Source organism: Buteo buteo, chromosome 1 (genome assembly GCF_964188355.1).
Source record: "Buteo buteo chromosome 1, bButBut1.hap1.1, whole genome shotgun sequence".
Lineage (NCBI taxonomy): Eukaryota > Metazoa > Chordata > Aves > Accipitriformes > Accipitridae > Buteo > Buteo buteo.
In genome coordinates, this window is record NC_134171.1 from 19,745,334 (window position 1) to 20,322,049 (window position 576,716).

Sequence of the window (576,716 nt, forward strand, 5' to 3'; positions counted from 1 at the left end):
CTATTTTCTTCTTGTGCATGTGCTCAGAGGCTAGAATTTATTTCAAAGACAGAGGGGCTGTAGGTCATCAAGGGGTAGCAAGCACCCCAGCACAAACTCATTCTTGAAGTTCTTTCTGGTGCTGCATAATTAACCTTAGCACTCCATTAGGTAAGGAAATGCCAGGAGTTTCTCTTGCAGAAAAAGCTGAAAAGATGGGAGAGAGAGAAATGTGGGCATCCAGAAAGAAGCACTTCTCATGAAGTCCATCAGATTGTTGACCTTTCACTCGCATGATTCTTCACTGCTGTATAATATAATGTGGGGTGCTTAGGGAAAGACTGGGTGATGTATAGGAGCAAAGTCTCCTCGTGGTGTTATTCAGCACTTGAGTATATAAAACAGAGGAGTTGTTAGGGAAAACAAAGAATGTGGAAATCAGGAAAACTGAGTAAAGTGAGAGTAAACTAAAATAGCTGAGACACAGAAGAACTGCAAAAGGCCTGGTATCATAAAAGATGGATGGAGAAACAGTTTATGCTGTTGCCTGGTTTAAATATTCCCCCCACGCCATGGTGGTTGTTATAAATCCCATCCTTGGAACCTAACTGCATTGTTTATTGTATAAGGAACATTGAAGCCTATTACCATGAATTCTGTTCTTTCAGCCTGTGCCTGACTTCTGGCTGTTGCACAACTAAGCCTTGCACTTTGTCAAGTAGCCAGAGACCCTCCTAATACAGAGAAAAAACTGTGGTACAAACCACACAAGCATTGAAAAATGATCAGCATTGTTAGAAATGGTAGGACATTTCCCGCAATGAAAAATAAAATCTATTTATATCCAGATCATATAAGTGAGTAGTTTCTGCCATTTTTTACTGACTTTGCAGAGAGAATTTAATTCTGAGCTATGTATATATAAAGACTGTCATTCACGAATACATTTTGGAGTTGTTGCATAGTCTACTTAGAAACAATTTTTAACATTTATTTTGGAAAAGCAGTATAAGAATTGAACAATAGTGTGAAATCTATGTCTGAAAAGGGTACATAGAAACATAGAATGGTTTGGGTTGGGAGGGACCTTAAAGACCATCGAGTTCCAACCCTCCCTGCTATGGGCAGGGACACCTTCCACCAGAGCAGGTTGCTCAAAGCCCCATCCAACCTGGCCTTGAACACTGCCAGGGATGGGGCATCCAGAAATTCTCTGGGCAACCTGTTCCAGTGCCTCACCACCCTCACAGGGAAGACCTTCCTTACATCTAATCTAAATCTACCCTCTTTCAGTTTAAAGCCATTACCCCTTGTCCTATCACTACCTGCCCTTGTAAAAAGTCCCTCCCCGGCTTTCCTGCAGGCCCCCTTTAGGTACTGGAAGGCTGCTATAAGGTCTCCCTGGAGCCTTCTCTTCTCCAGGCTGAACAACCCCAACTCTCAGCCTGTCTTCATAGGAGAGGTGCTCCAGCCCCCTGATATCTTTGTGGCCCTCCTCTGGACTCGCTCCAACAGGTCCATGTCCTTCTTATGTTGGGGGCCCCAGAGCTGAACGCAGTACTGCAGGTGGGGTCTTGTGAGAGTTGAATAGAGGGGGACAATCACCTCCCTTGACCTGCTGGACTTTTAATGGGCTTTTATTCACAATCTGGTAAGTGAGCCAAAATACATCCCAATTCCTCTTCCAACAATCAACCATTCCTTTAGATAATTTTCAAAAGTCTTTGCAATATACGAAACTGCGTGATAAAAGTTCACATTTCTGGGCTGCAGGAACATCTTCTCCTTGAAAATTGCATTACTTATTCATGTCTATCTCTTTATAATAAATAAGAAAAAAGTATATGGCCATAACAATATACTTTAGAGAATGGAATTATTTGTTCCTGGTATGGAAACACTGTTTTCTTTTGAATTAGTTTGAGCAAAAAGGCAGCAACAAGATTACTTAGCATAGTAAAAAATCTCCTATCCATGTTTATTTTCTTTTGAAAACCCCTTATTTTTCAATTTGATGAACAGTTTAAAACTATTTTAGACACATAGGTTAATGATTTAGGCAAATAAAATATTACTACGATGTACTCACCTACAAATCTTGCTTTATCAGTGTCCCCCCAATGATGGGCGCCAAAATGGACTGTTGTGGTTTAACCCCAGCCAGCAACTAAGCACCACGCAACCGCTCCCTCCCTCCCTCACCCCCCCCCCCCAGTGGGATGGGGGAGAAAATTGGGAAAAGAGGTAAAACTCATGGGTTGCGATAAGAACGGTTTAATAGAACAGAAAGGAGAAACTAATAATGATAATGATAACACTAATAAAATGACAACAGCAATAATAAAAGGATTGGAATGTACAAATGATGTGCAGGGCAATTGCTCACCACCCACCGACCCACACCCAGCTAGCCCCCGAGCGGCGATCCCCCGCCCCCACTCCCCCCAGTTCCTATACAAGATGGGACATCCCATGGTATGGAATACACCATTGGCCAGTTTGGGTCAGGTGCCCTGGCTGTGTCCTGTGCCAGCTTCTTGTGCCCCTCCAGCTTTCTTGCTGGCTGGGCATGAGAAGCTGAAAAATCCTTGACTTTAGTCTAAACACTACTGAGCAACAACTGAAAACATCAGCGTGTTATCAACATTCTTCGCATACTGAACTCAAAACATAGCACCTTACCAGCTACTAGGAAGATAGTTATCTCTATCCCAGCTGAAACCAGGACAATCAGCTTCTGTAATGCCCCACTTTCTGACCATTTTTTTTGTAGGATTAGACTGCAAAATGGATACTGTTCAAATATATTCAAAAAAGCATAAATTATCTCAAGGAAAATACAATTCTTGCTGTGGCAGAGACTGCATTGCTTATATACTCCCTAAATTAATATGATCATTTGGGCCCATTCAGTTTTACCATCTCTACTTCATAATTACTGGAACAATACAACAGACTAGAACTGAAGAGGAATCAAGCTGATAACAAAAAAAACCCCAACTTTTGGAGAAGTAACAAACAGAGCCAAATGAGCTGTTAATGCTCCATAGTATCCTATGTAAAAAGTTTCCTAAAACACTGTTCATTCTGAGGAGTGATAGCAATTTCTGGAGGTTACTGGAGGTTGTATCACTCTCTCCAGATTTCAGCACTGTTCCCCTGAAAAGAGTACTAGATGTGAAAGTGCATAAATGGACTAAAAAAAATGAACCCAAATTCCAGTGTCCTTTAAAAGAAATAGGAAAGCTTTCAGTAACTCATTATGGTTACAAATGTCTGTATAAAATAAATAGGACCGAGATCCAGTTGTCCCAGATTCTACACCCTTATGTAACAAGCCTCCAAACCTGATTTACCTGAACTTGGACCTCATATCTAATTCCCCCCAAAGAGGGTGTTTTAATTTTCAATTTAATTTCATTCAGGTGAGAACATGCACATTTTCTGTGAACATCAACTTGGATTTCATCACATTGGTTTCACACATGTGCATGGGTTTTCACCTGAGCTCACATGGACAAGGTAGCAGATAAGCTTAGCACCGAGATCAACAAGGGAAGATTCATATTGAGTATTACAGGATAGCTAAAGGAAGCAGCTGTCAGATTTGTTGATATAACGCTTTGTATCAGAAATGTGATTCAAAGGGTGCTGTGCGCCCAGTCCAGCCACTCCGGGAGCAGAACTGCACGCTCTGCCCTCTGCGCCCAACTAGAAAAAGCTCATTTATCACATGAATTGCTCTTCCACATTATACATGAGGACTTGGACAGAGGCAATGAAATATTCACAGAAATGCAGGCAACTCAGGAAAAGTCCTTTTTTTTTAAAATCCTGCAGTCCCATTTTGAAAAGGAGCAAGAAATGTAAACCATGCTATTGTGTGACTCCTGTGCAAATTAGTTCTATGGGAATCCAAAATAGAACAGATTTATGCTAACAACGGGCTGAGGGAGATTACTTGCAAACAACAAAGGCAGCCTGGCCAGCAGTTTAGGCCTTCTCTTGTTAAGAAAATTTTCCCATCTGTAACTAAATCAATTAGTTATACCAGTGCAAACCCCTGATAGAGACATGCTGCACCAGCATGAATTGGGGCTTAAAGCCATTTAGGTTAATTCAATAAATCCTTGTCAGCATTGCTTTGAAGCAAAGGATCCCATAGAAGCAAAAGTTTATTTGGGGTAAAGAGGCTGACTGACATGTAGGTAGGTATCAAGCTGTCATTCTTCTGGCTACAAGCATGTACAGCTGAGAGAATGTATGTGGCAGGTCTGATTTGGATCTCATCTCAAGCCTACGTAATGAAGAATGACGCTCTTTCCCTTGCAGCCCTTTCTATTCAATAACTGATCTTAAACTAATTTTCAAACGCTCTAGCCTTGAGATGTAACAAGACAATTATACATGCTGACCCTTGACACACCACACCTCCTGGAATAACACCAGACTGTCATCTCCCTCTCCACCTCTCTCTTCCCAGCCCTCCCCTTTTCCATGTGGCAGCGTGGCCAAGTCTTCCACTTTATTCCTCATTACCAGGAACACCGGTGTCCAAGGGAAGGCGCTGTGCAATCCCCAGAATTGCTACATGAGGTGGGTTCTTCCACGCTAATAGCTTGTTTATTCAGAGATGCACTCTGGGGAGGTCGTCAGCGGTGCTGTAAGAAGAAAGAGGTGCTACAGGAGAGGTCCTACAGGAGAGGTGCGCTGCCATCTCCTCCTCATTAGCGCTGACACTGGTCACTAGCTGGGGCTTGGAGGTAGGCAGCGGGGTGTCAGACTCGGTGCAAGAGGTCTCATTTTCTCCTTGTAAGCTCTTTTGTGCTGTCTTGCTGGTTGTAGAAGAGAGTATGTTTAAATTGACTGCTTTTCCAGATTCTCTAAATACGTGGTGTTGTAGGGAAAAAAAAAATTAATAGAATACAGAAAATTATCAAGTCAGCATTTACTGATGTCACCTATAAACAGCCATATATTAAACATTTCAGCTGGTTCTCACAGAATCAGTTCTTGTTCCTTGGACCTCAGAAAACAATGTCTGCAGAAAAATATGTGTATTTGAAAGCAAAAACCAGCTCTGAACTTTTAAATTTTAAAGCACAAAAGCTCTTATCAGGTACTCATTACAGATCAGTCCTCTGCATGTTGCCTACATCAAAGGCTTTCTACTGCCCGGGAATACAGGACTGGAAGCCTCCTGATACACAGGTTATGCCCCTGCTATCACAGGCTCCATATCAACTAATTTTTCATAACAAATCAATCTCCAGTCCAACAATAATAGATTTTTATTCAACCAGGCAGAGGGTTCTGGACCACAGCTCCCCTGTTTACTGACCTGGTGGTTAGGAACCTGATTCTGATTCACAGGGCAAAATATACCTGTGTTAAATAAATTCTACTTTGGATCTAGTTTTTGACACGGTAACATTTTCCAACAGTTTAATAGTTTTTCTCTCCCTTTTATCTATCCTTTCTCCTCTGTCTCCATACATTTATGGCATTGAGGCTTTCTGGGACTCCATTTTGCTAAGCAAAACCAGCCAGGAAGTTTCTGTGTCTTCTAGTAAGACAAGAGCTCTGTGTCCCAAAATATGCCTCGTAGTCTTCCCGTGCACCTCTTCCACTTTGCATTAATCTTTCTTGCGTGTGTTTGACCACGGCTGCGCACAGCACTCTCCATGACATGACCTCCATATATGCACCGGACATTTTGCAATTACTTCTCCTGAAACGGCTTCCAACTTCTTTTTTTCCCATCGTCTACTTCACAGAGTGATCCTGTTGCATTGGCACCAGTGAGAAGGCCGTAATCTGTGGCGCAGGGACAGGAATGTGTGCCTTGTGAGACGTGGGAAGAAAGTCACAGAAAGTGGCTTTACTGCCAAACAAAACACAGGAGTAATTTCATTTTCCTACTCACCTATAACCTGACGGTAGCCTCAAGTCTTTTCCTTCTCTTCAGCTGTTTCCAAAATATAGGCTACCAGTTCTTGGCAGAAATTCTTGTTGGGCTGTGACTGCATGACCTTGAACTTTGTACTATTAAATTTCATCCGTTACTTTTTCCTTCTATCCTCAGTGATCCAGCTGTTCCTGCATGATATTTTGATCCTCCTCTGCAAAGGCAATGCCACCCAGCTTTGTGTCACTAGCATAATTTATCAGTTCACTCCCACTTTTGATCCTCAAGTTAGAAGTAAAAATACTTAACAAATACAGAGCCTTTCTTCAGCCACAGTAACACTCCAGCACTCACTCCTGTCTGCCACTACCTCTTCAACACTCACCAGGGTCATGTTCACTCTAGTCAACTTTTTACCCCCCTTATGCAACTCACCTCCATCCGCTAGTTTGACTGATCATTAGTCAGTGAGAATGCAGAAGAAAATGCATTGGATAGCTACCAGCTGTTAGACTGATCTTAATAATATACAACTTTTTGAACAACTTTTGAAGTAAAAAATAATACAAGATGAGGAAATAAATATAAAGATTTATATCTTTGTAGAGAGATTAAATGCAGCTTCAGCCAAGGGAGATTGTGCCAGATTAATTTGATGCTACTCCTCAGGAAAGAATTTTTTTTTTCCCCAGAAATAAACAAACAATGAATGTCATCTGCCTGGACTTCAGTAAAGGACTTCATACTGTGTCACACAGCTAGTAAAGACTTGTTAGCATTTGCAGTTTAGGCAGGGAAAGGGAGGAGAGGGTTAGCATAACTTCACACCAGTTAAAAATAACTGTTGAGACTGAGAGTGACTGTTTGGTTGAGTGATGCCATTTACCACAGCTTTAAATTACTGTGGAATTGTTTAAGCATTAGTTAACTGGCTGCCATGAATCCCATGATGGATCTCTTAAGTCAGAGTTAAGTAATGGTTTACCATAGCCTGGTTAATGGTTATACAAGCTGTTCATGTCTGATTAGGTTTTTTCTTTCCATTACTGTAATAGTGTGATAATTAACTTAATTCCTTTACTTCTCCTTTTTTTTTTTTTTTTGAAAATGCATGTATTTTTTGATTTTAGGATTAACAACTTTTTTCCTGGGGAAAACTCTTCTATTACAGAGCATTCCACCACGTCGATCAATTAGCTGTTTCTGCAGAGTTTATATTCTCAATTTTTCAACCCAAAATAATGTGTACTTAAACTTTTCCACTGCTAGAAAGTACAGCAACAGAATAGAGAGACGGTGCTTGATTGATTGGAATTGCCAAGCGGCAATGAACATTTAATACAATATAGCACTGAATGTTAACTTAAAAGAGAGGACCATAACTCCTTGAAAGAAAATCATATTTACTGAGACATTAAGCATTAAAAAAGATTGTGTGCCATAACTGGAAATATTGATAAGCACAAAATAAACAAACACTTCAGTGTAAAAGGTAGGGCATTAAATATGCTACCAATTCCATTCAGTATTTTGGTAACATTTTGCACTGTCAAGCACATAATGAACACCAGGACCTTCAGTCACACTAAGTGTATTTCACTCCTCACTTTTAATCAGTCTTCTCAGGAAGGGACAGAATATGATACCTTCATTGAGCAACATGGACTCAGAGACAGAACAGTGGGCTCTGGGTGGAATAAACCAGCAGAAATCACAAACTACTACAGAGCAATGTTTTACTGCACGAAGCCATGCATAAACTCCGAGTTTGTCTCTTGGAAATAAAAGGAACAAAAGAAGGGAAGAAAATGTTGTATCCATATTGCTGAACATGTATCTTCATGAGCTAACACTGAGATGCATTTCAGAACTAATATCTGAAAATGGGTTCCTATGACATAACCAAAGAAATAGAGTCAGAAATAGGAAAGCTTTCACACTTTAAAGTTGTTTCCTAATTTTATTCAAACTGTAATTCTGGGAAATTGTCATCCAGAAAGTTAGGTACATTTCTAGACATCCACGGCCAAGAAAATGAAGTCATATAACAACAGGTGCAGAGGGTCACTGGCATCATCAGGGGAATGGGATAACACTGGGAGGGTTTATCCTCATCAGCCTACCAAAGTGAGGGCTTTATTTGTTTGTGGTAAAGCAGTGGCATATAGCAAAAAATTACATGGAGTTATTAATTAGAAATGTAAATGAAACTTCAAACATATGCATTCACAAATGGCTGCACCAATCCATCAAGAAAAGAGTTAAAGACTTTAAGCAGTCTCTTATTCCATGAAGAGCAGTTTCACCTGCCGTTAGTAGGAGTCAAATTTACTACCATGGGAAAGCATAAAGAGCAAGCCTGTGAACAGAGGCCGATATTCATATTCATTTGGGGATTTTTAGTGCAAAATTCAGTTTAAAAATATGAATAAATGCAAATTTCACCTGGTGTGCATTTATCCAGGGGTGAAATTTCATGCGTAAGCCCCCTCCTCTTCTGCCCACGGAAAAAAAAAATAAGGTGAAGCTTTAGTCTGGCAGGTCTAATGTGCTCCTCCAGCTCAAGGATTTGAGCAGCCATTTGAGTTTTTTATAAGAAGCTGCCTACAAGTGATCATAGCATGTGATGCTAAGCTGTGTGGGTCCAGGAGAGGCACCTGCTGTGTCATCCAGAATGCACGGCGTGGTGATAATCCGACTGCCCCAGCGCTCCCCCGAGAGGCAGTTCCAACAAGCCACTTTCACAAGCAGACTATGAACTTGAACACTGACGTTGAACAAGAAAATATTTCAAATACTTGTTACAGAAAGATCACTGAACCTCAATTCTGGCCCAGTATGTAGGGGAAATGGCAGTAGTTACACTTTTGCTATATCGCAGATTACACAGGGTCCCGCTCATTGAAACAGAGTGAGACAATCTCACAATTCACTACCAGCAGAAGGGGAGATCCTGCCTAAACACCCCCCCCTTCTTCTGTCTCAATGCGCCCGGCTGTGTGTGCCCACCACTTAACATCAGAGCTTGTCTGAACTGACTCAGCTCACTGGCTCAAGAAAAAACTAAGTCAGCAGAAATGTAGTTATCTGCCTGTTAAGTTAGTGGATAAATCAGCCCACAGGAAAGGCCAAAACCCATCTGAACCAGTGCAAGGAAGAGGGCAGGGTGAATGCAGATTGGTACAGGAGAGGGAAAAGGAGACAGAAGAGAGGACAGGCGAGAGCTCCTTTGTAGCACTAAGCTGTTAGGCTCACATCCATAGGCATCACTGTAAGCTAAAACCATACTAATGATTTACCTTAGACTTAATTTCAGCATTGAAAGAAATGCCTGGTTCTATGAAAATCTACCATGGTATTAGGTGGAATTTAAGCAATCTTTTGGTCATTGGTTGAACTTTCAGGATTATTTTAAGAGAGCCTGTGAGGTCTGCAAATGTCAAGAGCTCTGGACTTCAAAACTCGGCAGATCTGAGAGCTGGACAGCTGCAGCACAGTTCACTGCCGTATACTACCAAGGGAGAAACAAATTCTATTTTTAGTCCACCTTGTGCAAGAAGTGAAGTCATTACAAAGATGAAAGAATTGGTCTTTACTAAAAATAGTATGCAAATAAGGCCATAGTTTCTACAAGCTTATCTTTTCCCTTCACGTTCATAGCCATGGTCAGTAGCAAACACTTTTCCTGAAAATAGGCATGGCATAGACACAACTGTCATTGACATTCTCTGCACTCATGAGGAGGAAAAGGACGAAAAAAGAACAAAACCCAAAACCCAAAATGGTATACAATATAAAACACAATTTGCATACAAAATTATTTAAATGGCGGATAAAATACATCTGCAACTACAGATAGTCTCTTACTTTGTAGACCAAGGTCAAAATAAACATTCTGAAGACAAAAAATTCCTTCAGCCGTGACAAGGACTTCCCTGGTCTCTGGTGTTTTGTATCAAAATACTCAAGTTAAATGCCTACATTGCATTATGCCTACTCGAGTTAAATCTCCTACATGGTCTCTTACGCTCTTTCTTGTCCCCTTCTATCTCAGGAGGTGTAGCCAGCAACATGTAGTTTTGCAAACTCAGCACTGGTTTAGTTTTTGATTGTCCATCTTTTAAAAGTGACTGAGAAAATAAAGCATATTTTTAGAGGAAATTAGTGTCAGGATGGACAATAATTGTATTTAGCTTCATCTTGATTATACAAATTAAAATGGTCTTGTTACAAACATCTACTATTAAAACAGGGTTTGACACAGAAATATTGACACACGCTTGTCTATAGTTCTGCTAGCAGCACCATTATAATAAGACACTAGGATACAATGCAAAAATGAAAAAGAACATTCAGCATAGAGAAATTCTGTTGTGTTGGTTGGCTGTTGAATAGCTGCTTCAGAGATTGACAGAACAAGATGGGGCTTTTAAATGGGACAAAGACTTAATTCAATAGAGAAGCAATACAATACAAAAAAATGGAATTCTATTCATTTACATGCAAGCTATTAAGTGGGTGAAAAATGATTCTTTTTTCCTTTAATTTACAGCCTTACAGAGAAATTTTGATTTTGCAGTGTTTATGCAAGTTGCTACCATAATCTACTTTTTCTCTGAGATTCGGAATTTTGCCCACTTCATTTAGAGAGCAAACAAACTGACTGAAATGGTGATCTATTTTGTGCCCTAGCTTTATCTATCCTCCTCCATTATTCTTTCTGAACTCAGTTGAGTCAAGAAATGAGTCATGGCTGTGTCACATGGCTCACCTACTTCTGAGGACATCTCATTCCCAGAAAGAACCATAAGCTGCCCTTGACATTCATGAGCCGAAGAGAATAGCGAAATACGGAGAAACCCTTCATCCCACCAATGTTTCACTGAGAACACTTCCTGTGAAATCAGTATATACCTACACTGAAGAACTTCAGTTTTCTCCAGAGTCTTCTACTCCTTGTGGGACTTTCTTTTAAATTTGTGTTCAGGTATCTTGAACCATTTCTTCTGATAGTTTGACTATTCCCATTCTCTGTATTCTGACTTTAGTTATTTACAGCAGATTCTATGTACTAATGTAATCATTGAATTTTGCCTTTGATGTCAACAGCGAAGGAGCCAGGCCTTCAGTGAAGTGAACCACTCGAAATTCACTGCCTTGAATTGTCACCAGTGCTGATACATATAATGCTGAGCTAGATTAGAAGAAGGGATTGAAATAAGTAGGGGGAAGAAATATACAGGAAATTATGTATTTCTAGGACTAGGAAACAGGCAATTTTCATTTTCAATGAGAGCATCATGAAAGAAATGGATGTTGTCACTGGAATAAATGTAGCACATAGTCCCTAGCAAGGTTTCAGGTCTTTGTGAGACAGATCTGCATGATCAAATAGAGAAACTCAGTGATTTTCCAGGTATAAACTTGTGCCCTTCACACTTAAATTCAAGCTTACATCATTATCAAAAGAGATAAAGCAGCAGCAAAGGAAACAGGATTAACCATGAAAGTCATTAGTTTTTAAATTACTGAAGTAAATAAACTTCCCGCACAGTGACCCAGAATACCTAACTTTTCTTTAAAAACTGTTAACATAGAAAACTTATCAGTCATTTTAATACATTCTTCCATCAGGCCCAGAGTAAATACAAAGTACAACAGCCCGATGCCTACAGCTCTGAATCAGACACTTGTATGTGTGTGTGTATATATATACACACACACACACAGATTTATATATTTATTTGTATATATATATAAATCTGCAAGGATATCACTGTGTCATTGCATTCAGTCTGGAGGAGAAGACTAACAACCCATTCCATGGGAAAAAGGAGGAACAGCATGTTGCCCCTGAGCCTGACGAAGCAGGAGTCACTGACCAGCACGATCGTGAATGAATGTGCACCCGTGCAGTCGGGCATTTCTCACCGGCAGTCTTGCCCCACCACCAGTCCCTCATTGTGTGACATGATGCACAAGGACCTACACCCAATACACCACTACCCCCCCCCATGTCATATAGCCTGACACATCCGAGTTCATGTTTCACATTATCAAATAGGCACTTTCTCGTCCTGAGATTCAAGTTCAGAAGTATAAGAAGGCATAGTGAGGGAGTCCAACATTTTCCTACATACCCAGCTAGCACATGCAGGTGCCCTCTGATTTCTGATTTCAGGTAAGTCAGTCCTTTTCTGCATGAACATTCCCTGAGCTCATGAGCATATCATTCATTCTCTCACAGCCAGTCCTGTATTAGTAAAATGTTACTATATTTCCATTTTTATTTCTATCCCCTGTGGACTTTCAGTTCCCTGCAAGCATATGAAAACATTAAGAATAATAAAACTTAGTTCTTATATATCATTTTCCATGTTTAAGCACAGAAACTAATGATGCTCTAAGTCCCTACAACAGTGCTTTTTAGAGAGTAGTAAGGCAAGAACACCTTATTGGAGAAGCAAGAAGGTGTGAAATGACATTTAGTTAAGAGACTGTATTGTAGATTAAAGAGACATAAAATGCTGGTTTTCAGCTAAGAGCAGAACCTAAATTAAAATCCCAAGTTTTGGGGGAGAAAACAGCACTAATTTGATATAGATAAGTGTAACTATAAAGTCAATCTACTAGGTACTTATAGCAACAGTGCAGTTAAACCAGTAGTTGGAATATGGCAGAAGACACAAAAGACCTAACATTTTTATTGTGAACTTGGTTAAGAAATGAGCTCAAACATTTTTTATGAAGCTCATCCAGCCACTTCATTGGATTCCACCAAGCTGCTGGGATGTACCTACAAGTTGGGTCTCTGGACTTGTAAGCTCTCCTTTGTTCCTGGATTGCCTCCAGCCATCATTTCTGGATCTATCTCGTTCAGTACTCTTATTAAATACATTATATATTTCTTGTTTTACCTGTAAATAGGAGACAGTCTCTTCCAAAAGAGAGCTCCTAAAAAACTTAAAAACTTTCTTTCCCATACCTTCGTTCTTGAGGGCAATTTCACTGTTAGTCTAACACCTTCAAGCTACTCAAAGCAAATAGACTGTACTCACTACATGATCTTTGTTTACTTCACACAGATCAAGAGATGTACAGTTTTATGTAAAACATGCAACATCTCCATCTCTACCCTCTGCCTCAGAGTCCCAAAGATTTTACTGACCTTTTAAGTTCCACATCCCTCCTGCTGGACTGCATTACCCAGCTCAGAGTGAGTCCTTGAAACGCTATGTTTTCTTTATTTCACTTTCTCCAGTGGTCCTTTTAGCTTGGCAGTCCTTAATTTCAGTGTGAAATCTATTCCTGTGTGACTCCCTGCTTGTCAAGCCTTTCTTTACTTAGCCTTGCCTTTATACATTCCTTGGTCTTTTTGTTTGTTTCAAGGGTTTTCTGGTCCTTGAAACTCTAGGTTTTCATCCACAGACAACTAGAGAAAGCTTGTTTTCCTGTGACGAAGTCATTGCACGATTTTGCTTGGAGAAGAGCTAACTGTTTTTAATAACAGTTTTAATGCTCTTATTCAGACCCAGTATTCTGCCTCCTTGAGCCCAAGGAGTAGGTAGACAGAGTATCTTAAACAATGGCATAAATATATAGCAAGAATAGAATATAGAATTCATAAATGGTGCATAGACAAATTCCCAAATGAAAGTAACATTATTAATCAGCGTGGTCATTCAGAAACCTGAACTGTTCTGCAGTCCTAGGCATTCAATTGTTTTCTCTCACTGGATTTTTGTTCATTGACAACAATGATGATTAATGACAGCCCAGCCAACAGTGCATTTACGCTCCAGAAGACGAAGTGCTACAACATTTAGAAAAAGAGAACAAAACAAAAACACAGACATATGGGTTGTTAAAATGGTATTTTATTCAACAATTCTGAAACTTTAACAAGAAGTACATCCTCTGATTGTAATGGATAGTCAGATGGTTGAAACAATTAATCTGGGTTTCCTGTATAAAAATGAAAGAGCTTGGTGCAGCAGAAATCATTAGTATTTAAAATAAGTAGAACCGTCTCTGTTCCAGAATTCAAAGGACGAAGGTGTTTTTCAAGCTTCTAAAATAGCATGGGTTGTTAATACCTCTAAAGACAGTCAACAGCCTTCCCGCTACCTTCTAAGCCAAAACATGCATTTCCCGTTTAGTTTGAGACAAAGTTTCATGAGTTTCTATTTTTCTGGGAACTTAAGATAGCTCTTCTGGAACTCAATTTAATTTTGACATCCTATTCATCTTCCTGCTTATTTCCCATCACTGACCCTGATCTTATTAAAAAACCTCTGAGAATGTCAGCAACTGCAGGGATTTTTTTTTTGACAAGTTACTCTGGAAAGTGTTTAATGCCTTAAAATTGTCATTGATTGAAACTACCAATTCTAAATGAGCAATTGAAAACTAATTTCCCTCTATTTTTTATTTCTGTTTCTCCCCAGCCAAATGTTTGGCACTCCTGGGCTGATTTCAAGATGGACAGACCAATGGCCATTAGGAATACATCTTTCTTTATCCTCGTGCCCGATTTAGCCTCTTTCAGCTTATAAAATCAGTGGAGGATACTTCTACGCTGCAGTGGTCCAGTTGGGACAACGGAAAAGACTGAGCATTGCTCCTGTTCTACGGAATAAGGGCATCACACACAAACATAGGGCTGATTATATCCTCCTTGTATGTGTGTGTCCTGTGTTTAATGTCTAATATAAAGTCTAGTGAGGAACATCAGGTCAGGGCGAACTAGGTGGAAATATCTAGACAGAGCTATTTCCCTTGGTAAAGTCTTCCACCTTCTAGTGATCTGCAGCTTGGACTTGTGAGTATCCTTGCACTAGTAATCCTGGGTTATTTCTTTCCATGCGTTTCTCAGGTCACTTTCTGAACACATGCAAAATTTGGCATCTACCACACTGACCTCCTGTGACAATGAAGATCACAGTTTAACTGTTCACAGCATACTGAAATTCCTCCTCTTTTTGTGTTTGAGACACCTTAGAAGGTTAGATTTGATCTCCTTTACTTCTGGTATTATAATACTCAGTAAATAATAATTTTCCATCTGCCTCCTCTTTCCGTTTATGTTTACTTCATGTCCATCACATCTGTCCCTCAGTTATGTCTTTTTCAGGCTCAAGTGTTCTTGTCCATTTTAGATATTCTTCATACAGAAGCTGGTTCTCTCATCATCCTTCCTCTTTCTAGCCTTTTAAATGCTATGATAAACTTCTCAAAACTGAAGAGAGAGAACTGTATGCAATATTGAAGTTGTGGTCACAAAAGTTTAAATAATGATATAGTGAAGTTTGCTGCTGCTATCTTTTTCTTAGTGCTTCCTGCCATTCATCTTATTTGCTTAACCAGTACAGAGCATTGAGCTAACATTACAAATATAATGGCTAGATCTTTTTTCCAAACACATCAAATTGCATTTACAAATTTCAAATGTATCTGCCATTTTATTGCTCAGTAGCTTGGCTTTGTAGAATCCCTCGGCAACAGTCTGCTGTTGTTTTGGTCTTCCTTAAACTGAATGGCTTCGCATCCTCAGCAAGTTCAAGCTAATTTCTAGACCTTTTATGTATATGCTATGAATCACAAGCCCTAGCAATTTTCCCATTTTGCCACAGTCTCACTTGTGAACTCCCCTTGTTTCTTATTTCTCTTTGTTTCTTGGTCTATGGAAGGACGTATGAAAGGCCTGTGCATGTAAGGATGATGTTAGGAAAGTCAAAGCTCATCTGGAGTTCATGCTTAGAAGGGACATCAAGGGTAACAAGAAGAGTTCCTACTGCTGCATTCTTAGTTAAAATGGTAAAAGGCTAAATAAGAAAAGTGTGAAGTTTCCATTTTTTAAATATTCACTTTTAATTTTCACTTTCTGTTGGATTTTGTTGTTCAAGCAACGTTTTTGAATATAGGTACATCATAGGCACTGTTATGCTGGCTTATTGATAGCAAAATTTTGAACCAGATCTTCTGGTAGTAAAGAGCATCTTTTCTCCTCTGGGACCCCTGGCTGTCTCTCCATTAAACAATCATTCATTACATCAAAAAACTTAACCTTGGCATCATATTGTGTCTGTGACATCTCAATTTACATCCTAATTTACAGTTGAAGTATCCTATCATAATAGCCTTTTTGATCATTCTGTTTGTCACAATGACGTATTATAACCAACCTGAACAGGTGGCTGATGTCAACAGGCAGTGCTGCCATTTCTCTGCGTAGGCACAGAATTACTGTCTGTACAGAATCCATACTATCTGTTGATGTGCTGTGATGATTATTCATAAAAAAATTTGACTCTCCAAATGCTGTCACATGTTGCATCACTAGTTCCCCTCCAAGAAATGCTGTATCTTTCCTGCAGACTTTGCCCTCTGGTATTACATAGTCTAGAGAAGAAGTCCTGTGAGGAGTGGCTGAGGGAACTGGGGCTGTTTAGCCTGGAGAAAAGGAGGCTGAGGGGAGACCTTATGGCTCTCTACAACTACCTGAAAGGAGGCTGTAGTGAGGTGGGTGCTGGTCTCTTCTCCCAAGTAACAAGCAATTGGACAAGAAGAAATGGCCTCAAGCTGTACCAGGGGAGGTTTAGGTTGCATGTTAGGAAAAATTTCTTCACTGATAGGGTTGCCAAGCATTGGAACAGGCTGCCCAGGGAAGTGGTGGAGTCACCATCCCTGGAGGTATTTAAAAGATGTGTAGATGTGGCGCTTAGGGACATATCTTAGTGGTGGACTTGGCAGTGTTAGGTTTATGGTTGGACTCGATGATCTTAAAGGTCTTTTCCAACATAAATGATTCTATAATTCTAACTGATTGTCATTCTTCCACCTAGTTTACAAGATGCCAAATCCTTGTTTAAAGCCACATGCTCCTGTTCTCCTATTTTTTTAGGCTTCTAGAATTTGTAAAGCAGTACCAGTCCTTAGTCCAATTGCCACTTTTCTGGGTTATGTTTGAAAAGGAACTAAGTTGATCACTCTGTCCTTATTATTAGCTGGTTTAAGTTTTTTCAGCTTCTAATATATTCTATCTTTGAGGATACAGCATCTCTATGCTTTCAGCTGAAAGGACATATCATCCAGAAACCTACAATCTTCTACAGCTTTTAGCATTTTTTTTAGTCTTTATTTTAAAAACTCCCCTGTAATCTTTCTAATTTTAAGTGCCATTTGTCATTTCCATTTTGTTTTTAAAGAAGTTATTATTGCTTCCAAAATCCCAGTTATGCAGTGGATATGAGCAGAATGACAATATTCCTTACCAAAGGTGCGCCCATATGCTAACGTGGTTCCCAATTAGAAAATAAACAGCAGCTAACAGAAACACAGCTGCAGAGGAGTAGCCATGTAGTCTCTGCTTTCCCTCATTCAAAGAATCATATGCTGCCAAAAGGAGGCTGGGGAGAAGAAACATTCAAAATGGTGGAGAGACCAATAAAAAAAATAGCAAATAGGCAATATTTACCCGTAAACTTCATACAAATTCCTTGTAGCTTTTATATAGTCAAAACCTTCAAGTAGACTTTTCTCCTTAGATAGCTCATGGTTTTTTGGGCAGGGCAAGAGTGTTTCATCTGAAGTGCTGGGAGAAATGCGAACTATACTATTACAGTTTTATGGTTCTCTTGCCTTACGGAAACCCAACTAAAAAAAGAAATATGTCTAAATCACCCCTGAACTTCAATAAAGGTTTGCTTCTGTTTTGCTTCTTACAATGTGCAAGAAATGCTTTTGTCTGGACTGTTTTTTTCTATCCAGATATCCACCTTTGAACAGAATATTTCAGATCTGCATGAATTCCTACATTCTCTTCATAATTTGTACAGACTTTACTCATGGTATTAGGTAGAAAATGCAAAAGCATCAGAGAGAAGATCTTATTAGGAGCTAAACTTTAATCCTTTGTAAACAGTTAACTGCAGAGCTGTGTGTGTTATTTTGACAGATACATGCACTATGCCTCAAAGCTACCGTTACTTGAAAAATAGCAACATAAATCCATCTATCTGCATACTTCCCATATTATTTACAGCTTAATACAATACCCAAATGCATTCTGTGAAGTAGGTCCATGCTGTAGCTAAAGTTTATTATTACAGACATACCACACAGACATCTCCTAGCTATCTTTCAGCTAGGGAAGCTTCAGCAGAAAATATGTGTGCAGGGGTTCAAGGAAACAGAGAATCTGAGGATGTATTTTGACAGTAAGATGGCACTGATGTAGCTAGACTGCTAGGCAGACTCTGCAGTTAAAGGTAGACTGGATGGGTCACATCTTAGTGTCAGTGCAGGTAAACACTAAGAAATGAAAAAAAATTAGGAGAAAGCAAGATTAACTAGTGTGATGCCTCTCAATCTTTTGTTTGTTTGTTTGTTTTTCCCTATTAGAGATGCATTGATTTCCAGAAACACCAAAGGCCTGGCTTGCAGTCCACTAATGATGTCTGCCAACAAGCAATGACAGGAATTACTTGTACGGATAAGCAACAGCTTATGGACCAGTCGCTAAATAACAGTGGGCTAATGGTTTACTCACTGAATCAGGAATTAGTCCAAGGTCTGCAGCTTCACCTTTAGCCAATGCTTTCCATTCTTCATGTTTATAACTCCTTCAAAGATGTTAAAGGCAGCTTTTTCAGCTCTTTTATTTCCTCTTACTTTTTCCTCTTGCAGTGAAAGGACTGATCCTTTCTGTGTCCTTAAAGTGACTCATTGCATCAGAAACCTCCTCAGTAATGCCACAAGATGCCAAAAAGAAATCATTCTCAAAGGCAAACACAACATGTCACTAAATGGAGGAAAAGAGAGGCTGTGACAGGACACCATCTGATTGTGCGCACGTACAGGATGTGCGCACATACACCATATCAATGAGTGTTAAGGGGAGAAAGAGGGCCTTCCTCAGCTATCGTGTACCAGCCATTCCAATGATCCAGTGTTTGGACCATTCCTTTAAACATTTAGTATATTAACAGCTCAGTCCTTTGGTTGTTTTTGTGTGGGCAAACCCTAGTTATGTTGCAGCTAAAAATGTTGCATCATATGAAGACAGCGGAGGGCACGCTAGAACAAAGCTGGAAGTACTGGGAAGCTCAAGGGAAATAATAAAATGGAATATTTCTTTTTTTATATTCACTTGGGGCCAAATGGAATGATATTTTACACACATAAATTCTTTGTTGAGTCAATGCCTTAATAAAACTAAACCTTCTGATGCTTGTATTTCTTCCCAAGCTTGGTATATACCATACTGTCACTTGAAATGTTAACATCAAGGACTTTAAAGGTGGATTGATGGCCAAGGCAGGGACCTCTGTAAAGATTAGTGACCTTTCCTCCAAACCCTCCCTTTCCCAAAAAGACCCAGAGCACTGATAAGAGCAGAACTCTGCTTTGTGCAAGAAAATTTTGTGAATCAGATCTAAAGCAAGTCCTATACCATTTGGAAGTAGCTATATAGCCAGTGCTATGTGGCCAGCCCCAAGACTAAAATCCATGGGTGGGCAAGTGTGCTGGTCAACAGACAAATTCCTCAAAGGTCAGCTGAAATGCTATTATGTGAAGTGGACTTGTGACAGAAGCTAGCTGCTCTGATTTTTGCAAGATTTTTTCCAAATATGAATATTTATCCCTAAAGGTTCTATTCTAAGCCCATAAGGTCTCTTAGGTCATAAGCCATGGCTTTCCTTTTGGCAGGAGGGAGGAGAAAGGAGAAAAGGAATGCCTGAAATACATTATAGGAACTTTAAAAAATGTATTTATGAGCTAACATTAATAATTATTATTCTGAGTGTTGGGAGTAAACACTCGTTTAAACGCCACTAATCCCACCATTGCAGGTTGTAATTCTGGTCTGACTTACACCATTCAACTCTCATTTAACAGAATGAAGTTACTTTTATTTACAGCAGAGCATGAATGCAACTACCCCTTTATTCTTTAAAAAATCCTCCCTATGGGGACCGTTTCTTTTCTGATACTTCCATAATAAAGCAAATTGGTATGTCCATTTGCGTACATATCATGGATGATCTGTTTATCAAGAAATGAAAGAACATTTCCTTCCAATTTCTGTTTTCTGTGTGATTGATATTAATTAGGTTTTCTGCAAAGCACGGCTTATCTTGAACTGAACCCAAAGCAGATGAATATGTTGCTGTGCAGTAAGATTTTCTTTTCTTGAAATGAAGAATGGGATGAAGATGCTTATCTGAGATCAAACAGGCTTCAGGTAGAGTTTACATCAGCAGCACTTTGAAATTCATTGTTGGAGTATAGTTGGTATCAATACGGAATGAGAATGGTACCCTGTATTGTGACTGCATTTATTAACTTATTTCCAGCAACTAATAAGGGAGAGCTGCCGTGTACCTCCAGTCGCAGTCTTTTCTTCCTGAGATGAAAGAGGCAAGCATAGTTCATAATGAAAATTAATGGAATCCCTGAGAACAGCTAAAAAAAACACTGTTAAAAATAAAAGCTTGTGAATTTCCTCTGAGGTCTAACGTTAGTACACAGAGTTGAACAAAAGTTTGCAGTGCAAAGGCTGATCGCTTTCTCCACTACCCGCTATGCCTTCTGTCTGTATGTCACAGTGAAGTGCTATATGGGGATGCCCTGACCAGCTGGAGCTCAGGAGGTAACCCTGACTGCACCAGCTCAGGTACCGAGAGCAGTGCAGCCATGCCTGTGCATCCCGCTGCCAAGATACCGTGACCTGTTTCTCAAAGTGGAGCACCACACTAACAGTCTTCAGTACTCGATAGAACTTGTTTATACCAAATAATATAGTAGAGACTTATTCTGATCCTTACGTTTTAGGAAGGCTCTAGGTATGGATGCTAAATCTCTCTTTTCCATGGTACTAGCCAATATCTTCTGCTGGTGTATTGTGAAATAGATCCAGTGACTTAATTTAATTCTCTCTTTACACCACACTGATGCAGGCTCTTTTTTCCCTTCAGCTTCCCTGTAATCCCCTGCTTAGCGGTTCTGCAGCTCCCTTCACCCCTCGCTGAGCTCTCTCTGCTGCTCACGCAACCCGTCCAGCTATCACCCTCTACTCCCTGTGCTACAGTGCAAGCCTTGATATTCTCAAATCACCTCTCTGCTAGAGCTTCACCACTCATACCATTGGCAAAATAGTTTACACTACTCTGTTTTGTACAAGTGCAGCTTATCCCAGTAGCGACACGTTTAAATCCCAGGACAGCTAAACCCTTCAATTCTGTGGTCATGTATGACATGTAACTAGAGAGATGTATTACCCAGCAAGCGTTTCTCCTGCTCCAGGATTCAGAGAGGAAAGCTTTTGCCAGCTTCCAGCATCATTACTTTTCTTCTTCATCATCTTTTTTCCCCTGCTCTTTTTAGCGGCATCCGTTTGTTCCCTGTACCAGTATTTTCACCATCGCTCTGCCAGTTACGGTAGTTACTAGCTTCTTAATAAAAGAGAATAGCTGCAAATTAGGGCTGCCATCTGTCTTTTATTATAAGAGAATGAGGCTTTTCCTATCCCTTGTTTTTCTTGTACTAAAAAAATGCTGAAATAAAGAAACAATATGGTTTGGGTGTTTTTGTCACAGAGTCCCAGAAAGAACCACCCCACTTTAGAGCTGAAAGAAATTATTTCGTCTCCATGCTAAATCAGTCTTCAACTTCTCCTAAGCAGAGACAGCCAATTGTGCCTAATTGTGTGTGGTAGTTCAACGATATGGACTACTGTTCATTGGGGATTGAGCTGCTCATTTTAGTTAGGACCACAAATTGAACTCACACCAAGGTCCCAAAGAATAAAGCATGGTGTTTTATACATTAAGTCATTCCTCCTTTCTTACTTGGCCCGTGAAATGAATCAGGGAAAGATTATTTTCTGGGTAAATTGGTAGTAAAACCCTGATGCAGACAGTTCCACGATTTGATTGCAGCCTGACTTCCACTTATTGAATATCACATCAAGCAGTGGTTCAAGGGTTTCATATGACAGCTTTAAAATCTGCAAAGTTTTCAGAGGTACTTACTACATTGTGATCAGGTCACAGATCTAAATGTCAGTATTGTATGCCTGATTTGCACATTTCAAAACGATTTAGTAATTTTTTCATTTTATCTGCATGCATGAAGTGATTTGGAATACAGAAACAATTTGGAATCATATTTAGTTTGTAACAGTTCAATTAACTTAAGTGCTGAAACATGCTTCTTTCTTAGTAACTAGTTTAATTGGTTACTATTACAAGAACAGGTTTTGAAAAAATGCCTAAAGGCCAGGGGCAAACTAAAGCCCACTCTAGAGAATCCATGCTCCTGCATAGGCATGTGTGAAAAAGAAATAGCAAACAGTCTTTGGGGTCACAGTGTAGTGTATGATTGCCAGTGGGAAAAAGACACATAGCCTGAGCAAGAAATGGACTGCGCAGCAACTGCTTTTCTCTGACATAGTTACTAGTATAACCTCCAGTTCCCTTTGGCTAATTTTGTTGCTGTTCAATAAGCAAGAATGGTAGAGTGCAACAAAGTTAGAAAATCTTAATGGTTCATTATATAATACATATATTTAAACCTTGATCTGAGCAGTAAGTACAAAGATAAGGTAAAATAATATAGGAGAGTGATTTATACGATGTTAACATGTGCCAATGGTAGGAAGTGTTTGTCTCATTAATTTAAGGAAACATCTGCTTTTCTTTTGAAAGACTGACTTTTATTTTGCTAGAGCCAGAAATCTATTTTTTTAAAGGATTTGCACTTTGAAGCTTTTTTGCTTAGGTTTAAAAATAAAAAGGACATGTCTCTTCAGAGATAGTAAATCATAGCGTACATTAATTCTGTTCTGTCACAGATGAATAAGGAAAAAATTTGCATGGATTTTTGCACCTCTATATGACTCCAAAGGAGTGCCTGGGATTTCGGTGAGATTTTTAAATTTTATTTAGCTTTCTCTCACAAATCTGTATCATAGCCCAGTGCAATGAAAAAACTAAAGCCTATGCTGGATTTTGGGCTGAAGAGTGGACTTGGGACTGCATTTATGTATTTCAAACTCTTTCAGCCAGAAGATTTTTTTGCTGCAGTAATCCAGCTGCAGTTTGCTTAGAGCACTGACTCTGTGCCTACATTGCTGAATGCTGAAGGTACAAGGAAGAAGCAATGCCAATCCTCTCTGAGATACTGGGAAGGAAATTTGGGGAGAGTAATGCCTTCACTGGGTCTGTTTATTGAAACTAATCATCCTTTGCTTCTTTAAGAATGAGTAAGCTATTGAGTGCAATATATTCAGCACATAGAGGACTCATACATATGTTTATGAAACAAATGAGCATGTGTTCTTCACTTCAGGTAATGACAAACACACCTACAGCTAGGCATGGTACGCCCCAAGAGCAGGTCTCAGTACATCTCACTTCATCCATCCAAATTTTAGGTCTCTAAATCAGGCTCTGTGTTTGTGTTTCCTACATAGTTAATGAAAAGAAATCAGCAACTCAAGTGGCAACCATTCCCTCCTAACCACTGCACAAGCTGCATGGACTATGAGGGCTGGGGAATGGCACAAGAAGTCCACTGACACGGAGCAAGTCTAGACACCCAACTAGACTAATTCTTGTACAGCTAAGGCCAGGTGAAATACAGCCAGTGTACAGGCTATACACTCTGAAATTGTACGGCCATTCATTTCTTCAAATGAGAAAGTACATTTTGATAAAAAAAGGAACCAATATTGTTAACATAAAGTTTTGTATACCCTATGCTTTCAGACAGTATGTTAATAGATGACAATGATGTAATGTTGCAAAGATGTAATATATAATAATAAATGATGCTGGGTAAACTCAGATTTCTAGAAAACAAGCTTGGAAAATCAGGATTACATTGTATATATCCTTAATTCACTGCCAAGCCCAATAAATTTGATATATGGGAATTACAGTTGCTTAATTCAAGAAATTGAATTAAGCAACTTCATTGTGAATAGGTATTAGCTGTAGGTTGCATTTTGATTAAGTTAACTGAAATAGCAGTAACATAATTTTAAATATTGCTTTAAAGACTATTTCACTTTTCATTCATTAAAGAAAAATGTTTCACTGAGATAATAGCTGATTTTCAATTTTCCTCCTCCAGATTGCAGGTTTTACCACACCAAGCACTCAAAAACAACGGATGAAAAAAGCTGTTTTTTAAAATGAAAGATTCCATTTTTTTGGCTGGGAGGAGGCAGATTCAAGAAATCAGTTGACGGCCTGCCTTTAGGCATCCATTTTGACCATGAGACTGAGAGAAGCGGGGCTTGGGGTAACTGGGGCTGCGGGGCTGGGGAGGAGCAGAGCCCTACGGGTCCATCAGCGATGGTGGGGGCTTCTCTTGGGGAGACCTTTGCATAACTGTCAACACAGATAAACCCAAATGCACAAGCTCACAGTGGAAATTTTTACCCATTGGTGGTATCAGTTCGGTTCCTGGCTTAAGGCACAAAACGAATCCAGGAGTCTGATCCAGGAGCAGTGACCTAAGTTGGACCACATTGTGAAACCTGCTTGTTCTTCAGGAGAAATAACTCCACCTGCTCCATCAGGGGCTGTGTTACAAAACGGGTCAAAAGAGGAGCATTAGATGAGAGCGGTGAAGTGCCTGTAGGCAGATCTAGGCCAGTACTAGGGTGAACAAGAAGCTCTTATGACACCAAAGATGGAGATGGTTGTCATATGGGAAGCAGCAGAACCAAGGAGAAAGGGAGGGAGAAACGAGCAGAAGGAGCACTGCAGTGTTTTTCAGCCGGTGGTCCAGAAACCCCTCAGGTTACTTTCAATGGATCTATGAAGGACAATTAGCCAAAGTAAGTATACATGTACTGGGTTAAGTTTAACGACAGAGGTGTCCACACCTCCACTGGAAAATGCTTAGGCACTGAAAGTTGGCAAAAGGTGGAAAAGCTAGTTCTAGCGAATTGTGTTTCCAGCTGCCTGTTTTCCCCCACAAATGAACCCAAGTTTCAATGGTGCTCCTTGGCCTAATATTTGGCCTTTGCTTGCTTATGTAAATCAGGATGTTTAGTGCAAATTAGCATTATTGAAAAACAATTGCCATCCAAATTAACATTCTGCCTTTCATTTTACACCAAACCTGCTGGGCTTTTTTAGATAAACCCTGAATAAACCTAGCTGTAGTGTTTATGACTAAATGGATTCATTTTTTTGGCAAAGTAGCCCTGTTTCTCCCTTAGCATAAAGCCAGTAGCAATTCATATCTATCAGACCATCCTCGAGGGTCAGCTGGGGTTCTTCCTGGGAAAGATATTATGCAGCTCCTTCCAGAATTTGTTCTCCCTATTCAAGCTGGGAATATTTTCAGTGTGCAGATATATACACACACATGCACACATATGCATGTGTTAATATATACAGATGCATATATATATATATACCACTAGTATTTACCACTAGACACCAGTAGTTTTATTTTTAATTACTTTGATAATTGCCTCCATTTGTATATCTGCATTTTATCTACATGCTGTTGGAAAGGAGCACCACATAATAAGGAGAAGCACGAAGACAGGGAAAGTGAAACAACTGGCATGACTGTAAAATTATGCCAAAAATTAATCCACAAGAGGTTTTTAATTTCAGATATCCAGCCGAATGGGCTGGCTGGAGGCTCTGCTCTGCCCCGTTATAGGTTTGCTACGAAGTTCAACAAGGAGACAGGAAAAGCCCTGTGCTACATATGCCCTAGGAAAATAGGTAAAAAAAAATAATATATAAATTATGTCTTTTCAAAGTAATACGATGAAAATGATGATATTGTAACTCTTAAGACTTCTGATGAACATTTTATCCTCAAAGAGCACTTAATTCACAAAGGAACATCTCTCTAGCAAAGTAACCCAAAGCCTGAAGAAACAATACGAACATTTGCAAAGGCTTTGTAGTACCACGAGAGAGGTCTAAATATGAAGACTGTAAAGCATGAACATCTTTGGAACAAACTTGTCTTTGGGATCTCAGATAAAGCACTTTCCCAGAGCCTGGTTTTCCAGTGATTTCATCAAGGAGGTGATTTCATCAAAAGCTAAAGGAAAGCTAGTGCAATGCTGAAGTGATAAAAACACAAGGAAGAGATTGTAAAGCCATTGAAGGGTGCAGCAGGGGTATCTTCAAATCTTTAAATACTTTTTCCTTTAATAACAGACATTCAGTAGAACTGAGCAATTATTTCCCTTTACAGATCTGAATAGAAAGATTTCTTAAATGGGAGTAGATATATCTTATTAAATAAATAGGATAGCGCCACATGTTGTAAATAGAAAGCCAGATATAATCAAAAGAAATTACATTTGCTACTTACCCCTGAAGAGCCATGGTAGTAACACTCAAAAACAGAGTGGAATTTTTGAATGCTGAGCCTGTATGCAACACAGGACAAAACTCAGACTTTAGAGTAACTGTTGGTGTGGGTGTCCTGAGCACTCCAGCAGAAGCCAACATGCTCCCATCATTTTCTGCAAAGCTGTAGTGATTTGAGGTGATCTGGGAAGGCTGCGCTGAGAAGCCACCTGGTGTTATTGCATCTAACATTACCTATTTCAGTTTAGAGGTGTTATTGCAAAGTACCAAAGTGTGCTGTAATAAACAAACAAACAAATAAATGCATTCTTAAATATAGGAGCTGGAATAAATCCTTACAGTGTCATCACTGTGAACTGAATGTGTCGAAGGAGACTGTTTTGTGGCTTATGACCAGGGATTGGAAATAACATTTTAAATACTGCAGCCAGCTATGCATTTAATCATAGAATGAACATATGGAAATAGGGGAAAAAAAATCAAACCCCTGTTCAATTGCCTGATATGGCCCGGTATAAATGGAGGAAGAGGTTTGTAGGACTTTATTAGCTAAAATTATCTATTACCAGTTCACATATCTTGGGCTGGCTGATACACCATCCCAGATTTAAGGAAATTACAATTTCCTTCAAGTTGAAGTGGTCCCTGATTGTACCTGCACGGTGCCAAGCCTGGGACTCTTTGGAACCCCAGGCTGGTTTCCACTCCTGGGAAGGAGCCAAGGTGGTGTGGAAGCACTTTGGACCCTACAGTCTCGGGGACACAGGGTACTTGCAGAGCAATTTCAGTTGATGCTAGTTCAGTGTGAGCAAAAAACAGGAACTGCTGCTTTCCGTCTTTTAGCCGTTCGTGGGCTTATTGGGTTAAATTCAGAGGGTCTAAGTCTGACTCTTACCAGCAGCTTATAGAGCACACAAAACTGTTTCTAAATAACAGCTTAAGGAACAATTATTTCTTTTCTAGGCAGCCCTGAATTCAGTTAGTATGACTGCAAAAATATAGAAAAACAGGTTTGAGTTGAATGATTAGAAATGCTCAAATTACCACAAGTTAAGCAGGTTCTGCGTATCTTCTGACCAGTTTACAAATAACACCATGAATGCGGGTGAGCTGTGATGACCACAGAGCAGAAGGCATTCCCTTTGATTCCAGTCGTGATGGTGACCCAGGCAGGAAGGCTCTTTGCAATAATGTCAGCCAGGTTGCAAGTGGAATCAGAGCTTCTTGCTGGCCTGCGGGAAGTAATTCTTCCTCAACATAAGGATGTAGGTATAGCCTACAGCCTTGTTTTGAGACAAAACTATTACTGGAGTTCATGTTTTATTGTAACAGATGAGTTTCTCAGTGACAAATCCCAGATGAGGAGTCTACGTGCACATTCATGTTTTATATATCGGGGTATTGATATGTATATATGCATATAATCACACATATAAACATGTTTATCTGGTATATGTGCAGGTGTGTGCATATGTTGGCTGAAGAACAGGCATGCCAGCAGGTTACTGAAGATTAAACATGCCTTAAAAAGTTAAATGTTAAACAAGTCTTACAGCCCTGGAAAAGGAACCAAAGATCTGTACGACTTTCAGTTTGACCAGAGGAATAGTTGCTTTGGCATTACCTGAACCTGTGTGAGCAAAACAGAACAATGAAAATATTGCATAATGTTTCTCTCTGCACACAAGAAATATATGGTTCCAAGGGCCAGATACTGCCCTTGGCAGTATAAAGTAATAAAGGCAGACATAACCAGGAGAAAGAGAAAACATTTCCTATTCATCCAAGAAAGGCCACTCTAACAGAACCTGACAATCCACTTTCCCATATTCATAGGTACTTGAATTGACAATATTAGTTCTGTAGCAAAGGACATAAACTCTGGAGCTGATCATAGCCCTGCTTCACCAAAAGCTATGACTGATTCTTCTAGAGATTCACCACTAACCAGCATAATAACAGACATATTTCCATGCTCTTTATTACGCTGGATTTGCACAGATCTTCAGATCATTGCCCTGTGCAGTTAAACCTAATTTCCTTTTTCCCTGTCTTTAGCATTTTGGAGTGCTGAACATCTTCATTTCATGTCTTGTAGAACTGTCCCATGCACATTGTGGCATAGAAATAAACAACCCTAAATCTAAATAAGAATAATGAAATCCCATAATTAACATTTCTTTTAGAGAGTGAGAATAGCATCTGTGTTTTAGGTGCAATAAACACAATAAGTCAGAATAATCTCCAGTCTCATATTAAGATGCGAATCATCTATTTATTACTTTGAGTATAAACGTTTCATTGCTATTTGTGCAATGATTAAGAGTAGTTCCCAGAAAATAAATCTGTTTCTTAATAGTGCAAAGAATGAGAAGGATAGAGAATAAATGGGAGTTTAAGGGGATGCTAAAGTTCTCCCATGAGCTTGGATGAGATTTATGTGCAACGTGCATAAAAAATGTGTATGATAGCACAGGATTTGCTTTGTTGTTGGTTCCTATTCCATTTGTCTAGCCTAACTGTATTCTTTGCCTCCCAGACATATAGTGAGTCTGGCATTGTTGAGCAAGTGAGGGAATAAACTGCTAGTCAGCAGCTATTCGTAGCAGCTTAACCTCATCCGATCTCATCAGACCCAACATTGTAGAGCAAGACCAGTGCCATGAGATTCGGAATAAGAGCATAAATAGCTACCTGCAAAGCTGCTTCTTCTAGGAAGAGGCATCCTAGGAGGCTCGCTACGGAGCAGTCTTATTATTGCTATGCCTTTTCCATTGTTAAATGAATACGTAGGTTCTTCAATTATGTATCAGCTTTCATACAATGTCAACAGCTTAGTAACAGCACAAGCAAGAGCTGGTGGGATTGTGATATATGTCTGATAAGCCTCTCCGTGCAGCTTCAGAGCTATGAGGCTTCATGCTCGATGCTTCATGTCCATTCCCTGTCCACTCTCATTAAGTTTTCCACAAAAATCTCACTACAGTTGCCCAGCTGTAAATATGCAAAGGTCTGAATCTGAAACTACTGACACCTTATTAGTTAGATGGACAACGTCTGGGTGGCTAGGAAGTAAACCCAGCACTCTTAGCCATCAAAGTGGAGGATTCCACTGGGTTTTTCCCCACCTCATTTCCTGAGGGGATGAGACCCAGGCACCCGTGTTGTTTCCACCATGCTCCCATTGCCCACGTGCTCCTCCTGCCTGTGTTGTTTCCTCCTGGCTCCCATTGCCCGGTAACTTCTGACCACATCGGTCCATTTCAGCAAAATTTGGTAGCGGGGTAGAAGCCTTCAGCACACTGCGATCTAGCACACTGCGTTTTATTTCATGAAACCAGGGGGAGAGGTGGAGGTAGAGACACTCTCCATTATCGCTGCTGCGGTGGGAAAGGCTGCAGAGCTGCCTCAGCAAGATTATTACAAATCAGAGAATCCACATGGGAGAGTGCTGCAGTAAATCAGCCCGCGCATGGTCTACTGCTCAAGGAACTATTTGTGAAAGAAAAATTATATTTGTTAGCTGCAGAATTATGCCAGCTGTTGACTCAGTGTACGACAGCCTTTACATGAATGGTGTCCCCCCATGGTGCTATGGCCACCCTCCCACCGGAGTGCCGGTACGCTCCGCTGGGCCCTTGGCACCCCACAAAGTGTCTCATGGTTGCTTTGTGCTCACTGAAAGGGCACATAGCACTCTGTTGTGGTTTGCATAACTGTCATGTATCGGAGGGCAAAGCGGTGGCTGGGGTCGTGACATTGCTAGCGGGCAAAGCTGAAGGCTGTGGGAAATGTCAGGAGAAATACCGGCCACATCGGTCGTAGCGCAGTGCCATTTGCTGGTCTTATCCCCAACAAGCTTCTCTAGCTCCATGTAAGTACGCAACTGCATTAGAGATTGCTGATGAACTGGTCATAGGAGGCAGTTTACTCGTTGCTGTGTATATGGAGTAGAAATTCATACCACATAAGCAAAGTCCACCTCATTTACAGGAAAACCAGAAGTTTTACAGGGTACCTAATCTACTACAGTCGTGCCGATATAGAAACAATACCATAACATTTTGTCCTTCTCGAGACAACAACGGACAAGATGAGCAGTTTGACTAAAAGATGCCAAGGAGTTCCTGAATGCTGAGACATGCAACAGTAGCACAGGGGTGTCCAAAGCACGGTTGTCAAACCACACAAGTCCTCGCCTGCTCAAATGTGGCTCCTGTCTCCAAGCCATCCTACCTGACCAGATCAGGACAGTGCTTTTGGGGGGCTGCTGGGCAATCCAGGTCACTGCGAAAGGAGAGAAGATGGCATGGGCTGCTGCAGCCAGCTTTGCCGTGTTGTTGTGGGACAGAGATGCATGTCCCACAAAGCAAGAGAAGGCCCATCGCCTACCAAGCCCCATGACACATCTCTAGCAACTCAAACTTCTGCAGCTTGGCTGATGAGATTGACCAACAGGGCCTTAGCGGCACACAAGCAACTTCAAAGTAGCACACAGATCCTGCCCTGACAGTCAAATACCTCCTGCTGAGGCCAGGCGGGAGTAGACATCACTGCTCTGCCATCAGTGCTGCCGGCAACCCCGGGACAGCCCTGGCCAAGCACTTCTGGCTTCCCAGAGAGCAGGAGCCGAGAACAACTAGATCTTTTTCCCCCTAGGGTTCAGCAAAGCTGTGGCTCTAGGTTTTAGAACGGTACTTCTGAATGCCCTTCTTCCTTTGACCACACAACGAAGCACAATAAATTGCAAAACTTGGATTCCCTGCTCACCCTTCCCAGGTCAGACAGGTATGAGCTCGTGCAGGTGTGCTCACCCCACACTGCAGGTGAACTCCTCCCGTTGCAGTGAGGAACTGCATCCCAGCTTCCCACCAGGAGTTTGGACAGGCGTCCGCAAAGCATCCCATTCACATAGCTGTCATGCAGTGGGAGCCAAGTCCCTCCCAGAACTTGCCAGCAGGCTGTCATGGGGCAATTCGGCGAAGCTGTAGCTGGAGGTTCCGAAAGAAGCTGTTTTCACCCAAAATGTCAGCATTGCAGAAGGAGCAATGGCAGCGCTGCAGCAATGCAGTGAAGTTTTGTACCCTCTGGCAAACAGGATACGTAAATAAATGGGTTTCTATCTAAATTCCATTGTGTGCAGATTTGTACCAAAGAATTGTTGTAATGTGCATCATTATGTCTCATTATGTGATTGCAAGTAACCTTTTGTGGAGCAGACACAATCCACGTAACATGCTGTGTGACCAGTTTACAAAACCAGGCTCCTTCAGAAGGGCGAGTAATTAATCATTATTCAGCAACAGCACTCACCACTCCACTACTTGCTGGCAGGAGTGTATAACCGAGGGCATGCCTAGCTACAACAATACATTATTCACGCAATAGAAAACTACAGTTAGCTGTGGTATTGTTCCAATAAATGGTTAAAAAAAAAGGAAGCACTCTGTTAGTTTTCAAGTGTGTGGCTGATCATTTTTTTTTATAAATTTATTGCCAACACATTGCATGAATAAACATAGGCCCGAGTTGCAAATGCAGTAGGAAAGAATTAGTATAAGGCACCAATGTGCGTTTTTCATAATGCCAAAGTCAATAATCCGAGGACAACGAGAAGATCTCTCGAATGCCTTGCCTTGAAGGTATAGCGCAGTAACTTTATGGCTGTAGTAATTTTATTACTTTATCAAGGACTAATTTAATAGAGAATGGAATGCACATTGTCAAAAATAAATTGTAGCAAATATTTTATTCGATTAAGAGTCCTAATAGTAATTTACACATTGTGCTCTTTAGGACATGGTTTTCTTCATACTTAGCTTTGGCTTTCATTTACGCTACATCTGGCTGACAATATACCATGACGCAAATAAGGCACATGAGATTATTTACATTTGATCACTGTCCACTAATTACACAAGCTGGGGTTAATGCAAAAGGCTGATGAAGGTTGGAGTTTAGTCACTGATTTTTGGAGAGGCTGGAATTGTACCTGTTTTCTGTTCAGCTGCCTTTGTCACAGAGCAGCTCAGTTCCCCTCTACTAGCAAATACCGTAAGAAAATAGTCAGTATGCATATGAAACCCCTTCTATCATCTTGTACTTCACCGTGCATGCATTCCAAAAAGGTACATTTCATCTCAGATCTCACCATTTACCACACCTGTGTATAACTTTTATAAAAGTGTATGAATTTTTCAACTGAGGCCATTAGTGATTTTATTTTTAATTGTTTTCCTTTATATGTGAGTCTTTTTTCCCCATTAATTCCATTCGAATTTGGAAGAGCTTATTTCATCAGGTCCAGTCATGTCATTAAGGTTATAGATTTTTTTTATAAAAGAGAATCAGAAATGCCTTTGTAAAACTATGATTTCAGAAGCATGTTGAAAGGAAGCTGCAATAATTCAAAGGAACCTCAAAAGCTAAAGATGTTTTGAGGAGTATGTTTCCAGCTGCAGAATAAATATTTGTAACTTCACCAAAATTTGTCACTGAAAAAACCCAACCTTTCATTTTGCTTTGAGTTCATAGACTCCTAAGATTTTGAGTTGTGGTTGTTCGACTAAAAAAGCATCAGTCAAGGAATGAACACCAATCAAGTGCAACATTTACGATTTATATATGTATTCGACCCAGCTGCAGTTTCCATAATTGCATTGTACAAACACTGGCCATTCAGCAGAGCACATCGTGGAGCAAAAGAAGAGTTGGCTTTCTTATTTTTTTCTGCAGAGTGGAGTAAGGCGAGCACAGCAACGGGAAGCGCAAAGGATATATTCACTTCCTCTCGTGGAGGATTTCATTTTCTTCTTTGCTGAGAAGACTAGACTCCTTTGCCCTGAAGTATTAACAAATACACCCGCTCCCAATGAAGACAGGCTGCCCTATGTCTATCAATAGAATCTATATAGAATCTTTTCCCTTAGGGATTAATTCAACTTTTGATTCAATCTTTCTGAGCTTTAAATTATGATGTTACAAACCTCCAAGGAACTACTGTACTATTTGTGACCTTCTTTATTACTTTCTGCTGTTTGATAAAGAAGAGAAAATTGATTTATAGTTTAGTTTGCTTGTGAACATGGAATATCAATGGTGACAGTGTGGTTCGTGGAAAAGCAGGGGAAGTTGGTGTTGGTTAAAGTTTAATATAGCAGTTTATTAATTAATGGTGAAGGACAATAGAATAACTGCACATTAATCTTGAACTGAGATTCTGGAATGTTAACATGAAATAATACCAATGAACCAAGGCATCTTGCAGGAGTTGGATTTAACGTTTTCAAAACATTTGCCGCACGGAAGAATTTTGTCCATTGCTTCCACTTCTCTTCCCTAAACCTCCCCCTCTTCCCCTTAGGACCTGATGGGTGTTTTTGTGTTTTCTGTAAGCTTTAAAGGTTAAAGGTGGTAGGCAAGGCCAAAGTTTTCCAAATGGAGCCTAAAATTAGGCGTTGGTGTCTGTATTTGGATTCTTAGGCCCCAATCCAGGAGTCTATTTTTATTCAAAGCAGCCGAGCACTTGACTTCAATGGATCTAAAAACACTCACGCTTAAGTGCTTTGCTGAATCAGGATGGACTTAAGCACAAATGTAAATGCTGTGCTGAATTGGGGCTCTAAATATGTGGCTTGATTTTAAAAGTGCTGAGAGCTGGCAGGTCTAATTGAAGTCAATGGGAGCTGCGAGATGCTCAGCGTTTCTGAAAATCAGGCCACTCATTGAGGTGCCCGAATCTCATTTCAGGTGCTCAGCTTGCGGCATTCATCGTGGGAGAAAATGGAAACCCAGGAGAACAGACAATGGAAGGAATGATTTCTTAATAAACGAGATCCTGATTTTATGCAATAAACCTTAAAAACATAAAATGAGGGGACAGGAAGCAAAAAGCAATACTTTCCTGGAAATCTAATAAGAGTGCTTTTTTTGCAAGCATCAAAGTGCTATGCAAAAATATGAAATGAATAAACAAATCAAATTAAAAAGCCTAGTAACTGGAGAAATACTGGGCTAAATTCATGCCTTGTGGAACAGCAGCAACACTGATGAAGTATATCAGGGACGGACTTGGCCCACTATGTTTTGAGCATTGATTTCAGCAGGAGCAGTGAGTCAACAACACAAACCTCACACAGCGAGGAACTTCGCCCTGCCACCATTGCGAGCACCAAGTACAACGGTTTGGATTAGTAAATGGTAAAAATGCAAAAGCTAAACATTTTTGCAAGTCAACCCCCCCATCGTTATAGAGTATAAAATAAAGAGCAGTGTTAGGAACAGAGACGAGGTGGAGGCAAGTCATCTTGAGAAAGGCAATTCTTTCCAGTGAATTCAGTAGTCCTCTCTACCTGAAGACCACAACCAGGCCACCCCCTAGCTGCGCAGGCTGCCCTGCACTGCTCCTCGCATCGTGCCCCAGGTACCTCCTGAGGGACACATCAAGGCGAGAAGACTCAGTCACGGTGGTGTGCTGTTAACCCCCAGGGAAGGCTGTTGACACAATGGGATAGGCCTACAGTTGGCTACCTGTGAACGAACCCTGGGCAAACCAAAGCAAAGCAATTCCTTCCCCTTTTTACGTGCATGCAAAGGTGAGGGCTGTGAATGCTCTTTGCCAGCCCCTCGCCTAGCTGCTGCCTGCCCAGCGGCAATGCCGGTGTGGAAGCCCACTGTGCTGCACGCGGGACTGTCCAGGAAGGATTCAGAAAAACCATGCCTGACCAGCCACCTACCTGTCTGATCCTCCTAGCCTGTCTGTTGAGACAGAGAGGTTGGCAAAGGACTCTCATGATGGTGCTTTTTCCTAGCACAGGTATTTAGCAGCTCAGGATGACGATACCAACCATTTTGGACTTGTCAGTCCCTACTACAGCACAACTTGGACCCAAGCATGGCCATGTTAGAAAAGCCCTCACGTTCCCCACCCCCTCCTAACTCGAGCCAGCAACTCTTAAAACTCCACTGAGCATCTTTCAAAAGTTCTCCTACAAGGTTTATGTTGACCTTTCAACAGTCCTGGGTACTCACAGCAGAAAAGCAGGTAGCACCTTTCTACCATTAAATATATTAAAAGTAGTGGTTCTGTCCCCTGCCCAAAATGCAGTTACGCAGGTGTGATCTGGACTACTATCTGAAATCAATTACGACCATTAGAAAGAGTAATAGAAAACTTAGTACACGACCAGTTGGGGGGGAAAAAAACTGTCACTTGTGATAAAAAAGAGAAACAGAAATGGATTTGAAACATTCGTTTCCCTTTATTTGCTCAGTGAGGCTGATGTGTACTGCACATTTTAAAAAAAAAAAAATCACAGGAATTTTCATACAATGAATTAAACCACAAAAGTACATGTAGAATTGGCAGGTGGAAAATAGCCCAGTTTGGGCTTAACTAATGTCTCACTTTGCCTGTTCAGCATAGTCCAACCAATAGCTTTACATGTTCACCTACTGTACAAGTCTTACAGTAGCTCCATCCGGTCAGTGGTTCACATTATTGAAAATGTCTGTCACATAGGTACAAATTTAGAATCATCACATTATATTACATGGCTATTCTAGGTCATTTATAGATCAGATCGTATACTACAGTGATTGAAGTTCTCATTACAGCCATCAAAAAGGACACATAATCATTACCTACTGTAAGCTTACATCTAAAGGGATGAGAAGGTGTGGTTGGTTGGTTTTTTTTTTTCAGCTGACCCAAGTATTATACCCCAGAGGCACAAACTTTCCTCTCGGTGCTGCTCTTGGTGATGGCAACCCAACTGCTTTTCAGAGTAGTTTAGCATAGGTATTTTTCTTCAATTTTAGGCTCCCTCTGTTTGGATTTGGATCATTTTATGTTCTGTAGGAATTACTTTGTTACAGCTCTAGGAAAGACCATAGTTTCTAAGTACCAGTTCTGTTACCTGTATTGCGGATGTGGTACTTACCACAGCATGAAAGCAACAGTACAATCTTCATCTAAAAGACACGCAGAGCTATGCTGCAATTTGCCTCTGGTGACAATGTGGTACATGTGCTAATTTGAAATGTTCTTGTGGGAGGAAAAAAGAAAGGAAACATCGAGTTTATATTTTGATGGGTTACCTACTACACTGTCTACAAAGGATACAAATAGCTTTATTCAGCAATCCTAGCTCTATTAATTTAATATGTAATTTGTAAATCCACAGAGGAAAGCCATCTTCAAGATGAGAATGTTTGCCAGGCCAGTGAAAAAAAAAATTGACTCATGTCATTATGCCTGCTTGGTGAAAAATAAATAATCCCCCCCTCCAAACCCCACACCAATTTGTTAATGTCAGCAATCTAGGGCAAAAGAGAATGTATTTAAAATTTAGTCACAGAAATTTAAAGGCAAAATAGGTAATGCATCTGGTCCTTGAACACATAATATGATATACTAAATATTGATTTCTTAAAAATAATTTATTGCTTTTAATATTTTTCTTTACAACAGAAGATACTCAAAATCCAGAAAGGAAAATTGTAAACTTTTAGTTTGGCATTCACACAAAGTTAAAATACCTGCATTTTTAACCTACAGAGCAACAACAAGAATTATGCAGATTAAAGAATGTTACAGTCGTAACACAGAACCTCTGAAAAAGTTCTTTTTTTTTTATTGCTATCTATCTACTCAGAAATAAGAAGCCAAAAAATCAAGCAAGCATCCGACAGGACAGACAGTGGAATCTCTCAGAACACAATATGCTGGTGATAAAATGAATGCAGCCATCAAAATCAACTGCACTGGCATGGGGGTGGAATCGGTTTTCTAAGATTGGGAGTAGGAAAGGAGATTAAATAGTTAGGTGTGCCATACCTTTAAGAGGAGTCATGAATGCCAAACAGTAATAGAATACCAAATCTATACATTCGCAAGCAAATTCCAAACTTTGCTGATTCAGTCTAGAGACTCTGAGTTCAGATGAAATTCTGATGCTCAGAATAGCAGTAGTTTACTCTTGTGGCTTTTTTCTTTCCTGAAGTTTCTATTTAATTTAGCAGAAGCAATGTCATCAGCAACAATGTCATGGGCACATCTGAGGCCATGCTAGTGCATAGTAAAAAAAGAAAAAAAAACAACAACCCACTGCTTCTGCAAAAGCTGAATTTCCAAACGAAGCACTTACTCCAAACCGACAACCGTCATGCATCCTACGTATAAAATTTCCACTGGCCTTTTTATTATTTTAGTCATCTCATAATTTATAATAAATAGGATAACTGTAACTGATAAATATGTCTCTTTAGTAAACAAAGGAATGAAGGATCGGTATTTATACAGGATGCATAACTGTAAAAAATATAGATAAATACCATCATTAAACTCTGCCAATGAAAAGATTACTGGCTTCAAGAACAGTGTTTAGACACAGAATTACTGTAAAAATCATACTGTACTTAGTACCTCAGCATATTTTTATCAAATTAAAATCACAAAAATTAAAACAAAATAGCATTTTAAAAAGATTTTTGACCTCTAGTTCCAAAACTACTGTTGATACATAAAATAAAAACATTTCTTAATGATTACCCATTTGAGAGACTTTACATAAAATTATGATATCTCCTAGAAAAATTTAGATGAGAAAATTTCATTCCCCTAACAAATTCAGTGTATAAAACTGCAAAAGAAAATCAAGCAATGAGAAAAATGTGGAAAAATACTGCAGAAGTGGTTAATACCTTTTGGGCTAGGATAATTCTTGACAAAATTCTTATATAAGCTCACCAAAGAAGGGATGAATGTGTGTAAAGCATTTTTGCACTCAGACACACGCGCGCACACGTATACACACGCACACCCTCACCCACACGCTTTTCTCTCTTTTTTTTTACAATCAAATATATATAAGCATAAGTTCAGCTTTCTACATATGTTAGTGTACAATAATTGTTTCACCTCATATAATTACATTTGAGTATTCTTGATTAAGAAAAATTCAGCAGTTTTTGAAAAGAAGGCTGCATTTACAGTGCATAGCTGTAACAAAAAAGAACGTCATACAGTATGTACATAAATAAAAATACTCCATTTAACATTTGTAAATACTCAACTACTTTAGAGAATGTAGCAAATAAACTATCTGTGCACACACCCAGATAGTTATATCCAACTCTCATTAATAATGTAACACCACGTCCGCTCATTAGAATAAATCGCTGAACAAGCTGCACATTTGACCATTAACAAGGCTTTGAAAATTTTGCTGTGGAAGATCAACGTTGTAGACATTTACATGGGTGTCAGAATTAAAAGATGAAACTTCAAAATGTTAGGGAAGCTTGAGCCTTTCATTTTCTCTTCTGCAAGGACTAAAAAAAAAAAACCACACCAAAAAAAAAAACCCAAAGAAAAGAAAAATCTTGAAACAAAGCTAAAACAGATTGTAGGCTTCTGGGACCTGTGGTTTCTTCTGGATTGTCGTATTATCACTGTGTTGTGAGAAGAAGCGTCATTTAAAAAAAAAATAATAATGCAATGTCTGATTCCCAGACATCAGCAGCCATAGTTCTCAATTTTTTTTTTTTGTTTGTTTTTGTTCTTTTTTTGTTAAAATGCAGTATGTACAGGTTTTGCAGTTCATCATTGTATGTGTATCTCTGTGGAACTGCTGCCATGTCTCGTGGTTTGCATCGGACTCGTGAGGAACGCCCGGCTCCCCCGCCACCGATCACCCGCGAAAGCAAAGCTGACACCCATGGACACGTGTGTGCTTACTGGACAGCCATCCTGCCTCTCCACTCATCGAGCAGCTGTGTTCATGTAAACCATGGTTTTCAACAGAGAGTGTAAAGTAGGAGCAATTCCTAAGTATGACTTTTTAATTGTCCATTATTGAAGGACGTGATGTCCGTGAGGTATTCGCCATCCCTCCATTTTCCTCAGGTGCGATGCATGTTACCTACGCAGGCTCCGCTGTGCCTCTTTGAGTAAACTATCAAAATCCATGGAGTCATACTTGCTTTTAGTGGAGGCAGGATCAAAATCATCTGAGTTTGAATCTGAAACCCAAAGGAAGTAAGTTTAGATAAGAGGCAAGAACCACTAGAGAGTACTTACACTATTTTCTCTGTACAACGGTAAAAACAAGGCACTGCAGAAACAATCCACTTACAACAACAACTTTATGGGATGATAAAAGCCCAGCAACTGTCATCAGAGAAGCTTTAGGTATGGTCAGAGATTTCTGGTAAGAAGCAGGACTTAACAAAAGCAGTACACATCATCAGCAGTGGCAGAGAAGCATAAATTGCATGTACATATAGAGGAGGTAAACTCAAAACAGTTTCTCCAAGGAGTTGAGCACCGACACACTGCTACGTATAGGTCTCAAAGCAGTCCAAATAAGATCTTAACAGATGCTTTACCCAAAACTCCACCACTGTTTTGCAACTGTTGTTTTGCAACACACAATATCCAAGACTTACTTCTCCTGAGAAGCGTAATAGGGGATGCTTATGCAGAAAGCCAGGGCAGCCTGCGGGCAGCACACAATGGACACTGCTGCCTCTGCCTGCCTTCCCTCAGGGTCTTGTACAAGTCACTACACTTCCCTGGATCTCTGTTTTTGCTTCCACTCTGATTTTTTGGCTGTTTGCTTGTTTAGAGTGCGAGCAATTCAGGGCAGGGCCTCTGCACTGCCACACAAGCAATCTCAGGTGGGGTCCTCAGCTTTTGCAGCACACATGATAAGTCATAGCAGCAATAATGGTCCAGTTCCTGTGACCTGCGATACCTGCTCCAGCTTTGCTAGTTGCTCAGACAGAGATGTCAGTCTGCTCCTAGCGCAGAGGAGGGATTGTACGTTTGTGGCCGTACAGCTCCAGTACAGCAATTCTTGACACGGCTGCAAGCACTGAATTTCCTTTTGGAGTCATCCCTGCTTAACACTGACTCTCCCCAGTTCCTGTGTCACAGCTCCTTTATGAGAGTGCCCTTTTCTTGCCATTTCTTGTGTTGAATTAATCAGAACTTCGCATCTACCACTATAGGACGCACTGTGCATTAAATGTTCATTACAGGTTCTGTTAAGACAATATCTTCTCACAAAGGAGAGGTGTTAAACTTCTGACTACTATTTTCAAGTGTTTTCTTTCTTCTGTACTCAACCCAAGCCTGATTAATTCTCCCTGTCCTTGTACCAGCTCATGAATTTTAAAGTTCATCCTGCCATTTCTTTATGTAGCTCTATCAGATACTCTGCAAAATACAGGGAATGCAGTCTGAAGTACAGAAGCTCGAGCTGTCAGCAGGACAAAGTGAAAATACTCTGCTCACAGATACTCTGGGAATCCCACTCAGTATGGAGAGACCTGCCAGGGAATACTCCCAGTGATGAATAATGTTCAAGAGGGTTCCCTTCAGACAACTTATTTTAAACCCCAGATTTTCTGAGATACAGAGACGACCCTGGCTTCCACTGCTGAAGATAAGTCAAATCAAGTCAAGACTTCAATCTGTTTTTACTGTTTTTATCAGCCTACATTTCAACAAATGCCTTACTACCTTTTATATTTTCAACATCAACCCTATATCTCTTCAGCAGTCAATTGCCTTTTCTTAGCTTTACATTATCTGTTTAGCCACTGAAGTGAATTATAGCATATTCATTGTGAACAATGCGTATCATCTTTATCATTTATTCTGAAAAGACATCAATTGGTTAGAAAAAATATATCTGTATTCACTTCTTGCATTGTACAAAGCTGAGGGCAGCACATCCAAGATTTCATTAGCACTGTGTTACACCGTTATGAGAGATTTTAATGACTGTGGTCATTTATTCATAAAACCCCACAATATCTGATTAATATAGATTCAACAGCAAAATGTCCCTTGCTATGTTATTCAGAAAAGAGTATCCCCCATACCTCTAGTCTATTTATACAGGTATTAAGAAAGGTTTAATATTTAATGAATACTTTACCTTTTAAAAGGTAATTAAATAAGAGGTGAGTTTACAATATATTATAATATTGCAGAGGATGTTTTGGTAATCTGCATGGTCTCTTTATGCATATACTTTACATTAGTATTCCTGCTGTAAGACTTTGAATATCTCCAAACATACTTTCAAGGTGAAGCATCACACCGTGACCCACAGCATAGGACAGAAGCATACATTTGTTCCCAGAAGGGACTACGAGAGTCCCAGATGTGTTACCACAGAGAGTATGCACACTTGGGACTGGAGTTATCACAGCATACTGGGGTCTGGAGACTGGTATGCATACTGCCCCACATCAGTGGAAGAGCAAACACCAAGAGATTTGCTAAGCTCTCCACAGGCTGGAGCCTCTTACATCATGACTGGAAATCCCTGCAAGGAGACACCTTCATACATAGATGCTTACGCATGATTTGAGAATGACCAGTTGAGATCTGTGGCCTTTGCTATCCTAAGGGTCAGATTTGGTCACAAGCCCTTCTAGCTTTCAAACCTGAGAAACTATGAACTGTGTTTAAGGAGTGTCTCTGGCAAGTTCTACCCATCTATAGCACAACTCATGGCAAAGTAAAAATCATGATGAATTTTCGGGGGTTTTGTTCTCTGTTTATCACTCATATAAATAAATCAGGTATTAGAACCAAGCAGTCATAGCATAGCAATGAATAGTAAAGCATGCAGGAGGTTTCTGTGGTGCTATCATTTTGATATGGAAATGTATTATTGAATATTGAGCACTTATTTTTGATAATGATGAAAATGGGCTTTAAAAGAATTTTCACAGTCTGAAATATCTGAAAGAAGCCAGCTCAGATTAGAGCTCAGATTAGGAGACTTTTAAACTTCTTGCAGCAAGTGAAAACCACTTCCTTTAACCCCCCCAATCATTTAAATAATATAAGCAGCAAACAAAAAAGAAGCTAACCCTAAATTCTCCAGAGTTACGAGGTTTCAGTTACGTACTTTAACTCACATAGAGCAAAATACCTACCTAGGTCTGCATAGTTAGACTTGTAAAATTGCTTGCGTCCACAGAAGTACAGCTCAAAGTCAGGTTCATTTGACCTGCGTAAAGTGTATCCATTTTCAAGAGCAGCAAAGGCGTCACAAGTATAGCGGTAGGTGATGAAACCATAGCTGTCTCTGCAATTGAAAAATACAGTTGTGAACAAAAGCTGAAAAGACTTAACGCGCATTAGTGTAACCCCTTCCTGAAAGCAAGAACTTGCAGGAGATCCAGCAGTGGAAATGCCAGAAGTACTGCATCCATTTATCAGCATGATTGTCCTGTCATGCAGCTAAATACTTATTTCTGGGACAGGAAATCTCAACTAGCAAGATTAATAAATAAGGATGAAAGAAAATAAATAAGGTTTTGAACTCGGCATGTCATCTGTCATAGCACTTACATTGGTAACTCCCATACCAGTAATCTTACTGCCATAATTTTTTACATATGGCAGCTCCCAAACAAGAAGTAATCTCAAAAGTTCTTACCCATCATCCCGCAAATTTACTGTGCACTCCTCAATTTCACCAAAAACTTCAAACCGGTCCCTCAGTTCTGTTCGGGTTGTGTCAGGTCTGATTTTACCCAGATAAATCACACGACGTTCTTCCTATTGAGAAACAGCAACAGGGAAAGCATATTTTTAACAAATGTGTAATAGAGATGAGCCCATACATACATGCATGCAAATACACACACATGGATGTGCAGAGGATGTGTAATTATAGTGATAGCCTCTTGTGGAAGACCTACTGCATCTTTCTAGTAAGTGAAATAGTTCTCTCCTGGAAAGCATCTAAGGTATTTAAATGACACTACATTTATCAGGTGGTGTGCTCCTGGAGGGTTTCACTGCTTGCCGTCACTGTTTTGCTATACAATGACAGACAGCTCCCTTTGTATCCTACTGCACCTTCTTTCTTTCCACCCTTTCTGCCACTTGCCCTCCAAGACTGTAAACTCTTCCAAACCAGGAGCTCCCTTTCTCTTGCCATCTAACAATACTGGGCAAGATCCATCTTAGTTGTGGAGTAGTATAAAGTAACACAATAATTGCATAAATGTACCATAGACAGAACAGAATGTATTACAAACATAACATTATAAACTCAGATGACTCAATAGCTGATTCATCCTGCAATCAGCTGTTCCACCATAATCCATACCTTAAAATAGAGGGAAAACTGTTAGGCATCCAGAAGACGACTTTTATTAAAATGAGTATTTCTGGGGGGAAGGCAGGACAATAAAATATATCGTGTAGTCACCATTACCTTTTGGTTTCTTCAGAAAAAAAACCTGACTGAAGTCCTTGATTTTTACAGGCTAGGGTGTCATTTGCATATTCCTTTGACACTTGGAGCAAAGCATCAAAGATACTTTTAAAACAATAGAGTCATGGTCATATCCTTCCTTCCTGAGAGGAAATGCTCAGCAGAATGACAGAAGGACTAGGAAACCCTGTGAGAGTCACTTTATGAATTTTTGAATGAACACTTTACTGAGAGTAGAGACATTTAGTGAGCTGCAAGCAAAGCAAAAGGCAAAAAGATATTTTCAAAACACTGACCTTAAGGTAATCAGGGCAAAGAAGCACCAGCTACACACGGCTTGGGTGCTCAGCCTTCCTGTCTCAGATTGCCTCTGGCCTGAAGAACCCTGGCACTACTGGCCCTCCTGCTCATTGCTTACACACTCGCACATTTGTCCCATAAATCGAACCACCAACACCACATTCTCAGCTGGTGTAACTCTGTCAGTCAGTGGAGCAATGTCAGTTTAAACCATCAGCTTTGGCACCTGAGACTTGCACAGAATTTAGGTGCCGAATGCCGAAGGAGCTATACTGACTGCTGAGAATTCATGACTATCGCAACCTGGAGGTGCCTAAAGGCTAATGGCACCTCAAGTGTGCAATGCAAAAGGCTCTAGGGACCTAAATATAGCCTTGCATTCCTGCTCAGAAACATCCTAGCCTAAAGAGACAGGTAGCTTGCAGTGTTACAATTCAGATATAGCATGAAATTTTTTCTTTTCCATGAGTCCCCACAGAGGCATAAGGCACTAGTCATTCTTGGACCACGGACAACGGGATTGAGATCAGACCAAAACACATGTAGAAACAGAAATGATCCTGATGCCTCTTCTTTACTTGTTTGAGCACTCATTTGAGAGAAAGGGACCATCAGAACTCTTAGCTATGGGGGCCCAAAATCTTGGCTCCCTGTTCCCAGGAGAGCACTCTGGTCCCAGGAACCGTTTAATGCAAAATAAATAAAAAATTCCTGCAGCAGGAAGCTGAAACCAATATATCTGCCTTCTAACAGAAACTCCTTCTCACTAGCACACTCAGTCAACTATTTTCGCTGACTCTTTTCCTGGCCTCACAAATCTCAGGGGCTCAGACCCAGTTAATCTTAGCTCCTGAGAAATGAAAGTGACTTCAAAGCTCCAGAAAACAGACATCCAAGAATCAAACACTCCTACCAAACACCCTACCCACTAAGGTATGCCACAAGAAGTGACCATTGGAACCACCTGGGTCCTTTATAAGCTCCCCAGTCAGCCCAGCGGAGTCCCTGGTTGCTCTACCAAAGTATGTATATGCTCTCCTTAATCAATGGGATCAGGTATGTATCTCATTTAGATGCTTGAAACTACTGCCTCTTTTAATTATATAAGGAACCAAGGTGACTGCCTTGGTAGTCCTCTATAACCCTGCTGGGACAGACACTTTCATTTTTAAATGTTAGGCCTTCCAAAGCGCATGCTCCAAAAGCTGTCCTTGTTCTCTGCCATAGCAGTGCAGGTCGGAAAAGCTAGCATGGCTAAAAGAAGGACAAGTGTGCTCATGGGTGGCCATAAATTTAGAGAAGAGGGGTACTTTACAGATAGCAGCTGCTTTTTATCTCTGTCTCTACTGTGTCCCAGTCCAGAGCCCTGACCCTCCTGACAGAGGAGTTTGGGTAGGGCTTCTGCGAATGAGGGGCTGTAGAGAGCAAGCCACAGAAAGGTGCATTTCTTCCATTTTCCCCATTCTAATTCTGCTTACTTTCAGTATGGTTGGGTGCCATAAACTTCAAAACCAGGAAAGGCTGCATATGCACAGTAATTACTTTTTCAGACTGTTTTACCAAATCAAGGATTTAACCGCACTGAAACACTTGATAAGAAACAATTCCATTGATACTTGCTATTGAACCTAAATGACTGACCAGATGGAGCAGAACATAACATAGCAGACTGTCTAATATACTTCAGCTGAGATAATACATCTCGACTGAAAAAACATAATGTTTCACTCACTGACATGGATATTGTTATATTACAGTGTGATGGAAATAACTATTGCACTCTCTTCCATAAGTCTGTGTGCATGCCTGCACAATTTTTCTTTCTTCTATCCCTCTAATAACCTTTATATCTCTAATATCCCTTTAAGACAACTGTAATAAAACAAAACTGAACAATTAAAAAAAAAGCCTGTTAAACTATCATTAAGGGAATAAGTTAAACCTGCAAAATTAAGGAAATTCAAATTTAAAGCTGAAATGCACCATATGTCCTCCAGTGTGCACACATGAGGAGATGTGTTCAAGTATTTTTTTTAAGCAGAGTGCCATGATGGTACACGATACTGGAGAGCACAGAATTCATACAGCATTGTCTTTGCCTTGGTTAACTTTGGTTTATTTAAAGCAACTATGAAGAATGTATTTGTATTCACAGAGACACCTGCCTTTTATTCCCATTAATAATAAGAGCTATACAAGCCTAACAAGATTACAACATACCTCTAAATGTTAAAGACCTTTATTTTATAATAAGTTGCATGCATAAGTCCATATGTGCATATTAAGTATGCTTTTTATTGCACTTGTTAGAGGACATGATATATGACTTGGAAACCTAGAGAACGGCAGAGAAAAGCTTTTGTTTTCAATTTAACATGGGCAGAGGGAACATGCAGGAAACTCTGCAGGAGAGTGTTCATATTTCTCTCCCAAAAGTGCAGGTGATTTATTTTGCATCATAAGCTTTAAGTGTAGTTCATTGCTTTGCCAGGTAAAAAAAGGAAGAAAGAAGAGTCCAGCCAACTCCCTCAGGTCCAACATGTCTGTCTTCTTTTGGTTTATCTAAAGGTCCTTCCTCATAATCTTGCTCTTTCTTCCTTGCAGTAAAAACATTTGAAGAGGCAGATGTGGCAGAAAATCCCAGGCTGAAAAGCAGTATTTCAAGTCCCAAATGAAAATACTAAAGCATTAGAATGCCAAAACTTGAGAAAACTGGACGAGGATATACCTTACACATCTAAGGGTCAATAATGGGACCACTCATCCTACAAAACATTCACTGATGCTAAGAATCCTTTTGTCTTGCAAAGGCTTCCTCCAGAACTTTGTTTTCCCTTCCTCATTCTTAATCTTTTCTTTCACAAGGAACTAAAGCGCAGAACATTAGATGTCTTAGTTTTCGCATGTTTTTTTGTACTAGGCTTCTTCACCCAACGCTTGCTTTGCCTGCCCGTGGTGGTGCTAAGCAGGGTCTGTGGGAACTCAAGGCAGCCACTCCAGAGATAACACCGCATAGTGCTGCTGTCCCCGTTTTCCCTACTCCTTTTTGTCTGCTCATCTGTGGTGCATAGCTACTTCTCCAAGCGCCAGGTAATGCTCTATGTGAAGCTGAGAGATGAAATCCAGGGGCATTTTAAAGCTGGGGTCTGCCATGGGCTTGTCAAAGGCTCTGCTGCTTCCTCCAGCACAGGCAGCTGGCTGGATGCAAGCCCCGTGCCTGTGTTGCCTTCCATGCCGAGGGACTTCTCTCTTCTTCCAGTAGAAAGCCATGAAGACTTTTATCCTTAGAACTGGATGCCAAACACCATTTTGAAAGTGCAATGGGAATGGTTGGACAGAGTTTAAAAAACAGAAATGCTACAGATGGAAAAAGCCATTAAAGCTTAAGATTCTGATGTAATAATAATGAGAAAAAATTTCTTTAGATTCTGTATTAAAGAAGAAGAATTATGACATGTGGGCGAGTATGAATGGCAAAAGAATCATGAAAACTGGAAAAAAAAGAAAGAACATTGCATAAAATTGTCAAGTGCTGCTGTGTGGCTAACTGAGGACTGAAACAGTTCAGCCACACTCCATGGTGACTGCTAGAAAAATAATGATGGACCAGTAAACCTCAAGATTTAGGTAATCCATTTGATACATTTTCAGCAACTCATACAGCAAAGTTAGAGTGCCTGGGATCAAGGCCATCAAGATGAGCAATGACAAAAAAGTCCAAACTAAATATACAATGTACATTGGATCCTTCATTAGTGGAAATGCACTCCATTATAGGCTGACTCTGGTTTTAGACCTTAGAGAAGCCAAGCATTCATTTATGAAACCACCTTTCTCCTGCCTTCCTGTTGTAGAGCAATTTATTTTCTTTGAAACCATGTGTTTCTTTCCGCTGCAGTGGCCTCACAGCGCATTTATCTTCTTACGTCTATAAGCTCTCTGGGACAGGGACTCTTGATACTTGTCTCATGGAGGCTGTCAGCACTTAGAAATGAAAAGTAGTAATGTTAATAGTAATTTTCTACTCAGGTATAAAAGCTGATTTTGTTATACCCCCTGGCAGCAGCCAGCGCACACAGTAAATGAGCTGCAGGGAGGATGTGACCATAAGTCAGTATCGTGGCCATAGTGGCAGAGGAGCAGACATCCAGCACACCAGGCTGCTCAGCAGACAGTTTAACCTCCCAGCCCTGGTGCACCATGTCAATGGGGAACCATGAACTAGTGCCTCCAGAACTGAAATGTGCTAACTGTACTTCTGACGTCATGCCTTGGAAAGTATTTGTCGCATGGTCTAATGACCTGCTGGAGTAAAAGCCTGCATAACTCAGAAATTTCCTGGGGCGTATCAGAATAAAAAAAGGGTCCTCAGTCTTCTTGGCAAATCACTGTGCTCTGCTTTGGTTAGGGGTTGTATCCCAGGTTCTACAAAGCCCTAAGCAGACTGTCCTGTCCTGCAGTTGCTCCTCAAGTTTCACGACGAATGTGTCTCCAGCATGATCTGGTTAACAGTATAAAGTTAAGTAAGTCTTGGCGGCAGACCATCCTTATGTTCAATGAGGACCCATGCTAAAACAAAATGGGGACCCAGTGAAATAAATCAAGTCAAGATCAAATTAAACTATGCTAACATTTGCTCTGTTAGCAAAGGCATCACAATCAAAAGTATAAATAAATAAAGGAATGAATAAGTGAATGACAAAAATGTTTTTCTTACTCTCTAACTGGAAAATATCTTGTGGGCTCAGCCCGTATTTTTCAAGCATGACTGCTCATAATTAAGACCCCAATCCACAAAAAAGGTACTGAATCTCCAGTAACTGGAGAGGGGAAAAGAAGAAAAGGAAGAGGAGAAGAGTATCACAGTACCTTTTAAAGCCAAGCCACCTGTATATAGCTGTAAGTCTAGATAGCTATTCGGGAATCCATACAGGAAAACGCTAGCCCAGGCTTCTAGCTGATGTGAAGCTACTGCAGCAGAGATGTTGTGTGCAAGACTGAAGGGGCAGCCGTTTAAACACGCCTCCACCACATGCTTCTAAAACAAGCCCCCTCAGCATTCTGCCAATATGCCTTCACGTCTGCCAAAATACAAGCTGCCTGCACAATCAGAGGGCATTGCTTCACATATGGTTTTGACAGACTAAAATATGTGAATTTTTTTCTCATTTCTTTTTCCTAGGTTTCCCACTCTTGCCACATGGAAACTAATTCTAGACATTGAACCAATAATACCTGATGGCTTTTAGCTCAGTCATAACTTCTGTTCCCTTTCTACTGCACACCCTTTCTACAACTAACTCCTGAGATCATAGCATGGTGCTTCTCATGAAGAAAAGCCACCTGCCCTGTGTAACACCTGAGGCATTAGTACTGCCCAGTCTTCGGGCCATTCTTTTAAGAGTGTCTGATGGTATGTGGCCATGAATCAATTCTGGCAGCATGAGAATGGGCTAGAAATAAAAAATTCCTCAATGCAGAGAGGAAAGAAATCTAAATTTACGGGACTGTAGAAAGAGTTCAAAGAAGGAGAGAGTACATTCTTGTGGCTGAACCATAAATGGGTGGAGTTGAGTCCCTTGAGAAAGAAGAGAGTAACACAGAAGAGACCCATAAGCCAAAAGGAGTAAAAAAAGGAGCAGAGAATGCTAGAACTAATACAGATTTTATCACTGACTTCATGGGATCAGGGCTTCCCTTTCTCTGCTGTCCCCTAACCCCTACTTACTTGCACAGGGAATAAACTGGCATGATTGAATACAGATTTTTAAAGTAAGAGTGCTGATAGACTTTGGATAAAGGAGTGAATAGGATTTCATCTATATCTCCTGCAACTCTTACACAGGTGACTGAATTTTAAGCTTTTGCCATGTTCTGTTTATTGATATTTATTTTTTAGTTTTGATTTATTTATGTTTATTAATAAATAATTTCATTAATGAAGTTAATCATCATGACAATGCTCACTTTAGAAAGAAAATAAATTCAACCTTGGTTTTGAAACGTTTAAAATTTTTAACACAGGAAGTTATGATGCAGCATATCTGGAGCTTTTAAAGTTTCTTTTCTTTCCTTTTTCCTTTTCTCTTGATTAGCTACTTGCCAATTATTTGTTTGTTTTAAACTAAATCAAATTTTCTACCTCCTCTGCAGGATTCATGTTTATTTATACTGGTAAGATACAATAATTGAGAAGTAGCAAGATACACCCATGACAGAGGTCTACTTGAATCTCTACTTTGTGTTAGATCTAAGAGAGAACAGCCACTGTAAGTTATGATTGCTGTAAGGTAGTGTTCATCTCTAAGCAGATGGAAGCCAGCTATTTTAAAACTAACTGCAACAATTGACTTAAATTGTTAAGTTGTATAGCCCTGTCTGAAGCCAAGCACAATCATTCCATTGCCTGCATTGAGTTTCAGACCAGCACAGCAGAGCATGTTACAGCTCTAAATCTCATGCTTTACAAAATACACCTATCACCCACACTTTGTAGATAGGGCACCTGAAGCAGACAAAAGTGAAATGATTTGATGAAGCTCACTAAGAACAACAGTAGCATAGACAAAAATCAGAAAATAAAGAGGTCTATTCCCTCCCAGAACTTCTCGTTCCTGTAGACTACACCAGCCTCTGTCAATCTCTACACACTCTGTAGGTGTAAGTATTAGGAGAAATGCTGCCGAGTGTGTGACAAATCACCTTTTACTACAAAGTCCACTAAAGGCAGTGGAAAAAAGAACTGTTCATTTTGGTGAGGCCTGGACAGAGCACTAAGGGAAAATCTGGAAAAGAACATGAAGTATCCCAGTCTGCACCTGTTCATGCAAGAGCCAGAGCACAGCCAGAACAGCAGTGAAGGTACAACTGAATAGAAAGAGCAGGACCCAGAAAACCAAGCGGAAAATGTTAAGGTAAGCCACCAAATGGGCTTAGCAACTACAAGAGGAGTCCAGATTTACTGCAGCTCCCAATTTAATTTATCAAAACCATCACGCAGTTGCCAACGGGGAATTAAAAAGGGGCAAAAGCCACCTGTCCATTTAACATCCATTCTTCTGTCCTACTGCTACAACAGCCAAGAGATTGCTCATCCCCACGTGGGTATTTCCTTCGCCTCAGGTATTTCAGTTGTTTCACACAGAACATTGATGAACAAAATAATTAAATAATATATATTCATTATGAAAGGGCCAGCATTAAGTGACATTTTTAAATTGCATCGTGTCTTCAGGCTATTTATTTTGCTAAAAATAACTTAAAAATTAACCGAGTCTTAGACAGAGAAAAAAAGATTTAAACTCATGTTTTTGGATCCCAGTTTTTTATTCTGTTATCTGCACCCTCAATACAGACAATTACAGCTACCGTGGAAGTCCAGTGATCGGTTTGTAAGCTGACTCCTTATATTGCTTACGTAAAAATCCAGAAATACAGAAAATAGTCATTGATTACTGGCACTCTGGTAGGTGATATATGGTATAAAATGCAGGTTAACTGATAGATCTGTATCAGAAATAGACTGGTTCACTTTTAATTGTCTGTTTTCTGGGATGAAACCTTTTTCTAGTAAGCCCTTTGCATCTGTTGAGTGTGAAAAACTTGGAGAGTTGAAATTTATAGAACCTGAAAAAATAAGTATTGTGACATCCGAATACAAATTATTATGAAAACACATATTTGCCTAAGACCTGAAATACTAAGAAATACACGTAAGCAGATTTTTATATTTTGTTTTTTCTTTTATGAAAAAGAAAGAAAATAAAGTCTGAGTTCTAGCTTTAGAAATCTATGAAAAGAAACAGAAATCTATTTCAAAATGAAAGTTATCTTCAGAGTGCTTACAATTGCTTTCTGCCTCTGTCTCTCCCTTTGTTTGGCCCTTTCAGATTCCCGTTTTTCATACTCTTTGCGGTATTCTTCCCTCTTCAGCCTTTCATGCTGATATTCCTCATAGCTGTCATATCTAGGAAACATAACTTAGTCATTAAATCAAGCACCTGCATTTGTGAATGTAAAATTAGTAATACAATTTCTGGAATGCTTCATTATCTCTTGAAAACCAGCTGCAAAGCAAACCAAATGCAGGCAAAACGCAGTACCTGGGTCTGCGACTGTACGGTGATCTGGATCGCGATCTTGCACGCAAGGGAGAACTTCTGTATGCTCGGTGTCTACAGTGGCTGGACTCATAATAGCAACAAGATCTGCAGGAAGAAACACATTCACCTCTGTCATTCAGTTTGAATCTATTGACACCATTTTCTACCTCTTCACCGAACTTACAATTTCTTCTAAGCTACCAGTGAGATTTTCCAGTGACAGTTTGAGATCTCCTAGTCAACTAAGGGGCCTCAAGTGATTTCTGCCCGCCCCCCCCGCCCTTCTGTAATGTTCCTTATTGAGGCTAACACAGAGCAGAGAGTCAGCCACTGTCAACTTCATCTGATAGGGACTGCAGCTAGATTGGCACCAGGCAGCTCGCGGATAATGGGAAAGGTTAGTTGTGTACATCTCTCACCAATTGCTCTGCTGCTGACCTGACTGTCTCCACTCAGAAAGTGTAAACTTGGCAAATTTAAAGGATAATGGCACAAGTGTTTCTGTAGCAACCCTGTAACCTTCAGAGTTAATCAGCTCAGGAGCAACAGAATGAGTTGCACTGGATTGAGTTATTTCTTGGGTTTTTTTCTTTCTTTCCTTTAAGTTCCTTTATGGTCTTGTTGTTCTCCTTCTTATTAACTATGATGATGATACATGAATTTGCTGTACCGTACCTTGAAGAGGATCTACTACAGGGCGACCTTGATCTCGATCGGGAATATGGAGAACGGGAACAAGACCTGCGTTGAGGAAAGGACCTTGATCTAGAGCGTGTCCTTTGGGATCTTTGAGAAAATAAGGATTTGGGTGGAGACACTGAATCTCTGCATGGAGAGTTAAAAGAAGAGCAAGAAGGCGATATATCAAATAATGAATAGGCTTGTGTCCCATCCCAAGGGTAGCATAGTTTATCACTTTCATCTTCACTGTCATCAAAGAGACCATCCATTGCTAGTCCTGAATTTATAAACATAGGTAGTTTGGAGAATTGTTCATTACTATAATCACTGTCCCTTAGTTCTCTGGTCTTATCTGCTTCTTCATCAAAAACAGCTTGGCTGGGGTGACCAAAATGCTTATTCAGTTCAGCCCGAATTTCCTGGTCTTGGAGCTGTTTTCTGTTATTACTGTGGGATCCCTGCTTACTTGTCTGTAAAGTCTCTTTCTTGAAATACTGGTCTTGTTCTAAAGAAGAACAAATCTGACACTGCCACCCAGGTGAAGAATCCTTAAATTCTAGTTGGCTGGAGTCCTGAAGTTCCTGGGATATTTTAATGTGTATTTCCGATTTTGAATTCACAGATTGACAGTAGTCATGGTCACCAAACAGCCGCAAACTGGGCCGTTTTGTCTTTCTCTCCTCATGTCCACTGGACAGTACTGTAGTCTTGCTAAGCTGTGCATACAGCTCAGACTGTTCTGGACCCTTCTTGATTGGGTTATTTCCTTGAGAACCTGAAGACTCACTATAGCGGGGCTTTTTTGAAGGTGGTACAACAGTCTTGCATGATGACTTCGGCTTAGGTGAAGTCCTGAAAGGATTATCCTGGTTGGCTTTATGAGGAGGGGTTGTAGGTGGAGTTAGGCCTAAGGGGAAAAAAAGGGGAACAGAATATTTTTAAGCACACATACAATGTTTATAAAGGCGGCTCACATGCTTCTTTAAAGCAGATACAAAGCAACACGCATTCTATGTCACTTTAATTTAACACTGCTAATAGTGGGAAAAAGAGTATTTAGAGTGTGAGACACCAAAGGTCTGGTAACAACAATAGAAACAGTATTAATGCATCACCATTAATCTTCAGCATCATTTCTACCCCTCCCCTTCCTCCATGACATCTGCCTCTCTCTCTGTAGATTTTGATAGAAAAGATCAAGAGATAAAAACCAAAAGACTTTTTTGTTAAAAATCAAACAGATTTTGATATAACAAAAGTCAAAAACCTAAAGAAATTAGCAGACAAAAACCTGAATAAAAGCAAGCCCGAGAAAAATAAATGAGTCCTACAAAAGGAACCTCGGTGGGACGCAGAACTTGAATGCAAGGAAGTACAGCAAGTCTACAACTTAACTGCAATGACTCTTTGTCTCCACAGTTCATTAACTTAGTAAACCATTGCTAATGTATGTATAATACATTCTTGTAAGCATAACTAATACATTTTTCCTGAAATGTGGTTCTGCAGCTGAAACCCAAGTGAACTACAGGACAACCGCAACTGTAATGAACCATTGCATTTAGAACTAAATATTAGTGAGAGTCATGAAGCAGGGAGTCAAAATGAAACAGATAAGTATTTAAAGACTAAAGATACCACTAACTACCAGGATTGTTCACATAACTGTAACAGATTATATCACTATGGTGAGACAAAATTGCAGGAAGGACTACAGCCCATTCCAGTAAAACCTGGCAACCGAAGCAGCATCTTCCAATTATTTTTATAAGGGTAGAATATAACGCTCAATATTTTCTGTAGAAATGATAGGATTTTTTCAGACTTTACAAAAGGATAATCCAGGACACCAGGGCAGAGTTAACAGCAAACTGCAGCCGCTGTTCAGGAAATAATTACTCTACAGGAGGGTACTTAGTATGTTATGTTTGAAAAATTTGCTTCCATCCAAGTGACTCTAATGTAATTTAGAAGTATATATGCTTAAAATTAAACAAATTAGACAGAGATTAGGCAGTTCTCCTAGATAATCCAGACTATCTCTTCTTCTAGCACAAGCAGACCTTTCCATTACTTCCTTAGCAAGAGTGAAAAGAAAGGGCAGACACACTTACAGGAAATGTGTATTTCAAGCATGGCTAGAGTTTTGTTTTGTATTTTTAACCATGCAACACAGCTCAGCAGATCAATGCAAATGGAACATGTTTTATAGTGTTTTGCTGTAAAGAAGGAAAAGCGTCCATCAATGCATAGTGCTCCCTAAGGAGCATAAATGGAGACTGGGAGTCCCATTGCATTAGCTGCAATGAATTTGTTCCAGAAAAAAAGAAGATAGGAGTACCAAGGCATGAATACTTGATGTGAGAGAGAAGCTTGATTTTGTCTGAACGTTTGGAAAAAATGGTTATGAGCTACCCGTGGCTATGTGAAGCCTTTGCCTAACGGCACAAAAGTCAAGGAAACTGAGGCAAAGATAATGACACCTACAACTCTAGTTACCTCAAATTTGAATTTAATAGTGAAAAAGTTTTCTGCAAAGTCATCACTATAAAACTATTTCCTTTAATTTGAGTCCTCAATTTTTTCTTCCTTCCTGAAAATTCACTTGAGGCAGCAGTATGTATTTCACACTTTATTCACCTCCTCGCTAACAAATATTTTTGACCGCCAAATTAATTTTTGGTAAAATGAAGAGAACAGTCCTCTTCAAAATTCTGCAGTAATAATTTCCAGATTAAAACTTCAGGCTCAGACTCAACAAAGATTTGAGTGAGCAAAGACTGTTTTCTAGATAGAAAATTTAAACTGTCACTTTTACTCATGAAATTATACAGCCCATGAGAAGCTCTGGGGTCAATTACTGATTTTTTGGATGTAGTTTTAAAGAAAGAATGAAGCAGAAATATAATCACTCCACAATGAACATGCATATTTAAGAATTTCATGCAAAGAAACCCCAGAGATAATCCAATATTCAAAATAAAATATTGTTTCCATTTCCACTTCTTTAAAGCTAGCCCTGGCAGGAAGCAAGCTAAACACAGAGCACAACGATTTCCAGAAGCCCGACAAGAAGTCCAACAATCTTTAGAGGAGAGCAAAAAAAACCCCTACCAAAAAATCCCTCGCAAAAGTACAGACTGAGCTAAATTTACTGGCACTTCTCTTGCTGGCAGAACTGTGCTGGGGACAGCCTAAGAAAGGGCTTCCTCGTGGTATTTTGGCTTTTTTCCTGGTTTTCAGCAGAAGCAGGAAGTGCACAGGCAAGTAGCAACAGACAAAAGTTGGAAAATGTTCATTTAAGTTTTGAACAAACCTCCATCGGGGGATGGAGGAGGGAGCGAAGTTTTGAATTCATGTCACCGCTACGGAGTCCACCTTCAGTGTGTCCCACAACCATTCTCCAAACTGTGAACTTTGCAAAAAACAGTTGGCTGCACACTTGCTCATCTTCACACTAATCCCTGGTAATCTTCACCAAGGGCCATGATCCCACATCACCAGTGTTACAATATTCTATAACCATTGGATTATTTCATACGCGCCGATTTCTCCGCCAATGTGTACATTTTAGCGTTGACAGTACAAGGTATATTCTGTGCTCTCTCTTGAACTTAGCAGGTTTTGACAGATTTATGGAAGGACAGATGGCCATTATGGGCTGAAGGCTGACAAGAGGCAGTTCAGAGCATTGTTAACACACTTGCACAAACTCTCAGCAGTGCAGCGCTGTGCAGAATGTAATTCAGACTATAGCTTTTTTATTGCTGCCTATTTTCTTTTGTCAAAAGAGCCTGCTGTGCACAGCAACAAATGGCTGCCATTACCCAGAATGTAATGGGTGTCAGACAAATCACGTAACACAAACAATCAAGAGTATGTAGGTCATATTTCAACAGAGCACAACCTTAGCAATATTTATGATTACTGCATTGAAATGTGCTCTATAATAAACAAGTACCTCTACATCACTCACACTTATGTACTTCTGCACAGCAAATCTGTTAGAAGTGGTACATACTCTACAATCATCCCCCTTAAACAGTCTTTTTTCTTTTTAAAGTAAAAGGCAAGTATTTTTTCATGACATGCTATAAAACCATTTTCTTTGTAGGGACTTTTCTTTAATTGAATGGCTTCGGTAAATGGTACGTTTGCACTTTGCCTTGCTCTGTCTATATACTATGAACTCACTTGGTGATCTTGCGCTTGAAAATAGCGTACATCAATTTGCCAGCACTGCTGCCAAAGCGGCACTGTCCTCCCCGTGTCTGTGCAACAAAAGGTGTTTGCATGTGTGCCGACTCTGCCACCTTGGCTGAGCAACTTCTTTCAAGAAAGTCTCTGGGAGAGTGAAACTACTTTTGATACATTCCAAAACTCCACTACAAAAACCCCTTAGTAACTCATTTAGCTCAGCTAGGTTGATAAGCAGAAGTTAGGGGAGTGCCTTTGCATAAAATGTGACATCTTGACTTTTTAGGATGATTTGCAATGCTGTTTTACATAGACACCGATCCTTCTAAAACTCTACTGTAACTGTTAGCATGCAAATGTTTGATGACATTTGTTGTGCTTTGAGGGGGCTGTGAGTTAGTGTCTTTTGGGGAACGCAGCCCTAGAACCCTTCTACATATGCCCTGGGCTTTTGAGAGGCATTGAAAATGAATTCTTTTATAACTTTCAAGTTTGAAAATGGATTGTCAAGGGAAACATTATTTAAGGCCACTTAAAACACTGAACACAACATAACAGCTCAATTCAGTAAAAGAATCAGAAGAGCTTTTGTGTGGCACAAGATTGCAGAAGCCAGGAAAATATAATAAAATTAAATAGCCATCATGTTATAAAAAACTACATGCTTGTTGAGTATTCAGTTTAATCCTGTTGTCAGTGCTGCAGAGAATAAACACAGATGTCTGAAAATATCAAATAATTTGCTAGATTTTATTCCCTCTGGAGAACTCTCTGCATCTCACATCTCATTTTATTGGAAATCATTCTGAGGTCAAACAAGTTCTTATATGATAGATTTTAAGTATTTGTTCTGACAACTAAGAGGTAACACAGATCTAGAGGTGGGCAGGGTATAAGCATCCTCAAGGATGCTCATGAATTCCAAATCATTATTCAAGCTGATGGCGTTCATATAGCCTTTTCTGTCGTCTTTTTGGAGAAATCAAATTTTGCACCCAAGACAGACCGTCGAGGAGTTTTATGCTCAAGTAAATTACAGGGATCTGTGTGCAAATGAAAGACTTTTCACCAAGTCACCTGTTGTAGATCAGAGGGTGGAAATAGCCCTCCAGTCACTGATTGAGCCTTAAGCATGTAAACTCACTTCATGCACTTACATGATGAGTTGAGCTTTAAAAAGACGCTGAGAGAACAGAGAGAGATGAATTTGAAACATTTAGGAGCCATGCCACCTAACTTCTGGCATTTAGAAGCTCAGCAGAAAGTCTATGATCATTGAGGAGCCCTCAATCACCAAGAAAAACACAGTCACTTCCAGAGGGTAAGTCATCCTCCTAGTTCCTGTGCCTGCAGGTGCCCCCTCAACCTGACTGGCAACAAAGAGGAAAGAGGTCTTCCAGTGACACAGAAACGTCCCATGTTCCTGGAAGACATTAGCGAGGTTCAAGCCCATGGCCTCTTAGCAAGGTGTTGGCAATGCAGCTAGCTGTGGAAGCAAAGTGAGAAGGACATCTTGCGAGCCTCTTACTCAGAATGAGACTTGCCTTACACAGAAATTTCACCCACTACATTACCATCACCTAGGACTCCCTCCACATCATGATGTTCTGGTCCATTTTCCTTAGAATAGTACGAGAAATCAGCTGCAGGAGTAGGGATTTTAGATAGCAATGGACTTATTCCTCTATCATAGGCCACTTACTTAACGTGCATTCAAAGAATTATTATGTGTGGCTTGAAAATACTTTAAAAAATATTTGCTCCTTGTAATTTTACAAATCAATGTTTTGACAGTTTTAGGGAGGACAAAGTTACATTCACAACTACTAACAAATCCATTGTAAAACAAGATACAGCATTGGGAAGAGAACAGTTTCAGTTTGACTTTAGATACATGAATCCAAAATGTGCGTGTGACGAAGATTGATGGCTCGTGTGGGAAATGCTTTTATTTTATTTTTCTAGTCTATAGTTAATTCATCAGTGAGGGAACCAATGTTGTTTCAGCAGAGAGATCAAGGGAGCTGCTATTTATATTAAAATACTTTGTGCTTCGATAGTGCGAGCAGCACTGCTAATGGTCTTTTCAATTCGGCAGTAAGATCAAGGCAACTCCTATTTAAATTATAATAAATAGTGCTTGTACAGTGCAAGCTGCCCTATATAAGGACAATGAGCAATGCGGTTATCTGGATATAATTTGGAGTTGCCAGGGTCTCACTAAAGAACTCCAAGGTATTATTAATCACTACTGCCACTATTTTTCCCCCCTTTTTTTGGTTGTTTTTTTTTTTTTTTACTGACGTGGGTCCGAATTCTGTCATGATTTACTCACACATGCAGTAAGTTCTTCAGTACTCGAGGTTGTTTCTGTTACGTACTTGTCTGCTTCCAGCACAAGCAGACTCATGACACAAGACACTACTGCAATATAAATGAGTTAAAAAGTAAGACATGCACAACCACTCACCTTTTTATAGATTTATATACATATATGAATATAAAAACAAAGTCTATGTGTATGTGAAGGCAGAGAATAATACAGCTACCAAGCGATGAAATGCAATCTCCTGAAATCTCCTCACCATGCATTCTGAAGACCAGAGCAAGTGCAACATGAAGTCCAAGAGCCACCATCATGTATGCTGCTTGGTAACACTGCCCCAACTCCCTGGCCACACATGCTCCATCAACTCTTATTCTTCCTGATTATCATCAGTTTACTTTCTAGCCAGACTCTATTTACTTCCAGAGGGAAAAAAGGTCATGTTTTCACAGTACAAAGTTCCTGTTCATATATTCGTCCAGTCGTGCTGTTTCACAGCTTCTGATGCATTTTTTGATGTGCTAGTTCTCCTGGTTTTACTGTCTAAGACAACTACAGAGCTGTTTTGTTTCCTCCTCTGTGCACAGCTGATGGAGCAGGATGAATTTGGTAATACCAAGACCATTCCCGTTGCCATTATGGAGGCAATACTAGAGGACAATCCAGGGCTCAGACCGACTCCCAGTTTCTGTCTAGTCAGCTGATGGGAAGAGCAGGCTGCTGACTTTCTGGCTGGGGGAGAACACTGCTCCCTTCATGATTTCAACAGCTGCTTGTACCACTCTGCTGTAGTCACCTCATCTGCCCCTTTCAGTTGGCAGTGCTAAGCACTGACTTACCAGCGTGCTTACAAATGGGCACCCTCATGCAGGTTTGCTCTCCAGTAATGATAAAAGAGGCTTCTCCATGTTTCAGGCCTACTGGCACTGAAGGGGATTATCCTGCTACACACAGTGAATTTTGCTGTGTTTGTGTTGGTTTTGCAAAAACAAGGTGCATTTTGTCACGAGAGGAATGATTAAGACTGCAGGTTTTCAGGACATGGCAGAGGAAAGTGTGCATGTTTTAATGCTGAACTAATGAAGAATTTTCTGAAAAAGTGAAATGATTGTTGTAGGGAGGTGCAAGCCCAAAGTACATACATAAATCTAGTGCTTGGGCCTGCTCTCATGTAAAGCTGCCACTGAATTTAGGGGCACCAAGCCGATTTATGGTACCTGAAGACAAATTTCACAATGCCCCCCGAAACGCTAGAGATCACATAATTTACAATCCACTGTTATGCTGAGAGAAACACATGCCAAGTACATCTCTTGTTTTTCAATATTACACAACTGAGAAGGAAAACAGTCTTGGCAATAGCTCAGGTGGAGCTCAACATGTGCTCTTGTACTCAGTTCTGGACACTTCAGAAAAACAGAGGCAAAACAGAGTTCAGAGGAAAGAATAAAACAGATCTGAATCTGAAGGAATTGACTTTAGCAGAAAGAAGAGCAGATGAATTAAATGAGTGCAATGGGTGGTGCATGAACTAAACCAGCACATGATAAAAAATCCACAAATCTTCAAAAGGTACAAACGCCAGGGATCTGAAAGGAGGAGGAGGATAAAGGCAGGTTGTGTGAAGTGTGCTAATGGAAGAAATAAAGAGAAAGCAAGAATATAAAATGAATACCAATTTAAAAAAATTACCTCTAAGCTATGGAACAGTTTGTCAGTGGTAGAGGAGAAAGCTGTTATTTGTGACATATTAATCTAGAATTGACAAAGCACTGAAACATGCAGTCACGTACAGCCCTAGACCGGCCTGGAGACAGACTGGATGACATAACTTTTCCATCTGTAACATCTATTTCACTGTGCTGTGGGGTTTGTCTTTGAAAGATGATGCTCAGCAGTACACAAATCTATGGGGAAATGGGGAAGTATAACAGATAAATGGTTTCATTCATATTTTCCCAGAAATTATGCTCTCTTGTGTAGGTTTGGAGCCATATTTTCAAACACATTCCTTCTCAGGTAACTGGATAAAAACTCAATGCTAAACTGCACTGAAGTTAATCTACTGGAGACCTCTGTGAGATCTTGGCGTGCATGTGGTATATTAAAATGAACAAACACACACACGAGCCATGCTTAAAGGAAGAGCCAGCACTCCCCATTTCTCACCTGCAGTTCCAGAGAGTTCCACACTTAAGGTTTGTTCAATAGTCTTGTTCTCAAATGGGGAACCCTTGGGATCACTGGAAGACAGGGCACATTTATAAAAACAAGCTGAAATGGAGTTGCTGTAGCCAAAATCTATTGAAACCCCCTCCCTTTTATAAATGTTTGCACTTTTTAGTACTTACTTTGGTGACTCAGGCGTCAATGGAAGTGATAAACTTGTTGGTTTGGCTAAAGGGAAAAAGAAAATGATTATGGGATATTTAAACACACCATAATGTATACTAAAAAGATTTATTTTTATTTTGGTGCTGGAATCCCATGTTAGTCAGTTAGGGCTGAGCTCTGATAGTTCAACAGCCATTTCAGTGTATCTTAGATAGATAAATAAGGAGGCTCATCCTGATACCTTATTACTGGTACCAAAAGGGCACCTAAATTTCCACAGTGATTTACATCAATTACTGTACCTCTGAAATACAGTACACAACCCAAATGCCAAGAACCTTTCCGAAGAAGAGTGGTACATGTTAAAAATCAATGATGAACTCTACAGGATACACTTTGAAAATGTTATTCCTCTTACTGTTAATTTAGACTACAGTTCACGTTTTATTTGGAAACAGGAGCAGCAGAATAACTACAAAGTAACAGAACGTTATGAATATTCAGTTAATTTTACTTCTACAATATACAATTTTATATATAGCACTGAGAATAGGTTGTTTCTGTAAGGCCAGAGTCCAAACAGTTATAGTCCAAATTTCTGCAAATTATCCTGCAAACTATGACAAGCCACGGACATAGTCACAGATGGTTAAAAATGGGGTTGAAGCTCTCAGCACTACAATCCCAACATACACAAAAACCAAAGCTCTAGCTATAAAAATACAAGTATTTGTAGCTTTTATTCTTGCAAACTTGTATTCTCCCAAAGCAAGCCAAGAACTAGGATACTGTAATACAACTAAGATTCCTTTAATTGCCAGTAAAAGATTTTAAAATTTTAAATAGTATTACTTGAAAATTTTACTTTTCAGAAATTGGATTGATGTTTAAACACAGAGAGCATTGTACCAAGAACAACAGCAGGGGATCTCTTCTGCAGATTAATTACTTAAGACAAAATGTTCCCCTTGAACACTCCTGCACTGCAGATCTTTTGTCCAGAGTGTCACTACTGCGTATTTCGTATTCATTCCAAGCTTGGAGCTCCCATCAACATTAAAGGATTTTATATGCAAATTGATTACTTTTATAAGCTCCAGAGCATTCTGAAGTAATATTACATTTTTTTTAAAATTAACTCAATTCTCAAGAGCTGCATATTGTTTCTCCTCCTCCCCATATGAAAGCTAGAAATGGAAGCTCAGGTGTTCACCTCGGGTTCACCTTCCTCAGAAGTCACCACTGGAGTGAGGAGATGCACCTCAAAAAGTTAGTTGTCTGATCCAGCACTGCAGCTGATTTGTGCATAAAACCAGGTGCGGTAAGACTGAATGTAACCTGACACATCTTTGTGTGTATTTTATATACAGCTAGGGATACTAATGTTTGCCAGTGGCTACCTAGAGGTAAAACTGGCTTAAAAAACCAGACCTTACAGTTAGGCTCTGGAATAAAGTTTTATACAAAGGCTTCCACTTTTTATTAGAGGATAAAAATCTCATATTCTTACCCAATTTAGGCTTTCTAAGGAAGTTGAATGCGTAAGAGCTATTTAAGCCTCTAAAAGGTTTCATTCTAGCTCTCATTAGTCCTACAGAATAGTCCCACATCAGAATATAGATATAAAATTCTGAAGCGCTAAGGCACAGTGAAAATCTGCCAGAGATGGACACAGAACCAAGGTGTTATCTCACACTCGTATGTATTCATTTTAGGCAGGTGTCACTGAGCTCTCCCACTGAGAAATTCACATACCAAAACACCCATCAGTTTTCTTATTGCTAAGCAAGGGCTTGACCAAACAGTATTCCTGCAAAGGATTGATCCTCACATACAGCTATGGATAGTGTAAATATTTTACCAAGACACTATCATTTTCCATGGTGCCTGCTTATTAGAGTTGCAAGGTCTACTGTGGTATGTTTTTTTCTTATTAAAAAGGGTTTGCATGAAGTTGCTTGTCCCTGTAAATTGAAAACATTCAGGTTCAAAAGAACTAAGTTTCCTCATGGGCAAATTTCAATGCAAAACCACAGATGATCTTTGGCATGAATAGGTTTGTGGACATTCCCGTGGGTTTGCAATATGTTTGCAACAGTAACCCTAAAGGAAAATACCATTTGACTTATCCTTTGTGAGCTTTTCTTAACTTTGAAAGAAAATATCACACCCTGACTATTTTTTAAAACAGAAGGAGTCAATTTTCTTGTACTTTTGATTAAATGTATGAACAAATGACTGCAAGTCTGCAAACGTCAGTTAAATTTGCAAGGTTGATTCTGTATGAATTGACTGTCCAAGCTGAAAGCATTATATTCTTGTATTTGTATTATATGCAAATCCATTGATATTGAAGTCATATATTGGTGTATGAGGCAAATTTGATGAAAAACCACCATTTCTGAAGCCTGTAAATTAAACTGCAGGAATTAAAGAAGAGAGTAATTTCTCTCTGCCTGCAATTTCACCTGCATTACCACCAAAGTCACAGTGATCTGTTAAACACTGGTAAGTTAGCTATATGTCCCCTTGGACTTTCCTAACCTCTCCTTCCGCACTGTTTCCACAACCCAACGTGCCCTGCTGCTTTGCACTGAATCTATACAATTGCCTCAGCTGAGGAAAAAAATGCAGCTCTGATCTGAATAGGAAGATTTTATAATCTGTAATTATGTGTGTGTGTGCACACGTCTATGTATAACATATATGCGCATATAGCACATGTACATGTTATACATGATATACCTTATCACATATCACTGTAACACCCAAAGGTGTTAATAAAGCCCCCTGTAACTTCTGGTAGGTCTATGTTTTAGTACCATTGCAGTAAGAGACCCAGGTTTTACACGTACAGTTCAGTCTGGATTTTGCTGTGAAGCAGACTGCTGAAGCCATCCAGAAGGAGTGGCAGTTGGCATCCAAGAAGCTCTAGGGGCGGTTGGATTTCTTTCTTAGAAGAAACATTGTTCAGAGAATTTGAGACCATAATGGGGAAAAGTATACTTAGGATGTCAGAATGTACAGCTGCGAGAAGGGTATTTAGTGGCGGGAAGGGAAGATTATTTTTATTGAGTTTGCTTATACTTCCGAGTGAAGACTGAAAAATTAGATGTGATGGGGGCTGATAATGCAGGGAGGGGGGAGGGAAAAAGAAGAAAAAAACATATACTGTTTACAATTGTTGCTTTAAAAATACCAGAACAACACATTTAGGGTCATATCCTGATCTCTTTTGCAGCCAGATAACTTCCATTGACTTTAGTGGAGTCATCCAGGATTTGCATTGATGTGACTGATAGGCACCTGGCCTTCTAGATGCCAGGTCAATATAAATACATAGATGTATTTTAAAGTAACAGTAACTTTTTAAAAAGCTCCCTTTGTGCTCGTAAGCTTTTACAGTTTTCCTTTATCTTGGGAAAACAGGCAGGGGAAGAGGGGGAGGGAAAGCAAGAGAGGGGACTTTAAGTTCTTGCATCTCTGTCATAGAAGTATAGACCAGTTCTTTATGCATCGGGGGATACTAAAAGTCAACACAAGTGTTTAGGTTTGGCCATAAAGAATCTAAAAAGAGAGAGAAAGATCAAGATGGCAGCTAAACTTTCAACTATTTACAAAATAAAATTACAAACCGGCATTCCAGCTTTAACAGGAATGACACATTTATTGCTTTCTCTGTAGCAGTGAGAACACTATTTATTGTCTCTTAAGGACTATGTGGCAGGTTAACAATGCCTTCAGTTTTACGCTAGCAAAAAAAGAAAGAAGCTCACTAATGAACTGGCCTGCCCAGCTTGTTTAGGGGTATAATGATTTCTTAGTGGTATGGTACTCTGTAAATAAGTATCTCCAGCTAGCCTGTTATATTAACATGTGCTATTTGTTAAACATTTTTTTCCTGAGATTCTTTTTCTGAGGCTGGGAGCAATAGAGACAGGATTAAAATTGTTTGAGAGCTAAATCTAGCTAACTAATTCTAACTTCGTTACACTGTTTTAAAATTCTCCCTACACAGAAGAGATGCTGGGTTTACAATACTAATCCAAAGCACAGAAGAGGTATCAAGGGTATTCACATCCTCGGTATTTCAGCTTCCCTGCGTTACTGCTGGTACCAAAGCTGTGTTCTGCAGTCCCACACCTACCTTGCAGATGATTTGTCTGAGACTGCAGATGGGGCTTCCTTTTGGAGGTGCATTTCTCTTTGCTGCTGTTCCTGTTCTCTGCTGGTTTGGTCTGAGGAGGGTCATCATTCGTAGTCAGATATTTGAGAAGTTCAGAGCAGGGACGTCTTTGAGGCTTTTGCTGTTGACAAATGCTCTTTGCTTTATTGCTCCATGAATTCTCAGTCTTAAAAACAGGGCATAATAAAATAAAATAAAATAAAAAAAAATAAAATTAGTGAGCTGAACCTTATCAGAATGGATATAGGTTTTCTGAAGAGATGAGATTTTCAATGAAGTGTTCAATCTAAGTGTACTAGATCTATGAGCTGTGAATAATTGTTTGCAGAACAAGGAAAGAAAATTACATTTAAAATTCCTAAATGACATTTATGCAGCTTTTTATTTCATTTCTCCTACATTTCAATGTTCCTACTCAGCAACATGTAACTAACAAGACCCTACAGCGCCTTTACTGTGAACAAAAAAATAAGCTGGTTTAAACCTTAATTTGCTGCTGATTGCTTGAGCCCAGTATTCACAACTCTCTTAAGTACCCCTAAATGCTCCGTTTTCAGTTACAGTGAATGGCAAGACAAACATTGTTTAATACTGCCTGCTAACAGAATTATGTCAGAGCCCCCATTCTATCCAATTAATGGCTGATATACATCTTTTGCCAAGAATCCAGTGTCATTTTTCTTAGCTCAGACAGCTGGTAAAACGGCAGTTCCGCATCCTGGAGTCACTCATAAACAACACCAGCCCATCAGCAAATTTTATCGTACCCCCTACTACTCTGTGTATCAATAAAGTAGGCGAGAGTAACAGACGGTGGGACTACAACTGAACTCTGCCAAGAGAAAAAGCATAAATGAAATATTCAGAGCATAAAGGAGCTCAGGTGATTTTCTGGAACCCAGTCTATAATCTGTTCACTTTTTTTTTAAAGCAGCTGAAAGACTGTAGGCAGATTAATACAATACATATAGATCTACTGCTTGCTTGGTTGCTGAAAGCATAAAAGAACTTGTTACACTTTTTCTTTCCTTTTTTTTTCTTTTTTCCTTATTACAAAAATTAAGTTTGTACCTTAACAACCACAGGGCTTGTTCTGATCCTGTGATTAGTGTTTGCATGGTTTTGTGTGCTGAGACCACTGCATTCATTGTAATTTAGCTGAGTGTTGGCTGGAGCCAGCAAGAGCTTCTTAAGCTACAAACACATCAGGGAAAGGGAGGTGGAAGGAAAAGAGTAAAGTTATGCATCTTTATGGATTAAAATGACTTATATACATTTTTTGCATAGTTACTTAAAGTTAGCTGTATCAATTTCAGCAAGCGAAGTACAATTAGACAGAAAGAAGGGCTTGATATTCCCCAGAGCAAACAGATCTCATTTTCTTCTGGCTTGGTGGCATATTTCTGCTCCCTTTACTGCAGTATACTGTGGGGCAAGCAGAAATGACAGGGGTCTTGGATTTCTGAATCCATGGCAAAGTGAAATTCTCGGCGATCTGTTTGGACAGAAGAGGCCTCTGATCTAAACAGAGATGTTAACTTTAACAGACTAATGGATACAGCATCAAGATGCAGGTATCCGGCTCTGCTTCTGCAGAAGCCAGTGATAAGGGGCTTTCAGCAGAAGCAGAACCACATCTCAAACTGGTTTTACTGAGCAAAATGCATATAAGATTTCACCCACATCCTCACCCAAGGTTCAGTTTCACCCTGATTAGCACTAAGCTGGTGCTTACTGGTCAAATCAATGTTAAAGGCACAAAATTAGCCCCACATCCCACCAGACTAAATGGGCCTTTCTTTACAGATCACCAAAAGTGACATCTAAACATACATACCAAAAGAGCCCCGAGAAATGAAATATGAATTAAAACCTATTACCCTGACTTATTTGAACAGAATGATAAGCAAAAGTGTCAGCCATTAGCACGAGAATCTCAAAAACAATCTCTTCAACACACTTTTTAATAGATTGTCTGATTAGTCATCCTATGGCTATTTGGTGGGGTTTTTTCCCTACTTAATTTTCAGTTTTTTACTTGATTTTCCTTTCCAGTCTAAATGAAAAGTCCAGACCTTACTGTGACTACATCATACCCATGCAGCGGGTAGCCAGAGGCACATCCAATTCCTGTTAAACAGTAGGAAGGGTTCTTACTAGAGACGGCTCTTCTGCCTCCTGAGTTGGAGGGGTGCCGTCGGGCATTGGGGAAGGGCTAGTGGCATTTTCGTTGGTCACATCTCCATCTGTCAGTGCATCAAATGAAGGCAATCCATCCTCATCCACAGGGATGCTGTCCAGTGTTTCAGTGAGAACAGCTAGCAAGTTTGCCTCACTCTCTTCATCTATCTTCTGTGGGAGGGGACAAAACAAAAAGCAGAACTGGTTGAGAAGAGAAAAGGAACAAACCAATACCTCTCTCTGTGAAAAAGCAGTCAAAACATAGTTAAACCAGCCCTTGAAACAGTAACCTGCAACAGAATCTCAAAAGATGTAATTAAGTGCAATAACATGACCCATCTCTGCATTCAAGAGAAATCTGTTTGCACTCGCAGTGTATTGCTCTAGTTTACTTTTCTTCCACAATTCTTTTTTTTCATCAGGTGTTAACAAGGATAAGTAATCACCCAGGGATTGTATTACAGGATGCGCCTAAGCTGCTGACACCTAATGATTGTGTCAGCCCTGGCTGTCTTTCTTTCTCTTTTCAACACTGAGCACCAGCTAATTGACCTGACAAAATTACAAGAATGAGAGAATAGGACAGCTAATCAGAAGACCAAAATGAAATCACCAGTGAAATTTGGAAAACCTTGTTCACATATGCGGCCCGGTGTAAGCAAGAGTTTCCCTCCCATGCTTCTGGAAATCCTTGCTTCAAACCCAAATGAACAACTTCTCATTCTTGAGCATTTTGGCATAAGACTAGCCATCGGGACTCATATAGTAAATGGCAGGCTCTTTGTGTTACTTTATGAGAAATGTTTTAGGCAGGTTGCCTTTGAAGTTGTCCTTTCGAGTTATGTCTTTTGAGTGCTCAATGAGACTATTGTATGCATTTATCTAATTCAGACTGCAATTACAAAAAGTAGATTAATTTCTAATCAGATGTGGCTGTAATGTTAATTTATATTAGATATCTTATTTCAGCAACAAGACTTCTTTTTGTCAAATTGAGTAAATTTAAATGCCTTCTGATTTTTAAATGAAATATAGTCCCTACTGTATATTAAGGTTCAGATTTTTTGGAGTACTGAGAGTTCTGAGGAATAGAATTGTGTAAAAATCATTATATTTATTTTTCAGAAAGACTGGAAATTGATCTTGACAGATCAATTATCTAGGATTCCTGGGCTGATCCTAGTGCTGTTAAAGAAAATGAAAAGCCTTTCACTAACTCTAGGGATATCAAATCGGGAGGTTTTCTACCAGCCTCAGAGTGGCTCATCATGCTCCAGGTTCACAATGTGAAGAGATTTCAGCTAAGTTCAAATCTCACAGTTCAGAAGTGAACTAGCAAAGAATACACCAGTAAGACAAACAAACAAAAAAGAAGTTAAAAAAGTCAACAAGAAAACATTGCCGGTTACACCTCAGAAGAAAAAAAAAAAAAAATCAAGTGAATCTGGGTATCCCCTTAGCGTGACTTTTTTCAGTAATACTTTTATCTACCAGACTCTGAACTGAGATGCTCATAAACCACACAGATAATTGCTCCTGCCAGGCTTCTCTGCCAAATCACACCTCACGGCTTCTTACAGAAAAACTCTGTCTTCGAGCTAGAAAGCTACGGCAGAGCACAGACTGTTCTGGTGCTTACAGCATCATCCCCAAGAAACAAAGAAACACTCAGGCAAAGCTAACGCTAAGGAGAAGCATTTACTTAAAAGGCCAAAAGGGGCTTGGCCACTGAGAAAAGGAGTCTAAGTTCCGGTATCTGGTGACTTCCACCATACCAAGCAGCCACATGCACAGTGCCATGATAATTCAGCATGCAGAGGATGGAAATAAGCAGAGGGCAGCCACCTTGCGAATAAAACCATGCTCCAAGTCCAGCTTTTCGCAGCCACTTTTTGAGAGGAAAGGAGGAAAATTATAGTATCGTTTCTAGGAAAGTACGAAAAGGCATTATTGGCCAAAAAAGTGCTTTACAGTGTAACAAAGCACCGACTTTTTTTCCCAATGGCATTTCAAGCCCCTCACAGGTGGTGGGATGAATGGTGGCGAGAGCCCGGGGTGGCTGGGGGCAGGTCTGGCTGCCTGACCCCCTGCCCCACACCAGGAACTTCTCCAGCAAGTCTGGCTGGTGGGGTGCACCGCTGAGCCTTGCAGCTTATAAAGCTGACAACGAAGCTGGAAGTGTTACTATTTCTAATGGGGAATGCCTTCTTTAATAATAGCATGCCAGAAGAAACCCTGATATTTGCTGTTAGTTGCTCAGCTCTCGTGCTTTAAGCAGACATTCAAGTGCACTGACATTCAAGAACAGAAAGTTGAGTGGACACCGGTCCTCATCACAGCAATTTCAATTAGTTTTGTACAAGTTTCAACATTCAAACACCCCAGAGAAAGCAGAGGATGTGACAAAGAGGACTCCGTTAAACAATTAATGTCACTTTCCATTATTGCTTCAGTCCCAATTTACAGAGCAAATAAATCAAAGTCACCACAGATGAAGCACACTAGCTGGCTAACACATGTCTATTCACAAACGACATGGCAGCAGGAACACATTAGTCAAGAAAATGACATTGCTAGATAACCTTTTAAAGGTTTAACTATGCTATTGCTCCTAATTGTCCTAAATTACTGTTTATAAAGAAACACAATTATTAGATACAGCAGAAATGGTGCTGAGGGGAGATGTGGAGGGAGAGATGGTTGGGTGCATCAATGTCTGAGCAATAATCACTGAAGCAGCAGCTTTCTGCTTTGCTATTGCAATGTGAGTCTTGGTGTTGACAGCACTGGGGAGAAGCAACGCCATGGCCAAATGCAGGCTCCTTCACGGTTTCAGCACTGTCACCGCAGAAGTTCACATTTCAGACTGGCATCCAACCTGCGCATCACATGGGAGTGCTCGGTGAATCAGGAGGAGCTGAGCACCTTCGATCTCCGCCGAGGTCAGAGGACGTGCAGTGTGCTCTCAGGAACTCGCTCCACCTTGTCCCTAGCTTCCAAGCAGGGTCACACTGAAAGGGTTTCCTTCATCTAAAGGAGGAGATCCTAAGTATTTAGACCACCTAAATAACTACAGTGTGTAAGAAAAAGGGGTGGAGGATAATCGCAAATGTAGAGCCATACAGCAAATACATGCAATTATTAAAAGCTTACGAAAACAATTCACAATGATTGAATCTTGCTAACTAATGGGTACTTTTAATACACAAGCAGTTACGCATCGCTTCCCAGCCACACCACATTACCTTCTTAACATCCTTGGTTGTTAGTTTAACATAAAGATATTGGGGCCAGAGGTTTTTTGACCCCTGTAAATTTTTACCCAGCTGAAGGAGACAAGGAACCCAAGTATATCACTGAATGCACATGCTTCCACGTTTCTGACAGCAAAAATTTCTAGCATATCCACAATGGCATTAGCTCTGAAAAGAAATAAGAGTTGGCATGGGTGTCACTGTGCATGGGCGAACGCAACAGGGAAAGCCGGCTAGTGCTGTAAACTGCTGGAACACCAACCAATCCTCAAAAATGAGTGGTCTAAGAGTCTAAAGACCATGAAAAGTTTCTAACTGTGCTCTTCTCTGCTTTTACATGTTTTGCTCTAATGCTTTAATATTTCTACAGCACTAAAAATAATTCTCTGTCTGAAAACACTTTATTAGTTGTGTAACAATCTCATTCTAATTGGGTTTCTGCCTTCAGTAAAATGTCTCCAGAGATATTCTCTCTTTGGCCAGTGAAAAGCTATATGAAATGAGTTGATAATTTACGCACACAAAGGTATTTAAATCCTCTACCCCTGATAATTCTCTCTCTTTTGCTTATTCTGCCTATTGATGGAGCTGCGTTCACCTCATGGTTAGCTTTTTATGTCTGTAATACCTGTTACTTGTTGGCAATCCCATTACAGAGGCCAAAGACTGAGCTGTAATGGAGACTCAGCCACCTTGTCTTTCACATGCATTGCTTTAGGGTGCTTTTTATATTGAGCAATGGTGTGATTTTTCCTTAGAATTTTCTTCCTTTAAAAAAATCATGCAAAATTTTAAAACCACCATCATTACCATCACCAATCCCTTCTTGGAAACCTTGAAGCCAGTGTGCAGATGTCCTGACGCAGGACTCTCCTGTAGCTCTCTCGCAGTCAGCACAGGTATGCTGATTCACTCCAGAAAACGGTCAAGCCCATCATTTAGAAAATCTTTTCCAAATGTTAACAGTAGCTCCAACACCTTGCCTCTGGTTGTTTCCCCTCCACCTTTCATTTGCAATTATTACATGCAGAGCTTTTGCTTACTGTATCTCAAGGAGTGAAATCAGCTAATGAATGATGATGCTTTAAAGTTTCTTTACTGATAATTTGAACAATGTAGGGGCCTGTCATGATTCATACTGAAAGATCAGGGTCCAAACTGCAGTATTAATCCACAGCCCCGAGGAGCTGGGAGCAGTGGCAGCTTGCCACATCTTCATAAAAAGCCCAGGAAACTTTGGGACAGATCCACAGCTGGTAGAAGCTGTCACTGCTCCAGCAGCCCAGCTTGGTAAGCAATTCAGAGCAGCCAGGTGTACACCTGAACTCACAAGGGATCACCATTTCAACATATCGACTCATTTCTCCTCAGTAGCCTAAGATCTATTCATAGCACAATTAACAACAAAAATAAAAGATTTTCCTCCAGCTGAAAATATCTGAGTGATCTAAAAATACTAAATACATTATGGCACTACTTTCAAAAGCACAAAAATGACTTGTGAGCACATCTGGGACTTCCATCAGGATTTAATTCCTTAATGACACATTTTGGAATAAGAACGTCCTTAAGATTCACACCACTAGGAGAAATGAGGGGTACAGATTTGGCCCTTTTTGCATATAGGGATGCAGAGGCACTGAAAAGCTCACCAACACCACACCAGCCCTGAGCACCTCCTGTCAACAAACATGCAGGAGTAGGGACAGATGGTATCTCAGCCCTGGCCCCACAAACCAAGCTTTTCCACCTGAGGATAAGGAGCTGTAGGCTGGGCAGAAACACAGGGAAGGTAGGAGGAGGGAAGGGATTAGGATGCAGGCTGGTCTTCCTTGCTCCTGCCAGTGAAAAATGAGAGCTGAGGTCAGGGACGGTGAAAGGGAAGAATTACAGCCCAAGTTTTCCCTCTTCTAGAGCAGAAGGAGCTAACCTGCCACGGCACTGGCACAGACAGTGCTGTCATGGTGATTTTGCTGCCTTCTCAATGCGCTGTCCAAGGCAAGTGCCTCCTCCTTGACTTAGAGCTGGCTGTACCTGGCAGTATTTTCTCCCAGGGCCAAAGAGGAATCAGTGGTCCAGGTGGAGAACCACTTGTTCCACTCTACCTGCTTACAACCAGTCCCATGCCATTATATATTTCAAGAAGTGTTTCAGCTTTTATTTTACTGTTAAACTGCTTTGCAAATCCTTAGGCGTCCTGCGCTGTCTTACAGTAAAAATCCACATGATGCATTTGCATTAGAACGTTTTTCCAAGGTCTGTTAGTCTGGTCCCCAAGAGACACTCCCATAATTGAAATGCTTAAGTCCAGAGCTATCAATTATCTTTAAAAACAAAATGGAGTCCCACTAGGAGAAAATTACAGCCGGGTTTCTTTATATGTAGTAGAAATGTGGGGATTAATTATCACCACCCCTGTGCAAATGCCTTTAGGGTATGGGAAGGAAACAAGAGATCTTCTCTTCTTGAAGGAGACAGCTATACTCACATGGACCTGTAGGCAGACCACTTGAATCCAGAGCTTGCCTTCTGATTTCAGCAGTCCCATTGCCCAACATATGGACCGCATATACACCTCATCTGTAGGTCCAACCACATCCCTGTATTTATGTAAAAGCTTCACTCCAGCTGGGTTTCTGGAGACATTGTACAGACCTGAAGCAATATGCTCTGCCATCCCATTCTCCCCCAAAACAATGTTAAATAAATAGTGTAATTATATACAATGCAGGTACTGCAATGCTTAACTTCCAGAGCTGGGTCCCTGGAGTGGAATGAACTGCCAGCATTGCACCCAGGGATGTTATGGCACCGCAGGAAAGACCTGCTCAAGGTCCGCAGGCTGAAGGAGACGGGGGCATCTGCAGTATCCATTTCCCCCTTCCCTTCTCCAGGGTATAACAACATAAAAGTGACAATATTTATTATTATTCATGTACTTAACATGGTGTATATTTCTAGTCTCAAAAAGTTCTCATGTTTAATCTTGGTAACAGAACTCAAGTTACTTTCTCTCTGAAAGACAGAAACGCTCACCTGACATTGTAAAACTTCTGTCAAGTATCTGGGATTAAAGCATCACAATGCAAAACCATGGCACAGGCCATTTGCAAATAGGGTTTTCTAAGATCGTGCCCTTGATCACCCGAAGTAATGCTGCCATAGCTCCTGTGAGATGGACTATCTTTTCAGGTGAAAAATCTAACCTTTCTGCTCTAAGCTAAACATGTCAGTTTAAAAGAGCCTACTAAATATTCTTCTACCATAAAGTCACTTTTTTTATTGCTTCTGAGGAGTTGTTGCAGTTCAGAAGTTTCCATTACAGCCTGGCAATTAAGCTTCTAATAAACTGAAGAGCTACTAATTGACTTACTCATCTCACAAACCAAGGATCCAGCTAGCAACCTGTAACCCGGTTTACATCTTCTGACCAAAATTCATTCATGTTTTGCAAGCCATTCCAATTTCATTTGTGTAAACTGCATCCTTTCTCTCTATGATAGTAATCTTTGATTCTGGGGAAAAGACAAAACAAAAAATCATCTGAGACCAAGCTATCATGCCGTTGACTGTGTTAAGGGGACCAATGATAAGATATTGCTGTGCTGGAATCAGTGCACTGGTGGTAGACCCAATATCAAAAATTTATGGTAATTGAAACCACAGAATCTTTGGAAATGCAGTCAATTTGACTCAGTATCAAAAGGTCACTCTATTCAATTTATACTTGATGCTGAGCACAATATTGAGAAAACACCTGAAAGCAAATCATCTTATCAGCAGTTTGGGCCTCAACATTTACTGACTACATGGGCTAATTTGCTGATTACTAAATAAATGCATTACCTATGTTTTGGACTGGGTTAACTCACCAGAGGGGCTTTTTAACTTGTACAGGACTTGACACTGTAAAAGCGTTACCAAACCTCTTACCAGGAACCGCATGTTCATAATGCTGAGGCACGCCGTGCACATACTATTGTGCTCTCTTGCCCAGCACCAGGGAAGATGACCTGGTCTTCACGGGTGGGAAACTGCAGCAGGAGAAGACCTGGCATGTCTCGTCCGGCCCGCGGTGGGCGAGGTTTGGGCAGGGCTCCACATCAAAGCACAAAACTCTACCTACGTCTCTGGTGGGGAAAAACAAGAGCAGGGAAAGGGCAGAAGTGCAAAGGGGAGGAGGAGCCTGACGAAAAGCCACAGGAAAAAAAGCTGGGAGTTTTCCTTCGCTGTGCAAGATGGACAGAAAAGCAAAGGGGGAGGTGATGTTTGCTTGCTGCCAGCACTGGTGGGGAAGCAGGGGTGAGCAGAGGAGTAGGTGAGCGGCCGCTGGGGAGGGGGGACGCAGGACGGGCAGCCCAACCGGCACGAGTAGCCCCCTGCCTGGGTGCGAGAGGGTAGGCAGGCTGCCCGCCGAGCCCACCGCCCAGCACCTTCCCCCGGAGCAGCACACGGCGCCTCTTACCCATCTCCCCTTCCCCTTTTACAGGGAATTGTTCACGCATGTGATAAGGTCCTGAGCAACAACCCAGACAGAGATTTTTAACTGTTATTATGCACCTAAAATATACATGAGGGTAGAGTCAGACAGCTCCTGACCAAGGGTGCCAATCCAGACAAGCTCTAACAGGGAATGAGAACTGGAAAAAGAGGGAGGCAGGGGGAGGAAGAAGTTTGGGACTCTCCCTGTTGCAGAGCTTTCAGTGATGGTGTCAGCAGTATTTCAGTCCAAATATTCAAACGCTGCTTGCTCAGATTTATTTATTTACTTGATTTATGGTACATGCCCACACTAATCTTTCTATGCACCGACATAAAATTTTTCAACATGCATATACCTTTGTTAGGTAGCATAGTGTGTTCTGGGAAAAAAAGAGCTACATATATTTTGCAGTGATTATTTCACACATGTAATTGATGTAAAACCTTCTTTTTCCTCTTGATACTGACAGAAATCTCAAAAAAATGCACTTGAGTGGTAGTATAGACCCTTCCTTTGCAAACTATTAAGCATAATCTTGTCACTTTTGTTCATTCTCTATTTCAGTGTTGCATTTGCTTTAGTTGTAATTATATTGGATGTGTCAGGATGTCTGTCACAATCCCTACTTCTTTCTAGAGATTTATGACTGTACACAAATATAAATTTCAGGGTAAAATTATATACAATATAGCAGACAGGAGTTTACATGGAATTTTTAAATTTTGTTCAATTATGTGGACACTGTTTTTTGTGAGAACAGAACACACTCAAAAATTCCTTTTTAAACAGCAAAATAAGACACTTCTCTCTCTTGCTTTTACTGTTAGAAAACTGGAATGTAATTTGACCAGGAAATTAGCATTTGTAAAGTATCAACTTCATTAAATGCATTTTATGATGTTTTAATTTTTCAGTGTGTTCAGCTTCATCAAACCTACCACCATGCCTGTTGAACAGGTACGACAAACACAAGTTGTGTCTCACAGGAAGAAAAACACCGTTTTTCCTTAGACCTGCAGCATGAATGGATCAGTACATCCTTAATACGTCTGGGCTTCCCATCAACTTTTATTGTGATCTAACTGGAAGGCTGCCATCTGGTCTGAGCTGGCTAAAAGAGTTTATTCAGACACAACACAAAAACTTGTTTGCAAGGCTAAAGATGCATTTACTCTGTATGTTTTACCTATGCAGTTATACTCCTGTCTTTAAGTGTCACAGCAATGGCTCCAATATCCTCCTGGTATGTACCAGCAGATGTGTTGAGTGACGCACATACCATTTAGAGAGGTGGTTTAGCTAGATGAAATAAACAAAGACAGTAGACATTAGCCCTAAAAAACCTGAGGAAATCACCACAAAGAGGAAAAAAATGTACCTTTAGATATGTGCGCTCTACTCTTACCAGGCTAAAAAAGTTTCAAAAAACCTCCCAAATATTCCCATATCTAAGGAGATGCTCAGCTGAGAGAACACCCCAGGTACCCATACTGTGAGTGTCCTACGATGAGAGCAATAAAAGGCTCCTTTATAATGAATCACCAAGTGGAAATGTGGAGATGCCACAGTAAGGAAGGTGCTAACAGGTATAGGGTTTAACACAGGTTTAGCACAGATCACAGGTACATTTTGCCAGGCTTTTCAGTTCACTTTTACAGTCCCATGAAAACAAAATGTAAGCTTGTCCCAGCAGGCAAATAAGACCTCACCTCAAAAAGCAGCGATTGAACAGTGCATCCTGGTAAACCCCTACAACCACAGAGGACACTCTTCAGGATGAGGAGATGTGTCTGAATTTTCCGCCAGTTAAGCATTTCGATTCATTTAGATGTCTCATAATATCCTTAACTATGTATTTCCTTGATTTGTCACTAGGTACTAAGACTTTAATGTTCTTTCAATGCAATTTTGTGTATGCGAATAGAATCGTAAACTAGAGATGGTGATGTTAAAACAGAAAACATTAAAAAAAAATAAAGATCACAGAAGAGCTATCTGTTGCAAAGCCTCCTCTAGAGCACATCCACTGTTGGCTTGTTTCTAAGTTTCCTGGAACTCACTAGTTTTCACAGATAAAGTTGATAAAATGGGGTTGACACTAAAATGTAAAACTAATTTGCTAGTTTACACTAAGGCTACCTTCTTCATTTACCCGCAACCAGCCTAGCAGAGTTATGTAGCACATGCATACTGTGGTGTACACTACAGTTCCCACTGCAGTTGCCTCTCTTCTATTTATTTCTTAGTCAAAACTGAATATATTGCTCATTCTCTGCTAGTCTTTTAAAAGTGCATGTTCCTGATCACCAGCCCTCCATCTGTACGATGTAAAACATCGTATTTTTCTTTGTGAAGCACTGATGTTAACCAGACTCTTTTTCATCAGAACTGGTGAAAATCAACCCGGGTATTTTTTTTTGTCCTCTTTAAAAATGACCCATAACAGGCAGTCAAGTCCCACTGTACTTATCAATGCACTAAATATCATTATTAATTAGGCCATAGGTTCCTTTAGGCAGGGACTATCTTTTTGTTATGTGTTCACATAACCCCTTTCACAACGGTGTCCTGATTTACAATTGGGCTTTGAGATGCTGCCACAGCACCTATAATAAATAATTTGGGGTACTTCTGTTTAATCCTGCTAGTAACCAAATGAAAAAGAACTTGGGCCCAGATGTTCAGCCGCTGTAAATTAGGGCCTCTCCACAGGTTTTAATGGAGCTATGCAGATTTACACTAGCTGGGGACCTGGTCCTCTGCGCTTTGGTATGTTGATGCTGAAGCTGAGAGCAGCAGCTCCTGCATACTTTATCTGTACCAACCTGTCCCAGGACTAATGGCAGTCCAGCCAGAGGCCAGTAAGGAAGGGCTAATTCTTCCTCCTTATCAAGTGCGGTTTACAGCTGAGCACTACATTGCTATGGCTAAGAAGATGAGTTTAAAAGTGGCTTGGGTTCATCTTGCCTACAATGTGGTAGATGCAGTGCTCACATTCCCTACTGGAAATGCACTGATGTATCCTGCTCATGTCAAGTGCATCTTCAATTTAAAAGTTATCCCCACTGAGGTTAACAGAAGTTATAATTTGAGCCTACGTAGCTGCTAGATGCACAGCCAAAACCCCACGGGATATGCCTAACCCCAGGAATAATAAGTAAATTGCAGCTGTTTGCATACTGAAGCAGAGGTGGGACCCTGCAGATCACCAGCTTCAACGCAGCCTACGTTTTCCTGGCTCAGATGGCCTCCCTGTGTATGGAGATATTTCGCCCTGCTCTGTCAGCACCCAAAATGAGGGGGAAGAAAGAGGGGAAAGGAGCTGTGGACTGGAAACAGCCCAGGACGCAAGAGCCGCACTCCTGATCCAGTGTCCTGGGATGGCAAAACCTGTTTAAGTGACACTCTGGGGGCAGAAGGCTGGAGCTACTACCCTTAACCCAGGCAGCACGACCTCTGTTTCTAACCTATTTCAGACAGAGTACCGGGTACCGTGCCCAAGCCTTGCTCAGCTGGCTGAGAGGGGTGGGTGGGACCACTCATGTTTAGGTAGCAATAAAATCCTGTTTTGTAAACGTAAGTTAAGGATTACACACACACCACCAGACAGAGAGGGGGGGAAGGAAAGGAGAGAGAGGAAGGGGAAGGGGGAAGGGAGAAGAAAGTAAACACTATCGCACGTCATCCTCTACATTGCGGGGGCAACCATATACTATTTCCAGTAAAGAAGAGCTATCTGTAAGTGAATAATATTGCAAAGTTTTATCAACCTGAAGCACCAAACCACCAGCACGCCATGAGCACCGCGGTGCTTTACAGCTGCATATGGCCTTGCCCCCTGTTTCGACAGCAGAAGGTGCCCCAAACCCGAGTGCTGGGGGCACAGGGAGCGTAACACCGACCCCAGCTTGACTCCCCTTGGATTAGAGCAGCACAAACCAAGCGTCTTCCAGCAAAGTCAATGGAGTTAAACCAGGACAGATTAAGTGTAAGTGAGAAGCAAATCAGGCCCTTTATGTCTGCCCTTCCTTCCGTGAGAAAAACTAAATACGTTCCTTTCTCCTCAGACGCATTGATAGCAATAGCCTAAACTGCCCCGATTGGGTTTCACCAGTGGCAATGCAGAAATGTTTATTCCCATTAGGCGGGGTCTATAAAATCCTCCTTTCATTCCTGTGCTTCTACGATTTCTAAACAGCAAAGCCTGACATTTTGGTCTCTGACAAACAATGCTTAATAGTGGGACGTTTGGAAAAAAAAATCTATACGAAGAAAGCTCTTAAGACAAGATAGGCTGAGCGTTTTCACCACAAATGGTTTGTTTTAGCTATCTCTCTGCCTCCTGTAAGACGGAAATCAGACAGCTTACTGGCTTAGCTTGTTAGGCCAGGTTAAAGGGATGCAACGCTGAAAGGCTCTTACAGAAGCTTACCCTTGGACTAAAAATAGCAGGCACTAGAGAATTATCTTAAATACTACCAAACTTGTTCTGCACTGTGAATGCAGATAACTGTAATATGTTTCCATTTTTGGTAGTTTTAGAGCTTTTTAAAGTTATGCTCGCTTTAGCTGACTATTTAATTAGTTTCTGATTCTATTTGCTACTTTTTCTCTCAGAGATATAGCCCGAGGGGTACTTTGCCTATGAATCCTTTGTATTTAGCAGCATTGCTATTGTTAACATCTAATGAGCTATTGGATTTGCCAAACACTCAGTGTAGGTACAAACGCTTCTTTGAAATATAAATGTTTAACACATAGCAAATAGCAAATCAAAAGATACTCTAACGTGGTGTCCTCACTCTCTCATTGCGTGTCTCATCAAAAGAGAGTAAAAATAAAAATCTGCTTTATTACATTTAATTCTGAAATTCCAATATGTGTATCTGAGTGAGCCATTTTTAGCTCACTGCCTGGGACTTTAGGAGAAAACTAAATGATTTTTGGTACCGTGAGAGGACTTGCATATATGGGCAAGGCTCCATGGTCTGACACAGTTCCCTGCCAGCTGAACTGTGGAGCTATCACTGTTTTCTTTGGGGTAAAACTGCAAGACTTCACAGTCTTTAATGAAGCCACCTCATCTTTAAAACATAAAAAATGAGCTGCTTTTTTTTTTTGGAGGCTACAAGCAGTTCTCTTTAACTAGTCTTAAGCAGTATACCCGTTCATCTGCTCCTCACTGAAAACCATGACAAGACATCAAAACAAAGCAACTCCAAAGCAAAGCACAAATGTTCTCCATCCTTACATACATTTTACTCATGCTACAGCCAGTCTGAAAGATATCACCACAGAAATCAGTGTAACATCCCTGTTGCTGTTGTTGCCTCAACTCTCTGCACTTTTGCAGGTAACACCGTTGTGGGTACTCGCTGTATGAGCTTGGATTGGGAACATCACAGGATTCAAGCGGCAACTGCCTCCGTACACTGAGTCCTGCCCACTGCCTTCCACACAACATCCCAGGTACTACACCAGTCTTGGCACCTGGATGATGGCCTTAACAAGAGTACCAAATAGAAACTGATTCAGGCACCTATTTTACGTGTTTTCCAGTATTTTTTCCTTCCCTGGTTTTACTGCAACTTTTTAGTATGAGTCACTTTCAACATAATTTAAAAACCCCACCTTGAGTAAGATCAACTTCTAGATACAAATGCTGGCAAGGTCAAGCTAAAACCCAACCATGCAGCTGAACCTAAGTTCCTTCCCTTATTGGGCAGGCATCGCATTCAACTGGCATGGAGCTGGCAGAGCCTGTCCTCTCTGACACAATTTTTCTTTGACTCTCTTTTCAGAGTGAGAAGTGTTTTCAATCTTAAATAGTGGTGGAATTCACAGATTCCCTCACCAGATATATACCCAGTGCCTTTATAAGCTCACGCATAGTGGCATAACCTAGCCACATGTCTTGCAACTGCCATTAAAACCCTCCATATGTCTTCATTTGTGAAGCAAGTTTTGTTTTTGAGTCAGGAGTTAAGTTCACAGCCTCTCTGTCAAATAAAAAACATGTCTGCTGTCACCTGGCTGCTGAGCAAGCCCTGTCTTTGAAAATATGCACTCAGTGATTTTAGCCATCTATTTCTCAGCCTTTCCTTCCACAGTCATGCAGCAAAAATAATGCTCCATCCTCATTATGATGATTAACATTACTATCCACCTCCTGCAATTTAAGTTTCTCCTGGTTAAGGGTTACTCTAGCACTACCAAGACAACAGCCCTATTGCACTGAATGATCTCCAGTTACATCGTAAGGTAAAGTATCTGCAGAAAGTACTCACAGTTCAAACAGACAAGACCAAGAAAGGAGGATTATAATCCTTGCTTTATAGCAGGGGATTTGATGTGCAGAGATTAATCAACTTCTCCAGGCCAGACAGTGCCCATGAGCATGGTGGAGGGCAGGGCTCCAACCAGCAACACCAGCCTCCCCTTCCAAGCAGGGGACAACATTTCATGGACACCAACAGTGCATACAGTCCATGTCCCAAACCACTTGCAGCTGAGCTTCCAGTTGACAGAAGAGGACTGAAAAATGATTGTCAAGAGCATTGGTGTCACAGCAACATAACTAAGGGGAGAATCATTTTGTGCATTCATAGAATTTGGTGATTTTGCTGGTTTTTACATAGAAAAAGACCCCATCCTATTTGCTCACTTATTACTGGCATTCCAGAATGGAGTTTTCCAGAGAAAGTTTTTTTATATAGAAAAAGTCCCCATCCTATTTGCTCACTTATTACTGGCATTCCCAAAAGGAGTTTTCCAGAGGAAGTTAACACAGAGACAGTAGTGAATGGCCGCAACAGAACAAGGCTGGTGTGTCAGATGTATGTCCATACCAGAAAGCCACAGGATACCTGTATGATGTAGCAGATCTTAGGGAGAACATCAGCTCGCTATAGCAAAAGAGACAAGTTTGGACCAGTGGGAAGGAACACGGTCATGACTGAGTTCAAAACTGAGCACGGAGACCATCTAGTTTAACGCAAAAAGCTGGGCCAACCCCCCAAAACACAGGAGGAAGAGGCTATAATATAACAGCAATTCAGCAAGGGTCTTGGAAGAACAAAGGGTCCACAAAACATATTGTTTGAGTGAGGCCCTCTCCTTGCGTAACTTACTTTTGGAAGGTAAAAACCAGAAAACATCCAAAGCTGGTTGGGTAAGTCATTACCTGTACAGATAGTCACACAGACAGGTTTGCCCTAAGGAAAGATAAGCAGGAGAAAATGAACTGTGGGTTCAGCAGAGCTTCATCTCAAAGATTCCCAAGTTACTTTCAAGCAAGTAGGAAAATATTTTGCTTTAGAATTTGGATGGTACTTAGAAACAAAATTATTCACAAAAGCAACCCCTGTTCGTCCCCATCAGGCTGCCGTGATGGCAGCTTTATTGCACATGAGCCCCAAGGAGCAGAGCCCCTGGGGGGGGCAGTGCACGGGGTGTCTGCAATGGCCGACCACCTGCCAGACAGAAAAAGAGAGAAAAAAAGCTGTTGTGTTGCTGCCCCCCATTCTTTTCTTTGCTAGTGAAGAGACTACACTTTCTGGCTATAGTAATAGCTCAAGATCAGGGATCTGCTGGTAGTGACTTTCTGAGCTGAAGTGACAGCCTGAGATGTGGCACTCTTTTGTGGACTTTTGTATGTAAGACTGTCATCTACAACAGCCTGCAAAGGTCATTACAAAGTCCATAGGAAGTCAGACAGCAGTGATGGAGGAAGAAAGTGTCTTTGGCACAGGATCGGGGATAAAATTATTTCTCAAAGGCATTTGTGGGATATCAGGCAGAGTAAATTGGAATTAAGATGAGGAATCGTGCCATTAATGCCAGCAACAGATTAAGTCCTGATGATTTTCCTTGTATATAACGTGGGAGAAGACTGGCTAGATACTGTGTTTAGGTTAGAGATAAGATATAATCTAACCAAATCATGGAATGCAATTTGGGAAGATACTCAAGAGTTACAGAGTCTGAATTAGCAGGTTTATCTAATAACTGTAGGTATAATTATGTCCTGATGCAAAGCAATTATTGGATTCCAGAGGGGGAGAACATCAGGTGAAGTGGCCCTGATCCTTCATTAGTTGAGTAGCTTTCAGGACCAGAAAGGACACCTGCACATATCCAGAGGTACAAGTATTCAAGAAATAGGAGGTAGACATCTCTAGGAATTTTGGAGTGCACAAATTTGGCACCGGGAGATGCATTTTCTTTGCACAGAAACAATTCAGATGGATTCAAACACTTAAATAGCAGTCAGAAATATTTTGTAGGTTTTCATTCCAGGTCCGTGAGAATTTTGACTCCTTTGCTGTTGAAAACAAGCACGTTATTATGCCACATTTTTGGTCTGCCATCTTCCTCACACACACAGTTATTTTGCTAAGGCCTCTGCCATGAGAAAGGTTTGGTTTACCAGTTAGCAGTTTCAAAATTAAAAAAAGATATAATTTTAGAACTGAACAGAGCACTTGCAATGAAAACAAGCCATGCAAAATTTGACCAATTTCTCATCCTAAAGCCTCTCATGAGAACCTCAGCTAACCTGTGCATGGTTATTGCAGGAAATGCAGAAGTTTGCAATGAAATCTGCTTTTCTTTTTTGAGGTCATCCACACTCAATTCTTAGATTTGACTCTCTAGGGGCAACAGTGATGAGGACTAATGTGGACTATCTCCAGATTCCTGCAACTTTGATTTTCACAAAGATTTGATTTCTTTTTTTAATTGGGAATATACCAGTATAGTTAGGGAGGAATTCTAAAGAAATAACAGTACATGATGAGTCTTGACTGGAAATGACTAGAGAATATAATGCAGCTCTGGACAATACATTTGAGGGATGTCTTTATAAGAGCTCTTTTAAAGACTGATTTTGGGGAGGAATTGGGAAAACCTAGCTGCTCTGTTAAAAGGGATAGAAGGGCAATGAATTCTACTGTAGGATCTCTTCTTTTGCTGACTCAGTGAAGACACATTTGTCATTCAAAGACAAATTAGAAAAGGGCATGGATCGTGCTACATAGATGCTCAGTCTCAGTTATCAGCCAGGTACAGGCAGCTTCCAACACATCTACCTCCAAGTGCATCTGAAAAAAAAGGCAATCTCTTCTGGTGGATGTGGACAGAACGTCTTTGTCAAAATTTCAGTTTGAGCAAATACTGCAAAGCGGTTTAGCACAGGGAGGATTTGTCCCTGCAGAAATTGACACAAATTCCTTTAGGACAGGGGCAGCCACCCCAACCACATAGCTGGGATTGCCAGCAGATAGAATTAGGAAAACTGGAAGATAACACTGTGGCCTAATGTAAACTCTTAAATCTGCTGTAAACAGAGCGGTAACATTGGCACACAATAAAACTGGTATCTGTCATTGCACTCCCAGAAGCAGGTGTAGGGAAGGACAAGAGACATGAGTGGATCTTTGTTCATCCCTGTGAATTTGGGTTGGGGAAAAAGCAAGCTGACAGAAGCTGTGGCAAATAGCTAACGTTATAGCGACGGAGGGCAAGGTGGAGCGATCACCTAGGAGGGAATAATGGGAGATCAAGTGGAAGGGTCTAGTCTGAGGTTCCTGCTACGTGCATGGTGCAACTGGGAGTAACAGGCTTGAGAAAGCAGTATTCCTGGACTGACAGAAAAGCCCAGTACCCACAAAAGCTGTTTTCTAAAAAGTTTTTGACATGCCTGCTGAGCCAAGGCACATTGTTAAGAACATATACACACAATTTTCAAAAACATGGATAAGGAAATAGGAACTATTATAGACTGAAGTTTAGGGATAGGTCTTTTTCCTTCTTTAGCTTTGGATCTAAAAATCAAAGTTTCACAAGTCTAATCTTGTAGGAGATCCAGAAAGAAAACAACCACCGCCACACAGCACAGGGCTGCCCCTAACGAGCCCTCTTGGGTCCAGACAGGGTCTACAGAGAGGCAGTTCAAGTGCATCTGGACTGTGTTCACAGAGTTGCAAGTGCCGGGAGCAGGGTGTAACACGATGCTGGTGGTCCAGTGGAGAATCAGCCCTTCTGTGGCCTATTAGCTCTGACCATAGGGGACTTGAACTGACTCAGTGTGGAGACCCTGACATGATTCCTGCTCCCTGGTACTCTGGGGAAGCTCCCCAGGCAGTCACAGCAGAGTGCAGATTCTTGGACATCATTTGGGTCTGTACAGGACACAGCCAAATAATCCTTCCCAACCCAGTTTTGAAAACACAATACAGAGATGATGACTAACTCTGCAGGAACTTGCTTGGTAACATTATGGTTGCCTCTAGCCAGAGCTCATAGCCTGGTAGGATGCCACCTGACTCTTCCAGATTTATTCCTGTGTCCCTCCATCACTTTCCCTGTGTTTCTGCAGGAGAGGTTTGCTCTCTCTCAGAACAGAGCCTAGGAGAAACATCAATATTGAGCGAAAGCTAATAAATCCACCCACAGCACCCATCAGCACTATGCAGAGGCAGGCTTACAGCCTTGCAAGAGCTAGTCCTGATCTGGCTGTAACAACACTATATCAGAGCTAACAAGCCCTGTCTGACTAGTTAAAAAGGGAGCAGAGCATCTTCCAAATAACAGTATTTCTTAGCTTCCTAGTCTTTTGGGGGATTTTGTTTGTTTGTTTGTTTTAATTTTTTTTAAATTTAATTCTTTTTCTCAGGTCTGGAGATAAACAAGTCTCCATGTTGGGAGGTACTACTTAAGGCAGCTTCTCCGCAGGTTTGGTAGTTCCAAATCATGTTGACACAACTGCAACTTCAAGCTAGCATCTCCTAGCTGTGTTGTAGGTTACCACTTTATTCCCTGGGCTGGGCAAGCTCAGCAGGCTGTAACTGTTTCCAGCTGGCTGGGAGGAAGAGGAGCCTGGTTAGACAGCAGTGCTCCCAGGCCCCTGAAGGAAGAATAACCTGAGTTTGTATCTTCACTCAAAAGCCCCAAGGACCAGCTCTTTTCTTCTTTCACTACCGTTGCTCCTTCCAAGGACTTCAAAGCACACACCATAAAACAGGGATGGGATGGTCACTAGTACATACAAAGAGACTATTAGGCATTACCACGAGACAAGTAAATAAAGATGGTGTTTAGTAACTGAGGAAAAAAAAAAAAATTAAGACGAGTATGGTCCGGCATCACAGCCAAGGAACCTGGCATGCCAGCTACTAAAAGGCCACATGGAAGTACTGCAATTAACCTTAATTCATGGGATGAGATTTTCAGGGGTTAGGTATCCAGTGACAATGTTTAAAAAGTAAATGCACAAAGAAGTAATGTGCTGCCAGAACTGTAACAAAAAGATTGCATAAAAGTTATGCATTATGGATGATTTAGCAATATCATAGATAGCATGGGCTCCAGCAAAAAGAGTGAAATCATCCCTATCTTCCCATTTGTCGGCAGAATTTTAACAAGGGGCTCCTGGGAGCTCTTGGGGGCTCCTCCATGGCTCAACAGACAAATTAACTCATCAAAGGGAAGGTAGGGATGATTAACTAACAAGAGCCCCCTCCAGCCCATCACTGGCACATGGTTATTTCACCCAGATGGTGTTCACCTACCTGAAACTGGTAATGACAGTCTCAGATTGGATTTACAGAAAAACATAGATAATAAGGTGCTGCAAGAGTGACATGATAGGAGTTATTGGTCTGTGATGCTCTAGACTGTGCCAGAGGCAGCAGAGCTGTTTTGTAATGTTAGCCTCTGTTTTGTAACGTTATCCTCTCTGCCCAAGAGATTTCCTGCTGCAAATGGGAGACTTGGTCTCCAGAGAGGCATTTGACCTGACCCTTCCTATACGAGGGATCAACAGCAAAGAAAATGACAAGAGATGGCAACACTCCCATCACATACAAGCAGCAGCAGTTTGACACCCTTTCACTGGAAATGGATGAATGTCTCTGTAGCGTTAAGGACCATGCGATATTCTCCTATGCCTTAGAAAAAAAAAGCACAAGTTTTTCTGGCTTTTCTCCAGATGCAATTGAGGTGACAATTGGTGGTGTTTTGCCTGATATCTTCATACTAGTGTGAAGAGCGCTTGTTGGGCTTTTAAGGACAGTCAATACAGCCAAGAAAATCCACACCAGTCCTGGTGAGGGGAAAAAGTAAAGCAAACACAAAATCAGAAAAAGAATTTAAAAAATGCATAAGTTTCCCCCAGACAGGTAGAAATAAAAGCCTCTTGCTCCTTTTGTGCATGCCCGGAGGGTCAAATGCCTTACAGGGCACATCCAACCAGATGTCAATAAGCATGCACTTAGGTTTTTGTTTATTAAAATAATTGCATATGCATCCTTTTTTACCTGACAATTTTGAGATTTCACCAGTCTGACAAGCCTGTGAAAATAGACAAGCTAAGGACCTGTGTAAGCTAAGACTAGCCCAAGAGGCAGGTTTCCTTATATGAAAATTTGACATGAAAACCGAGGCCAGACTGAGAACACTTTTCATAGCCACCCATCTTCCTCTGAAAACTAGGATTTGGCCGTGATGGGCTTCTTGCTATATACAGACATGCCTCCTGGAGATTCTATAGTTGCTTAAGACTACAGCATAAGATTTTCCAGATGGGATCAGGAACTCATTACCAGTCCTAATAGAGTGTCATTTTAAGGGAGGAGAAGCAGCAGCAGAGGCACACGGAAATAATTCCTCAACTTCCTGCTCTAGGTGGCCCTGCCCGAGCAGGTGGGGTTGGACTAAATGAACTCCCAAGGTCCCTTCCCACTTCAACCATTTGGTGATTCAGTGAAGCCCTCCCCTGCTCCAAGTTCATTCTTCACCCTTTGCCAACCACACTGTCACCTGCATTACCTGGCTGCCCACACCTCACCAACAAGGCCTCCTGAAGTGGAGACAACAGACCCAAGGTCCTCTTCACTCAGTCTCAACCCACAGGGCCTGGCAGCCTGGAGCACATTATAGCTAGATGCAGCAAGTCAACTGATGCATATTTAAAAAAAGAAATAAATCCTGAACACTAGAAAACTTTTAAAACTCTCATCATACCTGCTTTTCACTTAGGGTCACTGACTGCTCTGTGGAAACGTGCAAGCTTGCAGCGTTCTCACCAAAGTCAAAATCCCAGTAAGAAGTCTCACTTCCCTAATGTTTATTACCTGCGCTCTCTGATGCAGCTCCTGAATTATTATGTCACTGCTTAAACAGCAACTTGGGAGAACAACAATTGTTTTTTTCACAAAGGTTTAGGAGTACTTTCAGAAACAATTTTGAGTTCCCTCCAGGAGAAACTACCATTGTTTCTTCTAGCAGCTCACGGGGAAGCAGAACATTCCTCTAACCAGACCAATCCTCCAGATAACCAAGTTATCATCACTTCCTTGCAAGTAATCTCTTGGGTGAGAAACAAGTTTTCCACCCAATTTCTCTATTTTCACACAAGCATATCTCCTGTAGGAGAGATCTGCAGTCCATCAGACCACTTGATGGACTGCCCCTCCAAATCCCTATAAAGATTTAATATCGCTGAGCCCTCAAGGGGCAGATAGAGCAGACTGAAGTGTAGAGGTGTAGGAAGTTCTCTCCGCCCGTTTGACACCTCTAACCCTGTAATGTGCTCAGAAGGGCTGATCCTCCTGAACTTCATGTGATGAGCTAGATGGCTGTGAGCAGTTCAGGCAACTCAAAGCTGTCATAAATCAACAAGTCAACAACACTTGCCCAAGGCTGCCACCACGGCTTCTCACAGAAAATACTCTGTTGTTCTGATTATCGTCTTAGTGATTAGAAGTACCCATTATGGACCAGCACCCCATTGTGTTACTCACAGTAAAGCACAAAAGCACAGATGTGTGTGAGGAAATTGAAGTATTATTCCAGAGCGCCACACAGCTCAGGCTTCATGACAACACCAAAATCTCAATAGGTTTTGGTTTTGTGCTTTCATAAACAAAACTCAGTGATTACTGCATGTGGTAAAAAGCAAACTCCAATCATGGCCCTTCAGACTCATCACCACCACAAAGTGCTAATTAATTTCTCAATCATTATGAAGAAACGCTGTTGCTCTGTTGTGTCAGAACAGAAAACTCAGCCAAAGCCACCAACTATGTGTTGCAAAGGGGCTGATTTCCACAGAGACCTGAAACCAGTCTGCGTGGCTGAGCGTGCATAGATGCCTGTGCGTGCCGATGCTGCAGTCTGTCACTTGCAAACACAGGCTTTAGGATCCCGTATGCACCTGCACAAAGCTATCAAAATAAAACCCAGACACTGGAGAAAAAAAGGCCCAAAAAGCTGGCTGGGGCACTCTTCCAGAAAAGGTTGCAAATTTCTGGTGCATCTGACTATTAACCACTGTAGAATAACAAGAGCTACAAGTGGATAAGCTTTCGCAGACACACATACACACACATACTCTTCCTTGTATTTTTTTCTGCTCATGGGGAAAACAAATTGTTCGACATAATCCAATACCAAAACTTTCTCCCTGCAAAAAATTTGCTCCGTGCAATTTCCTTCTCCTGACGTACACATGCACAATAGATTAGCAGCACTAAGAAAAAAAATTCCTAAATTAAGCCTTGCTATGATTTTATCCTTCTGTAATGGCATGGGCCTGAGTTAATGTTAAGTGGGATGGGGCAGCAGGGGAAGAGCATGCCAGGGTTAAGATGGAGCATTTAGTAGCAATTAGCAATGATGCACAGTGCAAAAATAGCAACAATAAAAAAAAAAGGAAAGAGGTTATACTAGAAATAAAACCATTAAGGGAAATAAATTTAACAGTTTAGCCAATTAGCATTTGTCCAAGAAAGGCAAACTTTCTGTTGCTGTTGTTAAGCAAACGGGGAAGAAAAAAACAGAAGGGTGTTATCAGAAATATTTACTTCCCACTAGCAATGACTCTGGGAATGTTTTTCTAACAAAAGACAGAGCCACTGTCCCACTTTTTTGTGACCCTCTCTGCAGTTCTAGGGAGAAAATATTTAGTTCAACATTATCGTAAGCTAGAATATGGCTCTATTTATGTGACAAGTTGACAACATACAATTTCATGCTTGTTGAACTGATCTGTGTTATATATTCAGTGCGAATATTATGAAGCCTCACCATTATAAATATGAAACAGTATACACTTATTCAAAATAACTCCAGCAGTAGCAATTTATAGCTTGGTTGTTTGCGTGCTTATGAAGTCCAAATGCCACCTTAAGAAGCTGCATCTCACTAAAACAGATGTGGAGTGTGACTGTGACCAAAGTGGATTTAAGATGACCTCTGTGAAAGGAGGCTATTACATTTTGGTGTGTATGGCAGCTGACACCAGTTTGTATTTAGGTATGTAGCCAGTGGGAACAGAGTGTAACACAGTGTCCTCAAGTGCTGGTTTTAACATGGGCCAAGACATTTGTCTAATGACCTAATTAGCTTACTACTGTTCTGGTGAGAGTTAGTCTTCCCTCTTGTAAAAAGGACAGGTGCTCAGCAGAGCAGAGACACGATGAGTATCTCAAGCCATGGCTGCTCCAGGTGAAATACCTCTTTAATGGGACTGTGAAGGGGATCAGTTGCGTTTTGATTGCGTGCCTGGGGAATGGTCTTGGTGGCCTCATACATCAAACAATAAGCTCTCAAAGCAATTGTTTTTTGCTCAATTGGGGCTTCTTTCCTGCCTGAAGGCTTCAACCAACATGCAAGGTTCCTGCATTAAAACAGAGACGTGTTTCGACAGTTTGTAGTTTGTCCAAGCAGGAAAGAAAAGGAAGCAGCAGCACACCTTGCTAACACTAGATACAGAGCATTTGCATAAACTCTTCCCAATTACATAGCAGCTGGTTCGAGTAAAATAAATTCCACTTACTGCTTGAGCCTTTTTAAATGTCAGCATAGCTAGTCATAGATTATAGTTCACATACATCATCCCCATAGATGTAATGTTATTGTGCTGGTCTCCTATTTAGTAGATGGAGAAATCTGAGTCAGGCCAGAGACACTGGAAAAGGTAACGCATTCAAACACACAAGAAATGTGACATTGCTCCATTAGGAATATAAAAATTCTGGCACTTTCACTCAGCCTCCGCTATTTTCTTCCCCTGGAACTGAGGGTCTTTCTTCTAGTCTCACAAGCGGTTTTTATGACACATTGTTACCTTTTATTGTTCTTATAAAGTTTCCTATCCCAAATCTGCATCTTTTGCCTTTTATGTTTATTGTTGTATTAAACCTACAATGTTGTCTGTTTCCGTACTAAATCTATCCTGTAACCACATACTGTACATTCATTTCTCTAGGACCTCAGTAGCTCTTATCTGTTTGCTTTTATGATCTCTTATGAACTGCTAGGAATAGCAATTTGCAGTGCTGTTTGTAAAGTCATCTCAGCCTGAACTCAGCCTTCCCCTGTTTTGCCATACAGCGATACTCTGCAATGAAATTCCATTTGCCATAGAAGCATTTCATTGCAGGATGCATTTTAGAGGGACGCAGGTTCCCAAGTACCCTATGTGTGCTTATCATGTGAAACATTCAATGTGTATGAATCTGAATTTCAAAAAACCCTACTTATTAGAGCAGGAAACTACATGTTGACACGAGATGGTCCTGTGCTACCTTCAGATTCACCAATGTGCTGCCCACTCTACATTACTGCCCAGAGCTACTTAGTTGTGCTCTCTGAGGCCTCAGACATGCTGCTATGCCATTCACCCAATCTCAGTTCTTTTAAGCACTTTGATAAGCTTTATTCTGCCATTATACCATCTAGAACATTAAACACAATGTTTAAGTTCTATGTTAAATCACAATCAGTTCCTATTAACTGTTCCAAGCTCCTCATTTTTATCAACAGTTACTTTATTAAATCCTTAATAATATAGATGGAATAGTTAGTTAATTTGTGTGTTGAGCCATGGATGTTAATTTGTAAACATAATAACATACTGCAATCATTTGCATAATAGCATTTTAATCTTTTTAGTAAAAGCTGTAATTCCCTACAAAGTACGCTGCAGTAGAAACTAAGTGACTATTGGTAATAATAAAAAAGGCCTTAAAATTCTGATCCTATTATAGTGTTGGAACATACCCAAACTGCTACCATAATCTCTGAAATGTTACTGTTCTCTGATTTAGGTGTCTGTGTCAAGAATAAAAATGAAGTATAACTGGTAGCAGTAGACTATTTCCTAAATGTAATTTAGTATTCACTAAGCACCAGCACTTTGCAAATAGCTCTGAGGCTTTCCTTCAAAGTTCAGAGCTCTAGTTATGCATATTGTGTGAGGTACACCATGCAGCTCACCTCCAGCCTCTGTTGTGCTGAATAGATGGCTATGATAAATCATGCTGATTTGGCACTGAAGGGCATCAGCCATCAAGGATTTGACTACTATGTCTTTTTTTCCCTGAGATTATATCTCCTTGAACTGCCTGCCCTGGGCTACTAGTTTTGGAGAAAATTAAAAAGTGGAAAAAATGCTAGGGGAGGCCAGTACAGAAAGTCTATATAGGCTCAGCTCTCTGGAAACCCATTAACACCAGTCACAAGACTGGCAAAGAAAACATTGGTGGTTGTTTAAAAGTCAGGCCAAGTCATTTTACGCAAGATCTGGTAATTCATTAATCAATCTGGCTGCAAACCTTGAATGAATAACCTGAAATAGTGAAAGAGTCTGGCTGCACCACAGTACATAAGGGAGTTTATAATGTGAACCAATGCAAATTACCCTGGTGATGTTTAAGGCTCCCCTCTACCCTCATCATCTTCCTGATGCAAACCCTTCCAAATAAATAAGAAATCATTTATCTCCATGAATTTCCCTGCTGCCAGGGGCAAGACAGTATGCATTTCATTATGCATCTCCTTCTCTCCCCACATTCTCATTGCTTGTAATACAGCGTTTTTTGGCAGCCTACAATAAAACATAGTAGCCTATTTAGGCTTTCCAAATACACAGCACATAGCACAGTCTTGAAAAGTAACCTGGGCTACACCTATGCAAAACAATTAAAAATAAAGTCATGAAATATGATGAGCATCTCTCTGGAATACAGAATTATGTAAATAAATGAAATCCACAGAAGGGCAAGCAATGTGGGTTTTCTGAAGTCTTTTTAAAGGCTAAAAAAAGTGTTTTGCCAAGTATGAGAATACCACACTTACAAATCTTTCTGATTTTACACAAGGTCATTACACTTTAACAGGTTATTGCCTATCTATGGGCTGCATTTTCTCTTAACATCAGTTGAGTTATTTGTAAGCAATGCCAACAAAGAGATATATCCACCATAGACATGTTCTCTCTCCATAATTCTAGGCATGGGCCATAAATAATTTTAAATATGACTAATCTTACATGATAGGGTACAGTATATTTGAAGAAGTTTCAGGGGACAACAGTTTTCGTGATCAAAAAGCCTTCTCACTTGTGCCACATTAAGTTGTATGGTTGTTCATGTTTTCACATAGCATTGGCTTTGAGAACGAAAAACTAACCATTTTGATTTTCTAGAAGTAGCCAAATCAGTTTTTTACAAATACAATTTTTTAAAGTCTAGTTCTTCACAAAACCAAATCATGAAAGTGAATGATGCAGTGAACCACCTAAATAACTGGTCTTGAGTGACTTGTTAACTATTTACTTGCATGAACTTGTGTCAATAGACAGTGCCCTGAGGGGCCAGAACTCCTTCATTTTATCTTTCCAGTAGTCAGAACAACAGACAAAGAAAACTAGGTGAAAAACAGAAATGATCAAGCTCTGAATAGAAAGAAATCAACTTGATTGATAATAGGCATATGTACACACATTGATAAGAAGAGCCTCCGCACTGGGGCAGATGGTACAGGCTTGATTTGGGACTATTACAGTTAGACTGGCATGTGAGTAGAATAACGCAGTGATGAATTAGGTGTGTCTACAAAATACTAGTGTATTTTAGCACCAGGGTGAAGGCCAGTATCTCATCACACCTAAGTGGATGAGAGCAGGGATTTATACTCAACAGTTACATACTATCTAGACTAATTGGACCTTTATCTTGCTTGGCTCCTGGTTGCTACTAGAACTATTAATAATTTCTAGTCGGTGAGACTCCCAGTGTCACTGGGAGTGTCTAAGCTTGTGGGTGCTCAGCTTAAGCAAGCTTCCAGGAACACGATTTGCAGAAAGCTTGAAAATTCACTTTCTGAAATACAAACCTTTCTTAAAAAAAAGTGCACCAGAGACATCCAGGAACTTTGTGAAGGGCTTTTGAACACTGGCCCTCACCTAGACCATGCCACATGTACTGCATTAATACCTCAAAGGAGAGTGTGCTTCATTCAAGGTTAGGTTTGGCAATTAAAACTGTATGGCTTGTGCAATTAACGTTGCTCTTGTACTTCCTGACATTTGTTTGCCATATTAGTTCTTTCCCTTCCACCCCAAACAGACTGTTTTTCTATTTTTGTATGACAAGGCCTCATCTGGAAGCTTAAGTTAGGTAAAACATGCTACTTCCATGATGATATGAGAGAAAAAGAGAAAAAAAAAAAAGTTATTTTCCTTAAAAAGAAAAGCCAATGCAGATCAATATGGAAAAATCTAGAGGTTACCAAATGGGAAACTGCACAAAACTTCCATTCTCTCAGCTAAAACAAATAGTTCCTCGCAGAGTATGTGAGATAGTCTCTGGAGGAAGAAGACATCTTCTGTTCTTGAGCACCCCCAGTCGTCACATTACATAGCGGCAGAGGCGAGAAATAGTGCAAGTTATCCAGCTGCATGATGGAGAATGGGGACAGGGTTAATGTATGGGAGGAGAAAATAACTGTTTCATTCCCATCTTCCTAGGCCAAGCAACCAAGAAATGTAAACATAACAGACTACGAAGCTGAAAATAGTCTAATTTTGTGTGCAGTATTGCAAAATGCTACTAGAGCACAACTTGTCCCTATAGGTAAGTATGGGCCAAGCTGTGCTGTCAGAGACAGCGATGCAGCCTGCAACTGCAGCCAATGAGTGTGAGGAAATCCAGGCATTTGCAAAGAGGACAACAGAATTTGCCTGTTAGGAAAGCAGCGGCGTATTTCATTTCCAAACCATTATTTCTGACCTATTAGTTGCTGCCTACATGCATTCCCCCAGCTGCATACCACATATTTCTTCACACTGGGGCTGCTCATCCTCAGACGCACACAAACGTGCCTGTGAGAGGTTACATGTAATGACCAGTACCTCATGTCACCATCTCCCAATGAGGTTAAGTACAAGCCTATCTGGTCTTGCTGTTTGCAACACGCTTTGATTTTCAGAACGGGAATTGTCTCATATAGGAAGTGACAGTTCCTATACAAGGTGTGTAGAGGAATCATCACTACCTCTCCGAGACAATTTTGTACTCGGCAGCTGTGGCCACCAGTGCAGCCAGGCAGTTACTCACAGAGCAAGCAAAAAGCCTGTGGTCAAGTTCCACTGGTTTTACTGGAACAATTTGTGTGTTTAGAGTTGGTAGATGCTTAATCATATTACTTATCTGGAACTTATACTTTGAAAGTCTGCATCTTCAACTGATTTTTCCAAAAGGAAAATGCCTCTGCATTTGGCTTTTAATGAATGAGGAAAAATAGATCTCCTTGGTTATAAAAAAGGCAAAGTCGCTCTCTACCACGCTAGCTGCAAATGTGTCCCCTGCCCCCTGCCTCCCTGCTACTGACCATCCAAACCTACACTACCCTGCCTGAGGCGGTACAACTGCAATTCAAGAACAAGACAGGGTTTGGAAACTTTGTAAAACAAGGCGCGGAACATTACACAACTAATGAAAAAAGAGGGCCTAAGCACAGGGCTTTGCAGGGCTAATTTCATTTTGATTTGAATAAAATGCATTCCAAGTTGCTTGGGTGTAAATGATAGAAATTGAACAGAGAGGACCAGTTTCTACTCTCAGTTACACTGGTATAAATCCAGAGTAACTTCATCTGCATCCGGGAGATCTCCGTGGGTTTAGTGCTTTATACAAAAAAAGAAGAATTTCATTCAGGACATCTTAGGTAAGCATTTTACTATACTGTTTCAGTTAATCTTTTCCAGCCCGTAAACTCCACTGGGATCATTTGGGGCCTCCCCACGCCAGCAGGCCAGCCATACTTCCGGGAGCTGTGGCACCTGCCGCATGAGAGGCAGCACCCGTGGCTTGCTGTTGCACAAGGTCTTCCTGCCAACTAATCAATTTATTGTCCAATTTCCCAGCGAGTGGACGATCTATGGCATCTCCTGTCATCAAGGAGGGAAGGAGGTTAGGGTTCAGGAGGGGCATGGCTGCCCCATAACTACGAGGCGGAGAATCATGAAGGCTTTACACAACAAAAGAAAGACGACTGGAGACAGAGATAAAGAGACAGTAACCCTCCTCTCGTACACCCTGATCCTCAAGGCAGAATTGTGAAGAAAACATTTAAATCTCTCTACCACCCTTCAACTTCTACTTTAGGACTGCTCTCCACCAGGAGATCTATGAAACACCCCAAACGATGTGCTAGTTCCTGAGCTACTGACAGCCCTCGCTGCCTTCTCTGCCACATCCATTCTTTTTCTCCCCTATACATCAAGTACGAGGACCTCTCAATTTGTGTGCAAGTGCCTTGCACGGTAAGGCTCTGAGTGGTAAAAACCTTTATTAGAAATGCTCCAGCTAGTTATCATCTAGCTGCTGTGCTGCACTCCGCTGCTTGCCGGGGAATGCAAGTGAAGGCAACAAACATGTTTCGACTTTTGTTTTTCTTTGTAGCTGACAACTGTGCAATTCCTCGTCGTGACGCCACAGGGCAGTATGCTCTAGGCACTCTTTAGCTATTTCCTATCAAAAGTTCCATTTAATTCTTTTCAAGGCTTTTTTGCCCCCCTCTCTCCGGATCGCAGGCCTGGTTTTGATCATGAGGATTAAGGGTGCCTGTCAGAACCCGTAACGCACATCACCACGTTTGCTGTCCCTGCATGGGGGAAAAATAGTAAAACTGTTGTCCACCAGGCTAAAAAAGATTAGAAAAAAAGCAAGCAAGGATTTTGCAACATGCACTTGCATCACCTTGCCTTACCTCGAATATATTGGCGGGTTCATTGCTGTACTGATTGGAGATGATCTCTGACTGGTCGCTGTACCACTTGAGTCCTCCCAGAAAGCTGTCTGCGTCCAGGTCGTTCACATCTAGTTCGGAAAGGTCAAGTTCTGGGAGATCTGGACAAAGAGGCTGGTCTTCGCCAACCAGAGCAGCACACTGCAGGAAACAGCAACACGAAATAGTTTCATTAATTACCAGGAATCTATTAACTTTAATATCATGTGATAAGAATTAAGCCTCGATTAAGCAATGGCACAGGGTCACTAGAATTGACTTTGTTTTCTGGGAAAAAAACCCACTAAGTATTAGACTGGCTAGCTCTATGCAGGTATGCAAAGGGGAGGGGGAAACAGTAGGGCATAAGCTGCCTTCTCTATCACATCTCTGTCCAGGGGCAACGACTTTCCTTCTCCCTAGACTCTTTGATAACAGTTGTGTTCAAAGCTTTATTAACTCCAACAGCAGAGGCCAAAGCACGGCCTTATTCTCCTGCTTCAGAGCAAACCAGTGCAGGTAGAAGTTACAGATGAATACCTCTGGGCAAGGTCTGTCACGCATTTCCTGATGCATTCAGGTTAAAGAGGCACAGCCTGTTACAGCCTTCAGCCCTGGAGGCTAGCTCAAGCTGGAGATAGTCACACTTTCACTTCTACAGATCCTCACCGTAATCCTTGAGGTCAGTCATGATGGTGGCTACCATGCGGACACAAAAAACTACAGGTCAGTGATGCTGCTGTGCTCCTTCCCCAATGCGCCCGATGCACAGACCACAGCCACCCAGTTCCATGTCAGAGTCCTGGCAACAGAAGTGCATTCTGAAATATCCCTATATTCACCTTTGGGTGACAGGTATAGTTAGTTCACGCAGCCTTTCGCCTGCTTGGTGTGAACACATATATTGGCCCAGCCAGTTTCCTAAGTGTCCCCAGACAGCGGCTGCAGTGAGGGTTCCAAACCAAACGGGTTCTCCTCCTCTGGCAGCCTCTGATTCAGGAATCCTAACGTAGAGGGTCTGTGAAACATTTTGTTTGAGGTAGTAAACAAAGTCTAGTCTGCATGGATCCTCTTCAGCAGTGCAAAATGTTTCTGTCTCCACGACTTACAAAGAGAGTAGTGATAAATACAAATAAACCTATATGCTAGTATGAAGTTAGATAGGGTATTGACTGACCTACTAAGCAAGAAAAAATTAATAGCACACATCCACTTTAGCATGGCAATTGAAATGTTAGAGTATCCACCAAAACCATTTCCTAATTATGGAAAACACATAGTAACAGCCTGGCAAATAGCAGAGTCCCATACGTCAATGCTGCTCGATTAAGCAATTCCTCCTGCACTGTACCACATACCCTTGTAACTCATCTCTGAACATCTACGTTGATATGGGTATACTGCAAAACACACATAAAGCTGCAAAGGCACCAGGCGCTGAATGGTTAAAAGCCATTTAAAGTTGACTGAGTCTAAGTCAGTCGCCTCAGTCTTTCCACCCTGAGTATTTCCAGCACTCTGTTAAGGAGAGCCAACAGCAGGTCCTCCTTGACTCCCGTCAGTTGACTGGGTGGCTTGAATGATTTCCCAACTTCTATTTGGACTGAAGTCAACCCCAAAAGCACCACCTTCTGAAGACAGATGTCTGTAGGGCACTAACACAGTGTCCTCGGATGCGAATTGCTCAATACCAGTTATGTCACTCTCTCAAGGACCGCCTTTTACAATAATGCAAGGGAGAGCTGCTGAAGGTGCATTTCATTGAGGTTTTTATCCCTGGGAATCTCCATGCGTCTGCAGTGCACGGGCTGGATGCAGCAGCGCAGCCGTGAGCAAAGATTTTGTCTGTTGGCACAAAGACTCGGTGCAGCTGGTGCGAGCTATAATTTACCAGACAACTTCTATGTCTACCAGGACACTACGAGATAATCACAGAATAGGCCAAGGGGCAAGGGAGCCGAGAGGCTGCAAAATGAGGCTCTGAAATAGCAGTTGCTTTTCTTCCTATTATTTAAGGGGCTGCAGAACTTTAAGAAGTCAAAACCCCACTTAAGTAATTTTCACTGCGCACAATTTTTTATCATTATTTTGGTCATAGGGGAAAAAAAAAAGGAAAAAAATTAGAGTTCCCTCTTCTTTACTGCGAGACAACCTTCCGGCAGCAATCTTATAATGCAGAGATGACCTTTTTGATGCTTGGCCGAAATCTCTGATCTCATTAAAGGATAATCTAGTTTTTGACTGAAAAGGTAGATTCTCAGCATCATTCTCAGGTTTGTGTTGTGGAGGTCAGTAGCGTATAACTGATACCGTAGACTTCTAAAGTATCCTGCTGATCTGTTACTGCTTTCGTTTGTAAAAATAGCTTCACTCTGTGAACCACCTACTTAAACATGTTTACTCTTGGTAATCTGCATTTTTAAGTTCCTACAGTGGGCTTTTGAAGTCACTTAAACAATGGTATTAAAAAAAAAAAATCGTGCTCATCGCAGCTTTCCTTTGCCCATAGTGACTGCAATGTCACCTAAAAAAAATTAATTGCTGAAATGAAGTATATATGCTCTTGCCAATGTTGACATGATAATAAAATCAATGTTTCTGAATATGACATTATGCTTCTAATCTGAGACACATTAGTAGCAAGTGTTCCTGTTATTAATTTATATTTGGCCTTTGGATGATGCCAGATTTAACACTCCAAGTCCTAAACCTGTCCTCATCTGACACGCTGATATTTACCGTTTGCCTATACATCTGTAACAGGTGCACCTGCATTGCTAGCATACGTTTTAGTGTCTTCCCACCGTTATTTGATATGATAGTTATTCCATAACTATAGCCTTAATTTTATAATAACATTTAGGAGGATAAAGCAGTCACTAAACACAAAAGGCTAATTACGGTGCGTTATTTCACTCCAACAGACTTTTTTTCTCTTAGTTCAGGCGCAAACAATAAATTAGCTTAACTGCACTGACGATAATGAATCATTATAATTAAGTATAATTCTCCATTAACCTTTTGGACGTTTTTGTGCCTTTGAAGGTAAATTAAAAAAAAAAAAAAAAGACTGGACTTGTGCCATATTAATTATATTAATGAAAAAATAATCTGCGTTTCATTTTTAACAAGTTTTTCAAACAGTCAAGGGGATGAACCCCAGAAAGAAAGAGAGACTTGACAGAATGTGTGTCATGTGGATTCTCTCTATCAATCTTCGCAACCTTACTGTACATCACCTTCATTAAGCTGTGAAGCACTGGGGACGCTGATCAGCTACAGTGATGCAGGCCTTTATTAAGCAACACGCCGTCCTGTCATTATGTGAGCGAGAATATAATACATTTTACGTTGACAGCAAACATTAATGATTCAAAAAATGAAAGCTGCCTCCGGTACCTGCCGCCTGTGATATTTTAGATCAGTAAAGGTGATCCCCTGAGCCAAAGCAGCACGCAGACGCTACTGTATTGCTATAGGAAGTGCAATGCAGGAGCACGTTGGTAAAATCCTACACACAGTTAATCCATCCACCACAAAATTAATATTAAGATCAAACCTTTTTTTTTTTCTTTTTTTTTTTTCCCCCTGCACTGTGAAAAAGTCATTGACATAAATTATCTATTCTGTTACTAGCTTGAAATTACTGCAGGAACTCTAGTGATTAAAATAAATCTTCAGTATTTCCATATAAGCTGGTTCCTCAATCAGCTCCTAGCAGCATTAGGAATAATACATGATGGAAAAATGAAGCTTACGGCAGCTGAGACCCATGCTACAAGCCAGACAACAACCCACAGGATACTCCAGCTACTCAGAAACAATTAGGACTTTGGAGCCAGAAAGTCATCCACTTACAGCCTTGACTCATAATAGCTACAGGACATATGAATTATCCATATCTATTCCACTTTACCAAGAAATCAAAACAAGATAAGAGCAATTACAATATGCAAACAGGAATCAGTGGATACAATGGCAAGCTGCAAATATTTAAAACATGACAAAACAACTTGAGAATCCGCACGCATGCTCCGCCAGAGAGGAAAAATATACTGGAGAACATGGTATCGTTTTTACTTTAGCTGGGTAGCTCTCTACGGCATGAACATCTTATTTAAAAAGCATCGCCTGTAACCTGTTTTTCCCTCCCCCGTTGCCCGAGGGGAGCATTTTAAGCACTTATTCCAAGCTCGCAGCCAGAGGGTTAGTTCCTTTGAGCAGGTCTGTATTTGGGATTCCTCTCCATGGGGTCCAAAGAAAGTTTGCCTCGCTTCGCAAGTTGCCCGAACTTTCAGGTAACGCTCCATTTTGTGGAATGCAAACATGCCGAAATCCTCAAACCTCACTTTATACTCCAGAGATTACCAGGGAGCTGCTTGCTTTTGCTTTTTTTTTTTTTTTTCCTTTATGAATTGTAGCCAGCAGAAGCTGTGGATTTGATGTATTGCCGTCTATTTTTACACAAGCAGCAGCGGCGGCGGCAGCAGCAGCAGCGGCAGCAGCAGCAGTTCACACAGTCCTGCATAAACTCTATTCTCATGGTTCATCCTGTTGTCTCTGTTGTACAGTGGGATTTAACCATTTGTTGGACTACTCGGATCGACTGCGAACCCTGCTCTACGGGACATTAGCTACAGCGTCATTATTCCAGTATCACAAGAAGCAGAGAAATGTCTCCTTCCAGAAATCTCTTTTAAAAGCATCTAAAGCCAAACAACAGGGTATTCATTCTTGTGTGCGTGTTTGAATTCTGCAGCTGATAAACAAGGAAAAAGCCTTCGACAGAGCACAGTGAAACAAGCAATTAAAATACGAAGCCATTGGTTAATTTTAACTTCTTTTTTGGGGGGTGGGGGGGCGGGGGGGTGGGGAAGAAATGGTAATCTTATTCTAAAGAAACATGGCATTTTTCCAACCAGGCCACTAAACGCCACTGGAAAGCCTTCAGACACCGATTCATATCAATATCTTAGAGCATAAATATTGCATATGACAGGAAAGCTAGCCAGAGGCACATGAAAATAGTTTCCAACTGCAGGAGATACTGATGACAGGAGCTCAGCTTTGATTTGCTCGAGGCATCGCAGAGTAACCTTAAAATAGCAAACTTACTGGAGTTCAGATAAGATTCGGACTTGTTTGCAAAGTACGCCGCCTCGGCCGTCCTGCCGCCTCCCCGAGGAGCCCCCCGGCCCCGCCGGCCGCCGGCGCCCCACGCGCGCGCCGCCCACGCCGCGCGCCCCTCACCTCCAGATCACTCCATACAGAGTCCTGGTTGCACATGTCCCACGCCATCCAGCTGCGGAGCGACGGCAGGAAAGCTGGCAAACTACAGTCCAGAGGCAGGCAGGCAGCAGACACTCATGCAGGCAACGAGACCCTCTCTGAGAGTGAACCGAAGGCACCTGTCTTACTACTGTTCCCCGTCACATGACAAAGCTATTAAAAAGTAGGCTGGGCTGTCACTCATCCAGCCTTCTGGTGCCGCTGCTCCAGCCTGTGACGTCACCCAGGGGCAGACCCAGCCTGAAGTGAAGTAAATCTTTGCAAAACCCGCTCAGACCTCGGCGGCCGCGGCACCACGCTGTGATTCAAAGCAGATTTCCATCCCCACCCCCCAAAACTCTGCTCCTGCCATAGAACACCCCCCATCCCTCCCCATCTTCTTTAATGTCTTGGCTTGCTTTATTTTGCTTCCCCCCCCCCCCAGGCGAACAACAGGCAGAACTGCGTTTATTATAAAGAAAAAGTGAAGTAACTCCAAGGCGAGCTACAGCCCGCTTACCCTGAATAGCCCGAGCCTAACCTTTGCAGCGCCCGTGCCGGCTCCCCGGCGCTGTTTCCTTTGGAGAGGCTATCCCAGAGTTCGTCAAAAGTTACACCTTCCAGCATTTTTTTTCACTCGGGGATTTTGCACCTCGCCAAGTATTTTAGTTAGGTTAATGGTTTCTCGCCGATAATTGCGACTCAAGTTAGTTTGTTCACACCGAATGCACCAGCAGAACACGACCCCCCCCCAAGCCCCCCAGCATTTCTCTGGAATGGAGTAAGCATCTATAAAAAACATTCATAGTTATCTCACCTGCTACAAGGAGGGAGCCTGATCCCGTTCCCAGCTAGATTACAGTATTTCTCAGCTGCTCTTTAATCACTTCTCTGTCTCAGTGTACTCCCCCTAAAACCCAGCGTTGTTAAAAGCAACTGCCACCGTCCTGCCCAGAACTCCTGTGACCCCCGCCTGTTTTCTCCTATAAGCACTGCTGCCTCAGGGTGCATTTCTGTATAAACATCGTGCACCAACCCCTCTGACCTGGACCCATCGTTTTCTCATTGAAAATAAAAAAAAAAAAAGCGCTTGTCGTGTGAAAACCTGGACACGCTGTTAACAGAAGCGTCTCTTTGTCGAAGCCTTTCCTAGGCAATAGGCGCTGCTGCAGGTGCAACTGGTTTATGGTGCCCCTTTGCACTGCATACACAACAAACTCCAGGTACCAAACTGAACTGCAAAACGTTGCCCACAACAAGGAGAAAAAACAAATATAAAGGTCTTGTTGAACTATCCCCACCTGCCTGCTTATTGTCTTAAGTTGCAGGTTTTTTAATTAGCTGGGTGCAAAAAGTCTCGGGAAATGTAAGCGCTGGCTCTGTCGCGCTGGGCTACCAGTCAAAGTCACAAAACTATAATTGATCATCCTCCTTGTCATGAAATATTCATTTTCATTGTTATTTGCAAACTTGAGTATTCTAAAGGCTAAATGAATTCAATTATTATACAAGGCTACGGTGATTTTGCTGAGAGAAAAAATAAATACAAAGAAGTACAGTTCTTGAAATAGCCTTTTTCCCACAGACATTGGAAACTTCAGAAATGGTAGGAGGTCTCAGATATATTCTTAGCTTATTTGTGTTCCCTTGTAATTCATTATTGCCAGTCCTGATAAAATGTACAGTTTTCCCAGCTTGTGCTTAAGTTGCAAATCACATCACACTGTCATATTTTCACCAAGCACAGATGACAAAAATGGCATTGTTTTTACTTTACTTAATTAAAAAAAACCACAGCAAAATACCCAATGACTACAGAAAGCCCTTCCTACAAATGATTAAATTAACGGTATTGCTTTGCTCTCATGACAAAAAAAACCCCTCATTTCCTTCCCAATTATATGCTGATTCAATGATAAAACTGCAGTAAATTATTAAGATCTGGGGCATAGGTGAGTACCTCTACCCCCTGAACAGTCAACTGTGAAATAATGCCGGGCTCCTGCCTGCCTGGAGTGGAGTTGGTTCTTATTAATTATTATCTGTGGATCCATGGCTGGTGGAATATTCCTCTTCAATACCTACTTATAATTGTGTTCATTGACTGTGCCGAATCCATCATCTGTTTTTTTTGAAGTTTCATTCACACCTTTTATAGAAATGTATTTACACTGGAACATTTCATATTGCTGTTTTGGATATTTTGACCTGCTCATGTTGTTTCTATTTTCTACATTTCCATTTCACTGCTTTCCCTTCAAATTAGCAAGTTAACTGATAAATATAAACGGTGACCTTAGTGGTGCTCTCACCATACAAGCTTTAGAGATTGGAGAACTTAGTGCACTGTAGACAGTGCAAGCAATAGGTAATAACAAGAGAGTCCCCCAGAGCTCTTCTATGGCCATGTCCACAGTACAGCTTGAACTTTGCTGGCAGTTCCAGCGTTACCTGGAAGGGATGCCAAGCACGATTCCAACCACAGAAGACTGCAAGGTTTCAACAAGGGTTCCCCATTGCTTGGGATGAATTTATTTTTTTTTTAAATTGAAGTGTCTAACCCCAGCCATAGTATAAATTTAATCGTTAGGATCCTTTTTTTCACATGTTTTAATGATGTGGGTTTTTGAGCGTAGTGCCCAGAAGAGGAGAAAAGCGAGGAAGGCGGTTGCAGTGGTGGTGTAGTTTGCAAACAGCGCAGCCTCAGCATATGTAAATGAAGCCTGTGAAACCCAGCCAGCACCTAAGCTGCTCTCCTCAAAGGAAAGCCTGTCTTCTGAACATTCCCTAGTAACTTTAGTAATGCTTTCCCCTAGTGTTTTGACAACACGAAAGAATTGCACAAACATCTTTCCAGGGGCAATATCTGAGCATGCACACATTATTTGGTTCCATAACAAACCCATACAAAGAAAACCGTCTTTCAGCTGGTAAAGTCTGCGGGTCTGCTTGACCCAATCTGCCCTGTTGAGATGTCCATCATCAGACCGCCTCCTCCACCACTGCGCTTCCCCTGTTTTCAGGTTACTCTGTACCTAGTCTCAGCGATTCCCAAATTTTACCTTTTCTTCTTCAAGGGCCATAATTCAGAAAGTTCTGGCAAGCCTTCCAACAGCATTTGGGCACAAATTCCCAAATCCTGATACATTTTTTAACAGGACTGGAAGGTATGGCTGCCTGCAACAAGGAACAGAATTCAAAGACCAAAGCCTTCAAGTCCTCTGTCTTTGACTTTCTCTTGGATTCAGCATTCATTTTATCTCCTCCTCCTCTTCCTTCACCCATGTTTTCTAACTATGGTCATGTTTTTATTCCCTGTAATTTAGATTTCTTGAAGAAGCTACTGATTTTGGAGCCCCTGTGATTTTGAAATCCAAAACTTAGTCCCTTCATCGTGGCACTGAGGAAGAAAGAATTTCTTTCCTTGCCCCCAAAACTATGGTACTTCTGACTTACAGCAGTTTGCTCCTCTTCCAGTGGAGTAAGGACAACCAAAGTTGTATGTAAAAACAGTGCTGAAGTTTCAGCAAGCAGAGGTTTGCAAACCAGTTCTTACACCAGTTCAACCCCTTCCGCTCGACCCTTCAGGAGTGAATGGCCTTACAGCAGAAGATCAGGCAATGCTGTATATAAAAGAGCAAACTGCACTCCAAAGGTGTGTTAGTGTGAATGGTGTTCTATATAAAGTATATGTACCCTATTAATTTTTTATTAGAAATCTTCCTTCTGTGCATCTTTACTCATATTTTTTGCACAGTCCTGTATTTGTTTTCCAGTCCATTCTCTCTGTTCCACTTCTATCCTATTTGTTTGCTGATTTTTTTTTTCCTTCTCAGCTTTTTTTCCTTATTTATCCAGTTCATCCTACCCAGAATACACCCTCAATAGCGTAAGCCACTGAGTCAAACTCCTTGAACTTCTGGGTTCATTGGTGCAGTAATTCTACAATGGAATGAAGCAGCGTGCCCTCTCCAATTTTGCTAGGGCAGTTATGAACTGAGATTTTGATTTTTTTAACAGAGGAAAACCACGATGGTGCTCTGTACCAGCTCTCTGAAAAGCTCAAGAGATCTGGGCCAAATTAATTCCTGGCCCAGCTCTGGGCCACAGGCTGCTGTCTGAAGAGCTGTGTATTAGAGTCCAAAATAACTTTCTCCGAACAGCGATGCGTTACTGACATTACTGACACCAGGCTGAATTTTGCCACATCTGCCTTCACAGACCGAGGGCTCAAATAAACAGCACTGAATGCCAGGGGAAATCACTTGCTTGTTCACATGCAAATGGACCTGACTGTGAATATTCACTATTAGTGCATATTAGCTGATTATCAGTGTTAACCAGGCTTGCAGACAAGCAAGTCTTCATAGTGCTTGTAGCAAAACCCTCCAGGAGTGCCTAAGTGAAGCATGAGCACGGGTACACACTACAAGAAATCTTCCTAAATTTTCTCATAGCTCCCTGAACATCTCCCTCTTCAGAAGCATATTTCACTTACTCATTATTTAAAAAAAGAAAAGCAAAGCTACTCCAGCTGATTACATAAAAAATACATTTGTCACTTGTTTCCCCCCAACATTTGGAGCATATGTTCTCCAGGACCCACATTTGCTATGATTTGCAGGAAAATCCAGCTTGTCAGGCCTGTTAAAAGCAGCATGAACAATGTCTTTCACTCGGGAGTTACTGTTTCGCAGAGAGACTAATCTGTAAAAGAGCATCTACATTTAAATTTATTGCCCCTATATGTTTGAGAAACGGAGCCATGTAAACACATCATTTTCCTGGGGAGGCTTTGGTGCTGTTTGAGTGCAGACGCCCAGGCAAGCCAAGGAGACAGATTCCTGTTTTGCAACTTCTTGCACATTGGCAGAGCAGGCAGGATGACGTCAAAAATCGCAGACCATTGCAGATCTTCATCATCTCTCCTTTACTCACCTCACTGCTGATATTTCCTTGGAACAAAAGAAATAATAAAGTTCTTTTTTTTCCCCTTACCCTTCCACACATGCAAGTCCCTGGGAAGAGACCAAAACCTGCTCACGTCTGGTATTCTCAGACCCAGGGAACTGGTTTCTGGCATTCCTGTTCAGTGGCTGGGGGCATCCCCCCCCCGCCCCTGCACTCAGCAGCTGTGCCCTTCCTCTCCCCCTCCCAGCCTCGCTGGGATGCTCACCCCCCTTCTGGGGACAGGCAATTGTCTTCTCCAGCTTCAGCCACCACGGGTAGAACCTGGGGAAGCTTCAGGGGTACACCTATTTCTATCTCTCTGCAGGGCCCTGGAAAACCCTTCCCAATTCCTTCTCATTACCCCTATTACCACCCACCTTGCACCATCTTCCCTGGGGCACCTGGAGCCCTTGTTTCCGGATCTAGTTTTTACTGACTTTTTCCGAGAGGGATCTGAAGAGGGTGATCCCAGGAACAACCACCATGGATTCAGTATCTTAGGGTACAGAAAAGATTCCCTGATGCAACCGCAAGCGATGTGGTGGGAGCCCAGGCTGTTTCAAAGCGACCGTTCCCCGCTGAGGCTGCCACCCAGCCGTCACACTGCATTTGGGGCTTGCGTTGCCACCTGGCCATTTAGCCACTGAGCCAGGAGCTCCCAGCTTGGAGGGAAGCTGTGGTTCCCGGGCTGCCACAGCAGCGCAGGAGAGCACGCTCCCTGCCAGATCCACGCCAAGGCTCGTGGTAGCTAGTGGAAGAAGAAAGTCCCCTATTTCCATAACGTAACCTATCTGCTCTCTAAAATGGCTGGGAAGGCGACTGCAGTGGAGCACACAAAAGTCTGCAGCGCCGCACTGGAGAGAACAGTAACCTTTAAATACTCTAAAATCAAATCTTGTTTTACACAAAATCGCCATGGTAAAGTCGATGTGAATGAAGCACCTTTGAGTGAAGGAACAGAGGGAAAGGCAGTGGACAGCTTTAGTGCCTCCTAGCAATTTTTTTTAATAAACTAGAGATGACAGACAGCCTTACCAACACATCTCTCATCTTCAAATAAGACTTTCTTCAGACAGAGCTCAGTGGAACTGAGTCAGCCTTTTTTCTTGGGCCTAGCTCTTGGCATTTTTCATATTAAAACAAAGTATAATGTGGAAATAATTCTGAACTGTAGTCATCTGATGGGATTTTAGCAACACAGGCCACAGATTTGCTCTGCTACAATTCCAGGCAAACAAAATAAAATGAAGATATCACACAAAAGAACTGGAGGGGGTTTTGTTTGTTTGTTTGTTTGTTTGTTTTCAAATCTGCTTATGCACCAAGTCACCCTTTATAGGGTTATGCCTGGCTGCAGAGGAGGGCGAGCTCCTGTGGAGACTGCTGTCAGTGGGCAGCAGAGCTTCATGCACGCAGCAGTCAGCACTCACTGCTTGGCCTCTGATGGTCCTGGACCGCAGCAAATGTCCCCTTCCCCAGCTGCCCAAAGTCCCTGCACCCCATTTTCCCAAGTCAGCCAAGGACAGGCCAAGAGGAGACGGGGTCACCTCAGCGCAACAGCCAACACAGTCTCACACAGACAAGGGTCCTGAAGGATCAGCTTTGCCTGACCTCTTAACTAGTAGCTCCTGCCAGCCAAAATTAAGCCCTGAAGTTATTTTTAGCCAGAACCCTTCATGAATTGCAGCTAACTTGCAATATGCAAACTAGTGACTAGTGCTAGAGGAATCCCTATGGGTTTCGTGGTTCCACTCTCTGCTCAAAAGTCCAATTATTCATTTTTCTTGAAGCTGCAATATTAATCTAAAAAAGTTGCACAAATGGCAAGAGATGTCATCCTCCCTCCATCCCCAATTCTGATAACTGAAATAAAGGAAGATAAGCATTTAGCCCAGGGGTTATTAGCTGTACAAAGTGCAGCTGTAAACCTTTGGAGGCTGACCCTTCTCCAGTGATGCTTTTGATGAGAAATTTGTCAGTACTTCCACCTTTGACTCAGGGCCAAACAAACCAGTACAGAGATGGAATGGGAGAACTGCTAGCCATAGAAAGTTTTGGCCTGAGTTATTATTTTATTTTTATTTTGTTTCATTCTATTCTATCCAAATCACTTGCCTGCATACCTGTACAAGAAAATGCAGTAAAGTAAAAGGGGGTTAAAGTGGCTGGAAGGGGTGACTGATCTAAATCCTTTGGAAGGGAATGGGAATTTTTAAAAGGGTTTAGGCAGACTTTGAATCAGACCTTATCACAGAAGATGGGACCAAGACAGTTCAAAGCAGAAAATCCTCCACACATCTCCACCTTCTTTCATTTTTATACTACTCAGGCTTCCCCAGCTTTCCCCTGTGAATGGAACAGGGATAAAGCTCTGAGATTGCATCAGCTATCACCATTTTGGATATCTTTGTTCCCGAGAAATTTAGTATTTGCTGAACATCCTTTGCCCTGGGGCACTGGTTAGTCTCATAATTATTTTATAAGTGGGAACCATTGAAGATTCATACCTCTTCCCAAAAAGAGGTATGACTGTACTTTCATTACTTCATGCCAATCAACAGATAAGACAAGTTTGCTACTTTCAGGTTTGTCCCTAATGGGTCTCTACCATCATAAAATTCCCCAACAATCTGACACAATTAAACATTATTTGCTGTCTCTGCTCTGCTGAACTCTACATGCAGAACAGCAAGCCAGGGCAATGCATTTAACCGAAAGCATTGAAAGGACTGTGTAGGATTCACACTGAAACAGAGACTTCACTGGAGTGTACCTTTCCCTTTTGCCCATTGCAGACTCCCCCTTCCTCTCTGAGGAACAAAGAACCAAGCAAAAATAGGAAACTGTCTGAACGGAAGATTATTTTAATTTATGTTGCGAGTTGCTGTGCGAAAAAACCCTCTGAAAAAACAGCAACCAACACCAAAGAGCACTTCATCATAATATTATTACCAATTTATTAAACCGAGATTGCATAGACCGGAGAAATGAGTGTGACACATCCCCAGGGGTTTTCTGGAGGTAGACCTCCAGCTGTTTCATTCTCACATGCACTCCTGTTTACAAAGACACGGAAAAATGTTTGCGCTTCAGTTCAATGCAACACAATTTTACATTGTTTGCAGGTTTTCTTTAAGGCAGGGTAGGAGCGTGCACAGCAAGCTGGAGATACACACTTTGGGGAGGCAGGGCTACCATCTTCCAGGGAGAGTGGGGGAAACACACGGCGGTTGTTAATTTATATCCTGGACAATGCTATAAATCGAAGCATCACTGACAATTCCTGCCCAGTAAACATGCTCAATTTCATCTCCCGTAAAAAGGCAAGCAGGCACTAAATAGCAACACATTTTGATTTTCATTTAGCCACTTTAATGATAGGTGATGTTAGCTGAAAAGATCATTTATCTTCAGATTTATTTTATACAAGATAAAAGGCCTTGCCAATTTTTTAAAATTCATTTACACAAGTGAATAAATCTTCCCAAACAATAAGTGGGAAAGTCATATTTCTTTAACTTTGCTAAAATCTGAAAATGCTGATCTTGGAGTGAAATAGACAGCACTGGCATTTTAATCAAGAACATAAAGACTCCTCTTCTAAATAAGAGGCACAGGTTTACTTCAGAAAAAAATATCTCCGAACCAGAGAACAGCCTTTTTAATGCATTTTGTCAAAAATCTCTGAAAAATCAGGAGAGACACGTGCAATTTTTATATCACCTTCATTTTTAGATCAGTCCCAATGTGAAAGCTACCTAAAAATAGACCGAACCTAACCTTTCAAATATCTATACTGCTGCATACCAGAAACACAAGCTTTCAGTGCCTCTCATGGCTTTCAGAGCTTTGTGCTGTGCCTGTCTTCTCCTCTAGCACATTATCCCATGTTGCATGTTGTGCCCAGGCACCAGATGAGCTGCAAGTTGCAATGTGCAGCACATTGCAATATGCGATAGGTGTTCATTCAGGACATGCAGCAAGATCATCAAAACCGGCCTTCCCTTTTGGCTGTTTGAGTTTGCCACAAAAAGGACACCAGCAGCATTGAACCTAGTAAGCGGTGATGTGCAAATGAAGCTGTGCTGACCGACCCAGCAGCTCTGCTCAGAAAAAGCAAGCTGTCTGGTTTGCAACATACCACTCTTAAAAACGTGAAGGGGAAGAATAAGCTCTTTTGTCTTATTGTTTGCTATAGTGCTTGCAGACACACTTCTACCCATTTAAAGATGAGACTTTCCAACAGTGCACTGAACTCTGAGTGACTGGTGTAGAATTACAAGACAGCAGAATACGCGGTAACTATTTCTTTGCATTGCACTTTCTAATTTGTGATTCTGCTTGGCCTTAACAGTATAGGTCAAATTCATACCAATCACAATCTGAGCAACTTCAGGTCAGTGGTACCTGAAAAATCAATAGCATTTACGTTGATGAAGTTATAACAAGGGTGATTTTGGCCCAGGCTGTACAAATAATTACTTTTATTGTATATATTTTTCACTGAGTATTATGCTTCAGTGAATATATTTTCATGTTCTCTACTGCTAACCACTCTGCTTAGCAGGTTCTGAAGCCACACCAGGAGCTGGAACAGGAGAAATCTGTACTAAACCAGGTTGCAGGGCTGCCCTGGAGGCTTTAAGTGACTGTGACTTTTGCTTACACGAATAGAAAATCACCCTTGTACCAGTTGTTAGCTAGCTACTCCTAGCAGGAACAAGCTCGAAAGGACTTGCTTTTCTTTCTTTACTTCATGTTCTGCTCCGATAGAGTCAAAAGTTTATCAAGGCATTTTACTCTGTCAAAAAATGAACAAATAACTTACGCTGATCAAACAATGAAACAAAGCAGCAACAGACTAAATGAGTTCTTTCAAAGAATTTTGGATGGAAAATGTCTTACCTGCTGACAGGGAGGCAAGAATAGCAAACAAAGGCATAGGAATAAAAACTATTCAATAAAATATCGATTTCATTATCACCACCTATTCAACTTAATTTTCTTGGCATCCATATCCCTAATGCAGGTTTGTGATAGATCGTACAATCACTTTTTAATTAAGCCCTACTGTGCTTTGTATTAAGAACAAGGCAGTAGACATTATGGCACAATATATCTACCAAAATATTTAATGCTTATCCTTTTCATTTTGGTATTTAAAAGTTGTTCTCTTAGGAGGTGGTATCAGTATTTAACAACATTCTTGACAGCAAGTATAAAAAACAGAAAGCTTCATACTTAATCTAGCCATGTCAAAACTGAAACCCCTTAAAATAATTGCTTTCTGAATATATGGTATTTCCATTGCATTGTTTTATTATTACCCAGCTTTCAACATCGTAAGATGCAAAACTTGTTCCCTCTCCTACATACTGATGAGATACGAAGTGGCACAAGGATGGAAGACTGACATTTGACCAATACAGTTGAATGGTACATGAAACATGTTATCGTGTTACAAGAGATATTTAACGAGAAGCTGTAGAAGAGTGGAAGCTTCCTGGGGTGGTAGTATTTCCTTTGTTTTTTCGGTCTCTTTTGGTATATTGCAGCTCTGCTGCTTGTGATGGGGCAGACCCTGCAGAAGAATAGCAGCTCTTCTTCCAATAGAGTACTGGCACTTTTCAGAGGGCAACATTCACTTTAATTACTAAAATGTACCCACCTTCTTCTTCCAAGGAAGAAAAGACTGTTGTTGCATATATAATGTGGTTTTAGTTTTTAATGCCAGAAATGAATCAGTAAACATAGTTACATTATGGTATACTATTTCTTATTCTGTACCCATAGTAACCAAATTAATCTCAAGGCGCTGCTGGCATTAATTCAATCTGAAGCTCATATTTTGGATTTCACATAGGTGCCTTCATCCTATTCTTCTTCTCAATTAATAAAATGTTAATATATGGCAATATATTTATTTCTGGTTCAGTTCAAGTTGAGGAGTGCAGTACTTTGCAGAAACCTAATTAATATCAATCATATATTACAACACTGTGTGGTTTAGTATACAAAAAAAATGGTGCTAGCACATGAGGATGAAACAGATGACCTAAGAATTAACTTCTAGCTCTAACTTCTCTGTCTCTAGGATAGGGATGGCCAGTTTTTCCTTACCCTTCAATCTCCATTAAAAAAAAATCCATAACATACGGCCAAGAACTACACTAAATATATCACATATCCTAAAAAAACAAGAGGGAAGAGATCTTGGAGCATGAGATACTGATAGCTCCCTCTGTACCACTGTGAGTTGGGCGCGCACTGGTAATAAGCTAGATCCCATGGTGACTCAGCAGTGCTGTCTTCAGCAACACCCACTGGTATGGTTTTTCCACTGGGACCTACCAGCCCCCAGCCAAAAAAAATCCAGTTTCAGCGAAAATGTATTTCCACAGCCCAGGAATTGCGCTTGAACTGCTCAAGAGACATAAGTAGATCAACAGGTGTGGTGTGGCCATCCTACTCTAGACCATGGCAAAAAAGAAATGCAGTTCTTTTCTCAGGACTTAATTTGGGCAACCTGAGACCCCAGGCACACTACTAACCCAAAGTCTGAAAATCTGCTCTGCAGTTCACATCTCTTGGAGCCTTTTTCCCCAGCTGCTTTGCAGTCCCATTGATTCCCAGGAGCACTAGTATCCCCAAGTATTTTGGGGCTTTCAAAATGCCCACATACAAGAAATTATTGCACTGAACCATGCCCAGCTTGATCCAACCACTGCCAGAGCAACAGGGCCAGATTCTGTCATCCTTATTCACTATGTACAACAAGCAATCCCATCAAAAGGGTGAGCTGGTGTGAGGAGTTAAGGAGATACTTCTGGACAAGCAGCAGGAGTGTGGGTGAGCTGTGGCTCACCAGATGAAGATCCCCGCTCTGAAAAGAAACACTGTTACGCCAGCACTGCTCTCCATGGAAGCTCAGGCCTCAAGCTGTACATGGGTCATACAGCTGTAGCAAAGCTTGACTTTGGCTTACAAAGATCCTGTGTTCTGGCAAAAGTCACAGGGACGTTTGAGCAAGCCCACAGCCTGGTTACATTGGCAGCCCCATGCCCACCACTGCAGGACACAGAAGACTCAGTAGGTCCCTCTGGCAGGCACATCACTCAAGGCTGTATGAAGACATGCACAAGCCCAGGACTTTGCAAAAGGACCTTGACCCATCTCAAACAAACCTGCACACCCCAGGACTGCATTGAACTGGGGTTTACAGAGCCCTCCTCATCATTTCAGGTTCTGCCTTGGTAACAGAGCAGTAAAGCTCTCATGGGCCCTAGTGTGCCCCTGGGCATTCACACAGGGCTCCTACTGGCCTTGAGCACTGCTTGTATACTGCATCCAAGGGCACAATATAGTCCTTCACTTTTACTAACTGCTACAGAATAAGAATTCCTAGAACGGCTCAAACACATACCAGTTCAAATATGGGTACTTTCAGACTTCTTCTTTTCTATTCCAAATTATGTGCTTTGCCAGCTTCAAAAAAACAGATGGAAAATATGTCTCTAAATGTGCACCCTTGTGATCATTCCAAAAGGAAAGCAGCACCAAGTAGTTTAAAACGTTTTCTAGAAAAACTCTTTTCCATATCATGCAAATAGCAGACAAAAATAACTGCTAGGCAATTGATATACATACAAATATTGGTTATTTTAAACAGTAATTTGTTATTGAGGACATCTCACTGAAATATTATAATATTCAATTTCCTCTGCATTTGCATGGAAAAGGAGCTGGAGAGCGCATGATCATTCATTTAACTATTACATAAATACGTCTATCATAAGATCACACAGCTTTCAAGCCAGAGTTCAAACACATGTTTAATGCATGAGAGTATGATGAAGAAACTCGTGAACTTACAGGTCTCGTAGCCCAATCTCAATCAGATGCGGGCTTGGTGTAAATATGTACAGTATCATGTGCTTTCCAATAGCACCGTGTCTCCAGGGAGCAGTCTGACATCAGCAAAGGAGACAGGTGGTTCCCTTTCAAACCCAGGAGGGGAAAAAAAAAAGGAGTTAAGACACTGTGTAAATATAGCAATATTTTTTCCTCGGTGTTTTGCTACGGTTTTCATCCCTTAATGAAACTTCAGTGCATGAACAATTCTCATAACATCTTTGCTACAAATCAGTGAGTGGATGTCACGTCCTAAGATATTTATAACCCTAAAGGTAGTGGTAAGTGATACTGTTTGGCAGCCTTGGTTTAGAAGTGCTGAAGATTTTTGCCTTTTGGTTTGCTAAGAAAGGAGTTCCAAGAAGCCACAAAAACCCAGTTTCCTTGCTCTAAATGTATCCCTTTCCTATAGCAGGTCACTGTTAGTAATAATGCCCGTAAGAATGACAAACAGTCAATCACGGGCACAACTGCTTTTAGCTAGCTCAACTTCGTAAACTCTAACAGTGTGAGATATGCTAAACCCCGCACGATCCACAGTTGTTTGATTTTGAATCTCACATTACAAGAATTCACACATACGCTAACCTGCGTATAGAATAACCCAATTCGGCCTTTCTTTCCTATCTGTATATAGATACTTTTTTTTCACAGTGACAGCCACTGCCTCTTAAACCATTTTCTTTTGTTGCATTTCCTTAGAAACACAAATCTTGTTCCTTGGCAGCAGTTGCTGTAAGTGCTGTACCACATGCCCAAACTAGTTCTCACTCACAGCTTTAATTCACAGTAAGTGGCACGAAAGGAGGTCAACACTTCTCAGAAACCACTTTCAGTTCTTTGCTGCTTCAGTATCTATTCTATAAAGCCATCCACACTAACAGAAAGGAAGTTGTTTCTCATATTGCGTTTCTTGCTTTTTTATTATTGTCATCTTTATGGAATGGACTGCAGAATATATGATGGAATAAAAGAAGATTATTCCTGGAATCACATTCCTGGTCTCCCTTTTGCAAGATCCTCAAAATATAAGTTAAAAAAAAAGAAAATAAACTAATGCTTTCCCCAACAAAACCCAAATGCCCCCCTTTTTTTCCATACAAAAAGACTTTATATAAATGACATCTTGCAACTCAGTGTCAATCACTGCGTCTTACTTTCAGTTCAATTTGCTTGCTTACAGAAAGATTATTTTTTTATCAACCCGACCAACACGTCATGGAGGTTGAAAATCAAACAGCCTTCTTTTTGCTGTGATACATCACTGGCAAGAGGAATGGCCTTGCTGACAATATTTTGCTGTCACATTTGCCTCTACAGCTTCACTGCCTTCTCTGTGATCAATGAAAACAGATTTTGACCTCATCTATTTCATTTCAGACCATATTCTGCCCTGAGGCACACGAGTACAACCTATCATAGTTATAGTGGCAATTGGGGCAGAATTTGTTCCTTTCCTGACAATTCAATATGTGATTCATGAACCAGAATTGAATCCAACTCTCCTTTCCTAGAGCTCCTTTGGCTCTTTGGCATTAGCATCAGTAAAAAAGCAGCAAAGATGAATTTATGTTGGTTGTATCAGCAGAACTGGCTGGGTAGTCAATAATCAGACTGCTCAGCAAGGTGCTACCAGACCAAAAGTTAGTTACTGTATTTTATTTACACAGCTTACTCTGTAGCCTGTTTTCTTTCTTCACTTATCCCTCCGTTGTTTAACTAATGGGATCATAAGACCTGGAAAAACACCTCCTAGTCTTGAACATTTCTAATTGGCTTAATAAAGTAAATGGAAAAAAAGATAATCCTCTCCACAACCATCACCTTAAAAAACACAAACCCACACCACTAGACGTGGAATACTTGGTGTACTCACAGGGTATGTAGTTGCAGGCAATAACCGGATGATCAAGTTTCGCATTAATCCCCAAGACAATGGACCACTTTTGAAAACACAGACTCCATTTATATTCACACATCCGTCCGTGGGCCAACACCTGCATGCATTCCTTCATACAACTCACTGCACAGCAGAGCTGAGAACACTTCAGCATACAAGGTATGAAATGGGCACATACGAATCCCATCTGAGATGTGCAGCACTCCGCTGATCAATGTATGTTGTGGGGCTCTCTCTATGCACAGCCTACAGAAGCAGGCAAGTCTGAGAGCACCCAGGGAGATTTGGCACTACAGAGCCAACACCAGGAGCTCATGTTTTGAACCGCGGAGGTCCCCAGTGTCTCACTCGAGATGACAGGCATTGCATGCATATATTGTATCATGATTTTCTGCAAGATTGAGTTCCCAAGCAGGGGCAAGGTTGACATCACTTTGAAAACCGCATCCAAGACATCTAATGAACTGCATACAGGAGACTAATCTACAGTAGATTTGGCGTATGGTAAAAATAAACTCCTTAATATAACAAAAGCACTAATCAACATATTGCATATTAGGCCTGCAAAGCACCAATTATCTGATGAAGAGAAGTAATATTAGAAGGTTCCAGTTCCCTCAGTTATTTAACTATTTACATCAATGGAAGTTAAGGAAAACAATGCCTACACAACCACACATGAAAACACACATGAAGGATTTGAGCCAAGATTTGAGTTCAGATTTGAAGGTAAGAGGAGAAAAAAAAATTCAACGATAAAACAGCAACAATACAGCTCAGGACCTCCGAATCCTGCTGCATATTACTACTGTACTGGTTATAAGAAAACTTTTCTGGGAAACAAATTATTTTCATTTCCCCTATCAGTTAAGAAAAACGCATTCAAAGCAAAACACAGAGCCTGATCCTGCTCTTCTGCAACCCCATCAACAACAGCCTTACCACAGATTCCAGGGAAGCAGGATTTATCCTTTCCTGTGGGCCATGCTCTGAGCCTTTAATTCAGTAACACCTTACCCACCAACTAGTTCAGTGAGATTAGCTGCGGTTTCAAGTATTACTCATTCCAAGCAAATGGTCTACAAACACCCTCTTGCTCTGTATCGCCAGACCAAAGAAGATACGAGTAATTGGGGGAACATTTCCAAAGGCCCAGAGAGAAACTGAGCATCTTCCAGGGGGCTGTACCTGGAGTGAGAGACCTTCCTGGGTTTGAAAATCTTCCTTGTAATGAAATAAACACCAGAACTCCTTTCTCTTCCTTTCTTTTGTAGGTAGCATGACCTAAAAAAGGATTTGCAAACAAGCTTGGAGAGGGGAGAGAGCTCATGTGTTCGTTGGATTTTTGTTTATTTTCTGGAGTTATTTCAGAGAGTTTCTCAAAAATTTCAAGGATCTGTGAATCTTACAAGGTCTGTGTTTTCCAAGTGCAATATGTCTAGTTTCAATTTCTTTTATTTCTTAGTATACTTATTACAAACTATCTCAATGCCCATACAGTGCTCTAAACGAGGCTGCAAATATACCCTGGATCATCATCAGCAAAAAGCTTCTCTTCCTAAAAGGAAGTAAAAGTCAGCGGGACTTTTTGATCTACTATTTGCTCTTTTGTAAAACTGGAAGAAAACTTCTGCCTTAAGGGCCGAGCCCTGCTCCTTCGGCAGTGAACGAGACCAAGAGGGGTCTGTACACCGCACTGGCGTCGTGCTTGGAGGCAGCGCACGGGAGAGACGAGCCTGCCAGAAGTGCTGATTCACTGCAGCGACCGAAGAGGTTGCTTAGTAGCTAAGCTGGGGGGGAGAGAGACGGCCCAGAGCGGGGGTGGGGGGGGGCATCTGGATTGGTGCAAATAAATTAACAGGAGGCAATGCCAAAGTTGTTGCCGAGACTGGATCCCTGAGATCTCTGCTTAATACATGCGTGTTAGGTCGTTTGTTGGAACAAAATGTGTTAATACAGCTCTAGCCATAGGGGGAAAAAATACTTGCAAATGCACAGAAGTCATGTAAATCAGAACTGCTGCTCTATTTTACAAGAAATTTTCTCCATTAATTAATTTCATCACTTAGAGCAAATGTGCATGGTTGGAAACAGGGGACCCTGCTGATACCAATCTCACGGCATAGGATACTTTCGTTTTTCTCTCTGAGATATATAGCAGATGTACTCCCTGGCTCAAATCCAGATTTGGACTAGGTGCTTTGTGGCTAAAGCGCTGCCTTCTAACCCGGTTAAGTCTACTAGTAACTTTTTCTGGTTTGGAGTTGCAACATATCACATGAAAAAAACCGGGATTTTAAAATCCAAATTCTCAGAGCTGTCACATTTATAATTAGAACGATCTGATATGACTGGCATTAGTGTGAGGTAGGAACATATCACAGAGGGCCAAGCAGACAAACTAAACTATTTCTCACCCTTAAAAAGGGGATTCTTCCAAGTAGAAATGTCAGTAGAGTCACAAGGGCTCTGTGCAAAAGTAGCCCCTCTTCATCCTCATACCTACTCTTAAAAAGTCCCGCGCTGCTGCCTAACTTAGCCCAGCAGACCACACCACCCACCGAAGCCCTGACAACAGCCCTGGCTCCCCATGCTGAACCCAGATTCTCCTCTGAGTAGAAAATGACTTTTCTGGAGGTGCAGGTTGTTTTTAGAGCTACCTGTAACACCCCCAAACTGTACATAAAGAGAGCATCTCTGCTGATATTACACATAAGAAGAGATGCCCCAACACTGAAAAAAATTAGGTTTGATAAAACACTTTGTCACAGAATCACTAGATGCAGAGCTGGTTGCAAGGATAACCTTTTTATGTGCTGATGAAAGTATTTTTCAGGTTGTCTGCCCCCATATTGGAGAAAGAGAAGAAGGAAGGAGAGAAGGAAGGAGGAGAGGAAAGGAGGGAGGAAGGGAGGGTACACTACTGTAGCTACTGAGTCAGCACACAAACCAGCAGCAGACAAAATGAGAACGACTGTAAGGAACCTGGCAGCACCAGCATGTTCAGTGAAAGAACAAAAAAGAGCCTGGAAGACAAGAGAAACTCTGAATGCAGATACTAACATTTTTTTTTTCCTGGAAGAGGATTTATGATGCCAGATTTTGCTTGTTTCTTAATACCCACACCTGGCTAAATACAAATGAAATTAATTTTACAGCTGCAATCTTTCCACATTTTGCACATGGTGATTTGCTGAAAGAAACCCTATCACAAAGTGTCAAAAAGGAACATAAAACATAACATGTAACATTTTTGGAGAGACATCAACTGTAATTATATGAAACCTAACAAAGCTGCTCCAGGGAGAGGTGGATGGAGTTGCACAGCAGAGTGCCTGGCCCCCCATGCAGATGGCAAAGCTGAATCCAGGCGAGTACAGTGGGAAGGCCACAGGGGCTCACACGTATCGAATAATAATAGTAGTATGTCTCCTCCTTCTGCCATCCAGTCACTGAAATCAGTGTGAAGGTGGCATGGAGATGAAAATGCTATGGTCATAGATTAGGCTAGAGCTTCCTACATGACCCAAAATGACAACGACAACCCTCATCCCTCTTATGTCTTAAACTAAATCACTGGTCTTGAAGGTTTTGCTAGCATAGTATGACCAGTCCTCATTCCAATGTATTTAGTTTATCTTGAAAATCAGTAGAAACTGTGTCCATAAATGTAGACCTGGTATTAATGCCTACCAGTGGCTAGCATTGAGTCAGTGCTGCGTGAAAAGAAGAGAAGGTGATACTCCTTTAATAAAATAGGAAAATTTTCAGAAGACTATGTCTGAGAAACAAGGTGTGATACTTATTTCAGAGTTAAGATGGGGTAGTTTACCTGCTCACAGTCGTTACCCTCCTTACTCCATGCCCAGACTCTAACAAAGTTTCCTGTTTTAGTGCTTAGGAGAATGAAAAATGGTGCTGTCCTTTAGTCTCTGTACTAAACCTATAAAAACAAATATTCAGGAAAGTAATATTTTCCCCATTGCTTTCTGCTGGTGAGGGTCATATTATTAATGCATTTGGCTCACCTTCCTGGAGCCAGGCACGCCCACAACAGGAGGGGAGACCTCCAAACTGGTCACAGTTGTGCTAGGAAAGCATCAGGTCCTTTACAACACAAAATTCACAATTTCATAAAACAGGTCAAGAAAAATCCCTTTTCTTGGTATTAAAAGGGCAATTTGCTTTCTAGTATTTTATCTGGCCCCATATTATCACAAGCATGATAAATTAATGGCTGTAACTATGTTACAGCACCAAAAGATCCCTATTTTTTCGATTTTGCCCTTCTTTGAAACTACTAGGCTGTACACTGGCATTAACACTCGGAAAGATATTGCCCCTTTGAGAAAGCAAACTAGTATACAAGCTTTCCTGGGTAAACTAGGGGTAAACTATGAAATGTGAACAGATGTCTTTCAGAGTATGAAGAATGACAACCAGTTTTTACAAATACTCTGAAGAAAACTCTTTGTAAGGTTTTTTTTTTTTTTGCTTTGGTTTTCGGTATTAACACTTGGGCTTGCACCCGGTATTAATCCCTCCCATATTTCTCAGCTCTTGTGTAGAAAACAGCACAGTCCTACAGCTGCGGCATTTCGAAGTCTGCACAACATGCTGTACATGCCATTGCTTGACATTTTATTGACAACAAAGGCCCGCAGCACGGCAGCTTTTTTAGAGATGGGATTAACATAATGAACTCCATCTCCATGGGTTTTTCATGGCATTTCTTTACATATAAGAGCGAAAAAAGACCCAAACCAGAAACAAACAATTTTCTACTCTTTTAGGACGCAGTCCCCTCTGAAATAACGGGATTGTGCAGTCCTAAAGGAGAGAAAAGTCTGTAAGTAAAGGAGCGCATTTGTACTTGGAAGGAGAATGTAACTGCTGAAGAACTAGGAAAAAAAGATACTGACATTTCTATGAGGCAAGAAGAGCCCAAGTGTGGGGCCTGCACTAGTACAACATTATAGCTGATAGTGCAAGCTCCATCATGAGATGGTAACATGAACACCACTGAGCCTTCCACAACCGATCTCCCGCTGCCCAGGGACAGGCTGAAACCATCCATTTGCAGCAACACAAAACATCAAGGTTTCAAAACTCCTAAAAATACACAGACAAAATCCAGCAGGTATTGCTTATCTCAGTCGCAAGTCAAATGGTCCTTGTGCATGGGTAGCACTCACAAACACAGCCACTGAACCTAGCCTAGGTTTGCCAGATGTCTAGCCCACGTTTGCAGGATGGTCCTAAGCACAGGGAAGAGAGCAGTGCCCTGAGCAGGAATCAGCAGTTTTGTCTGCAATGCTCTGATCTTCCCTTCTTAAAGCTTCAAGAAAACTCTTCAATGAAAAAGTGCTTGGCAGAGTTTCCATCTGTTCTCGGCTGGACTTGCTAGCCAAGTCTGAAGCACACAGAGCTCTGCTTTCTTTTTTTTTTCTGGTACATAAGTAAAACTCCACAATATTCATGTTTTTTACTCAATGAAATGGAGCAATCATACAGCCATCAGTCCAGACTAAACATAGCTGCTACAAAATGAAGTTTAGACAATTAGGAATTACAGTTCCTGCTTTTTGTGAATTTTCTCTCTTTTCTTCTGGTCTGTCCCTTTCTGGAGTCCTGCATCCCAGTCTGCCTTTTCTTAGCCTTCCACGATAACTTAAAAACCAACCTAGTTATCTACATCACTAATTTATTCACACCCTTTTGAGGATGACAATAGAAGAAAATGGGAATTTGGTATGACCTCAAACAACAATTTAATGAAGTTAATGTTGCAAAAGTGCCTTAGTAAGAGATCAAAGGAGAATCAAGTAGTAAAAAAATCACAATGGCCACCAATTGCAGCAATAACCTGTCTGCAACTGAATCACTGGCTTTAAGTTAACACATTATATCCACTTAGAAATTAAAGGTGCAAACTCAACGTGCCAACTGCTTACAAAAATGGGGGAAATGTCTCTGGTCACTGTGGAAGTAGCGGATATTCAGCACCTTTCCTAAAAGTCCTGGCACCTTGCAGAATCTAACTCAATTTCTTTGGGAAGCTCTGAGGTGCTTTCTGAAAACCAATGCATTTGTAGCCCATGTCCAATCCTTCCACCCTGGTTCACAACATTTGCTCAAGGAAGACAATCTACATTGCGGAAGGAGTGTGCACTCATTTTCCTGACATACTTCTCTGTGACCTGAACCCGCAGTTATATAAGAGTGGGAAGCATGGACAATTCATTCTTAATGCTAGCTCAGTCCTGGCCTCTCCTGGGCACTGGCTGAAAATAATACTAAACCATGCTGAATCATTTACAGTAGCTTTATGATGTGGATTATCATTCAGAGAGGACTGACCTGACCCCATCACACTTGACTCATGCAGCAACACAGACTGGACTCCAACCAGAGTCTAACGAACGCCACCCACATTGGCACCAACACACATCATGCATTCATTCAGGAGGCTCACACGTAGAATAAAGTTGCTTTAAATTTATCCTTGTATTAAACCTTCAGTAACTGCCTTGTCGTTGCCTCTTCTGTCGGCATAGGCAGTGCTTTAAAACTATAAGCTGCCCAGACATACATGCAGTTTTCTATTTCAAGCAGCTTCCCCACTCTTATTTTCAGAAGGATGCTAGCCATTATGGGGAAATAGTTTGTTAATTAATGCTTCCACCAGTTGCACAGATTTCTAATGCCTTTGCTAAAATAATGGTCCTTTATTCTGCTTCTTTCTCCAGACACAGATTCTGGTCACAAGGCATGGGAACAATTTACCTCCTCTTGGACACATGAGATCCTGTGCCACAGCGCAATGCAAAAATGTGAGCTTCTCAGTCATGCAGGACCTGGTCATATGGCTGCCCACTGAATTCCTTCTCTTTCCACCATCATAAAAGGGAGTACAAGATGCTGTTGCCATTTATATTCCACTGATTACACAAGCTATTTTCATGGCAGGACTCTGCTGCTGCATTCCATCTCACAGGCTGAACAGATTGAGCTTTTTTAGTGGATTCTGCTAAAATGGATATTGGTTCCGATAGGACAAATTCATCAGGTAGGGAGCTTTTACAATGAGTCATTTTAAGGTAATCTTTGTACACATCCTTTTCAAATAGCTTGAACTCTTTGAACAATAAAAGAGTACAAGAACAATAGTGGCTGTGAGTGGAGGAGAAATGTTTAAAAAGATCGTTTTGTTACATGTTAACCCAGAAAACTATGTCCAATTTTAGATTGGGTTTTTCTACGTGTACTCCAACCCTTACTGATTTCTTTCTACAGATGTGCTTTTAAACTAAGGGAAACAAAGGTTTTAATTGCAGGACACTTTCACTTTTACTCGTGAACTATGATTATCAATCATTTATGTTTTCTAGTGAACTCCTACACTAAATAAAAAGGGAATATAAGAATAAATCTTTTAAAGGGAATCAATTTGCTGCATATCAATCCCTGCAGGCCATGTGCTCATAAGTCAATAGTTTAAAATGAAAACATCTGATCAAGGTAATACACCTGTTAAAGGAGCATAAAATTCCAAGCCCAATGGTAAAATATAAAGATTATGAAGCCTCTTAAAGGAGCCATCAAAGTAAACTATTACACAGATACATCTGCTTCACACCAGCACCCGTTCCATCAGTGCCACTCACGATAAATGAGCATTAGGACAAACATTTCATAGAGCCTCTGCAGAAGATAGGTTTTTCCAAATGTGAGTAATTCAGCTCAAGAAAAGAAGTAAGTAATGGTTTAGCCTTCCATGCACTTTCTAATCAAGGATCTCCAAGCAATGCAAAATATTAATCATCTGAGCTCATCACAAATCTGTGCGTTAGCAATTTATCAGTCATGTTTTACAGATGGAGCAACTACGATACACGTAGGCAGGGTGAACTGACCAGCATGCCCAAGAGCGTTGAGAGCTGGGCTCAAGTACTGACCAAAGCTCACAGGGAGTTAGTACTATCGCTGCTACTACGACTGTTACTATGACACAGTTCAATCAGTTCTCTCGTTTCCTACCCTGGTGACTCTACCTTTTGCAGTTTTGCTGGAGGAGGAAGCAAAGCCCCGCACCAGCACGGACATCCTTGCGCTTTTGCAGTTTCCCCCCCCAAAGCAATACAAATCCCACAAGGATGCTCTCTGCCAACAGACTCACTTGGGCATGTGCTGTCAGTAGAGCCAAGGGTGGTTTTGTTTCTCTTTTGTTTCCCTCTTTTTTTTTTTTAATTTAAACAAAGAGTGCTCAGGGCCCCACCTGAGGGATTTTTGAGCCCCTTTCCAAAAGCTTCTGGGCCTTTCAAGTCTCACTTGTAATTAGTCTCAACCATGTTTTGTAGTCCTTAATCCTTGTGATCGCAGTTGGGTTTGGCCCGGAGTTTAAAATGGAGGGAAGGGTTGGTACCAACTGCGTGTGTCTGCTCCAGACTTTCCCAGCCTTTCTCCCTTGTCTGTTTTACCCTGAGGCTGAGGTCTCGCAGACACGAGAGGAAGAGAAATATGGTCGCGCGTACAGGGCCAGGGGAGGGACGTGATTTCTCCTTCACACACCACCTTTCTGTTGGGCTTCCTCCTGGTTCCCAACCAAGCCAGCGGGGGGGCACAGGGCGGGCTGCAGGCAGACCCCGAGGGGAGACAGCCAGCGGGTGGGCCTGCAGGAGGGGACAGCCCGTGGCCCCATCCCGCCAGCGTTTCACTTTTCGCTCCAGAGGTCGCTGGTGTAACGTTACCCTCTGGGTTACCACACGAGTAACACTACTCACCTGACCAGAGTTTCCAGGCGTGGAACTTAAATTCTTCACACCTTTGAGGTTACCTTGTGAGGGAGAGATGCCATGGCCCCGGCCCCCTCAGCCTGCCCGAGGCCGCAGCCCCGGGGCCGGCATGCCGCACTTCACCGGGAGCCCAAGCTTTTTTGCCCGGTATCCTCACACACGGCATTTAACGCATCTGTCAAAGTGGTTTAACACTCGAGGCCACTGTCACGCTTTACATAATGCCACATTTTTGGCATTGTTTTCGAAATGCCCCACGCAGGTGTCAGCCTGTTTAAAGGGTACAGTATGTGTGCTCGCCTCACCTTCCCCGTCAGCGCGCGAATCGTTCGTTACCTCTCGGAAAGTATCGCCTTGGCACTGCTGACATTTATGTAGAACAGTGAGGTCTATTTTGCCAGCTATGACTTCAGCGCTGTTCTCAATAACTTTAAAGATCAACCATAACAAAACAAAAAGGCTTCTGAATTTTATTGGCACGTGCTGCCACAAGGAATACGAAATACGGGCACCTGTCACAACTGATCTTTTTTTTTTTTTTTTAAAAAAAAAGGAGGAAAAAATCAAACAAAATAAAAAAAAGCAATCACAGCCTGCAGAACTGCTCCAAACTGTAAGGGCATATTAAAACAGAAGAATGATTAAAAAATAGTCTTGTCTGAAATACAGCACCCAAGGTAAGCACAGTGGCAGAGCGCTCCCGGGCCGGGAAGTGCAGGGTGCCCGCTGCAGGTGTTGCTCACAGAGAGACAGAGCTGCTCTGGAAAGCATGGGTTAATATTAGCCGCATGTTATACTCAGCGATGCCTTAAATAATCATCACATGGCTCCTGTAATCTGTTCCATGCTGTCAGCACTGGGTTAGTCATAATAATATCAGATAAGAGCTGTTCAAAGTGACATACTAACCAACATGAGAGCCACATGACTTTCTGGCTACATGGCTGCCCTTCACCTGAACTTTGGCTTAGATAGTTTTATACCAGCACAAGGTGCGCTGGCGTGACAAGCCGCTTCCCTGCACCTGCGGTGGAAAACCTGCTGCCCCCCAAGCACGCCGCGGCCCGTCCTCTGCAGAGGGGAGGTTTGGCTGCGGGGAGCACCCTCTGGACATCCCCCTCCATTTTCTATAAGCTGGCTCCAGGGTGAGGGAAGCACTTCTGGCAGGGGGCACGCGGGGTGACTTTTCCTTTTCGGAGCAGTGCTTCCTGCCTCTCCTCTGCCTCCAGCACTGCCAGGAGGCGTGAACTACCCTGGGCCAAATGGAGGAGCAGAGAGGCAAGGGAGAGGCAAGGCAGGAGGACGGACCCTAGCTGGGGAGCAGGAGGGGGGCAAGGGCAGGGGAGAGGTGCGTGGAGGGGAGCGGGTGCCATGAGGAAAGGCAGCAAGGCTGGGAGGATCTGCGGCAGGGAGGGCAAAAAGGGGCAAATTGCAGTGGTCAGAAGAAGGAAAGGAAATGCTAGAAACAGAGAAGTTGGTGCCACAAATCGAGCTTAAAAAAGGGGGGACAGAACTGGTCGTTGCAGGCCTTGAGAGACGCCAAAACCAATGAAAATCTAAGAAAAGTCAAGAGCTCTAGCTACAAATGCCTAGGCTATTCTGAACCCACTCACAAGGTGCCCGTGGCCAGCCCCAGAGACAGGGAACAACCTCCTCTGTACCCTATGAACCACATCTCGTACCCAACGCTTAGAGGGCAGGTTAGCTCAGGGGGAGTTAATGTCATCTCCCCAAATAGCTGTCTGCTGTTTTATATGTCTTTCTTTTTTTTAGGCGAGGGAGCTCCCTTTTTTGTTTGTGGGTGTAAAGTTTCCTGCACAATGGTGCCTTGGTGTTCCAGGATGCTAAATAAATGCAAATATTTAATAACACCAAGCCCAATCCAGCAGCAGGCGCTGAGCAAACCAGGGAAATGGTACAAATACCCTATTTAAAAAAGAGGTGAAGGGAAATCTGTTGCAGACCTACAAGAGATGTGAAGACATCCTTCTTGACAAGTATCATGTTATCCTGCCAGAAGTCCAGTGGTACAAGACTGCTCCTGTCCTACGGCTCCGCTCTCAGGCTCTACTAGGGTGCGCCTCAGCAATACGACAAAGCTCTGGCAGCTGCCAGCCTGGCCACGCAGTGTGGACTGGAGAAAGCAAAGGGGACAGCTGGACCGCCAAAAAATGAGAAGAGCTGCGCAAGCCTAGCGCAGAGGATCAGCTTTGGGAGAGGGCAAGGGGAGGAAAAGGAAATGTAGAAAGGGATTGCTGTGTGAAGGAGGGGAATTCAAGGGGAAAAAATGAAAATGAGTGAAACAAAGGCAGAAAATATGAAAGGGAAACAGCATTAGAGAAAAGTTAAAAGAAAATGCAAAAACAGCAACAAAATTTATTTTGCTTTATTTTCCAGAATTATCTCTGCCCTTATAAACTGCAAGTTTTGGCCCCTGAGCAGGAAATCTGGATTTTGAATCTTACTGCTAAGTGACTGGTGAACGTTAATCTCTGTAACATTAAATTGCCACTGGGCACCTCACACATCCCTGTATTAGCCCCCCATTAAGCCAAAAAGGATGGTGTCAAACAAGCTTGGTGAAGCCAGGGCATTCAACACGAAAGGCTGGCTGAAGAGGCTGCTCACCCAGACCGTGTCCTGAAGACAACAGAAAGGGGCGGCTGGATCAGGCCCCATCTTGCCAAGAATGATGATCTGTCCCTCACTCACTCAGGCAAGACACCCTCAGCAAAGAGAGAAAAATGCACAACAGAAAGACATTCCTTCCCTGGCACTTGCAGGTCTCTTGGGTATTACATTAATACCTGCTTTCTTGGGTATTACATTGAAGGAAGAGAGGAAAGGGGCACTCACATTAAGACTTACATACAGAGGCTGGGTTGCCTACAGTCAGTGGACGTAAAATGGCACCTCTTGGCTCAGTTAAAACCTGAATCACTTCATGGACCTATGTGTCTCATTCTCTTCACTGCACAGGGTATCAAAACCAACCACGCTCTTAAGTCCTTAAATTAAGTGGGATAAATCTAGGAGCATAAACTTGTTTCCTAAAATTAGGTGGTCCCAGTTCCTGCATTGTTCTCGTGAAGAATCACCTCTAGGATATAGTCTGGATACTGTGGGGAGACTACCTGGTGTCACCTCAGAAGTCAGCACCCTTTTTTCCTACCTAACTGCAGCCTGAGTGTGTTTTCTTTTCTACTGACACATGTCAAAATTGGTATTACACAACAGTGAAATGGCTGGAAACAGCTCCCTGCTTTTTTAAGACCTCTAACCCTAGGCAGGGCTCTGGGATGCATTCACATCTCCCTCCATGAGAAGCGGAAGGTACGTTAGCCCTCTTCTGCTACTGAGCTGTGCAGAATTTTGTTCCAAACTATGCCATTTATTATTCATTATTATTTAATGGGACCAAAGAATGCAATATGTGTAACCAAGAAATATGCCAAGTAATGTTCTTTCCTTTAATGGCTAGATCAAAGGGAGGTTTATGAGGCTGGTGCTGGCTCAGTCAGTAGTGCCATTTGCCCCAGATGCTCTGCAGCACACCTTGCTCAAGCACACTGTTTTAAAATCTTTAAAATCAGGGACCAAAAGGTGTGCCAGGCATCTTAAGTTCACTTGCCTTCATGAGCGTTTTTTCCCTTTCCAAATAAACGTTTTTGGAAGACATTTCTCTAAGCCAACTTGCAGTAAGTGCTTAACATAGCATCTCGGGTACTCAAAAAGCAAACAGTCCTTGGAGAACACTCTTACTTCTCTCACTGTAAATGCGTTCAGTGGGTGATGGAAAGGCTCTTAGACCTGCCAGAAAAGGGACGATTTTTCTGATTTTTCTCCTTTAGTTACCAGCTGCTTTACCAACAACCAGATAGCCACACCACCGCCACCCCCCCCCCCCCCCCCGCCCCCGCCTTGCCCCCAGTAAGATTTGTAAATGTCTCTGGAAAAGTTGTAAAACTAGCTCTAGCAGGATACGCATTCACACTAATGCTGAAGACTCTCAACTGTGATAATTTAGCAGATCATTAATCCCACTCTCTAAAGGAGGCTGTAAAGCAGAACTAAATATGCAAATCCTCTTGTGCTTTAAACTTGCATCTGTCTGTCCGTCCATCCAACTATCTATCTATTGTAGTGGAATTCTCCTAAGATCACGCTGTATTCTAATCCATTAATATAGCTCAACTGGAGCATACAAGATTAAATAAAAAAAAAGATGTAAAAATAACGTGGAGGCCTCAGTACAGTGGGCAATCTTGCAGACTTTATGATCTCCAACACACGTGCAGAAAAAGGGGTGCACACAGCACTGGGGGTTAGTAAATTAGCTTTTTATCACCACCCACTGACATTCAAGCACCGATTACTGTAAGGCACAAGTGCAAATGAGGTGGGTGGCCTCTTTCTAGTCCACTTCACTGCACTGCAATGCAATCTGGCATGACCTCCAATTCCTATTCAGGACAGCGAACACTGTGGTATCAGGGGGTTTGGGTATTCTGGCATGGCTGCAGGTGGTATGCTTGTGCAGTAACTAACCATGCAGTGCCTGGGGCTAGACATTTTGCTCACATGAGCAATAAACTTTCTCAATCAAACGTAACTAAGTGTATGATTTACCATTTGCAGCTACTCTCACATGGAACTATTCCTGTTTTAACTTAGATTCTTTTAGGTTTTTCTTCTGGCTTTAAATCAGAATCCTAAATGAACATTTAAAAATGTAATGATCTTTGCTCCTTAAAAATTGCAGTATCAACGTCTATGGGGCACCTTCACAGCAAGCACTGCAGTGATTTTTAAGACGCAGCACAAATGATAGAGTGCTAACAAATGCGAAGTAACATTGTGGGTGAAACTCAACAAGCAGTCCTGGACCATACTATATGTATGCAAAGTCCAGGCAGCAGCAATGTCCCCCATCTCCTGACCAGTTCTGCAGAGCAAAATACAGTAAAAAGAATATGCGAAGCTCACAGAACCTAACCTAGTGGAAAATACCAGTTCCTGCTTGAACCATAGGAGCTCTGGAAGGGAAGAGATGCCTTATTTCTGTTCAGGGGAAAAAGGGGCACTGTGCAGATGGGGAAGACCCAGCTTCAGCAGTTTGTGTCAGGGAATAACAGATTTATTCTTGGTTGGAAAGCCCTGTGGGGAGTTTCAGCAATCTTAAGGCTGGAACTAACACTATCTCTCCAGCAGCCACAGGACTCCACTCCTGTCTGGAAGTGCAGCTGATGCTCCCATATGGGATTTAGCTGCTGGCTGAGAAACTCTCTGATTTGCTACAGAAATCTCCACTCTCCTCCCTCAGTCACTTCAGTGCACTGTGAGGAGAGCTACTCATCTAGGGAGACCTAATGGGCTGTGTCTGCCTTGTACACCTTTAAAATCTTCCTATTCTCTCACTGAAAAGACCATGCCCAGAATATTTCTCTGAGGGGCTGGTGGCCTAAGGGACTACTTGGGCTTGCAGAAGGTTCCTTTCTAAAGACCATTTCTGGCTTCCTATTGTCCCAGTAGAAACTGGCACAGTCCTATATGGAGCTTGCCACTGAACTTTGCACATCAGAATCCAACAGGATGATGGCTGAGACCTGTGAATATACCTCGGTGTCTTGAGCACAGTGGAAATTACCTACACATGCCATGGGGCATTTGTGTGTATGTGTAGGCACACAAGAACTTGTCTATTTTCTTGTATATACTCAGAAACCTGCAAGCACTCCAGAAACCAAGCAACATCATCTGAAATCTCATCTAGACTTTCTCCTTCTCTCCAGCCCGCTACAGGCAATTTCCTCTTCTCACTGTCCATGCCAAGATCCCCCAGACCCAGCTCAGCTATTTGGGCTAGACCAGGAGCACAATTTGCTGTGCCCACTGAATGGTCCAGTGACCACTGGCTGATGGGAGTGGAGCAATACTTCAATCATTTCATGTCAGACATAGAAGACAACACAAGCAACGGCTTTACAGCGGCCTATAAACAAACAAACGCAGATAGCTATTGTTTCTGCTACTGAAACCAGAGATGCAAGTAATACACAAGTATTGGCCTTTGGCATATTGACACTTCCATCTAGTGCAGGGGGACTCGGCTTTTGGTGGAGGTATTTGATGGGACAAGAGAGGAAAAAATGCATATATAAATTTATACATATCTATAAACACACCCAAAAGATGCAGCTAGATTCACAAGTAAGAAAAGGAATAGTAGAAGCAAGCACTATAATTAGTTTTGAAATTAATTTCAAGATAGAGCATGACAATAATGCTAAACCAGCTCCTTAACCTCTGCTCCTAACAATGTGGCTATTCTCTTCCGGTAATCCCGTGTCTCCCAGCTCAGGAAGCACTGGGTTTTGTCACTCAGCACTGATGTGTTAACTCACATGGAGTTATCTATCTTTACACCTTGTATCTACATACACACAAAGAAAATAATAGTATTTGTCTACTAAATACTTTTTACCTCAACGGTTCAAACCCAGGGGTGGGGAGGGGGGAGAGATGGAGAGAGAGAGATGGGGAGATGGGGGGAGAGAGAGATGGAGAGAAAGGGACAGAGAGAGAGATGGGAAGGAAGGAAAGGAAAGGAAAGGAAAGGAAAGGAAAGGAAAGGAAAGGAAAGGAAAGGAAAGGAAAGGAAAGGAAAGGAAAGGAAAGGAAAGGAAAGGAAAGGAAAGGAAAGGAGAAAGAAAAAAGAAAATCTGATACTTATGTATGTGTATCTTTTCTTCTGCCAACTGAAATGAACTGGCAATAGAAATTAAACCAAGGTTGCAAATATTCAATGCCTAAATATTATTATAGTGTCCCATGTGCCTGGGTCTATTCCAATATGAAAAAGCTCAGAAATTAAAAATAGAAACAATAGGGACTGTAAAAAATGAAATCCTCACTCACAATGCATACAGACACATTAAGCTATTTATTTTTATGATATGTGTCAGCTCTGCATCGAGAGACTTTCACAAATACTCTGAATGTGTCCCATGCTCTATTACATGCAGTGGGTATTCAGAAGAACAAGAGTTTGCTAACCAGACACCATTATAACCACAAGAAATTATAGGTTGTTTTTTTTCCTGCAATAGTTTAACATGATTCTAATTATATATGAAGAAAAATTTGAATAATTAGCTTTATAAAAATCTGCCATTTGCTTCAGTAAGTGTTTAGCTCTTTTCCTCAGTAAATGAATCACGTCCATCCAAATTTCAAGCTCACAACAATGAGTTGCTCAAGAATACAATGCAACCTATTCTGAAAGCATCTTCTCATTGCTGAAGACAAGGAGTTTACAAGGGGGACGACAGAAGTAGCCAAGCAGTCTTACTCTGTCTGCTGTCTACAGGATCATCCCCAAATTCAGCTTCTTGCCATTTGTGAGCCACAAGCATTGTTTTGAGGAGGCATTTTACAGACTACTACAACATACTGCAGAATGCTGCATGCGGTATGGCTGAAAGTGAAGTGGAAGAGCTAATAATTCTGCTTTTAAAACACCAGCATAAAATGTACCCCTGCAAAGGGAAAGATTAGCATTAATTGCTTGTTGTCAAATTCATCATTTCCCCCAATTTATTAGAAGTTTTGTGCATTGCAGCACCACCAGAATAAGTTTGTGAGTACTGCAATACACCAATCTTTATTCTCCCTTTGGCAAATTAATGCAGATATTTTGCCTTATGATAATTCCTAATTAATAAGAGGTTTAGGAAAAAGTCCCACTCGTTTGGAACTCTGGTGCTACTATTATTCATTTGAAATTCAACTCTTAATTTAAAAAAAAAAAAAAAAAAAAAGATATGCAGCTCTCTCTTTACCACATCCTATTTATTGCAAGAATACTTAATATTAGCAAATTGGTCCCTTTGGGAATCTAAATGTAGGCACATATAATAATACACGTTGAAAGCCATAATTCTATCATAATCGCTTCTCGTTTCGTGTTGTTGGGTTTAGGGTTTTTTTGGGGGGGGAGGTGTTAATTCAAAAAGGAGGCTTCCTCACTGAAGATTTACAGTAAGATTTGGGTATTTACATAAACAATTTATGTTTGGAGTGCAAGCTCATTCATGCACAAAGAACCCTTTCATATATGAAATTCTTATATGTAAAGCTAGAGAGTTAAATAAACTTCTGCACTACAGATTCACTTCAGGTAATCTCTACAATTTTCTGCATAAAAGACTAGCAGGTCAGCCTGAAAACCACTTGTGAATGATTTAAAATATAGGAAAAATAATACAAGCCTGTACATTAAACCCAGGGCTATATTTTCAAAGGGTACTTAGTGTAGATGGCTCGTGCACAGTATGTCCTTACATCTTCCCTGTTTTTTGAACAGTGGTAGGGACAGGCAATTTTAACTCATTCTGAGTCTGTAACTTTAATAAGTGGAAAAAAATTACGAGGCGGACTCCACAGTCAGCAAAAGCTTCCCACATAGCGCACTCCAGTGAGCAGGAAAGAAGGGTATGCGCAGGGGAACGACAACCGAGAAGAGGCTTAACCTGATTTCCTAGTTTGTATTTCCAGCCCTGCTGACGCACGCCCAAGAAGGTCGCTCGCATGCGATCTGCCGAGGTGTCACTGCAGGGACCTCGGCGCCGGCAGTCCCCTGCTGCCCCGCTCCCGCACCCTTCCTGGAGGGAGGGAGCATCTCAATCCCGCGGCCATCGATGGGGTCCGAAAAGCACTACTGAAGCACGAGTGGAGGGGCAGCATCTGGCCTGCTGTGACTCTTCAGAGGCACTTTGCATTCACGTTTTTAAAAAGGCAGGTTTTCCACAAGAGAGAAGGAGGAGAGAGGACAGTATTGTCTTTCTTTAAAAGGATAGTACATTAGTGACGATATTTTTTTGTTAGATGCCCGTTTGTCTAGCTGGGGAATTTATGGACTTTTAAAAATAGATTTTGCCAAACAATTGTGTGGGCAACTGCTGACTTGCAGTCTGCAAGATATCTTTCCGTCAGCCTCGGGAAGATTAAAGCAGGTTCTATTTTCATCATGAGGGAGCTAAGGATGTAGGCACAAAGGAGAAATTCACTTTTTGTCCACATCAAGCTGAGCCTCTTGCCAGACGATGCAGCGTTCACTGCAACAATTGCCAACATAATGTGTTGCCTTCTATAGCCCCTTCACGTTGAAGAATAGCCTTGTACTGCTACACGTAGAGAGCAGGAGTATTTCCCAGTCCCTGGGTCTCTAGTTTAACGCTAGGACAATTTCCTTCCTAATTTTGCATGCCAAAAAAAAAGCTGATAGAAAAATAACACTGGTGTACTAAGGAGCAAAATCTCCCTGCATCATACACATGTGACGAAGGAAATAGAGTTGAAAATAAAATATCCTCTGAAAGATCACAGTGTTACTTATTCTTCTATCTTCTTTTAAGTCTTGATTCTAATCTCAGCAGCATGGTGCTCAGAGAGAAAAGCAAGTCACAGCCTGGTATCTACCCCTCTTAGACAGAAGAGGAGTAAAGGAGCCCTGCCAGCATATCTATCTGTACAAGACAAACCTTGCGCTAAATAGGACTACAGGGACTCAGGAATGGAAATGATCTTCTCAGCCGTCAAATCCAGGCCCCTGGTGTCACAGGCTACAATGTGGTGCTGTTACTCTTGGAAAGCAACCACCAGTCCCTGTAAGGGAGCTCCCCCCACTACCCTCAGCAGCGGGCTCTTCCAGAACCTCACCCTGTCCATCGTCTGAACTTCTTCCTCCAATTTTCAGCCTACCTTTACTCATGGCTGGTTTATACCCATTTATTCTTGTCGTAATATTGTCTTGTAGCTTGACCAGTCCTTTCCCTCCCTGCTGTTTATCCCTCTGAAGTATTTATGGTAAGCAATCAGATCCTCTCTCTGCCTTTGTTTTGCTAGGCTACCCAAGCCAAGCTCTTTAAGTCTCCTCTCACAAGACAGGCTCTCCATTCCTCTGATCTTCTTGGTACCCATTCTAAACTGAATTTATCATCTGTGCACACAGATGACCTGAATTGTACATAGTGTTTTTGATGGGGTCACATCACAAAATACGCCATGGAAATAGCATAAGCAGAAGAGATACGGGACATAATCTATAGGATGCTCCTGTTATTCTTCAATACATAGAATCATAAGTGTACTTGGCTCTTACTGACTCAAAATAAAGACATAAATAAATTAAAATGTAAGTATTTAGACAAACAAAGACAGGAAGCTGTTCCTTTGCTTAGCAAGGAAAAAAATCATTTTACCTTGAACCTAAATGTAACTTCAGAGGAAAAAGTTTACTATGCAACCTACTGAACTTAAACCACAGCTGTGCTCCCATGAAATACCATCCTCCTGTTTGTAACAAAGGAAGGGTCCTGTGCCACAGTTCCTCTTTCAAGCCATGATAGATACCTTCACAAAGTGTAAAATGTAAAGGCAAACTTGGGGAGAAGACCAGCATCTCCATGTTAGCTGCTGTCTCTTTTTCAGCTTGATCTGACCAGTTCTGCTGCTGCTGGAAAAGCAGACACAGAGACCAAAAGCAGAGCAGCTCACTAACTTTCTGATGAGGCAACTGAACCTCCTTACTTGCAAGCAGATGCAGTAGCCCATAGGAAATGGATACATATGAGAGCCCATTGCTAAGGGCTCCCAGCACAAAACTAAACCAAACCAAACCAAGCAGTCCTGTACAGGTAGCGATTATATCGAGGTATGCCAGCAGTCAGCAGGCTTTCAGCAACATCCCACATACGGCTGCAAACACTCGTGCCAGTTAATTAACAGTGGCATTAAACAAGAAAAGGGACACTGACCAGGACATTGGGGTTAACCTTAGCCTATGTGAGCTGTGCCATGTGATCTTTTATTCCATCTGTTATCAACATACTTCAAGAGATTAATCCAATACTCACTATTTTGAACGAGCAGATACCATTTTGTTCCTCCGTATCATACTTCACAAGTCTCAAATGTTCAGCGTCTGATTGACAGCTTGAAGAGGTGCCACAAGGTTAAATGACAGCCTATCAATTTTTCAAGGGCAAGAAATCCTTTACGAGACATTCAGAGGTTTTTCCTTTTAGCATTTTTCCACTGTTTGCCTAACCTAAACCTGAAGCATACACTGGAGTTTAAGGACATGCTGCTGTAACAGGAACCATCAGTCAGCAATGAAAAAATCTGAGAGAGGTGTACTATGTGCCCATCCTGAAAACACCCACAAATTACGGTACCCATACAAGATATCATCGCAGGATCAGTTTCTACGGCAGAGCCACTGCTGTTGGTTACACCACGCCCAGTGTTTGGACCCGCTCATGAACTCGAGCGATAGCCCTTCCATCGGTACTCGAAGGGACTTACTTCTGTGGGCGCCACACAGGCACCTTGTTTCTTTAACCCTGATATAAAGCTTTACATCAGATCAAGGACAGCATGAGAAAACTGATAGCTTTCCTAGCCACAGCTATGCAAGGGGAAGATGAAGCTGTGAAAATCCCCACGCTCGAGGAGCCGCTCTACTGGACCGTGAGCGAGGGCAGCCAGACAGCAACACGCAGCCAGGCACACGCAGCGCTACTTTTCTTTATAGGAGGAGACAAGTCATTTCCTGGCATATGTGCAAGCGCCTGGGAAAGTACCGGTAGGAACATATGAACATTGCCTGGTAGCTGGCAAAGCATGTGAGCGTGGGATCCCCGCTGGAAGGGAAGCTGGGTGGTGCCCCTTGTTCACCCAAGTGAGAGTCACTGCTGCCTGGCAGGCACACTGAGCGCTGCTCCTCATCCTGCCCAGCACCCAGACTGCATAGGGTAGAGCCGGACAAACATCAGTAGCAGCTTTTTACTGGCCACTGGAAATAGGGCCAGGTAGTATCAGCTAGTCATTAATCTGGTGTTATGCTGTAGGTCAAAATGTCCTTCTGTTTAGATCTTATTGTCAATGTCTTCCACTTCCTCAGCATCATGATTTACTGTTTGGAGCAATGTAACTTCATGTCACTGTCACTTTTGCTGCATGTGTTCTGCTCGTTGCCTCTGAGACATCTTGACACCTTGATATACAAACCAAAGACTCAGAGATGGTTGTAAATACCGCACTAGGATCCATTCCGACAAAGTTGAAGGGAATCTAACACAACTAATTGCATACGTACAAAGAAGAGATTGACTTGAGAAATTCATAAAGAAAAATTATTGCATTAATAAATTAAGAGCTGCAACCTGTCTAAAGTTCAGCTGTATCGACTGCTAGAGCATCTGAATGATTGCTATAATCACTGTAGATACCAGTGCCAGTTTACAATATGGCTTCTTGTGCTTGTATTGTCTTTCCCATCTTCGCAGCAGTATTATAGCTCCAAATGCAACTGTTGCTGAATTTAAGCCGGAGTGCCTGGAAGGCAAGTGCTGTATTTTAAACCTCTATGCTTTTGGTGCTTAATTGGGTCCTAAATATGCTGAATATATACTTAATTAAATGTGCTAAAGAAATATTCTAGGTGCATTTAGAGAAGATTTGTTTGGTCAACTAAGATGTTTTGCAACTGTAATTGCATTATTGTTATTGGCATTTCTAAATCACTCTCTGCGTTTCCTTTGGAATAAATGTCTCAGTAGCTCACCAGTATAATGTATTACTATGCTACAAAACTGGAGGAACACATTATATATTCATGTACACTTGGCTTTAACCACTTACAGTATAACAATGAAGTAAGGATTATTATGCAGTAAGTTTGCTGAATCATCATTCTTTTAAACCATAAATATACTCGGCATATACCACAACATCCACCCAGTAAGAAATTGGGTAAACAGAACTCACTTATATTTTGAAATTGAATGGACAGTTAAAACTGAATTAATGAGTCAAATAATAGCATTCCAAAAATATAAACTATAGTTCACAAACTGTGGTATAACACAGCCTATTCCTCTTGCAGTACAGGGAAGAGAGGGAAGGAGTTAGTATCATGCATATTCCTAACACCTATACATTCATTCAAAACCAGGTTTTGATAGTGGTCTTACATACCTAAAATTATAAAGAGATAGAAAGTCCCTTTATATTACATTTTTGAAGCATCATCAACACTGCAGCAGAGCAAGGGAAATCCAAATCCATTTTATCAGCTTCTAAATGTGACGTATATTATCTATGTGATAATATCTTCCATCAAACTGCATCCAGGACATTTACTTTCTCAAAAATCAGAATCAAAAACAAAACCAAGGAACATATGAAACTAGAACAAAAAAAGGATGGTCTTTAGAACAAACTGACTATACTGAATGTGGACAGAAAAAAAAAAAAGGCATGTTTAATTTTTCCACTCTAGCAGTTTAGTAATGTACAGGGATTTTCACTGTTTCTGTGTATTGCAGTTTTGTTAATAGGCAAGTCCCAGGCATATGCTTGTATAACACAAAACATATTTGGTTTTAGCATTAATAATTTCTTTAATTACTTTTTTAGCAATTGTGTCATATTTGCAATTTTCACTTACTATGTCTTTCATATTTTGTATTTTTAACCTCTTGAGAACCTTCTTTTCAATATTTTGGGGTATTTCATGTAGCAGGAAATACCAGTAGGTACAGTATAAATTAGCTGATGAAAGTCAAGTTCAGAAGACATGGGAGGCAATCCTGCTTGACGCAGTATATCTCTTGGCCACAGATCTGATTTTGTGTGGAGTTTGGGGCAGGGCGGCAGGCCGTGCCCCAGCCTAGCAAAGCTTTTAAGCACACACTTAACTTTAAGCATATGATTACTTTAAATTACTTCAATAGGATTATTCACACACTTGAATTAAATGCTCTTCGGGATTTGAGCCCTTATGCATGGCACACAGTCTATCTCTGCAGGGGGTCCCAAACTGCAGAGGGGACGTGGGAGAGGATGGCGAGGCACCTGTAGGTTTTTCCAGGACCTCATACAGCACCCAGGTGAGATAAAGAAAAGATCTCTTTTAACACCAGTTGGAAACCGCAGCTGCTTTGCGATGCTGAGATGGGTGCCTCTTAGAGAACCAGGGTGGGGTTTTTTAGAGCCTATTAAAAAATGGATTGATAGAAAGTCATCCTTTTTTAGAAATAGACTTATTGATCAGAAATCTCTCTTTTCAACTCTCATTTTCTCCAGACAAAACACATTCTTCTCCAAAAGCTCCTCACTTCATTGTTTGGTACCTGATGCTTTTCAGTAATTTTAGGATGGGGAGGTGGTACTTTGCTGAGTAAAGGCAAAAAAAGCCCATCTGCTGTTAAGAGGAAAACCTCACCCATGCTCTGATTTTCAGGACTTGGGAGTACTTAAAAAAACCAAAAAGCAGCACTTCTTTTTTTTGCTTAAGACAGAATAACAACTCTAAACTATTTCCTGACCAGCTTTTCTTTCCTGGTCCCACACAGCAGCTCTGTTATGCAGCTCCACTCGTGCAGCCCTCGGCAGCCCAGGCAGGCTGGATGGAGCCGGGGAGAGGAGCTGCCCTTTAAATAGACAGCACAGCTGCGCGTAGGTTGTTTGGGGATTTAAGTGTCAACCCCTCTAACTATATTAATGGGAATTTAAGGTGTAAAGAGATAGCACCGATACAGAGAAAAAAACCATTTTGATCTGACATTTCTTCAGTATCAGAACAATGCAGAACAATAGCACGTACTTCGTACTTTCACAGGTATAATGCAATGTAAAAACCCTTTATCATAATATACTTCATTTTTCATAATGAGAATTACCATGTTGAAAATGGTTCTGAAAAAACGAAGACAGACATGACACCAGTGCTACTCAAGGTAGTTGAAAATCAGGCCTTATTTGTCTGTGTCAATGTTTTAAAGCAGAGGGTATGAAGGGTTTTGTTATTTTTGTACTAGAGGAGATCCCAGAAGCCTGCAAGGATCCATACGCTACTTCAGTATTTAGGGAGTGTGCCAAAAGACCACGCATTGTATTCCCAACAAGGAGACAGAAGCATATAGTTTTGCTGCAGTCTTGGTACTTTCACTATGTGTCACTGTGCATCAGCGTTAGCTGAAGAACCGAGAGCATAGCTAACGAGAGAGAGAGAAAAGTAAAAATGGTGACATATGATTTTTCCTGAAACATCACATCTCTCTTTTCCATATATTAGGAAAAGGTTATGCTCCTTTTGCTCATAATTATAAAACAAGAATGTTAATACCACAAAGGTTCAGCATAAATCAATTTCCAAATGCTAAATTTATTAGGGAGTGCTTGTAATATATTATCTGAAATGGGAAACAAATCCAAGGCTAGTTTTTTTTTGCTGATACTTTCTAATTGTATCGAAAATGCTAGATAACATTTATGTTTTTATTAAGAATTGCTAATTTTTTTACACCTGAAAACCTTTGGAAATACATTTTCTTAGCTGCAGTGAATACTAAACAAAACTGATTTATACAACTAGAAATGTGTTTACAATGAATAAAAATTACTTATGATGGCATAAAAATATCAAACTACATTATACTTAGCATTTTTTAATGTCCAGGGGAGGTATTTTAAAGCATACCCTAGATTAACAGTTGTTATTACTACTGTTGTTATAATCGTTAACTGTTAACTATTATTATTATTATATAAAAAGTGGTGCAAAACCAGCAGAAATCCTCGAAGTTGCCTCATTTAGGATCTGAACCAATGCCTGCTAAAGTTAAAGGGGTCTCAGCAAGTATTTCTGATACACTATTAACAATGAACTAAAGGATCAAGGTGATTTAATTTCAATTCTATAATGGTATTTTTAAGAGTATTGATGTATTTCTATCTTATGAAAATATACATGTATTTCTAGTTCAGAGTTAAATCTTGCATGCAGCAGTCTAAACATAATCCCTATAATTAACAGATAGTCCAGCATGCTGGCTAGGCTTTCCCCTCTGAAGCAGATAAAGTCATTTATAAGAGAGGGAGAAAGAGAAGGAGGGAGAAAATACATTTTTCTATCTGATGTAAAGTTTTACTGCAACGCTTTCATTCATAAGTGGATATTTTAAAATATGTTTTAAAAGATAGCTGATATTTCTGTTGAAATGCAAACCTAAAGTTATTTTTATCTCGATGCACAGGGGTTGCACAGAAATCTCAGGAGCTCTAATGAGAAGATACCTAACTGGTCTGCTGCAGGGATTTGTCCAAAACCCCAAATCGCTGTACCACATGGCCCAATATTGGCAGTATCTGCTGGGCAGAATGACTGGAAGAAAAAAACAGGATCCTTTTCAATATGAAGAAGTCTTCCTTCACTGTCTGATCAGAGAGGAAATGTAAATGCCATCGCATTGATTGAAGGGGAGGTATCACACACCATGCGGTCACTCAGAATGAACTCTGCAGCGAGTGAGAAGCTCCTTTTTTTGACAACGAACGAGGCAGGCAAGTGAGTGGACACCTGGTCATTTAAAATGCACCAGGATTTGAATGGTGGGCCCATTTGCCAAATTGCTGCTGCTGTTCTGAGCCAGAAGAAGTAAAATGTGTTTCCCTTATACATTTCAGCTGTTGTGCTGTATCAGAAGGCACTCTGGGCTGGAACATGAAAACAAGCCCAAATCATCATTCTGGATTGTTTTCCCACAGTTCCTACCAGCTTTCATACTGCAAAAACCCATCTGACAAATACTGCCATTAGTGCATTACCTTCAAATTAGGACTAATAAAGTCCTGTCCCAGCCTGATATAAAATAACAAGTATTTTTTTTAATTGCGTAAAGCACAGTGTTAATTCCGGCAATTGCATGGTCAGTGCCACGGGCAGATGACAGACTTTGTGGGTATGGTAAGTACTTCCAACCTGTAACTAAAGCCCAGTATGTATCGATATTGGAGAAAAGCTTGCTGTTTTTCTTCATCTGCCCCAACTCACATCAACAGTATACATCACCCATACAAGTTACTTCCTGCCTTTTTTTTAGCAATTCCCTGGATTATTCCTAAAGCTGACTACAGGAGGAGTGCCTGATAGAGATCTCCCCATTGCCACTGCACGTATAACCTTCTAATTACTCTCTCCTCATCCTCCCAATCCCAACCACAGCATGACGTTTTGGTGCCCTCGGCATATTCCACCCAACGCTTGACCTCTCTGGGCTGCTCCTATTTTCTGCAGCACCTCTCACTGGGCCCTACGACATTGCCTTGTGCACTCTTGGTGCCCCACTCAACGTACGCTTGATGTGGCTCTGCCTCTGCTCACCAACAGTTGGTCTCTGGAAAGCTCAGAAAGTCCCCATTAAGCCTTTTTCTATTCACAGACACTGCTCACACACTCTGTAGAGAAAACCTCTTTATTATTCAGCTTCATGTCCTACAACTGAATATCCAAATGCAGTGGGCATTCATCAAAGGGAGTTACTGGAAACATTTACGCTAATTATGCCCCTGTCTAAATTGGTTACTAATCTTATATTATAGTTAAACCACCAGAAGGATTTCTAAACCAATAGATTTTTTTGCTAGTTAGTGGGTTTTATCAGACAGATGATGGGAGAAAAGAAATAAATAAAATCAGAGAGGTACAATTACATCATCTTACTATTTCAGCATGATAAACAAAATGGTATTCACTTCCCTCCCCAGAGTGCTATGAGGCTTATTCCATTAAGGTTTGTCAAGTGCTTGGATGGAAGGCCCTGTAAGTGCATGGTGTTATTAGTAAATATTAAATAGAAAACTAGATTCTAATTATCAGGATAAACAGGCTAAGTTCTGCTTGGCTAAATGCACTTGGGAGAGGAACCCAGGACCACCAGTGTGCCGTAGCATTGCGCATCCTTACCAGATCCGACACCTCTTAGCCTCCAAAAGATCAGGTATGCTCAGGTTCGAACCTCCTAGAGCTAAAATTCATCATCCCTATCCCTCCCCCAAGCCTGAATAAAAATTTTACTCCCGCTTTAGTGCGTATTATGCAAAGTAGACTGACACAATTTATTTTCCAGGCATCCCCTAACCTGCTCATCATCCTGTAGACCTGGGACAGAAACACAGCACCCAGGTACGGCACACAGAGTCTCTGCTCCCATGCCCGGCAAGGGTCCCTGCCCCTCCAAGCGCAGGGCGCAGACCCCTCTGTCACTGAGCCTGTGACTGCCTTGCCCCCTACATCCAAGCACCAGAAGGAAATTCATGTTTCGTGGTCTTTCTGCCTTTCGCCACAATGGAGAGAGAAGAAAAAATAAATCACCCTATAAATGTTTCACCAGAGATAAAAGGGACATATAAAGCATTTGTGTAACACCGTGCTGATCAATCAGAATTAGAGATAAAACTGCCCTTAATATCATGTGTGAGTAAAGGTCTAAAATATTTTTGCATTGATCATTCATGATTAAAACTAATGTCATCTGGTAGCTTTGGTGTTTTGTTTTTTTTTTTACCTTTGCTGTCAAGTCAAGCCTGTGCTGGGCACAGCCATCTGGGGCTTTACATCTTCCCAAGCATGCTGTGCAGTCTGATGGCATCTCTTGCGTAAAAGGCATAGACTGACAGGGATTCAAAGGAGACACAATTGCTGCAGTGAAGAAGCTTCTTTCACATCAGGGAAAAAGGTGGGGTTGGATAAAACTGTGGAAAATAGCATTTCTGGTGGGTAGAACAGGAACCCTAGTAAAGACAGAAGGCCCTTCACGAACATGGTCTTCTGTTTTTGGGGAGCGATCATTTTGCCAGCTATAAATGTCCTTTAAAATGGGGCAAGCAACCCGTGCCTACATAACTGCTCCCAAAGACTGCGCACAACGCGGAGCTCCCAGAGTGTAGCTAAGGTGTATTAGCTAGTTCTTAGTCATGTATTTTGTTTGAAAGGAAAACTACCTTCGCTGCACTCAGTGTTAACAACCTGACTGCTGCAAAGGTAACAAGCTTTTCCCACCAGGGGTAAGCTCAGAGATGTTTTGAAAACGAAAATTTTGAATTACCGTGGCCTCTCGCTAGTGAGGACTACTTACTGAAAAGGAACATTTGCAAGACTGATGGTTTGGGCTTTCATACAAAAATCCCCCACTAGAAACCAGGTCTTGAAACACCAGCAGAACAACTGGAATCAAGAACATTAAGCATGACAGTTTGCAACCTTCCTACCTCTCTCTCCCCAGCCCATAACAACAGGCTGAATTCAAACAAACAAAAAAACAGAAGAGAGTCTATGGAGACCTAACATCAGTCTCCTTCAATAATGACTATTGAGTGATTCTCAGAATGGACGGCTTTCAGCCGTACCACTTCCCGATGGAGATCGAGGGAGGCTGGGCTGGAGCAGCCTTAGCGGGGAAGCCTCCTTCAGGAACATCCAGGCTGGGCTGTTGATAACTCAGTAAAACATGAGCTGCCCCTTAGGTTTATGCATGGACCAGCACCAACCTTACCAGCATGCCAGGCTACTTGGATAGCTTGGTGTTAGGACAGAAATCACCACTTATGCCCATTTATTATGCTCTCTAGTCATACAATAGCTATAGATTCACTACAGCCTGCAAGCAAGCCCTTGTTCTGCAGCTAGGACGCGGTTGGCACGCGCTGGGGATGGACTGAGGCACCCTGCAACGGTGGCACCATCTCCTGCTTCTCAGAAACAGCCTTTCCAGCACTAAGCAGCCTGAATCGGGAGTATGGACTGAATTGGAACCATGCAATTTTTAATGCGTCTACTTATTGAATTTTTAATTTGCAGATTATTGACTGTATGGACTGTAATGGCTTTGAACAACAGGGTGAGTGTGTATGCCAGACATCTGAAGTAATTCTATGTGAAAAGAGATGGCAAATTGCTGGAGCCTTTAATTACACTATTATTTAATAGTATTAAGGAAGGGCCTGAAAAAACAGAATACTCTCCCCCTGCACATTTATCTACATCTCAATAAAATGAAATGCCATTTCTGTGAGGGGAAGGGAGAGGTGGCTCTGTATATATATTTACTTGTATGTAACATCTCTGAATGGGGTTGGTATGAAAGGGCAGGCCATAAAGAAGTGATGGTTTCAGTCCATGGGATTTTAACGCTTTTTGCTTCTATGATCCTATAAGCCCCCAACATCAAGAAGTCATTAAATGAAAAGTAATTAGTTTTCTGCCCTGCCTTTTTCTACGCATATGAAGACCATAAAAAGAACGATGCTGTCACCGATCCCCCACATCTGTCTGCATATTGCATGCTTTATAGATATAGGGCCTGCTGTCACAGAAATGGGGGCTCCCAGGTTTTTTCAGCAGGCTCTTGACAGTACGTTCAGCACAAAAATCCATTCTCAGCAAAGAAGCAGCAGCCATGGGCTGGCCTCTTCGGCACAGCCAGCGCGGGTCATGCCAGGTGCTCCTTCCCTCTCTGGCAGCAGGGTACTGCTCTTCTTTTCTTTCCTCATGATTTTATTTGGAAACAGAAAGAAACAACATCCTGTCATCAAACATCAGTAAGGCGTAATTATCATAGCTACGTTTTACCTACCACAGTGAACATTATTACTATGTGAAGATCACAAATATCAAGCCTCCAGGAATGTCACATGAGAATGTCATAACTAAGCCTATGTCTAAAATAAACGCTCGGGAAAACCCTTCTCAAAATCACTCTGTCTACCTACATGCAAATGCCTGTTATTAAGGGCTGTTCTTTAAAAGATTTGAGAAATAAACTTGCGCAAGAAGAAGGCTGGATTGTTATTTCGGGGAGAAAAAAGCAACTATGCAGAGAGCTAATATTTTGCCGTGACTTCTCTCAGACTGGTGCTGTTGGAAGGAGCCCTGAATAACGGCAGGCCACAGCTCGGCTGAAACACACTGCAGCTGCTCAGGACGTGCTGCCATCAGAAACAAGTCCGAGGCCCAGCTCTTCTCTCTTTCATGCCACCGACTATGTGCCTGACTTGTATTTCTGCTGCCCCTTGCCAACAGCTGCATCTCAGGCAGGGAACTCAAAGCTCTGTAATAAAAAGCACCTTTGCTAAAATTTGAATACACTGTGCCCAGCATATTAATTTAAGATGGGTAGGTGTCAGTGGCTGCTTTAGATAGATAGATTTTTACTCACTGCTGACCGGCTCTAGCAGCGCTGAAAAAGAAGAGACGGTGAATACATACCCCATTGGAAACCGAAATGGCACGCAGCAGGACAGAGCTTGTCAGTGGAGGGATGAGCCAGGGAAGGGAATTTTACAAATTCCTTTCAATGTCAGGTCCTTAACTTTGCAGTGGCAGTTCTGTGTACCGAAGTTTTGTTTCATGCCCTATATATATATTCTCCTTTCATGGAGAGAGGACTGGGGACTGTGCTTACTATTCTTGGAGTGCTGTTGTGGATGGGTGGAATACTAAGAGAACCACATCTGAAAATGTACACTAACAACGTCTTATCAGTATTGGACATACATAATTTTTTCTTGCAAAGTTTTTGCTATGAAATTGCTTGTCACACAAATTCGCGTGCTTCTCCTTGCTGTGTTGTTTTTTTTTTAAACCTGCTACATTACTGTATTTTTTGATGTCCATTTCAGTGTTCCTTAAAGATAAAGCCAACCGCCTATACTAAAATTTCATGCACCCTTTTCTTTGTTTGAAGAGAACTGCATTCTCTCTACACAGTAAAATTTCACATACATTTCAATAACTCAGCAAACTCCACCCAGATGAAAATATCCACCTGTAAGCATGAAACATTTCTGCCTTAATTGAACGTAAATGCAACCTTCCCCAACACACATTCTCTCAGGTGAAAGAAAGTGCGTGCTCCATCGATGTAAAGCACCACTGTTTAATTTGCTACTGTGGGAAGTAAGGAAGGTTTAGTTGAGTAACTGACACACTTGCCCTCACTTTGGTCTACCCTTGGAAAACTGAAATCTAAGGTTGAAGAAGGTTTCTCTCAGCTGAAGCTTTTGATAAATTATAATTCATCAAAATGATAATACTGGCACTTACCTACTTGATACAGAGACTTCAGGGAATGCTTTATGGGAACAGAATACATGGAAGTTTGAAGTGTTCATGGCTAAACACAAGCTGGCAACTAGCACTGATAGTCCACCAAGCATACTGTTCTTTTAATAATCTCCATTTTCAGCTGAAGTGTACTTCACTACGGATTTTCCACAGCCCACTATAAATGAGACAATGGCAGGGTTACTTTGCAGTTTTGTTTGAAAACAAGAACTATTATTGATTACGTGTGGAAATGCTGAACAATGAACCAATAATTTCAATCATCGATAGCATTTTAATCTCGAGTAAGGTGCTCTACCAAGCCTTAACGGGCTCTTTGCAAGGCTTATGTTGAAGCAATTGGAGCACAGCGCAGAGAACTGCAGCGGTCGGAGCAGAGATCTAGAGGAAGCAACGCAGAAGAAACCACAAAAAAAGTCCCTATTTAGCATGCTGAGAGGCTGAAAATGAGGATTGTTGCGAACGTTGTGCCTATGAAAGCTCTGCGTGGAGGCTGGCTGGGATTATGCCAGCTTTGATAAAGATGAAGCAGGGCTTAGAAAAGATGTACAGGCTTCAGCCACAGAAAAGCAAAACACAGACACCTTCCAGAAAAGTTCTACAGTAAAAGGCTTGCAGTACAGCTGGCCACCACCAGGTCCCAGGATGATGATGGCGATGATGATGATAATGATAATAACAATGTTAATAATAATAATAGCACCACCACCACCGAATTAATTCTTTAATACAGAACAGATACTAAAGTAACCAAAGCCATCTAACGTGTAAGTGGGAGAGTTTTTTTCTTTTTAAGTGAAGAAGGGGAGAGCTACTTCTGCACCGAGAGATAGCTGCCCTGATTTGAGAAAATAGGTACATTGGACACAGCAGTCGGCAAAGTAACCGAGAGAAACCAAAGAATTAAGACAGCTGAAGCACAATGGAAAGACACAGTGCTCTATTAATAATGCTCACCTTTAAAGAAGCATGATAGGACCGTGGCATTTAATATCAGTGCTTATCAGAAGCATCTCAAGAGATTTCAGCTCTTTTAATGTATGTCTCACAAAAGAAACACCACTAAAGAGTGCTGACTTCAATGTTTTCCCACCGCTAACAGCTGCCTTTCAGGGAAGATCCCGTGAAGCTTTCCTCTTCCACATTTAACTGACTGTGGATTTCCACGTTTAATTGAATGGGATTCAATAGCAGGAGCAGAGAGAGTTCAAATTGTCCCTTTGGGGATTCACTCACCAGAAATTACTCACTCATGCCATGACATTTTGAGGGAATATCATAATGTCGTTTTGGACACAATGTCATAACTTAGATGAACAGAAGAATAAGATGGAAACATCAATTACGATAAAAGAAAGGGTGTAAAAATCACGGTTTGCCCTGTGTCCTTCTTTTCACAGGGAAGTCCCAGTTCAAAAAAGGCTGCTCTCTATCTGCAGTCACTACGTATATTCATGGTCAGTACCATCACCTGCCACAGGGTCACCCGCAGGCTGTATCCCACTGACCCGCGTTCATCCCAGCCAGTGCAAAATCCTCCCTGGCAGGATGGAGGAGAGCGGTGCTATGGAGACCAGTGTAGTAGGAGAGTGGTATCAGCAGGATCTGGCCCTTTCTCACAGCACAGCGTGGTAAAGAAGGACTGACGTGGGTATGGTGGGTACGCTCGTCTGATGGCAGTACAGGATGGGAGCACAATGCAAAACCTTTATATACATATGTATGTACATGAATATGTATATGTACATGTGTACGCACATATGTGTATAGAAAAAGGGTCCAGTTATTTTGGCGATGCTACATCATGTGCTGACACTGAATTACGCTAGCAATAGCACTCTACAGCATAACGCTATTTTTTAAAAACATGAAAAATAAGCGTGAAAAATAAGGCAGAGGCAGAACTGTCATGGGAAGGCTGGGTGTTTGAGGCATTTAATATGGGGATACAGCATCTCACAGACAACCCACCAGGGTTGTATGCCCTGTGTGAGAACAATAGCTGGAAACCCCTTCCAAAAATACCCCTTGCATGGCTGATGAGACACGAGCTGGGAGGTAAAAGCGGGGGAAATGTCCTAGCAGGTTACAGCTTGAGGAGAAAGTTGACTCGACCCTAGCCTGCGTGCACTAAAAGCCTGTATCGTAATCCTCTTTCTCTGTCTTAAACCTGCTACCTGACTTACATTAATTAAATATAAATGCAATTAAGAATGAGTTATTTTCATCACTTTTAAATACGTTAAAATGAATCCATCTGTTTTTGTAGTAATCAAACTATAAGGAACAAACCTCTAAGTTTATAAAAATATAAACCAGTGTTAAATGACACCTTTATGTTCAATGCTTGATTTTAAATTACTTATTACTCTTTATATATTATTTCACCTACCGTGTAAATTTTCACTTTTCATGTATTACAGCTGCTACGCCAACATTAAAAAGGCACTAAACATTTTACCACAGTGCACTGAATGGCATCAGAGTTACCACATTTTCAGTAAATATTTGTAGAAAGGCTCTTTCCAGGTCAGATGGGCTGTCCAGACCCACTGCCACCTGCCCGGACTGCCCCACTGGCAAGTCGAGCGGTGGGGATGGCCAGAGGACAATGTGCTCCTGACCTCCATGAGCAGCTCTTTGCAAAGACTGAACCGGGAAAGTAAGCTTCCACATTAGGCTTTCGTCACCATGCTATTATAATTATTCCGTTTTTCAGTTACTGCTGCAACTTCAATTCATTTAGCAGTAGGCTTTTTAGATTACAGTCCATTTATTATCAACATTTTTTTTGCACAGAAGGTTACAATGGTTTATTAATCCATCAACGGACTCCCTAAAAATATGATCAATGATGCTGCATGAAATGTCATTCTTTATACACTTTAGGAGGTTTGGCAATTAGCACTTCAAAACATTATGACTGTATTGAAGGTTTAAAAAATACTTGTAAAAAAACCCACAGAACCATATCCCTGAAGAGTTCTGCTGAATTAGAACAAAACGCTGTAAATCTTACCACCTGACAACAGTACTTTTATGAAATTATTCAAAAATGCATGTTATTTGCAAAAGTTTAAAAAAAAAGTATTAGAGCCAGCATTTGATTAATGAGACTGTGTCTAGAGCAACTCCATACTGCTGCGGTTCCTCAGAGTCGCGTTTCAGACATATCTTAAAGCCTGGGAAGGACTGCTATTTTCCAAAGCATCTTATTAAAAGAAAACAATCTGACAGGGCTGCTTGCTTAATACAGTGTGGCTGTGAACCGGGAGAAGCTATGAAACGCATCATAGTTCGCTTTTCTTGGATGAAGAGAGGCTCTTCAATTATAAAAGTGTAAACGGGTGAAGATTGAATCACGGCAGTGAAAGTACCATAAATACACGTCTCATCACTCACTGCACACAGTGTGCAGGTACAGCAGCAAGCAACACCTTGCTACAAGCTGAGAGTGAGTTAATGCTATACACCCTCTTGCACTGCATTCATGTTACATTCAAAGGACGGCACATTCTCTGAGCCTTGTTTTACGAATACCGCTTACTGTAGCAGTGTGCCAAATATTTTGGTTGATATTTAAATAATTCATGAATGCTAAACTCATCTCTTTTTTTTAATAGAAGAATAAAACCGTCATATTCAGAAGCTGACCTTTTTACTCTGCTATATAAACCCATTAACAATACGGAAAAACATATCCCAAACATAAAAAGCTTTGAAATATCAATTTAAAGGCTACTTTCTGCTATACCCTTTATTGTAAATGTTACCAAGAAAAAGGCAGAAACCAAAAATCAATTTTTAATATATTTCTTCCTACCACAGGGCATCGGAAACATTAACGGTTTCTACATCTACATGGCTACTCTTATAAGCTTTGCTCTTCCCACATTCGCCTTTAAAACATGATTAATGTATGTTTGCATATACATTCAAAGTACTTCTGGATGTAAACTAATTAACAATAATGCAGTACACACAAACAACTTTTCCATTGTTTGATTACCCAGAATAACAGTTTGATATTTAAATAGCTGCTGCAACTTAGGCAAGAGAAAATGTTGTACATTTTTTATTAGCTAACTGGATTCCCAGCAAACTGGTAAGCAGGCAGGAACCAGACTTTTGGAGTTAAGTTTTGAAGCCACTGCTGTTCTGCAGAACTCAGTTAGCTCTAGTATAGACGTTTTTTAGGAAAGTTTTCTGCCTTTGAACTTTCAATGGTCCAGGAACACTGATTAGGTCTTAAAAGTTCCACTGAAAATAGGCATCACAATAAAATTATCAAGCAGTAGCTTCACTGAAGTGAGTGCCATATGAGTGACAGTTATGAACAGCCTTGTGCAATCTGTGGAAATGCTCCCTTTTTCTTCTTTCTGTTGCTTCCAAAAAGTCTCCCCTTTCCATCATAAATCCGTACACACACACTTCTGCACAATTTCTGTCCTCCATATTTTAAAACACATTTCATCCTATTGCTCCCAGTCACTCCAGTTTCCAGGCTCTCCTCACCACTATTGCTCAACCTACTCCATCATGTTTATGGAGATGAGGGTGGAAATTTCCTCTGTAATCAACAAAGAAAAGTAGGTGTCTTTGAAAGCCTGAAGAGAGGGAGATCTGGATTAGGAGTCTAATTAATTAGGGATTAGGAACCTAAATTAGGTGGACCTCTCCTATTCACAATGTAGGTATTTACTTCAGAAGGACTGGTTCACCATGTGCCTAAATCAGGAGGGTGAGATATAATCTAGATATTTTCCTTAGGTTCACAAAACATGTTCTTTCACAGGTGTCATGATGAATTTATCTTCCTCACTTTCCAGATCTGAGTCTTGCTCAGCAATATAATATATACGTGTAAATTATGATTCTACTAACAAAATGATACCACTTGCAAATCAGTAGCATCTACTTCAGCCTAGAACTAGCACATTAGACTAGAAAGCAGAAAAAAGACAACTGGAGAACATCAAGAGACTGTGAAACCATTGCAGAAAATCATTAAAATATGTTTGCTTGGGCTTCAGATTTTTCTTACACTCTTTTATCTACTTTTAAGTACCACCAACCTTTTCAGATTGTCCCACGGTTAGAAGTGTTAGTCAAACTACTGGATTGCTTGTGGGGAAGACTGACCTTGGTATTATTGGAAGAATTTATGTGAAAATATCAGTATTACAGAAATATACAGTAGTATTATTACAGTAATACTGCAATATTACAGCAGTATGACAGAAAATTTTCCCTCTGCCTGTGAACACATCATTTAAACTCCACCGTGCTGCACACCCAAAGCCTCTTCTCCAATCAACTAGAACAGACTTGGCTCCACAAATGCAAACTGGATAAATATTACTCTTAACATATTAAAAGGAATCAATGATAAAACCAACTTTTCATATCACATGAAAGCCATCAACAGATGTCATGTCATTTTAAAGTGATCTTTTAAGTGTTAAACAGCAGAAACCTACAAGGCCATGAAAAGTTTTTTTCTTCCCTTTTAGAGGAGGAAGGGAGTAATCCAAGGGATTTACAATTAATTGTACAGTTTCAGCACTGAATAATTGCAATAAGTAAAAGTCAATTTAAACTATATTAACCAGGAGCTTTATGTCTGTCAGGTCAGTGCTGTCAGCTGCAACCTCCACTCGCAGGGCATCACAGCCATTTTCTAAATACCCCCGTGTATCATAAATATTACTGCAATGCCTTGGTGCATCAGGATGAGTTAAGAACAGTCTTGTCCCCAGTTTTAATGATAATCATGATGTCATTAAAATGTAGATTTCATTTTGGGCGTGACCACTCTCAAGCTACAGGCTTGGTAATACTCTTGTGGCAAACCCCGTTCAGCCCCCGTAAGAGAGACCTATCTCTGCCAGTAAGGAGGGAACACAGCCTTCCTAAAACAATGTGGAAAATGTGAGGTCTCTCAAGAGAAAAAGATTTAATTCACTTTTTCATGTTAGTCGTCGCTACCTATTGATGTCCTAAACCTGCTGCTGAATACTAGGGAATTCAGAGTAAACAACCATAAGGTAAAGCTTTTACCAGCATGTATCTGAGCATTAATTGAAATGCCTTAAGGCAGAGTAAAAATGCTTCTGAAACATTTACATGAGATGAATAGCGCTTGGATAAGAAAAAGAACAGGGGTATTCACAATAGTTTTCCTTACAGCTATCCACATCAATTAGCCTTTAAATACAGTGACTTTTTGACGTAAGTCCTCAGAACTAAAGCCTGTTGCAAAGAACCCAAAGGTCTGAGAAAACACGGCTCGATGAAATACCCCAGAACTATTTTTAACAAAATAGCGCTTACAGGATTGGTCTTTTAACGGCAAGTTTAGAAGACACTGGGTTTGATTTTGATTTTCTGTCTCTTGGAGACTCTCATGGAGTATTTGTCAGGGAGACTTTGAGGATACATAATTTAGGTACATCATCCTCCTGTGTACAGCACACACAATACCAAACATGCAATTATGACCGAATCTTAATCCTCCTTCCACTTTATCTTCTGAGTAATAACCTGTGTCATTGCAGAAAACCATTTTTTACTTCAAATGAGGCTGTATGCCAGGATAACTTCCCCTCACCCCATTCCTGCTGCAGTCCTGGTGAGCCACATGGAATCCCAGGTAACACAGGAGAAACAGTGTGGGGAGCCTGGCCCCACGTTCCCGGTGGGGCACGGGGTGGACAGCACGTTTCTCAGCAGGGAAGGATGGTGAGGGACTGGATGGAAAGCTCTAACTCCCACACCCTCCAAGCAAGTCTTGGGGAGGAAATTCTAATTTCTTTCTTGCAGAAGCAACGTGTCACTCAGCAAAGCGTGGTAGCTGCTGTCTGCTGGCCCCTGATAATTCTACAACAGGCAGTTGTTGGGACCATCAAGCTTTTGGCAGCCTAGGATAGGTTGGTATCACCCATAGGCTTTTTAAGTTTGATTTCGCGGCTACTCCCTGTCACTCTTTTTGTCACTAGCACGTGCGACACGTACCCACACATCCACGGTGCAGCTGACGGGAACGGCACTGCCCGGGTGAGACTTGACAGGGCTGTAAGCTGCAAGGCCCAAACTGCTAAAACTCTTTGGGAGCAAACTTCTCATTGCACTTAGCGCAGGGAGACTTTCCACAGGTCCTGGCACCAGGGGTCCTGGCACCAGGGGTCCCGGCGCCAGGGGTCCCAGCAGGGTCCTCCGCCCCCCCGGGGAAACAGGGCTCTGAAGCTGTAATCTGACTTAACAGCTCCCAGCAGGCGATGCATCCCGCTCCCAAGCAACTCGCCGCAGAAGCTAGCGATGCGACTCACGAGGAAGTGTGGCCAATTTCTCCTCTGAATTTGTTGGGATCATCTTTTAACCCTGGCATCTCAGCTCGCCTTTTTCGCCTCGATTAAGGAGCTATCTGCTATCGAAGGTATCGTCTTCAGGTAATACCTTGTAGACCGTCATCCCATCATCTCACATCCTCCTCTTGGACAAAGTAAGTAGATTGAGCTTCTTAAGTCTGTAATTGTAGGGCCTATTTTCCAGAGATTGAGTGAATTTGCTACTGACTTTAATGCTATCAGGATTTACTCTCAGAGCCTCAGCTGGGGTAACGTTTGTGCTCAGAGGTCAGAAGAGAATGTAACTAAACCATCGCTGAGATGTTCTGATTCCAAATATCTCCTGCAAATCTCTCACCGTACACTTAGTATTTTGCAATCTGTTTTAATTAAGGCTTAGCAATCAGAAGAAAAAATCTTTGAAGTTTAACATTTCAGTAGCGTGCGAAAATGTTAAATGCTGAGTCCTTTTGTATAAGCCTTATTCTGTTTGTTAACAAATTTCCAATATATGAAACAGCTTGTTCAAAGCAGATAAAGAAAAAAAGATTGGTGTGGATAATACCTTCTGGCTAGCACACTCCTTAAATTCAGTTATTTACCAAATGTTATGCTAGTGACAGTGGAGTGCTTGGCAAAAGCCAGACAGTAAATCATATAAAATTATACTCCCATGCAACCTTAAATTTTGCATTTTAATTGTCTTTAAACAGATCCTGCCAGTGTTATAGCCTAAAATATGCAATATACTTCTAGATAACAGAAAAATAAACTGAGAGATCAGAAAATAGCAATAAGAATTATGGATGGATTTGTTTCCTCCCAGTGCAGTTCATTTTACGCCTCTGAAACTGTGAGTAAGCAAAATGGAGTCCTCTCCGTATCACAGGCTGGACCGTTACTTCAGTACCACTCGTGTCTGGAGTGGCTGTTAGCAGAGGAGGACTCACAGGAGTCTGTGTAATGCGTATCTTCATGGCTGAAGAACTGGAAATCAAAGACTTACAGGCACGTGACAAACCAAGCCAAAGACCCTAATATTTGAGAGGCTTTGGACTGCTTTATTTCACAGAGTGTTGGGCAGAGAGCTGTAACAACATACTATACCTATAGTATATGAAGTACAATGCACTAATCATGGGTTGTATTTATAATGGTATTTGTGGACATAACTTAAGAGGACTATTTTCTTTCATGATTTGGTCTGGTTTTGTTGGCAAGAAGGTACTTGTGCAATCCTGCTTGGGTCTTTGTGAAACGTATGCTACCTAGTCTGGTTTTCAGCATCTGAGCCCTCTCACAACTTACTGAACTTGATACCCAGGAAAAAATAAGTGGTCAGAAGCCTCAATACAAATGCTACAATATGTATCCTAATAGCTTTACTGCTGAGAGACTGGTGTTTGTTTTTATTGTTCATAAAATTTGTATTGATAACTACTTAAGCTATATAAATGATTCCCACATATGACTTTCCTAATAATCTATAACAAGCCATGAAATGTACTATTTGTGGTAGGACCCACCCATGAAATCAGGCAACTTTGTCCATAATTTTGAAAGTAATACTGTTGTAAATATTGCAGTAAAGTGCGCGATATAAATGCAAGTATATCCGTAATATCCGCAGCGTATGTATTAATGCAACCATTAAACAGTATAGTACTGCCACAATACTAATACATTTTAGATTATAGTAGCAGAACTAATACACATTAGGTTACATCATTTTCCTACAGTAATTACTGGAATACTACATTATCCATAAGAAACTGCCATCTGCCTTCAAAAACCCCATTCATCTGCCATTTCAGAGCAGCAGGAGCACAGCTGGCCTCTCTGGAGACGGAGCTCCTACTGAGGAGCAGCACTAGGCATTTCAGGAACAGCGGAGGTTCACAGGCCAGTGTTTTGGTGATGCTGACTCCTCGGAGCTGCGTAGGTACCACCAACATGAGAGGCTCTTTGGGAAACATTTGCTGCAGTAGCAGTCTCACCCGGGAGCTGTGGATGCCTGGCACTTCTGGGTTCTCTAACTTTTGTTCTCAGCCAAAAAAAGTCTAATAAAAATGCTAGGGGACAGGACAGGAGGAGCTTTGCTTTATGATGGTGAGAGGCAAAGGCGTTTTCTGATTAATTTACCTGATTAATGCTGATCTTGATCAATGAAGATGATGAAAGGCCATAAACTCCTCCTGAGATACTCAGGACTTTTCAGCTTACAGAAAAAAACATAAATGTTCATTTGGCTTAGGCTGTAAACTGAAAATCCTCATTTGACCAGTTTTGAGGGCTGCCCTAACTCCTACCCAGAAGCAATCCTTATTCCCTCAGAATTCCTGTTCTCAGGAAAAACTCAATGGCAGACTGTTGTCTGATGGGCCAGCCCTTGCGGGACTGAACTGAGAGTCTTCAGCTGCCAAACGGAAGGTCTCTGTTTCTCACTGAATGAAATGAAGAATCTCGATCCCACAGAGAGTACATTCACAATGCTATCAGTCTGCTGATTAAATGTGTTTCTGAAGTTTCCCCGATTGGAAAAGTAATAACTATTTGTCATGAAATTTTACAGGAAAAATACTCTGCTCAATACAAAAGATCTTCTCCTTACAGAAAATGTGCAGAACATGGAGAGACATGGGGATGAGCCACACAAAAATCTAGGAAGGTAATACTAGTAAGAAATGCGCTTCTTGATCTGGAGTGCCAGGTTCTTCACCCCAGCATCTCAGATTCCCACATGTGATTCCTGTTATTTTTATGTCCCTCATTTGCAAGACATCCGAATCAGCAGCACAGGACTTTCCAGTGGATGCAAAACCTTGCATGATATTAAAACGCTAGACGTGTACAAATACCATTAATTACTAACTAAAGTAATTTTTCTTCCGGGTCTCTTAGAAAAATCTTTCTACTTCCATTTTCTAGATGAGCACTTTTTAAATGGGCACTGCATCCCCACAGCAGGAACACGCTGGGGCTGGGCCCAGCTCAGGCATGGGCTGGGCTGAGGAGAAAGGCTTACGATGGAGGACAAAGCTTAGCTACAGCCATGATTCGCTCCCTGCACTGACATGCCCCTCTTCACTTCCAGCAGGACCCTGAAACGCATCTCGTTCCTTCCTCCTCCAAAGAAGCGTCTGGCAAAAGCAGCTGAGTTGAGGACTGGGCTGAGCATGTCGTGGAGCTAGTTTGCCCATTGCTTCTCTTCTCAGTGCTCCCTGCTAACTACTGTTGAGTGCTCACTGCATCCCAGCCACATCCTAATGATGTCACTTGGCAGGGAAACTGCTGGGAGAAAGTGCAAGGAGGAGACCGGGAGGAAGGGACTGGGCTAGGAATGAAGCAGCGCAGGCACGTAAGTCCCTCTGGACTCAGGCAGCATCTCTCACTCCATCCCTGCTCTATCTCCCACTGTAAAACCGGTTCTCAAAGCAAAGAGGAGAGTAGCGGAGACAGTATGGCAGGAGCGAGAAAGACAGTCAACTAAAGCAACTCTGAAGAGTATCTGCTCCAAGAAAGTTTTGCCATAAAGCATAGGTAGGTCCCAGGATGCAAATTGTGTCCGTTACACTAAGAACAACTCACTGGCTGGTACTTAGTTGATAGCAACACTTCCCAATATTCGAGGACAGCCAATGTCCCCAAAGACAAGGTATGCTTGAACTAGTCGCTCCCTACCAAAGCACAGGAAGGCTCAGGACGCTAAAAACCATCCAGGAAACAGACTGCTCCCTGCTCCAGGTAGCCGACAGGGAAAGCCCACATCCCTCGTGCAGCAGAGCGCTGCAAGGATGCCCACGGGGAGTGCCCCTGAGCTGACCAAGGCTGTGCCTGCTGCCTCTGCCCTTGAGATGCGGGGTGAGGCCCACACCTGTACCCACCTCAGCAGGCTCCGGCTCACCCCCTGCTCTCCCCACGACGTGGAAGTGCTCGTCTGAGGATGAGGAACCCCCCGGCGACCTATGCCACACCATGTCACAAAGACCCCGCTTCTCCGGGTCCCCCCTGAAGAGAGAAAAACTCAGAGGAGGGAGAAGATGTGCCCCTTTAACAGAGAGATATAATTAACCATTCCAACAATTTATCAAGGTTTCTCAGGCATTTCCAATCACGGCAATTTAAATCAAGACTGGATGCTTTATTTCTGAAATAAATGCTCTTGTTCAAACAAGAATTATTTCAGGGAAGTTTGATAGTATATGTTATAAGACGTGGTCAGACTAGATTATCACAGTATTCCCTTCTGGCATTATAATCTATGAATCTATAAAAGAGAAAGGATTTAATTGATGAAGTTTAGCCCCATTAGCCCCTCATTACCAGATGACACTGTCATCGTTAATCTCTGACTCCAAATGACTACAGATCCAAATTCAACCTTTTCTCTCTAATTTTATATACATTTTATATCTATGATATACACACATGGTTTCAAGGGATTATAAAATCCACCCTTTACCTTTGCCCTGCATTAAGTACATGGAAAACATTACAGGTTTCAGAATTATTGTATTTGCAGGGCACTGACACTTTTTTTTTCTCAAAAGGAGGGTTTTTTCAGTAGATTTTCAAAGCGAAGGAAAGGAAAATTGGTTCAGACTGGACAAAGACGTCCAGGGATTGCTATGATGAAGATTTGGGGCTGTGTGGAAAATGATGTGCAAAAGCCATACACAGGTAGATGACATAAAAGTACTTTCTTTTTAGCTCAGTGACAACCTTAAACAGACGCCCTCATCCAGATATGGAGATGATCGTAACACTGTTACCAGGGAATAATGATTTACGAAAAGTCTCATTGAAGCCTGGTTTTGGATATCAAGTACATTCTGAGCAGCAATTTTCTTATATCCATTTATAATCCCCTGAAAGTTTGCAAAAGAAAACAGGAATAATTGAAAGCCTTCAGACAGTCCATTAATTTTATACCACCTTGTATCAAGTCATTCCAATTCATTTCTCAGGCATTTACTTCACTTTTTAACTATTCCTCCTTTCCAAATTTCATCCTCAGACAAGAAACAGCACTCAAGAAACTGGACTGCAGTGAAGTGGGTATTTCATCTAGCTTCATTACAGGCAATGAAAATCTGTTGAGTTCACTTCTGTGTGGATTGGCCTGCCACTGAAGAACAACTGTGATTTAAGGATATCTGAGACATGTGGAGTATATAAATAGAGAAAATGCAGATGAAATATTGAGTTGATGGAAGTCAATGGCAAAACTGTTAATTTTACTTCATTCCAAGCATACAGTCCCTCCCCCACCCCATCTCTCCATTTCATAGTGCGATATTTTTTTTTAGCATATAAGAATGAGTAAGTGTGAATGCGATAATATATTTTTGAAATGTTAACACCAAAGTTCATGGAGACAATTCCTTCAGGTGCAGATGAGCCTGTTTTCAGCCTTTGAAAACAGAGGTTGAACCTTCCTGATGCTCGACAGCACTCAGTGCTGGGTGCCCTGTGCCCACGGCTGCCCGGGGGTTAATAAGGCAACAAGACAGCTCTGCAACACAGTTTGCTCCCAAGTGTGTTCACCAAATGCAGGACGCACACCAAAAGCCTTGTCTCTATTTTTGTCTTTTCCGAATTAGAAATGGTCTTTCTCTCTTTCTTGAACAGGCAGGTGAAGAATGAATTCGTGGCCCATTTTCAACAGTTTGCTTCTCAGAAGAACAAAGTAAAGAAAGATATTTATAGCTCAAATCTAAAGTAAACCATACCTGAGAAGCTGGATTAGACAAAAGTCCTTTTTTTATCTGAGGTTTTTGCTACAGATTAGGGAGGATTAAGAAAGCATCCTGCTCTAACTGTCGTGTGAACAACTGCAGCAAAGTGGAAGTTTTAGCAAGCTCCCCATTAACATGAAAGGCCAGCAATGTTTAAAGGTAGGCACAAAAGAAGTTTTTCTACCAGCCTGTGTCACTTCCCCAGAGCTGACAACAGAGAGAGTTCAAAACAAGTAGTTTGGGTTAATAGTGTACTTGCATGTAAATACATAAAAGCTTCAGTGCCGTAAAGCTAATTTAAAAAAGGACATTTCTCTTTATAGTTCCCCTGAGTATAATAGAAGCTATGATATTCTTTCTACCATAATGTACGTTTCATTAAAGAGCTGGAGCTATAATTGTCTACATCAGTACGTAGCGGCAGACTGGATAAATTGTCCACATAAATTGCTTAATACAACTCCGAGCCCTGTTCCAGAGCGCTGGTGACTCCTACAACTGCATCAGTGAGTCCTACCTGAGGCGATGCTGCTACCTGCAGCTCCGCAGGGCTTCGGACAGACCCAGAATGACCCCAAACCCCATAAAACCACCTGGTGCTGAACTCCACAAACAACACAGCATTAAACATTTAAACCCATTCACTACGTTCCACAGTGGACACAATTATGTGCCAGTAATATTGAAGATTTATGTGACAATTATGTATATGAAGCGATATGCAGGCTATTATCATTCTTAATAAATCAATAAAGTCAACTGAAAAATTAAACTGAGCATGTATGGAACATTTGACAGCAAATATATTTCGGTCTCTTAAGCGCTGTCATTTTCATTGCAATTTACTGCCTACCCTACAAGAGGGTTAAATCAGAAAAGTGAATAAAGTAAGAGAAGAGGTCTCAGAAAAGGAACTACAGTGCATTGAATTGCAATTTACCAGTAAATCAGCATGGCAGAAGGAAATTTTTGTCATAACAGGGCTGTAACATTTTTTTTAAAGCCAGTTTTGTCTTGAACTTGAAGCTAGCATTCATTAATGGCAATTTTAGGACTGTACTAAAATATAAAATATACTACAAATGTAGAGATGTAATTTCATTGGTTTAAGGTTTCTGTGCATTATTCCTCATAAAATATGAATGCTGTTATTGACTTAGTAGGTAGGATGCAAAGTATCTCCTTTTTAAGCTGAAGAGGAAAGAGGGAAATCTCTGAGACAACAACCATTTTCCAACCTGATGTGTAGACTCAGCACTCTCCCGACTGACTTTTTTGATCTTAATCACATTTTGACTTTCTGCAAGATATATTTGCATGAAGGATTTAAGTTTGCCCATTTTTCATCCTGCAGCAAAATACAGAGCAGTTTCATTTAGAATGTATGGTTTCTGAAATCATACACAAATGCAGCAATAGATGATGTGTACTCATACACGGTACTTATATAAACATATATATATAGGAATATTATCTTAAAGAAATGCCTCTAACGAACACGTGAAAGTTTACATTTGTCAGTCCGCAGTGTTTTAAGCCAGAGAGCAATAAAAAAGTAAGCAGTGTCTGTAGCACATCCGTGTCTACCAGGATATTAAATGCTGCTTTGTGAGTGCCTTTACGAGCCTCCGTATTCCCTGCCCTTTTTTGTGGAAGTTACCGCTGTATTAGATGTTGTTGAACATATTTGATATGAAAGCATTGTCTGTTTGCTACCAGTATCTAACGAGTATCTCCCCTAGAGTTGCCAGCAAGGTGCTGATTAATTAACTGAAGTAGTGAAGCTGAATCGTACAACAGCTGTTTAGAGAATTGTCATTAACTCGGTCCCTTTCCCCGTCTATTCATTCCCTTGCAGCGCTACCACAAAATTGTAAATTCGGGAAACTTCACGTCGCGCCTACCTTCACTCGTGCACGCTCCATACCGAAGGAAGGGGTGGCTGGTCAAGGCTTATTTACAAAAAGAGAAGGGAAGTGGAGGAAGGACGGAGAAGACGACAATAAACTTCCTGGAAGTCACAGCTCTGCTGTCACTTGTCAATGGCAGCTGACAAAAGACGGTCCTGCCGGCAGAATGTCAAAACGGGAATCACATATATCCTCCGCTGACCGAGCAGTTCAGCAGTCTGACAGCCGTTCCCCGGGACCGCTCGGCGTCCCAGGGAGGTGGCTCGGCTCTCCCGGCCGGCGGCGGCGCGGATGAGGGCGGCTAAGCAGCTGCAGCCCACTCCCACGGTGTAATGACACTTGGCAGAGGATCCCAACCTGTGGACCTCAGCTGCCCCGCTGAATAAAGATGATTATTCAGGAGAGTATAATCTGTATTAAGTGGCAGACGGAGGGGTGGGGGGAAGTGTTGATAAGACACGCGTTTCTCGTTAAAACGTGCTGGAGAGGCTTTCTGCCCTTGGAGGAGCTGCAGATTTCGAAGGAGAAGGTGCGATGGCTATTTTTTCATTGTAGCCTAGGTGAAATTAATGCAAGGCAAAGTTTGGCATGCTCTCCTTGGCCGGATCACCTGATCACCTGAGTAAGCTCGGCTTATTCCACTTGACGTGCTCTGCCGTGACACGCTGTAGATCGAAACGCTAACACCAGCTGCATCTCTAACTGCTACTCTCTGCAATTTAATTTAATATTATGCTTCTTCACATGGGCCTCGCTTTATTATGCTTGAGAATTATGAAAACTGGAAATTACACATGTGATTAAACACCACCTAATCACTCCGTGTACTAAATAAGCCAAAATGCATCGGAAAATAGATCAGGTACAATTTTGGTGTGAAACAAATGAATGCAGGAATGTATTGCATTGATATAGATGGAGCATCTGCCTCATGATAAAATTAAGTCTTGTGACAGAAATAAATCACTGTAGAGGAGAACGCAAACCATTATCCAATAGGATTTTCTCTTTTATTCTTATGTGACGGGACTTATTGGATTCCCTGATGTTAGACAGCCAAGTGAATCCACGATATGATGATAAATCAGGAAGACTACACGATTTGAAATTCAACAGCTACTTATTTTTGAGATGTTAAGATAAAGGAAAAAAATACTTTGATTTCTGCAAGTAACTATTAAATTGGGAATCTCCTTTTCTGATAATCTGATCCTCCGTTACTGTGTCATATCATCAAACAATGCCAGCAACCAGCAGTGGGTAAAATAGATTTCGGACTAAGATGAATACGGGAACCACTTATCTTTCTTTTTCCTTTTCCAATATTCACAGTTTTATCTAAGGAACACCATATAAAGGTTACTGTTGACATTAAAATGTACTGTTCTTATTACATTTTCGTTTTTGCATGAATATATACTTAAATGGAGGCAAAAAAAAGGTTTTTTTTGTTGCTACTTTCTACATTTGAATGAAAAAATCCATACACTACGTTAAAAATACAGAATAAATAATGGAACTTCAGCATGTATAGTGGTTGATAAATGTGATTCACAAAACACACCTTCATGTTTTAATAGCTTTCCATTGTTAGAAGTATGCTATTAATTAGTGGGAAAATGGATTCATCTATCCAGGATGTACTTGTATTTCTTGCTTTTAACCCTTTTTTCACTATCGTGACTTTTCACTACTACCTCAAAACATTAGCAAGTGCTGGAAGGGATGTAACTCAGGGAAGATGGCTAAGTAAGATTTCTGTAGGTGCATTCTTAAGCAATCCTACAGGGAATGCCACTTAAACAAAACAAGAATCGCAATTACGTAAATGATGAGGTCCTGATTAAAATACAAACGAACAGGTGAAGATAAGGAGTATCAATAACAGCATTGCTAACTAAGCACAGTGCCGATTCAGTTGCCTTTGGTGGAAATACAGCGACAAGCCTGATGGTCCCGCAGGCAGGCAGCGACGTCACCCTTTGGGCACGGCGTCCATAGGTGACTGTCACCCTAAAGCCACTTTCTCCGAGCTGCCTCTCTGCAGCCTGCCCCACGATAAGCTCTGCTGGGGAACGGCTGAGCGGGGAGGGAGGGTGGAGCGGAGAAAGCACTGAATGTTGATCTCTTGTAATTACGGTAATCTCTTTCAAAAGCTTTAACTGCTCTAAACTCTGGCTGTCTTCAGACAGACCTATCTCCACGCGACAACGCCGTAAAAGCCGTTAAAGAAATGTAAACCACATGAGCGTGCGGCCCACAAACATGGGGCACTCCACGCAAGGGAAGAGATACCATAACTCTATTACAACCTGAGGGGAGCGATACCATCGGTAAAGCTGGGCTCTGCCACAACACAGAGCGAGCTTAAAATCACGGGCTAACAGCGGGCATTTCCTCACAGCCAAAGGAAGGAAAAGCCAAGTTGTTTCTAATTCCTTGTCCCACACTCTTTGGGAAGCACCGTGCTGCATGGGTGAAAGCTAGTTATCGTTCGACACCCTCTGGCTGACAAGGACGTGGTAACTGGCCCTTGCCGCTGTACCTCTGGGAAGGGAACGGCATCAGAGCAGGCAGTTAAGCATCCCGCCACACTGTACGTTAAGAAGCCCCGATATGCACAGTTTTCTGCAAAAGACACATGAAGGAGGGAGAGAAGACAGAAAATAAAACTTTGTGGGCAAATCAAAAAGGCTTGTGTCGGGAGCCACTTATCATGGGAGGGATATGGGGGCTGAGATAAATGAGACAACAAGACAAAGCAACCAGTGTGGGACTGAGGGGGTGAGATGCCACTGCCAGGAGCACACCAGCCATCCAGTGTTGGCTTAGGCTGGTGCAGGAGGAGGATGCATCCAGGAGGAAACTTTTGCCCAATTTTCCAGCACTCAGGTAAATTCAGAGTAAGGTACTGGATGGGCTGTAAGGCTGCCCTGTATCCAGCCTGCCAGAAGATGAGTCTAGCCTCCCAGTCAACAACCTGGTACGGTATGTGGTCCCAGACACCCACTGTTGACAAAAGCAGGCTGTTTAGACCAAGTACAATAGCTAAACACCATGATTATTATTTTGAGGAAGAAGTATACTTTGTCTAGCCATGTCTGCAAACTTTTCTCTTACCTTTTCAGTGATATTTTAGCAGGCAAGTTGGACAGATGTGTTTAGAAAGAGCAAGTTTTAAGTGACTAGAGTGCAGTAGTCTATCCATTTGTATCACTACGGATGTAAACCTTACAATAACCTCAGCAGGTAACTGTTATTTCTACCCTGAAATAGTGGCCTACCCCCAAAAGACGAGACACTTAGTGTTGCACCACCAAAGCCAACAAGAGTTTTTGACCTGAGGGAGAAAGAGCAACGCCTGACGTAACTGTAATTATCTGTCAAAACCACACATGACTCCTAAAAATACTGTCTGTGTTACTGTAACACGAATACTGAAATCAAGTGCTCAAAAAGGCAGGAAATGCAGAGCTTGAATAGATACTTCAACCTTACTTTTGTCTCTGTGCTTAGGCCTTTAAATAAATTCTCTTTCTTTAATTAAATTAATAAACATCATTAAGATTTCTCAACAGGCACTACCACAGGTTGACACAAGAACCTTATTATCAACCAGTGTTTCACTCAGAAAAAACACAACAGTGTACCAAACAACACTGAGATTTTAACTAATGTTTGCTTAAAATTATTCCGTCTCCGGGGGGGGGGCGCGTGTTTTGATTGCGGTTCTTCAGCTCTCTCCATCGACTACACCTCTGCTGCCACCTCCCGTGATGCACCGGAGTAAGCCCTGGTGAAAGCCCCAACCCAGGCAGCTGTGGGGAGATGGACTGTCCATGGGGCAGGGCTGCCGTGGCATTCGGTCCCTGGGGTCCCCTCCCTTTCTGTCTCCCCTTACCGTGGGGAAATTTCCATGAATGCAAAGCCAGCTGACTTAAGAGTCACCTCAGAGCCAGAATAGGGAAGGTAGTGTCGACCACTGAAGAGTTTGGGCTTCCACGTCACTCTGACCGGGGCTAGCAGGACATTATAGATGCAGGCAGCCTACAAGCCCTACACCACCAGAGTAACCCAGTTCCAAGACCACTCTTACCTACACTAAATTTAGGCTGCTAGCTCCAGAGCAAAGATGTGCTTTCTTGCAGACTCTTCATTTAGATAGCTTAGACTAAGCTCAGCTTGAAGACCGGATGGTGAGATGGGCCATGGTGGAAAATGGTGTGAGATAACCGTTTTTTATCCACTATGATCAATATATCTGTGGAAAAATCTGAAGAGCAAGAGGAGAGAAGATGAATACATGCATAGCAAATTGCATTTCAAATTATTTCCACAGAAAGTTTAAGACTAAATTTGTTTTAACACCCATCTATAAAATCAGGGCATAAAGCAACCAGTATTTTATCACCAAGAGCATTCAAGTTTGGTTGCCCTTCAGAAATGAGGAAGATCAGGCTATAATAGCTTTATATGTGAAAACAGTCTTTGATTGACAGAATCTAATCATTTGAAGGGCAGCAAACCCACATTAGGAAAGCAGAATTCTCTGTTCAAGTTCTGGCTTGCAACATCTATTAGCATCTTAACATTTGCTTGTATGAGTTTTTTGCTAACTGAACATATTATTATTTTGTTACCGTGGTAGAAAAATAGCGACCTTTCTTTCCAATGATAAAAATATGTGGGTACTTTTCCTGTAGTTTATATATCTTACACTGTAGATCATTTTTAAAGGGTTTTCTTTTTTAGGTCCCACCATTTATCTTTTCATTCTGAGAAAAAGCTGGTTTATTTAGCACAATAAGACCTTCACATAACTTTCTGGTATCAATTATTACAGCGACACAGCAACTCCCATGTGAAAGGTTTCCTGTAATGTGTCTTGTGCAGACAAATAAACAAGGGGGGGGGGGGGAAGACAAAGTACACATAACCTTCCTGCTGTCTATCTTACAAAAATACCTACAAGCAAAGAGAATTAATTGGAAGTTTGATCATAGAAAGAAAGCCTTGGGCTGGTAACCTAACATTAACATTATAAAACTGCAAACCAAAAAAATATGAAGCAAAAACCATGATGAAGCATGTTTGAAAGGATTCGGGGTAGGGTGCGGGGAGCACAAAATTCTATAAATGATTTTTTTGCTAAATGCGCGTTATTAAAAACATTTGACTGGCACTGAGATAATACGATTCTCCATATAAGTAGCGAGTAGCTCTGCATATATAATCAGTCCATTAGCAGGAGAAACACCAAAACTCCTCCTAGTATGGTACTCTTGGTATATTACTTCTTCACCTGAATATCATCATGAGAGTAGAAAGAGCCTAGGTGTACACAGAATCTTGTGTACATGAAGAGGTGTTGAGACTGGGGAGAGGATGTTTCTCGTGGTGCGTGTTCCTGCTGTTGGCTTTGCCTTGATGCCCCCTTCAGAGCACAACTGAGTACAAGTGGCCCGTCCTGGGAGAATGAAGGATTTAGGTTGACTGCACAGAAATGAGATTCTGTTTTAAATCCAGCAATTACCCTAGGAAATCAGCCCTTCCAGGATGACACATGCTGTAAACATCAGGATTCATCAAGAATAAATCAAAGAAAGGTGAGGGCATTTGTCACAGCCCAAGTTGGAAGAAGCACAGGCGCCCCTGCCACAGGAGAACGCAAGAAGACAACACATACTGTTTTTGTGAAATAGTCCCATACTGGGACACCGCAGGTTTGAGGCAACAACTTGAAACTCCAGTACCGCTGAGCACACAGGTTATCCAGGAACCTGGAGCCCAAGCAACTCGGCTGGCTTTGTGGCATACATTTCATGTGAAACACGCTGCAAACTGTACCTTTTAGAACAATTATTGCCTTTTTAAGGACAATTATGTATTATGTATGATGTATAATTTATTCCGGAGGTTACTGGTTTATAAAAGAGTCGTGGGCAAACCGCCAAGTTATCGTCTGAACTGTAGTTATGAGTAATAACAAGGGTTATAATTTACATTCGTACTCTGTTTTTAAGTTAATGAGCTATCCAGTATGAAACCCAGCACTTGGCTTTTTGTTTCTGTGCTTTCTTATATTAGAGAATACAGCTTGGGTTTATAATTTGCCTCTCAGATATGCGGCACCCTAAATAGCTTTTACTGAACTGTCAGGGTAGTGACCGTTTGCCTGAACAGAGAAGCCACATGTACTTACCCATGGCTTTTACACCCAGACCTTGACATTTGTACTTGCTCTGATGAAAGAGGAAATACTACCAGGACAATAGGATTATAGCTTCTTCATTAAAAAAAAAAAAAAAAAGAAAGAAAAAAGAAAATCTTTCTCTGGGATATTTCCACTTCCACCTGGCCGCCAGCCACCAGGACAAGAATGCAGCATTTCATCCAGAATGCAGCTCCTCAAGTAGCACAACTCCTAGTTGCAGCACCAGGGATGAGCCACGTCCTGGTATGGGACTAATGAAAGTGCAGCCTTCTGGCCTAGGGGCAAGGATGCCAGTGATTGAGCCACGCTGCCACACTCACTCAGTTTTCCCTAGCTGACCAGATAGCTCATTTATATTAAAAACCTGGATTAAATTTAGAGCAGTGAGAGACTGGGATAACCCACCTGGTGAGCAGTCTTTTTCTTTTTGGTAATGGAGCAATAAAGTAAAGTTGAACACCAAGGAGGAGACTGAAATTAAGGAAGTAATGGACTCAGTGAGTTCAGCTCAGAAGGAGCTAGCAGGATGTCCTAGCAAAAACATTAAGAGACAGAACTGATGTGAAGGACAAGGACAGAAGGGCAGAAAATACAGAGAGTCTTGTTCTTCAGAGGGCCACTTATGTCTGTCACCAGAGAATAATATTTATAAATCCTGAGCCCAGCTTTCGTGAACGTAAGCCTGGCAGGATCACCAAGCTTAATTTGCCCTTCATACCCATGGCACTGCTAATGGTAGCCCAGCGGTACCTCTGCTTCCCATAAGAAACTTGTAATCACTTCCCCTTCGCCTAGAAGAAGTAACAAATTATTACGTCCTTGGCACAGACAAAAGAAGCAATAATTAGATGATGCCATGCCTGGACTTTTCGTCAGTCATCTTCCAGTCATGGTTGTTAAGTGCTACTCTGGTGCCAAGTATTAATTATCTGAAAATTAGTGCTTGGTGATGGACCAAGTCTTTTCTCATCGTAACTCAGTACCACCAGCATAACGGTACCGAAGAAATAAGCTCAAACACTAGTCAAGAAAAGGAGAGTGGAAGTAAGCATGGCAGAACTTTCACTGAAAGTTTTGCTGATTCACTTGCTTTTCACCCCAGTGTCTCGTTCCTGTCGCTGAGGCCTCGCTTCACCCTCTCAACCCAAGGATTTGGCTAACCAACCTGTGTCAGGACGAGGGCAGCGGGTCTCCCGCTAAGCCAAGGAGAGCCAGCTGCGGAGTGTGATTCTTTCCAACCGAAGACCTAGAGACAGCTCTGCAGTTACCACCTTCTGTCCATTGACTACTCAGGGAGCCAAAGGCGGCTCCACGGTTGGATGGACCCAGGTTTGCCAACTTCCCTTTCAAATCTGGTGAAGTCATCTTCTCTAAGCTGGAGATAGGAGCTGTGCCTCAGTCACGGCTCACATTAAAGCAAGAGAGTAAGTACTTTGGTAACTACCTCAGGGGAAGAGAGAGATGAATACTGGAGGTGGGATTCACCTCTCCACCGCAATAGGCTTTCCTCTCCAGCTTTCGCAGTGCCACGGCAGCCCTGTGGGGCTGTGGCAAGCCCGAGAGTAATGCTCAGGCAGCAAGAATGGACACCCTGGGCTCAATCCTCCCTTCGTTTTACATTTTCGCAACTGAAGGTAGATGGAGGAAGCTGGATGCTTCCTTCTGCAATGTCAGTTCGTTCCAGAATAAATCTCTTTCACACAGTTACTGGATTACCTACTGTCCTTTTTGTCTAGCAAAAGCCTTAAGAGATTTGCTTGTCACTGTTGCTGTATTTCCACAGGACAAAATCTTCTCTTTCTAAGCAGCCTTCTACAAGCAAAGCAATTATTTTAGAGTCCTACAACCCAGGCACAGGAAAAAGGGAATAAAGATTGTCCTGAGGAGCTGAAGGGTCACAAAACTTCCAGAAGAAGATGAAGTCAAGGGTTTAAGGTTTAAAGCACTCACTAAAAAGGTGTGAGATCCAGAATATTTTTCTCTGTTTGCTAGGTTTTGAACACAGACCCTAAGGCTTAGGAGGTTTCTTGATCTCAAGACTCTTACTAATACTGTCCCACATGGTCAAACATCATTAAATACTCACTAGAAACCTGGAAAACACTTCCAGATTGGAACCCCAACTCTTCTGCTATGCTTGAAAAATGGCATAGGGATGAGAGAGATCTACCACTGAGCTACCACATCCTCTGGCTTCATCACCACCCTGGGAGACACAGGAGCCAGCGAGACGATGCACCCTGAGGCCACCCACCTCGCAGCTCAGTCCCGCTGCATCAGGACTTACTCCTCCTCACTGTGGGTGCTGCTGAGAGCATCCTCCATGGAGTTATTTACAAGAGGAAGCAATATGCCTGACAATAAGCACATGAAAGGTGTAGTGGACAAAGTCAATATTAGGCTAACACATGTCTCTCTAAATGAACCTCAGCTGCTTCAAAGGAAAGGAATGAAACTTCTACATGATGGAAAGATGAATGAAATCTGGGAGCAGTAAGGAGAGGGAAAACATGGCAGTGAGGGAGGGGAAGAATGCCCCTGCATTTTGCAAACTGATGGTCTCCACTAGGACCACAGCTGGCTGCCCTCACCTCAGAGAAACCCTGAAGCTACTATCATTTATTTGGTGTCCTGAGCAGTAATCGCTTGAGAAGCAGGATGTCATAAATAGCTCTGATGGTCCTCCCACTCCATGCTGGCTAACGCTGGAGCAGCAGAGAATCTTGCCCTGTATTTCTGGTGTTTATTTTTAAAAGGTAATAGCAACAGAAATACGCAAACCATTTGTGTTGGTGAAAAAAGGCTTACTAAGTTCTTAACAGGTGCTTTTTAAACATAAACATAGAAAGATTTCTAGATTAGAAAGAGATAAACACACACAATTAATATGAAACTGAACTGCTAAGCTTTTGTTCCTCAGCACACAAGAAGCCAGTATTCACACACATGCACGCGCAGCATATAATACTGCAAATTAAATACAAAAAGTGATATAAATTCCTCCCATGATAATTATGTAGTCAGGATGTAGTAGAACCGGTCTTATCCTCAGTCTGTTTAGCTATAAAAGCAAGGCAGTTCATTAGTCACTCTTCTATGCTACTCAAATTACAATATGGGAATTTTTATGTCACTTATATCACTCCTCTTTAGATAGTTTTAGCAGGAGCCCACCTAAATATTAATGTCCTCCATTGATGCTCTTTATTACCCTTTATAAAACAATTGTCCTAAACCAGCTTCAGTGACTGACTGCAACATCTGGCCATCATCACCCATGAAAGCAGGACCAGCTGCAGAGCGATGCTGCTTTCCCAGAAACCAATTTCAAACCACCACAGAACATTTTGCCAATTTCCAGCTCAAGTAACTCCACGGGACCTTGCCTTCGATTACCTGGGATGTCTGGACCAAGCTCCTTGTTAAGTTCTCACACGACGACTTGAAGTTGGCTTGGAGGTCAAAGAAAGATGCTTCAGAGAATGGCTTTAAAACCTCACAAGGAAGCAGGTTTGGTTTCTATAATTAAGAGTACCCTGAAACTGCAGCTCAGACTTTGCTGGAAGGAAGAAATGCATGTGAGGGGTAAATACGGACTTTACATTGAGTCTGTTGGAGCCACTTAAGCTTTTTACGACTGATGCTCAGCCTCAGCAAAGACGTTAGGAAATACGGGTAGCTTTATAAATTACCCCATGCTACTGCCCTTTCAGGGGAAGTGTCCTGAGCCTCCTCGAGCAGAGAAAGACATTAGCAAAGAAAAACACAGGAAGGTGAATATTTTCTAAGCGATGGTACTGGCTCAGTGATTGAAGGAAGGCACTTGCTCTCTGGATCTCAGTGGTACCCACTGAGGGCCCTTCGCCGGTGCTGGTATTGCCCACTCACGCCAGCAACTGCAGCCGTACCTGAACCTGTCCCTGGCGTGAGCCTGGTTGCCTGCTGGCATTTGGGATGAAGATAAAATATGCTGCCCCGGTCTTACAGAGTAGCAGCTTCTTCAGCAGTACTTTTAGATTACCCCAGATCTCCCTGATTTTGATAATTCTGTGCAACTGTGTTTGAGCTGCTGTGATAAATACCTGAAATTAAACTATTTTCAGCTTCTCTCCCTCCGTCACAGTGTGTCTCCATATCCATGCCTCTATAGATGTAGAACAAAACAAGACTCAGCAAAGTGTTTAAAATGTCACAGGTTACTTTTTTCATATTTCTACACAGATCTTAACACTTTGCAAGGTGTAAGCAGGCTTCTCCCTCACCCTGATTTATGAAAACTTCAATTTAAAAAGAGGGGAAGGAAATCATGCCTTATGCTGCCCTTAAATGTCAGTCAACCTTAAGACTAGGGAACAGGTCCCTACTTTTCAAATGTCAGTAAGACTTCTCATAAAAAAAACATGGGCGAGATGTCTGTATAGTTCACATGCCGTATGATCTCATTTTCAAATGTTTCTGATCTTTCCTTTCTTTCCGGGTTTGGCTGGCAGAGTAAACCAATTCACAGTGCCCTCCCATCCGCAGCTCCATCATAAAAACAGTCGTGTAGTTGTGTGCCCCCCTGATATCTCGATCTTTTAACACTGGCTTCCCGCCCCAATCCCCCCCCCCCCCATTTTAAACAATACCTTCAAGTTAGCTTTAACACCTCTAGAAAACAGTGCCATAAAAATAAACAAAAGAGCCAGGACTAAAATTGAATGTAAAAGTTGTTGCAGATACTGTTTCTTGACAAATAGCCTCTCCAAACGTCATAAATTGTCCAAAACCTCTTAAACCTTTGCTCTACATCACCCATGTAGGACTGCAAAGGGAATACAGCCAAGGAACTGCAGGCTAATTGAAAAATCATTCACTTGAGATACGGTAAGTATCGTGCTCCAGTTCTATGAAAGTATACAGAAACTTGACACAAGTGGCATCCTCCATGAACTAAGCAATTGACTAATCAGCAAACTCAAAAGGAAAATAATCTGTTTTTTCCTCCCTTGCATTGCTGAATTTGCATTTAATAATTCATATGAAATGCAAAAAAACCCAAACCCCAAAATCCTTCAAGATACATTGGGTGGCACTGATTTCTTCCCAGCCTCCAGGACTGCTGCGTCTTGAAAAGAAAACTACAGTATTGACTAGTAAAGCTGGTATAAGGACCCAGGAGCTGCTATTTCTAAACCCCTATTATTCTAAGATTGTTATCACAGTTTTCCATTAGCAGAAGTAAGTAAAAGCTTTGCTGTATAACTGACAATGTTATTTTGGGGGAAGGGGAAAGAAGGCTTGATATTGTACGGCAAGAGGTATCCTATCGATCCTGACTTTTTATAAGATTTTTGTGCCTTTTTTCTTGAGGCCATTTAGCATTGACTTTGCCTATTATTAATCTTACAGTCAGCAGGAGCTTCTGGATTTTACAGGTACAGTACAAATGGAAACACCTGTAGAAGCTGTTATTTACCTGATATTTTAATATTCTGCACTCTCTGTCCCCCAAAATCCCATTTAGCAGGTTTAGCACATCCCTCTATACTACAAAAACATGTCAGACACTCACATTTCAAGCTCTGTCCTTCCACTGGGTTCATGATGCAGTGAAAGCAGGCCATGATGTCATGATTCCCAAAAGTCTGGTCCATGCACTAACAGCATTTACCTTCAGACTCTCCTTTCATGCTTCACTAACTGAATTTTTCATTGTGACTAGTTGCCTCATCCTTCTACTCCCTTTGAAGCAGCAGGTGAGCACACATACACTTGGGCATGTATTTCTCTTCCTTGTATTGGGATAGTATAAGCGTAATTGTATTCAGAGAAATACATCACTCTGTCCATTTTGGAATCCCTACAAAAATAACATCAGGGATATTGACATCATCTTCAGAAGATCCTTCCATTATCTCTTTTGGATGATCACAGCATGGGTCATCCTCCCTATCTACCGTGACAAGCTGCTAACATGACAAGACAAAATACCCCATTTCTGAAGGTTTAGAATCAACTATTGATGAGGTACTTCCAGTTAAAGCTCTGTATGCTTCGTGTCTTGCACTTTAAAATATATATATGAAAATGTACAGCAAACCTCTGATAAATAGCCAGGAAAAAAATCTACTTGGACAATCTCCAGAGAAAGAACACGCTCGATACAGACACAGTGCAAGTACACAAACAAAAGAAGCCTCAACAGGGAAATTATATTAAAAGCACTGATTTACATCATGGCACATCATACCATTTTTTCCTCATTGTACGGTTATTAGGTATAGTGAGAGTCAGGAAAGGAGACAAATGAAAAGGGAAGTAGAGGGATGAACTGGGTGGATGAGGGATATGTAACACATGGTCCGGCAAGGGAGAACAACCATCCAGATGATGGCCATGTCCAGACTGCGGGACCTAGGGAGAAGGTTTCACTCCAGCTTCAAATCAACTCTCTTTCCAGGTAAATGAACAGAAAGCCACTGAGCTTTTCATAGTATACAACAACAAGGATAGTCCCACAGCTCCCACAAGAAAACCCTTATGCAGCTCAGATGTATTTATTGTTCATTTAGGCAATCTGAAGTTTCCCAATTAGAAATATTTCTAGAGATTCAGCAGTTGCCAGCTCTGTAATTAGCCAGAGCGCTTGAAACTGCTCTCCAATCTGTGGTCCACAGATCCCTCTCAATCTCCATTTCTAAGGAGTTTAGGAATGATTACTACCAAAGTGAGACTTCTAGTTGTGGTCTTAAGCTTTCTATACAGAGGTTAATAAATCCAGTAGAAATATTTCACAGGTCTTCATATCAAGGATGGCTGAAGACTACCAAGGTCTAAAATTCACGAATTTGTTTACTCATTCATTTTGACTTGCAAATACTCAAACAAGTCTGTCCAAACACAGCACCTGAAATTATATTCTCAGTTCTCTGGAATATCATTTGCTCAATAGTTTCTTGCTTCTCATTCTTCATGAGGTGTATTTCTCCCTGTTCTCCAGGCCATCACCCCGCAACTGTGCCTGTGAAGCCCATGCTCCCAGACTCCAAAGAATTCCCCACGGATCACGGGGGTTTCATGGCACTGTCTCTGAGAGCCCAGGATTTGTTTGCTGTGCCAGACATCAGAGGAAGTATTCGGCTAATAAAATAGCATTTATTATTGCAAGTGTTGAATGTTGAAACAGTAGCAGCTGGGGCACGTTTGGGCCTCTGAAAAAGCTGCAACAGATGTCTACAACTGGACAGCCAAAAATACAGGCCATTTTTTAAATAAAGCTGTCTAGTTTTCTGTGCACTACTTTGCATGAGCTGATAATACATAAACTTATGTAACCCATTTTGAAATCTATAGATGGAAAACCAGACACATGCCAAATTTTAAACTGTGTATTTCACGATGAGCAATCTTCGTCACCTTTCACAGAAGAAACCTTGAGAAACAAAAAAAAAAAGGGAAAAGATGCCCTGACCTCCTAGCCCTCTTCTAGCTCACCTGTGCCCTACTGCACCAAGGCCCTGAGGATGCTCCTTCTAAGCAGGAGACAACCGACTCCCAGGGAGAGACAGAAGAATCTGTCCCTGCTGTCTCCAGGCTGCCCAGCTCTCATACTCAGCCACTGAGAAAAACATACTCTCTATTTCTACGTATTTTTTTTTCTTCTGATGTCATTAAAAAAGAAGAAAAATCAATACAATTAAATACCAAAACACAGAGAAGGAAATTACAAAATATAATGCTAAATATTTAAATAGGCAGTGCTGACCACTAAGATATTTAAGGTTTTATTATTCCCAGTTCACAGTGTAAATGGATTGGTTACTTGCAAAAGACAAGTAACCAAATGGTCTTAACTTGGCAATGCTAACTGGTAACTACAAATAAAACAACAGCAATAACGGAATAATATCCTGATAATGCTTCCTCCTGATTCGTAGTTTTTAAGCTGCAGTGGTTTCCAACCTGAATATTCAGACAGAAATAATACACCAAAAATTGTGGCTTATTAAGAAACCATTTTGCTTGGGCAGTCTCTTACCCCAGGTGACCAGAAGGAGTTAAACACCTCTGTGTCCCCAGCCTTCTCAGGCAAGTCCTGTAATGGGCTACGTGGAGCATAATGCAAGGACGGAGAAACACTGCCAAGTATTTGTTATGTCTAACATTTATGTACATTTATCTAATCTCCAATATAATGCAGGCTGACAGTATAAACAGGCCAGCTGAACCTAATCTGTGCATGTTCCTGGTGTATGTAAATAGTCTTTTCCTCAGTTTGTTTCCTTAAAGTATGGAGCCTGCAATTATCTCTCACAGCTACAAAGGCAATGACATGTTACTTAGTACTTTTAATAATGATAAATTCAGTCCTGGTGAAAAGGGAGTTTAAACCTGCCCGGCTATGTGCTGCAGCATAAGGTTTTCCAATAGACCCCAGAAGAGATCTTTTGTCCCACAGGCTCACTCATTTTTAACCTCTCCGCTTGTTCCATCCCGGCCCTCTTAAACACAGGACTCCTACCGCGGTCATTCATGAAAGCACTTTCTGAAGATTGTTGTTCTTCAGGTACTAAATGAGATAAATTAATTCCACGATTAGAAAGACCAAATGTGAAAACTGGGACTTGAGGAGAGAAAAAAAAAACAACAAAAAAGAATGCGCAAGGCACATTTCTGCATTTCATTAACATTAAACTTCAAATAAACAGCTGCGAAACTGTTGATACAGTCGATTGCACATCATCATCTTCATGTCATGGTTAGATCATCATATTTTGGGAGTACAACAGAAATCTAACTAGAATGGGAGATTCTCAGATTAAACAGCCTTTTCCTTCTACCCCTCTTCTAATCATTTTTCATGTTTTGATGAGAATAAAATGCCACCCAGATTTTCCTGGGACATTTTTTGTCTAATCTTCTCTGTTAAACTTGGTTTGACGTGCCTGTAATACCTATTTAAAACTGTCTCTCCCTCTGTCTAATACCTCAGCCTTTAACAGATGGATATTTTCTCTTGCACGTAGTTACAGGCAAAGCAGCTAAGAAAAATACAGTGCAGATGGTACAGGATGAAGTAGCGGTTGAAGCAGTGGTTCAGCAAAAACAAAGGAGAGCAAAACTAACTAGTCACAAAAATGCTTTAAAAAAAACAAAAGGAGGAAAGCAAGAAAGCCCTGGGAGTAGGATGCTTAAGATGACATAGACGGCTCATGCTGTTGGTCCAAGCAATGATTCAGCTAGACTTAGCTATTTGGGCTATGTCTATACGTTGAAGGTCAACCCGGGTAGTTGGCAACCAGGTCTGAGCTTCATAGCACAGCTCCGGCGTGAGCTCTCCAGCTGCAAGCTCGCAGCTATTTTGCTGTGTCTTGATGCTGCGAACCTCTGCTAATGGCTACGTGGAAACGCACCTCATTGATTTTTGTGCCAGGACACAGTAAGACTCCTTCCCAGGTGATGGTGCCAACCGCAAAACAACTTGCATGTCCCCCAGAAAGCTGGTGCCAGTAGAGCTGGGAGTTTGTAGGTCCTCAAGGGATGCGGCTGGCCCCTGCACAGCAAAGCAGACAGCTTCTGCTCTCAACCTAACCCTCAGCCAGGTATTTACCCCATGTTTGCACCTTGGCAGACTTTTTCCTGTGAGGGTAGAAAGACAGTAGGTTTAAAAGCAGAATAGGAGGGAGGATTAACAGAGCAGGGTGTTAAAAAACCAGAGTGAAGAACCAAGGGCTGCATAATACTTGCACACAACCGATCTAACACAACTAATTTGACTTACGAGGGTGGCTACTGGTTCAGTTGCAATATTTCTATGGAAATGTTGTGATGCATGCAAATACCTGTTAGACTGTCAGCCTCCTGAAGGCTTCTCATCTGTGGTCTGTTCTTTTAAACATTCATGGCCTGCTTGCTCCAAACATGCATGCTAGTCCAAATAACATTCATGTGATTGATGTAATCTCCAAAATTAAAAGGCATCCATTCACTGTGGCATGTGCTACATCTAACTTTTACCCAGGATGTGTCTATTTGCTCTCTCTCACATGAATTTCAGCAGGAGATAAAACTGAAAGCAATAAATAGCTAGAGCTGGAGCCCTGAAGAGCCCAGGACTGGCAATGTAATGTCCTGCCAGGATACTGACCTTTTATTTTCTAATGAAAACACAATAAAATGGCACTAAAAATGTGAAATGGTCATTTTTAAAGCATTTAATATCTCCGATCTCAATCACTAGCTGTACCACCCAGTGTTTTGAAAATTCACTGGTAATCATCCCCAGTGCCATTTCAACCCTTCCTATGTGGGCTCACAGCTTTTCTGGCTCCCTGTGGGAATGGCAACCCTAGCTCTTACATCCCAAATGTACGCAGGGAACCTACGCAGTTCCGATCAGAATTCTCTCCCTGTGGCTGGGAACATTGTCCCTGCTGCAAGGGGGGACGTTCAGCCCCATCCCCGTTTCGTTCTACACCTCCCCTCAGAGGCCTCCCCCGAAGGCCTCGCTGGTGCTGCGGGTACAGGAGGAAACGGACTTAAGACCGTCACTTCATTTTATCCAAACTGCTACAAAGCCGTCAGATCGTGGTAACTGACTCAGCTTGAATTCAGATGAGGAACCTCAAGCTGAAAGTTTGTGCAGCCCGTTGCTGATCTCCCTACCGACTCCAGCACTAGCTTTCAAGACCTGTATTTCTTGCACAGCCGCAGGTCGGGAACGTGTTATTTGAATTTATCTCTTTGCTAAATCAGCTGCTGTGTGCTTACATAATCACAATAGCAGCACCACCATTATCAAGCTGAATTTCATGTTGTACGTGGGGAATTTTATGGCTGTTTTAATAAACATTACGCTGGTTGGAAATTCTATAAAATAAAACCATTTTTCAAGTTAAATATCCCCTTCTTAAGTGCCAGGCTGCTAAGAGAGGCAGGCAGACAGGAGCCTCACCACAAATCTGACTGCCATGAAGGTCCACCACTGCCTGCTGGAAAGGCCGGTGAGAATTAATTCAAGCCGCAGAGGAAACGCGAGCATCCAGAGCTGTGCCGTGGAGGAGCTCCGGGCCACTCCTGGTCACTCCTGGGACCAGCCTATTTCCACACGGTGTCCTTCTGCCCCTCCATCCCTGCATGGAATGCGTGGCTCGTCACCTCACTAACGATTCCAGCAACAAGGCCAACTGGAAAGGGTCAATCCTGATGGAAATGCTGAAGCCAGACTGCCTCCAAATCACACTGGCTAAAATTAGTTTGAATGTTTATTCCAATACAAAGATAAAGCAGCAAAGAATGCGACACCTTTCTGTCGTGAAGATTTCCAGGCATCCCTCATCATTAATTTCTGACAGTATTTAAATGTCCTTTCTTCTCCTGCTAAGTGATATTATATATAAAGCTCACTCGATACTTACAGATTTATAGGTTCATGCATAATGACATTTTTTTTGAAGTTTTACAAAACCCTTCATTATCTCCAGACTTAACCAGGCTCTTCCCAATAGAGCAGATTCACCCCAACTGCCTAATTCATTCTTCATGTTCTAGTCCAAAACTGACAAATGGAAAACAGAAGGAAGGATGGTAAAAAAGAGCCCTTCTGGACATCACTGGGAGCACTCCCTCCTGTAGTCAAGTAGAAGAAAGAAAGTAAGACAAGGCAAGCAGATTTTATCCACTCTTGCAGAAAAATCTCAGCCCGCAAGCAGACTGAAATTTAGTACTAGAAGAGTTGTCTTCTACTGAACAATTATGGGAGACAGAGTCGCCACATATGATATTTCCAAAAAGATATATTAACCTGTAAAATAGAACTGGAGCCAAAAAAACCCAATAATCCAGGTTCTGATTCTCCTCCTGAGATACAAATAATTCTTATTTACTTTAATAGAAAGTGAGATTAAAAATCAGGAGAGAAGTATTCATGTCATGTAGGAAGTGAATCAGATCCTCAGATTGTCCTATTAAATGCAAAAACCCAGTAAAATGCTGTAAGAAAACAGTGTAATAGAAGAAGTAAGTATAGCATGTTGGGCTTGCATTGAAAGGGAGGCTTGTAAAATAAAACCAGCATTGCACAAAGATCTGATTAGCTCCCCAGTTCTATTCTTAGACAATCAAGGCACAGGAATGGCCAAGGCGACGTTTTTCCACCTCTTGCAGTACGAAGACACTATCTTTTAAATATTGGACTTCGCTATCATCATTCACTGAGATGACTTTTTATGAATGACTGAAAAAAAGATTGTAAGCAAGCGGATAATTTGCATATGCTAATGTACTGAATTTAGAGGTCATGGGGGACATTTCAAAGAAGGGTCTACGCACCGGTCCGGGTACAAACGGCTGGGCTATAGCTGCAGATGTGGCATCGTTATTAAGAGTCCTAACATTTCTCCTTGTACAGGAGTTAATGTAGTTTACCTGCACCAAGCACTTCATGCTGGATGAAGCCTCAGCTCGTGCAGGAGAGCCGATGCTGCGGGCTCACCAGGGCACAAGCACCAAGCCTACTACTAGCGACAGAGGGAGGGGGCTACTCCCTCTAAACCCCTCCTTCATCCTTTCATCGTATAGCATGCAGAGATCAAATTTCATTTTTTTTGAAATTAGGGGTTTTAAATTCAGAGCCGCTTCCCGCGAGTCCTGGTGTGCGGCGCTGCAGGCTGCAAAGCCTCTGCCGCCGAGACTCACCGCCTCCACTGGGCCACCCCCCGGGTCACGCTCCTCCAGCACAGCCACGGGAAAACTTGGCTTAATAGAGATTGACCCTCCCACTACTGTCAGTGTGGAGTTTGCCCACCTCTTATACACAGGGAGTCAAACAGGGAGTCCAGCCACTTTTTGTTAACTCCCCGTGGTACTCCACCTCCTTTCCAAAAAGCTGTTGCAGGATGCTGGGCCACATCTGGATATACCGACCAGATGTTTCACCACCTTGGCATATGAGCAGCTCAGCAGAAAACCACAGCCTTTCTCTGATATCAAATCCCAGTATTACTGATGGAAAATTTCTGGTAAGTATTGTTAAAAGAAGGGTGTTGCCTTAAAAAAAAAAGCAAGTAATTCCCTGTTGTGTAGAATTCTTCCATATTTTCATCAGGAAATGAGCAGTTAACTGTTCCTTTTCCCACTTTGTTTCCTACTTTTCTATTTTCTTTAGTACTTTTTTTTTTTTTTTAATGAGAGCGGAAGGGAAGGCAAACCCCAAAGAACAGAACCTGAAATACTTTCTTTGGGGTCGGCAATTCAGGGGACTTAACCCTTTAATATTTTAATGAAGTGGAAGTTTTGTTATGAGGCATTAGAGATTTATTTATTGGAACTATCTATCAATTTTCAAGCAGCTGTAGATTCTGCATATAACCTGTGGTTTTCAACCTCTACAGTCACGATTCAGGGATTATCAGTGGAAGAGGTTGTGTTAAATCAATGAGCCTTAAGTACAATTAACAGTAAATGACCAAAATCTAACTGAAAAAAACCCCATATATTCTCTTTGCAATGGCACCAGCATTACAATCTCAGTTTAGCACAGCCAAGGCTTCTGGTGGGTCCTTTTATTCCATGGTCCCTCAATAAAATGCATTCCTCACTTTACTGCATACCAGGCAAAATCTGTTTGCTGATCTTCAGGGTATTATGCAAAGCATTTGGGGAGAATGACAGGAGAGAGAGAATTGAATTTTGAGGCATTTGTTTGATCTATCGCTTTGATGATTTAGGCTGATTTATATGATGGGTTTGGGTTGTGTGTGTTATGGTTTGCATTTTATGCAGTATTTTTCTATGGCTGGATTCTCAGCAATGTTCAGTGTCCTGCATCTCTTAGTATGACACACAGATTTGAAACAAATAAAAAATCCCAGCATTTAGCACCTGCTCTCTGGCAACCCATACTAGAATTTAAATAAGAATTGCGCTGTTAGAAAATCTGGCTGCATTTGATGGCACTGACCACTTCAAAATCTGGTCTTAAGCTTGGGTTTATGTGATTTTAAGCATCAAAACAACATTCTGAATCTCATCCGGGGAATCCAAAAGAAGACAAAGTAGTTTTCCACATGTGCCTGCTATGCGGTCTCAGGAATCACTCTCCCATGAACAGAAAATGAAAAGTCTTGGCCTATCTAATTTAAACAGCTGATAAATAAAGAAGGGGCATATTAATTAAAAAAAAAAAAAAAAAGAAATGCTTTTAGGCTTGATTCTCTGACTCTCTTGCAAAGAACCCTAGTGTCTTATTTTCCACATTTATTCTTACAGCTTTTTCTTCTTTTCTTCTTTTGTATTCTGTTCCTTAAAAATAAGTAGGAATCAAAATGTTCCTTTGTTCCTTAAAAATAAGTAGGAATCAAAATGTTCTTTTGGTCAAAAGCTATTGTTAGCATACATTTTACAAATCTAAACAGATGGGATGGAGGAGTCTGTTGTTCTGAGAACTGATGTAGCGCTGGATCACTGAGTAGGAGCATCTCCATTCAAAGAGCGGCACTTCTAAGACAAGGCCAGGCTTCATTACTAAATTCCATGTTTACCTTAAGAAGTTCCCACACAGTCATATCCCAGCAGAAGCGCATCCGTCATGCTGCTAAAAGCAGCAAAATAGAGAAAAAAACTGCTAATCACCCGAAAATGAGAAGCATCAGTCTCCACAACCTAGTTCTACAAGGCTTTTTGCAAAAGAAAGCAGTCACCAGAGTAAACATCTGTGATCAAACACTAATTTAGCACCAACATAAAATTGACTTCAAATCATCTCTTTGTCACTGTAATTGATTAAAAGTCAAATGAAAATTGATAACGTGATTTTCTATGTGTGAATGTGTATGTGGCACAAACTCTCGAGAGCTCTATTGGCTTCATATATTGACTTTTTTCCAAATAAAGCCTTTTAAGAGTACATTAGTCAGTCCACTAATAAACTTACAATGCAGACTAATTACACCAACACAAGGCATTAATACGTTCTCAAGACTGTCAAATTTTGGTGCAAAATCAAAATTCTGAAGAGAACTTTGAACCCAAGTATGTCAACAAAATGCACAAACTATTTCATTATCGTTGGGTTTTTTCATGATGAAGGAAGTTGACTGCTTTTCCCTTATTTTATTTTTCATTTAAAACTTCCTCAACATTTATTAACTCTTCTCCAGTCTCAATGTGTCACATACTATTGTTCTTCACTAGTCTAAAGGCTTTTTTTTAAGTGTAGGTTACAGATGTACGTATCTTTTTTTCTTCACCAGATTATTTTCTGCATCACAGAGCAAATGCCACTCTGTATCGACCCCTGAAGAGAATGTAGCCAACAGAGTACTAAAATGTTATTTCATCTACTCTATGGACACTGATTTTTTTAATATCACATGTAAATCCAACAAAAAAAAAGATATTCTGCCACAGAATGTCTGTTTGCTTTATTATTGCATATTCCAGACTGGACTGAAACTAGGAGCAGAAATGTCTTAAAACCAGCATTAATTCCACTAATTCAAATTTCCATCTTCTTCTCTAATGATGGGAATATGCAGAGGCATGAGAAATGGAGACAAAAGCATATTAGAGATGTTTCATTTATAAAGTAAGGAAAGCAAACTTCATCCCTAACCAACCACAAGACAAAACCCAAAATCTTTGCAAATAAACTTTTCAAAAGAAACATTTTCAAGACTTTGCAAATGCCTTCATATTAGAGTCAAGTTCTGTTACACCACTACAGCCAAGGATCACCTATGGCAGAGAGCATTACCAGGTACCATCCCTCTTTGTCTCAGAAGAGGAGGGAGGACAGCAGGAGGAATAAAATCTCCAATCGTGGATTTGAATTTTGGCTGCTAGTGCTGATCAGGAGAGAGATGGGGAATCCACAGATGAAAGGGGTCCCATGCCAGATGGCAGCAGTAAAGCAATGAACAGCTAGGAAAGAGCTGAAATAGGCGAAGGAGGCATTCACAGCTTTTGAGCCGGACTGGCCGAACTTAGAAGAAACAGAGATGTGAAGAGAGAGCTAACGTGGTGCTGCTGAGTGCAATGGTCAGCTACAGTCTTTGAATGATGCTGTCATTGCAGCAAGACCTATTCTCACTTTAATCCTAAAAAGATGGCAAGAAATATGACAATTTGATACTGGGGAAAAATAAAAAATGATTGCTCATCATTAACGTTATGGGGTTTTGCACAGGTAAGGGTCCAACAAAGGGTCTCTGGGTTGATGCAGTATACAGCATCAGCAGAGATTCAGTCCATGACGAGTGCCAGCACAACACTATCACTTAAAACTCTCCTGTACTATGATGCCTACAAAAAAACTGGAAAGAGTTAAGCTGCTAGTGAACTGATAACACCATCCATTATGCTTCCCAACATACTTATTGCTTCCTCACATGTTTACAGCTTCCTCCTATTTCCATATCCTCCTCTTCACTTCTTGTCTCCTCTTGCTACCCAGGGAAAAGGCTGCCCAGAGGGTCTATGGGCATGCAGCAAGCACCATAGAGGCATTCAGTCCCCGGGGTGCCTTTGTATGACCACAGCCCAAATCTCCGAGAGCTCAAAGAGGACCTCAAAGAGAACAAGCGAATGGGCGAACCTCCTGCAGCCCCTCTGCCCCGCGCTGAATCCCACACAGCCCTTGCTGCCTGCTACAGCGAGTCTCCTCAATCACTAACTACATCATAGCACTTGCAAAACTTGCAGCACTTCCACGTGTCAGGAGTAGCTTTATGACAAAACAGATGCAGAGGTTTTATTGAAGTATCCACATATATTAAAAAAAAAAAAGCACAAGCAGGGGGATGGTCAGGGTGTCCTTTAACCTGAAGCTGAATTCAATACTGATTTGGGCTGGGTGGTTTCTTCCACCAAAGACATGCTGTCCCCAAACTGTAGTGTGACACCAGAACGTGCGGAAGGCTTATGAAGGCTAAAGAAGCTGTTGTGAGGAGGAGAGAGATTTTGCAGCCCATAAAGGTAAAGCTCGAGGCAACCAAAAAGTAGTTAAATTTTAGTGCCTTAAAGGTTGGAGCATCCATGGCTACAAAGCATATTGTCTTACTTGTCACTTCCAAGCAGGGCCAGCAGGAATTTGAGTTTATAGTATGGCCTGGACGCTTCATTCCTCACCTCTGCAACCAGCTGCCCTATCCTCTGCTCCCAATACCTGCACAGGCAAATAAGCGCATTAGCTGATCATTTCAGTAGTAAAGCAGAGTTTGCACATGCAAATTTTATCACCTGTCTATACAAGTAGTGCAATCCGCACAGACTATAATTCCTGTGTCCGCTTTTACATTTGCGCCATCGTTTACTTTGGCTCTTAACAAGTATTATTCAGCATTTCAAGTGCCATCTGTGCTGCTGATAAGTAAATGCCTTCAAGTATATTGGAAACAGATTTTCTGAAGTTTTACCTTGTACTGGGCACAGTCAGCATCAGAAAGATGTTCTCTATGGATGCTGACATGTATTTAGCTGTTTTTTCATAGGGATTGGTGTATTTAAATTTAAAATGTGTATATCTAAGTTACCAAACAGAAAACTGGCACAGATAATGAAGGAAAACCACTGCATCCCAAAAAGCACTTGCTCTGTATGGGTCAAATTCAAATCCACACAGATGGGAAACATTCACTTGCACCAGGAGTGAATTTAGTCTTATAATAGTTAACTGTATCTTGAGACAAAACCTTATTAAATAAGAAAAAATATCCATAAGTTCAATGCCCAAATGCCTCAACACTTCTTGACATCTACATCAGTCACCATTAAAATTAAAATGTGAAATATAATGACTGATATCCGCAAGACACACGAAGCTGATTATTCTAAGATGCTCGGTGACAGTTTAAACTAGTCGAAGTGACACATGGGAACAGATCCAGACTAACACATCTCTGCCCACCGTCTTAGTGTAAATGTCAGCATGGAAGTAGAGTCTGTGAAAAAATATCTTAAACAGATTTTTTTCCCCTTTAAAAATCAATCATTAACAACTGTTTGCTAATAAGTCATGTTTTCTTTTCAAATGAAATCATAGCTGGTCATAGCCAGTGATTCACTCATTCTTACAGGGATAAACCCACACAAGCACATAAAAAAACCCAAACAAACCCAAGTTGCAGACATAGGTAAATATCACGCAGTGGGTTTTTTTAACAAAAAAATAAACTGTAGGGAAACCACAACCACATGGGCAGCTCTAGAGCATTTCAAGTCCCCAAACAGATAGACCATGGTAAAGGAACAAAGTGGGAACTTCCTTCGGTTTCCTCTCCTGATGCTGAATGGCGTTACTGACTGCAATGGTATTATCTCCATGACAGTCATGCCTGACTATGTGAGGCATTGCAAAAGTCACTCAGGCAAACCCAGCAATGCACGGATTGGGCACCTGAAAAATTTAGGGGAGGAGAGGGGTGGGTTAATGTAGCCCCAACACCAAAGCCAACGACGTCCAATCTGGGGCCTGGGCAGATTTCATGCTGTCAAGAGCCTGTGAAAGGTTTGAAATAAGCAAAGTGAGGGTGAAATATTCCAACCCACCCTGCGTGCCAGGATGCCTTTCCCACCACCTCCAACACATCCCAGCAGCCGCCTCTGCCCCAGGATGGAGGAGAGGAGCCGAGAGGCTGCGGGGAGCCCCCGGCACGTCCTCCATTGTCCTTCTTCTCCCCGCTCACCTAGAGTCAGAGCTCCGCACAGTTTAATTACAAACCACAGACATGTGCAATTCTATTAGCCAGCCTAAAGCGCTGGCATTAGATAAGCTTGTGCTCTGAATCCAGTTACTAAGACACTGCCAACAAGCTCGGAGATTCGAAGCCTCTTTTCTATGCAGGTCCATTTGGCCTGGAAATAGCATACATATACACTGACTTGAGTTTAACAAAGAATGTTAATTTGGGTCAGTGAACTACCACTAATTGAATTCTAATAGATGTCACCATAACTCAAGTGCTCCAGCTCTTTCAAGCAAAATGGCAGCAGACTGAAGCAGGCGCTTCTACAGCACCGGGGGAGAGAAAGTCTGTCCTTCAACCGCCTGGTTTCTTCCCTTTCCAGTTTTAACTACTGCTCAGACATAATAAAAAGCAAATGAGATGCTGGCTTGACAGTTCCCTCAAAAGATCTTCAAGAGCAGGTTTTAGTTTTTAAGGGCGGTGCTTGCTCTCTCCAAAACCAAAGAAACCTTGAGCTACTCCATATGCAGGCATAGCCGCAAGCATTTTGAATACAGAGCTAATATACTTTAAAAGCATAACAGACTAGTACCCAGCCCCTTCTTGCCAAAATCTCTTATTTGAAACACACCATTTTGAATTCTTTTTGCCCGAAGCCAGCATCCCTGTGGTGGCTGGGAACAGTAACGCCAAAGTGTAATTTTTCCAAGACTTGTAGAGCCCGGCAGCGTGGGGATGCCGTGAGACTGCACACAGCCAAACACCCAGCCACACGGAAAGAGGAGGGCTGTATTCAGAAGGAAAAAGGGAGTTTACTTTAGCTGAAGTAAGCTCAGTGTGATTCACACTAGCTTAGCCATGGCAAGGCTCCTTCTTAGCTCATCTAAAAGCAAGAGATTTACAGTCAACAGACCATGAGGGTGCTGGTTCGTGCCTCCGCTAAGATGGAGCACAGAACACAAGGTGAATTTTCCACCGGCTTGCATCCTCTATAGTCACTCATCCCTGCGCAAAATGGATGCAAAACTGCTGCTGAAGAACAATGGTGGCATTTTGCACAGCTGTGAGTAGTGACACAAGGGGCAGGCTGGTGGAAAATCAGGCCCAGTGAATTCCACCCTCTAGGTAAGTCTGCAGTAGCAGCTGGCCCCTATGTAACAGGCCACACTGGTGATGCCCACCAAAAATATTAAGCAACTGCTGGAATCCAAACGTATAAAAACTCCAAAATTGAGATGTCAACCTGAATTCACTTTGCATGGTTATATGGGACAGGCAGTTACATATCCAAGCTCTTAGCTGGACCTCAAAATAGTCAAATGAGTGTAGGAACTTCCTCTTGCCAGCTGAGCACAGAAAATATTTGAGGGGTGGGGGAGGAAGAGAACAACTTCTACTTCATTTTTATTTGCTGATCAGAAAAGAAGAATCAAAACCAGCAGATTCAAGACACACAGGTTTGAACAGGTACTGCAAAATCTTCTCAGAAAATTGCCCTTTCTAATTCTTCTAGCTTTTAGCCACGTGTTACCATGTGCCATGGCAGAGAGAAACAAAGCAGAGAGGCGAATCTTACAAATGACCTCTCAGTTTGGCCCAGCAGGTAAAAGCACTAAACCTATATTCAGAGGGACAGACACGCATACACACAGACCATTGCTAACAGAAAAGCCCTTCTGGTAGGGCAAATGGTGCTTTAAAGTGATGCCTGAAATGCCTCAGAGTCATTCTAATTAGAGACCCATCCGTTTGGTAAGACACATGCGACCTGTTGGCACCCGGGGAATAACCTGCGTTTATGCAATTTGCATGAGGGGTATCAGACCTGGATACTACAAAGACTTCTAGCTCCCGAGAGAGCAGGATGAGCACACCGCATGCACCAGGCACCTCCAAGTTGCACGCTCCTTAGCATCTGTCCCTCTGGGCATCACCTTAGCACAGACTCTTAGGGCTGGCAAGCACAGAGACTGCAGACCCCTCCATCACACCAGGTACACCGTGTTGCCGGCCACTCCATGATGAAGCAGGACCTTCAGAAAATAACATTGCATCGGCTTCTAAGGAGCCACCTTAGATGCCCCTACACACAACCCACGATGTGGCTCCACCATGAGACACATATATATCTATAGGTGAATAAATTCAAACCCTGTGTCCACCCTCATAATATTGCCTAGAGTTAGCCTGACAGGGAAAACAAATAAAAAACAGAATTCTCCCACAATTCTGCTGTGCCCTTCTGAAATGCCACCATTTAAAGTATATTCACTGAAGAATGTGGACATGGTGGGTAACATCAGAGGCATTACGGAAACCAACCCTAGCCTTTGCTATGCCGCTGCCCTTCCTGTGTTATTTATCCCATCCCATCTTGTCCTTCCACTTCACCTTCATTTATGCCTTCCATCTTCTACATCTCTCCCCTTACAGACCCCACAAGCACCAATTCAGCACCAAGTGTCTTCCTTTCCCTTCACTGGTTTTATACACCCTCCCGTTAAGCTTCCATGTCCGTGTAAAAATGAATAGCCCTCAAATAACTACAGATAATGTTATATACTTTTTAATAAAAAGGTCATATATTTGTCTATTCCGGTAAAAAAAAAAACAAAACACAGCTCTTTTCCCAACTGTCTCACACAATGAGCTCTCATGCAGTCAGTGTCCACCGTGAGTCAGTGGGCTCATCTCTGCATTACTGCAGTAAAGGTAAAGACAGATGTAAAACTGAGATCTTGATCATCTGCAGCTTAAAAAAAAAAAAAAAAAAAAAAAGCTCTGGCAGTTTTCATCAGAGGAACAGTTTTAAGCAGTGCCCTGCTGCACAAATGCTGGCTTCCGTTAACTTTTACTGCCATTTCAAGGGGACCTGTAATATTTTGTCCTGAACTGTTGCACACCACTGCAGAGTTCAGCTGAATAGCTGTCATATTCTGCACCAACACAGGAGGTGTCTCTGTGGAGAATAAAATAATCCTTATGTGTAGTTTCTGTATTAATTTATTTAATTTGTAAAGCTCTTTGGGACTCTGTAAGATGAAAGAACCTACATAAATGTAAAATATATCACCATTATTGCTGCTTTCTAACTAGCATCTTCCATTTCGTAGTTGGTATTTTTCTCCCATAGTGTATGACCTTGTATTTTATCTAAATTAAATCTCATCTTGTTAATTTTTGCACAGTTCTTTAAACTCTCAATATCCTTTTGTTATCTCTCTCTCTCTGCCTTCCACTGTGTTTATGATCCCTCTTAATTTGGCATCATCTGCAAATTGTATTGCTCTGTATATATTGTTCAGGAAAGTATTAAACAATATTGTGATCAGCACTGACCCTTGTGAAACCTCCCCTGATATTTTTCCTAAATTGATGTTGTAACATTTATAATTAGGTACAAGAGGACACAAGAAGAAGTAACAGGCAGCAATTAAGGAAAGGAAAATATAAGCTATCAGTAAAAACTCTGACAGTGAAATCTATGAGAACGTACAATAGCTTCCCAAAGAAAGGGTTGAAAGTCCCAATGCTTACTAAAAAAATACATTAATAGTACCACTAAATAATAATAATGCTTAGCACATGGTGTATACAGTGCTTGACATGTTCAAACCTACTCACCAAAAATAGCTAGTTTGGGGAAATAGTGAAAATTCTAGAAGACAAAGCACCCAAGTATATTTTCTTTTTCTTTTTGCATATGTAACAGCCTCTCCCCAACCAGCGTGACTCAGGGACAAAGCATTCCTGCAAATAAACCTGCGCTACCAAGGGGATATGCATATGCCTGAGAAGAGGACAGGATGACCTAGCATTTTTCATTTTCTCTGTTGCTGTACCCTACTCATCGTACTATACACTCTCTATGGGATAAGCTCTCTGTCACCAAACCCCACCTTTACAAATCCCTGTTCTCCTGATTTATTTTTTTTTTGTTCTTTTTCTTTCCCTTTTTTTGATACAATAAACATAGAGGGTAATTTCAACCTGCTGGCAAAAGATAGGACTAACTCCCTTGTGAAGACAGCCTTGAGAATCAACATTTTGAGACTCAACAACTGCCAAGAAGACTTCTCTCAAAACTGTTAGTTAATCCATTTATTCTCTCCAGCCAAAGAGGAAAGAATGAAACCAGGGCAAGTCTCAAACCTGTGCCGGTATTCGGAAGAGATCTCAGGACCAAATCCATTGGGATGAGGGGACTTCTGAGCCTCCTAATGGATACACTACACCAACACTTGGTCCTTCCTAGCCTTTGACTAAAGCAATTAAGGGAGATCTTGGACAAAAGGTAACTGCTAGGAGCTTGGGAGCATAAAAATGTCTGCTACAGGGTCTTCCAGAGGTGGATGAGGACTCTCATATCTCAGTCCTTTCACCTGAGATGATCATCTTGTTCATGAGCAGCACCAACCCGAGAAAGCACAGCCATCACCCACGTGATCCACCAGCCAGTTTGCATATGCACTCAGGAGAGACATCCACCCCTTTGAACAAAATTCTCACTCCCATATTCTACAGCTGGAAACAGCAGTCATCTTCTCCAATAAAAGTCTTTCATTTAGTTAGTCAGTATTTCAGTTATCCCGCTTCCTACTCCATCACAGCTTTTGGGTTGGGAGTGCAAGCAACTCTGATGCTCCACCGACCTATGAGTAGTTACAAATATGCTGAAGATTAAGTGTATTACTAGTCCAACCCATCTCCACTGGATTGCTTACATGCTTAAAATTAAGCATATGCTCCAATGTTTGCCAGCGTTCTCAGATGCCTGAAAGCTCATAGCTCGAGCACTTCTCTCTCCATAGGTTTTGGCAGCCACTTGGTGGCTTGATACTTACATTGCACCATGTGATGTCAACGGAGTTAATTTCTGGCTCTTACTAGAAAACCTCAGTTTCACAAATAAGGAAAACTGTGGTGGTAAGTGTTGTGTATTTCCAGTTCTTTCAAAGATTTAGTAGGAAACACCTGTAAAGCAGGATTTGTTCTCTAGGTGTGGTTATGCAGAGAGAGAAATAAGCAGAATACAGGTAGGAACAGAGAGACCTAGAACCACAGCAAGTGAAGAGGGAAAGGGAGAAAGAAAGGACAGCCTAGCATGGGAGAGACAGCTACATACCAGTATTGGTTTGCAGAATTAAAGAACAGAAAGGACACCGAATACTCCAAAAGCTACCAATCTCACATCGAAAAAGGAAAAGAATAAGGTCTGGAGTCATGTTCTCACTCCTACAGCCAGGGAGAATGTGCATGAAGCTCTCCAAAAATGGGCAAAAGAGGGAATCTAAAGGTGGCTAATTGAGACAGCCTGATGGAAGGAGAAAGCAAGAAAGTGGTAGAACTAGACGGCAGAGAAAAAAAGCTGAAAAGCTGAACAGCTGAAAAAGAGCAGTATTTTGAGGAATGCCACTGACCTACCATGTTGCTCAGCACTCCTCAGAAGGTCTGTCTTTGCTAAAACAGGATTGGCATAAACATATGCCATTGAGCCCTAGAAGCTGTAGGCACATAAGTAACACCAGATGAACACTTTCAAACACAGGAGTTTCCAATAGCACCAGAGGTGCTATCAGAAGCCATGTTATATTTTGATTTCCAGAGAATGAGCCAAAGGATGGAAGATTTCAGTGCTCTGAAAGACTGGTATGAACAGCCGCAGCCATCCGACCTCACTGACCTCTGCTGCTGGAGTTCAAGTGGGGTGAGAAATAGGTCCCAGTCATTGAAGAAATAGGACAGTCATCATGACACCTTGAAATCTTGCTGTCCTTGCAAGCCCCTAAGGCCGGGCTAGGCATAAGGACTGGGTGCAATGCCTTGTCCGCGGTAGAAATCAAGCCAGCAAATTCCAGGTGACGGTTAGACTTCCAGACCCTTTGAAGTGCTTCCAGTGCTGCCACCTTGTGTTTCCACCTGCACCTCCCCACTTGAAATCCTGCTTTACTGAATTCTGAATAGCTCTCTTACCTGGTCATGTAACAGGCTTTGCTAATGTTTCAGAAGTCACTTACTATGCACGTCTTTTAAAAAGAAGACATTTTTTTCACCTCCGTATATTACATGAGGTTCCCTAGAAGTATGTGTGATAAATGCGCTGAATTTAAGAATTAAAGCCACATTAGAAGGCATTGATTTTCTTTACAGTAAGATGAGCCTCTTCGGGAGCTGGATGGAGGTAGCGCACTGAGCAGACACAGCATGATTCTGGCGAGGCGGAGCATTTGGGGAATTGCTCCCGCAATAGGAAAAATTTGTTTTAATTAGGTTGGTTGGTGGTTCCCAAAGCAACGTGCTGTGAGTGGGAAGGAGAAATGAGGATGGGACTGTAAACAGCTTGTTGTGCTCTCAGCCTCTGAGTCACAGCACGGAGAGGGAACTTGCGCTCCTGGCTCTGCTGCCAGAAGAGTCTTAGGAGTGCGAGGAGGGGCGAGGGAGGCGATGCGTAGACGTCCTTTCCCTTTTACTTTACTCCTGAATTGCTTATAAAAGCAGATGAGGTTTTGCTCCCCTGGACAAGGGAAAAGATTCAAGGAAGAAGATAATAACAAGCAATTAGGGCAGCAAAAATATCCAAGAACAAAACTGACTGAAAATAATAAAATTAAAAAGTGAGTGAGAGAGATTTTGTCATTCTGTCTTAGATTATGTTGAGGAGGCTGAACTCAATTTTATTGAGAAATCAATTCTAATTTGGCACTCCACACGCTATCTGGCAGAGGATGCCAGTAACAGTCTCCATTGAAATCTGCCAGCTAATTTACTTCTGCTGACTTTACACTAGCAAACAGAAGCAGGAAAAAGTTGTGTCGTAGGGATGACATTTCCCATTAAATATCTCATACTAATACACATTCTGAGTCCTCCTGCACTTCCTTTAGAAACCCACCACCTTGCAAAGGGAGACAAAATATAATAAAAACCTCCCTCGGACAAAATGGTCCGAGCACTAGGCTAAAGGTTCAGCGTGTATCCTGTGGACCGGGTTTCCATGTCGAGAGTTTAGCTGGAAGGAAGGGCTTGGGGATCAGCTGCTACAGGAGTTGAACATCATCTGTCCTCCAATTAAACTGACCATGGAAGTCCAGTACCAGCAACTTTTATAGACACCACGTCCTGCTATTGATTGTCAAAAGGAAAAAAAAGCTTTTAAAGGATTGTGAATTATTGAAGAAAATGTGTCTGTAGATATTTCAGAAATGTACTGCATAAAATTTATCATGGGTTACGTGTCTGGGAGCACAAAATGTGCCGTTTAATGCTATGCTTTACTGACCTTTAAGCAGTGGCAGCTATCCTAACTGTATTCACAGCTTATGTGTATTCACTCAGCATTTATATAAAATATCGTTTATTTTTACGAGGTTTGTGTCACTGAAGATTTTACTTGCACTGAGAAAACTATTGCTGAGTGGGTTGTTCATAGCATTGTTTCCAAACATTAATATAACCAAGAAGTGTGATGTTCTCAACCCGCATGCTTACTAGTACATCTTTATTTTATGAAGTAATTCTTACATGTGGACAGAATTAAAAAGAAAGGAAAAAAAAGGAAAAAAGAAACTCTTTTTATTCTTTTGATTACCTATTGCCTTTGCCTTTGCTTCTAATGAAACCTGAGCGATCCTACCTGCCTGGCACAACTGCATCTTCTTTTTCAGGGAAGGTTTCTGTCTTTAGTTAAGTAAGTAATATCCATACAAAAGCCCCAAATTTAGAAGTGCACAATGACTTACATTTCCTCACTCCATTTATAAACCAGGTTCAGTGCTCCATAAGGACCTGATTTCACCCCCTCCCTCTCAGCAACATTCTTTAAGTCTTTACAAAGATCCATTTTCCCTTTCTTATTCCCAGAAGCCTGCTAAAACTAGGGCAAGATGGCCTAAAATTACTATTTTCCTCAAAGTCCCAGAAAACCTAAGGCCACCAGCACCTCTCCCTTCTAGCAGAGCTATAGCTGGATGAGCCACGCGAGAGTGATGCCGGGAGTGCTCAGGCGGGGTGCCATCTCCACCTTTGGAGAACCTCTGCCTCATCCATTCAAGGACACACTCCCACTTAGTCCCAAGACCTGGTTCATCAGAAAGCTATGGACTTTTGACCCAAGCAGGCATTTCATGGCTCCAGAAACCTGATGCTGGAAAGACTGAACTTTATCTCTGAGAAAAGAAATAGGGTAAAAAATGAATATAACGATGTTGTTCTAAATAATTGATGTTGCAATCTAATGCTATTTCCTTTTGTATTACTGCAATCTTCTTAAAAAGATATTCTCAAGCTGTTTATTATAGCAATAACTATAATTTTTCCTTCTCTTTTAGCAACAGTGCTTCACCCATAATGTCGCCTACAGATAACGTATTAAAGATATAAATAAAATAACACAGTATAGGTGGTACAGCAACATATAGGTTGTTAACCAGCCAAGCAAAATGTGTTTTAGAGTTGGATTAGCTAGAGCTGGTTATTTGAGTGTCTGCTGTCTTTCGATTTATCCATCGTCGGCTTTCTGTCTGTATCTATCCGTATTTGCTTTGACATGATGACAATGCTGTGACTAAAACCTAAACACATTCACACTTTTCTTTTATTCACCTCACTGGGAAGAAGAAAGGAGACGAAACAAACAGCTTTGAATGACCAGAATATAGAACTCCATCCCCCACATTCAAACACCCTCTTACCTCTCATTTTTTGTCATAGTTCTGAAGTTTTTCCAGAAAGCTGTAATTTCCTTAAATATAAAAATCCATTTTAAAAAATTCTCTGTCTCTTCTAGGATGGACTAAAAATAACCATGAGTGCAATTATTACCCTCTAACCTCTAGCTTCAGTTCAACTGCATATGCCGTCCTCAGGAAAATCTCCAGCGGCAATCAGCACTGTTATTTGTATTACAGCAGCATCTCTAAACCCTTGCCAAGAGTAAGTCCCAGTGAGGTAATTTCTTAGACAAGTCTAACGTAACAGATAGACCCCATCTCAAAGATTTTAAATGGAAAAGAGATTGTCCTAAATACATGAGACAGACAAGGAAGGGGCGGGAAGGGGGGAGCTCCACTTGGCATGGAGGCACCGGAGGCACAGTGAAATCCCAGGTTAGACCGTGCAGAAATCACGCTGGATGTCACGGCTTAATCCCTGCTTCTTGAAAGCACCAGCAGCAGCCCTGTGAAAGCAGGATGCTCCACACAGCTGAAAGAAGCAGGTCTGGCAAAACTACCACAACTGAATTAGAAGAGGGTAGGTTTAGCTTCGACATACGGAAGAAACTTTTTACGATGAGGGTGGTGAGGCACTGGAACAGGTTGCCCAGAGAGGCTGTGGATGCCCCATCCCTGGAAGAGTTCAAGGCCAGGTTGGATGGGGCTTTGAGTAACCTGCTCTGGTGGAAGGTGTCCCTGCCCATGGCAGGGGGCTTGGACTGGATGGTCTTTAAAAGTCCCTTCCGACCGAAAACATTCTAAGAGTCTCAGCAGTGCATCATCACCTTCATTACAGACCACCTCTCCCACAGGCTGCTGCCTGCCCTACGCGTAGTGATGTGCTCTTTGATGGAGCCCAGGCTGCAAGGAAGGAGACGAGACGGCGTTCAGCGGCAGGCAGCAGGGCATGCCTGCACCAGGGGTTGGGAAGCCCAAGACGCTGCTGTGCTGTCGAACAGGAAGGGGCTGCAAAACAGCAATTGCAGGCTTTCCAAAATCAGAAGAAAAGCAACGACTCTTCTTGAACGTGGCAAAGAATAAACCAAATCTTTCATGAGAATAGGCATGAAATAGGCCAAAATGCTGAAAACCGCCTCCTGTATTTTCAGGAAAAACAGACCTTCAGAGTGCCCTTTCCAACGCTGCTTTAGCACTGCTCAGGTTTGTGTAGACCTGCAGCACGGGCACTTTCCAATAAAGTGCTTTTCTTCCCATTGCTACAGTTCATCCCCCAAAAGTAAGAGACATATCTCTCTTGAAAACCGTCATGACCTTCCCCAGGTCTAAGTTGATCTCCTTGACCTGCTCTAAATAACAACCAATGTTTGCCACTGCCAAGGGCTCTCTCCATCAATACAGTTCTGGATTTAAGCCACATTTTCACATGTTTCTGCCCATGCTTCAACCTAAGTAGGAAAGTACTCCCAGCTGATTAGGATAAGACCATTCACAAGCCCCCCACTTAGCATACGTGACTAGTATTTGTAGGAACTGCTCTGTGAAATGCTACAAACGGTACCACCTTCACAAGGCGGTGGTACAGGCAGCCTAGCAATGTTCCCTACCTGGAGACACTATCCCCATTAAATTTTTGTATCTGCAATACTGAAGCGTATTTTAAGACAAATGCTGTTCTAATTTGCTGTAGGCACTGAAGACCAACATGCATTTCAGTGGAGGAAGTTATATGTTTTAATTGGTTTATGAAGACAAAGCATATGCCATGACACAGTTAAATGATTAACAGATTCCTACGAATGCCTTTGGCATAGAATATCTATACATTCATTAGCTGGAACAATTCATCTTCTTGATAAAACTAAAATTAGTTATACAGCAGGTTTACTTTTTATGATTAATAAATGATAAAAATCTAAATTATCCATCTGAAATGACTGCTTTCTTAGCTATTAATCTCACATTTATCAGCTCCTATAATTCACGTTACTAGTTGAAAAATCAATTTCCCAAATATTTTTAATTTCCTATAAAAAAAATCAGAACATGTGGAATCATGTATCACCTCCTTCACTACATTATTTTGGAATTAATTCTAAATCAAGATGTAAAAAGATGTACTATTTGATGACTTTACCATACAAACCAAACAGATACAATATACAACTGTGCCTACATTATGATCATCCAAAAAAAAAAAAAAAAAAAAAAGAAATTGCTCAGTAATAAAATAGCTCTAACAAAAGATGTATCAGCTCATTTGGATTTTCCAGCTTTCTATAGTTATTTTGCCAAGAAGCAAAATCCATCTCATTTTGCAGAAAACCAGCTTAGGGCAAAGCAGAGCAGAATATATGGCAAAAGTACAGCACTGTCTGTGTCCTGGAGGTGGAGTTGACACATCACAGGTTTAGCTAGAGGGACGGGGTTGAGAAGAGATCCTTCTGTCAGCTATTTAAAATGTTGAAGGCCTTCTGTCCTCCTATTAAAGTGATCAAGGAAGTCTAGAACAGCTTGTGTACAACCGCTGTGCAACACTCCTGTTGGAGACCAAGGGCTGAGCAGGACACCTCAGTTTAGTCATGTCATTTCTGGTGTCAACCGGTGACCATTCCTAATTCCAGTAGTATCAGAAAAGCTAAGTTCACCATTTTCTAGTATCCGGCAAAAGGTGGATGGGGAGAAGGAAGGATGAAGTGGAGGCATCTGGAGGGGTCCCCAGCTACTTGCCACTTTGGTGGTGGCTGAGCCACGCCAGGTGGCACTGCCCTCCTGGAGCCCCAGCCCCGGGGGGGACGAGGGCTAGGGGTGCCGCCGGTGGCGGCACACTCGGATCTGCTGGAAGGAGGAGCAGATGCCAGCGGTACCTTGCTGACCAACTGCTCTCCTTCCCAGCTCAGAGTGAGATTCAGGGCTTGTGAGAAACCCCCCGCAAAACAGAAAGGATGAGCCAACAGCCATAGCAAGACAAGTGCTGAATTCCGTGCCATACAGTCGTGGGAGATAGGATCGAGAGAGATGTGCGATTCTTCAGTCAGGAGTATTTAAAAAAAACCAGCAGCACTTTTTTGTAACATGCATGAATTCCAGAAGTTTCATGAACTCTGAGCTGCATGTTGGCCACACAACCCTATCTGAAATATGCTGGACATATTTTAAAGACCAGTCACACAACTAAAAATATTTTTTTTTCGTTTGAAAATAATTTGCCCACCTCTTTCAAGCATGTCTGGGAGTAATTTTCTATGCAAGTAAGGGGCTAAATTAGCAAAGAAATGTAAACAGGCTAAACTGCCTGGGATAAGCCGGGAAGAGAGAGATGAACATTTCTTTTAAGGTGCCAACTACCCACCTCCAGAGCTGGAATATAATTGCCCTGAGTCTGACACAAAGCAGACCAGTCATAGTGCAAAGCCTTCAGGCAACATTTACACTGCGATAACACCAGAGAGGTGGGTACATGATGGCAACCAGTGCTTTCATATGAATTAGTAAAAATGTTTTAAAAGTAAAACATTTATGTCTGAGAAATACTTTCTTTATCCAGATGTTTCCTTAAAGATTTTGAGAGAATAATAGAGGAGGAGAAGTGATTCATACAGCACAGTCAAAAATGTTATTTGATTATTTTTGTCAGTTGTCAAATAAACATTTTGCCAAAAATAAAAAGTTTTAGAAGAGCTGACTAGGTACAGAATGAAACCTCCAGTGGAGCATGAGCTAGGGAGCCCACAGTTTTCCATCAGCAAACCAGCGGCTCCTTGCTCTCTACAGCTCCCTGAGGAGGGCAAGTGGAGAGAGGGGTGCTGAGCTCTTCTCCCTGGGATCCAGGGACAGGACATGTGGGAAAGGTTCAAAGCTGCGCCAGGGAAGGTTTAGGCTGGACATTAGGAAGTGTTTCTTTACCAAGAGGATGGTCAAACACTGGAAGAGGCTTCCTAGAGAGGTGGTTGATGCCCCAAGCCTGCCAGTGTTTAAGAGGCATTTGAACAGTGCCCTTAATAACATGCTTTAACTTTTGGTTAGCCCTGAAGTGGTCAGGCAGTTGGACTAGACAATCGTTGTAGGTCCCTTCCAACTGAAATAGTCTGTTCTATTCTATTCTATTCTATTCTATTCTATTCTATTCTATTCTATTCTATTTTTATCAGGCCAGACAGTTAACACAGGCTTCTCTTAGGCACAGGCTTAAGTGGTTCATTACACAGCGATGGACTTACTGCTGCCTCCCCAGGCTTTGCAGAAATGGAGCCGCCCATCTATACGTAGGGCTGGAACAGTAATGGTATTAAAAGATGAAAGCATTAAAGGTGGCTTTGGGTGCTCGTCCTAGTAGTGTAGTGGAGAAACACAAAGCTTGAATGATCATAAGACCAAACCCAATTACCCGGTGAAAAAAGGCGGCTGGTTAAATGTTATTCTCAGACCCAGACATCCGCACATCAGTACACTTCACATACGTAACTCAGGATAGCACTACATTCATTTAGCAGGTTAAAAAGAAGCTAAGAGGTGTCCTGGGGAAACCAAAAGGAAGGGTTTATATCATTTATATGAATACACGCATGCACATTTTTTAATATAAATATGTCACAGAACAAGTTATCTTCAAATGAAATGCTCTTTTTTACTGTCAAATGTCTTTAATGTTAGAAAAACATAAACCCAGCTTATAAATAAAACCACATAAACACTTTGGTACTGGCAATAAATTCAGAATAATTGACCTTGTCCTATCAAAGGATGAGTGTATCTTTAGATCTTAAGTGCTGTGAATGGTTATGAACAGGCTTAAAGTACTGAGCAGCAGCAAGCTAAGCACAGCATGCTCAGTGCATTTCACAGGGTATTAAATAACTGAGGTTGGTAGAACCTCTCCCTTGGTTTAGTCTTAAGGCGTTTGATTTCTAAAACTACAGTCCATACAATATCACACGTCGGTCCTATTTCTCTTTACACTAATTAGTCATTTTATTATCAAAAAGACACCTCGTACTATCCTGGTGCATCTATGTCTCTTTTCTTACTGCTACGTGCCTGATCCCAGCTTTCAGAAGGACTGACACCATCTCGTCTCGCAAGGGAACATTCCCCTTCTGCTGCACTTGATGAGGAGCATCAAGGAGAGAACAGTTCCGCAGGCGTGATGAAAATAAGGCAAATCATTTTGTCCTCACGGTATAGGGCCTAGCCCTCAAACCTGAGGACGGACTAATCATTGCCAGCACTCTGAAGAGGGATCAACACGTCCATCTCTCCCAAACGCCGGTGCCTAATGGCACTCTGTCTGACATGGCAAGTTGAACAAAGGTCAGAGAGCGCCCGTATAACATCACAGATGGCCGAATACCAGCGCCGGGGTCTAACAACCCCAAGACGTAACTGCACTGCCATTCATTAACAGCCTCTATGAAAAAGCTGCATTCTCTGCCAAATGCTGCTATGTAAGTTTCCTATGTTAACATCTCACTTTGAAGCACCATGTATATGTATTAAATATAGGAAATAAAATAAAACAACAGTCAAAACAGCAACTGTAGGCAGAACTGATAAAGAATTTCCAGTTAGATATGCCTCTGCTCAGTTGCTGGTCATTTTGTGAAACCTCCGGGATTCCCTTTGTAATGGTAACCCAGGGGATGGAGGTCCAGCCAGCCCACCCACACCTGGGGAACCTGCTGCACGGCTGCGGAGCCTGCAGCCATGCGCCTCGTACTGTACCTTAAACATTGAAATTGGCAACGAAGTATGTTTTTAAGGTTAAAAATTAAGCCAGTGGTAGATCTTTTTATGATGATTGTCTTGAAAATACAATACTCAGGGAACAATAAAAAATAAACAGTTTCAGAAGTTATTGATCTAGGATAACTGAGTTGTGGCCATTCTTCCCTTATGCAAAAACAAACAAACAAAAGGAATAGAAAAGAATAAAATTTCATCAACTTCACTATTTGAAGGAATCCAGAGTTCACAGCAAATGCAGTACAATGGTGCTATTGGATGTACTACACCTGAATCTTGCACACTTTGAGCAACAAAGTCAACTTTTCCAGTATTTTCACATCCAGTATTGTGGAGGAACACAGGGAAGACTTGTGGAATAATATAAGAGGTAGTAGATTATATTCCATGCCTGGATCACCAGGTGTTTAATAGCCCTGTTTTAGCTATCACCGACACAGAAGGACAGTGCCATCAGCACTGTGATCAGTTGAAACGAATATTTTAAAAAAATGAAACTTCAGGTTTTTTCGCTTGTGTTACCATCATCACAAAATGGCATTCATGTCCTTGTGAAAAGATAAAGAAACAAAACCCCAAAATTTTGACAGCTTAACATTTTGCATTGTTTTAGTAGACTTGAGAGAGCTAAGTACTTATTAAATTATTAAATTAGGGATTGGAAATTTTACAAGGTTTAAGAATGGCTACTCTAGACAGAACAGGAAATAATATGAAAATTTTACGTATTTCTTCAGGCAGGCATTTCTAAATCTCCCTTTCCAAAACATTCAATTTTCAGCACTACCATACCTTGAAGATGCAAACGCACGGCATGCACATGCCGACTCAGATGGATAGATACATGCCTGCACATATAATCCATATATATATAGTGATTACCCAGTGTTCTTTTCCAATTGATATGAACTCAGTGGGACCATACTGTAAAGAAGATAGGTTATTGTGTCTATTGCACTTTATACTGTGTGTTGCTGTGTTCATGGCTTCACTGAAGCCTGATAAGCTCTCATTTCAGCCAAATTACTCCCACTCCCCACAAATGTATATGAGAACTAAAAATTAAATGAAAATGGCAAGACATGTCTGCTTTTATTATTCTGCAGGAAAAGATCATCAAACTGCTGAAGGCTCTGACAAAATGCCTATTTTTCATCAACTGCATGCCTATCTTGATGAAAGATCCCAAATGATTCTGGAATGACTTAAACATTTCTTGCTCTATACCCCTCCCTCTGCAATAGTGTATTTTAGGCTATACAGTAACTCAGCACATCAAGGACAAAGCTTAAAGTAAGCTTGAGAGAGAGGCCGAACTCTGATTGAGCCATCAATTAGGAAGAAAATTGTGGCTTTCAAGATCTCAGTATGTCAGCAGAGGGATTCACAGCTTCGACAAGTTGCTGGGATCGGTGCACTGCTCCTTTCTCAGGACATTTTGGATTACCATTTGCTCTCGTTTGCAGAAAAAAAAAAAAATCCCTTTTAAATCAACTGGAGTTACTCTGGCATCTCTGAGAGCACAACTTTCCCTGGATGTGTAAATGCGAAGGAAAATCCATTTGTCTCTATAAATATGCAGGACTTTTTTCTTTAAATATTGACATCCACACCCTTATAGATTTCCTAACCTTTAGTATATCAGCACAGCTGCGGTCACCCAAGTATGCGCCTGGCCTGTGGTAAAACTGTGCCAGCTTTGTGACAGCTATAGATCTGTCGGATGTCAGAAGCTGTTCCCAAGGAAACATCAGGAAAAGGGCTTATAGGAGGTTTTGAAAACCTATTCTGAAGGTCTGCTAAGAGGAGCAAGAAAGCCCACCTTTCTCCATGAAAAATCAAAGATAGATATAGACCACTACAGCAAAGTCTGAGATGATGAGAACAATAGAAGATAGAAAGTTAAAGCTAAGTGATGAAAACAGAATTATAATTTTAGCACTGCTTTTTTTTTTTTACTTAGTAGAAAACTGACTCCTTTTGGAGAGAGAATGCAATCCGTTTTCCAAACTGTATATCCCCTTGAAAGAAATACTGTAAGCTTCTTTCTTCTTTTACTTGCAAGCTGATGTTTATTCATGTGCATGGGGCTACCGCAAAGACCTCTCACAGCATGACGAGTGCGCTGGCTGAAAGGTAGGATAGATGACAACTATCGCCAGAATTTTTAAAGCAGGATGCTCAAGCTTGGCTGCTTAACCTATATTTAGCCTGCTAAATAAGCGGCCTGATTTTTCGAAGTGCGAAGTCAGAATTGCCACGTCCCTCACTACAAGAGGGAGACTCACACTACCGTCCGCTCCACCGCGTTTGCTGCACGGCACCGGGACCGCTCTCCTGCTCTGCGGCCCCCCGTGCATGCCACCACGGGTCGGCAGGTCCCGCAGCCCGCCGGCCACATACAGCTGACACAGGGGAGAGGTGGTGACTGCACGGCAGCTCCAAGGTGCTTTAATTAGTTCTCAAAGGCAGTTCACAGCCGTCACAACCTCCAGCTGCAACCGAGCCCCACAGCCCACCTCCTACCCCAGGACCACGCGACAGGTACCCGCCAGCACGCAGCCCGAAGCACAGGTCTCACACGTTGGAGCCCAAGAAAACTGAAATGTCTGTTGGCTTCCCAGGATACTCAGCACTTCAGAAAATCAGGACACTTATTTAGGAGACTAAATATGGATATAAGGGCCTAGTGCTAAAAAAACTTGGCCCATTTAGGAAGAAAGGATGTACGCCATCACCTTGGAGCTCCCCAGCAGACAGGACTGAAGAGGAGCTCTGGCTCTGCAGAGCTCACTCTAAATCAGCTCCTTTCAAGACTGATGCTCTGTCCTACCCTGGGACTTCTAAAGACCTTGCAGCGTGAAGAAATGTGGGATGAGTTACAATCAGAGTGAGAATTGGATAACCCTTTCCCAGGGGCTTCTCTGAAAATCTCTCACATGTAAGAGGGTTGCAGTCCCAAAGCAAAACATCTACAGCCGCCATCCCCGTGCTCCAGCCAAAGGGAAGCTGATTGAGATAGCATTTCTGCCTGGGAAGGAGAATGACAGCAGTGGACCCATGCAGGGGTACCAGGGGACATTGTCTCCTCAGAGATAAGGTCCCACCTTTATCCATCTCAGAATTGTAGGTCTGGCACCTACAGCACATGTGACTTCTTCCCTCTCCGTGCTGCCACTGCTATCCCATAGCGGTGCAACACTCCCTCACCCAAAAAGGAGGCAGAAGATGCTGACTGGAAATTAATTCTTGCCATGGCACGCTTGGTTTCCAGCCAGGTACTACAGGAAAACTACTTCCTTGTTTTCCCAGCTCACTCTTCATTCATCTGACCCGGCAGAAACAGTACAAACCAGGGAAGCAGAAGAACAGATTTCCAGGTCACTTAATGGGTGTACAGACTGGCTGCAGATGCCTCTACAGCCCCAGCTCTCCTCCTGCCTCTCCCTCATCATCTCTAGGTCTTCCTCTCCTTCACCCACTTGTAGAGCCCAATTCTTTGGGGCAGTGGTGGTCTCCCACACTGCGTCTGCACACTGATCACCTCCTCTCCATCACCTCCACACAACTGCTTCCACAGTGACATAGAGAGGAGGGATCATTTGGCTTCTATATTCACGACATCCCAATTTTATACTTCATTTTGTCAGTGATACAGACAGATGATCAGAAAGGCACCATGACACAAGTCACAAGCAGTATTACACGGAGTATCACACTCTCCTGACAAGAGATTTGTATTCCCTTCTCTAGAGCAAAGTTATGGGGAGGGGATCAAACTAAACCAGCTACCCTTCTGGGGGAAGGGAGCATGCCTTGTAGCATTTAGACTGCTGCAGTAACTCTTACCAAGCTGGGACTCCTGTGCAGCTTCACCTGGTAGGAACAAATCAAATCGCCACTTTATCTGAATTTTGTATAATGGCATCACCAAAATAATAATAATAATAATAATAATAATAATCTTCTTTAAAAATCCCTTGTAAGAAGCAGCAAGGGGGAAAAAAAGAAATAACTTGGTGACACATCTCTTGAATATTGTTGATTGACTAATTAAAATGCAATAGAGCAGAAAAAAGTGCATAGACGATGCTTAGGATGTAATGTAAAGAGCAATCACAACCACTCAGTGGGGCTTAGCAGGTCTGAAATGGTATCTAATTCTGCAAACTCCAGAAAGGTACTGCATAATGTAAACATTATTGCTCTGCACACTTTAATGAAAACTGCCTGCCTTTGGATTGAATTGCATACACATCTATTGTGAGTCCAGCATAATAAAGAAAACAAGCATTGTGCATTTAAAGATGTTGCCTCATTAAAAGAAGCTAAGAGAAACCCCTTGTTACAGTTACTATGACACAATTAAGTAACAGGGTGACAGGTGGTGTATTATATTTTTTAATGGAATAAACTTGCATATATACAGACATGAGCCACGTATTTCCTTTGGTATTACAGCATGCACCTGCAACTTGTTATTGCAAGGACCTTTATTAAGCAAGTGTGCATTTAGTAATGTCTGCAAATTTATAAAACTATTTACTCGTCCTACAATTTGGAATAGATGGCTTTGGAATCTCACAACTATTCTTTCCAAGAAAATAAGAAGATAATGATAACTGCTCTCACAGGAATATGCTTTCAGGCATTGCTACAAATAAACATGTATGTTTCACCTATGCTTAGGTTAGGAAGTTCAGAGATTTTTAGCACTGAGATTTAATCCGCTTGCAAGCATACGTCTTTGTATCACTAACCTGCCAGCTAGCTTCCCGTCGCAGCCCTTTTATCCAGTTTTCTTCTAAGTCCTTATTCTCTCTCGTGGATGTTTCATCCATAGCTGATGGAGCTTGCACAAACTCGATTGGCCACTGGCTGTTACACTCTCTTTGTAAGCCTCTACCGAGGCAGCAGCAAGTGCAGTTCGGAGACAGACTGTCATGAAGAAAATGTCACACCACGGGTGGGGGGGAGGCGAGGAGGGAGAGGGGAAGGGAGGGGAAGGAAAGGGTCGACACGAAGGATCCACACGTGAAAAGATTTGGGGAAGTGTGACTGCGGTCTGACACGTTCCCGCTGGTCCAGCAAATGCATCGCTGCAGCCGGGGAGTTCGCAGGGTAATGACAGAGGGTTGGTGACACTGTGGAACAGCCCTAATTAGATGTAAAGTATAGCAGAACTGCTAATACTATCCAAAGTATTCTCATATGCCTTTCCCAAAAGTGTTTTTTTCACATATTGCAATAATTGTCTCATTTGGTGTCATTATAATTAAGACTGCATCAGGGGTGTGGATTCAAGCGAAGGAAATACAAATAGCTGCTGGGTCTGTTTAAAAGAAAATATTTCAGCGTATCTGTTTGAAAAGTGCTTCCTGAACCGCTCTGCAGCCAATAAACATGAATAATAATACAGGCCATTTTGATAGAAATGGGCTCATTACCATACTCGCTGCTGAGCTCTTTCAGAGCTCAGGTTCAGCAATGCAGAAATGGGTTCAGCAGGACACAAGTATTTCAACCCCAAACCAGAAAAAATTAGTCCCAATGTAAGACATTTAAAAAAAATATTGCTTGAGCTTGCTCTTCGTGCATCACACCTCGAGATGCCTGCCACATACCCTGAGCATGGCCAGGCTTTCTTTATGATGTTCTTTATCACTCCTTAACTGAGCACCACCATCTTTCATCCCATCGAGAGACAGTTTAGTCTCCCCTTCAACTCCTTAAAACATTGTCTGGCTTTTTTACCAAACTAAAAAAACCAAACAAAACCAACAAACAGAGAGAGTCTGTCCTGCTACTTCATTACAGCATTTATCACAGATTAGCTGAGAATGCTGAACTCACTGCATTTAGGAAATCAAGGTTTCAGGCAGTGACAAGGAACAAACTCTTGTTTGGAAGTACTGCCTCAGTACAAAACCAAAAGATTATTTTTTAAGCGTGCTTTTAGCTGAAACAACTCTTTCCTGTAAAAAAATTGTACTGTGATATCTTTAAAATTCATAAAGTTTATGACTATAAGGATGGGGTATTTTTTTTAGGTATTGACTATTTGCCATTCACACTGTTTATTTACCAAGCAGACAAAAAAAAATCGGATTAATTTTTACGTTCACTTTTTCTCCTGGGGATTTTCATTTGCAGACCCCCAGCCATCCTCCCTGGGCTAAGTCAGACCTCTGCACAGGGCTGCTGAAATACAAACAAAAGCCCCTTCCTTTGCACCTTTCATCTAGACTGCTGGAAAACGTTTCCATTTTCCTCAGGTTTCACAAACATCTATTGTCACAAATTTTGGGCCTTCCACAGCTTAACAATGTCCTCACCATAAAACTAAACGTGCTGAGCAGTACTCTGTGTAAGCCACTCCACACCGTGGCTTTGTCACAAGCCTCTCTCCTGTAGCTCTGAATTTCTCCTCCATGGGTCTTTTTTCCTCCCCTTTCTCCTTTCAGTTAGATAATCAGAGGAGCTCGGGCGGTGTGGGTCTCTGCCGCATTCAGTGTGACTTTAGGACTTGTGTTACATACCGGGAGTGCATGTGAACACCGGCTCCTCTTACACATATGGATATTTTATTTTTAGACCCGGGGAGCACAAAGTAAAGCAGTACAAATGCCAGAAGGAGCCAGATGCTTGCGCAGACACAGAGGGGCGCATCAGGCTGGCAACAAGAGAGATGCAAGGGGACTTTTCGTTCAGAAACTACTTATTAGAATTCTGCTTTCTGGGTGAAAAAAAATTAATTTTTGCTTAAATTAAACAGAAGCACCAGGCAAAGGTAACCCAAAGCCACTGACCTGGCCTCAGTGGAACGTACCCCATCTCTAATGCTACCCACCCACTGGCTGGCAGCAAAGGAGTGCTTGAACCACATTAGCAGGGTGACAAAGGGCCAGCGGTCCTGCCAATACTGAATCCTACCTCCCAGATGATAACAAAATATAACGACACCGATGACAAATCCTTGAGACGAGATAAGCTCGCTTTTTAAGAGCGCTGTCATTTGCGAAAGGCAGCATCTAGGCAACAGCTGGTCTGATTTTGGAGGGGTACAATAAAAAAATTTAAAAACAAAGCAGGAGGAATTCTTGTCTTACTCTGCATATGGCAAAGACAGATGCAAACCAACATGCCGACATATTTGTACTGGGCCAGAAGCATAATTTTAAATCTGAGATGGATAGTGCACAGAAACGGCTTCCTGGTAATTGTAAATATTAGCAATGCTTCCAATCTAAGCTGCTCTGGATTGCAATGAATTATTTTGTGACTTTCCCTTGTCTTTTTCACCACCATGAAATAGCCCAAATTGTGTATGAGCTGCAACGATATGAAGACATTTATTGATGGAAATCAAACTACTTTTTTCACCCACAGTGTGTTTGATATGTTAGAGCCTGAAGCAAAGAAAACATAATAAAAACAATATATAGATGAGAACTTCAATTTTCCCCTACATATGAATCTGTCACTTATTTGCTAAGCATCAAATCTAACTCCACACAGTTAAAGAAGCTCCATACATCATTCTCCAAAATCCAGTACTCAGCTCAAATGTACCTTGCTTGAAGTTCATACAACATACTTGATTTTACACTACTCTAAACAAAACATCTCTGGATATTACAGCTCGGAGACTAAAAGGCTTTCACTGCAATTCCGTCTCCGATAGTGAGAAAAGTGCTAGTGTGAGAACGGATTTATCAGCACAAGGTAACAAGGATGCTTCAGAAGTCCATCCTGAAGATCAGATTCAACTGTAACAGGCTAACTTGGTTTTTTTAAATATATTCACAATTTATTACTGTGATACCACCATATAGCTGCCAGCAGTGTGAAAAAAGAAAGTGAGAAAAACACAAGGGTTATTTGAATACTGAACTGCTACCCAAGCACATCCTGATTTTTCAAAACACTTGAACTGTGAAATGGGTGCTGCTTCTGGTTAAGGAGTGGCTTCTCACACTCACGCAGCCCTTACATGCCTATCCGCCCAAGCGCAGTAGCATTACCTCTGTTGGATATGATCAGGAGGATACATCTCCACCTCAGCAAGGTTGCCTGGAGCTCCTTGTCAGCCATCTGCTCTCCAATGGCATGATCAGGAACGACAACGAAGCAGGAAAGGGTTTGGATGCCCCCCGGTGACCTCAGTGCTACGAAGGGTCTTTAGTGGAGCACTGAACTCCACTCTGAAGATGGATACCAGTAGAGTAACTGATATGGTTGTTGGAGGGATGCAAGGATAAATATAAGCAATTTTCATCATCTCCTTCAAAAGCTATGGTGATGTCAGCTCAGACACAGCACAGCATGGGCCCACCACATTTCAACATACTTCTTTCAAAGCTTTGTGTTCTCCTAACAGTCCCAGACATGCCTAACCAGATGTTGTACTCTGATCTCTGTTACCAGTTCCACATGAATTAACCACTTAAGTCTAGTACCTGGTATGCACCAAATTCCTACAATGGTTTTGTTTTCCTGCCACGTGTACCTATCACAGCCTAACAATAACCTTCATTTCTGAGTTTTCTCATCAGAGGAAGATGGTGTGAACTAGTAAACTTACTAGGGGATCCTTGGGATCACTCAGTGCAGAACATCTTTATGCATTTCTGCCTCATGGATCACAACTCCTCAGCACATAGCGTGTTTTCAGTGTCAGACTCATGGCTTGGCACCTTAACTCGTGGAGGCATGAGATTTATACCAAAAAGGTCCCTCTAGCACCTTCTAAGAGACTGAAGAGGAAGAGCTTATAAATGTCTTCAAGTACAACCCAGATCAAGGAGCATGGCATGATAATACATGAAAGGGAAAAATTCTGAAGTACCTCTTAACTTTTAACTATACAGTTGTTACTGAGGGTAAAATTTAAGTTGTCCCTGAACTAAATCCAAGGCATAGCTACATAATTTCCTACACAGCCTATATTAAAGCTATTCATACAGTGCTTCTTATTCACCAACGAGGTTACCTTTTAGAAGCCTGTATCAATAGGCCAGGGACAGGAAAGAGCAGTCCACAGGGAACTGTTGTCAAACTTGCTGTATTTAGGATATGTCCCAAACACAGTGAGGCAAGGGCAGTTTCTGGTGATGACACTCATCTCACCTGCTTTGTGGAACCTGAATGTCACCTGTATATACCTGAGTCAGGTCATCTGACTTTAGCCCAGGTACTCACCTTAGGCTGACACAAACCACCACCCTGTGGACATGCCTTTGCTGACAGTGGGAGGAACTGAGGGTGACTCTCGGACCTACATACCTAATGCCCAAGTGGCCAAGTTGGTGCAGAGGACTCCCCTTCCCCTGGCTCCATGCAAAATCAACATCTTTCTGGACAGAGCTTACAGCCACCTTGTCTCTCTAAACACCACGCCTACATACTGTGCAGTGCACTACACTTGGCCAAGACTGAACCAAGCACAGTGCAAGTAAGAGTGTGTTTGAGCACTTCCTAAGCACTCAGGGCTCCACAGATCCCACTTCCCCCTGCCCCCTGTTCCAAAGGACTCCAGCATCTTCTCCCATATATCTGAGATCACACAAAGCTCGTACCTCATTCCCAAACCCAAACTTAAAAGATAGTTATGAAGGTACCAGTGACAAAGAAGACCTAATCCCATTGACCTTCAGTGAGACCTGGGCTCATGAAACCCCCTGATGACTTCTGGAAGTACAGTTTAGACTGTTACCCCCAATGGAGGTTTCTGATGCCACTTGCCAAAGGCAACACCCTCCTAACGGAGTCCCTGCGCCCTGCTGCAGCCCTGCAGAACTAAGTATAGCACCTGGCAAGCTGATGGCATGGCAGATCAGCACAGTTTAGACACACCTGCTCTCATATGTATTGCTGCATGTGCTGCTTAAATTGATTACCTGTTGACAAGCTATAAATAAAGTTGCCATTAGAGCACCACAATGTGTGACATTCCACAGGCTGAAGCAGAGCTGTATTTTCCCTACCTTAACCTAAGTGTCCTTTAAGTAGAGGAGCTTGCTTTGTCTGGCTAACCAGCCAAGGAGGAGCTTGTTTCTCTGTCTTGCCTATCTTGCAACTTCTAAGCTCCTGCCTGAAAGAATTACTCATTTGTTAGTGCCAGACTGTCATCTCTTTGAAAGTAGAGCCATGAGATCTTAACAGACTGGATGTACACGACTGCTAAATTTATTAGTTAAGAAAAACAGCAAATGACAAGTGAATAAAGCACTCCTTGGGACGTTTGGACTACGGATTTTGTATAAATCAATAGCAAGTGCTATAAAATGTCAGAAAATACCAAATGAGAAGAAAAGAATCAATAGATACCTTCTGAATTAAATGAGTGATGAATATTCTTTACCAACCAAAATAAATTAAACTACAAAACCCCTATGTTAAAGCAATATCCAGCCTCTTACTTGAAACCCCAAAGGAAGCTAATTCAGGGTCAAGGCTGGAAGCTCTGTCCTTAAACAGTATCACTGAGGAAGAGGGGCACAGAAAGGAGGAGCAGGAAGAGAACAACTAAATTGCTTTCACACAAGTTGAGAATGAAATACTAACTCAAACATGTTCCTCTTCATGCTGAATTCCCTTCATTTTCTGGGCTTGAGTCAAAAAGACAGTGGCCATCCTTCTGTGACGTGTTTGCACCATGCTCTGATTCTGATTTGGATCCCTAGACAGTAATATAATATCAATACTAAAACCAGGAACGGTTAAACGTATATTAAAACTCTCATCACCAACTGAGGATGCATTCTGTTTATTCCAGAGGTCCTTCTACCTCCTTGTTAGGAACCAGCATGGGGTACTGGCCTGAACAGTTTAACCAGTTTATAGTTATTTTGCCTTTGTGGTTCTGGATCCCACCATCTGTATCATGCTAGGCCAGGCACCCAATGGGAACATTGCCACACAGTCACGATGGTAGAACAGAAAACAGAAGACTTGGGTTCACGCTCCAAGTTTTGTAACAGCTGTGGATCTGCCCTTAACGCAGCATATCATTTCATCAAGGTATGTATTTCTGCTTTTAAAAGGGCCCCTGTGTAACATGAGCCACACACCAATTACTTCCTGCCACATATGCATTATCTTTTTCCTTTAATGATGAAAGAAGTCTATACATACTAGGATGGATGCAGAAGAAATCTGAGATCATGTATAATGGAAATACACTTATATACATCTTCCAGCCTCCTGTTGAAGATTGTATACAGTACTCCTCACTCCCCTTTGTGGAAGTAGGTCAAAGAAGGGCAATGAAAATAGAACACGGAAAATCCCTCTTATGAAAGTGACAGAAAAAAATGTTGGTGGTTGTTTTTTTTTTTTAATTAAAGGAAGAAAAATGATTAGCACAGGACACGATAAAATTTTCTATAGAAGGGAATGGTAAAAAGGTAGCAGGTCCATTCTTTCTGGCTCTCAGAACAACAAGGTAAAGACATACAACAAAAGCCAGAGATGGCAGATTCAAACCAACAAAATCAGATGTTTTTTGCGAAATACGTAATTAGAGAGTAGAACTCAAGTGTTGAAAGAAGTGCCTGAAGGAAAGAATGTATCAACTTTCTACAAGTGTTAGTGCAGCTGTAACAGTAAGAAATTCAAGCTTAAAGCAGACACTGCTAACAAAGATACGCGCTTCACAGTATATGCCAGCCTGCAGAGCTGAAGATTCACATCGGACATGACGCAGGACTGGCATGTCTGACTGCTCTGATGCTCACCCAACCATTCTCTACCCTTTGTTGGGAACATCAGGTGCCAGCCGCTTTCAGAGACCAGGCTCCATCCAGTCCAGTTGCACTGGAGAGCTGAAGAGGTGCAGCTATTCCCATGGCCTTACAGATCATCACTGGACCCTACTGCGTTACCTGGGTAGGCAGCTATCATTCTTGATGTTAGCTATGTTGGAGAAAAGATGCCAGCTCAGAGTCAGAGCATTCTCAGGGTTTACAACAGTTACAGCTTTATTGCATTGATAACCCTTAGTGCATACAGACCGAAAGGTGAACATCAGAAATTAATCTTCTTTCTTTGTATCTTTTTCACCTAAACAGCATCTCCATTTATTATCTGCCAGTTACGTACATTGTTTTGGGTTTGTGTGGTGGGGTTTTGGTAGTGGGGGAGGGGCTGCAGGAGTGGCTCCTGTGAGAAGCTGCCGGAAGCTTCCCTGGCTCCAAGTCGGACCCGCCTCTGGCCCAGGCCGAGCCCGTCAGCGACGGCGGCAGCACCTCTGGGATGTAACAGATTTAAGAGGGGGAACCCCCAGTGAGTGGGGGGATCGGGATGTGAGAGGAACCCCTCTGCAGACACCGAGGTCAGTGAGGAAGGCGGGGGGGAGGAGCGCCGGAGGAGGGGATGCCCCTGCAGCCCTGGTGAGACGGCAGGCTGTGTCCCCCAGACCGTGGGGGGGAGCGGGGGAGCGGAGGCCCCCCAAGATGGCCGTGACTCCGTGGGAAAGCCCGCGCTGGAGCAGGCTGTGACTGAAGATCGGCCTGTGGAAAGGACCCACGCCAGGGAAGTTGGTGAAGGACTGTCTCCTGTGGGAGGGACCCCACGCTGGAGCAGGGCAAGAGTGAGTCCTCCTGCCCCTGAGGAGGAAGGAGCGGCAGAGACAAGGTGTGTGGAGCTGACCCCAACCCCCACCCCCTGTTCCCCTGCGCCCCGGGGGGAGGAGGGAGAGAGAACCGGGAGTGGGGCTGAGCCGGGAAGGAGGGAGGGCTGGGGGGAAGGTGTTCTGAGGTTTGGGTTTACTTCTCAGTATCCTACTCTGACTTGATTGGCAATAAATTAAATTAATTTTCCCCAAGTCAAGTCTGTTTTGCCTGTGACAGTAATTGGTGAGTGATCCCTCCCTGTCCTTGTCTCGACCCATGAGCCTTTCATTATATTTTCTCTTCCCATCCAACCCGGGGGGAGGAGTGAGCGAGCGACCACATGGTGCTTTATTGCCAGCTGGGCTTAAACCACGACATACATCTTTCCAATCTGCAAGCAAGACAGATCCCAAGATCTCAGGTACTGCCAAATGAAGCTGAACACAAGCCTGTGCAATTGCCTTCAAGTCCCCAATCCTGCTCTGGCATGACTTGGAGGACTTCTGTTAGGAACAGCAGAGCTAAAGGGATTGACTCTCCCACTCCAGAGTGCAGAAGGTAACACTTTCCATGTGTGAAGAGAGGAACTCTTCATCATCAGAGGGGAACAGGACTATGTGCCATCCATCACGCTGCAGTGGACTTTGGGAGATCTGCCCTTCCTTTGCATGGGCAGGATGGATCGAACCGAAGATGCTGCCTCATTTCTCAGTAAACCAGAACCAGTACAGGGAATACATATTAGGATGCTGGCACCCACTGCTACACTGAGAACACTTATCAGTATTTCTCATAGGACTCTAGCAAAGCACATTTGTCATAAAGATTTAGGAGAGGCTAACCAAATGCAGGAGCAATCCACTCCCAATTCCTGACTCTCTAGCATGGCCACAGTTTCCAGCTAATGCACCGAAGTGGCCTTAATCTTATTATGCCCTTTCCTGACCTCTCTCAGGAGATTGGTCCTACCACCAATACCATTTCTGGGCAATGCTAATACTTCCCACTATATTGGGTTTGCACGGCAAGGTTTTGGCAGCGGGAGGGCTACAGGGGCGGCTTCTGTGAGAAGCTGCTAGAAGCTTTCCCTATGTCCAACAGAGCCAATGCCAGCCGGCTCCAAGACGGACCCACTGCTGGCCAAGGCTGACCCCATTGGCAATGGTGGCAGTACCTCTGGGATAATGTATTTTAGAAGAGGGAAAAAAACCTGTGCAATTGCAGCTGGAGAGAGGAGTGAGAACACGTGAGAGAAACAACCCTGCAGACCCCGAGGTCAGTGAAGAAGGAGGGGGAGGAGGTGCTGCAGGCACCAGAGCAGAAATCCTGCAGCCCACGGAGGTTAACGGTGGAGCAGATATCCACCTCCGTGCAGGACTCCACACCAGAGCAGGTTCCTGGCAGGACCTGTGGACCCATGGAGAGAGGAGCCCACGCTGGAGCAGGTTTGCTGGCAGGACTTGTGACCCCATGGGGGACCCACGCTGGAGCAGTCTGTGCCTGAAGGACTGCAGCCTGTGGAAGGGACCCGTGCTGGAGCAGTTCATGAAGAACTGCAGCCCGCAGAAAGGATTCACGTTGGAGAAGTTCGTGGAGGACTGTCTGCTGTGGGAAGGACCCCACGCCGGAGCAGGGGAAGAGTGTGAGGAGTCCTGCGCCTGAGGAGGAAGGAGCGGCAGAGACAACGTGTGATGAACTGACCACAACCCCCATTCCCTGTCCCCCTGAGCCACTGGGGGCGAGGAGTTAAGAGAAAATCAGGAGTAAAGTTAAGCCTGGGAAGAAGGGAGGGGTGGGGGGAAGGTGTTTGTAAGATTTGTTTTTATTTCTCATTATCCTACTCTGATTTGATTGGTAATAAATTAAACTAATTGTTCCCAAGTTGAGTCTGTTTTGCCTGTGACACCAATTGCTGAGTGATCTCTCCCTGTCCTTATCTTGACCCATGACCCTTTTGTTATATTTTCTCTCACTTGTCCAGCTTAGAGGGAGAGTGATGGAGCAGCTTTGGTGGGCACCTGGCGTCCAGCCAGGGTCAACCCACCACACCCACCAAGATTATAGCTGGCTTCACACACTTGCTCTATTAATGCCTTGTGACAACTATTCCAGCACTGGACATAAAGTAGCCCGAATCCTTTGCTGAAGCCTCCTTACTCATCCTAAAGCACCTAGAGGGAGACTTTTGAGGATGATCCCTGAGCAGCTTGAACAAGAGATCTATTTCATTAAAGCCCTACCTGTTTGTTATTGTAATAAGCCTTCTCAGTGGAAACCGAACTGAAACCGTGCCAGTTCACTGGTGCTGCTTGCTATTTCAGACAGTGTCATGAGCCATACAGTCTGCTGGTATTTGTGCTTCGGTTTCACTGCATGACTTCAACCACTCAGGATCTTTATGAAAGTAATACATTCCAAGCTAATCTACAACTAAATTAATGTCAGAAGTAAGACAGTGCCCCGAGTGATCAATAAGTGGGTTTTTCCCTATAGAAATATTAGAAGCAACTCACATCAATAAGCCTCAAATTTATGGGGCAATTCGGCTCTTCCATTTACAGCTTGAATAACTGGCCTTTGTATAGGATATTACATTACTAAATAACATGTGCTAAAAGGCGCTTCTCTGTTGCAGTCCCTGACCTGCAACAGCCGCAGATTTCAGGAACCATCAGCAGATGTAGTGAGGGACATAAGATGTTCACCTCAGCTAAGCGCCTTTCAAAACCAGCACAAAATTATTTCTAAATGCATTACAGGCAACTAAATGCATTATAGTCAGACCCACTTTGGGATTTAAATGAAGAATGCTGGTACTGGGACCTTTGGAAGATGAATGATACTGACTTTGATCTTGCGACCATCTATATGCTCACCTTTAAAGTTATGTATCAGAAACAATATCCTCTTGAATATTCTTGGTCTTATCAACTGAGTCATACAAAACCAGGCTACAAAAAGAATGATGTCTATAAGGAAAGAGCAATCCTTCACTAGAAAGACTAACAGATCTCTCTCATCTCTAATTTTTATTATTCCATACAAATTTGAAGACCTGAGTGCAAGGATCTGCTTAGCTAACAGAAAGAGAGAAAAGGAAAACCCATTTGGTTTTTTACCCCACGATACAATTTTAGGTCATACAGCTACTCAAAATAGAGAAAATAAGCTGAAAATGCTATGGCAAACCATTAATTACCAAAACACCCTCTCTAAATCCTTCTTATGAAGTCACTGCTCATCCTTGCAGAGCTAACAAGCATGCTGCCTGGATTTAACAATGAAATAATTATTGGCTGTGGTGGAGTAGCACAGGTTGGTGTGCTTGGTGCTCAGTGGAGGCCCACTGAGACCTGCAGACTTGGTTTGTGCTGGCTCTTACACTCCAAGGGCAACAAGTAAACACAACCCTTCTGAAGAACAACCCCTCCTTGACCACCCTGCAACTGTCATGGGATCCACGGTGAAAATGGCTAGGAGTTCTCAAAAAAATGGCCTTCGATCCGTAAGAGTTTTATTTTCCCAGGGAAAAACATCAATTTAGCATCACTGGCCAAGTATTTAAGTTTTATTTTGATCAGATCAACCTATCTTGCTTCGTTCTCTGGGGTAGGTTCACCATTTTCACCTACATCCCCTCTGGAATGCACAGTGTTTCATGGGAGTCATAGAATGGCTATTTTACTGCCCTCTTTCCCAAACCCTTGGCTGAGCTTAGACTGCTCTTAAATTCTTTGAAAATTATTTTTCAAAATAAAAATTACAGTAAGGAAGAAAGGTGTTTGGCTCCAATGCAACCACTTTCTGTTTAACAAACAAACTTGCAGAGCTCAGTAAGGTCACCAATGGTTATTTTTCATTTCCGATTTATAAAAGGGCAACAACTGCTGTGCCGTGTTCAAGACAGAGCCTTGTCTTTCACACATTCTATTCCCTTTTCTCATTTATTATGCTGCTTTTATTTAGGCATTATGATAAAAAGCAGGCATTCCTGCAAACTAATAATCTTCAGTTTCTCCACCCGATCAATGCCGACGTGGTGGAGAACTTCCAAGTGTCTTCAGATTAATTTCTCCCATATCATCACGGACACTTGAGCAACAAATAGCCTGCTCTATTCCTGATAATAGAAGATTAGTAACACTAACAATGTACAGAAGAGACGAAGGGAAAATGGTATAAATCCTTCAAGTAATATATTGTATCAAATCTTAAGGCAGGTTTCCTAGTGACAGGTGCAAGTTTTTGCAGCCTTTGTGTACTGCTGTAGGAGACACCCTCATTTTGAAAAGCGAAGAAAGCAAAAATCAAATTCATTGTCATTTTCCTCCCATGTCCTCTTTAGAGTGGAACTGAAATGAAATTTGCCTGCTTTTTTTCTGAAGTAGGCCTCCGCGCAAGTACCACCAGCCCAGCCAGCAACAAATCTCCGTGTGACACCAGCCCTCGATGTGATGATTACTGTGGAAGTGTCATGGTCTGCCAGGAATTTGGCCACACTCCTTTTTTACTTATTTGAAAATTACTCCTTTTTTACTTATTTGAGGATGCAAATGCTCTGAAAACGAATGCAAAAGGAATCCTGGCTTGTCTCTTTTCCTCCCAAAGGGAAATCCAGCCAGCAGTAAGAGCACTCTGACTGGCCTGCATGGTTTCTTTGCTCACCCCTTTCACAGTAATAGATGTTAAAACAAGTGACCATAACAGAAGTATTCATCTTAATCACACAAAGCTTTCCTAGGCTCATCATAAACACATCTGGAGTATTCCATCTTCAGCATGCACTACCCTTATATTGTAGTGCTATTAAGAACTATTATTAAAGGTATGTTTTAAAATTACAATTATAATGATGGGAGAACGGACTAGTGTTCCTCATGTCAAGGAAGTTACCAGTATCATCCCAAATGATCGAGGATAAAAATTCTGAAGTCAAAACCACAAGACCCAAATGGATTTGAGTGAGATTGCTTTGATTTCTTAATTTGCCTAAATCAGACGTGCGGCTTACAGGTAGAAGTAATGCTGAGGTGCTTGCCACCCTGTCGACTTCCACAGCCATCAGGTCTCCTCTTTTTACCTTGCAAGTGGATACTACTAACACAAGTGGTCTTCCAGCTCCAGCATCAGGAGTGGCTCAGATCCCCTGGCTAACACACAGCTCTGGTCTACAAAGGTGCTTATGGATAGGAAGCCCTCATGCTGCAACCATTTTCAGGGCTGTGCCTGGATTTGTTTTACAGGAATATTGGCAGCTCTTTCTAACTAGTTTGTGCATCTTCTGGACATGCTCACCACCCTGTGTGGCTTCAGGAGTGCTGGGAATCCATCAGAACAAGGGTGTGAATGTAAGCACATCTTGAATGTGGGGTAATAGTGTCATTAGCAAGGCTTCTTCATTTTGTTTTGTCACAGAAGAGGCAGCACCGGTCAATCTACATGGTAAGCTACAGCACAGAGCAGGCTGGCAAAGGAGAACAGTATTTGTCATCACCACTGCAATATGGAGAGAGTGTGCAGGGTAGGTAGGGATGGAGGAGGAAGAATGAGACCTCGTCACAGCTTACTCTTCGCACAGCACAAGATAGCTGCGTTACATATGGACGAAGAAAGTCTGAGACTGTTTATTCCACACGTTCCAGCAACCCTCAGACCCATGGCTCTGATTTCCCTAAGGCGTAAGTACAACATCACCTTCCTTGTTCTCCTTCATCTATGTGGATCTGAGCGAAGAGACATTCCTGAAAAAAGCCAGGGGATACTCATCAGTTCCTCACTTTTATCTGCTCTTCTCATTTCCTTCTTTATTTGAAATACCCTGTTTTGTTTTTCCTGGATGAATTCAACTTGTCTTTACCTTCTAGGCCTGATCCTTTTGTCCTCTATTTTGTACCTTTTCCTCCAAAGGCAGCAGACATACAGGAAGGACCCAGAGTGAGCTGAGATCACACACATGCATATTGACAGCAAAGTGGCCTCATTTTGACGGGCAGCACTTTCTGATGCTGCTCCAGGAAGAGCACGTCAGCTGTAGCTGGGCCCTTTGCACAACGACAGTATCAGATGGCCTTACTGCAAACATCCTCTGCTACTGACCACTAACCTGCTGAACCATTCCCCAAAGTCCATTTTCTTCAGTTTCTTCTACTTCTTCCTGAGTCTCTTCCAGCCTCCTCATCTCTCTTTATCCTCATAGCAAGATAACCTCCTTCCCTCACCTTCTCCCAAAAGAAAACTAACAGAAAAAGAAGGTAGTTTTCATCTACTTCCTAAAAATCATCACTTTATTTGTTTTGCCTGCATGCTTTCCTTCCACCCCCTCCCAATCTGCTTTGTCTGTATAAATAGACCACTTTTAAGCAGAGACTACTTATGACTTCCTACTACTACAGGGAATAATTCAATAGGGTTGTCATTTCAGATGCAGTTCATAGGTGCTGCAGTAACGTCATACTACGTCCACTGCAACCATAAGGAGAAGACAAAAAGGCACAGCTACAGTGACTAGGTGGAGAAAGGATGGGGAACAGGGATAGCATCTAGTTCAACTACTAGGTCTCCACAAACCCTTTGAAAGTAAGGACTTGGCCCACAGAAAAACCCTGGCATTAGTCATCCGTCAAAACTGATAAATAACTAGGCTTATAATAATTACGTGACTCTATCATGAAGTTATCCCTTGACATCTAAGGGGCTCTGAGGAACCCTAAGGTGGCATACTGGGGAAAAAAGCCTACAAGGAAAGCAGGTGTGCACCATTTTTGGGTTTACTGAGCTGATCCAGCCTTGCTGGTAAGCTAGCATGTATTCCCAACTTCTATCACAAACCACATTCATAAATGTTACGGATGCCACCACGGATGCCACACGTGGAGTGGCTGTAAGAAGAACTATTAGTAGAAGAATAGATGTTTTGTTATTGAAGACCCCTGCAGGTACTCACATTTTAGCAACAGGCACAGCGTAGGGAGCCCGAATACCCACAGCCATCAGAGCAGTTGTGTGCAGCGTTAGCATTAAGTGGATTTGGCGTAAGAAGTCAAAACAATGTGCGTGGCTAGCAGGTAACGCGGCTGTCAAGAGGCAGCCCGGTGAAGCGCCAGCGTAAGGAAGTTTGTCAGCTGTGCAGCAGCAGTGACAGTGACCAGGAGCAGGAGGGAGCAGATGAGGAGGGGAACGAACGGCTCACATCTGCTCTGTGCCGCTGGCGGGGACGGAGGGCTGCAGCAATGGAGGGATTTCATTTGGGGGCTGCTCAAGTCCCTGGGACGTCACAGCAGCAGTGCCAGCCTGGGGAAGGATACTGCCCACGCAGAATGACTTTCCTGCCCGAGACTGACAATTCAGGGACTCTCCTTTTGTTCTCATTTACTTGCAAATAATGGTTTCCCTGTATGCCTACCAAACAATATTTACGCAGGACTGGATATATAGCTCTCATTAGAGCAAATGCTACTACGTAAATTGGGCTATTTGTGACTCTGCACCTCGAGTTTCACTCATCCCTGGTCTGAAGTGCACTAAAAGCACATTATTACTGCTTAAGATGCAAACTACTATGCTGAAAAATATCACTTTTTACCTCCAGTGAAAGAAGTTAAAAATTAATGGTTAGTTTAAACTAAGGTGAACAGTAAACAGAAACTCCTTGTGACCATGTGCAGGCTATTCCAAATCTGTAATGAGGTTATACTTACTACTTAGATTAATTACTCTTTTTCTTCTATCTTAATTTATTTTACGCTTTAGGAAACCAACATGTCCACTAACCACTCTGTATGTGATAAAGAAACACAATAAAAGCAATTTCTCTCCTAACCCCCCCAAAAAACCATTCTCAGTAATGCATTTTTGAATCCAGCATACCTTCTCCTAATGAGGTTTCAGCATGCCATAAATAACACTAATGAGACTTTGTCTTGCCCATGTAATATATTTCCTTAATATAGCTTTAGATTTTCTTATGTTGCACGGAAAACTAACAGTCACGGAAAGAAATGTCCTCCAATAGCACATTAAAACCAAAAGTACAATTAAATATAAATGAATTCAGTAATTTAATTGCACTATTGTCATTTTTAAAAATTCAGAAGAAAAGTAATGGTGCCATTTTTTCTATTGGTAAATAATAAAAGTGCTGAAGGAATCAGATAATATTTAAATAAACATTATTGTGACTATACATGATACAAAGATACCTTTTATTGCCAAGTAAATTCTGCATTTGCTAACGAAGAGAGAGTTTGTGGCATGTACCTTTTCAAGCTGAGGGACCAGTCCTGCAAGTGTTATGCAAGCAGTCCCAGGTAAGGGATATAAGATTTGACTCTCTGGTTTTAGAGAGCTAACGGTCTAAGTGTATATTTCCAGCCTCAGAATGCAGATACTTTAAATATCATCTGCAAAATGCAGCCATTTAAGCAGAGGTTTACAGTGAAACAATCTCTTAGGTTGACAAGCTGTATATATTTATGCAGTCTGCAGCTCCCATCATTCCACAAGCAGGCCAACGCTGTCTGGGTGGAATTTTTTCCTCTAAAAATACCAGCTCATGTTTTTTCCCCTTAAAAAAAAAAAAAAGATGACAAAACATATTTTTGCAGAAAAATTAAATTATTATTTGGGGTAATATAAATTCAAAGCCTACTTTATTTTTAACGATCAATTGAAATGTTACATCTGCCACCTCTGTCACCTTTTTTCCCTCAGAAAACAATGTAAGGCTTATGTGAAATTGAAATTTCAGTGGGAGCACGTGGAGAGTTCTACCATTGATTTTCATGAAAATGAGTTAACTAGTAGCTCTTTTTTAGGATCCTACCTTTAATGGTAAAATTCAGTAAACATCTTGGACTAGGCTGGGCAACGATGTAGTGACAACAGGGGGAGATGAAAGAGTAGCAAACTCCACCACGGAAATTAAATTACAATAAAGATGTTGGTGCTGATGGTGATACCAGCAAAAGCAGTTATGGGTATAAAAATAGAAATAATCAAATCTGAAGTGGAAGCAAAACTCCATTTCTGTAATTCCTTCAAGTCAGGAGAACAAGATGATCACAGCTTCCGACTTCTGAAAGAACTGGCACACCAAATTATAGGTTGGGCATATGAACAAATGATTAAGCCAGGGTGGAACTATATGGCTGAAGATTAGCAGATAAAATTACTTACTTCAGAAAGGGGAAAGTGATTTATGCAAATATGAGCCTATTCAACTGATCCTACTAGCATGTAAGGCTTTAGAACAACTCTTCCATGAGGGCATACCTAAAAGAGGCATAGACAAACAGAAAATGGCATGAAAATCAACATGGATTTATCAAGAGCAGACTGAACCAAACTAATAACTTCCTTTGGTATGATTAATTTTCAAGACAACATGGCAACCTTATCTCTCTGGACTCTGGCAAAATATTTGTTATCCACATGGGAAACCCTTAGTTAAAATGCAGAAGATGGGTTTAAGAGAATAACTGTAAGGGAAGGAAGAAGCCAATCAAAGGGAAGGGCAAGAAGGATCATACATGGCTCTGGTGAGAGCTTCTTTGGAAGCCCAAGCACGGCTCCTGCTGTTGGCTCATGAGATGGATAAAAACCCCCGTGGGTGCACGAGAGGACTACTAGGACAACGTTAATATACTGAAAATAACTATAGTAGAAAGTAATCAAGTATTATTTACCCTGGAAACAAAAAGGCTTATAAGCTTCAGAATACACTTCTAGAATCGACTTCCAAGAAAAATAACATGGGTGAAAAATGTAAATGATTTTAAGAAGGATTTTGATCAGCATTATGGAAGAACTACGGAAAAAATTATATTAAGACAATTCTAGAAGCAGTGTACTGGATTCAACTTTCATGTCTATATTCCTGTTTCCATGTTGGCAAATGACTTCTTTATCACCTATATCCTCTTTCATACAAATTGTGCATTTTTCTCAAAGTAAGGGAATTTTCCTAAGTTAGACTGAGACACATTTACTGTGTGCTGACTCTTCTCTATAGCCAAAAGAGTTTTTCTGCTTTTTCTCTAGCTATATCTGTTGATCTAATAAAAGAATATTAACCCTCCATAGAAATGTTGCCTCATTTTTTGTTTTTTCCCAGTTTACTGAAAGTAAAAAAAAAAAAAATTGAAAAATGAACTGTTTATGGCAAACCTATGTGGCCTATTTTGATGGCTATGCATAAAAAAATCCCCACAATGCCTTGCTTTTTGCATGTCTCCTCAAAATTCAGAAAGTTTTATGAAATCACAACAAAATGTGGAGACCTCAAACCCTGAGGGTTTTGAGTTATGTTCCTTTCTAAACTTCCCTAGTGACTAAGCTCAGATTACACAGTTATGAATCAACAGCCTTGCCAGATAAGTGTGCAAGTCCCATGTGTTATTTCTGAAGAAGGAAAATGACTCCTGACAAAACCAGATCCTCATGATTGTTTGCTCAATGTTGCATTTTAATTCTACAGGTATAGGCATGAGTCAGGCTATTAGAAAAATACCACAAAATTGCAAAACATGAGTCAAAATAAAGCCATGGTTTTCTTAAATTAACTTTTTTCCCCAGTAAAAAAAAAAAATAGACCATCAGCAGACAAAGTTATGCAAGCGATACTTACTGCATTTTTTCAAGATTCCATAGCCTGGTGCCTGCGGGTGCTTCCAGCATAGTAAGGGGGACTCTGTGATCATAAAGTTATAGTAAAATGCTAAATTTAATACGTAAGGTCAAATAGCAACATATGAAATCAAGTATGAGGGAGAAGTAAACTCTAAGGGCAGCTAACAGAAATGACAAGGGGAGCAAGGATGATCAATATTAGGATTTCGATTCTAGCTCTAGATAGATAGAGAGATCATTCCCCAATGTCCCTTTCTGGCAGGCAATATTAGCAGAAGTGATGTCAAATATTGTCATTTCATATCTAGACAATTGGCATTACTGTCTCATTCTCAAAGTATCATCTTGGAGAGGCATGCCTAGACATACATTGGGCCACAAATCTGACAGGAACATCTCTGAACTTCCCTGCTTAGAGATGCAGCTGCACTTTGTCAAACTGTTTTGACTCACTTCCAGTTGGAATCTGACTCAGGATAAGGATCCTTATATTTCACTGAGGTTATTTATGATGCATCTCTTTTTTTTTCCCCATAAGATATTGTCTTTGAGCTGTTTTTTATTCTTGCATCACTGCTGCCTTTCAAAGACCCAGTCACTGCTGAAAAGAGATTAATGAGCCTTACCATTCACTTTGCTGGAACTGGGTTGCTACTGCTTAGCTATGGCCAGACACAGGGCACCCCAATAACATCGGCAGCCTGAAAGAAATTAGCCTCCACGCTGCATACATGCATTTAACAAGAAGTCAATGACAGAAACCAGAGGGTTTGATTTTCCTTTTACATATACAGCTTTTCTTAGCCAAGAGCTACACTGGTATAAAATGCCCATACGGGACCCCATTAGCCTGGGGCTCTACACAGCTGAAAATCTTCTATCAATATACAAGGTTCAGAGAGCAAAGGGGGCACTGTGGATCACACAGAAAACCAGAAAACAGGATGAATGCCAAGTTTCATTGGGTTAATGCTTACAATAGTCAAAGCGCTCGAAAGTTAAAGGTCCTCTTCACAGTTTTAAGACTATGCTGTTCTTCGGTTGTGCTCACATCTCTGCCTTGGTAACTTCAAACCGAGCCAACTCCAACACCATGCTGCTCCAGCAGTCCGGGTTGAACACCCAACAGCACACAACTGGTACCTGACGTCCACAGCACTGCGGGGTTTCCACCTTGTCTAGGCCATGGTGTTCTGGTAAACCTGCACCTCCCAGGTGAAAAGCCTTGGAGTTTGACCTGTCTTGCACATCACCCCTAGACATACCACTTATATAAAAACTGACAAAATCTCATTTTCAATTCAGAGGTCGGTACTGCTTCAGCAACCATCGACAAATATGAGGTGGGTGATCAGCAGAACTCTGCCCCCACAAACACACACACCTTCACACGGCAGATTAAATGGAAGTCATGCCAACATAATATGTTTTCACTCAGTTCTGTTTCCTAACATGCCAGGAAGGAATACTACCTCTTAACATAGATAAATGGCCACTTGGGGTAAAAATATCCACGATGAACATGAAAGTCATCCTTATCCTGCTCTTGCTAGAAGATGGATCTCGTGTAGTAGCAGTAATGACCTATCAGGAGTGTAACCCTCTACAGACAATGTATGCCTTTATCAGGTATTCGTTTATGAAGGATTTCACTGCATGCTGCTTTAACTTAAATAGATACATACAGTACATATTTTAATTTAATATGGCTGTAACTTTGTCATAAAATCGTTCAGGTTGTTTTTAGTTTAATAACAGGATCATCAGATAATACTTTCTTGAGCAAAGATTACAGTAGATTTATCCCTGTAGCAGGAATAGCAGTATTTGTGAACATGTCCTCCCTATGTCTTTGGCCACCAGATATTCCCTTTCCTGGAGGAAAAAATCTCTAATGAAATGTTTTCAGAAACTGAGAAGTTCACCACACCCCTTAGCTCATCACTGACATATCTCCTCATATTTTCATTACAAATAAGAACTATATAACACTGAACTGAATGTATAGACAAATGTATAACATACTAAGTTTCTCATGCCAGACTCTGGGTAAATTTAGGAGTCGTCCTGTGGATTCACTGAAGAAAGAACAGACAGTGCTGCGCTTCCAGAATTTTAACAAGGGGTTTGTTCTTCTGCTTTTCCACTCAACCGCCTGCTATTTCAGAGAAACACGAGGATCTAAAATTACTTACATCCTTAAAACAAAATACTTTAGGAAGTTGCAGGAGAAACAGCCATACTGAGAAAAGTAAGTCCTGAGAAGAGCAGCTCCAGAGTTCAGAATTGAGCTTTGGCTTGATCACCAGTCATCAAAGAATGCAAACACCATGTGAACAAATGAAACCCTTTGAATCCATACAAACTTAGGGGAAATCTTGTGAGAATGGGCCTTCTTGTAATATTTCTTACATTTTCTGCTTCCATTTTTCTTGGAAATATCACAAATAAGTCTCTTTCAAGGTATTCAGTAATCCAACGCAACAACAGAAATCCTCACAAATAAAGATATGGAAGTAAAAAGGGAACAAACCCGAGTATTTTAGAACTTGGCAAAAAAAAGATTAGAAAGGTCCTAGCATCAAGTACTTGTATATAAGTATTGTTATTTTTTCACTCATGTAATTTCTTCTCCTCCACCAATGGTTCCAGATAAGGCATTATAAAGTGAAGGTACCGATACAGTCTTTAGTTGTTCCCCCAGACTCTCACAGCATTACCATTTCAGAGAAGATGAAAAAAAGGAAGTGTCCATCTCTCATTTCAGCTGTTTCATGTAAGTATAATATATGTAAAACCCACCAAATTGAGGGCAGGATTTTCAAGAATCAGTCCAGTTTTTGAGCCACATCTGGTATCCACATCTTTAAGAAAATTTAAATCAGTGCATCTCTAGTATTTCTGTTAGGTGTGCTTGTGACACATCGCAAACATGCCCTTATCTGAATGTGAAATGTCTGTTATCCAGTAGACAACATGCAGTTTATCATGTTGGATCAGAGCCTGCTCTGTGAAGTAGAACGCCCATTTTGTAAGGGCACATTTCTGCTTGCTACAGATAACAACAGAGAAATCACGAATTCTGGTTTTTTCCTCTGCTCCGGCAAGTAGCTCCATTGCCTCTTAATGGTTCTCCATACAGAAACCAACAGGCAAGGCTAACGCTCAAGATTCTTCTTACCAATGGCAAAAGATAACGGAAAAACTGTACAAGAGAATCAGGCTGAGGGGACAAGAAAGGCTTCTAACCAGAGGACATTAACTCTGCACTCTCAAAAGGAAAGAAAAGGGAGTCACGGGTCCAAGGCAAGGGTTGACTAGTGACTTTCTAGGATCCTGTAACACTTGAACATGCAGGGTAAGAAATTACTTGGCTAAATCTATTTTCCTTTCCTTTTTGCTCATGTGGTCTATGAAGGAGACCATCACTCCGCGGCTGAAGCAAGCAGAGCTAGGAAGATGGGGTGCTGGGCACCCAGATTACACCTTTTTGCATAAAAAGGGCACCAGCAACCTCAGTCCAGGATACACAAAAGACCTTGTGCTAGACACCACAATGACAAAAAAGGGCTGGGAATGGCAAACTTATTAAAACTTTCTTCCTGCAATTACTTTATGTAAATTCTTCATGTTCCTACCCTGAAAGTAAGAAATCCATCCTATGGTTTTACCAAATCATTAAATTTTCCTTTGTACTTGATGACACCAAATTTCTTTAGTCCTTCATGACAACGGTTGTTACATTAACAGGGAAGAACTTCTGGATCTCTAAATACTCGTCTGTTCAGTGCCTATCAATCAACTACACATCCACAGGGCTCTAAAACTAATATTTTACAAATTCTAGTTATTAGTACTTGCATTTAGCTTCAGAGTACTTAGAAATAATTAATCCTTCCAACAACACTTTGATTTAAGCATGTTTTATTATTCACCCTATTTTGCAGACTGGAAATGAAAATGCCATAGTCTCTGAGGACACCACAGGCAAAGCTGAGGATGAAGCTTGAGCAGCTACGCCTCACCCACCCACCATCTCACTTTTAAAAACCAGAAAAATCTGACTGCCCACTCTCTTGAATCTTAAGTTTTGTACCCATTCTGCAAGCGACCATACATTATGCAAAGCAGGCAAGAACTGAGCTCCGGACTTTTAATTTTCCTCCACCTGGGGACCAGTCCTGCTTTTCTGCAATCTCAGTGCAAATCAGAATTATATCCATTGGAGTCATTAGCATTGCATCAGTTCAATCACCACCAGTGATATTAAAACCACAATGTTTTATTCTAACAATGAAGAAACACGAGCATTTTAGAATGGGGCTATCACTGTATGTGGACAACCAGAGGAAGACTTCCAAGGATTTTTAGTGCAGAAATTTGACCTTCATCTACCAGTGCCAGAGTCAGCCTCTTTCTTAAAACAAAAATTAAAAAAAAATAAGGGTGTAGAAATATGATCAATTCAAATTAAGTATCAATTTCTAAATAATGTAGAATTAAGTTAGAAATTTACAAACTGTAAATCACTGTTATTTAGCAAGAATCGGCACCATATGTTACACGGCAATATATAGAAATGTTGATAGACCAGAGATGAAGAAACATGCCTCCAGAAAGTTGGGTATGGCACTCCCAGTGAACCCAACTTCATGTCCTACATTTGAAGTAAAAGGATAGGAGAAGAAAGCGAGGTTTAAGTCAAAACAGACTGCTTTTACAGTCTTCTCTGAGCAAAACTAGAAGTATATCAATGACCAAATATAAAATGCAGACGAACTCCCAAGAGGTCAGGCAAAGTAGCGTGGATTTATATCAGCTTAACTGAGACCAGAATTTTGCATCATCCCTATGATGCATTCTTACAGGAGTCCCAAGGGAGAGGTGGGTAACAATGTCTGATCAGGATATGGTAGTATAAAGGTGTAAATTGGAGAACTTTATAGGGCTACACAACTTGCCAGTTGCTAGGCCACAAGTAAAACACAGGTAACTAACTCTGAGACATTCATTTTCAAGACGATGATGTCTCATGTATTCAGAGAAGACCTCCTACCATGCCTAATTCTAGAGGATTGAAATTATTTTCATTGTTACACTTACGTGCCTCTGTGAATGTCTGCTGTCCAATATAGGCTTCACTTCCTCTTAAAAATTCATGTTGAGAAATACCACTTATAGGCAGCTCTTGTGAAATCGTATCATGCTGTACAAAGCTTTGGCCAAATATTGGGGGTGATTTAAGCGTTCTTCTTGGAACCATCCAAACAGCATATAAAAACCAAGATACTTCCAAAGTGTCTGCTTTTGTAGGAGAGGAATAAGGAAATCAGTCTTTTGGTTGAAACGTGCAACCAATAATCATGAAACAGAGGCTCTCAGTGTGTTATCAGTAGTTAGATAATACCGTGCTAGCTGCTATACTTTCCGTAGAAAAAATACTCGGTATTTATAGCGACTGCGGGAAACTCATACGAGACAATGTTTTCAGGAGCACCTAAGGAATGTACTTCCAGCTTCCAAAACATCCAATTTTCAGCAAGTGTTTTGTTTACTTTTGGGCTAAAATATGGAGAAAAGCTTTTGCAATCACCTGTGTGGCTTAGCCTCTTCTGCCCTAGTCTTCCTATCCCTGTACAAAAGCAGACAAAAGCAGGATACCACTATATGGCCATCAGGATGTTTAATTCATTCCCGCCTGAAAAGGACCTTGGATGGAGGACGTTGGCAGAACTACACAGAAGCCTCATAAAGCAAGGGGTAGGTGAAGAAACAGAGCTGCTTATGCATTCGTTTCACTGCCTGAAAACTAATGTTAAGGGACAACGGTCATATCAAACACACATCAGGAGCTGTTACGAAAACACCGGGAGGCAAAACCGAGCACTCACTGTGGGGATTAACGTATGTCCCAAATTCCAGCTCAATGACAGTATCTGCAATCCCAGACTGTGTCACAGATTCTTCCCACTTCATAAACTCATATGGTACATACGCATACATACATGTGCATGCATATGAATTACGTACTTGGTCTTGTGCTCAGTTTATGTAAGTAAAAAATGAGCTGAGGATAATTTGCAGGGGATGCACCACGCTTTCCCTGCTGCCTCTCACGCAGACTCTCACAGAGCAGGTAAGCACTAGGGAAACCGGCACAAAATACATTTTGCCTCTCAGCATTTGGCTACTCTCATCTCTTTCTGGAATTAAGAGTTATGACCATCTCAAATATCCAGATGAGAGGCCAAGGAAAATGTTTTAAAGTAACATAAAGAGTTATCACTACTTACACATTCCAGACTTCTGTTCAGCTGCAAATACATTAATGCAAGCAAGAAAGAAGAGTGTGATGTGGGAAAGGAGGCTGTCTACAATTTATCACTGCTGTGCAGACGTGCCCTGAGAAGAGAGCTGTGCTGAAAACCCAAATATAGGAACATCTATATTAGCAGCAGTTATTTCTGATTTGGTCTGAGGGACTTTCCAAACTCAAGGGGCTCACAATGAAGGACTGGCCAGCCATGAAGAGCCTGCAGTAAAGCTGAAAGGACATGTAAATTGCTCTGATATCCCAACAGACTTCTGCTGTTTCAGGGATGCTATTCTAATCCCAAGAAGCAAGGAGAAGCCCCTCTTTCTGCATTGCTCACCGATGCACTATGTTCCTACTTGGGCTTTATCAGGGCTTTTTATCTGCCAAATACGGATGTCTCCTCTATTCCAAATTTACAGCTGAGAATTCAAATTAGGAATGATTTCACAAATGGTACAACTGCCTAAAAAAGCTGAGTCTGAATTGGATCAGATCCTCAGCTGGGGAAAATCAGTGCATCAGCATAAGATCCAAGCATGGGATGGGTTAAAATTCATATAAAAATAAAAGTATATTCTATATTTTATTGGGGCATTAATAAAGGAAGACATACAGAAATTATAGTTTTCTAAAAGGTCGAAAGACAGCTCTCTGCTCCTTAGAATATATTTTGCACAATATTGAATAATGATGCATAATTTGGGGAAATAACCGTAATTTTGCAGTGGTATCTTCTTTGATGCCTAGAAAGAGTACCTTTGAGCTGGTTGTGAATTAAACATTTAACAGTAAAAAATGAAAAAGCCTGTCAATACTTTCTGAACCAGCTACATGAAAAAAAGTTGCAGAAATTGGCCCTCTGAAATTGCTGTTTACTCCCACTATTAAGTGTTTCACAGGTGTCCTTCAAGGTTTTCTTGTGCACAAGTAATTAATTTAACGCAGTTTTTCTGAAATCAGGTCCTTCTGTCTTGCACTATTCTAACTTTAAGGCCTTACTCTTAAGTATCTGTATTACAAAACAATTTTATATATACATATAAAATACGACAGGCAAGGAAACTTGCAGTTTTTCAAATCAAGTCTTTCACTGTGTGTTCAACTTTGGGTCTCTCCTATCTGCTTTGCAGGACTTTTCTCCAGTTCTAAAACCAATGTATTTTCTCCTGCCTAGTTTCAGAACCTTTGTCCGACCACGGAGCATCTCTTCCCAGTGGATCACAGGAGCAACTCTAGCCTACCGCTCCAAGGGCCAACATTCAGCCTTAGAAGTGGGAAAAAGAAAGACATACACTTACCAGAAGTGAAAAAAATTTCCAAAAGCAAGCTCTAATCTCACCATCTCCAGTTGTTCCCAGTCTGTGATTTAATTTACTGCTGGGTTAGCAGGGTGTTCCACAATGCTTCTCATAATTACTTTCTCGAGGCTCTAATTCAACTGCAATTATCCACTACGGAAGTTAGAGAATTGGATCGTGGCTCTGCTAAGATCCAACTAAACCACCCGACCGAGAAGCTGGCCAGCCCCCAGAGCTGCTTCCCTCACTAAGGTGAATCAGAACCTTGCTGATCCATATGGTGAGACTATCTCCTAACAGACTCTTCCGCCTGCCCATCCCAGATACCTTGCCTCTGAGCCTAAGGAATCATTTTTGCAATGAAGGAAATATTTATGTTTAGTTTTTAATGTGGACTAAAGAGTTACACTAACAAAGCAGCCCTGCGGACCTCCCTTTCACACCCACAGCTGACCAGCTGGGTTCATGGCTCACAGCTGGCCAAATGATCTAGATAATTAAAGAAGAAAAAAACCTCTCTTTGTTGTTCAGGGATTTCAGTCTGTTTCATCAAGAACATTATGTCCTTGATCTATCTCTGCTCTTCTTTGGCTTTTTTTTTTTTTTAAGTGCCAGATTTAAAAGCCACTACGACTGTGGAAACTGCCTATCAACCACCACGGACCATACCTATATAAAAGAAATGTCAGGACAGGAGACTCTAACGAATGCTCAGTAGAGTTCCCTTTACTCACAAAAGGCCGTATACCGTATAGGGGCATACCTTTATGGGCAGCTCCAAAATGCCCACTATGGGACAGGTGAGAAGCAAAGCAGCAAGTGCACTCTGCCTTCAAATAGCCCACCGCTCTGCCCTGCTCCCCCTGGTTCAACTTAAACCCCTGGATCATCGTATCCACAGCACACGCTCTAACGGGCTTCACACACCGCGTGTGGGGGCCTGGCCACGCCACCAGACCCACCATGGTCTCCACGGATCCTCGCCGAGTTCAGCGGTGCTTCTGTGTCAACACCGGTGTCTGCTGAACCAGCTACTTGTTGGGGAGAGACTGAAAAAGGCAGCGGTATGAATTAATTTATCTCTGCAATCTGCTTTGACTGTCACTTCGCTTAATACCCAGCACCCCACACAACTTTCAAGACAGGCCCAGGCTTACTGCATTTTGGGAGGACGCAAGCTTATGTCACAAAAAGGTATTTACTTGATGATTTAGCAAAACCCTCTTCACACATTTTGACTGCAGAACTAACGTTCAACAACATATGCTCTTGGTGGCAAACAACAAAAGACCTGTGCGCACTAAAAAGAAAAGAGAGATTTGAATTATGGAGTTAACAGGGGGAAAAAAGCTGATTTATGAATTTCAGCGTGAAAAGTGGCTTGTAGCACGATGACTTTGCCAGGACAACATACCCTGTAGCATATCTCTGTAGTTAAGTAATGCAGAATTATCAAGTAATACAGCGCTGCTAACAACGCTGTCACACAGACGCTGTTTAGTCAGCAACTGCACCTATATGACACTCCATACTTGATGAATGCTTAGGTTCTCAAATGAAATGTGATACCTTGCTAATGCAAAAGACAGCCTAAACCACATTACCCCCCACGCGCATCCTACTGACCTTAAATTCGGTGCCTTTCACGATTAACCTTCTTGCAATTGAAAGATTTACCATAATCCCACTTAGCTATTTTCAAAGTGTACAAACTCTGTACGTCGGCACTGTTACTGCAGCTGACTGCACAATTTCTTCCAGTTTTCAGAAGGCAAACAATATGGTTTCAAATGCACTCGGCTTCTATCTCCGCCACTTGACCTCCCTAATTTATAGCGCGAGCCCCTAGTGTGGCAGTGATGCTGTCTTTGTTGAGCTGTTGCTCTGTGATAGCTAATACATGCATACATTACTGCTGACATTTAAAAACATTCCTAACAGTTTGTGTGAGTACATGGTAAACAGATGCTATGGGATTTTTTACCCATTATCAGTCATCTCTGAAGACTGCAGTAAAGTGACAGGTTGTTTGAGACTCTTCGGTCTAACAGTGAGAGATTTATTTTTAATAGAATATTGATATTATGGCACAAAATGCCATTTGGTGTTTACTTTTTTTTTCCTCCTCGAGCTACAGTTTAGCTTTTTTAAGCTTTTGCAACCCTCTGTTATATCTACTACTCTATTTTTTATGAAAAAAGTTAGAGACTTTTATGAACTCTCTGATTAAAGTACCTCCATCTGAATGCAGATTAAAAGTTCCAACACCTGAGAGCACTAAACCAATGAATATTTATATAGAAAAACAGCAGATGAATGCACTTTAAATCTTCAATGCAAGTCTAGTCATGGGGTTTATCTTATTTTAGGGCTTACTTTTTATTAAAATGAACTCTTGCATATTTACACTACAGAAATAAATGTTATTTGCAAGCACAATACAGTAAGAATCTTACAAATGGATGGCCTTGGTGAAAAGTAAATTTACTCCTCAAACTGATTTACTTCTTTATCAAGTGTATATTTAGGAGGATTTTCATTGTACACTGCTGGCGTAGTTTGGTGCAGAGCAGGTGCATTCATTTTAACTGGTTCTGATTTCACACTCATGTAAGTCAAGCAGTGCCCATGGCGCTACACTAACCACACCGATGTAAGTCACAGGGAGATCAATAGTGCTCTTTTGGCAAGAAGGACCATTGCATATGGCTTCCCAGGTCATACGCAGCATCCTGCACAGTATCCCTGGATTTCAGTGTTTGTGTTATACTGCAGTCACTCGCTGCACTTGGTTGCTACAACTACAACCAACTCACACTGTCCCTCGAAGTTACCATCTGTCCTGCCAGAAGACAACCAAAGTGAGCAAAAACCAGCCCCTGAATCAATTTGTCCCAGGAACAGTACAAGACTGCCAGGTCACCCCAAACCCTGCGACCTCCTTCGGCACTGACTCCAAACCTGCCTCGCTCAACACCTGTAGTGAAAGCCAACATCGTCGTTGACCCAAGTCCCACAGCAAGCCAAGAGCATCTACAGAAAGGGTGTAGTAGTGCAAATGAAGGTAAACAGTGACTTCTGTTGGGCACAGGAAGGATCTCTGGGTCTCTCTGCATCCTTCGAGTGGCAAAAATCCTGCTTCCTTACTCAGAGATTTGCTCCTCATTTGAATGGGAAGAAATGCATGGTTTTGGGGAGCTGCAGCACCACTGGGAATGAAATCTTGATGCAGCCCAAGTATCTATTAGCTAGTAAACCTCTCTTCTCTCCAGATCTTGTGTTTTGTAAAAAGATTTGTTACACTGTCTCCAAACCTATGCTGTTCTATTTTGTTTTTAAATGTAACCTTAGAAATAAATGTTTACAAATCAGCTCATTGTGTCTTTGTTTTGAAGCTTAAAGCCTCACTTTGATTGCTGCCTTTTTGACATTTTGCATAGGAAATATGTTTGCATGTGCACAGCGCTATTGAAACAGCAATTAGATCACCATATTCCAGCTGTTACAAGGTTTTGTAATGCATTTTCCAATAAACATTTTCAAGAAAACAGAACTATTTTAGTATGTCAAGCAGATACATTGAGATTTTTTTGTTCAGCTTTTTTTTTTTGTCTTGTTTTTCTGCATGTCACCATACTTTTTTATGTTCCACAATTTCATTTCTTTTAATGTCACCTAAATAAAAAGGGTCAGGTTTTCAAAAGCAGTAAGTGGTTTGAGGAGTTCTGATTTTGGGAACCTGGGAAGCTGAGCTGAGCCAATTTTCAGAAAACTGAACTTTTTGTCTTAGGCTACCAAGCACCACAACTGTGATGGCTTTTAAAACTCTTGCTATTATTTCTCTGATCTTCCTTAAACAGGAACATTATTACCATTTCCAGGAACTATCTACCTACCTAGCTTCCTTCCTTCCTCCTTCCCTTCCTCAACAATTTTCCCACTTCAAAAAAGAAAAAATAATTTTTCTTCCCCTGCCTGCTAACACTAAATGTCTAACTCCCCTGAAACTGAAATGATTTCCAGCTGTGCAATACAAGAAGTGCATTACATGCAAAGGCAAACATAGCATCCAGGCGTGAGGGGGAAAGGCAGCTGCATCTGAACCTCAGCAGCAAAATAGATCAGACAGAGCCTCAGTTGTGAAAACCTTGGTCATCTTCTCTGAAGTAACTCAGTTCACACCAGTCAATAACCAGGCTCATGATATATACCAGGCAGCAAAAATTGCCTCAGCTGAAGAGGAAGATCTGCAACCTTTTGCTTTATGTTTAGCATCAGATAACAATTAAGGGGTTTTTTTCTTCTTGCTTGGTTGTTAATCTTTCCTGGTGTATACGATTAAAACCAAAAAATTCTGCTTTGAATTTATTTTATTTTTGCTGCTTCCTCACCTCACTTGTTGCATTTTTTGCTTTCTCACTTTCTTACACAAGAATTGTTATAAAGATTTTTCCTACCTGTTGCCTCATGCAATAAAAAGAAAAGCAAAGTCTCCCATTATAAGACTGGAAAATATCTAGTTCTGTCTAAAGCCAATGAATTGCAACCGAGCTGGCTGATTTATCTTCTGTGTTTTGATTGATCACTTTGAATTTGGTATACGCTAAGGAGATCGATACATTGATTTATTTTTTGGGGTGTTGTATATCATTATCAGGGTGTAACTAGATTCTTTTTCCAGATGGTAAAAATTCAGAGGAGAACTACTGAGAGGAGGAAAGAGATTTTCCCAGGGATAAGGGAGCTAGTGTGGGAAACTGTCCTCCTCAATTGATTACACTATTTCAGAGCTGGTTGTCAACTGTTTGTTTGACGGCAGTTGTAGACAACTGTGCCCCAATGGATTTGCGATTTCCTCTAGTAATTTTAATAATAAAAATAACAGCGGGACAATGAAGACTTGCAAACCTCCTGGGAGGCTTCCCCTTACCTCTAGGTAACTCCCACGCTTGCACAGATGCTCGCTGTGATTCTACCAGACAGGAGGCTGGTACCTACGACCCAAGGAAGAGCAAAACCTGGGTACGCACGGGCCAGAGTTTGTGCCTGCCCGCTGCTTCGAAGGCCTTGCCATTGCTCCATCCCATTCAAAGTGTCTCAATTAGAAGTGCAAATGTGAGAGCTACAGCAGAAGAGGCTATTTTAAGTTTCCTTCTCATCTTCTAGGAAGCCATTATAAATTCTGCAGCTGCCTGTCTATCACTGACGGGACATCACCAAGTTGGGGCCGTTTCAAACTCCCTCGGGTTTCAAAATAATTATGCATGATTTTGTCACATCAAGATGAGTTTATTTGCAATTCCCAGGCGTCATGCATGTGCAATGCAACCTTGCATAGCACTCCAGTGCTGATAACCTGAAAACACTCCTTGTGAAAAGGGTTTGCTCTTCACGTACTTCACCCAGTCTGAAACTACTGCCTTGGTTGCCAGTTAAACAAAAGTATTGATTTTAAAATTGCTCTTTTAACCTACAAGGTACTACATGGCCTCTGTCCAGCATCTCTTAACTTACTTTATGTTCTTGGATGTACACTTGAATCTGCTGAGGGAAATCTGTCACTTGTCCTAAGTTTCGCTGGCAAGCGTTAGGGAATAACAGCTTTTCCTTGGAAGAATTCTGTCCTCCTAAAAAAGCAGGAGGTAACAGTAAAAAAAAAGTTAAAGCAGGGTAACAGTACATTTTTTACAGTCGGTTACAAGGCTGTCTTTTTATTGCTCCGTCTTACTGCATAATGAACTATCTGACAATTTCTACATTCCAATATTGTTTTATTACCAATTAGTTATGTTATGTAAAATACCCAAAGTCACACTGTATGAATGATAATATAACCTAGCAAATGCATGGTAGTGGGGAGACTTTAAATATTGCATCCTAATTCTCTGTATGATGAAAGGAATCAAAATGGTTTCTGTAGCTTGTGGGTACTCCAGGTTGTTTTGTCAATACCTTGAAGTGGGAAGAATTTAGAAAAAAAAAAAGCAAAACCCAAAGGTAACCCTTATACCATTTTAACCTCATGGGCACTGATATCTTTCAGCCTTATTAACACAAAAGACTAGGTATGAAAATATTTAGACCATCTTCTGCTTTTACCTATCTTATTCCCTTAAATTGTTTAATTCATTTTCTTCAACAGGATTACTTTAGATCTACTGAGACAATACTTTGTGTCATCTCAGCAACAGTCCATGAATGCAGGGAGCAGAACACAACATTCTCTTGGTTAAAAAGGGATGAGAAACCTGGACCTGCTTATGAAACCCAGGCAAAGAGGAGCCACGTAAAATTCATCTGAGACAGCGTAGTTCAATTCCTTCCCTTCCACGGCCTGCACCTGCACATACTCTTGCAATTTTACTTTTCTGAGCCATATTATTTAATTAAAAAGAATTGGAAAGGAGACAGAGATCTATCAGAAAGATATCCATAGAGAAGCTTAACAATCCCAAAAAAGGACCTTACACTCTGGCACCAGGCTCTAGCAAAAAGCTGCATTATAAGCCAGGACACCCTATATAACTGGCTGATTAATGGTATATTTTACCCATTTTACATTATGCAAGTATTGAGAATGAAAATGTGACCCACGAATTTGTACACCCCTGGTCATTGATGCATTGATTCTTGGAACAACTGTGACATGAAAGCATCACCTGGTGACTAATGCAATCTTCTGGAAAGGAAGCAAGCTGCTGCTGCTGCTTAACACTACTTTCTATAATCTGTCCAGAGTGAGATAGGCTGTTGGTTTTTTCTTTGGATGTACCATTACAGGTATTAGAAGATGCTGAGCCAGGAAGCTGTTAGACTGTTCAAGAGGGAAAAGACATTAGAGGACCAGAGAAAGTTGACAGAAAATATGTCCCTTGCTCTTGTGGGCTGCTACATCGACATTACACCAGCAAGACAGCCTCTAAAGGTGGCTATTTCATTCCAAACTATTTAAAATTAATACAAGTCTTGTGTAGAGGGATGAACTGCGTGGATGCTGTCCAGGAAGCACCAGGGAAAGACCTGATGGGGAGACAGGTATGACAGAGGAGCAGATGGACTGATAGGTGTGAATGCTGAGCTCCTATTTCAACAAAGCCAGTTACAAGCAAATACAAAATCGAAGTATGTGAACATTTCCAAAGCCTTAAAATGGAGGAGGTGAATCACACATGCTTCACAGCTGTCATAACAAATTAGACTGTCCCAAAATCGAGGAGATCATTTGATAGCCAATTACCTGAAATAATGAAAAAGGGATAAGAAGCGAAGTCATCTTGGGGAACAAAACAAAACCCATTTCTAATACCCCTGACACTCCTCTCTTAGTGAGATCGTCTCTCGTTTCCCTTTCACATTAAGTTCAAGCAATTCATCTTCGCTTCGAAAGCTGTAGTTTTGACCCTGCCTGTGCGTTGACGTCCTGGTTGCTGGTACAGCTTCCTGCTGCCTTGCCCAGCCCACATTCTCCATCCATGTCTCTTTGCATCTCCCTGTTGCACCTTCTTCCCCTCCTCCATGAGTAGCACACCCTCCCTCCTCATGTGCCACACTCCTCCTCGAAGTCCTTCAACAAACACAGTATGAAGCTTTTTTATAACATCCCAGAAAAAGACAAAAATCCAGAAAAAAACCTGAACCACCTTTAGACCAAGTCTTTATCTAATCAGCTAACACCTTGTAAAGATACAGGATGACGACCTCCTGCGGGGTATTGAGCTCAGTGCCCACCAGGATTAGGTCCCTTAACTGAAACTCATCATGTGCTAGGGGATGGGAAAAGGGAGATTTGAGCTCTGAGGGGTTTAAGAATTCAAATGTGTCACTATTAATTAATCAGTACACTATCTTCCAAAACAATATACAAAAACGCAAATGCACCAGCCAGATCTAAAACACTTCAAAGAAGAAATGAATGATTCAGTTTAGTACTTTCCTGAAATGACCACTGTACTGAATGAAAAATTCCAACAGAAGACTGTTAAAAGAAGGTATTTGCTAATAATGCTTCTTACTCACTCGTTTAGAGAAAAAATTGGCTGTTATCAGGCGAGTTTGAAAGAGACATGTGGAACTGAAGTCATATGAATGCAGAGGCTGGAGGCTGGCACTATTTTCAGTTTGCTGGTTTACTGCACCTTGTAAGCATCTGCAAGAAAGCTGTATTTCTGCACTCATGATTAGAAAACCTATTAAAGAAAAGTCATTTAGGATGAACACCCCGCACTCATAGCCATAGGTGTCTTCTTCAGCTAAATTAAAAACCATAGTCTCATCAGGTCATAAAAATCATCAAAATTTTAGTTACAAATTACGCCACAGTGTCAGCATCTTTCCACAGATTTAGCATTGTTTGAAGATAAACTGAAACAGATCAGTGCAATACTTAATTGAGCTCTCAATAGCATCATTGATAAAAGAGCATTAGTAGAATTTGGCAAAGACTTTAACTATGGCTACTAAGATGCTGTACAGCAACTCTTCTTAACAGAGTAGATCAAATTTTCCCTGGTGCCCTAAGGCCTCTTCTGTTGCTCTTGTAGCATAAAGAGGCTTAAAGACAGCAGACCTCAACCTCAGGAATATTTCCTGCGTAAAGAGATTTCTCAGGCAATAAAGAGCTGCAACTACCTCTGTTCTCCAGCATATTAAGTATGTGAAGGTAAGGATGATGCTCTATTCTGTGCAGTTCCTACCAACAGCTCCTAAGGTCAGGGCTCAAGCAAAATTCAGATCATCTGAAGAGCTTAGTCTCTGGCCAAGCACAGGAACTACCCAAATCACAAGAAAATCAGAAACGACTTAGGGGCACATTTGTTGCTGCTTCTCTTTGCATACAAAGGGATGGACAAACTAAGTAGTGAGGCTGCAGCCACAACCTATAGCCCTGCCGTGTCAAAACTCTTGTCTGGACAGATTATGTTGCCAGATACTACTTTGATCCTAGGCCCTCTTGAACAGAGTGGGACCATCAAGAACTGCTCCAGCTCCTAACAGAGGGTGGAAATGACCCAATGATGTTATTGTTCTCAACAGCACAAGGGCTAAACAGGACAATTAATACCTCATTTTCTCCCCATAAGATCTGGTATTTTGTTTTTTCCAGGAAGCACCACTAAGTCATACAACAGACATAAAAGATGTTCATGTATTCAGTAAGAAACTTACCTGCATCTAAAACTACTCCTATATGTTTTACAGAAAATCTGATGGTACAGTATTAGTGCTCAGTTGTAATTCATTGATTCCTAGCAGAATGAATGAGTATCTTTCAAGAAAGCCCTTGGAAATGCTGATGACTAGCGACTATTGGTACAAACCAGTTTTACAGATCATAGAAAATCAGTTACTCATAGAAAGCATGACAGATACAGAATATTCTTCCTGTAGATGGGAAAAAAATTGTGCATTATGATCCATAAATCGATAAATATCCAACAAATCAGCAACACAAACAAGATGAGAGAACTTTATTTCATCTTCAATCAGAGAGTAAGAAATATACTGGGCAAGGTAGTTTTAGCAGTAAAATAGTTACCATGCTAATTTTCTACTCATCTAGTAATACCAATCCTTTGCATTTCAATATGGGTTTTTTTTCTCCTTTGTGATCATATTTGTATCTGCAGAGCTTTCACGCCCAGGATGCAAGCTCTGAAATATGTTAAGCTGGTGCTGGTTTTGTTTTTTAATAAAACAGAAAAATGACAATATAATACTTTAAAAATCAATACACTCTTTTGCATTTAAAATAACTCAGGAAAATATTTTAAAACCACAATGTCAGCAACAATGGGCTGGATTCAGGGGATAGAAAGCTAATGTAGAGGCATAGTAAAGACTTCAGCCATTGCACAGAAAAAGGAAAAATCTCCCACTTGCAAAGCGAGAAGATGATGGATCTTGACACACAATATTACTCAGGCAATTGCACAGTATCCGCAAACATTTTATAGAAAGGAGAAACCTTTTTTTTTGTCTACATGCATTGGTACAGTGAGTGACTGCAGAGAAATCATATAGAATATTTTTGTCCCTAATATTTATACATCAGAACTCTATGAGCTCTGATTGCCTTTGACATTGCCAGACTGTCAAATACCATACAACCCCTGGCTTTTGTACAGTATTCTTTGCAGAAGGATCTCAGAAGTGTTACTTTTACCCACATGGACCCCCTAGAAACCTGCACCGAGCCTGAGTTTTGTGTTCTGTATTCATTACTGGTATTGGATACACGAGAACAGAGAGGCTGGGAAAGCAAGTGGGGACGGTAGGGTCCTTCGGATTGCCTGGTTCGCACTATTACACTGTAATCACCAGTACCTCTCTCCCACCTCAATGTTAGGATTTTTCAAGTGTATGCATAAAAGTGCAGGGTAAGACCCCAGACTCACACACGAACATTGAACAAACAGTCAATTATGTGTATCCTTTTTTACCAGAACTTTCTGTGTATGGGCTATGGGAAATGTCATAGCAAACATGAAGTGCAGAATGGGTGTCAAACGTCAGTTTTCATGCGTACACACACCCCCTCCAAAAAGCACATAGACAGATTTTTATGCAGTGGGGATTTAAGTAGCACTTCTGCAAGCATTAGGATTTTTTTTTTTCCCCCAAATCATACAATTTAACCTTCATCTAGGGCTGCCATATGTCGCAGCTTCCCCAGGCAACACTTCTTTTTCCACCTGAAAGTTTATTTCCAGGTGAAGAAAGAGGAATTTGGCCAGATGCCTCAGATGTACAAATCTCTACAGCCACAGACACGTATGTCAGGAAGTCCCAAGCAAATGGGTTTGGAGCATGTGCAGGCCACCTGTGTAGCCTCTGTGCCCATATCTCTATCCAAGAAATGATACAAAAAACTAGGGCAAACCCAGCTCCCTGTCTTTATCCCATGGAAAAAAACAAAACAAAACAACCAAAACCAAAAGGAAATCCATAGCAGCAAAATTCAGAACACTTTTTGTGTGATATCCACATAAAAATATAAGTTTGAGGGGAAGAAATAGAAATCCATGCGTAGTTTGCAGATCAGAAGGGACAGTATAGGAATCCTTAGCAGGCAGATACAGGGCACCATGTTCAGAGTCCTCCCCTGTGATAGCAGACAGCACTGCTTCACTGTAAGTGGGAATCCCAGCTTCCTTCTGCTGCAGTGTTTCAATCATCCTTCTGGAGTATGCAATATGCACACCCGGAGATTTAGAAAGGCCCCTACCCAGCCAGCAAACATCTCCCAGCACTGGGATGGAGATGGACCAGCAATTCCAGTAGCAGAAACAATGACAGTATTTTCATCTTTAGTACTTACTTTCAAATTACTATATTATGTTGTCTAGACTGTGCTTTTGCCAAAAAAGGTTGGACCAGATGATCCTCGAGGTCCCTTCCAACGTGGTATTCTATGATTCTATGATTAGTACATATAGGCTACAGTTCTGTAATCTGCACAGCATCCTAAAAGTAGTGAAAAATCTCAAACTCTTTAAAATTTGGAGCAATATAAAATGATTGATGTGCTTATCAAAACAACTGAATCAAGATTTTACCTTTGCTTTCCAGTTGCCCAAATATTTCTACCAGACGCTAGTTAGGAGCCAGCATACGTTTTGCGAAAGAGTCACCTTCCCGCTGCATGTTAGCTTGCATGTGTTACAGTTTGCACTTTTCTTCAAAAGAAATGGGAGACCGCTGAGGTATTATTGTACTCCACGGTACTACACTGATGGTGGTACCAAACTTTCATTTGCTGCAGATAGAGCCGAGGGGAGATAAAGCTTTCCTGCTGAAGCATGCCCCGACAGAAACTGCTCCCCCCCACCTCCAGACCGCTCCAACCGTCCTGAACAGGCAGTTCCTCGCCCTAGCCCAGAGCAGGCAGCACATCTGCCCCCATACAGGCACCAGCGCACGCCGCCAGCACCTCCGCCTCCTGACACGGGCAGCCCGACCAACACGTGCTGTTCCCTGCCAGGAGGAAACGCGGTATTTATTCCTCGAAGTCCGGGATGGCACTGCCACGTGCCATGTGCACTGGGGAGCTGGGTTATCTCCCTCTCCCGTGCGACTCTACCTGGAGCACACGATGACTTCCTTATGCTTATCAAGGAACTATCCCTACTCTTTGTCACTCCCTACAGCCCTCCAGTTGTCTTCAATTAGAGACGAATCACTTCTTGCCCTGTTTTACCCCCCAGGGGCGTCCCATCTTCTGTCCAGCGAGTTGCCAGCAAGGAAGGGTCACAAAAACGCTGCCTACCTTAACCTGCGAGCTCCTAACAGAATAGCTTTGCAGGGGGCACTGCTAATGACCATCACCATTTTTATTGTGGCTGGCCTTGAATCCGCTCAGCAGAAAGGACTCATGAAAAACAGGATCCATCACGCCTGAAAACTGCCTGGCACATTATTATAGTGTGATAAGTTCAACTGCAGACCACATGCATTTTCTGGCTTTGAACAAATGGCACGAGTCAATTCTCCATAAATTCAAAATGTGTATTAGAACATGGAAACATATTTTAAGTGTGTTTCACATCCTGCCTCTCTTTTTCACCCTCACTGCTGGAGATTAAGCTTGCTACTTTGCTATTTCAGTCTTCCGCCATACAACAAGACATGAAGAGAGTTCATTACCCTTTGTCACCCCTGAGTCACCTGGATGAGAAAGGAGGAAACAACCTGTGCGAGCTGGGATTTTGAGGGGGAAGGGATGGAGACAGGGGGAGGGCATATCAGGAATCAGCTTTTTAATTGTGCTTCCTGAAAAACGCTGCTGTAGCGAAAATGACTGACAGAGAAAGCAAGACAGTCTGAAAGCATCCAACGTGCTGCAACCCACTCAGGGAGCTGAAGAAGTAAGAGGCATTTTTGTACTCTGAGTGGCCTAAACAAATAAATTACAGTCTTGATAACCTTTTATTTCAGTGCTGTGCCATTTGTGCTACTCCAGTTGGATTGTGTCATTCCCAGGATAAATCCTCAATTGCAAGGGCTTTAAAATTGAGCTATAAAAATTTCCTCTGGGCAGAAATCTGGCAAAATGTAGCACAATGAAAAAAAGCAAAGGGAATCAGTCTAAAAATAGAAGTGAGTAAAAGAACTTGGGAACCTTTGGGTGGACAACAATTTATCAAACTTTTCTCCCTTGCACTCTGGGAGGCAAAAGAGAGGGTGGGGGCCAGGTCGGAGGGACACGATAGCTCGCCGGCAGTTTCTGAGAGACGCGTCTTCTCTGCCAAGGGTTGGGGAAATAGGACAGTGGCCAAACTGTCACGAGGAGTGAGGGAGGTCTCGAAGAGGGAAGGATGAGGCAGGCCGAAAGATGCGACATGCTGCTCAGCCCCTGGTGATTCCCCTATTGGAAGGCCGTCCCAGAAGCCGAGTTACCCTCCAAAGGTTAAACTCAGCCTCCCTAAATCTCACCTACATTCCTACTCCCGTTGTCTCCTCCTGGCTGCCCCCACATTTGAACCTTACTGTGGTTCTCTCTATCCCTGCTGAAATGCCTTCAGAGACTCCCTGCTTGGAAGCACTAGGCATGAGGTTGAGTCTGTGCTTTATCACCTGATCAAAGCTTAGTTTGTCTCCATAGCTTAGCTTTTATGTGCAAATTAAAATAACTTTTGTTCAAGTTTGCTGCTACCAGAACAAGATAGGCATGGCCAGGAGAGCGGACTCGCAACTAGTGGGACTCACAACTAGTCCACTGAGCGGTCACCACACGACAGCACCCGAGACAAAGCCTTAATTAACTGTATTTCCAAGAGGAAATAATGCTTTAAATCCATCAGAATATGCTGCAGCACTGAAGAATGATGGAAATTACACCGGAAAGCCAAAACAAAAAAAGGCAACCCCGTAAAAGCCCATTCCCCCTGCAAAGTTGGGCAGACAGTCCTGGAAATGGGAAAGCTGCTTGGAAAACGCAACGCAGCCCCACAGCGTCACACACGTACCGCAGTGCCGCGCAGCCATGAAAGGGCTGAAGGTGCCACTGTCAAGCCTTGCTGATATCCCTCCTATTTTTAAAAACTCCAACAGAGCTCAAGTTGGCTTCTGATCTCTGGTCCTCCCGTGCTCCCCGGGAACCGTCCACACAGCAGGGACAGACACACCGGCACCAGCTCTGCCTGTGTGACAGGGCAGCGAGGTGCAGGCTAAACCCAGTGCCGTGGCCATCTAGACATGTTGTCACAGTGTTAGGCTCAGACTAATTTTCACGATGGCTTCTTAGCGTGGCCATAACCCAATGGTAATGCAGCTCCAGGGCAACAGGCAGAGCTGCAGCTGGAGGAGCTGGCCTGACAGTGCACACCACCTTCTGTGCAGCTTTTTAGCTTGTTTTGGGATATTGCATGAAAAATATAAGGAGCCGAGCTATAGCCAGTGTGTAAAAATAAACAAGTTTTCAACGTCAAAGTCTCTGTAATACTGCAAGCCCAAGGTAATGCTTTGTATACAGAGCAAAACGACATTCAAATTTAAAACACGTTTCAGTCCTAATAACTTAAGGTGTCATTATTAGCATATGCAAAGAATATGAAACAAACAAACATATTTTCTTATCTTCCAAGCATTCCTCTAATAATATAATGTTTCATACACGTGAGGAGCAAGACATTTAGGTGGTGACCGCCAGAGTTAATGACATCAGGTACTGATGAAACATCTCAGCATGCCCCAAAGTTATGCAAAATAAAGAACTACTGATTTGAATTGCATCCAACTCTGCAACTCTCTATCTTCAGGGCAATCCAAGAGTAGATTTGTTTGAATGTTTTTCATTAAATGCCATCGTGCCATACTAGATAAGAGATTCTATTTGGACTAGCAGCCACTTCCAATTTTCGCCCCAAAATAAAAGAGGGTTTATCAATTCCAATCAGTCTTATCCAGAATTAGTTGTCAAGTTTCAATAGCTGGCATGGATCTGACAACATAAATTCAGCACCAGTGTCAAATGACTAATACAACCTTGTAGAAGAGGCCTGAATGTATAGTCCTGCTGGGATTGACCAACTACATTTAAAATATCAGCACTTTTATGTTATAATAGCTCCTATTAACAACAGTTGGCTGACATTAGATATATTCAGGCTAAGCATCAATTAAAAAATTGCTTATCTGTTTGAAAATCTGGAAAGCAGGTACGAGTTCTCACATGGGCAGAGAGTAATACAAATGAAATAATTGCTGTGGTGTCCTGGGACTGCATCACTTTGAGTAATAGACACTGCTATTTTTCTGTCTTCTTTAAGACAAGACTGTACATATATATGTGTGTCCCTGTCATGCTATGCTGCATTTCTTAACGATCATCTTTCATTTTTAAAATAGCATCATTTAGAGGCCCTACAGAAAGCCAGCTGCCCATTATACTGGGTATTACGCAAACAAAATGTAATAAAATAATTGTCCCATATAGTTCACAGTGCAAGCAGCCATGAAAGGTATCCTGCATCTTCCTCTTTATGGGAAACTGAGGCACCACTACATTCAGGGCATTGCCCAAGGTCACAAAATCAGCCACTCACATCTCCTGAATCCAGGGCCATAAAGCTACACTAGTAGTAAATGCTGACATCCAAGAGAACTCATTAAACTCATTAAAGACTCATAAACGAGCTGAAATAAGTGCCAACCAGTTTAAATGTTAAATAGGTCATCGCTAACGCTGATCAAAATGCTTTATTCTTCATTGTATCCGAGAGTGATTTAAATTAGAAGTACAGACATATTCCTGGGAGCAAGAACACATGGTTCCCTACCCAGCTGCTCTAATCACTGCCCGTCTTTACGCCCCGCTGGCTGTCTGCCCAGCTCTGGCAAAGTTTTGGGCAGTGCTTTAGCTCGGTGGGGGCTAGAAGGGTGTGGAAGATCTCCTGCTCGCTCCCCACCTGCCGCCTGAGACCAACCTGCAGCCCACCACCGCAGCCACACTCCTGAGGGTGGGCATACTGCTGGGAAACCCCGCAAGAAAAAAAAAGACAACCCAAACCCTCAAATGCCTCACCACGGTCAAACCATCTGGCCACTCAGCTACACTGCAGAAGGGGAGATGTTTTTTTCAGCTGCCCTCTAAAGGAAAAAAGCCAGTCCAGGTCAATTTGTCCAAGGAAAGGTGCCTTGAGGAGAGAGCAAAAGGCTGTAGTCTTGAATGGATCAAGACCCTTCCCTGCAGCTGTCAGTCTGAAAGGCAAAATTAAGGAAAAAAATTATTTCCCTCTGCATCTCCTATTGCAGTAAGCAGCTGTGTATGCAGATGTGTTTCTTCTGAGGAGGCTGGCAGGTTTTGGTTCCCGCTGTCGAACAACCAGCCCTCTGCAGGCAACACCAAGGAAGCCTGCATGCCCAACAGACATCTCTGGGTTCAGCTCCAGAGGCCTTAGAGGCATCCACGCTGCCTTCTTATCCATCGTCAGCTCCACTGCAGTCAATGGGAGTTAAGAGCATTAAGGACCTGACACTCCCATCACTTACCAGGGGTCTCTGGCAATTCTTCAGGCCAGTTAACTCAGAACAAAATCCTCTCTGAGCCAGCCGGCACAGGCTGTCCAAGAATAGCAGTCAACCACTAGCCTCAGTTGCACCATGGCCTGTGTGAGGAGCTTAGTTTCTGGTTGTCTGGTCAGATCTCCCATTGTTCACTTCATCGTACATATTTCTCATTCATTAAGATAACAACAACAAGCTCCCAGTAATAGGATCTTGCCACTAGAAGATGATTTCTTGCTTTCAAAAACAAACATCTCCGTTTCACCTTCACATTGTTTTTATAATACAGTAGGAGATCTTCACCCTGTCAGGTTTTATTTTCATCCCACTGACATTATTTCTTAATTAAAAGAAAAGATAAATAGATGGATTCAACCAGGTGCTATGGCTGATATGAAGCACAGTTCCTCAGGAAAATAAAAAGAATCAAGTCAGAGAAGAAGGGAGCATGCCTGGCAGTCATTTTGTGTAGCCGGCCATGAGCAGTGGTAGGTGGCCTTAACTGGCTCTCCCGTTTGTTTGTTCTGCAGTTTTGCAATGTCTTACAGCTGTCATTTCTTTCTCTTTATCGTTGTATTTATTTTTTAATGATTCTCCACTGAGGAGTTTCAGCTAAGAGAACAGAGAACCAGCAGCAGCAAAGCATCGCCTCCCTCCTCCCCACGCACAGGGCAAGTGAGGGTTTTGCATTTCATACATCATTTACAGCTTGTGGATGTGAAGCTGCCACCAAGACCGCCCTGGCTCAGGCAGCATCCCACCATCAGAAACCACAGCTGGCAGCCAGGATTCAGAATTTCACTGAAAAAATCTGTGGGGAGAAGTACTTTTATAAACAACCACAACTATTGGAAAGTCTCAGTCACTGCAGAAATGAAATCTTTTTGTTCAGTATGAGTATTCTCTTTCAAACCAAACAGTCCAGCATATGCCAAAATGTTCTGTGTATTAAAGGAGATGTAAAATGCATAATGCTTTGCTCCCCCAGAAATAACTTATTCTTTGAATGTCTGTTTGAGCTGTACCTCTTCACCCTGGGGACCAATACAAGCACTGAAGAGTACAGTATTCTTTCAAGAAGACTGAAGAAGTATTAGAAAAGTGCTGCTCAGCTGGAGAGACAGAGGCCAGCAACAAAACCAACCAAAGAAAAATAAACAATAAAAGTGAAGAAGTTCTACATTTATAGAGTTTGCTCTAAAGGAGAGACGTTAATGAGCAGCCAAAGAACACAAACAGCACAGGGTGAAATTAACTGGTTTTCTTATTTGAACAGAAGAAAGAGGTTCTCTGGTTTCTGGAAGCCAGAGTTTGGGGTGCAGATGCCTGGGTGCTCACGACAGGAGGCAGTGAACAGCTGACTGAAACTCTCATTTTCTTTGAGTTGACTGAGCTGCTTCACTAGGGAACCAGATTGAAGATGCACTCCAGGAAGAAAAAACGTGTCAAATAAAGAGGATTTAGTAAAAAGAATCTGCTCAGGGACAAGAAGGTAAGGAAAGAAAAAAGCCTGTCCAGGAAACCACAAAGTTTCGTGGAGCTGGTGATTATTTTGCTTTAATTCAGGCCACAGAAATGTTTGATCCTCTGTATAATCGTAAAGCCTTGAAACGATCTGTCCTGCAAGGCAAATCTACTAAATAATGCAGAGTTCCCAATGGAAAAGAAACCTCCTTCCATCTACAGAGGGATTTTTAAAGTGCCACATCAGAGATCTGAGCTTTTAATTGTATCTTGCATTTAAACTTAACGATAGGCCTATTGTTTTCTTTCAACAGGTTAAGCAAAAAGCCACAATGATTTAAGAGCATTCAAAGTGACTGCAGGGTAACAAGACAAAAGTAGAGGCAACAGCATTTGCAAATTGCATATCCTTAACTCTAGCGTCTTACTGTGTAGGCAGGATCTCACCCTTGGATGCTGGGTCACATACGGTCTTAGAAAAAGCAGGACCGCTTAGGTTTACAGCTGAAAATCAAGCAGATCAGTGACTCTGTGGGAAACACATTGCTGGTTAAAGCCGAGGAGCGCGCTAAGGACACTTCTTTCAGTACAGCATGGAAGACACAACTCATCCCATTTCTCAGGGGTAGCTGGAAACAAGGAATGCCGTCCTTCAGTGATAGCACCACTCAGGACAGGAGGCAAGGCCGGGTCGGAGGCTAACTGGCATTTCTAGGATGCAGAGAGACTGGATGCAAGCGGACACCCACGGGGTGTCCCCTGAGCATGGGGCAGAGAGGAGGACAGAATGCTGGGCAGAGAGGCAGAAGGTAGAGCTGCCCTGTGCTAACACCCCCCGGCCCTGGGGACAGTCGAAGCAGGCAGGCAGACCCCCGAGTCCGCCCCGTCTGTTAGGGACCCCCAGAGCGCGCAGCAGCCAGGCCGGCAGTCGTGGCAGCCCAGCGGTGCCCGCCGCTGCTATTAGCCACACGCTGTGTCCTACCGGGAGATGTCCAAGCAAACCAGATCAGCAACCCTAGCAGCTGGGAGGAGCGCAGACCTCTCCTGGCCAAGCAACCCGCCACTCCACCATGCTCTCTCATTATTGTCTCCTCTAACATCCGCTCGTTAAAGGAAGGGAGAGAGGGAAGAAGCGGGATAAAATTATTTCTCTTTTTCTTTCTGCTTTTTGCTTCTATGATATGAACAGAAGCAAGGCCCTGGTTTGCAAATTTTACATTACTTTCTCTTCCAGTAAACCTATAAACCAGTAAGTAAGGGAAATCCATGAGCAGGGATAAAAGGGGAATTTAAGAGTTTCAGGAAATAAATTAAGAAATTAAAAACCAGTGTTCAAGCATGTTTCCCCACACAGAGTTTGTGTTAGTATCTAGTAAAATTTAATATATCCTTAAATTTAAGCAGAGACTTTGCAGGATGGAAGGAACATACCATTCAAATGAATTCATTTCTTGCCCTTTGATTAACATCACTTCAACTGGAAGAAAAAAGCCCATCTTCCTTTCCCCTCTTCTATCTTTTTATAATATTTTGCATTTCTATTTCACGCAATGAAGTCAGCTACCCTTTTGTTTACAATCAGATCCACTTCCATGTTCAAAATCCCACCGCATGTGAAATTGCGGGTCGTTTAAGAGACAGGAGAGGTGGATTCAGAGAGGGGAAGTGGGGAGCAGGGAGGAGGGACAGCTCTGTCACTGCTTCTGCAAAATGTACGTAAAAGGATGTATTTGGCAGTCAGAAAAAGAACTGTGGGGCAATCTGTGCTGGGAGATGAGGAGCAGGAGGGGAAACAAAGGCACTGGGGCACTGCTGGGTTATTATTCCCAGGGAAGAAGCAATGGACAGTGCCGGAGCCTGGTACAAATTGACAGCGGGAGCACCACTGACAGCTATTGCTGGGGATCCCCATGGTCTGGGGACATGTGTTCTGTAGGGTTGTACAGAGAGTCACTGTCCTGGCGCTTGACTGATTTTATTTGGGAGCTCAACAATTAATTACAAGGCACAAAATGAAGCGATAAGATCATTTGTCAAGGTTTCTGTTTGCTAGGTGCAGCATGGGCACCGGACACAACAGGCTTCCCAACATCGCTTCTTTCATGTGGTTTTCTTCAAGCTGCCAACACTGGACTCGGGCTCCCCACAAGAGACGTGTCAGCTCAGCCCTTTCCTTCCCCAAAGGCTTGGGAAGAGCTGTGTCCCCAGCCTCTGCCCAGAGAGGAAGGTGCCCATCGCTCCGGCCACCGAGTCCAGCGGTCGCAGCAGATGCTGCGCGGGGACGGCCGCCAGGATTCGAGTGAGCCCTCAGGACTGTGAGTTACATCAGGGTATTTTTGACTCCCAGGATCCAGAGGGCCCAAGAGATGATTCAGTGCCACCTTCCTCTCCAAACTGCGCACAAGAGATGGAGCGCAGAAGGAACATTTTTTTAACAAGCCGGTAATAAACTGGCCGCAATCAGAAGAGCAGCTTTGTTTGAGATTATATATACATATATCTGCAGAGAAACCCTTAATAAGATCAATACTCTTATTGAACACATTTTCCTCAGTATGTGCTTAGCCTTTCCAATAAAATGATTCATATAAAGCCTATTGAGTAAAGCACAGACTCTGTGCGCTCAGTGTGTATTTTGGATATTCAGTACCCCTTCAGACATCTTCCTCCTACCTGGCGGGTCAGGCTACAGCATCTCTCTTCATTCCCACTTCTGAGTCACCCAACAAGAATCACCTCCTGTGTGAGGAGATGTACATTTACATTTTGTCACCCTCCAGCTTACATGAAATAGCACTGTAAACATAGCTGGCACAAGGCAATCTGTCACGAAATGCTTACATATTTGCCTTGCCCTGTTTTATCTGCAGAGGTGATCAAATGCAAACTAAACTTCATTTGGTAAATCTCATCCCTCCCCAGGAACAGCGCTCCTTTCCTTTGGTTCTTCTTAGATTCGACCTAGGAAATATCCGAGGTGTTTATATAATTTCGCTCTTGTCATGTGGGGCTGGTCTGCCTCTGATGCCGGAGCGCCTGTCTGCCTGCCAGTCTCACTTCTCTTTCGCAGACACTTCATCCCATTGGAATCAATAGGTAAGAATCAATAAAATGCAAACGCTGCACTTTACCCTGCCTGCTTCAGACTGCCTTCCTCCAGCCTGGAAATGCTGCAGCTCTGCCGTCACAGCCGACGTAAAGCAGTTCAAGGGAAGAGAAAAGAAAGGTCCTGGGTGACCGATGGGCAGGAAAAGCGGGGGGGGCTCGCTCAGCTCCCCACCAGCGGCAACAGACGCACGGGTATCTTTTTTTGCTGGTACTCTACTGCTTCAGGAACCGGGAGTGCACTGCCATAGCCTCCCAGGGAGCAGGATTTGCAAAATGCCAGCGAGAGCAAGGGCAGTCTTGGTGTACTTTCAGAAAAGCAAAGCCTGGAAACTCCTTCTCTGAGCTCGGCAGACTTCAACCACTGTCCAAGCCAGATGGTTCTACCCAGTCATCGTTTCACCACTGCCATGAGGCTGAAAGCCATACTCATTCATCACTGCATTTTCAACCCCAGCTCCTCCTTAGTCGCCTTTTGACAGACTGCTGCCACTAACAGCTTCACCTTGTGCAATCTCCAGACCCCACAAATCACTACTGGCAGAGCAGCAGCTCAGTAAAACAACCCAGTTGTGCAATTCCCTCTCTAAACTGGCCACCAACTGTACAGACACCTAAATAAGCCAGTCTTTCCGTTTGGTATTTCCAGAGAAGCCGTCACCCGTGTATCACCCCAGGCACGCAGGGGGTGAAGGACTGCAGCAGTGGGCCACAGCAAGGCTGTGGGTAGCATTTCTTGCCTAAGTTGCCACAGGCTCATCAATTTGAATGCTCCTATTATTCCAGTACTTGTTTAGCTTTAACTTATTCTGGTTTATTTCAAACAACAATATAATTTGTATGGGCATGATGCATTTCACTTCACTAAGAAGTTAGGGTCTCCAGAGAGTCACACTAAAATCATACTGATATTGTCAGCAATGTAATTGCCACACGGTCTCCAGAGACTTCTGTTGAAATTGCTTTCCTCTCCTAATCTCAAGTAGTGGGAATGACATCCCAGCAGAGACTCCAAAGACTTGCAATGGAGTCATGTTCCCATCATAAATGGTCTCATAATGATCCTCTTTAGACATTCTTTGAAACTGCCAAGAGATTGGTGCTGCACAGTATTCGTTTTCCACAACGTTCTGAAAAGGACACTAATGTTCTCTCCCTTGAATCCTGGAGCTCACGTCCTATTAAAAAACTTTATGAGAAGTAACTACTGCTTCACCGCAGTCCCCCACAGAGCCTTCAGTATATATATTATTATTTCACCAGCTTCACTACTGAGTTGCAATGAAATTAAGAAACATACCCTTTACCCAACAGACTGGAGCAGATCCTAAGGATCTGTTTTGCTCTATGAAGTAATGATGAGAAGAGGGGAAAAAGGCAATGTATTCTTTCACCCAGAAAACAATCTTCTTGGGAGCCATGTTGGTCCATGCACAACAACCCTAACAAAAGGGTTAGCACACTCAGTGATAAAAGTAGCTGGATTTGTACACTGAAGGCTGTAAAGATTATTTTCCTCCTTGTTTTCCCTGGTTATATATTAAAGCAAGCAGGCCAAGTTCACCTGAAGCAGTGACATGCTGAGAATGGGGATTTAAACCCACCTGGGTGTAGGAAGAGGCTTAAATTGCAGGATGGAGGACAGATCCTAATCTGGTCCACCTCTCTCTTTCTTTGACACCTCTTCAACTCAGAGAATAAGTAATCAAAGTTTCTGAATTTCTGGAGAAAGTTCTTCCCCAACAGGCAAGCTGAACATATGCTCAGGTTGCAGCACAAAGCACATTTTGCAAGAAGCTTTTGAAGTCCTTGGTCTCGACGGGTTTTGAGTGGGAGTATCAGCAAGGTTTTCAGTCCTCTACTGGGGCATTTCATATTTTATAGAGACACATAGTTCATGGAGAAAGAAGCACCAGAGGTGAGCAGAGGCTTAAGGGCCAGAACTCCTGGATTCCTCTCTTGTCTTTCCTGGTCCTAGGATTCACGTGGTGCTACCACTTGATGGCTTTACAAAGCCATCTTAGGTGCCCCAGACTCCCCATCTGCAAAAGGAGGGTAATACTACTTACCAGTTTCAAGGATAACCGCCTGCCACATACGACACAGGAGATTAAGCTTTAACTGCATAAAGAAGGAAACTAAGAACACAGAACAAATTATTCTACCTTCTGGGATATCCAACTACTCCTATGCAGCAGAAAATGGGAAAAAAAAACCCTTTTAGTCAGTTTATACTTACTTACCCCAGCTATTTTACTGTGGCAGTCATGTGCTGGAAATCTCATATAAATGTCATCTCTAGCCTTTGGCTGCATTTGCCATGATATTAGATGGTACAGAGGCATCTCATACTGAATCAAAGATTTCTGTGAGTTTAAAATAAAGGCTGAACAGCTCCTTGTAAAAAACACATCGGCATAAAAATCTATTGCATATATGTCATGGACAAAGGATCTACTTGGAGAGTAGTAAGGACAGGATTTTTTCTTTTGCTTGCTACACAATTTAGGAAACTTATGAATATATAGCTGAACGTAAATGTAAGATATAATTACTATTAATAACAATTATTCGAGCACTGGGGAGAAATGGATCAATGGCCTCATCTTGGTACCCGTCAGTACCTGATCTTTACCATGAAAACTTATGAGCCAGTCTACATAGTGAATTAACTGAATCCCAGTTTATACACATATTCACTAGAGAAGGAGCCCCAATCTGCTGCCACTTCACAGTGCAGATCTTAAAATCAGCAAGCATTTTAGTTTTATGGCTGAGTAAGATCTACTGTTCGGCACTATATGCTTGTATAATAATGAATATTGTAAACTATACTCTGGCTTACACTGGTCCACTGTAGGGTAAAAATAATAGTCACTACACCTAAATTTAACAGTCTTAAGGGTTTGGTACAAGCCAGTTTGAAATATTAGATTATTTTTATGTCACGAAGTAGTTCATTGTTTTATTTTTCATTCCTAGTCAAAATTGCATCTTTTCTACCTGTTAATGAACCCTGCCTAAAGTAGACATTTACATTCAGACTATTTACCTGATGCATAATGCTTTATGAAAAAATCAGCTCTAAACAATACTGCTAGCATTTTATTACAGACTTTTGGTGCAAATAATAAAATCTTTCTACAGCTAATAAACTGCCCAACAAAGCAAGTTTGTTAGTTAATAAAAATAAAAGCTTTTAAAAACAATTGGGAGATTAGAAAAATATGGTTTTCAATAAAGACCTCTTTGTACATTTTATATTAATTGACATATATTACTTTCAGATTTTCTGCAATTCTAATAGTATGGAAATAAGCATCAGGAATATTGGCTTTCAGGATAACTAATTTATATTAGAATTTTTATATGTATGAGAATAAACAAAGACTTCATTATTTCATCCAGTAGGACAAACAGAACATCTGCTAGCAACTCGAAAGATAGATAAGCACCTAGTGATGGACCTACCCTGGTAGTAAACACTCTCCTCCCAGTCTTTAAGGTTTGACCTTTATTTTTTAACCTTTGAAAGAAAAAATTAAAAGCATAGTGCGAAGGCTTAAAAGAAGGCAATGTTTGCCTTCATGGGGTACGGGTCTCCACTGATCATTCACATTTGTAAATATAACACAGTACCAGCAAGTACTGCCAGTTTCTTCTCCTGTCGTCTCCTGCACTCACTTGAGAAGCTCTCCTGGTCTTTCCACTTACTCCTCTGTTAACAAGGATCATGTCAAAGTGGTGTGCTCATGTGCATGAGTTTATGTATGAATGTATGATACACAAGACAAAGCTTTTTGGAGTCATGGCCTCTCTGCAAGTACTTGAAGAGATTTATGCTTATAGACCACTTAATAACACCCATACTTAATTCCCAAAGAGCATTAAGATTTAACTTTCATTCTAATTCTCCGTAAGAGATTAGACTGGAATCTGTTCGTCAAAATATCTGGACAGGAAAAGTGAAGGGAGATAGTTTTCACTGCTTCTAGACAGAACAGACCATGAGATTATGCCACACGATCTCTGTTACCCCACGAGCTATCACATTTCACACAGATGCTCTACATTCAATCCAGAATTTCAGTTAAATTACAATAGTTCTGCTCTCAGAGGACCAGAGTTAAACACTCAATAAACAGAAACTGAAGCTCCATCAAATACCAAAGTCCCTGCAAATAGGAGGAAAGCGGGTAAGATCCTGGCAGCAGAAAAACAGCCCAGGAAAGGTGACCACACATGCACATCTGCCTGACCTGAGAGACTTCTTCCCATCTCCACGTGATGATAAACAAGACTACTTCCATGTCAATCAAACACAAATAACGTGGCTCAGTAGTAAGCATTTGGTACCCCCCTGTTTCAGAGCCCCAGTTCCAAGTGTGGAATACATCAGGCTTTAGAGGTAAACAGTTATTAAACAAGGAATAAATCCAGTTAATTGTGGGAGGGGGAAAAAACAAAATCCTGCTTCTTGCAGGTGACTTGCTGGAGTCCTGACGCACAAGACTTTATTATAATCACTTTCTTGAGGTGGAACTTTAAGGGTGATGGGTGTGCTGAAAGCAGTGAAGGCAACCTAGTTCTGCCCACAGCATGCAAAGGAAAAAGGGTAAGAGGTGCCCTGAGTACAGAGCTGAAGGAAAACACACACCCATACCTCACTGTCCTGGTTTCAGCTGGGATAGAGTTAACTGTCTTCCTAGTAGCTGGTAAGGTGCTATGTTTTGAGTTCAGTATGTGAAGAATGTTGATAACACACTGATGTTTTCAGTTGTTGCTCAGTAGTGTTTAGACTAAAGTCAAGGATTTTTCAGCTTCTCATGCCCAGCCAGCGAGAAAGCTGGAGGGGCACAAGAAGTTGGCACAGGACACAGCCAGGGCACCTGACCCAAACTGTCCAGCGGTGTATTCCATACCATGGGATGTCCCATCCAGTATAGGAACTGGGAAGTGGGGGCAGGGAATCGCTGCTCGGGGACTGGCTGGGTGTCGGTCAGCAGGTGGTGAGCAATTGCACTGCACATCATTTGTACATTCCAATCCTTTTATTACTGCTGTTGTCATTTTATTAGTGTTAGCATTATCATTATTAGTTTCTTCTTTTCTGTTCTATTAAACCGTTCTTATCTCAACCCACGAGTTTTACTTCTTTTCCTGATTTTCTCCCCCATCCCATTGGTTGGGGGGGAGGGGGGGGGAGTGAGCAGCTGCGTGGTGCTTAGTTGCTGGCTGGGGTTAAACCACAACACTCACCATGACTCCAAAGAGTCATAGAAACTCTCCTACAGGTGAAAGGAACTTCTTCCAAAAGAATATTCAACTTCATCTCAAAAAGCAAAAGCCATGGCAAGTCCCACCCTGCACCTCATAGTAAACATGGTGTTTAACTGCCCTCATTGCTCACAATAAATGTGTCTTATTTCAAGGCTGAATTTGTCAACTTCAAATTCCAGCCACTGGATTTCTTTGTGATTTTGTCAGCCAGACCGAAAAGCTGCCACCCCTGATTTCCAGCTAGCATTACTTTCTAGTGCATGTTTCCCCATCCTTTTTCGAGCTATACATGACCTGTTCCTCACCCTTACCTGGAGATCAACTACGTGCACATACCTCAAATTTATACACAGCTCACCCTGAAGACACCAGCAGCTTTGCACAGCCAAGGACTGCGAGTCCAGATGTGACTCAGATGAGGCTGAAGGTGATTCGCAGGGCAAAATCCAGGGGACAACTACCACTGACTTCTAAAGGGCCAGGATTTATCCAGGCTAGTAGTTTTAAAAGAAAACTCTCAAGAGTGGGAATTTCAACCTGTGCCTTGGCAAATTTTCAGCTCAGGTAATTACATCCTGCCCTCTTAAAATTCCTTTGAAGTTTCACTTGGAGAAGTTAACCTCCACATCCCTTCCTGATGGACCTGCAAAGACATTAAGCTACGAGGGACTATCCCAGAAGCATCAGCACCTCAGGGATGTGCAAAGGATCTCTCCCTGGGAAGGTTACGAGGCACTTTGGTCTCAAGAGGGAGGAAATGTTAGCTCGGAGATGGAGGAACCTGCAGCGATGCTCTTGAAAAGGAAACTGCAATAAAGTTAAAAAGAGATGTGTGAACATTACAACAAAATATGGAAAAGCAAAATGTAAGTTCTTTCCTTGGAAAGACAAGTGTTAACAGCTTTCTCTTCCCATTAACAAAGCAAAAGCCTACAGGTTGTTGGTAACTGCACAGTAACCTTCAGAATTCTTCCGAAAGAACAGGAGATTAGCACCACTCGCACACACATTGCTCAGCTGTAACACAGCAGCACCTTATGTACTCGTCTATGAAATTATAGCGCTCTGTATGTACACAATCGATGAGTAAGTGCAGTTCTTTTTCAAGGGCAGTAAAACCTGAGCGTTGCACAACCAGCAAAGTGAGAAACATGGCGATGTAAAAACATCCAAAGACTTTGCATTGCTTTTTAAGAGTTAGTGGTTTATAGTATAAATTTATCGATGTTTAGGACTGTTTTGAACTGATAAAATATTTCTTTAAGAAGTGCTGCATATTTTCATTTTAAACATCTTTTCTCAGGGTAGTTAAAAGTATCCTGTAAGAAAAGATGCTCTCCAGAGCAAAATCAATCACCTCATTTAATACAATCCTCAAGGAATGTCTTTATTAATTATTATTAATCATTCAAAGCAGATTATATTTTAATATTCATAAATGCTACACTTCTTTGCTGGACCGCTACTAGAAAGTTCAAGCAGAAAATTGGACCGTTTTAAAAGGGGCAGAAATAAAAATTAAAAATATTGTATATTTTTATTCTATTCTTGGTGTTAAATTTATCTTTAACAAAATAAAGAAATCACTTCTAACTATGCTATGTTCAGACCATCCTGAAACTGCATCTTCAGAGAAAGCTGTTCTTGCAGCACAGCAAAATCTCCTGAATTCTTTTGCTGATTTTCTCATATATATATATATGTCACATCCTCAGTCTGGCATCAAGGACTGGTGGCAGATATGTCCTGGAGATGCCCCTCTCTCTCTCTCCCCAATGACATAGTGCCTAAACAGTTGGCTTATGATAAACAGCTGTCTCATAGATGGTTAAAGGCATGTGAAGTTAATGCTATCCTAAAAAAACTAAGCCCTCTTGCCATGCTATGATTCTGCAATAATAAAGGCTTTTTGCTATTTACTGTTACCTGGAGAAGTCCACCATAGCTTGTTTAAATCAAAAAAACCCAAACAAACCACACGATATGCCAAATGGAAATTCCCTCAATTTCAACAACTTTGGTTTCCACGTTTCCCTAAAGGTGTATTTCTCACGGAGCAGTACAACGTGCCCTTATGACAGGAGAGTGGTCCACTTCCTATTTGGGCAAAGAGAGAGTTCAGGCAGGTTTGAGGCTGCAGCAAAATCAAATCCAAATGAAATGCTAATTTGGGTAGCGCCCCCCCATATACGTTTCTGAGCTGCTGCTCTACCATCATTTTCACCTTCTGCAGCTGCTTGAGTGTCCTGGTCTGAGTGAGAGCAGGAATCCCAAATACAGAGGGAGAGACAGGACTCACTTTTGGCATTTTTCCCCCTTCCTCACCCCTTCTGTTGGGGTAAATAAAAAAAAAGAAAAGTTGATATGAGAGTGAATTCTACTCTTGTAGCCAGGATTCAGAATACATATTTGTCTCCAGAGCTTGACTCAACAGGAAATATCTTGAAGCAAGAAGCCTCTAGTGTACAAGCGTTTTAAAAGATGTGCTCAGTGGTTTTATATTTATTTTTTATTGCTGCCTTAGAAGAAACTCCTGCCAAGATATCACACTTTTTAAGAAAATGCAATAGCTTCCCTTAGTAACTCTCACTCCAGTGACATCTTCTGCTGTCACACCCAACCTTATCCTCCCAAAACAGAAAAGAGAAAAACAGCACGTAAGACATTCCTTGAATAACAAAGCTCACAAGCAACTCACAGGGCAAGTCCCATGGGGCAAAATCCAGGTGGCATAAACATGGGCGTAAGTCATACATTTTGGGCATCACATACGTTGCAGTGCCAGGAAGAAAAGCAATTCACCTGAGGGACAGGCAAGTACACAGGAATGCACCACATCCACTACATGAACTTGCACCATCCTGCTCCTTGCTGCACCTTCAGACACTGTCTGAAGACACAGTACGTAAGCCTCACTCTCAGGAGAAGACCTAGAGAACGTCAGCATCGCTCCTGATTCGCACCTGTGACCCGACCCATTACAACCCAATTCTTTCCACATCTCCATTGCTGTTCACCTCTGTCTGCTGTAATACAGCCCGCCTTCTTTACACGGCAAGGAGCAGAATCTGATCTTCTCAGCCTGCAGTAAAGCCCCCCATTCACCCTTACCGCTGTGCAAGTAATAATGGTCAATATCATTAATAAATCCACCAGAGGCAAGGATGCCATTGCCAATGAGCCACACCTGTAGCCAGAACCCTGGAAAAACAAACTTATAATCCCTTCAGTCCTTTTTACACAACTGAGCCACCTTCCTGGTTAGCAAATAAAGATCAAAAGCATTCAGTTCTGCAGGGGTATGCACCAGGAGAAATAAATACGTTGCCACTAGAGAAACTCTGCCCCTTATTGAATACTGGAGCACTGTTAGGCACATTGCTAGCATCCATGATAAATATAGTGCTCCTAAATTTAAAAGACCCATTTAAAATATTCCTAGACACAGTGAACATTTAACAAGTTTATACTGAATAGCGTAAAAGAAAACAGAACAATTTGGTTTTCAAACATCCAGAACTGATACTATTGACATTTAGCTCGCCCCCAGCCTTAACCTTATCTTCTTTGTCCTTGTCTCTCCCATTATTCTTTCTTTCTTTGTTTACTTGCTCTTACTTTTCTTGTCCTGTCATTTACACAGTAACATTATTTTAACGAGTACATTTGAACAGGAACTATACCAATTACTACATCATCCATTTTTGCTTAGCCTTTATAAAGAAAGGGTGAGGAAGGGAAGGGAAAGATTAAACCGAATGCAATAGTTTCGAGTTCTTTGCAAAGTGCCACTGCATCTCAAGTTAAGCCTGCTCTGCAGTGAATGTGTAAAATATATTCAGTGCCGTATAAGTAATGACATATCAATTAACTGTGTCACAAGGTCTAAAAATATGCAAATTACTGTACTTCAATTAGAAAAATCTACATCCTTGGAGAATATTGTAAATCAGGAAATTTGGGAGACATTAAGAGTAATCAGTGAAGGAAAGCATGCACTTTTCCCCGTATCCTATTTTTATACATACATAATGAAATAATTATAGCTACACTGTATTTATGCCTCTGCAAAAATATTAAAATCTTAAGATCTTTACAATGATAAATTTAATCCACGTTACGTTTGCAGACAACATTAATTATATGAAAAAGAAATCTATTATCATTCAATATAACTAAGTTGAAACTAATTTGGACATGTAAATTAGACATACGACTTTTCCATAGTACCAGTATATTAGATAACAGAAATTCAGGAGAGAGATATAGATTAATTAAAGAGGTTGCATATGTGAAAGAGGCAAGCATGTTTCATTTGATTCTATAACCAAAAATATCTATTGACAAAGAAAAGTATATATGCATTTTGAGAAGGAGAAAAAGAAGATTTTTATGTTTTAACAGCAGCTCTTCAATGATTACTTTTCTGCTGGGAATTCTACCAGTACCCAAAGCCTATCAGTGCAGGGTATACACCTGCAAATGTGTACGGCAGTGTCAGTTTTCAAAGAGTAGGTCATTCACCACTGTAGCAGCCGTGGTGATATCTTTTGTTTGAAATTCAATTTGCATCTGTTTCAGAGATGCCATAAGAATGCATATAAGGAGCAGGCACATGACTCAGATCTGCAGTGGCTCCATTCCCCAGAAGCTGCTGTAGCCTTCAAAGGACTGTACAGTCCAGCAGAAGACATTTCCCAGTACAGCTCCAGAAGAGAAGGAAAGGGCTGCCCTTGCCTTGCCTGCTCTGGGTTTCTACATGCTGGTCAGCCTATTCAGAAGCACGTTCATTGTCTCTCGTTCACCAGAGAGTTTCTCCATCTCCTGAAAGTGCTGCTGATGACTATCAGGTCATCAGGACCCTCTGAGGTGTTCAGTGTCTTTTGGGATGATGCTCAACTCCACCACGTCTGGGTCACCTCCCAGAGAAGCTGCCGTGGTTCGTTCGCCAGCCGGCGGGTGTTAGGAAAGCAGGCTGGGACTCCCCAGGAGATGGCTGGGACACATGTGGAAGGTGCAATTACCCAAGCACGCAGGTTTCCTTGCAGCCACAGGCATACAGGGAACACACACAAAGGCAGCCAAATTCACGCATGTATGAATTGCAGAGGTGAAGCAGTCCGATATTGTGTCATTAAAAGTGCGATTTTTTAAGTACCAAAATTATGGTCTTGTGCTTGCATTTATCTGAGGAATCAGGGGCACCCAGTGGCCAGTGCAATTAATCACAAGTAACCAGGAAGGATCACCAGCATGAAAGACACAAAAACAGGACCGAGTCCTCTAAGCACCTTTGGCTTGGGAGCTGAGGCCACCAAACCCTGACAAAAGGTGCCCAGAGTACTGCAGTTTGTAGTCCCCACCAGTCTGTAAACATCTGGGGACTACAAAGCTCTAGAAGGCTCAGGGCCATGTGGGCTTAGTCCTGGGGTTCTCTACAAGTCACTCAGGACTCAGTCCTGCTCTTAACGAAGATGTTGTTCCCCGTTGACTTTGGAGAAAGCAGGGACCAGCCCTTCATGGAGCTTGTCTTAAACAGCTGCCACTGACCTACACACACTGCCACTATTAAAACAGTGTCATACACATGCATCTGTCTAACTGGATCGGACTCCTCCATTTAACTAAATCAGAGCTATACATGGATTTTAAAAATGTATATAGGCCAGTTTTACTTAAGCAAGGCAGATTTCCGATAAACATGCAAATAGGAATTTAAACAGCAATTTAAAAACCACGAATTCAATTCTCATTACTTATGCAAACTATCATGGTCTTGTCATGCTTTATTTCTCTGCCTTATCATTTTATCTATGGTATTTCCCCTCTGTTGCTGTATTTTCTTTTTTTCCTGTCATCTACATTTTGTGGATGCTTTTTTAATGTCCTCACCTCCATATTTTAACCTTTCAGGTAATACAGGGTATACGGCAGCAGGCAGGGAACAGGCATTCATAGGTAACTGAAGGCACCTCCTGTAATTCCTGGTGCATAATTGCAGGGAACAGAAAACTTAAAGATATTATCAGACAAGTAGTTTATCATATGAACCTCAGGGCATTTATAGGCTACAAGCAGAAAACAGACAGACAGACAGATAGATTTACAATTGTATTTATACATCTTAAAACTTTAAAAAGCTAGTAGTCATTATTTATAAGGAATAGCTACATCTCCTTTTTAAAAAAGGAAGACTTCTTTCGTTTAGTTCCATCTGTATTAGATTTATTTGCCATATTTCTGTTTGTCATTATAGTTGAGGAAAATACCAGAATATCCATCCTTCCTGAACTGTAGGACAGCTATCAGATAAGGATCAGAACAATTTCTAAAAAAAACCCTCACGAGTTATGATTAACTCTATGTAAAAAGAGGACAGGCAAGGGGAAAAAATATGAGGAAGAGAAAACCATAATCACCATCTACCATTCCTGGGGGGATGGGGGGGGGACCAAAGAAAAAAAAGAAAAGCAGAACGAACGAGAGAGACAGAAGTATATGCTGTAAATATAGCATACATTTTATTACCGCCTATGTGCTGCTACATCCCAAGACCTTGCAATTTAGTTGCCTATTATTTGCCTTTAAACATTAGCAAAAGAGATCTACCATTTTTGAAAGGTAATTATACTGTAATGCAGATGGCAGTAAAACAATTACACAAGATAAGCCCTTGCAATGATCTTTACAAAGCAAACCAAAAGTAGTACTGAATCATAAAAGACCCAACGTGGAGAAGGCTGCATTGCAGCACTACCGCTCTGCTACGAGTTCCCCTGCAAAAGTGGCAGAGCAATATTGCAAACAGCGTAAGAAGCAGACACAGTGAAGGTTAAGCACTTCATAAGTTTAAAGGATTCTTAATCCCAGACTAATCCTTTACAGTCTCTATTTGATGTAGATCCCAAAATACTCCAAGTGCTACAGAAAGCACTTGTTTGGGTTTTTTTTTCCTCCGGTATAGAGTTTAACTTTTACACCCTCCTGCTATCCACAAGCTCCATTGGCACACTGTCTTTTTAACAGGATTTTTCCTGCCTCCTGAAAGTTGTTGAGACACGGTGAATGCGACTGCTGAGGAATCATTAATTACTATTAATAGACAGCTTTGGAGATGAAATGAACTATAACAAGTAGTTTGTTTGACTGTCACATCAATGCACTTGGTATTTTTATGACTTGTTAGTGACTCAGTGGAGATTTCAGATGGCAAAAGGTGCCTCGTCAACCCACACTGATTGAGATTGCCAGTTCCAAACAGATCGTTCTTGTTTTAAACCTTGACCAGCCATCCAACAAATCAGGGCACTCGCCGATGATACATTATGGATAGGAACTAGCATCAGACATGCAGGGAAAAGAGGACACGCAGGAGATAAGATCTGATCTTTGCTATTTTCCAGTGCATAAAATAACAGCCTGTCATCTACCTTTTGCAGGTCATTTTTATCAAGTTGCAGGCCAAAATGAAATTTGACCTCCATTTTCCAGCTAGCCCGGAGATGATAAATTTAATGCAGACAGTGTAAATGAATGGTACGCTACTAGGGAAAAGTCGAATTGGTGAGAATTATTAGTGGTGAAGTTTTTGCCCCTGTATTTTTCATTCTGTTTTTTCCCTACAGTTTTTTGTCAACCTTTTCCTATATTTTTCTTCCTCTTTCACTGCGGTCTGACCCATTTTCCACCTGGAAGGATAACATTTACTGCAGCCATGCCCTGGTCACCACAAGCACTTTTCTCCTTCTGGATAATTAAGAGTGCAGGGCAGCAGGGGCCCAATTCTGCAAACTCGCTCAAAGGAGTGAAAAAGACTATTTTTATGTACCAAGAGAGAGTAAGCCAGGGTAAAGCCAGCAGATACTTATGTAGCACTTTATAGCACCACACTCACATAATTTCCGTATTCCTCAAGGAAAAACATGAAAACAAAATGTTTGCAAACTTACACCCACCGATGACAATCTCGGAAGCCTACACCTATCTTGACTCACACACAGCATCAGGGCTTGGGCTATGACCTCTTCAGAGCAATCTGCTTTCCATTACAGGTTAGTAGAGGGAAAGTCCCTGGCCAGAACCTTTGGCTACAACCAGGGCTGGAAAATAAAAACTTCATTAGTTTGCAATAGATTGTTTTAAATCTTGACTAGCCTTCCAACAAAGGCAGTTGTTCTTTGGCAGCAGAGAGCGAGCCTTTAGGCCGACAATCCTCTTCCATTAATTGCTTTGATGAAGGAAAGAAATGAAGACTAATGGTGGACCTGGTGGACCACTCCACCTGGCTGCAGTTGCCATGCACAGTCAGCTGTCCTAGAGAGTCTTACAGTTATCTTGGATCTCTCTCTTGATGCTATTTGAAAATAGTGACTTACTGCCAATGTAAATCTGATACTCCCTTGTTTAAGAAAATGTGGTTTTATTATTAAAGCAAGATGCCTCACTGGAGAAAATTTAGTACCACAGAGAACAGCAATGGATATATTTCATTATTATTATTGTATACAGGGTGCACTAGTTGTAAGAGGAACATCTGTGCTCCTAATTTTATTATAACTTCCAGTATTTACGATATCCAGTGAGGCAAGCAGCACACACCATGTGTGCATCTGAAAGACGAGGACAAGAATGGATGCATGACAAACTCCTGAAACCCAGCTGAAACTCTGCACAGCTCCACCTATTTCTCTGCATTGGAGATGGAGCAGCTGCAGACAACGGGGCCATAAAAACCCAACGGAAACCATAGCTGAACTCACTGGGCTAGAGACCTTGCATTTCCAATGGTCTCCCCCTCTGGAACTCACTCTCAGCAAGGAGATGAGGTTGAGCACAAATACTAAAACTATCAGACTGCAATTCAAAGCTGGCAGTGGATCTTCTACATTACTAAGTACTGAACAGTGGAATGGCCCCAGGAGTGTAATCCTGAATTAAACTACACGAATTCAAGTACCCATAAGCAAAAGATGTATAACTGAAGCAGAGGGAATTAGAACTAGTTCCTTCTCTTGAAGGAAGCAGATGCTTTACAGGCATATTGTAGTACCTCTCTACCACGGTGACAGATGCCTTACTGATTCCTATAATTGGTGATGATGACAGTGGTAAAGGTATGCTACTTTTATCCCACTGGACTGACAAACATTATCTTTGAATCTCAGAATCTGGAAAAAAAGAGAAAGCTGGATACCAGTTCTGTGACAAGCAAACATATCAAGGGAAAAGTCTGACCTGCCATCCATGGAAAAAGAACAACATTTAAAAAAATCCTTTCCTGCTACTGCAGAGAAATGAGGAGTTATTCTGGGAGGGAGGAAAAAAAACCTGTAATACTGTTTTAACAAGTCCTTGCGGTTGGCCTATTCCTCCATGTGCTGTTGCAGCAATGTATCATACAGCTGTTTACACACCCACTGATCTGAAGTAATTCCTCTCCTCTCACACCCCAAAGGAGGCAAGGCAGGTCAGAAAATTTTACATTTTAGACAGCACTTAGAAAACTTTTTCCCACAAGTACACAGACTGCCCTCTGTTTATTAGCCAATGAATCCTGCAGTCTGTGTGCTTCCCAAGCACGCTCCTGGCTCCCGTCTAACACTCCTCATCCAAAGGATGCCCAGGAGCTGGAGCGGGTGGAGATGAGGGGAATGGATGGCAGAGACTGGCCGGGCTCCTACCCAAATACTTCCAGTATCTCCTTTTGCCACTGTCAGAGGCAGACTACAGGGCTAGGCAGCCCACAAATCTGACCTTGTAGAGCATTTCTTGTACTCTTGTGTAGAGTGCAAACCTCCCCAGGGAAACTCCCATTGGCTCTTCTAACCCGAACACTACACTCATGGGAATATCTTGCAGTCACATATTCCAGCCTGAAATCTGATGCTCAAAATGTAATTGTTTGCTAGAGAGATCTTACACTGCAATCATTCAGATAAAATACCAGCCAAATCAAAAATAGAGCCATATTAAAATAGAAGATGAACGAAGCAAGCGGAGTAAACCCCACCTAGGTAAAAGCATCAGGACTGCTGGAAAGAGGGAGCGGAGCATCCAGGCAAGGACCAGGGCCAAGCCCTTGTCTGCTGCTGTGCTGACACCTCTGTGGTGAGGTCCGCTGGGTTGCTCCTCCTGCAGTTAAGAGGGCGATTCTGCCAGCAAGTGCTCATTCCTTTGGAAATAAAAAGGGAAAGAACACCGTATGCCGGAAAAGAAAGAGAGGAAAATCAAGAAATTAAGAGGCAATGTGTAGGAAAGGAGACGAGTGAATCTGCAATAAAGCTGGGTGGCTCAAACTGTGCTCTGACCATGCCTTTGCTGCCGGCGAAGGTCCCCCGGTGCTGAGGATGAAGCGGGTACAGGGTCCGCCCTGAGGCACTCGGGGTCTCACCCTGTGTCTGCGAGCCCAGCACAGCCACGCAGGTAAGGGCAGCGGCACGAAGGCAGCCACGCTGCCAGAGCGGTGCTTTTGCTGGTCTTGCTTCTTCTGCAGGAGAAGGGCGGGGGCCGCTGTGATAAGCTGTCTTGTCAAAAAGGGCGGTTTTGCCAGGACAAGCTATTTCCAGCAGTCCACCCAGGACTGCTTTGCTGTTGCAGTGCGTGGGTATAGCTGCATCAGCAGCCTGCTCCTAATGGAGACAGAGCTCCAAGGCTGCTTTCCACACGGAAAAGAGCAGAACGGAGGGCAGCCGGCTTGCCGCTTCACCTCCTACTCCCGGGCCCCGTAATGCAAGGGAGCCAGCTTCCCAGCCATTTTCTGATGTTTCTGGCAGAGACAGGTCATACTAGAGAGGCCATATGGCTGCATAGACATATGGATCAGGATTTCAGGCATTGTCTGACACAGAAAGAGAGGGCAAAAAGTGTCTGTACAACATTTAATTCATCTGTGGAACTGGATGGTGCAGGATATTGCTCAGGCAAAAAAAATTAGCAAGATGGAGAACTGATGTGTTTCAGTACAGATCGATTTGAGGAGAATGACAGAGGGCACATCAAAATTGCAAAGAGTTGTTGCACGGCTGAAAGGAAGAAAGACTGGAGAATTACAAAGCAGCTGGCCTTGACCATCGCTGGTTAAAATCTACCACCACAGAGAAGGCAAGAGTCTGTTCCACTGTAACTGTTCCCATTTGCCTATGTACTTCGAGATCTTTTTTAAAAAATGCATTCTAGATATGTGCTGTACCACAAGCTTCACTAATAGCAGCTCCACAGATCTAAAAAGCTGCGTTCGACAGGTGGAAGTACAGTATGTCCAACACCCTTTCCCATGCCATCTCACCCGTCATCTGCCTTACACAGCCCTACAGTCCAACAGCAACAAACCACATGAAGATAAAATTAGCCGTGATCTCCATATTGTATGATCCATCAGAAGTCTGCTATCATCACGGAACAGCTGGAACAATTTGTGGCTAAGCACTTCAGCAACAGACTACAGCCTTGCTTATATCAGGATTTTCCAAATACAGACTAGATCAAAACCTCCTGATCCGGATATTAAAAAAAAATTTCTGAACAGAGAGGTTGCAAATTTAGCTTCCTGCACCCATGAAAAGAAGTAAATAGATACTTTATTCCATGTCCTTTAACTTCTATGGTCTTTATGGAGAATTTTTCTCAGCAAGTGAGACATGTTCATCTACAGAAAAATTAGTATTTTGAGATAGAAGTGGAAAGAAGGGCAGGCTAACACCTCCCTTCATATTTTTATGAATCTTTCTAATGATAAGTAGTGAAATTTCAGACAAAGGCAGCAGCACCCACACAGATACTAATACCACACTTACACATTTCAAGTATTTCTTGTGTAACAAAAAGCAACAATTTTTTCACCTGCCAGTATTTTGCAGCTAACAAAAGGCACCAGCTGAACCACTGCAAAACACTGCCCCGCCAGCAGTGAGCTGTTCCCTTTCTGGGTCCGAACGGCATCGCTCCAGAGCAGCCGTGGCACTGGGGCTTCTGCTCACCTCCCGGACAGACCCCCATGGACGTTTGCTTTCTGGAACTGGCGAGCATTAAAAAAGAGTCCCGGGGTCGGGCAAAATCCCTGGGAAATTGTGAGGTTGGCTCCTAGAATGGCGCTAGGACAACTCTACAATTGTAAAATCGAGTACGATCAAGACTCAGATAGATACAGCAGGAAACAAGAGACTGATCCTGCTGGGGCCTAAGTGCCCTCTAAACTTAACAACTTCCAAAGGATCGGCACCTTGTGAGAAGGGCATCACTTCACAAGATCAACCTCCTCGGCAGGATTTGTGGGTGCTACTATTCTTGGCTCTCTCATGGCTTCATGTATAATTTTGTGCAAGTACATTAACCTTGTTGTGGCTGAATTCACCCTCTGTGCTTTTCTCTCCCTCCCCCGCAAAGAGCTTTCTAATCTTTGGAAAAGTCAATATGGGTTTGTGAGATATGTCCTTATAATTGCATGAAAAATGGAGGGCACGATTCTGCCATTCTTCCTCATTCAAGCATCCCCAGTGCTTTCAGCTGTGTTAGTAAATGCTACTGGCCATGAATAAATGCTATAAGGTAGGACCTTTAGCAGAGAGAAAAAAAGGATACTAAATGTTGGTGCTAGAAACTCCCCACAACCGAAAGTGAGAAATATTTAAAAATTGAATTATGCATTGAGTAAAACAATTCTTAAAAACATCTAAAAGTCACATTCTCATTAAAATACTGCATCACACACACAAAAGTTGCTCTCTGTTAAAAAGAACACTCTTCAGGCTATAAAATCAAGGCTCTAACATTAGGTAATGAAAGAATTATGGTTGCTGATGCAAACTTAATTTGGTATCCTTTGCGTATACATTATCATACAGTCTAATTTTTGTAACATTTTTTTAAGTGCAGTTCTCCTTCACAGCACAGGATGGATGGTGTTGAATTAATAAAGCAACTATTCAATATTTTGTCCTATCATTGTTCAGGGTATGGCCTTACAGCTTGTTTCCTGCTAACTATTCAAATAGTGCTCTGAAGACAAAATTATTAATTTCCTTATGGGCTTTTCTATAGTACTCATCACTAAAGTAAGTGAGGGCTTCAGACACTTCACTAATCTTCACCAAATCCCTGCGAGTTGAGGGAACTATTATTCTGTTTTATACATGGGGAGCTTAGGCACAGATAAATTAAAGTCAAAAGTACCCACTAATTTAGGAAAGCCTGCCTTAAGATGTCCAGGCCATGAATTTTCAGAGTCTTAAACATTATGCAGTGCTTTGTATCTTCAAAGCATGAGTCTCACTGATTTCAGTCACAGCTATGCTCTTCTGCAAAACAGGCCCTAGGGCTGAGGTTGGGCTTCCAGAAAAATGTGAAACATGCAATTAGCGATCGTCTTTAAGAAGTCTGATTTAAGGGGCTTAGTGTCATGGAGAAATCTGTGACAGAACAAGAGGCAGAAGCCAATTTCAGAGGCCCGGTAACTAACCAGAAGGCTGGCCAGCTCCCCACCATTGCTGCCATTCACCACCAACCTCTTCCACCTCTTCCAAGGGACAACACAGTCCTGTCAACGACAGTCCCGGCTTGTCCACCTAGCATCATCTGCCCTGCACAACTGGTGAGGCTTAAATCCCGGGGAACAATGTGGCGTCATGGGTGCAAGACTATTACAATGTGTAAGGGGCAAATCAGTATTGCATGAATAACCTCAATTCCCCTGTTTCTTAATAATTCAAAAGCTTATTGTTTTATTGCAGATTTTTACATGCATTTTCCTTTATTTTTCTCCCAAAAAGCAGAAAACACAAGAACTGTAGCATCATGTGCCTATCCTCCCACTTACTCAACAGGAGTTTTAAGTGTTAAGTTATACCATGTAGAATTCTTCAGCTTGTAGAGTTACTGACAGCAATAATATATTATCCTCACTGATGTGGACAAACACTTGAAAATGGATGACATACTCTTACCAGGTGAATTTAGAGGTATTTGGGAACAGCGGAAGACAGATGAGTATGACCTTCCCAGTTTACATTCCTTACGATTCTCAAAGCGATCCCAGTCTCCTTGCTAGGACTAACCACCCTCTTTGTCCTCGCTCTCCAACCCCCAATCTTTTTGCATCCAGTTATCCATCTTTTCCCTTCTCCCTTCCCAGACTCATGTTTTACCTGACCAGACTCTGTTATGTCCTCCCAAGCCACTGTGTGATCTCTCTTCTCTCTCCTTTTTAACACTTACCCCAGTCCCAGAATCTCCCCATTCCACCCTCTCACACATCCCTCTCCCGTGCTTTTTAACATGTTCACAGAACCTCCCCCCATGCACCAGGCCCTTGTGCAAATGATCTCTTTCCCTTCCCCATTCTTCTTTTCCAGCCAGTTCCAGTCCCCCACATGCCTCTTAGAGAAAAGGTAGTTCCCCATTCATCTGCACAACCCTACTGGTCTCCCAATTCCACTTTCATGTGTAACTCTTTCTTTGGATATGGGATTCCCTGTTCTCGGCCCACCCCCCCCCCCCCCCATTAGTCTTACCCCTCCAATTTTTTTTAGGCTTTTCATCAAGTCAGTCCCAGTATCATCCTCCAACTCCCTATTACGTTTCTCTCTTTTTCATTCCAGTCCCATTGTGCCAAAGTTCCTGGCCAGCTACCCCATCTTCCCATCTTTTCCTCCACCCATTTACTGAGGTCTAGCTTTTCCCTCTTTGGCACTTCCATTGGTTTTATTTTCTGCACTACCTCCCATAGCCAACTTGTCTCTTCTCAGCTCTGAAACCCAGGGCCAGCCAGGCTTAGTGCAGCCTAAATAGATAAGGGCCATCTGAGACTCACTCGTCTTTCACCAGTTACTCACTTGCAACACCTCATGGAGACACTATGTCTTCTACCAAGCCCAAGCATAGGCAGAGAGATTCAATTGTAACATAAAAAAAACCCTAATAAAATCTTTAAAGGACACATCTCAGTCTTTTTTTCCTTTAAGACTCATAAAAACTGCTCAAAAATGGGGCTTGTTTTCATGAGCGCAAAAGGAGCATCCTTGAGAAAGGAGACTACCTCCCTGCCAGTTATCAAACCACTGCTCCGAAGCACAAGCTGTTCAAGAAGTCTGAAGTGTTTTATAAAGAGCAGAACAGCATGTTTTTCAGCACTTCCATTTTCAGGAAGTTGCTAACTTTATATGGTATTTGCAAGGAAATTCTGCTGGAAAGTTTTTTGGTAAAATGGTTGAAATTTTAAGCAGTGGAAAAGGGGATACTTTAGAAGGACATGCTACACAGCCTTAAAAACAACCCGTAGTGTCACCCCCTCACCCTCCTTATATTAAATCCAGTAACTTCTCATTTCAACCAAGAGAAGCAAAGCTGGGAAAGAAGCCAGAGATACACTTTGATGCATACTGAGGAAAGAGTATTCCAGGGTCAGGAGACCTTATTGGACAAAGTCCTGTTTCTCCCATTCTCCTGAATATGCCCCAAAAGTCAGCAATGCTAATTCCGCTCATTTTACCTACAGATGCAGGATGGCAGGCAGCAGCATTTGCTGTTTTGACTGAAGCGATTAAGTAATATTCAGAATCCAGCTGCAGTTTCCATTCAAAAATATATTGCTTGTGGAATCGGGTACAACACGAAGGCAATCCTGTTTTATCAAGGGCAGCGTACAAGATACTCCCTAATAACAATGAATGAGAATGAAACATTTTCCTACTTCTGTAGCCCACGACCTTCTTTTGGGCTTTTGATCATACTAAAAAGTGTTTTGTTTCTGTGGGTGGGGTTTTTTTAAGCTTTCCCTCAGAATTATCTCAAATGCTGCTTTGGCTGCCCTACCTTTCCCACCAGTGTCTTTCATTACGCCTGAGCTGCTTCTGCTTATGTCGACTCATGCACTTGTGAGCACACACGCATGCACAATTCTGTCATGCCAGACCAGCAAAATAACACGCAGCCATTTCAATTTGCACTTGGCTGCAAAACACTATGTATTTTTAAGGAGGTTCTGACTCAGACTATGCTAAAAGGACCTTCTGAAAAATTTCTTTTCCTTGGCTGAAAAGAGGGGGCACCACATCTGCCAGCTCTTCCAGGTTTCATCACAATCCCAGGATAAAGTAACATCAGTCTGGGCCCTGTTCAGCCATACAGAACCCAGGTATTTCCAATCAGGCAATAAGCAACGTGACTTACCTGAAATGTCTCAAGTTTCTTGTCTGATCCTCTACCCAAAAGGTGCCTATGTTGTACATATGTACACTTATACCGTAAGCACACTGCTATGTACTTGTTTTAGAGACAGTTACACCAAAGAAATGCACTCCAGGGGAAAAAAAGGAACAAAATCTGTTTAGTAACTATTTCCAGTTTTTTTAAACAGTCTTTTTCTTTTTTTTTTTTTAAAAAAAAGGCAAAGCACTCAGTTCTATTTAAACATGTAGATGACAAATACATTAAATTAAGAAAGAAAACCATGCTCTGAATAGGCTCCCAGCCGTTTGGCTGCGGTGAACTGTCTTTGGATGCTGGCAGCGCTCAGCCAGCCCCAGGCAGGAACCTCAACTTTGCTGCAACCTCCAGCCCCGGTGCGTGTTGTTACTGCTTGCATAACTCCAGCCTGCTTAAAACAAAAGCTATTGAGGGTTAGAGGCACAGGAGGAACTGCAGTGACATTGTGGCCTTTTTCTCGATCGCTGGAAGCATAAAAAGGGTCGCATTTTATCAGGCAGCACGATGAAGTTGGGAGGGTAGCGAAAGAAGCAGGGGAGAGGGGGAGTGCAGGCACAGGCGGGCATGTGAAATGGCGCCGGTTTCCTTCAAGCTTCCTTAACTTAGTACCTCACAGGGAATTTTGGTTTGAACAATTTAGTGAATTAAAAGTCCCTCTTTGTACAGAGTTAACTTGTGCTTCAGAGTATCTAGTAGCAGGGTGGAGAAACAATGACATACAGCCTAGAAACTTCATTTTAGTGGGTTTAATACCAAGAAAATACAAAATACAGACGTGGAGAGTTATGCGACTGAACATAAAAAGGAGCAGCTCACTGAGCACTGTAGCTGTCTAGAAAACACACATAAAAATTCAGAGAAGAACCGAATGTGAAGCAATAGCACAATTTACTTACAATCTGGAATATCAGCAGGATTTTAGTTTGTTGTTTGTGGGTTGCTGGGGTATATGGTACATTACAGTAGAGCATCAGCACTAATTCTACATGGCAGCTCCTCAGAATACCATCTGCTTCCCCGGTAACTGTTAATATAGTTGTAATTATCTACTTCTAAGCACTTTATTGGGAATATCATTTGCAAATTAATCAACTACAGACCGGTAAAACAAATGACATGCTTGTCTGAAAACAACAGCATTATTTCAAATTATTTTCCTAAGGGTTGGGAAATATCAGCCACAGCCAAAGCTGGGAACAGGGCAAGGATAGGTCTACGTTCAGCTTAAAAACATTGATTCTAGCTACATCCACCATGAATTTGTGGGTACATGAACAGATGACTGGTCTTCAGGAGCAGGAAATTTGCACTGTAAGATGCACTCCCATTTGTGAGTCCCCGTCTCATTGCTCCGTACAATCCAAGTTCCTCCAGGACTTTGCTCTCTCTGCCTTGGCATCTTGCTTTGTTCCCGGCTACTCCAGCCTCTCCGCCCTTGATCTCTTCCCTTTCTACAGTACTTCTGCCACTTTTGCACAGCTTGTACTCCTTACTACCAGCTTCTATCTCATCGCTTGCTTTCTTCAGCAAGGGATTCTTAGCCCTGGGTACCCCAGCGTAAGTTTACACAACCCAGGAGCAGACATCATCTTATGATGTCCAATCTGAGATCTATGATACAAGGCCAGTGAAGGGTTTACTCCTCCGAATCCCAATTACATATTCATGATGTTGCAAAAGTGAAGGCTGCCTAATGACTGTAAAATATCGGGTTGAGCTGCACCTTCCGATAGAATGAAGTAGCTTTAATTATTTGGAAGATGGTTCTGTGAGGAATGATGAGACACCACACAAAAGCACTGTCCCCACCGAAGTTTCCAATAAGCTATTAGGAAAATGAATTTGGAGGACCACAATAAGCAACCAGGCTGCTATCAGTTTACTCATGCAGATACTATAAATAGCCCTTCCATGATAATGCTGTCGAGCGAGCGATTTTTAAAATCACTTAACTTGTAATTCTTGAAATATTAGAAGCCTTGCAAAGTTAATACAATATTCTAGCTCGGTGAGCAAGCAATACGTAAGGCACGTTTTCTGTGGCATCTGTTTGCAATGTCCTTTGTTTGGCAGTAGGTCTAAGTGAAGCACTGTCTAATGGCAGACAGTGGGGTAAGCTGATCAATAATCGTGGAGTGCCATTTCTACATTCATGGTTGAAAGCTCACAAATAAAAGCAAACAGGTTATCTGCTCTGTGATATAAGTGTCCTCAGATCACTGTATTCTAGCATCTCAGCACTTTTCTTATGCTTTTCCCATCAGTGCCTCTATCATCTGTTAATGCAACGATCAAGGTTAAAAGCAAAAAGTACATTGTTTGGGGAGAAAAATTAAATTAATTTCTTCGGAGTGATAACTTCTATCTATTGCTTCAGTATGTGTAGAACCAGCTCCTCAAGCAAAAATCCTGCTTTTGACTTTAGAAATATGGATCTGTTTTATGTTCCTTTGGCTGTATGCTATTCAAGGACCCAGATGTAACTTTATTAAATAACAGTTCATAGTAATAAGAGTTTATGTTCTTTAAAAAATTGAAGTCCTTGAACAGAAACCCACTAAGAATCCAAGCAGCAGACGAAGTCAGCTGGTAAAACTCAGTGACTAAGGTAGTTTCTCTTTCTTCTCACTGCTGTTCAAGTGAGCAACAGAGTAGTCACCTATCATCAAGGCTGAACAGCTATTACTAACTGCTACTTTTGCGCATGACAAACCTTTTCTTAAGGGTTACAGATACTTAACTCCAACAGCAGACACTTCATAGTGACTGTAATAAAATGGTATTCTAACTGTGCCAGTCCATTCATAATGAACTGGAATTTTGTGTATGATTCATCACCTCTGCTTTTAATATTTCATTAAACTTTATAAAATAGCCTGGAATATTGGTGTGAATCTCCATCCAAACCTTTCAAATTTTTACATTATTTTACAGACATACTTACAAAATATAAGCATTTGATTTTCTTCATAGAAGGATATGTTCTTCCAATACTATGATAAACACCTTCAGGATGAAACCTAATTGTCTCTTAACAAATCCTGTAGCCACTCTGTAGATAGCAGGTTTCCGTGAATGTCAGCTAAAGCAAAATTTTTGCCAGAGCCATGAATAAATGGCTCAAAAGTTACCATCTGCAAAGAACATGCAGTAAAGTTGTTTTTTTTTTCTTTAGCAAAATATGGTATTTAGAGTATGTGTTCATTATAGCATATAAAATTTGGCTGGGTTTTGGGACCGCATTGCACTCTATAGGATAAAACAGCAAGGAGTTAGATCTTCCTTGTTTTCAAGGGCTTATGTCAGTAGACATCAATTAATTATCTGCCCCATTAACTATTTTTCACCTATTGCTGAGACTGAAGCTCTATGTTTTGAGCACGAACTGCTGGATAACAACAACATTTGTATGATAAAGACCTCTGTGCAGAAGTCTAAAACACAGTTTATGTTCCACTTACATATGGAATCTTCAGCTCATTACATGAGAATCAGCAACTTCAGTGATATCTCCATTTCTTGCATTAAATATGTTTTTCTAATTATTGTGCACCACAACCTTCTATTCTCTCATCCTAAATGAACTTTACTGCTTATTACATCATCACTTATCCTCTACTTAGTGCTGCACTGAGGCATTAAAAAGCACTGCATGCCAGGGACCAATTCTTGACCTTCTTTCTCCTACCCAGAGTAGCACAACAGTTAGGAAAACACCTCCCTAGGGAGTCAAATTTTCACACAAACTTGGTGATCCTTTTTCAGATGTACTTATTCATAGGAAGCAGGTCATTTCATAATCTAAATATGGTTCTCAAGCAACCCAACTTTCCAAATTCTAATTAAAATTTTCAACCTAAATAGGCAATGGAGAGAAAGGAAAGACTGGCCCCATTTTCTTATTATTTCTAAAGCATCACTAAAAATAAATAAGTACAAGAAATTGGAAGAAATGTGAGAACAACACTGGAGATCTGACACCAGCCCAGCAGAGGAATTCAGAGCTAAGATAAATGCTCTAACCTTAATGCACCTTCACGGTGCCTAGTCATTTGCAGGGATCTTTGAACAATGAGTGCTTCTGCATATCAAGTGAACAGAAATACCTTGAGTGGATGCAATAAGGCAAATTAAAGCTGCAAGGCCAGCTTGAGCTCAGAGCGCTTGGGGCTTTGTCCGCTGAACATTTGTCTTTAAGATCCCTTTCTTATGCAGGGTTAATTTTGCACAGGAATGTAATGGTCTGCTGTGGGAACATCATGGGGTACAGGCCTTGGAAGGAGCTGAGAAGATGGCAGATTGTCTGGTCTGCCTTGGCTGCTCCATCTTGCACCTGTTTCCACACCTTTTGCTTGCAAGAAGCATCACTGTGCTTTGTGATTTGCCACACTGAGCTCACAGGAGGAGTTCAGGTGGCAGAAAGAGGCACATCGTATCCAAGCTTAACTTGAATCAGCCCTGAAAAATCCTCCTACTAGTTTTCTCTAATATTTCTTTGCTAGTAGTAGGGCTTTTCTGCTGCATAGGACATCTCTTCTGTTCTCTAGAGCTTCTACTCACTTTATAGCAATCCCTTGAAGGCCCCCTGAGGTTGCTCTTTGTGAAGCAAGACATATTCTGAGTGGGCACAGACATCTTTGTTAGCTCTCACACTGCAGCTTACTCATTTCCTTGCTCCACTGTGGTTCTAACCTTCTTTCAGATTAAGAGCAATTTACATCTCTTTAACTAGACATATTGGTGTTATTACCATTGCAGTCCTATTGATTGCAATGCTGCACTTAGCATCACTGTTCCAATTTTATCGTCCTTAGTCATTCTTGCATGACTGTGTATTTATGTACAAGTTCTATTATTTAAATTACTATATAACATTAGAAAGGAAGCATGACAGAATTAAAACAAACTGAAAAGCACAGAAGAATGATGCCAAAAAGCTGAAAATAATGCTCTCCTTTTCTTGGATATATCAGCACTCACTTATTTGGATTTCTTTTAAAGGGAATGCTGTTATTCGTTATTTTGAGACATTATAGCCATAAAACAATGTAATCAACCTTCAAAGCAGGGAAGTGATGATCTAAAAGTTTCATATTCTTCTCTACAGTACAACACAAAAAGACAAAGGAAACATTCCAAGTAGGTGTATCTGTAAAGTACTACAAAGACTTGTGACAGCCAGTGTTTACCAGTAAAAGACAAAGACAAACAGTGCTGAAAATAAAAAACAGTTGTTTCTACCATGTGATTGCAATAACTAAGAAATCATGAATATATAGTCTGGAAAAATAGTCCAGAACTTCTGTGGACTCTGCAAAGGGAGGAATAATGTATCATGACATCAGTCAGACTCCATCACCCCATTAGGCATTTCATGTACAAAACAGGAGAGCAAAGACAATCCTTACTCCAAGTCATGGGCCAGAGGTTACAGCCAATACCTGAAATACAGCAAAACAGATTTTTCTATATTTGTGAAGTGTTGGCTAAAGCCTGCCTCTCACCATTAACTCAACTCTTGCCATCTCCACCATTTTGATTCTTTCCATTATAACAAAATTCACACCAAAACCGTACACTACAGAAGAACACTGACTGCACCCTTTCAGGGCCCCCAGTTCTGGCATGGTCACTGCCACCCCTTAACTGGCCTGCAAAACTGAAGAAAAAAGTTTATGATGATCCTGAGCATTCACAAGTTTTATTGACCAGCTGGAATTACAGTACCTGTGTTCCTCCATATGCCAAAATGATCTCAGTAGAGCTCACGATGAACCAAGCAGAGACTACTCCCATTCCTGTACTGCAACCTAGTACACCCGCAATTCAATGACCCCATTAAAAATACATACCTAGTGTTCCCCTTAGGCCCACAGTGACTTATCTTAAAACAGTTGTCAGTCAGTCTGAGAGACTGAAATACTTTGCCTTTTGAAAAAAAAGAATTGATCAAATGTTTTTTGAATACTTGATAACCCAAATAAGAACATGCAGATATAGCACATAAAAATTCAGTAACTGCTGTAATCAATAAGCAGGCCATTCAGCAAATCCACTTTCATTAATTAAGAGAAGGAAGTGTTACTTCTTAAGACAGATGCAAAATGACAGTCACGTGTTGTGTTATTACTTCATGTTAACATCTTGATCCAATCTGGGTAAAAATAGTATGTCTCATCTCTTTTAAACAAACAAAACCCCCACCTACTACCAGTTGGTGGTCTAAGTCTGACAGCATTTTAGTTTTAATGAAAAATGTGCTTTCACAGCCAGCCAGACCAACTGAAGTCAGTCCATGCATGGTCTCAAGACTGGCTTTTGCTTTAAAGCCCTGCTGCTCCTTTCAACGTGGATGGGAACAAACAAAGCTTAACTACACTATTGCTTAATACTCTCAGCAATGACAGGGACCTAACAAATCCTTAGCCTTTTAATTTACAGCCAGAAGGGAGATGACAGATCAGCCTTTTGAAGTTGTAATATGGGGTCTTGTGAGCCACCAAGATATGAGAACTGGAAAGAGAAACTAAGCAGATGTGGAGCGGGTTAACTATCGGTTCCCTGTGTACTTAAAAAACAAGTTACCCACTAAGAGCCAACAGTTCCCAATTAAACCACCACTGAAAGGAATTAATGAATATGCATGCCTATAAAAGTATAAAAGATCAGACTTTCCTCCTCATGCTGTCTGTCACTCTACTCGTTTTCTCTTTCCCAAAGCACAGGGTTTTCACAGAACCATAAGGATCCACCACCTCAGAGCATCTTCACCAAGCTACGATGAAAAGCCTGAACAATCACCCAATGACTCACTCAGCCTCTCCTAGTGTCTACCACATCCTTGCAATGCTCTTGCCCTAAATGGGGGCTGGTGGTGGCTCATGCCCTTTGGCAGCAAGCTCTTCCCAGAGTAGGTGCACACCCCTGTGGAGGCTGTCCGTATCTGCCTCTTGGCACGAAGAGTTACGAGCTGCCCACACCCAAGCACATCTCACCACCCCTGCCCAAGCTTTTGGGACCACGTGTAGGACCGTGGGGAGCAAAGTGTGCCAGCCACAACTAGTGGAAAAGACAATACGACACCTTATTTCACCACTGTCACCTTTGGAGAGAAAGGCCTGCTCTGACAAAAAGTCTTCAGAGCAAAGATGTTTCAGCCCCCACTCGTATCTGTAAACTTACCCTTTCAATTCCCTCCAGGCAAAATAAAACAAACCAAATAAGCCCTAACTCCCCCCAAAAGAAAGGGAGTCATAATCCCAATTTTTTTATTTTCTTTTTTTTAATCAAACAGCTTAACAGGGAGAGCATTTAAAAACTGAGGGGATAACATCAGGAGTGGAATTCAAGCAGATCTAACCTAGATGCTCATGACAGACCAAAATCTGGCCTGACATAGGAATGATGGAGGTTCAGAGTTTAATAGTTTGGTAATTCAGGAAGACAGGAAAGAGCTGATCCATATAATCCAATGAATGTCAGGATCAGTATTTAAAACTCAGTCCAGCACATAAGTAAAAGGCAATGTAAGGGCAGAAGAAACAGAGGAGTATGTTCTGCACAAAGCTAGTACAGGTTAGCACCTTAGCTGTGTAATTCTCCACTAAGCTATTCATACTCTGAAAGATTCATCAAAAATAAAACACAGGAGAACTATAGAGGGTGTTCACTAGTTTACAACATAAACAGGACAAGCATCTGCAGGCACTATGCAGGACAAGCTGTCCAGAGCTTGTCTTGATTTTAAAAATACATTCATGTCTGTGCAACAGACAGCAAGGTTAGTTAATAAAAATACATCTCATCTTACAGCAGGTCAAAATGACTGATGTATGACAAAACAGATTTGATGAATTGAGTTAGTAATTGCCACAAAGTTATTTGGCATTCATAACAACTCAGAATTTATATTCACACTACCTGATGGGGGGCAGCTAGTATTATTATTAACAAAATACCAACAACTGATTCAGCCTCTAAGTCAATTCTATTTACAGTTCGTCATTCCATTATATCAAAGCAGCACTGGCAGAGACACAAGAAAAAGACTTCAACTTCATAAAGATCATTTTTTACATACAAGCATACACAGGCAAATACAAACACACTTTTTTTAATAAAGGAAGTAGGTGCTACAAATTAAAGAAAGATCAGACATCTAAAATGGAGAATTGTGTAATTTTACACTAATTCACACTGGTCATCAAAGCGTGTGCTGTGGAAATACAGTCCCGACACTGAACAAAATGGACTCTTCTCCACACCACTGCATTCTCATGTAACCCAGTAGAAGGTCCCCAGAAAGTCATTCTCTGGGACATCTGCAGATATCTAACAGCAGAGTGAGAGATGAAGTATTTGGCTGTAAAAGTCACTGGGTTTTCTAGCCACAACCTTTTAACATGTTAGTAAGGTATTAAAGTAGGAGAAAAAAAGCACAATGAGATCCAGTTCCATAACCTTTCACTAGTTAGTCATATTACACGCCATCCAAAAATTTCTCAGAGGAAGGCTAACACTCAAAGGGTCAAATTAGCTAAGGAAATATGCTTAAATTGTGGCTTGCCACTGAAATGCAGCTACTTTCATTGCACAGACAGTAGCTACAAGGGACTGGCATACGCATCTGTTAAGATTCGGTGAAGCACTTGGGTTTGGATTTTTTCTTTTACAAGAATCACAAAACAAAATCCACTAATAAAAGAGTAGAATTTAAAATTTAATATTAATCCTATTCGTAACTGTAACTTGAATACTCTAACTACTCTTCTTCAGCAGGGAATCAATTCAGGATTTACGCAAGCGATGGTCTTGGCAACCCCTCCCAGTCTACCGAAGGTACTCTTCACAGACTATCAGGAGATCATGATGCCCTTGGAAGTCTCTCTAATTAACAATAAACTGCTTTTACAATTGAAAATGCACCCTCAAAGCCTGGTGACACTATGGATACGTCAATTCCTGATCCACATGCTTCATTGTATGCAATGTCTTTGGAAATCAAGGACAACAACCTGGAAAATATTTTTCAACATTTGGACTGTTGCCACCAAATCAATAATGGTGGAACAAAATGAATTACAAGATTCCACAGCTTCAATCACAGAAGAAGTAGAGAGTAAGCCAAAAAGAGAAACCACAACTTACATTGAGAGACTAGTTGGACTGAATTGTATGCAGACTTGTATCTAATTAAATGACACTAAGGGCAAAAGTGAGGCAAAATCATTTGATAGCTTGCATGGAACTGGTCAACACAAAAGGGTACTCAGGTCATGAAATATATAAGTAATTTCTCTTGATCAGGCCAGAGGATTGACATGACCTCCACACCTGAAGGACGGGCAACATCACAAGGAAAGCAGAAGGTTTAACTCTTTACGATTATTAACAATTTTCCTGAAAAGCTTTTCAACGGGGCTGTTTTTCAACGCTTTAGGAACACAGGTTTGGAGTGATTTAGGGAAGATTCAAATCAGAGAAGGCTGTGAAATACAGATACGTGAAACACAGCAGTTTTCTCAAAAAGAAATTATGTGCATTGCTTTTATACGTCCACACTAAACATTTCTGCCTTGTCAAGCCTCAGCTCCATCAGCAGCTAGTTCCTCTTACTTGCTCTCCACTAGCTTCCCTTCGGCAACAACAAACATGGAATAAGCAAGAGCACCATTTCGGACAGCAGCGTGTTTGGCTCAGGTCAGAGGGGAGCAGCCCACATGCTGGAGATCCTCCAGGGAGCAAGAAACTTGTAGAGATCACAGTGTTGTCTAGCAGAGAACTAGATAGCTTCCTCTTATCACAAGCATAGCCTTAAAAAAGACCAATCCAGCAAAAAGCATTTCCAAAATGGCTGAAGTTGTTCTCCAAGTATCCTAACCCCATTCCCAGAACCACATACTCTGATTTTTATTGTATGATGCTTTAGCATCAGATTTAGCTTTAAAATACTGCATTTTTCCAGTGCTCTCTAAAACTGTTCCAGTGGTGTTGGTGAGGATATAGTGCTTCTTACTTTACCATTGAAGCTGCTTCTGTAAACCAAACCTATGTGTGGAATAAGAAAGTCCGGCATCAGTGCTGAACAGATCCTTGTGGGAACGATGACTCGTGCTTACACCTGTATGACTGCTGGGTACACTAGAGAAGATTACATTAAACTTTCATGACTGATGCTTAGGTCAAAGAAACTGCAGCAAGCTACAATATAATCTACTGCTTTTTCATAAATGCACAGTGAGCCAGGCAAGCACACATTAACATTTACAAACACAGTCTCAAAATGCATATAAGTGATACCGAGGCATTTGAAATACACTTCCAACAACAACAGTCAGGGACACTGATTTTAACCTTGCACTATTAAGACTTAATTTCCAAACACAGTTTGCCATCCTTTGCTTCCATTTTCCCCCGACAAAAAGGATAAACTGCCCAAATAAGGTTGGTAGCTTTAAAATCAAAAGTAACAAGCAAAATGGCACCTAGTAGACTAAGTACTAAATACATGAATCTCAAAACATCCTTTACTCTTCTTTCCAGTTGCATTCATTAAAGGATACAGCTAGCTCTAATACAGGAAATTATAGACCTTCTGTGAGAAATGTATGTCAGGTGCCAAAAGCATTTAAATTCTATCTTTTTCCAATTCATGAAGCTCATTGTAGCATTGTATTGTTGCATTATTAGATTTATGCATTTAGCAAGCAAGCATATTATAAGAGTGGCTGTAAGTAATTACTCTTTTCTAACAGCAGGAACCACAGTATTGTCCATGCTATGTCATTTTTATGAGAAAAATAGTCTGTTTTTTAAGAGAGACTTCAATGTTTAAATAAACATCCAAATATCTCATTTATTAATAAACCATAGTCCTAACTTGTAGGAAGAGCAAGGCAGATAGAATCCGAGGATAAGTGACATAATTCATCCATTACAGTGTATTGACTATGAGACCCCATCCAGGAAAGGTTGTTCATATACTGACATCACGTTCATTTGGGGATTACATCTTTGTAGGACACATTTTTAAATGTGATTTTGAAAACTAGGAAATTCAAAGGTAGTTTCTTATTCTTTGTAACTCTTTTGCTCTGTCTTTTTGAAATGGTCACTGTATGTATGGAATGTTCTGTCATGAAATTATGGTGACTGAACACTTGATTAGTCCAATTGCTTAATGGTTGTACCAGTTTGCAAAACTTTGCACGTGGAGTCTTGCAGAGAACATTCTCAAATGCAAAATCTTGCTTTACAGACATCTACCAAATGCTCCCTGTTGGAAGTGCCTTTCTGCACCAGGAATGCTGGCATTCACTAGACAGAGCTCTGAACTTTGTAGGTGGCTCCATTTCCTCAAGTTTTTCAACACATTTACCTAGTCTTTCCTCAGACAAGTTTCACAGAGATCAGCAAGAGCTTTGCATAAGCAAGCTCTCTGGAATACAGTCTTACAGGTACTATATGAGCCTAAGTACCTAACCCATCTGCTTCTCGCACTCATGACTCTCCGCAAACTCTTTAAAGATAGTACCATCATCCATATACGAAGTTCCTTCTACTCCCTGTACAAAGCTAAATGAACTTTGTGAGTTGAATGTATTTGTGCATCCCAAGGAAGTCTTTCATAAACTTCCTCGTTTAATTACAAAGTTTAAACCCAGTTACTAACACAATGACACTTGTGGTATTTCAAACACAGGAAGAGACTTTGTTCAATTATAGACAAAATAATGTCCGTGTCAGTCTAAATACTCAAACCCTTGCTCACACGTCTCATGCAAGAATCTCACTGGAAGTATGTGGGTTATGCAAGTGTGTAAGGACTGAGTTTACCTAGGCTTGTAAGACATTACATGTTATCAGCTCCGTAGAACAGCAGCATAACACAAAATGGTCCAGAATTGCAGCCGCTGGCATTTAGCACTCAGTGCTACAAATACTTAAGCCTACAGAAACTCTGCCATGATTTCAAATCAGCAGATGAATGAATCCAATGAGCAGATGAACGGACCCTAAAGTCTGTAAAGTCTACTGTGGTCTGCTGGAATGGAAGTCACCACTGAAACATATGGCATGTTTATTAGCATTTTACACAGAAGAACTCCTCAGAGGAGACAACTGAGTAAATGTTTATTTTTTCATTTAATTATCTGATCCTCACTTTGTTTCACTCTGCTGTCACCAGTGAAGAGCAGCAAGAAAATAAGACAACCCAGTAACTATCCTGTTGGCAAGGCTAAAGAAGACCAAAAAGATGAGCAAAAAGTTGTGTTTTATGAAACACCCTGCTTTTACAGATGCTGCTAAAATGCTATTGCAAAGTACCTGGGCAGTTTATAAATAAACCCTTCCAAAAGCATATTTTTAAACAATCACAAAATAAATTAAACTATCCAAAATTCATGCTGCTAATTAAAATAGTCCCTGTAGGAGGGCAAAGTAGCTACAAGGCTGAGGTAAACATGATGCTTTTTTATTGAATAGCAGCTGATTAATTTTATACCCTATTTACATATATTTGCTAGTATCATCAAAACCTGGTAAAAACCACAATTTTTTACTCATCAGTTAAAGACTCCAAACTGATGGTAGTCCATCAGTTGTAGGACACCAGTAAGCTCTCTTGCTTTTATAGAAAGCCGGTAGCATGACACCTCCATTCTCAAAAATCTGCCAGCATAGGAAACTAGGAGCAAGAAATATGCAGACCTTTATATATCTGGATCAAAACATTTTATGCCAGAGTCATAATATTGGAATTATATAAATTGTGAGACACCAGGAAGGGTCTATTAAGGGTTAAATGTACATTATATTACATGGTCTCATAATAGAAAAGTGCTATTCACGAGAGAAATAAACTGATCACTTACTACAGTGCCAAGAGCAAGCTTAAAAGTTGCTTTTATTCAGAAATGAGCATTTTAATTTTAATGGATGATACAGTTTCATTTCGACCAGCTGTTCAAGATAAATTTTTCTCCTGACAATACGACTCAGAAAAAACTCAATACTTAACATCCGAGTCGCCTAAAAAGTCAATCTAAATACACCTCAAGACAAGCGATAATCTTGTCATGGTTGATTACACAACTTGTACCACAACGTTACAAGTTTATGGAAGCCCATGGAACTGATTAAGCTTACTTGGCCTAAAAAATGAGCTACATATACATAGAGCTCTCCTTTTGGTGCCTTTATAACAAGAATCAAAGTGAAAAATGAAAACCTGGATAATGCAGACCTCCCCACCTCACATTGGCAGTCAGCTAGCAAGGCACTGGTGCATTTCAAGGTCTTGCAAGTACAAGGTCTCATTAGATACAATATCCTTAATAACTTAGCAGTGAGCCACTCTCAAGATTGTCTTTCACCCTATATTCCATATAGCAATTGAGAGCAGTCGGGGTGCCCTTGTTTTCTCTCAGATGAGCAAAATGAATTGGACCCAGGGAAGGCTTCTTGAGTGTAGACCCTTGACCATGAAATTTTCTTACTGATGCGGTCTGTAACCTACGACTCAGCCTTTCCACAGTTACTTAATTATTTCATTTTCCTTTCTACTCTGGATCAGACTGAAGTCTGGCAGTGAGGTTGCAGTCTGCTCACTGGTCCTTATTTTTTTAAGAGCTGAATGAAGTGCACCAACACTTGAAGCAGTGGTGCCTGCTTAGTAAGTCATAGAACTGTTGCGCAGGAGAGTCTCCATTACCTCTTCATGCCTTAGACCGCAACAGGCTGCAAGGTCTACACCATTCTTCTTTCTTTTTGCTCACTTAATGGCTTATTTGCAGAAGACAGTGCTTTCCTCTCGTTCCCTCTGGGCTGTCCCTTCTCATGGCTCCACTGGGTGGCAAAGTCCCTGAGGATGCACACAGCAGTGGTGACCTGCAGCTGTAACATCGCTGCCCGCATACAGGTTCGGGAACCCACACGGACTAGTTGGGATGGACAAACCCCAACGTTTGCTATTGGAGAGCCCCAGGTACACTTCCCAGCCAACATGGCCCTGCCTGGAACAAGCTGTGTGACAGCTAAGAGGCCAGACAGACAGTGAGCTATGGTCTGCAGCCTCTGCTGTTCCTGTGAAGCAGAAGAGCAGAGCTCCAAAACACAGGCTGCTCCCATACAATTTTTTACTCCTTGCACCAAGAACAGTATTGGATTTTTGATTTAAGTCTAATGTTAACCTGGAAAACTAACTGCCTTCTTTTTCCACTGAAATGAAATTCACTTTTCCTTCATAAGAATGAATAAATGGTAACTGAGAAATATTGTTTCTGACCCTATAATAAAATGTACACTTAACCGAGAGTTAAAGCTGAAGGTATTTGCACACATGCCAACAGGACTGTATTCCAAGATGTCTCTTTCAACAGCTAAAGATAGACCTAAGCCAGAAATCTTTACAGAGATAATGTAAAACAAAATTCAAAGTTTACACAGAGGCAACACAAAATTCAAAGGTTTTTGTCTCCTGGGTTCAGGCCAGGCTCATTTCCACCCTCATCCTGGCCATCCGCACTGCTCTCCCTCTCCCTCCTGACACTCATGGCATGCACTGTGGCTTTGTCCAGCAGTGATCGGTAGCTGGGATGCAAAGACTACCTTTGCAAGTAAAATAAAAGGACGATCTAATGGCAGGAGGTTGAAGCCACACAAAATCAGACTAGATTTTGTGGGTAATTAGCTGCCAGAGCGATTACTATGTGCTGTGGTACACTGCCTGTCATGAGCAGTTTCAGTATCAGACATTTTCCCTAAGACAAAGGCTCTAGTTGCAATGATGTAACTGATTCTAGTGAGCTCAGGTGGTGTGTTCGTGTTATGCATCAAACCAGAGGGCCACAGTGGTCCTTCCAGGCACTACCATCATGTACCTAAATGCAGACTTTCCTCTGCCATAACTCCCAATCGCTCATGCACTTCAAGGAGAGCAAGAACCAGACCCTCCACAAAGACAAGAGAAGGCAGTGCCAGAAACCCGTAGCATTTTATCAAACATGGATTTTGCCCTTATCCTTTGCTGAATTCCTGTAACACGCAGAAATTCCCGTGGACGTGCAGCAGAGGTGAAATGTCTGCCTGACAACAGGTCTGACAACGGGCCTCGTGCACTGAGACAGAGCACCGGGAATGCTAACCACTCCTGTAATGCCCAGCAGCACCTCTGCCAGCCATCCTCGCGTCTCTAACTTTCCACAGCCAGGCCCAGACTGCACCTCACTTCCTGATATTCAGTTACACCCTGTCGCCTCTGGAGCGAGGCCAAATTTCTTCTAAAGAATGAAAAACACTTAAAGTTAGAAATAGAAACCTTATAAAGTTCAGCAGCTAGATCACATTACATGTGAAGCAGCCCCAAAGCCAGCACAAGAGGCTGTTCCAAGTCTTCCCATGGTCAGCTCAGTCAGGTAAAGGTTTTTACTCCGCCGAGGAGCAGGTAGTGAATGCACACCGAGGCGATCAAATGATGTTCCACTCCATGCTGCGATGGCGGCGCAATCCTCATAAATAAAGCAAACGGCTTTCTTACTTCAGGATAGATCACATAAACAGGACTTGCATCATGTGAACAGAGACTGTAGTGTGGTGTGACAAGGAGACTATTAATTTCAGGGCCTTCTGGAATGTGACATTTCACTACAGTACACTGAGTCCATCTCCTCCCAACGCCACATGATCCAACATCTTTTAGCTTTACACCTCCGTGGTTCAGCTGCCACAGTGGAAGCATGTAGTAGGGCTGGATTTCAAATTATGTAAAGGCGGCCTCCCATCTATGTAAAATTTTCAGTGCATCTTCAGAAACTCTGTTTTACATCCAAGTTTTAACTGTGACCTCCCTATTCTAGTGGTGCTAACAGTAGCTGGTCACGGTGCAGCGTGAGAGGAGGGTGCACTGCTGCCAACACCACTTGCATTACTCGGCTCACGCAGGCAAGCCACGAGGCATCTGGAGAAAGCTATTCAGCCAACTTCAGAGCATCAAAAGGTACTTGACCTAACACAGAAAGAGGCGTTTCAGGGGCAATGCTTGTCAAGTTGAACTATGCCAGGCGCTGTCTGCCCAGCTGGCCCCAGGTGGTCAGCATTCACCACCGAGACACTCCGGGTACACAACTAAGTGGAAGCGTGGCTGGGTCTCAGTCCCACATGCTATAAACCAGCCAACAGAACCACCCTCAAATCAAAATGCATGGTTAAAGCAAATCTGAAAGGGACACAAGCCATAGCCCCCCGTCAATGTGATCACAGATTTTGTCTAAAATAGTATAATTCAAATCTTCTGTGCTTTTTCTCAGCCACTAATCCCCCTAAAATCTTGTGTCCAGAGTACTCGGTGAAGGTATGCCGAGTTACAGATGAGCTTTCGGGCAAGAAAGAGCACACTCAGAAGGCATGTGTTGCCCATCTTTCATTTCGGACTACACTGCACTCAGAGCAAACCATTTTAAGGGGGTGTCACTTTACTAGAAATCTATGGGATGGTGATTGCCCCAATTAATCTTCCTGACTCCAGCATAGATTAACTTTTAAGATCAGTTCTCAATATAGGCAATTACAGTTCACCAATTAGGCAATAACACACAACAATGCATTTCTGAACAGTTAGAGCACAGACCAGTATTACAAAGCGTGGTCCTTCAGGACAACCCATTTCAACTGAACTATGAGCACAATTATCTTTTGGCTGCTACTTATTATTGCTCCTATTAAACAGAATTTGTAAATACAGATAAAAGAGCCAGCTAAATCTGTACCTTGACCAACTTTGTGCCTCACCATGAGCAACTCATTCAGAGAAAACCCCATCGTATCCTTACCCATAACTGCAATGTTGCTAAGATTAATATTTCAGAATCTTTTTTGCCTGAAAAAAGGACTACGACAAGAAGCATATTACTGGTAGACATACGCTATCATTGACAGCCAAAAGGAAGCTCAAACAGATTTTGTAAATCCACTTCATAAAGACATCAGAAATGCACAACTCACGTTCCCATACATCTGAAATCCATATAGCCTTACCTCTACAGACTGAGTATCACAGCTGTATTTCTAAACCCTGATGCAAAGTCTGCTTCCCAAAATAAATCCCAGTAGTGACCATTGGGATTTAAGCGACCTTTGGGGAATACAAAGGACAGGATAATAGCTAGATTTTCACTCTTCAGATCTGACAAGCGGCAATCATACAATCACTCACTCCCCATCCCCACCAAAGCATACCAGCAGGACACAGCCAAGCCACCACATTTTCTAATCCATACTGGAGCTTAGCATTTCTGACACTGGACTTTAGAAAGCTATAGCTCAAAAAACATTTCTGAAATCTGGGGGAATCTCCCTAATAAGAATATAAAAAAAAGAAAAATATACAGAGATGCCAATTGTATTGCCTTCTTTGCTTTTCTATGTCTTTTTTTTTGCAGCTGGTGCAGGAGGCTGTGTAACCAGGAGCCAGCTTAACATGGTGCTCCGGCAGCCTGATTATCATTCCGAAAACTTCTCTCCTCTTTAGCATTGCATCCTCATATTAAAAATAATGTTCCTGTGCTTAGCCTTCTTATTTTTAGTGTACTAGAAACACATAATCTGTGAGCTGTATGTATATTCAATAGCACTGTCAAATAAATTATTATTATGGCATGTGTACTTTTTCCCTCCTTTTCTGATTTATAATGGATTTTAGCATTGTTAAAACTGCAGTTAGTCTGTCTACAGTCTCATAATTCTTCTCTCAGTCAAATGAAACTACAGTCTTGCAATTTTTAAACCAAATTACTACTAAAATGTGTAGAAATAGGAATTTTAATAAGATTTCTATGTTACAAACATTTTAGCTCAGAAGTATTTGGAGTCGGTCTCAGAATAGGATTAGCTTCTGCATATTTTCTTTTAATTTTACATATAAATGAAATACAGGATCTCTCATCATAATTAAATTTGAACTATTCAAGATTATGACTGTGAAAGTACTCTACACGCACATCTACACAGATTACTCAAAAGTCAGTAGATTCTGTAGCCTACAAACAGAACATGCCAACCCTGAAGTCTTTACAGTTCTTCAAACTCTTACTTTCAGAAAAGCTAAAATACAAGCAAGGCAACTGCTCTGCTAGGGAGAAACTCATCACACAAGCTTCTGCTTGAAGGCTCAGGATTATGCACTTCATGTGTTAGCAGGTAAACTAAAAGTTTGCTGTGTTTTGATGGATTTTAAGATACATTAAATTAACGATGATGATCTGACTGATTAGGATAAACAAGGAATTGTAGACCTGGGATTTTTCCTGCATCACTGAGGTCAGTAATAGCTTTGCCATTGATTTTAATTAGATGAGGAGTAGGCCACTGATGAACTGCAATAAATGAAGGCAAACCAATCAGAGTGGAAAGGGGGCAAGGGCAGAAGCTTGGGTGGAGCAAAGGGATTGGAAGAGAAATCAAGAGCAAAACCAGAAGCAACCATTACTTGTCACCAGTGTCTGTCCTGCAGATAATCAAAACTGTTATTTTATCTCGACTTAGCACTTCATTTTTGCCTTTAAGTGAATCTGGTTGAACACAAAAAGACCCATATTTTCACAATGATGCTATGTACCTAGTTATTTGGACACTGTATTACAGCTCACATGGCTTCATTTCTTTACTCCAAAATCTAGTTCCCAGTCTCTCTCTTTTCCCTTATGTATGTATTTTGTACAAAAAAAACCCACCATAAAGGCCAGGTAATTCCTTCTGCCTGACCTCAAATATATAAACATCAAAAAAGCTTCACCCACTGAAGTTCTAGAAGCTTCAAGGATTGCACCTCCATGATTACCTTTGCTGCTAACATTCCTCAGCACTGGATCCAGATGTTTTCCTACTGTTTCTGCTAGCTACAAACCAATCTCGTATACTGCAGAATTTCACACAAATGACTGTCCAAATGGAAATATATCAATAAAAACAGGATTAATGCTTCTGTATCACAATAGACAGTACTCACCTAAACAGAGGTTCTATTGTACCTAAGTGTCTGTTTCTGCAGTACTAATTATTCAAGTTTCCACTGGCATCAGTAATGGGCAATCAGGTTCTAAGAAAATTTCTACCCCAGCAAGTCACTGAACTGCTTGAATTTAAGCTTCCAGGAAGTCCCAGGCATAGCAACAGACAGATTGCATCAGTCTGAACAAACAGCAATGGGAGACAGTTAACAAAGCAAAACATGGTTAGTAAGATACTTCTCCATCCAAAAGGTGCATGTTAGGCAACCTCCTATAAAGCTTCCACTGTCTACAGCAAACAATTTTCGCCCAGATTGGGAAGTGCCCCTGTAGGAGAATCCTGCCTAGTACGTGATGTGTTAGCATCTAATAATAGTTACAGTGCTGAACTATGAGCTTCAACTGCAACAACTCGCACATTGTGACAAGGAAATAAAGTTCCCTATTATGGAAATCCTATATTGTATTTAATTATGTAATTATATTTTATTGTATTAGTGAGTGGTTGGGCACAGTAGCAACTGCTGGGATTTCTGCAAATTAGGAGCACAAAATTCATTCTTTCCAACAGCTGATTACTTTTTATGATTCTATGGGGTTTTTTCCCTAAGCTATGGAAATTACTCTATTTTTGGCCTATTTCTCATAGATGCTCTCTAGCAACAGTGATCCCCTCTCTTGACACCATAATCCACAAGCACACAAAAAATTTCATCTTAGCAGAGTCACCAGGCCAAATTAATCCCTAGCATAAACTCTTATAATTTATGCAAATGCAGGGTGGTGATGTTTACATCTAAGATGAATTTGACCCACACCGAACTACCGCACCTAGGGTTTTGTTTCATCTTTAGAGCCAAGTTAACTGCTCACAGCACTGCAGAGTGCCTGCACTCTGCAGAAAGTATAAAATTTCTAAGCATCAAAGACAAACTCCTACTGAATAAACTGGTATTACATCTCCATGCCCTAATGGCAGTCAAGTAGCACAAGCCACCTTCCTCTCTTTCAGCCTCGGGCAGGCTTTTCCACTCCCTGGCTTAAACTAAAACCTACCAGCAGAGATGACAAGGGAATGCAGGCAGAGATGGGCAGTAACTCCTTGTTACCTTACCTGCTGCACACACAGAGACACACCGCTTTCTCCTTCGGCCAGCACAGCTATGGCAGAAATGGGAAATTAATTGATTTCAGCCAGGAATCTTTCAGTAGCAGGGCGCAGGGAAAGACAGAGATGTTAGGGCTGTTTGAATCCAGGATGGAAAATGGGAACTAAAACTGTGATGCAAAACCTACAGTAAACGTATGCAGCCCCACTCTGTGCCACTTACAGGAATAAAATTCCTCTGACTTCAGGGACAAGCACATGCTTCAGGGCTACAGGACAGCTTCAGAAATATGATTTAATAAAAAACAGGAATACATTTATATAGACACAAAGCAAAATACTAACTTGGTAAAACTAAATAAACAGTAAATAATCTTTTATGCATTCTCTTTTTTTTCGTGCCTCGGCATATGGTCTGTGTTATCGTGGACTCCAAAAATGAAAAATTAAATGTAAAATTGTTTATAAAATATAACATGCAGAGTCCTTCCTCTTGCTGACATTCTTCATAAATGTGAACAGAAGTGGAGGGATGCAGTGAAACAGGGCTTGATAGGAAAAGTGTATCTTCACAGTGAGAGACACTGGTCAGCTAGAGAAGATTGTGACCAACATTTTCAGCATGGAAATGAATGGGACATTCTTAATGCTCAGAAGCTGTGAAATCCTGGCAGCTACTCATGTGCTTCAGTGTGGCTAAAGAAGCTTATTTCCATCACTCACCGTCTTTACTTTAGAGACCTCCCAAACGCAGTGTTTGGCAATGTGCTCATTTTCTATATGTATTTTTTACTACAACTGGTGAAAACATGGTCAAGGTTCAAATGCTCCCAAGTATTTTAATAATAAATACTACTTCCTTATCAAACTCATTTCCACAAAAAGAAAAATACTATTAATTATTATTCTCTCACACTTTTCTTTGTCCTGGTTTGGTTTCTCTAGAGTAAGTCTCACAATGAAATTCTTGGCTTCTGTTCACAATTTCACATGGTTACTGAATCACTTTTACACTGCTTAAAAAACCCATGTTAATCTGGACATGCTATGCCTATCAGATCAATGTAATTCAAGTTATGATTGGGTACGCTTTTCATTATATCAGCCGAAAAATCACTTAAAATAAGAAAAATAGCAACTTCACTTTACCTGCTCTAATACAGATTTTATACAGCCATAACATACGTTCAGCTCACGTTTGACTTCAGCCTAGCATTCAGCAAGCAATTCACCTGCTGACATTTATTTTTGTTAAGCAATCTACCAGTGGGTGCCTGGAGTTGCTTTTCTTTATCTACATGACACGATGGTATAGACAGACATTACTGGATTAGGAATATTTCATTCCTGAAATGAAGTTAGAGGGTCAGTGTCTAAAATGAGTCATTACAGATCTCTACTAGGAGATTAAATATTATCTACCAACTGAAAACCAGTGATATAAAATATGTAATTATTCTGCAGTATGTGATTACAGTATATTCTCCACATCACTTATTTCAGCTCTGTAAGTGCTACCAACGTTTTTTCAAACTAAAAACTACTAAAAGAGGTACCTAAACCAGAAAATACGCTACCAGAAGAAAACCCACAATGGGATTATACTGGGTATTTTCCATCTAGAGGTTTCTGGTGTGGAAAAGGGAGAGCACGCAGTGATTTCGTTTAAAACTCTGGGAATAAAACAAACAGAAAAAAGCAGACAAGTAATAAAGATCTCAGTTGTCCTTTAAAGCAAAGCAGAAGAGCAGTTTCTCTATAAAAAAAAAATCATAAATATGCATTACCAGGAGGAGGAAAAAATACTAAATGACACGCGATAAGCCTTGCTATAACTGTATTTTGACATCATCATTTCAATTAAATAGTCCCACTAACTCTAAAAAGCATCTTAAAAGGTAGTAAGTGGCATCATGTAATGTCAAGCTGATGAGAATCCCAACGGGAAGGACATGGAGCCTGACTACCTCTTAAAGCACACTGACTGCGGACAGGCACTACTGATACCATTTAAATGTTCAAAGTCGGTATGGCTTACTCTGCTATCTCATTACTAACATATGATAGATGTGCAAAGAAAGATGTGAGATCAGCTGTTTATATCTCATGTCTCAGGCACTTCACTGAAATCTCTGAACAGATTTATTATTTACTTGCCTGTTAATAAAACTAGCAGCTTTACCAGTCAGTACTTTTTCCCCAAGCTTTTGAACTCCACTGAGATTTGGAGGCAATTAACATTCACCAGTAACAGAGCAATCAACACGGGGATATCTAATGGGACTGGACAGAATCCAAAACCAGGTATTAGGATAATAGTGAGTCACTGACATAAGGTTATGATGTTAATTTTGAAGGGGAAGGCAACAGTGAGTTTTCAATAGCAGTGTCTGTGATTGCTGTCACATTAACATAACATTCTTTTCTATATGGCTGTCTTCTGAATCTGAAACGTGTTCAAAACTGAAAGCAGCTGACAAGACCCAGAATTAACTCTCTATTGCCTATTGCTAAAAAGCCTGCCCAACCAAATTACTTACGCAACTGTTTCCAAATGCTTTTCTTCAATGACCAAATAAAAATAATACTTTAAAAATGCCAAGAATTGCTAGCAGCTGTGCATGGGACATTTATGCATGGTACATTCAGAGAGAGATCTAGTTAATCCAAACTTTTTTAGATTAAAAAGCAAGAGATATTCCTGGAAGTAGCAACCATACGAGGTATGGCTGCTATCTAATCAGATCTGTAACTAAGCAGGTTTAAGTTGAAGGTTGGATCCCATAAAGGGCTTGGGCACTTAGAGTGAGGCATTGCAAGGCATACATTTTTAGAAAGTTGGTCCCAAAAGGGAACCTGAAACACAGAGGTAGACACATAGGCCCTAAGAGCGTACAGAAACCAACTTCAGGAGTTCACTGAAGTGTGAAAAACCTCAGAAGACTCATATTGAGCACATGGCCACACAGGCAAAGAGGAAAGCTTACAGCTGAGTATATGAAGTCTCACCCCCTTCCAAAATTCCCTGAGGCAAGGCATCAGGTGGTTGTGTCCATCCACAGCCCAGAACCCTCTCCTGAGCTTAAGTGCCTACTTCTGTTCTCTGAAAGCAGCAGCAGCAGATCCGTACAGGATCATCTAGCAGAGGAGATGCTGTCAGTAGCTGTTATGCCATACACTGGTGGTTATGGCAACAGAAAGGCGGGACACCTGGATCCAAATCTCTTCCCAGACTGAGAGCCCAGGTTCAGGCTGTGTCTCCTATGAGAGCATCACTGCCAGCAGGCCATAGGTGACACTGGTGATGGATGAGTACTTTCCTTTGGAAGCTGTGTCACCGGGGAGCTAGGCACTCAGGATTTGGAGAGCCAGGAACAGTAATATAAAAGACAGTCTAATTTTGTAGCGCCACAATTAGGGTAAGGGGCATTTTGGATCCTTCAGATGGGCACTGTTAGGATCAAGTGGCCTTGAAAAGGAGTGCAGACCTACGTGTCCAGGTCCGTTCCAACTGGGTACATTTCACAGAAGTTAAAAGACAAAACCAAGAGGCCACAAACAGCAGTATTAAACAGAATTGTTATTTTTCACAGATTAGTAGGTCTCAGAAAAAGGCACTGTACAAATGTAGCCTCTTCTACAAACATATGGCATTTGCTATCAGCACCATATGTAGCTTCTGTACTTAATGAAAGAGCATCCATTCTCATAACATGTATACTGTATTTATTAAGTTATGCTGTGCCTTCCATGAACATCCACCGTTTTTACAATGTTATGTTCTCTATACAAAAGCCACTAGAATTTGCCAAGTAAAAGCTAATAAAAGCACGGAAAGGAACTCAGTGTTTGGCTTACAGGGTTCATTTCACTTCATCCCGCATCCAAATGCAGACATCAGGGGTGGGACACATCAGATATTTCACTTTGCCAGCAAACCAAGAACAGCGTATATAAACTAACTAAAATGACAAAAATATTTAGCTTCTCACCATGAAAGGCTGGCACAATAGCATATAAAACATAAGGATTACACAGCTTTACCCTTCTAGTCTGAAGATCATTTAAAAATTAAAGATGTCTGCATGGCATTAGACACACTTCCAATTGTAGTTGTCCATATTTTTACAAGCCTGAATGTGCAGCCAGTTCATTGAAGGACCACACTCCTAATGCTAAATAAAAATGGGAATTAAGACTTCTTCCATTTTAGGGAGCTCTGTTTTTCTGGTGACCTAAGCTCCACCGAAACTAACAGCCCCATGACTTCCCTGCCTGTTTGAGCACAGCCCGTCTCAGCCTTGAAGAGAGACTTGCATTCCCATTCCCTATATGGATGAATCCCCCTGCTTCCCCTCCAGTTGGGCCACCCCAGCACAAGGTGAACAAGAGATGCGAGGTTTTTGCTCTTTCTGAAGCTCAAGAAAATCCCAGCCAGGATGGTTCTTTCTTTATGGGAGCCATTTGCTGATTAATAAATACCCAACCTTACTGGCAGGTTTTGGAGGGTCTGTCAGTCTCACAGCATCCCCCAGCTTCTTTCTTGTGGGACTGCAGATAGTCTGTTGTAGAAACCCCAAAATAACTTAGGCAGGTGCATAAAGCTGAAGTTGTTTTGGGGACCCTTATGTAAGCAAGAAGGATACCTTTCGGTTCCCACAGCATCCTGCATCCCACTGGTCAGACAGCATGCTCTAGGTCAGGCACTAAATGGACATTTCACGTCTCTCCTGACAATTTTCACCACCTCACCCATATCTTGTTTTCTTTACTAAATGTGTCCTTTCTTGACTGAGACTTGAGCAAGAGAAATTGCTCAGATCCCTATTTATTTTCCACTGTTATTCCTATCTCTTTACTGACCTGCATATCATCCAAAGTTGGGTTTTAGTATTTCATGCTTCTGTGTTCTTCCCTTCTCCAAAAGGGCATTCCTATACTTGGAATCATTCTTGAATAGCTCTGCAGCCACTCTTATGCACAAAATGTAACATTTAAACATAAATTATTCAAGAAGTGTCCAGAAAATACTGGCTATTGTCAGTCTTAGGGAAAAAAAGTCACTTTAAATATACTCTGTCTTAATACCCTTCCACTGGCAACTGCTGCTAGTCTGAGACAGGGTACTAGGTTATAGAGACCTTTGATTTGCAGTATTGGCTATTATGTGCTTACATTAATCTCCACCACCAGCTTACCCAATATTGTGTTTCGAGCAGGGGCTCAGGCTGCTCTGAGTCGGCCTATCACACACAAGCTGCTTCCACAACTCTGGAGGGGAGAAAGTACAATTTGTATTTTCTTTGCACCGTAAAAGGTAAAATAACTACTCACTACCTATTTCTCTCCCTCTGCTGCAACAGTTAAATATTTTTCTACTACAGCCACAGGACTAGAAGATTAAAGAGCTAAGTGCAGTCATCCGCTTCTTCAGCATAGTCCCGCCACACGTCTCAATCACTGGCTTCCCCCAAAGCCACACTGGTAGAGATTAAAGTGCTTCTGGTCCATGGTAATCCAATCAGAGCTAGAAGGGCTTTAATCTCTGCCATTCTGTAGACAAACATTTTGGCAAAATGCCTTCCTTACAGTATTCTGAATTCCACCTGGGCTGCAGCCTCGCTTTGACAGGGATTGGGTCTGTGTAGGATTATCACCCCACCCAGATGGGTGACAATTCCTGCCTTTTCCCTTGGATTAAAAAACAAAACACCTAACTGCATATCCTGCTACACGTACAATAAACTGTTCCCAAGTTGTATACCGGGAAGCAATGCAAATTCTGTGGGCAAAAGAAGATGGAGATAATGCACTTTCTAATATAAACTGGCACAAAGGGTTTTTATTGTTCACTGTCCCAAAGGATTCAATGTTTAGGTCAACCGTCCCCTCCTAACACAAGGAAGGAAACCTCTATAACACACCCAAGTAGAATGAGCCCATTTTTTTAAAATGAGGTGACAACCAATTGAAATTCTGGAGCAAAAGCAAGTCTCTCCAGCCCAGGGAATTTGCATTATGCCCACAGGCTAGCACAAGACTGTTCAAATTCTGCCCTGTCATATAGATAGGCTATGGCATGATCTTCCTTGAAATGTTAGATTTATGTACATCTGTTTGTGTCAACCACATTACTTATAAGCAGTGAAGGAAATTTTAGCCAGAAAGGCTGACAGTCATCCTGAAAAAAACCTGTTTTAAAAAAATTTTTCACTGGGGTGGCGTTCTGCAGTATTGACTGTTTCACACTTGGGTTTTGGGTGGAACCACTGATAGAGATAAAGGATTTTCACTATCAACCTAATAGTCACATATTATCACTACCTTCACATAATGACTCCCTTGGACTTACGCCTGTTCAGTGAGTAGGAAGGGATCATCATGCCTGCCTCTCGCTACAGAAAGAGAAGCACTGAATTAGCCTGTGGTTTTCATTAAAGAGTAAAGGGGAAAATCTGGGGAGAGAATCAATAAGGAGAAAGGAAAAAAAAAAAAGAGAGACAGAGAAAGAGAGATGAAGGAATATTATTCTAAAGTCAATGTGTAAATCTTTAGCTGTACAACTCCCACTTGCATTAAAGGGATTTGCACAGCTAAAACCTCATGCATCAAGTTGACAATATAGCCATAAAGATGTGAAATCTGAAGGGGGGTTTTGTTATGGTTTGGGATTTCTTAAATTTATTTATTTGGAAAATAGGTTTTTAAATTTTTATAACAAAAGGTGAAAGCACGAACAGCAGCATGATTCCATTAGGCCCACACAGCTGGGGTCTGGACACCTAAAAGGATTTTTCCATCTGGCAGCTAAGATATATGTCCCACCTGTTCTCTGACAATGAGGTATTTGCAACATTTGGGCTAAATCTATAGGATTAATCAGGGGTAAAATGTTCTCATAGCCCCAAACCAACCCCCTTCGCAAGGAACCTTGATGGCAGGGTGCCTGGGAGAAATAGCCTAATAGACGCCTTTGCCTTTTCCACTGACATTTCCCAGTGAGGATGCAACAGGTGGAAACTTCCCATGCAGGCCACAGTCTTTACACAAGTTATGCATCCTCACAGCAACTGTCTAAATGTGAGAAGATAAATTCTCATCCCACAAGCCCAGCCCTGGTGGTAGGCAGGGCCTATAAGACAGAAAGAAAATGCTATTGTGCTGAAGGGCAGTGGAGCCATAGTTGGGCTATAGGAATCTGAACTCGGGTGCTGAGTGTGGCTCCAGAGGAGCGCGGCAGCTGGGATGCTTGCTCCCTTCTCTCCATCTGGCCAATGCTTGGTCTCCTGTAAATTATGCCAAACTGCTGGCTACAGGCAGAGTGATCACATCAGAGCAGTAATTATTGAGTAAGACTGAGGATAACTGGGTGTCATGTTTAGGCATGGCACTGCTGCTTCACAAGGTGCAGAGAAAAACACTGCACATGGGAAGACGGGCATGGAGACCTCTCTTTCTCTGTAGAAGTGGAAGAGGAGATCTATCTCACCACATTTACTGGGAGCACTGCTACACCACAGGCTTCTTATTAGTGACACGTTGCACCAAAAGACCAAAACTGAACTTTGTACTCTCTGAGAAAGCAGGGGCAATGAAAAGTTTCTGAGAAGGTTTTAAAATCTGTGGGAGGTTATAATAATTTTCTGCTTTCAAGTTACTAAGTCAAGTTTTGTTAGGTACAAAAAACTCAGAAATACTGGTCAGCATTGTGCTGGTGAGACCATGTCAATGACCCACATACTATTTGTACTCTTCTCACCTGCTGTCTCTGCTTCTTGATTATCACTGCCATTAACGATCCCAAGAACAACTGCATCAATGAGGATGTTTTTCTCATACACCCCAAATGTCAGGCAGTATTTCCTTCATATCTATTATCAGCAGATTTAAAAGTGACCAGACCATGTCTCGAACCCACAGAAGCCGATGGAGTTACACCAGTTTTGAACAACTGAGACTCTCACCCTAAGTACTTAGACTACAGTATAAGTCCGTCCCCAAAGCAGTACCCCTCCTGTACAGTTTTCCTGTTGTCATTCGATGTACTGATACAATACTTTCACTGTATCTCCTATGACATAAAAAGCCGCCACATCAGTGAACCAATATTGCTTGCCAAACTTCCAGCAATAATTTGCTCTAATCAATAATTTTCATGTAACATATTAATTGACACCTTTTGCCACTTTTATCTCCACGATTTACAGCATGCAATTTGGCCTATCAACTTACTTTTAAAAGAATGATAACATTTACTATCATGATGAAGAGCTTATTGACAGTGAGCATTTTCTACCCAAGTCAATAAAATACAGATTACTGTTTAAAAATTAAAACTTCAAAGGAATTGCTTAAGAAGCAAAAACTGTAATAGAAACTTATCAAAGCTAAACAAGCAATAAATAAGACAGTATGAAAACTGTCAGAGCAAGTTAGCATCCCCATTCTATTTGTGCTTCATTTTATTAGCTAATCAAAGTGTCATATTATTTCTACTGGCATCTATTTACTGCCATGTAATTTTGATAAGGGCACCATCTGTATTTATAAAAGCATTATCTTAATAGCTGTCTAGCAATCTACAAACACAGGTGATATTTAACTTTTCTAAGGGGATCAATTTTAAAGCAGGCAAAAGGACTGATATAAGTCAATATGCTCTGTTAACACACCAAGGGCCCTATTTGGATCTCCCCCTGCCATGTGCCATTATAGCAGTCTTACACTTAAACCAAGGAAGGAGGTGAATTTGTTTGACACACTGCGCGCTCTTCTTTGCTTTATTAAGATGTACAGCCATGAATTTTGTTTAGCAGGGCTTAGAGCTGCCCAGATTTTAAATCCCTGGCAAAAAAAGGAATTGTCACAGAGAACTCCTTTGCCATAAAAGAAAGTTTCTTTAAGTGATAGCGCCAATTTATATTCTCTATGAATCAGGATTTTTCCCCTCTTTAAGGATTCCCTAGATGATTTAAGGCTCTAATTTTTTATGTGTTAAGAGTTTTGTTCTACCTTTTGCACTTCAGTGGGCCTGTCTGTGGAGTGAGGAGCTCCCAAACCCACCCCAGGTCAAGTCTCTCCCATCCAGACGTGCCACAACCCCTCCGATGCCTACTTTCTCCTGGCTTCCAACTCTCGCACTTGACAGCATGGCAGCCCAGCTTCAGCAAAGGAAGTTAAGGTAACTTCTAACTCGAACCTGCACTAGGGGTTATTCCCATGGGACGGGAGATACCGCTCCAATTCCCTCCTTCCAGAAGAGGATCCAGACCTCAGCTTTCTTACCTTCTGGTCCAAGCCTTCACACAACAGTACCACCATAGCTTTGAAGATGCAATGCATGGTACTTCGTGCTTTGGGTGGTCTCAGAGGAACGTATGAGTCGTGTTGTGGGTCACCGTGAGCAGCTTTGGTACCCTCTTCTTCACCGTGACTCTCTGCTATCACACTGGGGCAGCTCCCCGGCTGCTCAGGTCCGCATGGCACCCAGGAATGCCACCTGCAGGCTCACGGCTCATTTGTCACCTTCCTGCTAAGGCATTGCCAGCATTACAGCTCAAAACTCTCTCTGAACATCTCTTTTAAAAGACTTGGAGCTATGGGCAGCAGAAGAACTTAAACATCTCCTTTTTAAGCAGCCACTGAAGGAAGGACTTTCTGAAATGCTTATGTAGAACACGGCACCTAAACTCGGAAACCTCACACGAGATTTAGCTACAGAAGACTCCCTGGATTTTGCTCTTTAGTTCTAGCTCTAACTCTTTGGTCAATGTGATGGTGAAATAGCAATTTCTGCAGGATTAAATCCTTTGGGATCTCAAATAAATACATTGTCTAAAAGCACGGTTAGGGCGAAAAGAGTAGGAAAACGCAGTCCATCTTCCACTACATGACAAGTATGTGTCAAATATTCTTATACTGATTTTAGTACAATCATTTCTAATACATTTCAGTGTTAATTGCCATCTCCTATTTGACATAATAATTATACATAACTGAATAACTATAAAATTGCTGCCTTATATTGCAAATTAGTAATTATAGTAGTAAACATTAACAACATGCCATATATAAAATAGTGATTTGTATACTGAAATGAATTAGAAATAATTGCAATGTGTGATAATTAAAATTATGCAAACATTAGCTATCTAATTGTTAGGTGGATTTTTTTTTTTTTTGCATTTAGATTCTCCTTTTCGAGGTTGAGATCATTATCCAAAATTTTTTTAAATGTGTAACTTGAAGGCTTTTTTTAAAATCCAAGAGGGAATGAAGACAAGAAATGTTTCCTCATTGAGCCCAAATGGGGATTTGAGGCAATGCTCATATATATGGCTATCCAAGCCAGGCTATGAAAAGAAAACCTTTTAGAAGATTTCCCCAAACAAAGAGGAATCCTCTCCTTGCCCAGTCTGTAGGATGGGCCATTACCCTTATAGCTCAGAAGCTTGCAACCAGAATTAGTCATCATGATTAGTAACCACAGCAACCTCAAAGACACCTTCTTGCCACTGTGACCTCTTAGGACTTTTGTGGAGAAAACTACTTGGAAGGGGCTCCCCAATGTCCACCTCAGGCTGCAGCTGGTTTCTTGTGGGCCTGTCTTGCCCTTTTTGCTGCGGCAGGACTTGGGTGAGCAATGACGGGTAACCACTTCAGACCCTTCCTCTCTTCCCAGGTTCTGTACTTCTCTTTCTCTTATCTGTGGTATATGTGTCCCTTGCTAAGGAAAGACCTCTTTCTCTCTGTTGATCATCACGATATTTCCAAACATGGGTGTCTAACTTCAGATACAGGACTTGAAAATTCTTATCTTAGAATTCAGTTTAGATGTAGGTTTGGTAAAACGTTAACAAGTGAGAACTGGAAGGGAACATACAGAAGTTGGGCCAAAGTTAAAAATTAACAGCTAGCACAACCTTCAAATGATGATGTTAATGTCCAATACAAATGGGGATTGAAGATCTGCAATTCTTATCAGCTATATTGGTAGTTATAAGGACCAGTTAAATTCAAGCTTCCTCAGAAGTAAAATAGGAGGAACTTCTGTTCTGGCAAAATTTCCAGCTACTTGCAACATCTTCCTCCACATTTTTGTATCCTGTATCTTCGTCCTCTTCTCCTCCAACGCTCATCTCCCTCCTAGCTTCAATTTTGCAGTGCTGTAGAAGCCCTAATGGAGAGGAGGTGTTTGAGATATGAAAGTTGTTGTCGTGTGCAAGCAAGGAACAAATTAGGTTGCTAAAATGATGTGATAACCCTAAATTTATCCACTAAAGAACTTCGTCAATATTAGTGTAAGACTGGAGCACTAATCAGAAAACAGTCCAGACACATTATCAGTAACAGAGCAGTGAGAGGGGACAGCCCCTTTATGAAATTGTTTTCTTTGATAAAGGGAGTTTCTTAATGCTGTAAATCTAACTCACATGAGTGATCATATAGCCACAGGTACAACACTCATTATTAACTAACTAAAGAGTATGCACCAAATCAATTAAAAACAATCTTTAAAAGAAGGTACATAATTTAATCATACCTAGGTACAGCTCTGCTCTAATTTATCTTCTGGCCACTTTCAAGGGATTTTACTTAGATGTTTAATCTAACATTCATTGCAAAGGGTAATTCTCATGAAATTGCTGTGGCATCTCCTGTATCACTTAATGCAAATGCTTCAGTGCCTCGGCAATGGAGAGGAGCTTTTTCAATAAAGACACACATCAAAGTGCAGTATGAAGTGCTGTCTTTGTTCAAGTTGTTTTAAAAGCAGCAAAATGTTTCACCATAACGAGACATTCAGATTCTAACACCAGCTACATTTAGATGACAAATCACATTCCAAATAGTGGATGTACATCGCATGTCCATGATGTGATGAGGAATATGGGCTCCAGACATGTTTTGCATATAAAAACATGCCCAGACTCATGAACTTGCACAGAAACACTAGATAGGAGCATGCCTGCATTATCAACTGACGTGCAGCATTAGGATATGCCTCTGACATTTTTTTTTTGTTTTAAAAAAACCTTATACTTGGCTCCTAAATTCAGATTTAAGACACTTAAATAAGCATCCCAGTCATTAAAAGTCATGTGGTTGACAGCACTCATTAACCTTACTGTATGTGTATTTATATAGAGTGAATTTTAACAGGTACCAAAGCAAAGAAAGACCACATGCACCCTATGTGAGCAGGAGCTAAGCTTTTGCATCCACCTACAAAATCATGGTGGTCAGCCAACAAGAGGGGCATTGCTTCCTGGTGAAGGAAGACTGACCCCAAAGGCAAGGTAAGAGCTGCAGGAGAAGGCCCTCACAGCCTGGGATACCTGTAGAGCCCACAACATAAGACATCCATATTTCTGGGCAGCAGGCAGATGAAATGTGAAGGACCTGTACAGTAAAATGTTGAGCCTGAGCCTGCTCTCATTCCTACTTCAACCCCCCCTAAGTCCTTTCACACCAGAATTACTCCCAGTTTAGACTAATTTTGCTGTTTGGCACCACATGCCCAGTTTGGGAATGCAGTAAGCTGGGGCTCTTCGTTCCCAAGGCTATGGGCGGTATATGCACAACTACAGCTGGGGACAAAAAAAGGTGTGTCGCTCCATTACCATCTCCTCTTCCTGGGGAAGACCACAATATTATGCAGGAAACAAGAACTTGGCTAATATTATCTGCTGTTCAAACAGATGAAGAGAAGAGGTTTCCTCAATAACGTCCCACTCAGCATGGACTTCCACTTTGCGCTGTTGCAGCAGGGGTTGAGAGGAGGCAAAAGAGAAGGGGAGAAGGGGCATAAAATCTACCTTCAGCCCTGGGTACCAAATTGCCTCACCACAGCCCTGATGGAAGGCTCTGAAATAGCACCTCACTGACAGGCAGCACAGGGGGTTCAAGGCAATCTTGCTGATACCTGCACATACATTTTCTCCATCTGCCAATTTTCTCTGGAGAGGGAGATAATCTGTTCCCTTACTCTGGTACTCCTCATTATTAAAAGCAACTGGGGTGGTTTTTGTTTGGTTTGATTTTAATTAAGACCCCTACCAATACTGCTGTCCATCATCTCAGAAAATGGCTCAGGAGGACATCTACCTCCTTTCGCAGTTGTTTTTCACCTTTAGTCTTGCGCTGAATATATAAAACATCACAGTGGGTATGGATTCCCATATTTACAGAATACCTATGTAAGCAGCTATAAATCTTTTTACTTAGAAGCTCTCTCTTCAGGTTACCATTACCATCCATCTGACTAATAAATGTACTTATAAATGTGCATGTTTTCACATCTCTCTCACCAATATGGTGTCACTGTGCTTGCTAATCATGATACAGTTATTCAAACTGGCAGTACAAGTCTGTGCTTTCTTCCTTGACACAGAGAGCTCTGTACCTGTTAGCCAGCCCAGGTTTTTTAATCTAAAAATGCTCTTAAATTTTTTCATTCTCCTGACATGAAATGAAATGCTTATGTTACAGGGAAGATTGGAATATGATACTCTGTTTGTTAAAAAATAAAACCCGTACACAAACTTACAATATAAATATCACCCTACTAGGGAAAAGACATTTATGGTCATGTTTGCATAGTCCAAACGCCAACACATCAGTAATTTGAAATCATTACCAATCTTTAGTTTGTACAATGGAGTAAGTAAAAACGTTAATTTAAATATCTTTCCACACAGCAAAACTCTACTGACATCAGCATATTACCAAAACCAATTTTCTTACATCAACTCACATCTTCCCCTAATTCTGTAGCATAGCTCTTGGGAGTTGCTACAAGGTCTGTGTAAACTGAAAATCTAAATAACATTATGATGCCTGTTACAGAAATAATTTATAATCTAATACCCTAGTTGAATTTAATATCCTACTTATTTATTCAAGCAAAATATCTGGAAAAGATATGTCACATCATAATGCAGTTGTTATGAAAATGGGAAAAATAAAGAGGAACTTTAAGTATGCATAATAATAATCGGTAGGGACAGGTACAAGCAAGAACTGTTGCCTGCCCATCACATGAACAAAAGCTACAGTGCCTTAGTAATTGGAATGTTTGTTTCAGAATTCAATTACTGACAAATCTAGTATTTTATATCAGATCTGCAAGCTGAAAATGCTCCTTCTATTAATGCTATTAGCTCCACGGTACAGCAGCACATAACTGGTGGACAAACTGCTGCCTCCTTGTCAGCCACCTTTAACAACTCCTTTTTTTAACTGGATTGAAGAATTGAGCTTTATAGCAGTATTTGTGAACATGTGCTTTCAATATAAACACAGTCATACATGCATCATAACTTTCAAGTTAATGAAAATAGACTATGTCAGTGAATATCGAATTTACCTCTTAATTTGCCTTTTCTAAGCCCTTCCAAGTGAATACATATCTCAAACATAGTTTTGTAAAATATTTAGGATCACAGCAGGAGAGAAAAATAAACAGGCTAAAATCATTCACAAAACATTTTGCTATTGAAGTGTCACTGCTGGATAAGCCCTGTTAGCTATTCTGGCAGAAACAGCATTTTATAAAAACTTAGTAGACCTGAATAGCATATTTATATGGCAGAGCTGAATGCCCAGAAAAAGGACAGCATCCGTTTTTAGCCAACTTAACTTAACACCCACCGTGGAGGCCTGCATAAATCATGTTACAGTACCTAACCTTACTGCTTGACTTGAGTTGTGCCGCAGTCCAAGCTTTCAGCCTCCACCCGGCATTCAGCAGACCAGAGACAGCCACTGACCATCATGCTCTGGCAACTGCCAAAGGTCACATAAATGGCATCAATGGTACACACCACAAAACCAAATATACATATATATATGTGTGTGTGTGTGTGTATAAAAAACCTGTATCTATATATTGTTTTAACCCTGTTAAGTAGTCAAATTCCTTCACTTAGACACATAATTCACTCTGGGTGAAAAGTTGTACTGAGGCTGCTATGAAAATGTAATTACCTCATTCAGCCGATTTGTCTCGGTGTATGCTTAGGTGCATCCAGTTACAGAGTGGGTGAAACTCCTCTGTTCGGAAGTCCAGGCCACAAAGGCAGAAGCTGGTCAACTCTGCTACCTTTGAGGGTGCCACGGTGTTTGAGGGCACAGGATATGCCCGGTTGAGTTTAACAATCGCACCTCACTTGCAATAGTATTTACACCCAGTAAATACTCTCAAAAGAGGAAAGGCCGCTGTCCAAGACAAGTCAGAGTGACAATTAGATAATTCCACCTCCAATTTCTCCAGAAACCTGCAGTTCCTTATACAGGAACACGCTCCATAGAATCGCTGATTAGACAGACGTTGCCTCCTACTCCCTATGAATATGTCCCTAAGGTTTCTCTTAAAAACTAGCTTATCATTATCTTCCTTCAGGAGGTCAAAGGCTTGTCAAGTACTTGCTCTCCTATGATGTCCCCTCACATCCTCCCACAGCCCCTAAAGACCAGAGGCCCCATGCTGCTGCCTCCCTGAAGCCATGAGGTAACCAGTCCCGTGGCAGCAGGAGCTCCCCTCTGCCGCGCCGGTGCTCGCGTACCCTGCGGCAGCTTTTGTTAGCTAAGAAAAGAAACAGGAGGCCAAAGAGCGTGGTCTCCAGGATCACAGCAATCAACAGAGGCGTGGGCAAGGGTGCGAAGAAGTGCAACAGCCACCAGCACTGCTCTTCTCCTCTAATTACCCTGGAGAAGGGCTCTTCCCCTGGAAGAGTTGGACTCTGCCAGCCTCATCCTCTTCCCCTGTCTCCTGTACTGCTTCAGAGACAGCAAGGCAGAAAAGAAAAGTTTGTCTAAATACAACCAGGAAAGCAGCAGAGCACTGACAAGGTAGGGCTTTGCACTCCCACCATCCCTCAGGGACATAGCCTTGCAACAGGAGCCGTTCCAAGTTGACTACCCAAAAATGTTTCTAGACATCTCACTATTTTATCTGCTTTGCTCACTCTAAAAACACATACTTGAGGGGGAAAAAAAAATCATAGTATGAGATTAACTTCCCTTATACTTATTAAAAACCAACACTATGCATGAGCACTACAAAAATAACTCTCACGTTATTAAGTTACTAGACATACTAGAGAAGTGCCAAGCACATCTGGGGAAATGGGGATAAAGGTGAAGGGGGGGAGCCTTTTGTTTGGTTGGTTTGGATTTCTTTACCATCTTTCTGCTGTTTGCATTTCTGAAGACTACAAGGGCAGAAGCAGCCCTCAGCACACATTAAATAAGCTATATGGGGAATCCCCATAAGCTGCCTTTAGGCAACTTTAACTTCTTTTTTTCACCACAGGTACAGCACAGGAGGGACTCATAAAATGGAAGATCCCCAGCTCTTGGTTCTTCAGGCAAGCAATAAAACTTCCCCCGGCCGTGCGCAGCACGAAGGCTCCTCTTCTTTCTTTCAACAAAAGGGTAAAACCTGTCTGCATTTTTCTCCACTGATCCTTCACTAAGGGAAATTATTTTGGACAGCAGCATGGCCAGCTGCTCTTAATTATAAATCAGGTCTCCAGCATATGTGCACAGTACATAGGGCCACTCTAACAGTCAGAAAGATAAAGCTGTACATGCAAGCCAGCCCCCTCAGGAGCAAACAGTGGCATACGAGTTGAAGGCGTGAGGTTCTGCACCCACAAAGCCAGCCCTCAACAAGCTCAGCTCCTGAGCCCTCGTCAGCCCTTCCCCACGGGAAACACTCCCAAATTCAGAGCTGCTGGAGGAAAGTAGTGCTCGAAACCTTCTTTTACCACCTACCTCCTTGCCAGCTTTTTCTCATTTGCTTTTAAGACTTTCATTAATAGCCAGATTTGCTAGGATTTTTCTTTTAAGTAAAAACAAACAGGCGAATATAGCCCAAGGGCCGAGTGCATCCCATGAAGTGCTACACTATGGCCTGAGGCCACTCTCTCCTACTCCCTCTCATCTCTTTCAAATATTTAAAGACCACAGAAAGGCAGGGACCTCAGGAGAACATCTTGCCCGATCCCTTGCACCAACATACCAATCACAGCATTATTTCAACAGAGAAATAGCCAGTAATAACCCAGTCCAGGTTTTTCATCAATGGGTGCCTCAAGCACTATAACACTCATGGTTCAGACTCCAATCAGTCAGACTGATTTACACTAAGTGGTGCTGAAGGCCAAGAAACTCCCACTGAAGCTAACGGATTGCCTCAAAATCCTATCACATCTTTAGATTTTTAGATGTGGACTTAGGAAAGAATTCAGTCAATGAGTTTGAGTTCACAGCTCAAATCACTTACTTCTTTTCTACTTGCTTTATGAATGTTTTCACTCCTTTTACTTTTCTCCTCCCCCAATGGCTGATAAGTTAAAAAGTTTATACCATTTCTAAGAAAGATTTATGATCCTATCTACTGTACTCTGGTACACCTGCATCTAAGTTCCAAATATTAGCTGGTATGCTTATTACACTTTATTTCTTGGGGTTTTTTTCCTCCTTTTGCCTCAGAAGCAGACATGAATGCAAACCTGAGGCATGCTCCTTTTTGTTAGCAACTTGGCCACACAATCCCTACAGTCAAAAATTAAGCATTGATTTACATGAGGAGCAACATAATGAAGGAGACTGCAGCTAAGAAGAGACTGTAAGATAGAAGAGGAAAAATAACCAAAGGGAAAGGGGCATTGAAAAACACAAAATGAAGAAAGGATGCAATATTCTAAATATGTAATAAGCATTCACAGCTAAATGGCAAGCAGAAAGCACTGGCTAGTGCAGCTGAGGTTCTAGCTTGGTAACCAGCGTGTTCACTCCATATGTTCAGCAAGCACCGACCTAAGCCATCTGTTTCTTGTGTCTATGGTAAAGGGAGCCAAAACCTACCTGATTTCTCACACCTGCTCTCAACCCCCTTCCCTCCCCAAATGGCAAACACTAAGAAGATAAAAGACTCCTCCTTGGTGGACACAAACCTCTGGAGCATGTGTGTGTCTGTGATTGTGTCTTGGGGGGAAGAATTCATTCCCCTTCATTTCGCAACAACCCAGAAAAATACATGGCATCTTCTAATAACTACAGGGCAGATTTTCCAAGTCAAGGCATGTGCAACTGGGCAAGCCAAACTTATGCATGCAAATACCAGATGTGCATGCACAGATATCTGACCTGCACACACACACAAAGATGATTAGTATTTCACAACTCTGATGATACTGGGGCACAGGTTTATCTTCAAAAGTCAACTATCACTTGTGGAATTTTACATTCTGATTGTGAGGAAAAGACATTCATTTATGTTATTCAGTTACATACTGGTATTCAGCTGGAGTTCAAAGTAGTTAGCCAAAGCAAAAATGACCCAATCTTTCAAAAGAGGTAGGAACAATGTATGTGTTGTAGTTTAACCCCAGCCAGCAATTAAGCACCATGCAGCCGCTCGCTTGCTCACTCCCCTCACAGTGGGGTGGGGGAGAAAATCGGGAAAAAAAAGGTAAACTCATCAGCTGAGTTTAATAGCACAAAAAAGGAAGGGAAAATAATAATAATAATAATAATAATAATAATAATAATAATAATAATAGAATATACAAAACAAGTGACGCACAATACAAGTGCTCACCACCTGCTGACTGATGCCCAGCCAAGCCCCGAGCGGCAGTGCCCTCCAGCCAACTCCCCCCAGTTTGTATTTTGGGCATGACATCACATGGTATGGAATACCCCTTTGGCCAGTTTGGGTCAGCTGCCCTGGCTGTGTCCCCTCCCAACTTCTTGTGCCCCTCCAGCCTCCTCGCTGGCAGGGCAGTATGAGAAGCTGAAAAATCCTTGACTTGGTGTAAGCACTGCTCAGCAACAACCAAAACATCAGTGTGTTAGCAACATTATTCTCATCTCAAATCCAAAACACAGCACTATACCAGCTACTAGGAAGAAAACTAACTTTATTCCAGCTGAAACCAGGACAATATGGTAAGGAGAAGATTTTAATCAATTTATATCCATCCACTATATTAACAGCACTGCCGTTTATATGATGTCCTACCTAAAACAGTCTCAAGAATGATTATTTTTAGTATTTGAGAATTAGATCCTGACAGAGGGCAATTTAAACATCACATTGAGTGTTTCATGAACATGCAGTGACAAGTAAGATTGCTATACATGGGCAAATATGAAAAGTGAAATGAAAGAGCAAGGAAATAACAGAACTGAGAGGCACTGTCATACAAGGGGTAGACGGATCCTTACATCTTTTGTCCTGTGATGGTTTAGCTGCCATTGGCTGATCTCACCAGAAACTGAGGGAAGCAAATGATGAAAAAAAATGAAAGGATCCTCAAAGCTGCTGAGAAAGGAATAACAGATTTGGGCTCTGACCTGACAGAGTCATGGAGCCAAGGTCCTTTTGAAAATCCTTATTTAGAAATCTAAAGATATGACCTGATTTCAAGAAGTACTGAGCACCCGGAAGATCCCATTGACTTCAGTATAAGTAACTGCAAGAATACAGCATATCCTCTCAACTTCTAACAATTTCATGAAGCATGTGTGTCACCTACAAGATCAATAGGATGGGTAGGTGCTAAGTATCTCACAAGATCAAGCCCATCTGGTTAGGAAATAAACCAATGACTACATCATTTATCCCTTCTTTCTCAATGTAAGTTCAAACTAAAACCAAAATTACAAGTTCTGCTCAATGAATAGTATGGACTTGTGAAGCCTTAATGACACCAAATATATGAGCAATCAACATGTTTACACACATAAAATGCATCCTTTAAACTCTTCACAGTGAGCTTAATTTATGTGCTCTCATTGTTTGAAAATTTTCCAACGTTTTCCTTCATGAATACTGTAGGCTGTCCTGAATCTCAGGACAGCACAGCTCAAGTCAAGAATTTTGGAACAGATGTACAAATAAGCAAATCCAGTTTGCTTAAAATAAGAAAGTAAGTTCTTTTTCCCTAAAGGAAAACAAATGTGGGCTCTTTTCAGAATGAGAAATATTTTGTTTAAAGATCCTAGTCCTTTTTATTATTTTTTTTTTAATTTGGATATCTATACCATTTAAAACAAACATCCTGCTATATTCATATTCACCAATGGTTGATGTTCTCAGGGGGAAGAAATCAATTGTCAGAGCACTAACAATATATTGCTATCCCAAAATGCAAGTCAGCTTTGAATGCTTAAACGGCCTGATACCATCTGACCACTATGTGATCAGCCTTTTGCATTAAGTGGACATCTGAGTGTTACTGAACTGCCCTGTTCTATAAAAACTTTTTATTTTTGCATCACTGATTTGCTACAGAAAAGACTCCTGCTTCTACCTTTAACAAAGCCTTGTGGTGTTGGGTTTCAATTAAAAATTCTAAACAAACATACCAGTGATTTTAAATGTTGCAAATACTTCACCAAAAAAAATGAACAGCATTATATTGTAATCTGGGACACAGTTCTTCATAGTCAATACTTAACACTGTAATATTGTACACTGCTACATGTACAGGAACACATACTCACACACATGTAGAGTAAGTCAAAATTGAAAGGTAATCCAAAAAGTTCTTTTGTGTAACCAAAACTGGATACATGTCAGCTTTTTTTTTTTTTTTTTTTTTTAATATTGGTTCTGAAAGCAGAAAATGTTTCTGGTTTTGACTTTACTTTTTAGTTGGAAAAAAAAAGCCAAACTAACTTCTGCTTTAAAAACACCACTCTTTACCTATGCCTTAGAAATCTGTACAACAAAGAGGATGAGAACAGACAGGTTTACAGCAGGAGTTCCTGAAAATTTGAGATTTTACATCAGCCAGTGATCCCTCTCCCAACCACCAGACCAGTTACACCAGTTTTCCATAAGCTATTCTTACCAGTTATGCACCTGTGGGACTACCTGAAGAGTGCACAAGTAACCAAAGACAGGACCAAAGAGTGCAGGCAGCATCTAACCTCCACTGGGACTCTTCCAACCCCAAGTCTGGCTTTTGGCTCCCTTACACATTTAAAGAAAGCCAAGGGATGCAGCAAGGAATGAAATGAGGGAGTCAATGAAAACTATCTGTCAGGTGCTACCTACAGAGGACCAAGGAAGACAGGGAGCAGAGACATTACATTGCTGGTAGAAATGTAGTTCGGCTGCCTACCAACAGGCATTTTTTTTTGCCTGCCTCCCTAGATAAAAAGAGCAGTTATCACAAATAACACTCAGGTACCGTAGTTAACATGAAGCTAGAAAGGCCACATACCATTGGTCAGCATGCAGAAGGCAGAGAAAACAAACAGACAAATCTGAAACTCCTAGCCTGCTGACCCCTCACTCAACAGGCTAATTTCTAATAGTCATCCAAATTTAATTTTACCCAGTGAGAAAATACTACAGGTTTAGTATTGTTACAGATTATTTGACATCCATCCAGTAACAACATCCTTGGGTAGCCGTTTCGCATTAATCTCAAACAACCACAACTAAAATTGTTACTTCAGCAGGGAATATTGGACAGGCAACACCTACACCTGTGGCACACGGATGTCAAGGCACATGCAGGGCTTCCTGGTGGCCATCGCCACCCGTCCTGCATTACCAAGCTTCACTCCAGCCACAGTGAGGGACATGGTCACTTCAAGATTACTGTCTACTCTACTACTTTCAAATGAACAATTCAATTCTAATAACTTTCCATGTATTCTTTTAAATGGCAACTATTATAAATTTTAACACATCTCTGTTATTTTGGTCGATTCATAAATCCCTTCGTAGGTAGAAACATTTTAATCTGAAGGTAGCTCTTGCTGGAAGGAGTATTTACCATTCTTTTGCCATCTGTTCAAGTCCTTCTATACACAGGATATATATTATTCACTGCTGTATTTGCTGACACAATAATCTCCGTAAATTGTAAGAATTTGAGAGACATAGGATCTGAAGACTGAATATTTAACCATTCCTTGATATCGTCTTGAAGTACAAACGTAACTACTGAATCTGTCAGTACAAAGCTTTTTTTCATTCAAACAAATGCAGACTTCTGTCAAATTTCACTATTAATTATGTGTAGGAATAATTCACATGTTTTCAGGAAAAGTTACCAAGTCAAGTTAAGGTAGTTCTGTTTGCCAGAATCAAAACGTGAGACAGGTATTTGAGAGCTCCACCATGCACACTAATGAATGAAATCCCTTTTCACTATTTTGGTTTGCTGTGATGTGTTTTCAAATAACAGTTGCATTTATAACCTAAGAACTTGTCCTCAACACTTTGATATAAGCTACCTTTCACTTAGAGGTTGGCAAACTGACATATCTCCTATAATTTTGAAACTCTGTTGTCACATACTGAAAAGTGACTAAAAATTGTTCTTACACACTTTGAATAGCAGCTGGTGAATGACATGCAGTGTACTCTCTCCTGCTGTATGGAATCACAGAATTACAAGCACCACAATTAGCCGGAAGCACATATTCATTCTCATTTTCTATTACTCTGTAGGCAGAATAGTGTCTCCAAAATTTTCATTAGCATTATCAGCTGCAAATGATGGTACACTGTCAAAGTTTAAATCACATTATTCTAGTATGCTTTTTATTTTTCCCAGTATTCTTTTTTTTGCTTGTATTCCTGTATTGAAAAATAACTATATTCAATTATATGGTAAAAAAAGCTATCAGAAATGTTTTGCCGTTTTTATGGTTTGAGGCACCAGTGGTCTCAAACAAAAATACATGCCTTCAACTAAATCTTTGCTTTTTCAACTGAAAGAAAAGCAATTGCTGGCAATACTTAACAGTTTTTGTCCCACTAAGACGTGTCGTTGTAGCTATAGGTGAGGTCTGGCAAACAGTATTACATGCTGTTAGAATCAAAGTTTTTATATAACTGAACTAACTTCCCTGTATTTTAGTTATTAGAGTCCCTCCTGCAATCACAACACATGTAGGCATGCAACTTAAAAAATAAATATATCATTTTTTAAATATAAAAATTATTAGAATTAGCCACTGTCCCAACTCTACCAAAATCTGTGCTGGGCCAATAAATCAATGTTGTGCCTCATATAGCTAGTGTTAAGCTTATAGTAAGTAAACCTTTAATACAAAAATCTGAAATGTGTATCAATCCCCGATGCAATTTTTAGCACTCTATAGCTATGAAGGAAACACCCTCCAAATATATTATTTTGGATTTTAGTAGAAAATTAAGGACATTTCAGCACACATATTTGATACAGGAATTGGTAAAGAAAATATTTCAAAAGTGCTACAGACATGTAAAATAGGGTTGCTTGGGATCAAATACACAATTTGGTTTTAAAACCATCAGAAAGTTCACTGAAAGGAGGGACACTAAGGAAAGAGTTTGAATGCAGCTACTTAGAATTCCCTGTAATTATATTATTACTCCTAATACTTCCCCACATTTATTTCCATTCCTCTGGATAGATTCTCTAGTTTTCAAAACTGTTTAGCTGGAGTACTCACAGTGATGTCCACAACAGGCTTTCTGTTTGCTTGGGGTTTGTGTTGTGGGTTTTTTTGAAGGAGTCTTCCACTCCTTAGTTCCTCATTTCTCCCCTGGAAACTCTTGCTGATCTGGATCTGACGCTTGGAGAGCACCAGATTTGCTTTCCAGTCTGAGTGCAGTTAAGCGAAGTCTCCCTGTACAAACCTCTGTAGCTCAGCAGAGCACATCAAAGCTGGAGCTGGAATCCACCACTACTTTTATGCTGCTGAGCTTATAATAAAAATTTCAGAGAACAAATGTAACGTATGTAGAAACTTCAGGCCCTGTCAGAAGATGGCCTACCACTGTGTCTCAAAGCCCTACCTGTACACAGTGTTCACTGAAAACTCTGCAATAAAATGCACTTACGTGTACAAGCACTTACTATTTACAATGTCTTTAGTAAATCTTTCCAGAAATTTTCCTTCATTTCATGCATATACTTATGTAGTTTACAAATAGAAGAGCAGAGTTTTTAATAGGCAAGATCCAGACAGGAATCCCTATTGCCAATTTTTTCAAGCATGTAAGCTGAGGCACTTTTAGGACAACACAAAAGGACAACTTTTGGATGTCTGCATGTTCATATAGAATCACAGAACAGTTTTGGTTGGAAGGGACCTTTAAAGATCAACTAGTCCAAGTCCCCTGCAATGAGCAGGGACATCTTCAACTAGATCGGGTTGCTCAGAGCCCCATCCAGCCTGACCTTGAATGTTTCCAGGGATGAGGCATCTACCACCTCTCTGGGCAACCTGTGCCAGTGTTTCACCACCATCATTGTAAAACGTTTCTTCCTTATATCTGGTCTGAATCTACCCTCTTTTAGTTTAAAACCATTACGCTGTGTCCTATCGCAACAGGCCCTGCTAAAAAGTTTGTCCCCAACTTATAAGCCCCCTTCAAGTACTGAAAGGCTGCTCTCCAGGGAGAGAGAGCAAGGTATTACTGTCTCCCTGGAGCCTTCTCCTCTCCAGGCTGAACAACCCCAACTCTCTCAGCCATGGATTTTGTGGGTGTTTTACTAAAAGGCTCAAGCTCTTGAACTCTGGACTAAATGAAAAAGATATAACAACAGTTGCATTGCTCTGAAAAGTAGTATTAATTAACCTCTTGCAGGGAAGATGAGGACAGCTGGGAGGACAGCAGCCCTCTCTGTTGTAGACAGGAGGAGAGTGGGAAGGAGGGAGCAAATCCATTCCAACCTCTGAGTTTATTCCCCTCTGTTTCCGTTTGCCGTAAGTGATGTGTGAGGTGGGTCAAGAGGGGGAAATGGTGTAGGAGGCAGACAAATGAGAAAGCACCTTGGGACGAGGAGAGCTGCACTTCCCTCTGGCCAGACTGGGATGTATCCCTGGGCTGGGGGCTTGGCTTCATCTCTAAAAGAGCTCATCCCCACAGCCCAATTCATCTGACTCTTAAAAAAGCTATCACTGACGAGGCTGTTTACAGTGAAGAAGACAGAAGTGAAAGAAACTGATATTTTAACTGGTGGGCCACATTCTTGCCTCTCTACATCAAGTGTATGTGTCTAAAACACAACAGATTCCACGTGCCTGCTAGAAGGAATAATACACACAAGCCTCATCAATTGCTTAGTCAAAAGGAGTCTTTCCACCTCTGATTTTACAGCCTGCTCACAGACCTAAGTACAAAATCCTGCACTAAGGGACATCCTGTGGATTTGTAACACTCTCTGGGGACAACATGTTCATAAACCAATGAGCAGATTAAGTTCATTCATATGTAGGTTTTTTCCCATCCATGGTGGATACAGTATAGATAAGAGTCTCAATTTAATAAGTAATCCAGAATAGAATTCGATACTTTATTAATGCAATTCAACCCATGTCACTGATTGAGCAACCTTCACCATACTTAACTCCCTGAAAACCCAGTGCATGAGAGAACACTCAGCAGAGAACCACGGACACATGCAGAAAAAGGAGCTCAGCACCACCCAGGAAGATCTTGAGCCATAACAGGTTTTCAGTGCTTCCCACCCTACTGCAAGAACTCCTCAAAGTTGTCTGTGTACACCACATAGCCTCCTCTCCGGAGCAGCAATTATCATAATCAGGGAAACTAAGGCCTATGCCTTCATTGCTTGTGGTACAAAATACACACACTGTGATAACTTTAGCAATTTTATATTTAATAAATTTTGCTTGAAATGGTTATGTCTCAGAGTAAAACCACACCAGCAGTAAGCACATGAATTCAAGAACAGGCTTCTGTTTCTGACGTCCTGCACAAGTCATTGCCCCAATTTCTATCTTTAAAAGGGACATAACTACACATCCCACCTTGACAACTGTAATATAAAAATAAAACCATGAACACACTAACAAGTCAAACTGTACAGTGACGGATACTTAGATAAATAAGTTATCTCAAGTCGGATGCTTCCCTCCTCTCACCGTTCTTACATGATGAAGAAAGGTGAGCAAGGAATCTCACTAGACTTTTCTTGTACCATTATTTCCTACCACGTCTACCATTAATCTCTGCCCAAAACTAAGTAATTCCAGCGTTTTAATTTCTCTCTATTGGAAGTCTTTCTACAGATCTAGTTACTTCTAAAACATCTTTTCATTCCTGCTATGCAGCTGACTGACTATTTTGAAGCACACGTTTATGACTAAAACTCCTGTTTTACACAGTTATCAACAGAGATCAGCACACTTCCAGCAGGAATGTACCAACTAAACATAAACAACTGATGAAACAGCATACCTATACCCTGTATTCCCTTCTCGCATAGGGTATTGCTGTGTATTTCGTACCCAAAGTTTTCCACATAAAGCCTACTCAAATGCCACCCTTCCAGCAAAAGATTGCTTATTCCACAAAATGCTGTGTTAATTATGTTGGTTTATGTTTCAACTATTAATGAAATTACCAGAAATTCTCTCCCAGACTGAATAATTGGAATAGGGCATGTAGGAGAGTGCAGTAAAGGTCAGCACACAGCCATAATTTAGGGTTAAAAAGGAACAAATACGCAAACCCTGCCTGCCAGAGACTAAAAACACATGTGCTCATGAGTTGGTTATCATCTGTATTTGATAACTAATGTCATAACAGACTTCCTGATTTATGCATGCACACACAGACACATTTATACACACACAAATATACATGTGTACCTCTGTATGCATACATGTAATTTTGCCTATGTAGAGAACTATGCATGGAAATACCCATTGAAATCTCCACTCCAGGTCTGATTAAAACATATTGAAATATTTAGTTATTTCAGGCTTGGATATCCATCACTTGAAACCGCGCATTTACACATTTGGTAGTACAATTAAAAATGGTTCATGAAATAATTGTTCATTAGTAGGTCTTAATTAGGGGAAGTCTGAAATTATGACTATTTTAGGCCAATCAAGGGACAAGGATGAAATCTGTGGTTTGTGAATACTGCAGAGCAGCTCAAGGCTGCTTTGAAAATATGGCACATTTCATGCTTCTTATTGTAATACTTTTTGTTCATATTCAATGCAGCAAGTCTCCTGCTCAGATTAGTTTGGTTTTTTGTCAATTTAGGGTATCATCTTATGTATTGTTATTATTTATGATTTCATCTATTTCTTGGATACATTCAACTTCTACAAAGCTCGTATCAGAAATCACTGAGGTTTTAATGAAGTACAGTTTGAAAATATACGGGTTGTTGCATGAATTAAAACCTCAAAACCTAAAGGCAGAAGCTATAAAACATACTGCTTGTCTATGTTTCAGAACTATTTCTGGATTTTAAAAAATCTGTATCCATTTTCTGTGGTTTTCATGCACACACAATCCCTTAATATAATCCCAGTGAAACAATCCCTCATGATAGCATGCTATTGATGTATAAAAACTTTTCTCAGCTTCCATTTTAGAAACTACAGTCCTATGTTTCTATTTTCTATTCCTGAATCAACTTAAGAGTCAAGGTAGCTCATAAAAACCTGACTTCTTAATTTATTCATCAGCATGAAGAAAAAAATCTGGTGGTAAAATAATTAATAGTTGTTATATCTGATACACTGTAAAAAACTTGACTTCATGAGCACAGAACACTTGAGTATACCAAAAATATGTTCTGAGTGATACCCTTTCCCAAATGCTGTAATAAGACAGTGCACAACTACTGGTTTATAAACTACTAGTTTAAAATACTGTAGGAAAACTGGCAGTGGAAGCTCGTAATCCAGTATGGGTGGTTAGTGTGATTTCTGGCCCCGCTGGAAAGCAGGTTGGGTGAATGGAGGCTGTACAGCCACCTTCTTGTCCTGAAGAAGCACCATTTTGTACTATCCAAGATTAAACACTATTCTGCTTTATTCTTCTTATGTAATTAAGAGAAAACAAGATCCTCCACAACGTTTGGTCTTGCTGCATTAACACTCACTTTAGTGTGTTATGAGCGCTGAAGATTTTTTCATAGATGCAGTTAGTTATAAGGCAAGTAACTGGTGACTAGCCTTTACATGGTACAGCAAAGGTTTCACCATGACAAAAGAAAGTACAGACAATTGCCTCTCCAAAATGTGTTTCTCCTTCAGTGCCACCAGACTTAAGGGTACAAGTAGGCACGGGTAAAGTTTGGCTTGGAGGAGAGCTAACTTCTTTTGTGGGAAGAGGCTGCCTAATTATTTTGGAGTAGGCAGAATTCTAAAAAGTGGCAGGGGAATTGCAGCATAAGGCATGTAATGATCTAAGAACCGAGTTGTTATCTGTTGTTTTTAACATTAATGATGAAGCAATGGCTTTCCGTACAAAGTGAGCACGATAAATGTTGTGAAAATACATTGTGAAAAAAAAAAGATGAGAAATAGAATTGTAATTTTTTGACTAAGAAACATGTTCTAGCTGCAAGGTAAAAAAGTTATTCTGAGGTGGGCAAGGAAAGGGAGACATTGCTCATAGAAATTAGCTGCTGCAGAGAGTGTCTAAATGGAAGAATTATCAATCCAGATCATGATGTGGCAGTTTCTAATGAGAAAAGCAGGATGCAAAAATAACATCTCAGTATAACTATTAAGTCAGAATAGATGCTGTTTACTGTATTAATGTTGCCTTTACTGGTGTAAAAAAAACAAAACCAGGATTGTATTAGGCCATCATGCTCCCATCTTTTCAATTACAGAGCTAGAACAATCTCAGATTCCAAAGCTAACTACAAATCAAAATTGTGTTATGTTATCTACTGAGACACAAATGGAAAATAAATACTGTTAACTGTCACTTTCCATTAGGTAACAGAAATTCAATTACATTTCAAACAAGCCTCCATGTCAACAGAATAAATCTGTTTCATAAATGAGCAGGTAACCATTTTTGATTCTAACTTCCCAAAGGGAAAAAATCAATTTTAATCACAATTGTTCATTTTTTTCCTTATGAATGTTTTGGAGCAAAGTACATCATCTGACCTAATAAATACCATTATTGTATAGCACCAAGGTTTAGGAAAAAGGGGCAAGGAAAGGAGTGGAATTATGAAATCCATCTGCTGATACATTGTGCTGTTTTGGAACTGAAGGCTCACACTGCCCAACTGACCTATGGACCATCAGCTTTCCTAGCCTTTTTATTGTATCAGAAGATCAGAAACCCAAGTAAGCATCAGCAACTACTGCAACAATCAAGAGTTTATCACAATGTAACAGCCACTGCAAAAAGCGAAATGTTTTGTCAGGGTGATTACACTTAGAGAGATTGAGGCAAGTAGTAAAGAAGATTTTTTGAAAGAAAGGGCCCCACTGTCTTCTCAGATATGGGCAAAAAAATACATAGGCTGGGTGAAACATTCTTCAGAAATACAAGATTTTGTTTGGTGGATTCAAGAGTACTTTCTCATTTGGGAGACCACCGGGGCAGTGACAGGAAATGAAGAAATCTGAAATTGGCATCTATACCTGAGATGCCTTTGTAAATCGTTATACCAGATTTTGGAAACAACTGTCCTATTTCACCTGCACAAGAGCCCCAGCTTGACAGAAGCCTGCCCTGATGCAGAGCAGAAGCAAGACTTGGCGTCTGAGTCTTGAGCACCAGACCTCCTCTCTTTTCTAAAGCACACAAGGCAAAGAAAATCAGCTTGATATAAACAGCAAGAGCACTGTGACTCCAAGTTCACATCTTGTCTTCCCTGTGTAAGCGAGAAGAACAAAGGCACCATTGGCTCGATGTAGGAAAATACTGCTCCTGCACTCCCCTTCGATTGGGAGGGGAAGCCAGAACTGGAATCCAAATGTGTTTGGAAGCCGTGTGTGCCCACAAACAGTATTAGTTACCACAGATACAATGGACATCCTCAGCTACCCAACTGCCAACTGGCCGAGTGTCACATTAGGTTAGAGAGTGAAGAAAAATACTCTCAAGGCCATAAACTTATTTCTTTCTACGGAAACTCACTGTGGAGCACACAAAAATCACAAATTATGTGTTTCTTGTAACACAGTAGAACTGGTTCAGGAAGTAAGTGAAATTCAGCCATTAAGTAGCAGTGGTCAAAGTGTAATTAAATCGGATCCCCTCTTGGGGTCATCATATCAAGAGGCAGTGCATTAAACTTGAAGCAGGAGAGGGGCTTCTTTTTTTTTTCTAAATGAGGAAATTAGTTATAGAGCCTAAAGGGGAGAGTTAGGAAATTAAAATCCATAGAAATCTACTAAAAAATACCTTATTAGAGTCACAGCAGGCTTATATATCCCAAAACAAAAGAAAAAAAATAAAAAAGGAAGTAAAAATTCAAGAATAAAATAGTATGGCTAAATAATAAAGCACCAAAAAAAAAAGCCAGCAGACAAAACCAAACTTCATCATATGAAGTGTAAAAAAAGAGATTACAAGGGTGAAGAAAGTCCCCAAAACAGCCAAATACACCATACAAGTAAGAGGTTCTGTTAGTACAGCTTCCAGCAGGACGTGCACGCTTGTAAGGCCACCTGGGTATCAACAGTTAAGTTAAACAAAGCAAATGGCCAGGAAGCTAAAATCTTTCTTGGAATCACTATCCATCACAATTAATAATACTTGGGATAGGCAACTCTCCATCATACTAGTTTTGTCAGAGACAGGATGATTAAAGAGGGTGAAATTTGGCAAAGTCAACTGTCTACTCCCTTCAGGACCAAGAGCATTCCTCAGTTTCAAAAGCTTTTGCAAATTTGACCCCCCCCTTATAGCACATCTGTCATCATATGATTCTCACAGCAGAAACAGAGACAGTATTGGAAGGTCAAGTAGAAGAAAAAGATCCTATTTTGAATGTTCTAATATCATGCTCTGTATACTGCATAAAGTTTGGTTTTATAGTTTTATCACTTCTAAGAATATAAGAACAGCAGGGCTGGTTCAGAACCAGGTGAGCTCTTACCTGTCTTTGACCATGTTCTCAGTGCTCAACCTCCAGGGAAGCCAAAAGTGGGCACAGATATATGATAACTGCCCTCTCCAAAGTCCTCTCCCCACCGTGGCTATTTCCAGTTGATGGAATTTCCTGTTCTTGATGCCGTTTGCCTATTTTGTTACTCTCAACAGATCTCTCTTCCAATTACTTGCTCAGTATAACCTTGAACCAATGTAAACCTTTTGCATACAAAACCTCCTCTGTCAAGTTTTCATGATAAATGTTTCCTAAACAGTACCTTAAGCTTAGCAGTTTCCAACCCCAAAGGCGGGCTGTGAAACACTGAACAAGTTCGGAAAGAAGCAAGGATCAAGAGAACAGAGCTACTAATGCAAATGTATTATTATATTTCCAGCCTCAAGGATAAAGGTGAGAAGTTGTACGCAAACTACAGAATTAGAGGTGCACAATTTTTACTCTTCAGCCAGAAAGAGTGCTGGTTATTACCTACAACAGAAGCCAAGAGTCACAAAACACATATGGAGTGTTACAGGATTCCTCAGGAGAAAAAGGGTGGCCTTGTCCTGCCAGGAGTGCCCTGAGAACCCATCCATAACAGTGCGAGTGAAGAAAAGAGAGCAAAGGAACATTATACAGACTTTCTAGAAGCTTCTTGGTATGAATTTACTTAGAAAACTTGGACACACAGTCATGAAGGCCAAATATTCTGAAGGGGTGGGGAAGGCCTCCAAGGGAATTCAGAGAACCTTAGTTTACATTCTGGACTCAAAGGCCACCTCACTTCATTGACTGTAGAGGACACCTTGGAGACCAGCCCTGATAACTACTGTGAGTCTCTGTGAGTATTCCCAGTGTGACCCACACATTTACAGGTGCATTCCTGCCATGGACTAAAAGACTAACTAAATGACTGGAAATAGGAACAAGGAGGAAAAGAAAGCCAATGCAGGAAGAAAGCATGTTCAAAGGATCAATACTGTGAATGGTGTAGTTATTCATATTTACTAATAACTGAAAGCTGACATGCTCTAAGTAATAATAATGTGAAATTTGCTGACTACGGAGAACTATTTAGGGTAGTCAAGACTACAAAGGATTGTGAGGAACTCCAGAAGGACCTTTAAAAAACTAGGTAATTGGACAAACTGACAGCAGATGAAATTCACTGTGAAAAAGTGCAGAGTAGGGTACCCTAGAAGGAACAAATTTAAAGCCACTTGTACATACTGATGGGTTCTGAATTAGTTATAACCTCTCAGGAAAAAAGATGCAAGATTCATCATGGGCACTTCAATGAAGACGTTTGCTCAATACACATAAGGGGTCAAAAAAAGTGAACAGGATGTTACGATGTATTGAGAAGGGAATACAGAATATGAAAAATATTAATATACTGCCATTTATATTGCCATCACTGTAAATTAATGACATATACTCCCCTTGAATATATTAACTCTGTCAAGAAGGACATGAAAAAATAGCACAAAGGACATCAAGGATAAAAATCCTCCTGCTTCACAGGATAAGAGGGTCCCTAACTAAAGCAGTTGAAAAATAAAATTTCCTTGCAGGCAGATTATTCCATCGTCATTCATGCCAGCCTCCATCCTCTGAAGTAGCATAGAATACCCAACAACAGAAACAAGATACCAGGCCAGGAAGACCTTGGCCTTTGTTCACAGGACAGTGCCCATGCTTTTAGTTAGAATGTTAAAAACTAACTATCTAGTTTTCAGAGAACACAACAACAAAGGCAGGTGATTTAGTGACCATGGACACAGGTAAGGCTGAGGTTCTCCATGCCTTCTTTGCCCCAGCCTTCACCAACAATGTCCCCCAGGCCTCAGCGTTGAGTGGCAGGGTTGGAGGAGGAGATGACAGCGGTAGGTGAGGACCGAGTCGGAGATTTCAAGAGAACTCAGCCCGTAGGTGTCCATGGGACCTGACGGGCTGCATCCAAGGCTGCTCACAGCGCTGGCTGCTGCCCTTGTGAGGCCACTCTGTCACCTTTGAAAGGTCTTGGGGAGCAGGAGAGGTCCCCAGGAACTGGAAGAAGGCAAATCTTGCACCTGTCTTCAGACAGAACCAGCAGGAATCTCCTGAAATTCAAGAAGGACAAATGCCCCACCCTGCACTTGGGAAGGAATACACAATACAGGCTGGGGCCTGGCTGGGAAGCAGCCCGGTGGAAACAGTCTTGGTGTACAGCAAGCTGAACATGAGCCAGCAGTGTGCCTTGGCAGCGAAGGCGGCCAACAGCTTTCTCGGCTGTGTGAACAGGAGTATAGCCAGCAGACAGAGAGCGGGGACGATCCCCCCTCTGCTCAGCAGTCACCAGACCGCATCCAGAATACCATGACTCCCATCCACAAATATAAGACATCGATAAACTGAGGCAATTTCAGCAGAGTGCCCCCAGACGGGTTGGGTCTGGAGCACCTGCCCTGTGAGGAGAGGCTGAAGGGACCAGGCATGTTCAGCCTGGAGAGGTGACGGCTTTGGGGTCACCTAACAACAGTCCCCTGGCACCTACGGGAGGGTCACTGAGGAGATGAAGTCAGGGCATTCACAGCAGAGCATGACAGGACAAAGGACAATGGGCCTAAGGTGAAGTAAGAGAGGTTCAGACTAGATATACAGTAAAAACCTTTCCTTGTAGGGACAGTCCATCAGTGGAATGGGCTGTCCTGAGAGGTTGTTCAGTCTCCATCCGCGGAGGCTTTGAAGATGCAACTGGATCAATCCCTGAGCAACCTGGTCTGACCTGGCCGCACTGTGTGAGGTTGCACAAGAGACCTCCTGAAGACTCTTTCAGACCAAACTATCCTATGATCCTATAAGTAGTTCTTTCTTTTGTCATAACTACAACATGGTGAAGGAACCCATTTATTGCCATCCAAGTGCCTAGAAACCCAAGGAAATGACATTTCTACATAGCGCCAAACCCCATGGAATTGAAACAACAGCAGCAGGCAGAATTCTGGACAGGCCATTTCCCCTCCTCAAGTTTCCATCTGTTCTCTTCTATCTACTTCAGTTTTATATGGCCCCCATTAACCAGAGCATCTCGACGTCATCCTGTTTCACTGCATTTCAGAACCATGATTATCTTTACGATGAAGAAATTAGGAAATTCACTGCCATGTGTTATCGCTTGCTTTCCCTAACTTTTCTTGCTGTGGATCATTAAGTTTTGCATTGTCAAATGCTGGTACCTTGTGTATGTTCACAACACAGGCTCATTCATAAACTGGAAATTTTGAAATATAGTCAAATAATGCTCTAGATGACAAGACACAGGACAGAAAAATCACAAAATCCAGAAAACTCAAAATTTTATTCACACATTTTCGTATTTTATTCCACTGTGATGCACTACTTTCTATTAGTAATAGCTTAAAGATGAAATGTCATCTTTAATTTTTAATTTCTTTAGCACTTTAGTCTAATGGTTTTCAAGTTTCATCATACGTATCATGACACTGAAACAAAATTTCTTTTTTTTTTAAACATGTTCTCTTTTTTTAAAACCTAGTATTATTAGAAAAGAAACACAGTTCCACAGAAGATCTCTGAGTAGAAAACTTCTCTCCCCTATTTTACCTTCATTCCTATAATTCAGCTACATTGAAAACTTTGAAGTTTCCACCTAACTCAAACAAATTCTGAACAGTTAAAATCTATGACAGAGTATACAAATGTGGATTTGCTCTGACCTGCAGAAATAGTGACCCAGCAACGACAAAGCTGTCCAAGTGCTCTGTTTCCTAGAAAACAACTCTCCACTGACACAAAGTTTTCTTTTTTCACCTACTGTCTTCTATGCCTTTCCTCCCCTATCAGGGCAATTCATAAACCAAGAAAAACATTGCCTTACACACCTATGCATGAGTGGTTTGAGATGGGGTCCCAAATCCCCTGAGCCTATCAAAAGTAGGCCCCTAGGCACAAGCCTTATTTTCAAAAAAATTCAGGACATCTCCATTTTTTTCCCTGAATGCTTCTGTTGCCTCAGGAGTATTGGGATCTGCTGCACAACCTGTCCTGTCCTCACCCTCATTGCTGCTGAACTGCCTCCTAAGAAAATATGCTCCTTTTTGGAAGGCTGAGCTATCCAATTACCTCCTTTTCTTTTTTCTTCATTTTTGTTTATTCTCTTCTCTGCTTTGTTGCTCATTCTTTCTTCCCTTTGACTTGTTATTTGCAATTATCAATTTAAATACTTTTCTGACTTCTATTTCCTAAAAATATTAGCAATAAATAATGTCATTAATACTGGCACACAAAGAATTATCTCTTGTTTCTGGAATAAATGTCACAGGTATCTTGGCAGGTAAAATTCCACTACATTGCAATCAGTTCACTTAAAAAGGTTTTCTCAACTGGCATGAGATCTAAAAATTTTATGTTTGTTGTCAGGGTTGGGGTTTTTTTAATTAAATTAGATATTGAAAAATATCACAAGGGCCAGAGAGTTCACTCTGCAGATGAATCTAGCTTGGGAACCAGGATTTGACACCAATGATATAACATTTCTAAATATAAGAATACATATTGGGGGGTGGGGACGGGACGGACATTCTCAGCTGACAATCAGCAAAATGACAACACTACTGACAATGTGAGAGCAAGACCAAAAGCAGTACAAAGATGGGAACCAACGTAATCAAACAGATACCATCAAAGATTTTAAGGAGCAAGACTTTGAAGCTGACAGCATCAAAAAAGCCGCTTGAATTTGACTTATTTGTCAATCTAATACTCCTTTTGAATCTGTCCCCCAATACATAGCATCACTCTGCAATGGTGAACAGTGATTCCTCAATGGTTTAACTCCTCTGAAATGTATAACTCCAAGCTAATTTTCTAAATGGGTGATACTATTCTTTCCCAATGGAAATCTAGAGCTCATTTCAACCTAGGAATAATTTATGTAAAAATTACTGAACCCGTAACATACCAAGTTTGAAGTTCTTAACAATTCTAGTACAAATTGAACTGCTGATGAATAAATAAATTATATTCACAAGCACACAAAGATGATAGATACACACATACATACACATTTATGCATACTGATCATGACACAAAAAAATCTTGTATCTGCAATGGGCCTGTCTCCTGAATCAATAGCAAAACTGATCTGAAATGATTAAATCTAGAATTTATGAAAGATCAAATTCAGATCTACTTATTTCCTTGTTCAAGAATAGGAAGTTCCCACAAATTTTTAAGTATGGCAAATTTAAACAATTGAGGCAGGCACATAACAGATTTTCAGTTTGGTAACAAAAAATATCACGAACAAAAAGTATCTTCTTCAGTCATAACACTATATTCAGGTTAAACCAGAAATATTATTCAAAGAATTTTGAGAACGAAAAAGTCAGAAACTAATCCTTAGACTGAGAATGAAACAGCCTGTTTGGCCTCAAATACTACACTTCAATTTTAAGCAACTGCCAAAAAGCTTGTAAGATATCAAAACCAAAAAAAACACTCCAGCACTGAAAAATTTGAGACACTTCTAAATTTCTAAGCTAAACATTTCCTTAACTCTTCTGGAACTTTTAAAGGCTAAGTAGATGGATAATAAAGACCTAAATATATGGCTTAGCCTTTCTATGTCACCTAGTCAAACTCTTGATTAGAGGAAAAGTTGTATCAAAAAAATGTCATAGAGGGTTAATCAACAATCTAGTGGGTTTTACTTACTGCTACTCATATAAAAATATACTAACCTTTCTCCCAGCTACAGCTGAGAAAAACAGAAATTTAAATCACAATTACCTCTGTCCGTGGGGCTCAATTAAGATTTTTTGTTTCCACACTAAAAATAGCATTAGAAGATACAGAGCTGATAATAGCATTTACAGGGGGTTTTATACTATTGAGTTGTAAGGGCTTGCTTAGGGTTGTACAATTCTCTGTCTGCAGACCTGAACTCATTTCAGTTCTACATACCCAAGAAGACAGAGTAAAAGAAGAAACACAACCCATCTAAGTGCCTGCATGCTGCATTTGGTTAAGTCTTGTAACTGAAAGATACAGGGGTGGTTTTACATACCACTAATGCCACAAAGTAATATATTTTCCTCCAGTTTAAAGTGTAGGAGAAAATTAATTTAAAAAACACTTCTAGATATTGAAGCCTGGCTGATATCTTAGTTATGACAAGTGGACCTGAAATAGTCAAATATTCCATCTTAAGGAAGCTGCTGATTAATTTGGGAAGATGAACACTCACTCACACACTTCTCTTCCAAGTCATTTTTGCCATACTCATCAGTTACTTTTCTTTATTACATCTTAAAGATAAACATTCTGTGCATTTCTATCAACCACTGTGATTCTGAAAGTTATACTCTTTTTGATACATTAATTGGCTATCATGAAAAATGGAGCAGAAAATATTATTCATAGAAGTGTTACTCTGCTGCAACTTCAAAGCACTTCACAGGCATTCCTTACTCTCCACAGCATCCCTGTCAAGCAGATAAATACTGGTTACCCAGTTCTGCAGGCAGAAAAGAAAGAACAAAAGACATAAAGGGCTAAACTGCCAAAGGGTTTCATTAAAGGGGGCTGTTCCAGTGACCGGTTAACAGAGCACCTTCTGGGTGGAGGTTGTAGGCAGCTGCACAACTCTGGCTGGCATTATTTTCAACATCTGAAGTTGTCTCTGCAGGTCAGCAAACCATTTTTGGTATCAGTTTAGGTCAGCTAACAGCATACAGCAACATTAAAACTTTAAGACCATCTTGTCCCTAATGCCAAGTAGTGGTCATTATGTCATCTGTTTTGTAGAGCAAAAGATATAAATGACCTCAGACATTCTAGTTAATTGTTTATGCACAAGGGGTAGTAACATGATTGGAAATTATGCAGAACAGATTAAATTGACCACATTTTATTATGGAAGAAAATTACAAGCAAGATTTCCAAAACATGGTTATCGAAAAATAGCCAATTCCTTACTGAGACACCTGACTTTCCAAACTGCCAAGTATGCAGGAGTTTTCCAAATCAAATGCCAAATAAGAAATTCAGAACTTCTTTCCACCTGTCTCTATGAAAAGATGCCCTAAGTGATGCTGGTGAGGTAAGAAAAACTGGATAATGAAAGCACAAAGATCTCAGAAAATATGCTTTGACATGAACAATTAATCTGCCTTAAAAAACTTGACTGTAAAGACATTGCTTATATAATTTACGATGTTGAAAAACATGAATTTGTGTTGGTGCCATGTGCTGTACAATATACCTTAATTTCTTCTGTCGCAAAGAGCATCATTTACTTGAATTACAGCTGATGGAAGAAGATGCCAGTTCCCATTAACTAAAAAAAGAATTCACTAGCAGATACTACTTTATGCTCACGTATTTCTGTAGGAAAGCTCTTAGCCACCTGGTGCTAGAAGTCAGAATTTGTCAACCCAAGGTGTTCATGCAAAAATGTATTAGTGACTAATCACCTGAGACCAGCTAGGGTTAATTTACCAGAACAGCTTCTAATCCCCACTTTCTTTTTCTCTCAGTGGTAAATGGACCAGTAGAGACAGCACACTAAAAACATGTTCCTGTTTTCTTAAAAAAAAATATCTTTTTTACTATGTCCATCTATCACAACCTTTCACCTTCCAAGACTGTTACGAAGGCCACAGCATTCAAGAAACTGTCCTCTGTATGTAAGACAGTGCCTCAGCTGAATGCAGCGAATTTTGGAGACGCAAGCAGCCAAGTAGGGGAGTAGGAGATCTACCAAGGAGGTAAAGCAGTGGGGTGGGAAACTACAGAACAGCAGCCATGTTTTAACAGCCATTACAGGGCAACAAGCCAGTCGTAAGAATGGCTTGCAGGATGAGCAAAGAGGCAGGCAGGAGAATGTAAGAAAACATGGCTTGGTGAGAAAAAGGAAAATAAATGCCACTGAGTAGCGCTCAAAGGAATTAATGATTACAGGCAAAGTCTGGGTCATTGTACCAACACATTTTGAGCAGTGATTAGCTCCTACTGGAAAGGCAGGCAAGCTGCTTCTGAAATGCAGTAAGGAAAAAAAAAAAAAATCTACAGAATGACTGGGCAAGAAAAGGGGGGGAAATTCTAGGACAAAAAATGCGAAGCTAACTTTTTGCCCACAAAGATTGATGGAGATAAATATTGCTGATTTAAAAGAGGTAAGACCACAGGCTGGATGGAAGAAACCCACAGGAATATCCACTGCATCTCCTCCAGTGCTGATCATAAGCAGAAGGAATGAAGTCCTGAGCCTGAAGCTGCAAAAGAGAATGGCAAAAGCCTAAGAACACATGCACCTTTAAAACAGATTTGCCTTAAACACTGAGATGGGGAACTGTGTTAGATACAAGGTTTTTAAACCCACACAGAGTTGTCCAGAGAACTCTCGCTAGTCTACAAGGACAGCCGCTTTCCTTTCTTGAATCCAGTGACATGAGTTGCAATTCTTTGCTCTCCAATAAGGGCTTTACAGAGAAAAGATACAACACAAACCTACGTATTCTGAAATGTATTTAACCACTCAGGTAAGAAGCGACCTCGATCAGAGACAGCCAGGTACGTGAAGAGAAAAGATCTGCTTGTAGCTGCGAGGGTTCTGGTGCCATTAGAACACCACCGCTAACTTGTAACAGTAGTCCCCTTCTCATGATGCCTCTGGAGAATGAAATTACTGCATTTCATTGGATCTTAATTGTTTTTTAATGGACTTCACTATCCAAGTTTCCAAAATACAAACCCATATTAATGAATTGCTATAGCTTTCTTAATGCTCCTTCCATCCACTCACTGAAAAACAAAGCACATTATTAAAACAAACCACACTAGTAAAAATGAGAAGGGGCTACAGGGTTCTGCCAAAAGTCAAAGCTGGGCTAAGCATTCTACTTGGCAGAAATTCATCTTGCTTACCAATCCTTTTATTTATAATTAAAGCAGTTTCCTTATTACACCTTTGCTAAGCATGGTAGTAACTCAACTATCCAAGAATTACCTGGCATTTTAAAAATTGCTTCTTTCATTAGCTAGCCTGTTTTTGTTGTTGCTGTTTTAAGAAATTCCCTTACGTGCTGTAAAAGAAACTCATTTAAGCCTAAAGAATCCTTTATATTCTAAGGAACTAATTACTTAAAGGGGGGAGAAGGGGCAACCTAACAGCCTCTGTTCATATCCTAAATGTGAAATACAGTTTCTAACATGTTTTCTACTCATTAAAGTTCTAATACCGTACAGAGATATCCAATGCCTTCTTCATGAGTCCACCAACAAAACATTCAGCACCAGTGCCTTCCTAAGCAACAAATTAAGTCATAGACATTTTATTTCAAGAATAGTAATCTATGAGAAGCTGCCATCTTGTATTTCATTGAAATGCAAAGAAAAGCAGTAGTACTTAAGTTACTCATGTACTACAGCAGTAACCACAGGGACGTTCATACATTTGGAAAACCAACGTTTTCTTTCTTTTTTAATAAAATAGCTTAGGATATATATCAAGGAACCCTGAATCTACATCCAAGGAGCTCTGAATATACATCCCCATAAACTCTGACTTAATCCCATAGAAATGGAGATACCAAATCCAATTTATGTTCATGCAGAGCACTGTTAGAAGGTGGATGCAACATTTACATCCCACTCCAACCTCAAAGGCGATAAAGGAATGTGTATTCAATGCTATGAATAGTACGCAACCACTGTAATACACGGTACCAGTATTATGTATTGATACTTCCATGCTTTTGGCATCTGCTTTTCCTCTTAAAAGCCACCTTTGAGGATTACTGTATGCTTTTCAGACCTTGTTCACCTCTTCCAAGACTAATGATGCTCCTATGCCCAACTTAACCCATGAAGCCGCACCAAGAGGGAAGTAGCAGCAGTGGTAATGAGGCACAGGAAAGGGTGCTAGGAGTATTCTTGGAAGTGAAAGGAGAGCAGCAGCTGCTCATCTCCTTTAAAATCACTTGGGATGTGGCTAAGCACTTCCAAACTGTGCTGTTACTTCTGTTCTGGCAAGGATAAGCAGAACAAAAGGCATTTAATATTATGAGTTACACAAAACCCCAACCATCCCCATCCTGCATACTGTCTTGCAATACTTTTCAAAGCAATGTACTACTATTCTCGTACTTTGTGCTACCATGATACTTCACTTAGTAACAGTATTATGAAAACACCAAGAAGTGTTTCTTGTCACTGCCACATGAAGCAGGGTAGAGGCAGCATTCAGGTGACACACTGACTGTGTTTAGGTTCCCTGCAAAGAGGCATTTCCCCGACAGAAGACACATTTCCGTTATGAAAATGAAATGGAAAATAGTTCTAGTTTGTAAAATTAATTCTGTAACAAGAGTGAGAAGACAGGAGGGAAGCTTTACATTTCATTTACAAGTCAGTCTGCAACTCTCCACCCCAGAATGAGCTCAGACCCCCTCAACTCCACTGGTGGAGGCATGGCCTGAAACCTCTGCTCCCTTCCTTGGGAGGCAGGTTCTGGAAGTTTTCTAGAGGTAGCTTGAATATGGCACCATACTTTTGCCAGCGATAGCTACTCACATCTGAAATTCACAGTGAAGAACCATCTAGTTTATAGATTATTCTAGCATATATTTCCTCCATTTTTCTCAAAGGCATGAAATCATCTGGTATCACTGCCAGGCTATTAATATGCAACATGATTTTACTTTTTCAATTTTTGTGTTTGCATGGCAGATCAATTCTGAATCACTGTTACATTGGCTACTGGAAGTGTAAATACAGCTTAAAGCTAACAACACAGCATAAATCAAGATTATTATCCCATTTTATCCCAAAGCAGATAGTCCAATGCCAATCTAAGGTCCAAACCTGCATGTTTGACACCTGCATGTGCAAAACATGGGACCATCCACCATCCAAAAGCAAACACAGGTAATTTTTGGAATGACTGGGGCTAGCACCATTACATTAAAAAAGCTGGTCCCAGAGTTCCCCAGAGAACTGCCAAAGATGGTGATTGTGGAGGTGTCTAATTGACAGATGCTGTGGAGGAGTAGAGACAAGTGGTGCTGCATGACAAAATCAAGGCATCATCTTTACTCAGCCTTGCCAACGTGCCTCAGCTCTGAGCTAGAAAGGATGAGTGCATTCAGTCTTGGCTGTCTTCTGAGCAGACTAACAAGTTTGACAATTAGTGTGTATTAATTACTGTGCATATAGTGAAAAGTTTTTGTACTGGTATCAAACTGAATATACTCCTGATACTTACAGGACACTTTCAATATCATAATACTTTCATCTCTTTGAAAATGGATGGAGGAAGCTGTGATGCTTATTATAGTAAAGCAGTACCTCGCCTTTCAATCTAGAAGTTCTTCCCCCAATGGAAAGTCAGGAATGTGAACTTTAACAAACAAAGGAATATATTCAGAACAAAATTTATATATTCATCCTGCATCCTGTTAACAAGAGCATCACAAGGAGGTTTGAGCAGCACGGAAACATGCCCCTTCACACTCGTTTACCCCAACCTCTCCTCCTACACAGGATTCTTTCATCTTGATTTAAACAAGACGAACATGGATCATACCGGCTATGGAAAAGTCTGCCTGAAAATAGGAAAGGTCTGCCACAACCTAATAGAATCATGGAATGGTTTGGGTTGGAAGGGACCTTTAAAGATCAACTAGTCCAAGCCTGCTGCAATGAGCAGGGACACCTTCAACTAGATCGGGTTGCTCAGAGCCCCATCCAGCCTGACCTTGAATGTTTCCAGGGATGGGGCATCTACCACCTCTCTGGGCAACCTGTGCCAGTGTTTCACCACCATCATTGTAAAACGTTTCTTCCTTATATCTGGTCTGAATCTACCCTCTTTTAGTTTAAAACCATTACCCCTTGTCCAATCACAACAGGGTCTACTAAAACATTTGTCCCCATTTTTCTTATAAGCCCCCTTTAGGTACTGGAAGGCTGCTATAAGGTCTCCCCAGAGCCTTCTCTTCTCTAGGCTGAACAACCCCAACTCTCTCAGCCTTTCCTCATAGGAGAGGGGTTCCATCCCTCTGATCATTTTTGTGGCCCCTTCTGCGCTCCAGTGTAGAAATGTTCAGATTTCAAGTAACGTGAAATAAACAATCAAACGGGTTGCACAGCAAGCTGTAAGATGGGGCTTTTTCAACTGCAGAACATGGTGCATGGCTTTTTACACGACTTAACATGGCTTTTTACAAGGCCCTTTATACAGCAACTTTTTATCAAACAATATAATTGCAGAAGGAAATACGTCCAGTAAGCTTCCACCAACTTGGAGATCTCAACTGGCACCAGATCAGAGGCTTGCCTTCCAAAATATACAAGATATATGAAAACAAGAACAGCCAAGCCAGTCCATTTGGCCATGTTAACCTGTAACATAAATACAAGCACTCAAGAATACTACTTACTAATTAATGGTGGATTTAATCATATGCCTAAGTAGTTTTCTAAATTGGGGCCTATGCTGTTTCTTAAAAATTTGAGGCATTCTAAAAAGAATGAGTCTCCTTCATTTCAGTTGATTTCATGCAGCTAAAAAGTCTTTCAGCCACCAATGAACTAGTGAATTAGGATGTGTACTGCCATACCAACAAAAACGCACCACCATTTCCTTTTTAATGGCAAATGAAATATACTGCACCAATATTTTGCTTTCTGTAGACATCAAGATTTACAAGGGGTTTTTTTAGTTACATTAATAGTAATAGTGCTAAAATCTTAAGAACTAAGTAGCATTATATTTAATTATCCTTCTATAATTACACTGATTAAATACAGCGTAAGGGACCATAAAGATAGATAAAACATTATGGCTAAAAAACTTCTCAAAAATGACCATAAAATTATTATTAAGCCTGAGGTGAGAAAATTAATATCACAAGCATGATTTTATAGGGTTTTCTTACACCGCTTCCCCTTCTTAGAGTATCTCATCTGCAGTGGCAGCAGAATTTCCTCCCAGCAGTAATGAAAATGAGAACTAACTATAAAAAATGTTGCAACTTGAAAGAGAGGTCAGTTTAGCCCTCCATACCAAGGGAGAGTGTTTATGTGCTTGATGCTTCAGGCAAATGCCAATAAAACATATTAAAACACCTCCAAGCTCTGAGCACACTGGCTTACACTTGGGTAATATTTGTTTCCCTCTTATTTCCTTTTCCTTTCTCTTCTTTTACAAATACTCTGCCTGACTTCACAGCAATGAAGCAAGAATCGGCACAATATAACAGTCGCATCTATTTTCTGAGTAATGATCTAACAAGAGAGAAGATCCAAGGATTTTCATACTGGGTGACCAATACTACTATAAAGCTTAAAGAATCCCAAGAAAAATTCTGACCAAGAACTAATATTAAGGCGAAAAGCTAATATTGAAAATCTGCATGTCTTCAAAAATGGAAGAGACCAGATCATGAGGTTATGACTGAGCACAAGAAAAATAAAACAGATCTTTCTGACCTACGGATGGGATAAATCATTTCAAGTAATAATTTTCCTGATTCTTTGAATTATATGTTTAATTAATTTTATTACACCTAATTACCAAAATGTATCATAATTATCTGACACATTTCAAGAAATATGGTCTCGTTTTACTTAATTATATGATTAATTAACTATGGTACATAATTGCTAAACTTCAACAAGATTACATTTCTCCTTTTCTTCCAAAATTCAGAAATCATCCTAAAGTGCTCCTGCATGTGACTGCTTCATGCAAAGAGCTCCACAGTCATCAAACATACATTCGTTCTGCAGGAAAGAAGCCGACAACCTCCCACTTCTATTCTTTTTCACCGTCTTGTTCTCGGTTCTTAAAAACAGCTACAAATATTTTTTTCCATAATGGCTGGTTTTGATACAGACACTTCTGTTTGTCTTAAAAACCATCACGCTCCCTGTAAAGTCTGCTATTACATTTCCCAGCCCACTTGCTTGGTTCAGAAGCCTGTAGCACATTGAGGGGATGCCTGAAGGTACAAGACTAGTGCAGCCCTTCACCTGGATCTCCGGTGAAAACCAGGAACAGCCACAGTGTATCACTCTCCAGTAAATGTGGGTTGGCAGAAAGCACCCATATGAGGCCATTAGAGCAGGAACGAATTGAAGACAACCTGCAATTTCTCAAATTTATCCTAGAGGCCAAATCAGTCACCAGCTGGGTCACGAAACTGGCATATCAACATCTCTTCTGTGCATCACCATTTCTGCTGCTGCACTTAGCTGCTAGCCATTACATGAACCAGGGTGCAACATTTTGGATGTGCACATGAAGAGAGCTCAGAATTGCAGCAAGGAGAAAAATTACTAAATCTTATTAATCCATGCCAATCTAGATGAAAATGAGTAACAGCACATACTGTATCATAGCTCCCAGTAGATATAAATACATGTTTGGGGAGTTATACATCCCAACCAAGACTAACCAATCAAGACATACCAATCAAGAATAATGCAGAAGGAATTTTTTGTAATTCAAGAACTAGTTGAAAATATTCCAAGGATAAGTAATTTATAACATTAAGAAGAGCCTTAATCTGTGATATTTTAATACAAATTGATTGCCTATATTTCTGATGCGTTAGGATAATTATTTTACAAAATCATTTCATCTCAACTGAAAATGCATAAACACATCCAGACCTCAATCAACAAAATGTATTCCTGCATTTTGAAGAAAATAACAAGTCATTTATTAGAAAGAGCCTTCCCACTTTTCACTAGGTTTATGCCACTATTTAATACGTGGCACACAATCTCTGGATTTCAGTTGCATGCTAGACACTCCTAATCCAACTAGTGCTGCCAAGAATCGAAGCAAAGACTGTCTAATGCAGCAGGATCTTATTATAAGCCAGTCCCAAATAACACTTTAAAAAAAAAAAATCTTTTTTACTTTAATCCCCATTTTCCCCTAAATAACAAACTCCTGATTCCTTTACAAATTGATGAGGTGCCTATTCTGCAGGCCACATACTGTGGCTGATTAGTGAGCATGATAAGAAAATGGGCATGAGGAGCTGTAGTGCCTGGCTGGCTGGCTGTGAAGCAAAACAGAAACCAGGGGCTATCCACATCAGTGTCTTGTCAGGTCAGTCACACATACTGCTCTACATTTAACGTCTCCATATACAAAACTGCCTATCAGCATTTTACTTGAAGGCTCTACCCAAATTTTTTTATGCTTTCTTAAAAGTAAGGACACATATTTCCAAACTTCCTTGATGATTTTTAATAAGGTTCTCAACAAAACCTGGGGAAAAATATGCATTGTACTTTGAAGATAAAGGATAAATTATGGAAGCCAATACAATTGTCAAGCTTATACCAGCCATGGATACATATCAAAAACCTGGAAAAAATCCACTCCACCACAGATTAAGTACAGAAATAGAGAGTGCTTCTTCTACATGGCATATCTGTCACAGTTCTTCACTTATCCACAACCTGGGTCAGCCTCTGGCACCCATGGACAATGGTCCTCTCCCATACAAAGAACTCCCTACTCTCATGCCCAGGTATGAGGGCATGCCTTTTCCTATTCCTGCACCTTCAGAAGTAGCAGATTCAGAAGAGCCATCCCACGTTGCCGCCTGGGGATGGCTTCATACTGCAACAGTGATCACTTCTTCCAAAATTCAGCGAGCGCAGAGGTGGTTTAGAACTACGTCTGCCTTGCCAAATGTGTGCTGTGGATCTTGAACACAGACTCAAAACCCCTTGGGAGGGTGGAACAATTAACAGTCCACCTTGGCCATTGTAGTTTAATTGTCTCTTGAATGCAGAATTCTTTCTCACTGCAGCATATCCGAATTAGCAGTAAATATCACTAACCTCTCCTTACACCTCTCCTCATTGTGCCTGTAAAGTGAAAACCAAACTACTTATCAGGGACCTTTTGTTATCTGTATTAACTGGAAGTCTAATGGCTATACTGCTCTTTGGGAGTGTGAGGGATCTCAGGCACATGTGATGGTACTGATGTTAATATAGTAAGAGTATCAGCCTGGGAAAAAGGGGGACCCAATTATGGAAAAGGGGAATCCTGCATTCATCTGTACATTTTAGGACCTCAGTTCTACCATGCATTCTCTCAACCGTTATACTGCTCCTAAAAATGACTTAGAAGGCTGGACTGCAGAGTCTGCAGTCAGGTTTATCATAGCACTGCTCCTATTTAAAGCCTTTTCATAACACCTATTCTTTTCTTAATATGTAAATGATACTGCTGGATTTATTTCTCTTCTGTTTCAACAGTCATCCGGATATTGGGAATTGTCATTTCTGGTATTTTGTTTCAGTATCTAGACACATGTAGACACATGTTCTGCCAGGCAGCATTTTCCAATAAACATATTTCAAGGTATTACACATTTGAAAGCATGAGTGCAAAAATAAGAGGGAGTAATGAAGGCACGATTATACCCAAGTTCACACATGAACATTCACACACACAGTATCATGATCTTCAGGGGGCCAAGAGGTGTGAATACAGGCACCTATTTATCTTGTAGCCAAATATCCCACCCCCTCTTTCCCTAAAAACTAAAGGCCTCTCCTCGATTCCTCTGCTTCTTTTCCTGTGAGCGACTCTCAATAAAGATAACACACGGTGGTATGCTGGCCCTCTGCTGTACGCGCTCACCCAGCTGAGGAAGAACACTTGGAGAGGCAGATCAGAGAGTGTGCACCATCCCTACCAATCAACTCCATTCAGCACACCTACCTGGCTTACCAATGTGAGGAAAAGACATTTGCCTTTAGTAATAACTTACTTCCTTTCAGTTTTGGTCATTCACCAGATTTCTGGATGTCTGGTAGCTTGGGAAATCCTCGACAAATGGCTACTTTCCCTGTATAGAGCAACTCTACACAACAAATCAGACCTATCATCTCAGACGGGACAGCGTGTCAACCTGAGCATCTTCTAAGTCCAGCACATCAGACTTCACAAGCATATGGAGATCAGCCGCAACATATGCAGGACATCCACCAAAGGATGCACCTGACAATGGTGTCAACCTTGCCAAGGCTGGAAAGCTCACCTAAATCACACCTTAGAATAATCCTTTGCAGCTGCGGCAAACAAAATGTAAAAAACACATGCCACCCTATATGGTTCAAGCCTCTCCATTCTGGTATTAGACCTCCTTAAGAAATCAACAGCAGTAGCAAATGTAAAGCTCAGCTTAAGATTTCCCCGCAGATTTAACTGACTTTCTGGATTTCTTCTTCTCTTGCCTTGTCCCATCCTCTAAAACTAGAAAATTTGTTCTTATACATTTTTATGTTCACTAAGGTAAGGGTTTGTGCCTAAATTTCTTATGGAGGGTCCTTGATCTTGGCATTTATTTTTGGGGGGTGTTTTGTTGGGTTTGTTTTTTTGTTTTTTTTTTGTTGTGAGTGGTTTTTTTACAATCCTTTTTTCTTCAATTGCTGCACAACTTTAGGGCATCTAATTCTCTTTCCTAAAATAATCACTTGACATAAATATTTCAAAACACATTGAGACAAATGTATGTTTCATTACAGTTAGATTACAATGGAGCTTCTATAGAAGCATTTCTGATACAAAATGAACTTTTGTGATTAATGCTAACAAAACATTCCATATAATAATAAGGTGCCATAATGATTTCAATGTTATTTTAAAGTGTTACTAATCCATCAATTGCTCTGAAAATACAGTGAGGCCTTGCAGTAGAATTTAGATTTAAACACACACTTTTTATAACACTTAACATATTGCACTATATGAATCACAGTAAATAAGCCCAATGGGAATGTTTACTGAGGCACAAACAAAGATCTGCAGAAGGAACCAGTTTATCATAAACAATACAAATATTTACTCTATTATTTAATGTGTGCCCAGCATGTCTATTCTTAATGCAGCATTAGCTGACATCAGACATATGCCATATGCGCAAATAATTAATTCAAATTATGTTTTCTTCCAATGTGTTGTCTCAGAAACGAGCTGAATTAATGTAAAGATATATTCAACAGCAAATACTGAGATGATCTCTCTATGTAACAATCCAGCCATGTTTGTCTTTGTGAGTACACAGTTTTTAATACTTCACCCTCATTGTTATTCCTGTGCCAAGGGCTGATGGTATGTGAAATGTTCCTACAGGGTTCCTTATGTAATCACTGGGATGACTAACAGTGATTTAAAAAACTGACTTGGCTAGACATTATTTTTTTATAAGATAAAGCTTCAAATAGCAAAGTCTTCAGAACACATCCACCTTCTTTAAACCAGAAAAAACCCTCAAGATTAAACATGTTTTCAAAGCATCCAGTAGATTGTCTACAGCAGTTTCACACAGTGCAGGACAGATCAACAGGTGGCGTGCAATGGAAAGACTGGCAGATTATCTCTAACACAGACAACATAGCCTGTTGTTGTGGTTTAACCCCAGCCAACAACTGAGCACCATGCAGCCACTTGCTCACTCCCCCCCCCCCCCGCCCGGTGGGACGGGGGAGAGAATTGGAAAGGTAAAAGTAAGAAAACTTCTGAGTTGAGATAAAGACAGGTTAATAAGTAAAGCAAAAGCCATGCACACAAGCAAAGCAAAACAAGGAATTTATTCCTTACTTGCCATCAGCAGGCAGGTGTTCAGCCATCTCCAGGAAAGCAGGGCTTCACCACGTGTAACAGTGACTTGGGAAGACAAAAGGCCATAACTCTGAACATCCCCCCACTTCCCTCCTTCTTCCCCCAGCTGTATATGCTGAGCATGACATCATATGGTGTGGAATATCCCTGTGGTCAGTTGGGGTCAGCTGTCCCGGCTGTGTCCCCTCCCAACTCCTTGTGCCCCCCAGCCTGCTCACTGGTGGGGTGAGAAGCAGAACAGGCCTGGACTCTGTGTGAGCACTGCTCAGCAGTAACGAAAACATCCCTGTATTATCAGCACTGTTTCCAGCACAAATCCAAAACATAGCCCCATACCAGCTACTGTGAAGAAAATTACCTCTATCCCAGCCAAAACCAGCACACCTGTGAAGGCGATCCTGTAATTACACCACACCTTTCCACAGTGAGTTACTGCACTGTAACCTTCTGTTTGCATGGCATTTCAGATACAATCTGCTTAAGAAAAAAAAGTTACGCTTAGGCCCGAAGTGCTACATAAAAAAGGTTTTAAGCACTGAAGTAATCTTGAAAGGCATACGTTTCTACAATGTCATTCCTGTAAACCTTTATTCATGTCTTCTCTGGGAGCTGCATGTTGCTACGTTACTCCTGTGCTCTTCTATATAGGTGCTGCTATTGCCTACTCTCCATACCTACTGGCTCTCCTTTTCTCATCAGCTTTTCAGCTGATCATGGAAAAAGAACTGACTGCTGAAAAGGGAATTTCTCCATCCCAAAATTAGCTTGGAGAAATGCCATATACAGCTGCTGAAAAACAGCTTGCCTGGACCACAATGGCAATCCTAGCAATACTGTAATTCAGTCCACTCGAAAAGATCCAAGGAAAGGAAATGGTGAGATAAGGTAAAGCTGCCAGCCTTGTTAAGCATTTGCAAAACCCCTAATGTAATGGACCCCACCTGGTGTTTTATGTGTCCCTCATACAAAAATTTATTTGCTAATCATATTTCCCAAAGTTCAGCCCTATTAATCTCCAAGCTGTTCATGTTCCCCACACAACTGGGACCCCCCAATACATCGTATTCATTCATTTAAATACACAAATTTATAACGACACATTAGTTCTACTGAAGGAGTGAATCCCACAGCACTCCAGCTTCACACAGACACTGGGGAGAGGTACACTCCGGCTCTCTGTCACATACCTGGCTCTGATTTGGGCCATGAAAGATGTGGAGACAGCACCTCACAGACAGGCCCTATCTATTTAGGTATCTTAGGAACCTTAAGCCCTTTCTCTCAACTCCTGTGAGGTGCCTAGAAGCTCTCATAGGTGCCTCACGCCTTTACAAATTTGGCCTTTAATATCCGCCTGTTTCCGGGGATGCACTGCGCTTCTTGGCAACAACTCACAGCTCATCAGTTCAGGGGGGCTCCCTGTGGCTACCCCGGTACAGCCTGGCACAAGGGAGGCCGGGATTTGTAACACACTTTTTGCTGCAAGAACAGAATAGACTGATGGCAGGGCAGACAGTTCTCCCAACCCGACTGGGACAGTATAGGAAAGAACACACTCTACCCTAATTTTAGCATTACGGTATGAAATATAAAGGGAAAATACAAGAGTTGGTTACATTTAGTTCAGTGAGGCAAGGACTAAAGTAGGCATTATGAATGATGTTAAAACGGCTATGAACATCTGAAGAGCATAAATAGCAAACTAAACAGACACAGAAAGAACAAAGAAGAAATTCCTTTGTTTACATTTACAAATGCTTTACATTTTAAGCTCCTGGTCACAGCATGAAAAACTAAATCAAAACTAAAATCTTGCATTTTATGACATTGCATATTAAGCAACCAACACAGTATCATGCTCAAATGAAAACCCTTATTAGAAACACAAAGAGCAGCACACCAAGACCTATGACACAGTTTTGTGCACACAGTTCCAAAAAAAATATATTAACATAAAATTTTGAAGATGTACCTAGTTCCCATTTCTACCATGCTCAGCCCCATTAAGACACACTTATCCATTTATTGTTTGAAAAAGCTGCCAAGACTAATCCAGAAAATTTATTTTAGACTCTTAGCTTTATTTTACTCTCAACATAGTAAAGTAAGAGTGACCTTCCACATGAAACCAAAAGGGCTGGACGTATTTTCATATACATGTCAGTTCTTGGAGCTACAAGCTGTTTCTTGGGTTTCTTCGTTAGCTTATGTTTTAAACCATTACAAACTATGTTTTAGTGATCAAACGTGGAATACAAGGTAAGAAGCCACAAGCACAAGAACCACTTCACAAAGCCCATCAGAGCGTGAAACTCATTTTGACAGGCCAGACATCATCTAGCCAGCTCCATGATTATAGCGAGACGGTGTTTAAGACCAATACGCTGAGGTTTCCAAGGTAAGCCTTTCCCAAAGATAGTACATGCTTAAGGTGACCAGAAGGTAGTTATATCTGGTTACATATGCAGGTAGTTCTAACATAAATATTTTAAAGCAAACTATTTTATTGCTATTTTACTGAAATATAAGAACTTTAGGTATAAAAACCTACAATGACAAACTTCTTTCACACATGATCAAACAAAAAGAAGAAATGTATATGACAGCTTTCCTTATCCAGAGCACAAGGGGTTATCATAGACAACAGCAAAGGAAAGTCATGCTGAAACTATGAAAAATACCTTGACGGTGTCCTTTTAAAGTCATAACTTATTATGGGAAATCAGCATTCACACGCATAAATTTGTTTCTGTATAATTCACTGCCCAGTGACATTTGATTCTTTCCTAACAAATCTGTATTTAAGAGGAAAGTCATAAAATTGAAACAATGGCAATGACTGAGTAATTCATGGCTTGGTGCTCTATTAGCAATTAATAAATTCACCTAGCAATATCCAGAAACCAGTCATCTGCCACTTTTTATTTATTTCATTTCATTTTCTGTATCTTGCATATCCTCTGGGACAGTCATACATAGTGCCTTTACCTTGCTTGCAGAAAACTAGTAATTCCTCATTGTACTTCAGTGTTTCAGGCATCATCTTTACTACATTATTAAATGCACATGAAATAAATACGTCTCGTAATGTAGTGGAGAGCATAGTACTTAACAAAGGCTCCTCAACTGTTTCACAAATAGCTATCAAGTTTCTGATGCTCAATGTGTTCATTTATATTTCATCATCTAGGGTGGAATTTAATTTGCTTGGGAGTATTTTAGCCTTACAAAAGCTCCAAAAAGAAATTCATCAAACCCAAAGGGGAGTCTTTGAACCATATTCATGGCAGGAGATACACAGTGAATGGACCCTGACAACTTCTATCTCTTTTGCCACTTAAAGAGCAACCACCTGAGCCCTGGTGGTAGGCAAAAATATTCCAAAATAAAGAGACTCTTGAAAGATCACTTTGTCATTTGGACTTTCTTCCTTTCACAGCAAGCCAAAGGTCCTACTGATCCAAACTGATAGTGAGACAGAGGAGGAAAAGCAGTTTCTTGAAGCAGGCAGGCACTAAGCCACTTAGGGCTTTGCAAGTTGCAGAAAACACACAGTACTCTACCATTTGCTGCATTACACATTTCATACATGAATATAACGATAAATCATATGCAGTCTTCAGCAATCAAGGCATTGTCCCAGTAAGAGCCATGCATCAGAAGCAATGTGAGCCATAATGTCCTTCCTCCTTACTTCCCCTCAGGTTCTAAGGGCCGATGAAGATACTTGAGCCAGTTTGCATCTCCTAGCACTTAATGAAAAGAAACAAGATTCCATCCACAAGCCACGTCTCCTATGCCTGCTCCTATGAGAGAAGGAGCAATAGTTCTGGACCCAAAAATGCAACATTCCACACAATTCCTATTTCCCCCAACTCTCTATGCAGTCTAAGCTAATGCATCCAATCCTACATTTTATTGTTTCTTTCCTTTCCATGTATCCCTTAATATTAACAGAAATCATGGTAGTGCATGGAAGGGAACTCTAACAGTGAGCATATAGGCTCTGGAACAGTAAAAGCTCAATATTCAAGTAGAAATAAAGAACAATCAAATAAAACAGCCAACTCTGGCATCTGGCTGTGTTCTAGTATCCACCGGAACGTCCTCTTAGAAGGAACTCTCAACTCCCCTCTTACACAAGTTATATATCAATGTCACTTCAACAAAGACAGACTAGTTTATATATGCCAGCAGGTAGAGAATCCCCCACTCCGGTGTTACAATCTGCCTGACCGTTTTAAGATATTTTATGCAACAGTATAAAAGTAGCACAATTCCCAAACAGCCTAGGGGGCATTTTTGGGGAGTCAGAGAGGGCTTTTTGCTTGCAACATGGTGTCACTCAGAATGTAAAATCTGCCCCATGGTATACTGCTATAATTCACAAAAAAGTGTTAACTTGATTCAGTAATTGACTGTGTACACAGATGGCAGATTTCAGTTTAACACCAATGCCCTTCCTATAACAATCAGCTTCCTCCAGTGCACTCTCCAGGACAGTCCACACTGACTGGCGTTGCTCAACTTAACTGTATTGCTACTGAGATACAGCAGGAAGGTAAGAGCCACCTCGTATTTTAAGTGATTATCCCAATTCACATTGACTGCTTAGCGTTTCTTGAGAAATCTGCAAAAGCTTCACCACTTTGATGAGACTTCCTTGAAAAAGAGATCAATAATTCGCTATGCTGAAAAATTTAATTCAATTCCTGTTGATAACAAGCAGATACAGGACGAAAATGTTTGATTTTGTCTGCCACACTTTCTGTTTTTAAATCTTCCTACAAGTACTACCTTGTTTCTCTTTTTCTATGGCCTTTGCTGCATCACTTCCAGCAACACCTCTCAAGACGTGTAACACCTGGCATTTTTAATAGGGTAACTGAGAGAAAAGTTTTGCTAATACCATTCTGTACTAAGGGTTTTTTTCCACAAATCTCCTTTTCACTCCTTTTTTTCTTATCTTCATCACCAGAAAGATGGGAAGTGAGGAGTTCTATGCCAATATTTTCATGCACATTTTCAAAAAATTCACCTTAAACATTTTGAGGCACTTCTTTAATAAGCAGTATTACCTCAAGTACTTCTCTTTTACTTGCCTGGTAACACATAAAAAGAGGAAATCCACAATTTTACTGGAAGTGAAATCAGTCTCAACCTAAAATCTGGAAAAAGGTGTCTTTTTCAGTGTCTTCAGCTAAGTTAAGCTCAATTCCGTGGATACTGAAATTGCTGGAATCACATCACATAACTGGTAATGGTATCACTGGATCTGGTAATGCTACAAAACTGTGCTTTCAGACTTGTACTTTTGAATTCTGACATATTGCTATTAAAGGGAAATCAACAGAAAGTTGACAGCAGCTCATCAAACTGCAGGCAAATTCAGAAGTTGTGGGGGGGGGTTGTTTGGTTCGTTGGTTTGGTTTTCTACATCTCTTTCTCTTTCCTCCTCTCACTTCGGATTCCATGTTAGTCTTTCAGTGTTAAAATTTTCATTCTTACTGGTTAGGTTTCTGCTGAGACAATTACTTTATAACCAGTCCTTCACAATAATTTTTCATGATACTCCTCTGCAGGGGGAGGATAACTTTTAATGTCAGTGTGAATATGATTCTGTATATCTGTAGCACTGAATTTATAGCACACACATGGAAAATCTTGTAAACTGCCCTTCTCTTGATAGACTGTGCAGTAAACTGTATAGTATTTTAATTAATTTCTTAATTACAAACCTAAAGTGTGGTAGTTGAAATCTCACATGCATGCACAGCAAATATTGTTGCTTTAGCCTGACTAACACGAGGCAGATCAAGGCAGAAATGCTCAAAATAAGTAGAACCAGCTGGAAAGATAGATACTGGCTCTCGCCTGCTTTTACTCACTTCCTATTTTTTTCCTTCTCTGATAATTACAGATTACTTTTTCCAAGCCTTATATTTTAACCTTCTAGAAATCTCAGAAGCCTGGAATACTGCAACAGAGGAATTAGTACCAAAAAAGGGACATTCAGTTGACTGAGTGACTTAGCAGTTGTATTTCATGATAAAAACATAATTATTTGTGTATTTGTTGTCACTAATTGATCCAAGTAACTGCTGTCACAGGGCAGATGCATGTGAAGCTGGACGTCCAGCTGCTGTTAGCACCTAGTCATGCAGAAATTTCCATTTCTGTAACATGACCACAGAATAAATACATCTTTCTCTCAGATTTTCCTCATCCAAATACGAGTTCCCATTGCTGATCTTTACTCTTCTAACCTTGCACAGTATTGATTTAACAACCTAATAGCCACCTTACAGTGACGAGACTACTCATAGGAATGACACAGAAGACCAGTCTATTACTTCAGGCCAAGTGTCTATCTAATCTTATTTCCAACAGTGGCCAGATGTGGGTGCCCTTTGGAAGAATATATGGCCTTTCCTCCCTTCCTCTGAGAGTTTCTAACATTTGCAGTTCAGACCATTTCCTGAATTTGATGGAGTCTATTTATTAAATCCCAATGGATCTCCTAAGTTCTCAACAAATGCTCTCCTTGAACAACATCTTCTTTGCTTTGCTCACTCCATCTTCTTGGCTTTACATTCCAATACTAGTGTTTGTGTTTCCTCCCAAAATATTTTAATTCAAGTCCATATAAGTCATTCAATTAAATATTTTGTCTTTAACTTCCTCTGTGAAATGACTGTCTTATGCAAATTAGTTAGAGTAAAAATTCACAGAATGGTTGAGGTTGGAAGGGACCTCCAGAGGTCATCGGGTCCCACCCCCACCTGCTCAAGCAGGGTGACTTAGACCCAGGTGCCCAGGACCACGTCCAGACAGCTTTTGAATATCTCCGAGGATGGAGACTCCACAGCCGCCCTGGGCAATCTGTGCCAGTGTTCGGTCACCCACACGGTGAAACAGTGTTTCCTGACATTCAGAGGGCTTGTGTGTGATGGTGCCTGTTACCTCTAGTCCTGTCAGTGGGCAGCACTGAAAAGAGCCTGGCTTTGTCCTCTTCATACCCTCTCTTCAGGTACTGATATACACTGATCAGAGTCCCCTGAGCCTTCTCTTCTCCAGGCTGAACAGTCCCAGCTCTCTCTGCCTTTCCTTGTAGGAGAGGTGCTCCAGTCCCTTAACAAACTTTGTGGCCCTTTACTGGACTCTCTTCATTATGTCCATGTTTCTCTTCTACTGGAGAGCTCAGAACTGGACACAGTACTCCAGGTGTGGCCTCACCACTTTAAGAACCGATGAGATTCTCACACTGTTTGGGAACATCCCAATCACTTGTTTAAGACCATTTCAAGCTTTGCTGAAACGTAAGGTAGGAAGTACGATTTGGAAGATGTTCTGTCAGAATACTTAGGGTTCGTCCCTGATCCCTCATGTGCCTAACAGCTTGGACCTTGACGAATGTCAACCAAAGTGTTTTAGGAAGATGAGAGAGCAATGCTTATGGCCGACTTTACAGCATTCATGTGAGTCACTACACCAGCAGCGGCTCCAAGTGTTGCCTTCACATGTTTCCCAGGTACCCAGACAGAGGTTAGCTAAGCATGGGACCAGCATGGAGCTAAGCGACGTCCCATGCTCTCTGAAGCAAACAATTGATGGAGCCTGGAGAGCACAGGCCACATCTTCTCAAACACTGTTACAAAGCTGGTTTTTAATACAGAGTAATTAGACATGCCAGCCACTGTAATGCTCAGGACTACTGGAACAGGTCCCAGCTGCAGCGCACCACTTCTGCTACTGCTTTTAACAGTGCAGAGGTAGGACTAGCTAGTCAGCAGCAGAGACCTGCCACTGAGAGCTGCACTGTTGGTGTGCCCTGCCAGCCTCTGTGTTACCTGTCACTCTCTTCTTGCTGCCAGTCTTCATCCGCCTTACATTTCCCAACCACATTTAAAACATGCACCATGGCCTTCCAAGCAAGGCCCATTACCTAACCTCTGAAAAGATCTACAACTAGCTAAATACTTCATTTTCAGATGGCTAAAATTAGGTGAGAGTCTGCCACTCCTTCTACTTGGTTAAAGCCTTTTGTCCATTTTCTTCTGCTCTTAAATAAAATATATGCCTGCTATTAACAACTTGCAACCAAAGCAAAAGCACAAGGCACCAAGATTTTGCAGGAGTTTTATATGAGTTGTTAAGAAAGAATCAGACCTCTGCACAGCTGTATACCTGAGAGATCACACGAGGCAGCGGGCTGGGTCTGTTCCATTACAGACCCATGCAGCATGCTCCGGGGCTTGCCCTCAACACACTTGCTGCAGAAGCAGACAGTAGGGATGCAGAGGTACCTTACAGAGCAGGACCACACCTATTTTGCTGCATTCAGAATAATCTGAATCTTACCTTTACAGCACAAGCTTTCTGTGGAACTCTATCAACAGAAGGTTATTGCCCACAGCAAGCAAAGTTTTGCTGGTTTTTCTTTTAAGTATCCTTACTAGCCAGATTGTCTCTCAAACTCTAATGATGCCTTGCATGTGATGCTAAGTGTAGCATTGGTGGTTGCTACCACAGTTGTATATGCCAGATATGTTGGATTTAAAAAAAAAAAAAAGAAAAAGAAAAAGCTGTAATAATGGTGCAGTCTCCTGAGAATACATTTATTTCTGCAGTATAAAATAAAATTAAATTCTTCAATCTCAAAAACTATTAAAAGGTTGTATTTAAAATGCATGAAGCATTAAAAAGACATCAAAATTAAAATAATCTCATAAATCTCTTCATTTAAAAGACTTATTAGAATACAGATAGAGGCAGAAAACAGCTGCCCTGCAGACTAAAGCAGTAAATTATGACTATTTTAACTTTTTTTCATTTTCATCATTGAAATTTTCCTCACAGAATTATTGCAGTAGTATAAAAAGACCAACTGCCCCTATATTTAACATGTGAATAGTAAATTATTTTTCAGTGGACTTCACAACAGATAAGCTGTATATTCTTTCAAATGTCAGCAGACTATGGGATCGTTTCCAGACAAAGGAGGTGGGGAGTGTTTTCAGAAATCAGTATTGCATGCAAAACTATGGAATTAATCAGCAATTCAATCTCTTCAACACAACAGCAGCGGGACACTGCAGCAATTGCGACTCTGGCACTCCAAACTCCTCCCACACAATCTTGGCTATTATTTTTAACAGAAGCCCAAAGTTAGGTATATTTAAATATCAGCAGGCTGACTTGTAAAGTGCCAAGCATGTAACAGCTCCAGGAAGTTTGCTTATTTAGGAAGCTTAACATGGTCTTAAGAACCTACATTTAGTCAAGATTTAGGCTTCTCTTAGAAGCAAAGAAGAGCTTTCCTCTCATTGGGCAGTACTGAGAATGGTACAAGAAGATTCGAGGGCAAAAGGGGAAAAATCAGCCATGTGAGACCAGAAAATAAATGTTTGTTTCCTTATCAATCAGTAATATTCACCTTTTTAAAAATGACAGACAAATTATATTTTTCAGCAAGTGCCTTCACTCCTCAGACCATTATTTGTCAGTCTTGATGATACCAGAGCATTCCTTGGAGTACCATTAAACAATCACACTGATTGCTCCTCAAAGTAGCTCAATCCAGGGAGAAGACAAAGAAAAAACCTGAGGGAAGGAGATTTCACACCATTTATCCCTCATCTCATCCATTCTCCAGTAGTATGATCTTTGCACAGCCAGGCTGTTGATATCCAAGCAGATTACAGCAGGAGATGCTAAGGATGCATGAAACTAGGGAAATGAACAACAACAACTACCAAGGGGGAAGGGAGGGGAAGAAGTTAAATCAAGAGGATAGAGTGCTCCCAGATAGCCATTTGCTGGTTTTGCTTCACTGCAAATTATATCATATGATATTATAAACCACTTTTCCTGACAGCAATGTGCATTACTGTGCACTTTAACTTCCTTCCTGCTTACAAGAGATAAGATTAGTAAATGTTTGCTTTATTAACAACAAGTTGAAATGCTATTAAACCAACTTAATTGATGGTACTGTTACACGGAGTCTGCTTCTTGTTTATATTTTTCAAAACTTACACCTGCAACAGAAGTTGACTCCTCTCCAAAAAAAACACATCCGCTGTTCTAATTCCATATACTTTCTTCCAACACCAATGCCTGTTCAGATTGTGCAAAGCTCCTTGGCTAAAACTCCAACAAGGATAACGGAAGTGCTGAAGGATAAAACCTCCATGTATTTTATTCCTCTGTCCTGGTTTCAGCTGGGATAGAGTTAATTTTCTTCCTAGTAGCTGGTACAGTGTGCTTTGGATTCAGTGTGAGAATAATGTTGATAGCAACAACTAAAACACCAATGTGTTAAGTAGACCTTATCGTAAGTTAAGGATTTTTCAGTTTCCCATGCTCTGCCAGCAAGCAGGGAGGGAGCTTAGCCAGGACAGCTGACCCAAAGTAGCCAAAGCGATATTCCATACCATAGAACATCATACTTAGTATATAAACTGGAGGAAGTTGGCCAGGCGGATGGCTGCTCGGGCATCAGTTAGCGGGTGGTGAGCAACTGCACTGTGCATCACTTGTCTTTTCTTGGGTTTTATTTCCCTCTCTTTTTGTTATATTCCTTTTCATTACAATTATTATTGGTATTATATTTTATTATTATTTTAGCTATTAAACTGTTCTTATCTTAACCCACAAGTTTTACTTTTTTCCCTGATTCTCCTCCCCATCCCACTGCAGGGGGGGAGGGAGCAGGCAGTGAGCGGCTGCACGGTGCTTAGCTGCTGGCTGGGGTTAAACCACGACATCGTTTTTCTCACTGCTAGATTACCATTATGTTTGGTCAGTGAGTTTCGTCTTTTGGGCTTCAAATAAGGCAAGTAGTCAACCAGAAGGCACAGTTCTAAACCGAACGGGTTAGTGCATCATCAATAAAAAAACACTTCTGCCCTTCTTTTACTTTAGCCTAAGGTTAGCTTCCTCATGAGTGGCTCTGGATGCTTCTGTAACCTTCCCTGCAAAATGTTTATGCAGAAGAACATCGTGTGTTGTACAGCTGCTTCAGTACACTGCTGATAATGGCAAGCTTAAACGTACATCACTATGAACTCACCAACTCTCTACTGGAAACCCAGAGAAGAGGAACTCTCTATTGGGAAAAAACCCAAACTTCTAATTTAACTGCTAACATAAACTGTAAAGGATGATGGTGCTGCTCATCTGACAGGGTTCTTGTTCCAGTTTGTTGGTTCCCTCATCCTATGCCTGAACCAAACTAATCATTGTTATTTACGGCAAATAACACATAATTTAAAACTTAATCTATTTTTTTAAAAAAACTGCAAAGCAAGTCAATTATACAAATCTCTAAGTGTAATTCCCACTTAATATAAATATACCAGATAAATTGCAAGCCAGGTCTTATTTAGTTAGCAATACCTTGACAAGCAACATTATTATACCCTTAATTTGTCTTCAGTTGATCAGCCTCTTACCTGATTGTCGTAAGAACATAACGATTGGTACACGGTTGTCAAGATTGTCATGTATACAACATAGTAAAAGCCCAAATGAAAGTCAGTCTTTTCTTAATAAAATCCATCAAAACCTATTTTTTATTTACAGTTAATTATCATATGCAAGCTAATACAGACTGCAGAAAGGCAGTCACTAATTATGCTTCCTTACACCATTTTTTCTTTTAACAACTTTGACATAATAAATTTCGATGCCTGCCAGAATATATCAAAATTGTAGTCATATGACTGTAGGCTCCATTATGCCAGACAACGTGATGAGGGGGCTGACTGGTCCATACAAAATTTATTCTGATTGCACGATATTATTTTATATTTCAATCACATGGTCGCCTGCCTGGTATAGGTTCTGAGTGAAAGATGAGTTTGTATTTTGGGCTTCAAATGTTAGGAGAAAAAAATCATAGTAGTATTTCTTATGACTTATGAGATGAAGCAACAGAAAACGCTTGATGTAGCAAATTTTAAGTTCGAAGGATTTACAGAGCTAGATCCTCTGTAACCCAGGGTAGCCTCATTCACATCAACAAAAAATACTGTCCAAGAATCTGATGCTCCATCGCCTCACACACTGCCAAGGTTCCGCAGAAACTAAACTTCAGTGTTAGCAAAATGCCTCCATCCCTCTTTGTTATGAAGGAGAAAGCCAGAACTGGATACCAATGTCCAATCCTTAGCATACACTAAAAATGAAATACACTTCCTTTGTGGGCCCATGAAACCACCTTTTCATCCACTTGTGTACTCAGCTCCAGTGAAAGGGAAACCCATCAGAGTAGAAATGGTCATAGTGGTGAGGGCTGAGCAAGAGAATTCCTTGGCATAAATAATTACTACTTTTCTTTTTGAAGAAAAATCTGAAATGCAATTGTACTATATAAATAGTACTATATGTATACACACAAAAAAAATTTCTCTCTTTTTCTCTCTCTATACACACACACACATACAGCTAAACACACACTCACACACATATACACACACTTTTACATGCATCCAGTGACATGTAATCCTTAAAAGACTGAAGGATGGCGGTCCCCACTGTGAGGCTTATGCTGCAGGAAGACGGAAGCTGTCTCTAAAAGGAACATGAAGATATTTGATAACATTACACATCCTTTCTGTAAGGCACAACTGTGCAAAACAGTTTAAGGTCTGCACGCTGTTAAACCCTTATCCCTGAAGATCCTCTGAGCATTCCAATTAGTTTTAGACGTCATTTAGTAACTCGAATACATTGGGTAAGCAATCATCACAACATCCTGCAGAGTGCTTCACACAACTCCGTATCACATAAAGTGAAGGCTCACCCTTAGATACAAGGTGCAAGAAATGCTCAAGGTAAACCGATCTTTAGCTGTGAATTATCAGGGTCTGGAGGTGCGTACCTGGATTTGACGGTTTCAGTCAGACTCTTGGAGAAAATCAGAGAAGTAGGATAGAACAGACCTGTGTTCCCAGTCCAGCCCCCACGCTGCCTCCCACCGACTGCGTTTCTTGTGACGAGGGGTCACCAAGGCTGCTCAGAGAAGTGTCTGCACGCAGTGCTCCTATATGGAGGCAGCCAGTGCAGCCACCTCCAGTCTCTGCAAGGCACCCATGACCACCCTTTCAGACAGAATCAACAGAATGGGTGATTCAGAAGGAAGTACCACGTAACAGCTATGATCTTCAGGGAATTTGCAGTGGTATGCATTTTCTCTACTGCATTGCTTGAAACCATGGCATACAAAAACAGCATTTCAACTAACATGCTACAATCATGTACCCAGCCCAACTGTTGTTAGCAGGATTTTTTTTTTACCTCCACTTTTCTGTCTAATGGGACCTTATATTGCCTGTTGGCTTGACTTTTCTAATTTTTCTATTTTTAGAAGGAGTCATACTAGGAAAAACACACTGGAGGGCCAATCTGGGAAGACAGGAAGATCCCAGATGGTGTTAGTTGTCATAGCTTCACTTCAGTGTCATGACAACTCACAGCAGCTGAGGGCCTGCTCCACTCATGCATTTCATCACATTGAATATTATGTTACATTTTAATGCATATTTACTGGACTCACATTTGTCCCCAGCTTCAGCAGCAAAGCTTTGATTTAGCATAATGTATCTGTGAGGCTGAAATTCCTGGTTATCCAAACTCCTGATTATCTTCTGGTTTAGGACACTCCCATGAGACCCTCAGATAACCATGTTTTCCCTGTATAACACAGCAGTCCTATAACCACATTATAATGCAGTTTTGTCTCACCTATAAAGGTCAGGGCCATAATATAATTTAGCAGCGAGGGTAAAATATGATTTACTTCCGTCCACAGGCAAGACCAAATCATGTTATAACGCTGAGGGTAGGGGAAAAACTATCAGGTTACAGCACAATCCTCCAAAGTCATTTTGCCTGTTACAACCATAAACTCTGCGTTAGCAGCTGATAGCAGAGGGAGCACAGTACTTAAGCAGGCTATCACAGTTCCTGGGAAAAATATAACGCTGCACACTGTTAAGGGAAACCATAATTTCTACTGCTGATAGTGCACAGAGTAGCCAAGACCTCTACAAGCCCCATCTACTGAAATCAATGAAGCCAGAAGAGGCATGGAGGTCACTAATTAATTGTTCCTGTGTAATAGTTCATGATCTCATAACTATCAACATAAATATTCATTTTACTCCTGGCCACTCCAACCCAAACCACTGAGACCTCCTACAGAGCATGTGCTAGGAGATCACAGAGGACCTCCCTGGAGCATTCAGCACTTCAGCTGCTTTTAATTGTAGAAGGTCCCACTGGGCCATTGCCAGGTAAGCTTAAGCTCCAGATGCCTCCAATCTACCTAAGGACTGGACTCAACAATGTAAAGCACAGAAATTAATTCCCATGCAGCCTCTCTGCTCTGTCATACCAAGCAATTCCCAGTTGTGGCCAGGGTCTAACTGCATATTCATACCTACCAGTCCTCTTTGGAGAGTTTTCAAAGGAATAAGGCAGCAAATTCTGAATCTGAAACTAGCCTAATGTACTGAATGGTCTTCTGACTGCTTTCACGCAGATATAAGCCACAATCTTACCTTCGTGGTCAGTGTGTTAGGCCACATTCTTGCTGCTAGGTTTGCTTTTTTAAAAAATATTTAGCTCTGCAGTCAATGTGGAATCTCCGTTCAGTTGCCTAAGCAAAGGTATCTGATAGCGTCTATGCAAGGCTGGATTCAACACAGTATCTATGGGACACCTGCATCCTTCTGGACTAGCAGATAGAGGATGTCATAGAGTGAATCAAATGGCATTAGCCACCTCAGTTCAGGCAAATGAATGATGCCTTGGTGTTTCCTTTAAATACATAGCTTCTCCAGTACAGTTTTAGAATTCTGCAAGTCACGCTACAGATCTTAACAGAGGAGGAGACAAATTTCATTAATACTTTTAAATGGTACTCCACTGACCTAGGAACAAGGCTGAAGCAAAGACAAATTAAGAAAAATTTTAACCCCAGATTTCAAAATGGGAGGAAAATTTCTTTCTCTGCCCTAAGACCTCACCACAATATTTTCCTTGACCTTTGAAAAAGCAGCTTGTATACAGATTCTACTCTAAGTAAGTACTGTAAGTGCTACTGCACTTAGCTATGTTAAATATAAAAGTGAATTAAAAATATCATCACGAAAAACAACAAACTTACTCTCACTGTTGAACCTCAAAAATCTGTTTGAATGAGTGCTATAGAACATAATGATGTGGAGTCCAACCACACGGGCAACCCCTTGCAATTCAAGAGACAGTAAGTCTATTCTGTTATCAGTTTGTAACCCTAAGTAAGTCATTTAACTTACCTGTGCCTCAGCTTCCTCATCAGCACATGATAATACCTACTCAGATTCGCACAGCACTTTGATCAATAGTTTGCTACATCACACTTTCAAACCACAGGGACCCATCCCGCAAGATTTGCGCAGGTCACAGGGATCATGTAATTAAGTAGATATGAATAGAGCTACTTGGGCTCCTCAAGGTGGGCAAAAACAGCACTTAGTTTTTAGTTTTCTTTTTCTTTTTTAAAAAGCTTCCTTGTTCCCTAACAATAATTATTTGTAGTTGTTTAGTATTCATTGTAAAATACATAAAACAACAAAGAGTCAGAAAGATCTTAACAAAATTTACTTAATATGTAATTCTAACAAAGTTCTTCCTACACACAAAAAAAGTAACTGACAGTGAATGTTTGGTAACTTTGACATGAAAAAAAGGGGAGAGATAAAATGCTTTTATGCAAATTTGATTTCCCTATAATAATCTAGAGCTATTCTGCTAGAAGGAATTATCTCCGCAGGCTGGCAGCTGCAGTAGGCAGTGAATTAAAAATGGCTCTGTATATGGGAAAATCTGTTCTATAATCAGTGCTATTCTTAGAGAGAACATCAATCTCACCAGCTCCCACGATGCTCTCTTCGTGTGAATGACATACCAGTATGATGTAGAAACTCCCATTACATCACTGACATTGATTTCCTGAGCACAAGGAATATACCACTAACATGCGGGGAAATTGTTTCCGGAGTGACTGTATGTTTTTGTATTTTCCCTTTAAAAATCTGCAGCAATAAGTGACCTTATAAAAAAAAAATTTCAACAGTGATTCATCCAACTGGACTTGAAATGAACTGCACATTCTCACTGCAAGGTTCCAGTTTCTGCTTGCTGTTTTTATACAATAAGCTCCGTTCCCAGGTCACAAGACATCAAGACAGCAGATACTGCATGAGTTTTCTTTGAACATTAAAAAGGTACATGAAACAGGAAGTATTTTAAGTAGTAAACGACCGCTGTAGTTCTACACATAAAATATCACTGTTACTAATGATGCAGCTGTCTGACCAAAAAAAAAAAAATTTTAAAAATGCATCTATGCCACATAGATTGTATTTCAGACTTAACTTGCATGCTCAATGTAGGACCCAGTCTCATTGTCAAATCAAAGGGAGTTATATTGTAAATAAATAACACCTCCTATGCACAAAATGATGATTCCCAGCTACATCTGACTCTAGTATTTCCTCAGTAATCTTTGTCCTCATGCTTCACACGTACAGTAATCCTTCTTCTGCTATGTCACATGCACTGTAAACCGTCTCGGCTTGAGTGATGGATTTGAAAATTAAACAACCTAGGGGGCTCACTGTTTTTAAAAATCATTTTATATATCATTTTAAAATAACTTTAGGTAACCTGACATGAATGCTAAGCCACTGGATCTATTAATTCAAGATTTACTCTCCTATGTTACCATCTTCCCTGACAAACTGACTTGCAGAAATGTACAAACTGCACTGAAAAAAACTAAATACAAAATAAATAGAAAAAATGCCATAATGTCTCCAATTCATGGGAATTCTTCATATATTCATACCTTTGGCACTTGCATGAGGTACAACAGTTTCCAAAACAGAAGGTGCCTTTTCTTTAAAAGATGAAATTTCCTCAAAGACTGAAGTAAGATAGCACACCTTACCAGAGAAATAAAATTTTATGTTGCTCATCACCACTAAAAAAGGGTTTAAAAATCATGCCTCCCTCTTACATCATCCAACTGTGTTTGCATCACCTAAACACATCACTCTAATGTTGAACTGATGTCCTGAGAGTTATTCCATTGCCTTCTTCTGGTTGACAACCTGGGCTTTCTGCAGATACAAGCACATGTACCTCCACCCCTAGCTCTCAGATGCCACAAAGAGGTGGGGTTTCCTCTTGTGTTGTGTAGGGATAATACCGAATGCATTGTGCTTCTCTGGGAACTCCAAGCCTGATGACGCTGTGGGGTTAATCTAAAAGACAGCTGCATCCATTTTGCTCATTCATTTCACTCCGTGGATAAACTGCAAATTGCATTTGAAAATAAAATAAGTTATTTCTAACCTTTCAGCTGGCAGCCAATATCTTGGTAAAAAAGGACATAATTTATGACACTGATGATGTGTGGCTCCTTTCCAGAGACTGTAAACCAGTTTCCAGCCTCCTTTAATGCTAATTTAACAATTAAAGAGTATCACTATTTAAATAAATGTTAAATAAAATGCAAGTGCTTGAGTGAAGTTGGTCCCTGGATTGTTATCTCACTGCTCAGTAGCTCCTAGCCACTCTTGCAACACGTTAAGTAGAAGCAGTATTTTATTCCACATGCTTGGAACACTACACTCCTCTTTCCTTCTGACCCTTAGGTCTCTAAATGGGAAAAAGACCTTTGTGCAAGAGAGGAAGTGCCATATGTCAGCTCAGCTAAACTCAGGCCAGTCAGGAAGCATGGAGCAGGAGTTACCCATAAGGAAGAAGCGAGAGATTCTGAACCCAGAACATGTTGATCCCAAAGTATCCACTGCAGGCTAGAGGAATACACACAGATGTTCCCTTCTACTTTTTCAAAGTCCAGCCACAAAAGAAAAAGGCTTCTGCAGGATCCATACTCCTTTAACAACCCCACCCTGACTTACATTACTTAAAATTACCACAACAAAATTTGTCTATTTACAGAGACAGGGCAGAAAATTATAACACCTCTGACCCTATTAAGTTGAAGTCTGCTCTTCACCAGGCTTGGGAGTTGGGGCCCAAGATTGAGGTCCAAGGCATACTCTTAAAAACTCATTCTTTGCTTCTAATATTGCCCCAAACCTACAGTTTTCTATTTAGGGATGAGAGCATGAATCAGGTCATTAAACTGCAACATCTTGCAAGGGATATACATGATGCCCTTTGCAGGTAAAGCATGACTGCAACATTAACAGCTTATCCATGACTTCCAACTTACAGGCATTGTAAGCGGTTTTTTTTTACCTGTGACTTTGGTATGGAATTCTGTGCTGCCGCAAGGGCCACTGAGCAACCAACATCCCTAGCTATGGGAGGAAATGAGGCTGGGTGAGACTGATGAGGCCAGTTTTGTTGGTTCCACTGACAGGCATCATATGGATCTCAGCCACTTGAAGATTTTAGTAATGCAGCTCACAGAATGGGCATCCCCTTACCACACAGGACAGCAGCTGGCTTTACCAGTGAAACAGTGGCATGGGTGGCCACACCACAATCACCTTTGAGTTTAAACTACTTTGGTACAACAGAAGTTTCTCTACACCTCCTCCGAGAGGAGGTCTAGTCAATTTGCAGCTTCTGGCATTGCAGCATTTAGTTTACATGTTGAAACTGTTCTTCCTCTAACAGAGTATTAGCAGCATGGAGAACAGATCATTCCAAGCCCCAGTGGACCAAAATTCAGTGGTCAATGGATAAACTCTGTATATACAATTTGTAACATAGTAAGACCTTAGATACAAAGGCTAAACTTAGAGAGGGTTTATTGCTCTGATTTAGGATACAACACAGTACATTTATGTCCAAAAACATCTATGGGGAACGCAGTCCCCCTTCTAATTTATAACAGGATCCCTGTAGCAATCATTAGCTGTCAAATGGAGACCTGCTGAGCTGCATAACCTGTACTTTTAATTAACTAAGTTTTGTCACCTACATCCTTACTGCTTGAAGATGCACTTCTACACATGAATAACATTACCACAGTCCTGTGACTATCCAGTCCTGTCTGTGATGTTAATGATAAAATGTTTTCACTTGCCTTTTGCTCCTCTGAGCTCTGAAAAGCTCACCTAGCTGAGTGAATTAAATTCATTTCAACTTTTAGGTCACCACCAGAACTGCTTGCTAAGTCAAAATCAGTTACCTCTAAGCAAGTCCACAATGGGTTGAATGGATCTGTCTGCTCAAAAACCTTAGTAACTGGGAAGAAACGTTAAAAAGAACAAGCGCAAGTTTCATTTGCTAAATTCAACACTAAAAAAAATTCTTGCAAATGAAGTAGCTGTTGTATACAACTCATTGGGACAATAAACAAAAAAACAGATTTTATTTATAGAGTGTTACTCTTCTGAAGACAAACACCATAAAAATGATTGAAACTTTAGCCACATTAGATGAATAATTTTCAGTCTTTTCTATCCCACCAGGACACAATCTGAGATTTTCTACTCAGAAACACAGGAAAAGTACAGAGGTCACACACCAGCACACCCATCTAACATAATCTGGAGGTGAAGTCGTGAGACCGATTCAAAGCCTTAGGTCTCGTGTAATAGATAGTCCACAAAAATTCACCTAGTAACTCCTGCACAAAGCCTGTACCTTCTAAATTACTTGCAGGATATCTTTTAGAAAAACATTCTGTCTTGGTTTAAAGATGTTGGCTGACACAGGGGTCACTACATGATGAAGTAATTAGATTTGCTAATAAAATGATATGTAAAATATGGCACAAATAGTTACAGTTTTCTAACTTCAGCTACTATCCACTGGATGTTAAGGGCTACACGTTTACTTCCAGACTGAAGAACTCCCTCCTGGCAGAAATCCTCTCCTGATGGAAGGAAGGACAGACCTGGAGAAAATACCTTCTAAATATACAGGCAGAGAGGCATCCACACCAAGACAGATTTTGCAGGTTATTGAGCTATTCCTAAGCTTTTCATTTAATATATGCAGCACCAATGGCCAGCTTCTGTACTCACTTTTGTCACTGGTACTTCTCCTCAGATAAATTCTGGTCTAAATGCAGGCATAAAAGCAGATAGCCAGTGCTGGCCCTGTGTCTTCCCCTTTATTTCTTACCTTTGGCGGTTATTTTCAGCTTAAACAACAGTCAAACCTGTATTTAGTTATTTTAAAAGAAAAAAGAGAGAGCTTTAGTGAGTGACTGAAGAGAGACATTACAGCATATACTACCTAACCACTTTCAAGTATGAAGTTCTAGCAAAGTTTTCATCCAGTTCTTCCAGCAACTGGCTACAAAATAAAGGCATCCCTTTGCTGACAAATAAAATGGATATTAGCAATCCACTTTCTTTCCTGTGTGTTAAGGTTTTGGTGGTTCCAAAAAAGCCGACCACACCAATTGGCTCACACCAATCCGGCTAAAAATGGCTTGCCGATGCCTCTCTCCCAACCACATGCCTGATGATGTTTAAATTACATGAGAAAACACTTGGTAATCCAGCTGCTGTTTGTCTCAGAGTTCATGACTGTATGATCTAAAGTGGCACTACACAAACTAAATTTACAAACCTTTGCCACCTACAGCTTCTTTACACTCCCAGCCCAAAAAATGCACCGGCGGCCGTTCCACCGTGGAGGAACAGTGACACCTAGTGCCCAGCGCCTCCGCGGGCTCCGCACGCCAGCTGCGCGGGGACACCGCACATCTGGGCACCAAGCGCCCGTCCTCCAACGCATCGCTGTTGCTCTAAGTCACTTCTGATTGTGACATCCTGAATGGCTGACGTTCGGGATGAAAGAAGAAGAAAGGAGACCTTATCTCCATGCAAGCATCCGCAGAAATCCGGAGTGGCACGGTAAAGGCAGCCTGCCTGCAAAATATGGGTCTTTGAACTCGGCAATTTACACACACCCATGTTCCAACATTGTAGTGATATCTGGATAAAATATCTCTAAAAACATAAAGGTTACAAAGGGACCTTGGTATTTTATATTTGTATGAAGTGCTCAATCTATATTTCATGTTGGAAATGTCACCAATCTTTGTGACTGAATTACACCTTTGGACTTTACGGAAGACTGCCGATTGCACCACTGTGTGTATGCCTGGCTCTCCAAAATTACAAGACGACAATAATTTGCTGAAAACCACAAATCCTTTACATTAAAATAGAATCTTTCAATAAAATAATATACCTTTGAACAGGATCTGTACCATAGATAATTATGCTGTATTAAAAAAGGTTAAGATATGATATGCATTCTTTTTAATTAAAGTTTAACATACATTAACATTTCTAGATGAAAACCTGCCATTCTGAGAACAGTTTTAAATTCTGCTTTGATTTTTTTTTCCAGAGCACTGAAGCTATCATATAACTGAATAAAAAGGACTAACAATGTCAGATTCTTTGGTAATTAATTTTGTGTCCTACTGCAGATGTATGAAATTCTATCAGCATTATCTTGACAGGCATGTCAACTCTTCTGAACAATTCCTATCCAGTATTTTATAAGCTTTATTGCAATTTTGCATTTTTTATTAGATATACAAGCTGTACAATACAAGTTGTACTTTATGAAATAAAACATAATGTAAAGTTAGTTATTAGTACTAGGAAATAACAACAGCATTGTCAGTATAAAAGGAGCATAAACTGTAAGATAATTGGGTCAGATTTTGTACAGTATCTTTATTGCATCAGATCTACAACACTCTATTACACAATTGTTACCTTCTTTGCAGCTTTGCAATTCATATTATATGAATTGCAAGTGTCTCAGAGAGGTATCATAACTTACATAATATTGCCAAAAAAAAAAAAAGGGGGGGAACTGCAAGGAGTCAGAAAAATGAAAGAATAAAAAACTCTTATCATTTGTAAATTATTAAGTAGGCATACCCGCTATCCTAATACACAGTACTAGGTATTACAGCAATCTAATCAAAATTGGTCAGCAGGACTGAAGTGTGTCTTTCGCTTGATCGTTACAGTAAGGGAAAAATATAGTAACTCCTGAAAACCTTGATCTGTTTCTATATATTGCTTTTTTTCCCTTAAAATTGAACAATCTTCCCCTCTTTTTTGTCTCACTAATAACAACAGAAACATCTCATTTTCTTTCTTTTCTTTGTTCTTTACTTCAACAAAGATACTAGCAATTAGCAGAGAAGAGAAATGGAGTAAAATCTTGTAACTGCCAAACTAAAAGCCTATAGATGCACCAACTGATAGAGCTCTGTCAGAATTCATCAAGGAAGAGAAACACTATTTCTCTTACTAGCCTCATATGTGAGAATAAAGTATTTGACAAGTGATCTGAATGACCAGCTGATTTCTGTTCTCAGGTACAGAGAGAAAATCCAGCCAAATACCTTTGACTGCGTCTCCTAGCAGGCTCTCTGTGGCATTTTTCCCCATGAAACAAAGCACCTAAGCACATGCTTTAGCTTTAGAGGTTCAAGGTGTTAAGATTATTTCATTAGAGCCATCCCATTTAAACCTGTGCTGAATGGCCTTGCCAGAGGATTCCAGGATCAAGACAAAAGAGAAGAAATAAAATAAGGCATATCTGGACGTCTCTGGGATTCTTAAAGGGTACCAATGCTATTTCCGTGCAAGCAAATGAAAAGGAAGCAGGGTTGTATATGACAAACCTGACGCTAGAAAAATAGATGGTTTGAATTGCCAGCACACAATGACTACTTCACCCACTGAAGCTACTCTCAAGCCAGAAAAGTACATCTGAAAATAAAAAATCAAGACACAGCGTCAGTTTTAGCACCCAACCCCATCTGAGTATGTCACAAGCGCAAGGGAGATTTGCCATAAAAACATAATTTGAGTATCATCTCTCATCATTCAATACAATTTTTCAACTCTTTCAAAATTGCATTGAAAAATCTATATAATGTGTGCTTAGATTAATGAACTGTTTGAATCTGGATCAATACGCACTCAAAGATTTGAACTGTTGACACCTGCTGGATACAGCTATAAGAATGCTTCATTCAGCTTATAGCCAATCAGTACTTTGTAACTACAGGGGTTCCACTTAATAAACAAGCAATCTAATATATGACCTCTGTAGATTAATTTCCTGAGAGCAAGTAAATAATCTGGATTCAAAATTTCCATGATTATACATATAATTACAGTATCACTTACCAATTAACACATTGATTTAAACCTTCTTGGGATTATGTACTTAAGTATAAAATAGGTGACTCAACCATCACTCAAATACTAAGCATCTCTTTAAGATGGCAAAATCGTGAGCCACAGAGCACTATGCATCTTATTTCTCTTGTGGAAGAAAAATGTATTAAGATAATAGAGATTATGAGAGATGTATCATAATCATGTGTACTATTGCTAGCTGGGGCTATTATGCAATAGCTGGACCACACCAATAAACATCATGAAATTGCTCTTTTGTAGTGAGAGCGAAGCCTTTTATATGCTATAGTTCATCTAAGTCTTCCACTGTCCTTTACTTAAAAATAAAGCTGAATATGTGTTTGGACTTTGGTTTTTTATTTCACACACACAGAGAGCAACCCAGCCATAGTCACCAGCTGTCTAATAGATATGTAAGCAAACAGACAGAGATTTACGATGTTTAATTGTTACACTTTTAACAAAGGCAATAATTAATGCAGATTTATATTATACAGTAGTTCTTGACAAAATTGCCTGTTATAAATGTTAATATGCCTTTCTATACAGCAGCACTGCAGTACATGAAGACAATTGAAAATCACTACACAACTCCCTTGCAGATCTTATTAAGTTAAAATATTAATTCAAGGTGGCAAATTAAAGTGAGGATGAGTATTATCCAAGAGACTATGTTTGTAAGGTATATTTCCTGTCACATTTTGTTTTTAATATTAAGACCTTTTTATCCACTGTTCAGCTGAGTATCTGTCATTTCACGCCTATACCTTGAGGGGAAAAAGAATTCACATCTGGAAGCAAATCATTATGTTCTTCCATTTCCCCCTTATCTCTATTTTGTGAGTAATCCTTTCACATAGAAAATCAGAATATATAATAAACAGCCAAATTTCAACACATGATATTGCTTGCAGTTTTAAAACTGTAGAACAGAGATAAGTAACGTCCAGAAACAAATTTTGAGAATCTGATAAACTAAATGTACAATACTTAGGGAAAAAGAGTTATATAACTACAAAAAATGAAATCACAGCTTTAAAATGCTTTATTTTCATACAGAACTTTTGGTACTAGGCACATTTCATGTGACTATCACTGAGAGTCACAAATAACTGATTGCTAAAACCAATTCAAAAAAATTAGTTTAAATTATTCTTTTCTATCTTAAGATACTTCCAAAAAGTGCATCAGTAGTTAAAGTTGTAACATAATGCAAAACTTCTTATTATGCTTGAACTTTTTTGCAATACACAAATCAATAATGCAGTAGATATATGTATATTCTTCTAAAACATATACAACAAAGCCATAAAATTGTCCTCTGTGTCAACCACTGTAATCCACCTTGGACAGACTCAGAGGGTGTTGTCAGCAGCTATTCAGTAAAATGGAAAACAGTAAAAAAACAATTCATAATAGCAATAATTTATAGTTTCTTCAGGCATTAACTATCAGATAATGACCAGTAGTGACTTTAAGCTACATATTATAGCTTAGGTATGGTATGATGCTCACAGCAGTTCCATAGCTAGGAAGTAAGTAATGCAATCTTGCCATAAACACTCACACTGTTACAAAGCTAGCTTGCACACATGGATTTCTCCCTCTCCAACGTTATCCCACCAGGCAGCTTTATAATGATCTAAAAAATACATACCTTGACTAGTAGTGCTGCACTGAAAGAGAAAATACCAAGTCCAGTATGCTGAACAATTTTAAGACAACACATTGTATGGATGTTGGCACACTCACTTCCCATATCCCCTCAAGACAGACAATAGCCCGTTATATTGTACACACTCTTTAACATACCTCACTGTTTAGCCACTCTGCAGAATTCTTCACTACTACTTCCCACAACTCTACTACTATCCGTAACTGCAACCTCTCAGAAAGAGCACTTTATCTCAGTAAGGATCTGATACACTTCTAATAAAAAAAATGTGAGACACTGAGTCTTTCCACTGGCTGTAAAGGATAACAGATCAACACTGAAGTGCCTGTAAAGGCCCTAATTGGATGAACTCTGATCATGAATGAATCTCCTGTTGCTATCACAGAAGCCAAAAAGAGTTAAAGAAACAAAAAAATTAAAAAATCACACTACTTTGGACACTGGCCTGAAATCCAAGAGATTGAGATTGAATTCCTATCTCTACCAGACTTGGTGCTGTGTCTACAACACCATGCCACCCTCTGCAGAGACAATCAGGCTAATTCTAAACTGTAAAGTCCTATATATCCACCTGGTACAATCAGTATGTTGATGTAATTAAACTGCCTCCACAAGTGAGCGCCCACCCAGACATGTCAGCAAGCATTTCACTGTGCCATGCAGATATATTCAAACTCATGACATTAATCTATTCTGTCCGCCCCGATAAAACAGACATATCATAAATACGCATGCATTGGTATTTGGGAGAACCTCAGCTACCATGATTTTAAAATATCTATGTAAGCTCAGTGGCACAAAATTTGAGTTAAGGCAGGGTAAATGCAAATTCCTAGAAAAAAATATTGTTCAGAGCATGGATTCACAGGACCTGTAAGCACAGGGTAGACTTCAGCAGCAAATGCTAATTTTGCCAATTCAAAAGTCAGGGTATGAACACTCAACTTACGGAAAACACATCCCTATGCACAGGATTCAGCACATTTCTAGATCTTCCCCATAAACTCTCCAACACCACATAATGGTTAGCAAAGGAAACAAAAGGCTCAGCTCTCTTCTTTACCTTTAGGCACAAGTTTCACCTGCAAAATAATTACTTATTCTGATAGCTGGCCACCTTAGCCACCCTGCTGCAAGTTTCTAAAACCAAAGACTTTCCTAAAATGAAAGTTTTAGTGCTTGCAATACAGTTGTGCCTCAGTAACAGTGTAAAGACAGGGGTAAAGGGACTCAGCTAGATTTTTGCACATTCAGACCAATAAAAAAATTCCTCTAAGATCCTGAATTAATCAGACCCATAAGATCTTTAGTTCTTCTGATACAAATTAGGGGACAGAGGATCAGCCACAAGAGAAAGACATCTTCAATTATCGCAACAGGTTTTAAGTAGGGGCAAGTGTTAACCACGCAGCCAGAATCTCTTAACCCTGAGCAAGAAGACAACAGACCACACAGGACAGGGGAGACTCCCCACCAACTGGAGTAGGTGTCCTCCATCTCCAGGCATCATATCTGAACAACATCTTTGGTGATAAGGAAGAGAAGAAGTTCACTGAGAAGCAACATACATTGGACATTTTTGTTCACAGCTATAAGACCAAGACATAAAGGTCCTTACCATCACCATTTTGCATTTTCTTGAATGAAGGGTATCTGCAACATCTTTAATAACTTGAACAGACAACAGTACATTTTTGAGTCTGCTAAACCAATACAGTCATTGTAAAGAGACAGCCTAAAACACTATGTTGAGGAACAGAGGCCAAGCATTAAAGCAACAAGGAAGAAGGATGCTTCAGATTATTGAAGTTGCAATCTATCACTCCACTCTCCTCCTCAGACAACAGATGCTCTTGTCATCAGGTGCCAAGCAGCATTACCTCCACATGCCACCACTAGCTCCCCTGGTCCACAGCATGTAAGTGTGCAAATAGCAGCCCAGTCCTGAAATCAGCCACTGCTTCCCCACTGCTAGGCTCCAACAAGAAGTGTAATGCTCCTCTCTAGGGCTTCTGTACATGCTGAGCAGAGTAGGAAATACCTAGTTTGAGCATAAACTGAGAATCAAATGATGTTCATGTGGTTCTTCAGACAGATAATGTCTCAAGGTGACAGGGATAAATGCCTGGTCAAGATTTTTTAAAAAATGAAAACTCAGAATGAGAAAGACTATCAGCCATAATACTGAGCAACAGCTACTGAGTGATCCATCCTCTAGTAACCCTTCTTTTTTACCCTACAAATTCTTATTCCATATTTAAGAGTCTTCAGTTACTGAATTCCATGGAAATCTGCAATTCCTCAGATTATTCTCCTCTCAAGATGCCAAGAACTGGATAAATGTCTTACATGTGTGTTGTCCAACTGTGTGCTGTTCCTGAAGAATACTACTTGTATTTATACACCCTCCTTTCCTAACACAGACTGATAATTCTGCACACCTTAATGGTTACTGCTCTGTGAATGCTCAATGTTTTCCTTCTTGTGGCTGCAACTGCCTGAATTTCCCCTCATTTTCAGCTGCATTCTCTGAACAGGGGAAAAGAACAATCACCAGCCATTTACCCTCTTCATTTTTATTTACAAGATGTGGTTGCACAACTTCAGAATTTCATTTCTATTGGCCCAGCATTATGGCTTCATAAATGGCCCCAGAAGGTTGTCTGCTCTATGAGCATTTTAATAGAATGCTCCCGGAATGCTCAGAGTCTTAATCACAACAAACTTGACAAACAATGGGCCACGCTGTCAGAACAACTCATCTCCCATTTGGGTACATATGTGGGAATAAAAGCAGCTGCTGGATGCTAAACACTTTTGCAAATCCAGCCATTTAATTTAGGTGCCCAAATGGGAGCCGAGCTCTTTTAAAACCTGGCCAAATATATTCTTGAAAGGAAGAAATACAGTGAATCTGTGTAAAGTTCATCCTTTCTTCCAGAAGAAAAGGTCTGGCTTCTGCATGCCTATGAATTTATGAGAAAAAACCCTTTTTCACCATCTGTGATTACAGGTCATGAACATTTCCAAAGCTCACACTGATACTTCTACCTACCTCTTTACAAGAATTACAGAATTACCTATGCAAACATAATCAAAGAGAATGGCACAGAGTCTACAAAGTACATGTACAAATATACAATCCACATTTGCACTAAAACTTCTCTTAACGTTTCTCTCGCCTGCTTCTGGGGCTTTTTACATCCCTCAGGCCTTCTGCAAAATACACCAAGGCGTAAAACTTTTTTTTTCTTTTTACACCAATTATCACAAACCAGTACACAATGGTGAGCGTGATAACAGATAAACAAGGAAATAAGGAAATTACAACAGAGAAAAGCAGAATGGCTCAGTGGTGAAAAATGTAAGCAAAATCATAGTCATTGCTCTAGCTGCTGGACCACACAGTCCACTTCTCTGAAAATGTAGCCATTAAAAAGGCTTTTGACTGCTGACAAACAGAACTCAGTGTGCCCAACAGTTCTCCCAGAATTTCTGTATACATAAAACTTACTTTTCTGTTGCAGCTTCCCTCCAATATAAAGCATCAGTAGTTCAAACCACAACTCACCTATACCTTACCATTTTGTTCTCCTACTGTTAGGGGAAATCATGGGTTTCTTCTCATTCTGGATTATTCCCATAACATGAGTCTCTAAGGAACGTTCATTTAATTCCCCGTTTAATTTTTTTGAAACAAGATACCAAGTTTCAGTATGTTTGGAATGTAACACTGCTCTCTCTATAAACCAGGTGCAATTTCACCAGCCAGGATGATATACCTCTTCACAAGTTGAGCAAGCCAGTGGGGTAGTTTAGATGTAGACAGAGTAGAAGGTAAGTTATCGAAAAAATGTGTTGTATAAACTAAGGAAGCTAAAAAGGAGAATGATTCAGGTAGCAAAGCACATTCCTATGCTTAAGATGGAGCAAGCAGCCAATTTGTTCCCTAAAAAATATATACTAATCCTTTTTGTACATTTGCAAAAAGTATGTTCACTCCCACAGCCTTCTTCACAATAATCTTAAACTCTCTTATTAAATACACTACAGTTACCATCTCCTTCTGAGCACATGGCTGACTCCTCAGATGACCCAATTTCTACTGCTGATATTCAAGAAGCTGTTAATTCCTTTTGTCTGGCAAAGCCCCAGTTCCCAAATAGCTTACTACTGATTTTTATAACACCTCTATTGACAAAACGACACAGAAGCAAGTTAGCTTGCATAATGACTCCTCAACCCCCCTAGTCAGCCACATATCCTCCAGCACAGCCTTGATGCACAGCATGGCCAGTCACATGCCAATACATTGGAACGCCAGAAATGCTGAGTACATCTCCACTCCAAATGTTACAATAGCCTCATGGCATTGCTTATGATTCCAGGTACAGAAATAATTAAAACAGCTTCCTATATATATATAAAAAAAAAAAAAAGTTTAAATTGACGAGAAAGCTCCTCTGAACCTCATTCTCTTGGAATGGCTTTGCTTTTTATTTTGTATTAAAAGTTTGGCAATAACGTAAATATTAGTCATCTCCCAGCGGGGAAAGACAGGACTTAATTGCTGCTCTGCTACCATGGAACGCATTTCCATAGGATTATTTTTCACTGTACAGTAGTTTCTCATCAAAAAATTACGCTGCAGGCCAGTCACTGCTACTAGTATCAGTTGTTCCATCCACAGGCAACAGACAGCTCAAAGGACCACTGAGGTCTTTGACTTCCAGATCAGTAGTTCAACGAACAGGGCCAGGCAGCTAAAAATCATCTTTAAGTAGATCTGATCTATCTTTCAGTCCTGTTTTTTTGTAAAATGTCATCAGCATTTGAGAGAGAATGGAGGGAGGTACCTCCTGACTTTTGAAACAGAAAATCTATGGATTGAATGAAGTCTCTTATTTCTCACCAGAAACAAGAACAACTTAAAAACAACATGGAGAAACCACAATACTACTTCTCTAACAGCTGCTGAATGGACACAGACTTTATAAGTAAGCCTATGTAGCTCTTTTAGTTGTGAAATTATGGGAGAGAAAAAAAAAAAGTATATATTGATGATGATATACTATCATCTGCTGTAGCAGACTCAGAAGGTTCTATGCTACTTCTGCCCCCTAGTATAAAGGTTCTTTGGCAACGCAGCCTTTTGGCAAAAATCCTCTCAGATACATGGAAGTTATGAAAGTGTAAACTAATGTAACCACTGCTTCTGCCAGAAGGCTGAGCAACTAGACAACGGCTTGGTGCTGGAATTTCGGACTTGGCATTCAAATAAAGTCTGCATAAAAAGCATGTTTTCCACTAAATTACAAACCAAACTATTTTAAAATAAGCATTTGAAGTTAACTATGAGTCCCTGTTGTCAACTCTGTCAATGCCCCAATATTTGATATGTTTCTTAAAGCCACAGCTTTGTAACAAAAAAGTCAAAAATTCAGGTTCACAACCAGGTTTTGATTAGCCTTAGTTTTTGTCATTGAATTTTCAGCTTTTGAATGCCCCTTATTGCCAACAATCTAATGATCTCTCTTTTTGCAGAAAGATCAACACAGTTTTTGTAGAAGGAAGTGTGACTCTCATACATTAGGGTTCTCTGCAGAAATCACAGTGTGCAGGAATGAGAGATCGCTGTGATAAAGTCTACTTGAATTCAAGAAAACTCCCTCGTTGACAATGCTATGGGTGAAGACTGGAAGTGACCTGATTGGGGGGGGGGGGGGGGGGGCAGGGCGGGGCAGGGAGCAGAACAGAAATGTAGAAGAAATGTAAGAGGTTAGTTTTTTCAAAGGAGGGATTCAGTGATGTCCTGCAGGGACCTATTCTAGATCCATAGCTGCTGCTGTCCAACATAATACCAAATTATGCCGGAAAAGGGTGAAATGACCCTTATTTCGAAGTGAACCGTCAAGGTTTGTAGATGTCACCAAGTTATTCAAGTAAGTAAAAACAAAAACTATTTGTCAAGAGTTACAGATGACTAACAATATCATGACAAAATGGCAAATGAAATCCATTCTTAATAATTGCTTAAAACAATTCTACATGACATACACATGGATGGGAACTGAAATAGTCAACACCAAGCATGACAAATTTTGGGCTTATAGTAGAAACCTTTATGAAATCTGAGCTCAGTGCTCAGCACTAGTCAAACATGCAAATGTAATTTTAGAATTTTTTAGGAAAGAAAAAATAAAAGAAGAACATTATGCCACAACATAAGTGAGAGGTTCATCTGCATCTTGAACACTGTGCACAGGTCTGGTTGCCTCTTCTCAGAAAAGACAACAGAACCAGAAAACAAGGAAGGACACCTCGTTCAATGAAAAGCATGGAACAGCTGACGAGTAAGGAATGACTAAAAAGACAAGGGATCTTCAGCCTGGCAAAGAAGTAACTGGAAAGTTTATGATAAATGCCATAGAAGTCTACAAAATCACAAGTGAAGGAAGTGAATAATGATTTTTCAGCATTTCCTCCAAAAGAAACAGAGGTCATCAAATGAAATTAGCAGGTGGAAGGATCAGAAACAAAGTTCTATTTTTTTCCTACAAAATGTAGCCAAGTTGTGTCATGCACTGCCAGAGGATGAAGTTTATGCCAAAAGTGTTCATGGGTTAAAAGTTCCATTGGATCAATACATGGAAGAAAAAGAAAAAGAAAAAGAAAAAGAAAAAGAAAAAGAAAAAGAAAAAGAAAAAGAAAAAGAAAAAGAAAAAGAAAAAGAAAAAGAAAAAGAAAAAGAAAAAGAAAAAGAAAAAGAAAAAGAAAAAGAAAGAAAGTATGCAGAACTATTCAATTTTAAAACCTACAGCTAAGGAAGTTCCAGACAACTGGAAATCAGAATATACAGGTGAAGTGCCAGAATGGGTTTCCCAGTTCTTACACTCTTTTCACCACTGACCTTTGCTATTGGTTATCTAGCTGAAACAAGATACTGGCTACAAAAAGCTCCAGTTGAAGCCTTTATGGTCTTCCCTATGTCTCTTACTGAAGGGGTATGTTTTACAGAAATGGACAGACTCTTCCAAATTCCTGCAATTCAGCTAGCACCCCATCATACATGTCAATACCATACCTGTTCTAGCTACTTCACCCTCTGATCAACTTCATAGCTAAGTTCTGCTGAACAGGAAGAGCTGCTGGAAGAAAAAGTAGAGAAGAGACATGACAGAAGTAATTTCATTCTTTCCTCACTGGCACTATTATATCAGCATAACATGAAATAGCTGCTTCTCCTAGGGGTTTTCCTTCCTTTTCCCACTCTACACCCTTTTCTATGAAAACACTGCAAATAAGATTAAATTACTCTTCTACAGCAACAGTACATTTGCAGTAGTTAGGATGTGACGTGATAGAAATTAAGTTATTGTCAGATTTGGGGCAGGTGTCATTTTTCTTTAGATTACAGTATTGCAGCTTTCTCCCTCAAAATCCTTATAGCAAGATTTTGACATGACATCACAGATTGCAAAAGCAGAACAAGCTTCTCATAAATTTCTACTACTCAGACACTATAATAAGAGCTTTTTTTGCCATCTACCTCATTTCTTTGCCAATGGAATGCAGAATCATCATTAGTCTTTCCAGCATGCAACAAATTAAGTTCCAGTGAATTGTCTCTTCCAGTTTCAGGTGTGTGCAGATAAGCTGTTTTCCCTCACAACTCTCCTAAGGGGCATACTTACCTTTTTACTGAATAACCACAATCGGTGCAGATTTTAAGAACTTCTGCCAGAAGATGCACAATATTAGTGCCACTTTAAAGAATGCTATTTAATCACCAGATATCAGGGCAGTGCAGAGTGTGGTGCATAGGAATTAGCTATTCAAAGACATAGTCTTACACTAACATACCCTTATGTAAGCCGACTTTGTGGTTTTCCTTGAATATGAACTCAACATCCAAAGGTGCTTTATATCACTGTAAGTCTAGATATATTGTGTCAAATAAGACATATCAGACAGCTTTTTGTTGCTCACAAGACACAGAAGCATATTCTCAGAGCACCTGTTCACAGAAGAAATCTTACACTGACCACAGTGGGGAGGGGGGAATAAATACATATTTGTAAATTAAATCCCAAGACCTTTATACAAGACTCTATAAACCTTTATTCTGACTCTGCACAGCTACTTGTCCCTTACGCCTTTGTGACTAGACACTCCAAAACTCAACTCTATTCTTTCTGTGATCTGGAACTGCTAAAGGACATCACATCCTATTTGGCTCTATACTGTCAGTGCACCTTCACCTCATTTCCCTCAGCATCTTACATGGGTAGCATACAGGAAGCCTTCACAACTGCTTCGCATATTTCCCAATATTATATAGTTTAAATGACAAAGAGAAGCTTCTCCTAGTATGTCAGACTCAAGGTAAAATCTTGAAAACCATCAAAAGTGATTCAGGAATCTAAAAAGCCTTTCCAACAGTGGCTTAGATTCCCAGAAGCTTAACTCTCATGGGAAATAAAGTGAGACTGGGGGAGTCCCAAAACTCCTAGACATTTTTGAGAATATCGCCATTTCTCCAGATACCAGCTTCTCTCTTCACTGTCTTCATATATTTTTCATCTGTTTGTTCTCCAACTTGCGCTAACCTCTTGTTTAACCAACCTAATTATCTCTTTTCTTCATCCTTTTAAGAGAGACTCATCTCTTCACACATTTACCCTTTCCTCTGTAACACCTAGAAGCCTCTGTATATACCAAAAAGAAAAGATGGTATTTCAGATTCAAAGGCTTCTTCCTCCACTGTTCTAGAAGCCATTGTTATGTTGGGCCTAGAGAAGTGAAGGAGAAAAGTTCATACCATGGTAATTCACACTCCCAGCTCACGAGTTGAGTTACACAATAACTTAATCTCAGTGCACTGATGACACAGGGAGGCATGTGCTCACTCCACCTGAAAGCCTCATGCTACACACGGGATCCATCTCATGGACAGAATGCCAGCTGCAATGCCACAGTTATCTTTCCCCTTCCACTACTGCAGGACAGAGCATATTTAGGTTACTGTGAAGAACTCTGAGGTGGAGGCTGCAAAGGGATACACTGGTCCAGCAGTATGGTAGCTATGCTGGCTGCACCCCACTTGCTTTAGATCTCCCTAGAGGCCCCAGGCTGGCTCCATTTCCATGCTATTTCAAGAACTGCCACACTTTGTTCTCACTACACTTCAAATTTAAAGGGCAGCAGAACACTATAAAGCACAAGGCTATTATCCCCAGGTCGTCGCAAAGCCCACCAATCTCCAAACAATCACAGGTTCAGATAATAGAAGGGCCCATTTCTGCAGGCTATAAAAGTATGAAGGAGGGGTCTCCTGAGCCAGCACACAACTCACAGCCAGTTGGCGAGCTCTCCTAGTCACTGACAGACAGATTCTTTCCCTGAGGCCAGCTGGCTCAGAAGGAGGCAACAACAGTGACGCTCTAGGGCTTCAACATGGACAATCATGTAAGAGAGAGATGGAAAAGACCTAGCAGGTCACCAAGTTCATTTATCTGCCAATGCACGGAAAGATTTATGTGCTAAGAGTATAACCAGTACAACAACACTTGAAGACTTATATTTTCACATCAAACCTTAGTGATCAGCTCTGACATTTGGATAACAGGCATCTGGGCTAGACTGATTCAGATCACCAAGGTCTGACTCATCAGAATATGGAAATAACCACCACCTCCAAATTAATACAGCAATTAGGCACTGCCAATACACTTTGCTTAGTTCAGAAAGAACTTACTCTACAAAGCAGAAGAACCTTAAGAAACTTAAGTGGACAGATCTTTTTTCAACAAAAGAAAGTAAACAAAAGACAGAACACATTCAGAAGCATCTAGGATAGTATACATAGCTAACATCGCTACAAAGACTTGATATTTATGCTCATATAACGCTACTGGCAAGCACTTGTTTCCTCAGATTATAAGACCTCTATCTACATTTTTTTGCCTCTAATGCCTAGGAAAATGTTGAGCTGTTTTCAGTGCAACATAGTACTTGTCTCTCCTTCAAACAGACATAGGTTTCAGCCTTTCCTGGACTGTCTTGCCAGCTGCTGCTTTGCTGGTTCAGTCATCTCCTGCATCAAATAATACTGTTCATAACACTACCAAGATGCCTGAGTTATATACTGTTGTGGTTTAACCTCAGCCAGCAACTAAGCACCACGCAGCCGCTCACTCACTCCCCCCCACCCAGTGGGATGGGGGAGAAAATCAGGAAAAGAAGTAAAACTCATGGGTTGAGATAAGAACGGTGTAACAGAACAGAAAAGAAGAAGCTAATAATGATAATGGTAACAATAATAAAATGACAACAGCAGTAATAAAAGGATTGGAATGTACAAATGATGCGCAGGGCAATTGCTCACCACCCGCTGCCCGACACCCAGCCAGTCCCCGAGCGGCAATTCCCCACCCCCACTTCCCAGTTCCTATACAAGATGGGATGTCCCATGGTATGGAATACACCGTTGGCCAGTTTGGGTCAGGTGCCCTGGTTGTGTCCTGTGCCAACTTCTTGTGCCCTGGCTGGGCATGAGAAGCTGAAAAATCCTTGACTTTAGTCTAAGCACTACTGAGCAACAACTGAAAACATCAGTGTTATCAACATTCTTCACATACTGAACTCAAAACATAGCACCGTACCAGCTACTAGGAAGACAGTTAACTCTATCCCAGGTGAAACCAGGACATATACACTGAAATAATTCTTCTGCCAGTATACTCTCGCATTCAAAGATGCAACTGATTTTAGGATTATGGTGCATGTTAAAGTACATGGTGCTGCTCCTATGTTACACAGGCCATGCCTGTAGTGTGATATTTGGTACTGACAGGCTACAATTCTGATCCCTCAAGTATGGTCAACTTCTGTTCTTCTCAGACTAAGAGTCTAGGTTATTCTTCCTCTTTAACATGTGCTTTATCACCTGTTGCTCTACCAGAGAGTTACTGCCCTGCTGCTCCTAAGAACTGCCCGTTGACACATTTACAATACTGCCATAACAAGCATTCCTCTGAATTTACATTCCCTATGCTAAAAGAACAGCCTCTTCTCACAAGTCCACCGTACCTGGGGAAAGAAAAGAGATGTCAGATTCACAAAAAATGGTATCTATTAGAAGCAACTAATGCTTCTCCATGGTTTTCATAAGAGCATCAAAGGGACACAATCAGGAAACAGGGACAGTGGTAGTGTCAGATGTCATGATCAGCAAAAGCGAAGAAGTCAAACACCAGTCAAGCACTGTTTCTCAAAGAAGAAACATCAGCTGGTTACTGAGAAGCATTACTAACCAATTGGATATAAAATAAGCCAGCATGCGATTCTGCCCTCTACTACCTCCAGATTCTGTGTTTTTCAGGAGAAAGGCTGATGCATCTGCAGCTGGATGCGCAGGTAACATGAGGAATTCCTAAGGTGAATTCTTAAGCACAGATTCTTTGAAGGAGCACGAAGTGGTCCATGCAAACTAGTGCATTTAACAACACAGCAACAGAGAGATCTGCACAGAACTGAGCCCTGGCAGTGTGCCTCCACCTTCAGGAACACTACCCAGGCTATACCACATCTTCAGCTCCTCCTGCAAAAAGATGCCTTGGACCCAGCAGCTATGGAGCTAATGGACTCATAAGATAAGGAAAAATTACAAGGATTCACTATCCGTGCTACATTCCCCTCTACTGTGTATTGCATTCAGATCACAGGAAGGCTGTAGAACAAGTCCCTGTCATACTATTGCGAGCTGTGCCCTTCCTGCAATGCAGGCATTCTTTTGTAGAGACACTGATCTTATAAAAAAGAAAATAACACATCAACTTTCCTCATACTAAAATAAAAATATCATTTGCAGGTATTTCTTCACTATCCAGGGCTACCAGCTCTTTTCTGAGAAGCTCAGTATAACCTGAGACAAACCTTAAGAGTCCAATCTGAATCAAGCCTCCTGTGTGCAGCATCTCTTAATGATATAGAGTGGAATCACTACACATGTGTAGATCCACGCACATGTAAAATTAGCAAAAGTTGCTGTACATCTCTGTCAGGGCATTGCCTTTCAAACATTATGATCTTCTACTTGCATGTTTTCCAGAAATTCCTGAACACTGCAAATTGGGTTCTCCCACTTCAGCCAGATCATAAAGAAAGAATGGTTCTCACTGAAACTTCCCACTTCTAAGCCCCTGTTTAGTGTGCATGACAAAAAAAAAAAATTAAAAAGCTGCACTTTGTAGAAGCTATAGTGCCTTCATCTACAGAAACAAGCTGTGCTCAAAAACTGCTTAGCTTACATTATTTCCAAACCACCCACAAGCTCCATGGAATTTGATACAGCAGATATGCATAATACTTGCTGCACTTGAGACTGCTGTAGGAGATATGTCTGCTGAATCAGCCTTCAAAAGCCAGACTAATCATAAGCCTTGGGTAGCACGAAACTGTTCTCACGAGAGCACAACGAATTAAGTGTGCACAAGAAAGTCTGCTTCACTAATAGATCCAAGGTATAAGGCTTCGCAAATTCACCAGATGATCCATGTGAGGACAGTCGAAGAACTTTGGGTAGGCAGGAAAGGCAAATCAACTGACAGCAGAATAATCTTCTCAGCTGGGCAAGGCACAGGGAGCAGCTGCTCCATCAACCACCCTAGTGAACTGATTTCCCAGCAGTGGTTAGAGAAGCAGTTCTGTGAGTCAAAATTTTATAGGCATCAGCAGCAGAAGAAATCTGGCTGTTCCTCTTTCAATAGCAAAACAAGCAAAAGGAGAATGGTACACAGCTACATTACTGAAATCAAGCATTTGAAGACCTGAATACCAGAGTATTCCTTTTGCCAATGTACAACAAACTACTTCACCTGCCCATATGAAAGCCCCATATTCCAAATGACTTGGTATAGTGGGAAACATTATGAAGTCAGAAAACCAGACTGTGATCATTAACAAAGACTTTTCTCTAACTTCAGAGAGTGCTTCTGCCAACACTCCAGGCATGCAGTCAGGCAGTGGTAACAATCAGCTGTTATCTATCTCTACCACGCCAGTTAAACTGTGTCTTAAGGCAAACATGCTTACCTGCCACAGCAGTTCCCAGTTCAGCTACTCACTATGATCAAACCATTTGCTATCACACCAGTAAAGATGACATTTATGTCACCTTCAGCCATCTAGAAGTACTGCATTTAAACAAGTGCATTAAAATTCAACCACTGGCTGAGGGTCAGTGACCCTATGGACACATCTCTTTTGTCTTAGGCTACTAAGGGAGCCCAAGCAACTCCGTACAGGCTACTGATTAATGCTGCCTAAGATGCGTTCCATTTCAAGCATATACTTCACCAAATTCAGCTGCCTGAAAAGCTCTCCAAGAGGAACACAAAAACTTTTCACCTTACAGGTTATGTTTTACATGCACGTCCAAACCCAATATAACACTTCCATAATGTTTTGGGGAAAACTGGGGACAGCTGCATGTGTGCTTATTGAGCTTATTATGAGGCTGTAGCAAAAGAAGTCTGAAAGTCTCCTAAACAATGTACTGATTCAATTGGTCTCAATGGAAATTAACCATTCAATATTGTGTAAAAGACATAAGCATCTTCTGATACAGACCAAATGAAAACCACTACAGTTTTCTCTGCTCTAGACAAAAGCTAAGAGAAGTCAGAAACAATGTGCAAAAGCAAACAGCGGATTAGTACTTTTTTTGCTTCTTTCTTACGTATGAAGGAGGATTAGTTTTCTTCTGATTAAGTTTTAATTATCCAACAAAAATTCAGATTTAGCACCAAGGCTGACATTTCCCAGATGCCTGCAAGAAACAACTATGTTTTATTTCAACATATTTTGTCTATTCTGATGAGCACCTTGTTTAACTGTTAAAGCTTTGCATCTCGCCTTATACTACTCTTAAACATCAGCTATAAGCACAACACACTCCACAGCTGTCACACAGAAGCTGGTGGATTGCCTGTCAATGGGAGCCTGACAGAGTGCTAACACACCCACTGCTCTCCAGCAAGCTGATGCCTGTGTCCCCTGGTTCCACTGGCTGTGAATGCACTAGCTATACAGCATGCTGCTCTGGTCAGGGTGGCAAGCAAAGGCCTAATTTCACAGATTGTACACACACACCTATGCAAGGAGTTCATTCCCCCTCTGTTAGGTTTCTCCTGCTGGAGATCTGGGATATCCCATTACTTTGCAGTGAAGGAAAATAAAATCAGACCATACATTTTTTCCTTTTTAATTTATTCTAATTTATCATCATACTCCACCATTGGCAGTAACCATACAAGCTTTGTGGCCATCATAGAGAAACCAGATGCAACTGTCACAGGGTCTGTGTAAGGAACGGTACACAGCTGCATTGCTCCAGGGACAGATTTCTTGAGATTCCAGTTCTTCCTTCCTCCAGAGAAAAGACGTGCATTGATATGAGGAGCAACAGTAAAGACTTCTCCTTTGTATTGGCAGGTGCAAAAGCCGGTGAGTCCATTTTTCTCGGTATCCGTATTTGCTCAACAAGATGGCAGCATGCAGAGTACGTTCTCTCTATCCTGCTTCTCCATCCTGTCATAAATACAGCCCAAGAAATCTTTTTATGTCTTCCCTCTCTGCTTGCAAAGAGCAAGTTACAAGATTACGCTCATTTTTTGCCTCCTTAGAGATACATGAATAGATGTCTTCCCATCATGGCCCTGCATGTTTATTCTAGTAAATTATTCAACTTATTCTGTGTGGGGCAAATTAATTTCTACAGCAATTCAGCTGCTACTCCATCTACAGCATATATACTTGCTGGAACAGATGAATTCTGCCATGCAATGTCATCTCTGGTTTTCTTCAGCATTTGCACAGAACTTTCATTCAGACAAAGCTACTCTTCTCCCCTTGACTCCCCCATTCCCTGCCACAACAGATGCTTCTTGGACATAACTACAGTGCTTATTCTTGGGAGTAAAAAATTTTCCAAAAACTTGATAAATTCTGTGAATCTAAAAACCACTTCGCATTTTCAAAATCCTCCCCACTTGATTTGCTCATACCTTATTTTCACAGATACTCATTGTTGTAACTTCCAAACACATGGGTTGCAATACATCAAATCCGAAAAGAGAAGGGATTTGAATGGAACTGTTCTAAAGGTAGGAAATGAAAAATTATGTCCAATCTGCAATGCTCCATCACTGTCATTTAGCCACATGGGATCTACTTATTTGTACATGTAACCAACTGCTTAACTGCCTGCACTGGCCTCCTGAGTAGTAAACAGTTACCCAAGTGGCACCAAATTATCTGCTGTCAAACACATGACAGTATTTTCATTTTTTATGATCAGAATGTCCCAAAATGAACTTGGTTCTTTGTGCAACACTATATTGTAAGGTTCATAATGCAGAGAGTTTACCTGATATAAACATGAACAAAATCAAGATTTTTGTACCTAATCAGGAGAAAAAGAAAAAAAAAAAAAAAAGAAAAAAGAGAGATGCATGCTGACAGGTTTTTTGTATACTATCAGATCGGGGTTGCACTTTATCTATTTACAAAAGACTGAAATGGAATCAAATACATTGACTTACTTACTTTGTTACTTGTTTGTATACAAAAACTTCTGGAAAAGTCAGAATTATTTTATGTTTTGCAACACAGTTTATGACCCAAGGTGACCTTCTGGTGTCTGATTTAATAGAGACAGCTTTCTTGGGAGCCAGACAGAATTTCTTCAGTACACAACTGTTTTTCATATATAAGGCAACTTCTGTAAAGTTAGACACATTGTTTTAAAAGAACACGGAAGAATAAATTCAAGTTGCAAAGGGATACACTACACTAAAATCACACTCTGACTCATGGCTCTGAAGCTGAAGTATGTTGTATAACCACAAACAAATCATTATTGCGGTCACTGAAGTAATACTTTTCTGGGAGTACAGAGACCTCAAGCAGTTATTTCACCTGTTGTCCTATGACATCTCCCCAACTCCGCTTGCCTTACTGAGGCGTTCATTACATTGATACAAGTCTTAGTCATATCATTGGTACAAGTAGGCACTGACTTAGTCACATGGCTCTCTCACAATTCTTTTTATCAGGTGTCTCTTCTAAAAGAGGCTTATGCAGCTATGACACATTCCCCAAGCAACCCCACTTATGCCAAAGAGAAAACAACTGCTGTAAGATGCCCCAGGTCCTCAGGAGAACACGTCTCTGCCCTATCTGTTTTCACAGCAGGATCACTACATTAGTACATACAGAGATCAGAGATGACTGTTTCAATGTCTCCTTGCATCTCCCCACCTGCCCGCACTCACCTACCATATCTTCTATTATGTTTGCAGGATAAGCTTTATCAGGCAGATACTATCTTTCATTTGGCATTTGTACATAGCCTATTTTAACAGGGTGCCCATGTATGACTGGGTCTGCTACTGCAACAATGAAGAATACTGCTCAGCAGAGTTGTGCTCTTCCTTGAAGGAGGAAGACACTTTTTGCATTTTCCTACTTGAAGGGTGACATCACTGATGGAAAGCCAGCTCTAACTTATCCTTTATCTATCTCAACCTTAAATCCTTTGCTGTGTCCTTTCCCTTCCTTCTTATGCCCTTCTACATATCATCTTAGTGCCTAACAAAAACTAGTCCCATACACTCTCCTATTTTGCTCTAGGTTACTGTCTGAACCTGTTTGAAATGCAGCAATGTAAGCATTGTATAAGATGTATTTCAGTATTTTCCAAAAAATAACATAATTCACTGGTTTCCATGTTTTTAACACACTTCTCTCCATAGGGACAGCATGACTCACCCTCCCAGTGGGAAAATCACTCCTGCTGTTGGACACCAGCAGCAGTTCTGGCATCTAACACTAATAGCATTATCAATTTATGACTTTGGAAGCACTACCAGCATCTAGCAGTAGTGTCTCTAATATTACAGATGGCCCATTTGTCCCTTTTTTCCACAGGGCCCTCCGTGTCTTTTCTTACATCCTTACTAGTGTTTCATGAGGGCACTTATCTTCTCTCGCATAACACGGCTTTCAAAAGACTCTCTTCAGCTACAATTCCCACAGTAAACAAGCTAAACCAACACAGAAAGCCTATTAAATTGTCTGCTCTTCCCCTACCAACCCCCATGAAGATATGCAGTTACCTCTCCTCTGAGTAAGGGGTCTCAACCGGGCAAGTCATGGTAACTCACTTTCTTTCTCCACCTCCTAGCTCTGCAGTCAGTATACTACACAAATCATGCACCTACCAGTCACACTGCAAGGTCCTCTGGGCACCAACTCTTTCCTTTCTGAACTGTGAGATGCCAAGGGAGGATAAAAAAAGAAAGGTTATAAAGGCTATGAAAATGAAAGACTTTAGATCCCAGAACAACCACATCAGCAATAGCACAAGTGAGAAACACTCTGCGCTCTCGTCTGCATCATAAGACAAGAGATAGAGCATGGTGATCAAAACAGCACCTCTGCTCCAGCCTCAATGGCGTGTAGCCATGGCTGCCAACATTTCCCACACATCACCACTTCAGTAATCAAATCTCCACATGTAGGACGAAGATAAGAGGCTGGAGATGGAAGCACCCTCCTTTTGGGTGAGAGGCAAGAGGACCCTTTACAAATAGTGACAACTAGGCAAAGCATTTCCTATGGGACCACATCTTGGAACACAGTTTCGTGCAACTGCAGGCATCCTTATGTCATTCCTCTCTTTTGTCCTTACACGAGAAGCCACATCTATCAGGCTGAGCCAGGCAACTTCCAATCCCAACAGATATTCTGACCAATAAAGGACAGACTTTGATTTAGAGTCTGAAAACCTTAAAAAAAAATTTGCAGGATTTCATTCAAATAGCTCCACTATGCACCCACAAGTGAAGGAACTCTTATTCTCAGTACACACAGTAGGGTAGATCCTCAGCAGAAGTCAGCCACCTCCATCTATATCAACTGTATTCTGGCATAAGCACCAAATTTGAAACTCATCTACTAGTTCTGCTAGCTTAAAACAAACTATTTTACTTTTTAACTCTCTTAACAATTGTGACATTTATTTTAAAAGACGTTACTGAATAAGAAACATTGTAATTATTCCTAATTTTACTCAAAATATTTACAATTACTGCTCTCCTTAAAAACAATATTTAGTACAGCATTTAATGGAAAAACTATAAAACCATCTACTCACAAAAAAGTATTTATGTTCTATAGACTGGTCAACAGATTTAACTCAGCTATGTTTTATGATTGTTTTTACTTCGAGATTTGTGTATATATGTGGAAATTACTGATGAAAGAACTGCATTTATTTTGCGCTGAAGTGTTAAGTCATGCTGTGATAAAAATGTGTATTTATACATCAGAGGACTAGAATAATTGGCTATTACATGGGCAATGTTAGATTTATGATTTTCTTATTTATTAATTTACTTGTTTGGGGGTTTTTTTAACATAAGTCCTTGACTTGAAAGAGATTATATTAGTAAGTACAACGCCTAGCAAAACAAGGGTCTAGATCTCACTAATATGCTTTAAAGACATCAAATTTACTGATCCAAGTGCTCTTGCAAGTGTATTTTAAGTAATTTTGGTTTAATTTTTAATTTCTACAGGTAAACGGAACCAACCTTTAGACGCTTTAAAGAAGCCTAGACTTTCTCAAAGTACCACATCTCTACCCACTGCAAATCAGGCCCTTCAGTGAATTTCAAGGTGGGGTGGAAGCATAATAAAGGCAACAAAACTGGGAGACATTTTGAAAATGCTGTCTACCATTTTAAAGGGGCAGAGAAAAAAAAAAAACAAACAAACCCTAGTTATTAACTATCCCTTCTGTGAAGCACTTGCTAATGAATTAGGTAGTCTAGACAACACCTGAGAGCTTCTTAACTTCCCTATAAATATATATATGGAAAATACAGATAAAGATAATGTTTCATATTTCTAATATTTTTTCATACAAAGTAAATGGGGTTAGATGTTCTCAACCAATTTAAATAAAGAGTATGATGCAATATTTAGACTGTGGCTGGAGTCAACAGAGACAACTTTGGCACTCTGGAAATGTATAGTTCTGGTTTTGCCAACAAAATCTCCTGTGCCACCTTTTGTATGTGTCACTCTAAAGTTCCTTCTTAAATATTCCTAAAGGGAAGAGATAATGAGAAATAAAGGAACAGAAGGAAGTGTAATCCTACAAACCCTGGAGTGTCCTTTCATTTTTGAAAAAGGTAATACAGTCTGGTTCTGAGGTTCATGATAAAAATACTGTCCTGCTTTCATATTTGCAGTGGATTTGCTGACAGAGAAACATGTCTGGTTTTTAAATAATGAAAATGTCTTAAACATGTTCCTGTCATTGAAAATCACTTCTTGCAGGAGCCATTGTCAAAATCTACCCACGTCAAGCGCTAGGTGTAATAAGAGGGGGAAAAAAGAAAAAAAAAAAGCACTAGCTATTCTAGAAATAATAAATGGAAGGATTCTAAGTCTTTTAAACTGAAACACATTTACTTATGTTAATTCAACACTTTCACTGTGTAAACAAGATAGAAAACTGAAAAATATGGAAGCATGAGATTTCTGGAATGAAAAACAAATTGTAACATTAGCATCAGGAGCAAACTCTTGTCTGCCAGGTTAACTCAGAAAACACTGTATCTCTCCACAATACTCAATATTATATACACATATTGAAAAGGGGGTCTGCCCCAAAAGATACAGTGTAGAAGTGTGAGAATATGTACAGAAAAGTGGACAGACAGAAAACAACTGAAGCTGAAAACATCAGCACCCCATACTGATGGTATTATAAAGCAGCAGAGAAAGCACGCAGAGCAAGGCCAAATCATGAAGGTGCAAACATGCATTTGCAGGCCAATGTTTGAGGAAAAGTGGGAAAAGGACCCAGTTTTATCTTTGGCCAGTTTTAACTATAAACGAGGGTTCCTCAGTTGTAAAGTGTATTTTGTAACAGATCAGGTGGGTTCATGCAGAAGAAAACAGGCAATCCTGGCGAAGAAAATATGACAGAACTAAACCAAGTCAATGATTTGCCAAGGGCAGAGAACATATCAACTTCTATGATTTAGTAAGTCTCATGATGTTAGAGGCTGCCCTGATCCAGAAGCCAAGAAATTACGTGACTTGTCTTTTCTTATTTCAATTTTTAACATTCCTGATCGCATAGCAAAGTGAAAAAGCAAACCCAACAGTTCAAAATCCTGAACGCAAATAAAAAGATCCTCAAAAAATCATTAGAGGCATCATGATTTTAAGCAAGCTGATTTTAAACCTCTAGCACAGAATTATTAAAAGCCAACCATCGGCAATGGCTTATCTGCTTTCTGAATGAATCATGGCTATTTATGAAGACACTGAAAGCTGTTTTGAATAACAGGAAAAAGAGCCAACACTGAGGGAGACACAAAAGATCCCACCACCAATGAATCATTTGAAGGTATCCCCAATGCACATAATTACCATCCCCATTAAGCAACAGTCATCGCAATTAAGTATTGTTTGGCTTAAATCAGTTACCTGGAATGTCTTCTGATCAGGCCTGTTCCAATTAAGTGGCACTTACTTATTACCTTAATCATGCAGTATCAGTTCAAAGCAGCATAGTACAGCTTCACCTTGAAAGCAATCAGCCTAACATTTGGCAACCAAAAGCCATAGCCCCTGAGTTTCCAAATGACAGAAAACTGATATATAAGTATAAAGCATCATTACATTGTCTTCTCTCATTTGCTTTTATTTCTTCAATTCTACTCACATAATTCTTAGAGCTGCTACTGGCTGAAGAAGATCTGTTTAAAAACAAAAGAGAGATTAAACACATACTAAATGCCACACATTGTGCTGCTACTCCTTAACAAGAAGATGCTGGGGAGAACAGAAACAGCAGGACAATGCTGTGAGAGACTGAAAGAGTTAATGTCCCAAACATCGTGGTGGGGCAAGTTCTGCTTAAAGACAAACCCTGCACAGCAAGGAACCAAGGTGAAAAGCCCATCAGCTCAGACAGCAGCAACAGGAGGGGGAGGGCGTGCTGGAGGGTGCACAGCTCCCTGTTCTGGTAAAGCTGTTCTAGGACAAAGATCAAACAATGGCCACGTCTGCAGGAAAGGAGAAGTTACTCCACAAACGACCCCCAAGCCCAAAGGCTCACACACTGCTCATTAGCCTGATGAGTTTGGGTGCCCGCCCAAAGGAGGGCCAAGGATGATAAAAGGGCACCAACTGAAGCCCCAGGTGCACAAGCCCACCGGGACTGGACCAACACTGGACCCAGGACCAGTGAAATCTTTCTCTCTTCCTTTTTCTCTCTCTGTCTTCTTCTCTCTTTTTTTTTTCCACAATCCCTACACCTCATCCATTCAAGACATAAACCGTTGACCAAGTCTGGGACTAAGAGTGGATCCAGCCACCCCTTGGCCTTTCTCTGAGGAGGAGTCTGGAAAGCAAGGGGGTCTGCTCTGAACCTCATCACTCGACGGGAGGGATCTCCTTATTCCCTGAATTGATGTCTATGGTTACCACGGGTTACAGGGTTTACAGAAGTAGTCTTATGCCAATTCCTGTTGTGAGAAACCCCTCACCTACTATCACACCTCCCCAGTTCAGTTTGCTTCTGTCATGAATAAAATCTTTAACTGATCGTTTGGTGTCTTGGTGTCGTTTCACCTTGATTTAGCCCGAGGGAATTTTGAAGTAAACAGGACTCCCTGGTCTGTCCAGTCTGGGTCGTGACAAATGCTTAAAACTTTCATTAGAGTTTAATTTGTAAAAATGGAAATTTCTGCACCCTCTCTCCTGCCACACAACTGGCTATATAAGTCTCAGTTTTAAACACGTTTTGCCACAGACTAAGTTAACCTTGAGTTAGATGCTTTTATGATGTGCACCTCTTCTGTTTCACAGTATTAAGTATTTTTTGCTCATTTGAAACCAGTACTTTGCACTACAAAAGTAGTCACACCTCTTACATTAAGAATTTAATTAAGGCACATATATAAAACTTATTTTAGAAAATGTTATGTAGATGGAATTTTTACTGCTTGGCAGTAGAGTATTTAGGGTTTTCAGACAGACAAATACATCTAAATTAACATAAAATTAGGTACTTCAATGTGTGCTTTTGGTTTTAAGTGAGATTAAAAAAAAAAAAAATACCAGAAAACACCACAGCTGTGAACAACCCTTTTTCCTGCAGGTAGTATAAGTCCTAAACTTTTCAACTTGAACTTCAGGTATCATCTTTTAACTCTGTCTTGATAGAGATTTCTTAAGTCTTCTCCCAAGAAAAATATTTTCAGAATCCCCCTCGTTTCATGTTCAGTTGCTATTTATATCAGTTTAAAAGTACACCTTTACTATATAGGAAGTGCAATACTGAACAGAGATATACAACATAGCCTTCCATCTGGATAGCAGACAAAATGAAGATACACTGACATGCTTGCCTACCTGTAGTAACAAATCCACTAGAAGACTAAAGTACTACCTAGCTCTGTTTCCTTTATGTGAGCTAGTTATTTTTAAACTATCTCAAATATTCCTACACAGCACAACATATTTTAGGAGAGCTTACCTAAAGTCTTACTGAAAGGCACCTTGCTTATCACACCCATGTGCCTTCAGAAAATAAGACTCAGCACCTTTGACAAATGTTACCCTAAGTCCCCTGGACTCAGCTCTAAATACAGTCATCACTGCCAAATCAAAACTCTCAGTGGTCACTGACAGTTTACAGGGAATTATTTCAGGCTGTGTTTTATCTCACATAAGTTTGGCACAGATATCAGAACAGGCCTGTTCCAGTCTTCAATTTCAGGTTATAAAAATATGCAAGCAAAATACACATCATCAAATCTTATTTTCTAGGGGAACACATTGGCATCAAGGCTCAAGAGCCTGCATGAAGTTCAGAGCCCTGCACTGTGGAACTACATAAAAGACTAAGCATGCTAGGCTTATATTAAAAAACTTCTACCGAAGACCTTCGAAGTCCTGCCTATGATTAGCAAACATCATAAGAATACATTATTAAAGAGAGAGAGACATCAGTTACAGTAATCAATTTCTATGACTACTGGTAATTCTCTGCATAATCCAGCCTAGCAAGGTTTCCATACAGCTTTCCCTGCAATGTGGTTGCAAGCTGTCTTCACACATTAAACACTAGAGACACGCATGTCAAGAGACATTGATTCTCATTGTTTAGGATTCGGTTGCTCAAAAAGCCCAAAAATTCAGTAAATGCTGAACAGTTAGCTGCTGAAAGTCAGCCTTATTTAAGATGTCTGAAGCTGAGCCTTCAAAAACCTGAACACTCAAAATCATTACCTTCCTTGAGGGGGCGGGGGTGGGGGGAGGGCATAAAAATCACATCCTCAATCCACACCTACAGAAAAGTGCATTCATTTACCTATATTTCCTTCAGTGAGGAAAAATCCAGACCTACTGAAAACAAGAAGCTCCCACTGTTTTCACCTCGAATCTTTCCTAGAAAAGGCACTTAATTCTTACTTAGTAGCTCTCCCTACTTAGTGCTTTTACAGCAAATGTAGGCTGAATTCAGTCAGTCTCTTGAGGCTGCAGCTGACCCAGGCTACCACCCCTACAGACCTCAAGTTGCTCCTCATCACTTCCTGATGATCACCCAGCATGACAGCACATCAGTACTGTACTGCACCCAAGTTCTCTCAAAATAAAGGCAGGTTTGCTTGTGGTTGTTAAGATTCCTAAGAGTAGATTTTTTTCAATGTTTACATTAATTTAGGTCATTCTGAAAGAACCAGGTTAGGGAGCAATTGAATGTGCAGTTAAGCTTGCAAATTTGGATGGAGGGCCCTCTGTCCCAAAGGCCACACGAACACAATGGGGCAGTAAAGGTGAACAACTGGCACGGTAACTTCCTTAGCACATCTGACTGCAGACTTAGACCATACTGAAATCACTACGGGCAGCCACTGATGCTAAAAATACACAGATTGGCTTTTTTCTCGCTTGCTTGCTCTTGAGCCTGTGCTGCCCCTCCTTTGTGCCATGGCCAACGTTTGTGTAGCTATAAGGTGAGCCATGTGCAAGAGGTGAATGGACTTGAACGTGGAACACTTGTGCCAGCATAAATGCAAGAGGCAAGATGGGAGATGGGGCCATCAGGGCCATCTCTTTCAGAAGCAGTCCTGGCTGAAGGAGTTTAAAGACAATGAACTATAGCACATCACAGAAGTAATACATCCAGCTCATCTTCAGATATACAGTAATAAATTCAGCCCTGACACAAATCGACTTTGCAAAATTGAATCAGGAGTTAGTATATTTAATTCCTTTTTTTTCCTTTTGTATTGAAGTAAGGAGCCAAGAATATCCTAAAGCTTTATTTTGTGGCGGGGTGGGAGGGTGTCCCCTGTCCAGACCAATTCTGAGTACACTTCTAGTTATTCAAGTCCTACCTAGAAGAAGATGGAAGTATTCTAAAGCTATCCAGTGCATACACAACATGCTGGCACTCAGACACACTAATATTATGCATCATGCATAAAGTCTTGCTCCCAAATGATGTTTTTATCACTGTCTCTTTGGTGCAGGCACTAGAAGTGTAACCATGTGAAAACTCAGGTACAGTCTTTACAGATCCGAAGTTACTAAAAAATGCTCATTTACACACTATGAATGTGAAAGTTCCTGCTCCTCCCAGGAAAGGTCTATTAAGTAATGTGGAAAGGTATATTAAGTAACATATTGCTACATACCTGTATAACTTAACTAGAGGACTGGCATCTTATCACTAAAAATAACCAGTAATTTTAATTCAAATATTTGATGACACCACTTCTTCAGTAACTATGCACCTGTAGAAGACTTTCGGCAAGGCAGCTGATTTATTAGAGCATGACTTTCAGATTCAACAACTAAGAAGATACTATATAAGAGTATATTAAGTGCATTAAAAGGGGGCTAGGATACTACAAATACTACAAAATACAGTGAGGAATTAGCATCGATGTCTCTACTGGGTTTCAGCAATGATTGGTGCCAGGCTTCACACTAGTCAACACTTCATGAGATAAAATGATGATAAAATTAGTAGACAGAAATAAGATTGGTAAAAAGTTATGAAGATGAAAAGAGGTTCATTTAACAAAGTATGTTTGGATAAAACAAAGTACTAAGGTGCAGCTCAATGAACAGAAAATGTAACATATATACAGAATAGTAGACTGTATCTTGGAAAATCATGACTCAGTTAAGACAGCAAGTATTGAAGTACACGAGTTACTCAGTGTGAACTCTCATTGTCATACTGCAGCAAAAAGAATTAATTTGAAACTTGAACGTAATGAAGAGAAGCAGGTAAGTGAATTCTTTTCTGTAGTACTGAGAGCATTGGAGAGACCAATACTGAAATACCATCTCATGCTTCCGGCATCTGATTTTCCTAAAGGGAAATCAAAAAATTGGAAGGAAAACAGAAAGTTATGCAAATGTACTTTAAGTCTGCAAAAAATGTCCTCCAGTAAGAGTCTTAAAGAGGTCACTCTGATTAGCTTAACAAAAAGATGACACAGCGGTGCCTTGAGGAAAAGTATTTTTCAGAGGGAGAAACAAAAAGATACTGAAGGGGTTCCCAACCTACCAGGTCAACTCATAAAGAGAACCTCTGCCTGGAAAATTAATTCCAAAAGAACTCTAATGAAAAACAGGGCTTTCTAAAGAAAGCAAACAATGAGAATGATTAACTAGTACAGTAAGTATCAAAAGCTTCACTGAATACTTGATGCCTTCCTTTAGATAAATACTTAAATTTTGGAAAATATTTTGGTCAAACAAAAGCCAAACTCTAACCACAGTTTTCAATTCAATAGAGAGATAACTGGATAATAAGTAATGGCTGAATCACCTGGTCAAACTCTGTGGGTAAATCTGTGGCTTTACAAAATTGTATTATTCTCAACACCAAATCTCCTCCCTTTCCTCTACACATGCAAATGTGAAATATGCAAATTACAAATACCATCAGCTCTTAAGATGATTCTTTAAAAGACATCTTTAATTTGCTGTATATTTTACTGCTGAGGACAAGACAACTAAAGAATTTATCACCTTAGCTACCTTGGTTATATCATTTCATTCAGACAGTGTTATCTCCCTGTCTCCCACACAAGAGTCATGCTGTTATCAAAGTCTTTCTCACTAAACAATTATTTCCTTTTATGATTTCCTCTGGCTGGTCAAAGATAAGGGCTTACAGTGCGCTTGATTAGAGTTGCAAACAAATAAGAGTAATACTAGAGCAGACATAACTAAGCTGAAGTAATCAGCACTATTAATAACCTTTTGATTTCTAATCAAATACAGCTCTGACTTTTGCTGCCACTTTGCTTTCCATCTTCTAAACTACAAAAGAATTAATGTTTTTATAAAATATTTCTCAATATGCCAGCCCTTTTATTCTCTTGTTTGCTTTTTGTCTTGTACTTAAGAATTCTTCACTGAAAAAAAAAAAAAAACTATTAAAAAAAAGGGGATCTACATTTTATACTGCCTTCCTTGGTGGCAAGATTTAATTACCCATCATAGTATGAAATTTTGCATGGTTTCTTTTTAATCTAATAACATTCCTGAAGACAGTAAAATCACATTTACTGATACGTGCATTAAAAAAAAAAAAAAAAACAAAACAAAACATAAAGCCCTAGCTTGAGACATAAAACTGGCGCAAAAAACAGTTCATACAGTTAGTATCTGACAAAATTATATCAAAAAATAGGAACCTAACATGCTAAGGCCTCAGAAACTTGCACTGCAGGTAGCACTGCCACATCCATTCTTCATCCTGGGCAACTACTAACCGAAAGGCAGTCATTCTGCTTAAGTAGTGGGCAATGCCCCTTACAGAAAACACCTAAAGCCACTGCCCTGTGCTTTTAGAACAGAAGTATATCATCTCCTCATTCTCTACAAATCTCTGCAAATAGGCAACGTATTCCTCCAAACATGCAAAGTTTTTCATCAAGACTCTCTAATAGGGAATGCATCCAAAGCACCAAGTATGTCCTACGGTTGACAGGATAGTTCAATCTGTTCATAGGAGAAGAAAAGTTCAGTGGTTTCATAGATACATATGTTTGTGATCTCCACAAGGTGGGGTTTTTTTATATAATAGTCTCTCCATGATCTTTCCAAATACTCATTTTTTCCTATGGAAAAAAAATGCAAAATACATGTGTAAACAACCTTTTTTTCTGTTTGCTTTTCTAGCTTACGGTTGTAGTAGTCTTAGAAAAGTTGAATGCTGCTCAATGAGTTTATAGTTCCTGAAGGTTTAGTGATAATTCTAGAGACACTTCTGTATATCTGGGATTTTAGTGTGCAATACACTGTGCAGCCCTAGCATATGCACAATGTGCACAAGGAACAACATCCTTGTTTCAGGATGTTCTAAGGAACAGCTTTCCATTCATATGGCACTTATTTGCAACAAGAGCAACAAAAATTAAACAAGTTGCTGCTGTTTTTTTTTATCCTTTGCCATTTATTTTATGTAAAAATCAAGAACAAAATGAGTAAAAAAGAAATCACAAAACTAAGAGTTTCTTCACACAAAAAGCTCCCTTTTCCATAACAACTGTGTTGTGCCTACCAGCAGACTTATTGACAGATATCAATGTTAAAGGTACAAATCACTATGTTAAACAAAAAAGGGGAAAAGAATGACAAATATTTTCCAGAGTTTTCAGCCTAGAGAATTCATTTCAGAGACAAAAGCCAAAGATGAAGAAAACCAAAACATTTAGTGAGATATGTGTGATGTGTTGGCCCTTTTGAAGACTGTGAGCTGCCGTAAAAAATGGACAAATAGCAATATTAATACTCAACATGCACAAAGATAAGCTAGTCATTTTTATTTGCCAGTTTTGTCTTAACTTTATTAGCTACCAATTTAAATAGTAAGTATTTCTTCTTTTCATTATTAACATGGTTTTAGGAGGTAACCAGGCAATGCGCAGGCTCTTTTCGTCATGGGTATGCCCAAAATTTTCCTTATAATGCTGTGTGTGTTGATAATCTGTCCAACTTCATGCTCATAAAAAACCATTTCTTTTCTAAAGGCATCCTTTAACCCCCTATTAAAAAGAAAAAATAAAGATGCAATTCATAAACCTCCCCTAATTAACTTTACTTCCCAAAAAAGCCACACATCTGTTTTCACAGCTGGAAATGATTCAACCATTGGTAACCACAGAAAAGCTCCAGTGTGTTACAATATTCTAGCCAAAAACTGGCACTCCAGCAAAGACAGCTACTATGCCAGCACAATCTGAGCAGCTGTTAGGACAACCTTTATTCATACTGAAAGGGCATGAGATATCCTGATGCTATTACTACTAAACCAGCAAATCTTATTGGAAAGACACCACTGGTTGAAAATGGACAATGCAAAAGCACAACATGCATTTTACCAATCAAGCAGATTATAATTATGTGAGAACAGTGATGTACAATAATCCACTCTCTACCCACTTTTCTACAAGAGATTCTGCAGGGCTCAGCTTCTGGAAAAAAAAAATCCTTTGTAAATTATTTTTAATACAACTGTTATTATGAGTGTCAGAAAAATCAATTAACAATGCTGCCCTAACTCTTTAGAAAAAAAGGACTTAGATAAATAGAAAAAGATTATGCTATTTCTTTTACAGCATTATTTTTATGCTGAAAGTGACATCAAAGAGCCACAGCCCCCTCCCTTCCCCCCCCTTCTTTTGGCTTAGACATCACACAAAGAGAAAGTATTCCTTTCACTGTTTCTTGTATAGCTGGAGCATCCAAGCTTCTGCACACTGTTATCACTTTCTGTCCTTGAATATGAATTATTTTAATCCTCCAGCAATTAACAGTCTTTTGGATGAAAATAAAAAAGGCTAGAAGTGCAACCTTACTTTTGTTTTGCTAATTTATTTGGTCAGTAGTTCATTTACTCATTGCTTCACATGGCTTAAAATATTTAAGTGTGTGCATGTCCTACTTAGAATCTTTTTTTTTTTTTACCATTACATGGTTTTAGTCCTCTTTTTTTTTCTTTTTTTAAACCTTGCTTATGATCCAAAAGGAGTTTCCTGTCCTTAACTATCTTTCATGCATTGCTTTCTGTCACTGCACATAATTTTGCATTTTAATGCACTACCTATTCATTTCATCACAAGGCTTTTTGCTTGGGAGAAGAGGAGGAATCATCTTTTATTTGCAAATCCATTTAACAAAAAAAGAGACTGAACTGTCAATGAACAATACTGTAAACATTACCAGGTTTCCTTGATCTCCTCATTGCTTTCTTGCTCCCACTGCTGTAATTACCATCAATACTTCTAATGTACTAAAAGTATGGCAAGTACTCGACAAACAAGAAGGAAGCAAAGTTCTCTGTCCTTAAGATAGAGCTGTCTATGGCACCAGTCCAACATACCACACACTCATTTTAAACCTGTAAGCAGTTCCCTTGACTTCAAGCGTTTACAGTTGAGCAATTAAGTGGTCTGCTGGATCAAGGCCTAAGCAAACTATGAGCATACAGGGGTAGCAGACAGATATAATAAGAACCTTCATGAATAAAATCAAAGTTTAGCAGATACATCGAGTCACAATGTGCTGTTGGACTCAAGAAAAAAACCTGAAAACAAATGGTTGAAGTGAGTTATCTTGTTGGAGTGAGTTTCTACAATCCAAATATACCTCTGACATTGTGAATTGCTCAGTCCAGGGACTCCATGACGACTGTGGATACGTTTTATGAAGCCATGCACACACTTAAAAAACCAAGTTCCAGTAGACCTTCAAGAATCACTACCACAGCAGACACCCATTCTAAGCTTCAAAAAGCCTCACTGCAAATACACAGCATCATGACACCCACCTCCTGGCCCAGTCCAAGACAGTTTGTTCAGAAAGTTTAAAAAAAAAAAAAAAAAAAAAAAAGCCAAACAGACTTTTAGTCAAAATGAGAAAACAAGTACATTTGCACAACCAACAGCTGTCTCAAAAATAAAATTACAAGAAAGCTCCATCCTAAGCAATCAGCTCTATCGTCTCAAAGGAAAGCTCTAAGACTGAATACAGCATCCTGAATTGCAAGTTATGCTATTCCCATTTTATCATTCTTTCTTTTCCTCCTTGATTACTTCACTTGTAATGTTTGTTAGAGTGGATCAAATGAGAAATTACATCATTAGTCTTTTTTTAATTATTAGAAGAATAAAAAGCTATTGTTTATCTGATCTACAGACTGATCAAAGTATGGTAGCAGATACCAACCTAAAGAAACAAGCAACAGATGAATACAGTGAAATGCAGCAGTCAGGATGATGACTAGGTTTTGGTCAGTTTGTTCCATAGTTTTCCAAGCACAAAATAAGTTTATTAATTTTTAATAATGAGGCAACAATGGCTTTCAAGAGACCATGTAGAGGAAAGCTTACATGATCTTCCTCAACAGGTTCATGACTTCATTAAGTAAAAGGGGAAAGTGTGGGGATAGCAAAAAGCGCTGGTTAGGAAAAGCAACCTAGCACACATCAAATCTAGCATCAATCATAAACAGAAAAAGGTGGTGGTAACAGTAAACAGGGAAAAGCTAAATTATGCAAAGGCTTTAGGAGGACAACAAGGAGTCTAAAATCCAAAACACTAAATGAGGCAAAGTATGGACTTTGGTTTGTATTTTTAAATAAGGATAAGACAGAAGGTGGGGGCAATCAAGACAGTATGTTCAACTGGAGCTTATATTGCATACAGAATGGATAGATGGATGCAATGGGGTTACCAGGGAAGACTGTGAGAAAAAGGCTGCTGAATTCAGGTTGACAGGAGGTGATGTAGGTGGTAGCTTTATGGTCAGAGCTTTAGGGGACCAGAAATAAACATACATGCAAACCAGTATGTAGAAAATCGTCAGAATTTAGACAGCCTCCTTGAAAGGAAGGGGTTGGAAATGACGCTTGGATTATGTTCTTTAACGATATGAAGCAAGTCTCTGCAAGGGGAAGAGAATGAGTGGGATTCTGGACTGTTTCTCCCATTCATTTTGGCTGTGGACTAGTATTTTTCCAAGCATGAATAACTCTGTATAATACAGAAACATATCATAGCAACTGACAGTGAGAACTTGTTTCGTGAAATTCAAACTAGTAGACTCATTAAAGTACAAGATATTACCTTCCCCTCCAATAGAGACTTACAGCATTCACTCATTCAAGCAACTATAATAATGTCTCTTCCTCTTCTTTATCCTTCTAATAACCAGGACCTAGATCCCAAGTTCAGAAGTGGCAGAAAACTTCACATCACCTTCAGCAGGCTTCGGATACAGCCTACGACACATACACTTCATTCTTCTCTCCTCTACGATTTCAATCTTGATCTACTAATTCCAGAACACTGTGAAGCTCTCTAATCATCATCAGTGTGATTTGTGGCTCAGTGCTGCCCTTCCGGAACATTTGTACAGGTGAATATACATGAGTAAAGCTTCACACAAGGACTACAATGGCAATCTGCAGTTTAAAAAATGCATATATTATGTGGCATGTATTTTGTGAGGGGGGTGGTTAAATGTTCTATAAACAATTACTAAATTGTCAATGGATTCAATAAATGTTGTTTTTAAAAAAAAAAACTAATTATTTGTTACAATAACCAGCTACTATTGCCATTTTGTATGTGAAGGTTTGTAAACTATTTCCATTTGAGAAGTAATTGATTCCATTTTTATCATTTGCTCAAGTTTATATGGTTGTTCACATCCAAAGAGATGATAACATCTATTTGCAGCAAATTATACATTATAATTCCTCATTCAAAAGCTGTAATGGAAAACAAAATGCTAATTTATGCTGTAAACGGAAGTACAGAATCATAATCACTCATTGTTAACATTAGGAACTAAATTGCTCTTGCAAATAATAAAATGGGTTAAAAATGTGGAGGGCTTTTGTGAGCCAAAGTACCAGCGCCTCTTACTCACTCATGTGTTGTATCACAAGTGATCAAACAAACCTTTTCTCTTCATGCCAACACAAACTACCCCTTTTTGAGGGAAAGAATAATGGTCTTATGATTGCAACACAAGGATGCATGTCAGGTGACCATTCTACCCACGAGTCTCCAACGAGCTGGCCAAGCATGGGCTTTCATGCGCTCTCTGCTAGGTAAACTGGGTATGTGCAGGGGCTGTCTACACGAGCAAGTAATACGAACTGTAAGATTGGAAGAGTCAGACAGCTGGTGCTGAGGATCTGACATCTATACAATATGCTTCGCACCACGCACTTCAGGGTGTGGCTTGTTTGATTATTTAACTTCATCCTAGCTCTGGTCTCATTAGTTGAATGTCAATTTGTAGCTCAAATGCACTAGGGGTACTCCTAGAACACATCTCCCAGTTCAGTTCTATCCAAAAGGAATTCCGTTAACTTGCAACAAGACCAATCTATAACACTAACCAAAGCACAGCAGATCTGGGATGAATGCAGCACACTCCTGCTCCCAAGAAAAGTGCTAGTGTAGGCACACCTTCTAGTCATTTCAGGTCCCACTGAATTCAAATGGAACTGACAGTGCCCAATTTCTCCTTCCAAAATTAGGACCACAGTCTCACAAGTGCCATATCCAGAGTGAGAGTCACTCTGCTATTAACCTCTCTTCACCTTAGTTTTGCCTTTAGAGTAGAGACAATAACACACAGCTACTTAGCAGAAGCAGAATCTCAATGGCCACTTGTAGAAAATACAAAGTCTGAGACAAAAAATATTGTAGAATTATTGGGTTTCCATCCTTTTTAGCAATTTTACAGTCCTATAAGTTTTAAATGTACAAGGAGATTTGCTCACACAGCAAAGAAACACATCAGAGGAAATAAAAAACCCACCAACACATTAGGACTGCGCACCTGCTCTTCCACATTTCATTAAGCCTCAACACCTAAATGTACATCAGGTTCTCTCCTATGTGCATCCGTTGTGCTGGTATCCCTCAGTGATACCTTCTGGTCACGGCGAGACAAACAAGCATCCACACTGCCTCAGGAAAAAACATTAAAAAACCCATTAACTTTTGGTAAGTCGGATCAGATGATTGTAATCTAAATGATAAATGCCAGATAATATGTTAAAAAACATGTATCTATTTGTAAATAAGCTGCCATTTGTAAACAAGCCTCTCCTAGCTTACATTATATGCCTCAAATCCCTAAAAAAATAGCTAATTTGCCAGCTTTTTTCAGTTGTAGTATTTAAAAAATACAATTATGTTATCAAAAACTGAAAATTGCCTTTTAGGTGACCAAAAGAAAGTTCCACTGCTTCATGTAGTAAATCATTTTACTGCTGCCCTTTTATATTTAATACCCTTCTGCAGTACACATTTATCTCTACACTAGCAAAGTGTACTCATTGATTTCCTATGGTCTCTCTGGAAGAAGGTTCTGCTTCCCTGATGATGAGTACAAAGGGTGGATGACCCCATTCTCATTCCAATGCAAACCCTGCACTTTTACATTTCTGCTTAGACCACATGAACATTTGACCAGCAAAGAACTCCCTGCCCTCTTCCTACAGAACACATTGCTAGAACTACTGACATTTTCTCCTGAACACAACTGTATTTTTGAAAATCCCGTCTTATGTATAAAGCACTAAAATGCATTAGTTCATCACAGCCATGACTGTAACTTGCAATTTGCACATGAGCTTTTCTTCTGAACCAAGATACGAAAATAACATCTTGCCCATTTTCTGCATGTGCTTTAAACTCACATTATTGTGCTCTACTGTACCACTATTTAGCTGTTCTGCTCTGGGGCATGAGGAAATGGTTTGTACCCAGTTTAAACTGTGCTTTTTTTGCCAGATGAGACTGCCATGAGAATACCCTTTTCAAAGTTACTGTGTTGAATGAATTAAGGCATTAATCTCTGAAAGAAAATCACGTTTAAGAAGATTTTTTTAAATATCTATTACCTGTTCTATTAAACTACATCTTCCTTATTATCCTATTGTTTATCTTTTGCTGGGATGCCAAGAAAACAGGCCTCTTCAGTTTCACTTTCATTTTTACTGTGTTCCATTTTCCCATCTTTGTCCACCAGCATGAAACACCCCTTGGATATAGAAAAGTCAGGAAAATTTCAAATCCAAGATTAACTTCTGGTTTTTTAATTACCAAGTCTTTTCTGTTAGTACTCAACCAGGATTTCTGCTTTTTCTTAACTAATTTAGTTTTGACAGTGTCCTTTTAATTTGCAGAGAAGTTACAGGCTCTGCTAAACTAAATCTGAAGTTGAATGAGTTTTATTCCATTGGTTTTCACAGCCAAGTAATGTAAATCTATCAACTGAGTCTTTTTCCATTAAAGAAAAAGGTCTACAAAAATCATAAAGTGTACTGCCCAATCTTCTGAAGATTGATATAGTATCTCTCATTCAACATCCTCATATACATACATACTTAAGATGTGCTATACATATGCAGTACATGAACACGCACTCATCTAGCATATTTCCAAACCTGCATAGACTCTGAGTTCTACTATTCAAATAAAAAAATAATTTAAAAAAAAATCCAGAAACCATAGAAACAAAAATAAGTCATAAAGTCTCACAGGCTATGGACCAAAATAGAAATGACCATTGGACTTACTCTAGTTAAAAGAAGGAAATGCATAAAAGTAATATACTACATTCAGTCCAGCTCCCCCAAAATACTGGCAGAAAGCTCTGACTGCATTGGGGTACTTTTGTCCCTGCATACGTAAAGACAAAGAGCCAAGCCACAAAGTTGGCTCTTAGCTTAATCTTTCAGTGAGTTACTTATATCGACAGAATATATTCCGTGAAAATATGTTGTATAAAGTACTAACATGTTTGAAATCACAGGACAAAGAGACGGAGCCAGGTAACAAGCCCTCAGCTGAGTGTTGCAGGGAAAAATCTCTGAAATAACGACAGTAATCAGGCAACATAATCTCATTTTACTTCTATACTGCAGGGATTTTCTTGAGGTCGAATTAAAATAAGTATCCAGATTTATGCCTTAGTCATAGGATTTCATTCATAAACTACATTTCAAATGATTTTCAAGCACTTCCCAACCATATAGATTAGTAACACAACAACGTATCCAGTTCTGGACTGGAGAGTGAAAAATAATTAATACAAATAATGCTGCCAGTTCAGCATGGACAGGTTATGCCCAAGAATATTACTGCTCTTGCAAGGCTGAATACCCCCTTTGCAGTACTTAGAAATAGCTGTTCCTTCCTCATGACTACTAATTAAGAAACAGATGTAAAGGGAATTTCAGTAAGCCAGAAGATACACTCAGGAAGTTTCCAGCGAATACATATGCACAAAATAAAGAACTAAAAGTAGAATGTGTATTGATAGTCTAAAAAAAATGCAGATCACAGAATGAATCAACAGGAAATCTGCTGGATATTCCTTCACCTCAGGTTTACACACATTGGCAAGACAATGCAGGTAAGTTTATGCAATCACAATTCATAGTTCTCAGGATTTAAGTATACAAGTTTGTCTAGTCTAGAATTTAGCAAAGTGGTTAAGTCCCTGTACTAAAATAACTGTAAAAAAAAAAGACAGCAAACTTCAGGTGAACAGTCAATCTTTTTGGAGTTCTCCTTAGTAATGCAAAGCCTTATTTGTAGCTATTATAGAGCCTTATTTTCTGGAAGACTGTCTCCAAAATGCATTCAAAACAGACTTCATAAAGTTTCTAGACATATTTTTTCTGATACAAGCTTTTCTGTGATGCACTTTGGAATTTAATATGCAATGGAAAAAGTTCCTTCCAAGAATATTACCAACAAATCACACATATAATCTTGTGCTTAAATATGAACAGCAATAATGCATCAAAAATATAAAAGTTGAAACACATCTCTCAACCTTCCTGACTGATAAAGCAAATGTCCTACCTCTGCTTTCAAAACTGTCAGATAGTACATTATGCTTCTAGAAGAAAACACTGTTCTCTTTAACCTGACTGGTTCAATTATTAAGTCTTATTTTGATTACTTATACTCTCATTAAAGTCTTGAGATGCCAGGAAAAGATTCTTTTAGCAAGCTATGGCTGAACCACTATTGATATTATACAAGGGATCCTTTTACCTCGTACTAGATGTTGAGAGTGCATCATATTGATCTAGGAATAAAAAACTATTTTTCCAGTAGTCAACCCATCTTCTCATCTCAGCACTTTGTTTTAAAGTTTTTCTGTTTGCTGTTTGGTTTTAAACAGAGTATACAAAACAAATTCTATTTCAGCTACGTTGCTATATTTAGCAAGAAGAAATGGTTTGCAAGCTTTTTTTTTTTTTTTTGGATGCAATTCAGGTAAAAACAAACAAACACGAATATGGCTGACTGTCAAATTTAAGCCAACTCTGCCTTTTTAAGTGTTAAAACTTGTAAGAAAAATCTATTTGCAGCAAAATCCCATATTCATTTTGATTTCATATTCAGACTAACATCTACTGCTAGTCCTCAGCTGGTGAATTTGACTGATGTAAATGCTAACGTAATACGCAAAAGATGAAAATAGAAAGGAGCCTTGAGCGCCAGAAAGAATATGTATCTTAAAAATTCTTCTCGTCTTCACCCTGGAAAGTCTTGCAAGTTCATCTGTTCCCGTTGTAATGCTATATAATGATTACACCTTCTCCTTCTAAACTCCTTTCCTAATCATGCATATTTAATTCAACTTTGTGTATATATCCTACAGCTTATATAGTCCTTCTATAAATAGACCTTCTGCATCCTGAATTATCTCCCCCGTTTTCCCTTAGATACAGTTCAACATTGTTATTTAGAATAGATCAACTCTGGATTTGTCCGCAATTCCTCCTGCTTGCATTGTGATACGGGCTTGTTCTCCTGAAAAGAATGTTAAGGGAACCTATCATTTCACAATGCCATTCTTTCACGGAACTGTTTCGCTACAGAATGAAACTAACTTTAGATAAAGGAACTGGTTTAAACCTGATTTTATTGTCTGCGTTCCTAACCCTTTCCCTCCTCTGAGGGTTTCAAAGGAGTCCTCGTACCACTGCCTGCCTTTTACACCAGGCATAAGCCCTCCCTAAATCTCAGTTACCCGCGCGGACTCGTACGTAGCAGGGTAATAACGTGCGGTTCTCTGCTCACAGAAACACACCGGCGCCGGCGTGTGCTCTCGGTACGTGCGGAGACACACACGCCAGCCCGGGCTCAGCAGCACCGGCCACCCCAAGCCACCGCTCGCGGTAAGCACCGAGCAAACTTGCGCCGCAGCCACCCCCGGGCGGTCGGGCACGCCGCGCTGCCGAGGTCCAGGGCCGTGAAGAATTCGGGCAGCCCGCCCAGAGCGGCGGCTCTCAGGCGGCGCCCTGCCCCGGCCCTGTCAGCCGCGAGCGGGCGGCGGCGGCCGCCGCGGACCCGCCGGCGGCCGCCCCCCCCCCGCACCTGCCGCCCTCCCGCCCCGCCAGGCGCGGGGCCACCGGCGACACCTGACGACTTCATCGAGCCAGAGGGGCTCCGGCGCCCGCGGGAGACGGCGATGCCGCGGCGGCTCCGGGTTCGATACGCGCCTCTGCGTGCGCCTGTTCCCCACGCGAACCCCCGCCTCGCTCCTGCCGGGAAGGCTCTCCCCCTGACTGGGGCGGCGAACTGGGCGGCCAGCTCCACCCAGCACGAGCTGCCTTCCCAGACGGGCCCGGCCGCTCTCCGCTCGCACCCGGGACGCCAGCGATCGGCATTTATTCGGCTGCCTCCAGGGACGAGCCGGCTGTCGGGGCTCCGGGGCCCCACGGCGACGGCCCGGCCGTGAAGTGCGCCGGCCGGCAGGCTGCTCCGCCGGAGGAGGGGCCCCGCTCCCCGCCGCTCGCTGTTACGAACTCCCGGAGGCAGGGAGGAGCGCGCGGTTTCTCGATCCCTCGCCGTGAGGTGTAACCTTAAACTGGCAACCGCTAGTTTGGGGATTTCAGTTTCCTGGAGACCGCGGCTGTGCGCTGCGCGTTTTTCCGTGAGCTCAGCGGGGCTCTACCCCCCGCAGGGAGGCGACACCCCCCCCCCCCCCAACACCACCACCACCACCCCCGGAGCCCCCCGTCGCCTCAGGGGCCGCGGGCGGCTCTCCCGCCCCCGCGCGGGCACCGCCGCCTCCACAGCTCGGGGGTGCCTTCCACCTGCTCCGCAAGGCCGCTTCCCCCCGCTGCCCAACTTTTCCCGTCACGCCAGCACCAGAAACCCCCTTCCACACGCACGCACGCACACACACACACCGATGTAGTTTATAAATGACAGTTGCCTGTAGACTTTCACCAGACAAGCAGCGGGGGCAGCAGACTACAACAGTTATTTAATTAAAGACGTTTTGGAGGCTCCCAGAATAGCTCTCTACCTCTGAGGCGCGATTTCTGGTTTCTCCCCACGCTCCCTCGCCACCCACCCACCCACCCCCCGCGGCCCGAGCCACGGCGCGGGCGGGAGAGACCGACGCGGCCGGAGGAGCCGGCGTTATCCGGCTGCGCGCTCTGCATTGCACAGTCATCAAAGTTAAGTACGGGGGGGGGGGGGGAAGGCGGGGGGGCTGAATCAGGAGAGACGGGTGAGCCGAACTCTTTCCACCTAGGCAGGATCCGAAATGACGGGGTTGGATGCATATGCAGCCATTTCTGAGGGAGAGGGGAACGCGTTGGGGGGGTGTCCCTCTCGCACCGAGCCTGTCACTCGCCCGCCTCCTCCCTCCACCCCGGCAAACTCGTCTGGCTGCCCTCAGCGGGGACCCCCAATGCGCGGAGGACGGCGGCCAGCGGAGCCGAGGGGGAGGCTCGGGGACGCTTCGCTCGAGTTGCCTTGTTGTGCCCCGAGTTGCTCCCGGGTAACGCGCAGCCCTCCACGCACTAAGGCTCCCGCTCCTCAGCCCTCCTCCCGCTCCTCTTCCTCACCGGAGGGGCGGAGGCGGAGGGAAGGGGGCTGAAAGGCACAGGGAGAAAGGCTCTTTTCTCTCAATTCTTTCCTCGGCTGACCGCCCCCCGCCCGCCCGACGCTGAACAGAAACACTTCCAGACCCTTCCTGCACACACTGGCACCACCTTCGCCTCCCCCGCGGAGCCCGGCGGGCGCAGCGGCGGCGAGCGCGCCTCGCAGCACCGGCCACCTCTTACCTGGTTGTAGGAGGTCTCCCAGGAGGAGGTGTAGTTGTAAAAGAAGGAGGAGAAGCAAGCGTCTTCTGACAGCCCGCAGCCAGCCATCCTCCGGGCGCAAAACCTCTTCGGGAAGGCAGGCAGCAGCCTTCGCAAACTCTTGCCTCTTGCGCGATCGCTGCTGCTGCTGCTGCTGCCGCCGCTGCCGCCGCCGCCGCCGGTGCTGCCACCGCGGAGCGTGCCGACAGCTTCGCCCTGGCGGCGGCTTGCGCGGTGCGTGCGGGAGGGAGCGTGCGGGCGCGAGCGAGGCTGGATGGAGGAGCGGGGAACGCGTGTGTGTGTGTGTCTGCGTGCGTCTGTTTGTGGCGGCACTGAGGAGCCGGAGCCGGCGTCACGTGCGCGCGCTCACTCCGCTGCCGCCGCTGCCGCCGCCGCCGCCGCCGCCGCCGGGGACGGGCTGTGGTACGGACCCCGGCACTGAATCACCAGCGCCAGGCGACCTCTCCATCCCCACCCACCCCCGTCCCCGCTCGGCAGCGCAGCCTGCGCAGGGAAACGAGGGGGCGCTTGCAGGACCTGCGACCGCACCGCGGCGGGGAAGGAGCGGGCAAGTGGCGACGCGCGTCCTCCCCCGCCGCGCCGGGGCAGCGCCGCCGCGGGCGGGCCCGCCCTCCCGGCCGCGGCCCGGCCTCCCCCGCCCCGCCCCGCCCCGCCCCGAGCCGCGCCGCGCCGCCCCGCGCCTGAAAAGTTGGGGCTCGGTTTGCAGCGTGCGCCCCGAGGCCCGCGAGGGGCGTGCGGGCACCGGCGTGACCCCGGCGCCGCAGCCCGGGCCGGGCCGGGCCGCCCCGCGGCGGGCGCCTGAGGTGGAGGGGGCGGGGCGCCGCCTCCCGCCCGCCCGCGGGAAACTTCGCCTCAGAGTCGCCAGCGGGTCCCCGTCTTGTCAGGTACGGTTTCCCTCCCTTTTTCCTTTTCGGGGGGTATTTTCCTCAGCACCCCGTTTTCACGGAGCGGGAGAAAAACGGAATTTTCTTTTATTTTTTTTTTTTCGGTGAAGCGTGTCAGCGCTCACAGAAGGGGCAGGGGCGACGTGCCTTCCCTGCCGCCCGTGCCGGTGCGCCCAGCCGCCGGCTCCTGACGCAGCCCTGCTGGCAACGCCGCCCTGCAACGGCGACCCGGATCGGCAGGGAACCCTCCCGGTCCTAAGGACAAGTAAAACGGACGGCCCACGAGCCGTCGTCAAATCGTTCATCGGACACACTGAAGTCACACTGCATATAATGATTTTACGGGGTTTGCCGAGCAATTAGTGGAAATAGATTGGATTACGTTGCCCGTGTTCCTTCAGTATTCCTTACCCTAACTGCATATACCCAGGACCTCCAGCACTGCCCTCTCACGAGGGGAACATTTTCCTCATCAACTGACATTGATCTCACAAAACTCAGAGAACTATAAATGGAAAGCAAATAGTGGAGGTGGTAGTTCTTTTTCAGAACAATTGTTCTATTTCATAAAAAAATACATGGTTTTCATTTAAAAAAATACTATTTTTGCTTCCAGATCATAACTGGGAAGGCCAGTGGCTTGTTGGGCAGCAACCAGCACAGTCGTAACAGCCCATAGCCATCAATGGAAAAGACTAGAGACAGTTTTCTGCCACAACTCTGATCAAAGGCCCACTGAAGCTCCTCACTCCCCTCACCTGATATTTAAAGGAAGAAACCACCATTTAGTAATGGTATCCTTTGGCCATTCTATTTGTTGAGGAAATCTTATTTTCTTCAGTCTCCAAATGTGGCATGAGCGTGGAATGCCATGAAACACACCTGAGTTTAGTAGAAACTCGGCTTTTTGATGTGAGTTAACTTTGTCTGAATGAAGGCCTGCCAAGAAGTGCTGAATTCATCATCCAGAGGAGCCTCTGTGACAGGCAGCTCTGTTCCATACAAGGTCAAAGAGCCTTTCATCCTGCCCTAAACCAAGTAAAAATACAGCAGAAAGGTTCCCAGCAACAGAATATGGAAACTACATCAGAAGCAAGGTGTTCACTATGTCCACAATGATTTGTTTCTCAAATTGCTTCAGTATTTTCCATCAGAGACTTCAGCCTGTTAAGGCTGCTCATCAGTGGCCCACAAAACTTTGTGTAGTTTAAGAATTTATTTCAATTTTTCAGACAGCGACAATTAAGGCATAAAATTCCTTTCTACTTCACCATCCTTCCTGAATTGTTTTCTCTTCTCTCTGAGGCGTCAGTGTTCAAAACATCTCGCTTCTAAAATTTTAAGCAACTTGACATTGCATGTTTCATCTTCATATTAAGTGTTAGTATATTCCATCCTGACTCTGTACTCCAGCATAGCCTGACCTCTGAGCTATGTGTTCTCTTCAGGTAAAGTTTGCACTATAAAATTCTATGCTTTGAACCTAAATTCCTACATTTTGAACTGAAAATCCTACAGTTTGGACTCTTCTTTCTCTTCTCCTTTCTTTTTTGTTTTTCTGTTCCTCTTTTTTTTTTCCCCTAATACCTGATGTATTTATATGCTTCAGGAGGTGGCATTTACCCTACTTCCTCTCCTCTAGTGACAGATACTATCTGCTCCTCCAATGCAATGTTCTATAAAAGTCTCAAGACAGATTATGGATTCTTAAATGTTTGCGGTTTTTCTTATCTTTTTCCTTCAAACATTGTTCCTCATCCTGCTGTTAACCATTTGCTCTAGCTCTCTTCATTTGAAGTTCAGAGAGTTGCCCCTGGGGGACCCATCACTGGTAGGAGGTTAAGCTTAACTGCACAGTGATCAGTTACTAATGGAGATCCAGCTGTAGTCTTTTCTTATAGCTGTGAACTACTCAGAACCTATTCAAAGCCTCTGCAGAGCACACTTCTGCTGGCAGCAAAACAAGATCTGAAAACTTATTTATAGCATTATGTATTGCTTCTCCAGACCATTTGTAGGTGTTTTTAGTCAACCAGCCATTACTGAAATGGCTAATAATCTATTTGTCTATCACATGATTTAGCACACTAACATCATTGTTGCTGTGATGTTGGTGATGAAGCAAAAAACCTTTGGTGCTTCTATTACTAGAAGTGTGTAACCAAACATAGTAAAATCCACAAGCAACCGTTGTCTAATACCCCATCCCAGTGTGCCAACAGCTCCATAGAAAAGATGCTACAGTGTATTCAGTCCTGGGGGCAGGAAGGAGTAAAGTGGAGATAAAATAAAATAAACTCTTGTAAGGAACTTGGAGCAAATGGATTGGTGAGGGGTGGAAGAAACAGGAAAATCCAGGAAATGTTTGAATAACAAAAGTAACCTCAGGATAACCATTAATACTCCATCTGTGCTGAAAGAAAGAGGCCTGGTGCGGGTAGAACAGAAAAAAAATTACTCAAATCTCTTCAGAGACACACACAGCATAATACTGCAGTTAGGATTTGCCTCAATACTAGGTAAAGGATAGCAAAGCAGCTAGAAAGGCATCTGGTTAAATACAGTCTAGAATTTAATTTGGTTTGCTCTTTGCTTCCATGATTTCAGCTTAAAGACTTTCAAAGTCTATTAAATGAACTAGAAACTGGTTTGGGGTTTTTGGGTGGGGGGGGGGGAACAGGGAGGAGGTGGTGTTGAGGTTTTTTACCTGCAAAGCCTGTCTGGTATGGGAATCAGGTGAATCAGGGTGAAGCTATCAAATTGAGGCTGGTCCTGTATTCTCACAGACAGCACATCCTCATTCCCCTGAGGCTGGTGCAGAGACAAGACTAAGGCCAGGGACTGCTGGTTTAGCCAATAATAGATCTGGTATCACCAAGTGCCAAGTTTTGGGAGAGACCTCTCAAAGAGTAAACACACCCCATTGTTGCAAGCAAAAGCCAGAGCATCATGAATGCATCTCTCATTTTCTTTACACAGAGTGATCTCTTGAGAAATTCCCTGAAAAGCAAGGCTTCTAGAGGCCTTTGGTTTGAGAAGCATATGGAGGATTTGAGGTGGAAAAGACATTCATCTTCAATTTCTATGTTGCATGTAAGCAGACAGATTTGTATCAGAACAGTCCCAAGGGGATCAGGATTCAGCTCAGATGTAGCCTCTAAATTAAGATTCTACAACAAAGTAATACTCCATGGCTGTACATTTTTGGGCAGTTTAGTGTCCCTCCAATAATCAGTGTAGCATCTAAACTGAGCGCTGTGGCCCCCACTATTTTTAAAGCTTGCAATCATAAATACCTCAAAATGTTCTATGGGAACTGTTCTTTTATTCACTGTTGTCACCTTTTTTTTTTCAAGTTTTCAGCATTAGCAGACACACGTAACTTTTTTTATTCCTGACTTTACTAGACTTCATTAGTTGAAAATCCCTTCTCACAGGGCAAAAGCCTGTAATATCTGATATTCTGAAATAAAATTAGAAGCTGTCCCTGTATCTTATTTGCAGGTGAAAAAAAAGACTATTTCTACTTAGCCTATTCATAAGTGCATAAAAGCCTTTTAAAGTCAATTAAGAGAGTCCATAAAAATTGAAGAGGAAAGGCTTTAAAAGTCCACTGATAGGTTTTCTATTAAGCTAATACTTTAAAGCTTCCTTAGCACCTTCCATCAAATGATTTCATTTTGCTTTATGAACACCTCTGGAGCTAGGTATTACATCCTTTTAATATTTGAGGAGATCAACAGTTTAAGTACCAGACCCTTGGAAAAGTCAAGCAACATTGTTAGACAATGTTTATAAAAGCAATTAGCCCCAGAGGAGCAAAAACCTACTTACAGCAGAAATAAGTGGAGATTCCAGAGTGTTTAGGTTTCTATTTAACTTTCAAGATAACTCGTGTCTCTAATACAAAAATCTAAGATTAGACATAACTGAGAATGAAACCACTGGTGGATGAGAACACAGCAACTGCAGTCACCTTTAAAACGTCATTTCAGTGTTCTGCTTTTTTTTGTTGGCTTCTCACTGTATTCTAGCTAAAATCCAGATGGCTTTTTTTCACCTTCACGTGGCTAGACAGCCCAGTTCCAAGCTACCTGAGACCTGGAGTTTCCAGAACAGCTTCTGCCCACTGGATTCATCAGCCTCAACCACAAAAACTACATGAGCAGATTTTCCAATATTAGGGTAACGTCAAGATTAATCGAAATACAGCTTTTCTAGAGTACCCCAGAATACCACTCCCAAACTTCAATTACACACCACCATTCAAAAAGTACAAGGTTCTGCTGAAAGAAAATTGCATTCAGAAAACTGAATGTCGTTGATCAAAATACAGAAAACAGATACTTTCCATCTGCTGAATGGTAGTGGTTTTTATCAGCGGCAGCTTTTCAAAAGTTCTGTTATGTCCAATATATTTCTCATGATGGTATGTATCACTGTAATATCTGAATACTTTCAAATAGTACACTAAACTAATATCTGCTCATTCTTCCTGTCATCAAAAAGGCAGCAGTATTCTGTTAAGAGTCTTTGCTGTCTGAGAGAAAGAAATGGTTAAAGAAATGGTCCTTGCAATTAAAGCAGAAGGTAGCAAGGTTCTAGATGATCATTAGTTACTCCTGAAATTTGTTATACCATCTTGTACTTATGGTTACTGCATGCTTACTGCACAGACAAGTTTTACTCTTATTTCAGAAAGTTCAGTTACACCAAAGGAATAACTGGCGCTGGCTTTGGCACTTACGGTCTTCATCCCAGAGCCAAGTCCAGGCTGTTAAGAGTCTTGAAGGAAAAAAACAAGATCTGGAATATAACTCATTTTGATAAATTTGCATATGCTGTTGTGCTTCATCCAAAAGGTAAAAAGATAATTGAAGCTAGATGACTGACTGCCAAGATAGGATGGCAGCTCCAAGAAAAAGAGGACAGTAGAGAAGTTAGGGTTTTTTTGTAAGTGCTGCTATGTGAGACGATCAGAAATGAGTAACAAGGTTCTCTAAAGCCATCTAAATGCAAAGACCAATTGGAAATATACAACTTCAGAGGAAACAGTACATTTTTCAAAATGTTTTGATCTCACCATCAGTCTATTATTTGCCTTGCCTGAGTTCAGATTCAGTTGCTTGCTCTTCATCCATGAGCTAATCCCATCTAAACATTGGGTCATCTTGATAATTGAAGTTACGTGAAATAGGCAACTGAATGAAGTAAAGCTGATTATTCAAAAAGGAAAAAAGAAAAAAAAGTGCCAGGACTTTAAAAGCTAGATTACATGAATTTTTGCTCATCTCAAAAATGCAGGAAATTATTTTCCTTGAATTCTGTAAGATCAAGTGTGCCACTGATTAAAACTTTGTCTACTGAAGTGGAAGAGCAGAACACTGATGAGTTTGATTGTCCTGCAAGCAAGATATTTTCAATGAGACTGTTAACAAAATGAAGCCACTATGATAATTCCTAGTTCAGGCCTTCCAGCAGCTTTTCAACATGAGTAATCTCCATCAGTTCAATACCCCTAAAATTATAAATAACAACCAGTGAATACGTGCCATTCAAATGTAGGCAGGCATGAACGTATGAGGTAGTTCATAACTTATATAGTCTTACTACCAATTAACAATGTAAATAAATTACTAAAGCCCTATCAGATTATAATTTCCCCAAAATAACAGTTCTATGATTATGTTTCTGTGATTTCTGTGGTTATAGTTATGAAGTAACTAATCAAAGGAGGAGAGGGAGAAATCATAGAATAACCCACATTAGCAGGAACCAAGATGGTTGGCTTGTCATGAGTCTCTGCCTCTCGTGTAAGTACCTTTACATCTGAGAAAAAACCCACCGCTATTCTGCCTGCTTCTGGGTACATTCGGATCATTAGCAAAATACTGAGTGATATAAACAGAGTAGACTCACCACTATTTTATCAATCGTGGTAAAGATGTTGTCCAAGAATGAATGTACTGAAAGGCATGACGAGATCTCTTGTCATCAGTCAGATAATGAAAAAGATAAGAGGCTTCACCATTTAGCACATTATTCAAAGCTGATTGATAAAGCAGTAGCACCTCATCATCACAAAGTATATTACAGACATTCTAAAAATATTTGGCTACTCCTTTGGCACTATACACTGTATGGTGTGGAGAGGAACGTGGCAGAGGGAAGAAGAAAGACTCCCAGTCATACACTGTAGAACTGAGGGAAATTGCATTAAACTGTCTTTTGCACAACCCCAAGAAAAGCTTTGATCAATACAGAATTCCATTTTTACACAAGAAATACCACAAAGAGGCAGCAAACCCTCAGAAATAATTGATAGATATTTCAAAGGGATTTGACAGATCATTAACTCTGGATTTCTTCAGTGACATCATCTTATTTGATCCAATTAATAAAAACAAATCCTCACTAGGAAAAAACCTCAGCAGGCGTTTGTACCAGACATAGTACTGCAGCTTGTAAGCACGTGTCCTTTCTGTTATATATTGCCCAAAATCAAGGGAGAGAATAATCATTTTTCTTAAAGCAGGTTAAAGTGAATGCAGGGAAAAGCAATTAGAATGTCTGTGCAATTTCTTACTTTTTTAATGTCAAAGTTTTGGAAGTAGTAAGAACAAAGATTTGCTGCTGACTTTGTTGCTAATTTAGGAAGTTCTGTTCCGAGTCTAGACAGCCCAGCATTGATAAAGTTGTTTTTGTAATCAAATTAGTTTGATCAAGAGACTGCTAAAAAAAGCAAATTAATTTCTGAAACCTCACTGTACCTAATGAGAGATCTAAACATTAGTCTCATACCAAGCCAGTAGACTACAAACAGTTGGATTCTTAAGCTTTACTTGCAAAAACAATATTCATTGCAGGCAATTATTGTGTGAAGAACAAATATGATTATGAAGATCATGAAGTAGGCCATTATTATTTCATATAGTTGAATATTTTCCTATTCACTTTTCCGTCCATAATCCTCCTCCAGAAACAAATAGGATTTCTCTAGGCTGCAGAAAAATCACAACTCTACCACCACATTACTGTTTAACCTCGTATTTGACAATGCTCGAGATCAGAGAACAGACATTTGAATAGAGTGTTTGGATTTACATAGCAGTGGGTCCAACAAGGAGCTGTAGAGCAAAAGCATCTAAAGCACAGCCCTAATCTAACATCCAAAATGAAATAAGTATTCTGATGTTCTTGTTTCCATTCTTGTATGGATTTTTCTTTAACGTCAGTTTGCTTATAGGGAGAAGCTGTTCATTGTCTATAAATTTACTGAAAATGACATGTCTGTTTTCAACAAACAGGGTACATATTGTGAACATTAAGACTGGAATTTTAAATTCTTGCCAATTCTTATCTTTGATTTCTGCTTTTAATCAAATTTTTTTTTTTAAATATGTAAAAGTAGCAGCAACTTAAGTTTACTTCCACTATATTGTGTAACCCAATAACTCATTGGAACAAAGCTGTCAGTATCCTCTTGGACAGCTAGCTGCTCATAGAAACATTTTGTTGATCACACTGCTTTTAACTTTCTGCTGCTGTACAGATTGTAAGCCTTTCAGGAAAGGTTCACAGTGCACTCATGTTTTTTTAAAGAACGATATCATCCCTGTCACAGTAAAAGGTTTATCAGTTACTTCTTATTCAACATGCAAAATGAAACAACCTCAAAGATACCATTCTAAGGTTTGAAAGGTCGAATTTAGTTTGCAATTCTTTAAAATCACACATGAATTTTGACAGTAAACACTAGCATCTTCATAAAAGCTGAAAAGGTTGATATTTTTGAGGCTAAAACTGGTTACTAATATAAGCAGAAGTGGTTTCACTACATGGCTGAGTATTTAAATAGACAAAGCAGTCAGGAAATAGGTCCACCAGCAATCCTCCCCTCTGTGGAGCCCGGTAAGTGCTCGATGCTGTAAGTGTTTATTGTTTATGCTGCTGGCAGCAACGAGGCTGGGAACATTAACGTGATATGCTTGCAAAATAAACACTGAATTCAAATGGAAGGCAAGAGCCTACTTTAGCTAAAAGAATAAGACCAACCCAAAATAATAAATGTTTAGAGCCACAGGAAATATTTATTATCAACATTAATTTGTGCTATGTTTTATTTTTCTATACAACATAACTACTGCATAGCTTTCATAGCTGGAAAAAGCTTAAAGAATCACTCAGAACCAAGATGTACACAAATGAAAATTATTGTATCATCTGTCCAACATACATTCAGTGTTCCTGAGAAACTACCATATCTGAGTTGAAACTGCAAAATTAGAACACCTCCAATCAGCAGAACTAGTCTATTGCCACTGCTACAGGAATGTTATTTTACTGCTGTTACCATATTTAGTTCAATCCTTGATACTGGAAGCTGGGATCTCCTTGATGCCAACCACTTATCTCAAACGCGTCAGTGCAAATTAGAGGCAGCCCAAGCTTGTCGTGTGCTTAAGGAGAAGTGAAAAGGGGCAAGCGGTCTCATATAATGGTTTCATCCTGGTTTTAAAGCTGCTAATTTCAAGCTCAAAAATATCTGACGTTTGTATTACTGGAGACCGCTGCCCAGTTTTGTATCAGGACAGTTCTAGGAAGAATACCACAAAAGAAAGCTACCAGCGTAAGATGTATCAATAGAAAAATGAACTAGGTTGACCAAGTAGATCATTTTTCCCCCTCTGCTTCACATCAATCTTGTGTCACACACATAGTCCTCAAGTTAAATGATTTTAAAAAGGCAACCAAGTACCAATACAAGATTATACTTCCAATAGTAAAAGAAGATGTTTATTATTAAAACTTTCAGCTGTTCTAAAAGCAAGATAAATGGCTATTCCTCACAAATTACAGTAAGGGAGTAAATTCATGTACTTTACAATACAACTTTCTGCTTCCTAGTATCATGGTGTGGTATGGCTTTTTATTGCTAAATTGTCAGAAAATGAAGAAAACTATAGCAATCTGATTACAAATTAATCATTGTAGCTTGACTGGATGGAAGGAAAACTTTTTGCCCTTTGACTTTTTAAATGACATACTGAAAGCTAATTTCAGCATTTTTGCTTTAAGCTGCATTTCTTATGGCAAATAATTAGCAGTTTCCAATGCGCACTCTGTAGCAGCGCAGGTTGAAAATTACACGTCACAAACTAATGCTCTTTCACAAGCCCTGATCCAAAAAGGGAGAAGGTGATCAGAAATTGTGGTATTGCTCTGTCAGGCAACGCTGACCACACCAGTACAGAACACAGCAACACAAACTGGCCTGTACCAACGGCTCTTCAACTTCAGTGAATGAGCACAGGTACAACAAATTAATACATTCCTGTAACCCCCAAAGGAACTTCAGCGTGTGTCTTTTGCACTGGTGTATATACAGATCTCCCAAAAGCAAGAGTTCAGGGTTTTTATGACACCAAGACAGAGTGAAGCATGAAGTCACCATTTATTCTTTCCTCTGACAAAAATTCTAAATGCTGTAAAATCCCTACAGATCTAAACACAGCATACCTGGTCACTTCTTTATGTCCCCATAATGTTAATAGATACCTATAAACACAGCTTCATGTACTCAGTCGTTACTACCTACCTCTGTATCTAACAAACCTAAACATACGTATTACCTCAGATCAATATTAGCCCTTTACTGCTTTGAGGTATTATACAGAAGCACAATTAAGATGGAAGACTCTCCTCTTTTCAAAAAATATACTCCTTTCACTTAGTACTATTTTCCTATCATCTAATCCATTCTATATTTTCAAAAGTCCTGCACTATAAATAGCTTATTTTATACAAACTATGTATTTTCAAAACCCACCAGAAATTCCTCTGGTAAAAAAACCACTGTAAGTAAACAAAGCATTGCTCTTCCTTTTAGATTGCTCCAAAGCAGGTAACCGACTAATCCTAAGGGAGCAACTCCTCGGTACTCCAAGACAAACACGCTTACACCCTGGCCAGCGGTTTGAACGCTCTGAAGCATCATTAGTAAGGCAGGGAAGGCAGCAGGACAGCAAACAGCTGAAGTTGGTCGGGGCAGCTGATGTGCTTTATTCAGGACCCCTCGCTCCACAGGCCCACGGAGAGAGCCACAGGGTCTTTTAGTCAGCTGTGGCATTTCACAGAACGAAAGGCATGGGAAGCCGAATTTCTGTTTGACATTAGCAAGCTCTTCTGTATTTTGCAGTTCCCAACTTTCTCCCCCATTCACTGCAGTCTGCAGTATAAGCAGCCAAAGCAGGACTGCGGGTGTTTTTAACTGTTCTAAGAGGGAGGCAGCGACCTTCATACGCTCATAGACAAATCAGCCTTGTTCCTACACCTCCTTCTGGGTCTCCCTTTGTTCCTCTGGGCAACATTCTTTGACAGTTTTCCACCAGAACAATGGGAGTGAGGTTTTACCTTTCAACACTTACGAAAAACCAGGGCTGTTCTCAAACCCAAGTTATTCTGCATGCACCTGTTGTATCCCCAAGATCACTGCAGGTAAGAGGAGGGTTCCTGATACAGTTTCCCTTCAGGACCTAGAAAATGTCTGCCTCTAAGAAGCCATGCTGTCCCTTTCATTAGTCCTTCAGGGAGGGCCAGTTACTTCCTAGGTAACTTGCTCCCTTCCCACTACTATATGGCTCTAAAACAACGTTCAAAGAAAAGTGAAATATACAGTAACTCTTAAGGTATACACAGTGATTTAAGCGAGTCTGCGTTACTGCCCCAAACCCTTAAATACCCTCAGTTGTTGGAAATCAGCATCGTGCAGCAGAAGAGTGACTGCCTGATGCCTGCACAAAAACGCTCCAGCCCTAGGGCTGCTCTCCACTATACCATCATTAGTGAAGAACAACTCCATACTTAGCACACAGAGTCCAGAATGAGAAGACGCCTTAGTCCTAAACTTCAGTATTGCAAGTGCTTTGCTTGTCAGTTCTTCAGTAAAAGAAGCGTTTTCTAGGGAATCACGATGACACATACAAATGTCCCCCAAGTATCAAATCCACTAGATTCCCCAGATGCTTGAGCGTCAGTACCTGGCGAAGTGCTAGCCCCCAGATTCCAGCGGGGTCCCAACAGCCAAGCTGCTTCCCAAAGCTCGCGTTCCCACTGCCAGGAGGGGAGAGGGCACCGGGCTCTGTCCCCGGTGACAGCTGGGACACCCGACAGCCTTCCAATTAAGCCAGTGACACCGGTGCACCCCAGGGCCTTTAGGTGGATCGCACAGGTGTCACTGACTTAATTGGAAGATGGCAGGGTTGCACAGCTGTCAGAGGACACTAATTTGGCCTGTAGTATTTGCATTTCTGGTAGCAAAGATAGAGGAGAGTGAAAGATCCCAGGCTGGCCGTCACAGCCCAAACTGAGTTTGTGGGTATGACAATTAAAAAGAAGAAAAAAAGAAAACCCGGCCAAAGTCCCTCCCGTGTCAAGTTCCACTCACAGCCATAGATAGCCATCTGCTCCCCCATTCGCAAGTACCAAAGCTACTGCAGTTTATGCCAGCTGGTTCTGGGGTCCTCGAGGGATTTCATGCTGAGAACGGGCTGTGTTTGTGGACCTTGCCATACCTAGCAAAAGTCATACAGAAGGTGGTTCTACACTGTTTAGCTGAATACTAGAGAAATTCTTACCTGGGGAGCAGCCACTTTTCAGCACTGCACAAAGTAGCCCCCTCTGCCCCTCCAAAAGGAGGATAAGCAAGCCATTGTGAAACCCCATATATCAAACTCGAGTTACCCCAGAGCAGGAATTTGTAAAACAAACATTTATATGTTTAGGAATACTAGTTTGAAACCAAATTGCTTCAAATTGCTTAAGTAGTTCAGGACCCCTATGTTTTAAATAAAAACTCTCGTAACTGCAGTCAGAACACTTAATCCAGTTCAACATTTTATGAAGAGTCAACCTCCCTCCTTCCTACTGAAAATTATTTTATAGGGCAGGAAGGTCCAGACCCATCCCACAATGCCTGAAGCAGGGGAGATCCCCCACTCCCTCACTTGCTGATTACACTTGAGGCAGACTCACAAGTCCCACTGCGTATTATAAATTCAAATTTTAATCTTAAGACGTGTTTTTCTTCACAATACTGTCTTCATTGCTAACAAAAAATAAAAGTTTTCAGAACTTCTCCACCCCCATCATATAAATGGCAATTTAGGAAAAAAAAAGTTGGAATTAGAAAATCCTCAGATTACTTGATTCCAAGTAATTTTATAGCCAACTGCTATGATTTAAATAGGATACCCCAAACATCAGTGCTTAAGATTAGTCTAACTGAGGTTAGGTGCCAGCTCTCCAAACATAACCCATTTTTGCTTCAGCCTTACAGCATGACAGCACACAGCTCCCGTTCTAGAGGAACCTGTTTCAGCAAAAGCTGTTCCAGCTTCCCTTTGCCATGAGGGCCAAATTTCAGTGTATTCCAAGGAGAGGAAAAACTAAAATCTGACCAAATATGTTGAATGACAAAATGGTTTGGGTTGGAAGGGGCCTTTAAAAGACCACCCAGTTCCAAGCCCCCTGCCATGGGCAGGGACACCTTCCACCAGACCAGGTTGCTCAAAGCCCCATCCAGCCTGGCCTTGAACACTGCCAGGGATGGGCCAACCACCACCTCTCTGGGCAATCTGTTCCAGTGCCTCAGCACCCTCACAATCAAGACCTTCTTCCTTAAGTCTAATCCAAATCTACCCTCTTGTAGTTTAAAGCCATTACCCCTTGTCCAATCACTACACACCCTTCTAAAAAGTCCCTCTCCGGCTTTCTTGCAGGCCCCCTTTAGGTACTGGAAGGCTGTTATAAGGTCTCCCTGGAGCCTTCTCTTCTCCAGGCTGAACAACCCCAGCTCTCTCAGCCTGTCTTCACAGGAGAGGTGCTCCAGCCCTCTAAACAAGTCTTACTATATAATTGCACATGGGATGAGCAATTTTCAAAAAGTGAAAAAAAAATTTTCCCAAGTTGAAAATGCTGTCAAGTTATGTTTCACTAAAAATCACCACAAAACTACAATGGTGCAATGTAATTTGACCTACAGTGTCATTTATGCTATTATTTGTGTTGATCTTAAACTGTATCTGAACATTGCCCAGCGGGGTAATTTCTAACTGGCCACAGACACTTCACTTTACAGGACATATTACTACAGTTCTGTCCAAGAAATATGTAGGAGTATGTTTGAAGAAAGCATTCTCCAAAAACATCTGCATGCATTTCAGTTTTAAAACAATTTCCTACATAATTTAAACAAGTTTGCAAGGGATCAACATTGTATGCATTATATTGATGTCATCGTAATTGTGCTGCTTAAGCATCTTCACTTTTAATACTAAAATATGAAACTACTGCCATGTCAATAAAATGGCAGTTTAATGGGAGAATAAATGGCTTCTCACGTTTTGATCAAAACAATAGAAATACTGACATACTGTGGCACAAAATTAGTATAAATAGACTTTATTGAAGTCAGTACCTTTGTACTGAAGCTGAAGATTGTGTCTACATAAGCACAAGTTGTAACATTTCACAACTTCTAAAAGGAATGTCAACAATTACAACGATCATGCATACCATGGTCGATAATCACATTTTTAGAAGCATTTTCAACCATTTCTAAAGAAATGCTTATAACATTGTTATATATAGAACTACTTTCAATAAACTGCAAAACATTGATCAGCTTTTCCAGTATGAGCTACAGTGTCAACACAAAAGGGAGGCATAAATGTTTAATTTATGAAATCAGAATGGAATATTTACTGTAAAGAAAAATTAAAAAGCTTTCAAATAAAGGCCATTATTGAACCAAAGTGAAGAGCACAACTTGAACTTTGAATCCTTTCATCTCTTAAAGCTGTCCTCTGAATAACTTCAGTTCAAAGCACAAATTCAGTACTGTGAGTATTCCTTGGACTGAAGTTTGGCAATGATGCGATCCAACTGTCTCTTTGCTTCGCACTGTGGAAAATTGCTCATGTCATAATATTGAGGGGCAATTTTCACCAGCCTGTCAAAAAAGGAAAAGTTTGTTACTAATACTCAAACTTTCAGATGCATCCTACAGAAATTCTACAACCGAGGGAAACAGAAATTATCCACTACTTTCAGCTCATTCTGCGATTCCAAGATTATTGGAAATTTATACACATGCACACACATTTAAAATCTCACTCCCATCCTGTGCAAGCGCCCAAATCCAAAGCAAAAAAGCACACACTCCAGTCTCACAAGATGCTCCTGTTCAGCCATACGTCCCTTACAGACCCACACTGCTGCTTCAGTATGTGCCATAGTAGCCCATCCAGTCAGAGCTGCTGCTTAATGTCAAAGTTCACAAGCCACAGAACTGTGGCTAAATACCAGTTTGCTTGAAAATACAGTTCAGCCTTAGCCATTTTAAGCTTGAAAATGCAACCAAGACCACAGGATCCTGCTTTAGGCTATACCGCGCTTGTTGAAAAAAAGAATTCTAAGGAAGGATTCAAACATGTATTTTCCATTAAAATACTACGGACAGTACACACGTACTATGTTTCCTGGCTTACAAATCGTTAAACTCTCTGCACAACAGCACACAATTTCAACAACAGTTGAAGAGCATCCCACGTCCCCAAAGCTTACAACTTGGCAGTTTAAGTACAACTTTAAAGATAGGCAAGAAGATTCAGATCTCTGCTTGTCTGCAGAGGATCAGGCCTCTGATTTCCTTGTTATACACGCTATTGACAAATTAAATATTACAACAAGGCAGGTTGTACCGGTATTACCACCGTGAGCCTTCGTGTGGCAGTGAATCCTGTCCAGATCATTCTGGAAAAATTAGACACCTACTGCCAAGAGAGGTCCCAGTTCTTGAGAGCAGAGGCATCTACTGGTACCTCTTAACTTAGGCATAAAAGTGAGTGCTAGGACATAGCCCCAAACCTAGCATCTCCAAGCAGCTTCTTCTCAACAGGCTTACTAAAGTAACTGGTTTTAAGTCAAACATCTCTCTGCGCACTGCATACAGAGCCTGGGCATCTGAGTTTCACACACAACTCCTACAAACAGAAACGTGTATCCACAAAGAAAACATTTAGTCATCTACAAGATCTCAAGTCTATGCCATTGCTGTTCCCCAAACCATTTTAATAACATTAGCTTCAGAAAAAGTGAAAGGAATCACCTCAATTTCAAAAAAGGAAAAAGAAAAACAAGAGCTTTACAGTAGGTCACGACTGTTTTAAGAGTTCTGGCTTACCATTCTGGCTTGATGTCTGTACATGTCCGGATGTAATTCTTTGTTGTAAGGACAAACTCATTATAGAGCACCCATTCTGGTTTATGATCAAGAACAGTGGAGGGATGCAACTGCACCACCTGGTTATCTTTTACTGTTAGGTAATGCCCTGTTCGTTCCAAATGTGCCACCTAAGTAAAAAGACATTCTTTCATTACCACAGGCAATTTTTAAATGAAGTGATTTCAAGCTGACTGTTAAGTGTTCTATACAAAATCTACTATCCCAACTTTCAAGCCTCATCTAAATTCGGCACATTATTTGACCACTTCAACTATTCAGGTTTTTTTTAGAGACACAATCAAGATGCCAGATGTTTTTCCAAACTGCCATGGTAAATGTATATTCTAATACACAATTCAAGCAATATACAGAAATAGTTATTACCCAAAAAGAAGAATCATTACTAGAACAGCAGCAATGCAAACAGAAGCACTGGAAAGGAATGTCTATTGGACAGGTTTGTAACATCACACAAAGTCAACTGTGGTCTACTACAGACATTTGCTTCAAGCACTTCATTGCAGCAGCTATTGTGGGACCAGTAAGCCACCATGTTATCCTTTCAATTTTTTATTAGTGCAGTGTTTCAGTAGTAATTTTACTGATGCACGTATTATTCTGCAAATCCTCTCACACAGTGGGCCTGAAAAAAATGCCAGTCCAGTAAGAATAGGAAGTTTAGTATGTCAGAAATAAGAACAGTCTTGTTACAGCATGATCTTCAGAGCTGGAAAATGTAGGTTCAGCAACACACTTCTGCTGTGACCTTGGTGAAAATCAATTAACCTCTCTCTGACTAAGCTTCTTGCTCTGTGAAAGGGAATAATGCCTACCTCGCTGAGATGCTCTGATACCTAGCTCATTAAGATTGGGTAAAGCAGACAGTTATCCTTAGGAGGATATCCTCTGTACGAACAGTTAATCTAACAGAACAGGTAACTAAAATTAACCTTTTGATACTGGCAATTCAAGATGACCTCAGTACTTACTTCATTGCATGTATATACAGACACAAAAATACTGTAAAAAGATTAAGCAGGATGGACAATGGCTGAAAGATGTCTGAAAGACATTTTTAATCAGATCACCATTAGCTGCTCTCCTTTAATACAGGCTGTGTACTTCCTTGTTTTCTTAATTCCCAGGTACAGCTCACCTTTTTTTTTTTGATTAGGTTAAAATTGCAGGACTTCTAAAGCAGTAGCTACCTGAAATTTTAAGTCAGAATATCTCTTAGTAACAAACTACTTATTTGAGTGTGCTTCTCTCTTATATTTTATGACATTAATATCCAGAACATGTTTTAGGAGTGGAACAAAGTATTTCAATAGTCTGCAAATCTTTTCACCCAAGATTTTAGATATTACACTGCTACTTTAATTCAAGTCTGGGGAGCCAAGAGAGGCTCTTTTAAATGGAGATTAACAGTGCACTGTCTGTAACGATTTAGGCTTAATTTCATTCAACTCAATCCAACGTTTGCAAAATCAAATAGCACTGTAGCTGCAAACCAGACTAGACTAGAAACTCATCTGTCACAGACCTAGCACAATCACAGCACATATGTTGCTGTGGGATTATGCTTTTTTTTTTTTTCAAGGAAGGTGGTTTGTTGTTTTTTGGTTTTGTTTTTTTTTTTTTTTTTTAATCGACTTCATTTTTCAGATCAAAAACACACGTACAAACATATTTGGGTGCTTTATCTGTTTCTGTTCTTCCTATAAAAGGACAAACTATTTATTTATTTAGGTTTCATTCTAGAAAACAGTGTGCTGTTAAATTTAAATCAAGACAATTTATCTTTAGCACCTCAGTCTCACTTAGATATATTAAAATAGTAAAGTCTTATCATCTAGCTTTCCCAAATACATACAATTTCCTTTTCTGTGTCAGTTATAAAGATAGTAAAGAGTTGTATTTCTTGTTTACTTTGTGTAATTCTGAAGTAAAAAGATTTTGAAATAACTATTTAAGCATACTAAAAAAAAAAGAAATGCTACTGAAAAGTACAGTTAGGTCTTAATTTCCAGAGAAGAACAGGGACTGGAATAACCCAAATTAAGAAAAAAAAAAGTTTCCTTAGAACATGGATATCAGGGATAAGTCACCTTTAAGTGGTTACACACTATTGTGACTTATTTCGATCCTGAGCTAACACCGAGCTACAGTATTTATCCTATTTAGATGTTTCTATTAAGTATGCTTGTTAGCACACGGATTGGTAAAGAATTTCAGGTTCAGTAATGGCAACGCTATCATGAAATATGCACCGTGAAGCTATGGCTCCACAGCAAGCAATGATCATCTGTCAGCTACTATGTCTTCCTGCTCCGTCCTGGCCTGAGCTGTTTCAACACAGAGAGCCAATTCTGCTTCTTCTCTGAAGGTGTAAGTGGCTTGCCAGATCACTACGCTAGAAGAATTTAGAATGGGCTCAGGCAAGCAGCACAGTTGACATAAGGGAGTTAACAAGGACACAGGGGAGGCAGCATATATGCTTAAGCTCCTTCGAACCCCTGGCATGCAACTAATTCCAGTGCCTGTAAAATACAATGTAGTGGTGGTTGGCCTGGATGTCCTCCTGAGGTCCCTTCCAACCTCAACCATTCTGTGATGTTTTTCAGAGTATAAAAAGCATGAGCTTCCACAGAATCATACAAAGCATGTCTAGGAAATGGGTTCATTTTTCAACGAGTAGTGGTAGTATGCAAGACACTAGGGAACACACTTGAACCCCAAGATCATCAAGGAATCTGTCATGTATTAGTATAAAACATTAGGGAAAAAGCTATTAACAGTATTGACTACACAACATAAGGAGCTACACAAACATGACTCAAAGGATCATGAAGAGCCAAGCCAGCCCATGCATCTCTGCAACAGGTTACTCTGCAGACCGAGAAAGCCCACCTACTGATGAATTAGAGACAATTATAATGATTTTATCAACATGACAAACCCACATGGAAACAGCGGCCACCATGGCACATGCCACCATAGGAAAAGGTTTCAGTTCAAGTTCTCATAACAGAGGTTTCAAGGATGTCACAATTTTATTAAGTATGACACGTCCTTCTCTGAAATTTTAAGTGTGGTTGTGGTTATTTATTATCTATCACACCACTGAACCCAGAGGGCCCAGCCAAGGGTCTTTAGTCAAACATGTCAAACACTGTAAATACAAATGCACTTAAAAGGGCAAGAGCAGGAGTAGCATCACAAGATCCAACCTTTTTTTAGATTCAAGGCTACAAATTTTGGCAGGCAGTTTAAAGAAATGATTGGGTTTTGTCTTTCTTATCAAAAAAAGAATGCTAGTTAGCATCAGAGGAGCAATGTCAGTTCCTTGGATTTCTGAAATTTCTGCTTGCAGAGCACGCAACAGTGTTTCTGAAGGTATTAAAAAGTTTTAAACTGTTCTTCTGCATTCTTAAAGAGCTAAATGAATACTATTAAATGCACTAGTGACCACCTTCATGTCATAGGTTTATTACCATTCTATTATTGTAGAAGCCTGATTATGTAAAGACTTCAAAAATATACATCATTCTATATACAAAATAGCACCAAAGACTGAGTAGCAGCAGGAATGAGATTTTAATTAGTACTCCAATCATCTGACATCCAACCTCCTATACAGCACAGGTCATTTAATTTCATCCTCTGGAGTGATCCTGATATATTCTGTGTTTGACTAAGCCATATCTTCCAAAAAAAGATACCAAGCTTGATTTGAAGACACCACAGGACTTTGTTGCACCTTTAAATTCTGACTTAAATTTTGAAATATCAATTTTTGTTCTGCCTTCACTACTAGATTGGAAATACAATTATAAAAACCTAAGTTCTTTAAGACAACTGGCAATATCAGTCTCAAAAAAAAAAAAATCACAAAGAAGATGACCCATCTTTAAGATACTTTGGTATTTGCTTACCTTTTCCAATTCAACAGTTTCCTTATTTCCTGTAGTATAATTATTTTTTGCTTCATCTTTACCACACAGTTATTTCAGCTACATAGCTATTAAGACTTAAAAAATTATAAGCTTAGTTTTTCTACTTCTGTTGAGTAAATAATCACCTATACCTAGTTCTTGAGTTTTGTTACCAAATTGCGATTGTTATACTTGTACAATTTTCCAATCCCTCTCCTTTCTTAAGGTAGGATGTCTAGCACTAAAGTATTGAGAAAGCATTATTTCTCTGAGGTATTTTATTTTCAATGAGCAGTTTCTTAGCGATCTTGCAAGCATCACTCTTGCTCCATTCTATATATACTTTGCAGATTCTGATGTGTGATACAGAAATAGTTAATGAAAAAAATCCAACAAAAGTTTACCACTCTAAAAACTAGAAGAAACCAGGGACACAGCTCAAATTTTATGAGACACTTAACTTCTTGTCAGTATCTATCCTTACAGAAGTTTTTCTACACACAGAATTGTTGGCAGTTTGAAACTATTTTACTCTTCCCTTTGCCCATCTATGGCAGATTTACTGGAATTCAAGTTTGTATTTAAATATTAAGGGTAAAGACATAATTCATCACCAGAAATTCCACATTTATCAGTCACTGACACACAACTGAAGGCAGGCAAATTTACAGTACTTGGTACTAACTATATAGTTAGTACTATTTCAACAGTTAATACAGGCTCACTGTCTGACATCAACCACAGGTCTTGATTAGTACAGGAATTTCTACAGTAAAATTTTATGACTGTTTTTGGGACACTAGGCAATTACCAAAGTATAAAACAATGCAGCCAATTCTGAACTATTTCAGAACAATGGCCACTACTGGTTTTTTCCACTTCACACTGCATTTTTAAACTTAAGGAATTTGAAGAATCAACTTCTGCCATGTGTTGCCCATAGACCTTAGTATTTTACATGCAGAGACTATCTACAGTACCTGCACACACTCTGCAAGTGCTCAGACTTGGAATTCCACACATGTTCTGTACTAAGAGGACAAAGAATGATGTATGCATTTCATTACTCAGGTTTTCTGAACAAGAGCCCCCAAATGCCAGAGCCTGAATATCTGCTTAGAGAGGGTACAATGTGCATACAGACTACATTTTTAGGTAATTCAGCTGCAGGTAAGTAACATCTCTTCTAGGTATTTGTAAGTTTTTATAAGTATTTTTACGTTTTCTACTGAAGGTTACTCAAAGCAACATGGGAATTCATGGCAGAAGGTACAGAGTCAAGGTCAAACAGCTATCACACTATCATGGAGGTTAAAGTCAAAGAAACTCAAAATAAAATGGACTCAAACACATCAAAGGAGAAGAGAAACTGTTGAAATGGCTTCCTCTCCAAATACCTTCAACAGGTCTGCCATAGCTGCCTCTTGATTCAGCCCAAAAATTCAACTAGGTATATTGGGTGAGGGAGGTGGTAAACAACCTATTGACCATGGAAGCCCAAGGAGGCTTCTGGAAAGGCTTTCATTTTCATCTATGTGAGCCTACTACTCTATTCACAGCAAAAATATCCAGTCAGATCTTTAACTCCTGGACAGTAGAGACCAAAAAGCTACCTGCACCGATAGTGCAGTTCCACATCCACAGCAGGAAAACATCTATTACAGGAAGAGTTTCACTCTGAGTAACATAAACTGACAATGCACAAACTTCCAAGGATGTGACCTCCTATAGGTCCAAGCAAATGAAGGAAGCCATAGGGTGCTCTTGACAAGCAAAAGTGCAACTGTGGCAATCCGACCTGCCTGAATCAGCTAGGGTCCAACAAGGACTGTTGGGCAGAACTGTTCTTTGTCTTGCAAAACATTTACAGAATTAAAGATGTAGGTAGGAACGCATACTAAACCATCCCCCAGGATGAGGAAAACGTGTCCCAAAAGCAAGGACTGAACAGTGACTAGCCTGCTTGTCTGAAGGGTTACAGCAAGTCAGTCTTTAGAACCATTTTAATATTTAGAAGCAGCCAACAGCCTTAATCTCCCATTTGCATTACAGCAAAATGCAGTTACTGACATTGATATTCCTGTATTCTGAAAACTCACAAACATGCTTCTGCTACCAACTGACTGGCTTAGCTCTGGGGAAGGCACTGTTTCCTTCGTGGGGCAGGGAGAGGGGTTTAAACGTATGTGGTACCCAAGTCTGTGCCCTAGTCAGGATGTGGTAAGTGCATGCCTGTCAAGCTGCTTGCCATTCTAACCTGCACAGCACTAAACAATGGTTCCCTTTTCAACTGGTAAGCTTTTGTGCTCAAATACCACTAGAGCATAGCTCAAGTGAAAAATTAGGAAATGCCATGGGCACTGGTCAGCCTCTTAAGGATAACAAAGTTGTGTTCTCCAGAAGTGAGATATTAGGCTGTAGAAGAGACACTGCCAAGATGTGTCAGAATATATGTTGGCTGGGAAAAACATTATCCCAACAGTCCAAAGTCAATGAGGATTAAGATCCACTCCCATTACAGGTTCTGGACCCCTGCGTCTACAAGAGCCAGCAAAGAGATTCTTCTAGCCCCAGGGATGAATGCTGAAGAGAAAAAACACAGCACAAAGGGACTATGCCAAAAAACAACAACAACAAAAAAAACCCCACACCCCAAAAACCAAAACAAAACACAATGAAGAAAAAACACAGCCTGCATTCTAGCTCAGAGGCATGCTTAATTCAAAATGCAAAGCATCCAGGAGGTAGCAGTGGAGGCTGGCTTCCATACCATCCTGGTACAAGAAGCAAATGAGTTACAAACAGCATACATTTTGAGATTACAGACCTGCTACAGTACTTGTGACTCATGTAATTTAAAAGTGAAATATAAATATGGAAAATATGCAAAATAAAAGACCCCCCTTCTATAAGGATTACATATAATTAATATTTATATACAACTATACTTACCCTATTCATATCAGATTACAAATAATTTAAAAACTACATATTCTGCAGTTACTTTGAAATTTCTCATGAAGTTACTTCCTCATCTATTCAGAAATTAGCAGTCAATTCCTGACTGGTCATGCCAGAAACAGTATTTTGATACTAGTAAGATTGCTTACAACTTCTCTTCCAAATAAGATTTGACTAAAGAAAGTACTACTTGAGTAATAAGCAAGCAACCTGACAAAGGCTAAGTAGTAATATAGTTACCCATATATAATTTAAGTATCATTCATAAAGTTTTGATAAATCATAATAAACATACCAACATTAAAAGCCACGTAAACACTGAACTATGTTCCCTACAAGAACGCACACATACCTGCATGAAATACCCAGTAACTAATGCCTTTCTTATGTTGATGTAATAGTCTCGGCTGGTAAAGTCTGTGCTTCTACGAGGCAAATTAAATCTATCCATGATTCGTGACAGCTGTTGGCGTACATTGTCTGCAGACATCAGGGACCTGTAGTTAATGAAGTTGTCATAACACCACTGAACCGACTCATGATCTGCAATATTTAAAAACATGAATCAAAAATGAGTATTTCATCCAATTAGAACAAGTAAATAAAACACCAAATATCCAGCTGATCAGTCAGATGAACCTGAAAAAAATACCCATAAACTTTTATAAACAACAACAGCTCTTATTCAGTCAATTTCTTGCATTAGATAACTTGCCCAAATTGTTTTCTATTCAGGAAACATGTGGTCAGGACAAAAGAAAATTAGCTTCCCCCCCCCCCCGCCTCACCAACATAACATACACACAATTGCTGATGTTTTGCTGAAATACCACACCAATAAATTTTGCACATTTCAAGAAATCACATCCTGTAACTAGAAAAATCATCTTTCAAACCTGCAGTGTAAAATGTAACTGAACATAAGGAACACTGCACAATCTTTTAACTGTAGTGTGCAATGAACACAAAAGAAGATTGTACGTAATTATATTGTATTTGAGAAACTAAATCCTCCTTAAGTTAAGCATTCAAGTAACAGTTAAGAGCTAATCTAATACTCATTCAAGTAACAGTTAAGAGCTAATCTAATACTAAGTGTGATGCATCTCACAGCAGTTTAAGTAAGTGTGAGTGACTGGCAAAATACAGTGTCAGTAACAGAACTCTGTACTCTTACGTTACTGTTTCTACTGCTGATCGCTCTAATAAGAAATCTGTTAAGACACTAAGCCTAAGCCATTCTGTCAGGATAAAAACCTGCATGTTTAACACCAGGAAACCCAGTTCTCCCTACCAATTCTGTTACTTTTCAAGTGATGCTCAAGTGATATCAGTTTAATAATCTAACAAAATCAGCCTTAAAAATTAATACAAAGTATCTCTTGTACAGAGAAAGACTATTCTTAATTTGCATTGAAAAGAAGGAAGGTTACATAATTTGGGGAAAGTTTAAATTCTTTCTGCGCTTTATCTTACAGAATATATTTAAAATGAAGTATGAACACTGACACTCTTGTACACCATACAGTAGAATCATAATTTAAGTACCATAGCATGTTACTTTCTATGCCATTTGAACTGTGCATTTTAGATAACCCATAACTGTTTTATATTGTTCTAAATACAAACAGTAGCAGCATTTTGTCTTCTGATCCTGAATCCCAAAAACCGTACTCAATTTCACAGTGAAACTGAACAAGAGATTATTCCCCAAATAATTCCATCTTTCAGTAACCTGAGCATGAAAGCAGTGGCTTCCAGAAACATGCACACACAAAAATGTCTGCAAGACATACCGGATCCTGTTAACTAAAAAGCTAATAGAAAAAAACAAGCAACAGATGTCTTCAATTCACAGGTGTTTAGTAGAAGTCTCTTGGCTATTGTTTTGAACAGTTTTGAATACTTTTGTTTGGACTTTTACTCTGAAGATAGCCTTATTTTGGATTGCCACATAATGATACAGTATTAGAATGTTCCAATGCAAATTCCTAGATCAAAGCTGCAACAGAAAGGGGCACTGAGTTGTGTTTGGTTTTACTCAGGATAAGAGATTGTTGCTTTTTTGTTTGCTTACAAGAAAATACAACTGGAGCACTTAATTTAACCTGGCTGGTGGTTACGAGTCATCTTTTTACTTACCACCAGGACAAGTCACTGTTAAAGAAGCGTGCCACTTAGACATTTTTCAAGAGAACTCCTAGCTTCACCTGTTCATTCCCATCTTTTTCAAGCTGCTAAAATATGCTTACCTATGCTGAGGACGACCATACATTTTCCCTAAAATCCATACATAGAAATAAGGTAAATTAAATAAATTTATTGTACAGCTCTAAGTTACTTCTTGTTGATCATCACCCCTTTGCCTATCAATCCATCCCAAGGCCTTATTACAGAATTCCTAACTATATTAAAAAGTTAGGATTAAAAAGGTTTTGGTTCTAGGAACATATTCCTTCTCCAAATTCACGGTATTTTCTGCACCGCTCTCCCTGAAAAATTACTAAGCAATTAAGCAGATTTTTCTGTAATTACTGTCAGATAACAAACTTCCAATATTTCTTAATTATAGGAACACTTACTTCCTTCTGTCCAAGGTTACCCAGCGTTGATTTAAAAGCCTGGCTTCTCTCTATACTCATCAGTTTATTACATGATCTTTTGGCTAGTGTTTTGTTTCCCCCCCCTAAGGAAAGTAGTACTTAAATCTTTTACATATTTAAAAAAAATATTTAAGATTACAGTACAGTGGGTCAAAAAACAAGCCCAAGCCTTTCAACTGTCCTTGGAACCCAGGAACAAAAGCTAGCAGCACAAAGTATTACAAATAATTTTGCTAAAACAGGTGCACACTTACTTTGTTTGAAAGCATGGTAGACATTCAGCAACGTCAAATGATCTCCATCTATGTGGGCAAACCTCATCTTGGCTTCATCTGCTGCTTTCTTTGCTTCCGTGGGGCGAACAAAACACTGTGGGACTAAACAAGGTTGGTATGGGCCCAACACAAACGCCCATATCGATGAGTCACGCATTCACAGATAGAGGAACAAGGCCTAGCTAGGTCAGTTCACAGAGCATAGGGCAGGGCAGGATGGCCTCCAACTGCATCTTGGACTGTTTACTACCTTGATTTGGTACATCAACACCTAACCACATCTGTAAGACAAGAGGGTTTCAAAGCTACAGAGTACCTGATTATTTTAATAGAACTATATGTAGGCATCAAAATCTCTAGTCTGAAGGCCATCAAGATTGCCTATGTATACTGGAAGGCTGAACAGATCTTAGTTCAAGAGCCAGTGCTGATAGCTCTACCAGGAGCTAGTACCCCATGTAACAACACACTTTAATTGCAAATTTGCTTTCTCAGAAACCCTCTATGGACAGAGTGAAGAAGATAGTTCTGAAACTGTACTGCACTAGCAGTCTAAACAAACATGAGTTTTATCACAAATCTGCTACTAGACAGAACACACTAGTAAAGTCAAGTCCTCTTACCCAGATGGTATTGTTATCAGCACTGGTATACAGAAACATGTGAATGAAGGTACTAATACAAGTCTATAGGTTGTGATGGTAGCGGTAGTGGTGGAAGGTTAAACCGTCCTTTGGCACTACTTGAAAAAAAAAAATAATCGCAATGTGATGAGCTTTCTCTATCATTATATTCTCTTACATAAATCTGACTTAGTCTGTCTTGAATCCCAAAATTGTGTTTTAACATTCCCTTTCCAAATACAGACTACCAAAGACCACAAATAGTATTGCAGCCAACTTAATTCATGGTCTCTCAACATTCTTAAAGGTTTGTAATATCGATACTAATTCACACGATGCTGGAAGTAGTTATAAGAGATTTTCACTTTATAGAGATCTACCAGAAGAAAAAAAAATCAGTTTGGTTTTAAATAGATGTAATTTTTAAGAGGTTAAATTTTAATAAAATTAATGCTAAGCAAGATACTACAAACCATTTATCTTTTTCCAGCTGCTTAGGACCACATTAGCCTTCTCATAAATGAAGCCCACCAATCTCATGAGAACACCTCTTTGCACCTCATCTGTCCCTAACAGATGAGGGCCTTTTTGTGAGGTGTTATGTGGTTTTACTTCATTTTATTCTTAAATTCTCGTAAAAGCCCCAAAACACTACATTTCAAAAGTACGCTGAGTTGAATACTGGATGGAACTTGAGAAAAAAAAAAATACACGCTGCAACAGTGAATCACATGGTAACAAATCAAGAAAGACCAATGCATTAAAGGAACCGGAAATGCAGGTGCAAAATAAATACCCTGTATTTTGGGTCCTGCATTTGAAAATAGAGATAACAAAGTGTATTTTAATTTCTAACTCAGACTAATAAAAGTAAATTCCAAATGATTCTATCACTGGCTTAACTCACTGTTTTGAATAAGTAATAGCACTTTCTACCCCACAGCAAGACACCACAGCTCTTCTAAAACAAAGTACAATCATTTAATCTGCTCATTTATTCAACACTATTCTCTGCTCTTTTCTGGTACCTAGATTTCAGTTCAGTCCAAACTATTAATAATGGTTTGCTATCCAGAGCTTGACTATCTTTATGTGGACTTAAGGGACCACAACATACAGTCATGCCACTGGTTTAAAAAAGTGTTTACTTTGGAAAATAGTCCTCACAAATAGTAGGACTATGGGTTTTTTTAAGAGCAGGATTTTTAGTTACAACCCATACCTTAACCAGCTTCAATCCCCAAAACTTATTTATCATGACATTAATTGTGCCTTAAAACAAAAAAAGTATCATGGCCTGGGAAAAGTTAAATAGAAAAAGGAGTAAGCCAAATAATTTGAAGACCACAGACAAAAATCCTAGAGTTACTGCTGGGGGGGGGGGGGGGGGGGGGGGGGGGGGGAAGACAGGCACCAACCTACCACCACCTCCGCAATTGAGCTTACCATTTAATAAAAAAAAAATTATTACGATTCTGCCCTGCCCATCTGCTCTGAGTCTGAACAGTCATAACTCTGCAACAAACATTTTAGCTTGTTCTTAAAAACTTTCATATAAATATACTGTAAGACTAAACTGAAGCAACAGATTTTACACTTAGCCAAAACATTTTTTTTTCTCTCTATTCAACCAAGTTAAGCATGTAACCAGTACACCTGCACTGTGAAGAGCCTGGTAAAAAGGTTCACACCCAAAAGAGTAGTTATGAGTAAGAACATCCCCATTTTCATAGCAGACTAAATCTTGCTGCTTGTCCTATGACAACTAAGTATAAAACAAAGTCAGTTCTGCATAGCTGGGAAATGAAATACAAGGCTTGCTTGATAACATTTTTCTCTCATCAAGCTCTCTCGACAGGCAGCTCTGCTCTGACGCAGTGCCATTCACATAATGCAGCAGCAAAGTACAGCTGTGCACACAAATTAATTCTCATAACTATACATCCTTCCTCGAAGTTTCTTTCTTCCCTTTAAAAGTAAGAACTGTTCTTCAGCTTTGCCACTTAATGACTGAAAAATGTATCATCATTTCATGTACGAGGTTATGGTTTAATATAAATTACACTGTAATCCTTTTGGAAATACTGGGATTTATCAAAGTGCAGAAGAATGCACAATACAAAACAGATTTCACTGCCTTAAAAACAGAGTGGTTGAGCTGATGTTTCTGGTCCTGACTATGAGCCTAAAAAGAAGTTTCTGTTCTACTAGCCTGATTTCCCCTCCCCCCGATAAACTCAAATATATACACTTTTAACTAAAGCTAGGAGCAAACTGTTCAACCATTTTATGCATGTTAATTTCTTAACGTTACTATTCATTAGCTTCACGGTGTCTACATAAACCCATAATGACTGATTAAACCCCTATATGAAGCTTAAAAAACAATCCTAATTTTCTTAGAAATAGATGGTTTGTTTTTGATGTGGAAAAACGCAATTTTCCCCAAACTGAAGATCTGCATTTTGTTTAATATCTCTTTCCCTGCTATTACCTGACAACATGGCAGTAATAGATAGGACCTCATTAGAACAGTTGTAGTCACAACTTGCAATAACCATTTTAGCCAGTTGTGGGTCCAATGGAAATTCAGCCATCATGGATCCCAACTCAGTCAAGTCTCCATCATCATTTAAAGCAGCCAGATAATTCAAAAGCTCTAAGGCTCTCATCAGAGTTTCAGGAGCTGAAAGAAAAAAGTATTTAGGTCAGCATATTAATCAAACTGCTCTGAATAAGCAAAAAATGAGGAAGCATACTACTATAAGCCATCTTATTTTTCATTCTCTATTCAACTGACTTCCAAACACAAAATTGTTACCAAATTCAGTTTTATACATCCAGACATGAATAAGGGGCTGGGGGGGAGAATCCCATTAGAATAGCTCTTAACTGGATCAAAAGCTTTGAATATTTGAAGATTACTGCTTTTCAAAATTCAGACAGCAGTGGCATTTTGAAATATTCAGTATCATAGTAATATCACTTTCCCCCTCAACGCACTGATGTTTTCCATTGTTCCATACAAAATAGATCGATAGTCCTAAAATCTCAGCCATGTCAACTTCAGATATCTAGTCTTTCACATATTTGAGCCTGTAAGAATGCTCTCTTAATACTGCATTCCTCATAGCGAGCATGTATTTCACCCACAAAGCAAAACAGAAGGAAATCCAAAAGCTATCATACATGCTGCACAGCACAAAGAATGCAATTGTTCTGTAGAGCTATTTAAAAGCTTACAGATTATAATTATTTTTTTTAGTGGGAAGAAAAACAACCAACTTTGATGTATTTATACATGACTGATCTACAGTTTTAATTAGCAATATAGCCCGTTTATTTTTAAAGTATATATGAGCATTTAACACTGTTAGAAAGGAGATGCACATTAACTTTATAGTTTGAGCCAAAACCATGTATTCAGCTTTAAAAATGCTAGCCAATTTAATTTACATACAGTTGTTATCTGATGCACAATTAGAATGTATAATCGAGGAGATAAGTAAAAAAAACCTCATCAAGTAATAGATTTTCTAATGACCATAATTTTGTCTTATCCTCTGCAGGTAAGGGGCATTCAGTAGATTCCTTGGTTCCATTAAAAGCTGTTATGCAGACAGAAACATAGAAAACTTGCTTTGATAAGACACAGAGCACTAAATTCCAGGATAAACAAGCGACATTTGTTATGGATTACAGTAAAAACAGTGAATAAACATAAAAGAATTCATCCCATGTTGTTACATAAAATGTTCACCAAAATAAAGATTTGAGAAGTCAAAACATAACACCTACAGTAGACAAGATAAAATAGAAATAGATACCTGGAGGATCCATAAAATCAAAGTGCACCAAATCATCTATACCAAGCTTCTTGAGCTGCAATACTACAGATCCTAAGTTAGACCTCAAAATTTCAGGGTACGTGTTGTCCTGGAGGGAGGGAAAGAAAGAAAATTCAGAACACTTGTTCTTCCACTTTAAACTACACAAGCATTCAAATTCTGATTTTGTTTGGTAGCATGGCACCTGACTACCCGCATTGACCAGATGTTCTTATACATGCAGTCTAAAAAACGTAATCTTACCTGCATTTCAGTTTTGTAAGCCTTCTCTGTATAAAGCCTGAAGCATTTGCCTGGTCTAGTACGACCAGCACGGCCAGCTCGCTGCTGAGCAGAAGCTTTACTAATTGCAGTCACCAAGAGAGACTCCACTCTGATGCGAGGATTGTATACCTATTTGAAAGTGGAATCAGAGCAGGAAAGAAGGAAAAGAATGACCACTGCTCATGGGTAAGACAACTATCTAAAAAAACCAAGACACAAACGAAAAAAAAAAACAACAAACCAAAACAAAAAAAAACCAAAACCCTGCTTTAAACTTATTTTCAAACACTGCTTCTGCCTAGGAAGTCACAAGTTGTATGTATCTGAAAGAAGAAAAAAAAAATTGGCTACAAAAGCCTCTGGATCAGTGACAGAACTTTTCAAATACAACTGTCTAGAGAACCACATTTACCTTTTATTCATTTGCTAACAACTACTCTTGCCAGGCTCCCTGTCCTCCTTAAGTGTGTGTATTTTTAGATAAGATTTTCATAGCAGAAGTGTGTCCAATGTGTTCTATAGAGAGCTAAACACACTCTTGATGCTCAAATAATTCCATGAAAAAAAAAGTTGTCTTGATACAATTATAAGGTTGAATAATCATGTTCTAGAGCTCAGAAAAATCTAACATTAAGGTTAAACACAACTGTAAAAATCAGACCAATGACAAAGCAAGACTGTTTTTCAAGAGTACATGCAGACTGTCATGATACAAAATATATGCTGGAATTTACTGTAAAAATTCCATTGCAGTCATACATAAACAGCAGCCTTGCCAGCTCAATAGGGCTCATGGAAAAGAATATACTATTAAAAAAAAAATTAAAAGGAGTAATCAGATAGTAGTTTCAGTTGAAGATGTTCTTTGGTCCATGTTTTAACACCATCCAGGTGTGAATAGGTATAAAATATGTACAAAAACTTTATTTCTTACTATAGAAGGTATTCTTCCAGTATAAGAACTACTTGTGAAAAAAAACCTCAGCCTAAACACTGATTGAAACTTGTGTATGAAGATGCATTGACTGTATTTACATTCTGCTGTATCTTTCATTTTGCAAAAGTTTAAAAGGCTGACAATGCGTATGAGTATTAAAGGAAAAGTTTAAGTAGCCAAAGACAGTTATAATTAGCAAAAAAACTAAATGAAGATTAAGAGATTTGTATTTTATTCTTTCTTTAGTTATTGGCTTGACTGTAGCAATTCAGTCCCTCTGAACATCTCATAATGTTCCAAGAAGCACAATACAAGCACAATGACTATCTTCAGGGCTGCAAAACTACATGATAAATACTGACAAGAAACAGTACTACCCTAGGTATCATTTTTCTGTTCTCATTTTAGTGATGGAGTTTTCTACGCTAACATGACTTAAAAGAAGAGATGGCTTCTAGCACCATTTTTATTTACTTTCATATTATTTCTTGGTTTTATTTCAGCATTCTCAAGCACAGACACACAGTACAAGACCACCCTTCCTGAAGTATCTAGGAAATCCATAGTCCAGGCTAACTCTCAAAATTCTCACATTTCAATTTCTTGACAATAAAATTCTTCTGCACTGCACTGTTTTGGACTGCTCTAGATATCTAAAGTTTGCAGACTCAGTGCAAGCCTACCATAAGTAAAAACAAAACAAACCCCAAAACAACCAAGGTTAAGATTTCAATTGGGAAAAGACCTATCAATGTTTAAAAAGGGAAGAGTTACCAACACAAACCAGATTCCAGTGTTTTTCCTACTGTAAAGAAACAGAAAACGAAATAGTATTTACCTTCTGTTTTGCAAAGCCAGGATCAATCACAAACACAACACCATCTATTGTTAATGATGTCTCAGCAATATTAGTGGACACAACCACCTGCCAGAAAACAAAACAGTAAATGGAACTACTTCGCCCTGAAGATGAAGAGCTCTGATTCTGTCTCTGCACCAAGAGTTTTCAGCAAACTTTCCTCCACTTCATCAATAACCCCCAGACCTGTGCTCCAACACTTTTACACGACAATCTGAAATCAACTGGATTAACTTCTATTGAGATCAGAGCAGGTTTTGTCCACTGTTTCTACTCCCCTATGTCTCTATTAACAATATAACAAATGTTACTTTTGAGAAAAAGAAACAGAAGAGCAAATATTTTCCTTACAAAACCACGATTCATAATTTTTCTCACAATGCTGATACAAAATGACAAGTTACACTGGATCCTTTTAACATCATGTGTTAATTCCAGCTTATTAACTTTTTTTAAAAGCCTAAACAGGGCAAACTGGTTAAATAATATTAAATCAAAGGTTATATAACTGTGCCAGCACAGTATGTTCTTTTACACTGTTTGGAATAAAGCAGTTATCGATACATTCCAGCTAAAATCCTGAACAACATGTATTTAATTTAAACTTTGGTTTTTTAAATTACCAGATATTCAAACACCTTTACATATTTTTAAGGTTACATTCTTAAATTTTTATAAACTTTCTGAAGGTTAAGTCTCATGCAAAAAATTAAAGCAAAGGTGATATCCAAGTTCTGAGGCTTGATTCACCATCATTTAAATTTTATATCCACAGATGCGGTGTAACAGTCTACAGATATCATTAGCTCTCATCCCAATAGCGATCACATTAAATCACGTTATTAGCAAGTTTAATCAGCTACCCCAGAAAGACCCAAAACCTGTTCAAGCACTTCATCAAAACTACTTACCTTTCACCTCTTAAATTCAGAGCAGTCTGTCATCATTGTTTTCAGTTTAACAATTAGAGTTTGAGAGACCCCTAACAATTTGTTCAGAATTACAATGACGCCAGTGGCTGGACTAGATTGATAATCCTGCTGATTACTCTTCCTCCTAGCTGATCACTTTGCCAGTCAGCTACTTATTACTCTCAGCTTGTCTCTTCTTAAGTAGACTTAAGGCCTAAGCTTGCCAAAATACTACTATATATTGAAAGCACTACTTCAGCGGAAAAAAATTGAAATTAATTTGGAATTACAGTATTCCACCGTGAAACAACATGCTACTTAGAACTCCTCAAACACACACAAAAAAATTCCCCATACACCTTTCATTCACAGGTAACCTGCAGATTAGTCAGATAAAAGCCATGAACATCAATGCAATTAACTGCTGACACAAAAGCACAATACATTTTCCTAAAACACCTGCAATTCATTAAATATGCAAATTAAACTAGTACTCCCATGTTAAAAGGCTAGTCAACCCACATTCAGTTTGCTGTTACAGAATATACCTTATTTAAAAGTCTCAGCTTTTTCCAGATCTACTGACATATGGATGCATCCATACACAGAATCTTCAAATACCAATTACAGAGTGTCATGGTTTAACCCCAGCCAGCAGCTAAGCACCACACAGCCGCTCACTCACTCCCCTCCCACCAGTGGGATGGGGGAGAAAAATCATTAAAAAGTAGTAAAACTCGTGGGTTGAGATAAGAACGGTGTAACAGAACAGAAAAGAAGAAACTAATAATGATAACACTAATAAAATGACAACAGTAGTAATAAAAGGATTGGAATGTACAAATGATGCGCAGGGCAATTGCTCACCACCCGCTGACCGACACCCAGCTAGTCCCTGAGTGGCGGTCCCCCGCCCCCACTTCCCAGTTCCTATAGTGGATGGGACATCCCATGGTATGGAATACACCATTGGCCAGTTTGGGTCAGGTGGCCTGGCTGTGTCCTGTGCCAACTTCTTGTGCCCCTCCAGCTTTCTCGCTGGCTGGGCATGAGAAACTGAAAAATCCTTGACTTTAGTCTAAGCACTACTGAGCAACAACTGAAAACATCAGTGTTATCAACATTCTTCATACTGAACTCAAAACATAGCACTGTACCAGGTACTAGGAAGACAGTTAACTCTATCCCAGCTGAAACCAGGACACAGAGCAGTGTCAAAAGGTTTTGGTCCCGCTTTTAATCACCAGTTTCTATCAGGACACTCAATACTGTTAGTATACTTAGTCCACAAAGGTCCAGCAACTTAACTTGTACTTCAATTTGCATAACTTGTTGTGTACAATTCAAGTACTTTCCAAAGGTAGAAGGAAAAAGTTATTTACACAGTGGATTCTGTTGTACATACAGATCTCATTTGTTAATGTCACATTGCTTAAAAGCCATAATTAGTGAATGTAAACATACACAAAATTTAAGAAAAAACCTGAGGAAGTTATGCTATATCTTTCAAGCCTAAATCAAAGTATGAAGTTACTTGGAAAGCAAACAAGTGATATTAATGCTAAGCTACATAAAATAATAAATTACACCTAATTAGCTTTAACTGCAGTTTTGCAATTACTGAAATGGTTACATTAAAAATGTTTTTAAGTATCAGATTAGGAGTTTGAGACACCAAAGAGTTTTAGAGATTAATTTGAACAAGTTACTTTGAATATTAAAATATACATAGTATCTATTTTTATAAATTTATCTATATTGCACATATATTAACTAGTAATGCTTAAGACTCCTGAAACAGAAAATAGAACGTGGTTTGGAAAGAAGGGATAAGATAGGAAAGCAGAGTAGAAATGCTCCTAGTTAAGTCAACTTCATCTTCCTCCCCAGTATAAATGAAATACTCTGATTAACAGTAACTAGTAAAAGCATTTTTTTGTCTTTAATCTTAAGCTTTCTTGCAATAACAGCTAGTCTTGCCTAGCACATCTAAGAGGACAAAAAAAGTGCTAAGTTACCAAGCTACATCAGTACTAGCTGTTACCATCACTACTACTGCAAGATGCTACGCAACTTCCAGTATCCTCCTTTCTTTCACAAAGTTAAAGCTCAGGAGATACTTATTCAGATACTGCAAGCACTTAAGTTTTTTACGACCATTAGATCCTTTGAAGTGATTCAGATCTCCTGCTAGCTCGCTCTCCTCAGCAGTTCTAAAAACTAGGTTGAACTCCCACAGGACACTGTGTGAGAGCAGACATTTTGTAAGATAGTGGAGGCACAGCAACACATGATCTTACTTTACATATCTTGATCACTACGACTAACAAACTAAAACAACATTTAAACACATTTACAATACACAGACAAACTTTCACTCATTGCTAGATTTGTTAGGAGCTAAAAACCAAAATACAGAAGCCAGAACATTTCAGCCAAACCAGGCAGAGAGGAAAAGTGGTCTTTTTTTATTAAAAAAAAAGAAAAGAAAAAAAGAAAAAAAAAAACCACCCACACCACAAGATAATGGCTTTATAGGTCTGAATCGGCTGCTTACGTGTTTTGTGCTTGCTTTTGCCTAGAGTTGATATCTTTCCAGAGTGACAATTTTTCTTGTAGCTTAATAGTCACTACACTGAGAGTGTTGTCTTCTTAGACACTAGTACTGGGCTTTGTCAGTTCAACGTAATGAAAGCTACACACTGCATCTGTTATCCTCTTATCAAGAAAACCAGAAACCACCTATTTTGAAGTGCACAGTTTTAAACATGAATGAAAATTTAATGAAATACACAGCTATCACTTTTTTATCACTGAACAGCGATTTCATTCATTTAAGTCATTGCTAACACAATCTTTTTGCAGCATTTAGTTTCATGATTTCAGACTGAACACTTTCTGCAATCAACTTCAATAGGAAAGAGAGGATCATTTCATTGAGTTTATTAAGTGATTTATTAATCCAGAACACTAGAAAGTTATCACTAATATTCTACATGCATTGTACTGCACAAAAAAGCAAATAATCAAGGAACAAACCCTGTGTAGAACAGATAGTATGATTCAGCTTTGACCTCCAAAATCCTAACTTTGTGATCACTACAGTTTCGTGTAGCATTAGTTTAACTTGAGAAAGCTCTACTAAGACTCCTTTGAAGTGTTCAGTTTTAGAGAAATAATCACAGTTTCTAATGTGGTTTATGTGAACATCTGGGAATTGAACTATTAATTTTATGAAGAACATTCACTAGTGCTGTTTCATGTTTTTCAGTTTCTCGATTCATTTTGCCCAATGAAAGAACCTAGATTCCTTGCTTACTACTACAGAAAACACAAACCTCTAACTTCAACATACTTGTTTTAACTTGTACCTTCTCATAAACCTTAAAAATCAGACAAAACCTGCCTGATAACATCCCTTGAAGAGATGGGAGGGGTGTCGTTTTTGAGCTTGGTTTTTTTTGTTGTGGTGGTGGTTTTTTGTTGGTTTTTTTTTTTTTTTTTAAACAAAATGGACTATCTCAGAGTAATTACTTAGAGGGAAAAATCCCATCCTTCCACATAAATCGCATGGTTGTCAAATTCAGTATTTAATCTGACTTACCATATTTCACATAAGAAACTTAAATAAATGCCACTCTATTCAGTCAAATCAAATTGTTACTAAAAAATTCTGGCCTTAAGAGATGGAAGCCAGAATTTTGAACTGCACTGAGAAACAAGCTCCAAGTTATCTAAAAATTTTAGTGTGATAAAATACTAAGGCCTCACCAAAAAAACCTTCTACTTGTTGCTGTCCAAATATACTTTAAACAGCTGAAACTCATACTTAATTGCCCACACAACTGTGAGTAGCTAGTTACTGAACAGCATACTAAAACAGCATACTATTTACCTTTCTTCCTATTGCTCCGTTTTGTTTTTTTGGTGGGGGAGGTTCAAAAATCCTTTGCTGTTGCTGTGGAGGAAGGGTGGAATACAATGGAATGATTTTGATGTCACCAACTTCAGGGCCTAAATCATCAATTTCACGTTTTATCCTCTTGCAAGCCTCATCAATCTCCTGCAAAAGAAAAATACTCGTTAAAAGAGAACTCAATGAGAGAGTGCATCTTATTTTAGAGTGTCTTATGACAATTATATTAGGTCTACACCCTAAAGAACAATTAGAATAACTTCTACTTTAAAAAAATAAAATTAAAAAAAAATCACAGTGCTTACTGAGTTTGCAATTGAATTTCCACAATATTTCAAGATGCTTCAGCTTCTATACTCTAATGAACAGCCTAATTTGCATTCAACATCCTTTTTCTTTTAGTCATGTTTCCTAATTAATTCTCTACAAATTGTACTAAAATTGAAATCTCTCACCCTGGAATATTAAACTGCACTCATGACCTTTTCAATTTTCACAATCTAGAAGAAACTGATGTGCAAGATATTTAAAATAGCCAATTAAGCTTTAATGTCACGTATCACTAATGCAATTATATGGAAGATTTGCTTCATTGTACCTAATGAGAACAAACACCTTTACAGTATAAACATGGATGCTCAAAACCAAACCTCTCAATCCAGTGTTTCAGATTTTACTTTAAAATTAAATGAAATCCCGTTTAAGCTTAAGAAAAATCAGTGAAATACTCTGAAGATGAGAAAGCTTTTTCATGCCTTTTTTACCTCTATTTTCTACAGTATTTGCTAGCCTATTTTCTGACTAGCTTACCATACAAAAAAGCCCAATCATTTATAACTCCATTTAATTTTAAAACAACTACATTTAAGTCAGCTAGGTGACCCACAGTTATGAGAAGATTTAATGAAAATTAAAGTGCACAGAACTTCACGTTAATGAGTAACACAATTCATTAACTTCAACTTAAAAATTACAACAGAGTCTCCACTGGTGTAACTAACAGGCATGCTTACCAACTACTGATATTCCAGCTGAACCACTGATGGGCGAATGAAGTCATCATGACAAGCAACAGTAGGCAAAAGCAAAAAATGGCTACAGAGGCCAGACCTCCCTTATCACAAATAATTCACCAGCCTGAAGCTGAAGTGATGCTTAAGACCCTCAAACAAATACACAGAACAAGTTAATCTAAAGGCTCTGTAAAATTACTGCTTTAAACTGTAATTAAAAAAGCAAAAGCAGACTCCTTTTTAGAAACCATAAATTCAGATAGATCCTTGAACAAATCTGTGTCTTTTTCATTTGTTCCTAAAGAGACTTTTAAGTTTTCAGCACAACTGTATTGAATATGTTTTAAAGAAGCACAGACAATACAAAATTCATGTTCTGTATTGATCAGCATATATAATTAAGGTAAGCATGGCAAAATGAAGGCTCTTCCTCTTTGATGTCAAAGAGCTCTTTAGTAGTAAGCCTAATGCTTTCTGGTATTATCTTGCCAATTTGAATGAACTGCAGATATTTACAAAAAACCTTTTAAACAAAGGTGCACTTTGCCAACAAATCCAACACACCCTTCATAAAATGCAAGAGGCATACAAGAAACTGAACTGGAATGCCCCCTACTGGTTTATTAACAGAGAATGGATTTCTTTACACATATGTCAGTATCTGGTCTTCTGATAAATCCCTTTAAGATTCAGTCCTAACCTCCCAGTGAAAAGGAAAAACCTAACTTAATTGACAGATCATACACAGTAGGTCAGTAAGTTAATACTTTAACAGTGGTGCCTATGTAAAAAGACAACATGTTAAAAGTAAATAGTTGACTAACTAGGCAGCGACACTCCCTCTCAAATTTGTACCCATTCAAAGTCTTGACAAGCTGATACTTGGGCCTGTTAAATATTTAATACAAAATTAGATTGTATCTTTCAAAAAAAACCCACAACCCACAAGCCAAATGCTAAAAGAAAAATACAGCACAGACCTTAGTTCCTGATCTGAAGGTCACTACATTGTTTAATGGAATTTGAGCAGATTACACTGTGTAACTGGGAAAGCTCTGATGCTGGACAGGATGCTTAACCTTCAACAATAAAGACTAGAGACTCCAGGACAGTTATAAGACTTAAGAGACAGTAAAATACAAGCAGTGATAAATGAAAGCACTACACTCTTCAGGCCACGTGTTCACAGCCACCTATCATCTTTCAGAAGAGATCAAAGTGTTGCTTCTCCCTAGAGTTTCCCAATGTAGTTTCAAAGTATCCCTACTCAGGACTCATTAAAACAGTTCAACATAGAGATGACAAGTGCATATATAACCATTACTCTCTGCAGCTTTGCAGAAGTAACTGCAGACCTCTCATCATAAACTGCTGAAAGAAGGATGCAAGTCACCAAGAGCCACTGCCACTCATCTAAAGACAGTAAAAGAGAATTCTTTAGTATCTAAATGTTTTCATTAAAAAAAAAAAAAGGGGGGGGGGGGGGGGGGGAGGATAGTTTCTTTTTATTTACCATGCTGGCAGAAAACAGTATCTCTACTTCAACTGTATCCACAACCACCCTCCAATTCCAGCAGACAACTAAAACTGGTATCCCAAAGTACACAATCTAGAAGGAATATGCATAGTAAGAATAGTCTGAAAGTATTAAGGATTCATTTAAGTGTTAAAGATTCATTTGTATCACATGAAAACATTTAAGTCTGGAAATACAAGAGATACAGTTGAAGCCACAATCCTAACTTTAATCCTCTCAAGATTCAGCAAGTCTAATTCAATAGTCCCAACTTACTAAAGTATGAAAGGCCTTTTTAAAAAAAAAAAAACCAACCCCACACATTTAAATATTTGCACACCTTCTACTGCAAATCCATTATAAAACTCCTTGAAGACAGATTATTCCATCAACCCACACATAAGAGGAGGTTTTTCTTCTTGGAGGGAAAAGCAGGAAGGTAGAGTGAACTTGCCTTGTATTTAGATTATGCCTGCAAAACTCCTCAGAGCCCTGACTATCACACTAACTACTTGAGACAGCAGGTACCAGGGTACTGGAAGCAGGAACAGACACAGGATCAAGTAGCCACAGTTAGAGCCATGATGACTACCCAGTGCATCAGCACAAAGACCTGCTTCAGAATTAATCAAAAGAAGAAAGTAGGCCTAACATGCAAAAAGTGTGAGGTTTGGGCAATGCTGAAGTTACTAGATTGAACTTGATCCTAGTTCCTCACAAAACTAAAGACTTCTTAGGAGTATTATTTGAGAAACATTTCTCAGTAAAATTGTAGGCAATGAAATTGTCCATCGGTGCACTCATTCTAAAAAGAGCCAAATAGTAAACAGACCACAAAAAACGGAAAGGTTACATGCTAGCTAAAATGCTCATTTATCTCAAGCTGTAAGTGCCACATAGACTCAATATATCTATACTTCACAACACCTAGTCATCAGAATTGTCCCAAACAGTCTATTACGTACTTTAAAGTTTCCAAAAACTTCTTGCTTAATCCAATCAAAATGGATTAACAATATACATACAGTATCTATACCTCAGCTGCAACACTATGGAAACTAGAATCAAGCAGCAGTCAAGAACTCTATAGTAGTACACTCTGAGTATTGATGTGGAGCCCTGAATGTTCTTCCACACCCTCAACAGCATATGCCATTCTCCTTGGAAAAGCTCCAAAGACTGACAAGAATCAGCACAGAGAAAATACTTCTCTTTATGGATATACTAGTGATCAAGGATGTAATGGGGTGGTGAGTATTTTTCAACCAGGAAAACCAAAGTCATCTAAACATCCAAGTGAGAGAGTCAACAATTTGTATTTTGTACCTACAGCTAATAAAGACAGTTTACAAAAGGAAAAAAGCAGTAACCAGGAAAATAATTTAATCAAGATTATTATTAAATCAAATTTAAGCTAATTTAAATGGTATTCCTTCCAAGAAATTGGTGTGATTGAGGCTGGTTCTACACACAATGCTGAGCAGGCTGCATGCTTTCCATATGACTGGTACACAAGAGGCAGGATTTAGAATACCTGTCAAATTAGGTGGATTTCATTCAGGAGCTTAAGTATCAGAAAGCAATTCTGAGACACCAAAAAGCATCAGGATTTCAACAGGAACTTCCCTTGTGCCACAAATTCCAGCAAGACTTAACTCTGTATGGGAACCGATGCTTAACAGTGTCTTGTTTAGAAAATAAAGCAAGAACAGGGTGCACAGTTTCCCTGACTTATTAGAAAACAGTAGTGCAGCCATCTATATTTTCACATAACAGTAAGTAGGTTACTTATGCCTCCTGAATCTGACAGGATTTTTACTCCATCTTAACCCACTTTTCCAAAGAAAAGGCAGGCTGATGACTAGTGCCTAAAAAAAAACAAAAAAAAACCCCACACCACACCACCAAACCCACACACACCCTTGGATGCAGTACTTTTTATTCTTCTCGCTGACACTGTGTTTCTGTGCAGCTAGAAATGCAAAGATCCACCAGACCACAGGGAAACTCAAAGCTTGAAGCCCATTGACAGAAGGAGTCATGAATTCTCAGAATGCCGGAACTGGTGCTTATATTCCATTTTAGCATCCTCTGGATGGGAACATCTCTCTTTATATCAAGCTCAAGAAATTAAAAGAACAGTGCTTTATTCTCCCTTTCTCATGGCAGACCAATAGATCTGCAAGTGAAATAACTGGTTATATTAAATGATTCACGCTGACACTGAGCATAACTTTTGCTCCAGTGAAATACAGTGAGAAAACTTCATCTAACCTTGTATAACTACACATACAAGTAGTCAAAAGCCAAAGTAGCAGTCCTGAGTCACATACACTCACTCAGGAACAGTGTTAAATACTATAGTAACAGTACACAAAACATGCACACACTTTGAAAAAGGTTACACATCTTAAAGTATCGACAGAGAAAACAAGAGAGCTATAGGTGCTTTTCAGGCCTAAAGAAGGTGTATTTAATGCTTCAGGTTGTGGTCTAAATTAAGTATTCCAAAGCACTTTTAACCATTCAGTGAGATAAACGTATTCAATGTCACCTGGAGATATTTCACAGCTAAAATTGCTGGACTGCAACTGTGGAAACAGACCTGGCTGCATTTACTCTTTGTACAATGAGTATTGAATGCTGCTTTCTGGTCAACAGCCTCTTACTACTTTGCAACACTTAAACAAACCACAGAAAGCACTAGCTGCAGGTTAATTTCTTTAATGCTCAAGACTGTATTTTCACAGTCTGCCCCTTTGTCTTCCATCTCTCTCACACTGCTCAGTAATGCTTCAATCCCTCATCCCAGAACATGCAGAAAAACTACTTCAGCTAGAACAAGACAAAGGGTAGAGTTGAATTCCTATCCTTCCCCTATGTAAAACTAAATCATTTTTTCGTCTATCACCATTAATAGTGCTAAAGTTTCCTTTTTATCCCTCACTGCAGAAAGTATATATAAAATCTTCCACACTGCTCAAAGGACAGCATAGGAAGGGGACAAAAGGAAGGTTTCCCAAGAAGCCTGGGAAGACACAATGAAAAGCTATCAGTACTTGAAACCAAGAGGGACAGAACTGATAGTTTTCCTATGGTTTAACTTCAAGAGTACCACTCACAGGACTAACACTTAAATCCCACCCAACCTCTCCCTTCTCTTTGATTTGTATTAGTAAATACTAACAAGACTGAAAATGTGAACAGGACTTAGTATTACTAAGTAATATTTAGCAATACTCTTTTTTCTAAAATCGCACTTTTGAAAGCTTTATCATAGAAAATCTAGGTATGACTTTTAAACATGGTCTGTGCCAGTTTAATTTAGAAACATGTTGGTTCCTCAGGCTCTGTGTCAGTGCATACAGCAAAGACAGACAACAGGTTGGAAGGGACCTCAAGGATCATCTGGTCCAACCTTTCTTTGCAAAAGCAGGGTTTCGACAAGATGGCCCAGTACCCTGTCAAGCCAAATCTTAAAAGTGTCCATTGTTGGGGAATCCATCACTTCCCCAGGAGATTATTCCAATGGCTGATTGTTCTCATTGTGAAAAATTCTCCTCTTGTGTCCAATTGGAATCTCCCCAGGAGGACCCTGCATCCATTACCCCTTGTCTTTGCAATGTGACTCCTTGTAAAAAGGGAGTCTCCATCTTCTTTCTAGCCACCCTTTAAATACTGGAACATGGTGATAAGGGCTCTCCTAAGCATTCTTTTCTCAAGGCTGAACAAACCCAGTTCTCATATGGCAAGCTTCCCAGTCCTTTGATCATCTTTGTGGCCCTAAGTTACTGAGTTAAATTGTTCCCACTAAGCTAACAATTCAGTAACCTGAATTTCCTTCCCTTTTGTTTGTGTGCAGGACCCATCCCTGCTGCCATGGATAAGGCTTGAAATTACACTGATACTAAACAGCAGTTACCAAACAATCGACCGCAAGTTACCCTGAGCCACCAAAGTACTTGAAGTGCTGGCATTCAGTCTGGCTCACAGGCCAAACTGGTATATGTAAACATCCATTTAACTTGCTGGTCAGGCTCCACTCAATCTCAAGATCTAAACTGTATCTCATTATCTTTAGAGAAAGTGTTTCTACAGAAAGATGGGGACTAGTGATGTCATTTTAAGCACATTTAATGGAACAATTCTAGCACTTGGCATGCAAAACAGAATTCAATGATTTTGTAAACATGGTCCTTGGGAACATTATTTCAGAAACCCTTTCTTCAGTTGACCCTGTATTAGAAGCACTTACAAAGAATCTCAAGAGCTGAGCAAAACCTCCAAGACTGCTCCAGTTAGAACATTAAAATCTTAGCTTCACCTTGGATAACTGAGTCAAGTAGACATAACTGTGAAACCCTGAAGGAAACTAATGCCAAAAAAAGTATAAGGCAGTTTTATCTTGTGTAAAATGAGTACACGGGGGGGAAAACTAAATGCATAAATAAAAAGTACTTCCCAAATCAGAAATATCTGGCAGACACCTTAACCTTCCCTCTTCTCTTTTGAGTTCCTATCACAGACAGGGGCACTGCCAGCCACATCTGGCTTTGACGACCTGAACCTTCTAGAAATTTTGTCTTTGTCCTTAAAGCTGCATGGAACCTCAATAATTTCCCTTTCTTCCTCCACTAATGAAAGCAAACTGCTACAAGCTAAAATGAGGAAACAACAATAAAAAGGACTGGTCCCAAGAGCTGCACCGTTTCAAAAGATGTTCTGAATACAAATTCAGAGAAACAAAACTTTGTAAGATGATGTACTTGGACAAAAAAAGTCATCCATGGAACAATCAACACTTGACCATAACTGAGAACTGCTCCGTCAACAAGTCAAAAATGAACTTGTCTCAGCATGATTCCTGTATTCAGGATCTTTTTGAAATATTGAAAATTAACATCATCTCAAATGAAGAGCAAAAAAAAACTTCCTCCCTGTAGCACTTGAACACAATTAATATTGTTACTCTTCTTTCAGTTTATGCTCCCCAACTCCTCAATACTTTACATTCAAGGCTAAACAGGACAACCTGTGTTCACTGCAGCCCAGTACACTTACTGCCTTAACCTCAGCCAGTCACTACAACTAAGACTAAAAGCGTCATCAATTTTTATTTCAATTTCCTCATAAGAAAGGAGACTGCTACTTTCCTTCACAGTTCCAAAGCTTAACCACTCTCACTGTAATGAAAAAAGTATACCTTTAACACATATTCTCTTTTACAAAAGATTCTACCAAAAATGTTTTGCAACTCTTTTCTACACTAACATCAGTTTTACCAACGTAACTTTAAACCTTTTTGGAACACTGACACCAGAGCTTCACAGCAACATTTTTCAGTATATTTATCTACAATCAAGAACAACAGGGCTGATCTGTACTTCAAATCTCCAGAAGCAGCCTGGATTCTTCCTCCTAAATGTATACTTCCTCCTAAATGTGTAACGATGCATTTGGCTCTATGGAGAAAAGGGTATCGGAGTGACAGAGTACACTTTGCATTCATGCCTAGGTCACTAAAATATGCAAGTCAGATCTCTACAGTTTCTGTATTATCATTTCTGCCTCCCCCACCCCACAAGTTTCATCTGTAAGGATTTTACACCTACTTGCAGATTACTGATCTTAATGGAGTGTGAAATCTAATACTGTTTCAGCAGAACTCCAGTAGACAATAAACCAGCTATCTCCGAGATCTGCAGGTGAGCCAGTCTTGAGACATTTAAAGTCAAGTTTGACAATTGTGTATCTACACAACTAGACTACCAAATTTGTAATCTCAGTGACTGAGAACACGTTTGACAAAACCTATTCTTTAAGAAAGGCATGCTGACAGAAATATAATTATACTTTTTCCTTGTGAACAGAATTCCCTGTCAGTTTCCAATTTTGCCTGTAACTGACCTCAGGCAACCTGGCTTACATTTATCCAGGTTATCTCAGGTTATCCCCTTTTTGAATATTAGCATGAAACATGAACATTATTTTCATCTTCTGGAATCTCCCTGATATACCAGGGTAGGTTTTTTTGTTTTAAAAAAAATCAACAGATGAGCTCTTCTCCTTACAGGGACTGTGGGACAAGTCCAGTTTCAAAATGTTTATCCCTAATAAATGTTGCTTTTAAAATATCCTTTTGTTACTAATGGACTGAAAAGCAGTTCATGCAACAATCATATACTTTTGCCCCTTTCAGGATTCAAGAAAGAAGTTTTTATTGAACACTTATTTCTGCACCATTAACAACAATTTTTTCTTCATCCAGCAACAAGCTTATACAATCAAGACATTTCCAAATGTATTTAAACTTTTTATTTTGGGGCCTGACAACACAGAATCTTCCCTAGTATCTCCAGGTTCCATCACCAATGCTATCTTAATTAATCTGTACTAATTAACCGCTGTCCATCTTATTGCCCATATAGAATTACTTCAGGTTCAGTGGCAACTGAAAGCAGTAGCCACTAAGGACCCTCATTCTGCCTTAGACCACTGCAATTACTCCTTATTTGAAGCCTCTTAAACTCAAAACAGTTCACACTTGCATGGTTCCACTTAAAACATCTTCCCTTTATGTAACTTCATTTGGCTTTGTAAATGCGTCTGACAAGAAAATCAAATCATCATGCACCCTGTTCATACTGTTTTCCAGAATCCAAAAGAACTACAATGCATTTTTGCCCAGCAAAAATCAATGGCAAAGCTCAAGCTACTAAGTCTACTGAACTCAAACCACATAGTGGTAGTGGTACCTAGAGCACACTCTCCAGTTCTTGAGATTACAGTAGGTCCTATCACTCTAGATTCAACAGTAACACACACATAAACTATATCATGAGGCTCAAAAAGAGGCCCCAAAACATTATGAATCAAAATGGATATAACACTTCAAAGCTTCTCTGCAGAAGCCAACCCAGACTTCAATTTCATGCTAATTAGTTAAATTCAGACCAGCTCCAGGCAGAGCCACTCCAGTGCCCCTGAACAGTATCATCCATGGGTACATGGACTGGAGAACTCTAGACAAAAAAAAAAAACAAAACAGAAGATGGTGGCTTACCAATGCAAGTTAAGTGATTTAGTAAGGCAATACAGGGATATTGTTAGATACATTTATCCATAATTATATCTGTACACAGGAACATGTATTATGTGCATGATTTTATTACAAATTTGTTTATAATACATTATGTTCTGTAAATTAACCCAGTGGAAATCAAAGAACCTGTTCATACAAGAGAACAGAGTACCTCTGTACCACTGGCTGGTACTAGATGAATTGGGTCTAGAGCCATTTGCCAAACATGAGTGGTGCTCAGAGTTGGTAGCATCTGAAGGTAGTTGTCCCATGCCACTGCCCTCCCCCACCTCCCATAATTGTTATAACAAGTTTAGAGCAATACATAGCAACTGATGTAGCAAGGGAGTAATTTATAATTGATTAACGAGAAGGGCAAGTATTTTTCTTCATGAAAGGTTAAAGACCAGCCTGATTTATCCTGGTAAGAAAGCAGAATCTGCTGAAACAGCTGGACAGCAGTGTTCCTTTCTGTTGCCACTGGTTCATTCACCCACTTGCAACAGTTGTTTCACTGATCTCACATTTACCTGTCAGACTAGTCTGAACTAAAACTTCTAACTAAAACGAAACAGGCAGGTTTCAAAGCCACAATCATTAAAAGTATTTTTCCCTACCTGTACTTTAACTGACAGCAATACTCCAAACAAAGAACAAAAAACGCAAAGCCCAGAGTATCTGCTTTTACAGTGACAGCCATTGTTTTGGTTTTCTAAGGGAAGAGATGACCTGCTAGAAGACATTTTAATCAAATGTCTTTTAAAACTCATCTAAGAGGCAACACATCTTTATGACTGGCAAATCTACTCAAGAAGCCTGTGTACCTTTAGTATCACAAGTTATTTGTACCATTTCTTCCCCCTTGGCATAGCTAAGGCTGTGTATGCTTAGATTAAAAACACAGAGTTGTTCCACATCCTTTGAAGGCTATTTCTTCAAGAGGAGTGACTACAAGAAGAATGAATCAGAAAAACATTTTTGCTAGCTGCATTTCTCCCCTTACTAAAAATATTAATTTTAGGTTGACCCAGTCAAGTAAACTTTCACAATGCCTACGGGGGTTTTTTACCTCTTCTCCATCTCAGTCTACTAAGCAGGACACTCAAAAGAGGTTCAAAGCAACAGATTAGGACTAAAAAAAAAACAGTTTATTTCAAGCAAAGGATTTAAGATTTCCAGAAAATCCTCATTTCCTGATGTAGTTTAGCTTAAGTGCTTTTGTACAATCCTCTTTTGCAAGACACTGAGTCCATTTGAGACGTAACTCCCTATATGTGGTACAGAAAGACTACAACCAAATACTCAAAGCTATTAATAAAAAACAAAACCTAAACATTTTTATTAAAACTACTACTGATAGCTAAGTAGCAGAACCAAAGTGTTATTCTTCAGTTAAGTTGTACAATACACATCCAGAAGTGCACAGAACTACATTTTCAGTAAAAACAGGGATGCTACCAGGTAGCCAGCACTTTTGAGTTCACATCAGTACAAACCTAGGGTTCATACTCTAGGTTTCTATTTTTGAAGCATATGAGTAAGATGAGAATTTGCATTTTAGAGAGGGCTTGCACAGCATATGCATATTACAGATACATAGAATGACTAAGGACCTGAAGTGCATTGCAGGTAGAAAACCTCAGGTCATTCAAATGATAAACTAGAACAGGAAACTAAACATTTCCGTCTACACAAGCCTCTTAAAACAGTTTCTGTACAGAAGGATGGATTTTAAAAAAAAAAAAAAAAAAAAAAAAGAAAGTACCTCCTGTCCAGTAAGAAAGAGTAAAAGATCTCCTTCCTCTTCTTCACACATGTGAATTTGGATCACTGTTCGAATGGCAGCCTCAAGGTAATCCCTTTCTGGTTCTGGAGTATAGAATATCTCCACAGGATGGGTGCGACCCGGGATAGTTAGAAGAGGACAGTTATCAAAATAAATCTGAAACTTGCCAGCATCCAAAGTAGCACTCATAACTATAACCTGTAGGTTTGGAGGACAAAAAAAAAAAGTTACTCCAAAGGTTAACAAGAACTTGTGAAATGTTACACATACAATAGGTAATAGCAAGAAACTGAACTCAACTGTTGACTCCGATTTAAGCATGCTTTTATCAGCTGAATACGGCACCCTTGTTACGAAGGTCCAAAAAAAATCCTCATCAAATACAAAAAGGTTAAGCTACAATTATGTTGTTTCTAGTATTTTGTTCAACACAAAGTGCATTAACAATTTCCTAGGGTTATCTTTCCAATATAGATTATCATTAGATCATAAAACAGTTGGTCTACTTTAGCTGATTATAAAAATCAAATAACGGTAAGCACACAGATATCTTTTTTGGTATGCCTGCAACTAGAAAGATGCTGTGGGCTTCATCATTACTGACCTTCAAATCAGATCTTTGTCTTACAACTTCCTTCAAAACTCCCATCAAAATATCAGTGGCCAGTGTTCTTTCATGGGCCTCATCAAGAATTATAACACCATAGCGCTCCAGCAAAGGATCATTCATTGCTTCACGAAGTAACATACCATCAGTCATATACCTGAACACAAACAAAAACAATGTCAACACATTTTATTTAATGAGTCTGATACAGAATCCTCTTCGGTATCATTCACTAGGTTGCTTGAACTAAGCTTATAATCAACTTTTTAAAAATAGAAACATCAGTAAACTATTTCCAACAAGGTAACAATCCCATTTTAAGTCTTCAAATAAAAATTACTGCAAGTGTATGTGAAATGTGGAAGTTGGGAGGGAAGCTTTAAAAAAAAAAAAAAGGGGGGGGGGAACAAGGTTTAGCAACATTTATAACTAATTTGTAGACTATTACTGGCAGAATTCCAGGTTACAGAGACAGGAAAAGAAAGGGAAAAACACCCTCTGAAATCCTAGAAATGGTATTTCTGCAATTGTTTCTCCCCTTTTCTGTTTGCAGATCATCTGTTCACTTTTTGCTTTTCCTTCTCAGTTAAATTTCTTTTTACACATTAACTTTACTCCTAGCCTTCAACAACTTTTATGAGCAAAAGAGAAGACATCTTTCAACAGAAAGCACTATTCCTTGAACCACACTATGTGGAATCCTTTTTAACTAAGCGTTCTGAATGTCATCTGCAAATGACATATTGAGTGGGCCTGGTTCCACCTACACAGCACATGAGTCTAGGACAGTTGACAACTAAAACACTGTGGATTATATGTCCCAGCGTCAGGTATAGGCCAGTTTTGAAACTTTGTGGTTCTTACTGAAGTAAGCCACTGAACTTCACCAGGATTACCCTGAGTAAGAAGATACCACAGACAAAGGTCAGCTGAAAGCATAATATGAAGCGAAACTGAATGCTGAAGGGCTGTATTCTCAATAGCACCTTAATCATAAAAATACTTCTTCAGATCACCCTCTCCTTTATGGATCACTTAAAATTAATTTCCATAAGGTGCAGCAATTTCTTTAGGAGGACTGACTAATTTTTAATTCTACACCAGCCCCACACCTCAGGTTTCCCTCAGCTCATGCTATAGATCCTGTCTCTCTTCTCCATTCAGACATAGAAAGAGCCTGGCCATAGATTCACTCCCCTCCTCATTACTCCTTTCATAACTTTGCTCACACCCTTTACTACCCTGTGATTCCCCCCACCCCCAAGTAGGCTGTGTTATACCTTTACCTGACAGTTGCCATACTTACTTCAAAATGGTTTTTGCACTACTGCAGTCTTCAAATCGAATAGAGTAACCAACCTCCTGGCCCAGCATGACATCCATCTCATCAGCAACCCGCTGTGCCACACTCATTGCAGCTACTCTCCTAGGCTGGGTACATGCTACTCCCCTCTTTGGTCCAGGTAACGAGCGCATGTAGTCAACACACCACTGAGGGATCTGTCAAGAATAAAATTCAGTTTTAAACACACTTCAAGTGGCCAGATGTAATCTGTAACCTTTGTATTTTATCAAATAAAGTTAGTTATAATTCCACTGAGATGCTGACTGCATACACAAAAATATCCAAAACATGAGAGCAGATAGACTAGTTAGTTGGACCCAATGCCACTAAATAAAGCACACTCACATTAAGCATGTACATAACTATCTTTGAAGTTATCAAGGAAATACATAGGTTCACAGTATGCTTAACCACTGTTAAATCAGTACCTTATACAGATATTTAGCAGCAGTTAACATGCTCCAAAACCACCAAAATTAAAGTTAACACTCAGAATTTTGAGATCTGTAGCACAGTTTGCTGTTTTACAGTAAACAAATTATATTTTTGGCTTTAAAAAGTAATGCTTGTTAATACATTAAGCAAAAAGAATTTAGTGATATAAAAATTGTCTTAGCTAGTAATCACAACAAATAAAATGAACAAATAATTAGTTATGTTCATTTGGTTAATTATTGTTCTTTTAAAATTTTATCAACCAGAAATGAAACCCCTATATTTGTTTTTTTTCCTATGTTAGCACTCATTTCGTCTGTCAGTCAGCGTTTTCTGCTCCTGTTAGGAATCTGGAAACAGTAAGAATCATCCAAAATAAAAAGCTTTATTCAGAAGCATTTCTAAGGCGAGTAACAGTTTGATGAAGACAGAATATTCTTAGCATGTTCTCACTGTGACATTTTATGAGGAGACATCTCCAGGCACAACTAGTTCCAAGTCTACAGATCAAAAAATCCACTCCTCCTTAGTAACTGCTTTTCAAGTATTCTTAAAAGCTCACATTTAGAGAGGGGGAAAAAAAGTTTATACGTTGCACCAATAAGGAATAAAAGGAAAAGCAATGTGATTTAAACCAGGAAAATTTTTCTTCTGGAATACTGTATTTCCACAGCAAAACGGACATAAAGGAACACTAAAACATACCCACAAGCAGACAAGTGCAGACTGTAATGAGAAACTTTTTTTTTTAGTTGAGAACATACTTCCATTATAACTACAAAAAAAAAAAACCAACAGCTATCGCAATATGACAGGAGACTACTAGACTGCTGAGAAGAAAAGAAGTCAAATTTCTAAAAACATTATTCAAAACTAAAAATAATAGCAGTTCTTGAACACTGATAGCATGAACCTGAAACCCTATCCTGTAACATATACACACTCCCCTAACATGCAGTGTAGAGAGAGGAATTTGCTGCCCAAGTCACTAATAAAAACTCAACTCTAAACATATTAGGTGAAGCTTTTTGACTTTCAACAGAGCAAGTCCTGAAATAAACTTTAAAACAGCAGGTGTTGGGCCATGAAATAAAAATAATTTAGAAGTGGTTTTCCAGTAAACAGCAAAACCTATAGCATTTGGTGTCAAATGAAAGAAAAGGGCTACACAGACTTCAATGTGTTAAGCTGATTTAGATAACCACCAGAATACATTTCATGTCCAGCTTTAAAAGACATATAACACTAGGAAAATGGCTGTGCCATACTACATTTTCTACTTCAGTCATGACCAGGAATATACTGAACACTGCTTATCATCTGGTTCTTATAAAATCTAACAAAGTTAACTTGACTGATAAAAAAACCTACAAGTCACCAAAAAAACCTTGACTTTCCTTAAAAAAAGCCATTTGATCAATATCAAAAGCATGAGGAGTAGCTTTAGTTAGCACCCTTTAACCTCAAGGACTTTCTCAATTAAGAGAGATTTCCAAATATAACCTCTGTAAACAAGAGGAGGTAGGGACTACATATACAGTGGCCTCTAAGATCAAAGATAAATGCACTGAGGGCTGTTAAAGACTATCCCAAAGTCAAAGGAAAGCCATGTTTTTCAAGGGATGCAGGGCAAGAGAGAGAACAGCACTGTCCTTCTGGCTTTTCTGAGCCACTTCAATTTATTGAAAAATTTCCCTGTTAGAAGTTACATGGTAGTATTCTCAGAATTTTCATTAGTTGAAAAGATGTCAGACTTTTACCCCCATCAATTCTTTTGTGGACTGCAAGAAGAGCAGATGAAGCTATACTCTGAATCACCTTGCATCTGAACTTCACCTGCCAAGAAAACTTGCTGACCAAGTGGCATCCCTGACATTACATCAACAAACACCCTACCCTTTATAGTTAAGGCTCTCAAGTGAAAGCAGATGCTACTCTACTATTCCATCTACAGAAGAAATTTAAATTATTATACCAACACCACATATGATCCCACATTTAAAGCGGAGCACACATTGCAATTATAGCAAGTACTTAACCCCCTTCCAAAAGAAATTCAACACACCATTCCACCACTGACCATATTCCAAGAGCAATTAAAGAAAACAGTTAACTTAGAAGGTTAAGTTTAAATTACAAATCAAGCCACCGCAAATACTGAAGACTTGAAAATTAATGGTCTTGGCTTCCAATATACTTCTTCAGTGCTTTGGCTTTAAGTCTATGTGGAACAAGACTTTTCTCAAAGTTTTATCTCCTGTTGTTTCCATTGTCAAAGCCAAGCATTTCCAATCCTGGGTGGTCTACAAGACCAAAGGGAAAATGTGCACACAATAATCACGGAATGGACTCGACAGGCAGCAGCTTACTCTCAAAAAGATGGTCTACTACTATATAGCCTTCTACTATCACCGTGAAAGGGAAGACAGGAGTTTTGGAAGGACGATTCGTTACATATTTCAAACAATGCCAACTTTACACCAATAAAAGCCAGCATAAATGTACACCTTCAGTTCGAGAACTGGAGGGTTTCTTAACCACATATAATTACTTATCTTGCTCTGATCAGTGAATGTAAGAAGAAAAACAACCACCCCGAACTGGTTTTAAGACAGCACTTGATCACGAAAAGGATGTTACACTATCACATGCAAAACAAGGTTTTCATTGAGTGGCAGCAGGAATATTTTCAGTGATGCATTCCTACAGAGACATTCTCAATTGTTTCAAAATGTAACAGCAATCTCATAAGAGAGAATTCAGAGGAAGCAGTACAGCTTCTAAGACAGCTTACATGCTTTTGGTATCTTAAATCCCATTTTTAGGAAAGATGCCCTAGGTTTCTTAAGGCCTTTCAGAAAGTAAGGGGTAAAGTAGTAAGACAATTCAGGAAAAGCTTTATGCCCATGGAATGACATGATAGTAAGATGTATTTGAAGCTTAAGGCAGATACTAAGAACATACAACCTTTAGATCTTCAAATTCTCATATCATACAACAAGGGATTTTGCTTTCACATAGATAAACACCAATTTTTTTTTTACATGAATGTTCAGAGTACTATCTCTTCCAAGTAACTATATAATAAAACTTTTCTGAAGAATTCTATAAAATCCCAGTCTCAGCTTATACACGTTAAAAAAAGCAATACAGATAATGCTATAAGGTACCTTCCAAACAAGATACTGGTTCCTACAATTTGCAGCCAGAAGGGCATATAACTTCAAATATTCAGGCACAGCTATAAAAGGTATCCAATGTACTACTACGTCCTTCACATTTTATCAACATCCAAATTTTATTTAACGACTAAAAATTTATTTCTGTAAGACTAACTGTAAGTTAGCTATAATTCATTTTATAAAGACTAAAATATCCTTCAGTTTTTATTTTCTGCCTAGTTAAAAGGCATCTATCAGATTAAAGAACTTTTTTACATTACTTCTCCACACAGATTTTAAACAGCAAACCAAAGGATAGATTAAAGTTCTGAGAAGTTTGTCCTTCTACATATACACAGTGGTATGCCTTATATCTTAGATTTTCCCCGTTCACTGGTCCCCAAAATTCTTAAGGGTTAAGGAGGCTCTGCAGATCTGTTACCACTATTTTCAGTGCTAAGGAAGATTTTTAAAGCCATACATCTACAAAAAAAAAAAAAATGTGATTTTAACTACAGCACTGGAAAGCTGTATGACCTCTGAGAATTTTCAGTACCAAAGAAACACAAGTCTTTTCCTCTCAAGTTTGAATATCACCAAAACGTGATCCAATCATACCATGTCAGAATTCTATCTGACATTTCAATTCCCTTTAAGTTCGTATCTGTAGCAGTAAGTTTCATAAAACACTAACAAGTCTCTACTTCTGTAACATTTTTCCTACTTTCCAGCTGCTATCTACACAAACAGCTACAAAAACTATTTGGAACTATCACCTCAGTTTGTGGATTAGTGCACACCTATCTAGCCATTAAAATATCTTTATCTTCCTTTACCAAAAAGGTTAACTACCAATCATAAAGCCTAATAGAAGCAGGGGCCAGAGAACAGGACTGGACTGCAAAAGGGGAAAACGCTGAAAGATTCTTCTCACTTTTGTATTCATTAAGCAAATAAAACATTCATCAAATTAGTTTTGCTCACAATTTGTGAGGTGTTCTTACACAATGAATTTCAAGAAACCAAAGCAAGTTTCACCCACGCACCTAGCAACAGTCTCAACCTTTAAAAAACTGCAGCATCACATAGATAAGAACTCACCTGTGTTGTTTTACCAGACCCAGTCTCTCCAACCAGCACAAATGACTGATGCCTTATCAAAATATCCGTAAATCTTTCTTTATATTCCCAGACAGGAAGTTGTAGCCTTTTTTTCAGGATGTCATAATACCGTGGTGTATGTGGTAGATTTGTGAAAGGGTTAATACTGTGTGGAATCATTGCTGGTTTTATAGTTGGTAACCCAGCAGCCGCATAATACGTAGAGTTAGATGTAGGTCGCAAATCTTTTTCCTTGTCCCTTTCTCTGTCACGATCTCTATCTCTGTCACGATCCCTGTCACGATCTTTAGAACGGTCATCACGGTCCCTGTCCCGGTCCCGATCTTTCCTAAAATGAGTTAAGAGACATAGCAGAAAGTGAGATGCTTGAATATTTAAATGCAGAGCAAGAATTTAAATACAACTTTAAAGGTATCTAGTACAAAGTGGATATAAACCAAATCTTTCAAAAAAGCCTTGCAAACAGCTACACGGAAGGATAAGCATCAAAGAGTAAAGGTATATGATGTATACTGAATATTAAATATAGTTACACTCATTGTACACAAGCACTGTGACAGTTCCTCTCATTACAGGCAAGACTGAAGAAAGCTATCACATGAAGAGTACATCATCTTAACCCTCTTAATTTAATGACTATAAAGAATCAGCTGTACATTCTAGACTTTTCTCACAGTTCTTCCTATCCCTACTTGCTGCTGCTGCAGAAATATAACAGAACACTAAACAGACTTCTTGCCTACCTAGCAAGCGAATTATGCCAACTTGCAAAAACTAACTCAAGATGATAAGCAAGCCCTGGAAGAAAAGGTTGATTTTAACATCCCACAATTACTTTGTAGCTTTTTTATTCAAAGTCTTCCATACAATTCTGATACAATCAACTTCGACATACAGGTTGTTGAGTCTGAAACTTAGACGTAAAACCAGCCACTACAGTTCACAGAATCGTTTAGGTTGGAAAAGACCCTTAGGTTAACAGTTGGACTCAATGATCTTAACACTACGAAGTTGTACTATCTTCTCTAGTATCACCTCCTACCACACACATCGAACAACCAGCATTTATGTATTCCCATTTGTTCGAATTATTAAGTCAAAAGAAGTTCATTGCACTGCAAAAGACAGTATTATTTTCACTGTAGTTATCCACTCAAATTTCAATCTCTGGCCTCAGTCTTAGTGGCAGTTTTTGATTTTGCAAAACCACGTACTTGTTCTTGCACGTAATCTCACTCTCTCTACAAACACTGAAACACTTGCAAAGAAATCCCCAGTTTGACCCAAAGAACTATAGCTACACGATTCTATTAAAAATGCCAAACTTGCTCTAATTCAGCACTTTGAAATAAGACCTGCTTTAGAAAAACACCTCATCACATTTTAAACAAGTGTAAGTCAAAAGATTACTGGCATCTTTGCCTGCAAAACTGAGGATATACTCAGCTTCAGCTTCTTTTGTGCATTATGTTGACTGAAATCCAATCAAAAGGCAAAACAATAAACTAAGTCAACACCAGCTTTACAGTAAATGCACATAGAAACATTTTTAGGAACAGTCATTAAGGGAAAACAAAACCTCTCCCTCTTCTTTACCAGCACTCAGGCATGCCTGAAAGAGTAGAAAGCATTTCTGAAGAAAACTGTTGGCCAGCACTCCTCTCCACAGTTGTTTTTTTTAACATGCAGCTGGCATTCAAATGTAACTGGTGCTGTAATAAGCAAATACCTACCTACAGAGAAGGTGAAGTAACCATGATTATATTAGTACCAATTCTATAAATTTTAATTCAAAATGCGCTGCACATCAGAAACAACCACCACTCTTGTTCTTGTATAAACGAATGTAATCTATGCAGACTGTATTTTGCCCCCCACCCACCAATACTTCAACATATTATGGCTTCAGAGCTTGTCACAATAAGTTTTTCTTTTTTAAGAAGACTTCTTTTAACACAGACCTACTGAAAATAAAGAAGGATTACAAAACACATTGTTTACTGTCACCTACCTAACTCACTTGGACATAGATCTTCCTAAAGCTTTGGACACTGAATTGTCTGAAAATTAAGGCCCTTTTAGATCATTTGTTTGGATCTAAGATACTATAGCTTCAACATTACTAACACAGTCAAATATTGTACAAACTATGTCAGGCAAATACTGCAGAACCCAACAGGTTCATGTTCTCTGGTATGGGAAAGTTACGCCTGTTAACTGAAGGAACTAGGCTCCATTATGCTACACTCACTTAACGGTGGAAGAGTCTAACACCATGTATCAGACAGGAATAAAGCTTTGGACTTGTAGTTAATGAGCTATTCATAATCAGATTTTTAAGTATCTGCTGGTATTGGGATAAACAAGCACATGGTCAGACAGTAACATCATTAATAAGAAAAGGAAATAGAGGTATAAACGCAATTTAAAAACAGTAAAGCCAGGGTAAAATGCAACAAGCTGGTAACAGCACATGCTTCACTGAAGGGAAGAATAAGACACACTATTAATGGGGGGGGTTGGTTTGGGTTTTTTGGTGGGGGTTTTTTTGTGTGTGCACACACTTCTGAAGGGTTTTTATTCTTCACTGCTATCTGGTCAGAGTGTAAAAAAACCAAACCAACAATACAAACTATTCCATAACCATTTACTTAAACAGTATGATGTCAGAGGCTTCTACACCACAGATCATCGAGTGTATCTTCAGGTGTGCTTCAGCCTCACATAAACCAGTGTTACTGCTAAAATGAACAGACTCACACTGTTGCCAACCCTTCCCATATGTTGATATAAGCATGTCGACAGCCTTGTGCAGAACAAGCCCTCCCTAGACCCCCTCCCACCAATGTTAATTCTAACTCAGAACAGTTCTCTGATCTAGTCTCCCAAACACGTGCAGCACAAGGTAGAGAGGGCTGCACTGTTGCCTTCTGTGTCGGTAGCAATTTGTGTGGGCTTAAAGCATAGATAAAAATGCAACCTCAAGAACAAGACAGTGGATTAAATGGACTACAAATACAAACCCGACTGGGAAGTCCTGTTAATGCCCCTATTCTCAGTTTCTTCACTGAACTCTTATAGCTGTTCAATCATACAAATAAGAAAACAAACCTATCAAGTTCTATCTACATTTCAGAAATTAAAAACTGCTTACAGGTTAATCAAGACAGTTGCATCCCTCTCACTTTAAAAAAGAGAAGCAGTGGCAACCAGATCTCAGCATAGAAAAAATACAACATATAACATGCCCTCAAACTTCCTCTCTAATATTTATTATTTTATAGCAGCACTTTCCCCCCCCCCCCCAAAATGTTTCCCAGTCTCCCATTATTACTGAAACTTTGCAGAAACATCCAGACTCCTTTGGTTGACAAGGGAAAGGAAGAATGACAGTTATGCTGCCGTATGAATTTACTAACCTTTCTACAAGTGCAACCTGGCAGTTCTTCATTTATAAACTGTCACATTTAAGTTACTTTTCATTATTGCACAGAGAAAACTGATCTCAAACCCAGAAATGAACAATAAGATAATCATAATTTAATCACATTTATTTTGTGCTTGAATCCCATAAGAGCCTCCATAATCAGAAGGGGGTTGGGTTTTTTTGTTTTGTTTTCCAAGTGGTCTAGTCTGCTATCTGCTTTCACTTATGTCCACACACATACACACATGGATATGAAAGAAACACTGTAGCAATCACTATATCAGAGGATGAAAAGCATATAAAAATGAAAATGGAAACAAAGGGCATAAGATAAAACCACTGATCATCACAGTGAAAGTCTAAGCACATCTAACAGAACATCAGTGTTTTTTCTCCATTACTAGACAACGGCAATAGTTGATGCAAAAAGGCCAGCGCAGCTAAAGGAGGATTTCTGTTCTATATGTAAAAAAAGTGCAATTAGTCTGAATGATACATCCCACTAACACAGTAACTGTGATGTTACACAACAACAACAGAAGTTAAGTATGTTTGGAAAAACATTAATAGTTTTTAAATAGCATGCATGCAATTCACACAAACACTGTAACCAAAAGCCTTCCATACAATCCCCATTTTTCTAAGTTTTTTTACTTCACAGATGGTACTTCAAGACTGGAACAAAACAGATGTCATGCTGATGCTTAAGGTTACACCAACACTTACAAACCTGTTGGCCTGGCATCGTTGCCATGTAGAGCCACACATACCAATACAGGCCTCTTAAATAGGAACTAAAAACATACAGGGTAACTTGATACAACTTTCATATTTAGTCAGGTGGTCCAGTCTGAATGCAAGATAAACTACCATTCTGCACGCGAACTGGTAACCATCCAAGGAGCTAATTCAGCTTAACCCAGCTCCAAAAGCAACTAAATTGTATAAAGGCACTCTTAGCAGAGAGGAAGACATGTACACATACATGCTATTAACAAGAATCTCTCTCTGCATCTTCCTTACAGCCTTCCATAAGCTGTAAAACCACACTACCCTAAAATAAATCAAGACAATGTAACACTAGTATGGCTTGTGCTACATGAATTAAGACTTCCAGTAATGTTAGAAATAATCACACCCAATAATTATCCTTACAGTGACTTGTTCTCAGTCCTATGCCATTTAATGTTTTTATTGGCAGAAGAAGGGACAAAGAAGGGGCACAAGACCAGTTCTTGTATAGTTTTCAGGTGTCATAAAGGTAAAAGACTTCTGGTTAAAAAGTTTTACCACTGGTGGGAACTCATTAGAGTGTATACAAAATGGTAAGACTAAGAGTTCACGATGACAGTAGACAATCAGTAAAAACAATAGCAAATAAAACCATACCAAAACTATAAAACTCACCAACATACAAACAAGGAAATACTGACCTGTGATTATCTTTATACAACCAACTGTAACAGTTGTACCACATTTAAATAATGCCCAGTTTTGCCATAACCATTTGAAAATTTTACAAAAATTTCTACATACAAAAAAGCTGCATATGTACAACTTTTCTACATACACAGAAGAGCTATTTCAAATTCTGGCAAATCAGGCAAAAATGTAATAAAGGAGATAAATAGCTCAATACATTTATTTTAAAAAATAAGGTTATGGCAATCCTACATACAGGAAGCATGTTCAATAATAAACATTCACTTTTGTTTAGCAGAGAAAAATGCATCAAACTCTAGGGGCTAAAAACTGAAACTATACAAGCTCACCTTTAAAAAAAAAAAGGCAAGTTTTGCAAAGACTGTTTTTTCAGTGAACACTAACTGCTATGGTAGACTTTTAGTTAGTGCAGGTTTTGAGAACAAGATTAAGTATTTTTCTTAGTCAATACTCTACTCCAAAACAATGCTGTTGGACTTTAGAAATGGATTAATTCACAGAAGTCTTTTGTGCTCCAGCAAGAAGGGCAGACTACATAAACATAGTATTTATTTGTGTGCCTTGAGACTTCAGAAATTTACTTGAAAGACCCACCTGCCTTTCCCCCCCCATCCAATTAGAGGGTAAAAGATTATGCAGAGAAGGCTCTAAAACAACTGTGTATAAAACGACAGCACCAGTGTATTGTCTGTATTCCTGCAATTTAATTAACCTTTATGAAAACCTGCTAAAGCTGTGCAATACAGTCCTAAAACTTTAACCTTTGCAAAACTAAGGAAAAAAATACAACCCCTCCCCGATCCCTACCCGAAAACCCACCTCACCGTCGATTCTTACTTGAAGTCAAGCACATCCCTGCCGGTTACTGAGTGAAAGACGTTAACAAAGGAATAACGCTCCTACCAGGGCAGGCAGGCACTAATTATACAGGCGGAACAAACCTCATGCTGACTTCTAGCACCACGTTTGCCAGACCTCTCTAAGCCAGAGAGGGGATGAAGGAAACAAACAAAAAACGAAGGAAAAAGAGAAGGAAAAAAAAAAAAAAGAGATAAAGAACGAAAAGAGCCGCAGACAAAAGCCGGGCGCGGGGGAGTGGGCCGAGCAGCGCGCCGCCCCCGGTTCCGCCGCGACGGGAGCCCAGCCCAGCTCTCGCCCAAGCGGCAGGGCCGGCGGCTTCCTCCCCCACCTCCCCACCACCGCCCCCCGAGGCTCTCCCCGCCCGCCCCTACCACCGCGCTGCCGCCATCCGCCTCCTCCGCCCCCACCGAGGGGCCCGGCCCCGACAGAAAGGCCGATCCCGGGCCTGGGCCTAGCGCTCCAGGGAGCCGCCGAGGCTCCCGGGCCTGCCCAGCCGAGGCGGCGCCGGCGCCGCCGAGGGTTCGGCCGCTGCAACCCTCTCCTTCCACACCGCATGGCGGCCGCCCGCTCGCCGGGGAGGCCCAGCCCCGCGAGGAGAGGCCAGAGCCGAGGATGGGGAGCGGATTGCGCGGGAGCCGTTACGATCCCGCGCCCGCCGCAGGCCGCGCTCCCCGGGCCGGGCCGCCCCTTACCCGTCGGTGGTGCGTTTCTTGCTGGAGCTGTAATCGTCCCCCAGATCTAGGCGGTGGCGCTTGGACATGATGGCGGCGGGCGGGCTGGGGGGCGAGCGGCCGGGCGAAGCGGCGGCCGGTCGGTGGGTCGGTCGGCGGGCCGGCCGGCCGGGGCTGGGTGCGGCGGGCCGCGCTCTCCGCTCCTCCGGCAGCAGCGACGGCAGCGGCGCCGCGAGGCCAGGCACAGTGACTAAAATGGCGGCCGGAAGGAAGCGCCGGGGCTGCGCGAGACGCTGGGGCGCGCGGCGCGGTGGGGCGGGGAAGAGGGTGGAGCGAGCGAGCGCGCGCGCGCGGGGGCGGGTCCGCCCGCCAAAGCCTTCCCTTCGGCGCGCGCCCAACGGCTGGCCCCGCTCCGCGCGCTGTTGCGACGGCGGGGGAGGGGGCCGCCGTGATGGCGGCGCTGAGGCCCCCAGCGCTTGCGGGATGTGGGCCGCTCGGGGAAAGCGGGGCCGGGCTGCGCAGGGCCCTTCCGCGGCGAGCGGGAGGAGCCCTGTCAGGGGCTGGCAGCCTGGCCATTACCGATGATGCCCTGCAAGAAAAAAAAAAAAAACACCCTTTCCACAGCCCTTTCTGTTCGCCCGGGCACGCGTGCGCTGGAACGGGAGTTACCACAGAGGGAGTTTAAACCAGGACAACTGTCTTGGTAAACCTCTATTTTAAGCCGTCACAGACTTCTCTGGGTATGTTAGCCTTGCCTGCAGAAAAAGGCGATCTGTAGCAGCAGAAATATTAGAAAGACAGGGACATTAAAGCTACATCCTGTGAAAGCCCATACAGCCTTTACTCCAATGTCAACAGTAAGTATTCATGGCAGCATATTTCACGAGGAAAAAAAAATATTAACTGTCTTTCAAAGACCCAGAAACAAAGTTACTACTTTTTGCCACTTTCTCTTGTAGTTTGTCTACAGTGTCTGTGTAAGATTACCAGTACAAGGGAAGCTGGTGTTCATAACACAAACTCCAGTAGACCTGTTTAGTTCTACTACATCAAAGTCTTCTAGGTGTGAGCAGGGCTACAATAGCATTTAGTAACACAATTCCTCAAATTAAACAAGGCACATGAGTTCAAGTGCCATTTCCTCACTACAGTTACGTTTTGCTTGAACAGTTACAGCTGTAAATAACTATTTTTCACACTTCTAACCAGCATAATTGCCAGCAGAAGTCTGCAAGTTTAAGCCTGGTCCAGAACAGTTGATCCTCAGAGTTGTTTCTTGTGCCCCTGAGCTGTTCCCCATCTACCACCTCTAGCACCTTTTAAGAACTGGGTTAACCATCTGTCCACACAAGCAACATTTCTCCTCTAACTGAAGGCACAGGTGAGCCTGGGCAGGGGGAGGATGAAGATAGGCAGACAATGAGATGCCTCTAACAGCCATGTCTTCAGGTCAGAAGCACACTTAGTGCTTACTGAGCAACCTCTGCTCTCACACAACAACTTACTTCAGCCATTTCTGCTCCCCTCCAGCGCTAAGTCTCAGCAGCTGCCTCGCCTTCCAGTGCGGTCACTTGATACTTCAGCACAGCTCATAAAAGCCAGTCTCTAAGAGCTGGAAAGACAAGAGGCACTGTGCTTGATACTTGTGATAGCTATTTGGAGAACATCAACCATTGGACTTTCTGTTCTCTATTCCTCCTCTTTCCGTTCCCAGACTATTTCATGCTCCTTCACACCACTGTAGTGATTTAAATTCATATCATAGACAAGTAATTTTAAGATAAAAATTAAAAGCACTACCATCATATCGGTATCTCTCTTCATCTAGGCACATTTGTTGAAAAACTTGCGCTTTGCAAGGCTTGCTTCCCATCACTCTTCACAGCCCTTCTGCCAGAGATTACCACAACCTTTGCTCAGCTACTTGAATGAGCACTTGATCCCTAAGCATTTTGGTCAAAGGAATTGGGCTAGTTCAGGTGTTTTAAATAACAAATTTTTAACTCTGACTGTGAGAGCAAGGGAGCATTCACATAAATGTCTTAGCTAACAAATACAAAAGAGGTCAGGAAAGATCACCTAGCAGTAGTGACCTGCTCCACAAGTACAGCCAGCTCAGCAAGTGGGTTTTCGTCAATAGCTTCATGTTCCAAAGATTTTCTGGGATTACATCAGTATAACTACTAAAATATTTAATGTAGACAAGTCCTTAGAGTACATTCTTTAATGTAAGAGCATTCCTGTCCCTAATTTTAGATAATATAACAAAATGGCACCCACAGCTCAACTGGAGTTCTAGACACTAGTGTAATAAAAATAACATTATTCCGCTTAGAGTTATCAACCAAAATAAATATTCCTGGAAAACTGGATTTTGAGCTTTGCCTGTGAAGCTGGAAGTAATTTTTCAAGTTGTATTACAAAAAACACTGGAATATCTATGTCAGAGGTTGCCAGATGATAAATGCTACAGGGTGTCTCTCTCTGTCCCAAATACCAAGCTTATTTTTTGTGATGCTGTGGTAGTGTACACAGAGCTGTATTCTCAGAATGCAGCTAAAAGGGAAGAATTCCTACACATCTCCCCAAGTGGATTTTAAATTATGTCTGTCTGAAACAAAAGCAAATGATTACTGAAATAATCTGTTTGAATAGCACAGATTTAGCCTCTCAGAGAAGGGAGGGAAAAAAAATAGTGGCTAGGTCTCCCTGGAAAGTGGGAAAACAGGGGAAGAAGATAAAAGCATTACATGCATTAGCTGGGACAAGCAGCTACTGCTGTGCAGTTCTCAGAAGGCAACAACTGTCCAACAACAGGAGCCTGGAGAGCTCTGCAGCTCTACATTCAGATCTTCATTGCTCCTCCCTATGCACAGCAGCATAAAGCTACTTATGGTCTTGCTCCAGGTTACCACATGGCCAACACCAGGGAAGTTTCTGCTTTAGGATGTAGGAAAAAAGGAACAGTTATCTCAGCAGGTGTGAGATCTTAGGCTGTACCTCTAGCAGCAAATGCAAAAAAGAGAAGAAGATTGTGTGTTAGTTGGGGTGAGCAGCTACTTGAGTGCTATGCCCCAGACTGATATCCCACATACTAGTTCACTTTGTTAACAGTACTTCACAAACTCCTGAACTCATCCTCCACCCAACCATGCTTTGAGCTATATGACTGCATAATAAATTATCTGGTCCCATCCCGAAGAATTTACAATGTAAGGCCTTCATCCTGCAAGCACACACATGCCTTATTTTACTAATGCAAATAATCCTTTTAACTTCAAAGGGATTACTAAGAGTAGCAAAACTAAGCATGTAGGTAAGTGTTTGCAGGATCACAGCCTAAATATAAGATGAGACAAGAGAAAAAAAGATTGGTAAGCACAAATTGACATAATGACAAAGTGATAAGCATTACGCCAAAAGCCTAAAGGATGAAAAGAATGTCTAAAATAGGACATGTTTAAGCATATTTTCTGCCTTTTCAAAGGCATTTGTTAAATAAGAGGTTTTTGTATTCCCCCCCGCCCCCAAGTCTTTTATATCCATCTACAAAAATGAAAATCTTAGATTACTGAAACAGGAGACATTTATATGAGTTGCCATTTGACTATCTATTCTTCTACTCTCCGTTTCTTACCCTAGTTTTAAAAAGTATACTCACCGGTGTCAAAATCCTATTAGTCAATTTCCAGCAAATATTTCTTTGCTTTTGGTATGGGCATAATACTTACTATGCTATTTGGGTTGAAAGGGGCATTAACATTTAAAACTGAATCAATGGCTTAGAGAATAACATTATCTCTAAAACATTAATTTTTTTTCTGATTGTGCATTGCCTTCTCCCCAAAAGAATAAACATGGGTCTCAGACAAGCTGTAATTCAAAGATCTACCCTGAATAAGGTGAGGTTTCTGACAGAGAAGTCTAGTGTTACAGTTTAGGATATTATTGCTTGCAGCTAATTGCTTCATCCCTTTACTAGAGATTACCAAGTCTATAAAGGGCAGGAAAATGAGATCTATCCCGTCTAGCATCTTAGTTGAAACACACCTTCTTCACTGGCTTAAGCTAAAACAGGGGATGGTGAAGTGAAACCACAAACTGCTACTGCAATGGAAGCCATAATAATGAGCAGAGTTGTAAGACAGAGAGCTAGGAGAGGTTAAATCTGCTAAAGCTTGTGTGTTAGAGCCCTAAAACCTCTGTAGTACATATTTCTTTTATGGCTGGCTGGCTTGTGGTAGACCCTAAGCTACAGTCTACATGCTCCCAAAGCTATGGCAACACTTGTACTGCCAATACTTTTTTTTTTTAATAGTTTGCTTTTTTTAAAAAAAGTCTAACTCCTATTTTTTATAAATCTACAAAACATGATATTAAATAATTTCCTGCAAACTAATTTAAAAATATTAAAACAAAGTATTTCTGGTAATTATCATTGCAATAGTTGTTTTAAAACAATATATATAGGGTAATAGCCTTCAAAAATTACGCAGGAGCCTTAAATGCAAATGCTCATCACAGACAAGCTCTCATTCTATCCTCCCCCACCAAGGCCATGTGAATAAATGGATATTATCCTCATGTTCTGTCTTATCATCAGAGAAAGAATACTTGAGACAAGAACCCACAATCAGAGTATGTTTAAAAATGTCAGACTTCCACATTTTTCAAATTTAAAAATATGAAGATGAATACATGAACTGATCTCAATTTCTGCAGTGAAGAAAAGAGACAGCTTCTCTGTAATTACAGAAGCTAAACTTTGCAACACTTCAAATATATATAAATCAACACTTTGAATTGCTCTGGGAAGTACGCTGTAGGAAGCCAGCATGGCAACAGCAGTATTGCCATGACAGCAAACTTCATCAGCCATACAGACACTATCTGAATTTTGTGAATGGTTATTAAACATTATCCCATATAGAACACACCATTGTAACTGAGTCTGCAGGTCAGAGAGGTCTGAATGGTTTAGGTAAAGTTTTATAAAAAAGAAAAAAAGAGAGAGAGAGATTGCAGGTTTTGTATCTACTAGAACATCAACCAGAGTGACAAATCACTTTTAAAAAGAAACCCCATTCTCTAGAAGGAAATACATTGTTGTAGACAACCACCTGCTATTCTGAGTCCCTCAGTCACTTGCTAAGGCCTTATGATCACCTTTAGTCCCCTCACAGAAACCTTGCAAAAGCAGATATTTATTATGTGCTTTGAATATAAATTGAAGAAATAGTGTAAATGCAAAACATCACCCCGAATAAATTAGGTTATACGTCTAATGTACATTCATTATATGCAGAATTCACACATTGTTCTCATAACTTCTAGGTCTTTGTGGTTAAAGTGGCATTGTTTTAATACCTTCTGCATTCAGAACATCTGAAACTACAGGCTAATATGTTTTATGTGAAGGCAGTTTATCTTTTAAGCTCCCTACAATCTAACTGCTTTCCATGCCAAGTCTGAAATCTTGTGAGAAGCTCCTTAAATATAAGGTGTTTTTAGCAAATAGTAACTATTTCATGGGGACCTGTTTAAAGTCAGAGAAGACCACAGTTTCAAGCTTGTTGTCTGATCTTGTGCTAGAATATTGGAAGAAGAGTAAATGCAAGTTTTTCAGTTGGCACTTCTTTTGCAAAGGTCTGATTCTTTCTTGCATTTTCATTGCAAATTTTTCACATCAGCAGAAGGAAAAAACATACTACATTGGTATTTATTTTTCATTCTTTTTGTACTGAGTACAATCACCTCTTATTCACTACTGCATTAGCTCCTTAAGACTTTTTTTTAAAGTCCTGTCTTTAATACAATCTTTAAAACATTCATATTCATGCCTAAGATTAGGCATGCTGGATCTTCACTCTGAGTATCTGCTTAAGTATTAGGAAATTTATTTGCTTAGTTTCTGCTATCTATATAAAGCATATGCAGTTTCAACAAACTAAGATTACAAAAAAAAAGCTAGTAAGCAGTGAAATAGGTGATCTAATAAGCTCCACCACATGAGCTACTAACATCTAAAGTGGTAAATACTAATCCTTATCTTTATAATAAGTTCCAAGCTACATAACAAAATAATAGCAGTAGAAAATTATACACACTAAAAATCCATCGTATCCTAGAAATAGTTTGTAACAAACCATAAACATTAGCAACCATACCTTGCCCAGCTAAGCCCAATTTTTTACCAAATGGCCACCTTTATTCCTTCCCCAGATGATCAATACTTTTTCTCCCAACCTGTTTCAGAAGTCCACTTGCAGAAAAATCCTCAGCAGCCAATGAAAACACTGAAAGTGGATTTAAACTTCTGCACCTGTGTAACTTCCCTCTTGGCAACCTATTACCAAAAAGCCCCAGACTTGTAGAAGTGAGGTTATTTGTTAGTGTGTGTCACTCTATCCCCAGCTCACAGCTGGGAGTAACAACCTTAGTATAATCTGAAAACTAGTATAAGAGTCCTAAAGGAGCTGAAAGGAGACATTGGCTAAGTTTTGGGTTTGGGTTTTTTTGCGGGGGGGAATTAATACACTATTATATTACATTGTGTACCCTGTAATGATATCCTTCTCTCCAATGAGCAAGACTGTTCCCAAAGGGAAAGGAGAGGGTACTGGTAGAGCTGCCCCTTCTTGTAAAAACAGAAGAACCGATACAATACTCTGGTGAGTGACCTTCTTTGTAGAGATAGAGCAACTTGTCTCTCAGTTGCAAACGAGGAGAATCCTATACTTGCAGCATATTTTTTTTAAATTATAACAGCCATATCTAGGTTAATATAAAGAACTGTCTCATGTGCCCTTAGGCTCATTTTTGTATTTAGAGTAGTGGTGACATTGTGTTCTACACAATTCTACCTTTATAAAGGTGAGCCATATGTATGGCCTCTTTCTTGTCTTATAACTGGGCCTGCCCTAGGCACATGGTATAGTTGATCTATACATGTGCAGGCTGGATTTATTATATAAGTGCTGCTTTCTGCCCAGATCTGGAAAGTACTGGGAAAGAGGATGGTGAGGACCATGCTGTTGCCATAGACTTGCTCAGACTCTTTGGACCTGTACTGCAAAGCACATAACTTGTTCTGAAGGTGACAGCTTACTTTCAGGCTTCATTTTCTTGTGCCCAAACTTGCATCATGTCAGTGAACATTTCCTTGTTGAAGGAGATGCCTTCAGAAGAGAGAATGGCTGGGATACATCTATGCCTGTTAGGTGTTATGCAGCCTCCATGGCCTAAATAAAGCAATGCTGGTACAAACTTCTTTTTGTCTTCTATGAATGTGTAATACTACTATATTGTGTATAGCATTGTGTATAGTGTTTTCATGTAGTCTATGAATGTGTAATACTACTATTATATCAGTACTGTACTATTATTGTAATACTACTATAATAAGAAGGGAAGAAGAATTAAGGTTATCACAAGTAAAGTGCTTTCTTCTGCAATTTTAACATGTTTTTGAAGTACCTCCTGTTTACGCAATGGTACATTAAATATGTAACACACAGCCCAGTCTCATATTTAACATGCAGCAAGTAGTTCCTCCGGAGTAAATGAGGTTTTTCAAGATTGTGCTGCAGCACTACCTAGGCAGTCCCTGACTTTCCCAATCTTAACTGCTCAGTCCTATCTCTGCAATACCCTCTCCCTCACTATGGCATGGTTGTTTGGGTAGTCATGCAGTGCATCAGGCTGTGAAACCGATATGGCTAAAAAAATAGCCTAGCAACAGCAACGTAAAAGCAGTTTCTTAGCCTGTTTGGTTTCCCCACAAGGACAACAGATGGAGTAGCACGGGGACACAGACAAGCAACTAGAGACAGGACACTGTGTCAGCTGCTAGATTGCCTGAAAAAATCCGTGACATAACAGCCTGACACTCCTCATAGTGAATAAAGTTCATTACTTGAATATATCTTTGGAGAATCAGGAGCAAAGAATTGTATATTTTCTTGTAAAAACTATTTTTAATATGCATTTTTCCATACCAGATGACTGATCCTACATTAAAGTGACATCCTGATTGATTTGGATACATTTACATGAATAATATTAGCTATTCTTAGAAAAACACTTACTCAGCATTTTTTGCAAAAATATTCAGATATTTGACATTAGCTTTATTTTTCCATAGATTCCAGTGGATATTAATTAATACCATGGAGAATCCTAGAGAATTTTCTTTTCTTTAAAAGAAGGCAGTGCTGCTTAGCACCTTGTGTGGGAGAGTGATGGGGTAAGGACCAAATCAGTACAAATATTCTCTGAAAAGCATTCATATTCTATGAAAAGCATGCACAGTCCTACAGTGAAGCATGTTGGTCTGTGGGAACAGTAAAGTAGGAAAAAACATCTCAAGTCCTCCAAGATGTAGTTGAAACACTGTGGACCCTGTAGAGGATGTTAGATGAAATGAGACTCCCATGTGCTCATCTTTTTAACAGTGTATCTATTTGGAGACTTAAAAATAAATCCAAAATAACCAGAACAAGACTTGAGCAGCTCTGTTGCCTGTCTACTGATAGATGTTCATACAATAGAAAGCTCTAATATCCTTCCTACACATCCTTTAACTCTGAAGCTCTCCCATAGGTGTAGTTTTTATAAGCTTTCTGATCTACTTCTGTCAAATAAGCCACATTAACAAAGAGATTATTTTTGGACTGTTTTAAGTTAACCTTTCTCATTTGGACAGAAATTACTTAGGGAGTACTTATATAAATTGCTTTCTTGGAAGATTAGGGTAGCAGGAAAGTATTAACAGTCCAGCAGAGGGACATTGCTAGGAAGCTGAGGATAATAATGGTTTTTAATTCCTAGGATGGATCTAGGAGAGGTTTGCTGCTTTGTGCTTTAAGAATACCACTGAACAATAACCAGTACAGATTCTGCAGGTGGTCTGTGGTAGCATTATTTGTAACAACAGCATCTCCCATCTCTATTCTGATTGAGAGTAAATGTGACCCCTGGCTAATGCCATGGGATTAATTCTATTGAATAAAAATGTTCTCAGTAGTTAATACTAAGAAACAGCTAAGAGATATGTTCATAATTTGCTTTGTCATATCTTAACAACAAATCGCTTTTCTATACTAACTTCACAGTAGTTAAGATTGAGATTGGTGTCAGTGCTTTCAAAAACACTGCTGACTTGATCTGAAAATTGTGCTATTTCATAGGGTCAGTATGAAAAATGCTAATTTATTTCAGCATGAAGTTTTCGAGATATAGTTTGACCTATGCACTCTTGCATTCACAAAATCATCCAGTTCTGCTCATGCCTATCATCTGGATGCTCCCTGGAGGAATACTACTTCTTCAGGTTTGTCTCAGTTCCAACATTGTGTTCCCCCAGGGGGAAGGAAATAGAGCAGGGTGTATAAAAGATGAGAATGCCAAGGGAAAAAACAGTAGCGCTAAAGGGACAGAAGAGCATAAAAGCTGACAGTTACAAGAGACAGTGAAGCAGAAACAGAAGATGAAGACAAATTCAGCCTTCTGAACAGACCCTCTTCTCAGACATTCTAAAGGGATGAAGTTTTAAAGTGAAGATTGAAAAGTCACCGGAAGTAAGACTGCAAGACAAATCACTTACAGAAAAGGAAGGGTATCACCTTCTTTTGGCTTAAAGTCCCTATTAAACATTTAATGTGCAAGCTTGTGTGTCTTCACCAGCACATTGGTATGAAATTGCAAACCTCAAATCTATTTCTTACCTGTTGTTTCCACCTTTATCCTAATGTCCTAAAATACATACAGCTTGTGGCTACACAGCCCTGCTTGTCCTCAGCAGTCTTCCTCTGTGTTGCATGCATGCACAGGCTTGCACAGAGTGTGCATGTACTCCCACACACCTACATTTATGTTGTTAAATTAAAAATAATTTGCAAGTTACCAATGTTGAGAAATCAACTCTAAACTATGAAGGAGAGAGAAGCAGAGCTAATATTTCACTGGAGGAAAAAGAAGACTATAGAACAAATTAAGAGAGAAGGCTGCAGGTGAAATTTTTGTCAGGGAAAGTGCAAAGTGGCCATATGTTCTAGGTACAATGTCACAGATCTCCCAGGAGATGAGCCTAGATGCTATGTAGAATGCAACTGTGATTTTGTCATTGAGGCAAGTGAGAATAAGAAAGAAACAAGAAACAGGAAGAGAAAAATTCCTAGTGTTAAATACCACATAAACCTAATTACACTACATTGAGTCAAGATCAGAACTAAGTGTTAGCCTAAATTCTGATCTAGCTGTTGTTCAGTGAATGCAGCTTTCTGAGTTTCATCATATTTTCTTTCAAGACACCTGTGATGCAATACATCCCAGTCTGCACTGATGCTACTCTTGGTGCCTCTTCCTTCCTGCCCATTTCTCAATGTGGTGTGTACCAAACATGGTTATCAGCACTAGGCTGCTGCACTGTATTTTTTATTTCTTCTGTCAGCTTTCATTTTGATTCAAATAGATCTGCTGCTATTGCTAGCAGCTCTATAAACCAGGTCTGTGCTGGAATATTAACAAGGGCTTCTAATTTTGAAGCAGAGATAAGTAAGGGTTTCTTTATCACTTATTACAGTGTTCTTGTACCTTCAACATTAAGACTCCCTCCCAGTGTGTATTCTATATTTCTGGATAGGTCTTCACTGACAGAAATATGTACATATTATTATGTGGCAAAAAATTGCCACATGATTAAATTTAGCTCTTGAAACTAGCATTACAACCTGCCCTCCCCACCAAATTCCCCAAACCTCCAGCTCTTTCCCATCCCCATCAAAGATCTTATTAGAGAAAACAACAGTCAAAAGACTACACTTTTTGCCCGATATTTATTTGAAATGTGCTTAAGTGATGGTCCCTTGGCCTACAAATTGACTTTTTTACCGTCTCTTCTTAGTCTGGAGGAGGAGTAGAGACAATGTATTCATGCTACCAGATAAATTTCCTAAAGGAATGATCTTCCTGAAACCTGTAAGCAGCTCCAATACAGTCAAGCAGCAAAGTCAAGACTGTACCAAAAGTTGTGTATTCCACAACAGTTCTCTAAGAACCAAAGGTCTTTATGGTTCAAAGTCCTAATACAGGAAAACTACTGGAAGAACTCAGCAGCCAACAGTATTAAATAACACCTGTTTTCTTAAAAGTCAGCTGTCAAGAGGGTGATTCATTCAGACACTGTTGGAGGGGTGCACTGGCCAGGGCATATCTGGAATCTGTGTCCAACTTTGAAGGGGATGTGGAGAAACTGGAGATGTTCCATCTGAGGGCCACTAAGACAGTTGGGGCATCAAGGAGGAGTGGTTGGTCGTTGGCCATCCGTGAGCAATGAGGGAGCTGGGCTTGTTCAGTCTGGCAAAGAGCTAAGCAGCAATCTATTAGCAGTCTACAATGCTTGAAGGGGAGTCACAAAGGTGATGGAGCAAAGCTCTTCTTCGTCGTAACAGACAATGTAACAAAGGGCAATGGGCACAAATTACAGTTAGGGAGATTTGGACTCGCTAGGAGGACAGTGCAGCACTGGAGTAGGTTCATACCATTGTTTCCCCAGGGAGGCAGTGAAATCTCCATCCTTGGGGCTTTTCAAGACTTACATGGATAAATCCATGGCTGACCTGATCTAGCATTGACAAGAGTCCCAAGTCACACGGGAGGTTAGACCAGATGATCTCCAAAGGTCCTTTCTGACCAATATTTTTATGACTCTGTGAATTGAAAGTAAAACAAAAAGTCAGGAGTGCTTCAAGACCAGTTCAGTCATGGCAGAGTGAATTAAGCGACATCATCAAATTATTGCTTGGCTGATGTCGCTGACATTTGAGGTGAAGTAACTATATTCGAATTGCATAATTCAGAATCTTCAATGACAGTTTCAGTAAGAGTCCTAGTAATGTAAGGTACATGGATTTTAAATCACATTACCCTTTCAACTATAGAGATGTAAATTGCTGTGGAGTACTAGTGGATAACTTACATCATAGATGTCCAGGCCAAATTTCATTTATACATGAACTGCACTATTCCTCAGTTTTATCATGCTGGCACTTTTTTCTTAAAGCTAAATTCACTTTTAAATAAAAGCACCACACAGACTGAAAAATTTATCTCCCTCTAAAAACAAGGCTTTCCAAAGAAATTCTCCAAAAGTGAATGGAAAGGGAAAAGCAGCCAAGGGGAAAAAAAGGAAAACACTGATTAATGAGATTTGTTTGTTCTAGGGTATGATCAAACAGGCCAGCACCACAGTCAATGATAAAAGAAGGCAAAGTGCTGCGCAGACTGTTATATTCATCTGCTTAAAATTCACATGGTCTGAGTGCTAGAATAATTTGCTCCACACCATCTGGCAGACATAAGAGGTACGAATATGTAGTTGGGGGAGGGCATGAGGAAATTTTCTGCATTTCTATAGATGTAGAAATACTGTATTGGAGTTTGCAACTTAAATCGCATGTAACTGTTCAGTACATTAAATGCACAAGTAAGCTGTAAACAATCCAACAAATGCTAATTTTAAAAACACTTAGAAACAAACTTACTACATTAGTATTATCCCACTCTTTGTACTTTATATTTGGAACCAGAATATAATACAAGCCATGAAATGCAACACAGCAAGTCAGTACAAGTATTACTCACTGGACAGTATGAATTGTATAATGTCATCCATGCCCAAACCAGAGAGGATGATTGTTGTAGCTCTCAGCTAAACCTCTTAGCCTCACTTGTAAGCTCAGGTTTTAAAAAATTCTGCTTGCAACAGTGAAAACCTCCAGTGTTGGACAAGAAGGGAGATACCACAGAAGCAAATATTCCTAGAAGATTCAAGCTGCTGTGGGATAGAGATATGTGGAATGAACTTGCATATCTCAAGGAAATATGAAAGCCACTTTTCTAAATGTGTTTCTATATTCTCTCTGCAGAGTGCGTAGTATTCTTGTACCTTTTACTTTCATAGTTTGGTATGCAAGCTATGCAGTATTTGCCAGTTTTGTTAAGAACCAAACTTGCTATCTGCCAAAATGATGACTGTTTGACAAAGGTATACAAAAACTGCCCTGGATGCAGTCAGGCACATCATAGGGGGTACACAAGTCTTGAATCAGCCATGATGTCCAGGTGAGTCTGAAGGACAGAAAAGTGTCTTGTTTACACCCACAATTTATCCCTCAGCTTTTTTTTTTTTTTTTTACACTGTAGAAACTATGTTATTTCTGTGTTTTTAATTATAATGATTGTGTGACTGCATACAAGTTTATTCCCATAGAATAGAATGTCACTTATTGGAGTGAGCAGTTTTCAAAGTTTGTCTTTACCTTTTGTCACTAAAGAATTCTTGGAGAGCACAGAAGCTCATATTGCATGTGGATATGTACCTATTGCTCTCAGACTGATGCTTAAGAACCTGTAGCTAATAAGACAGAGAGCAGTAGCTGAGTAGCTGTTTTCTCTAACGTGAAGCTGTGGTAGTGACACCCTGACAGACAGGCTCAGGAGGATTCAGCTAGGACAATTTCAGATGTTCCTGGTCTGCCGATTTCTCCGTTCTGTCTAGGAGGCTGCTCACGTCCAGTAGAAGGGTTCCGTGTGCCTCTGCCACCCCTCCACCCCACGTGCATTGCAACTGCTCTTTTGACTATGGCACAGACACACATCCCATCCTACTCTGCCCTTGAAAGTGTAACTACAGGAGAGTGAGGAGGGGAGCAGTCTCAAATGACTAAAGCTAAGTCTCCTGAATCACATAACAGACAGCTTTAAGAATTCCCTCTTCCATAAGTACAAAAGTTTTGACCAATAAAGTACACAAATTCAATCATTATATCAATACAAGCTTATTGGCTGAGCTATATATGTGGGAGCTGATGCTGTCACATTACAATGCCTGAGAAAGAGTTAACCATTATGCATATCTCAGTCCCAAGGGTCTTGCTCTACTACACATCTTGGATGACCAGTGTTTCCGCTTCTCCAGGCTGTTGCAAAGGATATTTAATTACAGTAATACTGCTGTTCCAGTGCTATTACAGTGTTGCAAGGCAGTCATAAAGGCTGAGAAAGCATTCTCCTTCTAAGCTTCTGTTGTGGAGTGGCTTATAAAGTTTCCAAAATGTGACCTCTAGAGCTGGAATTTATTGTGCTTGCATTCTGCCCCAAACTAATTTAATTAGGAAGTTCAAAGAAAACCTTTTTACCAAGGTTTTAGTCATCTAGGTGGTAAAGAAGTATTTTTCAATTGCTAAAATAATTATTCGAATGCAGGAGAAATTTGTACAAAATTAGAATTTTTAATTTTTTTTTTTTCACTTTAGGCATGCCACATGCTGAAGAACAATCTCACTGCATGCAACCCCTTTTCAGATTTCTCTGTGTCACTTGCAGTCAGTTTTCTCTCGCAGAACAGTCTCTGATGGTAATTTCCACATGTTGGCTGTTATTGTCTCAACTCAGTGTCTGGATCTTTATTATTGCTAGAGCTATGACAACAGCAAGTAGTGGCCAAATAGCATTCTTACAGTGAATAGCATTCACTTCAGCTTAGGGTGTGGAAGAATGTCAATATCTTTGCAGGGTCTGCCTGTTTATTCTTATTAGAAAGCCAGTGTAAGTTTTTCCTATAGAGAGGGATGAAATTCCAGTGCTTAGTAACCGCCCCCCCATAACAGTTAGATCGACACAGTTATGCAAGAAACTGGTAATTCACATAACTATGCTGTGACTTTCATCACTGATCAAGTAAAATAAAGAGTTCATGGCTTTTTTGTAACATTTTACTGGCTCATGTCAGCACTGTACTGATATGGACTTGTACATTTAGCCAGTAGGATTACTATTGCCTTCAAAGAAGGGAAGAGGAGGGAAATTGGGACTGGGAAGAGACTGAATTCTGCAGTGTCATATGGCATGGCCAGCTTGACACTTGGGGTGAAGGACCAAGAGGCAGATGAAGGATGTGGAACAGTAGCTCCTCATGGTCTGAACATGACAGGGTAGTGCAAATGAGCCTAAACGTCACCTCTAGTGATGGACAGAAAGCCAAGGATCGCAGGGAGATTTACAGGAGTGGGGTGGCTGGGAACAGATGTCCTGGAAACAAGGAACCCCGAGGGCCATGCACTGTGGAGACAGGACGAAACCTAGTCACTTACCATATTTTAATCTGCAATTATTATTAATAGTTTCTAGGCTAATATACTATTTCCATCAGTCTTACTATAGAATAACCTAGGGCCTGAAGAGCCTACTATGGCAAGACTTAGTACTTTTACTTCTAAAATCTGGTTCTTTATCATACTGAGCATCTGGGGACCGGTGTACAAGCAGTGCAGGAGAAACACTCTTCTGTTGGGTCCGATACAGTAGGAATTTCACCCAGTCCCTCTATGAAAGCCAATGTCAACTGGTAGATAGGCCAGCCAGAATTCTAAGACAACTGCTTGATATCTTTACCTCATGGAAGAGGATGGAGTTTGGAAAAATGAAGAAACAAGTAGGTAGGTGTAGATGAAAAAAAGGAATAAGAAAACCAAGGAAAGAAAAAAGAAAGAATAAGGAAAGAATAATAAGGGACAAGGGGTTTTCTATCAAGGAAAAATAGAGAATGGAAAAGGCCAAAAAAAGATAAAAGAAACATTAAAGATGACAAAGTGGGTCAGGGAAAGAAGATGTAGAACCTCAGGCCACTGTGTTTTGTGTAGCTCTGTGTGTAAGTTATGCAAACAGACTGTTGTGCATATATAAGAATAATTACAAACATCAGTTTAAAAAAGAAATTAGTATCAATTAAATGTATTAGATAATAGCTTTTTTGAATTAAATCTTGTGTTTATCTACAAGAAAGTCTTTCCACAGATAGAACTATGCCTGTATTACCCCACCCCAATCTGAGAAGGATGTATCTCCTGGATATGACTGATTCAGCCTCCAACGCTCATGCAATTTGCAGCCTCTTTGACGAACCTGCAAATTATTCCATAGTATAATAATAACATGATTTAGGGGCAGAAATTTTTCAAATACAGTGTTCCATGGATGGGTCTAATGGCTTGTGTACACAAAAACATTACTCCAGAACAAAGTATGGTACAAGTTTAAATAAGGAACAGCTCTTCCACAATAATTCCTAGTGTAAAAACAGCAGCTGGGGCTGAAGCAACTCCTTTTTCCAATTCCTAGTTTCATGTTCTTCCAGTGCGTTCAGCATAATGATTCCTATGTTGGTCCCTTTGCACAGAAGCTCTTGGAGATGAAATTTTAATCATTGTTCACTTGAGCTGGTTTTAGCTGGTGACCTTATAGGTGGAAAGTTTAGTGTCCAAAATGTCACACCTATCTCAGCGTATGTCCCCAGCATATGTTTCCAAACACTCATAGTTAGTTCATGAGTAAAGAGAGTAGGGAGGACCAGAAAACTGGTATGAATTGGGGGAGCAAATGGTACAGGATAGAGAAGGAGATGCAGCTCTCAGCAGTTTCTCTGCTGAAGGTTTGCATGTTTTTCAATTGTACTCACGTTAAATAGATGGAGGTAAATAGTGTCTTATTTCACACTGAAAGCACATCTGGATTCCAGATATTTAAAGAAAAACCAAAAAGTGGTAAAGTACAGAAGTTACTCACACGGTGATTGCTTGGTATCTGGACTCTAATTATAAGTAGATGAAGAAAACAAACAGTTAAGGATGAAACACACAGTATGTCCTTCTGGTAACAGCACAGTAAGGTACCACATAAACAACTGTCTTAACACCCCCTACTGAGGTCTCATATTGAAGGCCATTGCATGCTTCACACCTAACTTTATATTTCCTGGAATTTACTGATTTTCCTACAATTTTAACACCACTAGCATGGAGCTTTGATCTTTGGAACTATTTATAATATATTTATCAAAGATTAAATTATTTTGTATTTGAATAATTTAATAACCAACATGCAGCAGGACTCAAGGTCTGTCTTTGGAATACTTTTTAAAAGGTATTTTTAAGGACAGAAGATGTATTTATCTACCCATTTAACGTACCAAGTAAGTATGGTTACACTATTCACAGTTTACTAGTAGATTTGAAAACATTTCATGCTATACAAGGATGTCATCCAGTTTCTTTTAAACAGGAGCCCTCCAAACTTAAATAATGATTTCTCTTTCTTCATCGTTATTAACAAATTTACTGTCTTTAGCTAGTTACAATCTTACAGCCTTGCTGGGATTTCTGTCATTCTTACTATACTTTATAAAATTATCATTGACTGTCATGGATTTTTTTCTTTGTCTTTTGCTTCTCTTATCAATTTGCTGTGCTTGTAAGTTCAGTCTATTTGTATTACCACTTCCCATTTGTTATGACTCCCAGTGTAATTTATTATATATGCAACTAATATGTATGATATTTAATTGTGAATTTTATTTTATCACTGAATCAGGATGGCTTCTAGGGAAATATTTCCTTGATTGTGAAACTGATTTCTTTGGTCCAGTCCTGAAATATTCACCTGTATGTAGAAGGCCAGTAGTAAATTTTAAAGAAAACCTCATTTACATCAACAAAAATATTACAAATATTTTATCCAAGACTAAATATAAGACAAATACATTTGCCTTTTGTACAGTGTATCCACATCCTGTTGCATCAGAATGTTACAGTTAGAGAAATAAATTCATGGGTGAAAATATTTAATTGCATGTTAAATACAGTTTGTATTACTCAAAGTGTAAAATATGAAACCAAGTATTAAGAATCATTAGTGGTATGTGATAATTAAAGTCTATATGTAACTGAGGATTTCTTATCTACAAGTTTACTGTAGAGAGCTCATTGGATTTCTAAAACAAATCATCAGGGACTGGACAAATGATATTTACACTCTTTTAATTATCCAGTGAGATTAGTATTTGCAGTCTGCGTAAGTAGGTCACAAACATAGCAATGAAAATTAATTGTGCTACAGAATAGCAATGATTCATATGTTTTCTAGTCATAATTCTAGTAGTATTTTAAATACAAGCCTCCTTAAATAATTTATTTTTAAGACCATCTATTAACAACATTAAAAGGATACGTTAAAAACAGAACAAAACACCACTCTCAGTGGAAGTAATTTCTCTCTGCATTTATCCAGTTTTACTTTGTGGTACAATTACTTCCATTTTCAGAGATATGCAAAGTCAGCACTCCATCACATGTGCTGTCTGTCAAAAAGGTATGTCCTCAACTGAATTTTTTTCTCTTTCAAGTATAGTGAATGGGAAGGGATAGTATGTCACCAAGAAAAGATTCTGAGCCTATTTTTTAAAACTGTTATGCCAATTTAAATAGAAATATGCTGGACTTGACCACATTTATGTCCCCATACATGTAATTCTTTTTCACCATGCTCCAGAGTTCATTACTTTGCAATGTTCCTGCTGTCAGACACTTCTTAGGACAGTACTGGCACAACACAATGCTCTGCAAATGTCAGCAAAGACTCCTGCCACATGCTATAGCTGCTGACTTTTTTTTTCATTACCCCCCATACACATTAGGCTCAAAATCATGCCATTCTAAGGCTTTACCAACCTCCACGGGTTTATTCTTTCATTACACCCATTCGTTTTACTTATTACATTAGTTCCATTTCCACAGTCATAGTTACACTAGTGTATCAGCATTTCCCACTTCAGTTGTTTTCAGTGCATTAAAAATTAGTCATAAATATTGTTTCGTGATCAAATTTGGCATAACTTGCTTTACAGGTCAAGCAAACACATTTTTCTTTCACAGATTAAAAGCAAAATCTGTTTGATCATATTCAAGCCATTTCATTAGTTGAAAAACATTTAGGTTTGTTAATTTGGAAATACTGTGCCAAGTTCTGCTGTTATTTATACCACTGTTAATCCAGAGTAACCCAACTGTGTTCAGTAGATTAGTCTGCATTTATACCTGTTTTTATAAAAACAGAAAAAAAATTGGCCCCTCTTAGCTTAAATAAATAGTGAGTAGGAAAAAAAGGGGGGGGGGGGGGGAGAGAAAAAACCGGCTGATTAGAAGAAAAATTTCCCTGTTCATTGAATGGTCAAAATGAGTTCATGTATAATGCTTTGTTGCTGCAATACTTGCCCCAGGAAAGAAGGCAATTGCAAATGTAATTCCCACGGATAGTTCTGTATTTCCAGTTCAGCTGGGGATTTAATTTATTTGTATTTGAGTTACTGTGTAGCAAGAGGAAACCAGTGGGTCTCAAGGAGCAAGGCTGCCTTTCCTGAGTAAAGCTCAGCTCCATTAGCCTCTTTCATATGTGGAAACAGTGGTTAACATACAAAGAGAGTTTCTGTACTATGTCCAGTTGCAAATCATTTAGATCACTCGAAAACCTTGAAGGTAAGTATTCTGAAACCTGATAACCTTTCACTGGTGCTAAAGGCATTTTACAAGATCAAGACCTGCCATCAAGATGTCTTCTCAAACACATCATGTTGGAATAGCCCCTCTGTAGGTTTTAATGTTGCAGATACTGAACAGCCAATCCCAGGAAGGTCTCAGTCCACTGCACATTACTCAAAGGATTTCAGGATTCCACAACTGTATAAATCCTTTAATTAAAATTCCTCCATGCACGTTTTAAGGTAGGCTATGGTGTTCTTGATGTAGGTGGGCTGGTTAACTGTTCTTGTCTCCTACTTGAAACCCCAACAGCTTTGCCAGGTGGCAGTAGCCACCTCTGCTACTGAGCTGCATTTCTTGGCAACTTTTTGAATTTCTGCAGTCATATATCTTTCTGACAAGGATATACCTGCTGCCTTCTGTGTGATGGCTGTGCCACTGATGGATTCCTTCTCCAAAATCCAGCAAGGAAACCCTTCCAACCCAAATGAAGATCAATCGCACCGCACCTGAAGTTTTGATAAATACTTTTGATCATCCAATAATGACTAATTGCTTCAGGAGAGCACAGTAATTCTGATGACACTCATCTATCAAACAAGGGAGAAGAGAAACTTGGACCTTTATAGCAAAGTCAGCCATCCCACTTTAGCAACTATATTTTATTTTATACAGTGTAGGTCAGCAAAGAGAGCCTCTCCTACCCTGTTCAAATTAATAGATAAGCCTCTCTGAAGCCTGAGAGTGAGCACAGTGTGAATGTTACTGCAAACGATGCTCTTTGTCTACAGTCCCTGTCCTTATCAAGTTCATTTGATGTTTGAAGGAGATTATCAACAGACATTAATAAGAAATGGCCAACCCACACTGTCCATTACAGAAACTGTTTCCACACCTGCTAACAGTGAGCTTCTCAGGCTTTTTGCTGTCTTCTGAAACCCACCTGGCTAAAATAACCATAAGTACTTCATGTTATTCTCATGGGAAGATGAATCCTGATGTGTGGAATACAGAGCCAGTAGCTGCACTTCTCTCATATGCTGAAATGACTGTGTCTCAGATACGGGCCCTCTTGCCAGCTGTCCCTGACTTTGGGGGACCTTGCCAAAATAAAGGCAAAGTTCTACCTGCCTTCTGCTGGAAATGTGGGACCTACCTGCTGTTCCAGCTGGTTTTGCCACACAGTGCAGGTCACCATTCAGCTGCAGTATCCAGGCTGACCTGTGGGTGGAAGTCCTGCAGAATAAAAAAGGAGGCACAGAGGCACGTTTCTGAAACACTGAAAAACCAAGAACATTACCAAGACTCAAATATGGTGTCACTCTACAGTACGTTCTGGAGGGACTACCTTGCTGTCCTCTTCCAGTGACACACGGTAATTGTGCTGCTCTCCTCTCTCAAGGTGTCAGTGAACCAGAGGGAGTGAATGGGTATCAACTGCACTCTGTGGGCCGTAGAAAATGTCTGGTACAACGTTTCGTTCCCTTAGATGCATGCAGTGGTGGCTGAAGTTAATACATCAGTCCATAAGCTACTGCTTTAGTTCATGCTCTAGATTACTGTTTCATACTGAGCTCTAGCTATGGGAGCTAAGGAGCAAATGCGCTACCTATTCTGTCATATCCATGCAAAATGATAACTTATTTTAGAAGGCATTGCAGACTGTGGGGCAATAATCTGTTAGTTACCACAGAAAACCTGAGCAGGACTAGAGGATCAGAACCCTTGGACATAAGAAGGAATCAGCGGTTGTTTCTTTGGTCAGCTCACCATTGAATTTCATGCTGTATCCTTGCACATCTTTATGTAGCTTCCAGTCAGGAAGTGACTTAGCTGGTACCTACAAGATTTCATGCTATATACCGGCATGGGTGAAATGCTTTCATTTTAGGGTGATAGCCATAGAAGTTGGAAGCCTCAGAGACAAACCTACTTTGCTTTGAAGGGAGAAAAGTTTGCACTTGACCTCTTCCTTTGCATAAAAACTGCCTCTGGAGCCAGATTGCCATAATATCCAACACTCCATCTTCATCTAAGTAATCTCCACAGAGTTTTGAACTGCCGCCCGCACTTAGAAAATCTAAGTCAGATTTCAGATGCTGTGGATTGTTGTCACCCTGGAGGTCAAATGCCTAGAAGAGAGGAGCATCTATAGCAAGGATGCTGTAAAGGTATACGCATACATCACATGCAATGCTGTCTCTGTTACATCTTGATAATTGATTGGCCACTTTTACTTTAAGCAGTAGGTGATGTGAACTTAACTTGTCCCAAGACAGTTCTCAAATTGAGCTCTATATACATAGGTATATAACTCACTTGTTACCATTAGCACGAGAGAGCATACTGATGAATACATTCAGATTCCAAGACTTGGGTTTTACTTTCTAAGGTTGCTGGTTCTTATTCTGGCAAATCTTTATGGTATTAAGAACACTGCTCCTCAGAGGGCAATCTATAAAAGCCCCAACCTCATCCTTGTTAACATGGTGTTGATGCTACAGGAAGTATAGCAGGGAACAAAGAAGGAAAAAAATGCATGAATTAACAATACTGTTGTAATTCCTATGTAATTCCCATCTTAATGATAGATAAATAAATAGATAATACTGATTGACCTAGCAAGCCAGCAACTCTAATGGGTTCTTGGTAGAATGCCAATAGCCTCATCTTCTGGCTCAGAGCAACCATGGGGCTGAGTGGCTGTTGCCTTCTTTGCAACCCCTGTTCTCTGGAGAGAGCGCGATGTTACACACCTGGTTCTTTCTTGGCCAATGTAATGATTTCTGATAAGCCAGACAGCAAGGCTGAAGAAACCAGTTAAAGATTTGTGTGAGAACATGGTCTGACGGCTATTTTTTTCTTAGGCTCTCCTTGCTTGCTGATGACAGTTTTAACTTGGAAATCATCAACTTTTACCTACCAATGTTTATCACATGATTAAGTGATTAATTCAGAATACAGGATCTAGACCATCCAGAACCTTGGATATAAGCAAATATCCTTTGTTTATGACAAATAAAATGATAATGAAAACCATTGTCCCTGTGTCGTGGTTTAACCCCAGCCAGCAACTAAGCACCACACAGCTGCTCGCTCACTGCCCCCCACCCCAGTGGTGGTAAAAGTGCAAAAGAAGCTCTTGGGTTGAGATAAAAACAGTTTAATGATTAAAAAATAGAATAATAATTTTAAAATGTAAGGGAAAGAGGGAAAAAATAACAAGGACAGAGCAGAACAAAATCCAAGAAAGACAAATTATGCAAATGAAAACAATTGCTCATTGCCAACTGACCAATTCCCAGCCAGTCCCCAAGCAGCAGCTCCCCGCCAACGTCCCCTGCCCCAGTTTTATTGCTGAGCACAACATCATATGGTGTGGAATATCCCTTTGGTCAGTCGGGGTCAGCTGTCCCGGCTGTGTCCCCTCCCAACTCCTTGTGCCCCCCCAGCCTGCTCCCTGGTGGGGTGAGAAGCAGAACAGGCCTGGACTCTGTGTGAGCACTGCTCAGCAGTAACGAAAACATCCCTGTGTTATCAGCACTGTTTTCAGCACAAATCCAAAATGTAGCCCCATGTCAGCTACTATGGGGAAAATTAACTCTATCCCAGCCAAAACCAGCACACCCTGATGGATTTTTTAGAATCCTTCCCTTCTCCAAACTCCTACCTTATAAGCCTGCTTCATGCACATAAATGCATCAATATTTGTGCATTTCTATTATCATAAACTTGGTAGAATGTGAGCTGCAACTACAAAATACAGTTTTTACACTATACAATGTCAATCTTTTTTCTTTTTTATTATAACATGACAGCACATTAGACCTGTGTTAGAGGACTGAAGTGGACGCATTTGGAGACATTTCTTTGTGGTGGACATGTTAGGAATTTGCACTGGCTGGTACTTCACTGCCTTCATTCACTGAAATCAAGTAGATAGAACCTTTTTCTCTTCACAAACACCTACAAACAAGAAACAAGACTTTAAACTAAGGGGAGTCTGTGAATGGTCTTTAGGTAAGATAGAAAAGTGGTTAACACTTGGCAGCTAGTTTCTTGGTTTTGTGATGTCTTTTGCTAACTTTGTGCCTCCTACTCAAGAGTTTCAATGTGAAAGAGGAGGAGAAACTTTGACTAGTATCCTTCTTAAAGGAGTTACAAGTCTAAGGTACAATGGATACATTTAGCCATGGCTGGTGCTTACTATTCCAGAAAGGAGGCATGCAAAGGGAGCTGACTTTAGTGAAGCAGAAGATGACAATGATGCCATTTCTTTATTCGTTTTGGGTTTTGGAGGGTGTTGGGGGTTTTGTTTGTTAGGTTTGGTTTGTTTTTTAAAGCGCTGCATTTGTGTGAAAGACAAGCAGAAGTGGATTGGCTGGACCCTACCTCTTTAAAGTGCCAAACTTTTTGTCACTAGCATCGCGGTAGTTTGATCCTGTTCTGGAACAGCTCTTTCCTGTTGGAGTAGCAGCTGTAGCTGTGACAAGTCTGTGCTATAATGACCAGCAGATAACAGTGGAAGGAGCTTATGAGAGAAGGAGAAGGATTTCTGAGTCTGTCAGGCTGCTAATACTAACTCCAAACAGCTAGTCTGTGGCAAGATATTATACCAGAAAGACCATGGTTCAGTACAAACCCCTGAAGAGCTTTTCATATCTCCCTCTTCCAAAGGAAAAGGACAATGTATGGACTGTGAGACACCATACCTTACAGTCTCAGTCTGTGAGGCAGTTTGCTTAGCTTTCTAGAGCTGTAAAACAGCTTGCTTGTTCTAATCTTTACATTGTTCTTCTCAGTCTGTCTTTGTGAAGATGTCAGGCTCTTCCATGACCTTCTGATTCTGGGATTCAGCATCCAAATTCCTTGCCTCCTGTGTACGGAAGGGTTAAAAGATGGAATTTTGGTCCATGGATGAACACTGAGTAAGAAGTAGATAACTAAAAAATGCAGTCAGCACAGGGAACAGATAGTTTATTGTCTATTGTTTGAAATGCTAACCATGGGGATAAGAAAGTAGAGCAATGTTAGGGGAGGTAGTACGTGCAATAATGGAGGAATACAAGGCACCACACATAATTTTGCTTACCTTACAAAAATCCTGCTATTGGTTTGAGCATAGTGGACATAACTGATGGATTATGGTAATTTGCCGCATGCACAGAGCCCATGAACCAATAGACGGGATGGCTATGGCATGTGCAGCGTGCCTGGCCAGCGGGTGCATGTGCCGTAGGCTCCCTATGTTGCAATCGAGGCGTGTTTTGACACTCATTGGCAGCAAGTGTCAACACCCGTTCCTCCACAAATGTATAAAATACCAGGGGTTTCCGAAGAGCAGTGGGCTGGTGTACGGCAAGGTCACCATTGCCTCTGTGGGGATGCCCACGTAAAGCTGGCACCTACCGACTGCTGGACTGGGCTCACGGTGCAAGACGGCACAAGAATGTATGGAATGTATGGATGGTTCATCTTCTTCTTCACAATCCTTGGGTTGGTATGTTAATACCCTTAACGTAACACATGTGTGTAGTTAATAAAATGCTTGCTTTTTCCCCTATAGTCAGTGTGTGTGTGTTTACCTTCTTGGAAATCCTCAAAACCACCCTAAAACACCTGCTCTAAAGGCATATCCTCTTCATTTTCTTAGTCTGTTCTGGTTCAAAAAACATAAAAACAACTTCAAAAAACCCACAAAAGAAGCTTTTTTTACCTGTATTTTCTCTTCATATTAATATACATATTGTTCTGCCATAGCATAGGCTGTAGCTCGTGCTTCGTGATTTGTGTTTTCTGTGTGCTTGCTTCTAGTGTTTAAAAGACTCCACAATTCTCTATTTTTAATTTTCATGCTTAAACAGTCAGATTGTTTGGTAATAACCTTTCTGTTGAACAACATTTCCTGCAGGTGACAGCTCTGCATGCAGGGTTATAACATTCCTTAGCTTTTTATTTAAAACATTGTTTTAACTGTGTTAATGTCATCTTCAATGGAACCATTGGCTATTCTGGTCTCAGAGGAGAGTGTGCTTGTTATTATGTTCTTCTGATAAATATTTAAACACAACTATCAAGTTACAGCTCCATATTTCTTACTACAAGTGGTTTCTGGCTACGCGTGCGAGTTTGCCCATTTTGTAGCTGCCTTTGCAAATAATGGAACTCTGGCCAATGATGGTAATCATCCAAAACCAAAACATATTTGTCTGCAGTGCAAAGAAACAAATTCATCCCAACCTTAGACCATGGTCTTACAATTTCTGGAACTGTCCTCCCAGATTTTTCACCTATCTTTGATTTTATTTTTTTTTTTTAAACATCTGTTGATCTTTTTTCTCTACTTAGGTCCATTTATCCCTGCATAGCACAGTTCTGATCTGTGGTCTAGGTTTGTCCGTATCTAGGTATCCTGTGTAGTAGATGTAACATTTCTTGCTTCAAAGACTTAGGAACAATCAGTCCATTCCACTCCAACAAAGCTCCAACAAGGTTATTACAAGGATGTTACATATGTTGTATAGAACAACCAGTATCGAAAGCTGGTGTTACTTTTGGAAAGCCTCATTAGATTATGGCTTCTGGAATGACTGACCACCTCTTCCTGAAGGCTGAAAACCTCCTCTTGAACAGTGGTGCACGGGAAGGGCTGTACTGAGCCAGACTACAAGTCAAACTAGTCAGCATCCTCTGCTGCTGATGGCCAGTAGCACATGAGTAAGGAGAAACTGCAAGAACAGGACAAATACAGCATCAAACATTCCTGAGAATACTCTCAAAGCTTTCTGCAATCAACAACCTGTTTCTTGAGACAACCATAGAGCTTGCATTCTCCACTTTTTATTTTACCATGCACCATTGGAACCATATTCACAACACAATCTGATATAATCTCACAGAGCAGTGCAGTTGTCTTTGTGCAGCATACACTCTCCACGGTATGCAGAGTACGTTTTTCTGCTGTTTCATTCCCCTTACCTGCAAGATTTTGTGAAATGGCTTTTTTCTTACAGGTATGGCTATGAGTGGAAGAGTGCTGCTTAGCACAGTGTGTGCCCCTAATCTGCACATAATCATTCAGATTCTTGTGTGTTCAGAGTTGAGATTTTACAGACTTTTCTTTGTAGTGCTTATTTTTGCCCAGATATTGCAAGTTTCTATGGGTTTGATACTGCCCAATACCCTCTACTGTGGCAGTCAGATTTCTCTTCAAAACTCGCAGCAAGTCTGATCACACGTTCTGCTAGCTTTTTCTAAAGACTATTTTCCTATGGCTTGGCTCTCTGATGGATGGAAGTGAACGCCTTGGAAGCAAATTTGCAAGGCGTGCTCCTATGCCAAGTTCTGCCTCTTTTCTCTTACAGACACAGCTAAAGACAAATAAACAATAAATCTCCATCTTGATACTTCAGGGGAATTGCTGCACTCTGAACCTCTTCAAGGGCCATGCATCCTCTCACTCACCGCTTTTTACCTATTCTGCAGCAACTCCTACTCCTGCGTTTAACATCACGTACAAATAAACAAGAACAGGAAAAAATATTCAGGAAGATATATTATACTTCAGAGTACTTTATTTTTTAAATAAAACTACGTAATCTGCCAACTCTAGACAACACTAATGCTGACCTCTATCAACAACATTGGCGAACATTGGTATTGCTATGCAAAAACAGAAAAAGCAGCTCAGTATTGTGATGGTGAAGTCAGCAGTACTCACAGTAGGCCAGGAAGAAAAACGTCCTGTAACATTTGTGTGCCTCAGTTTTCTATTCTGTGAAACGTGAATTGCAAAGGTGAGCACTACTTGAAAGGTAAACTATAAGCTTAAGTAATTCATGCAGAGTAATTTATCAATATTAATATGAAAAAGGGAAACTGGGAACCAGTGCTACATAATTTACATTGTTATTAAAATTAGATTTCAATTATCCTATTAATTGTTGTGCTTATTCAGATAGCACCTTTAGAAGAACATTTCTGTCACACATCTCAGTATATAAATGCATAGTAAAAAGGGAGTCCAAGCCTTTCCAGACCTGTTACTCACAGTTGGTTAGAGCAAGGATTAAAGAACGATGCTCCTTGGTCCTCTCTGTCACCAGCTCCTCCTGGCCTGGAAGACAGGCTTTCCCATGAAATTCCTTTCCTCCTTCCTCCTCCTGTGCCCTTACTACAGCTGTCAATATATTTTACTGTTACTATAGTTATTCAAAAGACCAATTCTTAAGGTTCCTGTGATCCAGTCATTATGGTAAGATGTCCACTCATCTACTTACCATGGGAACATGCTGAGAACTCAATCTGCAGGATGAAAACATTTGTTTTGAGGAAGACCCTCCATGGGTGCAGTTAGAGGCAGCTAAGGCAAAAGTCAACTCCCTATGTTCTGTATTCTGATACGTAAAAGTTTAGGGAAAGAGGGTGATACACAGGAGAGATCTATGATAAATTATCTTTAAGTTCGCACTCTTGCTCTGCATGCTGCATAGCCCTCAGGAGCATAAGTTAATGTTCCAGTAAGATGAAAAAGAGATAGAGTTTTAGGAGCTGGTGCCACCTATATACACACTGAATATCAATGTCATTTATTTCACCTGACATGCTTACACAAATATGTTAAACTTCAAGAAAATTAGCTTTTCATCTTACTCTAGAAAGCTGAATTTAAGCTTTCGAAAGAAACCACAGAGCAATTCTTTATTTGTTAGAAAGCTAGCTGCTTTCTAAAATAAGGCGCTTCTGAGAATAGATGCATTGATCAAAGTTGTTTTGATCAGGGGACCAAAGGCTTCGTTTTTGGCAGGGGGTTTCTGTTTATGTTTGTTCTTCTGTTTTTTCCTTAGCTAGTTTTCCATCCTCCTTTTCCTTCCCCTCCCTCCCACGCAGGTTTGGTGGGGTTTTTTTAACGCTGATGGGAGATAGCAGATACTCCCCACCTTTTCCTTTCGAACCTGAGCATCAGGATGAGCCCAGCACTGCTGTACAGTGCTGCTCAGCCTGGCTCAGCAGGCAACACCAAGCGCTCGCTCTTCGGAGCCCGCTTGCCTTTGCCTTCCCCATGCCACTTGCCAGGACAGTTGCTAAAAGTAGCACTGAGGATTTGCAACGTGGTACTTAAGCCTCAATCTTGGACAGCTGTTTAAAGCAGAAGTAGGATCAGGTCCTTAATTCTTTTGGAACTGGACTGTGGTTTCCAGTCTGATTTAGCACAGTCCACAAAAGCCAGAAAATGGTCGGTGCCTTGCATTCTTCACCAGCCTTGGTCGTGTGACTTACAAAGGAAGCCCCAGCAGCCTTAGTCTCAGTCCCCTGGGCCACCCCATCTCCATCTAGTCGGTATTTTTAAATTTAAGCACTTTTGTTCTCAGAAGCAGGTGAGATGCAAGATTAAACAGTCATTTTACAACCACCTTTCAAATAATTGGAGAAATCTCTGGCAGTTAAGTAAATCCTCCTCTCTCTCCCCCTCACACAAACACTTTGTATGAAAGTGAATTCTGCAATTAGTTGCCTAAATCCTCTAATCCCACCTGTCGTGCTTTGAATCCTGGCAGATGGTTCGGTCGGTGCGGTCTGTGCCTGCACCTCCAGCCTGTGACGCCAGTGGCTCTCCCCAGCAGGATGAACCCCGCTCCTCGGGCTGCCAGGGCTGCCGTGCACGGCACGGCTTGCAGCAAGGGAGGATTTCTGTACAGGTACAGCCTGTAAAGGTCCTGGAGAGCTGCCGCCTGGCCCCACAGGCTGCGGCAAGAAAGAAGTTCTGCTTTTGAGAAACATGCAGTTGGGTTCCCAGATGGAAATTTTGTCCCAAGCTCCCATTGCCCAGGAACAGAAATAGGATCAAAAGCCTCTGGCAGGAACAGTTGCTAGTTGGATGTGGGTTGGCACAGCGGGCATCACAGCATCGGGATGCGTAACTGTCCGGAAAATCAAAGCAGACCTTCCCTGGACGTGATGGAGGGCTGTTGATCAGATGTCTGCCTTCAGACACGAAGCAGTTAATACAGTGTTCGTAATTAGACTTCATATTAGCTCTCAATTAAGGTGAATGAGGAGTGTTCACACCTCTCTCAGTGCTATTATTTCAGCCTTGCTGGCTGGCAGACTCCACAAGACAGCAATGTATCCTTGTCATAGGGACCAGCTGTCCCTGCTTAGGTGAAACAGTCCCTTTTTTGTCATTCTGTCCCATTAAAATAATTCATCAACTCCGATACATTTTAGTAGGGGCTAATGGTGTGACCCTGTTTTCCCTTCAAATGTCCCTATTAATTACTTCTACATATTGTTGTCTGCATTATATGGTAAAATATTTTGCAACATTTCTTTTAATTCTTGAAAATTGAGAGTAAAACAGCTGAAAAAAAATCTGCAATAAATCACCCCCCTGTTTCTAACACAAACCTTTTCTGGAGGTGCTAAATCACCATTGGATTATTTTGTCTCTCCAAATACATTGCAGTTAATTGCTTTTTGGGCAGATGTCTATCACCACCCTCTGCTGGATGGAGTCCAGACAATCCAGGCATATATCACAGACTCTATGTTGTGAGCACCCTGCCTCCATTTTTTTGGATAGCAGATAAAGAGGCAAAAAGGAAGGTTAGGAATCAGTAACTTTAAAAAAACACTGTTGAGCTGAATACCACATGTTGAAAATATTGAAGCTATAGAATAAAGCTATGTAGGTAATTTGTGGAAGGGTACACAATGATACCAAAGCAGATTATATGGAAGATTAGACAAAATTTTCAGATCACTGAAACATATTTTTTTTTAGAAGTTAGTGAGCTAAATTTGAAGGGACAAGTTCTTTTCTGTGTCCATCTGGGAGAGATCCACAACACAAAAATTTCTACTTGTTGCTTTGAAGACCACTTACGCTACTTCCAAAGCTTGTGGTTACCTTGCGCAAAGTGACTGTCACAAAGCACGGGTTGAATGTGGCCCCTTAGATTAGAATAGCAGCTTTAATTATTGCTATGAAAAGAAAAGGCATGGTTTAAAAATCCATTTGATATTTAAATATCTTTCCATTTAGACAAGTAACATGGATAGCACACATAATTTTTGTTGATAGGAAGATCTGGAGCAATTTTTTTTAACCTTTTGAGGCTTTCATATCACAGGGTGAAATGGAGTCACACAATGATCGTTAGGGTCAGGGTCAGCTGCACAGCTTTGTGGCCATTCCTTCTGCCATGACTCAGATTCTGTGCCTCACACCAGGCTGGTGTCAGGCCAGTATGAAAGCAGCAGTCTCCTCAGGTGTTTGGAGCTGAGCCATCCTCGCTCCACGGGCAGAGCCTTCAGCAGTTGCCATCAACAGCATCAACCTTGGACGCGCCTCGGATGCGGCTCACACCTTCCTGTCAAACTCACACCCAAGGAAGGCTTAGACATCTCTGCTCTGCAGTGGGGGGGAGAGACGGCTGGCGCCCATTCAGACCAGCCTGGTATCATAGCTTCTCTTCTGTTTCACTAACCTTCACCCTCCCTGCATGAGGTGGTCTATACTGCTAAGGTCTTAACACTTTGAAAAATAAAGCCCATAAAGAACCTACATCTCTAAGTGTCATTAAATACATTTAAAGCATAGTGTTTAATGACTTTTGGAAAAAAAAAGAGAAAAAAAAAAAGAAAGAAAGGGGAAAAAAATCAAACCCAGCATGTGTTTTCAGTCCTTATTACTAGAACTTCCTATCACTAATGTGGGGATGAATGAAATGAAAGTCAATATAATCAATATTAAGGTTTGTCATGGATAGGTGTTTACATTGCTCTCCTCTTACTACCCTCTCCTCTCTTGGAAAGTGCCTTTCTCAAATATAAGGACCTGAAAGATACAACCTGTGGGACATTTCCATCGTGTCAGGATTTTCAAGCAGATACACATTAAAAAAAAGGAAGCAGAATGGATTCCTTAGCCCAGCCAGCATTAATCTCTGTTGGACAAGTACCTTGGCTTTCTGTGGCTTTCCTGTTAATAAAAGGGAAGCAGACATCAAGGGGCATAAGACTCACAAAGACTGAGCTTGATTTAACTGACTACCAAGGCTTCCCTCAAACCATCTTTCCTCATAAGGCACCAGTTTCCCATCTCTGGTGGAGAGGATGGCGAACGGGACAGACGTGGCTGGGTTTCCAGCTGATTTCCTCACATCCCATATGTTTCTCGGCAAGAGGGAAGAACTGGCTCATTATTCAGAAAATTGAAAGATGCCCAGATTCATCAGTCAGTTCTTCATGAAAAGCTTTATTATCTCTGCTGCTAAGGGGGTTCAGCTCTAGCATGATTCTTCTGTTTCTTTCAAGGGGGTTGTTCTCTCATCCTCTCTAACTCCTTTAAATTCAAATGAGTGAGTCCAGTCAGCTTGATAACAATAAGATAATAGATCTACACCTACGAGAGGACTCTGAAATTTACCTTTCACAAGACCTCTTGTGCCATATCCCTATAAGTGTCTAATGCTAAGAAACTTTGGTGTGAAACTACACAGCTAAGACGCAGGCTCATTGAACAAGAGCCTGGTTTTCACTCGGTAGATAAACATTCACTGAGGCTTATATCAAATTATCTCAAGTGATACAAAACCATTAGGATTATACAAAAGAAGCTGAAAATTGAGATGGACCTCCTGAAGCGAATCACACATGTACAGATAAAGGTAAGGAATTTTTCCTGGCATAATTATTTTCTGTTTGTCCTCAAGCTGTTTCTTCTTGGAAATCACACATGTAAATGTGTGTATCTAGTTATGTAAGCATAGACACATGCAAACATATCATATATGATTCGGATTTGTTCTTCTTTACCACAGTTATTGTCAATTGTGAGAATGAAGCATTTTTCCATGCTTTGCATTCTTAAAATCCCAAAGGACACTGACCTTGCTCTCACTAAAGAGAACTTTCCCCATTCTCCTCATGGATAGGAAAACTACCTTTTGCTTGATGATATTCAACTCATACACAGCCTTGTCTATTCTAATTTTTTGATTTATTTTATTTATTTGCAGGGAAAGTAATACCATTGGGGCTAGAGATTTTCTATGGTTTTAGTGAAATGCCACAGAGTCTTTAACTTCCACCTGGACAGCCACCAGAGACAAACAGAAAGGACCTTGGGTTTAATGTCTCATCTAAAGGATATTATAATGTGTTGGCCTCATTATTCACAGCAGAAAAGGCCTTTGTCATGGTCAGATGGCTTTAATGTGTTTCGTATGCTACATAAATTCAAACTTGATGGCTCATTTATTTGTTGGACTGCAGCGTTATTCAACCTAAATGAAGCCTTGGTATTTACTAATAATTTGGGCTCTGGCTGTTGTTTACTTAAGCAAGCAGTGTCCACTATCTCCTCTGTTGTCTGTATTAAGTTTGGACTCTACTAATTCAAGAAATATTATAGAGGGGGGCAAAAAAATGCAGAGAAAAATAGTTTTCATTTGTGGACAATTATTTACCTAAGTCTTGAAAGATTAGTATTGCAATATTGCAATTTCTGACATCAGTTTTCTCAGGGTCAGAAACAACTTCTCAGACTTCATCTAAGCCTCAGAGTATCCTCATGAGGAATTGAGTCATCGTTATCAACATTTTGAAGAAGGGCAAATTGGAGGCAGAGGAGGTTAGATGGCTTATTCCATGGCAAGAGAAAGACACTGACTAAAATCCATCCAGAATCCAAATCTGCCTTTAAATCTTAGGAGGGTATTTCCTGTTGTGATGTGACAATATTCTTTGATGAAGCTACATACAGCAATTATCAAACTTAGATCTAGTCAGAAACATGCATAAATATCCATAACCAAGGCAAAAGATACTCAGCCTTCCTGCACAAACATACAACTGGATTTTAATAAACTGAATAACCACAAGAACTCAAATTGATGAATAGCTTCAGAGTGGAACAGGATATGTATGACTAATTCACAGCTAAGAGATGCATAAATATAGTGTAATACCAAACGTTCATTTATACCACTAATTACACCTTAAAATGATATACATGGACCCAAATTTTCCCTTTCCCTGTGGACACAAGTGGGGAATACCTTTAAAACTTAGAAAAAAATCATGGTTCTGACACTGAACACGGGTGTTCTTGGGCCAGTTGTCCCAGTCAAGTTTCTAGTATGAAACAGCTGCTGCTTGCTGGATCTCCAGCCAGTTAATAATTTGCCACTCTACCAAATAACTTTTTGAATGATTTATTAAGTGATTAGGAGTCTGCTCACACAAATCAAGTGCACTTTTTATTATCACAGCAGTGGTAATTCAGCCCTGTAGCAGAAGGAAAGTTATACCTGGAAGCACAAAACAAAGTCCTTATTCAATACCTTTCACTTTCCTCTTGGAATTACAAACCACATTAGCTGTGACTTACCAATCTGTTTTCTGTTTTCCCTTCCAGTACAGGGCTATGCCAGCATCCAGGTTTGCAGGTGTACTGGGTCTGGCTGGGATGGAGTTAATTTTCTTCATAGTAGCTCACATGGTGCTGTAGTTTAGAGTTGCGACCAAACCAGTGCTGATAACACAGGGATGTTTTCGTTACTGCTGAGCAGTGCTCACACAGAGTCCAGGCCTGTTCTGCTTCTCACCCCACCAGGGAGCAGGCTGCGGGGGCACAAGGAGTTGGGAGGGGACACAGCCAGGACAGCTGACCCCGACTGACCACAGGGATATTCCACACCGTATGACGTCATGCTTAGTCATCCATATGTCATACTCTGCAATAAACCTAGGGGCCAAAGCTTTTCCAAAGTTGCTGTTACTCAGGGACCGCTGGGCACTGGTCTGCTGGTGGTGAGTGATTGCTTTTTTATCACGTTGTCTTTGCCATTCTTCCCCGCCCCCAGTTAAACTGTCTTTATCTCAACCTATGAGTTTTCTCACTTTTACCCTTCCAATTGTCTCTCCCATCCTGTTGGGGGTGAGTGAGCAGCTGGGTGGGGCTGAGCCACCCACCAGAGTTAACCCACCACAGAAGGGTACAAGTCATTATGCAAAATGCTAGAAGCTTCCGGAAATTTCTTGACTCACCTGCCTCTTAATTGAAGAGCCTGTGGAAATTACCTCCTCAGTAGTTCTTGTGTGGCCTTAGTTAGACAGGTTCATCACTGTGAGAAAATGGTGGCTGTAAGGTCAGGGTTTTTTGTTTTTGTTTTTTTTTAGTGTTGATGTTCTCTGATTTCTTGCTTCAGGTTCACTAGCTTGAGTTAGTCCCTCACTCACAAAAACACACCAATGAACATTAAGAGAGTTATTTATATGTCATCATAATCTCATGCCTTAGGAGCAACAAGTTTGCTTAAGGGCCTAGTGTCATGTACCAGGGATATGCAAGTTATAAAAAAGCTACAAAAAGTGTTAAGATATTTTCACTGTATTTAAAACTAACATTGAAGCACATACCTCATACGCTGATTTTATTTTGTTGCCTATAATGCGTGCCAGCAGTGGAAAAGGATTCTGAAGTGAACTAGGCATTGGGGTATTTAGCAGTTTATGGTAGGTGAGATACTTTCTGCCATGACCACTACACTTTTTCCAGTGAAACCGTTATACATCATTTGCAGTGATCCAGCTTTACACATCACAAACGTGACGTGTCCTTGGTGTGGTTAGAGAACTGGACCTTGCTAAGGTGCAGCTCTGTATCTGCTTCAGGATCAGATGTTTCATAACAAGCACAGCAGAGCTTCCAGTGGAATTACTCAGGCACACTCCTGTTAACAAAATTTGGTAATCCTCTAATAAAAACATGCAGTCTGTATCTGGCTTCTACCACATACTACATAACCTTATAATCCTCAGTTTTAATAACATCTGCAGGTTTTGGGAATAAAGTCTTGCAAGTGACAAAACAGATGATGACTCATGGGAGGGAAACCTGGAGGCTGAAGATGGAAGAAGGTTTGTAACAAAATAAAAGGAAAAAGAAAAAGGATTTTTCTCTTTGGTGTCCCCCCCCCCCCCCCCCCGCATCTATTAGAACAAATTCTGATGCATTCAAAGGATTGCTTCTCCTTCAGGAAGGCCACAGTGAAATATTTCTGTGTTTTTATTCTGTTTTTGCAGGCATCCTTCTGACGAGAGAGTAGGAACAACCACCAACCCACGGATTTTTCCGTGTGCCCTGGAAAACAGCTGGTTATCCTATTTGACTGGAACTGAAAGACTTCACATTCATAAAATACCCCAGCAAGAGCCTTATTTTGTACAAATGCATACTAACTCCATGGGGAAATCTGCACCAGCATACCTCATTATATCCCATGGAATACTACTAAGAACTCCATGCCTTGAGAGTTGAAAACCTTTCTGTAAGCAGGTGGCATTCTCAGTCTTGCTTATTAATGGATACAATCAGAGCTGGTAAAAGCATAGTCCTTTCATGTGTTTTGCCTCCTATCTATCCTCTGTTATTCTAGAGCCAAACACCCAGCTTCAGAGATGCTCGAATCCTTTGTGCTGCTGGGTTGGAACTAATGGGATTCACCCGGTCTCAAGTTAGAATCTGCAGAACCATGCTGCATCTTTGCAGAGATCCTAAAACCTGGCACCATTTGGGGAAATTTTTTTCCACTGCACAGCTGGGAAAAAAAAAAGGCAAATGCAAATATAAACAATACTAAGAGTGTCTTCTGATAGAAGTGACCACTCCTACTTGCTCTCCTTCAGGATGGCCCTGAGGTTGGGAATTAATCTTCTCAGGGGAGGAATTCAGGTGAAAATATTTACCTCAGACAGAAACTTCAGAATGTGCAAAATATTTATGTTAAAATTCTTAAAGGCGAGTCACTTAGAAATTAAAATGGTTTCATTTAATTTTCCTAAAGGTGGTTCACCCATACTGTGGCCCATTCAACAGTTCAAGAAAACAACCTTAATGACTTACATTAAAATGTCAAAATGGTTTTAAACAATGTAAAAGCTCTTGTGTTCCTAATCCCTGAACAGCTGATCTCCAAAACCATTCTCCACAGGGGAACTTAACTACGTGCACAGGCTTACAAAAGCTGCATGAAACTAAGAGATGTTAAGGTCAGGTGAGTGGCTGGAACCTCTGAAATTTCAGATTGTAAATAGGATTTAGGATCCCGTGTTTTCACTGAGGCAACGCAAGTGGATATAATTAACACACATTGTTAAACTTCATTAGTCTCCCAGGGTTTCAGTTATGCTTACAAAAATCAACCCACTAGAATAAATATGGCTAAAAAGGTGGGGAGCCACTTTACCATAAAAACAATTTTCACTCTACAAAAAAATGCATGTTGGGTTGTTCGGGGTTTTTTTTCTGCTGTTCTGAAAGATACAAATAGAATGGTTTTTACCGCAAATGGCTTTGAAAAGTACTCAGAGGTTCAGGCCCTGAACTACTCGGCACGCTTTTCAAAGGAGATTGGTATCCAACAGTAAGCCAGACACTTTTTTTTTTAGTAGTAGCATATCACAACATCCACTGTGAAACACCTGCTTTGAGAAAGCCCCCAGGAACTCAACCTGCTCTCCTGCACCCTGTGGCGTTCAAGGATGAAGAAGCTCCTCAGGAGCCTCCCAGATGCCACTGACCACTGACTTCAGGAAAAGCCCAGGGCTGTTGCTTTTCATAGCTGCTGGTCAGTAATACCTACCTCCACCTACAACAGTTGCACTTGGGCTCTTATCAGAGTAGGAACTGCTGTCAAAGCCAGGTGGGCTTTTGTCTTCATAAAACACGATTGCCCTCAGTTTCTGCAGAGCTCTAGCTTGCTCTTGTGCAAAGCAGAGCCTGCAGGTGTCAGCAAGAATTTAAGTGCTAAGGGGAGGCTGCTTGTCTGTGGCATGGGAGTACCAAGCTCCTCCTGAGTTTGTAAATAAAACCTCATCATTTTTCACTTTATTTAGTAACCTGACGTGCACATATGACTCTAGATTAAAATGCAAACCTAGGAATGGGCGCAGCTTTCCTGGGTTTGGTGAGGTGTGCCTTATGGTGTTGGCAATTGTAATGAAGGTGGTGGGGAACGTGGCCGAACTGGGAGACTTCTACAAACAGGTGCTGCTTGCAAGAAGTAAGAGGGTCAGAAGTGTGAACCTTTGGAAATGTATTTAAGGAATTAACCTCATCTTTGCTTCCATAGCTGATGTAACATTAAAGTACAACAGGTCCCATTGACTCTTTTGGCAGAAGGGAGATATAGCCATGTGGGGATATGCACGTAAAAGGTGGCTTTTCACTAGTTTTTGGATGCCTAAGTTTTCAGACACCGCTTAGTGTCAGGCAGCACTTCAAAGACACTTTGCCTCTCCCAAGGAAATAATGGTAATGCCGATACATTGACACAGGGCCAGTAAATTATTTTGGTTCCTATGAAGCCTGAGGATTCAGGGAGGATAGGTGAGGCTCAATCCAGGAGTCACAGCCACAGAAAAACCACTAAAAGAGGCAAACTTTTTGCATTCACCTGAAAGCCAGAAAGGGAAATAAATAAAAGACATCAGGAACTTTTTATTTTCTTCCTACGAGAGAATAACTAGTCTTGCATATAGAGAAGTAGTAGATGTTTATCTTAACTTTTTACTAAATATCTTAACTACTATCTCACATGGCATTTTTACACACAAGCTATGGAAAAAAAAATGGTCTCGATCACACTCCTATAAAGCAGGTACAGACATGGTGGGAAATCTGCACCCAGTCTGGAAACCAGTCAGTTCCCAATGGGGAGGACAGCATGCCTCGGGTGCAGAAGTTTGTCTGTGATTTGCTTTTATTCAGCCCTTCTGTTAATGACTTGGATGACAGAACAAAAAGTAAACTGATTAAATTCACAGCTGACACCAAGCTGGAAGGGCTGTAAATACACTGTGGGGAAGGATTAGGATTCAAAATGCTCGTGACACGCTGGAGAAACAATAAGGGGTGGGGGAAATAAAAAAAGGGAGGTAACTCAAGACAAATGTAAAATCCCATACTTGGCAGGAATAGCCAACTATAGAAATATAAAATGGAAACAATTGCATAGACATCAGGTCTGCAGAAAAGGATCAGGCAAAGATCACATTATGATATAGAGAGTAATATCGTCTGCAAGACAAGGGCAGTAGTAGTCCATGCTGGTCGGCTGATGCACTGAGGTGTTTGTGCACTTCTCTTCCAGAAAGAGGTGCACAGTCCATAGGAGAAGGTGATCTACTCAGCATAGAAGCCTACAAAAATTTAGGAGGAAATCTTAAAAGAATTGGGACTGTTTATCTGAAAAGAGGGAAGGGCCATTGGTACAGAATTAAACTCTCAAGGTTGCATGAGGCTGTTGCAAAGAAGAGAATAATCTGTCCCCTGTGCCTGTAGTGGATACAGCCAAAATAATGGGTTTAATCCGCAGCAAGAACCAGGCTAGAGAGCAGAAAAACCTGTAAGAGCAAGGATAGTCAAGCCATGGCTGATGGTAGATTCTTCATCAATGATGAGTTTTAAGAATGTGATAGACAAGCTTAAGTCACGATTTACATTGGTATGGTTGGGTACGGTGTCTCTAAATCCCTTTCAGACCTTAGCACAGATACAAAACAAGGAGTCATGAGTGGACACACCATCACTTTCCCAGCATTCTTTTAAACGACTTGTATTTCTTTGCACAGTTTGATTTCCTCCTCCTCTTTAACTGCACTGGGTATCCATGATAGTCCATAGCCTTTCAAATAAATTTTGGAGGTTATTTAAAGAGAATGCTGGGTTATGTTTTGTTGAAATAAAGCAAAGTGTATCTGTATTGCAATATGTAAATCAAAAGAGTTTAAACTCTCTTATTTGAAATACTGTCTGACGCTTAAGTGAAAGCGGACCAATCCTTTACATGTAAACATAATGGAAGTTAAACTGAAATTTGTGAAGAAGGATCAGGCCAGTTTTGGGACTCAAACTTTTTGCCTGTCGAAGTATCTGTAATTCCTCCTTTCCTGCCCGCTTGCATCCCTGCTTCCTGCAGTGGCTCCTACCTGCCCTCTCTCACCTTCCTGGCATGCTCCTGAGGACAAGGATGAGCCTGGGCCAGAACTGGGCTTGTTCCTGTAGGAAGGGACCGAGCTTCCCCTTTTTGGTCCTGGAAAGTCCTGCTGCGTCCTACTCAAGTAGGAGGCCTCAAGTCTACCGCTGCCAAGGCGGGCCTGGCAGCTGGCAGCACCCACAAACCCATCTCCCATCCCAGCAGCGACAACAGAACCATCGCAGCATACGCACGCAGAAGGCAGGGATTAGCCTGTTACCAACGGCTGTGTCTCCTTAGTGCGCTGGAAGGATGGAAATATCTGAAATCATGCTCAGTTCATCCTCGATGATCATCAGACTTCTGAGACACCCGCTATTAAGTGTCATAAAAAGAGAGGTCGTTCTGTATTTAGGTATCTGTACGTAACTGCTGCTCATATGTCTGACCTACTGGCCCAACCTCCCTGCAGCTCCTGAGCTTTGACTTGAAGCTACACACATCATTAAAGTTGTCCAAATATGCACAAAGTGTGCGATGTGCACTTTGAAATAAAAGAAAAAAAAATATCAAGATATTTCCATTTATGGCCATTGGACAGTGAACTTCAGAAAAGTCTTGTGTTTATTTCTTGTCTCCTCTCAAACAGGAAACCCCTCTGCAGATTAATGCTATGCAGCAGAAAAGATAAACATTTAATAAAGGATCAGGGAATTAATGCAAACACAAATAATAATGTAAATTATTTAATAATAGCTGGGTTCCATCCCTACTTTTTACATTACATGTTTATATTTTATATCCACGTGTGACGATGAAATTCTGTTAAATTAGTCTGACAGACCTAGAATGAGTTTCTGAATGCAGCTTTTCCGAAAAGTTTACTTAACAGTTCACCTCTCCCTCACTCTTACGAAATGATTTCTTCTCAAGCTATTAAAGAGGAAGAATTTCAAAAATTTTTCAAATTGGCTGATGTACAGTAGTTTGACAGTTGCATGATCTTCTGTTTTCAAGAGAAATTATACCCCTGAGAGAACAGTGTTGTTTCCCTTTTGTGTATTTATTTAACTTGATTTTTTATGGGTAATGCCCTGAAAAGTTGGAAATGCATATAGCTCTTTTGCAAGAATATTATAAATGGATGCTTATCTCATGCACTAAATATCTTTATTTCTTTAAATAGAAACACCAAGTCAAGGAACAGGAATAAGCAGGAAGAGTAAGCCTAGACCAGCGACAGATTTTCTGTCTGCTACAGCAAGATTTTTCATTTTCTCTTGTTTTTTCTCTCCTTATAGCAATCGCAAACGAGCTCCTCCACCATGATTTCTACAGGACGAGGAGCTGCTTGCCACCCGGCGCCAGCCCTGTGCTCACCACACAGGCTAAAACCTCTCAGCCCAGGACGAAGCCCCCCTCCTCTGAGCACCAGACCCCCACTAGACATTAACAGGCTGCATTGGACAACATGACAGGCAGTAAATAGCCAAAGTCTTTGCGCCTTTGCGGACGCCCTGACAGCATTTCTGCTTTCTAAATCCTGCCTGAGTCGGCAGCGCTGCTCATAGCTCTGCAGATGAAAATCAGCGCTGCGGGCTTCACCCGCAGACCCGCCGGCAGCTGCTGGGACATGCCGGCCGTCACGCGAGGCTGGTGCTGGGCTCGCAGGCAATTGCTGCGCGGAGCACGGATGATACCGTGCCAAACTCAACACGTGGAAGTTTTGGTGCCCTGCAGTCTCTGTACAGCAAGCCGGTAACTCCCGCACACCAACAAACGCCGGATGGCCATGCTGCTGCCTGATGACCCACCAGCTCAGCTGGCTCCCTGGCTGGGACCGTGACTCAGAAATGGCAGAAATTGCCCTGAACTGAAGGAGCAGATTAGGTGCCCAAAGATCTCGACTCTGCTTCCCTCAGGCTACAAACATCCTCCTTCTTTTAGCGGCTCTCGCCCCAGCCATACGTGGAGAAAAGCAGTCAGCTCCATCACCCGCTGCAGAAGACGTAAAACCTGCGTTCTCTCCGTGTCATTTTTATGGAGAATCATTCTACCATAAAATCACTGAGAGCAGATCCAACTGCTGGAGACACAAAACAAGGCTACTGCTTGCTACAAAAGGATGCTCTCCCATGCGGTGTTTCTTCATCACATTTAACTCTATGCTGGACAAATCAAATTATGTTGAGCGGCAGGGTGATGCAATGGGATGATGACACCACAAAACAAACCCACCAACCAACCAGCCCTGAAGGTCATAGCACAGATTGAGAACTTGTGAGCAGAGCCGTGTATAAAGTCCATGAGTAAAGCTAAGTCTGGGGGTTTTTATGTCATCCAGAGAGCCTTGCAGAAGTTGTTTTGATGACTTTGTCTTGTATAGCCCAGGCGACTCCAGGACATTGCATGAAATTCAGGATACAATAGATCCTGCACAACTGGGACAAAAGCAGAGGTCTATTTTTTAAACTGGGATTGTAACACAAGTACAAGTGCACAGTCAGGTCACTGTGGGCTTTCCTCCCACTAACTGCTGTCTTCTTTAAAGGCTGTTAGCCCATTATTCAGCACCTCTTTTTAACCAGAAAAGTAAAAACATAGGCAGGGGGTAACAATAGACTTTAATGATACACCTGGCTAGTACTTAGCGACTTCCCTCTTTCAGACCCAGACTCAATGCCAAATCACCCTGGCAAGTGCATTTCTTGTAGTTATCAGCCCTTCTCCTTTTTAAAATACACCTTTCTGACAGCAGCCCAGAGCTAGTATTTCCTTTTCATTCTCTGAAGTGCAGAGCACTACAAATACATCATTTAGCTTTGCTGCAGTCCTTTCTGTCCCTTTGATCATCTCCTTTACACCCTTCTGCATTTCAGCTTCATTCCCGCATGTGCAGTACATCAAAAAAGAGCTTTGCAGCATCTACCTTGGGCTTTTCAGGGTGTTTTTTTCAGGGACAGAATCCCAGCTGGTGTAAAACAGCACAAATGCCATTGAAGTCAGCAGCACTATTGCATTTAAGCCAGCTAAATTTCTGACCCTAGTTCCTATTTCAAAATGCCTTATAATTCAACTAAAGCTTTAAAATTCTTTTCCTGGAGTACTAAGTGCTGGCTTGGAAATTTCCTTGCAGAAGTGTTAAACTCAATTGCAGTCCATTACTTTGTGACTCAAGGAGTAAACCGTGAATGATGCTCCTTGCTTCCTTCCATTCATCATATCCCCTTAAAAAATGGTTTATTATGCTAAGAAATAGTTTTTCTAATAGTACCTAGGCTGGACAGTTGTTTCTTGCATTTTACAAACTTAAACCACCCTCCTTTGCATTTGGCTAGTTGTTAGCTGAACATTTTTTGCATATATTTATAAAACATGATTATAAAACATTTTACTTCTTTCAAATGCTTTAAAACCGAGCAATTTCATAGTATTACCATGTTGCAAGTCTGGATTTCCCCAGCTCAGAGACTGCCAATGACAGAACTTGGGAAAAGGCTGCAAAGGAGGCAGTGTTAGGCTTGGGGTGACGGGCAATCCTGGCTCTTGGTCTTAGAGTTCAGCTTCCACTGAGCACTGTATGGTTCCCACGAGCACAGTAATCTGAACAACTCATAAATATCCTGAAGAAAAGAAATACTAGTTGTCCTAATTCATAGATTAGGAACTGAAACCCAGGGCTAAAGTAACACGTTCAATATTCCAAGCAGAACTTAACTCTGTATTTCCAGTCCCTGGCTAATGATCCAAGCAGTGGACACCCCTTTAGCTCTACTCTTCTTCATACAGAAAGAAAAAGAATCAGCTTTCAGATGACTGAGTATCTCAGATCTGATGCAGAATAGGATAGCAGTAAGATTAACACATACAATTTTACCATTCCAGAAGCTGACAGTCCCATTCCTTACCCAGCTGGCAGGAGACATAAACTGGGAAAAAGGACTTTCTTTGCAATTTTCTCGAGTTGAGAATTGTTCCTGAGTAATAAGAGCTACTCTTTTCTCTCTACAGAAATCTCAGCCTGTTAAATTGCTCTTGTGACGGCTGAATCCACATTTCAGCTACAACAGTGGGAAGCGCTGCAGGCAGGGCAATGCCCTCAAGAGGAGAGCATTTCTCAGTTCACGGGATGATGAAACACATGTGAACTCTCCGTGCTCCAGCCAGCTTCTGGGAAACCATTTCTCTGTGCCTCGGTCTGATGTTGCACTCACTGCCTCAGTACTGCTTACTTCTCTCTTTGGAAAAAAACATCACTGCTGTCTCAAAAAAAGAAGAAAAAATTACTTCAGTGGAGCAGATAAGTTGGCAAGTGAAGTTGCAGACGGTAGCCCTAAAACTTTACAGAGAAGCATCACTGAAATGTACCTCGACATCTGACAGTTTGAATTGTGCCCTTCAGGTTTTAAAACCACAGAAACTTTGGTATACATCCATGTGGAACAGTTCATGCTGCTCAAGCACCACTTTCAATTTTGGCTAATAAAGAAATAAAAAAGCAAACCAGCTCCATGACAACCAGCACGTAAGTGAGCGAACTGCCCAACTGTGCCTTAATAAAGCTCCCTCTCGCTGCACGGCATGTTGAAGGTCGCTTGTTTTAGATAAGCACATGAAGTCATCAAAAGGAAGATTAATTTAAAAGCTTGCTAACTTTTTTCCTTTTTTTTTGGAATGTCAGTGAGGACTGAGAGCCAGACTAACAAAGTAACCGAGAAAGGACAAAGTGTTCACCCTGCCCAAAATGAAAATGCCTACAACTTCTTCCCCCCTCCCACGGTTCTCCCGGTGACGCCTCCCCTGAGCCAGCGTTACCTAACTTTTGCACAAACACGCAGTTCCCGCAAGCATCAACTTCAAACAGCTCTGGCTTTCTGTCTGATCACATCTCTGTTGAGGGGAGCAGAGGCAAAGAGCTACTACTGAGGCGTTCTGCAACTCTGCAAGGTAATCAGCTGGTTGCATTTTTACTTTTCGTTTGTAATGCCTAACCAGTGGTTAAGTAGATTGATCAAAAAAAGCCTCTTGGCAAACTGTCTTGCTGGAATTTGTAGCAGGAGGAAAGTCTCAATACAAACTCAAAAATAGATTAAACAAGGCTTTGGCTTACTTGCTTCCTGCAGGGAAAAAGAAGCAGTTTTTAAGATCAAGATCTAGCGTAAAATATAAAATCACCAGCATTTTAGTCATGGGTGTCAGTTGTATGTGTTTAAACATGCATATGCATTCTGACTTAGTTTCAATTCATCACATTAGACAGATTTAGAAAGCAGCAGTCGACCGGGACCATGCTCCAGCTGTTTTGCTCAGCACTGCCACAGGCTGCATGCCTTTCTCCGCCGCCATACTGCTGAAAAAGCCCTTAATTCTTTGTAGTTTCTTGTACCTTTTTCAGGCTCTGAATTGCCAAGATGCTTCTGCTTCTTTCTCTGGTCACTGGGCTTGCCCTGTCTGCCTCTGGTGTCATGACAGCCAAAGAAACCGATTCAAGCCAAGAGTCATTTCATGACATACAGAAAAAAGTGAACGACCTCTGGCAGAATTTGCTCCACCCAGTAATGCCTGGTAATGAGACTGATGGGATGATTTACGCCACTTGTGAAATGAAACCCAGCTCCAAAATAGATGCTGACAAGCCACAAGTGACTGGACAAGTCTTATTCAGACAGCATTACTCACATGGAAGATTAGAAGCCATTTTTTACTTGGATGGGTTTCCGTTGGATAATAATCAATCTGGTAGAGCTATACACATCCACGAGCTTGGGGATCTCAGCAATGGCTGTGATTCTACAGGAGGACATTATAACCCTTTCGGTGTGAATCACCCCCGTCACCCAGGGGATTTTGGCAACTTTTTTCCTAAAGAAGGCAAAATCAGAAAATACAAAACAAATCTCTTTGCCACTATGTTTGGTCCATATTCCATCATGGGCAGATCCGTTGTGATCCATGAGCAGGAAGACGACATGGGCAAGGGCAACAATAAGGCCAGTTTGGAAAACGGAAATGCCGGGAAACGTCTGGCTTGCTGCGTGATTGGGATATGCAACAAGAACTTGTGGGAAGAGAAACTGCCTGAGGTTACAGACAAGAAGAAGAGAGGGCTCAACAAACGATCATAGAACCAGGCTTATGTGAAGATCAACAAGCTGGTTACAGCCTGGGCAGCACAAAGTAGCTTAGGCTGTGCCACTGGCCACTAAGATACACGGCTAAAGGATTCCCATTTCCATTTGCTTGCTCCTCTCAGAAATGCGTATCACTTTGTAGAGCCTCCTTTCTGTAAGCCCATCAATAAAAACAGCATCAACTCAACCTTGTGATGTATTTTCTTGAAAAGATTCCCTTTTATGCAGTTTGGGAGTTGAATGCATGTAAGGAAGAGTGCTAACGGAGCTGGTTGATAGTCTATAAAGAGCCTGTGCACTGTAAGGGGCTCTTAAGGGATCACAAGTTAGATACTAAAGGAAAAAAAAGTTAATATGGATAAGTAAGAAACTGCTTCTCATTAGATGCTATCCTGTATGTAGCTGCAAATCTGAAAGGCAAAAAGATCTCTGTGCTTTCAACAGTGCTGGGTGTTGTGTTGCAAGACCTGGATAATGGAATTCCTCTAAAAATAAAGGAAAGTACAGACATTTCTGTTTTAAACTTTAGATCCATTACATTATTCTACTTGTATTTTCAGGTTTTACTCACAAACACGTATAAGCTTCTTATCTATTTTAAATTGTCCACATGGCTATAGCTAAGTCACACTGTTTACATCTGAATGCAGACTTAAAAGAAATATTCCCATTTACCACCACTCCCCAGCAAAAATTCCCTAAAGCTTCTAGTTTGTGCCTGTTAGTTACTAAGTTGTATACAAAAGTTTTAATGCTGCTTAGATGATGATAAATTTAGCAGACCAGAGATAAATATTATTTTCAAAGCCAAAAAATACTGAGTGTGTTTCTTCATACAAAAATGTAGGAAGTAAATCAGTCAATTTAGCCTGGGAGAAGTGACAGTGAAAAGATTTAAGTCAGATAATTTTCAGACTTAAAACTCTCACTCAATAAAGCTTTACTTTCTTAATTTAACACAACTCACTGAAAACACTAAAACACTACCTCATGACTATCATTCATCTGATACTGAGAAGAGAAAAGGGAACAAGCAGGTAGAACAAGCATATCAGGAAATGCTTTTATTAAAGATGACAAAATGTATGTTGTGCAGTTAATCCAGGCAGCAACAAAAGATTTCAAATAAATTAAACTGCGTATTTTAGAAAGTAAAGCTACGAAACAGAAGCTGGTAAACAAAATCCTATCTTTTAGAAATGTAGCAGACTTTCAACTTAATCTCAGTTAAGATTTTGAAATACATTCCTGAGCTCATATGGATTAAAGAAATTCCACTGTCTTTATTATACAAATTTCCATATGCTTAAAAATAGTCTCACTTAGAAAAGAAGCAGCATTCTAAAAGATGCTTCTTAATCTGTCATTTTCACACACTTATTTTACAAATTCAGTGAACATTGTTTTTCAAATAACCACAACATCGTAGTTTCAAATGAAATCCTTCTCACAGATAATACATGAATTCACTTTTAGGTGAGACAACCTCCTTAAAATCAGTTTGCGAAATGCATCTTCCCCATACCCCTGCCACAACATTCCCTTCCCAGTTTGCTTCCCCAGAGCCCAACACCAAAACCACTTATATGTATGGATGCAATTCCTGCATTTCTAAAGTCCTAGAAAAAGGGAACACATTTCTAAAAAAAACCCCAAAACCAACTAACCAAACCCACCCTATCCCCCCAAAACCTAAAGTAGTGTTGATTCCACAACAAAACAATTAATTTACTGGGAAAAAAAATCATCATTCTAATAGGACAACAACATCAATTAAAGCAATATCCAAGGAAGATACTGACAAGAATACTCAATTAGTTAGCACACAGCGCAGCAAAGACGTCTTACTTCTACAAGTCTCCTGGCTTTGAAGTCTTGTCTTCCTGGGAAAAGGCTAAAAACATAGCTAGAATACACATTCACCAGAGCAGAAAGGAGAGGGACAGTACTGCAGCAGTGATATAGCACTAAAAATGATGTTTCCAGAGATCTAGATATCGCACTGGAATTTAATGATTGCAAAGATATAAAAATGGCATCGAAGAGGAAGAATGGTGTGAGGATAATTACCAAGATGTCCTAATTGTTGGGTTGTACATCTCTATTTTCTCACAGAAAAAACATACTAAAAAGAATCAATGAATGAGGCACTAAAAAGCTGCTGGTCCAGCACTGCTTCTACCTGCTCAAATTTTTGCACCAAGCTCTTCATTAATTAATAGCATTAACTGGCTATTAAGGGAGCAGGAGCAAAATGCTAACTCACACAACTGTGGGACAGGAAGGACACAGGACAGGGAAACAATATAACACCCTCAACACTTCTGAGCTCAGCTACGTGATATCTTGACCTTCTTATTTGCTTGCCTCTGTTCTGACTGCATTGATATTTAGCTCTGCGCAGGATTAGTCTGTGAAAGATGGAAAAGAATACATCTTGAATAAAATGCTACTTCATGTGACATTCAAGCATTAAAGGAAAAAATCCTGCCACATTCTCCTGGAGATTTCAGTTTCTGCAGCTATTTCTCTTCTGACTTGTCAGTACTGTCATATAAATGAGTCAATAATGCAGTCAGTTACAATTAATGGGAACAGCATAACAATCTTTCAAATACTTAAGCTCTTCTTGGTTTTTCAGGTGCTGAGGAACTTAAGTGGTGATCAGGGTAATGAAAGAAAGACTTTTTACTGCTTCATGTCCCTAATACGCTTAAATATACAGATGGTTTTTGTTCCTAAGGGCTGCTGCTTAGTTCAGTGAAATGCTGCAATGTCAAATTACCTTTAAAGAGAAAGGAAACATCTTTGAAGAGCAGTGCAAGTATGGCTTTATTGCCTGCAGACAGACACGGAAAGGGTTACACAAATGCACCTGCTAGGGAAAACACATGAGAACAGAGACAAGCCACATTTTTCACCTTCCCACTATCATTCCTTATATTTATATGTAATAATTTACATGCAGCTTTTCTTCTGCTGAATACAAACTGTTCATGGACTCTGACACCTTGATTATGGCAGCACCTGCTAGCTCATCTTCCATATACAGAAGAGTTTGTCAGTATTGCTAATATAAACTCTGTTTATTCAGTAGCTGACAAGTGGGCTGTAAAAATTTGCAGCTGGCAGTTATTTGTCAAAGAAGGACTCAATCTGGGAGGGATTTTCCTTTTTATTAGTAGTATTTTATTAAATTTGGTTTAATTCTCTCTGATTGGTTTCAAGTTCTAGGAGTGAGAAATGAACATTTACAGACAATTAGGTCCCAAGCCAGCAGAAAAATTGCCTTGACGGCTGCTGGCCCATAGAAGCTCCGCAGCTGCAGAGACTATTCCTTATGCTACAAACAGGAGAGCAAAGACATGCCTCTCCTTCTCCAACAGCTGCTAACTTCAACATGAAGTATTCCCTTGTTACTGCCTTCCTAGGAGCAGAGTGGCACAGCTCCAGCATTAGGAGCGAGCTAGGGAATGACACAGCAGCCTCCCTTTTCCCCAGTTATTATAGGAGTGTTTTCCTATGACTAAACATCAACAAGGGAAGAAGTTTAAGAAAGCGGCAACAATGCAAATAAACCTTCTACCACACCACAGACTGGTGAAATGAGGAGGAAAGGAACAGTTATCCTTAATTCCAAAACATAAGAAAATAAAAAAGACACAGATTCCTTTAAAAAGGAGGGCACAGATGGAGTAGACTGAAATCTACCACCCAATACTCAGCCCGAGGGCTGTTCCAGCTCCTGTAAGTTGAGGAATGCAATTCCAGTAACAGAGAGCCAAGTAGGTGGACAGCGCATCACTGGTTCTCCTCTTGCTGTTCTCCTTGCTTTGGAACAGCATTGCCGTTTCTCACAGAAAGACTTCTGGCTTCTCTGATGATGTTTCCTTCAGAGCTTCACTAAATTGGGTTCTCAGTGTCTGGTGAAATAACTCCCTGCATTTTCATGAGATGAGCTGGGAGAGGGAAGGAAAAATTTCATACAGTTGAGAAGATATAAAGGTTTGTAATGAGAGAACTATATACATGCAGGGATGGTTTTCAGAAACTTCCTATAAGGGAATAGTGATTTTATTCTAAGGATGTACTTACAGTCACTATATGTAAAGAGAAACTGAACGCAGCCTGAGAAACAAGCAAAAGCTTGCAGCCTTAAGATGCTTCTCAATTTTTCGTTCCAAATTTTTCATCCTTGGAAGACACTTCTAACCATTAAAATACAGTCCAGCACTAGGACCACACATGTTACAGAAGCCTAGTGATAACATGATAAATCATTATCATTGGTTTCTTTGCTACACTAATGTAAATTACATCAATCTATGTAGAAGCTTCAAATCATTACAAAAAAACAACACAATTAAACCTCATCACTAATTCCCTCCCTTACGTAATTTACATTTTTGGTACACTGTAGCCAAAACTAACAGAAAAACACCTTTATTAGACAAATATAACAGTTCAATGTAAAAATCAACCCTACGGCACACTGTTTCCCTGATCATATTCGCAGCAGCACAGACACTGCAAAAGGATTACAGTGAGATGCTCGAGGGCCTGGATTTCATACCTCAAGCCAAACTGTTATCCAAATATTCACAGTTTTCAGCAGGATCAGATGGTTTCTTGTTTTCAGATTCAGGGAGCTCCTCAAAGCTGTTGTTTGTGTGTGCAGTTGTAACACTGAGCCCTCCATGCCTTCCATGGTCCTCAGTATGCACCTCATCCACGGTGCTGCTATTTCGATCCCCTCTTTCATTTGGAATTTCACAATCGCTCTCTGAGGTTTCATCATTGTCTTTCAGGGCCTCAGTTTCAGCTGTTTGTTCATTCTCTGAGTTTGAGGGATCTGTGGGGTTGGATGGGTCAGGGCTGGAAAGTGGGAACTCTCCCTCAGGTGAACCATTAAGCTCTGCTCCAACCACCCTCTTCTGCTCCCCTGCAGAAGTGCCTGCTCTTTTCCCTTCCAGTTCTGCAACTGCCTGCTCTGTCAGCTTAATTATCTGACTTCCAAGCTTGTTTATTTCTTCTTCCTCAGAAGGTAGTTGGGGTAATGAAGGATAAAAATGTTTAGTTTGGTTTCTGTTATTTAAGTTTGTTCCCTCTGGAGCCAGGGATGCACTTGCAACAGCACAAGTTTCAGCACATTCTCCCTTCTGTTCTGCTGAAAGAGAAATGGAATAGCAAGATGCTCTAGTGAGTCACAGGTATTTATGATATATCTCACCTGAAGACCATCACCACCAGTGCCAGACCACAGAGAAATTCACCTCAGTAAGTAATTTCTAAGAGTGATTCCCTACTGCATCCCAGGCCTGTTTCTTAGACGATAAGCAATCAACACTAAGTTTCTTGCTGGATCTGTCCCTGTTTTGGAGCCTGTCTTTCCCTAACACCAACAGCTCTAACAGTCATAGTGGATACCGTACTGTAGAACAGCAGGGTCATTTTTTTCAGAGGAATATAAACTCTAAGCAATGCACTCAGCTACAGAAATTTTTGGCACAGCTTAACATTAATCCCCACATAGCTACCACCTTCAGGGGTTAACACAAGCTCCATTTATTTGGAGCTTTTCACAGGCTTTCCTCTAATAATGAAGTTTCATTATTGGTCCTGCAACATTTTTCCTAACATAAAAGATTATTCTTATTTGGGCAACAGCATAAAACAAAGCAGCAGTGGAAGGATTTTAAATATACCGTTATACCAAAAGGCAAACACTGAACAAAGTGTCAGAATAGAGAAAACAGCAATGTGTAAACACACAGCTTTGTCAAAGAGAGAGAATTTGTCCTCATCTCAGTTAAGGACAAAAAGCCTTATTGAAAATAAGCTTATGAAGTCAAGTAAGAAAAATTAGGAAATGCCAGAAGTACAGCTGCATTGACAGCTTAAAATGACTCTTGTCATGCAGATGCATTATCTTTTAGTATGTGAGCATTTACACTATTTCTCCCACAAGAATCCTGCCTCATGCAATGCACAGGACAGCCTGGCTGCAGGGACGGACCAGAGCTACACAATACAGGAGCCTACAGTCTCTATCAGACTGGCCTCATTTGTAATTTGGGAGCTACCGAGTGAGTGAGACAAGGGTTGGCATGAAGGGAACAGACACTCTTACTACCATTAAGGAAGCTAGGAATGCTACTTTGAAGAGCTGGAATTTAAGTATGTGGAAAAGGCAGGGATAAATTAATTTTCAAAAGGTGATCACCCACTGGATCTAATCCTCATTATCTGAGCACTCAGCTGGAAACCTAGGAGCTTGTTTTGCAGTACTGCTCTGCTCCTGTTGTATATCTGAACACACATACTCAAAGTGCTCCAAAAAGAGCCAAAACTTATGTACCTCAAATTGGCACTCCAAATTAGCAGGGACTCTACCTTACTCTTTGTGTACCTCAGTTTCCCCCCTCTGCAGTGGGATAACACCATCCCATCACCTTGCTGCAATTTTCTGAAGATAAGTTGTTTCAAAGCACTGTATCACCAGAGAAAAGTTCATAGAAAAACAGTACTTTTGTCTTCAGGGAATGCTTGAAATAGCACACAGGCAATACAGCAGGAACAATGCATTCGACAATGAAGAGGGAAAAAACCCGAATAGCTGTTCATTAGCAGCTGTGATGCTCAAGTACAGTCTATCCCACCACACTATCCGTCCTGTGCATTGGATAAAATGAGATTTGGTGGCAGAAGACAGTCTTTAATTCATATGATTACACTATGTCATTATGCATTTAACACAGGAACTGCACAGTATATCCTACAGATTTCTACCATCCAGCTTAACTGAAACAATGATAACAAGTACAGACTAAAACAGGCCTTGATGAGACCAGGGTAAGCAGATAGATTAGTTAAAAAAAGCCTGAAAAAGTCCTCTGATTACCTGTAGATCTAGCTAGAGCAACATTTGATGTATAACAGAAAGTTCTGATAAAGAATGTATGTTAGTGCAAAAGCTAAAAACATTTCCTGGGCCAAACAGGCACCAAATATCAATGGTACTATTTAAAGGACTATACCTGACCAACATGACGTCAGGCCTAGTATTTAAAAATACTGTCCTGGTTTCAGCTGGGATAGAGTTAATTATCTTCCTAGTAGCTGGTACAGTGCTATGTTTTGAGTTAGGTATGAGAAGAATGTTGATAACACACTGAAGTTTTCAGTTGTTGCCAAGTAGTGTTTAGTCTAAGTCAAGGATTTTTCAGCTTCTCATCCCCAGCCAGCAGGAAGGCTGGAGGGGCACAAGAAGTTGGCACAGGACACAGCCAGGGCACCTGACCCAAACTGGCCAACGGGATATTCCATACCATGGGACGTCACATCTAGTATAGGAACTGGGGGGAGTGGGGCTGGGGAGAATCGCTGCTCAGGGACTAACGGGGCATCAGTCAGCAGGTGGTGAGCAATTGCACTGTGCATCATTTGTACATTCCAATCTTTTTATTACTACTGTTGTCATTTTATTAGTGTTATCATTATTGGTTTCTTCTTTTCTGTTCTGTTAAACTGTTCTTATCTCAAGCCACGAGTTTCACCTCTTTTCCCGATCCTCTCCCCCATCCCACTGGGTGAGGGGGAGGGGAAGCAAGTGAGTGGCTGCGTGGTGCTTAGTTGCTGGCTGGGGTTTCATTGCTATTCTGCTTATCAACTGTTTTCACTCAAGTGATCATTCAACTAACAGCAAAAGAAAGTGGTTTTATTTTTATTTCTGGAATACTTTTAAACAAAGGGCATACTCGCTTGGTAAATGAATGCAGGTGAACACATTCCTATGTTCCTCCCAGCTCCCAGACTCCCCCAGATTTTGAAGGTACACTGTATAGATGAAAAATTGCAATATGCACCAAGCTTCTAAAACTCAACAGCAGACAGTCATTCTCTATTCAGAGTGGCACAAAAGGTGACTCAGTGTATCACTCCCATATAGCAGCTGAGTGCAGGGAAGCTGTGTGACTCTAAGCACAGGGACATGCCCTACAGCTCAAAACACACTGCTTCCTTTCCAGGCTTTGAAGGAAGATGGCAGCCCCAAACATCCTCCAGAAAAAGAAGAAGTTACTGTTGCTCCACCTACTGCTAGAAGCTATGGTGTTCCCTGCACAGCTGGTAGTATATATGTGCTCATCTATGTCACTGAAAAGTTGGCCCCGTTTATTTAAACTATCACAGAGGTGAGTTTTGTCTGAGTTCTCACTGCAGGTTGTGAGGTATACTGGACCACATGCAACAGGAAAAATCAAGCTGTTTGTGCAGGCAGAACAGTAATTTCTTAAACTACTCCAGTTTAATGACAAGATTTCTGTGATTGATCTTGGCTCTTTTACAGTTACGGGATGGGGAGGAGGAAACAGGGTGAAGACCTCCTGGGAGCTGATTCTTCCCATGACTGCCACAGGCCTAATCCTTGTCTGCTTTCTCCCCTCCAAGGCTGTTTTCTTCTACTCTTCCCCTTCAAAGAGCTACTTTGCTCCTGCCCTATATCTCTTTGTTTATCTCTGCCCATTTCTTATCCACCTTTCAATCTTTTTTATCACACCTTGCTTTCACTGTCAGCATTCTGATTCCTTGCTCCTGTGCTCTGACCTCTGCTCAGCCAGATGCAGGTCCCCCCTCACTCAGACTTCCTTCGACTCTGTCAATCCCCATCTACTCTAGTCTTCCCATCACTTGAGATTCTTGATCTTAGCCTTCCTTTCCTCCCTGCTCCAAGTTTTGTTCCCTCTAAATGGTGCAGGCAGAGTTTTACCAGTGTTGGTGGCACAAAGCCAGCTTAACAGAATCATTGGTTTGTTTTTTGTTGTTTTTAGCAGATGGGATTTGAAAGTGAATGGTTTAGAATGGGGTGGAAACACCAGCCTGTTTTCTCAGGGTGGAAACCTTTTCCTCAGATTTCAAATTCCTTTCAATTATACATATACTAAATGCTTGCATGTTTTTTAAAAAAAAAAAAAAACAAACACCAAAACCCAAGGAAAAAAACCACAAAACCCACATGGTCATCAGAATTTAACACAAAAAACTGACTTGGCTGACATTACAAAAATCAGCTGAAGTAGAAAACACAGCATGGAAAGCTTCAGCCCAGAGCTAAATTTTGGCAGTGTTACAAAGCAACAGAAACGGGGTCTGATGAGATTTGACAGGCAGCTTTAATCAAAACTGTAATACCAACCTCACCTAGGACAAATAAGTAAAAGAAAGAGCATAATGCCACCAAGTAAATACTTTTAGTAACTGCAGATTTAATTAAAAAACAATGATTAAGCAGGCAAAAAATGAATATTTATGAGTTATTCTTACTCATTGGAGAACTATTCAGTATAGTTTCACTTCTTATTTTTAGCAAAAATATCAGCTGATCAAGATTATAAAAAACGATCAGTCTGGCTGTCAAGTTTTATCAGATGATGACATGGATAATAAAGTAAAAATTAAGCCACAATCTATTTAGTTTTAGGACTAACAAATAAATAGTTTATGATGTTTCATGGTTAGCTGAGTAAGATCTGGGCATACCAAAAATGTTATGCCCATTAAAGAGCTTATCCAAATGCTGATAGGCAAGCATAATAATCCACCTCCCATCCATTATGAAAAACTAAGGAAAAAAAATTAAGGTTATCAACAAAGCACTATCTCCTGCTACTGTCAAATAAAGTTAAGCTTGACTTTGGAGAGATGTTAAAGCTTGCTATTGGGGAAGGACTTTTAACAAAACACATGCAAGACTATAAAAAAAGCAGTCAATTTCTCTGGGAAAACGAGTCGGGTATTTCAATTTACTGGGTGCAATCAGGAAGCCTTTCATCTAGGTATCAGCTATAATGCAGGAAAGTGCTAAGCCAGTTCCACAGACTGCCTTCCTACTGTGCATTTTAACTGAGGTAAAAAGAGCAGGAGGCAGTTAACTGTAACATAGATGGCATGAATAACTTCTCACAGTATCAAGTTATCTGGCAGGAAAATTCTTTGAGGTGTTAAGACCTGATCCCTAGCCCTGTGCAATCTATTCAACAGTCATTTTTCAGTCGTTTCTTTGCTATTTGTACTGGGACCATCTATCCATTTTACTTGTGGATGATTTATTCAATCTCTGTGACCACTGAAACTTTGCCTTCTGCTATGCCAGCATGAAAATTTATTACTTTTTATTTGGAAAGAAATGAGTGCTCAGGTCTCATCATGTTCCTTACGTGCCAGGTGCTCACCTTGTACTTCAGTTTTCTGTGGCTTATCAGTAAACGCTAACAACGTTGACCTGGACTGCTGTATAACAGGCAAGGTTGGGTCACTGAATGTTATGGTATCCTTTCCACCTGAAACAATCAAAGTGTTAGAACCATTAATTCACCAATTACATCCATTGTGAATGATATTCAAACATCCTACAACTGTTTTCTGTACTGAAAAGTACAGAACAAGAAAAGCATCTCAAATGATCCTCCTACAGCATGGAAAAAAATACTCTGTACTGGAGCTGGAATATGCAAGTCAAATACAGAAAAGGTGTTTGTTTTTACCTGCAGTACTGAGTAAAGGACAGATTTTGAAAGAAGACCAGGTGCTGTATGTAGCAAATTGTATTAGCAATTAGCATTCAATTCAGAATATTAATAATCAGATCATACCAAAAGTTTTACAAAGAGTAATGGATCATTTGCATGCTATTACCAGCAAGTGTTCAGCACTGACTCTTTACTCTCTTATTACTCTGCCTCAGTGATGAACCAGCTCGTATCACATATATAGTTTTACAGTACAGACTCACACACATATTATCCTACAATGCTCCCTTTAAAAAAATATTAAAAGCTTAGCGTAACTAAGAACTGATGGAGCAAACAAGTATACTTGGCTAGGGAACAGGAGGGATTTTAATCTGAAAATTCCAAAAACATTTCTGAGCATTTTTGTTTTAAACCAAATGGAAAAGGGCAATTTTCCAGCTCTTTTGCAGACAAAATAGTGCAAGAAACTCTTCAGCTGAGGACTCTGCTGTAGATGCCTAGTCTTTACATATTCTAGCCATACAGAAAGCAACACCTGCAGATCCTTTAGGAAGTCCTCCACTATTCAGGATGCTCATGTTTTTAGTGACTGACACTACCTTAAACCTAGAGGGGAAATGGCAGGAAATGTGCAAGATCAGCTAAGCGTGGTGTTTGTGTGGCCTCCAGAACAACTGCCAACTGATAAGTAATGGCTGGGGAGGCGGCAAGCTACTGCTCTATTTATCTCCATAAGAATGGACATTTATGTAACAACCACTTCTCCCCTCTAAATCTGTTTGTACGTTTCACCTTAAGGCAACATCCTAAATCTAATCACCCACCCCAGACAAAGACTTTCAAAAGAGCACCAGGTCAGGAGATCCATGGAATAAATCCAGCTCTGAGAAAGTTCTGGTACCTAGTAAGAAATAATGAAAGTCAAGCTGTTCCCATGGAGTCTACCTGGACTACCCCAACCCCTAACTACTTTTGAAAGCACTGGCTATAAATACCTTGATCCTGAAGGTATTAATGACATTTTTATATCCTTAGCATGTTGGGGTATATACTGCAGCAATATGAATGCAATTAATGCTTTTGAAACATGGATCTTGTCAAGCTTTGATCCCCCTGTCAAGTATGCATCAGGATTCTTCCTTCACCATAGCAAGTAATAAAAAATAATATTAACCAAAGCAAAGTGAAGAATACCCCCAGTGTAAGGCAAAATTAATTAAAATGGGGGGAAAAAAAAAGAGGCAAAACAAATCCAATAGCTATTTCAAAATGCAAAAGCGCCTAGACAAATGCACTTTCCTGTTAACAATGAAGGAATTTTGTGTTGGAAGAACTAAATCATACAGGGAACTAGTGGTATGAAAACATCCAATAGATATTCATACACAGTCAAAAGTAACCACATATCCAAAAAGAATCCAACAGAGGAAGTAAAATTGAAAGAGATGATGACTAAAAAAATTGGGCAAGGGAGCTTTAACAGAGAAAGCAGAGTCTTCTTCTTTTGGAATAAAAGAGTAAAGCCTGAGCTAAAGCCCCTGAAGATTGCAAGACAAGCTTCAAAAAAGAAACTTCTTGACTTCCAGCCAGCATTTACACAGTAAACACATTTACTTTCACATTTTTCTCCGAAAACCAACTTGGTTACTGAAAATAAAGCTAAGCTCAGTATCCACACATCTAAGCAACAGATGTGGCCCAAAGAGTCCGACGCATATTTATTTATTAACAGCGACTCACATCCATTCATGAAGGAGGGGCATGGGGGTATTGCTGCACTATATTCTGTGAATCATGATCTGAAGTTGGATTACACACAGGGAATTTCATTTAGCTGCCATGTAAGCTCAATTTCATAACTTACATAGCTTTGTGTTCCTCTATTCAATGAAATTTTCAAGGACTTTAGTGAGACCACAGATCTCAAAATAAGCAGACAGATAAGTTTTCAGTAGTAGTAAATTCGTCATTTTTTTCTCCAGGGATGGGTATCCCTTTATAACCTCTGCTGCACCCTACACCACTGTAACTGGCTAAACCCACAGCAGCTGCTGAGACCATTAATTCTACCTTGCCTCTGCTCCACGCTGATTACTGCAGAGCAAGAGGCAGCACCAAAACTTTCTTATCATCCCAGATGGAAAAAGGCTGAGTCATAGTCAGCTCTTTTCTTAGGCTCTTTTTCAGTGGAAATCTGGAATTTTCAGGAAATGATAGGTTTTTTAAAAAATACAGAATTACTTATCTGAATGTCTAGTGACAACAAACCGTGAGAGGAATAAGGTGATGTTTACTAGGTACTATTACTGAATACATTTATCATATTATGCATGCATATTTGAACCACAATGTACCTAAGACAAAGCAAAGAAATGCTTCTGCGAACATCACATTCTATGCTTTCTTCTCAAGGCAAGTAGGCTCATAAAAAAAAAAAAAAAAAAATCAGAGCCAAATCTATGCCCATGCTTGCTTTCTTTTCAGCAATGAACGTTGCAAGAGATTCGTCTAATTAAAGCCCATTTTCCAAACAGGGGAAGCTAAAATTTGTGGTGAGCAGAACTTCTACAGAAAATGAACTATACTACCAGTTTCACCATTTCAAAAATTAAATACAAACTTCCTTTCGATTTAGCTTCCCCATAGTTCATTCATGCATTGCTTGAAAAGCAGATGACAAATATGTCACCTAACAAAAAATCAGAAGTGGTCAAGCTCTTTCTTCAATAGGGTAAAGTTTATTAACATAATTTATTAACACCATTTGGAAGATATTAATACCATGGTGGCAGTGGATGTTATAAATGTTATATGGACAATGATGCCTAAGTAGGAACGTTAACTTCAGATTAAAAACCTGCAATTTATAATGTGTGTTTCTTTCAGTGCTAGACTGAACATCAGCTTTCATCTGCGTATTTTTTCCAATGACAAAAAGTTCAACTCAACCAAATAATAATTTGTTCTCTCTGGATTTAAGACTGACTAGATGAGATACTCTCCATATTTTGCCCCTCACCCAAGCCAACATTGAGCTGCAGAGTCCACTGTGGTAGTTCCCACACTATTTGTTAGATGCTGCTGTTTTATGGAGCGGAAGCTTTCCACGCTCTGAAAAGAAAATTGGTGACCCACCAGGTGTTGCAAGGCTGTTTCTGACCACCTTGGGACTAGAGTGCACTTGGAAACAAAAGTGCACTCTTGATTTAAAAGGCAAGCAGCAAATCAACAAACCTTGGGGCTCAACAGAACTCGCAATCCAGTGTAAAATTCCTTTACAACGATTTAAGATCATCCTTTCTTACTATTTTCCTCAATTTAAAGGAATTGTCTTGTAGAGCAGCCTTCCTCTCTCTTGTGGTCATCTAACTCACTTGACTGAACATCTTAATCTGCCCAATATAAAAATGTTCAGATAACATTTGTGTTTGTTTACATGCAGTGACAATATTTAACGTACTGCTAAAATCAGTTACTAAAAATATATGTTAAGCAGAACCTACTCCCAAATCCCACTGAGACATTGTAGCTCAGGCCTTCAGGCAGCAAAAGAAAGGAAGGAAAGAGACAGTTGTTATTGTATAAACATTAATTTGATGTCTTACCTACATAGACCAACAATGGTGCAGGAAGTTCCCACTGTTCCATTTTTTTAATACATTTTGCAAAGATTAGAAACACTGCATTTATTAGTGTATGAATTTCATGGAACACTATTTTTGGAAAAAAAAAAAAAAAAAGCCAAACCAAACAACCCTACAGTACCTTAAACTGGTGAGTTTATGATACACATCTGTACTAATGTACAGAACTGCATTACCAGGGTCTTAGACAAATATTTCACCTGCATCTTTTGGAAAATGTGGGGAGGGACAAATGCACTAATGTTAGGTGACTAAATGAAGAGTAATCCATGGAAACAAATGTGCGACCTTCAGTTCTGGAAAGCGTCAAGACGAGAGCCAGTTCCAGAAAGGTGATTGAGAATGCCTACAACGGCCAAGCTAAAGTGGAAATACACCACATCAGGCCAAATGGTTGAACAGCATAGGTTTGTCACAAGGTCTTTTCAGCTTTGTCAAATGTTTTCTTCTAGATGGAAAGGTTAGGTGGAAAAAACACAGAGACAAAAAACTAGAAGCCTAAACCACACTTATCTCCCACCCCCAGCAGCACTGATAGGAAGCCATAAACAACAAAGCCTAATGATGCAAACACCAACAATGGAGCAGCATAATTTACAGTGGTTAAAGAAGACACAATTAGGTGTAATGAGAAGAAAAGAAGCAAAAAGTAAATGTAAATTAAATATTGCACATTTTCCTAACAGCGAGGTCTATTAGGAAGCAGATTAATCTCCCATTACTTGAGTAATTCAAACCCAAATACAATACTTAAGATGCTACAGGGAATAAGCCTGTTCTGGAGACATGGACTAGAAAATTTAAGATCATTTACATTTCCAATTCCTTAGAGTTTATGATTCTACAGAAAAACATTAAAAATACAGCAATAAAATTCATGGAAGTTACAAGAAGTACAAAATTAATAAATAAAATTTGTTGAAAAACATAATGGTCAATATCCTGTGTATCATTTTATATAACTGTTTAAATAAAATAGTTCCCTTTTTTGCCCTGCAGACTATGGAGACAATTTGATTATTTCCAGTATTTAAAACTTTTTTTTTTTCCAGTATACATATTTGAATTAGAGTTTAAAGAGTCTAGTGATTTTTGGTTTCAACTTAACATTTATTAGAAGTTTCTAATTTTGCAAATGTGCTGAACAGTACATTTGTAAAATAACTGTCATTAAAAAAATTATAGCCAAGCTTTTTGTAAATGCAAATATACCCTTGAAAACTAAACAATGCAAGCTGTTCTCTTGAATTTTTACTAACCTGGAAGACTCCACAAGCCAGCAATTTCCAAAGTTCTTAATTTCTTTTCTAGTTCTGCCACTCGATTCCCTAGAATTCTTCAGAAAAAGACAACAAAAACAAAAGCCAGGGACAGTCAGCTGAGATGAGATTCCTTGTTACACTAAGGTAACCAAAGCCCAATTGCTTACATGACTACAGTTGAATTTTTAAATTGTTACTTAACTAGTGCAGTAAACCTGTATACAGTCATCTCTTTTCACTAATGGCTTTGGACAACCTCCCCCAGAGTTAAAAGAAAATGAAATATAGTTGCCTAATCTATCCCATGGTTTTTAAAAAAAAATGTCTAGGATGTACTGGACATTCAGCCTTGGCCCTTCAGTAAAGACAAAGAATACCAACTCACAATATTTCTATTTCATTGCCCGCAAATGTCTCTTCCCAGTTACTCTTACTTTCTCTACAGCTAAAACCAGAAGGTAAAAGCTATGCAGACAAAATATGGAAAACTCAAGGCAGTATCTAGATTGATTCTGAAGTTCTAAGGCACAATTTTGGGCTAGCCCTTTATTCACAGAGGTTTCTCTTATCACTAAGATTGCTTAAAATGGCAAGGAATATCTTTTCCACTACATCTTTTCTTTTAGTGCTGAACTCTGTTTTCTACTTTACTAAAAAGCTTCAAGTTCTTTAGAGCCTTTATCACCCACTCTTAGTTTTCACTGCATTTCTTGGGTCATCTCTTCTTTTGTATCTGATTCCTACACAAATACTATTTGCAGTTAGCCCTCCTGCAGGATTTAACTTTTAGTCTTAATTCTCTCCCCAGATCAAATGAGAGATTTCTATCTTGTAAAGAAAGCCTTTTTCCAATGAATTTTTGAAAGTGTTTCTCTCACAGGCACAGCAAGTCTCCTGGAATCAGAAGTCTGAGTAAATCCCAAACAACACTCAATAGAGTGAGAAACCTAGACGAAGCAGCAATTCTAAACATGACAGCAGAGAAAATGGACAGCAAGTTTTACTCATCAAGTTACAGCAACAGGGTAAGTCAGTTAAATTTGAACTGAATGCTGAGAAAAGCAGGATATCACAACACAGCAAGGCAACAGTACCTTCCCATGCTCACCAGAGCTGTGTAATACTGCACTGCGTGCTCTCCAGCGAGGGTTTTATGCTGCAGACATTTGAGCATACTGGGAATGTCACTACTGACAAGATGGCAGAATCTGGGAAGGGCGTGAAGAATTGCAACCTCAGCAAATATCAAAGGGGCTAGAAACATTGATTAACAAGGACTAAGTATTTTTGAAATTTCTACTGTGAGGGCTCTGCAATGACACAATAAAAGCCTGTAAGTATTTTAAAGATTACAAAAAGAGAAAGAGAAAGATTATAACAAATATCAAAGAAAGCACTGAAAGGTACAGGGGTGTGTATCAGCTAAAAAGTAGACAGTCCATCACATTTACAAGCAGAGGAGAGAAGACATTTGGGAGCAGTTACGTTTGTTTCCCCATTGAAACTCAGTAATCAAAGAGGTTACCCAGCTTATGATGGATCTATCACTGTCTTCTCCAATTACAATCAAAATTGTTCAAGTCTAGATTTCACTTTCGGAATGCTTCCATCTGGTAGGAAAGACTCAGCCTTAATACCTCTGTTTTCATATCCCAGTGTACGGCCCAATGCCCAGCAACTGCACTGTGCAGTACAAAGCAACAGGTGATGGAGAAAGGCACAAGAGCAGCTTCCAAGGAGCTCCACCTTGCGCGCAGGCAGCCCGCTCCCATCTCCCTGTCTAAGGCCCCACCAAGGGTCAGCTGAAGGACATGGAGTTCTGCTGGCTTAGAGGGGCAGGGAACAGGCAGAGATGATGCAAGACTTCTTCTGTGTTATGTTAGCTCAGCCAGGGAGCTGACAAAACAACGGTGATGTGGCTAATGATTGTCGCCACAAACAGGTCACAAGCTTAGAGCACTTCTGCCAGGAGAAGAAAAAATCCTTATTATTTTCATAAGTAGTTCACCAGTAGTTCCAGGGCAGAAAAGGGGGGAAAGATACTGCCCTCCCCGCTAGCTAGCCGTGTCACAGAAGGGAACTCAACCCTCTGCATCAAGTTCAGTTATTTCTACTGCTCTTGTTATTCAGACAACAATAGCAAAGTCACTTTTCTCTTGCTTCTCTTAAAATTTATAGTTCATTTATCAGCTGTAGCACACTATTTCTAAAGGTTTTGGAACAAAGATATCCTGGTAATTCCTACTGGATCCTGAGAAGAGACACTGAGCTATTTTTTAACCTTTGTTGCAGGTTCTCACATAGAAGGATCATTCTGCAGCTCTGAACAACAGTTGGCAAAAAGAGAGGACAATACTTAACCCTGGTCCTTTCATTCAGGAAGACAGCAAAATACATTCAGTGACGTGTATGATTCTAGTTTGCTTCAAACCACAATATCAGTATCTGAAGACAGGTATGGGAGGAATGAACCCCACATAAAGCTGCAAGTTCTTATAGAAACATCTTTTGAAAAATAAAATGTGTAAGCAATCCTGAACACAGCGTGGTTTATCCCATTCCTTCCTTTCCCTTGTGACCTCCAGATAATTTGCCACATTCATATGTGCTGTGGGAAGACTGAGTTGTGGTGGCCTTGAACAGTAGGTATTGTTAAAGAGGCTGCATGGGTTGGTAGCATCAAATTCTGATCTATTTTTTTTATCTCTAGCCACAGTGGAGTAGATCCTTCAACTGAAACAGAAGGATCACGTCATGGACAAAGGTGCTGATAGCTATTTCCATTGTCCTCTGGTCATGTGTCTAATGCAACAAGGGAGTTAGCCTAAACCTCCCTCCAGGATAAGGTTTTACAGAAATCTGTTGTTCATGTAACGGCAGCAATGCTCCTCCCTGAATTCTGAAGCTCCCTTCTGGATCTCCCATGCTTCCTAACATACCTGGCCATAATCTGTAGGGAGCTGTGCTGATTTACTGCACCTGAGCTCCATTCACCTCACTTTCAATTTAGATCTTGCTACAGAAGACATATACCCTCATACAGATACAATCACCCAAATGTCTGCAAATAGGGTCTGTCACGGTCACATATCTAGTTCTATACATCACATGGAAACATTTACCCAGTTACAGACTGACACAGTTCTTTTTGTAATTTTGGTCATGACCAAGCTTGCCCAAGTTAGAAATGTTAAAATTAGTGCAACATGTCTAAGCAGCAGAGCAGCTTCTACACTAATCTGGCTTGCATGGGTGCTGCCAATTTCAGGAACAAATTGCCCTAAAAAGAACATCTAATAAATGGTTTATTTCTGGCAGAAGAAAAAAAAGATTTTTATCCACTTTCTAGGCAGGGTTAGGACTGTTTATTTTTGCATTTATGTAACTATTTAATTTTGAAACACATTACTGCATACAGAATTCATTTACAACTGCTTTTTCAAATTAAAAGCTAATGCACTTCTGAAGAAAAACATACAACATTACTTAAACTTAGCAGTAATAGCCACCAATCACCTAGGGAAAATGACCTGTTTTCTTCTCAAACAAGTTCTTTTTTTCTTAAAAGTGAGACTAAAAAAATAAAGACTGGATTTAGCCTACTTGTTCCTAGGCACATACTCCCACAGCTCCTTTGATCATGCCACATATTTAGAAAAGCAGCAATAATAATAGTGTGTCTGTTCCAAGAGCAAGTGGCAACGGATGTTTTCAACAACAGTGTAACAGCAGAAAGTCAACTTCAACAGCAGACCTACATTCTAATCTACATTAAAAAATCCACTGTCGTCTTATTCCTTCAGTTAATCAGAAAGCAAATCTACCATTCTGCTATTGTAAACTTTCATACCCATACCTTAATCTGCAAACAACAAAAGAGGTTTTGACTTTAAAATAGGTTAACTGTTTGGAGGAAAATAAGTTCATATGGTCTGAAAAGTCTCATTTACTAGTAACAGAATCACTAATAAGTCAATCATCTATCAAATATCAAAAGCAGAACTTCCTCCCTGAATGAAACAACCACCTCAAAATCTCAAGTTCTTTACCCAATAAATCTCACTTTCTTCAAACAACCACCTCAAAGAATAACTGTGTCCTCCAAACATGGTCTTTCTGTAGGAAAAGCCAGGCAAACAGGACAGAGGGGTGAAGGAGAAGACTACTGATTTATGACCTTTTGCCATTACAATTCTCTCTAGCCCCATATCCTTCTCATTTTCTTACTTTGAATGGAGAAATGTCTTCATCAAAAGAATGCATCTTCTACTAGTACCAGTCTATGGACCTGTCTGTTTTACTTGTGCACTTATGTCACTCTCACCTCTAAACTTCAGTTTCTTCCCCATTTCCAGAAGTCAGCAGTATTTACTTGTAACTTTTTACTTGGCAAATAAGTGCCCCCAAAAACGAGCTAATGCACCTCAAATAAAGGATGTTTCTCTGTGATGTCCTACCTGCCTTTCCCTTTTTCACTTTAACTCTTGTGTCTTAGGTGTTCCTACTTGAAGTAATTCCCATTCCTCCTAGCTCCTGAAAAGCTTCTTTAATCCCACTAACGCCAAAGGTGACAAAAAGAATGAGCATACCACACATGAGTGTTGCTGAGGCTCTTCACTCAACTTGCCCAGGATTTATCTATCTTTTTTTTTTTCCCCTGAAGCATCCTGAACTGAATACAACACTACAGCTCTGAGAACACTCCTGACCTGGGAGAGATGTGGACTGTCACCTCCAAGACCTGATCTTCTATTGGGCATAGAATACTAGTTTGTGCACAGATCCGATCTCTACTCCTGCGGCTACGTATGAGCAGTTGGGCATGCAGATAAAAAGAATCATATCTTCTTGCGAAGATTTATCTCAAGAAAACCCGTACTCAATAGTTGAAAGCAGAGACAGTGGTATCAGAAAGTAAAGCCATCATTGCAATGGTACATTTGAGAGATGCAAGAGACTGCATGCAATCAGAGAGAGATACAAAATTAAGAAGTTTTCTATAGTTATGGGCAAGAGTACGCAAACTAGAACATGAGGTAATGATACAGTATCACGATATAAAAGGCAAAGATTGGTTATACCTGGAATAACAAAAATTGTTCTCTGGATGTTTTCCTTCTGATGTTACATTAGCGGTAAGAAGGGAGCAAGGTGTAGCCCTTCACTAGCACTGCTCTGCAGGAATTCCTCTTGCATTACAGGACACACTTATAGACATGAATTAACTGAGCTGCCGTCAGTTAGATCTGGGCTACATTTTCAATGCTTTAGTCTCCCTTTAGCTGATTAGGCATTTGCCTTCTCAAGAGTATTAAGAGTGGCTATAAACTGCTCCTCCACTTCTGTTGCCACATCACTAAGAATTATGCAATGGAGTCTGCCTAGTATCAGAGTTATCAATTTTCAAAATGAATCATCTATTCTAGTGCAATACAGTTTACTTCAGTACTACTCCTTCCTTTCATGAAAGATGTCTGCCTGTTTCTGGCATCGGGTCCTGATGTGCTTTTGAGAAGCCTGAATAACCTCTGATTACTAGTAGTGACTCAGTGTTAAAAAAAAAAAAAGAAAGAAAAAAAGGAAAAAAAAAATGAGCACAGAATCAAGGAGCACTTCCTAGCTGTGATTTTCATACACTGTAAAAGGACAATAATATCAGAATGTCAGAAAATGTGTCAAAAATTATTATATTCTGCAATGATAGGAGCTGTACAAGACACAAAGAATTCTACTGATGAGTAGAACAGCTAAGAGTAAACAAATCTCCTTGAAAGTTCAGTTCAGATTTTTAAAAAAATCATATAGTAGCAATCCAACTGTGTTTACCTCCTACAACTCTTGGCGAAGTAACTATAGGAGCAACAGCTATCATTTGTATGACACATAGGCAGCTAGCCTGTGACAAATGTTACACTAAAACTTTTCAGATCCTTTCCTAGGTGCAACATTTACTACTCCCACCAGTGTTCATTAGCAAATTCCTACATTAAAGACCAATTATCCCGTATCTTCTCCTCCAGTTCAAGGGTGTCCTTCCTCCCAGCAGCTTTTCTTTAGCTCTCCCTACAAACTACTTGCTAGAAGTTCCCTCTGTGTTATTATGGTTTGTCCCAAACCTGAGCAGCAAACCAATCCTTGCCTAGCAGAGGCAGACAGGTCTCTGTCAACCCCAGACTTTACTTTGAAAATGTAATTTTTCTCTAAACACATACCTGATCTTAAAAAACTAAAAAACCCACCAGTTAACAATGACAATGCATTTTTTGTGAAAATGGACCTTCCTTCCCATTTTCCTGAAAATCCCCCCAAACCATAACTTTTCCATAGCTTGGTAAGTTCTGTTTTACTTATAAGTCATGCTACCTACTTGTTGGTTTGCCTTTGGTGTTGTATGACCATGTTTTTTTCATGAATAGTTTCCAGCAATGCAGTGGCCAGTGATTTGAGATCTGAAATGGACTGTGGTGTGGCTGGTAGGCTACATCCATGATCCTCCGACAACAACTCTTGGACTATAATGTTAAAAACACAAATGAGTTTTGGCTTCTCATGCACAGAGATGTGACACAAACATTTACTTAGCATTAAAGAACTATTCTCATTACTTAAATGAATACCTTTTTTTTTTTTTCTTCAATTAACAAAGCCAAAAGACCACAAATACAATCTCCAGCTGGCATGAAGATGGTGGCTTTCTACGCTCATCATTATTCCACAGCAATTGCCAGAATAAGTATAGGCAGACACATCTTATATTAACTTAATTCTGCTTTTGGAAAATTACTTTTGTTCAGAAGGAAACAAACTCATTCTCCTTCAGGCCTACAGACTGGTTAAAATTGGTCATTTCTCTCTCACTTACATTAAAACATAAGCCCACAAGGAAGTCTTTGTATTACTTTTTAGAACTATTATATCCTTCAGGTTATTTAAGACTGATGTGAAAATACAGTCACTCTTTCTCTGCAGCTTAGAGCTTGCACCTCTCAACCACATCAGGAAGTTCACTAGTATCATTAGCTTCTGTAACTAGAATCTGACTCTGCTTTTTTTTATATATATATATATCCACACATGTATATATATATACACACACACACGTGTATGTATGCAAGTAAGCGGAGAAGAGGACAGAAGAGAAGTCAAAAACAGAAAAGCGAGTTTCAACCTACCATGACAAATACTACTGATCTTGTGTGTGTATGAATACAACTAAACAGTAGGGTGCCAGGTATACTGTTTCGCTCAAAGAATTTTTACTTCCCCTTTCTTTCCTAATCTTGATATTTTCTTTGAAGGGGGAAAAAGAGATTACTCCATTTCACTGCCCATGAAGAAACATGGGACAAAAGGATTTCTTGCAAAACATCTGAATGTAAAAGCTTCCAAGAACAGTAGCAGAAAACCTGACTTAAGGTCCCTCCTCTACCACCCAGTCTATTTTTCATTGGAATATGAATTGTGATTGCCATTGTTAGCAGAGCAAAGAGATGAATAAAGAAGTGATTTGTCAGGGTCAAAGTTGCTGAGGGGTTTAGAGAGTGAAAAAAAAAAAAAAGATAAAACTGACAGGGGAGAGAATGAATGGCAGAAGAGTAACAAAAGGAGAAGCAGTACTCAAGAGGCAAATTTTATATAGTCAAGTCAACTGAGAAAAGAACAAAAATTAGCAGATAATAATAAACAGGAAAGAGAAGAAAGATTTTTATTTGGTTGGTGAGGAAAGGGTTACTGAAATTAAGAGGTAAGATGGAAGGAATTCAATGAGATATGCAACACCACGCTGCATTTATGTAATACCTTGCTTTGCAGACAGGACTCCAGTCAGAGCACTGCTACTGGATCTACTATGAGTCTTTGAATTTTTTCGTCTCTCTAGTGCATTCTAAGGAAACAACAAATATCTTATTCAGAAAAACAGTAGCTAACAAATCCTTTCATTAGGAGTAAAGAATCTGGAACTTTGGATTTTGGTCTCTGAACAACTGCAGGGCCTGCAGCTTACACCGATAGTAACCTATGGGAGTGTGACTCTCCTGGAGTATTATCCTCCAGTCAAAACAGTCTTTGCAAAGTCTGTTACAAAGACTCATTCTCATTGCAATCACTTTATTGTAGTCTCTCCCACTCACTCCCCCCAGTACATTTTTAAGACTTGCCTATTTTTTAATCGTTTGCTGAGTGCCAGTGAATATACTCCAGTATCCTGTAGAGAATATCAACTGGGAACAAAATCAGACTTTTCTCAGTATTTCTTTGGATAGGCTTCAAAGGGAAAGCTCAAACTTCTCTATCAGAGTTTCTAGAAGCCCTTTTAGTAGCAAATACTGACTTCCAGGAATTAGCAGCAGAATGATCCTGCTGCGGAAGTCCAGCTCTTCCAAAACAATTACAGTTCTGTGAAACCCACCAGACCACCAAGAAGCTCAGTTCTCACCAATAAACTCTCTGAGAGCCCCAAGTCGTAAGTGTGAACAGAAACTCAAATGAACCTGCTACTTTGAGGAACTTTGCCCATGGACAAAAAGCAATTAGTGCTGTGACTGCTTCATAGTGACCTAAATGGTTAAAAATTCCTACTGACAGTCCTAAGACAACCCTTCTCATGCCCCGACAAGCAGCCCTCCCCTTCCACACCCCAAAATCACTTGCAGAAATAAAGAGTGCTTGACTTCAGGGAAGAGCAAGAGTATTTTGCCCTCAGGATTCAGTCCTGAAGGTTTCATACAAAACAGCATATATCTCAACCCAGGAACAGAAGAACAATGAAGACTTAGCAATCATTAAGAGACATGAAGAAATAGTGTGGCCACTAGGGAACAGGGAGACAAGACCCGCTTGAGACAGCAACACAGTTGCAGTCATTCACCACACACTGCGTGACCTGCTACTCTTCACCTACAAGCAGCCTGGAAAGCTGATCACCCCCCCGCCAAGCAGGAGTTCCCCACAGAACTTAAAAAAGGTACTCAAATTCATTTTTCAAAATACTTTTAATGGTTATCCCTTTGTACTAAATCAACTAAGAAGCCTACAAAGAAGATTGAGCATGTAGTTAAGTACACATACTAATACTTCTTGAATGTTAATGGTGGGCTTTTCTTTGAGGACACAATTTTGTTCTTTAAATGCATACGAACATGAGAATGAACAATAACCTCCACGAACAACGAAGCACAGTTTAGATGATACACTGAGAGGATCTTACCTTATATTTAGTAATATTAGACTTAAGAAGGTTGACTTCCTCTTGAAGTTGTTTTAATCTCTCTTGAAGATACCTGAAAAAGAAATGTAATCCTTTACTTCGTGTTACCTTCAAGTACTGCCTCAAGCGCTTCTCTTTACTATTTGGCATGTCCTCTCTTTGAACTACTGAGAGTTCTTTTCCCTCTGCAGTTCTGTGAGGGATAAAATAACAAAATCTTACTGCTCTTGACCCCATAAAACTTTAAGTAGGGAAACAAATTGCATCAGAAAAGGAGGCTGCCCTTCTGTTAGATTTGCCAAGCATGCTGCACAACCATTTTGTATCGGTTCTCAGGTTTTGAGGGAGGGAAGCTAAAAGGATATATTTATGTCTAGAGGAAATAGTCAGGAAGCATTTACTCGTATCCTCTGTACTTGAAGGGTTGTGAGATGGACACGTGAAGATTTGTATACATGTCAACACAAGACTCAACTATGCAGAACTTTTGCATTGCAATATCCATCACTTACATGGCACTTCTCATTACAAAGCAATCACAAAGTAGAAAATTCAACAGTATAGTTGAAAAATGGTATACAGTTAACTGAAACAGTACAGTTCTTCCTAATAGAGTTTATGCACTTGGATTAGATGGCTATTTCCACATAGGAAAATATCTTTTTCATGTATAAAGGGTTTATAAAATATCCTCTTTCATGTAGTGCAACTGCAGCTGTATTAGGGTTTGTGACAATTTAACTATTCTAGAGAAAAAAAATCATATTGCTGTCAGGGAGCAGAGGGCTTAAATTGATACAGAACTCTGGAGGCCACGCAAAACAGAAAAAAACCCTGGAGTTGCTGGGAGGAAGTAATGCCTTTGGTATTACTTTCCTACCTGAAGCATAAGTCTCTGTAAATGGAAAGTGTCTTACAAGATCTATTTCACTTTAAGGTAACTGTTGACATTAAGGGAGGTACCTGCTATGGCTCTGTCAGTGACTCCTCTCTGTTGTCCTTAGCAGAGACCATAAAACACATTCTTTTCCCATGGAAGTGGCAAGAATATCTGCATGGGTGATTTCACCAGCAACTTTTGTTGGCAAATCACTCCATGTTGACAACCTCTCCCTGTGGTGAGAATTATGTCCGAAACTGTTAACTCAGGGTACTCGAAGTCTCTGTTTCCAATCCAAGATTAGCCCATTACAGCTCATGATGAGTTTCTGAAGACAGTGATTTTTAATATTCTTGCTTTTGGTGCCATACAGTGATGGGAACAAAAAGGTCTGCACTTCTCTTCCTTTTCCTCATTAGCTCTATTTGGAAATACCACTGACATCTCTGTAGCCAAATAAAACACTGGTAACTTCCTGCAGCCTAACTTTCTCAATATTATTTGATAATTAGCTACAGTACAAACAAAACAAATTACCAAAATATCTTAACTTTTATTCTTGGATATATTTTCTTTAAAGTTTTGTTGTGACTGACTTCCTGATGCTCCTGTTAAAGCAATACACTGCTTGTTCTAGGGAAACAGTAAGGTTTGCAATGCACTCACCTGTTCTCCATACATAAAGCATCTACGTCGATGATACGGTTTTCATGCCCTCCTAAGACATGATTAAGTTCTTGGTTTAGTCTGTCAGACTTATCTTGGTAAAAAGAGCGTTCCTCTTTCACATCCTGTAACTCATCCAGTGCAGCCTGAAGATCATATCTCAGAGTCTCGATCTGAGAAGAAAGGAAAGCTGTATGACTATTTTGAAGTTTAAACAAAAGATTACATAGCACCCAAACTGAAAACAGCAACAAGCACTGCATGTCTGAACAGGTTTGATTTTGGGAAGTCAAAAGTCTTTCCAAAGCTCATAACCCCTGGTACTTTTACTCTGTTTTGGTATTACTTCATTAATTTGAAGTTAAGTAACTTCAGCAGTTAGACCTATTTAACAGAATTTCTGGAAAACAACTAAAATCTAACAGTGAAAGAAACCTTAATCCATACTATAATTCTGCTACAAACATATTAACATGGTTTTAGCATATAATTTCTAGGACTCCAGGAATGAACTCAACTGAATAAAAATCTGGCAAATTTGGAGGATGAAGAAAAAGCCTATAAGGGGGAATTTATACTAATTACGGGACTTTCAGCAATGAACTTCCACAGAATAGGAAGAAGAACTGAGGAAAGTAAAAAATAAGCCAGCATGGAGCTGACAGGGTAAACTTTGCTATTAAGCAAAAGGGTGAAGGAGTCCAGTATGAAAGATACTCAAGGACAAAGAACTTCAAACTTCCAAGGAGAGGAAACAGAGAGCATGAGAAAAGTCTGCAATGAGTTGAGGAGTCTCCACTGGCACCTCAGAAAACACTGATAAGCCAGGAGGGACAACAAATGACTACGTAAAAAGAGGCCAGGTGATATACAGAAAGAGTGCAAGCTTGGGAACAGAGATACCAGAGAGAATCACGTTGGAAGAAGACCAAGTGCAGTCAACAGTCTTTCTGGTAAGCTAAAGTAGCCTGCACTTGAGAGGAGATTGAAACTCAAGAAATATGCACCTCCTCCTGGATCACAGAACAGCTCATTCAGGGGGGAACTGACATTGGTATGAATGAGTGTGGGAAGAACAGAGAACGTAAACCCCCAAAATTGTCCAGAAAGCCATGTAGATGAATTGGATGCTGCATGGTACATAGTATTAATACAGACTTGAGGTAGGCAAAAGAGGTCTGATGCAAGAATTTTTCAAAAGATAGGAAGAAATAGCTAAGGGGCAGAAGGAATAGAAGACTAACAACACTTCTACAGAAAATTTGATTCAGAGAATATCTTTAGGAGATGCATCAGCCACCTCATATAGTGTTGAATACTTTTAACAGCTTTCACTGAGGAGTCTCTTTCATTGACAATATTCAATTGTCACAAGTTGTTGCTTCACATTATAAAAAGAGGAGAAACAGTAATCTAGAGAAGGAATTCCTGAGATTAGGAAACTCACTCTACCCACATATGCATGTTTAAATTAGTGCTCAATAACAACTATTTCAGTAAAAATCCCAACACTTTCACCACTATTTGCAATGTTAATCAGCTACCAGCCCTCCAAACACAACAGAAGCCATCATTCACTTGCTACTGCACTAGCTCTGTAAAGCATGACAGTATATGCCCATTTAGTTATTACTTGCTCTCGAGCCGTCTCCAATTGTTGAACAAGGTCCTCCCGTTCATGTGCTGCAAAGTGGCGAGCCCCAACTTCATCATCTCCAAGTCTTTGCTTTGCTATTGTCATTCGAAGGAGCTGTGATTACAAAATCAGATTCGGTAAGCAAGAGAACACAGGCTGTAGCATCAGAGTACATCTGCATTAGAAAGAGTAAAGCTGTCATAGATTTCATCTTTCAGGCCAAACAGCTGGTATTATTTAAACCAGAGGGAATTTTCTGAGCTGAGGGCTCAATCCTGTTCTCAGTGAAAAATTCCAGTCAAACACTCAAAGCATCAACAGGAGCTGAATTAGACCTGCAACAATAGTCACCAGAATATGCAAATTATGAAAGACTAGTAAATACAGACACATGGTCAATGTTTTTTTTAGCAGTCTCAGGAACTAATTCTGGCCAGACTAAAACTAGAGAATTCTCAGAAAGCCATTTTCATATGTAAATCTTAAAATTCTCTGCAGCAGAGAACTCTTCCTAGTTAAGAATAAAAAGGCACTAAGTGGCTTGTCCAGCTTCATTTTACTGATTCCACTTAAAATCCCACTGCACTACATCAGTGCAGAATTTGCATTAACAGCTGCTAATACATTTGCTTGTGCATTATTTTTTTCATCTACTCACTCAGTTAATTCATGTTAAAAACAAAAAAATGGGCCAAAAACAAAAGGACTTGGCCAAAATGCTTAAACAGCTGATGAACTCATGAGCTTTGTGACTGCTGAAAACAGTCTGACTTGAATTAATACAGAGTTATATTCAATATCCAAAGCAAAAAGCAACTACCTTTCAAGAATCATGGCATATTAAAATAACAGTCTATAAGGCATTCAGCATTTACAGTTGTTTATACTGAGTACAACTAGGCAAAAGTGTTGCCTCCCCATGGCCTCATTTGTAGGAGCTCCACAGAGACTAGAGAAACCCACCACAATAACCAGCCTGACTTTCCCTGTGTCTCTGCACCAAGGAATTAATGTACATCATTATATTGCAGAGTTAGAAAAAAATCAATCTTCTGAAGTAGAAGATTGTACATTAAAATCTATCTTTGGTATTTATGGGATGCCAGTCACCATAGCAGCAATGTGCCAATTAAAATCCTGCTGATGCAAGACAGACTACCAAAATCATCCTCCCCACTTATTTCAGCTCCAGTTCAGTGCAAGTCACTGAAGCTAGTACAACTTGTTCTGATAAGCAGCTCACTTGTTCAGGGGAAGCTGTGCCCCCAAAAGTAACTGGTTTTGGCAAACTACGTTGCCCTATCCCCACAGGGAAAGTACAAACCACTGCACAGTTGGTAAGGCTGAATGGATCCTAGGAGATATAATTCCTATTAATTTCTTTATCAAAACAAGTAAGTCAAAAAGGCAACTAGCAAATCCTGGAATGGCTTCATAGCTATGGGACTGGTTTTTTTAAATACTAAAAGGCTCATGAACAAAAGGTATGGTAACGTGATTTAATTCAGTTAGATTAATTTAACTTCTAGAATCTCTCGCTACTGAGAAAGGCAGTAAGAAACAAACGTGATAACATTTTGAGGACTCAATCTTGCTCACAAAAAACTGGAAACAGGAAGGGGAATCACATTTTACCAATGCCTCCAACGCCTGCAGTAGAGCAAAACTTCTGCATAATGCTCGGCACCAGGCGGAGAACTGGATCTGAGCTGTGACTTATGCACTATGACCAACTCTCCTCCAGCCCAGGATGGGGTGAGGCGTAAGATGCAATTATAACTGCAAGCAATTATAACTTGCAAGGTCAAACAGTCTGCCAGTAAAAGGAAAACTATTTACTACTAATTTTGAGGCAAAAAAAAATATGTATAAAGTCTTACAAAACGAATGCTTCAGAAATCCAAATTCAGCCAGTAAAAGCGGCATTATAAACATACATAAAATAAAGTAAAATACCAATCCATAAAACGACAGAGTGCTTCTTCCAGACAGTTGGCCAATCAGAGAGTTGACAGGGCAGAACAGGCCAAGTCCTTTAATTCTGCATTGCGAATGTCTCATGAGGCAGCACCACCTGCTATAAAATTCTTCCTTGAAAATGCTTTGACCCAAAGAGACACTAAGTGTTATGCCAGAGGGTTAAGGGTTTACTTCATATATTAGTGCTTTGTTATAAACTTTATACACCTGCCCTCTGGCTGCTGTATTTTTATTTCTGTCATTCAGAAATCACAGAGGAAAGGACGGCTCAACTTCATTTTGCAGCTAGAGAATAGGTTAATGCTGCCCCTCAGGATTCTGAGCATCCACAGCAAAGTGGATTTAAATTAATGGCACCTAACCAGAGAGAGCTCCTGTTTGTCAAGAACCCGTAGATTGGTAACCAAAATAATCCAGTGCTGCAAGCCACTGTCTTTCTTATATTAATATCACAGCTTTTTCTTAATCAGTGTCAGCTAAAATAATTATTTATAAAGTAGCAACTCTGTAGCAGCCCCACAATGCCCCAAACAGGCTTCACTGTGATAGCTGCTGTGCAGGCTAGGAGTCCACAGACAATGCCTGCACCAATGTTGTACATTCCTGATTCTCTATAAAACATGCAAAAGGAAAAAGGCAACAAGCACAACCAGTAAATTCTTCATGGAAGGCAGAAACTATCATGTTCAGCCACATACACTGACAGCAATTGTCTTCACCACATTGCCTGCAAAATCTTAAAAAGTGGACCAGAACTATGCAAATTTGCTACCTTAAGTCCCATTTCTGCCAAAACATATGCACCACATTTAACATTTCGCACTGTTGCTGCATGAACGATTGCCTGCCTTATAATAACAAACTGTCAGTAATACTGCAGCCATTGTTTTCCACGCATCTTCCTCTCGCTTAGCACTGCCCTCGACAGCTTACAAAACCATTTCTTTGTGTGGGTAGGAATTCAAGTGAAGGCAACTGAGTCATCTAGTGTTCCAGAAGTCTACAGTTTCTCTTATGCTTTCCATTTTCACCCTTTTACAAGACAGAATTAGATTTCCTAACTATCCTCTTCTAAGTTTCAGTAATTGTTCTCCAAGCATTGCTGCCAGAATGTTAGGAAGGAAAGAGATTTACAAATAACTATCACAAACATAGAGTAGTTTTCATGTGTCAGGGCTGATAAGAGATTGTGATCAATCATAAAAATAAATAGTCTTAGATATCTGTTGCTGGAGCGCTGCAGTCTAACTATAGCTGTATTTCTCAAACTGCAGCAACAAATTCTTCCAGAGACTGCCTGAAGAAGTTTTATTTGTGCCAACAGAATTCTAGCTGAAATTAAAGGAAAAAATTAGTCCAGTTAAACCAAACGCAAGTAATTTGTTATTGCCTAACTGATGACGTATTTAAAATTATTTCAACAAGTAAAATGTCACCAGTTTAAAGTATTCTTGCTAATCTGAGTGACTGCATCTTACTAGTAGCAAACACTAAAATGGTGAAAAACAAGTCAGGCTATCAAAACAATTCTTTATCAATAGAGCTAATGTGTGATATTTAAAGAGTTTTTTTTCTTTTTCAGTCCTACAAAGCTCTTGCCACTCAGTGACAAAGCCTGCATGAGTCACCCCTGCTGAAACACAGGCAGAATTGTTCATCCATAAGCAGCTTCACTTGCTGCAAAAGCAGCTGTTTGTTCATCTCCTGCCAGAAGTAAGGTTGACGTAGACCAGCTGGGCAGGATGCCCTCCCTCACTTTGGAAAAAGCAGAGAGAAGAATACAGGGGAAAAACGTAAGAACAAGCAAATTATTATAGTTCTTTGTTTTTGTATATACTATGCATTATCTGGACTCCAATGCCTAAAGTAACCCAGCTGCCAGTACAGGAGAACTGATGAACAGAACAGAATGGCTTCAGGAACAAGCTGCTTTTATCACCAAAGCTAGGAGGGAGCAAAATCTGACACAGGAAGAGAGTGTTAAATCCCTCAGAGAGATGGCAATGCTTTTTTAGGCACTTCAGAAAACAGCAACCTGACTCTAAAATAAGCTCTATTTCTCATTTACCAGGAAAGTGAAGAATGTGTTCCAAAAATGAAAATCCTAGTCTAAATTAATCCCTAGCTGATGCAGTTCTTTCCTCCCTCTATTTAGTGATGCAATACTTTGCATCTTTTGGAGAGGGGCATGGTGGGCAGAATAACTCTTTTTGTGTTTTTCCATTCGTTATGAGGATCATGAATTTAAATTCATGCTGGGAATACAGATTGTCACAAAGATGACCAGCTAATACCAAGTTAACCCGCAAAGGCAAATATAAACAAAGCCAGATCAAGCACAAAGAAGTAGGCTCTGTGTTACCAAGATCACAGTGTTATAAGGAATTAGAATAGGTACATAACCTTGATATTTAAATATGTTGTAGTTTTACTACCTTTGTGTTCTGTTTGTACTTACAAACGATTGTTATCTGTTCAGGACTGGCTTGGAAAAGGATGTATGGCATAATATTAGAACTGGAGAACTGCAAGGCACAGTCTTCTACACTGTAATATAGTTCAAACAATAACATACAAAAGAAGAGAAACACTGGGAAAGCTGGTCTTTGAAGACTTGAGCAAGTTACACTGAATGCTACGCATACTACAAATTCAGGTCTCACTTGACCCTCTCCCAGCTCCCTGCACACCTTCAAGCAAGTTCTTTAAGACAGACAAGAAATAAAACTGCATTATCACAATATACTTATGTTTAAAATAAAATAAATAAAATAAAATGAACTTAAATGGAAAGAAAAAAACCCACCTGAGTAATTAAAAGCCACATCATTTTTATTCACATTTTTAAATCCTGTAACTTTAAAACTGTAGTTGAGGGAGGGAAGTTATCATTCATTATTTGTTTCATTTTTACTTTGTTAACCACCTCGACTCTCAAATTCAACCTCTCACTAGTTTGATCTCTGAATGTACTTTTGCATACCACTCCAGCTGTGAATGTTACACACATTTGGCTTGAGTTTAAATATTTCAATTAACAGAGACAACAGGAGTTTGATTAATACCAAATGGCAGATTTTGAGCAATGTTCCATATAACTTGCTAAATTTAGCAATGAAATAAATTGGTTATGTAAGGGTAATAGGATGAGGGCTTAATACAAATCTCACTAGATATATATTTGTGATCAACTGCTCCATATTTTTGAAGGGAAACATTATGTCTCCCCCAGTTTTGTCATCTACCAAAATTTTGCATTTTCATTGCAAAAAAAATAAAATTATCACATGATGAAGAAGACATGCTTATCTGTATTTATTTCTAAGAGGAAATACCACTAATAAAATATATTTTTAAAAAAAAGGAAGCAAGAAAGAAAGTCTGAGATCATTAAAGCAAGGCTAGGTGCAAAATACATAGTTAAGGACAACAGAGCAAAAGCAGCATACAAAAATATATAATAAGCTGCACTTACTGGTATCCTGTACAAGCTTCTTTTGTTCTACTGGTTTGAGGATTTATTGTAATCAAAGTATTCTAGAAGTTCTGTAACCCATTGTTTTATTTGTTTTCCTAAGAAGTAAATGCAAAACTCCAGCCCAGTTTACACATTCCATGCCATTTACTGATAACAAAAGTTTATAATACCTTATTGTCCCCTTGTACTTCTCCCAGTCTCTGTTGAAGCTCTCTAATCTCTTCTCCAAGATGTTTATTTCGATCTTGTGCCTCACTCAGTAGCTGAGCAAGATTTGCCTAGAAAAGGAGTAAATATCAGTCAGAAGTTAGTGCCTATGGAGAGAAGCGTAAGTGGTGACTTAAACCCTAGACTTACTCCTCATCTGCCAACAACCTTTACTTTTATTGTTGTTGGTACCCAGACTTCATGCTTCATTAGAGATAACAAAAAAAAAAAAGTCATCAGGGTTCCTTTATCTTTAATAGTAGGAAATACATACGGCATGTGTGCATCCAGACTCCCAGAACAGTGCCAGTGCCCAAACCCCAAACAAGACAAAGTGAAAACATCTACACTAGTTCTGGCATCCTGGCTGGTGGGAAGAGCAAAATGCAGAGTACTTTGATAATATTTGCACAAAGTTGCCAAAATAATAGTTTTAAACTTGCATATAATTAGACAAAAGGCACAGCTGAGAAATAATTATGATATAATTATATTCCCTAATACTGTTTAGAGCAGATTCCTAGCCAGTAAAGATGATGCCAGCCAGAGTCCCTGCCCCTATACGGAGCTGTACCATGGATATCTAGTAGCACAAAACTTCAAACGTGACCTGACTTGTGTTGTTAGCTAGTATGTAGACCTCTAGAAAAATAGAGGTGAAAGCTAGAGATTAAAAACAAACACCCCGCCCCCAAATAATCCAGGTCAAAAGCTGACATTCACATTAACCTACTAAGTTAGCAGGGTGAGCAGTCTGGTCTATAATTTTACAATTAAATTCTATCAGCTCGATCACTAACCAAAAAATAATGCAATCTCCTTCTTTCCTATCTACCATATCTGAAAATGAGCAAATACTACAGATAAATTTATTATATTTTTACCCTAAAAATATCTCACAAATCCACAAACGCTGACCCAGCATAGGAAAAGCCTACCAATGACATCTCTTTTAAGAGAGTTATAATCATAGTGGCTAAAGTACAACCTTTCAAGACATTGCCTATGGACAGCTAGGTGTGTCATCCGTTGCCATAAATTAGAAAAGTACAAAAACAAATGAAAAAGGAATTTTCATATCTTCTAAGCAAGACTTGGTAAAGCCCCATGAGTCAGCATTTCTAAGCTACACTTACACATACTGCCTGGGTTTGAGGCCAATGCATCAACTGACTGTTCCTAGTTCTCTCTCAGTATGTTAGGTTTAGCTTTAGATTCCCTACTTGCTGTGCTTCTCTTTCAGCTCCCCCATTTCTCTATTTGGTATCTTTCTCTTTCAGTCCTGCTCTTTTACTCAGTCATTCCCACCACCACTTGATAGTCTCATAGGAAGTTTTTCTGAGTTTTATCTTTAAAACTCATACACTATCAAACGAACAAGGTGTCTGATAGCCATTCCTGCAATCTTTCCCCTTATTTACTAACAACTGCTATTTCCACATGTCCTGTTTTATATTTAAGAGAACTACTAACATGAATATCAACATGAATATAGCTATGCATGCATCTGACCATTTGCAGGATTAGACTATAAAACTATTGTCAACTGGAACTTATGTAGCTGCTATATGAAGAAGATGGCTCCAAATTCCAATTGGTCTAAAAGAGCAACAGGTTCAAACTTTTAAACAGGAAAAATAACTTGAGAAACTGATATATCATACTTGATGAACAACAAGCCTAATTCACTGCTACACCTTCTGTACTGCTGGTGCTCTGAGATCAAAGGTTCAGAAGAAAGTAAGGTAAGTTTCCCACAGTTTTGGAAGACAGTAAAGTATTTTTTAAACTACTGATAAACCTGAAGACTGCAAATAAAGAATTTGGGAAAAGAGTGTAATAGCAAAAAACATGAATAGCCAATTATAGGGCCAAAATTAAGCTGCCTCTAACTTTAAAGACAGCAACCATTCAAGCAATGCAAAAAGTTCCTCAAGTATGCTTTGACATAATTTTTTTTCTATGTTAAACAAATGTGTAATAGTCATTCATATATTGAATGAATCAAGGCACTTCAGAACACATTCAGTCAATGGTTTTGAGAGGTACTTCTTTCTTAATGGCTATTCAAAAGAAAGAAAACAAAGAACCCATGTTTGCAGGAAATTGTATTTAAACAGAAATATCTATGGCTACTGCTCAGATACAATTTTTTTTTTTTTTTTTAAGAAAGCTGACTTTCAATAAAGACCATCCAACCACCAGACTGAGTTAGTTAAAAGGAACACGATTTGCACAAACCTCTCTGAAACACTTCTATTTATAAAGTCCCTTTTTATGAGGAATTTGAACAACTCCTAACACTGCAATGGCACGTGTAATTTCAACACAATCTCACTAATCAGTGTTTACAGCCACAACACCAGGATTCTAGCAGTCTGTAGTCAAAACCTGGCTCCCAGAAACTGCAGAAAAGGCATTACCATGCCTATACTAAATCTTCTGGCTCAGATTTATTTCCTTTAAAACCATTTCTCTGATGCTGAATTTTATTTGTCAGTCACATAAATGACTTAACATGACAAAAACCTTTATACTCAAGACAGGTATTTTGGAAGAAACTTTAAATGAAGAATTTTAGACACCAAAATAAGACAGCCTCGATTAAGCATGCTAAGAGTATTACAATGAGCTAAGTATAGACTTGCTCCTTAATGCAAAGCTTCTATTATACTTCTGTGAAACTAGAACAACCAAGCTATGTCACAGAAGTAGTCTCCAGCAATTATTCATTTCCCTGGCTTAGGGGTTCCATACAACATATGATTTTGATTGTTCTGAGTTTTAAAGGTTTTGGCAAGACCTCATTAAAGCTCTCTGTTAAATGTGGATAGAAGGAGAAATATTTGATTTTCACAAGTGCTCTACTGGGCTTAAAGAGAGCCAGCCAAGAGGATATGTTGAACGACACCTGGACTTGCTACCATTTCTTTGGCATATATAAGGAAACATACCATATGGTTGAAAGATGATAAAACTAACAATGGAGGACAGGCTTCGTGAACATGTATTTTTTAAAGAAAGAGGAGAAATCTATGCAAGGAGAAAGGCGATTCATTTTCCACCTGGCAACTTCTTTTCAATATTCATAGAACAAACACAGAATTCACTTAGAAATTCAGGACAAGTTACTTCAGCAGACAATAAAGCTCGTATCATTTACCTGTGCAACAGAGAACAACTCTCTGAAAATTAGCCAAATTCAGCTCCTCTAGACTCAATTTCTTCAACAGCTTCTTTTGATTCTATGTGAAGCCTTAAAAAGACTCCTGTAACTGTCAGAGACTTTACTTCTTTCACTCGCGCTATTCAAAACTAACTCCAAAGTACTGATGAAGAGAGATTTCTGAGCCATGGGTAATGGGAGGGAAAGACGCAGAGGTCTATACCTTTCTGTTGCCTCACCTTGTCTTGCCTCTGCAACAACCTGCAGCAGTGGAAAAACTGTTTCTCCTACCCTCTCTCAGTGCAACTGTTTGTAATACTAAATAACAGATAGTCCTTCATTCAAGTCTCTGATTAACTGCCTATTATCAATCTTTCTAGAGCTCTGTGCACCTCTGGCGATGTTCAGTTTCCAGCACGTATTCTTGAGCCTCTGCAGCATGACAAGCTATTTGGTTTACACCCATCTGTCACAGGAAGCTTGCATGTATCATAGAATAACTCAGGTTGGAAGGGACCCATAAGGATCATCAAGTCCAACTCCCTGCTTCTTGCAGGACTACCTAAAACTAAACCAGAGGACTAAGAGTGTCGTCCAGATGCTCCTTCAACTCTGACAGTCTTGGTGCCGTGTCCACTTCCCTGGGGAGCCTGTTCCAGTGACCGACCACCGTCTCAGTGAAGTACGATTTGAGTGTAGTCCAAACCCCCACTAAAGTACTAGACATAAGAAACTGTCCCCATATTCCTTTTTTCCTCTGACCAAAAGCAAGCGCAACCATAGCCAATGATCCCCACAGAAGCTAGGAAGAAAGGAGGAAAAGACTAATATGAGAGTGCCGAGTGGGAAGTGCCTACCTTTATTACATAGGGGAAAAGAAGCACCATAAATCAGAACAGACCAGAGAGTGAAAGATTCAATGGGATGGGATCATAGACCTCACCCTTTTCTGCTTAGACTTTGTTAAAATTTGAAAGAACATTTTTGGGACAGGAGGTGGAAGAGTATCTTACTTTTAGCTACAGAGGAGCATCTGAAACTACTGATGAAAATACCTATCAATATTTATTAACATAAGCCAGTGAATACCTGTCAGACAGCAACAGATCTTTGCTCACTACTAACCAATGACCCAAGAAGAAGGGGGGGAAGGGGGGGTGGGACAGACGGACAGACAGAAAAAGTAACTCCAACATCCCTGGCATTATGCACTATACTTGAATTTGGCTCCTTTAACAATTTTGCAAATCTAGCCACACATACACACAGTGTTATTTTTCTTCACACCACTTTAAAAATGATGGATAGTAACACAGTCTTTAATATAGCTCTCAATTCTCTTGCACATAAATCTTATCTGACACTTTAAAAAAAAAAGGAATTTAAAAAAAGGACTTTCTGCCTTTAGATACTGCCTGAAAAAGTAATTTGGCAACAGGGAAGAGGGGGAAAGTTCCAACATACCTTTCCAGTTCAAAAATATTTTTAAATACAAACAAGCATTTCTATGCTGCAGTTTACAGTCTTTTATCTTTCTTTCAGCCACACCTTCAAATAAAGAAGAACACTGAATTATAGGGCTGACAGAAAAAAAACCCCCAACTTTGATGAAACATTAAGCACACTTGATGGGTGTGACTGATAGCAAATTTAATTGCAGTTTCTCCTCCAATGCATTCATATGATTGCAATGGCTGAATTAATACAGAAAAACCTGCTTTGCTTACCAACTATCACTCTCCACTCCAAGGCAGAAGAACTGATGATGTCACCTAGCACTAGCTTCCTTATGATAAAAAGCAAAAATTATTGTATTTTTCTCTTTATGTTGAAAAACCATGTAGAGAAGACTTCTGAAATTATAGGTCCCGGGCATACTAAACAAAATACACTTAATATGGGTCATATATCCCCACAGAAAAACAACAGCAAAAAATTAAAGTCTTGCCAAGCAGCCACTTGACATAAAACAAGAGAAGAAAATCCTCTCCTCCTGTGGGTACCTGCTGCTCTGAGAACCAGGCAGGAATCCCACCACAGAAGCACACCAGTCAAAACTTGACAAGGCTCTGCAAAACAAGAAACTTGCTCACACTGACACACCTTCAAGACACGCAGCAATCGGAATTTTTATAGACCTAATGGAACCAAAAAAGCCATTTTAGCAGTAGACAAATAAAATGAATACTTTTTCTCTCCTTTTCAACCAGTCTTTTGTGTGTTAGTTTAGTATAGTGTTGTACAGGACCAAACACCACCAAGCCAGACCTAGAGCATTTGCCGAAGGCTGACAAACAAATAAGGTTAGCATCAGCTACGGACTCCTTTATGAGGCCAGTTTTTGCAAAGCAACTTGTTAACATACATCATAAGCAACAACCGAGGGTGTCAGTATGAACAACCAGTACCGTGAGAAGTTACTTGGCAGAAATTCCTTCATTGTGAAGGTTCAATAAAGTACTTTGGTCCCCCCATACTTCATATAGGCATCAAGTTTTTGTTAACAGCAGATGAACATAGTCAGAGAAATGATTAATTTGTACTTTTACAAAGACTACTATACTAGGATAGAAGGAAAGATTGTTTCATTGGCTTGTTTTACCAGAAATATTTTAGCTGCTTTGAGATCTTGAGGGCAACTTAAACTGCTGAGATAATGCACAAAAAGAATCAAAATCCCTTAAACATTTTGAGTGTTGTGACTAATTAACAGAATATTTATCGAGAGTATTCAGGTGCAGGGGTGTGGACAAGTGTCTCTCTATTCCATTAAGGTAAGACACAGCAACCAGACGAGAGATCATTGTACACATCAGGTCTGAACAGCTCTCCAAATTTTAAAGAGGGACTATCACATCTATTAGAATCAGCATTTCTTCTCTCCTAGCCTCATGTTTACTGCAGAATCTATGTGTTGAAGAAACAAGTGTCACTTCACAAAGCACAGCTCTTAGTGTGGCTAGGTTTTGCTTACTGCCACCTGCTCCTATCAACAGAACAGCGAATTTCAGTGTGCAGAAACCAAAGTCTCTCTACCAGCTATGGTCTCAGAGCAGGCACATTTTGAAATCCACAGGAATATTGCTCTCTAATACACTGCAAGGGCAAATGATCTCACTGTTTTCCATCTGCTACTCCACACTATGGGAGTCAAACACATGCACATACAAACCAGAGTAAAGCGCGCAGGTCTAAGTTTGGCACATGCGTAATGTTCTTCATCTTCAAATCCTCTGAAGAGAGAAGGAAATCACATTAATCTTCACAGCCCCCTTGTGAGATAAATACAAGATGATTGCTTACCCTCTAGTATATTTTATCTGAAGATTTTATCTCATAGAACTCTGAATGCAGCTTTTGCACCTGAGCACAAGACTAGCAAAACTTCCTGAATTCATTAATTAACAAGAAATAGTCGCACTAGTCATTTTTTCTGATGATGTCAAAAACAGTCATAACGTAATCCCTGAAGTTTGTTTCAAAAGTGAATTGTGACAGCTGAGTACATTAAGCTAGAAGCTGGAAGTGGGAGGTATCAAAATGGGTCCATTTGTGGTATGTCACAAAATACTCCTGCCTGGAACCTCCGGTCCTTCTAATGTTCTGCTTGCCCCAAATGCCATGCTTGTGAACTTATTCATCGGCAGAAGTCAAGCTGTCTGACCAACACCTTGGTGAGTGGGTAGTATGCTGCTCTGATGTCAGTGATCGCTGAAGCAGTCAGAGTCTTGGCTTGAATGAATCACCTTGGGACACCTACAGATAACTATAACAGAGTTAGGGACCACAACCTTCAGGAAAGATGCACACAGGTTCTCTGATGAGACTTTTTGCTTGGCAAAAAGAGTAGCTATCAAGCTGTGCTCTATACTAGGACTATGTCATCATTATTTTATGAGGCTCATTATTAGGAGCCTCAAAGAGGGTTCTATGACCATGGGACCCTCTCTAAGGCTCAACAGCTGCTTGGAAGACACAAGATCCACTTGACTACATGACGCAAAAGCATCTTTTCCGACAGGCTGGTCAACTTCATAAGGAGAGCTTTAAACTAGAAATTATGGCGGAGAGAACAAGGAGGCTTGGGATAGGGTAGGCAAGCCAAGAGCCTGGGATGATGGCAAGAGAAGGGACATAGCAATTCACAAAGCAACTGAGCTGAAGTGTAATTCCTTTCAGCACAGGCATGTAAAGAAGGAAATGCCTGTAGAACAGCCTTATGGGGAAAGCTCTCAAGCCTGTGCTGCGGAACTGGCACACTTAGATGCCCCTCAGAGGTCTCTACTCTAACACATGCAGCACAGGGAAGAGTTCAAAGTCTGTGTGCAGTTACAGGGCTACAATCTCACCGGGATCATGCAGAAACAGCGGGACAGCTCGCACAGCTGGAGTGCTGTGATGGAGGGATACAGGCTCTTGAGGAAGGACAGCAGGAAGGTGAGAAGGGGTGTTGCCCTTCATGTGAGAGAGTAGCTGGAATGCATGGAACTCTGCCTTGGGACAGGTCAGGAGTCAGCTGAGAGCTTCTGCGTCAAGATTAGTGGGCAGATCAACATGTGTGCTGTTGTATCAGGTATCTGCTATAGACCTCCTGATCAGGAAGAAGTAGTAGATAAGGCCTTCTTCGCATAACTGGAAGAAGCTTCATGCTCACAGGCCCTGGTCCACATGAGGGACTTCAACCACCTCAATACCTGTAGGTATCTGAACAGCACCCCCTCCCCCATCTCTACTGTGGGAGTGGTCAAACGCTGGAACAGGTTGTCCAGAGAGGCTGTGGATCCTCCATCCTTACAGATACTCAAAACCTGACTGGACAGGGTCCTGGGAAACCTGATCTAGGTGGCCCTGCTTGACCAGGGGGATTGGACTAGTTCATCTCAAGAGCTGCCTTCCTGCCTCAACCCTTCTGTGATCCTGTGATGTTTAGCTCCATTTAATTTGATTCCTCATAGATTTAAAATACAAATAGAAGCCCTCACAAGTGAACACATGCATAGCAGCTTTATTCTTGACACACAGCCCTGTTATCTCCAACTGAGTAGTCTCCCTGAGATCAAATTAAACAAAGCGTATTTAGGACTGTGGCCCAGCACAGTCATTTTCCTAAGCATGCATTTTACTTCACCTTTGTTTAATCAAGGGATCTCATTTGTATTAAAAGAACTTCCATTTCATACAGAAGGTCAAAGGATTCAATGATCTGTTATCTCAACAACAAAGCTTCTCCCAAACTGAAGTCACACTGAAAATTTAAGCAACGTAGACCAAAATAATAGTCAGTGTAAATCCAGCTAGAAATCCCATCTATGTTTTTTTCTTCAAGTTTCCCAGCATGGCAACACTGTCTAACAGATATCCAGTATTCATTTGCCAATGTTATAAAAATGTTTTGTATCACAGCAAATGCATATAAACAAACACCACTGTAGAATGGTAGAATTTCTATTCATATAGGATGCACAACAGAGGCTCTGTAGACAAAGCAACATTTTAAAATGCCTTTCAAAATGGGGAGTGTCTATTGTTTACCATCTCCAGTGAATTTTAACATCAAAATCCAATCTTCATTATTTCTATCCTCCTGAAACGCTTCACCCCTCCATGACTTATCCAAAAATTACCCTACACCTGACACCACAAGACATTATAAAACTACCTTCAACTGCACCATTTAATTGTGAATGTTAAGGGAAGCACTGACAGTTCACAGGCTGCGATAACAAGACTAATGGTAAAACACCTACCGCAGGAAAAGAGATTTCAGTAGCACAGTTTCTCATTTCCTGCTTTTGTTGGTTGGCAGAAGGTGATACACGTGGACCAATCTTTGGATTATGTTAGAGATGTGTACCACTGCACACACAGCCTTGAGAGGGAAAATCCTGCAGAGCCCTGCATGTTAAGATACCTTTAAGTAACACCAATTTTACAAAAACACATTCTGAATTAACTGGTTGCTGATAGAAATTACCTGGTTACATGATACTTCCAAACAAAACACGAAAATTCTGTGTTGCAGAACAAGGAGAGAAGGCACAGTGTGGAAAACGCACAATTTTAAGAAGTCACAAAGCATAATTGATAATAAAGGTGAAAAATGAAGAGATGAAGGAGAAGAAAGTAGCAATTCCAACCCACCTATTACATTTAAGAGTCTAGATTGTGATTTCAACAATAATTTCTCAGTTGTGGTAAAGAAACGTAACAGATAGCAAGTTGTTCAACACATCATGCTTTCATCTCATTTCTGACCATGAGAACAGCATGCACTTTTGTGTCACACAAAATTCATTATAGGATCAGGGTCCCTGATGTGACTGAAGTCACAAACTTCTCTGAGCAGGCTTCCAGGCAAAAAGAGAACGGGAAAAGTGCAAGAGAGCACAGAGAACTTTGCCCTTTCTTAGATGAGAAAATGCTAAGAAATGTACATACAATAATAATGGGAAAATATTCATAATTTTATTCTATTATTCTTAATGCATTTCTCAAAGCAAAACTATACTCTTCTTCAGAAAGGTTGCCCTAATTACTCCAGATTATCCACCCTGTATGCTACAGACACACTTCTCAGGAAAATGAAAATTCAGAAGTACACTAACAGCCTATTACTGTACAACCTAAAGTATATATTGTCCTTGGGGGAGACCTATAAATGACCCCATTTGAGAACAAGATTTTCTTTCTTTCACTGTTACCTAGCACAAATACATAACTTCCTCAGAAAAAAAGACTCCTAGCTAGATTATTAAAGGGCTTTCCAGCCACTTACTATGGTAAGATTTGCCAAACTTAATATAATCGCAGCTTCTGAATTTAGACTAAATTTTGCTAGTTTTTTTAGAAACAAGTGTCAGATTTATTTGTTTTGAAAGATGGAAGATCAATTAGAACACCATCCATGGGATGACAAATCTCCCTTCCTACTTATCTCTGTAATGACCCAAATACTGCATTGGTTTTTTTTCTTTTAATTGTATATCTTTGAGCTCCAATTTTAGTAGTCAGAATGCACTAACATATACCTGGCCATAAACTTTTATTGGAACTCTGTTGAAATAACAGAATTTCAAATAAATTATGCTAAATAATGAGGAACTGAAATGATTCTACACTGAGCCACTGACTTCTTGGCAGCTATTTGTTTAAGTGCCTGAAGGAGTGATTATATTGCCTCTGAAACTTTAGTTTAAAACAACTAAAACCCTAAGCCCCTAAAATTTTAAGAAAATAGCAAGAACTACATGCAAACTTCCAGGGAAAGGATGATGAATAAAACTTCTGATCCATTAAGAGAATGCAATAACCATGTTTTAAACATGTTTAAAAGACCTTCAGGACTAGCAATTACAGTAACAGTTTTTGTTCTTTTGGGTTGTCCTCCTCTCCCTGCTCACACATTGTGTTTTGGGTGCCATTTTTCTCTAAAAATTAAGATAATTCTAAGATGTGACAACCAACACTCCACAACAGGGACACACTACGTAGATCTCTGGGAACAAAAAAAAAGCCAGCACGCAAAAAGTTTTTCAGGGGAACCATAAAATGCAATTACCATTGTTCTTACCATTTATAACTCATAGAGCCCAAGCGACCTGGGAGAGTACCTAATGGAAAACAGTACTCACAACAATAAATTAACAATTATGGAACACAGACAATGCATTCCCAGATTGCTTTTAAGTATGAGAAGTTCTGTCACAAAACCATTTTAGGACTCAATACAAGAAGGATAAACAACAAGGAGAACAATCTCAAGTCTCCATACACTGACCAATTTCAGTCTCAGGTGAACATAAAAGCAACAGCCATATATTCTAATTAATGATAGTTCAGATATCTCAGAGTGAAACATGTTTAGACAAAAGCACAAGAAGCCACAGTTTAAAGACTGAGCTTTTCAACAGACAGAAATGCTTGCTTCTTACCAGATTTCTTAGTTAATATATTCACACTTTTGCAAAGTACTTCTGTAGCAGATAAATAATGTCAACTGAAAAATAAATCCTACCTGTTTCCTCTTTTCAGGCGGAAGGGATGGATCCCCATCCTACAAAAAAATGGACGTATTTTACTGGCAACTTATTTCTGAAGCCAGCAACTATATTAACTTTGTGGATCAAATTTTAAAACATGTATTTTAAATAAATGTTATCAAAATTGTTTCCAAAATACTGCATCTTGATTAATACCAGTAATATTAATTTCAACTAAAAAAATTGTCTATGGCTGAAGATTTGTTTACATTTCTAGAACAGCACGTCATTACAAATTTATGTTGCATTATTTTTCATAACGGTACATTAAGTTGCTGTGGAATAATAATACTGCAGTCAGTTTTTAAATGGAATTATGACTGAAACTAATTTCCTCAGAGCACGCACTGTCTTTCTGTGTCTTATATAACAGGCACTACCTCATCAAAGCAGAACAAATGAGTAATAATATGATCAGGGCTGTACAACTGCAGGACTACTGTAAACAAGTACCTAAACATTTTTACAGCAGTCATTATGGACTTCTTTTCAGGTTTTTTTGAGGTTCATCCTTGTCCCCCAGTTATACAGTATTCATAAAGAACAACCTACAATCAGCTCCCGATACTTCTTTTTCAGAGACTGGTGTCGTTCCCGCAACTGGTTGGCCATAAGCTTGTACTGGTCTCTTTCTTGTTGACAGGTGTCCAGCTCTTTCGAAAGGATTAGCAATGCCTCCTTTTTACTTTCGAGCTTCCTTTTGCACACCAGATACTGCAGAAGAGAAAAAAACCGTAATTTTAACAAGCCATTTCTACCACAGCCAGTACTGGATTCAAGAGGCTGAAGTTTTTCTCCAAAAAGATGGAGGAGGACTGCATGACATCAAAGTCTGCCACAAGTCGTCTTAACTTATTAATAACAATGACGGGAAAGAAATCTGTTGTATCAGAAGCCTGAAATCCATTTGTAAGGCCACACGCTCACCTGACCACCGTGAGTTAGAAAAAATCGGCAATTCAAGTTTCTCCTCTTCTTCCTCATATGCAATAGTGTGAGGAACCTCACAATTTGACCTGCAGCCCTGGGAAGGCTGCTGGAAGGAAGAAGCCTTTGCAAACTCCCTTTTCTACTTGTGTCCACAATACCCAGCTCTCAGTTAGCAACCAGCATTTCCCACCTCATTCCCCCTTCCCTCCTCCTCCTCCTCCCTGCTACCAGCAATGTCCTCTGGGCTCAGCCTCCCACCTGGACAGTGAAACAGGACCACATTACAGCAGAATGGATAGCATGAGTGGCAACCAAAATTTACCTTGAGTCTGAAACTATTACAGTGTGATACCCTATCGGCACAGGTAAAAGAAACTAATTCAGCTCTGATACTATATGCACATGCTTGTTGAGTCAAAAGAATGGGAAATAATGCAGGAATACTGCAAACACCTGAATGGGGAGGGAAGGCAGAGGTGAGCCTTCCCCTCCAGCCACCGCCTCTTATGTGTAGGGCTCACGCACAAAGCAAAGCAGAACTTGCAAATCTTAGCTGTTCTGCTTCATTGCCTTTCCCCACTGAAAGGAAGAGAGAGTAACATGTATGTCATCCTTTCCTGCAGTGGCTGAATGTTACCTATCAGAAGTTTTAGGCAACTTTTTTCACTTAACGCGTTCCATCAGCAGATTCTTCTCAACCATCACTTGACACTCCTCATGCTAAAGCATATATTTCTATTTCTGATATTACTCACATAAGACATGGCACTAAATACTTTCTGAATGTGCTCTGCAAGAGACCAAGTATCACAGCAGTCATGAAAACAATTTATAGTTTCATTATATACTCTGACAAGAATACTTTGTCATTGTGGGCTCCTGCACAAAGCAAGAGCATCAGCACTTCCATACTGTTCAAGTCAGTGCTGTTCTTTGGGACAAAAATCATTACTTGTATGTACTACTTGCTTGGAATTGACTTTGTTAACCTTAATTTCAAGTCAATGAGAAAGGGAAAAGTAAGTTTGGTATATTAGTACGGCTAACGTTTTCCAGAAATGGTAAACGCTTAGTTGCAAAAAAGCAGGAAGGGAATAAGAAAAGCAATTCCGAGAAGGATTTGAACTCTCAAAAAGGACACTTCCACCTTGGATTAATTTTATTTCTGGCAATACTGAAGTTGAAATCCTGCCATAAATTTTCTGGATTATGATGCCTTGGCATCAACAAAGGCAAGCGAACCTATGTACTTATGTCCTTACTGATACCTTACACAAATGTCAAGTCCCCTGATAAAGCACTGAAAGGTATCAGAAGCTAAACTTTAATATTGTCAGCAAGTGATTATAGTGACATGGTAAACTGCTTCAAACTTGATAAAATAATTCCTTCCCTTACAGTGAAATATATTCCTCTCACAATCACTCTCCTTTTTTTCAGTTTCATCTCAAGTCAGTCAATTCTAAAATATGCCTTCACTAAATTGTTTTTAAATACTAACAATCTGATACAGGAATGCGAATAAAAATGAGTAAAAGCAAACCTCACAATCACTTCAAAAAAACCCAACAGCACAAACCCCTGAACCAAGTAGCCTGTCCTGTTCCTTTAACCAGCAGGAAGAACGGATCTGGCCCGTCCAGCCAACGCCTATGTGGAGCCGAACAGCCTACACAAAGTACACAGTGGGAGGGGAGCAAAGCTAAACATTGTGCCTTAGGACACCCACATCACCAGTGGGTGCCTCTGAGCCTTGCCATGAGTGCTGGTATACGAAACAGTGTATGAAAGGGTGGGAAGCTAACTGGAGCATGTGGATAAGACTATAAAAAATATTACTTGATCACGCAGGAAATACAGACCTAGTGCTGTATTGGCTTTGTGCGGCAAGGTTTTGGTAGTGGGGGGGGGTTACAGGGGTGGCTTCTGTAAGAAGCTGCTGGAAGCTTCCCCTGTGTTTGAGAAAGCCCATACCAGCCGGCTCTAAGACGGACCCGCCGCCGGCCAAGGCCGAGCCCATCAGCGATAGTGGTAACGCCTCTGGGATAACATATCTAAGAAGGGAAAAAAGAGTTGGGACAGATGGAAAACGGCAGCCGGAGAGAGGAGTGAGAACATGTAAGAGAAACAGCCCTGCAGACCCCCAGGTCAGTGAAGCAGGAGGGGGAGGAGATGCTCCAGGCGCCGGAGCAGAGATTCCCCTGCAGCCCGTGGTGAAGACCCTGGTGAGGCAGGCTGTCCCCCTGCAGCCCAGGGAGGTCCACGGTGGAGCAGATCTCCACCTGCAGCCCGTGGAGGACCCCACGCCGGAGCAGGTGGGTTCCCGAAGGAGGCTGTGACCCTGTGGGAAGCCCGGGCTGGAGCAGGATCCTGGCAGGACCTGCGGATCTGTGGAGAGAGGAGCCCACGCTGGAGCAGGTTTTCTGGCAGGACTTGTGACCCCGTGGGGGACCCACGCTGGAGCGGTCTGTGCCTGAAGGGCTGCACGCCGTGGAAGGGACCCATGCTGGAGCAGTTCGTGAAGAACTGCAGCCCGTGGGAAGGACCCACGTTGGAGAAGTTTGTGGAGGACTGTCTCCCGTGGGTGGGACCCCACACTGGAGCAGGGGAAGAGTGTGAGGAATCCTCCCCCTGAGGAGGATGAAGCGGCAGAAAATATCGTGTGATGACTGTAAACCCCCATCCCCGTCCCCCTGTGCCGCTGGGGGGGTTGGCAGAGAAATCCGGGAGTGAAGTTGTGTCCGGGAAGAAGGGAGGGGTGGAGGGAAGGTGTTCTGAGATTTGGTTTTATTTCTCATTACCTTACTCTGGTTGATTTGTAATAAATTGAGTTAATTTTCCCCAAACTGAGTCTGTTTTGCCCGTGACGGTAATCGGTGAATGATCTCTCCTGTCCTTATCTCAACCCACAAGCTTTTTGCTATATTTTTCTCTCCCCTGTCCAGCTGAGGATGGGGGAGCGATAGAACGGCTTTGGTGGGCACCTGGCGTCCAGCCAGGGTCAACCCATCACAAGTGCTAAACACATCTTGCTTCTGCCATGAGTCACAGCTCTCCACAAAGGACACGCTCAAAGCATAAAAGAAGGCTTCACCTTTCACAGCAGCACTGGTGGGGGCAAGGGAATTCTCCATTATCTATTAGGTTGAGGATAATGAACCATAAACAGATTGTGGGGACTGTTGTGTTCAGGGTCTAAATGAGAAAGAATAATGATCTCCTCCTTGTTTAAAGTGTATTTTAACTTGATGAATTATATACTGATGATGTGCCATACAGAAGGAAAGGGTTGGCATCTCTCATCAATGTACTGTTTGGATTTCACTATAAAAATGACCACCTAGAAGACTTGTTGAGGCTATTTTTGCCTTTTGCATATATTGACTTTCCCAAATAAATGGGATAAAAATAGTAATAATATACAGTAATTTGTTTCCATGGGCTTATGGTACAAGAAACAATAAAGCCACAGCATTTTTTGTGGATTTTGATTATCCAAAGGAGCTATGTTTCCAATTCGCATTACCATTTTTGAAGGAAAAACAAATTATACAAAGACAGACCTCAAAGAGGTTATTCAATATATATGCTTCTGAATGTTAAAAAAAAAAAAAGTACTAATAACAGCCATAAACTGACCTAACAACTGTACACCAGAAATGATTCTACTCAGGGAAACAACTGAATCCCACCAACAATTTCCCATATATGGACAAATAAGTGCAGCAAAATTGGTATGCTGTCAAAGGAACATAGGACTTTAACAGTCTTTTTAGAGCAATGCAAGCAATAAGGAAAATTTTCTCATATAGTCTGAGAAAAAGCATTCAATAGATGCTTCTGGCATTCATATAGAGATTTCTTCCTCTGCAATTGAAGGAAAGCCCGCGTCTCACACACAGTCTATCAGTGAGACAAAGAAGTGAATTCTGTTATGCACTATAGTTACTACAAAAAATTCTTATTGTCTTTTGTTTCTTTTTAATTGATGTTCCAAAATAATCTTTGAGTTTAAAAAACAAAGTAACCAAGAACCAGCTGCTATGCTTTCAATTTAAAAGCTACAACGTACAACTTTTCATATCTGTCTAGTGACTTTTATCTACCAATTCACTGTTATCTGCAATAAAGCAAATTATAATTGCTACAAGGAAGATCATAATAATTAAAGGAATATATATGACATCCTACATTACTGCCTGAACTGCTTTACAGCCAGATAACTACTTTAGTAAAATTGAGTAAAAAGAGACTGACATTACAGGAGAGTGTAACTGCTCCAAGGTGACCCTCTACATTGAACACTTACTATTTGTCCATTGCTATTTTTAGTGACAAATCTGGATAGATCTCATTAACGACACCGTAGACATGGTCTAATAATCTGATGAAGCTGGGACACTGTCAAGGTTTTAGACTTTCTTTTTTTAAACCAACAAACACATCGAATTCATATCACAAAATAATTTCTTTTAAATTGGAGCTAATTACTGGCTTATACTTGGGTATTTAATGGGAATTAGTGCCAAGAAGGAAAAGATCTAATTTTCTGAGGGTAAAAGCAGAGATACTATCTCCAAACTGTGCTTTGGAATCACTGTGGATCACATTCTGTGTTCTCTCAACACTCCAGGACCTAGTGTCCTCCTAAATGCCGATGGGCCACCCCATCGTACGTGGGTCTGGAAACCTATTGTCCACTATGCTCTCAGAGAGACCATGAACTCTACTCGCTATCCCTTGGGCAAGAGATCCAACTGCTATTGAACTGCCTGAAGTTTTACCCAATTTCTCCTCACTGTACTCTCGGAGGCAATTTTGTTGTGGAAATGACAAACTGAAGAGTCCCAAAATGCATTGCAATGTCACTACTCAGGGTGTTTGTCAACTGTGTTTCAGTAATGTTGCTCCCCTTGACTTCAAATTAAACTGTTCAACTTATCTGAAAGAGTCAAGCACTCAAACCCAGAGAAATACACAATTACTGGCTATTTGCCTGCCATCTCATTTCACGTCCTCATCTCTGATAAAACCTGAGACAATGCAGTGTCCTTGGTTTTATCCCACAACATCAATTCTGCTTTTCCTGCTGCCCAACGCTTGCTTCACTAGCTACCTCCTGACTGCTGAAACACAAAGCAGGCTGGTATCATTCACTGATGATATAAGTGACATAAGCAGCTCCCCAGAACACCACATGTTGTCTTGATGACAATATTACACCACATCATCTTCACTGGTCTTTTAGGAATGACCATCATTTGATTTGATTAGTCAAAATAACATTATTTTGCAACGTGGCCCAGCCCTTAAAAGTTTTCTGTGCTGCGCATCGGATTACATTATTAATTTCTCCGTGTTTGTTTGCAACATCCCTGTGGGTGTCTTAGTCCAACCTGGAACATGGAAACATGAGAAGCGAACACTTGTTTTGTTGCCTGAAAGCCCAGCATGCAGGTCCCCATAGCAGCTCTCCCATAGCTCCCGAGAACTTTGGAGAGCAGTAAGTCACAGTGTCAGCTCTCCTAGTCTTTCCACTTCCTTTTCCAAATGACAAAGCCATTATGAGGCCAACCCAATCACCTAGGGACCTCAGAACATCCACTCTGCTTTGTTCTTCCCTACAGTCACTGGCATTTGCCTGTGTTTAGAAAAGCTCTGAAATTAGTGGCTCCAAAGCCTGTTGTGTCCCCTCATATAAGTTTGGTGAATTGCATTTCACACTCTGTTTGAAAAGGCAACGTGACAGAAAGTTAGAGAGATATTATAAATGTGAAAATCTCACCAAGTTTCCTTCCTCTTCTCTCTTGTCCACATAAAAAAAATTGTGCAACCAGTGGGAAAGGTATGCTCTGCCAATTACAGGCAGGTTAGGTTTCTCACTCATTCAGAATTCATGTCTGGAATATTTAGCTATTTCAGCTAGAACTACTGCTCAGTAGTTGCGCCTTTGATAAATAATTCCCCAAAACTCTTTCTCCAAGTTTTAAGTTGGCAGTTACTAGGCGAGGGAACGCAAGAGCAGAAGCATACCACTTCCCTCTGTGGTGCCGAAGACCACACACAGTTAATAATCAAGAAATAGCCTCTCGAGAATGACAAATTAAATGAAGACTAAATTTCTTCAAACTAATTTTAGGAGCCACAGTCACATATGAGTAGCTGTAAATAGCATACAGTAAATGCTCTGATGTGTGGGAGGTGACAAGGAAAAGAGAAGCACTTTGACACTGGATTTAATTCTAGAAGTTGGCAAATCAGAGGGAGAAGCTAGCAGAAAGGACAGAGGACAACCACTCTAGTCGTACGGGTTTCCTAGGAAACCTTTCTTGCTTCCAGTGGAAAACACCGCCAAAAGTACATGTTGTCCAAGCAATATTAAATTAGGACTAGTGCCAACTCTCAATGAAGCGAATGGAAGCACACTTCCTGACCTCAGCAGAAAGGGGACCACACTTGTAGAAGTCAGCTCTCTAAAGCAAGGACAGAGATGGTCTTGCAGATCATGTAAAACTGTGTTTTCCCTACTGCACATGATCTCCCAGTTCTGTTCAACTCATCCCACCAACCCAAGATCATGCTACCACCTACTCCTTTCTCCATCACTGATTCTGTCATTATCCTCAGATCAAATGATTCCAAGACAGTTTACGTGGAATTTAGGCAAAAACTGAAATCACACCCTTCTCCACAGCAGAACACACAGAGTTGGAAGCTTCTACAACCTTTCAAAATGAAGCTCCGAACTACCCTCGAACAAAGTTCATATATGGTGTCTTTCATTCATATTCATGGAATTTAGTCATGTTCCATGTCCCTTATAGAGACAGGAAAACTGAGCCACTAAGGAGTTGACTCAAATGAGTTTGTGTAAGTAAACAGCTTAGCATATCCATAAACATGGCTGTCAGGCCAAGAAGTAAGTATGGACATTTGAAAACACTTAAAACCAAACAAACAGAACTCTGCAACCAAGATATTGGTGACCAAAATTATTTTCAAGAATTCTGTTCTCTTCAGTGAAGAGTACAGTATAACCACCTTTCCGTGACTGCTTTCTAGCAGTGCACTCAAAGCAACTAATAACTCTCACACTTTCCTCTTTTAACCCCCTTCCAGATGGGAAAGGTACTTTGTTTACACCAAGGATTGGTTTGTTTTGTTTTTTTTAAATAAGAAACATTCAAAGGCGTATTCAAAGGAATGGGCTGTACTCTTGGGATAGTATTTTGAGATTTATGAAGATCACTTGTTTCCAGAAGACTTAGGCCACCATCTCAGTCCAGCCAGCAAGCAAGTTCTTGCTACGGCTCAGTTTCATTTGTGTCAAACAAGCAGTTATTGACCAGGTCTTCATCCTACAGCTCTACACAGGCTTTTAAATATCCTAAACATGGGTCATTCAGTGAGGCAAATCTTAGACAAAAGCCCAGACTCCAAGCAAAAATCATGTGGTAACCCAACAGAGTACTTTATATATATTTGTCTACCATCAATACCTGAACTCAGCTAAAGAATGAGCAAAATTTATGTGGATTCTCACTCCTGAAGCTTGTTCTTTTGCATTCAGTTTGTGAGATTATCACTGGAAATAATGACTCTTTCTGCCCCTTCAGTATTTGCTAAGTTGGCTTTGTCCCAGTATTCCTTCCTACGTCATCCTATTCAGGGTTAGTTTAAAGAATGTTCAAGGTACATGTGGTGCAAAGATTGTTTAGAGTACCAAGTGCACACTAGACCTGAAATGCACGTGGCTGTAGAGTAAGTGGAAAAATACATAAACACAGAGGCAAAAGAACAAGCAACCAGTTGGTGATGAGCATAATAAAAGCAGAGAAAGATACATGAAAGGATACAGAGCAAAAGGCACTGAAATGGAACAAAAGTCAAAAGGAAAAGAAGAGAGTAAATACAGAAAAAGACTGGAACACACAAAAACCCCCAAGCATTCTTTTTATCTAATGAAGAATGAAAAGCCAAACAACAAAAATATACAGATGTGTGTACAAGTGTACAAGGCCCAAAAATACATCCTACCACTTTTCTCAACACCGGCAATACCAGACTTTTAAAAATATTACAGTTGCTTTGACAAGTATTTCAATTACTCCTAGCTTTCAAATTTGGAGGACTGACCTCGTGGAAATGAAAAAGAATGTGACCGTGGATCTCAACCCACCAGCTTCTGGTCTTTTATACCAAGATTTTGAACCCCATTCTATGATTTAACTGTCCAGCATCAGCAATGTGAGAATGTTTGTTTAGAACTACCATGTCTTTTCCTGCCTGTGTTATCTTATATTTTGAAGGCACTTCAAAATGTTTACAAAACACATACAGAACAAAACTTAAAGTACCTAGCAGACACTGAAGCTAAGAGGCCTGGAGAAGCTCTGTACCACTGTGGGATACAATAAACTGGAAAAACTTATTGCAAGTTACTTCAGAAGTTAGAGCCACTTTCTCACAGACCCATTAGGATGTTGGAGTTGATGGGTAAATTGCACGAAGTTAATGACAACAACCAAAGGAAGAGGAAGGCAAAAGAGGGCAGCCTATACCCTGACAGCATGTGCTACAGACTTCATGCAGAAAAACAGGCTGTAAGCCTGCTGTGGGAACAGAGAGAAATGAAGGAAAAATGGAATATAAATCACTAAGCCTCTAATTGTTCCTGAATAAAAAGGAATTATATGTATGGTTAAGTATTTGCAAGAATGTAGCTTAGCACAGTCATTAAATTCACTACAATCAAGAAGCTCCTAAACCAGAAGTAAGTGTTCAATTTCAGGATCGAGTTTTTAGGTTAAATAAAGCAAAAGAAAAAAGTTCCAAAGTAATTCTAAATGACTTTCTAAATCCAAGAACAGGGACTTTTCCTTTGAACACACCACATGAATCATCTCTCTCTTACCCTTCCCTGCTATGCGACACCACCCTCACCCCCAAATAAAACTCCATTTGGGAAACGAGATGTCAGATGCAACACTGCAAATCAGGATACTACTAAAAGTACACTTTTCACTTCTTTCTGGATTATTTTGTGTGGATAGGTAGACTCCAATTCTGAATGTACTGTACTAGCACAGATCTGGGCCCCCACACACTCCTGCTGAAATCACGGGGAGAAGTGACAGGTTCAGGACCCTGAACTCATGCATCTCTTTGACAGGTCAGGGCCTTAAGCCATGCCTACATAATATAACGGAGGCAAAGCCCTCCTGAAATCAGAGGAATTCACTCATGTGCATCGTACTCTAGGACGGTAGACTCAGTCAGGTTGATCTAGGCCCGTGCCATTTGCACAGAAGTTTTGTTTGCTAGCTGTAAACGTAAATATACTATTTTTATAGTTATGCAAAATTAATGCAATACAAAGTGCAATGCAAAGATTAGCATGCCAGCCTACTTCAAAACTTTGCGGTTCTGCCTATTAAACAGGCGTGACTTCGATGCTACACTGACCTCGAGTTGTTTTGAGTCTGGTAACTTACCCTCCACGAAAACGTGTACCCGCAAACGCTGTGGATCTTTTGATGCGGACGTAGCAGATAACAAAACTTCCTACTCTTGTATTCCGAAAATCCTCCACCTGTTGAAGCTCGTGGCCACTGTGCTATTACAGACTTTTCTCCCATCATATGAATGACACCACGGGTCTCGAAACCCTTCCGCTTGCGACCGGGGTGAAGTAAGAACACAGGGCGTACGCCCGAGCTGCGAACCCCCGGGAGCAGGCCCCTCACCCGCGCTGGCTGCCGCGGCAGGGCCGCACTGCTGCCGGACCGACCGACCTCCCTTCCTCCCAGCGGGCAGCAGCGCCAGGCCCGAGGCCTCAGCCCCACGGGCCACCGCCACAGGTGAGTCCCTGGCGACCTCAAACCAAGGGCAGGCGCAGCGCCTAAACCCCCCGTTTCTGGCAGCCACGCGGCACTTAGGACAGGCGAGAGGTTCGCAGAAACGCGTCCCCGGTACTCAGCAGCCGCGCAGGGGGTCGGGGCCGGCGGCGTGAGGGCGGATCGTGGCAGGGCTGTGCCGCAGGGCAGACGGGGCCGTACGGCTCAGCCTTGCCGGGCTGCAGTCCGCTGTCCCCCCACCCCCGCCGGCTCCACCTGCTGCCGCCCCAGCCGCGGGGGCCCCGGGTGCCCTCCCGCCGGCTCTGGCCCCGGCAGTCTCCCCAAGAGGCGGGGCGGCAGCCGGGCGCCGCGGCGGGGCCGACCGGCCCGCCCGCCCCTCTCCCCCCACCGGCGGCCCCGGGAGGGGCCGGTGCCCGGCGTCCGGGCCGCGCCGCGGGGAGGCAGGGCGCCCCGGCCGGCGGCTGCCCTCGCCCCGCCGCCTCACCTCGCTCACCAGCCCCTGCCAGTCGCTCTCGCTGCGGTGGGAGCTCATGGCTCCGGCGGCATGCGGCTGCGCCCGCCCCGGTCTTCCGCCGAGGAGCCTGCGGGGAGAGGCGGGGCCTGCGGCCGACTCTTGCCGGCCGGACGGCCGGGGCCGCCCAGCGGCGTCCCGGGCACGGGCCTGCCGGAGCCGGGCCTGCGGCGGCGCCTCGCCGCCCGCGGCCTAGCGCGGCCCTGCCCGCGGAGCGGCGCCGGGACCCGGGTCCGCCTGCAGACGGCGAAGTGCCCCGACAGAGTCGGGCAGGGCCGCGGTGCCCGGGCAGGAGGGCTCGCCTGCTGAGGAGAGCGTGGGTCGCACCACAGACGCCCGCCCAGGGCCGTGCAGAAGCGCCTGAGGTGCGTTGCCCAGAGAAGGGCCCTCGTCTCCTCACATCCTCCTCCTAAGTAACAGCAGGGCTCTGCTGCCATCCCAGGCACTGAACAGCCAGGCGTACCCTTAGAGCGGCCGATGAGGGGACATACAGCACTGCAGTAGAGGCTTTGATACAGAATCATAGAATGGTTTGGGTTGGAGGGGACCTTTAAAGGTCATCTAGTACGACCCCCTTGCCGCGGGTAGGGACACCTTCCACCAGACCAGGTTGCTCAAAGCCCCATCCAACCTGGCCACGAACACTGCCAGGGATGGAGCGTCCACAGCCTCTCTGGGCAACCTGTTCCAGTGCCTCACCACCCTCATTGTAAAAATCTCTTCCGTAAGTCCAGGCTAAATCTACCCTCTTCCAGTTTGAAACTGCTGCCCCTTGTACTGTCACTACAGGCCTTAGTAAAAAGCCTCTCTCCATATTCCTTATAAGCCCCCTTTATATATTGAAAGGCTGTAATAAGGTCTCCCCAGAGCCTTCTCTTCTGAACAACCCCAACTCTCTCAGCCTGTCTTGATAGGAGAAGTGCTCCAGCCCCCTGATCATCTTCATGGCCCTCCACTGGACTCGCTCCAACAGGTCCATGTCATTCTTATGTTGGAGCCCCAGAGCTGAATGCAGTACTGCAGGTGGGGTCTCACTAGAGTGGAGTAGAGGGGGACAATCACCTCCCTCGACCTGCTGGTCACACTTCTTTTGGTGCGGCCCAGGATACAGTTGGCTTTCTGGGCTGCAAGCGCACGTTGCCAGCTCATGTCCAATTTGTCATCGACCACAGATATTATTTGTCTGTAAGGAAACCCTGCAAATTAGGTACACACTCACGTTGTATGTGTAAAGTAAGACACAGCAGGAGGACAAAGAGGTAGAAAACCATCTTCTCAAAACATGATACTGTTACACTGCCCAGTTTGAGCACAGATCTCTGTTGTCACTCAGTTCACGAAGGTGTAAATAATGTAACGACCCAGGAATTGGTCTGGCTTCTTTTTCTCCCTGCTTGTGCAGACTCCTCCATCAGCACTGAAACCGAAGCACACTACCCACATGGCACTCCACACCCTTCCAGGTACCTCCATGGCTCAGCCTCACCTTCCGCAGCCCTGTGGCCACAGCCGCTGCATGGTATGTCCGCATTGACCAGGTCTACCTTGAGGCACACCATGTGCAATCTTTGTTGTACTCCTAACATAGTGAGTGCTCCCCAGACTTAACGATTTCCACTCAGAGTCCAAGTGTAATTGCGTGGAGAATTCAAGCAGTTTAACCCACAATTACTCTTTGTTTTAAATAACACAACAAACAGAGCAAGACAACACAATAAAATATGCGTGCCTCATCCCTTACTACAATTTCCCCACTGTTCAGATTTGTTTGTAGTTTGGCATCTAGGCACAGCGTCCTTCTGGTCTCTAAAATGGCTGAGAGATCCTCCTTTGACAACTTCACGTCCCTTCAAGCAGGTGATGCCTCAGCCTCGCCACTGACAACATTTCTGTTCCAGGTGCTTAATTAACAGCTTATATGGGAAGAAACAGGCCTCATCTAAACCCAGCAGGAGCTCTCTTTGAATGCAAGATTATCAAGTTTAATAAATGCCTGTAGTTATCTCCATATTAAAAAAAGTCCAGCTAGCTTTATGGAACTTTAGTTTGATAAATACAGAGTTCATACATTTTACCTGCAAATTACAAATCAAACTTACACATTTTCTTCAAATTATAGCCCATTTTCTCCTAAATTAGCTGTTCCTCATCTCTAGGCATTCTGTAACTTTAGTGCTCTAGAGGGTACATTTGTCTTTCCTCTTTGTTCATATTTTTCTGTGGTTTACATTGTCATGTGTGTGATACATCACAATCCTGCATGTCCTCGCAGGCTTCTTGGCAAACCATTGCTGAAAACAGCATCTTGTTTGCACAGGCAAATAGCAAATAATGCAAATTAAGTGAACAAGAACTATAATTTAAACCCACTGATTAAAAGAATTGTTAATGATATTAGAAACTCCATCATTTTCATAGCATTGTTAATAGTTAAAGCTATACAACTGCTACCGTAGATGAACCAAACAGAAGCTTTTTCCCAGTTCTGCTTCTCTTTTGCAGAATTTCTCTCCTCCATTTTCTTGGTCTTGTAGCACTCCAGACTTGAAATGCTCTTGCAGAGAGCTCTGCCTGTAAGAAAGATAACCCTCTAATAGCCCTCATTTTTGAGGGTTGTCACTCATTTTAATCCCAAAGTTGCTTGTGCTCCCCACAAACATAAGTTTTTAATTTTTATTGATGATAATTATTCAAATGAGAAGTAAATATTCATGAAAGAGAGGTTATTAAAACAAAAGGAACTCTCAATGTTTCCAGCTCTTATGATTATATCAAAAGTCTGATGAGAGCTCGTGTTTTTCAGAAAGCCCAAGCTCTTGGATGAGAATAACCACTTTCTTTTGAAGTAAAAGAAAGATTCAAGGGAATAAATAAAAAATAAGCTGAAATGTGCCTTGAGTACACTTGATAGGATTAGAAAGGAAATAAAAGAACCCAAATATGTATTTTTAAGTAATCACTTTTAGTGCCTGATATCAAGCTTTTTGGCAGCTTCTTCAGCTTTCCTGATCCTCTCTGCCTTACTTACCAGTGGTTACAGCGACACTCCTATGTAATGGTCCCTGTTGGGGCCAGGTTACTCCGCTAGCCTCTAGGCAGACGTGCACTGAGATACGGTTCCTGTCTTAACTCAGACAAACAAGTTGAGAAGAAGATGATAGAAAAGAACTACTATCAATCACCCTAGTTTATAAATAGGAAACTGAAGAGAGAAGTATTGCCTTGCCCGAGAAAACCAAAGTTTCAAACATAACCAGGAAGCAAAACTGCAGGTTTCAGGAGTACCAGTCTGCTGTTTTAATTGCAAAACTAACAAGGTGTCTTGATTCTTCTCCTACCTGCTGCAGTAACTGCTTTTGCACCATCACCTTGCCAACATCAGAAGAATACAGTATTGTCATTGAACATCTGAGAAAAAAAATCATCTCTCAACCTTCCTCTTCAGCTACCATCCCATTGTCTTTGTCTCTAGATCTGTTATCGCCTTTGCTTTCTTCCCCTACACATTCACTAGATAAACTTATC

At 40.7% G+C, this 576,716-nt stretch overlaps 4 protein-coding genes across 7 annotated transcripts; 1 reads left to right on the plus strand and 3 right to left on the minus strand.

Moving 5' to 3' along the window:
- Positions 1 to 36,095: 36,095 nt before the first annotated feature.
- Positions 36,096 to 410,119, minus strand: PPARGC1A (PPARG coactivator 1 alpha). Of its 2 annotated transcripts, none has more exons than XM_075023868.1 (13): positions 409,904 to 410,119; positions 97,600 to 97,779; positions 67,783 to 67,977; positions 66,697 to 66,819; positions 65,587 to 65,791; positions 61,457 to 61,502; positions 61,275 to 61,348; positions 52,577 to 53,489; positions 51,902 to 52,006; positions 51,645 to 51,765; positions 42,714 to 42,835; positions 42,208 to 42,359; positions 36,096 to 39,270 (listed from the first exon to the last, which is right to left on the minus strand). In XM_075023868.1, exons 1-13 carry the CDS (start codon positions 409,988 to 409,990, stop codon positions 39,167 to 39,169), a joined length of 2,427 nt encoding a protein of 808 aa, XP_074879969.1. In that variant the 5' UTR covers positions 409,991 to 410,119; the 3' UTR covers positions 36,096 to 39,166. The 2 variants fall into 2 exon arrangements, with proteins under 2 accessions (XP_074879969.1, XP_074879979.1); XM_075023878.1 differs by lacking the exon at positions 409,904 to 410,119 and adding an exon at positions 102,868 to 103,015.
- Positions 410,120 to 424,271: 14,152 nt separating this feature from the next.
- On the minus strand, positions 424,272 to 471,964 carry DHX15 (DEAH-box helicase 15). Its single transcript, XM_075023892.1, has 14 exons — positions 471,734 to 471,964; positions 465,290 to 465,638; positions 460,554 to 460,747; positions 459,245 to 459,404; positions 458,620 to 458,838; positions 447,224 to 447,391; positions 442,397 to 442,483; positions 440,601 to 440,750; positions 440,337 to 440,445; positions 439,004 to 439,195; positions 435,866 to 435,988; positions 433,361 to 433,551; positions 426,071 to 426,240; positions 424,272 to 424,837 (listed from the first exon to the last, which is right to left on the minus strand). The coding sequence occupies exons 1-14, from the start codon at positions 471,799 to 471,801 to the stop codon at positions 424,720 to 424,722; spliced, it is 2,298 nt and encodes a 765-aa protein (XP_074879993.1). The 5' UTR covers positions 471,802 to 471,964; the 3' UTR covers positions 424,272 to 424,719.
- Positions 471,965 to 515,856: 43,892 nt separating this feature from the next.
- SOD3 (superoxide dismutase 3) lies at positions 515,857 to 517,385 on the plus strand. Its single transcript, XM_075041052.1, has 2 exons — positions 515,857 to 516,014; positions 516,463 to 517,385. Exon 2 carries the CDS (start codon positions 516,479 to 516,481, stop codon positions 517,190 to 517,192), a length of 714 nt encoding a protein of 237 aa, XP_074897153.1. The 5' UTR covers positions 515,857 to 516,014; positions 516,463 to 516,478; the 3' UTR covers positions 517,193 to 517,385.
- An 869-nt stretch (positions 517,386 to 518,254) lies between these two features.
- CCDC149 (coiled-coil domain containing 149) lies at positions 518,255 to 573,285 on the minus strand. 3 transcript variants are annotated; one of them, XM_075023925.1, is made up of 13 exons: positions 573,165 to 573,285; positions 562,446 to 562,607; positions 561,869 to 561,907; positions 550,652 to 550,759; positions 545,021 to 545,137; positions 543,388 to 543,560; positions 541,842 to 541,914; positions 540,434 to 540,518; positions 539,001 to 539,145; positions 532,631 to 532,707; positions 527,428 to 527,535; positions 521,772 to 522,365; positions 518,255 to 521,157 (listed from the first exon to the last, which is right to left on the minus strand). In XM_075023925.1, the coding sequence occupies exons 1-12, from the start codon at positions 573,210 to 573,212 to the stop codon at positions 521,773 to 521,775; spliced, it is 1,728 nt and encodes a 575-aa protein (XP_074880026.1). In that variant the 5' UTR covers positions 573,213 to 573,285; the 3' UTR covers positions 518,255 to 521,157; position 521,772. The 3 variants fall into 3 exon arrangements, with proteins under 3 accessions (XP_074880026.1, XP_074880017.1, XP_074880007.1); XM_075023916.1 differs by lacking the exon at positions 573,165 to 573,285 and adding an exon at positions 572,318 to 572,882 and having other exon boundaries at positions 521,772 to 522,362; XM_075023906.1 differs by lacking the exon at positions 573,165 to 573,285 and adding an exon at positions 572,318 to 572,882.
- Between the last annotated feature and the right edge of the window lie 3,431 nt (positions 573,286 to 576,716).

What these genes read in the sequence shown, in the direction of transcription:
- PPARGC1A (XM_075023868.1), bottom strand. Translation starts at nt 409,990, where the DNA reads ATGGCTGGCTGCGGGCTGTCAGAAGACGCTTGCTTCTCCTCCTTCTTT. An exon ending in TGTAGTAGATCCTCTTCAAG is followed by an intron (nt 52,007 to 52,576) that starts GTACGGTACAGC and finishes TTCTTCCTGCAG; the next exon opens with ATCTTGTTGCTATTATGAGT. An exon ending in GTCTAACTATGCAGACCTAG is followed by an intron (nt 39,271 to 42,207) that starts GTAGGTATTTTG and finishes TTTGGGTTTCAG; the next exon opens with ATTCAAACTCAGATGATTTT.
- DHX15 (XM_075023892.1), bottom strand. Translation starts at nt 471,801, where the DNA reads ATGTCCAAGCGCCACCGCCTAGATCTGGGGGACGATTACAGCTCCAGC. An exon ending in CTTACAAAACTGAAATGCAG is followed by an intron (nt 440,446 to 440,600) that starts GTAAGATTACGT and finishes CCCTCCCTCCAG; the next exon opens with GACAACACGTACCCTGAAAT. An exon ending in ACAGACATCAAGCCAGAATG is followed by an intron (nt 424,838 to 426,070) that starts GTAAGCCAGAAC and finishes CTTTTTTGACAG; the next exon opens with GCTGGTGAAAATTGCCCCTC.
- SOD3 (XM_075041052.1), top strand. Translation starts at nt 516,479, where the DNA reads ATGCTTCTGCTTCTTTCTCTGGTCACTGGGCTTGCCCTGTCTGCCTCT.
- CCDC149 (XM_075023906.1), bottom strand. Translation starts at nt 572,464, where the DNA reads ATGATGGGAGAAAAGTCTGTAATAGCACAGTGGCCACGAGCTTCAACA. An exon ending in CGCCTGAAAAGAGGAAACAG is followed by an intron (nt 550,760 to 561,868) that starts GTAGGATTTATT and finishes CTCCTTTTCTAG; the next exon opens with GCAAATCTTGCTCAGCTACT. An exon ending in AAGTACAAGGGGACAATAAG is followed by an intron (nt 545,138 to 550,651) that starts GTATTATAAACT and finishes TTGTAATCACAG; the next exon opens with CTCCTTCGAATGACAATAGC.